At 40.9% G+C, this 576,716-nt stretch overlaps 6 protein-coding genes across 20 annotated transcripts; 3 read left to right on the forward strand and 3 right to left on the reverse strand.

The window, feature by feature from the left end:
- Positions 1 to 377: 377 nt before the first annotated feature.
- Positions 378 to 84,148, reverse strand: CDK8 (cyclin dependent kinase 8). 6 transcript variants are annotated; one of them, XM_055802036.1, is made up of 13 exons: positions 83,735 to 84,146; positions 54,976 to 55,051; positions 43,250 to 43,360; positions 39,904 to 40,044; positions 21,171 to 21,228; positions 18,277 to 18,408; positions 15,946 to 16,089; positions 13,846 to 13,915; positions 12,746 to 12,818; positions 7,780 to 7,877; positions 6,303 to 6,381; positions 6,025 to 6,180; positions 378 to 1,663 (listed from the first exon to the last, which is right to left on the reverse strand). In XM_055802036.1, exons 1-13 carry the CDS (start codon positions 83,860 to 83,862, stop codon positions 1,538 to 1,540), a joined length of 1,392 nt encoding a protein of 463 aa, XP_055658011.1. In that variant the 5' UTR covers positions 83,863 to 84,146; the 3' UTR covers positions 378 to 1,537. The 6 variants fall into 6 exon arrangements, with proteins under 6 accessions (XP_055658011.1, XP_055658010.1, XP_055658012.1 ...); XM_055802035.1 differs by having other exon boundaries at positions 6,025 to 6,183; positions 83,735 to 84,145; XM_055802037.1 differs by lacking the exon at positions 15,946 to 16,089 and having other exon boundaries at positions 6,025 to 6,183; positions 83,735 to 84,148.
- A 7,636-nt stretch (positions 84,149 to 91,784) lies between these two features.
- On the forward strand, positions 91,785 to 100,875 carry RNF6 (ring finger protein 6). Of its 4 annotated transcripts, XR_003552991.2 has the most exons (5): positions 95,225 to 95,434; positions 95,990 to 96,097; positions 97,308 to 97,426; positions 100,539 to 100,713; positions 100,831 to 100,875. XR_003552991.2 is itself a non-coding variant. In XM_013296375.3 (4 exons), exons 2-4 carry the CDS (start codon positions 95,242 to 95,244, stop codon positions 99,044 to 99,046), a joined length of 2,040 nt encoding a protein of 679 aa, XP_013151829.1. In that variant the 5' UTR covers positions 91,785 to 92,134; positions 95,225 to 95,241; the 3' UTR covers positions 99,047 to 100,166. The 4 variants fall into 4 exon arrangements, 3 of the variants coding, with proteins under 3 accessions (XP_013151829.1, XP_013151830.1, XP_027637358.2); XM_013296375.3 differs by lacking the exons at positions 100,539 to 100,713; positions 100,831 to 100,875 and adding an exon at positions 91,785 to 92,134 and having other exon boundaries at positions 97,308 to 100,166; XM_013296376.3 differs by lacking the exons at positions 100,539 to 100,713; positions 100,831 to 100,875 and adding an exon at positions 92,146 to 92,752 and having other exon boundaries at positions 97,308 to 100,166.
- Positions 100,876 to 117,608: 16,733 nt separating this feature from the next.
- ATP8A2 (ATPase phospholipid transporting 8A2) lies at positions 117,609 to 467,586 on the forward strand. 4 transcript variants are annotated; one of them, XM_055802562.1, is made up of 37 exons: positions 117,609 to 117,940; positions 159,193 to 159,337; positions 173,805 to 173,904; positions 174,486 to 174,584; positions 175,332 to 175,377; positions 180,653 to 180,693; positions 182,478 to 182,551; positions 185,443 to 185,512; positions 187,016 to 187,143; positions 188,158 to 188,269; positions 188,942 to 189,107; positions 191,500 to 191,627; positions 192,798 to 192,875; positions 194,918 to 195,006; positions 195,760 to 195,804; positions 197,132 to 197,204; positions 204,568 to 204,673; positions 206,015 to 206,097; positions 207,771 to 207,820; positions 209,968 to 210,037; positions 211,758 to 211,842; positions 213,150 to 213,289; positions 216,505 to 216,643; positions 224,060 to 224,124; positions 258,298 to 258,470; positions 310,891 to 311,074; positions 315,335 to 315,445; positions 350,390 to 350,464; positions 353,155 to 353,277; positions 354,632 to 354,710; positions 358,032 to 358,093; positions 358,434 to 358,490; positions 362,693 to 362,800; positions 429,541 to 429,629; positions 436,021 to 436,125; positions 451,770 to 451,861; positions 460,208 to 467,586. In XM_055802562.1, exons 1-37 carry the CDS (start codon positions 117,862 to 117,864, stop codon positions 460,303 to 460,305), a joined length of 3,567 nt encoding a protein of 1,188 aa, XP_055658537.1. In that variant the 5' UTR covers positions 117,609 to 117,861; the 3' UTR covers positions 460,306 to 467,586. The 4 variants fall into 4 exon arrangements, with proteins under 4 accessions (XP_055658537.1, XP_055658539.1, XP_055658540.1 ...); XM_055802564.1 differs by lacking the exon at positions 117,609 to 117,940 and adding an exon at positions 148,372 to 148,494; XM_055802565.1 differs by lacking the exon at positions 117,609 to 117,940 and adding an exon at positions 158,921 to 159,054.
- An 11,263-nt stretch (positions 467,587 to 478,849) lies between these two features.
- SHISA2 (shisa family member 2) lies at positions 478,850 to 484,362 on the reverse strand. Of its 2 annotated transcripts, XR_008747039.1 has the most exons (3): positions 483,671 to 484,362; positions 480,883 to 481,763; positions 478,850 to 479,808 (listed from the first exon to the last, which is right to left on the reverse strand). XR_008747039.1 is itself a non-coding variant. In XM_055803045.1 (2 exons), exons 1-2 carry the CDS (start codon positions 483,972 to 483,974, stop codon positions 481,210 to 481,212), a joined length of 858 nt encoding a protein of 285 aa, XP_055659020.1. In that variant the 5' UTR covers positions 483,975 to 484,362; the 3' UTR covers positions 478,850 to 481,209. The 2 variants fall into 2 exon arrangements, 1 of the variants encoding a protein (XP_055659020.1); XM_055803045.1 differs by having other exon boundaries at positions 478,850 to 481,763.
- A 9,682-nt stretch (positions 484,363 to 494,044) lies between these two features.
- NUP58 (nucleoporin 58) lies at positions 494,045 to 529,687 on the reverse strand. Of its 2 annotated transcripts, none has more exons than XM_055801840.1 (16): positions 529,378 to 529,687; positions 525,500 to 525,639; positions 524,130 to 524,165; positions 522,538 to 522,690; positions 521,352 to 521,486; positions 520,676 to 520,786; positions 517,488 to 517,512; positions 516,992 to 517,057; positions 516,047 to 516,221; positions 514,619 to 514,698; positions 513,823 to 513,941; positions 511,649 to 511,731; positions 508,530 to 508,731; positions 502,512 to 502,610; positions 499,881 to 499,973; positions 494,045 to 496,109 (listed from the first exon to the last, which is right to left on the reverse strand). In XM_055801840.1, the coding sequence occupies exons 1-16, from the start codon at positions 529,500 to 529,502 to the stop codon at positions 495,940 to 495,942; spliced, it is 1,812 nt and encodes a 603-aa protein (XP_055657815.1). In that variant the 5' UTR covers positions 529,503 to 529,687; the 3' UTR covers positions 494,045 to 495,939. The 2 variants fall into 2 exon arrangements, with proteins under 2 accessions (XP_055657815.1, XP_055657814.1); XM_055801839.1 differs by having other exon boundaries at positions 524,130 to 524,168; positions 529,378 to 529,686.
- Positions 529,688 to 532,952: 3,265 nt separating this feature from the next.
- MTMR6 (myotubularin related protein 6) lies at positions 532,953 to 561,468 on the forward strand. 2 transcript variants are annotated; one of them, XM_055802132.1, is made up of 14 exons: positions 532,953 to 533,068; positions 537,803 to 537,919; positions 539,815 to 539,977; positions 540,951 to 541,108; positions 541,833 to 541,961; positions 542,982 to 543,116; positions 544,482 to 544,614; positions 549,117 to 549,226; positions 550,333 to 550,458; positions 551,716 to 551,765; positions 552,557 to 552,757; positions 553,460 to 553,594; positions 553,674 to 553,800; positions 555,651 to 561,468. In XM_055802132.1, the coding sequence occupies exons 1-14, from the start codon at positions 533,045 to 533,047 to the stop codon at positions 555,906 to 555,908; spliced, it is 1,866 nt and encodes a 621-aa protein (XP_055658107.1). In that variant the 5' UTR covers positions 532,953 to 533,044; the 3' UTR covers positions 555,909 to 561,468. The 2 variants fall into 2 exon arrangements, with proteins under 2 accessions (XP_055658107.1, XP_055658108.1); XM_055802133.1 differs by lacking the exons at positions 532,953 to 533,068; positions 537,803 to 537,919 and adding an exon at positions 538,417 to 538,625.
- The last annotated feature ends 15,248 nt before the right edge of the window (positions 561,469 to 576,716 follow it).

A 576,716-nucleotide genomic window follows, 5' to 3' on the forward strand; every position in this document is an offset into this window, starting at 1 on the left:
ATGTCATAAAATCACAGCGTGGCATTAGATCCCAAGATAAGGAGGAGTTATGAAACCTCAGAACTCCTCAGACAGGAACGCCTCTAGGTTTTTATAGATGAAAAGGAGCTGTCTGATCTATGAAATGTAGTTAGTAATAAATCCACGTTCAGGGTACCTCCAGCTGATCAACTACATGTACACAACAGAGGTAATGACATTTTATGAAGGCACTGTATTTTTTTCTGTTATTTAACAAAAAAAAAATAAATTCCTTCTCAGCAGTTAATGGAAGCCTGGCCCCTTGCAAGAAAGATTCCTGTCAGATAAGATTTCTCAGGACACAACCTGATACAGATTGTTGTTGCTGATAAAAAGGAACACAGGCAAAGGTGATATGCAGATTTATGAAAAATAAATTTATTACATAACACCTTGTTTTAACAATGTTTGATTTTTTTTTTATTCAGAATACTTGTGTCATTCATGTAAAATAGTTTGATACAGTACATTGTATGTAAGTTTTTCCTCATAAATTCTAAGGCTCTCCTAACACCTTGATCCTCTGCTGTAGGAATGGCACCCCTAAACAATGTGCGAACATTTAAAAAAAAAATTAACTGAACAAAATTTAAAATCCACTACACCAAGCTGGTTCTCAAAAATCATGACAAAATATCTGAATGGATGCCGCACCTTTTTAGGAAATATCATTCATGCTTTTTTAATCCCAAAGCATGCTCACAAATCATTAACACCAACAGGAAAAAAAAAATAAAACACTGTCTATGACAATCATTTTAGTTTGTTTGCTGAACCAAACATGTTTATATCAATGACAACATACTTATTTTACTATCAAATAGCAGCTTTAATACCAGTCAAGTCATAGATTTAAAAACAAAAACCTATGGTGGAAATTAATCTTTGGGACATTTGTAATTGCTGGGAAAAAAATGCAAACGTTCTCATGGTTTTAAAAAAATCTCATCATAGCAATCATTCAGTCATAAAACATTGATCTAGGTGGAAAATGAGCCAACCCACAAAAGTCACTAAAAATAAACGTCTATCAAAGTTGTCTCAGAGTCACGGTTAGTTTGCTTTTTTTGCCATGGTAACATATACTGTATGCTTCAAGTACCAGTTCAAAGATGTTGTGTACTATTGGTCAGATAAAGTTGTTACATCAAGAGAATTCACCACATACGACAACAACAATGCTTGCCCCTAGCACATTTCACAGCTTCAACTGCTACAGACTGTCACTGAAAAAAAATGCATCGGTCAGTCTGAATCATGTCAAGTAAACTACTGAAGTAGCATATCCACAACACAAACTGTGCTAGCACTTTCTTTTCAAGTCTAACCCCAAAAACAGGTTCAATCTGGGAGCCACTACTCCGCTCTGTGGAAGGGGGTGGATCGTGGCGATCGGACAGGTTGGAGGTGTGGTTGTACAGTACATTCTCGTGGCCCGAGCTGGGTTCCAGGCAGGCAGCTGTGCGGCCGGTCCTGCAGCATTAGCAACAGTGCATTGACGTTATTGGGATGCAGCTCAGTACCGATGTGTCTGATGCGAGTACTGTGGTGGCTGCTGGGAGGTAGTTGAATATCCCATGCTGCTCTGTGGCTGTGATGTGCTTGGTCCGGGGTTGGGGTAGGCAGCATGGGGGTTGGAACGCTGCAGAGGGGTAAAAGCAGAGGAAACATAACCCTTTGTAACAGGTACATCACAAGGCAGTTTTGCCTACCCGTTTCTTTCTTCAAGCGGTACCCAGCACACCGAGTCTCAAAGCAGCTGCACTTCCAGGCTTCTTTTCACTTACTCTGATTACAGCAGATGCAGGTATGAACATCAAGTTAGAAAGTGACAGTTACCACCCTTCAGTTACCCATCTTTATTACCCTCTGTGAAGCTACACGCCAAGCCAAACCTCCAGCCAGCCCTCCAGATGGCTACGGCACACCTGCACGTTACACAAGGCTGCCACTGCTCACAGCAGTGCTCTTCTCTCCACTTGCTCCCTTCTCCTTCCGAGAAGGTGTGTTGGAGTGGAGGTCCAAATGGTGCATTTTACTGCTGCTGAGCCACTCTGCGTTATTCTGGACATTTCCTACACAAAGGATGCTTGCCACCCTTTTGTGTGACCTAGGAGTAAAAGCTGAGCACGCTGTGATTATTTAGGCTAAGGTATCACCTAGCAGCAGCCTTACCAATACCTGAAGGAAAGTTAAAGACGAAGCCACACACTTCTCAGCGGAACCAGATATTTCAGGGGGAAATGGCCATAGACTGTGGCTTGGGACATTGGAGGGGAGTGGAAATCACTAGGAGACCAGTATAGCACTAGAAGAACTTGCCCAGAGAGGCTGTGAAGTCTCCTTCTATGGAGGTTTTTCAGACTCAGTTAAACAAAGCCATGGCTGACCTGATTTAGCAGTCCTGCTTCCAGTGGGAGACTGGGCTAGATGGTCTCTTGAGGCCCCTTTCAACCAGTATTTCTACAATTATCTATGAGTGGAGCATTCATCATTGCAAGAAGCTCTGAACAAACCAGCAACTGCCTGCTTCAATTTTAACCTAAAAATTCATTATTTACACATCATGCATTAAAAAGGGAAGAAAGGACTCGTATGAGATTGTCAGTCTAAGCATATGACCACTTAATACATTTAACATTTCATTACATTAACATAATTTCAGCACATTACTGTGCTGTTTTACATTTATGTTAAGGTTTACAAATGCACAAATTCTGAAGTGTTTAGAAACTGCTGCATAACTTCTGAATTCACGATATTGCAAGATGTACTAGGATTTTTAGAGAAAGCTGCTTCTAGTAAAGGTCTGAAAACTTCTCTAAGGTGAATATTCCAGGACTAGGGTACTGCTACTGAGACCTGAATACACAAAACTATGGTGAACCAATGTACTGAAAAAGTAAAATATAAAATATGTAAAGCCATTTTAATAAGTTGAAATATAAAATAATAATACATAACAACCCCTTTTTTTCCTACTGTTCAGCATTCAGAACAGCAGCTACGATCAGGATGCTGAGATGATGGCAGAAATGAAAAGGCAAACTACTTGTTAATATATGCTCGCAGGACTAAGCTAATTCTCTAGGGGCGTACAGTGTAAAGGGGAAGAAATAGCTGGACTGGCACTTAACACCAGCAAGAACAAACCAGCGCTGCTGAACCACACCATTAACACAGTGAGCGAACTTTTGTGATATTTGCCTTCAGTCTTGAGAGACAGAGTAAAGTCACTCGACAACAGAAGCATCACAGCTCTGGGTCACCCTTCTCCATGTAGCAAATATAGGATGCGATTCAGAGACTGAAAATCTCTGAATATTCTTTTTGCCCAAGCATGGCTCCTGCATGTAGGAAAATATCACAACTTGAATCATTTAAAAAACTAACCATTCACATCAGCTGTAAACACTTTCTGCATTCTGACTTCTAAAACAGATCTTAAGATGGAAGCAATTAAAATCCTAATTCTTTCATGACACGCACTGCAACAAATGGCTTTTGTTTAAGAACAAATGTAAATATCCAATCCTTTCTAAATACCATTAAGCACCCAGAGGGTTATTACAAGGAAAAGCTCAGAGTAGTGGAATTGCTCCAGCCTGTTTAATCACATTGCATTTGGAAGCGTCATGTTGCAGATTTAAATGAAAAGGCGAGGAAGTCCGCATGTCACGTGTCTACTACTTTTATGCATGGCAGAAAGCGATACCAGGTCAGCCTGCTCTGCAGAGAGTAATTTGATTTCTGAGGGGATGGAGAAACTGTCTTAGTGTGCCTTGCCCAGGAGATGGCAATCCTTCTTCACAAGCTTTATATGGGGAATTTGAGCAAATTAAATGAAGAACAAAGGAACAGGTGTTTGATTAAAACAGAGGGTTGTACTGTAATATTTGTTTGCTGTCTCCTCAAGTTGCAGGATCAGAAGCAAAAAATGTGAGGATTTTTTTTTCAGGGAGACCTGAAACCACCAATAGGCAATTCGTAACTGCTTTTGTTCTAGTGCCAGCCAGTTCAGGTCTCCTCCTTTTGATTACCATGTTTTCCAGATATCTCCAACAGAACAAATCTACCCACTGCCTTCTTGCAAGACTCAGGGGAAGCTTTTTGGGTTTGGTTTTTTTGTTGTTGTTGAAAACCAGGTGTTTTGCTTCCCAGAGGGACAGCAAAAAGATTAGTCTGGAACAGTCAAGTTACCAGTAAGAGCTCCTAGGATAGCAAAGCAGCAGTTATCACTGCCTCAATGCAGAAGTATTCTGAAAGTGTTTGTTGACAAGGGCTGCCCCCAGCTATAAGCCTGGGATGGAAATCTGAGAACACAAAAGTTGTGATGAGCACGAGCAGAAAACAAACGAACATCAACTCCTGCTGAGGCAACGCAAGCCTTCTGACTTCTCAACTAGCAAACCTCAGCCCTTGCTCACAGAAGTGGAAGCTGAAGTTTGCTCAAAATGCCAAGGTGCAGCAGCAAAATGAGGGGAAGGCCATGTAAATAGGGCATGTAAATGGGGCTCCCTGACAAGTACATGCAGCCTCTGCATCAGTGTCCTTAGATATGCGACTCAAGATGAGGGGAAGATTTAAGAGAGTTACAGCTGCATTTGCCACCTTAAAAATACACACACAGAAGGAGTAGAGCGCGCCAGCTAAAAGGCCAAAACAGCAGTCTACTGCAGCTTGCCAAACTGAAAGGGATGGAAGTCCTGTGCTGGAAGTACACAGATTTATGTAAAAATGAAGGTAATGCCCCCAGGCAGTCTTTGAGGATACCTGGTACTCTCAGAAACAAACTCTGAAATGCAAGATTTCAAAGCCTATTGGTGTTTATGGAGAAACAATATCAAACCGTGAAAAGTAAGCTGACAGCAGTAGTTGCAATGACACTGTTCTTCAACTCTCCCTATGTTTTGCTACAGAATATAAGCATAACTAAGTGGGTTTCCAATATTAGGCTCTCAGATTTAGATATTAATCTTCAAACTAACTGAAAACACTGCCAGTAACATCTGACTTCTCCATCTTTTGATTTCACCCAAGACTGTCTTCCAATTGGCCTTCCGTACTACGCATTCTATATGAACAGTTCCTGCAGGGTAACATTTCCACCAGCATGCCTCCTCCTTATATCTTCTATTTCCTAGGCTTCCAAAATCTGCCACCTCTCTAACAGCTCTCATGCATATCATTTGAAATCTTCCCTCCTCCTCTTCTGTAATTTCTTAGCTTGCATTAACTACAGGTTCTGTCCTTAACTCTCCCCAGTCTCCAGCAGTAACCTCATCCAAACTCACAAATTCTGGTATCATTCCCTGGGACGACTCCGATATCTTTCTGCTCCAGACTCTTCTGATTTCCTAATATCTGACCACAAGCTCAAATGCAGGAACTCTAGAACACAGTTTTTAAGTTTTCCTTAAGAGTTTTTCTTACTCGTCTTCCTTCACTCAGTCACCACCACCTCACTTGTCTCTTCAGATCCACAATACTGGGCTTACTCAGCCTGGAATCTCCCTTGGTCTTCAAAATAGAGATTGACAGCCTCATGTCAAGTCTTCCTGTTAGTCATCAAAAATACTGCTTTTCCATTCATTTGCCCAACTACAGCTCTTGCTCAGACTCTTATTTCACAGCTTGTTTACCACAATATCCTTTGACTCCTCTACTATTACAGGCTTGTTCAAACAAGGAATAGTATTTTCCGGAGATACAGAGCACAGCATAACAGGGTCCTGGTCCACTATCAACATTTCCTAATATGAAGGTAATAAATTAGTAAATGCCATGATCTCTGATCCTGATGTCCTTATTGCTAATCTGAAGAGCATCAGCATATCAATTTACAGACAAAACAACAACTAAATCCACCTTAAAAAAATCTGAAAGATGCTAGAAAATACCAGTTAATACAGCGACATTTATAAAATCACATTTTTTAACTTAAAGAAACACTGCTATAAAAATGAGAACCAAAATACACAATATATGAAATAAAGCAAATACCTGATAGTCTGAGGTCATAATAAGTCCACCTGAGGTAGTGGTAGGAGGAACAACTCTCACTTTTTTCAGTGGGGGTCCCTGTGTGTGACTGTTGTCTTGGTTCCCTGGATGACCAGTTCCATTAGTATGGTTATTGCCCTGCTGCTGCTGCTGGTTCTTCTCAATTGTTTAAACACAAAGAAAAATTTCAACTCAAAAGCAGTACGTGAAATAACATGAAAACAGGAAATAGTGTGAAAGCCCGTGAAGCATGATGATACTGTTCTTCCAGTACTTACTTTGTCTCCTTTATCATCTGGTTCTTCTTCTGTTAAAAATTCTCGTTTTGGGTAAGGGATTTGACAACCTGCAAAAACACTGCCCCCCAAAAAAGTCTATTTATCACTGTATTAGAACAGAATGGTTAGACCTGTAAGTTTCATACTTCACCCATGCTAGTTTCAAGTTGCCTGAGCCATGGACTAATACCTGTAACTAGTGGAGAAGTTTTTCCTGTCTTAGTTCCATCATATTCCAAACTTAGTAAACATATTCACATTTATTTTTAATCTTCATTTGCCTCTTATACACTCATTTAAAATCCTAATAGTTTTCACAGTTTCTGGTAGCTGGTGACCAAACTGGTGGCTGGAAAGGTACACCACCTGTTAGTTATCTGCAAGGGCACAAAGAGCTATCTTAATCCAGCTATCGTGTAATTCACAAACTCGGGTCTAACTAAAAATACTCTTGGAAACTTCCACTATTAATAAAACTGTATGGAACAAAAGTCTAAAAATAACTAGATTTTAATCTGTCAGTTCATATCTCATGGTCCACGTGAATTTGCTACTGCTAGTGCAAGTTAATATTTACCTGCTCTGAATCAGTAGAATGTATTTATAATAAAGTCTCTGTACACCTGTTAGCATTACTCATTGCGTATTCACACTAAAATGCCAACCTGAAGTTGAGAAAAAAATTCAAAAACTGTCCTAAAAGCAGTTTCTACAAAACCAAATCATTCACGTGACAACATTAAATCACAGAGACAAGTCAAGAGCTGTTATAAATAATCCAGTAGGTTTTAGTGGAATAATTTCATTTTTAATTAATTGCTTATAAATATACATACCATATTTTATAAATGCCTCCCTAGATAATGGTAGAGAATCATACACAGGATGTAGTAACAGCTTTCCTTAAAAGGTGTACAATCATGCTCTCTGGCTAGTCTTTTGGGAGGGGGGCTTAATTTTTAATGAAATCATTCATTGTCCCTACATTTTCTTCCTTCTGTAAATCTCCCTACACAAACAAAAAAGAGAAGTGTCTACAGAAAATGGATTTAAGTTGTTAAGGATGACAGCACAGAGACAGAGTCGACTTCCCCCACCCACTGAATTTACAACAAAGGCTAAGACAGAAAAATGTAAACTAATTAGAGTGTCATCTGGCATTCTGGAGCAGAGAAGTGGACCTGCAGGCACTTAGCAGTTGTCTACAAAGATCTGTAGCATGCATAATCAACCTGTCAGTGAATAACAAGATTAGTGCTGCAACTAATAGGATCAAAGTTCCATAGAGCAAGAGATTAATAAGAATGCTACTTAATTTTAAAAACCACAAATGGCATTTTAGCAGTTACAGCTTTCCTTGGTTGTTAGACAGTAAGTATTTAGCTCAATATTCAGAAACGTATTTATAGCAGAGAGAAAGCTCACACTCCTAAAACATCTCTGGATGCACTGACAGGTTAATAAACTGATCACTTACTCGGATGTGGGAAGAGGATCTTCTAAGAAATAGGGATCCTGCATAGCCTGTTCTGAGGTAATTCTCTTAATTGGATCCATCGTGAGCAATTTCTGAAGCTGCAAAAATAAAAGATAAAAAGCTCTGCATTACTTCTCAAAGACTATCTCGTATAAATGTGCCTGAACTCAAAACCCTAACAATAAATGGCATAACCACATTCTTCTCTCTTGTTAAAACCATTGCCCATCGAAGAACACCTATTCTCACTTGCAAAGCCCAGAAGACTCAGTTCCAGTCACAAATGTTCTAACAACAACATTCAAAGAGTTTGCATGACATACCAGAAGCTTTAATCATAGAATCATAAAATAGTTTGGGTTGGAAGGGACATTTAAAGGTCACCCAGTGCAACCACCCTGCAATGAGTAGGGCCATCTTCCACTAGACCAGGCTGCTCAGAGCCCCGTCCAACCTGACCTTGAATGTTCCCAGGGATGGGGCATCTACCACCTCTCTGGGCAACCTGTTCCAAAGTTTCACCACCCTCACTGTAAACATTTTCCTTGTATCTAGTCCAAACATACCCTCTTTCAGTTTAAAACTGTTACCCCTTGTCCTGTCACTACAAGCCCTACTAAAAGGTTTGTCCCCATCTTTCCTGTAGGCTCCTTTAGGTGCTGGAAGGCTGCTCTAAGGTATCCCTGGAGCCTTCTCTTCTCCAGGCTGAACCACCCCAACTCTCTCAGCCTGTCTTCACAGGAGAGGTGCTCCAGCCCTCTGAGCATCTTTGTGGCCCTGCTCTGGAGCCACTCCAACAGGTCCATGTCCTTCTTGTGCGGGGGGCTCCAGAGTTCAATGCAATACTCCAGGTGGGGTCTCACCAGAACAGAGTAGAGGGGCAGAATCACCTCCCTCGACCTGCTGGCCCCGCTGCTTTTGAAGCAGCCCCAGGGTATGGTTAGCCACTTGGGCTGTGAGTGCACGTTGCTGGCTCATGTCCAGCTCTTCATCCACCAGGATCCCCAAGTCCTCCTCTCTCTAACCGTCTGTTCACTTCCCACAGGAAGATATAACATGCACATATTTAGCCCAGTTTCTTCAACTACACTTTAACAGTAACCAATGTAACAGCCATCTAAATTAAAATTCTTAGCAATTAAAACCCAAGTGATTCCATATCCATTAGTGCTTGTTATTTAGTATATAGCTATTACTATACTCGCTATTAAGTGAGCATACACAACCACAATGCAGACCTCCATGCTGCAGACAGCTACAGTTAGGAAAGTACATTTTCCCTCCTCAGCTTTTTAATAACATTGTTAAAAATATAATAAATATGTATACCACCATCAGTCCAGTTGTGTTTTTCACATCATCAACAAGGACTCACAATAAGTTATTTCAGCTCCCTGAGCCTGCATACAGTTTTTGTAGAGTATCAGTTTAAACAGAACAATTCTTGTTCTCTCAAACAGCTCAAAACGCAATCCCAGGAACCAGAAAAGGGGAAGACAAACTATGAGAAAGAATTGCCAGCATGCTGAAAAACACCACAACCAAAAAACCACCGCAAAACTCTGGCATCATTTCTGGCAGTTAGGTTATAAAGCTGTCCATCACATACTGACAAGACGTGTGCAAACCTGGTCTTAATCAGCAACAAAAACCACAAGCAAAGTTTAAGGTTTGTACAACCATTATCACACAGAGGATCAAAACTCCTCTTTTGCCCCCTTGTTCAGGTGCCAGCACAGAAGTGAATCTTCCACTTATTATTACAAATATTTTCTATTTTGAAAGCAGTTCAATTAAAGATCACCTGGCTGAATGATATAATAATGATGCAGTTAACTATCAGCAACGAATGGGGCAATCGCTGCAGTTCCCATGGACCAAAGTAACTAAACAGAAGATGAAGCACCACTCAACCAAAAGCAGCAGCTGCGTATCCATTTTCTAAAGCATAAACAAGTAGGGGAAAAAAATTTGGAAAGTGAAAGTGGGAAAAACCATAACCTGCAAAAGCAGGAAGGAGCCAAAGTTGTCTCATATTAGCGCATCAGTTTTGCGTGTGAAAAGGAATCATGTGCATGAACGCCAGTAAAGGAGGAAAAAAATCTAGTTGATTCAGGTTGGGAACAAAATCATTTCATTTTTGACAATGAAAACAATCTCTGGATTTACTAGTCCTGTAATTATTAGTTCTGACATATTTTACAATAGTAGGTGTAAACAGCTCTTATCTGTTCTGAGGCAGACAGTAAAAGGGCTGAGAGACAACTTGTGGAAGAGTAAGATCCAGTATGTCTGGAAGAACTGGTACCAAGAGATTCATTGAACTCGTTCAGCACTGGTGGAGGTGCCCGAGGCATTCATCTGCAGCTCAGCCTGGCCTCAAACATCACCAGCGGAAACCTAAGGCAGCCTCTGCTTTTGCCAGCACCTGAAACAGTGTTTTAAGATGTTACTTTCCAAAGACTAGGATTTTTAAGTGGGATCTGATTTTCAGTGAATTGTTCTGACAGACAGCACTTAGCAGAAAACTGAGAAGATTCTGTTAAAGCTAATTAACTATGAACTTCACAGTGCATCCCTCATAATCCATACTATGGGAGGTACAAAAGAATGTAGCTACATCTACACTACTAGCTTGCGCGACACCAACTGACACCATCCAAACTGCACAAAGCTCGCTCTCTTGCTATCAGTTTTGTCACGGGAAGGTGGGTAGAGATCCAAAGCAGAATGAGTGGATGAGGTAGCAGTTGAGCACCATGTTCAGGGGTCCGTGCATTCAGTCTCCCCTTCTGGTCCTCTTGTTCAGTACTAACAGATATGACCGAGGATGGAAGGGTGGTGCCGGCCTGGCAAAGGACACCATTCCTTGATCTTGCATTTTAATGTTACTACTGTTTTTTGGTATAAAAACAAACACGCTGAACAAAAACGCTAAATACATTCAAACAGCTATCACCCTGTTAGGATACCCCAGAGAGAAGGGAATACACTGTAGTGAGCGTTTCAAGCTATTCTCATGTGGTTATTTTGTGTCTACTTTTGTTGTTCTACTGAAAACTCTTTTTAAACTTGCAAGACTCAAGAGTTGGATGAGACATTTCAGGCTGGTTTGGTCACAATGACCAATGAGCACACTCAGCTCATAAAAAAGGCTAGTTCATTCAGAGGGAGACTTTTTATGAACATCCAAGATGTACAGCAAAGCCCAACCTACTCGCTCTTACCTGTGCCTGGTATCAAGCCAGCAGACTGGAGAATGGTGAGAAAAATAGGTGAGGAACCAATGGAGGGGGAAAAGCACTTTACTTGAATATGAAGTCACTGGCCATGCTATATAAGATCTTGCATGGAAAAGGTTTTTACCTCAGATTGCCTACGTATGATATGAAAATCCTATGCCACTGATTTTAACAGGCAGAACTGAGTGAGTTTTCTCAGCTACTCACCACTGGTGACAGTTAGTCACTTTCAGATTTTTGTACAGCAACATGAGCTTAATTTTGAGAGCTTTGGACTACAAATATGTCACAAGTCTAATCTGAAGGTAACAATCAGTATGTTTGTTCTCAAAGAAGATGAAGTTAGAAAGCTAAGTACTGACGCAGGCAGCTGCATAATTTTATGGAACACCTGCCTATAGCAGCTGATAAGAAAGACTTGCGAATTCACTCAGTTTACCTCACTTTAGAATATAACGATGAGTTTTTATATCCAAATCCCACCCTACATAAATCATCATATTCAACAGATACTTCATGTTGTGTTTTGCTTAATTACTTAATAATTTTCAGAAATATTATTTCTGCTTTGATAGGAATATGACATTATCTACTTGTCATGCCAAATATTTTTTTCAAAGTATGTATTGTCATACTAAAACATAAGAACATCTTAATAAAATACTAAAAATGCATTTCTGAAGTTCCTATAATAACTATGTACTAAAAACTGGATTAATTATGAGCACTTCTGTTCTTCACATATCAACATAAGCTTTTTATGCATTCCATACAAACACACAGGCTGCTCAGCCACTTTCAGTTGTGTTTGGATGCAAAAATCCATCAAAAATTCAAAATCTCTACCAAAGAGGACTAGTTTCTTATGTAAGTTTCCTTATATAAACATCTCTAGTATGTCACCAACTTTGAGAGAGTAGAGGCACTTCACAGTAAATGATGCATAATGGTATAACTGCCAGGTAACTTCCTGCAATAAGAACTTGATTCAGCTGGTTATACTTTTGGTTTTAACCTGAACCTTGAATATACTTTCTGTTTTAAACCAGTTGCAGTATAACTCATCGGCTTGGAACGCCCCATCCAAAAATGCTCATGCAGTATGCCACATGAATAATACTGCCTCAGAGCTCTGACTACAGGATACATTCCAAAATTTACATGGAGGAAAAAGTACTGAACAGAAAAAAAACCAGGCTGCTTAAAAACCCTTGGGTCTGATCATCAGAGAAGGTACAGCTTCCAATGATTTGGAACGAAAGCCACACAAAAATCTCAAGATACCCAGGCCTCTTAACTATCTTCCCTTTCCTCCAGTTTATTCCTATCATCTGCAATATCAACAACCTTCCCATTTTCTTCCCTCACTTTCTTTTTGAAAATAGAAATAGGCTATTAGAAGTATGCAAAGCAGCAAAATGGCTGAGTTAAAATAATACTGCAAATATAATTACAAACTACACATGACAGACTGAAAACTTCCGATATACACAATGCAGAACCTAATCCACTAAGTCACAGAATAATTTTATCAATGTGGAAAGATAGTGGTTTTGCAATTCTCAGATTGCCAAGTATCAGTTATTCCAAAGTTATTTATAAAATAATGTATAATATTTATAAAACCAAGTTAGTCACAGTGTACTTGACACCAGCTCAACTCACACTTTCAACAACTGTTGCTTATATGAAAGGTTTGATTTTTTATGCATGCAGGAACTTACCAAGTGGAATGCCTTACTATCTGGTTTAACTTTATGTTTTTCCATATATTTGATAAGGCTGCAGTTGGTATACCTATAAAAGGAAAAAAGGTGGTATTTCTAATATGCAAATCACTGATACGGCAAAGTTTTCTTATTAGCCACAAAACATAGTAACAAGGACAGTTTAGTCTCGGTTGCTAATCCACTATGCAGTGAAAAAACACAACGGCAACAAAGACATTGCTTAAAAATCATTCAGACACTAGAGAAATGCATCTCCCCCGACATGCTTGTAAAAACACATCACATCCACACAAAAAGCATGCTTTTAACCCACATGCAGACAGCAAACTATCACTGGGATTTAAACTACCTTTTAGCAATTTTACTACTATATAGTTTTATTCTGTATATTTCTAATGCCAGTAAACATGGAGATAAGTACTAAGCCCATCTTAACACTCTCTTGCAACATACAGGTTGCTACAGGAACATTCATGAATTCACTTTTCAAAAAGGGAGCTCAGAAACAAGGTTTCTAAATGGTTACAACATGGCAGATGCAAGAACTGTACAGATACAGCCCCAAGTCCCTCAGCATGGAAGCAAGGCAACAGGGTAGGGTCTTAAGTGCAGGTATTAGACTCTGGCAATGCGAGAGCAAACCAGAAAGGTATTCCTTCCTTTAACCTTCATAAGCTACCCTAGACACCAAACCTGACAATTATACCCACTATTTGCTGGAAACTGTACAGGGTTACCAGATCCCTTTTAAGCAGCTATAACAGAAAAATCATTTCCAGCGCCACAAATTTGGAAACAGCTGTGACAAACCCCACTTTGCACTCCTCAGAGCTGTGTGGGATCTTACTAGCCCCGCTCATTTCACACCTGCCACCTTACCATTCACACTCTGCCTCTGGCTACTCTTCTGATTCACACCACCTCAACAGGCCAAGTTCACCATTATGAAAGAGCTTCATTTTTGTTTTTTCACAATCTAAGTCATAACCATTCTCGTTTGGCATCTACACAGAAGACACCCTGAGCTACAAGAAATTTAGTGTAAGAGGGAGAAGTAAAATACACTAAGAACGCTCAGCTCCAAGCAGACTTACGTGTTTCTCCGGAAATCTTTCATTAGAGTTGAATGTTCAGGCATCTTTTTTATGTCTTCCCAATCTTTATCTGCAAAATCAATATTTATTAAATTTTTTCTCCTCCCCCCCACCCCCCGCAAGTAAAACAAAGATTTTCCAAGTATCTCCATAGCCCTGATTTTTTTTTTCCCCGTCTGCTTCTCCAACCTTGCAGTTACTTACTTCTTTGTATTCCTTGGCTCGTACTCCATCACCCCTTCACAATAAATCTTACTAACACCTAAGAGGTTCCATCTGTGTGCTGATTAACCCAAGAACTTTAAAGAACAGTTGCCAGCTACAATGAAGATCACTATACGCCCAAAAGACAACACAGAAAAATATGTCAGCCATTGTGCTTGCACCCTTCAGGGCTGTTATTTACTTAGGCACAATCATGACCTTGGGACAAGAGTACATAAGACTCCTGCAAACACTGTCTCCTTCCAAGGGATTTTCTGTTCTGACATCACCACCTTTAGTTACAGGAAAATACCTAGAAATACTGTGTAAGCTCCTGCCATCTCAACCTAAAAGAAATACTGTTAGCAAACAAAAGGCTAAGAAAAATTACCATTTACACACTCAAAGAATATTTATTCTCAGCCCCTCTGTGTAGGGCCAAGACTGAAAAGGATTTAAAAATAAACCAAAAAAATGACTAGGATCACCTCGCCTCAAATGCATTATGCTCTGTAACTCCTAAAAAGGCTCTGTGGGCAAGTAGTTTGATTCAAGTCAAATCTTTACAAAGTCTAATCACAACCTGCAGAACACTGGAAGCTTAAAAATATTAACTGAATAAGTAAGTAAATAAATAATCAAATAATAAATTTAAGGCAAGATTCTCCTCTTTCCCCCATCCCCTATCCCAAAGACATGTGAAACTTTAAAATATGGGAAGTATGAATTAAAAAGCAAAAAATTTGCTCAAAAATAGTATTTCTTGGTAGGAATCAAAGACCTTCAAAAATCAAGTGCTGACCAATAGAAAGGTTTATTTAAACCAATCAGAAAACAACAATGAGAGTATAACCTATTCAAGTAAGCTACACAAAGACAATGTAAAACCCAAATGAAGTAAGAAAAGCATAAGAAAAGGGTAAAACTCTAGGCTAAAAGCAGGAAAGGATAGTACCGCTTAAAAGGCCAAAATTAAGGGGGATTTTTAAGATAATGACAGTACTCAATATGCAAAGGCAACACTTCCAGGAATCTCATACAGCAGTATAGAAGCAATGAAGTACATCCAGGACAAAAAACAGTCGAAGGAAAAGTAAGAGCAACTTTAGTAATAAAATTCTGGAACCACATAAAGACCATAACATTCATATGACAGGAAAAATGAAGTCCACCAGAACAGTAAAGAAAAAGATTATTAATGGTGAATGGACAAAGGCAGGGAACACAAGCAGTGAGGAGAAAGATGACCAAAAAGTACAAGGCCCCTGTTACTGCTATCTGCGACCATGTGAACACTAGAAGACAGAGCATTAACTGAAAAGATGCAAGACAGCCTGTAGAAAAACAAGGTATGACCAACACTGAGGGGAAAATGCAACAAGTGATATCCACATTTGTTTCAGTTCATGCAACCAGTTCTTTGTTCCAGTTTGGAATAAAGAAGTTTTCTCCATACCACAAACTTTCTACCAAGGGAAAAAAAATATGAAAAACCCTCCCCTATTTCCAAATGTTATGTTTAGTTTAGCATGAGTTAAACATCTGCATAATGTTTGCTAAATGTATAGATTTTTGCTTGGTTTCACACCATCACAGTCACTTTCCAAACCTATAATCAGTACTGAAGAAACTCAAAAATATTTCTTCAGTTTATTAATCATTAAACATGATGTTTTAGAAGTATAAAATATTGGTACATGTATACACGAAGATAATCCTATCATTAATAATAGAAAAAATATCTAATGTGACCATTAGATTCTAGATTTATAACTCATGAAATAAAGATTGTGTTTGAACAGCTTTGTTGCTTCGATCAACTGTGACCTTCATATGCAAAGAAAGCAATACAAATATCTTTCTTTGAACAGCAGTGATAAAAAACACAGTATGTACCTGCAGGAAATCCCATAACATTGAATATTCTGTCCAGCTGGTCATGGTGATAAGGATTACTAGTTTTGATATCTTCTTGTCGACAATGGAATATTGGCTCTGATGTTAGCAGCTCTGCAAATATACACCCTATGGCCCAAATATCTTTAAAAAAGGAGAACAGAAATAATAAAAATCAAATTAATCTTTCCAAAAGCATCTTGGAGAGGCAGAATGTTACTTTTTAGCTTATAAGAGATAAGGTCCCTGCACTGAAAATTTCAAGTTTCTGTTGCAGAAGTGCAACAATTCTTTAACGTTTCCTTTTAGCTACAGATAGAGAGATACACAACTCAGTAACTACACAGGAGCTGAGAGTATCATACAAGTTTTTGTGGGCTTTTTAAAGTGTAGTTACCATTTATTGCTGTAAAAAAAAAATGAATTTCATAAAGAAAAAAACCAAAGGAAACTATTTGGCTAACTGTCCATGTGTAAAATACAAATGAAGGAAAGCCAACAAACATCTTACTCCATTCACTGCCATACTGTCCTGGCCAAGAAATGTACCCTCTGATCAGCCACTGAGTTTAGTAAGTATTAAATGACTCAAAAAATACAAGGTGAAAAGCAGTGATACTGGAATAGGCCAAATGCTATCTGTAAAACCTTGTGGAAAGAGTAACAAGAAAATCACTCCATGCCCATGTACCTCACACACTCCTTTTTTCATAACATTCATTAAAAAAAAAATAAAAACACAAACAAAAAACCCCCAATACAATTCAAACACCTTTCCATTTTCACTGCTGTGTCCCAATCTGCAAAATCAGATAGCTTGAATTTTCTATTTTTCTTGGTTTTTCTAGTATATTCGAATGCAATTTTTAAAGTAAGGCTACACAGAGCCTTGAATGAACAAGAAAAGGTCATGAACAAGGACAAAAGCAAATGATGCAGAGAGCATAAACCCATTACTCAGTGTTTTGTATAGTCAGTTTTTATCTACACTGAAAAAAATTATGTACTAAAAGCTATGACCATCCATGCACTTTCACATGCTGCAAGCGAAGAAAATGCCAGTAAAGTGAAGGAACATGCAAATACAGCAAAAAAAGCAGTTTAAAGGCACATATAAAGAAATGTATTTGATCTATAAAAGAAATACAGTATTAACAGAAAAGTAAATGAAAATACATTTAAGTCATCAACAGAATTTCTGACAAAAACACTGACACAATCTTAAAAAAAAAAAAATAATGGCTACGGTCTGAGGAAAGAATTTCAGGTTACAGAAACAACGTCATCTATGCCGACGTACTACTTCCATGTTTGTGCCACGCAACTGGAGCGCTGCAGGGGAAGTTATTTCCCCAAAAATGGTTGCCAGGCTTTAACATACCTTTTAAATCAGCCAGAAAGAGAAAAACTTCCCAGTTCTCTTCCCTACAGTCTCTTTGCCTTCCATGGCAAACCGGGTCACATCCACCGAAGGTGAACATCCCTCCAGCCTGCTGCTGGGCTATCCCCCCACCCTACAGCCGCCTCACACAACGGCTTCTGCCCCCAGCAATCCCTTACCCCTGAAATGGCAAGAGCAGAGACCGGCAGAGCCAGGTCAACCGTGCCATGCCAAAGCTGTCAAAATTCAGGCTGGTAAATAGGAATTAAGTGGTGAGGAGGATGCAGCGTGAAGCTGAAGTAACTAATACCATCCTCACAGCACCTGCATTCTGCAAGGTTTGGTTTTTTTCTGGATATACCTGATGCAGTGCCACAGCCTAGCCTGTTGCATGACTGACCACATCTCACTACTTGAAGTGATTCCTGTTCACACTTGTGCTTTGAAGATTACACAGAGAGAGGCTAAAACTCAGCTTGTACTTCCAATTTAGTTTCAGTGCAGCCAATATATTCTTCATTCTCTACATTCCTTATTACAGGTATTTATTACACTAGGTGAAGACCTGTGCAATAGAATTAATGCACTGTGCCTCATCACCATCACGATACGGATTCTACTAAAGGTTCAAAGATGCATCTGTACATCTAACATGTACTAACATGTACTAACATGCTCTAACAGCATTTATGAAAGTCTTGTGTGAAAGCCATATACACTTATATTGGATTGCAGGGCATTTGGAGCCAAAATCCAGAAATATTTCATTCCTATGTATTGCCAGAGACCACAGTAAACCAGACAATTAGTCGAAGTATAATATTGTTTCAAGAAATCAGTAAGGTACCTTTGACACTGCTGCTGTCCTTTGTACTACTTATCAACGCTTCCATATTTGGGTACATTTTAAATAAAGAACAAAATAGTAAGTTTTTGTCCAATTTACTTACCAATAGCTTTGGTATAATGCCTTGCTCCAAGAAGCAACTCTGGAGCTCGATACCAGAACGTTACAACTACTGGATCCAAGTCTGCTAAAGGCTTCAGAGGTGAATTAAATAATCGGGCAAAGCCCATGTCAGCTGCAAAATTCAAAGAGAGACGCTTTAAAATTTGAGGAAAACTACCAATCTTTTTTTTTTTTTTTTTTTTAAAAACAAACTGATAGAGTTTACTTGTTAGCACTACCATCACTGCTAAATCAAATGCAAACACAGACTGTAGCAGATACGATTTCTGTGAGCACATTTTCTTAAAGCTTTTGTAGAAGTTACTGGATGTCATCACCTATGAAGTATATCATTATAAATCATTACTAACACGAGCCATTTACAACAAAGAATTAACCATTGTTCTGAAAAAGCGCATCAACTCACTTCTCAGGACACTGGTAAATCCTGACTCATTTTACCTGATATTGTCCAGTAAAATATTCTGTTATTACAGGATGGTCTTTCAAGAAGCAGCATTTTAAATGTGAGCAAAATGCAGGTTCTGCAAAGGTTAGAATGATTTATAATACATACATGCACATCACAAAAGCTCCCTCCTCATGAAGTTAGCTGTAGCAAGATTTCATCCACACAAAAACGGCAACTAAGCCTACAGCATCTACCTCCCTGCTAATTTTCTGTCAAGACCTATTTCCAGTAACAAGATACCAGTACTAAATACCATTTAGGCTATGTTTTTAAAATTCTGTTGGGGGGAATTATGTAATGAAAAACTGCTTTTTAGAATTGGTAGCATACAACTGCCTAGAAGGCTGTCTGAACTACCAATGTAAGTGATACAGGAAAACATGGGCAGAGACTAAAATATGCACCTTCTCCCACCAAATCACTTTCCCAACCCACCACTCCCCAAATCCCAAGACAGAGGGACTCTGTGGTACAGGGCTGTACACATGCTGAGAAAGACCCGAATGTAATGAGATGAGTAGCCTTTCTGAGGGGAAAGGACCTATACATTATAGCTCGCTGGTTGAGGGAAAACTGCAGTGTAAATATGGGTCTCTAAGTTGACTACACAAACCTTTTTTTTTTTTTCATATGCATTCCTATTTATGATTGTTTTAATGCATTTAAAAAGAAACATTTTACAGTTTTATACATTAAAATTTTGATTACTCAAGATATAATCAAGTCACTAGTAACTACGAAAAATAAGGAAATTGTTGGCAGAAAGTGAATTTATGACTCAAAATAACACAAAAAGCCTATAAAAATTATTTTAAGTTAAAGACCAGTTATGTATTTTTTAAAAAATTAGTTACACTGGAAAAGTGGAAGCCCTTGGTATGGGTATAACTTCTGCATTCTTTTCCTGCTGTGGTAATACCTTAAGAAAGTAAGGAAAAAAAAATATCTATATTTTGATACACACTTAGAAATCCAGGGTCCCCCTCCCTCTTCCCCCACTGGGAATGGATGGCTCAGAGGACTGGTGCTCCGATGCAGAATCTTTCACCTGTCCATTAACAGAGTGACTAAATTTGTGTTCTAAGTTATTCCCAAATGAATTCAAAGCTATAAATTAAGAAATAAATGGGTGGTCTATGTGCAATTACTAGCAAGTAGTTGTATACAGCAAATATCACCACCACAGCTGAACATGAACATGCCCAGAGGATGAACCTACATTCTCAATTTTGGAAGCAACCACTCCGTGAAGAATAAGGCAATAGGAAGATATTTTCCCTTCCACTGTCCGTGCTGTACCTGTTTTGTACGGAGAAGACCTCAGTCTCTACTGTCAACCTTAAACTTCAAAAGGGCATTAAAAACTTTCAGGGTAGGATCTGCAGAAGCGTTCAGCCTTGGGCCATCTGCTCCCTGGATTTCAAAGGGCGAGGGAAGGACTAGAGCAGCACTGAACTCTCCAAGAAAACCCTACCCTGAAGCATTATACTAGTGATTAACAATATAGCTCAGATAAACAAAACAGTAAGAGTACAGAGCAACAATGCAGAAGAATAATCTTATAAAAGAAAGTCAGAGGGATGTGAAAAAGATGACCTAGCTTTAAAAAAACCCCTTCCAAACAGGGCTGCGTTACCATAGCAAATGTAAGCAGGCTGTGCGTTAGCAGTCCGCTATCAAAGTGCTGCCACGCTAATGCACAGCCTGGTATAGCTTATTGCTGTTAGACTACAGTTAATTTTTATTTATTTAATTTAAAACAATTGAAGTTCTACAAGTTATTCTCTCACTGTGAACAGTAACTCCCACCATAAAATGTTACAATAGTGGGGAAAGTGTCGGGTTCTCCCTACCCTGGTACATACACCCCGGTTTGAGCATTTATATAGCAGTAGTTCCCATTTTGGCTGAACTGTTGTGTTTTGGACTTTTAAGATCCCTTGCATTTATCTCCAAGGGACGTGCCTACCCTTTCAAGAACATTTTGTAGGCTAAATGCCACCTTTGATTCCATTATAACATTTAAGGTTTGTAGCGATGAGTCCCTATTTAGATTTTTATAAGCAGCAGCAAGATAATGTCATGGCATTATGGGGGTAAATGGAGGAAATTTTGAAATCCTCTTTCTTTCTCCTCCTTTCCCCCTAGGTTGTCCCCTTATCAAAATCCCCCACCCCACCAAACACCCACTTAAAACAAAATAATGACATTTTCCACTTTTTATTGATGAGGCTACAGCATTTCATCATCAGAACTGGTGCATGGGGCTAATATGAAGAAGCCAGTCACTCAGAAAACATCATTTAGGCAATGTGCCCAGGCACATACTAGTATTACAGTGACTACTTTAGGTGGTACAACTGCACCTTCAGAACATTCTAACTTAAATGCTACACTGGGACTTATCAAAGATATAAACATACCAATTTTTACTCTTCCTCGCTCAGGACCTTCACCCATAACTAAAATATTAGCAGGTTTCTGTGGAAAAAAAAATAAATATACAATACATATACCACGATAAACCTAAACATTAGTCTCTGAAAAGTTAGTTAAGCTTTGTTTTGCCAGTTTTAAACCAACTTTGTTTTGATAAAAATGACAAGTTTCTCTGACACAGTAAAGCTGTGCAAGGACCCAGACACAGGCTCTCCCTGACTGCATCTTCCTCACATTTTGGCATTTCTGTGCTCCAGCACCATGCTCCCTGACACCCTGGTGTCTGTCCTCAACCCATGTGAGCTGGCAGTTGCCAAGCCGCTGAGATTTCTACCAAAGTTGCCCTAGATCCCTTTGGCAGGAGTCAGCCCCATTGCTGCCCACCACAGGGATGGGAAGCCAGCTCTACAATACGTTTTGCCCAGTGTCGTTAGGCACATTTGCAGACACATTTTACATAAAAACCACCTGCATAAGATAGAGATTAAACATTACCATATCACTTAATATCGGAGAGAAAAATCATCTAAATTATTCCTATTTACAAATATATACCAATTCAGACAGCTGCAAAACTAATAAGCAATTGCCTTCACATTATTTTTCTCTCCCTCTTTCCTTTCTCTTACTAGGGAGGAGAGTTAAAAAATGGAGCTAGAGTTCAGCTGGTTACAAACATAACCACTCACTTCTCAATCCTATATTTTGTGCCATCCTGTTTCTCATAATCCAGTCTTGGCATCTACAGTCAGAAGGTTCCTCCAGTACTAACACTGTTTATATAAATCAAACCTGCATTGCTTATTTTGAGGGGAAAAAAAGTCAGGAAACTCACAGCTAGAGCTGAAAATGTATACTAGACTTGTTTTGGAGTAATTTAGACAGCCATTCATACTGTAAAGCATGGACAAAACAGAGGCTCCTATTCAGCTGTGAACCGTAAGAATTACAGTAAGGCTGAGTTACAGTTCTTGCTTTGCTTTCCCAGTTTAAATTGGCCTGGAAAGTACCCCAGCAAGATAGTTTAGGCTACCTAAAAGTTAATATAATAAATCCTAGTATCTTAGTATACTAACATCTTAGTATTATTTACCAAACATATTCTTGGAAAATCTCATGTCTTCCTGAATCGATCAGGGTCTGGTGTAAACACATTCAAACAGACAAAAGACCACACACTTCGATACCAGTCTAGAAGTAATTCATATTGTGTAAAATAAGGTGCAAAAATTAACAACCCAGCAAAAAAAAATTCCTTGAGAAACTTGAGTACTACTGCTTATGAAATGCTCCAACATGGATTTCTCAAACTGTACAATCCACGTACAAAATGTGTAAAAGGAATCTGAGGTGTTGCATCTCTGACAGCAGGTTAAAGACAGAAGAAAATATTATAGTTTGACTGTGATCAAAAAGGTAAAATATATCCCATTCTCTTCCCAGCAGCAGTAACAACAGATCCAGCTTGTGCTGCATTAGATCCGCGATATGTAGAACTTGTGTCCTACACCGGCACCCCTGGTTTTTTTTGTTGTTGTTTTGGTTTTGGCTTTTTTTTAAAAAAAAAATATTGAAGGCATACATTCCAGTAAGTGCTGCTTCAACATAAAAAATGCAGTACGTGGGCACACACCTCACAAAGTATTCTATTTTGATTGTTTCTAGAAAAGTCCTAGAAATAAACAAGCAGCGTAAATCTTAAAATTCAGAGTTAATAAAGCAATTTAAATTGCTAGGTAAGAAAACACGTAATTTTACCACAAATCATTCTATTGCTACGCTGTGACTGAAAGAGCAAATATGCATATATTTTACAAAAGCTGCTTCATTATATTTGCAGTGTTTAATAAACTACATGCCTAATAGATATTTGAGTAGAGTTAACAACATATTACACAGGCACTAAAATTTCTCTGATAATTCATACATCCTCCTGAAGTATTATTTCCCACCCCCTGCATTTTCACAGGTTGCTAATACTATACAAGAATGCTTGTAACATCCTCATGATGTTTTTACCTTAAAATATTTTACTATTTGGATTGCGGTAGGGACAAGGAGTCATATTCACAGACTCCATTATGCCAGACGGTTAATCAGCACAGCTCTGGGTAACAATTCCTGCCTCAAAGATCTTCTATACCCTAAGTTCAAGATCAGTACAGATGAGAAGAGAAAGCACAAGAAACAAGACAGTACTGGTTAGCAAAATAAGTAGCAACAGCTTGATTCACACTCATTTTTTTTCTTCCTCTCAGGATTTACAGAAGACATTTAAAAATACATACAATTTAAAAATCCATGTAGGAGTCTTCTAAAGCCACAAAAAAAAATAAAAATCAGTCAATCTGGAATAACGATTCACAGTAGTTCAACTCCTTCTAGATTCAAAAGCCCTTCACTGAAACAGCTCTGTTTCAAACAGAAGATTCCGACTACAGACAAAATTTTTTATATAGTCACATCATTGTAAAGATACATCATCACAATTAAAGATTACAAAAATTAAAATCAGAGGTCTTATGCTGAAGGTTCCCTTTCCTAAAATCATTGCATTAATAGCCTGGAACAACATTATTAGTTGAAAGAATTTTACAAACAAGACCATTATCAGTATTCAAATTCAATAGGGGAATATCTACCAGGCAGCAGCATAGGGGCAGTATTGGTGTTACAAAAAAGTAAGCATTTTGAGGACTCCCTGAAAAACATTCAAATCCACTAATTTAAGTCAAAATGTGGGTCAAGGATTCTTGTTAGAAATCTTTGACTCAAGACACCCCAAACTGGAGGAAAAAGATAAATGACTCCCCAGATGCATCTCTTTGGGCAACTCATTACACATTAGAGATTTATTTGCAAAGAAAAATAAGCAGTCATTAGAAACAAAGGGAGGAATCTGGACAAGCTTCAGTTTAACTTGTTTAATTTCAGTTTAATTTTAATTATCCAGAGAAAACGTAAGTTTAAAGTGCTTATTCGAACCACTTGGGCTGAGTAAGAAAAATCTTCCAGCAATTTTTATATTGTGTTCTAAAAACACACTACTTTAAAGCTACTATCTTTTTTTAATATAAGTACAACAATCAATTTTTAAAACTCATTTTTGTTTTAATAGAGGCATATTGACTTTTGTTGTCAAGGAAAATAAATTTGCTCATGCCAGAAGAAAATACAAATGAGAAAGCTGTTATGATCCTAAACTGAACGTGAAGAGCCATGCAGTGATGTACAGCTGAGCACTTCAGACACCAATAAAACAACTTTCTGACAACCCCAGAGAACGAAATTCAAGAAAAATCACCCTCACCACCACCACACCTCAGCAGCAGCGAAATAATTCATTCACATGGAGGAACAGCCTTGTGACCATGGCACAGCACTAAATCTTATCTTGTCCTAGATTTGGCTTCGTAGGAGCCCTTGTGTGATTCCTAGGTAAGTCCTATTGTCATGCATGTAAATCACTGTTACTACTGAAGAGAGAGCAAAGATCCTCACTGAAATATTTTAGGATACTTCTAATTTAATCATTATTTGCAAACAGGAGTCCTAAGATGCAGGCTAATTTCAAATAAAGTGCTAAAAACCCAGAGGTTACACCAACAGGTTCATAAATCTATGGAACTTCAGGCAGCCACCTTCATCCATCTGCCTGACTTGTCATGATACCGCTCTGTTCACCCTGATGATCCTAAAGTCTCTGACGATGATGATTCTAAAGTCTCTGCATAATTCCCAAACAATCTACTCTTTGCCTTTCCTCTGTTGGAGTGTTTTCATTTCCCTCTAACACATCAGATGAGTTTACTCCCATTACCTCTTCTCTTGACATCAGCAGAAAGAGCAGAAAACTGCTCCTTAACGCTTCTGAACACACACACACCTCTTCAGTCCTACCACCTAGATGTGATGCCTCCTCTGCTCAGTGCTTCCTAGCTGGTTATTTCTCCTGGACGTATGATCATTCTTCTTGCTCCCCTCTAGCTGTTCTGCCTTGGACCACCTATTTGTTTGAACTCAAGTGCTCCAAATTACACACTGCTCCTGCCGAGGCTTCACTAATGCTAAATGCGGCAGAGGGGTTTTTACATGCCTTGCACAGCATCTTCCACTTTATACAATGCCAGTATGGCATCGTGTTTTGCCTCACTGTGTATTGCTATTGATTCATGTTAAGGTTACGAGTCATGCATTTTCTTCGTGTCTTTTCTGCAGGACTGTTACTTGATTTTTTAAAATCATTGTTCCATTTGAACAAACACTGCAGTCATACCGCTTTTTAACATACACTGAAAACATCTGTGTTCATTCAGAGTAGCAACTCAAGCTTCAGAACTTACTTGGTTTTGTCTTCAAAACAGAAAAGAACACGAAAATTATACCAATCTATGTCTTGACAAGATGTGAGCATATCAAAAAGAGACAGCATTCCTGCTGCTCACAGCAAGTTATTCATAGGAGCAGGAGATGATTACTTATTTTATGTCTGCATACTAGATGTCTGGAAATCACAGGACATTTTCTCATGCTCCAGGAATAGTAGTCTGCTGTTGTGTCCTCCTTTCACTAAATTTTACTCATCAAAGCAGTGAGGAAAAAAACCTGGCATTTTTGGAGAGCCCAGCCACTGGGATCTTTGATACTTACTACTTTTAGCATCAAACCAGGTCTGTGGGAACTATTATTCTACTTGATTTTTTGCTACTAGGCTGTTTCTGAACTTTTTAGTTTTCAAAGGTTGATTTTAAACATACCTATCAATAAGTAACCAAAATTCCTTTAAGTCAGCTATAGTATTATAACGTAGATGCTACCCCGCTCCACCCCCAACTTATTAACTGTTTGTAGTAGTCCCATGTATATTTATGAACACTCATCCTCTTTATACCTCCATTTTAACGCACCTTCTAGTAAGTTTTTAGTATCATTTAACCAACTTCCATTTGGATAATCCTGTACTTAATAGTGTGGCTACTAAAGCATTACTCAGTAGAGGGTTCACAGCAATGGGGGAAGTCCCACAAATTGTTAACCACTAATTTGTGTATCATCAACAGCTGTGCCACCAGTTTTCAGAACTGGCCATCCCACCCCTTTCTACCTGTGATGAGTCAAGATAATTAAAGAGCAGAACACTGGTTTTCATTTAAAAAAAAAAAGCAGTTTAACTTTAAAAGAACAGTAACAAGCAAAGCGCTTTTATCCCTAAAGTAGTTTGCTTTTGCAATCATGGCCTCAACAATGATTCTATTAAGATTTAAAATTACTTTTGAGTATGTTAGACTTCAAAGTATTATTAAACACAGGAACAGATTCAAATGCATAACCCCATGATGACAAAAAAATATTTCAACTTCGATTGTATGTAAGCAAGTGCCTGAGAAGCATGAAACACTAACAAGTTAAAAATGTCTTGCTGTGAAGTTTGCAATTCAATGGCAAGTAAAAAAAATAAATCAAAATTGAAAGATAACTACAAGGGCTTACCAAGTTGTAGCCTGCTTGGAACAGCATTTTTGTGACACAGCAGTAAAAATCTTAACATATTTATGTGGTTTATCACTTCCCAGTTAGGTCCCCTGACAAGAAAAAACTGCAGCAAAATCCTACTAGCCTTCAGATAGCCTTGCAAAATTCACACCCCATCTTAGGGTCTCCCCACAAACCACTTATGCTTCTTAAGGTACATTACCTTAATAACTTTGTTGATCTTCAAGTACTCATAACATACACCAAAACATTCCCTGATTATCGAGGTGGGGTGCTCCCCTAATGCATTCTTAGGGATTGAAATTGACTTTTTTGAACATTTTATGGTTAAAGGAAAAAAAAAAATCAATTTTCTTTCCGTTTTGAACAAAACTGACTACATTAATGCTAAACAGTACTCTAGCACAATTAAAGTGTCAATGCAACCATATTCAAATGATATTACCAACACTTTTCTGAAATCAAGGAAATAACTTCAAAGATGTACATCCACAATTAAGATAATTTCAGTTGCATTTATTAACTGATTTGGGGCTTTAAAATAAATCATCATCAAAAGACCTCTACAAATAATGGTGAAAACAATGGCTGCGCAGAACTCAATATTATTAAATCTAAACATTAAAGTCATCTTTTTAATTAAAAAAACACATCAATTATGAAAAGCACTGGAAAATACAGAAAATTTATTTTAATACTTCCTGTTAATTATCTTCTTATAAAGAACATCTCAGAGCTGTTAAAAAAAAATATAAATCAAGCACCTAAATAAAATCCTCATTAAAACCAGGAACCATTAAAATTAACAGTAACAGCCAAACCAAACCAAACCCCTACATTATCAAAGCACACATGCTCCAAGATTTCAAAAGTATGGAAAGGATTTGGATAGGATAGCAGATAGAGGGATGCCATGTCTATGCCAGGGAGGCCTTCTGCTAGTTACCATCACTGTACTTTATCTCTGTTCCAGCCTGATGAAAGCTGCTGGCCTCACTATTACATTTTTATGCTCTGAACACACTCCAAGAATTTTCTTCCTTTGCTGTCACTCAATTACTGCCAACTTGGGGCAATGTAACGTATTAAAGCTCACACATAGCCTAATATGCAGGCTTTTCTATCACTTTCATTGGAACTGAAGTGAAGTTGAAAGAATAAAAACCTAATTGCACTCTTCAGCCAACTCTCCCACTCCCTAAAAATGTCCATCAGGACAAGCTACAGGGTGTGATGTTCAGTATCGTCTCCAAGGAAGAAAAGGGATATCCACAGGCAAAAATATGATTGTTGCAGGAAAATCTAACATATCAAGTATTGTTAACACGTTATTCAAAAGTGTAATAACAAACTTAATACACATTTCCTATGAGTTTTGTGACGCAGGCGATTACTCTGTCCATAGATCAGGATGACCTAATGCTGTGGACACATCAGAGCAGGATCAAACACAAGAGAAGGGTGTGCACTGATAATGGGTTTTAGGTACTACATTATTGCAGATGTAATTCCATCTCCTTTTACGATTTAGATTCTGCCTCACAAGTGAAAATTTTGAATGGGTAATAAGAACACCAAGAACCATTCTTGCTCACACATTTTCTTGGAGCAGCTTCCACCAGTTAAAAAAGCATTCAGCAGTACTGTAGTCTTATACCTTCTAATACTTTCACATGAAGGAAGAGAACTGCTTCATTTACTCACTGGTTTGCATGCAGTTGTGGTAGCCCATGCCATTTTCCTTAACAGACCTGTTTTATTGTTGTTTTTCATTTAAACAGTACTCTCCTCACTCTCATATCACCCTACTTGTATTGACTGAAACTAAGTCCTCCTGTTCTAGATGAAGCAAAAATAAAAAAGTTGAAAATTCTGCACAATTTATTACGATGCATTTCCCAGTGGCTGCCTGGGCTTTGTTTGTCCTTACTTGTTAAAGAACCTTTGTGCACAAAACAAACACAACATTTCTAACAATGCCCCAAAGGTTATGTTTGTGTCACTCATGTTCAGAGCAAGGAGTTTATACAGAGCAAGCTTTTCTATGGATAAGTGTGCCCTATTTATAAGGCAAATTTTTCACAGGCTACTTGGAGACTGCTTTGAGTCAATCAAGGGACTGTCTTCTTACCATCTTTTCAAACTTTCCTCTGTGGTAAGATGTATGTAGATCATTCATATAGATCAATGCAATTTTTTTTTCTACAGCAGGATGCAGACAAAACAATCACTGTGGTCATTTCCTGTATTTTGAACAATTTATATTCCTATCTGCCACAGTATTTTACAGTTACAACTTTGCCACCACCTCAACAAGGTACTTAGTACTAAAAGCGCAACAGAACTACACTGCAAGCTGCATCTAAGTTTCTAAAATCATACTCAAGGGTTTTTACTAAATCCTACTGCAGGGGTTTTATTGACTAAGCTTACTTCAAAGGAACACTCGTGATCGAAATGCTTCTAGTCCTCCCTGCCTCTGTCACATCAAAACCAAAAGTTACATTGATACTTTTTCCTGTCTGGCTAGTACAGCTCATTAGCTTTATGATAGGAATTAGATCAGAAACTTCTAGAATGCCTTTCCTCTGTAGAAGTCTTACCTCTTACATATCTAGACAGGAAAGTTCTCTCAGCCAGTTTACCTATCACTACAATGCACTGAGCTGGCCTTCAAGCAGTGAAGGATTGCTTACATCATCCTCTTTCCAGCATAATCACGTATCTGGCCATCTTGGAAAGCCAGCACATTGAAAATCAGACTAGTATCAGAAGAACACGTTTAAAGCTACAGAAAACAAAGAAATCTAGTACAGTCTGCTGCCCATCAGTTAATGTATTTGCAAGCCAAAAATGTCATCTAATTAGGGCAGGACTTTTGTTACTAAAAAGGCAAAACCAGATTCAAACTACCTAAAAATCCTCTTATTACATATACACACAGAGATACAAAAATTATCTGTATCAGGTATCCATATATGAATGATATTCCTCAATATGGTACTTACATTACACACATATAATTCTCATTCTATGATTCTACTTCAGTTATCAAACTACTTAAATGCCCTGGAGTTTAAAAACGCCAAAATATTTCTAAGCTTGAAAAAAGTAATAGCAAAAGTATTTTACCAAAACCAAATTTGACAAAACAGCATCTTAAGGAATGAGCCCTCTTTACATAAAGAATGCTGGTTCTGCATGTGGGCACCCTGCTTTCTGAAAAGTGCAGACATTCAAGACAGAATGACAGGGTAACTACACTTGCTAGGAAGGCATCTCCTTTGCAGTATTCAAAAATCCTTAGCTACGGAAACGAGAAGCAGAATATTTTCTAAAGTTTCAATATTGAAAAAATAATTGTGAAACACATAAAACTTTAAAATCTTCATTTTTGTTACCAAGAGATTTGTTTGTAACCACTGTTACAAAGTGGTCATCTGACCATCCTTTTGTACAACCACAGCTACATTCTGCTGCTGCTCCTCTCGCCCTCCTCTTGCATTTTTTGTACTACGTGACAGAATGAAGTTCACACAGGTTTTAGTGCACGTTCTTTTTGCAAGCAACTTTCTTTTCTGAAGTCTTTGTGAGGGCAGAATAAATGGACTGTGAGACTGCTGCAGCAGCAACTACTAAATGAATTTATGACGGACTAAAAATGTCAAGTTCAGCACATAGGAAGTGATGGGATACCTCAGCTGTCAGACAATGTTGGGTAGCTGACTTGAAGGTTTTCAGAACACCACATTTCTAAATATTGTCTTGTGAAAGTTGCTTAATAAAGAACCATTAGGAGAAACATCAAGCCTTTTAGACAGTTAAACAATGGAGTTAACTTTTACAAGGAGCTCCTACAACTTCACAAGTAATATACTTGAATAAACCTTTTAAAAATCTCCTAATAGTCCAATTTTCCTCACAGTCAGAAATAACAAAGCACCATAAACACTGACGTGAAACATAAGTGATATTGCTTTTGTAAGCAGTATGAGGATCAAAAATACTCCTCCAAAACTACTTTCCTGTATTTAAAAAAAACCCTATTCTTCATTCTACACATTCTTATTAAAACATTCATCACAGACATCCTTAACATTTTCTGGTTAAACATGATGCCACTTGGGCAACACCCATGCATTTTTCCAAACGGTTTTTATATGACCTATGTAATTTTCCTGCTAAAAAGTTTAATTATTTGACTTTCTGCTTTGCTACATATTCTGTCCCCAATTAAGTCAGTCTGCTATAGGATTCTTCCATCTTCATTCAGAGGTCCTGTAGAAGAGGTACGTCATATGCAATTTTAAATGGGCAATACCTTTTTGAGCATTCTTCATAGTTAACAGGAGTTGTTAGTAAGTTTCAGATCTAATCTTATAGGCATCAAGGTATTACAGCCTCATCAGACCTTGTTCTCTTGGGGAAGGGGTAAAGGACACTTACTAGGTTTCAAAAATTCCAATAGAAAACGACACAAATCTTTTATAAAAAGCTTTCACTGAAAAAAACCCCAACACCTTCTCTTTTTAAAAAAAAGATTTCACATGCTTCATGTATTAATTCACTCGTTCTCTTTTTCTTCATGAAATCTTTCAGTCTGGCGCATCTTAACAAAACAAGGTGTTCTTTGACAGCTGCAGCTTTTGAAGCCCATGTCCTCAGCTTCTAAGTCCTAGATCTTCTTCCTTCATTTCTCACTGTACATATTCCAGCTCCCTCCTATGCCTTTTTTCCCCACATTCAGAATCTTCAAGCTACTTTGCCACCTGCCATCTGTTTTGATGACCAAGCACAAAGGAGCAGCGGAGAGAGGCAGGCACTGTGAATGATCAGTGAACCACTACCTTCAGAGTGCAGCCAAGCCACATTGAAATAGCCCAGCTACAACTCCCAATGCATTTCTCCTGGAACATATCTCCTCCTCTATTCAGCATGTGCTTTTCATGAAATATGAAAGAGTTTGACTGTTTGGATGCCATATCTTTCTACCAGATGTATCTGAAATTTGCTAAGAGACACAAAGGTTACTTGGAAGAACTAGCAAAAAAGCAACATGCCCGGCTAAGTTTTGTCACCTTAAGCTGCCAGGCTACAACCACACAGTATCAGCAAACGAGCATAAAAGTTTTTTATTGTGCAACACGCAACACCATTTCCTTTTTTTCCAACTATTTCTGGTAGACACTGCAGTAGCAATGCTACTGTTTCTCCCGTCTAGAACTCTAAAGCACCACCTTGTTTCCAGTTCAGAAGTCAGTATGCAACACCTGTTTCTGGTGCTGTTACTAAATGTGGGTTCCACCAGACAGGGACAAACTTCTCAAAAGCTACCACAATAACAGTAATTCTTCATGAAAGACGCTGAAAAGGCCTGCCTTGATTTGATACCCTGTAAAGATGTAAATGGTTATAAAAATCAGTCATGAAACATTCTATCTAGCCCTGCAGGGTTCTAGGGAGAAGGAGGAGAGAAAAAACAAAAGCAGCACTCTTCACAACTGCATTTATAGCTATTTGAAAAAACCCTCCACATTACTTTCAGCCTCAAATTTGCAGTTCCCCTTTTGCAGCAGTTCTTGCCTAACTGCTAACTGATACGAGATCACAGGGTAAAAATGATTTGATTTACAATAACAGAAATGTCAGGAAAAAATAAGGAAAAAATACCCTGCTTCCATTACTTGTGTCTGACAGCTCTGCAACAGATAATGTAGTTATATATTTTTCAGTTATCAGTAATAGTGTAATGTAACTTCACATCTCCAAATACTCATCTATATTGTATTCATCTGTCCCTAAAACATCAGGTGGTTAAAAAAGCACCCTTGTTTTTTCTGTTTCTTTTTTGCACCTTGTACTACTTTGATGTTGAAGTTTTCAGTGACTACAGAAGTCCAAATTCAGAAACTTTACCTGCATTTCCTCTAGGTGCTCGCCAGTTGTTAATGACAAGATTGTGGAACTTTGCTTTTATCACTGCAGAGGATTAATTATTTTGAGAATTATTTATGGAAAATAAATGCTGAGCTAAGGAGCAAAACAGTTATTAATAAGTAAATTTAGGTTCCAACAAACAAAAGTCAGTAAATGAGACAAACCAATATAGTCAGGCATTTTGAAAACACCTGCAGAAGATAATGTAAAGCTAAAAAGTATTACTTGTCTTTATAATTACTCAGATAAAAGTTGGATTTGATTATCAAGTAAATGAGGCTTTGAATAAAAGTAGTAGTGTAAGAAAGGTAGATTTGGAAAATGTTTTTGAAATCCTGAGATTTCTGACCTTTCCTTGCACCCCTGTTTTCATTAGTATGAAGTTTATAAACAGCTTTTTACTTGCAAACAGAAAAATATCTACTAAAACGTTCCCCTATTCAGGGCTTCACAATAAATAGGAATAGCAGTATTGTGTAGTAAAAGATTATCAAGAACTTCTGGGATCAGTTTCCCATTTTTGCTAAACACTGGTTGCTTGGATAAAAATTATTTTCATGTGTAACTGTTGATCTCACATATCATAAATCTTGGGGGTTTACTCTATCCTTTCATATTCCTTACTTAAAACTTGTTAAATGACCTTGCACTTCCTTATAAGATCCCAGGTTAAAGAACACCATGTAAAAAAGCTACAAAATGTTATATTCATATTCAGGAACTGCTTGAATGGAGGTGGCCTACGAATGAGGAAAACAGATTCACTATCTTTAAGGATGGCCAACTTACAAAATCACCAGGAAGTCTTGAAATGAAGACCCAATTAAAACTGAAGTACTAGCCTAAATATTTTATATTTTCCATTTGATTTCAGAGCTTTAGCACAATAGGAAGAGTATTCTAGCTAAGAATAAAAGATACAGGGCTAATCCAAAAGAGATCTAAAAATACTAAGTTCCATAACACTTTAAAAACTCTGTCAATTCTGTAGGATTAATCTCTCAAGACTCAGGGTATCTCTTTCTAGGGATACTGTGGCTACAGAAGCATTTCATAACCAAAGCTGGTTAGTTTGATGATGCAGTAGAAATCTCTCTCATTTTATGACCATACAGCTTCTTAAAAAAAAAACAACAACAACTCTGGGGGATACACGATGTTTTTCCTTTGGAAAAGAAAATGGTGCCATGTACTCCCTCTCATCATGCTGCAGTCAAGACATTGCAACCCCCCTTTGGCCCAAAGGTTTTGTATTTCACTAGTCCATATAAACTATTTCATCTTCCATATTCTTCTTACTCAACACCTGCTCCCACTTCCTCCACCCCAGCTTCTCTTCTATGTATTTGTCATTAACGGGATTTTAGATTTTGAAAAAGCAGAAACTGAATTTTTCAAGACAGATCAAATGGTGAAGATACAACACATTCACAGAATGGCCGAGGTTGGAAGGCACCTCTGGAAATCATTTGCCAACGTGTTGAGGGTATGCTCTGTCCCATTGTCCAGGTTATTAATGATGATGTTAAACAGCACTGAAACCAGTACCAGCCCTTGGGACACTCCACCAGTGACTGGTGTCCGGCTCAACTTTGTGGCACAATCCTTTGAGCTCTCCAACTCAGCCCATTTTCAATCCACCTAACTTCACTGTGCACTTACCTAGTCTGTACTACATTAGTTAGTCTACAAGAATGTTATTGAGATGTAGTGTTGAAAGCCTCACTACAGCAAGCAACACCCACTGACCTTCTCCCACCCAGTGAGGTAGGAGTCATAGAAGGCTTCCAGGTTGGCTAAGCTCATTTCCCTTTTATCAATGTGTGCCGACTACTCCAAATCACCTTCATGTCCTTCAAATGCCTGGAAACTGCTTCCAGGAAGATTTGATCTATCACCTTTCCCATGATCAAGGCGTGACTGCCTGGCACATAAATTTTCCAGATCCTCCTTCTTGCCCTTCTTAGAGACTGGAGTGACATTTGCTTTTTCCCCCCTCAGGAACCTCTCCTGATTGCCACGACCTTTCAAAGACAGTGGCCTCTCAATGGTTTGCTTATATGAAGCACGTGATTTTATATTTCTCTGTAAGCTTCTCTATGGTGAATTTCAAGATCTCTAAGCAGTATGACTTCTGCTTCTCTGATCAGAATGCTGGCAGCAATTACTGCAGCAATATAGTCTGTAGTTCTAGCTTCAAATTTGCATTTGTACAAAGTTGACAGACATTACTCAACTGAAAGCTTGACCTAACAGGCTATTGCCAACAACAATGTCCAAGAAGAAAGCAAACCAAATGGGTTCTTACTTGCACAGCAGTTGTTTTGTTTGGTTGTTTTGTTTTTTGGGGTTTTTTAAGGTACATTTGTTAGGGGTTTGGGTGTTTTGGTTTTGTGGCACTTTTTTGGTTGTTTTTGTGTTTTGGGGTATTTTTAAGCTTCGAATACTTAAGTTTTGCAGTCTCTTCTGATCATTTCCACAGTTTGTTCAGTTACTGGTCTGAAAGTCTTAAGACCAAGAAAATGCTCAGACAGGCGGGCAAGCAGGCAAGGGAGTAGTCATGTTCCCTGTAAATAGGAGCATTAAGAAACATTAGATCATGTTGTTTTAACTATAGAATATTTAGAATTGTGGTAAATAACTCCCAGGAAATTCTGGTGTTATAGCCTATGCAAGAAAACAAGGCTCTGCCAGACACATTGTTATGAAAGGACACACATAATGAAAACCACCTTGGAAACAAAAACCTTGGGAAATGCAGTATCTGACAAAAAACCCAGTGATTGGGTTGGGTTTTTTTTTCTCCTTTGAAAGCAAATCACCAGCAAGTCATTACAAAACCTTTTGAGAAATAATGCCTATTATCTGTCTACATACTTAAACAGGGTAGAAGACCATCCTGCTTTTAAAAGCTGTTAAATTTTCTAGTAACTTGCACAGCTTTTCCTACTATTTGTTTTTAAGCATTTAGGTTCATTCCTTCAAATGACCAGTTTTGTAAGCACTAGAGAAGGAAGGACCAAAGGGCATTCCTACATTTCTGAAATAATCCTTGAATATTGATGAGGAAGATACCCTTAGATTCAAGAGTTCTGATGGGGAAAATGGTAAACTGGCAGGGAAAAAGTTCCATTATTTAACTTTGCCTGAAGCACATACTTAAGTGATTCACAGCCAGAGCCTGGAAAGTGACTAAGATGTTCTCTACAAAAAAAAACACCCTGGCAGTAGCTTCTCCTTATTTATTGTTAAAAGAACATCTTTAATGCTCCCGCTAATCCCAAACCTGGCAGCAGGTATCCTTGGGAAGAGTCCAGGTCCCCAGGAAGCTACGTTCCAACTGTATTAAAGCTTGTCTGGCTGAAAGCTTATTAAAAAACAATGCTCATCCCACAGCAGCAGTTTAGCTGAGCTGCACGCTAGGAAATCATTAAATAGGCTGCACTATCCTGTGCTAACACTAGTTAGCAAATGGTCATATCCACTGCGACAAGAGTCCCAGACTAACCAGGACATGGATGTAACTGACTGGCAAGAGATAGCAAGGGGGGAAATGGGAAGCAGGAGCCCAGCACTGCATTAACCACTTCCATACCTGGCTTGCCAAGTGGCAATTCATGTGCTCACACCATGCAAAGAAATAGCCCCGTGAATTGAGTCCGAAAATCTGGGAACAAAAAATTGTTTCATCATAGTGTCTCAGCTGCAGTATTACAAGTAAGAGCTGTAACATTTCCTCTGGGGTTTTTTGTTTGGGGTTGATTTTTGGGTTAAAGATGCACTTTTAAATGCTAACAAACGTATAGAAGCTATACCATACAAGGGACCTCTATTTTGAGCCCATTACTTGAAAAAATCTTCCAAGCAGGCTGCTGCAAAGTTCATCCTCTCTGTTCTCTTGCAGTTGAGGTTGCAAATTGTTAAAAACAGATCTATGGCCAGTCTCGTGCTTATGCTTATTTTTAGTGCAGAATAATAATTTTGAGTAAAGGAAGAAGTCCAATAGCTGGATATCACAAAGTGGAATAAATACTAGGAAAAGAAGTCAGCGAAATGCAGTATGTTTCAAGCATGCTTGATAAATAAATTCAAAACATTATTAAAACTATAATTGATGCACTTTCTGGTAATTACATGAAGTGTTCTTATTTCCTTCCTGCTACAGTCAGAGCATGAATAAACAATCTGCTTTCAATTGCTCTCTGTCATGAAATTAGAAAAAGCTGAAGAATATGCAAATCAAATAAGAAATTTTAAGAGGACTGACATTTGTTTGCTGAAAAATCTTACAGTTATGTTTCGAAGACTATGGAAAAGCTAACTACTCGAGCACAGCAGTATCCAAAGATAACAAATACAATCAACATCTCCCTTGCTCTGATTGAAATGTTGAATCTGCTTTCATGCAACCAGTGGGGGAGAAGGAACACCACCAGCAAAGAGTTAAATATTTAAATAGGTATGTTATTGCTAAAATTTGTATGCATTTCCTGCGTAAAGACAAACGTAAAAAAAAAAAAAGGTTAGAGAAAGCACAATAGGCTATTATTGTCTTCCTACAGTTTTTACTGTTTCATACAGAGTATGCTTCAAGTCTTATATGACTTAAAATTCCTCAATTCCACCACTATGAAGACAAATTTCAGTCCAAGTTTATGTGATTTTAATAGCCATTAAGTTTAACTGCTTGGTTTGTGGATGCAGGCAAGAGTAACTCATGCCATGTTTTATTTCTGATTACAGAAGTCAAGATCTCAAAAATTTCTAACATTACCTACCTAAAAGCTAACTTCATTAACACGTCTTAAAAAAAAAAACCAACCCCAAAACAAAATCCCAAAACCAAAAAATTGTACTTAGATGGAGACTATTCCAAGAGATAAGCTTTCTTACCCTTTAAAAAAAAAATATCCTTATTCTGTGAGAGAGATGTAGCAAAGAACAGGTTTTTCTGCCAAAGCACTATATTCTTTAGCTTCCTACCACCCCCAAGCACCGTCACTCGTAATAGCTAGTATATGAAATGAAAGTAAGCATGTTACTTAAGCATCTCTGCGGGTGTATCTGTACACTTCTAAATCTAGGGAAGCATAAAACATTCAGAAACTACAGCAGCACCTATCATTTTAAAAGGCACAGCAGGAGAAACATAATAAATCTGTACAGCCATCCAATCAGGAGTCAAAATGCATGATTTAACACAGATATTCCACAATGCTGATATTACAGGTATCCTGGAATAGAAACCAACATCTAAGAAGAGGCATTAACATCAGCTATTTCACTTTGGATCAGAAAATATATTCTATTGAAGTCCTAAACTTGCAAGCTTAACTTTGCAACAATATGTCCCTGTCTTGCCAAGACAAAACATTAGGCAGAATCCATTCTATTACTCAGGCTATTCTCAAGGCCCCTGATAAAAGGAAGAAAATAACCCGACAGATACAATTCTGTCTTTTCTCCTGCATGAAACATGCCTTCTAAATTAAGCTCAAATTGAGCTGTTTAAAAATGACAAATCCAAAGGCTTCCAACAGCACAGGCAGCCCCTGCACAACTTTTACAGGATTCTCACCAGCACGGCTTCACAAGGTTCCAGTGTGAAGACCTCTCAGTCTCTGCCTCGAGCTTTGGGTCTCTTCCTCAGATTATCAAAAGATAGCCAATTGTGATGGTGGTTTTTCTGCTGGAAGAAAACTTCATGCTGGACTGAGACCACCAACTCATTTCACACAGGTCAGAAAATGAGACGGTAATAGCTTTTTCGCAGTTGCCAGCTTAAACTGTATTTGAACTACAGACCTAGATGTGAAAGGCTCTGTAATAAATTACCAATCTCCTGAGCCATCCAGTTAACAACATGCATGGTTTTCTTTTTAAACTCAATTATGCTTAAGTTCATACATTTTCTGAAACTGTATAAAGTAAAACACCAGAAAAATTTAGATTCTTGGTAACAGGTCATCTGTTTTCTGTATACCCTCTACAATATATAGAAGGAGTGCTACTGCAGGCAGTACAGTGTTCCATTTTGGTTTAAAACAGAGTCTAAATAGTAACGTGCACTTCATATTTCTACATAATGTTTTGCTCCACTATTTCATGAGTCATGAGAAAGCCACCAGTCTCGACTTTTCCCCCTCAGTGCTGAGGCTTTCGTTCCATTTCTTCTAAAACCAGGAGCAAATTAGAAACAATGTCCATACAATTATTTTAATCAGTGTTATTTATCAAAGATAAATCTTTTCCCATCAATTTAAACAGAGACTGGCACTCTGTAGAAGCATTTGTTAAGCATGAAAACAGAAGATAAATAACTTGTCATTGACTACATTTCCAAGAACACTAATAAAGCTATTTCAAAGACAAAGCATCTCTGGAAGAGTAACAAGGAAGCCAGGCTTACTGCACCAAGCATAGCATAGCACTGGTAATACTGACTCATGGGAATGAAAGACCAAACGAATACTCTCATGCACTAATGAAATTTCAATAACTACAAGTATCATATACAGACAGTTTCATACTTTAATAGCATTTTAAAAGAAATTTATTTCTAAGAGTAAGAGCTACAAACAACTAGTCAGAAAAAACTACCTAGTTTTAAGATGACAGATAGAACCAGCCCAGTCAACTATGGGCATATTTCAAAGGCAAATAGTAATAATTGGTGAGATTCACCTATTTAAAACATTCAATAGAAGTTACTAGTTGAGAAACCCTAACTCAGGTTCAAAATATTTTGTTTATACTAAAGTTCGGATAAACATCAGTTTATTTGCAGAAGTCTTCAGAAGTTGGCATGGCTGTACTTCAGATAGATTATAAATATTATGAGAAGATACTGGCCTTCAAAAGTTACCTTCATAAGTAAAACTAATAATTTTAGGGAGTTTTTATTTTTTCAGCAGTTCTTACAGCCAACCATCCTCTCTCCCACCTATACAAATGCTGTATTTAGTTACTTGTCTTGCCTGCAGTGATACTACTAGAGGCATTTCCTGTACCTCTCAACATGCCTGTTATTTAAATGAACGCTTAAAAATTGTTCATTTCGAAAATCAAGGGAAAACAGCCATCTGATATACTTCGCTGTCGTAAGCATATCAGATCCTAGCCATTTGTAAAATTCACTCTAATCAAGGCTGTCTGACTACAGTACAAAAATATATATTAGTACATGCCCTTTGCAGAAAGGCTTGTTTCCCCCTGATTTTTTATAAAAAAACAACTCTTGCCCTCAATCATCATCCCAGTACTAAAACCCATTGCAGATCCACTTACCAAATCCCTGTGTAACACCCAGTTAGCATGCAGGTAGTGAATACCATCTAGGATCTGATATAACAGTGACTTCACCATTCCCCGAGGTAACTGAACTGGTTTCTTGTTTGCTTTAGAAGCCCTGTGAAACTTGATTATATGCTGTAAAGGGGAAAAAGAAATCAAAATAAAAAAAGCGCAATGTTTTCATCTACAGCACTACATGAACAGATTGCCAGCAATTCCTTACACAGCCTTTAGGCTTTTTTCAACCATTCATCATTCATTTTCAAAACTAGAAACGCATACCTTAAGTACTAGAAAATTAATATTATACAAGGTAAAGTGATGACTGCCCAAAGGAACACTCCCAAGAATTAAATCAGCTGTTGCTGTGGTTTAATCCTGGCAGGCACCTAAGCCCACACAGCCGCTCGCTCACTCTTCCACAGGGGGATGAGGAACACAAAACCAATACAACTGTCAAAGCAAATTCCCATGCAGATCACTGATCTTGGAGGTTTTAGGAGTATTTTTATTTGGGGTTTCTTTTTGTTAAGGTAGACTGATAACTTGTTTAACACAGCAAAGAATTACAAGTGCATTATCTAACTCCTATGCTATTCTTTTATATTCTCTCTTACAGTAGTAATGACATTACAATATTCAACACCTAATGCTTGACAGAAATTCTTGCCAACTGTATTGGGAGTTTTAAACATTTAATATTTATTTTTTATTTACTAAACCCTTAAAGTACAGTACTCTCAAAACTGAAGCTGTTGACAGAGCAAAGCTATAAATTGGTCCATCTGAAAGTCAATCGCCAAGGCAGACACAGAAAAAACCTTTAACAACTGTAAATGTATACACAGGCAATGATGTCTAGCCACAACAAGGAGTCCAAAAGGATATGTTGCCTTAGCACTTGAGTCCCAGGGGCCACTAACTTCAACAGCATAAGGTGTGCCACAGTTGCAGTAACCATTTCCTTGTTTGTCTCCTTTTGAGAGAGGGGTAATTTCTAGAAAAATTTTTTCAAGCATGCACACATCTTTTAAGTGATGCTTCACACTTCTGTGACCATTAAAAGAGCCCTGGTCTTGTCCATCCAAAACCTAACACCCAACTTCTATCGTGTGTTCTTCCTATGTTCCTGAGCTTTCATATTCCAGATGCCTATTAGGTACCCAAATACTCAAACCCCTTTGGGAAATGGCCTTTCCTCTCTTGCTGCAGCCCAGCTCCATACAGCCCACCCTCCTTTGCTTCAGGCATTGAGCTTGGCTTTCCTAGGAGGAAGGAAAAGGCACATCCTTGCCCTGCCAAAGATAAAAATGGAGCTGCACCGAGAAGAGTAACATTGATGAAAAGGTGACAGTCCGTGCCCTGTCAGTCAAGTACCACATGCACAAGCCACAAGTTTTGCCTCCTCTCACCTCCCACTCCCACTAACTCCAAAGAAAATGTTGTTCATGCAGTGGCCAGAGAGTAGCAAATCTTCAGAGACAGGCAGATGGCTCTCCTGAACTTTTTTGTTCCTGCTCTAATATATGCCGTGCCCTTTTCCCAGACTTGTTTGAGACCTGCTGCACTAGATATGCTCAGCGCTGGAGGACTTGGTCCATAGCCAGCTCTCTGGGGCATGGAGCCAGCCCAGTCACTGCATTTAAGCCTCTTGCATCCAGATACAGCGAACAACTAGGAGCTGGTACGGCTGGGGAGTTTTGGAGTGCATACAGGTATGTGCATGTCAACGTAAGGTCAAAATTAAGGGTCATTCCTAAGTTACTTATATACAAGCCAGTGTTGCATTAACAGAAGTGCTTCTGCGGTGAGTCTGGTTAAGTATGAAGTGCTGCAGAAACGTATAAATACAAACCAGGACAGGTCACTGCTAGTCACAATCATCCAAACAAACAGAAAACCTTGCAGCACACAAACAAAAAACCCCAAGCTCAAACATTCCTAAACTTCTGTAGCTTAGCATATCATAAATATGGGGGAGCACTGAAAAAGTGTGCTTGTTTTTTCTCCACAATAAAAAAAAAAAACAACCCGCACCTTTACTCCATTTTCTCAGGATTTTTTTGGTTTATTTGGGTTTGTTTTGGTTTTGTACATCAGCCTTCAGAATTCCTCAACATTTCAGCTGTCAGGTAACTTCTTTTTTTTCCCCATCTAACTTAATTTTGGTAACACAATCTCAATGTCAAGTATCAGAACTTCCAAGACATTTAACTGGGATAAAGTATCTTCAATTCAGCTTTAGCTGAAGGAAAATTGACACGCTAGTTCTTCGGCAAATACTACTGACTTACTCCCAACTACAAGGAACACCATTTTCCAGAGATTGGTTTTGTGCTGTCTAAACTATCTGCAGAGGAAAAAACTCAATCTTTACTGTGCACTTCTTACATGAACACATACACAAAGATTTCCGTCTCATTCCAAGTTGTCTCTGTTGTACCCTTAGATCCACATCTTCTAAATATCTTTTAAGGTTAGAAATACTTGTTCCATTGAGAGCAATGCTCAAAATGTATGTCATATTTAATTCAAGGCACACAGATAGCTTTTTTTAGGGAAGTCAAAGTTGCATGGTATTTTGGGTTCTCTACAATGATAACTTAATATTTGTAAGCTTAACTACCAATTGGAACACTTAAAGAAAATTTGAAATTTAAGTAACAGAGGAAAAGGGTATATATCTTAAAACAAATTTACTTCACCTCCCACACAATTATATTTTAAAGCTGTATCTTGTAATTAGGAATAAACAGCCTTCCTCCCAAATAAACAAAATTTCAGCAGATTACTTGAGTGAAAAGCTCTTCCCACCGAAACATATGAATTACATTTCAATTATATACAGTGGCCTTACTCTCATTTCATATATTCATAGATGACATGCAATATAACTAAAACTCTGTCCTACTGTAACTATGCCCTATTGTAACTCTGTCCTCATGTAACTAAAAACGGTCCTATTCAGCCAGTAAGTCTGTCTTTTTTCAAAGAAGAATCCACCTGCATAATCAATTATATTTTCCTGCACCCTACTTCAGCTGTAATGGAGGGTTATATCTGCATTTATTTAACTAGATTTCTAGCTACTGAGAGCTGAACACAGCTCCCTGAATGCAGATACTGAAAGCTAAATGTGACCTTACAAAGGGGTCACAGATTAACCGTGTTAGTGTGCTTACCCAACATTTTCCACTGCTTTTCCTTTAGTACTGAAAATGTTTCCAACAAACACAGGGTAAGAGGCTATACCGGTTTTAAACAGATGAGTCTTCCCTGACCTTGTCCATTTACTGCAACTAAAACTCTAAGCCTGGTACCTACAAACAATTCACCTTACCCAGAGGTCATGCTCAGCGTAGTCAAAGAGAAGCCACACTTTCCTGTCAGCATGAGAAAGAAACACCTTTTGCAGAGAAATGACATTTGGATGCTTGAGCTCCCGCAGCAACTGCAAAATAAAGAAAGTCCACAACAGTTATATCCACACATCCAGAGCTGTGAAAGGGCTGGAAAGGTGAATATTTTAGTCTTTGCTACATACTCTACAATACTAACAATGAAAGTTGAAATTTGCAAGTCATGGAAAACAGCACATATTTTTTCCAATGAAAGAACCAGTCATTAGTTTGAAACCAAAGCTGAAAGCAGGTCATAACCCCCTTAGGACATTCACTTCTTATTAATTTCCTAAAAGTTTAAGTCTGTGTAAACCTCACTATTATCCAGGATCAAGAAGACTCTGCAAACAGCCAGCTGTGGCATCTGCCCTTTCCCAGAGGTTGTAAACTTTGATAGAGCCATTTGGGGTATCCAATTTTCTCCTGACTCCCAATTATCTGAAAACCCTGCATTTCGGTTGCAGTCATTCAAGGCTGAATGGGATGACTCATTTAGAGCCTGTCAATGCAGTCAGCTAAATGAAGATGTGGTTTGTGAGATGGAGTCAGCTGATCTACAAGGTCACCACAACCTACAGAAGAAGGTCCAGCTCCCTCCCACAACGTATATTACACTAGTTACAGCACTCACAGAAGCCATCCATGAAATAGCTCCCAGTTCAAGAGAAAACCAACCCAGACGCACAAAGGCAATAATTTTCTGCTGAGTACTTGAGCTGAAATGACTCACAGCACTAACAGCAGACCTAACACTAGCAAAGAGACACAGCTAGGAGCAAAAACTTCTTTCATCAGCAGTGAGCCATTAAGCCAGCTCAGCTGCTTCAGAAACTACAGCTTTAACCACCACCAAAAAGAAAACATTGCTGAGATACAGCACAAAAGGTGAACACAGACAGCATCCGTCTGTTTGAGCCCCACTGGTCATGTTACAGTTACACTGTACTTGCACAACTGCTAAGAAAAAACTAAAAACTTAATCTAAGCAAACTACAGTCAAGCATAGTTACCCAAGACCAGACAAATTCTTGCCATCTCAGGCTGCCAGAAATTACAACATTTTTAATAAAAGGAATGGCTGGGGTTTTTTTATTAAAAGCCAAGGACAATTTGAACTATTATGTGAATATAGAAAATAACATTTTATTTCTGAGATTGAATCTATTTGCAATAAAATGTAATTTTCCCACTACATAATAGAGGAGACAAAAAAAATAATTCCTTTCTACTGATACCTTTGTCACATATGGTAACATTTTAGCTGCTATTGAGATAGTAAAATGGGAGTGGATATCTGCACACTGGCTTCCTCCTTTTAAATTTCATTTGAGACAGACTGCCATCCCTACTCACTGACAGAGTCTTTTCAGTGTGGCATTTCTTGAGCAAGATGACCTAAAGCCCACAGAGCTTTTATCTGAAGTACGAGATCAAACAGGAGACAGAGGGTTGAGGAAACAATGCAACGTTACAAATCAATGCAGAAAGCAGTTTCAGCACGTTAAACCTCTTCAGATTTGTAAAAGCATTACATAGAGAAATCTTAAGGCAAGATCTGCAAGAAGCGTGGAATTCTGTAAATGCCTGCAATCCCTGCAAAGCATAAGATCAGTGAGGGGAAAAGTAAAAAAATGCTTATTTGCATTTTTTTATCAATTACAGGTGAGGGTCATCTGTAGTAGGTTGACCCCAGCCAGCAGCAAAGCTCCACACAGACACTTCCTCACCCCACTGAGTCAGATGGGAGAGAAAGAGCAAAAAAAGTAAGAAACTTTGTGAGTGAGGGTAAGATAATTTAATAAGTGAAGGAAAGAGGAATTTAAAACAAAAAAAAAAACCAACACAACAACACACCCCCCAAACCAAACAAACATACACACCACCAAACCCCACAGAAACAATGCAGAGGTGATCTCTCACCAATTCCCACAAACAGACCTATGCCCAGCCAGTCTCCCAGGAAAAGCTGCCTCCCCAAAAGGAGGAGGGACAGAGTGGGAAAAAGAAAAAGCCTGGACACTGTCCCATCACCACTCAGCAACAGCCAAAACACTGGTGGGTTATCACACTGCTTCAGTCACAAATCCAAAACACTGCACCATACAGGCTGCTATGGAAAAGACTAACCGCATCCGAGCTAGACCCAGTACAGCATCCAAGACCATTGATGGGAGTCAGCAGCTTCACAGCAAATGAGGTTACAGGGTTTAAAAATACCATTGAGCCAGACCGTACAGCGAAGGACTTGTTGTAGAATCAGTATAAAATCACAGCTTAAAATCATACTCAATGTTTCGATGAATTAACTGTACCCAGATTGCATGACAGTTCAGCAACTATGTGTCCATACCAAAATTTTATCAGAACTCCTGTGGCCTAACAACACACCTGTACCACATAGAACAGACTATTCCTTCAAGGAAGGGGCAGATACTAGTCAGAGCTCTAGAAAATAATGTCATTTCTCCTTTACCGCTTCCTCTCCCATTTTAAGCCTGTCCTACTCCTTACTCCCCAGGTAGCAGCAATCATCCACTTAAAAAACCCAACCTCTTCACATTAAATATGATTTACCTCAGAGGACACACAAAGAACCCATAACCAAAGCTGGACCAGAACACGACACAAAGACAAGAAACTTGAGTAATGCAGCAGAAGGGTTCCCTGTCTGTAGAGTGAGGTAGCATAGATACAATTCTCCTTTGTCTGTGCTAGGGGTAGTCAATCCTGCAGACAGATTTACACTATTCCTCTTGGCCTGTGACAAGACAGGCTGCAGCTCTTCCCTTTTCCAAATCCAGCCAGTAGCAAGGGACAAGTAACTTGAGCACGCACTTCCTACTGGCACACACACAATACAGCCATGACCAACCACACAAGTATCACCACAGGCAGGAGAACAGCATCTTCTTTGCAGACACCCACACCAGCACCAACAGTGTCTATGGAAAACCTCAACACCACAGCTGGCCAGGATTCCGTTTCTCCACTTTGACTAATCAGGCTTAAAGTTCATACACACGAACACATATTCATAGATCCCTCTGACTCCAGTGCAGATCTTACATCTGTTCAAAATCTAAATGCAGAGAGCACGCCCTTTCATCCAGGTTCCAGCTCCGATGTCAGGTCTCTCCAGAATTTGGTCTCCTCCTGCTTGCTGGTTCTGCATGCTTGAAGCTCACTAGCAGGTCACACACTCATCCTGTTCTCACCACCTAGGCCTGCCTGAAGTTTTCTAGCAGGTCACAAATGCACACACAGGACAGACAGCACACACACACAGAGAATAGTTAGGAACAGACACAGCACTGACTGTATTGACCACATCCAGAGCTGGCCCAGACAAGCACGCTGCCCAGTAGCCTGGTTACATGAAACCTCCCCTTATGCCCTCTCCATTTTTCCATGCTTCTTCCTTCCCGACCCACCTTGATCACTTCCTTTTATGCCTTCTATCCTTCCTCTAAACATCCCACAGAAGTTTGTTACAGAGTCCCAGCACTCCTCTCAAATACCCACTAACACCTCTATCCTCCTGTAAGATCCACAGCAATCTGCTTTCCTTCTCATCAGTTACGCACCCCTGGTTGACTCTCTTCAAGCACCCACCTGAGAGGTTCCTTTTGAGGCCCACCACCGATGTTTTAAGGGTTCTGGCCTTTGTTGCTGTCACTGAGAGCAGCTGTTATTGTTTCTGTGTGCTCAGTTTATCATTCTTGCCGAGTTTTCCCTTTCCCTACGCTGAATAGCCTTTAACTACATACTCTTCCAGTCTGCTTAAAAAACCTAACAGGTTTGGCCAAAGCTAGACAGCTACAAGGACCCCAGTGAACCTGATGGCTAATATACACCAGCAAAAGCATCTGGATAAGGAAGCAGTTGCTGTAGTGGTGACAGACGATCCCTGAATCACCATCCTGGAAAGGCTGAAATGCTCAAGAATAATGATAATGCAGAGTGACAAATGCAAACAGTCTGAAGGACAGAAAGAGCTCACACAGATAGCACATCACATGGGCTGTAAAGAGCATTTCCAGCACCCGCAGTTTCCATGAACCCGGCCTCTCCAACCCATAGATGACTTGACTAGTGTTCAGTAGCTGAAGACAGAGTACAAGAAACACAGTTTGACTATCAATACGTGCCGGCTAATGATCAAGGCCGTTTTTTGGCCTTATGACTTTGGTATCTAATTGCTTCTATCCTAGCTCAGTTGTACAGAGCACAAAGAGAAAGTAAAGAAAAACTACGCATTTTGCTCTCGGTAAATTACTGAGAAAAAATAATTTTCATTTGCATATCACAGGATGATTCAAATCCATTTCTACAACCAGAAAGGTTTCCCTTAAATTAGTTGGTCTGGGTTTCCATTATAAAGAAGGAAGACCCAACTGACCTTCCAAGAAATAAAAATCAGCAAATGATGAAGATGCTGATACATCTGCTTTGACTTGAGTGTTATAACCCCATGTTGTCCCTGGCTAGCCTTGCCCTTGCTTTCATAAATACCATTCAAGACGGAGCAAGGGAAACCACATCCCTACATGCAAGTCTGGGCTCACATTAAGGATCCTCCAGCTCCCTCTTCAAATGCACAAATACTCATTCCAGAGCCATGGGACAGCCGAGAAACAGTAAATGAAAGTGTCCTAATGATGCATAAAATTGCTTAATTGCTTCACAAACAAGGACAGAGTGGGGTTAGACAGGACATTATTAAATAATCAACAGCAGCACTAAGGCAGCCTGGCAAACTGCCACCTGACTACAGCAAATCTTTCCTTGCACAGGGACACTAACAATAATTACCTTCACATCAAATATGGGCTGAACTCAGCACAAGTCTTTATGAACATGATCTCCTTCCTCCGGTGATATTCCCACATTTCCCATACAGCTCTCCACCACTACAGACACTTCTCATGAGCCAAGACACTGCACTCTCCATGTAGGTGAGCATTTCCAGCTTTACTGCAAATGTCATTCCTCTCCCACTCTTAATCCTTGCTGCTCTGTATGGTCCCCAGGGAATGTAACCTGCTTAGTGTTGCAGTACTACCATGCTTACTCCCACAACACAACACAGACTCATTTGCTGGAGCAACTGGCCAGGTGACCCAACCCAGAAGGAATTTCTCTGATGTCCTGTCTCAGGACATCAGCTGTTTTAGAAAAGGCAGCTCCTTGCTCTCACTGCCTTCCTATGAGTGCTATCCAACACATTTCTCCCAAAGCTTAGGACAGTCAGAAAGCCAGCTAGACACAAACCCGTTGGCAATATCAAGCAAAATATTCACTTAAGCAAAAATTACTGTTGTGTCATCCTCCTAGTTTGATGGCATACATTCAAAACCTAACCATCATCTCATGCTTCAAAAAGGCTCACATCGGTTCCATCAAGTGATCCAGCAACAAACAAGTCATATATTAATAGTCATGCCATGGCCTTAAGATAGAAAGCAGGCAAATAGGGACTTGGAACAGAAAGCAGATTGCAACTGATATAGAAGGAAAGGTGATTTTCAGACCTGAAGGTGACTGACAAAGATTCGGTCACCCTGTAACAGGTAAGATACCAGTGGAACTACTGCTACAGCAGATGAGTACAGGCAGTAGTGAGACATACCCACAATTGTGCACAGCATTTTAGGTAAATTTAGGGAAGATTAATTCCAACTGAAACAGGGCAGAGAAAACCCAAGCCTACACCCACGGGAAGCAAGAGCCTACCGCACAACGGGAAACCAGCAAGCCAAGCCAGAAGCCTTACAGCCCACCAAAACTAAGCCAGAGAAAGTCAATCTCTCTCTCTCTAAACTGAAAGGGGGAGAGAAGAGCTATTCTAACCTACTGACAGCATCGTCGTAAGTACAAATGGGTATGAAGTTGTCATGATTAACTTGGGCTTAAAGACTGAATGATGTTTATAGAGTCATTACTAGAATTGAGACTCAGGACCTGCCTTCAGAGATTTTTCTTTTCCTTTCAAGTTTAACTTGTTTGCCAAATTTTTGAAATTGCACTTTGCTTATCTGCAAGAGCAGGAGAATATGATGACTCCAGAAGTGTCATTCAAGTCTATATTCATTAAAAAAATCTAAAAAAATTTAAAATTACTATTCTTAGTTTCCTATCCAACATTGGAGCTCTACTCAAGTACTTTGAACTCATTATTTAAACCCCAAATTTTATTACACAAGTTCTTAAATCCCAAGGTGGCTTAGCTGCTATCCAGTAGATTCAAGATCTGTTTGTTTCAATGTAAACACAATTTTACATTCTCATGAGTCAGATATTCCACAGTACTAAAAAAGAACAAGATATACGCTCAAAGTACATGCTGTTTTCCATTCAAAAGTGTTCAAATGAAAGCTTAAAAAGGCAATCTAACAGAAACTTATAATACTGCTCACACTAATAATTTACTATGAAGCTGACAATACATTTTTGAAGCTCCAGTTCTTCAGGCTTACAACTGTGTGAAACTGATGGTTTTATTCTTTTGGGTTTATTTTTGAAGTCCTAAATGTCGCAAAAAAGAAGCCCGACAACACAAAATACCAAGGAGAAAAATGCGCATTTCTGTGGTTTCCAAACCAAATTACTTGACATATTTAAGTCAATATTTACTAGTGTCTCATGTCCAAACACATTCAAAGTATTAGAAGAGATGTTATTAAAGGTTCTCTGAAAGTATGGAGGTAGATGAAGAAAACAGATGAGAGACACTGGATGTCAAGCTTGGTCAAATTCTGCTGTTCACGGAAAGAATTATGATTTCTAAGGATTCCAATTTCTAACGTTTCATCAGTATCTCTGTCCCACTTTCACAGAACTAAAAATAGTATCACTCTCCCTTTATATAAAGTCTCTCAAGAATACCATTTGTAGCCCCGTAACATAGCTCAATCAAGTACTCAGTCACAATTCACACTTTACATGCCATACTACTATTACATTCAAGCTTTTGAGAGTCATTAGATTTGCCAAAGAGGGTCAAATCAAAGATTTATCTTCCACAATACCTTGTCACCTTTCACCACATGGAAAGATTACTAAGAAATCACTACTTGTCTTTTGACATGAGGATTGTACTTATCTAAATGATTCCTGTGTTTGGTCTTGAGGCAAACCGCTTTACGTGTTAGCGTGGAAAGCACACGACAACCCCCACAACCTGAGGAACCTACACCCAGATACTGTTCCTCACTGCACAGCTGGTACAGGACCTCTTCCAGCAAGCTCACTGGGACAGCAGTTTGCTCCTTATCAGAGAAAGATGTTGAAAAGGGTGAATCCTGTAGTCAGCCAGTTTTGGCTTCTGCCTCATGGGGTCCCTTCCAGCTGCTGCAAGATGCCTCAGAGTCCTTGGTCACCCTCAGACCAGCTCTGAAAGGGCCCTTACACCCTTTTTCCATCTCCCCCACTGGCAGAGGGGAAAGAGGCCTGATAATCATGTAATGACATGTTCTTACCACCCAGGACGCTGAAGCTCCAGTGTGTGAGGAGGACCAATCCACCTCTACAGCAGCCTCCGCTGCCAAGACCACAAGTCGATGGCAGCTCCACCTCCCCTGCCCAAGGGGCACAGCCTGCTGCTCTAGCACTGCCGCTACCTCCTGCCACCTCCCAGTCCAGAAGCTGAAAGCCAGGCTAACAAAGCAGCCGCAGGGGTGAGCAGCACTGCTGCAGAAGCTTCCTCTCTCAATTAAGAGCAGCTGCCATCAGCCAGCTCGCTCTCCGCTTATTCTCACACCAGCCTGGTACCATGTACCTGGCTCCCTGCAAACCAGGCAGAGTTCCTGACGGAGGGAGAGCTGTGGTGGGCCCCCAGTCTCTTGCCTGGGAGACAAAAAAAAATCAATACTCCCCTTCCTTTTGTTAATCCTTAGACATGTGAGTTATAATAGGAAGCCACAAAATCCTAGGAATGCCCAAATGCCTCCAAGGCAGACGAAGAGTGGAAACTATCGGGGCAGCCAGCTACTTACTGTCCTGTAGTTTCCTGTCCCAGCCCCAGCAGACTCAAGGCTGCTCTAACTTGTACAAGCTGGCTACAGTGTTTGAAGGACACCACACAGACAGGAGACAGCAAGAGCACAGCATCATCCACCCCAGCTCTGTTTTGTCCCACTCAGCATTTCCACCACGGAGTCTGCCACCATACGTAGCACTTCCTCATCAGAGCCAAGTCAAAAACTAATGCTATCATATGAAAGCACTATGGAATGTTTTTACATACAAGCGAGCTTTTCAGAGGTATTTCTGTCAACAGACCCAGGCACCAAAAAAACAAAGCTACATGGAAGTCCTGCAAAAAGTTTTAAAAAACCCCAAAGAAAACGCAAGCCACAAAACAACAAAAAACCCCCACCCAACAACCCAAGTGACTTCTCACTAACCAAAGAAAGCACAGGCAAGCAATGTACTTGCAAACCTGCTACAACTGAATAAAAAACGCTAATCATTAAGTGTCAAAAAGTCACTTGATTACTTTAAAGCCTAAGACTCCTGTACAGGAAATTGCCAAACCCAAAACCCCGAAGCTCAGTTTGAAACCTGGTTTACTATTCCAGCTTCCTACAGCCCTGAAGAGTTCTCCTGCTTTGTGAAATGTGAAATATCCTTCGCTGCACTATTTCACATGGATAGGCTTTAACGAACTTTCTTCCTTGTGATTAAATCGGAATATGAGGAATCAGGCATTTGGGCTTGTATGTTTTGTGTATTTTTATACAAATCTCCTCACCATTCTATCCCTCTGTTCTCCCACCTAATACAAACCCATCTCTTAGTATGATGAGCATGCAGTTTTAGTGCCCACTTAAATCCTCAGAATTAAAAGTACAGATCACAAAAAAGATACTCAGAATCCCAGGTAGTACACATGTCTGCAGAGAACAAGAGATGAGCAGCCAAACATTCAGTTCAGGTTTCAAAGAGGCAGGATTCATAAATGCTTACCATGGCGGATGAATGAGCAAAGAAAAATATAACATTACAACTATCCTGATATTAAAGACACTGATTCAATTAGCATGATTACCACAGTAACTGTTAATTCTGCCAGTTAAAGAAATGGTTTACATTCAATTATTGAAAAAACCCTCTTATTTCAATGGTGTGAGAGACTAGCTAGGTTCTTGAGCATCATGTCTGAGCTCTCATGCTGCAGGGAACACAAACATAGGAAGTCTTTCGCATACACATACAGGCTGAGCTCATTCCATAACAGAGTCAACTGTTTCAGCTCAGGTCTCTCACCTAGTTCAAGCCTTTCCCTATAACTGATGTATTTTGATATTTATTTTATTTTTATCAAGATACAACAATGTTCTTCAGCTCAGGTGTCTGCATCAGATAGACATCTTAGAAGAGTAAGACTATGGACATTTTAAAACATATAAGTTACTCAGTAGTCCAAAACTGAAGTTAGTCATCATAAACATGACAAAAGCCATTTAGAGTTGTAAAAATAAGGTGGAGTTTCACTAGGACTTAGATCAAATTGCACTCTTCCCATATAGTTAAATATACAAGCTACAGCTCTCCCGATAAGCTGAAATGGATAGATCTCATATGTAAACCAAGTCATCCTAGTTCCTCTTAATACCACCAGGCTTGTAAAATGCATTAATTGAGGTAGTCAAGAACACACTGTAACAAAATACAGCATTCAGCCTTCACCTGAAGTATGACAACAACTAATTTTATTAACTAGATGAACAGATGAAATTTTAAGGTACAACACTGCGATTAACTCAGCAGCATTTTCATATATAGACTGCACACATAAGCAATATAAACAGTATGGATATTATCCTCAATCTCATCCATCTCCATATGAGGTTCCTTTTTTCCTTTTCCAGTATTAACTGATGGGAGGTGGGGGTCGGGGGGCAACAGGGTGGATTCTATTTAATAGAATTAAAATGAACCACACATTTAGTGGAAAAAATATCCTGTTAACTCCAAACAGCAACAATAAAAGAATAGCAAGGCAGAGAGACTCAAACCCAGAAGTCCATGGTGACTTATTAACTCAACTGCAGGAAAATTCAACAACAGTGTCAGCAGTTGCAAGCCTGGAAGCATAACTGGAAGCAAAGCCAACAACAGCTCAAGAAATGCTGCTTCAGGTTACTCTTTCTACACCTATGCCTGGTTTTGGGCTCTGCTCCCTTCTTTGCTCTGGATGCCCGTTTTCTTGGCATCTTTGGTTATCTTCAGTATGTTCCCCTCCTTCCCCCACTAACCCTGCCCCATATGGGTCCTGCATTGTACTGCTGTTCTCTTCAAAGGGCACACTTCGCTCAGAGTAAGGAGAATGCCTTCCTGCTTCTTGCTCCTCTTCCATTACTACCAGGGACCCTTCTGACCAAGAGGAATGACTACACAACATGCCCCAAGCCATGCAATGAGGCAAATCCTTCCCAACTGCCAGCCAAATTACCGATCCTCTTTTAACAGACAGAAATTGAGCTAGGGTCATATCCAGAGCAGAGATACCAGCCAAGCTTCTCCTGCCAAACTGAATCAGAATAAACTCTTCAAAACTCGATCACTGCAAGAAGACAAACAAAAAAATTTCCCGAATGCCTCTGAAATGGTAACTGACACTTCCCAAAACCATTCAGCCTGAAGGAGTCACACAGTATTTGGAAAACTTCTGCCAAAATGGTAGACATAAGCAAAATTTAAGACCCTGTCTTCAGCTCCTTGAGTTCAGAGTGGATGTGTACGACAGCAGGGAGGCCCACCTTTCATCAACAGACAGGAAGAGCTTCTCCTGATGAATATTCTTTGCATTTTATTTTTTTCAACTCAGTTCAAGGCATAATATGTTTGAAATTACTAAGCCAACTGGAAGTTGACAAATTAGGGAAGCCTGGTACTCAATCAATAAAAATTAAGTTAGGCAGGTGTAGTTCTACATTCTTGAGGAATATGGACTGAAAATAAACTATTTGCTTCCCACACACCCCACACCCCCCAAGTTACATGCATTTCCTTTTAGTAAGTAATTTCAGTTGAAACATTTCAAGAATAATAAACCCAAGCAACAGTATAAGAACATATAACTGTTAAACTTCGGAAAACCAGTTTTACCAGTATTTCTTTGCAGGCTTGTCACAAACTGTAACTAGACCACATTATTCACCAGTTTCTAACAACACGGAATTTACAAACATAAACCTCAATAACTTAAGAAAATGTTTGAATAATATTAATGGGTGTATTACAGCCTCTGAGGCAACAACAATGCCAGTTTAGTTTGAAGTCTTCACTTTAATAGAAGTGAACATGTTTTAATCATTATGAGCCAGCCAGAACTAATCTCTTTCAGAAAGTAACTGAAGTACTAATGCAAAAGTCAGATCAAATACGTAATTTAAGCCACTGACTCTAATCATGTTTTTAAACTGCTGCATTTAATCTGCCCAGAAGCAGGCACCAAATTGTAACTTAAAGACACTGTCATTTTTAGCAGCAAACCTAACAGGTGAGCAAAATCTTCCATGATACTTGTACTTACATTACAACTCCATGATAAAAATATAGCACCCACAGTAGAATAACAATTCAGCAAACAAAACCCAGCATGCACTCAAAACAATACTTTTAAGTCTGTTCATTAGTACAAAGAACTAATGTTACTTACTGCTATTTCTCTGCATGCAGACATAGAAATTCCAGTACCTTCTATTTGCTTTAAAGCGTAATCTTTATCATCTTTCCTGTGAAAGAAGAACAGAAATTTTTTTCAAATGTTGCACCATGAATTCAAAGTGAGCTCTTCACCACCACTCAGAAGACAGTTTCTAATACATACAAATTCTGCAACTTATTTTGATTCCTTATTAGCTTAAGGCCTGGATACCCAGCTCAACCGTAAGCTAACCACAGCACCTTGACAGAGCCAAAATGTCTCCTTGCTACATAAACAGGGATTTTAAAAAAAATAAAAAAATTAAAAGCAATGATTGACATTTCTTCCATTCCTTCCTTCTCTTATTAAGAAGCAAACAAAGCAAACATTTAGTACGTACTAGACATACGTGTAGCTAGGACTATATCTCCCGTAAACTATTAATCTGGGACACAGTAAGTCTTGCCCATATTTTAATGGATTCTTGAGTAGCCCCAGAAGCAACATCACAGCAACATCTTTTCTTTCCTCTAGGTCAGAAATAGTGCCCTAAAGTTTTGTTCCTACTAAACTAAAAAAATCTACTAAGATTAATGAAAAAACCTCAAGTGATCCACACAATCTGAAGAATCCAGAGGAATGTTTGTTGAGCTTTAAATATGTATAATACTTAAAAACAACAACACCCCCTTGCACCTCAACCAGTATGTACCTTACAGTAATTTATTTAAAATGCAAGCCTATTGGTAACTCCAGCTACCAAAGCAAAATGGAGAAGAGACACACTGCAGCAAAAGACGACATTGAACTCTTGCCCATCCTCAGCCTCAAAAAGTTCAAACTTTTAAGAGATGGAGTGCTTGTCCTTCCCCCTTGCAGGCTTGGCATCCACTCCTGGGGAACATGGCACTTAACAGTATTGCCTTCAGTATCTGAAGCACTTGTGTAGCCCCAAATCTCCAAGTTACTTAAGAATCCTTATTAACTTTTAATGAATCCATCTTTCACAGCTGTGAAGAGCCACCCTGAAAAAAAAGCAACCCAAACATCCTAAAGGCAAATAAAACAAAACTGTAGTTGATCATTTAAAACATATGCACTTGTTTCTTCCAGCTCTCACTAAATTTTTGCAAGGCTTTGAATTGCTGTATTCCTACCTGAAGCACACACTTTCCCATATTCATCACTACCTACTTAATCCCTCCAATTATCAGGTCCTGTCCAAGAGATTTTTCATGGGGTTCAAAGACTACCCACTGTTAACAATAACCTTTCAAAATGGAGATGAGAGGAAAAGGGGGAAATTAATGGACCAAATCTGAACACGGTTAATGAGGAAGAACTAAATGGCAAGTGGGCAAGAGCAGATTTCAGTAAGAGGGCAATTACATGGATTCAGCAAGATAAAAGGGGAAAAGATACGGGATCTGACACAACCAGAAAAAGAAAGAAAAAAAAAAAAGAAAGAAAAAGAAGAATTAGGAAGGACAACAATAGAAGGCATTAAAAAGCTTCCATATAATAAAACCCTAAAACCTCCCAGCCTGGAAGAGAAAAAGCCAATGCTAAGCACAAACTCCTACATGGCCAAAACAAGGTGCGAGGAGGGAACAATTCCCTATTTCTCACCTTTGAGGAAAACAAGTTGCATGAAGCCTGAAAACAAACCATTATGGTATTAAGAACATAATTAAACTGCACAGTTCATGACAGACTATTATAGGGATCAAAAGTATAAACAGATTTTAAACCAAATTACACAAATTTATAGTGGATGGGAGAGTTACAGAACACTCCATGAGCAGCTACTGAACATAACCCCAATTTGCTTTCCGGTACAGAGGTCTCCTATGCTGCTGATGGAAAAAGATACAGAGAAATTTTCTCAGCTAAAAATCACTTTACCCTCTATCTGCCTTAGCTGGCAATGGCTCGCAGCTGTTACTGAATACAAATATAAAGCAAAATGGATTGGACTAGAGGTTATTCCCATTGCACTGTGTGCTCATCCACTTCATTTTTGAGGTGGTGGGAGAAATCCCTATTTCATGACAAGTGCTACCGTTACACACATTACCACTGACAGAATATGGAGCAAACCAGGTCACACTAAAGGTTATTCTTGTTGCCCTGCTGCTTATCTGCTTAAACTTCAAAGTATTTGAAGGAGAACTCAGTATAACAAGTGCTACCATACAATTGTTCCTGTTATGTAGCACCGTGTACAAGGAAGCCTGCCTTATATTTAAGATTGTACAACTATTTATAATTGGTCAAATGTTTGCCAAATTCAGCCTGGACTAAAATTTTCCATACCAGATGGCACACTTTCTCTGGAAATTAAAAAAATAAATATATACTTCAGCTGCTTCCTAGAACAAAACTGGAAGAACACACTTTCAGTTGTTTATGTTAACTCTTTTACAATCCTTGTTTTAATGCTGAAATTTAACAGGGTGGTTCAAAAACATACTGCTTGGTATCCTCAAACCAGTGGATGAAATCAGAAGTCTCTGAACATTAATTTTCTCACATTAAAAGGCAGTTAAAGAGTTGAGATCCAGAGATCCTGTGCCAAATATTGCTCTGCTCTGACAGAGCTGTGGGGAATTAACCCTCATTTGTTTGCTCTGACCAGGTGCTGCAGGCAGGAACAAGCAAGTGGCCTCTGTGCCCTGTCCTCAACCTACCCAAGCAGTTTAGAAGAAATATAAGCATGGTAAAAAGACAGAAAAGAAATTACAACTTAGTGATAAAGCTCAGTTTTAGCATCACACTACACTCTCCTCTAGAACCTTGAGAACCCTGGAGACTTTCAAGACTTAAATTCTCTGAATTGTACATGCACAGTTGAGATACAACATAATAAACCAACTCCTAACCCTCTCTAACAATCTGTTCTACCCTGAGGCTGGTAACACGCCATGGTTACCCGTTAAACCATAAGTGCCAGCTTTTCCATTAACAGAAGCAGGAAAATCCTACTGCCACCTTTCAGCCAAGCAAAATTTTCTTTGTAAGACTTAGTGTAACTCCTTGAGAGCCAAGGGAAATGGGACAATAGTTTTTTAAGGGATCAATGAGAGTTTACAGAAGTGTGACAAAGCCAAAAGAAAGGCCAGAGTGACCAAGCTTATCTTACACAACTTCCAAAAATAATTTCGCCAATAGTCTGTTTGGAATCAACAGCCCAAACAGGTCCCCCACGGTTTTTGATACGGGCAATTTTCTTCTCTGAAAATAAAGAGATGTTCAATGACAAGACAGGAAAAAGCAAACAATAAGAAAAAAAAAAGGGGGGGGAACGAACCTTGTTCATAAGTATCTTCCACAGTTAGCTGTAAGTAACAAGATGGGCCACTTAACACCTTGCATTTTAAGGACACAGTAAGACTCAAAGCATAATTCAACTAAATTTCTTCCTTCTAACAGAGGTCCTTTCAGGAAAACCTGTCCACTTTCTCTGCTGCATGGGAATGTTAAGTAACTTGAGCAGCTCCTCCATCTACCAGCAGGTATAGAAAAACTGGTCAATCTGCAAACTTCTTTTCACTTCAATACATCCATACTTCCTTGCCCTTCAGTAGGCTGGCATCTGCAACACAGGAATGCTCCCCACTAGTAACAGGCAGCTGTGAAAGCAAGAAGAGTAAGAAAACTCTATTTGGACATAGCTACTGGAAATTGCAATGTTTACTGTAGTCACACACAAACTACATAACCTTGTGTAAAAAAAAGTCATTTCTTCAGAGGGACAACACTAACAACACAAAAAAAAAAGCAGCTGCAACATCACTTCCAGTGGACTTTAACGACAAGAACAAATAAATATACCTGCAAAAATCACCATAGAAGACCGTAACTACCTAGTTTTGTACCTCCAGCTGTAATAAACTAAAAGCAAAAATGCCATCTTTAAAAGAGTAAATCAAAAGCAGTAGGAACAGATGCCTGTTGAATGTGTGCACATTGGAAAGCTTTAGGATTAATATGCCTGGTATTTCTACCCTTTATTTAGAAGCATACTTTAAGCATAAATATGTTCAGCAAGCGGGAGAAAATATCATACACATGGAGGAAAAAGAAATTAATTATATAAAAGGCAGTTTAAAAAATAATTTATACTGTTATTTCGTCTCACATACAATACTTTTAGTTTTGTGTCAATAGATTTCTACAAAACTACATTCATTATTCAGATCACTAGATAAATTTAAAATTTGAGTAATAAAAAATAGCAGAATAAAGTACCAAAGCCTTAAAATCAGTGATAATAATTCTAAATTTACATTACAACTCAAAAGAAATCTCAAATTCAAAATTAACTAGTCACAATTTAGGAACAGTTTTGTCTTTATAAACAAGGAAACATAAAACTTGACTGCAGTTAAACATCTGAGGGGAAGAAGCTTTACAATCTTACAAATACCACAGGGTTCCTGTAAATGCAGTATCTCTTCTACAGAAAACTAAGGAATCTGTTAATTGTTTATGGTTCTTATTCCCTAAAGAACACAAAAATCCTGACAATTAAAAGATAAGCCTACTAATAAAACACATAGGTGTGGTGTTTTGTTGTTGTTTCTTTTTTTTTTTAATTCTACCCCTGAGAATTCCATTAGCATCAGTAGCAAAGTAATACATCCTGAGTAAGCCCAACTGCCACTATTGCTAGAGTGATTGAGCCTTAGCAGAACTAACTCAAAGTTCTCCGAATGCATTAAATACAGCATTTTGATTTTACTAGCTGAAAACTCATTTGTGCTGTAGAGCACCTTAGCTTTGAACAACTCACCTAGATCAACACTAACTCCAAACCTTAAACCATACACACAGTAGCCCATCTTCACTATTAACAGCAAAATATGTACAGGATGCTAGGGAACCAGCTAAGACAAAAAATACTAAATCCTTATTACCTACCCAAACATCAAGCAAGGAAATAGATGAATCAGAGGTTTCATTGTAGTTTACTTACAGTAACAGAATAGTGTTCAACAGCAAAGATTTAAACTACAAATTAAGATAAAGACAGCATGGAGTTAAACTGTGGCATTCCAGTTTTCTTTGTCCCTCCTCCCATATGTGTTTTCCTGAAATTTAACACAACAAATACATGGACATACTCCACATGTAGATGAGATGGAAGGAAGAACTTCACCAGACACACAACTATAGGTTAGAATATGAAAATAAAACACTTTTGACAGCTAATTATAACGTTTAAGAGACTTGACATTTTCACTTTGCGGCATCACCCCCTGCCTCCTCCCCCAAGTCACTGCAGTGTTAATTCTTTGGGTTTTTTTTTAAATAAATGAAAATCATCCTAGTCACATATGACATCCAGAGAAATCTATTGGAAGAAGTAGAAATTCACTTCTTGGGAAGCATACGAATACACAAATGCCATTTTTGAAGCTGAAAGAATTAATACATCTACAGTAAATGCCAACGCTGTATGCACAGTGAACACTTAAACACACAACAAAACAATACATCGTTTTCTAGAAAGTGCAGCAAAATGAGGGCAGAGCGCTACCCATTCAAGAAGAACAGAATTACCTCTGTCTCCTCTTCCAACACCACATTCATGGCACCAAACAGTCTTGACAGAATAAGGTATTTATACCAGGATTTATTTTTGCATTTTTTACCTATTAACTACCAACCCAGAAAATGGGTGTGGAGAACCAACTGACAACAGACACAAAAGGAACTGAGGCTCTCGATGCCTTCATAGCACTAGTTTTCACATCACCGTCCACCCACATAGCTACCATGTTCCCAAGGCTAGCGACACAGTCCTGCTGAAAGGAACTAGAGGAAAACCAAATTAGGCACACCTTCAACAAACTGGAGGGACACACAAGTCCATGGAGCCAGGTGGGCTGCATTCAAGTGCTTAACAGAGCTGGCAGATGTCATTGCAAAGCCACTCTATCATCTGCAAAAGGTCATGGTGAACATGGCAGATTCCTGACAGTCAGAAAAGGGCAAATAATCAGGACCCTCTTTGAGAAGGGCAAAAATGCTCAATGATATAACAGTCCGATCAGCCTAACCTCAGTCCTTGGAAAGGTTACGGACCAAACCCTCCTGGGAAGATACTTTCAAGCCCATGAAGAAAAAGAAATGACTGGGAACAGCTGCCAAAGATCTTCCAAGGATGACTTGTGCCTTATCAACCTGACTGTCCTATACAATGAGAAGACAATGCAAAGTCACTGGATGTTACTTCAGCAAAGCTTGTGACATGATCTCATAATATACCCAAATTAGAAAGCCTGGACAGCTGAACTACGCAACAGATGAAAAATCAATTGGACTGCCAGGCTTAATTGGTTGTAATCAGTGGTACAAATCCAACAGGATGCCAGTTACTGGTGCAGCCCTCAGGAGCAGATACTGGGGCTAACAGAACATTTCCATTAGCAAAGGGACAACAGGATGGAAGGCATCCTCAGCAAATCCACAGTGGATGCTAAACTGGGGACAATGATTGATGCACCAAGGAACTGAGCCACCAACTGGACAGGCTTCAACTGACAGGAAAAACGGGCAGACAAGAACCTCATAAAGTTCAAAGACAAGTGCAAAGACCGGTCTCTAATTTGGAATAACTCTATGCAACTGGACACACTGCCAAGTGCATCAAAAGCAGCTTCACAGAGAAAGACCTGGGGGTCCTGGTGGACAAGCTGAACATGACAGCAATGTGCCCCTGTGGCAAAGGCAGCCAGCCAAATCCTGGCTGTATTAGCAAGAGTGTACCCAACAGATGGGAAGAAGTCATTATTCCCCTACTCAGCACTATGAAACTACACCTAGGAGTTCCACAGTCAGTTTTAGGCTTTCCCGTACAAGAGAGACACTGACATAGTGAGCAAGTCCAGCAGCGCAGCAGGGATCTGCAGTACGTGACCCACAAGGACAGGCTGAGAGACAGGTTTGTTCAGCCTTCAGAGAAGGCTAACGATGGATCCTATCACTGCCTCCAGTTAGCTAAGGGGAGGTTACAGGGAAGGAATCAGACTCTTCTTAGAGGTGCCCAGCAAACTGATGAGAGGCAGCAGTCACAAGTGGCAAGAAGAGAAGTTCCAGTCAGACAGCACAAAAGAAAAAAAAACCAAACCCACACAGGGATACTCAAAAAGTAGAAAAGATTTGACTTGACTTCTCCATGCTCAGAGACACTTAAAACTCAGCTGGGTAGGAACCTGAGCACCGTGAGGCAATTTCAAAGTCCATCCTGCTTTGAGTAGAAGGTTGAACCAGGTGCCTTCTAGAAAATCATTCCAACCTTCAGTACTCTACATGGGATTGTAAAATAAAGTACATCGTTTATGACTTATCTGAGACTGTAAGGAATTTCACAGATGTCTAGTACATTCGTTACATATTTCCAACACACACAACTAATTCATAATACTGTTTTCCAAGTCTGACAAAATTTCCAAAACTTCACTAGAAAAGAAACAGGGCAAGTCTGGATGCATACATAAATTTGAGGACCATTTACTATAGAAATTTAAAACTTTTCATTTTCAATGCAATTTAGATTAGTTCAAGGATACAACGTTGAATTTCAGCTCTTATTGGAATAGTAGTATTTATTATGCAATATTTAGAGTGTGTTCTAGTATTTGCAACGTGTGCAATGGTAACTTTCTAAGGAAACCATTCTATGGCTCGCTGTAAAACTAAAGCAATGCACTGATACATTCGAAATTCAAATGTTACATTTTTGTGAAAAAGAAAAAGCCTTTAGAATTGTATTTTTCCATAATAGTATAAACACTGGTAGCTGAAGCTACAGATCTTAGTATAGCCTGCAAATAATTTGTATGGATGCCACATAAATGTAAATTTATTCTACCTACTGGAATCTACGTGAAAGCCATTGAAATCCAATGTGCTTTATACTTACACACAGAAAACCACAGAAACCTTCCAAAACCCTTCCATCCCTAAAGGAAATTGACTTATGTCCCCAAAGACCATTGCACCCTGACAACATCAGTGTATTTTAGAGGAGGACATTAAAGCACTGTATAGGTGTTGGCTGGGACAGTTCATTTTCTTCACAGTAGCTCCTATGGGGCTAAGTTTCAGGTTTGTGACCAAAACCACGCTAATAACACACCCATGTTCTAGTTACAGCTCAGCAGTGCTTACACAGTGCCCAAGTCTTCTCTGCTCCTCAGACTGCCCCACCAGTGAGCAGGCTGAGGGGCACAAGAAGTTGGGAGGAGACACAGCTGGGAGAGTTGACCCCAACTGACCCAGGGACATCCCCTACCATAGTATGTCCTCAGCAACAACAGCTGCAAGGAGAAGGAAGAAGGGTGGGCATTTGGTGTGACGGCGTTTGTCTTCTCAAGTAACCATTACATGTGATGGAGCCCTGCTTTCCTGGAGATGGCTGAACATCTGCTTGCCAATGAGTAGTGAATGAATTCTTTATTCTGCTTAGCTTGTGTGTGCAGCTTTTGCTTTACCTATTAAACTCTCTATCTCAGCCCATGTGTTTTTGCACTATTAGCCTTCCGATTCTCTCTCCCATCCCACTGCAGGGAGCCAGCAGCAGCACGGGGCTGAGCTGCCTAACACGGTTAAACATCAACAAGCAGATCCGAAATATACAGCACTTATAATTGAAGAATGCACCAAAGTATTAAGCTTACTCAGGTTTATAGTCACAATTCAACTAGCTGAGACTGAAAAAAGGTTCAAATTTTAAAACATTCAAATATATGCAACTCAGTGGTTATCACTGCATACATTTAAATGTACAAATCTGGACAGGTATAGCTGTGCAGAATACGATCTAACAGTTCTGTGATGGAGAGGGTAACAGCCAAATAGTAAAGATGATGTGCATTAGCAGAAAATAAGTTGTATAAGGGAAAAAAATGGCACTAACAACTTGGTACAATGGCTGAGAAATTGCATTATAAACACCTGACTTCCCAGAAGGCACATTTTAGGTCAAAGCTTTTGTCCAACCAATTGGTACACGCAGTAAGTCTGATCACTGACCCTGTACCTTCAGGTAAACATAAAAAGAAAGAGCAAAATATTATAAATCATTCTCCTAAAAAAAAAAAAATCTCAGCTAACAGTGATGCACTGATAACCACTTCATCTTTTTGTAATTCCATTTATAAAAAGTCTGCCTGGTTTCATACATTTAAACATTTTACAACTATGTTGATAGAAAGGACTAAAAACTAGCAGTGAACTTTTGCACAATAGCTTACTTTGAGTCAATGGTTTGCTGTTGAAAGAACCACATCTTCACCCTGCCACACACTACCTGGCGCTAGAGCCCAGGCACTCATTTTCAGATGGAGATGAGCTTATTCAGGGAGTGGAGAAGTATTTCCAACTTTTTGTTTGGTATGCTTTCTGCCAAAATGAGTTGAAGTGGCCTGCTGAATGGTCAGATGAGCACTGGAGTTATCTAAAGGCAAGACAGTAGACACAGCAGAAGCACAGCAGCTTCTGTTCACATTCAGGATGAAGTTAGTCTGTCTTCTAACTAGTACTTTTTTTCCACATCAGCTTGATGCAGTACGCTCACCTTTGCCAGAAAGCTACAAGTAGTTGCTACACTGACTGCAGAAATAATTCTGTTCACTGGAAAAATTCACCATAGCTAAAATAGAGTTTTCCAAAATATGGAAAGACTATAAACTAGAATTATGTCCTTCATTTGTAGCTGTTTGAGGGTCACTTAAAAGTTACTCCACTTTTACTGATACTCTATACATTACATATATAATTTCCAAAATGAGATTATTTTAAAAATACTAAATTTTCCAAGAGGCACTTGTGTTTTGCTCACAAAACAAATCCCACATTTCAGTTACAGTAGCTAAAACAAGTTGGATGAAGCAAGACCAGAAAATAAAACATTAGCTTGAAATACTGCTTCATTTGACTGAACGTACAAACATTTTGAAAAACGAGGTAGTCCTATAACATGCATTAAACCTACAGAAAATAGGTTAATGTTATCTTCTCTATTGTAAACTGCCTGCTATACATGACTAAAGCACAACTGTTTTTAAAAGTTCAGATTTATTCGAGTCCAGAGTATTTAAATGCATTTACAATCAGCTTAAAGTTCATCCCATCACAGCTTCAAGCTTGTTCCTTTCACAGAAGAAATGGCCAAAAATCGGATAAACACACAGATTCTGTCATGAAAGCTTCATATGTATGAATAAAAGAGAAAGGATCATGAATAATGCAACCCAGTCAGAAAAGTTGGGAGTCTGAGCTATTTTGTCAAAGATTTCAGCTGAAGAGAGTATTTCACAGCCATTCTTCTCTCCTCTACAAAGCTACCTGTAAAGCCTTTCCAGGAAAAGGCCAAGAGAATAAGGCACAGTTCACACCGGCTAATGTGCAGAGAAGAATAAATGCAATTCACAAAGCAGTGCTACTTCCAGCATATGTGTGCGCCACCAGAAGCAGCATCTCACACCTATTCTAATGCAGTTGCCAGCATCAGTGTGAGCTTTACAGCTTCATGCACTAAGTGCTCACTCCCAAAGGGGAAATTTCAGACTGCTTCCACATTTCTACAGTAATAAGCTTTAACTACTTCTTCTCTAACTTCAAACCTGAAATACACAAGAAAAATGTGAATCAAAAATGCATGGAAGAACATATGTATGGAAGAACTATCATGGAAGATTAAGAACAAATGTAGTTGAACAAGTGTCCACAATCAGCAAGAGCTGGATTGGGAGCCTGCAAACAGTACAGCACCCCTGCCATACCAGCTCTCTACACACCACCAGAGCCTGCACTCCAACTAATCAAATCAGAAACTAAGGTTTCTGTGACCACAGGCGGTGGATTTTTGTAGGTGTTGCTGTGTGCAGGGGCTCTCAAATTAAATTGAGATGTAATTATTATCAGGAAGACCAGCTACATCTTGCCTGGTTTCAAGGAAAGAATGTAAGAGACTAAAATTGAATACAACTAGTGTAAGGAAAAAAAAAAAAAAAAAAGAATCACACTTAATCCCCTTAGGTTGCCTTTCCTTTGTGTTTAAACAGTGCAAGAACAACTACAAGTGAACAATAACGTAGAAATCCAGAACCTCAGATGTTGATTTTACCTTAAGATAGTAAGTCGTTCTGGATACTAGATGTAGCAGAAACGTGTCAGAAGGAAAGCACTGCTACATGCCTACCTTAGTCTTGCTTCCCTTCCTGAAGATCTGCTAGAGTTAACGGCCACAGACAGCTGGATAGACCTTTCAGATAATCTAATCCAGTGCAAGCACTCCCATTAATCAATACATCCATTAATTTTATAAAAGAAGTGCCACAGATGACAATCAATGCACTGTACAACCACATCAAGTTTTGGTGAGCCTCAGTAAGTGTTTGCATAGTCATAATGCTAAAATTAAACTAATTTTAAAAACTCAGAGAAGCTGACAGAAGCTTCATATTTAATTGTAATAACCCTGCTGTTCTCTCCTTTCACTCTTTTTCTTCCAGAAAGGTCTAAAAAACATATTACTATCCTTATGCTAGGCAGCAATTACCTTCAGGTTTGTCAGCTTCCGCTGAATTAAAATTTAAGTTAAGGAAGGACTAACAGAAAGATCATATTTAAATGTAAATATTAAACAACTGTGGTGAAAAATTAACCTGATTACTGTTTACAGAAAAGCCTTTGTCTTTAATTAGGATTCATTTAACTTGGACAGTGAGCTTGGGGAACTCAAGGACAACTTTAATGAGAGGTGGTGTTTGCCCTAAGCCCCCTGAACAAGCCTGATGCGAGCAGGACCATCCCGACAATAAATACTGTGCACAGCTGTGTCAGGACGGTAACACTGCCACGCTTGGGCATCTGGCCAGCATCCCTGGCCTGTGAGAGCCTTGAGAATCATGAGATAGCACACGCCTGTACTTCGTTTAAACTTAAAAGTTCACATACACTAGGTGTGTACATTATTTTTTGTTTTCACTGTATATAAAGGCAGGCAAGCTCCAGGACCGTGCCAGAAGCACCACCGCATGAGTATTTTCCTCATTACTGAGAGACTCTTGGCAACGGTTGCAACGGGCCTTCACAGCCAAAGTGTGGGCTTGGATGATGTTAAGGCAGTAGTGGGTGATGTATCCTCTTCTCAGCCTCTGTAATGCTTTGCAGTAATGATTTGAGGCTTTGCTCTTGTTGCTCTTTGATCATATTGTGAATAACTAGTATGGTTTCCTTTTATCATATTGCATGCTATTTTCCTTTATTATATTGTAATACAAAAAACTGCATTTATTTTTGTATTTGACTTGGAATTCATTTTTGCCCAATATCCAGTCAATCAGCAAAACAACAACCTAGCAGAAGAAAACAGTTAAAGGCTTATCTCTAAAATAATATTTCGACAAATTTGCATGGTTAGGGGTTCTTTTTCCCCTTTTGAAGGTAAGTACATGATGCACAAAAATGCAAACAGGTAGAACACAGCATATTCACAAGCTTGAAAAAAAAAAAAGCCAGTTTGCTCCTCTTGCTGTTACCCTCCTCTTCAAAATCCTACATTTTAACCTGAGAGTAACGTTTCAGTGTGACTAGGTCTTATCAACACTTAGTATGCAATTGTTAGATATGGTGTGCTCTAAGAAAAAGCTCAAAAAAAAAACTTTACAAAAGGACAGATGAGTACAAGGAACACAGTTTGTGTCTGAAGCACATTTCAAGGACTCTGATCTAAGTTTACAACATGTCATGTGAAAATAAAAAGCCGTATTACTCATCAAAATGCTTACACAAAAAAAAATTATTGCAGGGGAAGATACAGTAACAAAACTGAATTATTAAGGATCTAACTTAGACATTCATACTTTTGCCATCCCCAAAACACTTACAGGACACAGCAAGATTGCTGTGCCAGAACAGCATCATTATTCTTATCAGATAGCAAGGCTTATGCTGAGTATTTTCTACTTCAAAACAAATCCTTCAATAATGAGACCTTTTCATGGGTAAAGAAAAGGTCATTTCCACAGCTGGAGAAAAACCATCAACAGCAAGCCAATAAACACCAGGGCTTCGGAGACAGCTGATACTACCTGGTGAATGGCAATCACCAATTCACTTTATTCCTTTTGTTCTTTGATTTTTTTTTCAATTAACACCTCTCACCACAACATGTCATTTGGCAAGAAGTTCAAAGTAACCAAGTAAATTCAATGCTACACTATACATGTGGTTCTTCTGATCTAGGAATTTGCTGCTGTCAAAAGAAAAGCCTTTTCTTGACATCTTTGCCTTGCTGCTCCTAGACAGAAAATCTCTCTTACACCAGCTCTGATCTGTGCCACACTCCTTCATGACATGATTCACCTCCTGCATTCAGCAAAAAGTTACCAACTTTTTTTTTTCCCGTGTTAACAAATTCTCTTTAGTCTACAGTGGGGTATGAAGAATATCAAAACCACCGCTGAAGTATGTGTAAGAGCAAAAGACAATGAAGGAACAGGGAGGAAAGGTAGAGATGGAGGAGAAAAAGCAAGATGCCACTCATATCACTCCTTGCTTTCTGGTGGTGGTGAAACCACAGGGAGTATAGCTGGCCAAAATTAAATGAGGAATTAAATTTAAAACAAACTAATCCCCACACATAGCCCTGAAATCAGCACTAGCACAAAAGTTCCACAGAAGCAAGAATCCCTGAGATTTGATTAAGCATCTTCTCCTCCCTTCTCCCACAGCCAGCCTAAAATCTAAGTTTTAAACCCACACAGTTATGAAGATCATTCCTATGAGAAGAGTAGTTGATGGGCAGTACTACCGTACTCCAGACTCAAAGCTCCATGCTGCTTTTTGAAAGGACATGGCAGTCTTACCAGTACTTTTATATAAAGCAATACAAGAGGTACCTATGCAAATGCTCTTATAAAGGGAAAGACTGCCATATTTCATTTGCACTTTTCTTCCCCAAGACTGCTCTTAAGTCACCTCAATATTTGTACCATTTCAGAAACAAGAAGCTGCATAAAGGCAGCAGAGCATTTCAAAGCATCCGTTCTGAAAACTAAACAACAAACAGTGTTAAAGCACTGGTCTAAACATCATTTCATTGCGTAACTTCTACTTTTGGTAGATTTTTCTTCAGTAGTCAAATCTGTGAAATTATTTGGTTTACATGGAGGAAACAACCTATTTGCTGCTTTCAAAAACTATTATGGTTAAGCTTTTAAAGCCACAAATTCACCTAACAGTCACAAACATACTACTATAGGAGCTACAGATACACAGGTGATATTTTCTTATTTAATAGCCCTTAATGGATTTATCTTTCATAAATCTATCCCGTCACTGAAAAACTGTTTCCTATCTTCTTGGGGATACTCAAGATTTTAGAGATCTCCCCGTCCCCCACTCTCAGAGACAGGAAAGTCCTTGCCTATGGAAATGACTCAAGTTTTCATACAGGCACTGCACCACATTCCCGAGTGTCCTTCTTGGCGCTCCTTAGGTCTATTATACCCTGACTGGGATGAAGGGATTAGAAGCGCCTACAATACTGAAAACAGGATTTACAGCAACAATGACACAGTGTTTCGTGCTCCGCTCCATTGCTAGCAAGTCCTATGATTCTCTCTGCTTTTTAGCAATTACTTGCACTGAGCTAGTACTTGCATAAAACCATCGTTACAAACACCAAAATCTTTTCCTTAAATAATAGTAAATTCAGAGGCTACCATTGCATGTAAAGAAAGAAATGTCTTCCTATACACATCCCTTCACATCAATACGATGTATTATCGGAGAGGATTTTGTGATATTGAGGGCTAAGTCTTCATGATCAATCCTTGCTATCACTACCCCAACTAACACTCACTCATCAGCAAAGCTGTATCCCAACTAATTATGACAAGTGATTGCCGAACAAAACTTTCGAACAGCACAGATTTCTGAGAGTCAAAGGATTTTAATAGGCTTAGGGGGATGTTGAATGTGTTTTGTAAGGCTCTTGCCTCTTCACCTCAGCACTCTTCCTATGTCCGCTATCTCGGATCTTGGTTCAGCTTACTAGTTAATACTTTACACTCTTCCGAGAAGTCCTTTTAAAAACTGTTATCAACACTGCCCATTTCCAGTCTTCCATGACTGGGACAATTTAAAGCACTGGGTTATACTGTGTAGTTACTAACTTGCTTGTTTCATTCTTGAACTCCTTCAGATGTGCCAATCTTGCCAACTGCTCTTCAGTTTGTCCAAATAGCCCCTTCCCCAAACACTGCAATTTAAGACAAAACCCCAATGCGATCCTTCACCTCCAATTCTTTCTTTCACAATGCATAGACAAAACCACAGTTTTTCTCTTGCTGTCATTTCATCTTCTCAACACTCCTTTTATAGGTCAGCGGTGCTCTGGTTCTACAGATAGCATTGTGCTACTGATGCATCAGAAAAAGAGGGAGAAAAAGGACAATTAATTTCCTGCTCTTTTCAAATAGTTTCTCAAGGTGGGGGGAACTCATGTGTGTGTTTCTGAGGGCTTACATGGGGAGGAGGTTGCCAGGGAGGCTCTCACACTAGTTTTACAGGTAGCCTACTGTCACTTACCTTCTATTTCTATATTCATCATTCATAGAAGACAATTTTTCAAAGAATATATCTTCACTCCCAAGGGTTTCCTTTACTATTTCATCATGACACAATTTTTTTAATTGACAGTTTTACATTATGTCTTCATGAGTGATACATACTCACCGAGAACCCCGTGAAGCTTCAAAAATGGTTCCCAAGCAGCTTGCAACGTTTCACCTTCTTGGCTCTCTTTTAGCTTTAAACAGCTATCACCTCCCTTTTTTTCTTTTTTAACTGCAGTTAAGTGGTACTTCAAGCAGATTTCTTAACTTTGTGTAGATTCAGCATCCCTCCAGGAGAAAGGTACAAACCATGTTTGTCACAAACATCCCTCAGCAGTAACAGTTTAAATCTGCTCTTTCATCCTACCACAGGCCAAGTCTCAAGTCAATCCTCCCATTGCTAGTGCCCTGACTAGCTGTTTCGGTAAATAGCTATGCACCGTCCCAAAGTTCCATCTTGGCATCTCTCCCTGACATCTACTTAATAACCCATTCATTGCTGTATTTTCTGCTTTGTAGCCTCCTGATCTCACACACATCGGCAAACTAGTTACGCAGACAGAAACGCAGTCCTAATGCTATTTTTCTTCCTTACACGTGCCTGCAATTCTACCCATAGAGCTTTCAGTGTTGCAATAGCTTCTCTTTTTTTGACTCTTTCAGTATCTGACACTCATGTGCCAGTCATATAAGCTTCCAGCTGAGCTTTTCTAAAACTGAAATAACATGTAACAGTGACTGGTGCTGTTAGCACATTTACTTGTGAAGGGGTTTTTTTGTTCAATGCTGCTTAAACAGGATTGACATTCACCCAAAAAGAAAAGAGACATTTTGAATGCCAAGCAGTTCAAGTACAAGAAGTTAGGTAAGATTCAAATTACACTTGTGGACAAAGTTGCCGCCCTGCTATCTTGAAGTCCACCCAAGTACAGCTTGCTCCAGTTGCTTTCGTTATGCTCCAGGCCTTGCACAGTAGTTCTGTGAGAACAACAGAGTTGATGAAACCTTTTCCAAGGCTTCATTGTGAGATTTTTCCAACGTCTGAATGCAAACCGTAATCGAAAGTACACTGCAGTTAGGGCTCCCCCTCACAGAGTAAGGCTATGCCCCTCCCAGAAAGCGCATCTTGGCCAGAAACACAAGGTAGAATCAGAGGTTTGCTGCAATTCAGACCATTTCGTATTCCAAGTTCTCAGCCGCAGGTACTATTCACACAGACAGCAATGAATTGAGTCTTCTTTTTTAGTGCAACTCTCAAGTGTCCTTTATTCAAATGTCAACATCTTGTATGCAAAGTGTTACAAGCACACAGAACAGAGCTTTCCCAGAAAAACAGGCAGATTGTTTCCATGACCTTTAGTTGTGTTCTTCCCCATTTGCAAAAAGTGCATTTTTTCAAGACTAATTTTAATTTTGGATGTTTAGGCCATCATCTCTAGTTGAGAAAATCACTATGGTCTCTTGAACATTTTGTCCTTTAAAGAAAGTATCTGCAGCTTTAATCCTGGTTTGTAGTTCTTTCCCTGTAAAATCTAAACTGACTGCACAATATGGTTTGATGTACTATCACTTAACACTCAAGGTAGTTAAGACACAGTTGAATAGAAGCTATTGCCTAAACAGCAGTATCTTTTTGCTCAATTATTGCATCTAATTTTACAAAGACTGTTTGGCATCTTGATCTTCACATGCTTATGTCAGTCTTTCACTAGCATATGCAAAACACATGTAATAGGGCAAAAACAGTAGAATTCTGCCTTTTTTTTTTTTTACAGAGAACATTCAAATTGTCTATCCAGTACCTTTCCTATATAAGCTAAGGACTTCATATGCTTCTGTACAAAATTCAATATATTCATTTAAATAGCTGTTCCTCAAATGGGAAGCCAATAATACACAAAAGTTAGCAACTAGTTCACAAGTGGCCTTGTACCTAACAAAAAATGGTAGCTATGAATAAAGCTATGCTGTAATCCCAAATGTGCTATTATGGGGGCTTGACAAGGTCTCAGAAACCATTTGTTGAGCCTCAGAGGAGACAAGAGAGAACAGCAGGCTAGCCAGCCAGAACACAAAACCCTCCTGAATGGTTATCAGCCTGCATGTAGCAGTAACATACAGCATTACTTGCCAAGCTCGCAAAGAAAAGATGGGGGGCAGCGGGGGGGAGAGGAGCATGAGAGTTAAGAGCATTGGCAGAATGAAGCCTGGAACTGAAACTTTATTCCTACCGATTCACACAAGATGGGCTTCTCTAAACTGAAGACTGCCTTACAGTGGAAGGACACCAGAAAGAAAGCAAGCCTTTTATTAGCAGAAGAGTTAAATATCTTGATGCTCCCGCCCCAGCTTCATTACCTTGCCTGAAACAATTTAGATAAATTTCATCTGTATTGAACCTTAAAAAGCACTTCCAAGACTTAACAGAGAAGGGTGAACTGATTAACATCATCTACATGAACTCAGAATCCTCAATTCTGAGTATTTTAGAACATTACAAAACCAAGTGCTGGCTTACTTTGTTAATATTTTAAACAAGAATAAGAGAGACCACCAATTATATACTGATTAAACAATCTTCACAGGCTTGCTTCGTTTCAAAATGAGAATTCTGAATGAGATTTAACATCCCTTTAGCATGGGCCATTTTGTCATAGTTCAAATGCTTTAGATGTGGCAGTTCCTCTTCCCCCAACATATACCCAGAAAGCACATTTTCACCTCCAGTCATTTGAGCTCATCAAATCTAAGGTTCTTCATGGCAGCAGACTAGCAGAAGACATGCAGATTATTACTTTTGCAGAACACATTTACCTCACTGTAGAAGACAGCCCTAGCTGCAAGTATACTTCCAATCTGAATTTGCATTTAGACAGTGGATAATTCCACAATAAAGCCAAAAGCCTTGGGTAGGAGAAAAAAAAAAAACACCAAAACACAACAACATAACAGGTTTCATAGATGCCATTACGCCACTGTGGCTCAAGCTACAAAAAGTTGCAACCAAAACTAGTGCAGCATGTGTGACTAAGACAGCAAGGCTGCAAGTCCATCTTCAATTTTCCAGTATCTCAAAAGCAGCTAGTACCTCAGATCTCTTTATACAAGGTCTGTGTACAGCCACAGCATTCTTCAGGCTTTAACAGTTTCAGAAATAAAGAGGTTATCAGTATGTGTAGCTGTAAGATTAATATTCTCTTTTTTTTCCTTAAGGTTAAGACATCTCTGATGCTTTTGCAGAAATATCCGAAAGCTGTATTTTCCACAAAGCAGTTATCACATGCAAAGAACACCAACAATATTGTTTAAAATCAGCAAAACAGTTAAGGAAGGCATCTGGATACTCATCCACTACAGGTTATTCTTTAAGAACCCACAAAAGCCAGCAAAGTTCCTGCAGAAAGATGTTAGTCTCATCACACTCACCCTTAAAAGCAAGGCAGACAACACCACCACCTTTCCTTTGTAAAACAAAGGACCAAACCTTACCCAATATAGGAAATGCCTTCTCAAAACCTGCTTTCAACCTGTTGATTAAACTGCTACTGCACTGCAAATTACCTACACTGTATTTACCACTTCCTTGCTTACCTACCTGAACTTTTGTTCTCTAAGTACACTTCCTCAAATGCACCAAGTTAGATTTTTCCTTTAATGCTACTATTTTCCTCCCGCTCCCAGATTTAAGTGGCTCCTTCCAGGCCAGGTTCAGGGTTTTCCCATAATTTCTGTCAGGATTCTCAAAACTCAGTGCTGGAAACAAGAGCTGCAAGATCTGTCCTCCTGTTCCAGGAGACCTTCAGGATTGTATCCTGACTCACCTCTCCATTCCTACTCATTCCCTGTGACAGAAACCCAGTGCTGCTCTACACTGATCACTGATTTCAGACACGGGAAAGTTTCCAGCTCCATTTTTCTCCCTGTCTCCAGGCTGTTTGTTAACACAAAGAAGAATACACTGCCATAGTCGCCACCTAGTCTAGCTGTACAAACAGGTGCTTTCCCATACAGGTACTATGCCCAAGCTCTGAGCTCCTGAACCCTGCAGAGCCTCCCAGCCACCTCCACTTTTTCTTTTCTCACCTTCCCCTAAAGGACAACTTAGCTCCAAGTTCACCTCCTCTTCCTTAACAGTGCACAGCCCACAGCATCCACCACTTTCCAGTGGACCCAAAACCTGCACATACTCTGCACTACCATCCCAGAAGCAGACAGCGTAGTACATCATTCCTAGCATGCCACTGGACACCTTTTGATATCTAAGGACAACTCATGTTTGTCTCTCACCTCCAGCACTTGCTTCAGCGCAGAATGTCACCCCCACATCCACTCTTTTGGGCACCATTGATGACTACGCAGCCTTTATGTGGGTAGGCAAGGAAATGGAGCAGTCTGTTCTGCCCTGAGGTTCCCTCTGAATTTTTCAGAGGTTTGTAGACACAGACAGGATACAAAACCCGACAGGAATCATACTCTAAGTGACTGAAAAATGTAACACAACAGTTCGCAGCATACTGCAGCAGTCTATCAAAAATGTTTTTCCTTACAGAGAAGTACCTGCATAAGAGCCCATTTTTAGCACATACAAGAGGACAATTAAATAAAAAACACACAAGCACCAACTCTCCTACAATTTGCTTTCAGTCGTGACATTCTACAGTCATTGATGTTTATCAGCCGTTTCCATTTTGTTCTTTTTGTATTAGCTTAATGTGGCATTAGGTTTGACACTGCAAACAGAGTTTTATAATACATGTAGGAGTCTAGAGGGAAAAGAACTATTTGGGAAGCTTCAATTGTCTGTCTGTAACCAACAGCACCTTCATTTTAAAAACCTGAACCACTTCTTATAATCTCCCAACAGAAGACACTACCAGACCGCTCAGTTATTTATGACTTTCCCTCCACCCACCCCCAATCAGCATACTCTTATGTGAGCATCACTGCAACAAATAACTCGCATTTCTGCTGCTTCCAACGCAGCCATAAAAGGAAGCTAGAGAAGTCCACTTACCACTCCTATTACAGACTCCTGTAGGAAAATTCAGATTAACATCCCACTTTCAAATGAAAGGATGATCCTATGGAATTAAGAGCCAGAGCCAAGCTTGAAAGACAAGCTGCACAGCAAAAATACAGACATGGCAAACATCTTGTTCCAAGACACAAAAAAAACAGCACACCAGGCAAATGGCAAAGACTGAAAATAGCACAACAAAGAAGATCTTGTGAACTGCATGAGGTGTCTCCTTTCGGGGCTTGAGCCTAGCATTTCTGCTAAGGAAAAAGATACTGGTTGCCAATTGTTAGGGCCAATACTCATGACCCTGTTTAGCTGTTCTCACTAAACTAATTTTATGTTTAAAATCAAATAAAAGAAGATAACAGGAGACCACACCCTTAAGGAATAGAGCTGCACCTAATGTATTAACCACAGCAGAGGAGGGAAGGCACAGTCCACACCAGCAACCTGTGCACTGCCTCGCATGCTCCGTTCATCTGACTAGAGCAGCCCCAGTCTTCATTCCACGTAATCACAACTCCAGTGATAAGGGTCCATAGTAGAAAGAAAGAATCTTGTTCAAGAAAGCCATTGTGGGGGGTGAAGAAGTATTTTGCTTTGAAGATGTTGCTACCCAGACATTTTCAATTGATGTCATGTTCCTCATTGCCCTGCTACTTGTCTATGGAAAATGATTTTTGGTGGAATATGGAAGCATCTCTGTATTAACTGGCTATTCAGAATGATCTGCTTTTGCTATTTCAGGCACACCAATGAATGGCTTGTAAGTCAGCAAATTCAACACAGAGCCAGATTTTTGTAACTATTTTGATACTCAGTGGCAGAACAACCACCTTTTTATGCCAAAATAGACACACCTGGGTTGTGATCTGGAAGCACACATCACCATGGTGGCCACTGCATGCTGTTGCATGCGTATGTATTTGCCACAGACAAATCCAAGCTATTGAACCACATTATGTTTCCCTGTAGTTCCCAAATTTCAGTGTAACAAGTATTCTTAAGAAACAAGAGATTTTTTGGTTTCTGCTACAGCAGTCTGCATGTTACAGCTCTTCAGATTCCAACAGTAATAAAGGACATCTCTGTTTTGTGGTTATTGGGTTTGGGGTTTTTTTGAACTCCAAAAAGACTTTAAACCAGCAGAATCAAAGAATACCCAAGAGCTAGACTGAACATACTGCATCACAGCCATTTGGCCAAGAGCAGCATCCTCTGGTGAAATGCACCTTCTCTATAATCAGCACCCTCAAAAACTATCCCCTATTTCCCCACAAGAAATCAAGCACAGCAGTACATGCCCCAATTATTTACATATGTTATTCTAATTTATAAATCCAAGATAATAGCAGATAGAGAACTTCAGTGTTTTGCAACACTATTCTCACACCCTCCTCTCTGCACTTGCCAAAGGCTTCCGGCAGCAAAGAAACACTAACTTGTGTTTGCTGCAGGCTATTGAAAATAAATCAACACATCTGTGACAAGATAATAAAACATCACACCAAATAAAGTCCAAGGACCACAGCAGGACTCATTCAACTGCATGACCTTAAAAACTTATATAACTTGGAGCCACCTAACCAGGCAAGAAGGAAAGGAAGCAGATGGGAAGACAGTTACATGGGTGGTTTACCAGAAAAATTAAAGAGCACAACACCTCATGCAATACAGCACGCATACCTCATTATGTAGATATAGCTTAATTAGGAACTTTGTAACTACTGTGGTAATGGCTCCAAAAGAGACTCAGGGCATGTATTTTAAAAAGATAGTACCACATATTACATACATAAATAAACTCCGTGGCATTTAGAAATTCCATGCTATTGTTGACAGGATTCAGAAGCCAAAGGCTTGCATGCCAGCTCCACAGCTCTCGCTGCCTGCCAGCAATCTGCACCACCCCTTCCGTTCTAAACAGTTAAAATTAACACACACAAACATTGAGCAAAAAAAGAGAAAAGGAAAAAACCCTCATGTCTAGTAAACTGAGGGAAGACAATTGAAGTGAAAACTAACAGCATGTACTTCATGATATAAATTCTACAAAGGCTCAGCACAGAACTCATCACAATGCAGTAAGTCCAGACGTGGTGTTCCACTGCTTGCCAAGTAAGATTTGTCACTGGACTCACTACCTCTATTTGTGGTACTCCCAAACTATTGTACCTCTCACTAAAAATCAGTTTGACATCAACATTGACAAAATAAGTGTTCTATGATCTGACATAACTCAATATATAACCATAACACAAACAGGAACTAATCTGGTATCAATCTTATGAAGGGCTAAACATCTAAAAAAAAAAAATACCCTAAATTACTACAGTAAACAAAGCTAGGCTCTTCTGCATGCACCAAACAGCTTAGTCTGATCTCTAACACAGCAGCCTAACTTCCACAGCTGAAGACCATTCAACTTGTTGTAACCCTTAGTCAGAAGGGACTTTTGGATAACATTACAGAACAAACACTAAGCTCTTATCTTTCTCCTTTGACAACAGATTATACGGTTTATGTACACTGCATTAAAATATTTCCTTATTTTTCAACAAAAATATTCCACATGCCTCTCTTCAAATATTGTGAAATAAAGCCAGCACCAGGATCTTACACATTACCCAAACTAATCATTATTTTAACTTAAACATGTTCTGCCTTATCTTTTTTCCTAAGGGAATCTCAATCTCTTCAGTTTCTCTTTATACAAAAATTTGAGAGAGAATCTTCATCATTCTTGCAATATTTTTTTAACCAATAAGTAGAAACTACTACATACTGTATTAGAGATTAAGGAAACCAGTAATTTACTGGACATCCACTCGCTGTCCACCATTTTGTTTCTTATATAATTCATACAGACCCTCAAGAAAACAAGGTGAATATGGATTTTATGGTTTGAAGCATACAAGAAGTCCAGCACATAAATGCATTTCAATCACAATGTATCTGTATGTCCAAATGAAGAAAACTGTCCCCCTGCCTACAGCAATACTTCCAACACAGAACTATAATAACAAAATTTTTAAAAAAATTATCTCCAACTACACTTGTGTTTGGGATGTACATCACCCCTCACAGCTCCTGCAAGTGGCTAGGAGACAGAGCACTAGCTTTCTTACTGTTGGTTCCCCATCAACTGCGTCTCACAACTTAAGACTCTCTGAGAGATTAAGAAAAGCTTCCAAAGCACCAGGAGATGTTACTATAGTTCGAGACCTTCAATTTTATCTTTTTTTTTGTTGTAATTAAAAAATTAGATATTGCCTAACAGTGACATTCAATAGTTTCTTATTCTCATCCAAACCACATCAGATTAAACAGGAAAAATGAATATTTGGAAACAGTCCAAATTGCCACTGAAACAGCTTTGTCCCACAAAATTGGCTTCTCTCTCAGATTTCAGACTATAGCTGTATCATAAAAACAGAAGGGAGAGGAAAGTGAACAAAAGGAAGCAGTGCAAGACCAAAGCCGTTAAAACTGGGTACTGCTTCGGCAATAGCACATGACCAGCACATGTTGCCAGCTCCAGGAGAGCATGTACCTGGTGTGTTGCACCAGCTGGGCTGCCGGGCTTGCACAAGCAGCACCTAGTGTCCTGCCACCTTGGTCTGCCTGTACCTGGCACTCAGTTCCTAGTGAGCTTTGAAGGTGCTTGATCCAGTCAAAAAAAAAAATTTAACAAAATCTGTATGATAGTCTAACAAACTAAAAATCTGCTGGCATATTTTCCAAGCCCAGCACAAGTCAGATAGGTATGTTTAGTAACTGGATTGAGCAATGTTTCTGCAGGAGGACCCAAGTGGCATGCAAAGCAGCTTTTGTGAAGGAAACAACTGACATTTTCTAGACCAAAAAAAAAAAAAAAAATTAAACTATCCTACCACCACTAGAGACAAGCAACTGTTTATCTGAAGACTGATGTTCCACGTGCCATACCTACATTCCCTTCCCACTGTCCGCCGTTAAGAGTCAACTGCCTTCTTGTACACCTTCCCACTATAAAAATAAATGCCATCAATTCACATACAGTTTGTTCCAAACAGGTTTTAGAGCCCACTGCAGGTACCACACTGATTAAAAAAAAAAAAACAAAAAACCAGCACCATTCAATAAGAAGCCCGGAAGATTCACCCACAGATTTAAAAATAAGAGGGATTAAAATCAACACTTGAGAACAGAATGTAGTTTTGCTTTAGGCAATACACCAGGTAGAGCTCAGCTGCAATGCTTGACATGGTTACTCAGCTGATTTGATGTTTAGCTGGGTCAAGTTTGGCAACTAATATGTAAGAAACCTCCATGGAAATGCACCTGATAACCCTTTAAGACCGACCAGTCAAGACCCCAAGCCTCACCCTATGGCAAAGAGCACCACAGGGCTGGACTGGCTTTTTTGTTGGAGCAGGGCATGAAATCCTGGTCACATCCTCATCAGCTCACTAAAGCACACACCGCAGAACATCTTTCACTCACTAGAAGGATTCTCACTCCATCCATATTCCCTGGAAGACTGTCCTCCAAAACACTTCCATGTAGTTTCAATGGCATACAATGAACTTCCTACAATTAGGACACGCAGCTGCTATCTAGTTTTGAATCGCCATACTGCACCTCAGAGGCAGCTGTAAAAACAATCAAAAAAAAGGTGAACACTGCAGTCATACTAAAGACACTAGCTCCTACTACTCTTAAACTGGACTTTTATCACAGAGAGCTTTTGCATATACGTTGGCACAAACTAAATTTTTTAAGTTTAGTTCTTTTCTGTGTTTCTTCTATTCATTAGACATCCACATGAAGATGTCATTCAAGAAAAAGCTGCCACGATATTCTTAACGAAATATCTGCAGCTCTGCAACCCATTCTGCAAAGTACCCTTTTAACATACATCACAATTTTTAGACTTAAAAGATTCATGCCATTTGAAGTAAGAATTAGAATCACCTAAAGTCTGCTTTAAACTTATAACTTCAAGGGAAAAATTATGAAAATGAACTGAAAGACAGCAAACAACTTCAAATGAAAAGAAAGTTTGAGCTATATAAGCAACTAAAAAAGCAGGTTATTCATCCATTAGTACATACAATTCAGGGAATACTGAAATAATGTATGAGTATTTTTTTCAATATTTGCATATAACAGTATACAAACATTAAACTCTGTCTCACATACTCCCCGCTGCAAGATATAACATCCATCCATACATTACCATAGCTTCAGGAAAACAAAATATTATCACAATTTGCTTTTGCAATTTAATGGACTTCTTTGGGTAAAGGGATGTAAATGGAATGTTTAAGTTCAATCCCAATTCCATCCATATAATTTAGTATCACATACATACAAGTATACTATAAGCTACAAAAAGTTATAGATCTTTCCATTTTACATATTTTAGTGATTGCCCAAGGGCAACTACAGAGCATATTTAAAAGAGAAATTTTTCAGATATTTGGGAGGGAAACGGGAAATACTAGGGAAAGGAGGCACTAAATGAACAGTAAGGCAAAAATAAGGAGACAGCATACATTGCTCACCTGGTTTGTTTTTTTCTGCAAACTTTAATCAAATACCATACCTTGATTCCCCCCTCACCAAGAAAAGAGATTTAAAATCACGCATACTTAAAAAACTGAGCAAATTCCACTGTAAAGCTACCTTTGAGTAACGTGATTCCAGTTTTTCTAAAATTTCTCAAAATGGCACTGCCACCAGCAACTCTAAACACACTCTCGCAAACAAGCAGGCTGACAATTTCACCAAAAATGTGTTTGACGATGTGCTTCAGCAGTATCACATCCTGAATTCCCTACACACTGCTGCGGTCCAACCTGCTGAACAGCTGCAAAAAGCCTGACACGAACATTAGAAATGTAGTCATATCTTCCAGTACCTCAATCTATTCTTCGTATTACAGGTCTCCTTATCAATGCTGAAACCAGAGCTAGCTGTGCTAGCAAAGTCAGTATCTGCATGTAAGGTGGCTTGAAGCAATAGCTTACCACACAACAGTTTATTCCCCTTCCCCTCTATCATGGTTTAAGCCCAGCTGGCAACTAACACTGCACAGCCGCTTGCTCACTTCCCCTCCATGGGATGGGGGAGAGAATCGGTGGAATGAAAGTTAAGGAAACTCATGGGCTGAGATAAAGACAGTTCAATAGGTAAAGCAGAAGCCGCACACGCAAGCAAAGCAAAACAAGGAATCCATTCCCCACTGCCCATGGGCAGGCAGGTGTTCAGCCATCCCCAGGAAAGCCGGGCTCCAGCATGCCTAATGGCTACTTGGGAAGGCAGAACAACCTAACCACGAAGTTCCCCCCTTTGCTGCTTCTTCCCTCAGCTTTACATGCTGAGCATGATGTCACAGGGTACGGAATATCCCTTTGGTCAGCTGGGTTCCGCCATCCCAGCTGTGTCCCCCTCCCAGCTTCTTGTGCACCCCCAGCCCACTCATTAGGGGGGTGGGGCAAGAGGCAGAAAAGGCCTCGGCACTGCATAAGCACTGCTCAGCAGTAGCTAACATATCTCTGTATTATCAACACCATCTTCAGCACAAACCTAAAACACAGCCCCAGACTAACTGGTATGAAGAAAATTAACTCTGTCCTGGCCAAAACTAGCACACGCTCCATCCTTTATTCCATACCGTTTACATCACGCTCAAGTACCACACTATACAATACAACCTCGTTCACCACCACCACCCTTCCCATCTTTTCAAATGATACACAAGTATCACTCCCTTAGTCCACAGACCACCCCAGTAAAATGTCCATAAAACGCATGTAGAATGCCCACAAATGAGCACAAAACATCCACTGAGTTCATTTAGCCCATGATTTCAGACTCCATCTGTTACAGTAAGATAAGATTCCTCCTATGAACAGTCTGAAAGCTCAAAATGTAAAATTTGAGCAGAAAAGTAGTTAGCTGACTCATATCAGCAAAAAAAAATTCACACTGAAGTAACTGTACTGCAATTAATAGCAGCACCTTTAAGACAAGCCAAGGTGCAACCACTCCCATTACAACCATTCTGCAGGTAATGGCTAAAGCATTTCTAGAATTAAAGCTTATGTAAACAGAACCGGGTCGCATTCCAGCCATGACTGACCACAGCCTGCTTTAAAAGTTTTTTTTATTTTATTTATCAAATGTAAAAATAATGCTCAGACTTTTAACATACACCTTCTTTAAATGACAGCACGCAGAGCACCACCCTGATGAGACCATAACAGAAGGAAGGGATGTACTGTAAAATTTAGGACCTGTTACAAGAACAAGCCGTGCCTCTCCTGCGTCTTCTGCTCCCTACTTCCCATTGTTCTGCTGTTCAGCGAGTGATGCCATGTCACGGATGAGGGAAACCTAAATGACAGTTTGCTAGATCTTTCTTTAAAATATTTATGCAAAGAAATCCACGTACTCGGGTCTGCACCGAGAACCGGCTGCGCATAAAAGATCTTACGAAGCGTTCTAAAGCCCCAGAAGGACCAGCAGGCTTGGGCTCCTGAAGCAGCCACCAAAACCACCCAAAATGGTGACTACAAGTAATAAGTCAGACAAAAAAGCATTAGAAAAGACAAAAAAAAAGCTAAGAATGAAACCTCGCTCTCGGAGCCCAGAGTCAGGCTGGAAGTGACTACTCGTTTACTCACAATGAAACTCCGCAAAGCGTCGTCCCCAACTACCATTTTTCCCCCAAAACCCACACGAAGCGGGCCCCAGCGTTACGCTGAGGGGACGGGAGCGCTCGGAGCGACCGCCGGGGAGCCGGGCACAGCCCGGGAGGCACACGACGGGGCTTGGCCTGGGGGGCGGGGGGGGGGGCGCACCGGCAGCAAGCACGGCCGGGCCGAAGGGGATGGGGGGGGGGGGCACCGGCAGCAAGCACGGCCGGGCCGAAGGGGATGGGGGGGGGGGGCACCGGCAGCAAGCACGGCCGGGCCGAGGGGAGCACCGGCGCGGGGGGGCCGGGGGACACGCAGGCCCGTGGGGCTGCTGGCGGAGGGCTGGGGGGGGGCGGCGCGGGGAAACGGGGGATGTGGGGCAGCGCGGAAAGACCGCGGCGGGGGCCGGGGCAGCCCCACGCCTCACTCACCCGTCCTTCCGTTTGGCTTTGTAGACATGCCCGTAGGTGCCCCTGCCCACCTTGCAGCCCTCGTACTCGAAAAGGTCCTCCACCCGCTCGCGCTCCCCGGTCAGCTTCACCTTGAAGTCATAGTCCATCTTCAGCACCCGCCGCGCCGCCCCGAGCCGCGCCGCGCCGAGCCGCCCCCGACCGCCGCGCACCCCGCCGCGCCCCGCCCCGCCGCGACCGGGCGGCAGCAGCAGCAGCAGCAGGAGGAGACCCCCGAGCCGCCCCGCGGACCATCCAGGGGCGGGCGGGAGGCGGCGGGGCTGCTCCCTTCCCTCCCAAGCCCCGTCCTCCGGCTGCCCGCTTCCCGCCCCGTCAGCTAGCGGCACAACAGCCGGTCTCCCGGGCGGAATACGGCGGCCGCGCTGCCGCAAAGAAACGTCGCAAACCGCGGGCACCTCCCCGACCCCGGGTGCGGCGGGCAGCGCACCACGTGGAAGGCGGCGGGCTACGACCGGCGCCGGAGCCCCGCCCCTGCCCGTCCCGGCATACCCTGCGGCTCCCGCTGTACGCTGGGAGATGTAGTGCGGATGGGGCGGGAGCGCGCCTGCGCTGCATGCCGGGAGCTGCAGTCTGGGCGGCGCGCTGCATGCCGGGAGCTGCAGCCACTGGGGGCGTGCGGCGGAGGCCGCGGCGGCGCTGGGTACCGTGGTAGGGACTAGGGCCTCGGATAGTGGGACTAACAAAGGTCATGTGTGTGTGTGGGGGGGGGGGGGGGTTATTCTCTGGAGCAGTCTGCCAGCACCAGCTGCAGCACGTGGTCCCCACCCGTGGGCTGCCTCGGGCCAGCACCCCAGGCCGGGCGGCTAGAGCTGGGGCGCAGGGCCCAGTGTCGGGAGTCACCACTAGCTGCGGCTGTCGTCGTTACAGGGGTCGCTTACTGTGAATATTAAGGTCTTCAGCTTACACCAGGTTGGCACAGGCAGACGCAATTGGTCCCCGCCTGCTCAACATGCCAGACGGCCTGTTACCATGGTTGTAATTAAGACGATTCCACAACTTTGGGCTAGAAACAGGCAGATGCTAATGAACTTTCTCTGCGTGGCTGCAGGACCAAATCGGGATCATGGCACCTAGTATTTCATGCAAAAGCTGTTAGGTTTAGCAAGGCCCTGGCATGTGACCAGTAACTACCTGAGCACATTCCAGTTCCTCTCTTTGGCTGACAGAGCCATAGTTAGCAACCCAACATAAAGCCAGGTAGTCATTTTATAGAACAGAGAGCTTGTAACTAAACTAAATCTATAGCAATCTTTCTAATTACAGCCCAGCTTTTGGCATTTTTAGTAATCATGCACATATGCTTCACGTTTCATTTCAAGAATGCAGTAAGTAAGTGGGCACTCAAATCCCTAACTTGGAGACAAAATAATGTAGAAAATGTGGGGGACCTGGTCCTGAAAGAAGAAACCACATTCTCTGAAACCGTCTGAAATAATTTCCATTTTAATTTACAAATCTCCATTTTCATTTACACATTAAGGTTGACTCCTGAAAATTGGGGTTAGAGGTGTGCCAGCCTCATGAGATGACATCACTCAATCGGACTGATGTCAGATGGCCACTGTTGGACCTCCAATGTGTTGCTATGTAGTTGTTAGGGATATTATGTGTCTCAGATAAAGCAATTAGGCAGGGGTTAAAAAAAATACATGCAACTGAGAGAAGCAGCAAAACTAAATTTTGTTTGCCCAGCAACTCAACTAAATTACACAAGAATATTGCCCAGCACCTCACTACACCGATCAACCCAAAACAGCTCTGGGCAGCCCAGCAGCCCATAAAGATCAAGCCATCTGGAAGATGCCATTCACCTCATAAAATTAAGACACCTTAGCCCAGAGCAGAGCAATGCAGCTCTGCCTTCAGGGAGATCTGGTTTTGGAGGCTTCCAGGGATGGCAGGAATCAAGCTTGCATGGCCAAAGCCACCACATTCACCATCTCCTGCGAGCCAACAACCCTCAGTCCTGTCAGCAAGGAGGGGTGAAGTAGAAATAACCGCTGCTCTCTAACTTGGTACTCTTCTTTGCATCACTGATCACTTCTATGGAGGCAACAAATATCCAAACTCCTTCAGACAGATCCAGTTCTTGCATGGTAATTAATGGGTGAGTTTAGTCTGTCCTGACCTAAAACACTGTACAGTGTGCAGGAAGAACAATGTCTGCTTAGAAAGAAAAGAGAGCACAAAGGAAAACAAGAATACAGAACCCAGATTTGCTTTCTGAGGACCTGTACTATGCTTACATGTTTACATAACCTGTTTGGAAAGAATTCCATACTTTGACAAACTCCTGAGAAGTCCAAACCACAATAGAAATAATTTCTCTTTCAGATTTTGGTCCTTTTGCAAGAATCTATACAAGTCTGCTTTTCTGCAAATGCTTCTTTCATTAGTTTTTCGTAACATTTAGATTATATGCCTTCCAGATAAGTGTAGCTGTAAATTTGTTGCTGCTTCACTATGTTTTCACTTCAGGCACTTGTACTGTGGGCAACATTCAGTTTTATGAATTCAGATGGATGGTCCCCAAGTCATAAGATCTTTGAAACAGAAAGCACACCTGAATCTTTTAATGATGAGAAATTAATATTGACATTTCAAGGTCAAATTGTGATTCTGTCTCATGGAAGCTTACTAATTTTTGTGCTTTATTTTAGAAATCTGATACAGTGTAATATAATTTCAAGGAAAGGTTTAATATCTGGGTTCATACTTAAAAAGAAAGACATGACCATGCCATGATCTATTGTTGTTGACTCTCAGATTCCCACAGTGGCCTTTTTAATTGGTAGGATTTCTTATCTCTTACTGCTTGTTTTGTATTCCCTCCTTTCATGCTGTCTCAGAAATCAATTAAAAATATATGCTTAACATGTCCTACTGAATTTGGCTCTTTGGAGCTTTCCTCTTTCTCTTTTTTCCTCTAACATTTGTGGCTTGCTCTATCATGTCCTTCTGTTCCAAGTTTATGTGATTTCTAATGTTTCCTGTGCACACACACGTTTGACATTTCTTGTTTGAAATCGCCACACCTGTGAAGAAAATCCAAGTTCTTCATAGAAGAGCAACTGTTACCATGTTAGCACCGATAATGTGCAGAGGGTTGGAGACAGTTATCAAAGCAAGCCGTGTCCCGAGAGGAAAGTAATCAGGGAAGGTTCACATCATTAAACATCTCTGAATGCACGGAATTGTATTTCAGGTGAAAGCCCTGGGTTGTCTGGGAACCAGCTGGATTGTGCTAATAAGCAGACAGTGCCTGTTGGGATATGGCACCAGATAAAGCAAGTTCTGTAGCTGAGCTGGAGCAGCAGTACCGAAAGCAAAGCTGCCATGTTTGTGTTTGCATGCTAATGGTCATGGTGTCGGTGCTAGAATCAGAGTTTGTGAAGCAAAGCTTACAGCTGGGGAATGTACAACAAGCTACTGTGTTTTGCAGTCTTCATACACAGAGAAAAAAACACAGAAAAGTGTATCTTTTCAGTTTTTTTCAATTATCATCTTGGTATTTTATAGCTGGATAACCTGCAACGCTGAATGCCTTTAGAATGTCCACTTGCTCCACTTGCTAATTTGCCAAATTGGAACATACTTTTGCTTTTCAGAGAACTTTTCATGCAAGAGTGGCTACCTGCTAAAAGTTTTCCATCTCCCTAAAGGGCCACACTTTATAAGTGTAACTAAGGTGTTCCCAGCTTGGTATTGAGTGCAAAAAAGGCCAGTCCTGCTATACATATTCCACTTTTGCTTAGACCAGGAAAAGCTGAAGCCAAGAGAATACAGTGGTTTTTTTTTTTTCTTTTCTGTATGTAAAGAAAATCAAACTATTGTACTTGCACAGTTGGAGTCTTTTCCAGACACCTTGCCATTGTTAATGTGCAGATGAGTGAGTCAGCTGGCAGCATTTAAAAATGCAGTTTACTTAAAGCAGGTACATAAAGTGCTGGTTCTACAAATAGTTTTGTATGTAAAGCAATGTGGTGGGTTTTGGGGTTTTGGTTTTTGTTTTTATTATTTTGCCCTTAATTGTACTTTACTATAAAGTTGATTAACTGCTACAAAGTTGATCAGACTCGTGATGCACTTATGTAACACGGCATCCTAGATTCTGGCAGGAGTGGAAATTATTAACAAACCAAAATCAGTTCTTTGGATCCAGGTGCTGTACAGGAGAGCCGTGCTTGCATTCAGTGAAACATCTGTTTGCCAGACTCAGGGCCACCTACAGTAACTATCAGCCTTATTGTTTTATGCTCCTGAAGAAGCCGGAGAATCATTTCTCAAGAGTCTTGACAGGCCTTGAGAATTCAGCCTATGAACTCCTGGTTATTTTTTTGTTATTGAAAAAAGCCAGACCTGAGGAGAAATAAACCCTGATAGTGAATATTATTTTATTATTTTATATTATTTCAGTAAACAGAATCATAGAAATACTCAGGTTGGAAGGGGCCTCTGGATGTCAGCTAGCTTAATATCCTGCTCAAAGCAGGGCTACTGTTATCTTCAGGTTGCTTGTGGCTTTTTCCACACAGGTCTTGAAAACCTCTATGGAGGGAGATTTCACAGCGTCCCTTGACCTGACTGTCCCCAGGGTGAAACTTTTTGTCCTTCTAATTGCTAAAAATCTTGTCTCTGTCTTTTCAGTAACCTCCATGTCAGTATGGGCAGGCTGCCCCTTTTCCCTGCTGAAGCAGCCCTGATGCCCACAGCTCCTCTCACACAGCAAGTACTTCAGCCCATGACCATCTTGATGATGAACTCCCTGAACTCACTCCAGTTTATCAGTTTTCCATATCAGGATTGTTCTACTGGAGACCCCCAAATTAGGCATCATATTCCACATGCAGGCAAACAAGAGCCACTCAACGGGAAAGAATCACTTCCCAATCACTTCCCGGTAATCCATTGTCTGTGCTGCCACTTAGCATTTGTCCTTGTTGAATTTGTGAGATTCCTGATGGCCCATTCCTCCAGCCTATCCAGGTTCCTCTGAAACACATCAGCTTAATGATACCACTTTGCTGTCATCTGCATGTGCTAAGACCCAGTTAAAAAAAAATTATTATGAAGTTCTGCCTTGCTTTTATCAAGTAATAAATTATAATAGAACGAAGTTACTTTCTAAGGAATTTAAAGGGTTGACGAGACAAAACCAGATTTCCAGATTTTCTAGTGCAAAACTCAGTAATTGCCTGAAGTTTGCTGCCCTCCATAGGCTGTTTTTATTTTAACTCCAAAGATAGTCGTCTACTATGGAAAGCTTTGCTACAGTGTAGTAGTAGTATTCCAGGAAAGATCTGCTTTTGTTATTTTGTATTAACAAAACAGTGTAACATCAACAAATTCTATACTTAGTTATAATGTACTGCTGGGAAACATCAGTATGAACAGGGCATGAACACAAAATTCTGCATTGGAGGACCGGTCAGTGGAAACTAATTCAGTATAAGGTTTCAGTACAAAAATAGGGGGGTTGTTATCTAAAACATACCCTTTTCCGGGTGAGCAGCTTGTATGTGGGCTTGATACTAAAGAAGATACTGTGTTTGATTGTGGAATAGTGATTACTAGAAACAGACTATGAGAGGAAGAGATTCAAAAACAGGACAAAAAATTATGGGAAGAAACTATTCGAGGGATCCAGGCACTACTTTATATACTCTGACTTTTATTATGAAAGTAAAATTGATCTTAAGAAAGGACCTATTTTAGTTGCTCCAGGCAAAGAAAATCCTAATACAATACTAATTATTCATACTGTGGTAAGGAACATGAATAGCAACATGGGTTCCATTTTTTGAGTACTGCGAGCAGGAAGTTGTCATCCCTGGTCTGGCCTCAGTGCTAAGAATATGCTCCAATCATCTAATTTGTCTCATGGAAACAACATACTGGCACAAAAGGAACATAAACTAACACAAAACCTCAACAAAACAGGTGTAAACCCTTTTTCTCAGCTAGAATGAAGAAATCCTGGGGTGTGTATTTGAAGTGGGGAGTAGAGGTATCTTCTGGCTACTGGCCCTGAGCCTTTCTGAACGCCTCATCCATTAGTGAGGTTCGCCTTCGCATTGAGACCAGTGGCACAAAAAATACCCAAACTTCATTTATATCTGCAAGGAAGCTTGAACAGAAGTATAAGCAATTTGGATATTCTAGGGGTGAAGTGCTTCTACATAATTAAAGCATCCTTCTCATGAAATCCTCTAATTTTACTGATTCAAATAGTTTATGCGAGATGTGAAATGTGCTCCCTGTCACAGTCTGCCAACTCCAGACATGTGTTGAAACAATCCGCAGAAGCAACACAGAAGAAAAAAGTTTGTGGATTCTGTCAGTGTACCAGCATTTAACACGTGGAATTTCTAAAAGGTTTTACATCTTGTGTGAATTCTAAGGCTCTGAAAATCCAAATGTCTAAAATCACAGCTTGAAACACAAGTTTCTGTGACAGCACTGAGCAATTAATGGCTTACTGTAGGAAACTGAGAGGGTGAAGGGAGATGCCTGCAGAAGGAAAGGTAAATAGAAAGGAAGGAAGGAGAAGCAGCAACTCATGGAAAAGTGTCCCATTTAAAAATGTGGGCCTAAGGAGAAAGAACAAGGGGGGGGAAAGTTATTATAATCTTAGTCCTTACATAATTTATTATAAAGTGCCAAATACTCGAGTAACTGAAGCTGCAGTCTTAGGCTGATTCAGTAAGATATAACCATGGTCATTGATATTATGAGGGTACCGATGTTAGGGTTGTGCTGACAGTTGACGTGCGGAATCAAACTCGAGGAGAGTTACAAAGCAGGTATGTTTATTGCGGCACTGGGTGCAAAGGGGATCGCTCCTCCTAACTTGCACACCGTTTCAATAAGCAGTCCCATATTTATTATACGTCATGCATATATGTAAGGTTTCTGAACATTCAGAATCTCCTCCCTCTGGTGCATCTTCAAGAAGTACTTTTCATCTCCTTGGGCAATTACCTGCAGTTCTTGTTTATCTTTGCATACATTAGCAGTCTTTGTTATTTAGTTTCTGTTCTCTTAAAACATCTGCTATCTAATGATTAGTTCTTCCTTATCGTCCACTCTAAACATGCCCACTGTGCTGGTTTTAATCTGGATCAGCATGATTCCCAGGCAGGGGGATCCACCTTCTTTGGGGTGGGGGCCATTTGAGTAGGAAGTCGCTAATCTATTACTACCACAGTTATTTTACCCTAGCTTGTTTTCTTTTAGCATTTAGCATGTCCTTGTCAGAAGGCTCTTTATTTACATTCCTGTTGAGCTACCTGTCCCTTCTCCAAGTGCTAAGCGCTAAGCTCCCGCCCTTCCTTCTTTCTCAGGTGTTAACGTTTCTGTTATCTATGCAGTGTCTGTCTGCAGCGGAGTTTAAGGTTTTTTTAACTATATCCCACTTGAAAAGCGATGTACTGTGAAATCCTGTGTTACCGACCTTTAAGGCTGACACCCACCAGGGCGAGGTTTGAGGGTTCGCTAACGCCTTTCAAGGGATGCAGCAGCGCCGCGGAGAATGGCAAGTTACGCAAACCAGACACACACAAAATCCCAACAATTTAGTGAGAACTCGCGGCGAGAGAGCACCCGCGGCACCCACCAGCCGGGGGGGCCGGCTCCGGCGCGCAGGACCCGCCCGGGTGAGGGGAGACGGGGCCGGGGAGCGCGGGTGCCTCCCGCTCCCCTCACGGCGGTCGCGTTCGGCCGCCCGCAGCCGCCCCGGACACCTGGGCCGCAGGCGGCGGGTCTCGGCGCAGGGCCGCGAGCGACGCCGGCCTTCCTTGTTGGGGCAGCGTGCGGCCGGAGGGCTGCGCATGCTGGGAAAGGGCTGAGGCCCGCGGACCGGGTCCGGCAACGGCCACAGGGCCGGGAACAGGGCCAGGGACCGGGCCGGGGACCTGGAGAGGCGGCGCCCAGCCCGCACCCCCATCCAGCCCCGTCCGCCCGCGCCGCAGCGGCACGCATGCGCGGGAGGGGGCGGGGCTTGCGGCGGGGGCCGCCCTCGCGCGCTGGGAACGTGCGGGCGGACCGCAACGGGGGCTGGAGTGCGCCGCTCGCACACCCAGGGCTCGGTTTCCTTCTGGCGTAGGCGGCCGTCGCTCCTGCCGCCGGGAGGGAAGGGGAGCGCGGAGCGGGGCCGATCCGGCCCGCCCTGGTCGGCGCCGCGGACGGCAGGCAGGGACGGGCTCTGGGGTCTCGCCGGCCGCGCTCTCGCCAGACCGGCCCTGGGCCAGACGGCTGCATGGACGCCTCGCCGGTTTGTCGCAGCGGGTGATGCCGCTCCCCGGCGGGCGGGGGAGACGGGGGTGTGGGCAGCGCTGGAGGGAGTCGATCCGACCTGTGGCGGTTAGTGGCGGGGCCCTACCGGGGAGTCTGGGGAGGAGAGAAATGGGAGGGCGTGTGCTGCCCTGCTGTGTCGCGATTGGTTGGTAGCCGCCAGCTGGCCAGGTAATTGGGCGGGAGCCGTGTCAGTCACTCCCCTCAGCCTCCCTTCCCCCAGGCGTCTGGCAACAGGCGCTGTCTGGGGTGTCCGGGCCGGCGGGTTGCCGCTCCCGCCGGGGTCCCCCGCCGCTGCCGGTCCCGGGTTGTGGGCCCCGGCCCGTGGCCGCCCTTGGGGTGGCCGGAGGGCGGGAGCCGGCGTGGCGCTGGGATCTGCAGGCCCTGCCGCCGGCCTGGGGGAGGCGGGCGGCCCCAGGCCCTGGCCTTGCACCTCCTGGGTGTCCTGCGGCCTGTTTTTTAATTACCTCTGATTTTTCCTTTTGTCCGGCTTTCCTGCCCCCTCCTCTCCTTACTTAGGCTCTGGGGGAATTTCTGGGTTTGGGGGTTTTTGATAATTTTTTTTTTTTTTTAACTTAAGTGAGATCATCTTGCCTGGAGGCTGCAATGTGACAGAAATGCTAAATAGCCCTGTCGTTCAGCGAGGCTTCCTCATCTAAACTCCGTAGTCGTCTTGCTTGTGATCAGGTGGTAGTCTTTCAGAAGATGTGTACCTAATTGAATTGGGGGTAGTAATTCATGGAAAGAGGCCAAAACCTAAAAGCGTAAGGTGTATGTTGCTTAGATAAAAATGAATTTAAATCTTCAAGAACGGGCCAGAGTAACTACAAATTAAGAACTGAAGGAGTTAGTCTTAGGTTGGGAGCTCTAGAAAACGTAGACAAACGGTTGGCATTTGGCCCCTGTTTCAAAGAAAAGTGGGAGTAATCCTGACTCATAACTGGATTTCAACTTGTTACATCGTAGCAGTTAGTGCCCTTAAACTTTTCAATACTTTGAAATATTTTATGTGCTCGAGTACTTAATTTTGATGCAGTTAATACCCTCCAACTTTCTCACTACTCTGAAGCATTTTAAGTGCCAAAGTACATAGTTTGGGTGGCGTTTGATAAATGTGGTTAGTAGTTGTCATCTGTGCAGTTATGTTAAACAGATGGGACAACCGAACGCTTCACACTTCTCACTGTTTCTGAGTGAATCATTTAAGGAGTGTGACTAATCGTCCTACCATACAGTTGTCAACAAAACAGTAATTTTTTTCTACCACCCACAAAATCTGAAGAAAAGATTACCAGATTTTCTATGGATGAGAAATGAAAAGTAAAGAACCTTTCTTGATCAACAGTTTAAATTTAGATTGAGGGGGGCTGCATGTAATGGACTTTTCATCTTAAGAATTTGTGTGTGGGGGGGGTATTTTTAATTTATTTTTTTTTCTTCCTGTGAAGCAATGTAGTGATTGGAAAATGGAAAATCTGTTAACTTACTATGGTCATTGTCAGGCAAACAGTAACACACTAGCTGTTTTAAGACTTTCATCTAAATAGCAACCTTAGGTGAAACTAAATTATCTGACCTCTTTCCCCTCCCTGCTTTACCTGTGTCAAGTTGTAAGTCATATAGGACAGAGGGTCTTTAATGTTCAGTACAGTATGCATTTTCATGATAATAGTCAAGTGATGGGCGTCATCAGGGTAATAATAGTGCCAACTGTGTTGTTGGGGGCGTGGAGGGTTGGAATAGCATTTGCTTTGAGGAAACCAGGGTAGCAAGACAAAAAGAGCTGGCTGAGAAACTTGTGTTTAGAAATGTGACATGAGAAATGGCCTGATTTGAACATAACCCTTTTGGGAAATGGAAGTCAGCAGTTGCCTACAGCTTGTGAGGCTGAGCCAGAAGGGCAACAGTAAATGTAAACCCCCCGCAAATATTATGGGAATAGAAAATGTCTTGAAGGGGAGAGACTCATCTTTGAGTTCTTTTAAGTGAGTTAAAGAGTTTGGAAGGAACTGTTAAATACATCAAAATGCAGTATTTGACACAGGAGACAGATGAGTAGAAAGATTGATTAGGAATAGAAGTTCAGTTACCTATGGGGAGGAGAAGTAGCATGTGGGGTGAAAAATGAGGACACCAAGGATGCATCAGAGTGGATCCCACAGAGAACGTAAGAAAGGTAGATTAAATGTATGCCAGCTTCTGCTGTTGGAAAATACATTTTCTGATTCTTTATATCTGTTGGCAGCATTGATAAAGATCTGCTCTTTATTTAATGTATATCTGACAGTTACTTAGTTTTGTCTGTTGGTTGTCTCATCACCTTTCCTGTGAAGATGAATTACCGATCAGGAGTGTGCTGAGAATGCTGATGATGGAAGGTTAGCCATGCCTTCTGATAGTCTAATCCTACAGGTTGAATATTTTGAAAGTGATGGAGAACTGTGGGTAAAGTATAGCCCTTTCTCTTTTATACCAGTTTACTCTAGATGGGTATCCCCCCTGATAGCTAATCCTTGGATTAGAGAGTGCAAGGAAAATATACAAGTGATGTAAGAATGTCGAAAAAACTTAGTTCCACCAAAAAAGAATCTGTAGGCTTTGTGCTGTGTGAGGGGTAGTACCGACAGAGATACTTTTATAGTCTTACCTGCTTATCAGTAATTGTTTTAAGTGGAAGATAGTCTTCTCTAAAGCAGTAGTTGTGGTTGTCAGAAGTCTATACTGGCTAATTACAGTCCAGTAACTACAGCACAATGTTTTCAATGGCATTTTAGCTTTTAAAATACTCCACGCTGCTGTTGTGTTTTACTTGAGAGAACAGAAATAGGTTTAATACTTCAACTTTCTAGAATGCGTTATTTTGCTAAAAAAAAAAAATAAATAATAAATTAGCATTGCTTTTTTATTTTAAAGTTTCTGTACCGACTGATATGTCCTTTCAGTAAGCACAGGGAACTTACAGCTATTTTTCAACAAGCTAGAAGCAAAACACTTGCATAATAAACTACACGACTTGGCAAATAACATGGAGCTTGGTTTACCTTAATAATCTTTAGCTGTTGATAAACTATTTCGTGGAAATGCTGGGAACTTTTTACTGCAGATAAGGTAAGTTCTTACTGGAATGTCTGTGAGGTCTAACCTACTGATTTTGTTCAGGACAGCCTGGCATTATCATGGATCACTCCAGGCACCGTGCAGGAAATGGCAATGAGCAGACTTCTTCACAAGAGCGTAGTCATGGTGAAGATGAGAGACAACGACAGCTGGAGCGCCTCAGTAGGGAGGAGGCCTATTACCAGTTCATTAACGAGCTCAATGAAGAAGATTACAGGTTAATGAGAGACCGAAACCTGCTTGGCACTCCTGGTAAGATGTGGATACCTTCAGTAGAAAAGATGTAATGTGAGGTAACACTGCTGCTTTCAGACACCACATGTGGTTGTATGGCTCAAGTAGCCTGACTTCTATGGCTTTGTAGAAAGCAAAAACCTCTCCATTTCCATTAAAAATTAATGATCTTCAGTAAAAATTAACTTAAATAGATACTAAAGCTGAAATAAAAATGTTACTCTTTCAAATGCAACATCATCATGTATGGGAAATATCCAAACAATATCTGACATTAAAGTATATCTGTTGGTATGGCAATTTTGGAGGCCTCTGAATTGTTATTGGAAGTTGGTGTGCTCTTGACGCACATTCTGCATCTTTTCTTCCACCCTAGTACCTACTTCTTCTGTTATCTGTGTACCTGTTAAAATCTCACAGTAGTGCCATTTTCTTTTTTGGTTTCATTAATTTTACCTTATTTCGGAAGATTTTAATTCAAGATAGAAAATATTGTTATTTCTGCATGGCTGTATTGAGCCAATAATAATAATGTCTTATCTAACAGCATTATCAAAATGTAAATTATTTCAGGGGAAATAACAGCAGAAGAGTTGCAGCAGCGCTTGGAAGGGGCTAAGGAGTGCCTGGCATCACAGAGTGATCTGAATAACAGAGAACGTGAAGGTAGAACTGTTGGAGGTAAACGTTCTTCATTTGTGTATATAGTATGTGATGCATAAATACTGTCCTGTACAGATATTTAAGATAAATGCTGATGGATTTCGGTACCAGCCATTTCAAGTCTTGTTTTTTCATTGTGCTTCTGTGGATTGTTTTAAAAGTAAGAGATTTCCTAATGATATGAAAACAAACTTGAAATACTTCATGAAAACTGATGAATGTCAACCACAGATTACTTTCTTCTCTTTTCCTGGTTTCCTTTTGCTAGTTAACTTAATGGCACAAAAATAATTTTCATTCTTGTAATTCTTAAAAGGTTTTATTGTATATTAGAGAAGCTGGAACAGAGAAGGAGTTAGTAGGAAACAGTTACTGTCTCCACTGTTCTGTTAGTTTTGTTGTTTTATTTCTGTTTGTTTTAATGGAGTGAGGCTTGTATTATGTGCACTGACTGTCTTCAGTTCTCCAGCAATATTAGCTTAATAGTTTGGCCAGTTCTAGTCAGATTTAGGAGAGGAATAGGCAACTCAGAAATGAAGACACCAAAGTTCTTGCATGTTTCATGATAGAGGGAGATGATGGAGTAGGGAAAGCTTAATCTGATCCCTTTAAGGGAAGCCTTCACTGTGATCATGACCTTTGGCTTGCTTTATACACAGCACTAACCACAACTGTATCTGTTCTTGAGCTCGTAGTGGGAGGACATTTGGGTACAGAGCTGTGGATATTGTAGTAGGAAGAGTACTAGTTGCACAAAAGGAGCAAATCTGTCAAAACCATGCTTCATTTATCCCACTGCTAATAGAAAACAATTTTTTAAAATGTTTTCAGAAGTAAAATGAATCTATTGTACTTTTCTTTGTTTTATCAAAACTAGTTCACTAGGATACCTTCAAATTGATAGCTTAAGTGAGGGACACATGTTGGACAAATACAACTTAACTTTGGACTGCCCAAATCTGAACACTTTCTCAGAAGAGGCCATCTGAACATACCAGTTTCTTTGTGTATCTGCTGGTGAGACAAGAATTCTAGGCTCAACTGATGAGTTATGCTGACTTTTTTACATACAGCATATTTTCAGCAAAATTATGTTACCGTAGCGATGTAGCTATCCTGCTACTCTGTCATTTCTGAAGTCAGGGCCCAGCAAGCCTAGAGGATTTGGAGTGCATCGTATGCTGAGCATGCAGTTGTTTGAATGTTTGCAATTCTTTGTTTCTCTCAGATTCTGATGTCCTTGGAGAAAACTCAAATGGTGACTCCTTGCTTGAATGGCTGAACACGTTCCGTCGCACAGGAAATGCCACTCGCAGTGGACAGAGTGGGAACCAAACCTGGAGAGCTGTGAGTCGAACAAATCCAAACAGCGGGGAGTTTCGATTTAGTCTTGAAATCAATATAAATCATGAGCATAACAGTTTTGAAACTACTGGTGACGAGTATGTGGGTATAGATAGTAGTAGCAGAATGTATTTAGAAAGAAGACGTTCAAGAGCTGTCAGTCCAGCAACCCCACGAACGAGGAGCAGGACTGCAAGAGCTGCCAACAGTGAGGCCTCAAGCACTGCAAGGACCAGGTCTCTGAGAAGTTCTGTGGCACAACTCCCTGAAGCAGCCTCTCATCCAGTCTCATGGAGGCTTAGGAGTAGAACGAGGGAGTTGAGAGGCCTTTCGCAAACAAATGCTACACATAATAATTCTGCAGCTAGCAGTGAACAAAGAGGAATGCCAGAAAGAGGTACTTCTACGGGAGTCACGAGAGGTAGAGCTAGAACTAATGTTCGGATGAGTGCAAACCAAAGACTAGAAATTCTGCGGCTGAGGTCTACTTTAAGTAGTCGAAGCCGCTCTCCACTGCAAAGGCAAAGTGATACTGTTCGTTCTGAGGAACATGGGCAGAGGCAGGACAGAAACACACAGCAAAGCAGTAGAAATAGAAGACAAACAGCTCAACCTTCTCCACAGTCTGCTGAAGAACAAGCAAGAGGTAACACTCAGACTCCTCTACTTTCCAGTGTAGCCCCATCCTTGGGTATAACTTTGGAAGAGGAGGAATCTAGTAGGCCAGTAGCTGCTGTTAGAAGGCATCCAACAATTACATTAGATCTTCAGGTGAGAAGAATTCGTCCTGGAGAAAACAGAGATCGGGACAGTATTGCCAGTAGAACTCGTTCTAGAGTAGGAATGGCAGAAAACATAGTTACCTTTGAAAGTGACAGTGGAGGATTTCGGCGTACAATATCGCGGTCAGAGCGTGCGGGTATTCGAACCTATGTTAGCACTATACGGATACCTCTTCGTCGGATTTCAGAAACTGGGCTTGGTGAACCTTCATCAGCAGCTCTTCGATCAATCCTTAGACAAATTATGACAGGCTTTGGAGAACTGAGTTCTTTAATGGAAACTGAATCTAACTCAGAAGTGCCAAGAGGTGGTCATCACTTACCGGATGTACAGTCAGAGCAGAATAACTCAAGTTCAGCAAACCGTAGCAGTGATCCAAGTGCGGTTTCATCTAGAAACAGGCATGCAGTGGAAGGCAACAGGGAAACAAATGGACAGAGCAATGATATTCAACGCTACGGGCGCAATAATGAAAACCAAGATAACAGGCAGTCTCAAGATGCGAACAACCTAGTGGAAAATGGAACACTGCCCATACTTCGACTTGCCCACTTCTTCTTGCTGAATGAAGATGATGATGATGATCATTTAAGAGGTTTAACCAAAGAGCAGATTGACAATCTTTCTACCCGAAACTATGGGGATATTCACACTGAAAATGAAATAAGTAAAACATGCAGTGTTTGCATTAATGAGTATGTAACAGGGAATAAGCTAAGGCAGTTACCTTGTATGCATGAGTTTCATATTCATTGTATTGATCGCTGGCTTTCTGAAAACTCCACTTGCCCAATTTGTCGGCAGCCTGTATTGGGCTCTAATGCCACAGACAATGGCTAGAATTAATTATATTGCTCAGTACTCAAGGATTTGCTTCTGCTCTATTTATGATGAGCCAGATGAAATGAATTGACTTACATAGGGGTCCATTTGTGTGGGGAGTTTTGTTAAATTTCTTTAAAAATAACAGGAAACTTGTCTAAATAACAATGTAAATACTATTTTTCTTCAAGTGCAGATCTAGGAGTACACATAGAACCAAATGATATCGGTAAATTTTATATTTTTTTAGGTAATTTTGTTATGCCAAGCACTTTTGTAAATATAGAAATGCAATAGTTAATCAGGCCTGCTTAGTGTATGGGTTTTTTTACAGCGTAATGGACTCACTTTATTTAGATTACGAATTGTTTCACACAGACCCACCACTGTGTTGAAAAATTAGTGTCTAAATAGCCATTCATTAGCTTTTTGTTCTAAGAACAATTTCTTTTACAGAGAGTTTCTTGCTGGACATGTTTGCTAAATATATTTAAGTTACTTGAAGTGCTCATTTGAATAGACTATATTTTTTTTAACATTGAAATATCCTTTCCAAAACTTGCCAATTTGGTTCTATTTAAAAAATTTTATGGCTATTTTTGCATGTGGTTTTACACAATGCTTAATGCTGATGAGTTCGTATTCAAAAGTGGATGGGTTAGTGACATTATAAAATGTACATAATTAAATGCTGTCTTTGACAATCTGTCTTTTTCAATGCAGACAGCAATCAAATCAATGATAATTCCAAGAGGGTGTGTCTTACTGAACATGATATTTGCTCAAAGAGTAGAGTACTGAGGAAGCCTTTTCACTCTTCCAAATTACTCAGTTGATGCTCATGGGTTTTTAACTGCCTTAGTTTAAAGAGGGAAATACTTCCTTGACCATTGTATTGTCTACAATATGCATGATTTGTGCATCCTACTCAGAAAAACAAAACAAAGGCTTGAAATGTTTTTTGTACAGAAATTTAAGGTACACATAAAATATTAGTCCTCTTAAGTCTGAGGACCAAATGGCAAAAGACACTAAAAAGACAAAACAAGCTTCCCTTAAAGTCCCCAGTTTACTGTATAATTAGATATTAAACTTTATACCAATAACTTACAAAGAAATAAAGTTGTGAAGTAAATAATTGAGGCTTTGTGTGAATTACTGTTGAGCCATGTTCTGTAGGTATGTAAGATTTATCATTCTTGATGTTTGGTCTCTCAGTTTTCACTTTGTTTTCCCCAGCTGCGTATTTGTGTTTCCGCAATGGGTGTTAGCTGTTACGGTAGATAAAAAAGCACGGCAAAGGACTCTTGGGGTTTCTGTAAGCAAGCTGAATGTTACCAAGCTTATCTTCTGAGCACTGTGCCTCTCAGTCCTTAGAGAAGGGCAGAATTGTGCAATGCAGAAATGTTTCTGTATTCTGAGTAGTAGGAAGAATACTTTAAGTCAAGTAAGGAGTCCAACTGACTTTATCTGCCTACAGATGACCCTTGCAAATGCACTTCTCTTTCAGGTCCTTCAGTTAAAGTATCTGCTCGTGACAACCTTGAAGAGAAACTATTAAAATCCTGTGTTAAGCTATTTGATGTCTACTTCAGTTTTGCAAGTGAAAAACTTGTCAAAAGATTCACAAAGTGCTTCTTTTTATTCTGAAAATTAGTTCTAGGGGATTCTCTTATGAGATTTACGTGAGTTTAAGGATATGATTAAGAACTCTGCTGATGTGATTAAAGAGTGAGGAGCTTCAAATGTGATTATTTGAGCTAGCTAATTTTTTACACTATTTTTTCTATTACTTCTGTTAGCTCCTGATGTTGACATTATCTACTGAATACATGGGTGCCTTCTGCCACTTCCTTGTCTCCTTATGGTTTTCCTTTATATTTGAAAGCTGCCTGACCCAAGTGCCACATCTGTAGAAACCTGCCTGTGGCTCGCCGTTGCCTTGCTGGTAGGTTCTTTCAAGGTCAATTTTAACTTAAATCCTTATTATAGGGAATTATTTATTATTATTATTATTTGTACTGCGTTTTTTAATGAACTGGTTGGAATCTTGTGCAACTGGTACACTAATGGACTAGAGGTAAAGGGAGATTCCCTGTGCCTTCTTTCATTGAGGTGGGGTTTTGCTGTGTAACCGTGAGAGCACAATTTCATACGTGGTTCAAGACAAGATCCTGCATGACCAGGGTACTTGTAACTGAACTGCTGTGGGGAATATCCAAAAGTACAGTGAGATTTCTTTGTGTAGAAATCATAAGCTATTGAATAGCAAACATGAAGTCTCCCATACTATATTCCTGTCCTGCTGCATGTGAATTGTCAAGTATTTCCCCTCCACTGGAGGGGGCACGTTGTTTGTTCCTCAGCTTTCCCAGCAAATCGTGTTGATAGGACCAATGAAGTCTCAGTGGTTCGGTTTGGTGTTGGCTTCTTTTACCTGCATTCCAGTGACATTCCTTCAGTTCTACAGACACACACACACACAAATGCTACTTTACCTTGTCCATGACTTGGGGGTTTCATGTTCCAGCGGTCACGTCTGTATTTTAAGAGCTTTTTTTTTCTCAATCCATTTCCTATCACTTCTCAAACCCATCTGTGTTCTTGATCTCTGCAGCTGCCCATTGCAGCTACACAGTTTGTGTTTTTTGAAAGTGCTTGTTCTGTCCTTGCTTTTTAGTATCTTGCGATCCCTAATTCTTGTACTACAAGAAGCAGTGACACCATAAATAACATCTTTCCATTCACTTTGATATTGACTTAGCTAATTTTCTTTTTTTTTTTTTTTTTCTTCAAATAACTGAGGAGTCCTCTTCAATGTCTTTTGTATAGAAGCACATCTTATGTAACTGTTCTTGTTGCACTTTTGAAATGGGAGGACTGGTGCTCATGCAGTATCCAAGGTGTGGATGCACTAGGCATTATATGGTAATAGAACTTTTCTCCTCCCACTGAGATCTTCCAAATAATTCCTAATATTCTGGATTTACTTTTGATTGCTGCTCAACTCTGAGCCGATATCTTAGCAAGTTATAAAAAAATATTTCACAATCACAGTCCTGAATGTTAATTGCTAATTCAAAATGGATTATTGCCTGCTTTTTTTTTGGTGTACTATTGTACCCTTTTTTTCTTTTGGATTATTTTGTACATTGTGCGAGTCAAATTTTCTTTGCCCTTTCCTGGGCACCATGTTTCCTGTGATTTGTCTTAGCTTTTAAATCCCTGATAATTCTGTACCATTTGCAGATTTTATCACTTGTTACTTATTTTTCTCTGTTTATGAGTATGTTACATAGCACAGATATTTCAGTCGTAATGTCTTCAAAATCAAAAGTTTAACCATTTATTTCTAGCTATTTCATCAGTAAATTTGTGAGGGTTGTTTTATTGTTTTGGTTAGTTTTTAGTCAAAGGGAACTAAAGGTAAATATATGAAGAATTCCAGAAAATAAATATGGTAATTGTCCTTAAGCTGATATCTGTAAAAACCTGAAATCTAAGTAAAGCACTGAGAGGATGAAGCTTGTGTTAATTACTAAATTCCTTTAGTTATCCCTGAATTCCATTTGATTAGGTGAGCTAATAACTTATTTTAGCCTTTGTTTTGCTTGTAAAAGGACTGAGGAGAGGAGTAATACTTGCTTATTTATTTTTCATGTATTTTGTGTAAAGGTGCAATAGCCTTTGCCTGTATCCTCCTTCACAGGACAGCTTTATAATGTTTACTACATATTAAAAGAAAATCTCTGATACGTAAATTAGCACAATGATAAGACACTTTGTCTACTCGGCTTTATTTATAAAATTAGAAGGGCATCAAAGTGTATTTGTGCATCATGCTTGTTGTCAAGACAAAGATGTTGGTCTCTTCTCCCAAGTGACAAACAATAAAATGAGAGGAAATGGCCTCAAGTTGCACCAGGGGAGGTTTAGATTGGATTTTAGGAAAAATTCCTTCACAGAAAGGGTGGTGAAGTGCTGGAAAGGCTGCCCAGGGAGACTGTGGAATTGCCATCTCTGGAGATCTTTAAAAGATGTGTAGTTGTGCTGCTTGGGGACATGGTTTAGTGGTGGACCTGGCAGTGCTGGCTTAATGGTTGGACTTGATGGTCTTAAATGTCTTTTCCAACCTAGATGATTCTCTGATTCCAAGATGCAGCTTTTGTTGCAGTGTGCTATTGCTGGAATAACCTGAGGTCAGACATTAAAGTGTGTATGAGTAACATTGACATCACTCAGCTATTAGCTTCATTTTTGCGGTATCAGCCAAGTTTTGAGTAAGTAAAGTGGCACAGGATAGGTTTGTTTTTAAAGAGCTTTTGTAAACAAATGTATTAAAGTTACAGATGTCCAGAAAATTGATTGAATACAGAAGTGTTTGAATCCCACTTGTTTATTAGAATGAAGATCAACATTTCCTGTACTATCCAAAATGTGATTTTAAAAGTTTCGGGTTTAAACGTGTTATTGGAGTTTGGAGCTTTCAGTATGTGTAGCTGAGTTTTATTTAGTCCTTTTCCACAAAAAGAAATACCAAAGCCTAGCATTGAAATTCTGGAATGTGACAGGTTTGTTCTGTTCTTTCTTCTTCCCCACCTTGTAAATCTTCACATTTCTTTCTGACTAAGATGCAAATGATCCAATAATCCACTGTGTTCTTTCCTCCTCTTGAAATTTCAGCATAATCTGCATTTTCTTGTGGACATTTTAATCTAATTTAGTTGACTTTCAGCTCCCAGTTAGAAGTTTTCTCCCAGTGAAATTCTCAGCTTATTCTAGCAGCTCCCATTAAGCACATTTTCCTCCCTTTTCAGAGTAATGCTTAAACTACTGTAGAACTGTGTAATGGCCAGATGGAGCAATTGGAGTATTATTTTTCACTGTCTCCTTTGATCTGGAGGAGCCAGAACCTGAAGCCACAAGAAGCTTTTGGGATTCATAGTCTGTTCAGCTCAAGTCTCTGCTGCTCCATGTTTGCACAGGGGCATAAACATGATATAGGTGGATATTTTTATGGTGGCTTTCCTCCGGCAAGTGCAGGTTATGCAGCAGCAAGATCACGGCAGCAGCATGGAGGTGTAGCCAGGCCCCAGCAGGTCCTTATAGTTCCCACTGCTGAAGCGGTGACATCTGTGCCACTCACCCATGGTGCAAGGTCCTCGCTGTACCAGTGTCAGTGTGATTAGAGCAGGGGAAGGGAGGTACACCTCTGTGTGTGAGAGTAGCTGTTCAATTTGCTAAGCAGACAGCTTGAGTGCTACCAGTTCAAAATGAAGCAGCGCTTGCCAGCAGGAGCAGTGGGAGCTGTGGCAGTGTGGGGGTGCCAGCCCCCAGCGGTGTAGAAGGTGGAAGATTCTTGTTGGCAGCACGGAGAGCTGTCTGTCTAGCCAAAGTGACAACAATCCCCTTTCAGCATGGACTGAGAATGTTTATGCGTCAGGTTGCAGTCTTACACGGAGCAAGTGTGGAGCTTTTGTGTCTATCATCACAGTCAAAGGGAAGCTGCATCCAATTCTATGAAACTCTGGGTGGCCAGAGTTGTTTTGCAGTCTGTTGATTCATCTTACTGTGAAAATACAGGGAAGATCTTAAAAAAGACTCTTTTTACAGAGTTAATGACATTTACTGGATATAAAAACTTGAAGTCTTACCGTTAATTACAGTCAAGGTAATAGGGTGCACTTAGGTCAGGGTGATGAACCTCTTAAAACAGAGCCACACCAGCACTCATGGCAGTGGTGCATTGCGTATGGGAGAAGGCAGCTGAGCACTCGCACACCTGTGTGGAAGCAAAATGTTACTGCAGTTGTGAAGTTGAGTGTGATGAGGCTGGGTAATGTGAGAATGAGGGTTGCCTATGGCACCTGAGGTTGGCTTTTGAGTGCTGATACGGCTTCTCCCTGAAAATACAGCCTCTCTCAGAGCACCAGGTGGGTCAGGTTCAATTACGGAGCTGCTAGAGAATCTTACCTTGTCTTCTATTATGTGCCTTGGAGTCCTTTTTACTGTATGCTTCTAAATTCTTGTCTTTAAATCATGAGTTACTTTGTGATGCTTATTGTTCGTGGTCATTTTCTCTATACTTTTATGAGAGAAGGATCTGCTTTGTACTTACAAATTTTACTTCTCAACTATCTTACTGTCATAGTTAAACCTCAGACAGCAACTAGGCATTATGCAGCTGCTCACTCACTCCCTCCTGCCAGTGGGGTGGAGAGGAGAATTTGGAGGAAAAAAGGTAAAACTTGTGGACTGAGATAAGAACAAATTAATAATTTAAATAAATTAATTAAAAAATAACAAAAAGTACAATGAAAAGGAGATGGAGGGAGAGAGGAATAAAATACAAAAGAAAAAACCCACAAGTGATGCACAATATAGTTCCTCACCACCTGCTAACCAATGCCCAGCCAGTTTCTGAGGAGCAATCGGCCAGCTCTGGCCAACTCCCCCCAGTATATATACTCAGCACGATATCCCGTGGTATGGAATATCCCTCTGGCTAGTTTGGGTCAGCTGCGCTGGCTGTGCTCCCTCCCAATTTCTTGTGCCACTTCAGCTTTCTCGCTGGCAGAACCTCAACAACTGAGAAGTCCTTGAGTCATTGTAAACATTACTTAGCAACAATTAAAAACATCAGAGTGTTATCAACATTATTCTGGTAATAAATCCAAAACACAGCATTGTACCAGCTATTGAAAAGAAAATTAACTTCTATCCCAGCCAAAACCAGGATGCTTTTTTTTTAAATAAGCATCTATTTCTCCATCTGACTGTCTTCTGTTAGGTATTTAATAGGATAGGATGTAGCTTACATAAGCGTAATTGTATGGCATGAAAGGAAGTTAAAGTAAAGAAATATTAAAGACGAGCAGCATTATATCCTCAGACTAGAGAAAATGGCCTCTAAGCCATCTTTGGTTGATCTCCAATAGACATTTCTAATGGTCATCTCCTGCTCCAGGGTGCACAGCTGTTAGCACTGGCATCAAGCTAGCCTGGTCTCCAGAAGAAGTGCATGCCATGTTCAATGACTTCTATTGGTGACATTCAGAAAATTAATTTATTTCTATGGAAATTAGTAGAAAAATGTGAGCATAAGTTTTAAAAATAACAGTATATTTCAATTGAAATATGAAATTCAGGTCAACTGGCAGCACTAACCCAGAGCCTCTGTAGAAAGCCTTAATGTGGAAAACAACTCAAGAGAGCTGGACTGGACAGAGGCCTTGAAAAGATATAACTACCAGGCTGAGTTAATAGGATTTTCCATTTCTTGCACGTGTGATGCTATCAGCGACTTTCTAGCTGATTATATGGCCCTGTATGCCTCTCTAATAGTCTTTTTAATAATATATGATGTGGAAATGGATTCCTGTTTTACCAAATAACTGCAAAGTAGGCAGAAGTGTTTTAATTTCACCTGGTTTCTCAGACTCTTTGCAATTACCTTTTCCTTCCTTTCCATATTCATTAAATCTTTTCATATACCTAGAACAATTTCCAAGCATTTTTGCATCCTTTTGTCTTAGGAACACACTATTTCCTCCAAGTACTTTTCTGTGGTACTATTGGAAAGCTCAGGTGAATCATGTACATGTCTAGAAAGGGGGAGAGATTTTTGGATAATAGGGGCATCACTTCCCTTCATTTTCAGTCTCACTTTCAGGGTTTATTGAACACAGTGTGTCCCAGAACAGCTCCAAAACTACTACAAGGGCATCATACTGGTTTTGTGTTTCAGAAGTTCTGTGGCATTTGTACCATAACAGTGATGTTTGCTTTATATTGCTCCACAAACCAGAGAAGCAATAGCAGGGAACTCTGAAAAGCAGCATGTACCATGTATATTTGCAGTGCTGTGACCTGAGAGATTTGTCAGACCCTCTATTCTTAATTATACAGAATAATGCAAGAAGTTATGACTTGTGCAGCAGCATCGCCATGATAGGTTGCACAACCTCACTTGGCTTAACTTGGTGTCAAGTGATCATTGTGTTTGTGTTTTTAGATCTTTAGAAATACAAGGAGGCAATTACTTACTTAAGTGGTTTGTTGTCTGATATACAACTGAATTATAAATGCAGCCTTTTCATCTAAAAACAACAGTTAAATGGAAAATGGAACATGAAATATGATAGTTTATCAGGCTGGTTTTGGCATCAGGCATCTTGCGAAGCCATAGGCGTCATTAGATTATGTTAATGTAAATATGACAATAAGGTTTGGCTTGGGTCTGGCATAAACGTGGCAGAATTTTTACAGCCAAGCAGAGCTGCACAGCCTAGTTCTGTTAATATAAGGCAGACTGTTAATTAGTATGAAAAATAAACATGTAAGTACAGAAAGAAAGGAACCGGAGGCATGTGTGAGAACAGTTTTATGGAGTTATTGGCATGACAATTAGCGAGGTATGCAAATGTGGAAGTATGAAAGGACATGGTAAATTATAGCAGGTTATGTCCTGCCACTTCATGCTTTTGCCTTGATGGGAAATAACTGCTCTGTTTTTAAAAGCAGATATTGTTTCACCATGCCCAAGCTCCTGTTGAAGTAAGCCTGTGCAGTCATGTAGTGGCTACCAAGTGACTGATCAGAGCCTGATCAACCTGGTGAGGAAACCAACCTGACCACCAGGCCAGCTGGTGGGAGCGACATGACAACCCACAACCAAGTGAGGAAGTGATGGACAAACTTTATAAGCAGAGTGTGCAGGGTGATGTGGACAGGAGAAACCTCTTAATCAATAGAAGAGAGCTGAAGTGTGGTCATTCCAGGTGTGTGCACGCAAATATGGAAGGGCCTACAGGTGGGAACAGATGTCTTACCTTCTCTGGGAGATCAGCATCTCAAGTGCCTGTGGACCAGTGCACACAGCATGGGGAACAAGCAGGAGGAATTAGAAGTCAGTGTGCAGTTACAAGGCTGTGATCTCATCAGGATCTCGGAGACATGGTGGGATAACTGGCACAACTGGAGTGCTGCAATGGATGGATACAGGCTCATTAGGAAGGACGGCCCAGGACAGTGATTGGGAGAAGCTGCCCTTTGTTTGTGAGAGCAGCGGGAATGCGTGAGCTCTGTCTTGGGGTGAGCCTGTGGGTCATGACTAGTGGGCAGACCAATGTGGTTGATGTTGTAGTAGGTGTCTGCTATACACCGCCTGATCAGGAAAAAGAAGTAAATAGGACCTTCTTCAGACAACTGGAAGAAGATTCATGTTCACAGGCCCTGCTCCTCACGGGGCACTGTAACCACACTGATACCTGCTGGAAGAGCCACACAGCGGGGCACAAAGTCCAGGAGATTTCTGGATTATCATTTCACAAATGGCAGTATTCTTGCCAGTTTCCTCATCCCCTCAAAATTTAAGGACTATTTCAATATACACCCCTGAAAAGAGACACTGATGTTGTTATTTGAGTAGTTGTAGGATTTACCAGTTCCTGAAGAGGCTTTGAGACCTGACTCTTCTTTTGAATGCACTGACCATGGATCGGTACAGTCTGCAGGATTTTAAGGGAGATGGGGGGCAAATGGCAGGAAGCCCTGCATTACATTATGCAGTCATACACTGTGGTTGTAACTATGGAGCTGTGAGTACCCAGCTTTGGTCAGAGCAGCACACTCAACAAAAGAAATGGGCACAGTACCAGTGCAGCGCTCAGAGGTGAGTCTTTAAAGTGAAATGTATCATTTGCCCTCCTGAGATGCCGCGCAACTAATCTTACTTCAGCCTGTACGCAGAAACCATCAACAACCAACGAGTACTGCCCAGCATCCTGCAGCCTTCCCTCAGCCTGCTTTCATTTACAGTGGGAATGGGGTCAGCCCTCATTTTGGAGGCACGAAGTACCCCAAAGCAAAATTTCTTCCATTACTTTTCTTTCCCTGTGCTTACAGTGGACTTTTACTAGTCTGAACGAGACCTGGAACAGGTTCACCAAATAACAGCTCAGCACAACTTGCTCTTTGGCATTCATACCGATTCCAGAAGGAAAATGTTTATCCCATCACTAAATTTATCTTTAGTGTAATGTAAATTGCCTGAAGTGCAAAAATGAAACATATACACAGCAAAACAAACACAGCTTTGATTTTCTTGTACAGGTTGAGCAGCTATAATGGGGTATGTGGGATCACTTAGTCCCATTATTTTAAGCAGTCCTTTATAAAGGTCTAACTTCAGGCATTTATAACCCACAGTTGGGGTTCTTGTCCTCAGAAAATTAGAACAGATACGGGATATTGCTTCTGCTTCCAAAGAAAGCACTTCAGTTCTTACCTTGAACCTTTCTGTTTCACCTTTAGTATTAAGCCTCCATCTAGGTCAGTTCCACTATGATGTATTTCCTTACTCAAAGTTGGTTCTGCTGTGCTGAATGTTTGACATGCCTTACCCAGCCCGTGAGCTATTTTTGCCGTTCACACAGGTTCGAGCTACGTTAGTAATGGCTCATCCCTTTACCTCCAAGCACGCATGCTCAGGAGAGCATACCCAGTTGCTATTTTAATACAAAGGTCTTGCCCTTATCGGAATGAGTGATGCATGAATAGAGCGCTTTGGTTTGCTGGTGCTATTCCTTCTACTGATTCTTTAGCACACTTCGCATGCAGTTTATTCCAGTCACTCAATGTTAACAGTCTACATATAAACACTGAAAGAATAGAAAATGCCAGTCTGCGTATGAGCATAGAGTTAGTGTGTAGTTAATGTGTGTATGTGTAGCAGCTAACTTGATTATGCATACAGGGAGAGTAAAGAATCATATTAGTTCTTGCCTAGCACTGTAGGTTATGTCTCTGTATCTACACACACACATAGATGTGTATATACACATTTGTAAATTGAGTTCTGTAGGAAAAAGCATGTATTCCTAAGGAAAAAAAGCATCATAGCATAATGATCAAGTCAGAATTATTGCATGTCTGGATTCAGGTCCTTCTGTTGGGCTTAAGCACCATCTAGGCACCACAGTTGGGGGCTGTCCCCAGCATCATGACAACTGAGACCTTTTTGTTATTTAGACCATTTAAATTGACTTCGTTTGTTTTTCTTGAAATTTTCTGTTCAATGTGGGATTGAAGTAAAAACCCAAGACTGGGGTTATTTCAGCAAAAGGTTTCTAAAATTTAGCCGCTTTTTTTTTTAAAGGCATCTCCAAGTCCAGACTCTATTTTATTGTTATTTTTTCCCTTGTACATGAATCTCAGATGATGATCCTGGCCTCCCAGCTGATCTTAGTCGCTCAGTTCACATCATTCCCCTCCACCCATGCTGTGCTCTGGTCCTTCGCAGGAACCATTGTAGCTCCTTTCCCGCCTCACTGCGCTAACCAGGATGGGAGCTGGGGGATGTCTCCGAGGGGGATGCGCTGTGAGCCACCCAAAGCCCCGGGAGATACCGCCAGGTCATCCATCCATTCCCCGCTCGGACGGTGGTAGAAGTGGCGGAGGCAGGACAGCCGGAATGGGAGGGACCGCTGGGGACAGGAGCGCGCTGGCAGCGACAGCTCGCCCGGGTGTGCGCGGCCCGGAGCTGCGGAGCCGAGCCGAGCCGTGGGCGGCAGGAGGGGGCGCCAGGCGGCCGGGAGCCGGGATGGGGTGGGGTGGGGTGGGGTGGGGTGGGCGGTGCTTCCCGGGCACGGGCCCGCCTCGCAGGGGGAAGGATGACCGGCGGCACGGCACTGGGGGGGGCTGTGGGGGTGCGTTGCTCCGTGAGCCGCGGGTAGCAAGAGGTAGACACGCTGCTCCTCCCTCCCAGCCCGGCTTCTCCTGACAGGGAGGGCAGAAAATAAGGATTTGAGAGGAAAGGTTTCCCTTCCCGCTCCGCTGGCTCCCCGTGGGAGGGAGCGGCAGGCAGAGGCTGCTCTGGCAGTACGCAGCGCCCTTTGTTTGGCTGGGCGTGAGAACGCTAGTGAGATGAGCAGCACCTTACATGAATGCTAACTGCGAAATAAAATTAATGAACTACCCTTTAAAGAAAACTAAGCAAAGCCCAACCGCAGAATTAATTGCCTGGGATCTCGCTAGCAGGGCTTGCAGCACGTTACGCGGCTCCCCGGGCCCCCGGCTCGCAGCGCCCCGAACCCCCGCCCCGCCCGACACAGCGGCCGCCCCCCGCCCAGCGCCCGCCGCCGCGCCCGGGCACAGCCCCCGCCGTCCGCACGGCAGCGCTCCCCGCCCCGCCCCCCCGCCCCTGCAGGCCACCGGCGCCGGTACCGCCCCGGCCGCCGCCGGTGGGAGCTCTCCGAGGTGCTGCAGCGGCGCCGCCCGCGGGGCCCGTCGCTGCGGGCCAGCGGTGGCGACGGGGCGCTCGCTCGGGGCAGCTGCGGTCCCTGCTGGGGGTTTGTTTTCGCGGCGGCCCCACGCCGCCTCTCTCTGTTCTGCCCTGGGGAATGGGGATGGTGGTTTCGCCTCTCGGTAGGCTGCTGGGAGAGCGGTGCCCGAGCAGCGGGCTTCCAGCCGGTGGGAATGGCTCCCGGCGGTGGCAGGCCCCTCGCAGGGGCGGGCGTGCTGCCTCGCTAGCAGGACAGAAGGCAACATGCCTTTTATCCCAGGCAGCCAAAACACTGCAAGCAAGGGGTGCCGCAAGTTCTGCTTCCTAGAACATGTAGAAGGCCTCGCTGTTATATTAAACCATATTTCAGTGGTTGAAAAATTGTATATTTTCAGACATGTATATTTGTATAGAATAATTGCTTATTCTATGTTGTACATTTTAATTTTTCTGGGATCTATATACTTTAGATAATGTGTAAGTCACGGATATTCTATATACTGAACTCTATTTCCAATGAAATTATGGCCTGGCCATAAAAGCTGGTTCAAAACATATTTTGGAACATTTACACACTTGCTGCAGAGCATGGTTTCATCCTAATAACTATGTCAGTTCTCTCAAGCTTCTTTTCAGTCTTTCTGAACACATCCGATTGGGACCAGCTTCTGCCTTTCCACATTTTTTTACAACAGTACCAAATGAGTGCCATCAAATCAGTATGGCAATATTACGTGCATGCCTTGGATTCTCTTTGCACCAATCTCATTGATTACAAAACTGGAGAATACTGGACTCACGTCAGCTAGCAACCTAGTTATGGGACAAGCAAGTGAGTGAAAATAATGAAAATACACCTCATGCATTTTGAGAACTATTTACATTCTGGAAATGAATCTGATCTTAAACATCCCTTCACTAACATAACATCTCATTTCGTCAGTAGTATTCTTCTTTCCTTAAGAATACATTTTTTTCTTCATTACTAGTTAATTACTAACTTCTCTCAGTATAAGCTGAGGGAGTGTATGGTCCACTGTACTGTATGTCCTTTCTGTGCAAAGCATTTGTAAGGGTTGTTCTACACACAGTTTTCCATCAATTGCCAGCCTGATGAAGTCCTTCTGTGGACACCATTATCACAGAATAAAAATTACTCCTTCTGGATTAGCTTACTCTATTTCGAATGTGTTTGAAGCACGCAAACTTGGAGTTATTCTGGTAAAGTATGATGTTTATTTCCCGAATTAACTTGCAGGTATGAAGAAGTCCCAACAATGATTATAATAAGCACTTAGTCTTGAGTATATTAGAAAAAATTACATTGTTTTTTGTTATTTAGTTTCACTGGGTTTGTTAGTGCTAATATAGAATGGGCTCACTATTTTTCAGTTTTTCAGTATTTTTCAGGCAAATCACAGATCACCTCCCACTACAAAATGAGCAAAAAATACAACATTTCAATGTGATTATTCTACTCACTATATTTTTAATTACATGTGTCATTATTCAAAAGGCATCTGGAGAACTTTAATGTGCCTGGTGCTGATTATTTTCCATTGAATGGAAAATTTCCACTGGAAATAAGAAGAAAGAACGGTATAGCCTTTAACGAGCTTTAAGTGGGACTTGAGAAATGAAGATACTTTTCCAAATCTTTGACCTTTTTTTCCACCATTGCACTGACAGGTAATGGTTTACCCTTCCTCCACCCTGCCACCCCTCTCCCATGTGCCCATCGCATGTGCAATTCATCTTTTTTTTTTTTTTTTCCATCTCCAGGTTAAACCTGTGGGCTATGGTTAACTGTAAGAGGAGCATATTGTTGAGTGAAGCCCCTTCTGCATTAGAAAGTACGGGAGGCTGTTGGATCCTTTAAGAGGTTACAGGTGGGCCATGCATGCCTTAATACGTGTTTATGTATCGACGCTCACGTCCCACATCAGTCTCTAAAGGTACAGAATCTCTGCGAAGAAGATCCATAAATGATTTCATACATTTGCTTAAGTTGAGTGGTGCTAAGCACACTTTCTGGATCTGGAAGTAGCCTCCTCTATCAATCTAGAAACAGCAAGCATTGCCTTTTTGGCCTTTTTAAAAATGTCATGATGAGCGACAGACACCTGCCATGTATCTCAGCATATGATTTGCATCATGCTGGTTTCGATCATGGGCACATAACAAAGGGCAAAGCACCATGGCACAAAGATTTGATTTAAGACCAAGTCAGTCTGTTGTGGGTTTTTTAAGACAAGCAGAATTAGACAAGCAGAACTTGCATGTGACTACTCTGGTCCTGTGGCCCAATTAACCCACTGCTGGTAGGAGGCCACAGGCTTTGTATTGACTTTGCAAGGCTTCAGGACTGAGGCTTGGTTTGTCTGAGCTTTTCCTGATGTGTCAGTGGCTTTCTTTTTACTTTCTTCAGCTGAAACAGCAGTATCTCTAATGAGCAGGTGGCTATGTCTGTTTTACTTTTGCTTAACTTTGTATGGTACAACTGCATTGTCCTGACTTAAGGCTCTTACACCATCCTCTCTGTCCTGGTAACACCATGGACTTGTTGCCTTGCCCACACACCTCCCCATCCCACCTAGAACTTACACCACTTTCTAAAACCGATACTCTCCTCTCTTCCCCCAGTTATTTCCTCCCCTCCCTGTTAGAAAGCTGGTTTGGATTTTTTATGGAGAGTGATGAGAAGTTGTACTGCATAAAATGAGATATGACTAACAATGATGTAACGTAGAGGAATACAGACCTGGTATAACAGCAGAGTCCCCCGAGAGTGCAACATAGGGCACTGTAGAGGAGGCATAGGATGATACAAAAAGGGGCACAGCCTTAGCACTGGAGAACTCACAGCTATGAAGAGCTCTCCAGTAGTCAGCTAAAGCAGTGCAGACCTGGGAGCTGGGCAAAGCTTGTTTAGAGATAACACAAAGAACAAGTATATAACATACATAAATGTCATCACAGATAGTAAAATTGGGTGTAACATGGAGTTGTAGACAAATGAAGAAAGAGCAAAGTGTAAAGGTGTGTTAAAAACCATGTAAAAATAGTCCCATAATAGTTCTTTGCTTTTCTCAGCAAAGAACTTGTTAGGAAGACACCGATGACCAGCTTCAGCCCTGACAGCCGTTGCTTGAGGAAGGCCGGCAGTGTCAGCCCTAGGTCCCAGAGGGGCAATGGAAGGGTAAACACAACACCAAAAACAGGACAGACAGGAAGAGCGTGTCTACAAAAAAATGAACTGTGTTATTATTTCTGATACTTTTTTTGTAGTAGCATTCTTTAATTTCTTTTTTTTTTCTTTTGTTTTCTATAGTAATTAGCTCTCACCTAGTACCTATTTGATTACACTGTTATTTCCATTATACTAATTCTGAGTAAGGTGTGTTTTTTGTTTTTTTCCAGAACTAAACTCTGTGCATAACATTAGTAATTGGAGCAAAGGATGCATCTTTTGGAAATTTGGGCATAACAGTCTCTCCAAGGTCCCAGACGGCATCTGGCAGTCAGAAATAGAATAAAGATATCCTGTCTCCCAGCCTGGCACATTAACCACAGGACCATTCTTCCTGCCTTTGCTTTATTTATTACATTGAAATAATTATTATGCATACTGAGCTCTTTGAAAGTACATTGCTATAAATACTAGAAAAGTGAGCGCATTGTGATTTGAAAAATACCAGCTCCTGTTTTTCAGTACATCATTCAAACCATGGAGCCATTATGACAGACCCCAGGGAATCATACTGCCATGACTCACGGTCCGTTAATATACAATTTAGTGGACATCAGTGCTATGACAAAGACAGGCGCTGCATAACAAAATGACAAAGGTGAGTCCTGCACAGCTGAGCAATCTTTTTCTTTTCTCAAAACTTGGGGCTAACCTGCTACTTACTGGTCAGCTGGTTACTAATGAACGTGAGCTTTCAGAAACATAACCAACTTGCATTCACCTCTGGACTGCCCACTTAGCTTTCCTGTGGAAAAACTCTTTCCTGTGGAACTACTCTTGAGCCTGCTGAGCCAGACTCAGGTTCTTTCTCAGTTACTGAGACTATCCTGCACACTTGGTTTCCTTAGACACTCCTGCAGTCCACTTTCTCCCCTTGACTTCCCCTTAGGCTGCAGTGTACGATTATACCAACTTGTGACTGGAGACAGATATTGCAGGCAGGTCTTCTGATGCTCGCAGTTTATGCAAGGGCAAGGATGTTTCTTTCTTTCTCCCATGACATGAAACATCCCTGAAATGCCTGGTCACTAATGCTCGGGGATCTGCCTTCCACAGGAATAAATCTCAGGCTTGTTGAGGTAAGTGTGAGTCGGGCGTTTAAATATCTTTGAGGAGCTCGAGTAGTCAAGTTTACATGAGTGAGTAGCCATGTGTAGATGCAAGCCAGATGGCGTGTTAGCTGGAGCACTCTTTGAGAACACTGAGGACACAGAGGTGGAAACAAATGCAACACATGAGAAGGAACAAGTGCATTTAGCCGCTACTTGGGCTTGTAGGCTGACAGGGCTGACGGCTTACAGTTGACAATACTTTAGCATACTGTAAACACAGTTCACCTGAGGGTTAATTTCTGCAGAAAAAGTAAACATGAAACCAGGAGCTGCCATTTTTTTTTTGGTCCTTTTTTGGAGCACTTTCCTTGACTGATTTGACAGCTTGAACCCAAAGTGAACTTCACTAGCTAACAACATATGTGAATTGATTTTTGGATCTCCAGGCAATTCCTACTGGTGCAAAAACACTGACCACAACAGAAAATAATTTGTAGAGAGGCAAAAGAGTAAGCTGATGGAGAAAATCATGTTCATTAAAGTAACCAGCTCCATGTCATGGGCTTAAAATGGGAAAGGCATGGAGGAACAGGAGCATTCAGCATCACCTTTACTAGATGGTTTCATTCACAAAAACTCGTGGGTCAACCTTCTCCCAGAGCTGGGTCAGCCTTCTCCCAGAGTGATTAAGCCCACAAGAGTAAAAGCTTCTCACAGCTCAAGAAATACGCGTCTTCAGCAGTCCTGTCCCAAAGTGAACGTCTCTAGGTAGACTATGATGCACTTGGTGAAGCCAGTGTAACATGCTACAGTTCTGTACTACTTTGCATTTACAAAGGGCAAAGTGATCTGTCAACAACATTTCTATTTGCAACTTTTTGTGAAGTTGTAGCTGGAAGGTATCAGTTTCAGTATTATATGTGAGGACACCAACGTACAGCAAGATTCAGCAGTTTAGCATTATTTATGATCTTTGAAATAACACAGACCTTGAGAGTACTGGAGATGATTTCTTATGTGGTAAGTCTTCCCAAAACTCAATATATCCTCATCCCATGGGAGCTTCTGCCTCTTTTAAACCATCCTACCTCAAAGCTCACCTAGCAGAGAAGGCAATTCCTTAAGATGCAGCAACTACTGCTAGCTATGCCTGATTGAGACCAGCATCTGTAAAGGTTGAGTGGCTTCTTTTTAGTTAATTTTTTACCCTTTTATCTCAGTCTTTCTTTGCCTGTCCTTCGTAGGCGATTTCTCACGGCTGCGAATGTTTTGCATAGGAAGGTGATGTGCTCTAAGATTTAAGTGGTGTATTGATCAATCTTCCCTCTATTTTTTTTTTATCCTTGATTTACCAGATATTTTAAGTTAAGAAGGAACGATATCTTTTGCAAAGAGGCTGGCAGCACGCCACAGCGATGAAAGATATCCTTCTAACTGGAACAAAGAGGGATGGTTAGGGATCCTGATCCCAGCAGGGGCTATATTGGGATGCTTTATGTGCCTAAAATACTGGTTCCAGACAGACACCTAAAAAGCCAACCCAACCCCACCCAACCCAACCCAACCAACCCCCCAGGCCCAGACTCTATGGTACCTTGTGTAGCGACGGGTGCCGGGTGGATGGGGGTGTGAGGGGCTGTGCCATGGGAGCAGCAGCGCTTTGCTGAGCACAGATGGGGTGAGGCAGCAGGGAACCACACCGCGTCTGCAGGTCTGTACCCCACAGAACGGGCCCGCAACGCGGGGCCGGGCTCCCCGAAGCCGTGGCACCCGCAAGCGGCGCTGAGGGGACGCTCAGGGCCCGGCTCCGCACCCGCCTGGGCCCCGCGGGCCTCAGCGGCGGAGCCCGGGAGGCGCCCGGGGCGGCTGGGCCGCAGCGGCCCCTCAGGCCCGTGTCCCCGGGGGGCGGCGGGGACTGCGGCGGGGCCGGGCCTCCCCCCTCCCGTGCCGGGCGGGGCAGGAGCAGCAGCCCCCGCTCGCGGCGGGGTTGCCCTTGGCCCCGGCCCTGAGGGAGGTGGCGGCGGCGGAGGACGCAGCACCCGCCGCGGCGCCTCGCCGCCTCCTCAGGAGGGCACCCCTCGGGGAGCCGAGCCCGGCGAGCGCTTAGCGCCTCGCCCGCCCCCGCAGCCAGGCCGCGGCGGTGCCAGCGACCGCCGCCGCAGCGCGGCGTCTGCGTGAGGGGGGGCCCATGGCCAGCCCGCCGCCGCCCTAGCCGGCCGCGGGCTTCGCCTGGCGCCCCGGCTGCAGCATGCCGAACAGGGCCGGCCTGGACACGGCGCTGAGGATGTCCCTGCAGCGCAAATCCTCCAAGATCCACTCCTCGGCTGGTGAGGAAAGGACCAGGCGGGAGGGAGCGGCGGCGGGGAGGAGGCGCCGCGGCGGAGGAAGGAGCGCGCCGGGCAGGGACAGGCGCCTCCATGGCCGGGCCGCCCGCGCCCCCTCCTCCTCCTCCTCTTCCTCCTCCTCCTCCGCCTTGCCGGGGGCGTTCGGCGGCCGCGGCGGCAGGCTCGCGGTGCCGCCCCCGCCCGGGGCTCTCTGCGCGGGGTAGGCGGCCGCGGCCCCGGGAGCGGTGGGGCGGGCAGCCTGGCCCCCCCTGCACGGCCCGGCCCCAGCGCTGCGCCCCGCCGCCCCGGTCACTGCACCCCCAGGGCCCTTGCACCCCCGGGGTGCACCCCGCGCAGGGCCCGCAGCCCCCCCTGCAGCCCCAGCCCACCGGGCACCCAGCCCCCAGGGCCCCGGGGCCGCCCGGGCCCCGCTGCACAGGCAGTGCCAGCCTTTGCCCTGCGCCGCCGGGCTCGGGGCAGGTCGGGGACAGTCCGACAGAGCCCGGGTGCTGCCTTGTCGTGATGGCACCGTGCAGGGGGCAAAGTGCTGTGCCCCTTCTTTCTCTGGTTCTGATGGTTTCTGGCAGGAGAATCCCTGGGTGTGCATCTGGTTAGAGGACAGCACCGCCGGCGGTGGGCAGGCGGGGGTGGGTTTCTCAAGAGGTTCGTGTTGGAAAATGTTTACCAACTAGTTCATAAGGAAACAGACAAAAAATGGGATACTTTGAAGGTGTAATTCTGCTCCCAAAGGTCTTCCGCTGACTTCTGTAGGACCAAGGTGCATTCAGAATTCACTTGTGGTATCTGTTTTACTTGGGGATAGATGAAGCATCAGTGACATTGTCTGTGACTTACAAGACAGGCCCAGTAAAAAGCTGAGACACCCATTCCTGTGCAAAATACTTAGGTGCCTAGTACAGTCTCTGCGATGAGTAAGGGTGCAGTATAATGCTCCTTCCACACCTTGAGTAAGGAATGGGATTTTGAAACACATTTCCTTATCGGCTCTACTTTGGGTTAATTCTCAGAGCATCTTGGAAAGCATTTGCTGGATTGCTTTTGGGTGATGCTGAACTGGAAGATGTCCTCCAGCCACTCGTCGCTGTTCAGCCCATGGAACAAGGGTAAAGCAAGCTTGAAGGAGAAATTACCTTCCCTTTGGCTCCTCTGCGCAACCTGGTCACTCTAGTAGCATTCCCCTGTTTGGCCTCACTGGTTGCTAATAAGGACAGAACCTCAGGGACTTCTGCACAGCTGCTGAAGTAAGCAGGATGCTAAGCGAAGAGAGGCGTAATGCCAGCTCATAGGACATGGTAAGGTTTCAGAGTAGGATTTAGCACATTACCAGCTTTACTTGCCTTCAGCGTTAAGCCATTCAGATGAAACAGTCGCAGTTAAGCAGATTCCGTTCTCCTGTGCTTGGGGTTGTGTCCAGACCTACAGTCCTATCTGAAATCCTGTCCTGTGACAGGGAGGCTCCTTTCCCAGAGCTGCACTTTGGCAGATCTGTTTGTGACCTAACATTTGGAATCCAGGCCTAGGTGCCCTTATCCATAACCAGCCCTTCAGATGCTGAATGACTGGCACTTGGAGAATGTTTAGCTTGAACATGGCTTACATAAAGAATTTAAGCTTCAGCATTTGTAAATCATAGTTGTGGATCTAGGTGGTTAAGTGGCACCTCAGTCGTGCCCTGGGTGCCTGAGGCACCCATATCTTCCACCATCTGGGATTTATCTGTAACAGCTTTAGATTGTTACATGTTCCTTTCATTTCACCTAAGTGAAATCCAGATTAGATGATACTTTGAAGAAAGATGTGGGGTGCTGGTTGCTGATTAGCATTAAGATCACTGCTTTTCAGTTGTTGAACAATATAGTTTCTGTTTAGAATATTTTCCTGAAGGATAACAAGAGTAATATCTAGATGGATATATATATGTCATGCCTCTAAAAATACATAACAGAGGTTTGTGTAACTTGTTACATAGAGTTATTAAAGGCTGTGTTTGTAGTTGGCTTGGGACAACCAGAGCCAATCTCTCTGCCACCCAGTAAGAAGGTCCTTCCTACATACTCCCGCCGCCTTGCTTGCATCAACATTAGCCATCAGATGGTTACATGGTTGCCTGGATCAGTGCCGATGTGCCTCTCTGCCAGCCTGTATGATCTTGAATGGCAGCAGGGAAGAGACACAGAAAGACAGGAGCGCTCTGTTTTTCTCAGCATGCTCTCTGTGGGAGCCAAACAGGTTCTTATGAGGGACTCTGGGCTGTGTGAACTGGACTGTAAAGGTGCACATTTGGAGACTGAGCTGCAGTTTAGATGTGGTTGTGTGGTGGCACTGCAAAATCTGAAGACCTTTCTGAGCTGAATGGTGTGGAGGGGGGACTGGTCACCCTTTTGTTAGGGTCAGGTAACCCCATCTTCATCTGCTGTGGGTTTCTTGGCAGCTATGTATCAGAATATTCTACCTTATTTTGTTTTTAGAAGAGGTGTTTTCTGCTTTAAATTCTTGCAGTTTGTTTTTTAGTCCTGTTTACTCTTGAGGGTGTTTTGGTTATCTTAAAGTATTAGCTTTTAGTTTGGGTCACATATTTATTTTCATATTGTGTAAAGTATTCCAGTAGCTTATAGATACTCTTCTTTAGTCAAGACCAACACTACATCTATGATGGTCTAATGATGTCTTTTCACGTCAGATCCAATCGTGATTTTTTACCTTTCTGCATTTTGTAGTGTGGCTTCCACATGTGCTAATACAGTATAAAATGTAATTGGTGTATTTGGTAGGGTTTAAAACCCGCTTAGCACCAGTACAAAGGACTTCACAGAAAAGCAAATGATGTGAAAAGGAGAACCTGGAGATGGCAAGTCACTTCCTGCCACTCAGATGATCAGTCCTCTTCTTTTTTATGCATTTTCTCATTAATCGATTTTTTTTTTTGCTTTGTACAACTATATCTTTTTATTGCTGTAATGTTGTACCAGCTGAGCTAAATTGATTAGATTTAAATTATTCTCAAAGAGGTCTCCAGCTCTTTACTGTCGGAACCACAGACATCAAAGACTAACTTGTTCTTCTCCTTCCTGCCTCCTTAAAATCACTAAAAATACGCAACTGTCAATAAGACATTGGATGATTATACAATATTATTTTTATTTTTAGGGAAAAAAAACCAAATTCCAACTTTAGAATGGATTAAAGGTACAAATGATCTTGATGTAATTTACTGCAGTCTTTTTAAAAAACTGCTCAGTGGTGCATATCATCAAGAAAAAAATATTTTGAGTGCAAAGATAGTGACAGATTCTTTTCCCAAGACATAAGGAGCTGAAATGTAAATGCGATTTCATGGTATGAAACTGTAGTCTTTCTCTACCTTTCCCATATGCATTTCCCCTGAGATATTTGCTTGTGTTTATGCTCTGTATTTGGTTTTAAGAACAGCGACTGTCTCTTAAGAGTCTTACTCCGTTCTGATTGTAAAGGATCTGTCTCTTTCTTTTGTCAGAGGAATGTCTGTGTAAGAACCTCTTTGGGTTAGATCCTATCTTTGTGCTGTGATGCTACATTACTGTGATTGCAGCTGTTGGGAAGTGTCATATGGAGCAATTATAATTGCACACAGGCGTTTCTGTTTTGTTCAAAGCTTTAATCTGTAGCCATTTACAGGTTAGACATAATTCCTATAGATATATATAAAATGCACAGTAGCTATAGGTGAAAGAGCAAAGTAGTCAGCTTTGCACTATTTACATATCGCCAGTGCTGCTTCAAAGAATACCAAGTATTTTGGTATGGCAGAGGTCAGGTTCAGACTGTAAGAAGCACAGTGAAGGCTGAAGCTTTCACTGTGAAGCTCACTGAAGCCACCTGTTCTGACGGGATATCTACATTTTGCAGATCAGCAGTGGTCTTGCGTGCATATTTAAGCAAACAGACCCTATGAAAGGGGTCAGCACAGTGCTGAGCTAACAGATTGCTAAAATGTTAACATTTAAATGTTTAACTAAGAGCAAAAGCTCTCTTCTGCTGTGAGAAATGTACCTGGCAGGTGTAGTGACAGTGGGCACTAAACAGAGGGGTGTACTTCCACAGCAATTGCATTTAATGCCTGTTAACGTTACCAAGGATTACAGAAACAGCTAGCAAGACGATTGCAACCATAGCGTTGGCGCACAGCAGTTCTACTATCCAACAATAAGAAATTTTTCCAGGTGAAGACTAAAGTACGTGTGTGTTTATGCACACATTCAAACTGTGTGGTAGCAATTCCGTGTGTTACAGAGCACCTGTTTCTTTTCAACCACGTTTAACTGGCACTTAATGTAGTATAATGTGCAGCTTGTTCAATCACATCAAAGGCCCAATCCTATTTCTGTAAACACCAGTGACAATTACGCCTTTTCAGCAAGACCTCATCACAGTAAACCCCATGTTTTATGTTACTACGTTTCTATAGTGGCACAAAGCGGAGGCTTTTCAAGCAGTGTGAGATCTTGCTCAACTGTAAAGTGAAGTGGTGACAGTGATAGGGCCAACTGGAAGAGGCCAGCCTGAACTACTGTCTTGGATCGCTTGCCTGAAGCTTGTCTGGCTGTGAGAATTTGCATTAGGATGGGAGGGAATTTAAAATACATCTGTTTACAACACAAAGTTAGAAGAAGATGTATGCACAGTTACTGTGGAAAAACTTAATAAATAAACAAGGTCCTAAGTAGTGTGGCAGAAGAAACACTTTTTTGGCTTACTGTGATGGGGAGGTGAGGTCAAGAATAAATCTGTTAAAGATCAAACCACTCAGATGATGGGGAACACAGTTATTTAGAAATTAGTTGAAGAGGTAAGAGATTTAACTAACCTTCAGTTTTTAAGAATAAATTAAAGGAAATGTATTTAATAAAAATAAAATTCTCCACTGCACTGTATAGCCAATACATGAACTCTCTAATATTATGCTATTTGACTATGTTCATAACTCCACTGAAAACAGACGCATGTACTGTCTATTTATATGAACTGTTTTATTTCTTCTCTGCTCCACTCTCTTTCCACAGGACTTTTGTTTCAGGTTTTAGTTCCCTAGCAGTATCTGCTTTTAGTGGACTTCCCTGTGCTGGATGAGTCAGCATCCTTGTTTTCTGGGTAGATCTAAAGGTACTACCCTGCTAGTGTGATTTGGTGGTAATGCTGTTGTAATTCCATGCAGGACTAGAACGCCTGACAGTAAAGTGATTGCAAGGAAGCCTGCTTGTCTGTTCAGGGTCCTAGAATATCTCTAAGACAATGAAACTGTACTTACTGGGTGCAGAAAGAATAGTCTTTTAGTATTGCATTTTCATCGCCACAGGGTTTGAGTACAGTCTTGATCTCGCCAACTCTGTAGAGACTTTTTCTGTGGGAGTCTACGGTATCAGAAATTATGCTGATTTAAAGCATTCCTTTTTTTGTAAAATATTTAACTCTCTTTCCCTCCCCAAGAAGTTCCAAGCTGACAGCTCCCATTGACGCTACATGATGTTTTGAATGATCATCTGAAAATTAATGGCAGCATCTCAAACTGGTCGCTCTCCAGTTAGTTACCAACTCACAAAGCATTTTTATTGTAGTGAAGATTTGCTGAGGGCCCTATTAACAATCGTGTCATCCCTTTCCGCTCTTCTGAAAGGCTGTCAAGTGATACTCTGCAGACTTGCTACATGGTGGTACTCTTTGCCGTTTCATTTCCCTTTGGCCATTCTTCTTTGAGCTGTCAAGTATACCCTCTAAATAATCTTTGAAACTGAGAGGACTGATTTGCTACTTGTGAAGTAATATTCTGAGCGCCTATGTTAGATTTATTACTATAATACTGTTTCATATGTTTTCCTGTACCATGTTGCGTTGTGGCACATTTTAATTAGTTTGTAGTAGTACAAATATCAGAATATCTGTTACAGACGGTATCTGTAGAGCCCAGTTGCCGACAGGTTCTTTTAAGAGACAGTTAATCACAAAATCTTTCTTGTATGTATAGTTGATAGGGCAGAGCAATATATTAGACTTCAAAAAGGCAGCTGAACATCTCTGCAGCAACCGCTTTCTGCTTCTGGGACAGCCATTAAGTGTGGCTTACCTCTTTATCGACAGAAATGTTTTCCTTTCTGCCCTGGTTTCTGCTGGGATACAGTTAATTTTCTTCTTAGTAGCTGGTGCAGTGCTATGTTTTGGATTTGTCGTGAGAGTAATGTTGCTAACACACTGATGTTTTAGTTGTGGCTGAGTAGTGCTTACTCTAAATCAAGGACACTTCAAGTTTCCCATGCTCTGCCAGTGAGCAGGTGCACAAGAAACCAGGCACGAGCACAGCCAGCGCAGCTGACCCGAACTAGCCAGAGGGATTTTCCATACCATAGGAATGTGCTGAGTATATAAACTGGGGGGAGCTGGCTGGGGCCGGCGGGTTGCTCTGGGCATTGGTCAGTGGGTGGTGAGCAACTGTATTGTGCATCACTTTGGGTTTTTTTGTTTTTCTCTCCCCCTTGGATTTTATTCCTCTCTCCCCCTCTCCTCTTCATTACAGTTATTATTGTTGTTATTATTATTTTATTTCAATTTTTAAACTGTTCTTACTTCAACCCACCGGTTTTACCTTTTTCCGTTTCTCCTCCCCATCCCAATGGTGGGGGAAAGTGAGTGAGCAAGCAGCTGCATGGTACTTAGTTGCTGGCTGAGGTTAAACCATGACATTTTCAGTCTCTTATCTTTTCTAACTAAGCCTTTTGGAGCAGTTGCAGGTCTATAAGACATGACATCTGAGAGCTTTAGGTAAATGATTCTCAGCTGGCACACTCAAAAGGATAACTTGTGAAATATTGTTGACATGTGGAAGATTGAGGAAAAATGTAAAATTGTATAAAGTTTGGTTTGTTTGGTTTTTTAATGAAAAAAAAAAAAGTACCAGTTTTGAAAACTTCTTATTTGAACGGTATTTGTTTGGAAAACTTCCAGATTTTCAATTAGCATTATTGCCACCTTTTCATAATGAATTCTGTCTACTAGAAAAGTTCCTGGGCAGTTTCTTTCCAGCCTAAGGAGATGGTAAGCTTCCTGCCTGTTTAGAAGCTGCTGGCTCTCAGACCACTGGTTGAGACACATGTCTTACCATGGCAGTAATTCTTGATTCTGGACATTTTAAATGTGAATACTGGAAGCCAGAACAGAGTGAACACACCTGAAAACAGAAGATGCTAAGTTTTGTATTTTAAGCCAAGGCACGATAAGGCAAAACTGACATTATACAGATTTTAATGAGTGAGCCAATCAAACTATTTGCACTCCAAAGAAGCAACAGAATCCATATAGTTAAGGATGAATGTCACATACATGTATATGAACATGTATATGACATTCAAAGGAGGTTTTCCAGACAGCTAGAGGTGTTTCTTAACAATGTAGTTATCCTTGTAGTGAGCACTAAAGCAGTTTAAATTAGAAAGAACATGAAGTGTCAGTAAATTAGTCCCAATACTTCTATGTTGTCATGAAGAATCACAAGACATGCTGTGGATTTTTTAATATATTTCCACTGCTTCCCACCCTCACATAGGATATTTTTGTTACTTTTAGTTCTAATTATCAATGTGGAAATTGTTGCACTGGGGTATCAGTGCGAATAAATGGGAACCTGTCTTCCACTTGACTAAAATGGAAGAGCCATGATTGCGTCAGACTTGTAATTCATAACAGATCCAACAAAGTACGTCAGTTTGTTTTAGCCAAAGGCTTGGTCTGATGAAGCTTCCTTCTTTTAGAGGGTTGTAAATCAGGATTAACACAACTGAAATTACTGTATAGATTCTGTAAGGGAGAGAAGGCAGCCTTACGTTTTGTTTAGAAGTGCCTGGAAGGTGTTGAGTTTTAATTCCTAAGCTCTCAAATGCAGATGACCAAACCCATTTATTTGATTTCATTAAATAAGTAGGTAGTCATAAAAAGTGAAAACAAAAGTGTTTTATCTCCTTACAATAACACCACCCTGATTCATTTGCTACTTTGAATAGAGGGAGGGCTCACGTGTTATCTCCTGCTGACCCAGCACTGTTGTACCTATTCATGCGAAGCACAGTGAAGGTAATCTAACATCCCGTGCCTGTGAGATCTAGGAACATTCAACCTAATGCTTATAAAAATATATAAAGATACATGAAAAAACACCCCAGGCTTTTGTGTGCCTTTAAATACTTGAAGCAAATGTCACCTTAATGTAAACGATACAGTTTATTTGTAAATGGGAGACAAAAGGTGCTGAAAGTATATGCAAGGTCAACAGCAGCCGTCATAACTGAAACAGATGCAGAGGCTACATCTGCATTTGTCGTATCAGTTACACAGGTGGGAATCAGGACTTAAACTGGAAGCTTTGAACTGAAATCTCGTTGTCATTTACTCAACATTTCTGTATCACTAGGAAGGCTCAGTGCAGTTCCTGCTTCAGTGGTCCTGTGGCAACTAAACTGAAATGGATTGACCTCAATCCTGGTGCTTTGTTTTGAAAAGAGACAGGAAGACAGAGGAATTAAGGTATGTTAGTGCTCCCCAGACTGGGGAGAGGGCCAGTCCTGCTTTACAGATTAACAGTTAAATCTTGGTCCCAGAGTTTCACTAATACATGTCTGCACCTGGAAGCCATCCTTGTACCATCTGTCTGCCTGGTCATAGGGGGAAAAGAGAGCTTTCACAAGAGTTTACCAGACTGACAGGAGAGGAGAAAGTTATTCTTCCTCCCTGTCCCCAGTCAAAGTCATCCTAATCCTGTGCAGCCTGAAAAGTGGGAACTATTCACTCTTCACACCTTAACTGAAGTCCTGACCCTTGCTGAATTTTCCCCACAATCTTCAGTAAGTGAAAAGGTTCTTACCCTCTCTTTTTGGTGAAAGCAATTCTATTTACAAATCTGAAATTTGCTTATTTGATCTTTCAAAAGATTTTAAACCCTACAAACCTTTATTAGGGTAACAAAAGGGAATGATCAGTCTTCAGAAAGAGAAAGGAGTGGCTAGAAAGATCTGAATGATTTGAGGAGAAAAAGTTGATTTCCTACAGGAAAAACATGAAGTTTTGGGGGGTTGGGGTCCCCAATTAAAGACACTTCAGGGAAGTGCAGTTATTGGTAAAACTATTAACATGCAAATGCGCAGAGGAACTCATTATTTTAAATGTGTTTCATATTGAGAAACTGGAGTTGGACATCATTTCACATCTTTATATATAGTGTCGAGCCCCTATAATAGGAAGAATTAAAAATACATTTTCTGGGAAGGGTGAGGGAATATAATCTTGTAGCATACCATATAGATCCACATTACTGAAGGGGCCACTATAGTTGGTGTTTTGATTGTGATGAAGCACTTTAGGACAGGATGTGTCATTTCAGTTTGGCCAACACTTCTACATTTGTTGTGAGCTTTACAATATTTTGGTGTTTTACTTACCAGCTACAAAATGCAATCTTCTGTCAGCCTAGCTATCGTCTAAGCAGTTATATTTCTTTACATATAGTCAAGAGAGAGAAAAATTATTTCAAGTAGAAGATAGTGCTGGTACAAGAACAAACTTTCACAGACATTTAGTCTGAAAGTAATAAGCATATTTCTAAATATCAGACAACTGTTCAGAATAGCTTTACAGAAGGAGCAGTGGGAAAGAAATCTAGCTTGATCTCATAACTGAGTTTGATTGGTATATGTAAAGGACTATAACATAATAATCTGGAACAGGAGGATCTGAACTTTTAAACAGGCTTTTCCTTGTAGATCTGTGTTTTTAAATACCAGGGAGAACCAGGCAATTAATGGGAGAAAATAGACTGTATACAAAGATCTTTACAGGAGCAGGTTGAAAAATACCACCCACACTTAATATGTGATTTTGACTGAACAATAGCAACCATCAAATGCAGTATATTCCAGTACTTTCTTTTGACCATGCTAGATTGGGATGATCTGTGATGTCTGCTGTCATTTGAGTTTCAGATTAATTTCTTACTCAGAAATGGGTAATAATTGTCTTGGGAAATAGCAAAAAGTGCATAAAGGCAGTAATATGAGAACTGTAAATTAACAGAAGGGCATAGTGGCAGAGGGAGGAGGGGGGAGTCAGTATCCCTAAATGTCCTGCCAGTAGGAACAAAGTAAATCAGTTTCTCTGGAAGCCAAAAGAGGACAAAATTAAGTCACTACAAGCAGCACAACCATGACTGACTGAGGGAGCAGCCTGAACTGATAAAAGAAAATGCGTATGTTCCTACAAACTGTACGTAAGTAGAGAACATCTGCCAATTTTTTATTTTATTTTTTTTTTTTTTAGTATGACTGCGTGCAGGAAGAGAGATAAACTCTGGGAGTGTTCTGCTGCCTGGACTATGTTTTCTGATATTCTGAATTCCAGTCAGTGTGGTTTTTTTCACTCTGGAATATAGACAGCCTTTGGATACAGCTGGCGATCAAACCACAAGGGTGTTTTATACATTAGTGACTCAGGAGGTAGAACGGCACATGTCTCCTTCTTAACACCAATTTATCAAGAGCTTCCTCTTGTGAGTTGTAATGTGTGCTGTCAACCTAAAATTGCCCAGTAACACAGATGATGCTTTCCCTAAATGCATGCCAGGGAGCCCTTCTGTCATGGATGTCTTAGTTGGGACTGTGTGCGCAGCATCTTCCATACACAGCATCTCCTTGTTACCACTCTTCCTCTTCTGATAGAGTAGCTCATAGGAGATTACAAAATCCCAAATCCTACAGTAGATCCAGGTACGTCTCTTTGGTTGCAGGATCTCCATTGAAATCAGCTGATGAGTATATTTTGTCTCGCAGTAGGTGTATCTACCATTTAAATCCCTACCCATTTCCAGCACTGACTCCATGCCATCTCCCTCAGCGTGCTTCCCTGCATTGCTTCTGGTAGGAGTTCCTTAGGTGCAAAGGGCTACACCTGGCATGGCCTGGGGGAGAGCAGTTAGTGTTCCAAGCCTGAACTGCAGGAGAGACCTCAGCCATCCTAAACTTTCACCATCAAGAAAGACTGTGCATCCAGGGCTGCAATGAAGAAGAGTCTGCAGTCGTCAACACTGGATGGTTTTGTTGAAGTTGTGGCCTGCCAACTGATTATCTAGACCATTTTCTTTGAGAGCTTTTTGCCAAAACCCCAAAGAGAGAAAAATGGGAATAAAACAGCTGCAGTAATAGGTCTGATATGAATTTGTTGAGGCAGTGCAATTTTGTTTTACTGCTAAATAGCATAGGATTTAAATAATTTAGTACTCCTTTTGGTACTTTTTGGTTCATTAGATAGCCAGGTTCCCAGGCTCTGTGCACCGGCCATTTCTGCTATCGTTGCTGTTGTTCAAAGAGACATTAAACTCTTATTAGGCTATCAGTGCCATCTCCTATGTGGAGAGATCCCTGACAGCCAGAGGCAAGAGTTAATTTCAAACCTTCTTCTTACCAGAACTTGTTTGTTTTTTTTTTAATTAAAGTCCCTTGTAAGATACTCAGCACCTTACGCACAAATATCTTGTTGAATTTCTCCCTCATTCTGTTACAGGCTACAAATCAAATCAGAACATCACTTTTCCCCACTGATTAGATGATAGGATTTATATTTCTATGGCCTAGTTCATGTCTAGACAGGGCAGATGGTACTATTGGAATGTACACCATCATTAATTTGGGACTGAGCAACTGTAAACAACCATATTTTTTACTTTCATCAGAATTAGTGCATGGACTAGCATTCAGTAATAAAATATTAGTACCCGAAGCAGAAGCCACAAAATTTACCAAGGTGGATGGAGAAGGACAGCTGTGATGGGGTGGCTTCTGTCTTCATGGGCAGCTAAAGCTCTTTTACTTCAGTTCTCAGTATTTTGTCATCAGTGTCTCCAGAGCAAGGGAATAACTTTAGTTGTCTACTCGTAGGGTCAATATGAAGATTACAGGCAGCTACATATTATTCGTATGGTGCTGGAAAATAGAAGATGGTATATGAAAAGGTTTCTTTAGTCAGGTAAGTTTGCAACCATTAGGTTTAAATGTTTTTCATAGTTGCCATCTGGCTTTGGTGGTGTCAGACCTCATGAAACCAAGCCCATGTGGATATTCTGGAAAAGACAAACAGAGCATGACCTTTTATTTAATCCTCTATTTCTTGTAAAGGTTTAGTTTTAACAAGGACATTTTATAAGCTATACTTTGGTAGGTTTTGGGCATTATTTCTTAATATTTAAATAGCTTGTTAACAATGACTCTACTCCTACATAAACAATTCTAATAATAAAAAAATATTGATACATCAGTTTTTATAAACTAAAATTTGAGAAGCGTGATTAACAACGTGAAGAAGGGGGAAGGGAAGTCCTACATTAAGAAGATTGGCAGTGCTTCAACTAGAAGACTATGCCGTGACTGAGGATATAACCAAAATAGAATTGGATTAACAGAAAAAAAGCAAGCAGCTAAATCTAAGGTCAAAGCAGAAATAGATGCTTTGAAATTGTCTCATATGCCAAAAGACAGAAAAAGATATTCAAGCAGTTCTCATATTATATACACCTGTAAAAATGAAAAATCAGTTCATATTAAAAGGAACTGTGAAAGAAGACTCAAATAGTAACAAGTCAATTAAGAGATTCTGAACTAAACTTCAAAATATGCAAAAAAAATACAGTAACCTTTCCTGATTGTTTATACATACTTTAACATGTATAATGTTACAAATTAAAAAATAAACTAGAAAATATAGCTGTAACAATATAAACACTTACAAAATCAAAGGAACAGTAAAGTGGTCTGAAAACTCTTTCAGGTGGGGCAACATAGTGATCATTCAAGCTGGATAAGTTGTGTTGTAACTAGTCACCAGAAAGTAAGTTTAATTACATGTAAGTTCTGCCTGATACCTATTATTACAGCTCTGTTTACACTAATGAGCCCCAGCCCCCTAATTTGTGGGTGGGAGAAGCTAATGCACAGAGATAACGCTTTATAAGAGGAGAAAGGAAGTAGAAGGATGTGTCTGTAGAGGTTTTGGGAGGATAAGCTGTAGTATTTAGGAGGTTTGCCCTTTTAGCTTTGGATTTTAGTCAGGTAAGTTTATTTAAGGGGAGGGAAGGTTGTACTTATTAAAGAAAATAAATTTTTTTGACGTGTTCATCTGTAGTGCTTTGAGGTAGATACTGATTTTAGAAAAGATACCTGTATATTTTTTTTTCACTTTCCTATGTGGAGAAGCTGAAAGCCTGTTTTCCTGGTAGTAAGATTTACTCAGAAATATAGAAAGAATCTTGTAGTAAGCAAAGCATATGCCTGCTTTTACTGTAGTGGTTTTGTTCTTTTATTCATAATTAGATACTGCTAGATAAAAGTATAATTAAAACTTAAACCTGGAGTACAAGCAACTATAAATCAATATCAGATTAATTCCTTCCTGTAATTCTGTGTTCTTGTCATATGTGCTTAAACTCTGATGCAAGTACTGCAGTGGTTGTTCTCAATAGCTGCATAGTAGGAGCTATGTTGAAGATGGTTTACTTACATGTGAGTAAACCCTTCTAACTTATTAGGGTGAAGGGCTAATTAGTAGCGAGTAACTGTTGTTTAGCAATGAATTCAGTATTAAGATAGTGACTGCGTGGAAGGGATTTCTTTCCATTGAGTAGCTCTGCTATTTGCTGCAAAGTAGAACAGCTATGTAGAAATAATGTGGTAGTAATATTTCTGAAGAGCTCTAAGCACAATTCAGTAAACAAATGCTTACTAGCTGGGGTCTTCTGCTTATATATGAGCAAGTATCTTTTGTAATAGTATGTAGAGGGAAGAAGAAGGCGGCTTTTAGGCTTTCAGAAAAAACTGTTATGTGAAACTTCTCACTAGTATTTGAGAGAACTAGCTGTTTGCTTTCATTTTCTATTTTATTAAAAAAAAAAGTGACGCTTATGCTCGGGGTGGGGAATGGCTGTTTACCTTTCAAAAGGTGTCTTCTTCACAAAGGAATGAGAAACTTGAGCAACATGGTATCTAATCTGGGAATGGACACAGCTCAGCACTGTCTGAAGCTCTGTCCTGAAAAGTTTAGAACCACTTTTGGACTCTGCATCTTAAACAATTCCTTGTGTTGAACAGGAGGAAAGAGAGGAGTGACTGGAGTCTAGCTGATAAGACTTTCTTAGGAATGAAACAGTAGTGCTTACTGAACCTGGATGGATGCACTGTCATTGGTAATTGAGTCAGCTAGGTGGTGATGTTCAGCTTTCAGCAGTGGTTGGCTGGTTGGTTTGGGCTTTTTTTCTTCCTTTCCCTAGGGCTACTTTTTTATGAAAAACTCCTCCAGTACTAACATATGAGTCATAAGCATAATTTCCTCTAAAGCCACATAAGCCTATGTAATACTAGATAATAAAATATTGAAAAGGTCTGTGATTCTTGTCTTCACTCATTCTGGTAGCAGTTCCAATAAAACTGCCTTTTGCAGATAGGTACCGGAATGTCTCAAAAGTGACAGACAGATGCAATACAAATGTACTTAATCCTCAGCAAGGATGGAATAGGTCAAGCTGAAACCTGATCTGATGGTAAACAAGCATTTAATGTTTTTGCCAATGACAGGCTTTTTGTGAACCCTAGCTGGCAGGAGATTTGTATGGTCATAGCCCGAGCTGGTCCAGTCAGCATAACTCTGCCTAAGTCAAATTCACTGCTGCCAGTCTGCAGCAGTTCAGGTCTAATCTACAGACTTTGCAGAAAATTCTCTAGAAGCACTGTAATGGATCTTTTAGAGATCAAGCCACTGAGACTATTATTCATCTCTTTAGGAGTGGGGGCGAGAGGAGAAAAAAGAAATAGTGGGGGAAGAGACTAAAGAATAGTTCTAAAACTTAAACAGTACAGGTGCTGCAGACAAGACAGCTATTCCAGGAAGAAAAACTAGCATGAAAGGGCTTCTTGGGTTGAGATTTTTCTAATAAAAATATTTTGTTGGGGAAAATTTCTCCAGTCATATTTATAGTATAGGACTTCACAGCAGCAGGTGGATAAATAATGCTACTGCAGCATTAAAATAACTGGTAATTTTTCATATAATGTGCTTCAGAGAGAAAAGGAAGGATCCACATGAGGTTCTAGCTCTATGAGCTTTCTTATCATCCCTGATCTGATCTTCTGACTGAGGCTGTAGAGCAGAGATGAGACTGGCTGATACTGCAAAACCTGTAAGTCTCTCTTATCTGTCAGTAGCGTTCTTTTCCTGCAGGGGACAGGCAGAGGCGTGTGATGGCAGCTTTTCTCTTGTCCTTGGTTAAACATAGAACTGCTGTTGAATTTTGTGTTTTACCAGTCTGTTTATACATTCACTAAACTAAAAATAAACTTGTCCTATGCTGAAGGTTTTTATTAAGTTCGCAAGTCTGTCTTGAGCTTTGTACGGATGTATGTCTTCATTAAGCTGCTTTAAACATAATTAGCTGTGTTCTGGTTTTGGTAGTCCTCAGTGATACACATCATTTATAAGCAACATGAGAGGTTCTGCACTGGATTCTTCATTGAGTGCTCAAAGCTGAGAGAACAGGAATTGTTCTTCTAGGTCCAAATATAAGAAACCTGAAATACCCACTCCTCCACCACCTTGCTGTAACTCTTCTCTTGGGAAGGTTGTGGTTTCAGTATAGCCTCCAAGTCCTCTGAGAAACAGCCAGGTGGTGGGGAGGGCTGTTAATTATCACATCAGCACAGATACTCCTGTTTTAAGATAATTTAAAAGGCAGAAAATGCTAGTGCTGGAAAATGAATCTGAGGAATGTGTTACCTCTCTGCAAACCCTATCTGTGTTGTGATGGTGATGCAGGATAGCAGAGCCACTCTGGAACGTGTTTGTTACTTCTAGAGCTCTGAAATAGTTAGCCTGAGATTGATTTTTTTTTTTTTTTTTTTTTTTTTTTCCCTCTGCTGTTAATAGTTAACTCCATGTTGTCCATTGTGGACTGAGGATGGCATTTCTTGTTTCTCTTGCTGGAGCTGAGTGATGAGTCTGCATGGGTTTCGTTTGCAGTTCTGGGATTCAGTGCAGTCCTCTACATGCATGTGGAGTGTCCTCTCTACCATGTTGGGATTGCTGAACAGTCCTTGGTCTGAAGGTGGAGAGCTAAAATAGCCTGTCTGATTAACAAGACTGTATTAATTTTGCTCCTGCATTATGTCAAACTTAAACATAGAGTAGATACTACACTAGAAAAATTGATATGAGTTAAATAAGAACATGATAGAATCTTATTGGTTATTATAGTCGGCAGTTATGAAGATGCTGTTTTTCTGCAAGGCATTTGGCTGCTGCCTGAGATAGCTGAAAGCATATTGCAATTAGTGAGAATGAATTGTTTGCCAATTTCCTCTCCTAAACGGTTCCATTAACAATCCCACGAACAGTTGTAGTGAACCTTTAATGAATATGATAAGCCACATAACCCATGTGAGCCTGTGTGGCTTGGTCCATGGTATGTTCTGTAATGGTACTATGCAGTCAGGTTTGCTATTTGCTTTATTAAGTACTTAATCAATGATGTGTATGATTTGTATTTAAAATACATTGCTTCACTGAGAAGAGTAGACTATAACTTCATTCTTCCCTCCCCTGTTATTTCCTTCATATCTACTTAACTACATATCTGTGTTAAAAGCACACTTGAAAAAAGGTGGAAGTAGCAGAGTGGTAAGGATATAGTGGATTAATAATGTGCTGTTCTTGGCTTAACACTCAACGCTTTCAACTTTGATTTGTATGATGCTGGGGTACCCTTTGGGTGGGATCAATGCCTTAGAGGCATTTTGGTGGCTTGTACAAGCAGTGAAATCCCTCAGCATTGCAGACAGGGTCTGCTGTGTGCTCATTTAAAGGAGCTGAATTGGGCTTACACATACAACTTGGATGTCTAAGTCCATACTGAATAGTCCTCAGTCTAACAGAGGATGAGGTAAAATTGGGCCTTGCTTCTGAAATAGCTGAGCCAAAATGAACTCCAGAAGGTCCTAGTCTCTTCTTCCTGCAAATGATCCTTCCCTGTTGTCCTCTGCATTACATGTGCAGTTGTGAAGCAGAGAGAAGTGGTTTGAAGAAATGCTGGGAGGGAAGTTTGCGGCCGACTGCTTAGTCGGTCCATACCAGTCAGTCCTTGATGATCAAACAGTTCTTCCTGATTACTTCTGGATCAGTCTTGGTGGTCTTTCTTTCCCCTCCTTGCAAAAGAAGGGATTTGAAATGCTGGTGTTCAAGGGAGATTCTTTAAACCTTAGTTCCCTACTTCATAGTCAGATGTCTCCTTGGAAAGGCAGTCTCACCTGCTGTCCACGTATCTCATGGCTGCTGCATAGTGCTGCCTGGTGAGCAAATGGCTGGTCTGAGCTGGGTTTGACAAATACAATGAATTTATCTGTAGCCCAGTTCATTAACCAAGTCTGAGCCGTGAACGTTGTGCTGTTAGTATTGCTAGTGGTATATCTTGTCTATTGTCTGTCTTCTTCCCCTCCTGCTGCCTCTTGGGCAGTTCTTAAGTAATGGGTGCACCTGCTGGTGCCCTGCATGTCTAGAGCAGGTGTGCTTTGTGACTAATAAATAGGGCTTACATGTTTCAAACAGGTCTAGTTAGAGTGGGTGAGGGAAACAGAAGCTGAATGATGACAGAAGATATACAGTACTGGATTTTAATCTAATGCAAATTTGGACTTACAGAGCTATTCCAAAACTCCCCTGTGGTAGCTAAAGCCAGCTTTCCCTGACTTGTCAGACTGGTTATCTGTGGTTGCCAGAACAGAGCTTTCTCTACCTTCCAGCCTATCTGCCTGCTGTGGATTCCTTCGATTTATTTGTTTTTTTAGAAACAATTGTTCTTGATATGTAGTGAGGATTGCTCATAAGGGAGTTCCTGTGGATCCACTAACCATTAGAACTTTTTCATGAGAAGAGTCTCAGGGCTGCATTAAACCAGTCTTGAGAACCTGTAGGGAAAAGACTTGGTCTTAGTGCTTAGCTACAGCACGTCGTCTTCAAATTCTTAACTTCTCAGCTAGCCTTTGGTCAAAGGCTGGAAGTAACACCACAGGGCTTTTTTAGGCAAGAATTGGTAAGTGATGAAGTTCCCTTTTGGATTAGTGCATGTGAGGCCTCTGGTTTTAAAAGGCGTTTTTCTACAGTGTTTCTCTTCTGGCCTGTTAGAAGGCAGCAGTCTCAGGCATAGGCCAAGTGCTGTTGCCACAGGGTATGAAGAATGCATTTCTTTGCTTTATCCTGTAACTTTTAAGGTTGTTTTTTAAATGGTGGGGTTTTTTTTTCCCTTATAGAAGTCTAGTGTTCTTGCTTCTAGAAATAAAAACTGAGCTAAATCAGCTCTATAGCATTGTTAATTCTAGGTTAATGTAACTGCAAATAAAAGCAAGAAGCTGTAGTGGCCTCAGGCTACTTAAAATAAACCAGATATACCTTAATATGGTGAATACTTTTTCTTATCTTGGTGTTTACTCAAGAGGATATTAAAAGGATGGAAGAAAAATGTCTGTTCTTTTTGTTGATAGTATTATGTTGTTTGCAAGTACTTAATCTTCTTTATTGACATCAATATTTTAGCCTTCTGAAGTAGAAGGCCTATTTAATATGGAAGCAACTGCATTGATAACATAGAGACAAAACCATTGATAGGTGGATTGCAAGGATTATCTGTTAATAGTTAGAGCTGCTTTAGCTCATTGTTTTGTGCCCCAAGTCAGGTGTAGAGCATAAGCTAGTGTCGGGGTATTAGTTCCCCAAAATTGAAAATAGTTTACTGTATTTGCTGTTAAATTCAGATAATATATCTATCTATATATAGGCATTGCACCTGTTGATATAAAGGCTGGGTTTCTGTGCTTTGGTTTTTATGCTAACTGGAGGTGGGGTGGAAGGGGAGGGGGATGAAGGTGAGTGAGAAGTTGGTTGTCCTGCTAGTGAAATCTAATTTGTTCCTGCTGAAACCTTTTTTTTTTTTTTTTTTCTTCCCTGCAGGAGTGTTTCTAAATCAGTATTTGAATAACTGTTTTCTGGTAGTCCTGGATGTCTTTATGGAAGTCATAGGCATAGATGACTTCAACCGACAAACCTGTATTTCTAGTATACATAGAATCACGGAATGGTCTGGGTTGGAAGGGACCTTCCAGATCACCTAGTCCCACCCCCCTGTCATGGGCAGGGACACCTCCCACCAGACCAGGCTGCTCACAGCCCCATCCAGCCTGGCCTTGAGCACTGCCAGGGATGGGGCAGCCACAGCTGCTCTGGGCAACCTGTGCCAGGGCCTCACCGCCCTCACAGGGAAGAATTTCTTCCTAATGTCTAACCTAAATCTGCCCTCTTTCAGTTTAAAGCCATTCCCCCTTGTCCTGTCGCTACATGCCCTTGCAAAAAGTCCCTCTCCAGCTTTCCTGTATGCTCCTTTAGGTGCTGGAAGGCTGCTCTAAGGTGTCCCCAGAGCCTTCTCTTCTCCAGGCTGAACCACCCCAACTCTCTCAGCCTGCCTTCACAGGAGAGGTGCTCCAGCCCTCTGAGCGTCTTCGTGGCCCTGCTCTGGAGCCACTCCAACAGGTCCATGTCTGTCTTCTGTTGGGGGCCCCAGAGCTGAACACAGCGCTCCAGGTGGGTCTCATGAGAGCGGAGCAGTGGGGGAGAATCCCCTCGCTCGACCTGCTGGCCACGCTGCTTTTGATGCAGCCCAGGGTGCGGTTGGCTTTCTGGGCTGTGAGTGCACGTTGCTGGCTCATGTTGACCTTCTTGTCCACCAACACTCCCAAGCCTTTCTCCTCAGGGCTGCCGTCAGTCCATTCCCCACTCAGCCTGTACTGGTGATTGGGATCGCCCTGACCCATGTGCAGGACCTCGCACCTGGCCTTGTTGAACTTCATGAGGTTCACACTGGGCCACCCCTCAGGCCTGTCAAGGTCGCTCTGGATGGCATCCCTTCCTTCCAGCGTGTTGGCTGCGCCACACAGCTCGGTGTCGCCGGCAAAGTTGCTGAGGGTGCGCTCAGTCGCACTGTCTGTGTTGCCAGCAAAGATGTTAAACAGCGCTGGTCCCAATGCCGACCCCTGAGGAGCGCCACTCATCATCACTGGTCTCCACTCGGACATCGAGCTGTCAGCTGCAACTCTTTGAGCACAACCGTCCAGCCAATTCCTTATCCATGGGGTGGTCCATCCAGAAAATCCACATCTCTTCAATTTAGAGAGAAGGATGTCAGGCAGGACAGTGTCAAATGTTTTGCATAAGTCCAAGTAGATGACACCAGTTGCTCCTCCTTAATCCACTGATGCTGTAACCCCATTGTAGAAGGTCACCAGATTTGTCAGGCATGATTTGTCCTTGGTGAAGCCATGTTGGCTGTCACCAATCACCTCCTTGGTTTCCATGTGCCTTAGCACAGTTTCCAGGAGGACCTGCTTCATGATCTTTCTGGGCACCAATGTGAGACTGACTGGCTTGTAGTTCCCTGGGTCTTTTTTCCCTTTTTAAAAATGGGGATTTTGTTTCTCCAGTCCATGGGAGCTTCAGCGGACTGACATGGCTTCTCAGATAAGAGGGATAGTGTGTTAGCCACTTCATCTGTCACTTCTCTCAGGACTTGTGGATGCATCTCATCAGGTCCCATGGAGCTGTGCACCTTCAAGGTTCTTCCTTAGATGGTCTCGAACCTGATCTTCTCCTACAATGAAGTTCTTCTTTCTCCCAGTCCCTGCCTTTGCCTTCTGTGACTTGGGCAGTGTGACTGAGGCAAAAATGTCATGGAGTACCACAGCCTTTTCTATGTCTTGGGTATCCAGGTCTCCTGTTTCCTCCTGGAGAGGGTCCGCATTTTCCCTGGTCTTCCTTTTATTGCTGATCTACCTATAGAAGCGTTTCTTGTCCTTGATGTCACTGGCCAGATTTCATTCTGTCAGGGCTTTAGCTTATCCAACCCAGTCCCTGGCAGCTTTTACAGTTTCTCTGTATTCTGCCCAGGCTATCTGTCCTTGCTTCCATCGTCTGTAGGCTTTCTTTTTGTGTTTGAGTTTGTCCAGGAGCTCCTTGTTCGTCCATACAGGCCTCCTGTAATTTTTGCTGGACTTATTTGCTCGGATGCCTCACTCCTGAGCTTGGAGGAGGTGATTTCTTGGGCTTTCTTGGGCCTCTGCTCCCTCCATGGTTTTATCCCATGCTACTCTACGAAGCAGATACCAAAAGAGCCCAAAGCCTGCTGTCCTGAAGTCCAGGGCAGTGAGTTTGCTGTGTGCCCTCCTTACAGCCTTAATCTTGAACTCCACATACATAGCAGGGGTGTTCTTGCTGTACTGATACTGTAAAGTCAGTCACAGAGGAAAAAAACCTCGAAGACTTGATTTGAAGTTTTAGAAGGCAGGCATTCTTTATTGCAGTGTTGGGAGCACGGGGGAATGTTTCCTGAGTGTGCTAACCAAGTTCCTCATATATATATAAGTAGAGTACCTGCACATTCAGAGTGTGCTACAGATTCATTTTCATTCATGTATAGCATTGCTTACAGGTTTCTCGCTTCTAATGCAGATTACTGCACATCCTCACATAGCACTACTGAAGTTTTTATTAACTGCACATGCTCCCTGCGTGGGGGGTTTGCCCTCTTTTAGGGAGGCTATTTGAGTTAGAGATTGTAATCTCCCACTGCCATGATTACCTTTGTCCTACTTCCAACCAGCTTTCTGTGGATTGCAACACTATCAACTTGTCTCCTCTTGCAGCCAGAACTTTCCTTACTTGGAGGCTTCTTTCTGCATAATTTAAGATAACTGTATTCTTTTTACCATCCATACTTTGTTTCCCGTCCTTCCCAAGGCTGACTCCCTTGATTAGAAGTCCCTGCATTCGTCACTTTTAACAGCTTTAGAGAGTCAGCTTGGCCTAAACATCGTGCACAATTTCATTTAACATATAGGTAAACACTAAATCAGTTTAGTAATTCAGGAGTTAGAGACGTATTGTCCCTTTGCTGATTCAGCAACCTTCCCTTAACAGAATACTTTGACATAAATGTATATACAGTGGTATCTATACAGTGGCATCAGTACAAGTACAAAAGCAGCTTTGGAGGTGTAACTAGATCCTGTGTTTTGTCATGTCCCTATCCACAGTGTTGTCAGCATGTATGACATCTTTACAGGGAGAACAGAGGTGATCCTGCATCACCTACACTTTGATACTGGAAGACTGCTCTGGAGTACCTGGAGAACAGAGGTTTATTCTGTGATAACTGTTGATGGCTGTAAAAGCTCAGAAGCAGACACTATTATAGGAATATGAGTGGCTGTTACCCTATTGCATATTTTCCATAAAGATAAAATTGATGGTTTGTGCTTTCGTCTTGACTGTAGTTGCTGGATGAGTATTTCTTCCTGGAAAGGAAAGCACTTTGTAAACACCAAGAGCACGTGCTGTAGGTAGTACTAAGATAATCTAGGAAGAAACGAGGCTTTATGGAAAGCTTGCTCTCTCTTCCTTTGCATGCTAGGTGTCTTACAAAATGCATTTTTAAAGATACCTGCACTTGAGCATATGTAGATGGCACAGTGTTTAGAGGTGACCCATAAGAAGCCTCTAAGGGTGTGTACTTAGTGAGTGGTAAGCAAGCAGCACAAATTGGGGGTAGGTGGACAAGACCATTCTTGTTGTCTTCAGAGTTTCATTTTATGGTGCATTTCTGTTTAATTGGGAATAGTTGTGAAAAATCATACTTCAACAAGGTACTAGTTTTCTAGGCAAGTTGTAGGGGCTTCAGGCCACAGTACTGACTCTGTTGTGGGACTTGGCTCATAGCAAAGGAGCACAACTTGAGATAAAGGCCTGAAGTCAAATTCTTGAGGTGAATTAATGCTTCTGTACCTTGCTGAGTTTCTGACCAGAGATGTCAACAACTTTGAGAACTAAGTTCTTGAAAATTTCTTGAAGCTACAGTCGATCTCTTTTAAAAATTTGAAGTTTATTGGCCAAAGTGTGCTTTTAGAGGAGCAAAAGCCATTCTTTCATGATGCTGCATTTTTATGCTTTTGGGCCACCTCTGGCTTGTGGGAAGCCTCAGTATTGCTCTTCAGACCTGCTGTGCTGGGGGAGTGTAATGGGAAAGCCAGGACTCCACAGTCCAAACACATTCTCGCTTTGGGTTGATATGGGACCAGTAGTGGTATGGGGAGTGGGAGTGTGAAAAGTGGTTTTGCACTGTTGCTCTTAGTCACATGTTACACTGTGGCTGAAGTTTGTAGAAGGCCCACGGGGTTTTTGCTTGCTTAGGGGTACAAGTCACAGTACCATCAGGTTTCTTCTCCTGGTCTGTGTGTACTGGGTGTCTGGGTAAGTGAACTGAGCGTTGGACTCCAGAACAAAAGGAAGTTGAGGAAAAGAAGTCTTGGTCGGAGAAGTCAAAGCTATTACAGAAAGAAGATAGGGTTTCTATAGTTTTATCACATCTACAGCTTTGGGTTATCAGATTGGACTGCTTTGTTTAGATAGCAAGAGTCTGAGTTAGCAGCTGAAGGGAAAACTTCATGAAGAAAGGTAAGTGGATTTGAAATAAAGGAAGAGGATGGTGTTAGACTATAGCAAGAGGTATGAACTGTGAGAAAAGAGACGATCCAGGTCTCCTTTCAGCTGGAACTTGGCTGTTTTGGATACAGTCAGAATTTTCACTCTGTGAGGCAAAAGTGGTATGCAAAGAGGGAGGTTTAATTGTGACTCTAAATTATAGCTGGTTTCCCCCATTAAAGAGTAAATTCTGATACAGGAAGTGGCTTCCATTGTACTTGTCTGTTTTAAACCTCTTTATTTTCAAAAGTTTTAGTACCAAGTTCTGTGACAACCTAGCTTGCAAACGAGTTTTGCATTCTTGTCTTCCCTGTAGGATACAGCTGCAAATGTTGCAGGGGAGCAGAAAAAGTATTTGTAGTCAGATCTGCTGTAGGGCTGATACGTAACAAAAGATTGCTAGTACATGGGACCAAATACCTTAATGCTGGTTGAGGGATGCCTCGCAAAACAGGGGGTAGCTCAACCTGGCTGTCTTTCAAGGCTCCCGTGTTGCACTGGAAACCCACGCAATTTAATTTCTTCCCCTCACCTTTTGAAAAAACATTTGAAGTAATGTTTGCAGAGGAGGGGAATATGGGAAGGCCTGCTTCAGAGGGTTAGTAGATTGTGATGAATCTTATTTTTATTGTTTTTAATATATATGTAAATGAAAAGGTAAAAAACTGAGTCCTCTGTAGATCTTATGGCAATATGGGCTTTGCTGCGCAATTACGAAATTAAAGTTGTTATACGTGCTTGTTCCCATCAAAATTCCATAAGCATTGAATAACTCATCATTGGACCCCTTAATCTTACTGAAATAACATAAAACAGAACAAGAGGCTGGAAACCTGGTTTTTTTTGTATTTGTACTGCATGTGTTTGCAGGCCTGTGCTTACTATATTCTGACTGAGGCATGCTACCAGCAGCTTGGAGATGATCTGGTAAGAATTAATGGGAAACTGAAAATTCTCTTAGTAAATTATTAGAGGTTACACTATTGTCTCCCTAGATGCTGAGCTGCTCTGAGAATTAATTCCCTATGAGTCTATGGGTAAGGAACATGAATGTTTGATTATACAAGCTAGGGAAATGTATTTAAAACAGAATTGACAGCTACTGTTTAATTATTAACACATGCCTGTAGGAAGAATTGCCTTCCTGACCCTGCAGGCAGTTCTACACACATCTGTCAGTGTTTGCTACCATGAAAATATAAAAGTGGTGCTTGATGCAAGTGTTCTCAGGACTTTTTTGAACAGGTGCTTTGTCTAAAATCTTGAAGGGATAAATCCTGGAGGAAGGCAATGACCAGGTTTCTGAAATGGAACAACATCCAGCTAAGAACAAAGGAACAGCAATCTGCTGTGCCTGAACATTTGACTGGAAGATACTCTGAAATGCATGTAGCTATACCAGTTACTGCCCTGCTAGTGATCTGCATTTGAAAGCTGATTTCATGACTGGGAAAACTGAGCTTGGACTAGTGGGGTTTGATACACCTATAAAATCAGTTTAAATCACTTGAATACAGTGTGTATTAAGCTGATGGTACAAGAGCTGTGTTTTCAATGTTCAGCCACTCTGTTTTCTGAACAGCCTCAGGGAGAAGGATTAAACTTTTAAGTAGATGCTCACCCCTACCGATCTGATGGGTTTTGAGTCAACACGCTAAAGCTTTTTAACCCTTTAGAATGAAATAGCAGGTAAGCTAATAATGGGTGGGATGGTGAGGTATAATGGGTGAAGAACTTGCCAGTTCATCCCAGCAAAATTCCCATGAGCTTCAATGATACCAAATCTTTCTTGAAATTACTTGCACATATGTGATATTTCTGCTGTAAAGTACTAAGAATCTAAATTGTTGTGTAACAAATACAATTTATGTGTAAATGTAGCTACATCCAAGACTTTAGCAGTCATTAGCTGTTACAAGATTTGAGTAATTGCTAATTGGTGTGGTTTGTGGCCAGTACTCATGAAGTCAAGACGGTAGGAACAAATGCATTTAAGCCAATTGTGGTATTTGGTTTCTGGCTTGTAGTCCTTGCTGTTGGCTTGCCAGAGACCTGGCCTATGTATTTACTCACTTTCCACTTTGAAGTACAAAGAGTGAAGAGATTTGTTTTATTACGAATTATTCACTGGGTGGAACTGAAGTTTTAACCACTTGTAGAGCTCTGAGCTATGCTTGTGGCTGTGGGCAATGTGCTGGCTTCCAGTGCTATGCTGTGTTTCCCTATGCTGCTGACAGCATGAAGGGAAGGTGCTGTGCTGGTCACCAGCTGGTAGGTAGACATTTTAGCAGTCCTTCTGTGGGGAATGAAGGTGCTACATGTGCTCAGCACACAGTGAAGTGATCTTATATGTGAGGGCACAGATGTGGCTTAAAATCTGAACTTGAACAGTGTTAAGTGGGTTAAACTTTGGTACAGAGCTCTCTTCCTTGAGGAGCACAAATCTCTTGCTGACTACAGAAGGAAAAGCTTTTTTTTTACTAAGAATTCCAACAGTGACTGTGATGTTGAACTGCGTCAAAAATAGATTTCTGGCCTCCAGAAGTATTTGCATGTTACAAATAAAGCATGAAGATGGAGAACACTTGAAAAAAAAGTGCTATCTTAATGCGCAGCCTGTGTCTTCAGATCTGTATCTGCAGCCATTATCCCTAGGATATGCTCACCACTGCTAGTCCTGCACTTTGTTAGCTTGATAAGGTGCTAAGAAGTAAGGGCCCACAAGGGCCAAAAAGGAGCTGATACTTCTGAGAAGTGTAGGCCACATTAATTACCTTAATGAGCAAAATCTGGGAGATGGAAAATAGGGAAGGGGAGAGGTTTGTATTCTGCCTGATTAAGAATCACCCTTTAAAAGTTCATCTGTTCTGGTCCATAATCTAATGGTAAAAGATACATTGAAAAAAACCAAAAACCTCAATGCCCTTTTGGGATACGCAAATTACTAACTGATATGGTTGAGTTTATAGGGAACAAAGGCCAGGGGAAGATTAAGACTTGCATGAGTTCTTGGGGCTGGGTTCCTAGGAACCCAGAGAGTTCAGGAATTAAGTGCTCTTGGTGAAATCTGTTAACTAAAGGCCCATTCAGTATTAAAACACTCAATGTGGTACCTGTGACTAAAAGAATAGCTCCATTTCATGAATGATGTGTCTTGGTCCACATCTCTGACATAATGATCTCAGAGGCAGGAATGCTGGAATCGAGGGAGAAGGGCCTGGTGTGTCTGTTAAATGAAATTCTGTGCTGTCGAAGTGCTACACGGCTCTGACTCTTACCTTGGCCAGCAGTGCCTAATGCCTTGGCTGTAAAAAAGGGAACCTCTGATGGTGTCAGGTATGCTGAGATGGAATGAACCCTTGTGAATTAGGTGATCAGAGATTTCTTTGTGAAGTGCTTTGTTGGTCACTGTCTAAAATACTTGCTGTTAGCTGTACTTCCTTCGTAAATCATTGAGCTGTGTATTCCTGGCTTATGCTAGTTTGTAGTTCTGATTATCAGGGTAAACAAGATGATCAAAATCATAAGGTGACTTTAGGAGCAGACATAAGTGTATGTAATACTAAAACTGATCTGATACTTAGTTGCTCTATATAGTTTGTTCAAGTGTGAGTGGTTTCCCTAAGGAAGAAACAGAGTAAGGAATTACCTGTCTTTCTGTTCTGTTTGTAAGTTTGTGTTTTTAATGAAGTTCTACTAGCCCTTTCATGTGCACACTATGTGGGGTACTTGGTGAATATTAAACTGGCAAAAAAACTGTTTGGGGGGCATACACAAGAAAACTGAAACTTATGTTTGTGTCTTCTATTGTACTAGAATAAATGTTACATTCTAAATGACGTGTACTTTGATCTCACTAAACCTGATGTGGAAACATCTATTAAATCGCAGCTGAACTTTTCCAGCATTAAAGCAAATTCAGAGTATTTCCAGGTCGCATGCTACTTCTGATCAGCCTTATTTTGAGCCTCCAGCTCACTTGCAAGGTAGCATGTGAGGAGATGAGCCTGCATTGCAGAACAATCAAGCTGTGCTTGCAGGTAATCCTGAATGTGACATGTTTACTATAAAGGGTCAGGGGTGAGAAGATTTTTTTTTTTTAAAAAAGAACAAAACCAAACTTCAAACCTGAAGACTTTAAAAATTGTGATGCTTAAAAAAAGGTTTTGTATGTTTTGATATCTGACTCATTTTTGTCAGTGTCTGGAGCTGCCAGTACTGAGTTACTGAACTCAACATTATGCGTGGAAGGATTTTCCAATAATGAAGAGCAGTACTGATACAAGGCAGCACACAGCTGATGGTAAATATGCCAATGGTAGTGGCCTAAAATGGTTGGTGCTGGTTCTGAGTATGCTGTCAACGTGGCTTATGTACATTCTGCTTGCTCTGGGAGGAGATGAGGGGTCTGCACAAGGTGTTGAGGGATGTAAGCAGCTCTAGGGACAGACAAGCATGGAGAGAGTTTGAGTTGGATCACGTTGCTTGATGAGGAGTGCTATTCAGTGGTGAAGGAACATAGTTTTATATTGTGCTTTTATTCTGTGTGTCTATTCCAACAATTTTGGAATAGTCACAAAAATCTTGGAGGTTAATGCTAAGTATATGTTGAGGAACACTTTTACTGATGTTTTTCTAAATGTGTAACAAGTTCATACTTACATTTGGGACAAAACCCAGAACTAGTCCTTATAGAAAACATAACATGGTTAAGTCAGCTTCTCTACTGTCTCCACTGAGTATACTTAACAAGGGAAAAATGAGCTGTTTGGAAAAACTTGAAGTCACAGTATCAGTGCAGTAGAAGTGTTTACCTGAGGCTTTTTGTCTTTCAAAAGAAATAGCAGTACAAAGCTGAGTGATTGTACCCTTGATCAAGGACTCTTTCTGTCCCAAAGACACGTATCAGGCTTGCTGACCGAAGGATGGACTTCGGTCAGGTGTGTGTGACTATCGGGTACTACGTCTGGAAAGACCTAAGGATGGCTTTGTTAGGGAACATGTAGCACAAGTCTTTCCGTTAGTACTGTGGGTAATGTGTTGCACCTTCATCTAGAATGATGTTAGGCAGATGTTACCAAGGCCACACATTTTTATGGCTGTGGTGAGGTTGTAGACTGTAAGTGGGAGCCCAGGACAGGAAGCAGGTGACATCCTGCCCGGCCAGTCTGGTGCTGTTGCCATGCTTGTCTCTAGATGTGATAACGGTGCCTCTGCTGTCATATTTCACTAATTTCACTAGCCTGGAGAAGGAGAGAAGCAGTTTTGGTTCAAGATAAGTTTTTCATATGCCACATAATATGGAACTGCTCACTTTGGCTAGTCTAGTCAGCTGGTGAGCCTCTACCGTTTTTAGTAAGAAACTCAAAGTATAGCTATATGCAGAGGACAAACGGATACAATAGTGTCTGCCCATGGATTCATCTGTGTAGGGAACAGATAATGTTCTCAGACATTGTTCTCAGATGTTTTCCTCATGCATTATGCAACATGCTTCTCTAATGAAAGCTGGATAAGAGCAACTAAAATTTTGAGTTACCTTCCTCTCCTGAGGGGGGAAAAAAAAGCACTTATTGTAGCTAGGAGTGTCTTCCATGGTTTCCTGTCATTGTCTTGCTCATAAATATTTGATACCTTTTATGTGATTATCTCACCAGCCTTAGTTGTGCTAATTGCCAGGTGATGTTCTGACTTTTTGTTCTACCCAGCTTCCTGTTACTGGTAAGAGATGGGCTTGATACGCATCTTGCATTTGGAGCCTGGCTTTGCACAGAACGTAATGCTGGTAGCTTCAGAAAGACTGAACTGACTGAACTGACCAAGCTGCTGTTGGTGATTAACAGCCAGTGGTGGTTCTTGTCGTCTTTCCCTGCTAATGCGGTCTGGCTTCCTTGGAGCATGCAGCTATCCTAGCCTAACTGTACTCCCTCGCTGAAAATGGCTGATGTATCGCTGAAGTGGGCCTGATGGTCCCAGAGAAATGTTCTGCATGTCCAATACTTGATTGGGTTGGCAACTTCAGATACAGTCCAAAAAGCCAAATCCTTGTCTTCTCCTTTAGCTGTTTCCCGAGGCTTTAAGCACACTGTTGCCTTTCCTATTTCCCAGCCAAGGAGCAAGTGAATAGTCTGGAGGGGGGCAATGACTGGAAGGGGGGGAGACAGACTGCCAGGGAGGAAGGACCCTGGAAAGCTGCTGAAAGGGCCATGTAAATAGGTATGACTCTAATGAGATGCTTTTACTAATGAGGTTACTACAGGTGAGAAGAAAAACTACTCTTCCCTTTTCTTTAAGAAGGAGAAGGGTTTTTATTAGCTGAAGTGATAGGTGAATTATTTTTTAACCATTTAATTTGAGAGGTGAAATACTTTCATTAAACCTGTTCAGAGGCAAGGACAAGCAAGTTTAAAAAAGAATCTTCAATATGTGCAAAAATTAATGGATCTCATGACCTATAACTTCCATCTCCAGCAAGAACAGTACTTGAGTTCTACTGTATCGTTAGATTAGGATTTCGCTTGAGAAATTGTGCTTTGAAACCTGGTATGAAAGGTTCAAGTCCAAGAACTGGGTGGTTGGTGGTTTTAAGTGCTGAAATACAGGATGATGCTGAATTCCTCTTTTTTGCTGAATTGTACTAGAAAGTTCCAGCAAAAGCCACAGCTGTCTCATTGTGCAGGGGTATACACAAGCACTTACTGTACGCTTACCTTCTGTGAATCCAATGCGGAGCAGTTTGAAAGTGCAAACATATATTTCACAGATTACCATGGGGATCACTTTAATCAGCTTTGAGACCTGCTAATGCTGTAGAGATCTTTGAAGGACTACTGCTGTTTTCATCTTCATGCAGCCAGTGCAAGAAGGAATGAACATCATGTCTCTGTGTCGTCGCTGGAAGAGATGCTTCTCTCTAGGTAACTGTACAATGGGCAGCTGCTTTTGTTGTGCATTACAGTGAACTGTGGGTGGACAGAATTAAGAACAAGAGCTTTAGGAATGCTTTGGAGCAGAAGGCCAGTATGTATTCAGTAAATCTAGAAAGATTAGAAAATCTAGTGTTGGCTAGAAGCCAGTGTTATAGGCCCCTGGGCTTTTAGTAGAAGAATACAGATAGCCTCACATCATGAGCATATAAAAGGGAAAACATTACTTTTTCTTGTTTGAATTGTTCTTTTAGAAATTAAGATCAGCTGTGTTTGCAGCTGATAAGCTCAAAGCTGTTAGTAAATTGTTATAGGAACAGATGCATTACAGAAATGAAAAAAAGCACTTGTGTGCCATAATACTAATAGAATTATAATGTGCCAAAGATATTTTTAGCTTCAACCAATATTAATACAGGGAAACAAGCCTCCAAGGTGGGTGGAGATAAGGCTGCAACTGCTGTCTTCTAAGGATTAACTGTGACTGTCACTTGTGCTAAGGAGATTTCTGATGACTGTTTTTGAAATATTCCACTCATCACCTAACTTTGGATCCACTGTGCTTGACAGTGATGTACATGGCCCATAGATAGGATTACTAGTCATGGTTATCAAAGGTGTATCTAACAGAAGTGTTAGAATTCCAGGATCTTCTTTGAGCAGTGGGATGACTTGGGGGAAGAGATCCTTATGCTTGTCTGAAGTTTAAGAATGCAGTTTAGCTGTCAATTCTGCCATGTCATGTTCATTCTTTCAAACTGCTTTACCAATCAAACTTATGATAAATTCCAGAAACTAAAAATAATGATACTAGAAGAAGGGAGTAGAATTGTCATTGTGCATTGTCAAATGCAATGGCTTCAGTGTTTGCTCTTTTTTCTTCCTTTGTATAGGAAGATTTCTTGAGCTGAAAACTCAGAAGGAACTTCTCAGTAAAGCTGTCCTCATCTTGGAGGCTGGAACTGCATGCAGAATGGATACAATATGTGTTTTCATGTGTTTGCATAGCGGAATCTGCACTTGCACTGTTGCCTTGTATATAAAATGCTTCTAAGTTATGTTAAATAAGGAGCTATAAATCCAGTGTCCTCCATACTGTCTCAAATGCTGTGTTCAGTGCTTTCTAACATGTGCAAAAGTTTTTTTTGAACTTGACTGACAGTTGGTAGGCCATGCTAATCCAGGAGTTAAAAGAAACAAAACAACCAAACAAAACTATGAAGCGAGCACTGAAATGTTGATGTGTGACATCATCAGTAGGTGAGCAGAAACACAGTTCCCCACAGCCTCAAAACTATCTAACCCAAAACAGGGAACAATAGTGCTTGGAGTATGAAGTTCTCGCAGAACTAATGCCTCCATTGCCTCCTTCAAAGCTGCCTTACTGCTGTTTCCTACAGGACTTGTTAAAGTTGTGTGCTGTTAATCAGAAAAAAATTGATGACCTATTTCTTGTACGATATACCTTGGTACCCTTATAGTATTTGTCAAGATGTTGGAAGCCTGGAGCATACGGAATGCATAGGTAGTTTTCAGAGCTGAATCAGAGTGTGAAAAGTGTCACTTGTTTGAACCAGCTCTTAGAAAACCTACTGCGTGTGAAGCATTTCCATTTGGCCTTTGGGGATTTCAGGGACAGCTGAGGAGGCTTCTCTGGATTACTAGAGCTGCAGTACTTTGTGCCTACTATTTAAAATTCTGGTGTTGAACTGTAGCTGCTGAAGCTGAGTATTCAACTTTATCAGGCTATTAGATCTAATTTATTTGCTGTCTGATATATTTTTTTTTCAGACCCCTACATGTATTACTGATTCTCATAAATCAGACACAACACTGTATACCAGGATAAAAACCTGCTTGAAATCCAGGTTACAGTGATAAGCTGCTAGTAAATACACAAACACACAAGTGAGTTTGGAGAACAACTAAGGAAAGGCTGGAATAGGAGCGAAGTTTCTAGAAATGCTGTTTATTCAATGCACTATGGTATATGAAAAACAACAAAACAACTTGGTTTGACTGGTGTCAATCACTTGCGCCCCTAGTGTATTTTTAAATTTAGTCTGGAAGCCAGGGCAGGAAAAGGGATTAACACCTTTGTACTTACAAGTGATACAGGTTCAGCCTTGGAATTTAGCTGACAGTAATGGCTATGAAGCATGAGGCAGAGTAAGAACAGATATGTTAGTCTCATGCAGTTTTATTAGCTTGGTATTATCTGCAGGAGCTGCATGTTTTGACACTAAGCAGGTACAAAATGACTTGGCAGGTGGAGAAGAGCCCTTTTAGGCAGAGAGGTATTCCTCTTGTGGTCTCGCCAAGGCTGCATATGAGAGTTCTTAAAGGGAATAGAAACATAAGGCCATTATTTTGCCATTCAAAGAATTAAAAAAAAAAAAATGTACTGAGGAGACCTTAACTCAGACCCCGGGCAATCTTAGGCACCTTTGCTCTGCCATACTTGAATATTCTGCCAACTCATTTTTGCTTTGAATATTGTGGTTGTCTGTTATTCATACAGAGGGAAGTGGATTTTACAGGGTGGACCTGCCTCTTACCTGTTGCCTCAATATGAGTTCTGTTCTGTCCCTTGAAATACACATACTTGTGTGGGATCATGCACTTGAATGTTCTGGCTGTATAGTTTCTGCTAAACTGTATGCTCTGCTCCTGCAGTAGCGTAATGCTGGTTGCTGCTTTTTAGTTCTCTGGTGTCCCTAGTGTTACTGACAAAACAGATTCCTAGCAGAACAGCATAGCAGCTTCGCCCAAATTAATTTGGGTATATGTATTAAAATCCAGGCTCCAGCTGTCTCTGCTCACAGCATGCAATTCCATTCACAGTCTGATAAAGGCTGCTCTTCAAAACAAGGTTTGTTTTTTTGCCTTGAACTTCATGGAGTTAAGAACTCTGTAGTTTGTAACTTAACATTATTCAGAAAGACCTTTTTCAATGTTATCAAATGTATCAAATTGGGGAAAAGCACAAGAAAAAAATTACTCTACTTCAAAAGGCATACACTGTTCTTGCTCAGGCTTACATTAATGAGGCTGATCACATGGAGTGCTTGTTTTCCTCATTTCTGTAATCTCAACAGTTGCTTTTGTATTGGTCAAGGCTACAAGAAGTCTTTAATATAAAGTGTGTGGTTCTAGTCCCCTACTGTAAGTGAAAGCTACTGATGCTGTGTGCACATAAACAAGGTTGCTCAATAATTTCTTAATTACTGATTTACCTATACTATGAATATCTTTGCATTTAATACAATGCTATAGTTCTGTAGCTACATCTCGCTGCCATATGTCTTCCTTGGATCAACCAGTATATCCAAGCTTTTCTTTTGGCTTAGCTGAGCTCCCAATTTGTAGCAGCACTTTGGGCACTGATGCCTGAGTTGCACTGTTAGGTGTCTACACTGTAGAATTTTTAACTTCTATATGTTTCTGAAGACTAATGCATCTCTTCAAGATGAACGCTTGTAAGCTGCATGTAGCTCTCCAGTCTTTGAAGTAAGCAAGCCCTAACTAGTGGCCGCTCACCTGTCTTGTGGGGTTTTTTTTACTGATTAAATGAAATTATCACCAAAATTGGTGTCAGTAGGTTGATAAGAGCATTTTTTTTTCCAGCGTGACAGCTGCTCTCACAGAGAGAAGCTTGATAGAACTCTTCCTCCCCAGCAGCTTTTCTTAGAGAACAACTCACTACCTACCCTTACAGGCAACTACTTCGGAGTTTTAAGCAATTTCTGGAATCACTGAGCGTTATTACAGTGGTTAACTTAACTGCTCGATATCCTTATTAGTCTTGTTAATTTTGATAGTCTACCCATCTAGCATAGCTATGAAGAGAAAAGAAGTTACAGACCTGTGTCTACTCAATTTCCTTGGCAATGTCAGGGTTAGCTTGATTGATGACAACTTCTTTCTTGCATCTTGGAATTCAGAAAATAAGCTACCTTTGCTCAATCCTCTCTTGTCATGCTTCTGAAGCTTTATTTACTTTTAATATGCCTTGTAGGGGCTACTGTCTTCATTTGAGTCTCAATTTCTTTACTACTCTGTATCTGGCACAGAAAAAATCCTGCCTTGAAATCTGATTTTCTGTTGTACATAAGAGCTGTTCTTCCTTGTTGTGCATCTCTAAAACATATGCTCCAAAGGTGTAATGTCTTTTTGTTTTCTGACCTGAACAGAGGATTTATCTGAGAGCTTTAAGCCCCACTGTCCCAAGTCTGACTTGTAGTAGGACTGTTCCATAGCTATCTCAAGTTGCTTGACCTGAACACAAGGTTTTTCCAGTGTAGCTTTGTCTGTCAGCATCAAAATCCAGGTTAACTTTTATGAATAACATCTTGTGGAAGAGCTCTAATCTGATGTTGTTTTGCTCACTTGCATCCCAGTAGTTCTGTTGGAACATGTGACTACTTTAAAAAAAAAACACAAAAAACCAAAACAAAAAACAACAAAAAACTGAGGAAACTCCAAAAAAATCACAGGCATTTGGACAATGTACCTTCTAGTTACCGTGTCAGAACTGTGTTCCGTTCCAACTTTTCTGTTAAATATATTGCCTTTAGCCTGTAACAAAAACCAGTACCTTCCCTGGGGCTGCATATATTGCTGCTTCTGAGTCTTACTGCACAAACTGGTAACCGGAGGGTCTTGATGGGACTGACTTGTCATGCAGTTACTGAAATGCTAATGCAGATATTGAACTACACTAATTTGTTGTCAACTTTGGTAGTGTTGCACAGTGGCAAGTATTTAATCCTGTCAGTGTAAAAGGCCTGTTATGGGGTTCCTAATGCCTGGGATGGTGGTGCTGGAGGAACAGCTCTTGCTTCCAGCACCACAAGCACTTCCTGATGATACTCTGAAGACTGTGTACATGTTTTCTCTCGTGTATTGTGTATGTTGTAGCTGGCAACAGTCTTCTGTTACGAGAATTTGCCATGGCCTCCTTGTTACCCTAGACCGAAGCACTGAATGTTAGTATGCCAGTCTAAAAAGACTTCATCTGTTCATGCCTAGCCATCATGTTAGCAGAACTGATGCCATTCACTTTTCAGGTAACTGCCTTCTCTAGCAGCATCTAATCAGGTTAGAAGAGGCTCAGTGCTAGTGAAGTCCTAGGCTAAAATACACAGTACTTCATTCCCTATTCCTTTTTTTTTTTTTACTCACCATTTGTATTTCTGTGGAAATCTTATACTTCTACTACCACCTGTAAAAGATTGCTTTTAGTAAATGCCCTCTTCAGAAGTTCTGGTTGGCCTCAAACCCCAAGGAACTCTCTTGGGAGAGTTGAGGAAAGGAATCATCTTCCTCTCTGCTTTATAACTGCCTATTAACACCGATAATATTGCTCATGTTTCCATGATTAAAGTTAATTGAATACCAGACTTCTTAACTGTACCTGCTAAAAGCTCTTAAGTGCCTGAAAGATGCATGTTTGTAATGTCCATGGTGCTGTTGACAAAACTTGAGAATGCCTTGAAGTCAAACAGATCTAAGAAGCCCACCTACTCAATAGATTTACTTCGCAATATATTTTTTAAAAATATTAGCTTCTTTTCTTGATGCAACTTGATCTAATCTTAAGATATAGGGCTAATGTCTTCTAGGCAGGAATGCTGTGCCATGTTTGTTTCTCCTTTTGTGAATCAAAGAGCCATTGTATTTGCAGCAACCTCAAGCAGAGCAGCTCTTGCACAGTTCTTGAGAGAAGGGAGATGTATTTTGCAACTGCAGTCTTAACTTCAAGGTTGTTGCTGTTCTGAAGCCTGGTACTTGTATGCAGATAATCTAAGGACATCTTACTTGGTCCGACATATACTACAAAGAAAGAAGCATGTTTAAAACTGCTCTTGGTAATAGAAGAGCTAGAAAATAGAAGCTTCACTGTGAATTACTCCAGAACTTCCTTTCTTCAGACTTCAGTATGTTAGAACATTCACTACAATCTTAGACTGTTGAACACTATAGGAGTTTTGTAAATTCTAAAGAATAAAACCTTAATGCTGTTCATCAGGGCTTTTTCACATGAACTAGTTGTAAGTCAGGGTCAAGGTATTCCAGTCCTGGTGGGAACAAAGCTTTCCTGAAGGACAGGGTAGCTGAGGTCATGCCCTGCATCTCTTGTGAGAGCATGCAGTGCTCTGCTTGTTTGAACTTTTTAACTCTATGTACTTCTAGAATCAGTTTCAAGTCCATTTCTGTTGAACAGTGAAGGCAGCTCATGAAATAGTGGAAGAAAGAATGTATTTTGGGTGGAAACAACTTTGCCAAGCTTCAACGTCACTGTTCATGTATCAACTTGTTGACAGTTGTCAACTGCAGAAGTTCTCATTTGCTGTCATCTTTGGTACTTGGTTTGTGACAGTAATCCTGTGAAGAGGACATTATCCCAAGAAAGCGATGGTGAGTCATTGAATCTGGAGTGACTTGTTAAGAGCAAACTTTGTATTTCAGTGCAGACAGAAGTTGAACCTTGTCTACTGCTTCTCAAAATATGAGCCTTTTTCTTAGTGTTCAGTTTCTTAACCCTTTCTTCTAAGGCTAAGCCTATAACAGTAATGCCACGTGACCAAGTTCTGAGGCTTTTGGTGAAGTGCTGTCTTTCACACTGAGGAAAGCTGTCTTTCAAATGTCTCTTGTTGAAAACTGCCACTTCGTGCGGTTGGAGAGACACAAGAAACTCTGTATGGCTACTTGAACTTGTGACTGTCTAAGCATAGAACTGCTGAGTAGCTGAGAACAGAAACAGCTTCTGCAGACTATAGTCCAACACTGCTCAAGTGGAGTCAGTTTCTTTAGCTCAGTGTCCGTTGTTCTGCCAGACCCTAGTCTTGCAAACATTGTACAAAATCAGTAGGATGATTGTTGGCTCTGACCCTTAGTGTTGTTTTAGGTTCTACACTTGACATAATGAAGGCTGTCTGGTGAACTTCTCCATTACAAACCTGCTGTTTCTTGTAGCCTGTGTTTCTCCTGTTTTGGTGAGGTTGCTCTATTAGTTGTAATTGATATAAATTGAACTGTTTCAATGTTAATTGCTCTATTATCACATGTTCTTAAAAACAGAACATATGTTAGAGCAATCAAGCACCTTGCCAAGACAGACAGACAGTAGTAACTAGGTGGCTAATGTGCTTAAGAGAAAAGTGATACAATCTCAGTAAGAGTTACCTTAGGATGCTTGCCAATGGTCAGAAGTCACAAGTGACTCATCTTCAAAACCACTACAGAATTCACAACACTTTATTTACTCAATCATATAGAAGCTATGTTCATTACTGAGCAGATACTAAGGAGGCAGATACACATGGAAGATGCCATCTTTGCAGGCCCAGTGAAGTAAGAGTATGAAATTATAATTCATTGGTAAGCAATGCCATGTGAATTACTCATGGCATCAAGTGTGGTTTCTCTAAACGATGAGAGAAACCTATAAAATCTCTTCATTTTTGTCAAGCTTTAATCCCATAGTTTTGTCTTTTTGAAAATAAACTTGTCAAATAGTGTGAAGTAAAACCCGTTAGGAAATGAATGGGCTTTAAAAGGGAGTTTATAATTCAAGTTTAATTCATGGAACTTGTAAAGCACAGTGGGAAACAGTATTAGACTTCTGCTGCAGGTGTCTCATGTCTCAGACTTGAAGCCAGATGTGAAGCACTTGGCGGTGCTAGGTTAATGGTTGAACTTGATGATTTTAAAGGTCTTTTCTAACCTAAACAATTCTACAGTTGTGTGATATATAGACTTAAGATCAATGTAGTTGGAAGATCCAAAGTAGCTGAGCATACTAAATGAACAGTCTGAGGTACAATGGTCTACTATTAATATGTTTCTTGAAGCATAGTTTTTTCCAAAATACATTGTGTAGCTGTATTGCAGGTCCTTGGGCAAGTAACAGAGAAGATGCAGGTCTTGTGGGAGAGAAATGCTCCCAGAGTGACAAGTTGGCATGCCCTGAAGTGAAGTCAAGGAATTGGATTCCTCTGGGTACAGAGAAGTAAACACTACTGAGTAAGAGCTGCTCAGACTTCAGTTGTAAGTTCCACCACTCCTGGAGGTGGTCAGATCTGTGCTGTATTTATCCATAGCCTTTCTGAAACAAACAGCAGAGGTGAAGTTGCTGTCACGTAGTGAAGTGATGGTCTGCATGTGGTTGGGTCTCCTTGAGGTGGGTGCCTTCTGAGGGTGGTGTAACCTCTGGGACTGCTGCCCATCAGGAGCAGCTCAGAAGCTCAGGGCTCCTTAACCTTTTGAAAAGCAGGGAAGGAGAGCACCTACAGCCAGTAGCATAGGTCACTGTGTCTGCAGGCTTCTGGGTATGATCTGCTTAGTAACAGGGGAGGGAGGTGGAAAGCATTCCTGATAGGCAGGATTACTGGATTATCTTCCAAAATGAGGTATATCCCACTAAGAGTTCAAGCATCAGACTAGAGCCATTTTAAAAACGAAAACCTTTTCAGTACAGTTGCTTCTACACATTGACAATCTGCTTTGGATGCACTGAAATACTTTCCAAGAATAAGGCAAATGTTATTGTCCTTGGGGCACCTATCCTGGAGAGAGCAGTCAAGAGCGTAGCGCACTAAGTAAACCTAAGTATCTCTGAACTTTAAGGATTAACTGAGTCAGTACAGCTGCTGAAGTTGTGGCACAGCTTCATGATACTTGGCAGTGAAGAGAACTAGTTAGCAGGAGGATTGTGAGCATCAGAGCAATGAAAAAGTGAAACAAATAAGGTCTTTGATAACACAACAGTTTTTACAGTATGTTTGTTCTAGAATAATTGCACTTGTGTTCTGGAGCTTGACTAGGAAAACAGATGAAAGCTGCTTCCTTGCACTTAATGCTCTTAAGCGTACTGTTGTTTGATCTTCTTCGCAGTTACACAACATGAAATCAATGGGAAAGAACAGTGAATGTCCCGTAGCACTCCTAGCTCTCCCTTTCTAAAGGGGAAAATACCCACTCAGCAAGGTTGAATGGTCCTCTGTGTTGTGGCAAGCTGCAGGCTGAGTAGCCTAATATAGTATTATAATGGCATAGTCTTGCATAATGTATAGTCTCAGTTATCTGACTTGCTAAATTTATGTCCTTTTTAACAAATATAGCCAGTTGGCGTATTCTTACTGTCTGAATTAGTGTCAACTGAAATGACAGAAAATCAATTCATTACCTCACACTTAGAGGTTCAGCTTAACGTCTCCAAAGTACGGTTTCACGATGTGCAACACTAGCCTTGGGCAAGAGACAGTGCTGCCGAAAGCACTTTACACTGGCTTTATTGGCCGGCCGCTAGCACTGCCGAGGTCTGTGTGCTGTAAGGGATGTAACACGTGGGATATGCTGCCCTCCAGTGGCTAACCTCTGGAGCGTGCAGAGCCCGTTTGCCCTGGCAATAAAGAATCGGTCATCGGGAAAGTCTGGGATGGGAGTAGGATGCTAGCTTAGAGCAATATTCTACTCAAAAAAACACAAGGAGTGGTAACGCGTGAAAACTTACAACCTTAACGCAGTGAATACTTGTTAGGACTGCAGTTTTCCCCTCAAGCTGTAGTGAGAAAGGATGTCATTTCAGGGGCTGCCCTGTGTGTGTTGAACGAGTCCATTTTAGCTGCTGTCTGGTTGGATCGCAGTGGGTTGTAGCGTCCTCTTGGCTTTGTACAGCAGTCAGAAATGGCTGCTGGATGTGGCTGTACAGCAGTTGCTTCTCGGTGTTATCTTTGGATGGACTTTGCAGATAACAGTCTAGTAAAGGTGTTATTTTAGGGTTAGGGAATGAGTTCTCTTGTTCTAAGCCACCTGTGCCAGGTTGTGAATCTATGGCTCGTTTTACAAATGTGTTTACAGCTGAAGAAACGTACAGCGTTTCCATGGCTCAGAATGGAAGGGGAAAGCAATACATCTCTGGGACAGCTTCGGTAGTGTTTTGGAGGCTTGGCAGGATGAAATGGCCAGCGCCTTTCCCTTGTATTTGGTAATGCAAAGCTAAACGGTGCTTCATAGGACTCGACTCGCTCCAGACCAGCTGGAGCTGAAACTCACAGTCGCAGGCTTCAGCTTAGCAGCTGTAGGTGTAGAGCAAAAAGTCGCTTGTGCTTTTCAGTCCGAAACGGCCTTCCCAGTCTGACGCGGAGTCCTGGGGAGCAGCCGCCCTGCGGCCAGCCCCGCCGCGGCCGCGCCGTGCGGAATGCCCGCGGGTCACGGCCACAGGCAGGCGCGGCTGGCGCTGGCCGTGCTGCGGGGGCCCGGGCGGGGACGCGTGGGGCTGCGGGCAGGGCCGGGCCGGGCGGTCAGCACCGGGGAGCTGCGGGGGCGCCGCTGCCCGCCCGCCTCCACCCCGCCTTCACCCCGCGGGGCGGCGCGGGGCTGGCCGGGCACGGGCGGGCGCGCCGGGGGCGGGGCCTGCGCCCCTCCTCGCGGCCCGGGGGCGGGGCTGGGGGCGCGGGCCCCGACGCTGTCCCCGCCGCCAGCTGGCTCCGGGCGGGCCCCGCCGCCCCCTCCCCGGCCATCCGTTATTTACGGGCCTCCGCTGAGGTAAGCGCTGGGGCTGCCTTCGCAGCCGCCGCTCGCCGCCCGCCCCCGGCCCTTCCCCGCGGCGCGGCGGGAGCTGCCGGCCCGGCCGCGGCCGCGCGGCCCCTCGCTGACCGGCTGCCCTCTGCGCTCTCCCCGCAGGGCCTGTCTGTTCCCCCTCGGGCTACAAGAAGGCGGATGATGAGATGTCCGGAGCCACGTCCTCGGCGGATCTGGACGAGGCACCAGCCCGCACCATTTACTTGAACCAGCCCCAGCAGAGCAAGTTCCGCGACAACTGGGTCAGGTAGGGAGCAGCCCCCGCTGTCCCCTCGCCGGTGCCGGCCGCAGCCGCGGGCAGGCAGGGCTTCGGTCCCGCTCCTGCCGCTCGCCCCCGGCCGGGGCCGGCTGGCGGCTGCGGTGGGCCCGGGGTCTGGCTGGCGGTGCGGGGCGGGAGGAGAGGTGGGGAGGGGGCACCCAGCGGCAGCAACAGCAGGGGCTAAGCTGCTTCCATCAACAGCACGGAGGGCAGGGAGCTTGTTGAGTCGCACAGGTGAGGTGCACCAAAAGGGCATCGCCTCAGCAGGGCCACTGAACCTGGGAGTAACAGGACCTAATCTAGTACTCTTGGGCTAACCTGTGAAAGTGTAATGGTAGATTCTATCCACATCACATGCGTAGACTCCATGGAGCGCTCTCTTAAAAAGCAGCATCCAGTTGTAAGAAGAACAGACATGAAGAAAGAATGGAATGGGAAGGGAGAAAAGAAGAAGTCATTCCAACAGGGCAAGAAGAACTATAGAGTTTACAAAACGGCATCCCCGTGCATACAAGGCTATGGGCCACTTGCATTTTTTTAGTAGAAGACCAGAAGGAATTTTCTTTGGCATTTGGAGCCTGTCGTTGTAGGGGTGTGTGTTTAAGACTTTTATCGGTGTGATTAATGCCGTGTTATTGCAGTTTGAAACATGGAGTATGAGGATGCTTAACATAAGCAAGTTGCGGTGGTGCTTGCCACACTCGCCTGGGGTTAGCTAGGTGAACAGATGGCTCCTGTCATGACTAAGGAAGAGTGCTATTTAGCAGGCTTCTGTTTGGTAATGCAGATGTTTGGGTTATTGTTCAAAGAGCAGCTCACACAATGAGTGCCTTTATGAAAAAGGGAATTTTATATCCTGCTGAAATCATTTCCATTAGCTGGTTTATTGTATGGATTATCAAGGGCAATTCTAAGAACATCCTCTGGAAGGATGTTGGTGTTCTGGATAGTGCAGCAACTTATTTATACAGGATTTTGTCTTCAGCTTTGGCTTATTACATACTAGTCTGGGGAGGTCTATGGTTTAGGAGCTGTTCATGTGTCAGATATCCTTAGTGTCTTGTTTTTTCTATGTGGGCAGCAACACTGGATGTTTTCTCACTTCATTTTTCCTTGACTAATTATGAATTGTTTGTTTTCTGTGGATGGACTACTGTGCTTTTCCTGCTTCACAGAAAGAGAAAGCATGGAATGGAGGGTTAGCAGAATCTGTACCTTCGATTCTTCTGAAGGGATTCTGTTCTGATCTGGCTTAACGTTATGAAAAAGCAGTGCATGACTCTGCTACCAAGAACTTGTTCTCAATAGTGCTATTACCAACATCTGAGAGCTGTTGTGTCCAACTTGCTGTCTGGAAGCCATCCCCTGGTAGCTGTAAAAGTTTTTTTCTGTAGCTTTTTGTAGCTTTGCCTCCTGACAAGGGCAACTTGACCCGTAAGGAATATTGGTGTATGAGGGACTGGAAAAAATGCAGGCACTGTAGTGGAGAGTAGAATGTTTGCATTACGTGAATAAGGATCTTAGCTCCTTCGTGTTACCTTGAAATTAAGTTCACTTTATAATAACTTGCTGCTGCTTACTAAGAAGGCTTTCATCTCTGACTTCTTGAAAGGGTGACAGACTTCGGCTCTAATCTGTCCCTCTTTTGGATTAGCCGCCTTCCCTCAGCCTAGTGGGAAATGAAGGCAAAGATGACTTGAGCTTGTAATATTGCAAGGGTACCTTGTGTGGAGTTATGACTGGTGGTTTTATTTACTCACTTGCTGACATATACTGGAATTTCTCACAAGGAAATGCAGTTCTGTATTGCTCTTGGACTTCCTTACTGTGTTCAGCTTCTGGATTTGAGTGCCATTGGATTTGAAGATATATTGTGTACATAGGAAGCATCAGTGTACCACAGTGAAAGGCACTGTGTAAGTGGGTTAACACCTGTATATAAGGGCATATGGAAAATGAAACTGAAGGAGATAACAAAGCAGATGGTAAATCATGTGATCTCTCTGTCACCTTCTTGACAGTCCTCAAGGATTCTCCAAACAACAGTGGGAATATGAATGTTCATAGTATTCTTTATAAATTAAAGGGTAGCATGGAATACCTTGCTCAAAATGAAGCAAATTATAGCAAGAAATGGGGATACAGAGAATGGGGGAAGGTAGGTCAGTGGTATGGGTTTTTAAGATGTTCTGAGCATCCTGAGCTTTAACTTTCTGGGGGGAGAGCACTATTAAAAGTGAATTCTCATGTTTGTGGGAGCAAAAGGAAAAACTGATAAATACTGATGTTACTGATATTAGACAGGTGAAGCCAAATGGATGATCGTTCCCTCATACTGCTTCTAGAGCTTGTGTAGTGCTATTGCAAAAGCTAAGTGGATGGCACTAATGCTTTAAAAAGGCTTAAAGTGTGAGACTGTAGAAGGAAGAACTGTTTCTTCTTTCCCCATGCTTTCTGGTGTAAATAAGTGCGATTATGCGAACTTGTAGAGTAAAATTTTTTTTGTGTAGTGCTATAAAGCTTAGTGTTGTAGGCTGGATTAAGTTTGGTCCTCTACATATGTGTATATATGACTGTCACTATTCATTATTATGCTGCAGCAGCAGTGATTCTGTAGGAACATGTCTCTTCTATCTGCATTAGAAGCTATTTTGATCCCTACTATGTTCAGTTTGAAAACCTTGTAATTCTGGACCTTTTATTAAAAGCTAAATCATGTTTCATTTTCAGCTGAAGCATTTTAGAAACTTCAAAACATGGGGGGGAACAAAAGGGGAAAAAAAAATATCTTTAGTTTGTCCAACGCAGCCAGCTGCTGTTATGGTATAAGCATGTTTTTTTGAAACTAATTAGTACCTGTTTTGACTTGTTTAAGGTATGTAACTTAAATATGTGTCTGTTTAGTATGAGTGTTTCTGTACTGTAAGTTCAGTAAGAAACGGATCATCTAGGTCCTGAAAACTTCCAGCCACTCTGTACACAGCTCTATGCCACCTAAAGGCAGTAGTTATGAACTACTGATGCATTCTGCATCTGGGGATTGAAGTCTACTAACAGCCATTGTAAATTTAAGATGTCTACAGCTACAGATGGTGTGAGGCAGTAGTCAGCCTTCTACAGAGACCCCAGCCAGCATTTTCCCCCCCTTTTTTCTTCCAATTTACTGTGATAAAAGGATTTCTTTGCACTTCCTTAAAATACTGGCTTTTACTTCTAGTTCAGGTGTGAAACACAAAATGGTAGAGGATCATTAATGTTTCTAACCTCTAACTCTTCTGCTGTTGGCTTGATTCAGTGTGAGTGAGTATGGTAGTTTGTACATTCATCATGTAGCAGACAGCACAGTGTGAAAGTAACTGTTTGGCAGAAATGTCAGCTTGTCTGGTGGCTTTGACTTAAAAGTGTTTTTTTGCTATCGGAGTTTGCCTGATTGCTTAAGCCATAGCTCTCTTTTTCCAAGTTAGATTTATGTGATTACCTGAATGGTGAGGAAGGTGACTTGGAAGCTTTTATTTTACTGTTTGTTTTTTTTTTTTTTTTTATTGGGTCTGGCTGAGATGAAGTTAACTTTTCCCCCACAGCAGCCCTCATAGTGCTGTGCTTTGTGTTGGTAGCTAGGAAGGCACTGGTAACACACCAGTGTTTTGGCAGCTGCTGAGCAGTGCTGCACAGCATCGAGGCTGTCTCTCTGACATTCCCTCCCTCACCAGTATGCTGGGGGTGGGCGAGATCTTGACAGGGGGCAGAGCCAGGACAGCTGACCCAAACTGACCAAAGGAATATTCTGTACAATATGAGGTCTGCTCACCAATAAAAGCTTGAGAGAAAGGAGGAGGGGGTGGAGTGTGGAGTGGGCATTTGTTATTCTTAATGTTTTCCAGAGCAATCACTATAGGTACTGAATCCCTACTTCCCAGGAAGTTACTGGATGTTGCCTGCTGTTGGGAAGTATTTTCCTTTGCTTCTACACGCAGCCTTTGCTTTTGCTTTGTTAACCTGCATTTATCTTGACCCGTGAGGGTTTTTAAAATCTTACTTACCCTGAGTAGTACAGTGGCTTGGTGGGCACCTGGTATCCAGCCAAGGTCAACCCCCAATAAGTTAACAAACCAAACTTGCCTATTCCCTTGTAAAAACACAGGGAAATAGGTGGGGTGTGATGATAGGGGTTTGAATGCTGTGTTGATACTTCTGAGATAGCTAAACTAATGGCATGAACACTTTTCCAAATACATGCTCAGGTAAAGCTGGCTTACTTTGCTTAAAGTGAGAATGTTCTACAGATACTGGTTTTGTGTGAATTAAATTCCTTGATGTTTCTTATTAATACAGGAACCTACTCTGACACTAGTGGCTTATACTGAATGTATAGCAACACTATGCTGAAACTTTCTTCCAGTGCATGCAGTAAAAATCACTAGTTAAGTGGTATGAGCCCCTTAGTTGTTTCATGTGTTGATGCAAAAGTAGTTGAAACTTCTGGTTTCTTGATCCAGGATACACCAAAGCACCTAAATAATTTGAATGACATTTGTAACTGTCTCCAAATTTTCCAAGTATGTTGCAGTTGCTGTTGTAACTGTTGCTCTACATAATACTCTTTATATTCAATGACTGTTACTGCATCTTTGTGCAAGTCTGAATCAAGACTCCAACTTCAGTTCTGGTGTGTGGATTAAGTGGGAGGTTGGGCCAGAGCAGTGTTAGGAAGGGCAAAATTCTACTGGTATGCTTTTAATTGATATTGAATTCAGAAGTCTTGCTGAAAAGCTGCTAATTGGAACAGAATTTGGTGGCTTGATCTACCAAAAGATCCCAACTTTTTTGGGAGGTCCCAAAAGTTGTGTTTTGATATCCTTAGTTCAGAAACTTGTGTTCTGTACAGGCAGAAAGATAATAAGCAAAAAAACCTTCAGCGTTCCAATTGAAAACTGTACAGGATCTTAAAACTGAAGTAGACTGGTGAGAACTGATTTACTGTTTTGTAAGGCAGAAGCCCCACCACTAGGAATTAACACTGAAGACTGTAATGAGGCTTCTAGTAGTACCTCAAGTCCTTTGTTAAACAGGCTGTTATTTATCTGTAGTCCCAGACTGTCCCATCAGTGTCTGCAGGATGCTTGCTGGTGACAAAATTGTAGTCACAGTCTGAATTCTACTTTAATTTCAGAAGTATGTTGCATTACATGAAGCAAAGGGCATTGCTTTCTTGGCTTGTAAACAGGTACTGTAGAAGCCACTTGTGTTTTGGAGGTGTTAATGCTTTTTGAATGTGTGGGGAGGTTCTCACTGGTGCTTAATGAGTCCCTGCTGCTGAAACAGGAGTTGCTGGTGTCACTACCCGGTTATTGACTGTTGTACATGAATATCCCAAATAGTGTTCACTAGGATCTGCAGTTGCAAGTGTGAATGGTAGTCTGCTATATGCAGGTGCATTTATCTGCAGTAAACAAACTTAGACTAACATTCCTCTTGTACTTAAATGTACCTTTGCTCTTTAGGTAAGACTGCCCCTACGTGTGTTCAATTTATTTTTGGTAGGGTTCAGACACTGTGGCCACTTGTACTAGTGTTTGTATTGCATTTGGAAGTATTTTTATTATGTGAACAGATTACTTGCCTGACTGAAGAAAAGCACTTGGAATTCTTCAAAGAAGGGATGTAGTATTATATTCTGGATGGTGCAAGTCTAATCATGTATTACACTAATCCTTTTAACTCTCTTCAGTTCTAGGCAGATACTCTTATTAACTGAAAAGAAATACTCAGATGTTACATACTTCTTGTAAATAAGCAAAACCTGATTTTTTCCCACAGAGTGCCGCTGTTGCTGATACTGTAACCTATTAAAATGAAAAAGGCTTGGCTACAGCTATAGAAGAATTATTTTAGGTGTTAAAAATCACTGAAAGTAAGTGGTATTGTATGTTTGGTGTTGATATGTTTCCAGATTGTGCCAATGTATCTGAAGTTGTTGCATCTTTGGTCTTATGCCTAGAGCCAGAGCCCCTGGACAATTAAATTGTTGTTTTGCCTAGGTGAAAATGTTTGGATAAAGAAAAAGCAGCAATGTGAGAGTTCTAGTGCCCTTCTACTTGTTGCATGCTGAGCTCTCTGGCATGCTGCAGGTGTGTGTGTGGGTGGGTTTTTTTGTTTTTTTTTTGAATAGTGATGGATTTCATATACCACCAGTAGCAACAGAGCAGGGGAATTAAACTGGATCTTTTTCCTCTTGTGGTGTGTGGGTTGTGTGTGTTTAGATCAAGTCACTATCGGACACTGGAGCCAACGTTTAAATGCAGTTTGACTTCATGCAAACAAAGCTACTTTCCCCCATATTTGTGGAATAAATATTGACCTATATTCAGTAGTGTGTATTCCTTTCTGACTCTGCATTTCTACTTATTTGTCCACTGTTGGTGATCCCTGTCCAGAGAAATAAGTGAACAGGAAGAGACTAAATATTTTTGGTGATTTTTTTGTGTAGTTTGGAATCAAAGCAGGTGTCTTTACAGAACTTAGCAGTGGCATGTACAATAAATCACACTTTCTGAAGTCTCTTGCTGTTGAGTTGTGTGTGTGGCCTTCTGCTCAGTGCTACAGACCTCACCTGTCCAACTACTGGTGGCCTGTAGGAAAGGTTAGTGTAAGAAATTGTCTTAAGTTGACCTCAGTAAGCTCAGGATCTGTAATAACTGCTTTCAATTTGTTTTCTGTGGACAGTGAACATATTTGGTCAGTTGAGAGAGAAATGTAAATATAAGTTTCTTCTACTATCCCCCTGCTTGTCACTAGAACAATAGCTGCTGAAGTTGAGTGACACTTGGAATTAAATAATGGCTTTGAAGCTGAACTTAGCTAGCTGTCTAAGAGCCTGAGTGCTAACTTAGGTGACATTTTTTTGGTATTTTTTCAGCCATCTTCATATCAATGCTATGTATTTATTTTGAAGCCTATTTTGGGTTTGCACAGTAACTAAATATTGTACTAAACTTCCTTTATTAGACAGTAGTATTTCTAGGTTAACTGTTCCAGTCAGATCTATTGTGAGTTGTACTTGCCAGCAGGGCTACTGAAAATCAAGGGCATGTTTCTATAACAATGACCTGACAATAGCAGAGAATGCTGAAACAATATCATGCCTACAGAGCTTTGTGCTGTTTATAAACAGTCTTTGTCAAATGTATTTGTTACTGAAAAGTAGCCAGGAGTCTGTTCCCCTTTCTGTAGAGATTGCATGAATAGAGAACAAATGGAAAGGCCTCCAGGGTGCAGGATTTGGAAGCAGAAATGCTATCGCTTCTATTAAATGTGACCATGAGGTCTTGTTTTTAGGTTAATCTGAGCGTAAGCAGTTGTGTTAACGTCTGCTCTGTGTTAAGACTGCCATGAGCACTACTGTAGGAGGTCTTTGTAATGGAAGTAATACTTGCTCCGGCAATATCAATTACACTATGTTTGTGGTCTTTCACTTCCTATGTATGGCAGAAGTGGGGCAATTTGGCATAAGAAAATGTAGGTTAGAAATTGTGAAAAATCCTTACACAGTCAGGAGTCAATCTTACTGACTAGAGGGTAGTGAGACTGTTACGTTTCTGTGGACAATACTTCATAATGCTTTCTCATGTACTTTTGTCGTAACAATGGTCTATAGAAAGATAACAACCAAACTGAAGCACTTGAAGATAAAACTTGTTGCTGATGCAGCTTCTGAGGTAACTCGCTTAGCCAAGCTGGGTTTGTCAGCCTGAACATCTTATTCCTGAAATGCAACTTGTACATGATGGCAGGTAACACAGCTTGCCAGCAGAAGCAATGGTAATCAGAGAATACTGCACTTTAACACCTTGTCTTTTCATTAGGTTTTGGTGTAGGACTGTCCTGGTTTCAGCTGGGATAGTTAGTTCTCTTCTTAGTAGCTGGTACAGTGCTGTGTTTTGGCTCTGATGTGAGAACAGTGTTCATAGGTCACTGATGTTCTTAGTTGTTGCTGGGTGATGTTGATACTAAATCAAGGATTTTTCAGTTCCTTGGGCCCTGCCCAAGAGGTCTGGAGGGGACACAGCCAGGACAGGTGACCTGAACTGGCCAAAGAAGTATTCCATACCATGGGATGTCATGCTGAGTGTATAAACTGGTGGAAGGAGGAGGACATGTTGTGCAATTGTCTTCCCAAGTAACCATGTGATGGAGCCCTGCTGTCTTGGAGATGGTCGAACACCTGCCTGCCCATGGGCAGTGGGGAATGGATTCCTTGTTTTGCTTTGCTTGCGTGCGCGGCTTCTGCTTTACCTATTAAATTGTTCTTATTTCAACCCTTGAGTTTTACATTCCTTTCAGATTCTCTTCCACATTCCTCTTGGTGAGGGGGAGTGAGTGAGTAGCTCCAGCAGTCCTTTTTGCGTGGTGCTTGGCTGCTGGCTGGGGTTAAACCACGATAAGGATAGAACACTGATAATGTGCATTGTTATAAAATAATGATATAAGAACAGATTTGAGAAGTCTGTACTAATTTAGATTTCACCTTGTGTAAAACACTTCTAAACCTCAGTGACTGGTTGTCTAGCTGACAGCTACATACTTCTTTCTTTTTTTCATTTGGTGACATATGAGGTCTTGAATATAACTTGAAGTAAACTTTTCTTCAGAAGAGCTTCAGTGTGTCATTACAGCAGACAAACCATTCTGGCCCACAGAAAAATTCTAATGGAACTTGACCTGCAGGGTAGTTAGTAGGCTGTCTTGATGTGTCCTAAGTCTTTTAAATCTATATGAAACAGTCTTTTTCTCCCCAAATCATATGACTTGAGAAAAGAGGGCTCTGAGATTCTAAAGCATGATCAGTTTTTCCTGTTAGAAAGAAGGGGAAGGAGTAATCTTCCAAACATGCAGTGTGGTGCCCTGAGTTGCTTTTGGTGGGAGCCCATCCTATAAATGAAGGAATCCTTGCACTAAGAAATATGAGGAAGTGGTGAAGTCCTCGATGAAAACTGTCCCACTGATAAGAGTTTTTACAAGTTACTGGGCACTGCAGTTTGAACCTGCTAGAAGCGTTTTCTGCCAAAGTTCAAATGCATTAATTGTAATATATTTGAATGCTCACAGCAAGTTTCATTGTCTGTGTGGATAATTTAGGACAACAGATTTATCCTTCTGCTACATTATTGCTGGAGCTCTGGGAAATCTTTGAGTTGGATATTTTGGTGACAAGGCAGAAGAATGTCCTTTAAATGAACTTATAACCTGCCTTGACAATAGATAACATCGTATGTGTAAGATAACATTGTGATTATGGAGAAACTGTAGGGAAGTGCAGGGAAAGGGAAACAAAACAGGCACTTGGACTATGGACAGTGGTTGCTCCAGAGCTGAGAGACCGAAACGGTAATGGGATGGCTCTTGGTTCTTTGCCTTGCTCTGGAAAGCTTAAAGCAACAATATCTTGTAGCATTCAAGTCTTGCACTTGATTCTGTGCAAGACAAGTTGTGTTCCTCCTAAATTTCTATTCTGACCTGAGCTCAGAGTCTGACTCAAACTGTCTAGAGTATTTAAGCATCACATATCCTTTTCTTAGCCACTGGAAACATACAGGCCACATACAGAGCAGTGAAATCCTTACTGGCTGGAGTTTTCCTCTGCAGCAGCTGTAGTCTCAAGGAGTCATCTGACAGGCTGAGGCTCTTAAATTGGGGGCTGCATTGGTTCAGGCAGAAATTGCTGCCTGCTATAACAAACCAACACTGCTTAGGACGTAGTTTCCAGCCTATCAATAGTCATTGCACAGGCATATAAGTACTTGTTCCTTTATAAGCCCTTCATAATGTTTACAAATTCCCTGAAGAACACAGTTGATTTTTATGTCGTCTTAGTGAGCTTCATGATTAAAATAGTCTTCCACATGTGCAAGGAGGTAATGGTCTTTAGTTTTCATAAGCATGCAACTGCTGAAAACCTTGTGACACTGGGATTTTTTTAACAATGTAACCAGTATTGTGCTTGGCACCTTTGTTGGTGGGATGTTCCTATGAATAAACTATCTCTGTACCCAGTGTAATAATTAATTGCGTGTTGGTTTTTGTGTTAACATAGTTAACACTTGATATATGTAAAGCTTACTGCTGTCCTACAGTGATGGTGACTGTCTGGAGATAGTTTGTGTTCATGCAGCTGCTGTGTTTTGAGAGCCGCAGCAGAACCTCTCAAGATGATACCAATCTTGCCATTAAAGGAAGGGTCACGTGCCTGCAGGACCTTAACGTGCACACGCTCTTACATGGAAGACAGTATTAGAGTCCTTAATTCATCTTGGTTTTCTTACTTTTTTTTCCCTTCTCTGTTACAGGGCATCTGATCTTTTTGTATATGGTAATGGAGAGAATGTAAATGTACATGTTAATGGCCTGTTTGAGAGAAGAGTTCAAGTCCTTAACATTCACTTTAATTACCCAACCCCTCTGCTGTGGTTCATATGTCCATGCCTGGCTTTCTTATTAACACTTAATGTGAACTGAACATCAAACAATACTCATTCTTCAGCTCCTAGATTTGAGAGTCTTTCAAATGGATGAACTGTGAAATGCATAGCTGTGTGTGAACACTGCCTAAGAAAGGACACTTTGTATTTATCACCCCTGGAAATGACACCCCTTGTGTCTCAAGGAGGTCCTGTTTTGTTTATTATGATTAGCCTGAAGATGAAGTTCATCTCAGTTGCCAGTCTAAATTCTCAATGAAGGGGTGGAAGTACTTTAGATGGCTGACACGGAAAATGTAGAGCTGTGTCCAGTTGCACATTGCCAGCACACAGAAATCTCAGTTAAGTAACCTTTCTGTCTCTTGCTGGCAGCCTTTGCCTCTTCAAGGATGATTCAATAAAGTAAAACTTGACTTTATGAAAAGTTTTAGGGAAGCAGGGAAAATGATAGCTATGGGGGTTGTCATGCAAAAATTCCACATTAATAAATGGAGGAACTATACTGGAAAACTACTACTGAGTTTCTCAGTGCACTGTTTGCTACTTTTAAGTTGTCTGTTAGCAAAATAACTAATCCATGCTACTTTAGTAACACGGTAGTGAGTTAAGATACATGAATAACACTAACTTTTTCAAATTATGCAGTGGTTGCTTTTGGAAAAATCTCTGTATTGCCCTAGAAACAGTAGGGCCAGACTCTTTCAGCTGAACTGATGTGTATCCAAATTAATGTGTTAAACAGGGTTTGATGGTGTAACTTGAAATATGACTTACATTAAGTTGCAGGTATAGAGGTGGCATCTTTGCTAATGTTTGCTCACTTGTTTAAACATCAAATTTGTGTAGTTAAGTAAGGCTTGCATAGGTAACAGCTATTGCTTAAGGAAAAGTTTTTTTTTTTGTATGTGCTCCCATTTTCCCCTTGCCACAGCTGGTTCTGAGCTGCAGACCCTGTTCTTGGAGTTGGGTACCAGGCACTTTGAAGATAAGATGGCTCTGACAGGGGCTAGTCAGAAGGCTAACCTGATCAGATACTAATTTTTAGGAATAAAACTTGAGCTATGAGTGAGCTGCCTGAGTTTTCTACTTGTTCAGCTGTGGCTTTTAACTTCTTTCCGAGCTTTGATTATTCTTAAGTCATTTACCATGCATCTGTCAGTTGGGAGGGAGCACAAAGCCTTTTTTTTTTATTTGTAGGGGTTGTATTTGTCCTTTAGAGAGCTGTTCATCAGAGCCAAATTTATAGAGTACATCTGCCCAGCTTGGAGTATGAGTTAGCTTTTATAAGAAGCTTTCTTTTTTTTTAATTATAACATGCACCTGCTTTTATACGTACACGTGATTACTGTCCCTGCTTTTCATGGTAACAGCTGAATGTGTCCCTGTAATTTGACTGTACCTGTTTTCTGTAGGCATTTGTCATGTTACTTAACCAACAAAATAGTGTGACTTAGTATGTATAAAGCTCATACAAAAGAGCCTTGTTGTGTTGGCATTGACATAATCATTAGAGTATTGTTTGGACTAGTTAGCTGTAGAGTTGGTAAATGGTAGAATGTTTTTTGAATCCAGTCAGACAAATTCTTGCTTGAATATGGTCATAGCAATTCTGTATCCACAGAAACACTGCGTTGATGTAAAAGTCTCAGTGCTTGGTTTCTAATTAATATTGCTTGGGGAGTTAACTTAGACCTACAAGTTAATTTGATTAACCCATATTTTTTTATGTCACAAGGTACTTCGGAGACACGTGTGTTTAATTATGTTCTGTATTAAAAGAAGGTTGTTAGACATGAGACCAAGCAAATATGGCTTAAAACAGTAAAGTACCTAGAGCTGGAAGAAATTAATAGCATCTTCATTTATACAAAAAATGTACTATGTTACATAGTTTAAACCTGGATGCATGTTTTCACTCAGTTGGCTTAGTTGGTGTAATGAATCTGTCAAAGTCAGACCACCTGAGATTTCTGTGAAATAACCACATTGTGTATTTGACTATGTGATTCTACTGAGCAGCAGTAGCAACAGAATGTCTATAGGCTGTAGTGCTGTCATGTTGCCTTCTTTAGAGATCTAGTTGAAGTGATTTGCAACAAATCTTTTAGGCCTTTTAGTTGCTTGAAGAGGAAACTAGGTGATAGGATGGGGTCTTAATTGTTTATTAATTGATTGTTTAATTTGCCCCAGTGATTCTGTTCTAGTGTCTAAACTAGAGTTTTGTATTACAAATAGTGCCACGCTGTAGCTTGTTACTGTTCCATTGCAGAATATACAGCAATATCTCGTTAGACGGCTTAGAGCTGGGGATGGGGAAGATGAGAGGGAGAACAAAATGGTTAAAGCAAATAGTGATCTGGGAGAATGCAGTTATCTAACCTTGTACATATAAAGATAAATAAAAAAGAGCTCCACTGAAGTGACCTGTGGATCAAGGGTGTAGTAGGACTTCTATGCGTAGCAGTCAATTGTGAGAAGCAGATCATGTAGATAAAACATTTGATTATACTAGTCCTTCACGATTTGGGAATAGTTATGCCGTGCGCTTCAGTTGATCTGGAAGACTTATTGGTGGAATGAATCGGAAAAATGTTTCACATGGAGAACCAGGCTTAATGGAAAGGTGCTCTGGACATGTGATACTTGAGTAAAACAGCATTTTGCCTGTGTTTGTGGAGTGAAGTTGTTAGTGCTTCAGCAAATAATTTTTCTTCTTCCTTGAAAGGATTATCTAGGGTTTGCAGTTCCTTGGAAATACAAGACTATTTTAAAACAAACAAAACAGCAGCAACAAAAAAAAACCCAAATCCCAACTGTCCCCCAAAAACCTCAAAAACAAAATGATGCCCCTGAAACACAAGCAGAACTCCTGTCACAGGTTGTCTGGCTCTCGCAAAGCCTACATTCAGTGTCTGGGGGAAAGACACCTGACCTACAGCTTTGAACACTTAGTTCTTAAAACTGCAAGTCTTGCTGATGCCTGGTAGTTTACAGTGGGGGAAGGTGCTTTGCTAATTCAAGGGGCAAAGTAGGGCAGAGTTGCTCTTGGTACTCTAAAAATATTTTTTCCCCCATATAATGCAGCACTGTGTGGTGCTGGGTAGACTTGGTCACTGATACAGCTCAGGCAGGTTCTGCAGCATGGTGAGTTTACTTGCATTGTCTCAAAGAGGCATGTAGGATAACTGAGTAGTTACTAATGTGTTCAGAGAGCAAGAACTTTGCAAGATGAAGAGTTTTAATCTCTTATAGGTTAGTTTCAGTAAATTTTGATAGCACGTGACTTAATTTTAAAAATGAATACCTAAATCATGTTGTCATCTTGGACAGTTTTTACATGAAGTTGTATTCATGCCCATCGTGGGTTAAATATGAAAAGGACAAGAGATTACTTAATGTGCAGTATACTTTTGATTTAAGGCAGAAGAAATAGTAATGTAACTACTTAAGAAAAATAGCCAGAAAAGATGAATCGGAAAAAGTGCATCTTTTTCTGGAGGTATATTTATAACTGAGAACTTGGTGGTTCTGAAATGGGAAATGGGGCATTTTAAAGATGGCACTACAGATTTTCTCATTTCTCCCATATTTAACTCTGTCTTTCCCAATGCTTAAATTCCGTGGTTTGATGAGGGGTAAGCACTTGATCAGGTGCTTGGAACTGAGGTGAAAGGTTGACTGTTCACAGTGCTGAAGTTTGGGTGGATAGTAAATTATCTGATAGCTCATCTAGTAATAAAGGTACCAGGATTCAAGTGGGACTGCCAGCCTTCTGGTTCTGTCTTTTACCTCTTTCGTTTAGTAAAGCTCTTCCTCATAACATGGGTAGCTTAATTTCTCTGTATTCTATGTATGCCTTTATTGTGTGGTTTTTTTGAACTGTTTTCTAATGCTGGCTTGTAGAAGCCTACTTGAAACTTGTTGGTCATAATCCCTGTACGGTATTTGATGCAGTACTAAAATTTTTTTCTAACTTGCAGCACAGCCAAGTACAGTGTGGTTACATTTCTACCTCGATTCCTGTATGAGCAGATAAGAAAAGCTGCAAATGCATTCTTCCTCTTCATTGCCTTACTGCAGGTATTGTTTTACTGGTTTGCCTTGATTATAAAGTTAAATTGTAATGCAGTAGAAGTTGTTGCAGTTGTTATGCTGAACTGCAAAGAAATTCTTAGACATGTTTTGATAGTCTCTTTTTTTATTTAATGAGATATGTACCTTTTTGTAATTGAAATTAGAAGGCAACTTAAAGCCTTTTTCAATGTACTCTGTAAAATCAAGCTGTTATTATTAAGAAAACCCAGAAGCAGTATGAGCTATCGACCATACTGAGAAAAATGTGTGGTTTCTTGTGAAACTGCCAACTGTTTAGATAGTCCAGATTATCACTGCTTCCAGGTGAGTTGATAATTTTAATGCTTCTCTTCTGAAGAGAGAAAAAATAGAATAAAAGGTATGTATAACAATTTCATCTCCTGACTTCATTGTAGTACTTCATTGAAACCTACTGAGAGCTTAGGGTAGTTTGCCCACTGAAATAGGATGTTGTTCAGGCGTAAATAAGAAAGCTTTGTGTTCTGAGAGCTTTGCATAAAGTTCTAAACTAGCTAGAAACTAGTTATAAATACAAATATAAAATATGTATCTTCTTCTGTTCACAGCAAATTCCAGATGTCTCTCCAACAGGAAGATACACCACCTTGGTGCCATTGCTATTTATTTTAACAGTTGCTGGCATCAAAGAAATCATAGAAGATTATGTGAGTATGATTATGAGTTGCTGTGCTAAAGACCAAGTGCCACAAAATGCCACAAAGCTATACATCTCTGAAGTCTATTGAGTCATTGCTGAGCAGCAACAAAATAACCTCTTGAATTTGAAAGCTCTGAACTTGACTAGAATTTCTGAGGCACACCGAAGTAAAGCAAGGATTTTCATCATAGATGGTGAACAAGGAAACAGTGTGTTTATTCATGGTTTTATTGGAAAGGCCAGGCTTGGAAAGACGCTGTGGACTCTTGACAGATACATGGCCTTTTCAGTTGGTTTTCCAGGTGGCAGGGTGGGGGAAGCAACTTCAGCATAGAACAAACGGATCTGGAGAAAATCTGCACTAATTCGCTTGGATTCTGCTTATAGTAGTGGTCTTCCTGCTTAACAAAGTTCTAATGAATAAAATAATTTAAAGTCAGTCTAAACAAACAGCACATATGTATAGTGCATCTGTTGTCTAAATACACTGTTCCTCATTGTTCTTTTTGTTTTGTTTTGTTTTTTTTCCAAAAAAACTTTTGGAGACTTAGTTGATCCAGGTTTGGGCCTCACTTCGAGGTTACATTATATTCTTGAAAAAACATCTGAATTTAGATGATCTGTGTGGCTTCTTAAAAAGAAAATAAAAACTAAGGCAAAAATGAGTCTATCATCTTGCAGTTTGTCCTGTTCCTAGCTCTAATGGTTTTGGAAGCTATAATGAAGTGTAATGAAATGTTTTGTTTCCTTGCAGAAAAGGCATAAGGCAGACAGTGCAGTGAATAAAAAGAAAACTATAGGTAAGACTGAACAGTCTTTAACCTAAATATTTAAAGTGCAAATAGTGAATACCATACTGGAACACTTAATTTGGAGCAATTCTATTACATAACAGTCGTGATGGTGGGGAATGCGTGTCTTTTCAGACTAGGTAGTTAGTGTTATGATTTTATTTTATGAGATGTTTCAGACTGATGGGCATAGTGGAATATTTGAGGGTGAGGCATGGGGGGTGTTATTAGACTTCCTGCAATTTCAAGGTTGTCCAAAGTTACACAATTCTCAGCTCCTCCAAGAAAAGCAAGCAATTTTCTTCCCTACCAAACTGTATCCTAACTATTCTAAAAAAAAAAAAAAAAAACCACAACCAAAACGAAGCTCCAAAACCCTTGAAACACTAAAAATTGGTGTCAAAGGAATTTTTAGTCATTTCTGTAAATGCTGCTGCCCTTAAAATACAGGAGCACTGTGGGTTTTGTGGGTTTGCTTTCCTGAAGTGTGACTGAAAGAGAATTTAATGCTGACTTCCTCTGAATGCCTACATGCATCCTTAATTTATTGACACCACTTGGCACTGAATACCTGAAGACATAATTTTCACTTGATCTCCCTTAACTGAAAACTTCTGCAGAAGGCACTGAGGAGTTTGCTGATGGCTGTGCTGTAATCAGTCTGGCCTCCAGTCACAGGGTCTCCATGTTCCTGTGCTGGACACTGCTCTGCTGCTCCTGCATGGAGGTCTGCAGGTGAAATGGAAAACACAGGGACTTGACCTCTGAAGTAGAGTGCCTTCCTCACAAACATGTTTAGCTTGAGTGTTAAAAAGCTAGAGAAACACTTACAGGAACACGGGGAACCAAACAACTTGCTAGCTCCATGCTTCAGTTAGTCCAGCAAATATAATGCCTGTTATTTTCAGTGAGGTTTTTCCTTTGTGCCTGAGAAGTTGTTGATCATTGAGATTGCATATGAATGAACCACAAAAAGTGTTGCTTTACTAGTCCTTAAAAATTATTTCTTTACAAGAGGTCTGGGAAGGTATTTCAAGTGCAAGAGCACTATTTATTAGTCAAGAGAAATCAGCAGTTACCTGTAGCACAGCAGGCCTAGTTGTAGGTAGTATGAAAGACTGCTCTTTCAAAGGTCACGGATTCCTTTGTAGTTACAGAACATGTGCTAACAAACACTTCGAAGGAAGTTTATCACAGTAATTGTGGAGAGACAACTTACAAGAAAGCAAGGTCTTTTTATGGAGCTGGGTGGATCTTAGCACTTAAAATTTAGTTCAGCTTTTTGAAAATTATAGAGTATTCAAATGTAAAAAATAAAAGATACTTGAGGAATATGAGGAAGGCTAAAGAGGCTTACTCTTTGGACTTGTATTATGAGAATGAAAGGCTAATTTAAGTTCACGGTGGGATTGAGATGAATTAGATTTAGATTCTCTGTGTGCCTTGAAGTTGCTCTTAAAGGTAAGTGAGGTCTAGTCAATGCAGTCAGTACAGATGGCAGTCCAGCTTGCTCAGTAGACAGCTACGGGCTGCTTGGTGGTGTTTTGAACTCTGCCTGCGATGAGCAGATGCTTGCTTCAGTAGCATCTGTGTAGGCTTTGCATTTATCTTCATAGTTTTTGGAGCAGTAGTGTATCTTCAAAGCATGTTTCTTATATTAAGTTTACCACCGAAAACACTGGTTTGCTTTGCAGAGTGGCTTTGGTACATAGGAATTAAATTACTTTTGGAGGAAACATAAATAAGTTCTGCTCGAGGTGAGCCCTGTACATCTGCATTAGGAGCTGGAGCATGTTAGGCTTTGAGATAGTGTTTCATGTCTTCGATGGCTTCACATGGTATATGTGGAGGTGACATTGAAGCTGGGAAGCAGACTAAGTTTAATCTCAAGTGAAGCCTCTGAGCAGCATATCGCATAGTTATAGAGAGCTCAGTAATAACTGTTCTGATGCATTGATCCTCTCAATGTCAAAATATAGAGTAAGCTATGAGCATTTAATACTGTATGGGATGCCCTTGAATAGAAAACAAGCACAGGGCTAGCAAATTGTTGCACAAGACTGATGGGAAATGCTTGCCCTTCAGGAGCAGCACATTAAATGGCCCTGTGTGCCTGGATGTGAGTGACAGCGTTAAGTCCTAGATCTAGAGTATCAATGTACTGGTTTTAGTCTTAGGAATTCTTAGATAAAAGGTTTATATAGAAACAGTGTTTTGGGTAGGAGCAGTCTTTTTAGGTACTTGTTCTTTGTTACTTTAACCAAATACCTTTTGACAATGAATAATTCACCAATTTTACCTTCCTATAATATTCTAGAGAAGAGAGTTTCCTCTGTCCTTTGGAGTACTCCTATAAAACTGGGTTAAGCAGAGCAGAAGGTGCAATATTGCAACCCCAAAATTTATGAACTGTTTTGTGTCTGAATGGAAGCTCTTCCTTCAGATGTTGGGCTTACGAGTTACAAGTTGCTTCAGTAATTTGTCTAATTTTAATTGTAAAGTTAACTTCAGCAAGTACAATATAAATTGCTCAATGCTCACATGCAAAGAAGATATTCTGTAGCTTCAAGTGCCATGAACTTGGTGTTGTAGACAGTTGACTTAAAGCAATGTGAACTGTTTGCTGAAATGTCTCCAGATTTTTCTGGTGGAACAGGAAGTGTTTAAAGCAAGGCATAGGAGATGCTAAGTGTTGTAATACCTCTCTGAGGTTTGGGTGTTGAGCCAAGGCTGCAGGTATGTGGCTCTTTCACTTGAGATCTTGTGTTCAGGCCTTCTCTGGAGTTCTGAACTAAGAAAAGCTCAGTTCAAGCACAGTTTACAGGGAAGGAAGGGGTGCAGCTAAACTGTTTTTCCCCTAAAATGTGTATACTTATTTGGATGGAAGCTCAGCAGTTCAGACACATCATTAGCAGCACTTCTGTTACTACCCACCTATTTTTTCTTAAATAGTTTACTTGATTGTGATTCATCCACTGTAATATTAAATCTCATGATTCAGTGCTCCAAAGCTTGGGGCCTGGGGACAGGAATCAAAAGATGAGTTTCTTGTTTGATCTGGTCTGAGAAATTTTGCATTCCTGTCTGTGGAGTGGCCTAATCTGAGTAGGGTGGCTGAGGCTGTATTCAGTAGAATTCTATCTTTTGGGAATTTGGCATGGCTTTCAATAAATGAACCATATCTGAGTTGCATGGAACTGAGGAGAAAATCATATTCTAAGTAGAGAGTTGGCCTCTTCCACTTTCAGCTGTTGCACACTACACTTTCTGAAGACATTTGAAAACTGGCCACAGCTGCTTTCATTCAAGGGTTTGATCTTGTTTAGGTGTACTTGATGTGCCTAGACCTGGACTGGCTATTCCGCAATGATTTGGCATAAACTTTGAACCTTACATTTTAGGCTAGGGTAGTATTAAGTATGTGTACAAGCATCTAGAGGACCTACTTGGGTAGAAAAGCATGTTCCAGAGTAGGTGACCAATGAGTATGTTAAGACAGCACTATAGGGACTTGGACACCACAGAAGCCAAGGCCTGCTTCAGTACACAGAATAGGCAGGGCTTGAAGTGACCTCTGGAGATTATCTGGTCCAACCCCCTGCTAAAGCAGGTTCTCCTAGAGCAGGTTGCACAGAGTCATGTCCAAGCAGGTTTTGAATGTCTTCAGAGAAGGAGACTCCGCAGCCTCTCTCGGCAGCCTCTTCCAGTGCTCTGTCACCCTCAAGGTAAAGAGGTTCTTCCTCATATTTACATGGTGCAATTTGTGCCCGTTGCCCCTTGTCCTGTCACTGGGCACTAATGGAAAGAGCCTGGCCCCATCCTCTTGGCACCTGCCCTTAAGATATTGGTAGACATTAATAAGGTCCTCTCTCAGTCTTCTCCAGGCTGAACAGGCCCAGCTCTCTCAGCCTTTCCTCATCAGAGAGATGTTCCAGTCCCCTCATCACCTTTGTAGCCCCCTGCTGGGCCCTCTCCAGTAGTTCCCCACCTCTCTTGAACTGGGGAGCCCAGAACCGGACACAGCACTCCAGATGTGGCCTCACCAGGGCAGAGCAGAGGGGCAGGAGAACCTCCCTCCACCTGCTGGTCATGCTTCTCTTGATACACTCTAGGGTCTCACTGGCCTTCTTGGCCACGAGGGCATGCTGCTGGCTAATGGGCAAGTTGCTGCCTACCAGTAAGTTGTACCTTGTTTTCTTTTTAATTTCAATGTGAAATTCAGCTTTTAGGATTGTCGTTCTGCCAGAACTGACGTTTGCTTTTTCAGTAGGACTTTGAGTCTGCTTGACAATTAATTCTCAGCCCTAAGTGCAATTGATATGGCAGTGAAGTTTGATGTGTCAGATTCGAAACATAATAAAATGCAAGAAAAAAGGTGAGATAAAAATTCTGTGGTTAAATCATACATACTGAAGATGGTTCGTGATACTGATTGGCAGTGGCCAGTAATGCCCTTATTTTAAGGAAGGTGATTTCCCAAGCAAATAACAGCACTGCCCATCTGCAGGTTAGTGTGCAATGATGCCAGGAAGAAATCGGGTCACCAGCTGTTGCCAAGGAGTTGATAAAAATGATAAATATTAGGGGCAGAATCTTTCACTTTGCCGGATATACATGCCTAGAGCTGTGGTCCCAGCTTCTGAAAACTGCTTTTCTGAGCTGTGTGTGAATAGTGAATGCTGTACCACTTACCTAAAGGATGACGCACCTATGTTTAGTTAGTCAGGAGATGTCCAAGGACCCTTATTACAACATGACGGATGCACAGACTGCTAAGTCCTTGGGTTGGTTATCTTTAAAAGGACCTTTTGTCTTAGATTCCTGTTGTACATGCAACATGGTGAAGATGCAGGCTTTAAACATGACCGCTAAGGAATAGAGTCTGCGCAGAGACAACTCCTCAAGGAGATTGTCCAGGCACAAGATATGTTAATGTTGTTAACTTGAAGATGTGCTGGGTCCTTGAAAGCCAATGTGCTAATTGTCCAGGTGTGAGATATGTTAATGAGTTCCCAGAAGGTTAATGAATAGACATGAGTGACTTGTATAAAGAGGGGGCTGAAAGGTTCCCTCGGGGTGCATGACTTTGGTGGAATGATTCCCCATGCACCCAGCGCTGCCAAATAAAGATAACCTCTGCTCACTCGAATATTGCTAACTGATTCTTCAAATCAGCGTTAGTTGCCATTCTGGTCAATGCTTGCTACTGCTGCTCTAGTTGTTTTGAGATTTGTCTGAATTTTGTTTGTTTATTCTAATCAGAATTTATACATTTTTTTTCCAGTTCTAAGAAATGGGATGTGGCAGAACATTATGTGGAAAGAGGTAAATAAAATTGGGGGTGGGAGGGTGTAGAAGGTCTTCAAGAATCGTTCTTTCAAAATAAGTTCAGAGGCCTAGCAATGTGAGAATTCCCTGTGACTTGAGGTGGGAGGGATCCTTTCTGTTGCAAATAGTGAAAGCTGCCCTGAGCAAGGCACCTGAGTACCCATCTTGAAATCCTAGTACCATGTTTCAGTCAAATCCTAATGAACTGGTGTGTTTTTGCTTGGGCAGTTAATATGCTCTAGGATGTTAACAGTATTTTTTTTTTTTATTTAGTTCACATAGAAAAGAGTAACTTTCACTGCAATGCTGTAGCTCCCCTGAAAGTCTAACCGACTTATTTTGCTACCTGTGCTAAGAAGCTCTTAGATTTTGAGGTTAATGAGTAAGCTGTTTGCTCAAATAAGGAACGCAAGTCCTGCTGCTACTTCAGGCACTTGAGACCCCTGTTCTCTGAAGCCCCGTGCCAGGACCTGCTTAGCTTTATTTCTAGAACTTGCTGAAATCCCTCAGGATGTGTTGATGTAATTCTGGCTTTTAATGCCTTTTAAAGGATAAAATTAGCTTTGTTATTTAATAAAGGAGGAAAAAGTACACAGTTTTAAAATCTCCAGGAAATGAGACCTAATCTGGCTGAAGTATTAAGCTATAGTAGAAACCAGAGAATGCCAGAAAGTCTGATGGGTAATGCTGATGCATGTTTATGCTGTTCCATGCCCTTTTTGTAGTGAGAACACTGAATTGTGAGATATTCAAAGCTGAACCTGGAATCTGGTTTTCTTAGACCCTTAATCATTTATTGTATTGGCCTGCATCAGCGTATTGCCTAGGCTTGCATTTATTGTTGGGGAATAACAGTTCTACATATCTACCTTGTTTAAGGCAGACTTCCAGTCTCTTCTTGTGCTGAATTTAGTAGGGAAATTGTTTTCAGTGGGATCAGAGTAAGTCTAATGCATCTGCCTATTCAAACATGCCACCTGTTTTAAATTTTTATGAATGAATGTGGTAGGGATATTTTAAAGCTCATTTCAGACTCTCACCACTGCATTGGTGCTGAGCAGCCTCATACTCATCAGGCAAGCCTGGCTTACTGTTTTGAGAGTGGTACTTGGTCTTTTTTAGAATAACTCCCATGCATGTGTGACTCGCATTAAAGGTGCTGGCAACTCTTAGGTCTTCAGTACTTCAGAAGTCAGGATTTTGCACATCTTAAGTGACTACAGGTCAGGGAATAACTGGCTGTTAATGTCTATCTGTAGAGATGATACTCCTTGCTAGTGACTAGTACAAGCAGTGCATCTGAAGAGAGGGCTAAGGGAGAGGAATAGTGATGACTGGGTAGGTAAGTAGTGTAGAGAAGGAATAGGAGAAACTCTTGAAACTTGAGGAAGGTAAAGTTTAAAGGTAACTTTTAATAGGAAAAAATTTTCTGTACATTAAATAAGATTTAAAAAAAAAAAACCCTCAAATTTGGGTAATGGCAGGATTATAGAAGTAATTTTAACTAAACCTAAGTGGCAGTAGTTCACGCTTCCTGATAAAGTGTATCTAGTTTTTTCTACAGAGATATGTTTACTTTGCATTCAGGAAAGGGAAGGCTTTGATACTTCCAAACTTGCAGTGAAAAGTACTCTGACTTTCAGAAGCACTGTCTGTAGCTGTTCTGTGCATGATGCTGTTCTTTTGACTGGGTGAAAGAAAATAACGAACTAACATTCCAGACAAGCGAATTCTTTGTTTTTCTTTTCCATGCTACTGTACTCCTGCCCCTGACTCAACAGGTAGCAGTAGGAGATATTGTGAAGGTCACCAATGGGCAACATCTTCCAGCAGACATGATCATTATATCTTCCAGGTATCCTGAATGGGTGTGGAAATGATGTGTCTGATGAACTGAGGTGCAGAGGACTCAAAACTCTGTATTTAATGGTAATAAAAGCAGACATCAGATGGCATTAATTCTTCTCCACATCTGAAATAAAACTTCAGCAATGTCAAAACAGTGCTTTACGAGGCAATGATTCACGTATCAATGTAGCTAGGTTCTTAAAGAAGGCTTCTTAAAGGCTTCTTAGTATTATATACCTGTAATTCATTAAGTGTATCACTGAGTTTGGAAGGCTTAAGTCTGTTACAAAAGCTTCCTGTGGTCAGCTGCTCTATGGTCTTCTGAGAATTTCTCCATTTAATTAAGGAAGCTTAAATTTTCTTCCAACTAATTCCACTGACTGTCCATTATATTTTCCTGTTCCTCAGGAAATATTTCCCTTTCAAACTAAAAGGCTAGCCCAGCTGGCATCTAATAAAAAGCCCAAAAGCTCTTTTGCAGGCTAGATTTGTTTACTCCTTGTATTTGATACAGTGCACGTATGGCCCATACCTAGCTTGGGTAGCAACAGTACATGAGTCCTGCTCATTTTAGTTTGTGAAATACGGGACAACTTCTCTTTATCAACATACTGGCAAGCCAAGCTTGGTTGTTAGTTCCTAAAAACATTTGAGCGGTACTTGGCTGCCAATGTAGGTTCTATAATGTGCTCAACAACCTAAGGCCAAATCAAGACCATTTAGATGAGGTTTAAACAAGAGATAATAGCACAAATTGCTGTTCTTGGACATGCTTTTTTTGAATAGCCAAATGTTATGACACCTTGCTGTTTTCCATGATTTCCTTCCCTTTCCGTGCTCCTCAACAGTGACTGGAGGTTGTGCTGGTCTTCAGGTTATAGCTCTTAAATGTCCCAACTTCTAGTGAACTTGTTTTCTAAGGTTTTTTTGCTCCATCCTTCTTGCCTGTGCCTTTCCTGGGGAATTTAATTTTTTTGAAAGCTGTATGGGGAAGCTCAGTCCTTGTGAACTGTCACATGATCGAGGATAGAGGTATCTTGATTCCATGGTATACAATATTGTGTTTTTTCTTAATAACAAGCCCCAAACTTTAAATAAGTAGTTGTCAAATTTAATATGCAGTTAGTTAGGCTATAGTTTGATATAAATAACTTGCTGTTTCAGCACAGAGTAATATTTGTTCTACATAGAATTTCAGCTCAAATTTATCATACTAAAACCCATTCTGATTTATTTCTTAACTTGCATGGATAAACTTTTTGTTCTACATGACTACTAACTTGCTGTCATTGATAATCACGCAATAACTGGAGAACTTAACTTGAAGTATGTTGATTTGGGAGAAGCTTTGCTTGAAGAAAATAGCAATTTCTGTGGCAGTTTTGCTTTAGAATTGGTATTATTTCCATTGTTCTTTTAAATGACAATACTAAGTGTCCTCAGTTCACCAGAAGACTTTGCATGTTCTGAAGGGGTGGGGTCTTTTGCTTGTATGTGTTAATTTTCTGTCTGAGCTGACTGTTAGATGTGAAATTAACAGTTGTAATCTTCCCCCCCCCCCCAATTAAAAGTGATATCAAATGAGTTTTAGATAATAAATTTACATGAAGGAAAAAATATTTGAATGCAAATACAACTTTGTATGGAAACATATCTGCATGTCTGTGGAAATAAGAGGAATTGTATTAAGAGGTCTCCCTTCAGAGTTAAACACCTTATCTACTATAGCTGAAGTGACTGTGGCAGAACTAAAATTGGAATCAAGCTGGACTTAATCTGTATCTTTCTTCGGTTTGGAGTCAGGTTGTCTGTACAGGAGGAGACAAATAACAGACTCTGAACTTCTTTTTAAGAAAAATTTTCTGGAGAGAAAAATCCAGCTTATTACTGTAAAAAAAAAATACAAACCCACAAACATTACTATAAATGTACCTGTTTGTTAACAATTTTTGTCCTAAGGACCCTTTATTTCTGACTATCCTGCTGATTAAGTACATTTGCTGTTAAAGCAATGGGTTACTTAGCAAAAGAAATTGCAACATCTCAAGAATACGAGAAGTCATATGTTGAAGAGGCAGTTGAGTGCAGAGGAGAAACTGATAATCCTTAGCAGCCTGATAAGACACTCGAGGAAAAAAGTTTTGGTTGTGCCATAAAGAGGTTTTAAATCTTACGGGGCATGTCAGGAAAGGATCCATGATAGAAGTATCCTTCCTTATCACAGGTGCTATCTATGCAGAGGTTCTCTGTGTTAGATGTAGATATGAGCTAAAGGAAAATGCGGTTCTGTGAGGAAGGCTGTGTGTTGGGGTTTTTTGCCCCTATTGGAAAGGGCAGAAGCATTTCTGGAAGATGTAGATCACAGCCTTCAGTTTTAATCTTACTGTGCCTTTTTCTGATTATTAAAAAAAAAAAAAAAGGCTGACTAGCAGTGGCCTCAGACCTACCTCCACAGGTCCCTTAATTTTAAGGTGGTCTTGTGTCCAGGACCTTTAGTGTGCACAGACCTCGGACAGTACTTGATAGCAGAGCATGCTACCTTCTTCATCATGCACATATTATTTTTTTTTTCTTATACACTATTAAATACTTACTATTTTACCTATAACTCTTGCAGTCTGAAACAATGTTATGGATTGCAATGTAAAATAGTGCACTTCAGGCATCTTAGTTTGATTCGTTAAATTCTTGTTAACCTTCTGATTTAGACTTTCTCTATAGTTTGTTCCTATTCAAATACATGTTTGAAGTATGTATGTTCAGATGGTTCTTCCATGATCATATACCACCAATATGGATTTTTGTTTCCTGCAATCTATTGAAGTATTTTGCGGGTCATTTTAGTGCAAATGGAGTATACAAGAAGTACTAATATTGAAAATCTTATGCTTCTTACAGTGAACCACAAGCCATGTGCTATATTGAAACAGCTAATCTCGACGGGGAGACAAATCTTAAAATACGACAGGTAAACCAAACAATTTCACTTTTTCCCCAGTTCGGTATCTAATACTAGCTACAAAGCAGACTCTAGCTTGCATAACAGCAGTGGAAGTACTCTTTTTTTATTATTATTTATTTATTTAATTTTGAAAAGCATATTTCTTTTCAGGTGGCTGTAAGCTGCCTTTTCAACAGATACAAACCCAAGCAATAATGTTTCACATGCAAGTGTAAGGAACTACTCTGGAGGAAGTATTATAAGCCCACAAAGGCAAATCAAGCAGATCTCGGCTGTGTTTTGCTGGAGGCCCAGTAAGTGGGAACTGTGCTGTATTAAAAAAAACACCCCACCAAACAAAAAACAAAAACCAAACAAACCACAGAAAAACACCCCCCCCCCCCCCAAAAAAAAAAAAAAAAAACCCACCAAACAACAAAAACCCCACCCCACAAGCAACCGAACCAAAACACAAAATCAGCTGTGCTTGTGATGAGAGCTGCAGTTTCTGCTGTCAAGTGCCAGTCTGCTTCTGCCATTGTGGAGTGCTCAAAAAGACCTTTTGTATGTTTAAGTTACTTCGTTCTCTTTTTGTGGTAAGTAGTGGAATTTGTTTGGGTATTTGTAGTTTAAGAAATACTGTGATTATGATGTTTAGAAATGGTTCAGTACTAAGCAATGAACTTGGATTAGGCATTTGAAACAGATGACTTGCTTTTAAAAAGCTGTACACTTGCTGATTTACTACCTTAGTAGACATGTGACTTAGTGTTGTGTTTCAGCTCAGTAGATCAGATCTTGAGGTCCTGTCAGATTTTGTTTCAGGACCCACGCTTAAAATACAAAATTAAGGCCATGGGGCCTTTTCAGATGTTGTTCTGGCTTGCCATCCTGTGGTCAAGGTCTGGCAAAAGAAACAGTAAATGGTTTGCTCTTAACCAAGTGGAGATGTTCCTAGACAGATGAAAAGCAATAGAGTATCTGCGATGGAGTAGTAATATGTTAGGTTACAGTTCATGATGGGTTGATAGTTAACCTTGAGTAGGATCAGAGGGTACTGGCTGCAGTGACATGAGAGACTAAGCTTAGGTGTGACTATATTTAGCAATGGTAACACATCAGTGAAGCTATACCTTGAGAGAAAAGCCGTGCCTGTTTATACTGTCTCCTACTTCCTCTGGCACATGTGCAACTTTGTGCTTTGTGGATGGGACTTTGCTGCTCTTGATTACAGGCAGATTGTGTAGGTAGTATAAGGCTCTTCTGTAGTGGAATTTAAGCCACTTCTATATAAGCAGGATCCTAAGTTTTCACAATGAGTCTTCCTTGCAGGAAAGAATTGTTGAATACCCATTAACAAAAGTAAAAAAACACCAAACCCTAAAATAACCCCACCAACAAACCTGGTAGGAAACCTGTACATATTTTATTACATTTGGTATCTTAGATGTTGGAAAAAAGCACCATTTTCCTAGGTTGCCTTCTAACAACACCTTTTGACAAGAATCTCCTTTGGATTGGTCTCTGCAGGGATTGTCTCAAACGGCTAGTCTCCAGTCAAGAGAAGAATTGATGAAAGTATCTGGAAGGATAGAATGTGAAGGACCCAACCGTCATCTTTATGACTTCACTGGAAACTTGCGTTTAGATGGTCAAAGGTATTTAACAAAAAAAGCCATAAATACATTTGGTTAGGAAAAATGTTTCCTGTGTTCTTTCAGTCTGCAATGCTGAGCACATGCATGTTTTTGCTGGAGGAGACAAGGGCAGTAATTAAGTTGTGAATCAGAGAATCTGCCAGTATAAGGTAACAAAGTTGTGTCACTCTGAGTCTCCTGCTTGTTATGGGAGAGTTTGTTTCTTTAGAATCATAGTGGTTTTCTTAATCAAAAGTACTATCTAAAGAGAAGGAGGAATTGGGGAGGTGGTTGGGGTTTTTAGGGCCTCATTGCAGGAGATACGCAGAGGAAATGGGAAACCTTTCCCTTCCAACCGTGGCCAAAGTCTGCACCAAATTCTGATCTATAGAGGAAAATGATCCCAGAATCTGGAGTCTTTATCAGTGTGTCTTTGATATGTTGCAACTCTTTGAAGAAAAGAACTTTGGTTTTAGTACTTGAATTCATAGAACCTGAAAGGTCAGTAGGAATACAGAGGTTTTGTCTGGCTGTACCTGTTTTCCTGCACAAAAACTGTTCCTTGGGCAACTGATCTGAGCTGTGACAGATGCAAGAGTAGTAGGTCGTTTGCATCCCACTTGAAAATCACACGGGTAATACAGTTATCCAAAATACTTTTTTTAATGGGATATATGAAGTTATAGTGTGCTTGCAATGGATGGGCTCTTTGCAACTGTGATGATTCGCTCTCCTTGATGTGGGAGGGAACATATTACAGAGGTAAAGGGCAGAGGAGTCTTGTGACTGCCACAAGTTTTGAGTTTTGGGTTACTAGCTTCCTTGTATCACCTTTGCCCTACTGTGCTTCAGCAGGAATTAGGCTTGCACAGGTTTAAATGCTCTCAAGTTGTGTGGGCAGTTTAAGTTCATTATGTTACTTTATTCCTTTTGTGGTTTGCAGGGTTTTTTGAGGGGGGAGTAAGGCTGAAAGGAGAATTACTTTCCTGAAGTGTTACCAAGAATTGAAGGATACATGTACTTCTTGCTTTGCAGCCCAGTTCCTGTTGGTCCAGACCAGATCTTGCTAAGAGGTGCACAACTGAGAAACACTCAGTGGGTCTTGGGTATTGTTGTATATACAGGACATGATACAAAACTCATGCAGGTAAAGTGTTTAACGAGATCTAGAGCATGTTCTCGTGGAAGCTGGTCATGTTTCCTGTATTCTGCTTGTCTTTTGGACTTGATTTTATGAAATGGTTTGACCCATCGTAGCTATTCAAAACCTGGAGGCCTTGGAGAATATAAGGATACTGTTGTACTTGAGGTTGCGTGTGCACGTATGTAAAGACTGATTGAAGTATTCCTGTCAAAACCCTTCGATACGTAAGCAAAACTAACTGTAATTTGTTTTAACTTATCTGACAGCTGGACAACATTTAAAAGTAAGGTTTAACAGCTGAGACGACAGTAATGGCCACCTCTAGTTTTAGCACTTGGATATAATAAGGTCTGCAGTCTCTGTATTGACTTAATGGCAGGGAGTGTCTGGAAAGAACCAGAAAAATGTATGTGGTGCTCACCTGTGCTGACTACCAGTGGGTTGAACAGCCAGGAGATGAATATTTACAACTGAATCATTCTGTTCCTCTGATCTTCAGTCAGTTTGAGTCATTAGGAGTATTGGCTCCTATTTCTTACCATATTGAGCTAAACAGTTGAAGTAGCAAGTTCTGTAATGGACTCTAAAAATAAAGTCTGAGTTTGCCTCTGCAATTTCTTCTTGTATAAACCATTGCCAGACTTATTTTTTTTTTTTTTTTTAACTGCTGTTCAGAATTCAACCAAAGCACCTCTGAAGAGATCAAATGTGGAGAAAGTGACCAACATGCAGATCCTGGTTTTGTTCTGTATTCTTCTGGTAATGGCCCTTGTGAGTTCTGTAGGTGCCTTATTATGGAACAGGACACACGGCGAAGTCGTCTGGTACCTTGGCTCCAACAGTGAGTATGCAGGCAGTGTGCTAGGGATGTGTCAGACTGTAGGGGCTGGCTGGCCTCTTAGCTTTGCTGAATGAATGCATAAAATAAAAACTAAGAAAGAAATACAAGAGAAGTCCATTGCTACCTTTTTGATGGCCCAGTGTGGTTGTGTGTTTTGTTGTCTTTCGGTTTTGTTTGGGGGTTTTTTTTTTTTTTTTTTGAATGGGCTGGTATAAGTGAATTTTCTAGTGAGGCTTCTGCTAATAAAACCTTCTAAAGGTTAGGTAAATATCACTGGGCTATCACCCAGGGAGCAGGACAGAAGAGGGGCAAGAGTTATTTTTGGATATTTGGTGTTCAAGTTCTTTAAGCTCTGTGGAGATGCCACACATGAGTTGGCTTTCAGAGCAGGTAATGTACTGTGGCCTTATGTATCATGTTTGCCTGTACCTGGTTGCAGGATAGTGGGTATCAGTCTAATACAGTCTTGAACTTCACGCTTACATATAGAAGCAAAGGATTTCATTAGCTATTTTCTCAGTCAGAAATGCTGATTTGCTTTTGTTGTGGAGAAAACTTAAATGCTGAATGTTGTGATGTTATGTTTATTGAATAACGTTTTAGTTACTTTGGCTTCTCAGTTCTGTTACTTTGTAATAAGGAAACTGATCTCTTACTATCTTTAAAGGGTTTTATTTCATTTCATTCATACTCCTTGAAATGACTGTTCACATAAGAAAGATGGGCCTTATGCAAACACTTAAGGATGAAATAAATTGCTCTCCAGTAGACTTCTGACTTGAGGTGGCTACATTAGCTACAAAATATGTTATCACAAACAGCTTGAGATGCCGATCTGAAAACAATTCTCAAAACTGCAAATGGTTTTTCTAATGGTTATTGCAGAACAGATGGCAAAGGGTGTCTCCTGCAGTTCAAGAACTGCAATTCTCATAGTAATAAAAAAATCATGTAGAAAGAGCATGGAACTGCCTTGTAATTATCTGACTCTGGGTTTTGGTAGTTCTGATATCGCTACTAGAAGATATCAGCAACTCAATTTCTTCCATCCTCTCTCCTGCTTTTTAATGAGGAAGTTTAAATTGGTGCCTTCCAATGATGGAAGTAATACTGGAAAAGATGAATGGGACAAACTCTTGAACTTGTGCTAATGCAGAACAGGTGCAACCTGTAATAAAATAGGGCGACATAGTTGTCTTTACAGATGCTTTTTTGTAAACTGAATGCACCATTTCTGTCACTTCTATTACTAACACACATGGGAAAGGTGCTTTTTCAGGCTAGGCAGGTAGATAGTAAAAATCTGTTAGATTGCTGTAAAGATTGTATTGAAGAAACCCTTCCCAATATCAAGTGTACTTCCAATCTTTCTGTGAACTGATCGAAGATAATGGATTTCATGTGTACTCGCACTTGGAGGTGCCTGAGTCCAAATTTCAAGTCTTGCTCTGATCTTCATTGGGCTTCAGCAACTTTTTCTGGCTTCTGTGTTCTTCTAGTTTGCTCCCCTGCTGCCTTAACTGATTTTTAATGCTGAAAACCCCTAATTGTGGGCAGTGACTGTTGTGCTGGCAGCTCTGCATGCTGATTGAAGTGCCTCCCTGAGCTTCTAGTAAAGTGAAGAACAGAGAAATGCAGAGGCTTTGGATGCGAGGAAAGGCTGTGGGTTGCACAGTGAACGGGCACATTGATTCAGTGTCTCAGCCTTGTCCATTCCTGCCTGCTTTCCCTTCCCTTTAGCACCAGTTGTGCTTGCAGATTTATTTGGGCAACTTGCCCAACGTTGTCACTATTGATCATAGCTCTCCTGCCTGAGCAGGATGCCATATTTCATTTACTAGATGTCTGTTTAATGGTCAGCTTGTTCTCTTAAATTTCTTTAGTGTGAGTAACTTCTTGGTTGTGCCAATTCTGGCAGATTTTAGAATGAAATTTAGTTCCCTCCCCAACTCCACTGAGACAAGTAGGCACTTTATGAAAGGTGAAGTTATGTTACTAACGATATTGGTGGCTTTTCATTGGGGCAGTTGACAAATCAGATAAATCCATAACCCAGATTTAGAGCATGGAATAACATACTTCTCACCATCTGTTAAGCAAAAACTGTTCAGAAAGTGTTCTGTTCTCTAATATATAGCCTCTCACCGATCTTGCCATTCACCTGGCATAATATGCTGCGTATCCAGGCATGTGTTCTGTGGGTGTTTTATATATGTACTACTGAAATAAGTATTGACTCTTGTAGTAGGTATGAACACACTTGCGAATTGGTTTAACACTACTACATCTGATTATGGCAACTGCAGAGAGATGATTGTCCCTGTACTGTACCACTTAGGCTTAGAGGCTTCTGCCTTCTGTCTGCTGATGTCTTTTGTCTTTTGGTCCACAGAAATGTTGTCTGTCAACTTCGGATACAATCTGCTGACATTTATAATCTTGTACAACAACCTTATTCCAATCAGTCTTCTGGTGACATTGGAAGTTGTCAAGTTTACTCAGGCTCTTTTTATAAATTGGGTAAGTAACAATAATAAAGGTACTAATGTCAGTTTTAGAAAGTGACATTAAAAAAACCCACCCATAAGTTTTCACTGGATTTTCTGATGCAACTTCTGGGAAAGGCAGGGAGAAGTTCAGAGGTTTTACTTCCGTGTTCCACAGGAAATTAAAAAATTTAGTTGTAGGAAGGTCCCCTGTGCAAATGATTGCTCTTGTAAACTTTAGGCTCTCAGGATGAGAATGAAGGCACAGCTCTTCTGGTTGAAGGTCTCTCAGCTGACTCATGTTCAGTCATTATCTTCTGAAAACTCCTCAGTACCTTATAGCTTCTCTCAGCCACAGCAGAGGGAAAGAATAGACTTGGGGGTATGGGAGTTTTTTTTCTGTAGTGTGTGGGGTTTTTGTTTTAAATCTGGAGGCTGGCCTTGAGGTCACCTCTGGTATGAATCATAGTACTTTTGTAAGGAGAGGAGTTGGTGGTGCCTTGTGAAAAAAGTGGTGATCCCTCTGTTCAGGCAAGCTTTAACTTTTAAGTGTATTTCTCCGGTTGTGAACAAAAATACTGTAGTAATGTCTGTCTTGAGCTCAACAAAACAGAGAAATACTTTGTCTTGGTATGCTTAGTATCCTTGGACTTTCAGTAAAGTGAATGTTTCCTCTAAAATACAAGCAAATAAGGTTTAACTTGTGTCTGTTCTCCAAGCTGCGTAGTTAAGTATCTCCACTGCATTACAGCTTCTATGAGAAATTGCTTTGTTCATGTAACAGCTGTTCTGTTGACCCTCACAATTAAATGTAGCAATAGGAGATGATTTCAGTTGCTCAAATTGTCTCTGCAGTCATGGATGTGACTACAATATGTTGCTTTGCTGTAATGGAAGACCTATGATTAGCATGGCTGAAGCCTGCTATAACTTCTTCCTACTGAACTCTTAAATAAAGATATAGTAAAGAAAATCATAATTACCTTTAACTGAATCTGGCTATTCTCATGTAGATGTAGTATGGAAGTGTAGTTTGGAGAAGAGGTGCCCCTCTTCAGCCTGGGATGCTGTTTGTGTCTCAAGCCTTCAGAACCTCCACTAATGGAATTAAGTCTATCTAGCCAGGTTGGAGCTGGCTAAAAGAAGACTGGAGATGTCAGTGTTTAATTTCCATAGCATAGGTCTAATTTTGCTCTCATTTCAGGACATAGATATGTATTATCCTGAAACAGATACACCTGCAATGGCCAGAACCTCAAACCTTAATGAGGAACTTGGGCAGGTAAGAAAACACTTTAGGTGTTAGGTTTGTGATATGATCGGGGAAGATGGGAGGTATGAGAGCACACTGTACAAATCTGCTGTATTCTGCTGCTCCGTGGTTCAGGTTCATAGGATGCCTTTACTTTTGTTATTCCAAGTCTTATAAGTGAAATGAGATCCCAGGATTAAATTCAAGGTCATATAAGCACTTTTAAGTCAGGAAACTAAATCTTTCGTATGTTCACTCTGAATTGCCTTGTTCCTTCAAGTATGTTGGAGAGATGCTCTGTGGCTGTGACTGTCTATACTGCAACAGAATGTACGGGACTAAGTTTGACTGAAGAACAGGCCAACAGCCTCAGTCTATGTTCTTAGTTCTTTGTGTTTCTGACCACCTCACAGGAAATGAAAGTCAAAAAAAATGCAATTCTATTCCTAATTTAGATAGTGCTTCTTCAAGAACTTCTATTGTCCTTTCAGATAAAGATAACTGTATATTAACTTGTAATTGTTGTAAGAGACTTCTTAAAATTTCTGTAAGAGAGATATTTTTTTCAAAATGGAAGGGCTTTCCAGAAAAAGGTTACTGGGAAACACAACTTTGCCATTGGAGTTTTGTAGTACCACTAAGAAATTCTAGCTTTTCTACTTGACCACCAAAGTCTTAGCTATGTAACTGAACCAATCAAATGTCATAATTTGTGTGAATTTAGTGTTGGAGACAATGTTTATGTGTGTAAAATACCTAAACATTGTGTGCTGCTCAATACAGTGGTAGTCAGTATTCTTCCTGCTTAATTAGACTGTCTTTTCCTTAGGATTGTAAGTTTTATTTGTGTTTTAATAACTTCACATCAAAGTAATCTATATCTAGATTATGGTGATGTCTCTGTCTGAAGTAGGCTATATTATGTGGCATAATCTATAATGTTGGTCTATATGTTTTCAGAAATTACTTTCTAGTGAGTCTAACAAGACTGAATTTTTGGTTATTAATTGAATTACGTGTTCACAGCTGCATTTTAAAAATTTTATATGCTAGAATATACTTGAAGTTCCTCAGATGTTTGGGTACCCACTTAGAGCCTATGCAAGTTAGAAGTCAATCTCCAATGCTGTGTTCAGAAGCAGGGTACTGCACAGCTAAAGGATCACTTCAATAGTAGTATAGTGCATTGTCTTGCACTGAATTGCAACTATTGAGGAAAAGCTTTTTGCAACTCTAGGCAAAATGGCCTTGAAATTGGCTAACTCCTATGTTAGCACCATCCTTTTCTACCTGTTGCTAGTTTCAAATCTTACTGGGTGCAGAGGTGAAACAGGATGGAATTTAGCTTGCAACTTTGGTCTGTTGTGTTCTACTGAGGGTGGGAATCTTGAGTCTGCTAATGCTCCAAGAAGTTGTGCTGCTCTGTTGGGGTCACCTCCAGTTCTAGCAGGAATTCACTGGTTTCTGTAAATGGATTATTAGCTTGGACAGTGCTGACTGGCTGTTGCATCTTGCACTTCAGGACTGCTCATGATGATACTAGAAAAAGCAGCTTATGCTTGCTTGCAGAATACCACTTGGACTTAAACTAGGGTATTCCTTGGCCAGTACTGTTTGAGGGGGGAGAAAAAACCTAAAAAAATACCTGATGATCTTTGGAACACAGAATTTCTGTAGCGTGTTAAGTTCTAATGATTCTTCAACAGTCTTAAGAGTCTTTGCTTTAATTTCGAGTCTTGCTCTTTGATATTAGTACAGTTGAAAGATTTGATGAATGTTTAAGTAGCACAAGCATGTGTATCTGTACTGACAACACTGTAGCCTTGGCAATTAATACCTACTATTTGAGCTTTTCTGCATTTAGAGATGAAGAAGAAATAATGACATTAAATAACTTTACTGGTTATTTTGCTGTAGCTTTGGTAAGACAAACCAAGCTGTAACAAGCCTGCATTGCCAGTATTGTGACATCTGAGCTATGTCTCACACAATTTTCCTCATACTTCACCTATTTTCGAGGGGTTTGTTACTTTGCAAGTAGAAAATTAGAATGTGTTTGTTTTTTCTTTCAGGTGAAATACCTATTTTCTGATAAAACAGGTACTCTAACATGCAATATCATGAACTTCAAGAAGTGCAGTATTGCTGGAGTGACATATGGGTAGGCATGACTTTTTTTTTTTTTTCAAACTCGGTAGTTTAATGTATGGGTATTAATAGTACATACTTCTAAATCAACAGGATTAGAACATTGTTCTTCAGTTTTTCTAATGTATTTTGTGGTCTCAGTTAATAGCTTTCCTTTTCATGTCCTGCAACGCAAATTATGAAATGCAAACCTGGGGAGTCTGACATGAAGTAAAAAAACCCTCCCTTGCTCCCTAACTTATCTGATCATGATTTAGACTAAACCAGAAGTGCTAAATAACTTCTAGCCTTTCCAGAGGGAAGAAGATGCAGCTCAAGAGTAGCAGATGTCAGTCATGTTTCTGACTACTTCAGATGAACCAGGATTTCATTACAAGTGTGTAATTGTAATTGTAGCTGTAGTGTAATATTCCTTGTATGGGAGGGATAATTTCTTACTGTTTTTGTTCTGTTATTCACTCAAAAGCATCCCTTTGAGTCATGCCAGTATTTCATAGCACTTGACCTTTTGAGTCTTGAATACTGAATCTTTGTCTTTGCTTAGTCTTAAATGAGTAGTTTAAAATGTGCAAGTTAAGATTTGAATTTCATGGTACTAAATTAGATACCTCAAAAGGCAGAAAACTTGATTCAAATGTATGCACAGCTGAACCCGTGATTCCAACATATGTTTGTATGTGTGATGACTCATTGATCTTTGCCTTACAGCTACTTTTTGGTTTGCAAGGTGGAATAAATGTTCTTTTTTCTCTCTTCTATCCCTCAGTCACTTTCCTGAGCTGGAAAGGGAACGCTCATCAGAAGACTTCAGGTAAATATATTTTAAGTGTTTGTGTTCTGTACACAACAGGGTGGGGACAGTCTATATAAAGACTGATTTCCAATTTGGGACTGGAAGAAGCCCAAGGGAGCATTATGTTAGAGTAAAATGCTTTTCCAGCAGGAGCTTAATGCTAAGCTGGTGGGTGGTGATGGATTTTCTCTTCTGCATAGAGAGATGATGGGTGAAGGGAGTTGAGTGATAGGCAGTGGCTGGGGTGGCTTGGATGCGTGTTAATGCAGTGGTTATAATTGCAGACAATAAAGTTAGAAGCTAAGAGTAACCTTTACAGTAACGTTACTACTTAGCTAGAAACTGAATGTTATTCTGCAATAAAGTTCAAACCTGACAAGGACAAGGAAAGGAACTTCAGTATTAAAATGTTGTTTTAATATTTAAACTGGGAAAGAGCTTGATACAGAGGTGTCTCATGTCAAGAGAACCCTGTTTTTCTTTATCCAGAGATTTAATGAATAGAGGTGATGGGTCTGTCCCATTCTACAGAAAGGTCTGAAAACCTAGAAGTGTTATGCAGGTGTCATTTATCCTGTTCAGATGAACAGGAAGGGAGGAAGGCCTACGGAGGGCTGGTGTGGCTTTGCATGGCAAGTATAGCTAAGAAGTGAGTTTGCACCCAAGAAACAGGTAGACACTGAATGTTGTTGGAAAGCCACTTTCTGATGAATTAAGTTAGGCTTCTCAATTGGTCCAGCTCACTTCTATGATCACCTTCTAGGAAGGTGATATGATGGTATTGCTGGCTAGTTGCTACTTCTGCTGAGATGTAGTTTCTGTGAATGCCTCCTTTTTTTTTTTCTGTGGTTTTTTTTTTTTCTTCCAGTATTTTGCTGTTCATTACAATCTTTTCTCGCCTTGTATGGCACTTTCCTAGTTAGTTCCAGGTATAAATTTGGAATACTTGGGCTTAAAGTACTCCAGGGATCAACCTTAAGCAGAACTCACTGAGTAGAGAGGGGGCTTAAGGATATTGATTTTTGATGTACTGGAAAAGCAAGTCACCTTGAAATGGATGTTTTTCAAGTAAAAGTTGCTTGTGCTATGTCTGTCCTAGGCGGTGTGTTGACACCTGAATCTTCTCAAATACACTTTCAAGCATAACAATTTTGCATTTCTTGCTCGTGTTTTGAGGAAGTTGTTGCTCATTTTCAGCAGTTTGTGCATTAGTCATTATCTTATTATAATATTTTCAAGGGCAGTGGAATCCTAGGTTTTTTCTTCATTTCCCAATAAAATAGATGAAGTAGTAAGGTTGTAAGTGTTGCTACTTATGTTTGAATATGCTTGCCTTGCTCTGCAGCCAGCTACCTCCTACTAGTGAATCATGTGAATTTGATGACCCAAGACTGCTGCAAAACATCGAAAATGACCACGTAAGTCTGTTCTTTGATTATCATGTCCTTTTAACACCCTCTTCTAAGTCTCTCTGGAATTGAATGCTAAAAAAATCTATTTGTGTGATCAAGTCTGCTTTGCTGGTATATCATGCAAAACATACGGGGGGTAAAAAGGAAACAAAACAGCTCCCCCAGTGCCTTTCTACCCACTTGTTTTACTAGTAAATTAAGGTAACAGTGGCATTGCAGACAACAGCCAGCTATAAAAGAGCTTAAAATATGCTAGTGTATATGGAAGATAATGTCTTGTAGCAAACGATAGCAGAAATTGTAACTCTTTCAGAAGAAAAACTACTTAGTGTTCAAACATCCGTACTGTTGAAATAATATTTTAAACAGTTATCTAGAGCATTACAAGATAATTCTAGTCTGTGACTTGCTTTGAATACTGCAAATGCTGGGAGTTCAGATTGTGTAAAGGATGTAAGAGATGGGACTTAATTGCAATCTTTGGTTTAGCCTGAGACTTAGTGATTAGTAATTTTAGCTGAACTGCTGTGTCTTTAAGGAACCTAGTCAGGGAGAGTGTCAGTTCACTGCTTATTCAGAAACCATGCACCTATGAGGTGTCTGACCGGAGACCAGGCAACTCAAGTCACTAGCAAAAAACCATGACCCTTCTCGTCTGCAGAAGCTGTCTCACAGTGGGGGATCTGGGCATTGGCAAATACAAACTCAGTTAGCTGATTGCTTTCCTTAGCATAACTTCTGTAATTGGGCTGGTTAAGTTTAGTATGAGCATCTAAAATACAGTTACAAGATACTGCTGGTGTGCAGCAAAGCTTTGCTTTCTGCTTTGCTTTACAGTGCTTAACTTGAAATGCAGCATGATGTAAATGCCTGAAGGAGTATTTGATTATTTTGTGTGGCACTACATATTCCTTGGGGTGATAGAGCTTGAAGATGGCTCCTGTATCCTAACCATCAGGAAGGTGCCCCTCCCCAGGGCAATGTACAATGATTTCCTGTGTGACTTTTGTGATTGTCTGCACTGGAAGGTTATCCCACTGGGCATCACTTGCAGCCAAGATTTGGTTACCTCCTCTTGTTCCTTTGGGTTCTGTTTGTTCACGTGTGGCTACAGTTAACGTTTGTGGCAGTTACTGACTCCAGGTACTCCTGAGTGGAAGGCTGCTGGTTTAGGTGCAGGCTGCAGATAAAGTGTATTTGAGCTCTTACTTGCTGGCTGTTGCTTTAGGCACTTATACAGAAAAGTGCTTTGGTACACTTTAAACAGACTCAGCAGAAGGGATGTGTATCAAATGGGCTGTGGGATAGATTTTTTTCATCTAGCTTTGAGATGGCTCCTTAACTTCGGGTTGTCTCTAATTTTCTGGGTAAAGCTTCTACTTTGGGAGATAGGAGGAATATTTGCTGTGGTTGCAGGCAAATAGAGGATTTTGGTAGTTGCCTTAGGTGTCACTTCAGATAGCTCAGAAGTCTTTGTTTTTCACAGGCTGAACTCTTATCTATCAAGCTTTCTTTTGGCTGACAACTTGAACAGATGAATAGTGTTGTAGTTGCACAGCTGACTGTTTGAACTCAGCCCTCAGACAATCGGGGGTGGGTGGGGAACTTCTTGCTGGTAAGACTGAAGGTCTACCTTGTGTAGACCAAAGAAATCTCACAGCCTCACTGCACCGAAAGGATAGATGCTACCCACTGACACGTGGTGATTTAGCACAAGACATAACATTGCAAGGACTGCATGTGATAGTTGGCTTAGGAAGTTCAGGTCTGTTTATCAGACTGCATCAGTGAGATGAGGGCTGGATTCCAGGATGGTGGGAGAGGAGGAAGGGTCACATGTTTCTAGCTTTTTGCATTATGTCAGCTGTTAAGGTGCATAACCTGCTTCCTTCTACCTGAAACTCCTTAGTGCATTAGTTTTCATAGCTAGTAGATGGCTGCAGATGCCACTTGAAGGTAGATGTCTGACAATCTCAACTCATTTAGTTAACTGCAGTGATAAAACTGAAGTGTTCTAGCACAAGGTGCCTTGTGGGGTTAGATGGTGCTATACTCAGCTGGGCAATGAACTACCTTTGAACTTACGACCTTTTGCAGCTGAAGCTGTCAATGCAATCTCTCACAAACACTCAGTAAGTGTTCATTGCTCTGGTCTTGAAAATTTTATTCTTTCAGTCCACTTGCAAGTGTTTAGAGCTGTCTCAGTGCCAAGTAATTTTCTTTCCAGGTTGGAAATAAGAAATTATGTACTTGTCCTCATGAGACTCTCTTCCATCTGCTAGGAAGATTTGTAGCAACCTGTATTGCCTCTAAATTTCATAGGTCTTTTGGACCACTGGTGTGTGAGGAATAAGTGATGGCCAAGTCCACTCTTGAGTAACAGTTAAAGAATTATTGCCCTGTAGGAAATGTTCCAAGGAAAAATAACTGGTCTTGAAAACATGTGGAGGTTTCACTTGGCTCCTTGGGGACTTTATTTGGAAGAAAGTACCTAGGTTTGTCTGCCTGTGCTTTTTCTTTGTAGCAGCTCCTGTTGGATGAACTGTGGAGCTGTGCCAAGAGTATGATGCTGGCTTGTTTCTATAGGGGAAAATGATGTAACCTCTTATTAGAATAAGAATTAATCAGTTATTTCCAAACACTTAAATGTTTGGTGAATATGCTACATGATCTTTATCTTGGTGCTTCTGATTTGCACATGTGCTGTGAATGAACTTGGTGTGGGGTTATTTACCCTGATGGTATGAGTGCAGGGAATGAGATCAAGAAGTGACAGAACTAAAACTTGGATCTCATCCTAGACGACTCTATCTCTCTATATTTTACTCTGAGCTTCTTCTACTTAATTTCCAATTCACATATGAGGTTTTTCTGTGGCACTCAAACGACTGCTTGTGCAAGCAGCAGCAAGCACGTGGTATAGCTGCAGATGCATGAATTGATTCGGTGAGTATGTGTGATGAGTAGTTTAGCAGCTGGCCGGGCAGAACAGATACTTGTGATCATGTTGAGTCTTTACCTGAGTGAAAGTGTTCATTTGGATCTCTCCACTGTATCTGCTAATTTTTGTGAAGTGTGTGAGAACTGAGGCTTTTATCCTATCTGGCTTTGAAATGACAACTGTTGACAACTGATTCTTAATTCCTTCGGAAAGCAGAACCACAAAAGCATCCATAACTACTTACTGGAATGAAAAATGTAATTTATAGTACAGTAGGGGGGAAATACACTCAGGTAGTGAGAACCTCTGGGAGGATTTAGTTCAGAACGTAACTATTGCCTGAAAACGATCCAAACACATTGTTTTACAGCTCACAATTAAATTGTTATAGCTCAGTGAGAAATACTTTTCACTCTCCTGCTTTTGCCCTTACTGTGCGTGGGACTGGAGTACTTTTTTGCTCAAGCACAAGGCAGTATCTTTAATTACAAGCACAGGTCACATTTCAGTGGTTTTTTGAACCTTGCATTTAACTCTGTTGATATTCAAATGCTGATTAATGTTTTCTTTGAGTCTGTTCCTGAAATGTCTTGGTCCCCTTTAGCCTTACCAGCTTCACTGTTCTGGGGGTGTCCAGCATGGCTGGATCTTCACACTGCTCTCCAGATATTCTAATGAGCAAAACAGTAAGAAGCTCACATCTTTTTAAGATGGTGAGTCATAATTCTCCGTGGTAATGAAGTAGGTAAGTATTTTACTAGCTGTCCTAGGCAGAATGTGCTAAATCTATCAAGTTCAAGTTGTTAGACTGTACTTTAACATCCCATTGGCTATTTCTAGGCCATTTGTTCAAAAACCTGTCAGTCCTGCTCATCTGGAAATACTGTGGATGTAGGCACTGATGTGATCCAGGTACAAGTAGGAGGAGAGATGAGTATCTTAAACTTCACATGCAACTTCCTTGTAACTTTATTGGGCTCTGAACAGTTGGCTAGAATAAAGCAAAACAAAACACGGAGTCAAAACTCAGCCTTTTAAAGGAGCAAGGTGCACTCTGCAGAGCTACATAACTGTACATTTGTCATGCGTGTCCTTATCTTGCCCTTCTCACTCTGAAGGTAGAAATTGCAGTGAATAAGGAAGAGCAGAAGGGGATGAAAACTTGTGATAGAGCTTCCTGACCCGTGGTCTGTGCCCTGCTTGTTAATGGATAGTGGTGTACCTTCTAGATAGGGAAACTTTGCTTTCAGTGCAGATAATGCTTTGCAGATAATATAGAAACTGGTTCCAGAAATGTGTAACTGTGTCTCAAAATGTCTGTAGTTCTCAGTTTGTAGGGGCATTGTGCAAAGTAAGCTTAGCCAGTGGGGTGTATTGCTGGCATAGGTGGTTGTACACCAGGTGTTTAATTGATTGCTGGAGTAAGAGAAAGCAGTAACTTTCACCCAGAGCTTTGGGCACACAGGAAGAAAAATGGGCGGGAGAAGGCACTTAAAATGAGAGCTACCTGTGGACAGATAAACAAGAGACTAAAATATGCAAACTTAGTTTCTGCTACAGATAAATAGAAGCAAAAAATGGGGTGGGAAGAAATAGAGCCGAGTTTAACAAATGAGCAGTCGAGGAGTGTCTCACAGAAACCATCAGTAAGAATGTGAGTACTAAAATGGCAGAGACTTGCTTTAGTAAAGGGAACAAAGTAATAAAGCAGAATCTGTTAACCTGTGGGACTTCTTGTGCTGGGGTCAAACTCTGCACATTGCAAGGGATGTATTGCCACAGAAGCCATTAAAGAATTTTCTGTTCAGAGCTCCGAAGTAGGAGTTTGAATGCTCTATCCTGATTCATGCCAGTGCAACAAATACTGTTGTCAGTGCTGGAACAATACAGAAAGGAAACAAATGACAGCTGTGGAGGAGCTGATGTGATAAGCTGGGCCTCTGTTGATCTGTTGCTATGGAATTGGAAGATTGCCATGTAATACATTGTGAGCTGTGAAAATGCCAGACAGCAACAAATTACATTGTTGGCTTGAAAGCAGAAATATATATGTAGGAAGGATTAAAGTCTGGAGACAGGTTGTTTCCAACTGATAGAACACATGCTATGAAAATGGGTGGGGGCTAGGTGATATAAGTGTAAGACGGACATCAAAGGTCTGCAGGAATGGATGCTGAAATGAGAACCTTGTAGGCTGTATGTTTTGAGATGGAGATAAAACTTTCACTGCTTTCACTGGAAATAATGGAGTAGCGGTAACCTCCTGACCAGTAATTTGTTGTGGTCTTAACATTTCACACACCACTCCCTGATTATATTCCATCTGTTCATTTTCTTGAACGCAGCCTCTGCACTCCAGCATGTCAAAAGCTACAACTGTTAACTTGAGTGGCAAGTGAGCATACAATTCAGAAGTTCAACTATGCAAAGATAAAGGTCCTGTGTGAAACAGTTCATTTGAAAATAATGACAGAGTATGTGAAGTAAAACAAGAATATAACTATTGGATGTTTAGCCTTTTTGTTACACTTTTTTACTTGCTTGCTTTTTGTTTATAGCAGTAAACAGTTAACACAATATTTGCCAGCTGGTGTTGTTTTGTGGCATTCATAGTAACATACTTCCTGCTAATTCAATCTTGCTATTGCCAATGCATGTTTCTGTTACACAAGTATGTAGCCTGTGCACTGTATTGAAAAAACAAACAAAAAGGCAACAGCTTTTCCCTATTCTCGGTCTTGTCACTGAGTTACAACAAAGCTGTTTGGTTTTATTTTTGACCCAGCTTGGCTTGGGGAGAAAAGCATTAACATGTCAGAGCCAATTGTGAATGTTGCTGGTCTAATTGTGAGGAGTTGCATTTTAAGTACCTCTCTAAGTGGGAGTCTTCAATGTCTTGGTAGTTTTATGTAACTTAAGAGTTTTATAAAATACGTGTGCTGCATTTCAGGTAGTAATACCGCATATACTCTTAGAAAAATGCATGTAATATAAGTCTCTCACATCAGGATTTTTGACCGCATGTAGTTTTCACCTGAAAACTTCATGTAAACACTAGCCTTTTTTCTGGTGTGAAACATTCCGGTACTAGTAGCAGCAGAATAAATTGTGTAGAAGTGTCTTTTAACATATTTAAAACCCCTTGGATTCTGTTGTACTAAAATCTTGTAGGATTCATCTCAATCTGATCTTGGTTGTAATATTAAAATAGTAGGGTCTTGGCCTGACCTTGTTCTAACAGGCCTTGTCATGCTCTTGGTTCTTGTAGCGGCTCTCTTCAGACAGACCGTGTGTGTGTGTGTGTGTATATATATATATATTTATATATAAAATATACTATGCTGAAGAAAACTCTGAAAACTAGATGATGTTTTCATATGCAGAAATTCTGTAAGCTTGCGAAGTCACCTAAGGCCTTCTGCAAAGGGAAAACTGCGAAGTTATGTCTGGCTGTCACTGAGCAAATGGTAGCATCAACATCTTATGTCACAGCAGCCAACTGTGGATGTTATGGGTATAGCAGAGTTGAAGGGGAACATGTATTCACTTAAGCTGATTCAGCCAAGTGTCTTAAAGACCTGTGTCAACTGTGGATTAAGTTAATATGGCAGGTTGTGAGCTGGGCAGCTGAGTACCGTTCCTGACTGCTATGAGACTGGGAATGTTGTGCCAGAGGCAGCAGTGGAAAGGAAGGAAGAATGGGATGGGGGACTTCATTTCAAGTCACTATATCTACAGTTGCCAGAACTTGCTGCTCAAAGGCCTGTGGTTTATGTGCCATAGCATCTTCATGGAGTTGGAGACTTGGTGTCTCTAAGCACTTCAGAATGGCTGGTGACTGTGCAGTGTGTGGATGTTTTACATTATGTGCTCGTGCTGCTGAATGTGTAGGGACTGTTGATCAAATTTTTGCTTGGCTGGATGGTAGGTTCCTGTGGAATAGCATGTGATGTTGTCTTCTACTGCCTAATCGGCTGCTGTCAGCTCTGGATGTTCATCACTAAGGCTGATGCAGGTGCAGTCATGGTGAGTTTAATTCTGGTGTGGTTACTGTCAATCTATTGAAAACTGTTGTGGAAGCTACGAAAGTAGTATTTCTTGCTGCTTGATTATCATCAACACTTTGTGGCAGACTTTTTTGTTTATATGAAGCTTGGGGAGCTACAAAACTGATGCTTTTATGTGTGTGTGTGTGAATATTCTGTCTTCCCAGCTGTCTGCAACTTAAGTGAAGTCTGTATCATTAGCAGTCTAGTTCATTAATGCTGGCCCTTAACTCCACTGTTTTGATGTTCTGGGACTAAGACAAGTACTACAAATAGAGAACAGGAAATTTTTTTTTGGCTGTGATACTTAAGAGGTCTTCTCAGGTCAGCCTTCTCAGTCTGTGTGTAACACTAAACCTGCCTCTTCTGATGTCCTCTCTAGCCCACAGCTGTGCATATACAGGAGTTCCTCACTCTGCTGGCTGTGTGTCACACTGTCGTTCCTGAGAGACAAGGAAACAAAATAATTTACCAGGCCTCCTCTCCAGGTTGGTTGTTGACTTACTTTCTGGGAGTGAAGAATTAGGGGAATATAAACAGATGGAAGGAAGGTCCAGAAATTTCTGTGAAGGTCACTGACTTTGAAAGCAAGGTGTTCCCCATGATGCTAGTGTAGATCTGGTATCTTCTGTCATCAATGCGTACTGCTTTTGAATGCCTCCTACAAAACCACCAAGGCCATGATGTTTCTCTAGAGCTAGGCTGGGCTTATGATCCCTTTTCGTCTCTTGAAACTACCTACTCTGGCTTTTCTGCAGCAGAGAAAAGCAAAAGTAGGACTTTCAGTGTCTAGAGCTGATACATGGAAGTACTGATTTGATTCTGTGTTAAGTTACTTGCTTTATTTGGCAGGACTGCAAACTGTTTTTCTTGATCTAGTAGCTTCCTATCTATCTGTGTGCGGATACACAGTGCTGATACATGGCATAATAGATCCAAGAGCAGAGCCTTGGTCATATTAGGGCTTCCCTCTCGCCCGTTTCTTTTTCCTTTCAGATAGCAGAGGGGTATTGAAGGAGGTAGGCAGGGTCAAAATGCAGAACAGCAGTGCCCTGCTCTCCATCAAATTTATCTCTGTTACTGAGGATGTTTCTAGAATTTCTATGGTGGTGTATTGAGTGATGAAGCAGCATTATTTCTTTTTATGTCTTAATAGAGTGCCTGAAGATTAGGGTGAAAAGCCCATGTAACCAATTCTGGTCACAGTGTTGGTGAACTATGAGGAGAGCGAGGGAGCTGTAGAGGCATTAGGTTGCTGGAGCCGGACACTAAGTCCACCTATACGGTGGTTGTGCTTCATGACACTTGTTCCTGAATGAGGTATAACTACCTACTCGAAGTAGAGCTGTTGGCGCTAGTGTCAGCTTGGTTATTTGAGCTCTTTAATGACACTGGTCAGTTCAGTCTCCAGAAGACCATGTTGCATTTCTATAGCACCTGAACTTGGTGCCTTTACAACAGGAAATGGATTAAGTGAATGTTATAGGAATTTAGAGTAACAGATCGTGCTTTCAGAACAGGTATTTCTGCTTTTTCATGTAGAGAAATCTGGCTTCTCCACAACAATAGTGTTTAATGCTTCAGTAATTAAAGGTTATTTTATACAGAAGGAGTCTGAAGTTAGTGTAGTTGATACTGCATGGCCTTTGTAGGACTAAAATGGGAATGCACTTGTGGAAGAGTGTGCAGAGCTACTCTAGCAGCCCTACAGATAGGGAGTACACAGGAACGGGGGCTTCTGTGTTTCTGCACTGTGGCGAATTCAAGTATTGGCTTTGCAGGCCTTTTCTACCTATCTGATTAAACTTAAGCTGTTCTTGTATTGGCAGATGAAGGGGCGTTAGTGAAAGGAGCAAAAAAACTTGGTTATGTCTTCACAGGACGGACTCCACATTCTGTTATCATTGATGCGGTAAGTAGGTGCGCATGGCACAGACTGCCGAGCTCCTGCAGAGCATAAAATGTCTCTTGTGTGGTTCTTCACTTCCTCTTTACAGTGCTTGTAGGATGCTACGTACAAAAAGCTTTTGCAGACTGGGCAAAGTTGTTTTACTCTGGTTTTTGATGCCAGGTCCTCTGCCTGTGCCACACAGCAGGGTAAAAGGAAGCTGCAAGCTTCTATGGGAAACCACAGCACTTGAGTCTGAAGAGTATTTCTCTTGTCTGGGAAGCACAGATGAGAACGCTTTCGTATTAGAAGGAAATATGTTGTTTGAGAGACTTTCTGACTACTTAGGTTTAATGGTTACTGTACTTGTAAATGTTTAATTCCTAGTTTTAAATTGGGATTTTTCTTCTGAGGAAGATCTTCCATAGAAGATGTAGCTGTTTAACAAGTTCTGCATACAGGGGTGTGTAGTTAATGGGTTAAATAGGATACAGACAGACTCAAACTCAGGCAGCTTTGTTCTGACTTAAGCTGCAGTCTAAGCTAAAGCGGTCCCAGATTTACACACGTGCAACTAGTAGGGTGCTTATTAAGAACAATGGATGTGTTGTTGTCTTTTCCCTCAGGTGTGTTCACTTTCAAGTTTCTTGGTGTATTGCTGAGCTAAGCATTTAAAACCTGTATTTTTCAAAGACTTGTCACAAACTTTTTACAGCTCCTCAGAAAACTGCTGCTTAGTTTAAGGGGAAGAGGTTAGGATGAGCAGTGTCATCTATAGCTATGTAGGCTCTTCTCTGCAGGAGGACCTAGGCCCACCTGACCTTGTTCTGTACTCCCCATACATACCAACCTGAGAGCATGGTCAGTCTATACCCAGCAATAAAAGCTGTCAGTCCAAGAGGTTCCTGTCTCTGCTCATTGCCTGTGTCAGTGGCTGTACATGTAACATGGGTTGGAGATCACTTTTGGTCTTGGGGATACTGCTGAATTGATATGTGCCTTGTAGGACATAACTCTGTACTGCAGTTAGATTTTGCTACAGCCCTTTCCTTAACCATGGAAAATACCACTGGAATTGTGAGACTCCAGTAACTCCCACTGCTCATTCCCTCTATTTTATGACAGAAATGGCAAAGACAGGGTGTTTCAAAATCCTTTTCCTTGTTTAGGTTGTTCGAGTTCAACCCCAGCAAACGGTTGTTGCTGGAATTAATTCCTGTAACAGGAACTACTCCTCAGAGAACCTTTCTTTTCCACAAAAAAAGTCCAATGTTGGCAATTCAAGTAAAAGAAATACTAAGGTAGTTCAGAGTAAAGTTGTTGTAATACCAAATGTGGATGACATGTCTATTAACTTGGAATAGTGTTACAGTCTGTAACATGTTTCTTAGTTGATAGTCTCTTAGTTGATAGCTTTAAGTAGTAAATAAGCAGATTAACTGTCAGAGCACGCTTATCCTTCTGGAGTAGTATACTGGATCCTTGAAATGGTGTAAAAATAGTAAACGGAGGATGCCACAGTCCTAGATGTTCAAGAATGCCTTTATTAAACGGGGCTCTACATCACTTGTACCAGCAGAGGGAGCTATTACCACAGCTTATTTACAGGGCGATGTGTAGAGGTGTTACACCAACTTGCTTGTTTACACAGGTAAGAGTATACTGCAAATTTTAATAGTACGTGCTTTCTTTTGTAGCTGGGAAAAGAAAAAACCTTTGAAATTCTTAATGTGCTGGAGTTTTCCAGGTAAGTTCTCCTCCAATATACTAAATGCAGGGTAACAAGAAAACTGCTTCTGTAAATAATATATTGAGAATAAAAAGATTCATCTGATGCACTAGAAAAGCTGAACTACCCTAATTTTATCCTGCCCCTCCATCTCCTCGTTTCCAATACAGGATTAATACAGAACTTCTTACAAACTGGTGGCAGTCAGCCTGTGAGCATGAAACTCTCCTCTGCTACTCTAGTTCTGTTTGCTTATTTTGAAGAGTTGCTTCCCTGGAAGCGGTGTTCTGTGACTCAGTGCTTTCCTGATGTCTCTTCTCTACTTCAAGAACATGCTTTGGGATTGTACTTTTATAGTGCTTCTATAAATTACTTTGTTTTGAGTACATGGAACTGACAGCTGGAGGGCTTTTTGGTGCCCCTTTTTAAGAACCACTCCAGCGATGAAAACTTAAACCTTGCAAGCCCTCTTAGCTTGTCAGGCTAGTTAGGATGGGCACTGCTTGGTTAGCAAGAAGCTTACTGCGATGATTTGCACCCCTAAATCACTGGAGATGATGAAAGGTGCTTTCTCATTATCAGTTGATGGAGTTCTGTCAGTTTCGATGGTGCTAGTCAGCAGGCATTTATGCTTTCTTTTACTTTTACTGTGGCTTAAGCCTTGAAGTCTTGTTCTCTGCTGTCTTTGAGTTGGCTCGTTCAAAGTAGTATGTAAAAACTGGTCAGAGAAGATTTGGGTAGGTAGCTTTTCTTGGGTCCTGGCTTGCTTAGAAGATTATCCTTGACAACTTCCCCTTTTCATTCAGAATGGAGTTACTTAAGCGACTTGTGGGAATATCTAAAAAGGCACTAGTAGAGTCTTCCAGGATTTCTGAAAAGTTGAACAGTACCCTGGTGTCTATAGACAGGAGCAGCTGTAGCCTGCATGCAGTGGAAAAAAGGTGACTTAACGTCTCCCTGTGTGTAGCAACTTCCCACTTGACCCGTGAGGGAGTTACTATAATCAGATTTCTAAAAGTGTATGGAAGTTTCCTAGTGTCATTAGCTTGCTCCAGAAATTCTCGGCGCAGCCAATTGCTGTCCTTCTAGACTTTCTTTAGGAAGCCTCAGATGGGATTGTTTTGTCTGATCACATCTGCCAAGAGCTTACTTTCTTATACATGGCTCTTGAGCCCTGAAAAGAGGCTAGATCTCCGAGAGCAGCTTCAGAGGAGGAAGAAGGTTGCTTGACACAGCGATGTGTTTGTACATAATAGCAAGGAAGGAATGAGGAAGGATGATGCTTCTGAGCGTTCCTTTTGCCAGGGAGAAGAATTACATGAAACCACGTGTTCTGAGGGTTCTCCTGGTGCGAGTAGATTTGCTTGTCTCTGCTTTTTATAAGTTGCATATTTCTTCCAGTGGTCCTTTCAAAGGAGAGATTGATAAGTGAAATGCCAAAACAGTTTAAAAAAAGACTTTGCCTACCTTCTTTTGTTAAACATCTCTGTACAGTATGCTATTGTTTATTTAAAAAATATATCCCAGACTTGACTGTCTTGATATGCAGCCCTGCTTAGAGTGTCTGACTTTGTTCTACATAATCCCAGCTATGTAGATCTGATTAGACTAATATAAAAAAAACCTATAGGGAGGCCAAGAGCTCAACTATACCATAATTCCTTTCAATGATATTTCTGTGTTTTTTGAGTTAGGAAGTTCAGTAACTGTCCTTGCCAGTGAATGGTTATTTCAGTGTCTGTTGTGCCTATAATAGTTATGTATTCAGCCTTAATGATTCCATTTCTAGCTTGAGTTCCCAAAACAGTTTTGCTTGAAGAATAAGGAAAAGCTAAGGATAAACGTGATTACCCTTCTTTCAAGAGGATTTTTATGCCATCTTGCTCTTCAAGTTCTTGTTCACCTTTGGTGTGAATCTGGGTTCTGGTTGAGTGCTTGCCCGTGGGAGCCATAGGGCTGAAGCTGGAGATGGGAAACTTAATATTTCTTTTGGGGCATTGTGGGGTCTTAAATTATTACTGTTATCTCACTTGATCTCAGATGCACTAAACACATATGAGAATTCATTGGCTAGAACAGGACTTAATAGTCATCACTGTGACTTATGAAAGCAAGTTGTGTGTGGTTTTTTTTGTTGTTGTTTTTTTGTTTTTTTTTTGTAATAGCAACAGGAAGAGAATGTCAGTGATTGTTCGAACTCCAGCAGGACAGCTACGTCTCTACTGCAAAGGGGCTGTAAGTAATTATGCTACCTAATGGAGAGCTAACACTACCAGTTATTTCAACAGCTGTGGCTGATGCTGGCATTTCATGACCTGTTTGCTTTCTGTTTAGGACTAAGTGATTTAAGACATCTGTCACTCCTCTGACTTCTTGCAGGCAGGAAGATTGCTAGCCTTTTTACTACCCAATTGAAATCCTGAAACAAATGGGAGCAGTACCCTTCAATTGAGTAAAGTCAGGATTTCACCCAGCTGTGCACCAGCAGTTCAGGAATTAAACTAAATGCTGTTGTCTGAATCTGCAATACTAAAATCTGTTCAAGTGGTTGGCTCTTGATCTGGCTCCCTTGTGTCTCTACACCTGCTATTTGTCGTCATCACTTGCACTGTGTTGTGCTTATGTCTTCACTGACAAGAGCAATAACTTAACAAAGTACAAAGGCTGCAAAACTAGGATTGGCCACAACCAGAGTAGTTATAATTTCAATGGAAAACTAGAGGTGGCTTTTTCCAATGGGGAAAATAACTTCTCACTCCTTTAAGGGTCTGGTTTACTGGAAATTGTCCTGACACATAGGTATAGTTGCACTGCTCTATTGCTACAGTTTAACTACCCTAATTTAGTAAAGATGTGCTGGCTTCATGCTGGTGTGGTAGGAGTGATTTAAGTTCACTGTCATTGTGTGGTATTTCCAAGTTGTATGTCTAATAGGACTGCATGGATTTGCAATTGTTTTGTGGCTCATGCTATGCCAGAGTTCATGTTGTTTTGGAGTGTCGTACGGGAAGGGATGCAGAACAGGAGAGTTTGTAGTAAGATTTCATGCTGTCTTCCATATGAGCAGGCTCAGATGTCTAACAGAGCAAAACGGTTGTAGTAATTAGTGTAATCTGGTGTTCTGTCTTGTATGTTCTGCTGCATCCACTGCTCAAACTAAGTTTATTGCCTATTCTGCATGAACTCTTCCACATTCTGATCGTAGTCATCTGTCACATCGGTAATAAATTGTATTATATGCCTGCTGATCAGTGACAGTTGTAGGCCTGCTTACTTGGTTTAAGAGTACAAATTTGAGCAAAAGTAGGGTTTCTGTAATTTATATGTGTGTAGCAACTTGTTTTGATAGTTGCAAAAGAAAATCCAGACACTAGAGAGATGTAGGTGATGGTGCTGTGTTTTGATTGTGGCTATTTTCAGGGCCTTTTCAGTTGCCCTTCTAGTGATGAAGAAAGTTGCTGCAGGAGGAAGGCTATTTCTGGGAGAATTTTGTGGTAGAACCTGATCAGTGTTCTTGCTTCCTGTTTAAGATCAATGGGAATACTTTCTAGTAGGGGTTGCAACAAGCTTTTCTGCATGGGACTACAATGTGTACTGAATAAGACCAGACGGTTATATCCTCTGATATATGTATCTATGATCAACGTATTTCCTTATTAATTCAGAAAGGAGTGTTCTGTGCTGTCCCATAACGGTGACCCCTGCATGGAAAGAGGGGAGGGCAGAGTGTACTTATGTCCCCATTATTTAAAATGGATGCAGTATCTCTCCCACTGAGCTCTGTCCAGATTACTTAAACCAGAGTCCCTAAAACCGGAATGTATTACTTGTGTATATAGTCTTTGGGTTCTGATATTACCAAGTCCACTCAGGTTACTTCACTTGAGCTTGTAAATACACAAATGGAAACTTTTTATGTAGACTTACTCTGTTGTAATGAATTTGGTTTTAATAGGATAATGTCATTTTTGAGAGGCTTTCAAAAGATTCCCAGTATATGGAACAAACACTGTGCCATCTTGAATACTTCGCAACAGAAGGTAAGAGAAACATCAGGTCATGAGAATTCAGTTTATCAAATTACTTGCAGTGTTCTGCACTGTCTGCATTACCAAATAAGACTGTATGAAGGTAAATTAAGATGTGGTGCATAATCAGTCAATTAACAACTCTAGGGCAGCTTCAAGCCTAAGGAAGTTTGTGCCCCGCTTCTGTATGATTTTAGTAGGGAAGTGGAATTTAGACAGAAAAGATAGGGTTCTGTGTGCCCATGGTGAAGGGAAAGGGTGTGAGTTGTGGTGCCCAGAGTACTGCAATTACATTGGTGTTAGAGGTGGGTTTATCAGTGCAAAAGTCAGATGACAAGAGTCCCTGGTTTTATGAGGCAGAGTGATAACCTGAACGTGCTGAGAATCCTGGAAGACCAAGACATCAAAGATGATCTGAAACTGTCTGTAAGGCTTTTGACTGATCTAACACCTCTGTTCACAGGGAAGTACTTGCCTTTGTTCCCTCTTCTGCAGTAGCATAAGATATTTGTATTATAGTAAAGCCGTGAACCAGTGGCTTTCTTCCTAAATCTGAAAATATATTCAGCTTCTGGGAAAAAAAACCACAAACCAAAACAACAACAAAAACCCCACTCCAACAAAACTACTCTTTTTGCAGGCTCCCACATTCGTGGTAATGAAACTCTTGTGTTCTGTGGCACACGCTCCTTTCTGCTTAACTTGTGCCGGGAGGGGTGTGGGGAAATCCATACTTGTGTATGTTAACGTTTTTTCAGTGGTCTAACAATATAGTTTTCCAACTTCATGGGCCCTGTTCTCTTCTGTGCATGTGACTCCCGTTATTAATGCGAGTTACGTGCATACACCGAAGAAAGAAACGGTCTAAAAGGCAACGTGGGCTGTGCAGTATGTTTGACAAAGTAATACCTTTAATCACAATAGGTAGGCAGTTCTTTCATTTGATCTTTTTGATACAATACTTGAAACCCAAACTTGCTTTCATATTTAAACTAAAAAAAGATTACACTTTTATTGCTCCGGTATGACTAGATTGCAATACTGAAAATGAAGAAGTTTGTGACCATTAGGGTATCTTGATTTTCAGCAGCATTGTAACCTAAATGAGCCAGACCTTTGTTCTACATTTGTGAAAACAGAAATGCTTTAAAATTGTACAGGGAGATTTTCTGGAATCCAGAGCTTTAACAGTGTGCATTCAAAGCTTCTGTTGATCCAGTGACATATTTAGAATTTAGCATTCATTAGCTAATTCATAACATCAATGATTTGCTGATACTCAGTGTAGTTTTACTGTGTCTAATGGCTGTTTTTTGTAGGTCTGAGGACTTTGTGCATTGCTTATGCGGATCTGTCAGAAAACTCTTACAGGGAGTGGCTGAATGTCTACAATGAAAGCAGTACGGTTCTGAAAGATAGAACTCAGAAGCTGGAGGAATGCTATGAGATCATTGAAAAGGTAAGACACACTTTTTTGATGACCAGATACAGAATCCCTTACCTGTGTCTCTTCCCATGGAGTTTGGGCTTTGTACAGTAAAACAAAGTGTTCATTTCATTCACGAGAAACTGAAAAAGTAGTTGTAGATGACAACCTGCTCAGTCCATAGACCTCTCAAGTTTTAATGCAGAAATCTGAGACAAACTTGCATATAAAAGGTCGTTGCTACTTACAAACACTTATTGCATTCTTTGTCGTGCTCCCTTGTGTAAGGTTGATGTAACTTAAAAAAATGTATAAAACAGTGTATCTCAACAAGTACCCATAGTACTAACATATTAAGAGAAATTTATTCCTTCTTATACGGCACTCACAGTTCAAGTTTTCTGAAGGCTGTTCTAGACATGGTAGAAAAAACAAACTGCTCACTGAGGCCTCTAGTCACATGGACTGAAAAAAGGTGAAAAACTGCCCTCCACGTGAACTGCAGAACTCATAATTCTGGAAGGGGAAAGTAGATGTCCAAGAACCAGTGTGAAACTGTAGTTCCACACTAAATGAAATATTAAAATGTCAACAGTAGGGGCCGGTATTTCTTAGATACTTGTTGGTCTTGCTGCTTTGGGTGATGCTGGTAATCACTCTTCTCACCTACACTTGCTCATGCTCTTTTCCCTTGCTCCAGTTATTTCACTCTGATTTTATTTAGTGCTTTCTTTAAAACAGTCTTTCAATTTCAGTTTCTTTATTAATAAATACTAACAATGCAACTGAAGTTCTGGAGCACTGTTGGTTATTTAAGTTAGTTGGGGCAGAAGACAAAAGGAGGTAAAAACTAGGATGGGAGCAACTTTAACAGGATACAGAAAAACTCCAAGAACTCTTTGATAACTAAAGATGGGTGTTGCTTTTCAAGCTAATGCTTGAAGTTGTCTTTTGTGTTGGTTGGTCAGTAACAGTGCAGTTACTTAATCATTGATTCTGTAGGTTTGCATAGTTCTTTTCAGCGTTCTGCTTCCTCTGCTGTTCTGTTTTTACTGAGGTGAGGAAGTAGCATGACTTGATTCTCTTACTTCCCAAAATGTTTTCTCAAACCTTAGATAATTTTTGGCCATCTGCCTTCTGTCTCTTTTTACATTTTACTATCTTGAAAAAAGGGGACTTGAGTGGGTTGTAGAATTGTGGTTTCAGATTTAGTGGCATGTTGGTCGGAAATATCCACTGTATTCTGTTCTCCTTAATGTTTGCTTGCTGGTCATACCAAGGAGCAGGAACTGCACTCGAAACTTTTTTCTTAGATGTGGTATTTCCCAGGTTAAACTCTGGTCTATAGGCACTTCTTTGCAGATAATAAACTTGCTTGTGGCTGTAACAGAAAATATAATATATTTTAACAGGCCAATTTTGTTTCACTTGAGCCTTCCATGAAAAAAACAGTAAGAAGAGTGGGAGAGCTGCTTTGTCAGTCTGAAGGTTGAGGTCACTGGATCATAGTACTGGTGTACATGTGGAAAAAAACTTGAGGTGGCTTCCTTCCCTGCCTGTGCACCAGCTGAGAGGGCTTCAGCAGGCGCAATAGTAACTCAGTAGCATGGCCATGCTGAATCCAGTGCTGTTGTGTTTAACTGCTTAACAAGTGATTTTGGGAATGAAAGATCATCTGTGATAGTACACTTGGATTGCATTTGTAACATTCAAACGTTAGCATCAGTAGGACTAATGTTTCATCAGGAGGCCATAGGGCGCTAAAGCAAATGACTTGGTTGAATTGATCTACTGCCTTTACCAGCTGAATATCTTGTAACAAAACTTAAACTTTGTCCAGACCTGTAACTAATGCCAGCTTACACCTGTATGAATCACAACTTCCCTTTGTTAATTATGCATGCATAGACAGATACAAGCAGGAGCTGTTCTAATGCCCTCTTCACAGAATGGTCTGGGTTGGAAGGGACCTTCAAGATCACCTAGTCCCACCCCCCTGCCATGGGCAGGGACACCTCCCACCAGACCAGGCTGCTCACAGCCCCATCCAGCCTGGCCTTGAGCACTGCCAGGGATGGGGCAGCCACAGCTGCTCTGGGCAGCCTGGGCCAGGGCCTCAAGGCCCTTGTTGTAATAAAAATTCTTCCTTTATAACCAATATAAACCTATTCTCTTTGAGCTAACAACCATTTCCCCTTCTCGTGCCACTGCAGGCCTTAGTAAATGGTCTTTCTCTAGCTTTCTTGTAAGCCCCCTTTTATATGTAGAAGGGCCACAATAAGGTTCCCTGGAGCCTTGTCTTATCCAGGCTGGACAATACCAGCGGTCCTAACTACTTCTGTTCAATTCATCTGTTCTCACTTGTTTTGAATCATTATAATTCCAACAAAGAATAGAAGCTGTTACTTTTTCAGTGCAAGTTCTGAAATGATACAGTATGACTAAACTTAATTTATATAAAGATATTAAAGTTAAAATTTATGTATAGTCTAAAAAAATCATTAAAATGTTTTTGAATTTAACATCTTCTGAGTAGATGGTGCCTTTTGACAGGGTGTATTTCTTAGGTATTTTTGTCTGCCTGACCTTTTTTTGTTTCTGTAATGCGGCCAAATCTTTTCAAGCAGTTGTTTTAGAATTGCCTAAGAATATGACTGATTCTGTAGTATTAAATTTGTTGCATGAGACGTGTTTTTCTGGCAGACATGTCTATGTAGACTAGAGATACTTGGACTGATTAATGTTCATACCACTTGTATTACATAAATGTAGTGATTATATCCATAAATAGTTGAAATAATTTTTGCTTTGAGTGATTGTATCCAGTCTGTATGTACACTTCATGGGAGAGAGATTAGTTTAAATGATGTGATGCCAGGTGACTTGCATTTTGTGAGCTTAAGAAACATATAAACTGTAACTGCTCATGTTGCTATGGTTTACTGAATGCTCTAGTACATTCATTCATCCATAGGCTAGCTTTGGAGTTGTGTAACGTGAATTAATGGATCTTGAAACACTGTCATCTTTCTGATCAGAAACACTCTCTTCCATTTGGTACCTCTTGAAATGTGAATTGTATGCAGAAGAAGTAGAATAGGCACACCAAAAACTTACTGTAGTGTATATTGCTTGTCAAAATGCTGTATTGGCAATGAAATGCAACATGCTGTCTTTAATTCCTTTTTGACTGTGTTCCAAACAGAGGTTTATCTTAAGAAAACAATCCTTCAAATTCTTTTTTCCAGGACTTACTGCTTCTTGGAGCTACAGCCATTGAAGATCGCCTGCAAGCAGGTGTTCCAGAAACAATAGCCACACTAATGAAGGCAGAAATTAAGATATGGATTCTGACTGGTGACAAACAGGAAACAGCTCTCAATATAGGTATCAGTCTCTGGTTACTCTTAATGTGTTCAGTATGTAGCAGGTTACATGCTAGATCTGCTGTGTGGGGTTTTAAAGTAAATCAGGCCTGCTTCTCACAGAACCGTTCTTTCATAGCAGGCAGGCATGTGGTAGCCTTCACTTTGGAGGACATGGGGTTTTGGAGTAAAGTCTTTACTCTGTCAGGCTAAGTTCAGGTGTTCTTTTAAGGCAAAAGGGAATGCTGCTGCGCTTGGTTAAGTGCAATTCTTTTTCGTGCTGAGAGAAGTACTTCTGTGTTCTTAGAAAACCAGAGAGTTCAATCAGACTCATCTTTCAGTCATACTGTGCATTATATCAAACTATTTTACAGCTTTTTTTCTGTTCTTACTGACTTCCTTTAGTTCTAGACTTTCACGCAGTTTGGGATATGATGTGAAATATGGTAATACAAAGCATATAGTTTACAACTTCTTGCAGAACTTCTCTGTGAAAGTACAGGTGAATAACTGCTCCTGCTGTCACCTTATGGCACGTTTGTTGGTCAAGTAAGTTGTGCTTGTTAGTAGAAATGTGTTGCTGCTATTGAGTGTATGGATAGTTTAATATGGGTTCTTTTATCGAGGCAGAACATGGATATCTTTGTCTCAAGCTTTTTGATGCATCTTAACTTGTAAACTAAGCTCTTTGTAATGCAAAATAAAATATCTTGCAGTGATGTGAAAAACACACAGAAACAGGTGTGCTTGGGTACTGATATAATAGAACGGTAACCTACTTAAGACATAGGTATTTTATCTGGTTACCTGTTTTTGCAGTATAAAACAGGAGAGTTTTTAGTGCTGTAAGTTTAGGTTTGCTATTGGGAGCAGCCCTTAAACATCACATTGACTTTTAGGGCGTAAATGTATCTGATAAAGCAGTCTGTATACCCAACTCCATTTGTTACTTGTCAAATACAATTTTACAGTAAGGCAGAGCTGAACTGAAGGTGCACACTGTAATTTCAGTCCTGTAGCAACTAGATGTTGTGCTCTGTAACACGCTATCATTAGGCTTGCATTGAATACGCCACATGAGTAGGTCTATTCAAAACTCAAATCCTTAAGGCTTTTTTTCACTGTGGATGCTTGTAAGGTGGGCAGCCTGGGTGGTAATGCCTTGTGCTGTCACAGAATGCTGCTGCGCTTGAAATGCGGATTTGTGAGCTATGCCTACGCTGCCATTATGCCATAGCCCTTCACACACCATTAGTAGCCTCCTAGGAGAGTGGCTATCCAGGTCTTAATTGAGTACTAGAGACTTAATAAAGGAACAGGTCCTGATATAAGCACACCCCTGCTACGACATCATCTGTCTCCCAAATAGAGTATCCTTGGAAACAGTGCCAAGATGCTCTTGTGATAGTTTTTGATGGTTTTTCTCAGTGTAACTCATAAATATGCCTGGAGATGGAAAGAGGCAGAGTGGCACTCTAGTGACCTGACATCTCTTAGAGTGACACATTTTGTTTCTTCTGTCTAGAAAGCTCTGCTTATCTGCCCTGTCTCTAGTGTGTCTATGTAAAGTGCCATCCACAATTGCATTCAGGTTTGCAGATTAGTCTGTTCAGATGTATTAGGTGTAGCTTAAGGGGATCCTTAACAGCATAGGTTGCTTTCTGTTGAAGGAGCTATTTCTTCAGTCATCTCAAGATCATGTTGACCTAAAGATTCTCTAACTATAGGGAGAATGTGACCCGTGAAGCTTTTCATACGTAGAACTGCATGCAGATGCATCTGGGTGTATTTCAGGCTCCTCTTGGCAGAACTGTGATGGTCTGTAACTGAGCTTACATTACCTTTAGCAAAACTTGGGGCATTTGCTATTTTTATCTGGTTTTTAAGTTTTTCTGTTTTGATTGGTGTAGTGGAATTCCAGAATGTAGTCTTAACTGGCTAGAATTTCTGCTTACTTGCCAAAACTGAATCAAGTTCCATGTATTTCTATGTTGAATCTGGTACCAAGAGATGAAATAACTTGAATTGATAAGACATCCCCTTATTCCTAATAAAATTTTATGTAGACAGTGGATTTAAATGCTAGTGATCTGGTTTGAATCACTATCTGCACATTTTGCTTTCTTTAAAAGTAGTAGTCAGCTTGAGGAGGGAAGTATCATCCTCTGACAAATTAAAAAAAAAAAGGCGCTACAGATATGTGCATAAATACCTGACATAAGTGATATACTGACAGCAGCTAGCCTGAACACAAGTAAATTTGCTTTACACCAATTGCTTATTCTGAAGGCTGTGAAGGAGACTAACTTCCAGCTTGTCTCTAAAATTTTTTGTATTTATGGTAGCAACTCGTAAGGGAGACACTTATTCTTTTCAACTTCTAAATTATCACTTTTAGCGTACAATTTTGTAGTAAAACTCAAACTTAATTAGCTTCATGTTCAAGTGGGCTTGAAAGTAAAATATGTGGCAGTCTTCCAGTTGTATGTAACCTATTAAAAATGTAATAAACATAAAATTTAAAACACAGTCCACATGTACACTTTATGCTTCCAGTGCAAATGTGCTATCTGGGGACTAAAAACTATTTTCATGCTCTCATTGTGTGGGAAGGTTATGCTTATGTATTCTTGCTTGCTGTATGGATATGCATATGTGTCGAGGTATATTTGAGCTCTTAGCAGCTGCCCCAAGGAGTTGGAGTGCTTTGTTCTTCTAACTTCATATTGATTTAGTGGCCTTCAGAATTTGTATGTCTGTCTCTTGCTTTCTCAACTTCTCTGAAGAATAATGATTGACTTTGCTGTGGGGTGATTGTATGCCTTCCACTGAGCCATGTGCCAGCTGATAGTTCAGCAGGTGAGGAGGGTGTTCCTGATGATGAGCTTTAAATACTGATCAACCATTTGAACTTTCTACCTATAGAAAATATGAGTACCAGGTTTAGAAATGTCTCTGAGTGTGACATATGGTCTTCGGTTTTTATCAGCTGAAACTATACTTACTGTCTGCAAACAGTTCTAGAAGGTTTAACAGTGTTCTTGTAGTCTTATCCTTCTCTTAAAACAATCTCCAGACTCTGGACTTGTCTTGCCTTTCAATGGGGCAAAAAACCCCCATGACGGATCTCTCTTTACTACCATCCTGGTGCTCAGCAGCCTCCCAGAAAATCAGTATTGATGTATTTCCAGACAGTTAATGATTGTTTTCTGGGAATGGGAACTTGGTGTTTACTGAACTGCATCTCTCCCTTCAACAAGGAACCAATCTCTACAGTTGAGCTGAAGTGCTCTCACTGTATGTATTCATAGCTGTGAGCACTGCCTTCAAGTCATAGAACCATAGAAGGGTTTGGGTAGGAAGGGACCTTTGAGCATCTGGCCCAATCCTCCTGCCATGGGCAGGGACATCTTTACTAGACCAGGTTGCTCAAAGCCCCATGCAACCTGGCCTTGAATGCTTCTAGGGATGGGGCATCCACCAGTCTCACCACCACATCATAATTTTTTTTCCTTATTTCCAGTCTAAACATATCCTCTTTCAGTTAAAACCCATTGCCCCTTGACTTGCCACTACAGGTCTTGGTGAAGTCTTTCTCAGGCTTCCTTATAAGCCCCCTTTATATACTGAAGGCTCTCCCCAGAGTCTCCTTTTTCCAGGCTGGACAACTTGAACTCTTTGCCTTTTTGCTTAGGAAACGTGTTCCAGCCCTCTGATTGCTTTTGTGGCCCTCCTCTGGACCTGCTCTAACAGGTCCGTGTCTGTCTTGTGCTGGGGGCCCCAGAGCTGGATGCAGCACCCCCGGTGGGGTCTAAGGTCCAACCAATCATAGAATCATTTAGGTTGGAAAAGACCTTTAGGATTATCAGATCCAACTGGTAACCCAGGACTACAAAGTCCACCACTAAACCATGCCTCTAAGCACCACTTCTGCATGGTTTTTTTTAAATGCTTCCAGGGATGGTGATTAAACCACCTCCCTGGGCAGCCAAGTTCCAATGCTTGACCACCCTTTTGGTGAATAGTTTTTTCTGAATATCCAATCTAAACTTCCCATGGCACAACTTGAGGCTGCTTTGTCTTGTCTCTTTCATCTACCAGCATCCCCAGGCACTTAAGTAGAGCTGCTCTGAATCTGTTCATCACCCAGTTGGTACTGATATTTGGGATTGCTGCAGCATAGATGTAGAACCTTGCACTTGGTCTTGCTGAACTTCATGAGATTGTCATGGGCCTGCTCTTTGAGCCTGTCAAGGTCCCTCTGGATGGCATCCCTTCCCTCTAGCATATCAACTACACCATTCAGCTTGGTGTGGTTTGCAGACTTGCTGAGAGTGCGCTCAGTCCTACTGTCACTGGAGAAGATATTAAATGGTATTGGTCCCAGGACTGACCCCTAAGGGAGACTTAATGGTTTCCACTTGGACATGGAGCTGTTGACTGTAACTCCTTGGATGCAGCCATCCAGCTAATACCTTACACATCTGAGAGTTCATCTGTCAAACCCATATCTTTCCAATTTAGAGGTGAGAATACTTCATTTAAATGGAAAAATAATAATAAATCATAGCTCAACATTAAGAGAGCTGAAGCATACTTATATCCCTGTGTGAAGTTTGAGCAGGGCCATATGTGCCCTTTCTAAACAAAAAAAATAATCATTCTTGCTGCAGATGCTGGATTCTGGTATGCCTGCAGAATGAATGTGCCTGTGTACTATAGTCTTGAACTCAGATTCAAGCAATCTTTTTTTTTCCAGGACATTTGAAGGGAAATCAGCCCTAATAATATCTGATATATCTGCCTCGTGGACTTTTAGTTAGACTTTTAAAGAGCTAGACAGCAAATTACAGGTGTGGATTGACATTTTATACCTGGCTTTGAACCAGCAGTTGATCTTGCTTTAGTGGAAAGCATTGACAAAAATATGCCATGATCCTAGAGATTGTATTTTTTGTTTGCCATTTTAGTACTGCCAATAATAACTATTCTTAATACTAGTATAAAACTTTAAGATAAGACTTCAGATGTCACTTGTTACAGTTACCAGTTTGTTTTATGGTAGCACTAGATTTTAACATCTTCATAGTCCTGAAATTTTATGTAGTATATAGATCTCCTATAAATCTGTTTTAGGCTTGATTATATCATCCTACTCCAATCTTTCCTTTGTGCTTAATGTGTTGACAAGACGCAAAATTGCAGGATCAGTTCTTCTGATTCCATGACTTCCAAGATGCACAGCAGAGCAACTCTCTTTTCCACAGTTGTTTTTTTTTCAGCTTTACTTGTCAAGTGGCATTGTGCTGGTCTTGAAAGAGGTGAAGTGAAACTGTGTAGTGGTTTAGAAATTACAGCTTGCTATTGCAACTGCCGTTCCAATCAAATACTACTAGAAAATTCTTTTGAATTAGTTATACTGAATTTTTAACAACCTACTGTGCAAGGCTTATTGCCATTCCCTGGGGAAAGAATAACCCTGACATGGAAGGAAGTGCTTAAGTTATTAATATACTCTTTTTCTCCTCAGTAAAAATAAGAAAGTGGTTCTTCAACCTGGGACTAAATTTCAAAAAAGGCAAACTGACTTTTTTCGAAGTTAGTGTTTTGTTTACACCTGCTGAAGCTTCATTACTCAGCTCTGTACTACCACCTAAGTACTTCTTCACAGGCAGTGGAGATGATCTGCAAAGCTTTACCGATGTAGGCTGTGTGTTGTTAGAATGTATTTCATCCTTTTCCCAACAGGTATACGTGCAAGTTCAATGTTGTTCTGTATTGTTCTCTAAAGCAGAAAGTAAATCTTACCTTTTAACATAAATAAGATGAAAATACATCTGCAAGGTTGCACCTGATATTGCACACAGCTGTGAAAATGCAAGAGAAACAAAGCTTTTGCAGGTAATCAAACCTGCTGCCTGAAAGCACCTGGCTATGTGATGCCTTCCACAAAGGAAGACGGGGGATTTGTTTTCTTGACAGCAGTTGTTCATGTTCCAGGCAGGTTAACACTGGATTACACCTACAAAACTGGCCCAATTAGAAAAATTCTGTAGCCTGAGGAAAAGATTTGCATTGCAATTGATGAGCCAGTATGGCCTTCCTAAGAAACAAAGAATTCCACAGAAAATAAATTCATGCCTGAGTTGTTCTTTTGCACTTATGAGGTATGGGGACACTAAATCTCTTTATATTGACTATGCTGTGCTGCTTTTGAACCTGTTGGCAGTGGTTCATCACTGGGATACTACTCTTAGACAGCAGTAGTCTCCATTTAAGAGAAGTAAGACTTCCTGAGACCTCTTTTTATTTGACAGCAGTTTTTAAACTTGATGTGATTGGTTTCTATACAAAAGCACATTAGAAATATAAAATAATTCTATTGTATTTCCTTTTCCTGTGTAACTTAGATGAGCATTAAAAGGCATACGCCTCAAAATAGATGAGTTCTCTACTGTTTCACAAAGCTACTTGATTGTGCCAATCCCAAGGGAACCTGTATGAACTTTTAGGATAGTGCAATGGGATCAATCTGATGTGAGTTTGTGTTTCTTTCCTGCCGTTAATATGAGCTAGAATTAAACTGTTAATTCTGTAAACGCAAAGTATATATATCCTGGATACGACTTTGTCTCGTGTTGGTGACAATCATGTAGCGGAGTAGCTGTCACTTCAGTGTCATTGAGTGGTACTGCAGTCACTGGCTTATACTATTGCAAATATAAGAGGTGTTTTTTTCTGTCCTGATAATTTCTGCTTTGAGTTTTGCTGTCGAGGCGAATGGACAGAACTGCCTTCAGAGTGCTGCACTGGACTATGGCAACTTGCTCTTGTTCTTTCATGCCTTAGTCCTGCACTAAGAATAATCTAGTGCAGTTACCTGATGGCTATAAAAGTCCGCTGGGGATTTGTGTGCCATTGATTAGTAGTTCTGCTGAAGCTTAGGACCTTCCCCACTAAACTCTGAGGAGTAAAAAATGCTCATGTAACCCAGGTGTGGGCTAAGGGGATTAAATAGCATGGACTAATTTAGTGTGTGCTTCCAGTCATGTGGCATAACTGCAGCTGTGCATTCAGATCTGTTCCTGTTGTGTTGAAGGTGACACTGCCTTCATGTAGATAAAGTTTAGGTACAAAAATACTTAACTTTACTGTAGGGCTATAGACTGTATTTATTGCATCCAGTTCATATGGTGTTTTCTTTGGTTAAAACATCTCAAGTGGAGTATTGGAAATGCAGATAAAATGCAGCCTGTGTTGCTAGTAAAGTTGTCAAGTTGGAATGTGTCCTTATACACCAATGTTTCCAGTAGCCTGCCTGGTAGGAGTAACTGCTCAAAAACTAATCTGGCTTATAGGTGCTCATCTTAATGTTTAACTAAACCTTAAATAATCTTCTGAGAAGTAAATCCTTGTGTGTTTTGTTGTTTTCTTGCAGGATACTCTTGCAGACTCATTTCACAGAGTATGTCTCTCATCCTGGTCAATGAGGATTCGCTAGACGTAAGTAAGCTAATACTGGGACAATTTTTTGCAGAAGGAGGTGTGAACAACAGGAAAGCTGTTAAATAAAATGACAAAGTTCATCTCTTTCCTTTAAGGTAGCAAGGTAAAAAAATCATGCTAAAACAGGAGTGGGTTGTGCAAAATGTACTCTTGAGGTATCCAGTCACAAGTTGTACAGATCAAACTATAGTCTCAGAACAAGGAAGTAATTAGCTCCAATGGTTTAATTCTGCTGCAAACTGTTGAAACCTGCAGTATGCCATCAGGAATATAATTGGGTTTTAAGGTATAGATGTAGGAGTATGAAGAAAGAAAACCAAGTTAAAAGACTCATTTCAACTTAATAAGCTATCTTCAGCATTGCATAGAACAGCTGTAACCAACCTTAACATCTGAGAGCAAGCTGCATTGTGAAGTTACCTATGTACTGCTTTTGGGACCTAAAAATGGGATCAGAATTTGCCTGTGATTGGTTGCCATGCTCCTTGAGTATGTGCAAAAATTCACTAGAAAAATCTTGAGTTTGTATGTGAAACTTCCCAAAGGTAGCTTTTCCAGTTTGCCTGTCTCAACATCTGTATTGACATTTGATATCACTTGAATATCTGATTGCTATTAAAGGTATTTGTAGGATAGATGAAAAGATATGTAATGAGCAGTATCTGGTATGTGCATTTAAAGTTGGCAATTCATCTGGCTTCACCAGATGGGAGATGCAAAGCCTGTATCTGAGTATGGAAGGAGTTGCTGGATATTTGGAGATCTGGTGGAAGAGGGGAATACTATTGTGGCAAAGTAACTGTGTGAGACATAGCTGGGAAATAGCACTTATGTAATGTACTTTATGGTAGCCTTGACAGTGTTTTCAGCTTAGACTTAACTTGTTTGTATGCAGTTGTGGCATCTCAAGGCTTAGAGTTTTAGATCACCAGAACTTGGGAGATCCCAGTGAATCCAGGGGAGATGAACTGCCTCCAGAGGCTGGATTGCTAGGTTCCATGCAGTGTAACGTACCCTGATGCAAGCTGTCTTGCCGCTGAGTTCAAGCAACAAAGACCATGTTAGTTTTCTTGCAGAAGTTCTTTTCTGTGTTACTGTATTGAGTCTTGTTCAGATAACTCTAGTGGTATAAGGTGGATTCCTTTTTTTCGTTTTTCAAACTGTTAGCTGCATTAAGTGTGTATAGATTGGAGTATACAAGGTGTTTCAAGCAAATATCTAAATGCCTTCCTGGAGACTTCAATCAGTTCAGACTGTTTTCTCCTCCCACTTTTCCACTTCCGAATGGCCCCTCTTCAAGAGAACTGTTTCCTTTTTGTGATATCAAAATACTGTGCTGCTTACGAGCTTCTTAACACACTTGGCTGACTAGACCTTTTAATGTGACGAAAGATGCAAAACTTCAGCAGAAAATGAGCAACTCGTGGTCTTTGTTGCTTGAGGCAGAAAGGTTATTTGATTAGAATTATACTAATAAGAAAACTTTGGGTGTGAGGGTTTTTTTTCCTGATTGTATTGTGAACTAAACCTAGAGGGAAGAAGCTGGTTGTGCTTTGTGTAGTTTTCAATTTTTTTACACATTCTGAAGCTCTGAAGTTGTTTGACCCTGTAAGTAAAGCTCTTAGTTCAACCTGACTCAAAAGTAATTCCTCTAAATTTGCAGAGGCATTGTGCCTTTTGTGTATGCCTGTTTAGAAATAATAAAGCTTAGACAATGATTACCTGTGGCTAAAGCAAGGGAGGCAAACTGAGAAGTTCTTGCTAGATCAGAGGAAGAAAATGGAGCTAATGCTGCTTGGTATTTAGAAATATCCAGAAGTTGGACAAAGTAGACCTTAAGCCATGTTAGCCTGACTGACTCATTACTTCCGGTTTTGAATACCATGATATAGTGAGATGCAGATTTTTTGAGTGAGTAAAAAGTGAATAATATTCACTTTTTCTATAGTGAATATTATTACAGAAGGTGCTGAGTACTATCTCAACAGCTTCAGCACCTGCTTTTAAATTGTGACTTCTGTTAGTCAAGTGAAAGGACCGTGAGAGGGTGGGCCGAATAATGGAATGATTTACTACGTATGCCTTTAGTGGTGAGCGTTTTGACTGTGGGGTTTTGCTTTAAATGTCAAACCGTGTAGGTAGGATGGTTCAAGGACTTTCAATATGAGGCAAAAATGAACTTGCATTTTCTGGGATGAAAGGCTGGACTTAAGCAATAATAAGTGAGTGAATGTGCCTAGATCTCTGTTGTTCTCCTTTCCTATCTTCAACAGCAGTAACAGCTTGGCCTTGGCCTATGTATAGAACCAACTCTGGTTGATTGGTGTGATTGCAGTCTTGCTGTTATAAAACAGACACAGACTCACTGAAACACATATAGCTGTACAAAGGAATACACTTAATATATATATTACTGTAGGATTTTTAGACTCCCAGAAAGGCTTCTGTGTTTTATGTTGAAAACTTGATATGTTTTCCATTGCTTTAGGAAAGTAGGGGTTTTAACAAACTTCATCTATGCAGTTGACATTCCTGAAGTCCTAGTAAATCCTTCTGCTGCTTAGATAAGTCTCTGATTCTTCTCTTGAAACATGAGAAAATGGTGGCCTAAGACAGTTGGTTTTAATTGAGTAGATCCTATGTAATATTTGAAATGTGCTGCTTCAGCAAGAACTTGTGAGACTGTATCTGTTCAGGTCTATCTGCTTGCACTTTGTGGGCTGGGTAGTGGATTTTGGGGAAGGCATGCTAATAGTCTCCTTACCCAATCTTTTTGAGTCCCTTTGAGTGTCACCTGCCTACCTGACAGCTTCAGTTGACAACCCCTGCCTCAGTGTATACTCTAAATGCCAAATTAATTGTAACAAAGTGAAACCTATTCTTACTTTTATCTCAGCATAGACTTGCAAAAGCGATAATGGCTACCAGAGAGAAAACACAACTGGAGAAAGAAATAAAGAGCTTAAGAATAGGGTGCAGGAAATGCTGGAAGATAGGAGCTAGTGTACTCCAAGGAAATATAGAGGGAATCTCCCATTTTCAAGCTCCTGAAGGCTTATTTTGATTCCTTTCTGTATTTAGCATATGCCCTTTGAGGTTTTTATACATTTGTTTTTTTTCCCCAACTTTAGCTAAGGGGTAATGTAATGTGGGAACTGAACTGGGAGAAAATGGCATCTCTTCTCACTTCCCCCATGCCAGCACTGCAAATATTGTGGTCTGCCAAAATGTCACTTGAAGTGAAAGAGAGGATCCCTGTGGAAAGAACTTCATTAAGTAAGTTACAAAAGGCTAAATACTTCATTCCCCATGAAAGAGAGGGTATGAAAGGGAAAAGGTGACGGATCTACCCACTGAACCGCTGAATCTTGAGTCCACTGCCCAGTTTCAGATTGAAGTCTTCTGAGGCAGTGGGGGTAAGACAGGAATAAACAGTCATCTTTGCTGTTGAAGAGATGGATGCTAGAATCAAATGAGGAATAGTAGAGGAAGCAATTATTTTAACAATTTTTAAGCTTCTGTGTAAATAAATGTGGTGCTTCTCTCGTGAGGTATTGTGTTAACTACCTGAGAAGTGGAAACTGTTGAGTTCAGAAAACTGAACGCAGAAGAATTTTTTTCAGTGATACCCAAAAAGAAGTTAGTCTCTTGGTCTGAACTCCAGAGAGTTAACTTTAAACTTCTAGAGAAACAAGACTACTTTAACAGCTGTGTAGTACAAATGAGAAAATGGGTACAAAAAAACACCCCAGGGTAATAAACTGGGAAGCTGAATGGCTATTGAACTGTCTTAAGAAGATCTGAGGTTGTATTAGTCTTCATGATCCAAATTAAGATAAGGACAAACTGTAAAACTACTGTTACAAATGTTATTGAAAATCTGTTCTCTTATGATGTTGAAGTGTTGGCAGATTCATCTAATTAGCAGTCTCCACTACGAACAACAATCAAAGGTATATTGACAGATAGACCCCATGATGGTAGAGGGGGTCACAGATCATATGTAAGAAACACAAAAATATTACTGGACTCGCCTCCTGTCTCAATACCAGAAAGCACTTTGGTAGGGGGTGTGGAACCTATTTTAAGACCCTTGAGGACACTCTATTTGTCTTGAAAGAGTGTATGGGGATGGGAGGCTTTCTGACTCTGCAGAGTACTGTCCATTATGATGGATCTGTTCCTCCAGTAAGAGCAGTTAGCCTTGATCTCTCACGCTGTATGACTGACACAATCATTAATATGTGCCATTTTGTATGCATCTTGCTGTGTTGCTTCATGTGAGGACACACTAGAATGAGAAATTCTTATCAAACATGAGTTAATATAGAATGATCCGCTCTTTCCTCCCCTTTGTTTTGCCTGACCTCTGCCAACATACGAGGGAAATATGCGATCAATGTTCTGTCAGGCATACTTTAAACACCCTAGATAAAAAATTACAAGCAGCTCCTCTGCTCATTCTATTCCACTGAACTCCTCATTCAGCTATGGAACTGGAGGTAGCACTTGGGAAAATACGATAATAGTTTCCTTTTTTAAGTTGAAATTGTAGTGTTGCTGATGGCTCAAGTTGAATTGAATGCCTTAAACCTTGACTCTGGCTTCAACTGTGTTGATCAGCAGTAGCTCAGTAGAATCACTTGAGGATTCGCTCTTGAGATAGCTGAAGATACTTTGCAGAACTCAATGCTAAACACTTGCCTCATTAAAGCCATGTTGCTTGGAGCACATGAGTGGTGGGAGAGTGGGAAGTGCGAAGTTAATAAGAGGGTTTCCACCTGGGCATAGTACTATATCTACCATGCCTAATTTTCGCTGATACTTTCTGGTTTCCCTTTCATGAGTGAATATGTGAGCTAATACTACAACAGTTGTAAAAAATGTGAAAGACCAGTGTCTTTATTTTTCATGCTTTTCATTTGTGTAGCTTTACTACTTTGAAATAACACCACCTAAATTTTGCAAAAAAATCTGAGAATATCTCTTTTCTGGTCCTGTAACTCTTCAGAGCTGGAGATGACAAAATCTCAGCTGCATGTCTTAGGCAAGGGTTCTGAGGAAGGAGATGTGGCTGCTGTTGGACTGATTTGAATTTGAAAAGTGGTTCTTGTTAAACATCTCCCATGCAAAGTTGAGAACTTAAGATGTGCCATGCATCAGTAGTCTGGGAGCATTTCAGTGTGAAGCGCAGATTTTGTACTTGAAATTTTCTGTGAAATGTAACCGTGGTTGATAAGTGTTGAGAAATGCAGAGTCTTTAACAAGCCACTAAAATGTGGATACATTTTAGCAAAAGCAACAGGTAAAGGAGCATCTATTCTTAACTAATTCAAGTTCTAGTGAGACTTTGTATGTTAAAAAAAAGCTTTGTAGAAAATGAGTATTCCATGTTCTCATTTTTCTCTGCTGCCCCCTCATCTAGCAGATGCTCCATTAAGTTCAGGCGTGGAAGACATTGGTTACAGAGTCTAGCTGTAAAGGAAGACAGTAGTATTAGAAGTTTTTCAGTAAACATAAGAAACCTAATGGAAGCTTTCAGAACATGAGAAAAAAGACAGAAAATTGGAGAGCCATGGCATGTCAGCTGAGTAGAAAAAAACATCATTGACATATAGTTGCTAGTCTTTTAAGTGAAGAAAATGGGTAATTACATGGTACATCATGATGACATATCTAATGTTGAAGGTGACTGTAATGCTTCAGCTCAGATAACGTGTTTTTCCAGAACAGGAGCACAAACTTGTGGAGCTTCTGAACTGGTACATCAAAAATGCTTTGTATTACATCGCTCGTGTTTTCAAACCACAGTACTTCTGGTGGTTTTTTTTCCAAGTACTCTTATCACCATTTTTAATATAGAACTGAATTTTGCATAAGTCTAAGCATAGAACTTGTACATGTTTTGTTAATTGCCGCAGGTTCTTTTAATTCTAAGGTGAGTGTCTTTAGTTACTTGCCAATCTTTCCAGTGTTGAATCTCCATAGCAGTATTTGTATGTTGCACTTGTAACAGAAATTATGACTTCTGCTCAGCTTAGCCCAAGATCCATCAGTAGAAGATTCTCACACTGAAATTCTGTAGCATTATGTTTAATATATTCCACCTCTGAAATCCATTAATGCTAAAAACGAATCTTTTACAAGATCCGAGTTGAGCTTAGAGCCTTTAAATATTAATACACTTTCCCCTTTGTGCAGTCCCTGTGTGACTTTTTTTCCCCCCACTTCTGCTCTTTGGTGTGCAGCAGCAGGTGAGATGTGATCGAACAACTGCCTTGGCTTCGTTTTGAGAGCTAAATTTTTCAATAAATCATGCACTTGAAGGGAAAAATCAATAATTTTGTTCTCTTCGGGTATCTACTGGGAATGGAAGAGACTAATCTCTAGCTTGATTCAGCTGAGTTTTAGAAACTTAGCATAATAATCTGCAAATGTTTATCCCTTATAGGCTTAACTATATGCATACATATGCTCACTTGATTTTTCTTTCCTTTTCTTAATAAAGCTTTTTCAAATGAAAATATTTTGAGCATGAGATTTACTTTGGGTGTAATTCTTGCATTCAGTTTCTGCTTTAATTACATTTGAAACACCATAAAGTCTTATTGTGTAGCTCTTAACCTGGGTAAATTTCTTTCATTGGCATCTCATGGAAGCTGAGTTGAGAGCAGTGACAGGGAAAGCTGAAGAAGAGAAATTGGATCACCCAGAGAGGCCCTGGAAAGCATGAGATGAGAGTAGCAGGTATTATAACCAAGCAACGTTGGGTGTGTTCCCCCTCTTCAGTCCTGTGGAAAGGAGAGATAGGGGAGTGTATCGACTGGTTTTCACATTGGGCTGTATTGAACAGTAGCAGAAAGGCAAAATCGGAGGAAGCCCGTTCTGAGCCTGTGTATTTTCCTGTAAAGTAACTCTGATACAAATGAGCTACACAGCAAATGTGCCGTGCAGAACTCATGTGCCTAGACTGACTCAGTCCTGTATTATACATAGATGTAAATAACAAACTGATACTCGAGCGTAAGAACCCTTGATGTCAGTGTCTATTGATGATCATGTTAGTTAAAAGTATTAGCATAGAAGCAAAAGCTGCTCTCTTGTCACTCTTCTGCTTACTCCGCTGTATCTTTTGCATGCTTCAGTGTTTGGATGTGCTATTGAATATGAGCATGGATAAACCTGTTTGTGCTACCATGTTAAAAAAAAAACCCAACAAAAATTCATGGTGTAACTTATTGTCTGTAGTCACTGTCTTGACTTCCTAAACTGGGTCTTAGGATTTGCAGGGAAGCTTTACGTGCAGTTGTTTTGTAATTTAGCAGTGAAGAGTGAGGATACAGAAAACATGGTTATTATGTAGTTTTCTTAGTTTTGCTCTTCTGTAGGGTAACATTACTATGAAGGTTTTATCACCTATAGGGAAAACCTCTTAAGAATTAATATATTACTGGATTTATCCCATTACTTTCATGACCTTGATTCTTATGGGCACTTTTTCTTTCCACGCTTCTGAACAGTTTAAGAAAAATGTGTTAAGGAGATCTTTAACAGGCACCATTATTCATTGTATTTAAATACTGATAGATGTATAAATCTGGGATTATCTAGGAATCCTGCATATAAATTGCTCTGGATTTCTAAAGAATTAGAGCTCTGATCTGATACTGGGTTTATGCACATGCTAAAATAAATCTTGTTGGGCTGCTACCTAAAACTTATTGTAATAACCATTGGGAAAACTCAGACTGGTTGTGGAAAGGAAGAAAACCTGAAGGGAGCAGGCAATTAAAAAAGTAAATTGTCTATCAGTGTGTTTGTCCTCAAGCAAAGAGTATGGTTCCAATAGTGTCTTCTGTACTACACTTACCAGGACAGAAAGATTTGTGTAGCACGTGTGTTCTGTAGAAGGGTAGTAGCTTCACTACAGGAATTTCTTTAGCATACGCAGTATGTAAGTAGTTTTTATATAAACCTACATTTCAGATTCTTCAGCACAACTACAGGAGACAGTGCCTGTGAAGCTATGAGAAACTTTGAAGGTGTTGCTTTTTGTGTCCTGATGCTTTTGCTTTGGGAAGAAAGGATGTTCCTTCTTGGTGATGTTATGCTAATTACTCCCAAAGAATGCGGTGAAGTTATTGCCAGCTTTTCAGACTAGAACTAAAGTTACCTACTACTGGGAGCTCCAAAGCCTTGGTATTGTGTGCTTCAGTCCTGCTGGAAGATAGTAAGGTGTATGGATAACTGCTGGAAGAAAAGAACAGGTCTTGTACTGCTAATGCCTTGTAACACTTTGAAGATTGCATCCTTGCGTGTTGTGCAGAGTAGTGCGATACTTTTTTCTCCCTGCTATTATCTGCTGAAATGCTTTTGAAGTCAGTATTCTGGAAAACTGCCTGATGTGGACAATCCCATTTTAGCCAACCATCAGCTCTTTCAGAAAGGCTTTTGGGAAGCTCCTCTGGTATCTTTCAGCTAATAAGTTACTTCAGTTATTAGTCAGCCTGGAATTCTAATGGGCTCTTCTGTGTAGTACTAGGAATTTGCAAAGGAAGCTAATGAGGAAAACTAGGGAAATAACACATTACTTTATTGTACCATATACTTCTAATTGCTCAAATGTCTGTTGTTCTTAATCTACAAACAGACATCAAGCTAATATGTACTTACACAGGGAACAGTGTCTAGTAATCAGATGTATCTTCAAAAATACTAGGTAGAAAAGATTTAGTGTTTTTTCTTACGTGTTTTTGAGGAACAAATAGAATCTTTCATAGCTCCAGTTATTTGATAATCTACATAGAAAGTTAGTTGTATGGATGTGGAAAATACACAACTCGTCGTGTGAAAAGCTGCTTTGATTTGAGCGTTCTGTGTAGAATTACAAATGAAAGAATATAGGTGTTACCTGGACCTATAGGTTTAAGTACACACTGGACTGTGTAACTTAAGTATTAGGTTACCATTTTCTCAGGAAGTAATACTAATAGGTTTGAGCTGCGAGTGGCGAATGAGTTAGGCTATTTTTGTTTCATCCTGCTTTCCCTTTTCAGCATTCATTAATGACTGTTTTACCTTATCTGTGGTGATGTTTTTTCTGTTAATGTTTTCTGGCACTGTGATAGTTGATTTGCTTGAAGTGGGGGCACTTGGACCTGAAGGAATGCAAGGACCTTTAGGAGTCTGAAGACCAGGTTTCTAAATAACCATTCTTTCTATAGCTGGAAATTTGTGGGGGGCTGCGGAGGGCTATTAAAAAACAAAGCCTCTGTTTTTTCCAAGGTACTTTTCCATTTGTCAAGACCCAGAAAAGACCTTGCAGTTTTAGACTGCAGGTATTTTAGCAACTGGGGGCTCATCCTGCTAATGCCTTGTCCATGCTTTAAGACGGAATAGATCATAGTATATAACACACACTCTTCCTTTCAATTTTTATCTGAATTGAATCTAGTTTTTGCTGTTTTGTTTCTAAAAGCTCTCGTGTTAGAGGAAAATGACTGGGAACAAACAGTATTTCTTTTAAAACTGCTTATGATCTTCGTATATGTTAAGGCTTATTTCTAAACAGATGATCCCTGAGTTACCCAGATCTGTTTTCTGTTGTCTAAGTTAACAATGTAATAATGGCTTCAGTTGGATGGCAAAGGAAGTATGTTTGCTTTGAATATGAGAGTCTCTGCAGCGTACGGATAGGCTTAATGTCTAATAAGCATGAGAGACCATGGAAACATAAAGATGTGTGATGAAGTGAAAGCAGGTTTTTGTTAAATGAGAACCTACCTGTGAAGTGCTGTGTTTTCGTATGGTAGAGCCTCGTGGTGTGATTTTCTAGAGGAATAAGGTGAATGGGTGTCTGATTTGTAGGTAAATGAGTTACAGATACTGGTATTCTTGATCGATGTTACCAATATTACACTTTAATAGAAACAATTCAGAGTTCTCTTTCATACTGAAGGGTGAGAACTAAATACTCCTTTTTTTTTTTGCGAGATGCTTACTTTCATATCTGATCTTTGCCTTTCATTGAAGGGGAGGGGGAGTCCTTGTTCATGCCAATTTCTGTGGGTTTTTAAAGCATAAGCAGTCTTTCTTGGTGTGGAGCCAGCCAAAATCAATAGAATTTATTCACCTGCACTGTTAACTTAGTGAAGATAGTGGAGAGTTACTGCCTTAGAGTAAGAATTAGGGTACGTCTTGATGATATTTTCAGACAGTAATGATAAGACCACAGATAGCTGTATCTGTCTTTGTGGGTCCTATAATACTGACTACTCTTTAAACCTTTTTCTGGAGATAATTTCCTTTCTCTTCAGAATTAGAGAATCATCCTTGTAGCTGAAGTGTGATTACTCCAAGCCTGCTCATCAGTTGCATGAAGGAAAAAATTTCCTTCATATGAGAATTAAGGAAAAAGATGTTTTAGGTTTGGTTGAAGCTAGAAAAAGTCCTCTTGAATTTTTCTGGGTTGATTGGTCTGTCAGAAACTGGAGTTAAGCCATTCTCCAGCTCTGTGAAGTTAATGCCTGTTTACATGTGTGTTCTGTCTGCTTTTGTCTACTCTGTGGAGTAGAACTCATCAGAGAAATCTTGTAGAAACTTCTAGAATGTTTATGTGCCTTTGCCACAATGGTGTTTGCTTATTTTTTACTGATAAATATGTCAAGGTACACTTTGACATCTGTAACGATTCAAGTAATTGAGGTGGTAATGCTAGAGGGTTAGTTTTGCTCTTTCATATTTTGAAAGTGATTAGTTACGTAAGATAAGCTGATTGAAGCTAGGTAGTGAGTACGATCTCTCTGTCATTTCAAAACAAAACTGATCTGGATATTTTGTATTTTCCACTATTCCCCAAATCATAAAATTATCATAACCAGTGTTCTAAGCAGGCCTAAAATCACAGTTCTGGGATGTCAGGACTTAATGCTTTTTTGGAGAGCTGTGGGAATGAGTGTTTATCAGAGCTGAAGTAATTCAGATATCCTCTTGAAGCTTCCGTTGTGCTGGGTTGTGATGGTGTCTCTGCTCGTCGTATATGCTTTGCTTTTTCAAGCTAGCCAGGCAAGGGTAAGAGCGCGCTTGTGAAGTTCTTGGCAGCCCTAATGGACACCAGGGCTGTGGTACTGGTGGTGGTAAGATTTTTTTAAAAAAAATGTTTCATAAGCTTAGAACTGGTGTAATCTTTTCATTTCTTGCAGACTTGAGTCTTGCGTGCCTCTTCTGTCGTCCTTTTTCCTTTTACTCGGAAATAGGCTAATTGAGGAAAAGAATCAAAACCCATGGAACACTTAACTGTTCACTTATGTTACTGTGTTCTCCTTCCTACCCCACGATGATAAAAAGAGTTTCTGAGCTGGGCAATGGTAACAACTTCTATGAACATGTTTCTTGATAAGCTGACTGTATTTCATGGTGTGCCTCACTTAAGTAAAATGTGTGTCACAAAATAAATTCAGCTTAGTCCCTGAAGCTGTGGCAAAGCTTCCTGTTCAGTTATGTGTCCCCTCTGCTGCAAGCTGTGCTTATCCGGGGAGTGCTTCAATTTTTTTGTTTTCATATCATGAACTTTTTTGCTATTATAATGCAGCATTATAAACATTTTGTGACAGATTTTGTGTGGCAAAACTAGCTGTGGAGAACATAATGAATTTGTGTTCTGAATTGGTAGTAATCCAACCTATTAACTTCCCTTCCCACCCCCTCCATAAATCTTAAATTTGTGCATATACAGGAGCTGTCACAGAGTTTAGACTTTGCAGTTTGCTTTTGATTTGGTAGAAGAAAAGTATGTTACTGCAATAGCAGAGGGTTTCCTTATATCGAGGCAACTCTCATGTGTTCTTGTTATTTGCTTAAATAAGCATTGTAAGGTACTCTGTTTGACCCTCTGAATCTTATGGGAGCTGGGTTGAATCGTAACGTTTTGAACCCAGTCAAACTTTAAAGCGAAAGGACTATGATATAGTCATGTGTGATGATCTCTTTCTATGGCAGAGTAGACCACCTGCATTATTCTTTGGCGAGGGATTTATTGCAAGTTTGTCATGAACAAGCTGTGTTATTGGGAGAAATAAATTCTAAGTTTTGAACTTAAACTCTAAAGAGTCCTACAATTTTGTTTGTTTATAAATACAACATTGCATAAAAAACTTTTTTCTTTCCGTTTGCTGCTGATTAATTAAAAAAGAAATGTAGTAGCTTGCAGGGTTACTTAGAGAACTCTGTGGGTGTTTTGCTGTTGACCTAAGTACAACTGCAGTAGGGCCCATAAACTACATGACAGACGAGTTCTTTGCGAGTAGGACTGCTCTGACCGGTGGCTGCCTTAGTACTTTACAGAATAGTTGGGTATGTGCTGTGATGTTGAGCCACAGAGAAGTCTGAAGGAAAAAAAAAAAGTCATGTATAATGATTAGTCTTCATGGTGCCTAATATCCTGGAAGTATAGTGACTCACAGGCAACCTGTGCTGCACAGTCTCTTGTGACAGTTTGTTACCGCAGCTTAATGGTTGAGAACAATGTTGACTGTAAGCTCAGTTCTAAAAGTCCTTACTTGTTATGGGTGGCAGCTCTTCACTTCAGGACTTGAGAGAAACTGGACTGCGTTCTCCTGCTACTTACTCCAAGATAATGCTGTTGAAATTATGGGGAATTCTTCAGACACAGTCCTGCATTATGTAAATATTTTTTTTAAATTGCTCTAACCTTACCCTCACTGCCTGGAATAGTGATAATACTGGTACAAATTTTGTTCATATGATAATGCATGTGCCACAAACATGTGACAACCTCTTAAAGGGCTAACTGTTTTGGTCACTGAAGTTGTTAACCTTTCATAGCTTCTGCTGGCTAAGATGAAGAATGCCAAGGTGCATCTAGCACGTGCATTTACTTCACACTATGCATTCCCGTTGCACTGGGGATTAGCTAGATGCAGGTCTCTCGCCTTGCTTGAAAACCTGTGTTGGGAAGCAGTTAAAGTGGCTGTAAAGCCTGGTTTTGCCTGCCCTGTAAGTGTGATTTATTCTTCGCTTCTCAGTTTCCAATACTCTTCCAGTTTATCGCAATGCCTCTGAGAGACAAACTTTGTTTTGTAATTAGGGGTGTGCAGTTCCATATCTAATAAACTGGTTTTAAATAAATACCTGCTAGTGAGTAGTCTAGTATTTGGGATCACTGTGTGTACTTAAAGGCTGAGTTTCATATTCAAGTAATGATATTACAGCTGTGAAGGGGGCAAGCGCATGGTATAAGTGACCTGAGTGTCTGCCTTGGTTTCCACAGAGACTCTGAAATAACTAAACCAGAATTATTTTCTAGGTTCTGTGGACTACAAGTCTTTAACAGGCAACGTCATCTTAGACAAGTGACCTGGATGCCAGGTCAGTCTACCTGCACGTCCCTCTTGTTTCAAGTATGGCCATAGGGCATTAATGTTCCTTAGATAAATCCTTGGGAGCAAACCTTGTCTCTGATGCAAGAACTGTTCAGATGTGGAATATTCTAATTTGGGGCATCTGCTGGTTCATGTAACAGTGACTGTAGGGTGAAAATTAATGCACATACAGACTGACTAGATTGCAGCATTTGCATCCTCTTTCGGCTGGTATGTACAGATTGTATTTAGTATTGGAGCACAATCTGCTGTGGCGCCCCAGAAAAGAGCAACTGACCCCTGAGGCAACTAAAGGTTGAAATGTTTTTCAACCTGGGATCATATAGGTAATGGATTGACAATATCCACACGGCACTAGAAGCCTGGGAAATGATGGTGGGCACTTGGTGGAAAGCTGGATGTAAGATCTTTGTCAGTTTTGTGTTCAGCAAGGCTGACACATTACAAGGAAGCTTTACTCTGATTTGGTGTCTGTTATTAATTCAGGTTTCTGTAGCTGAAGTATGGAATTCACTGAAATAATATGATGTACTTGGTCTTTCTACAAATAAGTGTAAATTCTACAGTACAACTGGGGACCATTTGTGTGGCTAATAGTGACTAAAGTTGTCTGCCTTGAAGATTTTGTGTTCTTGGTGGGGAAGAAGGTCAGCAGAGCGTGTGCTTTTGGATGTGGTGTTTAGTAGTCCGTAGAAGTCTGGGAAAATAGGGGTGGATAAACCCAATTAATGGTTAAGGGGCTTTGTAAGGTCTGTGTTGGTATGGTAACATTTATGTCTCCGTTACAGAATTAATACTTCCCAACTTATCTGTAAATAACACAAGGAAAGGGGACATGGGTTCAAAAATTAACTAGCTGACTTCTTTGAAAACCTCTACTTACTTTTCAAGTTATTAAAACTTAATGGCTCTATCTATATTAGTTTTAAAAGTTCTCAAGGGATTTATAGTTCTGTCCAGAGCTTGACAGACAAACTCTACGGTTCAGTAGAGAGAGTTAATAGGTTTAGTAAATATTACTAAAATAAATCTATTGTACAACTAAATCTTTAGGGAAATGACTCTGGTGGCTTTATTTTAAAAAAGTAATGTGATCTTGATGGTTTTGTGAGGTTTTCTTATTAAAATTATTTTTAGTAATTGAAGTGAGTATCATATTTATTAGATAAACTTTAATAAAAACTTCAGATGTACACATGGGGTAAAACGATAGGGAACTAAGTAGTGTGTTTTAAAACACTGAAAAAAAAGTCTTTGAAAGTCAGTGTTCACTTGAGGGAATGATGTTTATTTGACTAAAAAGAAAAATTTGCCTGGGGCTTTCTTACATAGCATCATTATATTCTTGGTTTAAAAAAAAAAAAAGTAAAAATACAGGAAACAGTCACGGTGAAAGCAAGTCAGGTGGTGTGTGCAGCTTCTCAGTTGAGTGGGTTCCAGTGTCTCTGGGCAACAGTTACGCAGTATCATTAAGGTTTATTTTTTCCCAGCTCTTTCTAGAGTTAGACAAAAGCAGTCAGACCACAAGCAATGCAGTAGCAATGCTACTTTTGTTTCCTGAGCTACCTGTGCATATTGGGGAGATAATAAATTTGCATAAACTCTATATGGGAATAGAACATTTAAGTTGCTAAGAGTAGGATCAGCAATGTTTTAAAATTTGCTAGTTTAGGCCGCAGAGATGCTTCTGATCTGTATCTGAAATGCCTTTGCAAATCACTAGTTTATAATGTGTTGTAGAGCAGTTCAAGTCAAAAAACAACATCTATGTAAAGGCTGCCCTGTGACCTCTATATGCATTATGCAATGTAGTAATTCCTAGCAGTAGCAATTGCCAACAGATACATGTCAATTGTAATGTGTTTTGTTGCTTTTGAAACACCAAGTAGTAAACAAGTCTGTGGTAGAGGAAGGGAATAAAATGGGTTATTGTGGGAGTCTGGTGGGGTATAGAGTATCTGGAAGAAGACTCTTCTGCGGTTCGTTACCTGCAGTTATCAGTTTTAGTGGAATTTGTGTTGTAGGTGGATAGCGTATTTTGGAGAAGTCATAGAAGGACTGTGGAAAAATCCAGTGTACTGGTTTTGGAGGAAGAACAGGCAGCAGATAGTTGTTTAGTTCATTTGGTGTTTTTTCTTGTATGATAGAAGTGTGTGAAACTAAGAAATGGAAATGATTTGGTTACTTGAGGTTGCAAGTAACACAGACCTTGTGACAGACTATTTCACTCATGGTTTGTCCAGCACCTAGGAGCCACGTGAACCTTCAACAAGGAAGTCTGCAAATCAAAAGGATTATTCTGGCAAAAAAAATCAGAAAATTTTTGCCAAGAATGAGTCATTCCTATTTGTCAATATACTAGGAGAGTGCTGTGTGGAAGGAAATAGATTGTTACTGTAGCTGTGTGTAGAAGTGTAGTAGAATTACTAATCTACCAAGAGCAATGCAGATAGATCTTCCATATAGCTTTTTGTGATGGTCACCTGCAAGAAATTCTCAAACAAAATATTATTCAAAATGCATTTTGAAGTGAATGGTAGTCATGTAGGACCAAGTATGCTTCTAGCACAGCTCTTAACTTTATAAGAGATGAAGCACTCGTACTGCCTTAATATCTGCACTGTGAACTTAGCTGCCCTGCCTGTCCAGTGATCCAACTGCTGCATATTCCCTACTCGGTGAACATGAAGACCTGGAAGAGCCTCTGCTTTTCAGTCATAGCAGTGTCTATTAAAAAATGGCCTGGCTCCTTATAGAGATTTTTTGCTAGTAATATACATGCTGTAGTTGCTGTCATTAGTATTCTAATGTTACTGCTTCTAAATGGAGGGAAGCATGTGTGCTTAACAGAAGCCTGGTGTTAATATGGACTAAGAGCAGACTGCATATTTTAAGGACTAAATAGGCTAAATAACATGAACTAAAATAGGGGGGGAATTTTTTTTTTGTATTCTAGTAAGATATCAAGTAGTAATACATTCTGCTGGAAATATTGCCAATGTGGTTTTAAGACCCTGTCTACTGCCTCATAAATGAAGTTTCAATAGCCCTGAGTTTGGGTTCACATGTACTAAGGGCTGGTTACAACATTATTCTTCATTAGGTGTTTTTGGAACACATGATGCTTTATGAGCAAAGGTGAACTCTAGGGCCTGAAGGAGGCTTGGAGCAGGAAAGTACAGGATGTGTTTGTAACAATGAGGACCACTGGCAAAGTTCAGGATTATTACTGCTACATATTGTTTAAAGCTAGACTTTCTATTGTTCAACTCTGCCAGTGTCTTCAAAAGACTGTGTTCTGCCCTAACTGATTTCCATGTCCAAAGTCATTGTGACTAAATCCCTAATTCCCACATGATAGGATTTCAGTTCATGTAGTCAGAAAGTTAGCCTGTATGATATAAGAATGAATATTTTGCTCTTAGAATTACAAATATTGTTACTTTAATTTTTTGTTACTATACATTGGAGTTTGCTATGAAAATGCATATGGTGCTGCCTTTTCAAATTGCTCATTTGAATAGAAGATTTCAATAGGTGAACATAATAATCTTGTCAGATAATGGAATAAGCTCTGGGAGGAACGCAGTACCCAGAGCCTTAGGAGGCTGGGATAAAAGACTTCTCAGTATCCCTGTGAGTTTCAGAGGGTTTGCATACAGTTGGAAAAATTGCTGTGGTAGACTTAGTTATTTTGGGTGTTTCTGATTCTTGTCAGAATTCATTGCCCCAGGTAAAGCATTTACTGACTTCAGCTGGGAGAAGACTTTTTATGGATTTTGTTTTTTATCTGAAGTATTAAATTGCTGGAACTGGTTGTTACATGGTGTTAAGATTATATAATTTTAAGACTGTTTCAGTGAGTCATCGTCTGCTTGGGATATCTCAGTAGATTCTCATCAGTACTGGATCTTCAAGATTATTGAAATAGTTGTGTGAAGTGATCTGAAACTTAACATATTAGGGTCCAGCATCAGGACAGCTGTTGCAAAATAGCCCTTAGATAAACTGTTCGGTTACTGAAAAATGCAAAAGTCTCTCACCTTTTTCCCCTTCGAACACACTGCCTGGAATTGTTGTCTTTTCTGCAGCTTTGAAAATAGGCAGACACTTAATTGTCAGTTGAACAGATGTAATATTTCAAGTATGCAGTCTGTCTGAAATATTAGTGCTGACTTGATACTATGGCTGGTAAAGGAACTGCCTTTAAAATTGAGGGAAGTGATAAGGGCAAACATTATTTTAACGTCTTACTACTGTCTTTTACATAGTATTAAATAGGGTTGTGTTTAGTGAAGGCAATTTTGCTTTTCCCGTGCAGCCTGGAGGTGCTTGGAATGCTGAAGACTTTACTATTAACTTGTTAAAACAACCTTAGTCAAGAAAATAACTAGGAATGTCGTCGAGGGAGCGGTTGAGTGGAAGTGCTCGCTTCCTTTGATCTGCAAGGAGGCCAGTGGCCAAGCTGCTCTTGCTCCTGCTTGTGTCCTTTTCCACAGCTACAAATGGATGTTGCAAGGCCAGACACTCTCTAGGCAGTGACTCTCTGAAGCTGCTGTCAGGAGACCTGTGCTTGTTGATGCCTATTCCCCTTGTTCATGCCTTCTTGCCCACGGAATATAGCCTGTGCCAGGAAGGTAATGCTGTTCAAGGCAGTCAAGTAACGTAAAATAATCTAATTGATATTCTGGAAAATCTTGGTGCCCTGTATCCTCATCTTCTATAAATGCTAAACTTTTTGCTTTTTTGGTTTTAAAACACTCCAGACAAAGGCTCCTTTAGGAGCCTGTAGCAATGCGCTTTTTATCATTAAACCTAATCTCTTTTGAGTAGTTGTGGTGTAATAGCAAACCTTTTTTAAAAAATTATGCATGAAAAATAATTGAATTTGACTTACAACTGAAGTAAAAAATCAGCAGGAACAGTGACATTTTTATTGCAACTTCTGGACTGTTGGTGGTGAGCTACTCTGCCCCACTTCTCCTGAGACGGTGACCTTCAGAAGGTGGGCAGTGGCTGTACCTTTCTGCTGGTTCTTCGTGTGTGTTGTGGCAAGGGATAGGCTGGAGTAACTGGCTGCCTTGTGCCCAGTTTCAAGAGTAGAAAAGGGTGGTGGGAGAGTAGGTTCTGATCTGTGCTGCATCCTTTGCTGCCAGTTGAAGTTAAATGTTCCAGGAAACCTTCTTGTATTTGCTTTTCCAGAGCTTTCTATTTTTGTTTCTGTCTTGTCTTGCATACAGCAGATTAGCAAGCAAGGTTTGCATTTGTTTTGGTACTTGGAAGATAAACAGCAGCATCAAGGATGAGTTGATCTTAGTAGAACTTGGTTATGTAAAACTGCTCTTCAGATATCCTCTGCCAAAAGGTGTTAAAGCTGGATTATTTTAAGATATTTACCTGATGTTATTGTTGTGTAGTACTGATTTTGTAATCAGGCCGTGGCAGAAGAGTTGGCATTGTGAGCAAATCTTATTTGAGCAAAACGATGAAGTTGATTCAACAGGCTGGCTTGCACAAAACCATTTGGATACTTTGGCTATGCTCTTTTCCATTTAATTATCTAATGCTTTGCAGTCAATTCAGTTATGGGTCCTGTATAAGCTGAACAAGTATATACCTATCTGGATTTCTGGTATTTGAGTGTAATGCTAATGGTCTTCAGTTTTTGTAAATTTTTTTTGCACGCTTTACCAGTGTCAGGTCTCCTGTCACTTTCCTTAAATTATTGAATGAGAGTTACTTGATCCTACAGATTTACCAGGTGTTCAGATAGTAGAGATCTCTGCTGATGTAGCAGGAGTATTTCCTAGCATCTTGCTTGTTTAACCCAATCGTGTGTCTCATTCCTTAGTGTATGCCTCTACTTCAGCACTGTATTTGATGGGCTTAAACTGTAATCAAACGTTTTCAGTCCTGCTACTGTCCTCTGCTTAAATGCTGGGGTATAGAACTTATTTTTAGTTATGCAGCATAAGGGAAAATCCAGTTATACACATCTTTGCTGTTCCAGCTTTCCTGTCTTCATTTCTTCCTCAGACAGTCTGTTTCCCAGGTGCAGGATGTCCAGACTTTTGTCCTTCGGGGTGTGCTTAGTGTGCTTTTTGATGATATTCCTCAGGCTTTTTCATCTGCCCTTGTGGGGCAATTTGGACACTGTTTTGTCTTAAATGTGAGCATTGTTAGACGTGAAGGTCATCTTTCCAGTTGCTTGCTGAAGGGGCTAGCTAGCTCAGGCAAGAGAGCGCTGCCTTGCTGCCTGCTTGCTGGGCTGTGTTTCCTTGGTAGTCCTGAGAGGGCACAGAGGCCACTAACCATGTGGCTGGGGTAGCCTGTTGCATCCTGCTTTCTCTTGGGCACCTGTCAAAGGGCAGGAACCTGGAACTAATTCTTTAATGAGTCACAGTGATGTTCTGGGACTGTAAATGAGCTCAGGAGTCCTTCAAGCAATCCCAGTTGGATGTGAACAGTCCAGAAATGCATGTTCGCCCATATCCAAGAAGCTGTTGGGGAAAGAGGTCAGGTCATGGGACTGCAGCTTGTTTTCAGAAGGATCTGATACACCTTTTAGTGTTGCTTTATTGCCTAGTCAGCCATGGGTAAAAAAGAAAAATATATAGTCCAAGGACATGAGTAACTTCTGATGCTTGTCATGCATTAAAGGTAGAAGTAAAATCTCAAAGGGTATTTCAAGTACTATAAGTTTTCTCATATTTCTGTTCAATACCTGTATTGTGTTTAAATCAAAAACAGGGCTTTAAGAAAACAACTTGAGTTAAAAGCAATCTGTCTCTTAAAAGCCAGTTTTATTACAGAGCTTGCCTGTGCTAATCAGCCGTTCTGGAACTTTCTTAGCTTCACTTGGAGAAACAGATTTGATAGTACACAAGCACTTGAAAGGAAGACTAATATGACAGGTTGGCTTGTTGCATGTGTGGGGACTGTCTTGAGTAGCTTTGAGTTTATGGTTTGCTGTTTGGCTTAATGCTCAAAGCAGTTTCCTTTTACTTGAGTACTGGAATAACTTTGGCTATGAACTCTGACAGCGGTATGGCCTCTGTTACTTACACTAGCATGCAACGGAGCTATTAACTACACAGATGCTAATAGTGATATTTTTTTTTCAAGGGGGATTTTGGAGAGGAAACTGAGAGTGGAAGACTTAAAAAATAATTGAAGCTGTGGCTTTCCCTAGCCCCCCCCTTTTTTTTTTCATGTTATTGGTTTGTAGAGAGGAAAATTCTGTCCTTCAACTTGATTTTGATGTCTTACAGATTGGTTTTACCTTATATAAAAAGGTAAACCAAAAAGTTTTTATTTTCCAGACTACAGATGTAATGTGACTTGAAAAAACAAGATTATTTTTTCACAGTGAACACTGTTTTTTGGAACATGCTTGTGTCTCTACTGGCAAGATACTGCAGCTTGAGAAAATCATGTTGAAGCAATCCTGTCTTCTAGAAATCTGTCTACTCAATACTATGTGTTCCCTGTGTATAGCATCCTTTTGGAGAAAAGATGGGTTCTGTAATCTAGTCTGTATGTCATTGTGGCTAGTGTTCAGTCTTCTATGCATAAACGCACAGGGATTCCTTACTTGCTGCCAACAATAAAACTCCGTCAGTATAGTCTTCTCTACATGGTTGGCTGTTCTTTCTGCCTCCCTTTCATTAAAAGTTGTTTTAATATTATTGAATCAGGATGGTTATATTTTATATATAAATCAATTGGGGTTTTCTAACAGTGGTAATACACATACACATTACTTTGTATGTTTTTTTTTTTATACACACACATATGAACAAGTCAGGATCTCTAGCTCAGATCTGGGTCTTTAAAGCACCCTACATGCTTATAATGAGAGAAACACCATTTTTTTGGGGGGGAATAAATAATAGGCGGACTTGTATGTCTGCACACTAGTGTCACTTGTCTGAATTCTCCATAGCAGTTTGTGGGCATCTGAGTGTACCAACAACTTCAACCACAGAAGCATGTGGTTAAGACACTGTAACACAGAATCCTGTATCTTCACGATACAAAGCAGAAGGCTGTGGTATCTTATTGATCGGAAGATTTACCCAGTTGTGCTGAAAGGCTGGCTTTTATCTTTGGGATATTACTTAGCAGAAACATAATTTCCTTGATGGTCTAAACAAAAGAGCTTACTCCTGTCTTGGAAAAGCTGGACTCTGACTTGAAAGAGAAAAAGCAACTGGGACTTGTTTGACAAAATGTAGAAGGAAGTAAAACAAAAAGCCTATTCTGTTGAATGAATTTAATAAAGCTAAAATACCAAAATGTAAAGACACTGAGGCATTCTAGCTTGTTAGCGAAACTAACAAACTGCTTCCTTTTGGCAGAATATGGTTGCTTTTAATAATTACACAGATGTGTTAGTGTCCAGAACAAGCATTACTTTCTTGCCTTTTCTGTAGTATGTAATAAACTATCTTACGTGTACCATAAACTGTTCTGTCATCAAACATCTAATATGTATTTGAAGAAATAGAGAGGTTGTCTTAAGTAGAGCATTTCTGGGGTAAATGAAAAATGTGAAAATAAACCTAATCCAGCTCTTAGTGTGAAGAGAATAGGATTTTAGCTATACTATTTGATACTATACTATACTTAGTTTTCCCTGGGTACATGTGTTTCTCACTTAAGTTGGAATTATTAATATGACATTGGTTCAGTTTGACATTATTTTTTGTTTTTCATAGCACTTGAAGAGCAGTTGATGATCAACTGCCCATTTGACTACAATTGTTCCTACAATTGTTTGTTATGCTGCAAGCTTTGTCCTCTGAGAACTCGAAGAGTTGCAAAAGGCTCATGGCTTTTCATGGCGGCTGTGTTGCGCTGGCTGACTGCTTAGGATGTCAGTTATTTGGGCTGAGAATGTTGAGACATCACTGTTCTTGATATGTAAGAAAATTAGTATTTTTAGTAGGATTTTATGCTGAAGATTGGCATTTTGAAGACGCCACTCCCGTAATCAGCGTCTCTTTAATCTGAGGAAAAAGTACTGTTGTAGGAAACTATGGGTTTTATTTCAAAAAGTTAAAATGCTAGTACCACCAATTCTAGCAGCACATGCTGCCATGATTATTAATCTGCAAGGTAGGAGATGACTGGTTAGTGAATCACAGAATGGTCTGGGTTGGAAGGGACCTTCCAGATCACCTAGTCCCACCCCCCCTGCCATGGGCAGGGACACCTCCCACCAGACCAGGCTGCTCACAGCCCCATCCAGCCTGGCCTTGAGCACTGCCAGGGATGGGGCAGCCACAGCTGCTCTGGGCAACCTGTTACCAGTGCTTCACCGTCTTCACAGTAAAGAATTTCTTCCTAATATCCTAAATCTGCCCTCTTTCAGTTTAAAGCCATTCCCTGTTGTCCTATCACTACATGCCCTACTGAAATGTTTGTCCCTATCTTTTTTAAAAGTTTCCTTTAGGTGCTGGAAGGCTGCTCTAAGGTGTCCTCAGGGCGTTCTCTTCTCCAGGCTGAACCACCCCAGCTCTCTCAGCCTGTTTTGAACAAATCGGTTTTACCTATTAATTTGGAAAAAGTCTTTTTTCCCTCCTACTTCTTTCCCTCTTCCCCCTGAACCCCCAGCTCAGGGTTGCAGGGGGACTTCATACTTACTTCATACTTATTCCTTAATAAAGACAGCACTTTTTTTTTAACAGACATCCTTAAGTTTAGCATGCAGCCATCTGGCATTCTGTATTGTTTGAATTAAGTACTTACCCTTGTACTTTTAAAGTGGGCAGCTGTTTGGTGCTGCTGTTCACTGTGCTCTTGAACTATCTGTAATGCCTTATACAGGATGTGCATTTAGAGATGGTGTATCTGCCTGACATATGTAGAGATAATTTTTCTGTGATCAGACAAAGCTTGTAAAAGTTCAGTTTCATTTTTCTTCTTAAACTACATGGAACATACTTGGAGATAAATGTACTGCTGACAGTACAGAGTTTCCTTCAGGGTATATTTTCTTCCCTGTTTACAGAGTTCCCTGGCTCCTGCATAATCGGTTTGCTACAGAATGGAAAACATCCTTGATTAATTGTCTACATTGCTATAGCTCTTGCTAGAGTTACAATTGCTATAGCTCTTGATGGTCCAATTCATCTGGACTTTCAGCTGCCACTGGAGACATGGAAGTACTGATATGATCTGTTTATCTAATTTTTGAAGGCATGATTTAGTCTGTGTGTATGATAACCTGAGACTTGCTGTGCAAATTAAGGACTCTTTGTATATAGACGTTTTAGATTACTTGGCTTACTGTGAAGGAATTTCAGGCTGAAGTTACATTGAAAGCTATGAAAATTATCTGAGTGAGGCCATCTGATATTTCTGGTCCTCCATATGATGTTTTTCTTGGTTTGGTAGGAGGTCATATTTATCAAGCAGAATCATGGTGCCATTAAATAAGCAATTACTGCTCTGTAGAATCAGTTATTTGATTGACGTGTTTTAGGAGTGGGTTCTTACAGTGTCTTACGTTTTTAGTGATACTTGCACATGCTGTACAACAGTATTTACCTAATGCTTTAAACGTTGTGGTTCTTTAAACATCATGGTGAACTTACTCTCATAAATGGGTTTGGATGAACAGATGGCATATTGCTGGGGTTGTTTGTGCATAATTGTGGTATCTGAGCTTATTAAGTAGTTTTGTAAGAGAGATGCAGGTATTGCTTGATCAACTTCTGCAGACTCTTGTGGGAAGGTGGATGATGGTAACAGTAATACGTTCTGGGAAAACCATCCACTCATATCACTTAAGTTAAACTGAAGTTTCCAGGGGCTCTGTGAGGAACCTTGTTGGGAATAGATTTTGAAACTACAGGTTTTTTATTTGCTTCCTGCTGAAATGGTTTAAAACAGACTATCTGCCAGCTACTTTACATGCATACTTCTCTTCTCACCAGGTCCTGAGAATATTAAGCTATTTTGGCATTCCTGTCAGAGGAATCTGGGATCAAATGTGTTACAGTTAGTTGAGGCTGAATTTTTTTTTAAATCATGCTTGTTTTATATTAGAGTGAATATGGGACACAGTTGTACCTTTCAGTCTTTGGAGAATCACTTCAAAGTGGTTAAGTCAAATAACTGATTGGGACTTAGATGATCAAGTTGGTGTTTATGAGTGTTAAGTGTCATTGGAGTGCTCCCACAGTATGTGCTCTTACCTATCTCTTCAAATCAGCATGTGACACAGGCTGAGCACTGCAATAGTACTGAGCAATAGCTATTGATGAGCCTGATTATTTTTTTTATTTCGTTGTTTTTTGTTAAATGTTGATCTTACTGAAAAGAGTAAATTGAAGTTCATCAGCTGGGATCTGATCTTTTCCCATGATCCATTTGCTGAGTAGTTTTGTGTGTACAGGTTGAACTTGAAGTGACTCGTGTGTCTTTAAGTATTCAAGGTTTCCTGAACTGGGAGATGCTTTTAGTATTTTTTTAGAAATGCAAAGTAGTGAAGTATTCATATGTTAAAGTCGTTAGCTTTCAAGGGTTCTCTTGGCTTTGGAATTGGAGAGTGTCCTTATATTCTGTTTGTCCTGTAAAGCTAAGGAATGGATAGACTCTTAAAATTAGGTTTTGGAAATATGTAACTTTTGGAGGCATCTCTGCATAATATTGTTTTCAGTGAGTTAGTAAACAAAACCACCTCACTGTTAATATTTCTACTTTTGGCTTTATAAGAACCTTACAGTTGACGGATTTTCATACAGAGCTGCATAATTTATCTTTTTGCATATTGAGATATTTTGGTACCTGATTTTTCTTTTTCTAGGAACAATCTTAGCCTTATTTGTACTCTTGGCTTTTCTGCCATAATCCTGTAACTCGTAGGTCCCAACATCACTACTGTTCCTTCAAGTATATTCATATTGTTAGACACTTCCAAGTCCCTCATGACTCTCAGAACTTCTGTGAGCACCTGATCACATATTCGTGCTTTTCTGTTGTTTATCCTGGCCTGTTCTAAAAGAAGCTGCAGGAAAAAACCAGTAAGACGCAAGGTCATATTATTGCACAGGAGTGCTTAACCATCTGAACACAAGATGGAGAGCAGAAAAGGAGTAGGTGGGTCACTTGTGAATGTGAGTTAAGTGTTATGCTGTGTTGAAAAAGTCAAAAGGCAAGAAACTATGGCACAGTAATATAGCCTGCTCTGTTCAACGTATACTGTCTTGTCTGTTGCACTGTATGGCTAGGTGGTCAGACTAATGTCCATACCGCTATCAGGTTTGTTTAGTGGGGGTTTTTTTTGGCTTTGTGGTAGTCTTAAAGGTAGAAGAAAGCTTGGGTAGTTCTGTGTAAGCTCTTAAGAACATCCTCGTCATTGAGAAGGTATGCAGACGCTCTTTCAAAAATCATTGAGTTGAACATGGAGGGCCATGTTGTTATAGAGTTGATTTTTATGAGGCCGTACATATCCTTATACTAATAACTAAGTACTACCAGTTCTACTGATGTTTTGAGTTTCCATTTAATTGTACGTAAACCATGGCTTTTGGATCAGTTTTATGTAAACAGGTGACACAGTGCACCTAGCAAACACTATGTTTGAATTTGTATTTGTATCCACAATCTAAGTCTAGAAGTACACAGAGGCAGTTAAAGAATCAGCTGCTGGAAAATGTATCAGATGCAGGAAGTCACAAATGCAAGGGAGCAGAGGAATCTGACCAGCAAATCCTGTAGCTGGCCTCTTTCTGTGCATAAATTGTCTTTATTAGGCCTTGTGGCAATGTACTTAGCATCCTTGCTTATAACTAGACCTTTGGAAGTTGTCTGACTGCTTTCCGAAATTGAAGTTATTTGCTGTCCTAGTCAAGTTTGGTGCAAAACCTGGATAATTGGTTAAGTGAGTATCTGTTCTGGAAATAGGGGTATTTATTCCTTAGTTTCAAGAGAGCTTTCAAGGTTAGCTCTTGGACATGTATTATTTATTGTGGAAAGCTCTTCCAGTGACTCTTCTGCCCAGCAAGTGTTGCTCTAAAAACTTGTCAGGTTTCACCAGCTTTGTTTTAAACATTAGTTTGCCTTGCCTTTATGTTCATTATCCCTGATCTCCTGTAAATTTGTTTCTGCCAGATGTCCTTGCAGATCCCTCAGGTACAGCAACTGGACAGTTTGAAGTGAAAGACTTCACTAAATGTGTGGTGAAGCTTCTAAGTTGCAATTAAGATAGAGTAGGAAATTTTCCATGAAGTAGGGCTGGCAGGAGTTACCTTTAACGGGGTTACACAGTGACATCCTTGCTTTTCTGAAGCTCTCCTTGGAAGAGTTTTCATTTAACACTGGGGGATATGGCTGGTATTTTGACTTGAAACCACTTTTTCTGGCACAGAAAAAAATAGTTACATGTGATTATTCACATTGTCCACTCGTAGGAAGGAAACAGCAGAAATCATAAAAAGTAAATTCTTGGACTGGTAAAATAGGTTGAGCTGGCGTTTCAGTGTACTCCAGAACGAGTTAGCAGATTGTGTAATTTATATAATCTCACAGATTTAGCGGTTTGGAAGGGAATTACAGGATGACAGAGGAAGTTAACTTTGAAAGAATCTTTAAACTGCTATAGCTAGCAGTAATTCCTAGACTTAGGATAAATATAGCAACAAGTAGGATATACAGTTGACTTAGCTGACAGTTAAACTGTTAGTTTAACATCTCTTACTGCAGGAGCTTGTTCTGTGATGGTCTCTTTACCTCTTCTGAGATGGAAGAAAAGCTGTCTAAGAAGGGTACATGAAATGTGGCTGCCCAAGAAGGCCATAACCTAATGCTCATTTTAGGTTTGAGTGTCTCTCTTCGGTCACAAATCTAGGGATCAGTAGTTCTCTTCAGTTAAAGAGGCCTTTTTGTCTGTATGATGCTGTTTGGAATTTAGTTTTCTTCCCAAGACCTTTTGCTTCATGGGCCACATATCACTGTATGCTTAGAATAAAACATGAACGTTGTTGGCTGTGCAGACAAGGCCTTATATCTTTGTACTATAATCTCAGGGACTTTGTGAGCCTTTCCAGGGAAAAGCAGGCAGGAAGGGGAAGAGGAGATTTGGAGCTGATGATCCAACAGTAGTTGTCCAGTTCTTCATTGGGTATTAGCTAGTTTGTAAGATAATCTTAGGGAATGGCTGTTATCCTGCTGAAGTCTTTTGCACCCAAAGCTTTTGCAGCTCCTGCTGACTTTTTCTTGGCACATATCTGATACTGATGTTTTGTTTTGGATGCCAAATTGCCTTCTGTACTTACATTGTTTGCTGTAGCATGCAAACTTCCCAAGCTTTTGTGGGAGGTAATGGGCTATATGGTGTGCTGCTGTTAAAAAAACAAAACAACAAACAAAACAACAAACACCCCCCCCCCCCAAATAGCCAAAACAAAAAACCCCTCCAAAACCCCAACAAAACTGAAAACAAAGAAGCAAAAAAAATACAAAGAAAACAAATCCCAAACAAACAAAAAAATCACACTTTCTTACTGTTTTGTTGATGTAGTAATGTTTCTAATTTTTTTATTATGATATGAGGGGTCAGCTCTGGTTTTCAGTGAGGTCATCAGAGCTCTGATTAATTAACTCTGATTGCACTGATTTCCAAATTCACTCTAAGCATCGTGTGAGAATTATTAGTATTTGCTCTGTTAAATTACAAAATAATAGCTTGGGAAATCCCAGAATAAATTTGTCAGTTTTGTTGTTTAAATACAAAGTTGGGCATAGCAGGGTGTTTTTTCTGAGGCTTTAGAGAGTGAGAATATACAAACATGCTATTAAAAAGTTTGTTAAAGATCATGAGTGCAGTCCAGAGAGAAAAGACCACACACTCTGCTTCAGGATGTTTTTGTTGTCTGCCTGTCAACAAATTACACTTTGCGATGGAGATTTGTAATAGTGAACTAATCATGTCACTCTGTGTTCTGGATGGAAATTATGGATGCAGAACAGCAAAATGTGAAAGTTAAGACAGTAATGTAGGTAAATGCTCTGCTCAAGGTTTGTGTTTGGTTCTGACTCAATATGGAAATGGGAAAACAAACAGCAAAAGCATGTCGAGTAGGTTTATTATGGAATACACCACCATGTCTTAAATTTAAAGTATAAAGACCATAACATTAATCCTTAAATGCATTTGTGTGAGTCAAAATTGTTCATGTTTTTAGTCAACTCCCCCAGCCAGGTCAAATGTGCAAAAGTAGAATAAAAATAAATCAAAACCAAATATCCTTTGGTTCCTCACTTCGAGCTCTGTGGCTGACTCTTTGCAATCTAACTGATATTTTTCTAATTTTTGTGCTCTGAAGCTTTGATTTCCTTGGTGGTCCTGTATGAATGGATTCTTAAGCCCTTGTGAAGCTCTAATTAAATTGGTAATGTTGCTCTGATTAAACAGAGAGCTGAAGCTTGTACATGTTCTCTGCTGGCTAATGAAGTGTCTGTGTTTATTTGAATAGCCCACTGAATCAAGGCTACTAAACCTGTGGACTGCTCAGCTGATGTACCTTCTGACCTTTAAGTAAAACTGTATTTGTATTTTAAATATTTGGTGGAAATTTGTTTGATATGCCAGTACTATCAACTCAGTTTGGCAGGCACTCTCCAGGTTTCCCTAGAGTAGCTGGATGCTTTGTGTTTCCAAAGGAAATCCTGAGGCAGGGAAAACCAAATTTATTATGGTTAAGTGAAGTGCTTGTAATATTTTCCTCTGACAAAAATACAGGATTACAGTATTGCTGACGAACTTGCAATTTATTTTGATGGGTACTCAGTAAAAATGGCACGGGTATTTCACAGATCTGAGTTTATCCAGATATTTTCTTAGGACTAGCATTGATTTCTGCTCCATGATGCTTGTTTTAGTAAAGGATTGATTTATTCCTGTTTGATGTGACTCAAAGAAGAAACTTATCCCTTGATGTCAAGCACAAAGTAAAAGCTAGGTATCAAAGTAGAGTTTTCTACTGTTATTATCAGTAATGAGTTGCCCCTGGAAAGATATAGTTCCCCATGGTTTCCAAATGTTTGTTCCTCTGCTTACTTAGGAAGTCTTTATTATGTACCCAGTGAGATTTAGGGCTGGGTTCTTTTTCTTAATTGCACTGGCCTACAGGAGCAGTAGTTTGTGTTCTTTTTTAAAACATGACATTTGTAAGTAGTTGGAAGAAACAAAAATAACTAGTGCTTTTTTTACTGTATAAGCTATTGAGTTGTAAGCCATGTGTATGCAATAGTGTATTGAGAGCTTTACTAAATGCTGTTTAAATGAGGTGCTTGATTGTAATCCTTGATTTATAGCTTTTTGGGGTATTATTAACTCATATTACTAATTGCATGACATCTTCTATGTAAGACAAGTAAGTTCAGTGACCAGGGCATGGATTGGATGAGGTTTAGGCATAGCCATGATGATAAGCCATGGAGAGACTAGTAATCTCATCTGATGAGAAACAACACCTTCTGTTAAGTGTTTCTGATGTGATGTGACTTCCTTTTGGGCAGCAGATGATGGATACTGGATAATCCTCCTGAACTTGCCCTCAGGTTCTTCTCTGCCTCTGCACTAGAGGGTGGTTGGACTCTGGCCCTTTACCTTCTGTTGGGTCAGGTGAAGAAGCAACAGGAAAATGAGGATGTTTCTTCTGAACTGCTAGTAGGGCTAGACAGGGAATAAGGGCAGGGACTGACTCCCTTGGTTTCAAATAGAGAAGTTTTTACTTTTACGGGTGGATTTGGGAGACGGACGGGGGTAATTGGGCATCTGAGAGCAAGCAAAAGTTTTGAGCAAGACTGAAGAAGTAAAGAAAGAGAGATGACACTTACCTCAAGATCCCAGGGGCAAGGTTCTTGAGTTGAAGTTCTGTTATGATGACATGACTTAAACTGTATGCCTTTATACCATCCTTAGGATTTCTGTGAATGTTGTCACTGCATACTAGTGTTGAATTAGATAAAACAGCTTTCTTCCCCCAAGACATACCCTTGTTTTCCTGACACCAGTCTGTAATGGTTTAAGCTCTGTCATCTACTTTGTGTTAAATTTTTCAGGTACAGTGTAAATAAAGCATGCCATGAAGTCATAAATCTAATCCTCACAGTTTAACAGGGAAGCAGGGAATGACAGTCATTCTTGTCATGAATGTGTGTTGGAAATAGTTGAATTGTGTGCTGTCATACTCATTTACGCAGTCCATAAATTTGCCTCCAGTTTGGGGCCAGTTTCTTAGTGAATCGGTGCATTTATTTTGACTACAACACCAGTCTGCGTGTTGAGAGAAAATAAATTGCAAAGCAACTTCCCCTCTTCTTTTTCTTCATTGTTGTGTTAAGGTGGCGTGCCACTTCTGTGTCCTGTTTGGCCCAAGAAAGTTCAGTCATTCTGACTACCTAATCCTTCTCCTCTACTCATTAATGCTGTCTTGACTGCTGTCATATCCTTAAATTCTTCACCACCCCCAATTCACCTAATCTCCAATGTTTCTTGGGGTTTCCTCGCCAACATGCTGTTCTGCATCCTGCTTCCCTCTGGAAGGGAGGTGACCTCTCTCCTCTTGCTAGCTTTTTGATCTGTTTCCCACAGTTCTTAATGCTAACTGGGGATCAGGTGTTCTCCCATAACAGATTCTGCACCTGGCCCAGGAGGTCCCTGAGCTGCCAGCCAGGGGGGCCCAGAAGCTCCTCTGGGAGTGGTGGTATATGCTTGCTTGTTCTTGCAGTCATTCCCGGATGGTTGCTTCGGGCTATGGATGTGATGTAGTTTGACTGTATGGCTATTTTGGTCTTTTATTTTGCTGGCTTTATTTGTGTAAAACTGATTTAGGCAGACTTCAGAACTTTATGCAGCAGATGGCTGGAAGTACTGCCATGTTTAGCAATTTTGTGATAAATTTTGAACTTTTAACGTATTTATTGACTTTTATATGAGAAACATGATTTAAGACAAGCAAAAATCTGTAGCCTCTAACCACCAGTGCACTCAGTCTTGCTGCCCAGTGTACTCTGGCTGTCTTGACAAAAGTCAGATCAAGTTCACTCAGTATTACACATGCAAAACATTCTTAAAAATGAATTAGTTGTTTAATTTGGGAACCTAGTGTATCTTTCTGAAACAAGGGGATTCTTTTTTGAGCTAGAAGTAAAAAGATAAAGGACAAAATCCTTTGCCATGATATTATGAACATGGGCATTTAAAAATCATTGATGTAATTCTGCAATAGAAACCTTTGCAGAAAAACTGAACAGAAAGGGAATGCTTCTCTTGATTATTTCAGTAAAACATTATTGCAGTGTTCAATCCGAAGTATTTTGGGTGATCCTGCTGTTACTGTGATGGCAGTGAGATTTGGCCTGGTTGTGGTTGCTGATGGCTATGGTCAGGTTACCTGTAGCCAGGGTGAATACTACTATTACCGCCTTGCTAAAACTTTGTCACCAAAATGGGAGTGGGGGGGGTGGGGGAAGTGAGAGGAACAGATGAGGGCTTGTGGTGCACCGAATGGGGCCCTCCCAAGGGCTGCTGTTTGAGGTGCCGGAGCTGTGGTGGTGGCCTGCGGGGCCATGCCTGTTGGGAGGCTGGGGAGCACTGACAGGCTGTGTAACATCTGAGCAGCCATATTGTTGTTGGTGCTTGGTCTTTAGCAAGTGAGAGAGAGACCACACTAACCCAACTTCGCTGAAGTGTAGCAACAAGGGGAAAAAAAAAGGGGGGGAGGGGAGGGGAGGTCTTTTACTATACGTGCTGCCTGTGGTTCTTTGTCCTGGAGGGTGCTGACTAGCTCTGTTAACAGTAGTTGAACAAACTGAATTAATTTACCTCAGCTTCTCTAGCCACTGTAATAGCGCTCCTCTTGGTCAGGCGGTGTGGCTGTCTGGCAAGGTGCTGGGGGCTGCAGGGGCCTTGGCAAGGAGGGTGCCCCATGGCAGGCACGGCCGGTTCTGCAGGGCACAGTTGAGCCCCTCGGCCAGCATGGCAGCACCTCTGGGAAGATCTGTGTAAGGAAGGACAACACGCTGCACCCATGGTGAGGGGAAAGAAATAAGAAACAGTCCTGCAAGCACCCAGGTCAGAAGAAATTCCTGTCACTTTAGGGAGGGGGGGGCGGGAAATAATCTCAGTATGACTCTTTTTTCTTCAGAGCGCATAGAAACAGTTTGTGAAAGCTTACATCAAGAAATTAATAACCTTATGGTACCAGAAGTTTCTTTTTGTGATTTCCCTCATCTCTTCCTTTCATGGATAGATGCTGGAGAGAGTACCGAACTAAGTTATTTTAAGGATGTAAACTTGATTCTCACTATTTCAGTAGTACGATGTGGAAATAGAGCTTTTTGGCTCAGATGTGCTTGATGTTGAAGAGATGCAACTTAAGTATTACTTCTGCTGTTGTCTTAAGGGGGTTCATGTATGCAGGTTTCTATACTACTTCAGTTTATTCAACCATGTGCAAAACCCCCAACTCATGTTCTTTAGTTGAATATAGAAAGAGAAATCCAGACCACATCACTGGTGGCCTTCATGGAGGTAACCTGTTTCTCTAGACCGGCAGGTGTGTGGTCCAGAATAATTACTTTAGCTACTTCAGTTTTGTTGTTTTTTTTTTTTTACATCTGTCTGTTAAACTGGAGATGCAAGTAGGAAATGCAGCACTTAGCAATGGTTTGTGGTTTTGCAATCCTCTAAAGAAATCTGGATCTGTAAACTGATGAATGGATTGCAATGAGGCATAAATGTCATGTTTTCATTTCTGACAGTTATAACTCTGTTCTAGTGGATTTTTTTTCGTGTTATATAAAAAAAAAAAGTATTTTGCTTAGACCAGCACAGACACGTCACAAAATGAGTACCTTTAACAATAAGCGGAAGCATGTGTACTTCTTGGTTTAGCAGTTACTCAAAGCTGCACAGTTAAGATGAGCAGGAGTACATTTTCTATTTTTTTAGTGTAAGAAATGGATGAGGCTTTGCTGAAACAAAAACCAGTTGTATATGTCACTGAGACAAATGTTAAAAGAAAGTAAAAAAACTGAAAAGGTATATAATCCTAAAAGTAGCATTTGACTGGTTCTGAAGAGTTTGCTTTTTGTGTTCTGTTATTCTGTGTTCTGTGTGTCAAGACCTTCTCTATCAAAAACTGCATGTGCACCTCAGATAATGAGAAACTTCTTGAACCATTTAGTAGTGGTTAACTCAGCTAGAACTGATGATTAAACTAACCTGCATGGGAATAGAACAGGTTTCTGTAAGTGTTAAATTCACTGCAGTAGGAAGATGGCAAAATTTGGGGTGACAGTGAAACATGAACACTTGATTTATATTTTTTCTTTTCTCCTCATCAGCAGATGTCAGTGAAAACTTTTTTAGAGTAGGAAATACTGTTTGAATAAATAGTAATACTTTGAATAGTGTCAAAAGCAATGAAAGGCATTAGGTTATACCTGCCCTACAGCTGAAAAGAATGTATCAGCTACTGTGGTCATGTGTCATGTGGCAGTGTGTAGTGGAGATGCCAGAGTCTCCACTGAAACAAGGCCTGTATTCCTAGGCGAACAGGTGCAGCTTTTGCTAATTTGTGACAGATTAATACGTCTGACTGAGGTCTTATGGAAACACTAACTCATGTCAGTGCTAGTTTGCGTGTGTGTATACTGTGCTCCATTGCGTAGTCCAGAGATGCCTTGCTGTAGTTTAGATGCACTTTACTTATACTAGAAGGAAACACTATTTTCTTTGTTTATTCTTCAGGCTACAAGAGCCTCTCTGACTCAACACTGTACCAGTTTGGGGGAGTCGCTGGGCAAGGAAAACGATATTGCTCTGATTATTGATGGCCACACATTGAAGTATGCCCTTTCATTTGAAGTCAGGCAGAGCTTTCTGGACTTGGCACTTTCCTGTAAAGCGGTGATTTGTTGCAGGTAAGAAGTTCTGGGACTTATTCTGGTAATGAAATGGACATGAAACCTGTGAAATCTTACTTGTCATGTTAACTTTCTTTTTATGCTTATAGTGCTCACAGGGGATATAGATGTAGGGGCAATAGTGCGATATTCAAGAGGAGGCATGCCACGCTGAGCTAGTCGATATACTTGATTTCTCTGCTGTGGAACTGTAACAAAGTGAGGCTGTGCTGGGAGGAGTAAAGGAGGACTGTAGAGAGGTATTGCTCTTACAGTGCAGACAGGTCTGTGAAAGTGTTCATGAGGCTGACAGGCCAACAAATTTAAGATTTCAGTTCTTTCTCTCTTACTGGATCCTCTACAGCGCAGCGGGAGAGCTTGTACACCTTCAAGGTGAGCATTCAGTCAGCTTCAGGTTACATCCTGATTGTAGAACTCTGCTACGTCTTGGAAGCAGTCTTGGAAGGAGTCATGCTGCTCACGTGTAAGAAAGAAGTAACAGTATACTTTATTGATATAACTAACTTAAATGGTGACAGTGACAGTTGTTTAACAAGATTTGATGGCAAGGTATACTTATTTACTGTGTACAGGACAGGATCAGACAAAACTGTCAAGGAGACTTTCCTATTGACTCATGAGGTTCAGAAAGGACCCATTTCCTTTCTAAACTCCTCAGGAGTCTAGGTGCAGCTGGATCCGCTCCTAGATGTGGTCAATGGTTTATGTTTTAAGAATTATATATGTGCAATCAATCCATTATGCTACTTAGCTAAGATTTCAAAATTCAGCACGCTGTTAATCACTTACCCAGTATCTGTTGCAGCATGGAATTACTCAATCTCAAGGAGTAACCTCGAGAGGCATTCCTACTCAAGGGGAGGTCCTGGTGCGCAGCCCAGTGCTGTGCAGGAGAGCTTGTTGGGCCCTGATCTATCCAGTATTAGTTAAATAATATGATTCACTTTAGTCACGTTTACATATCAGCGCTGGGTTCACTGTTCCAGATAGCCCTTGGCTATCACTTTGCCATCTGTCTGCCGAAGTTCCGAGTAAGCTGGATGCAGCCATCACAACCCCCTCTGGTGGTTATGGCTTGGGTGGGGGTGCACACTGCTATGCCAAGTACATTGGAAAGCAACTTTGTTAGTAGTGTCTTCACTGCTGCTATGGAGGAGGAACTAAGTTCTTCACTGAAATTAAGTGCTGTCGAATAATGCAATTTTCTCTGCTGCTGTCAGTCCTAACTGAGTCTGATCTTTTGTAAAATTATGAAAGATCAGGAGAAAATATTAAATCAGATTGCCTGACGATAGTAGACACTGAAGAGGAGGAGTAATGGAAGTGGTCCTTTGTAAGCAATAGGAATTGGGTAGCAAGAAGTTTGTGTGACTGTTTAATTCAGCTCTGGAGAAAGTCTCTGGATGAATTCAAGTTGTCTTATCAATTATGTATGCTATGCAAGAGTGTGTATAACAGTGCAATGTGCCCTATTAAATGTTAAGACTACCACTTGCTTGACTAAGTCACAGCAGAATTTGTTGCTGTGTGTGGATTTAACCATACATAGATGTGGTCCCATGTCATGACTACTTCAGAAGGAGGAAATAAGAGCACCAAGAAAATGACAGACAAAAGCTGGCCTGCTTTACTGGATACAGCTTTCTGCTGCATCATTTTTAATTTGGAAAGATTATGCAGCCTTAAGGACTCTGCGTCTGTATGTGAGGGATTGTGCTTGTTGTTGTTATATGGGGAGAACTGTGAAGGGATTATTGATTTAGGTAGACACTAGGTTTTATCTGTGTTCTAGAAGCAAGACCTGCTTTGTAGGGAATGAGTATATAGAGACCTTGTAGTACTGTTTTGCAGTCTTTCTTGCTTTTATGATGTGCCCATTAGCATGCAAATATTGCATGGCAAAGCAATTGTAGACCATGAACCTGAGGTAGATAAACCTGTTAGCTTTTCCCATCTCTGACTAGTTTCTTTCCAAGTGTTGGGACTATTGGACTCATGTACTGTAGGATACAATACTGGGGCTGTTCAATGTAGTCTTTAATGCCCTGACAGTCAGAAGGAGTGTGCCCTCAGCAAGTGTACAGGTAATGCAAAACTGGGAGGAGCAACTGATAGGCTATGTGGCTGTGCTGCTGTCCTGAGGGATCCTGACAGGCTAAAGAATTGAGCAGAGAGTTCATGAAGCTCGGGAAGGGCAAGTGCCAAGTCTTGTGCCTGGGAAGCTGCAGTCCCTTGCACCAGGAAATGCTGGGGGCTGCCAGGTTAGAAATCAGCTTTGTCCAGTTGTTTTTTTAAGGAGGATCCCGGTAGACAACCTGACTATGGGGCAGCAGTGTACTCTAGTGGTAAAAAAAAAAACCAAACACGAAAACAAAAAAACACCACCCAGCCCCCCCAAAACCCCCCCAAAACAAGGCCAGTAGTATCCTGGGTTGCAGCACAGAGGAGTGTTGCCAGCAGTTGAGGTCACATCTGGAGTGCTGTCTAGTTCTGGGATCCCCAGTGTAAGATATGAAGAGGTTTAATGGTGAGAGTTCAGTGCAAGTGCAGGGCCACTAAGGCAGTTAAGGGACTGGAGAGTCCCTGATTAGAGAGGCTGAGAGAGCTGGGAGCAGTCACCTTAGAGTGCTTAGCAGTTTGTATAAATACAAAACAGGAGTGAGTGAAGGTGAGGGAGTCAGGTTCTTCTCTGCAGTGCTCAGTGACAGGACAAGATTCAACAGACAAAACCCATGAATGTCTTTCTGAAAGCAAAACACATCCCCACGATTTCACTGTGTGGGTGCTGCAATGCTTGGGAATGGGCTTCCCAGAGAGGTTGTGGAATCTCTGTTCTTATGAGACATGGAAAACTCAACTAGATGACACAGTGCTGGTCATGCTGCTCTAGCTGACGTGCTTTGTCCAAGGGCATTGGAGCAGCTGATTTCCAGAAGTCTCTGCCAACCTGGGTGATTCTAGGATTCGGACTGGGGACAGATATCTTGGTTTTTCCAGCCAGTGCTCTTTGTCTTCTCTCAAGTCCTGTTCGAAATAGCTGTCAATTGCAATGACTTGCCCCAATATTTTTTTAATAGGATTTTTTTTTCCTCCTGCTGATTTGCTGTTTGTTTGTTTTTTTTGAGGAGGGGTGCAGGGGGAGGGTAGAGTAAAAGGGGATGAGGTGTTAGAGGAGGGTTCTCACTTTTTCAGTTTTGTGTTTTATAAGAAGGAGCTCACATAATTACAGCAATCTTCTCTTGAATGCAACAGGTGCAGATGCAGGGACAGTAGGAAGGTCAGCATTCTCTTGTGCAGAGTGACCTTGGGCTTAGGGAGCACTAAGCTCAGGAAGGGAATTGACCTTGTGTTGCAGACACACTGTTTAATTTGTTGGAAAGTTAACAAATGTTGAGCAAATACAAGTTTCTTAGTTTCATACTCCTATCATAATGCTTTGGTAAAGATCCTTCCCAAGCAGTTTGTTAGTTTATTTCTCAAAGATTTGATAAGCTAGGTCAAAGACCTGTGTAGCTGAAACAAATCAAAAATTGCAACTTATTAAAATTATACTATGTTAATATATGTAATTAAATGAAGATAATGAATGGTCCTGTCTTGCAAAGAGACATGTAATATTGAACATTTCCCCTCACGATATTTTGTGACTGAGCCAGCAGCAGTTTTAATTTAGTGAATTGGCAAATTGAGCAACAATGCAGAAAAAATACTTTTAAGTATAAATCAAAGGGGAGAACATGATGTAATTTCATAGGCTTAAAAAGAGGAACAAAATAACTGAGTTTTAAATCCACAGGGAAAAAACAGGAATGCCTTTAGTAGCCCTTAAGTTTTTGCAGGAACTATCAATTTACTTGGTAGGTGGTAGATACTGAAGAAAGAAAACCACTTTTTTTCTGATCTGGGTTGTTTTTAATACTATTTTGTGTGTTGAAAAGACAGTGCACTTAAAAACTTTGTCCTGTGAAGTTTAAGTGTAATTGGCATAGCAAGAGGAAACGTCAAATTGAGTTAGTCTTCAAACGAATGTTAATTGGGAGGGGGATCTGGGTCTTTTACTTAGCGGTAATGTTTATCTACTTTAGGAGGAGTTGTGTTGCTAGTCTAAATATAGCATGAATTCGTGGGACTTAATATTTCATAAATTTACTAAAACTTTTTTATGTCTTTGAGAGTTTCAGCTGCGTTTGCCATTCAGAGATATTTTTTTTTTAAATATACTTAAGGTATACTGTATATTCATTTGCTGGGCTTCAGGCATAAACTGTAGTTGAACTTGATTCTCCTCACGGTAATCTGAAAAAGAAACTGAAACCTGGCCCCATTTTGCATTAGGAGGGAAAGATGGTATCTTCTGATGGGGTTGTCTTCCACTGTTACAGTGTGTCTAATGGCCACTGGCACAGTGGAAGGAAATAGACGACTCTGGAGACTTGGTGAAGCTTGCAAAATCAAACCAAACAATTCTCTAAGAAAAAACCTTGTTAAAAGTTTTGGGGTTTGTTTTTGTGGTGTGGGTTTCTGTGGTTTTGTTCCCCCCCCCCCCCCCCCCCCCCCCGAAAATGACAGATCTTATTATCTCCCCTCACAGTGACTGAGATTTCAGAGTGTCAAGAGCAAGCAAAACTTACTTTTCAGTGCAAGTAAATGTAGTTTGGAAAGCAATTGAACTCATGACTTCATTTACGAAATCTGAGTTGTTGATTGCCTGACTCAGGTTTTCAAATGTTCCTTAAAAGGACCTGGTTTTATTGATGTTTTGTAAAGAGCAGCAAAATGTTAGGGCTTAGGTAGAAGATTATTTTTTTTAATAGCAAAATGGAGTTTTACCATTTATCTAGTGTTGATACCTCTCAAAGCTAGCTGGTACAGGAGATGACTGTGTTTTGCTTTGAATGTAGAAGCAGCCAAGAAGTATTTAACTTGCATGTTACAGTAGCATATTTAATTCTCTACTCAAGAGCCTGTCTTCTGTTGATATATTTGTATTTGAAATATGTAGTGTTTGAGAAATAGTTTTTTATGACTTAGGATGATTTGTTGTTGTTGCTCTTGAATACCGCTCCTGCAGGTGACAGGGACTCTGCCTTTATATGGGTTTAGTGACATAGTAACAAGATTTGTATCAGGGAGAAGAAACTAATCATACTGTATACATAAAAATCACTGTGAGCAGTTTAAAAGTACTTCTACTTATAATAAATTGTAGGACAGTGGAAGTAGCCCTTCCTCTAATATTTCAGTTGTACGCACAATGAAGCAAGCATCTTCAGACTGTGTGGCATAAGGCTGGGACCACATCCTTTATTAGGCTGTTTTAGGGTGTTGGTTTTTTTTTTTTTTTTCTTGTATTACTGGCCATTTCTGCAATACTTCGTGAGGTGATGGTGCTAGGATGTTGTTTGGGTGGAGCATTACTTTTCCGCACATGTATCTGGAGAACAAGAATGTTAAACTGAACTTTTGTACTTAAATCATTTGTACTTAAAGCCTTGCTCAGCTGAGGGAATGATGAGTTGATGCCTTTATTGGAGAGTGTTTGGGCCTTTGTAGCAAAAGCAGCACCACCCCCCCACCCCCCGACTTCTTAGAGCTGCAGTTTAGAACTTGTATATTCCTAAATGGAGGAGATTAGTTGCCATACAACGTTTGGATGATTATCACTCACTTCAAACATCCACTGTGTATAATTTGATGTAGAGGCCAGTCAGGTTTATTTGGTTATTTCATAGCCAGTTGTGAAAAAATGGCTTGTACAAGGAAGTGCTTTTGCTCTATCCTGTCCCTCTAAAGAGACACAGATGCTTCACTGGATCTGAATTCTGCTTAAAGGTAATGAAGTTGCTTTAACCAGCCTCTTTTCCTGCATTTTTTGCATGAGACTGTCTCTATTGGAACACCACTCGCTCTTCATGATGTGTGGCTTTTTCAATGCAGCGTTCATCTGCTTCTACTGTTCACGTGCTGGTAGAAATCAGTAGACATCAACCATGGGAAATTCAGTGAAGGTACAGTGACTTCATCAGCCTGCAGCCTGCTCTTAGTAAAAGAGATTGCAGTGTCTGTCTGGAGCAATTGAGTGTTCCTGAGGTTTTATCTTGTTGTTGGATTCTGGCTCATGATAATCTTTAAGCAAGAGGAACACCAAAAGAAGTCTAGATTGCTGTACGATGTCAGCTTTTAAGCCCTACTTTTATCAGATGTCCTGTTCTGCAGAGATCTGTAAACTGATGCGGCATGAACAGAAATTGAGGAAATTCAGCAACAGTGATTTCTATGGACTGTCTGCTGTTTCCACAGAGATACTTGCCATTTCATGGCTACTACATTGGCATGATATTGATAGCTTTTAGGTATGAAAGGTGAGCAGCTGTTGCTCAGTATCTAAGAATTGACTGCAGGACTTATGCCTAACCTCACCAAATAGCTTTGTTAGGTGATAGTGACACAAACTATTGCTCTCAGTACCCTGAGCAGTTGTGGAGCTGTAGTGATAATGGCTAGGAACTGAGGGAAGAAGTAAAAAAGGTCAGAAAATGCATGTTCTTTAAACACTCCCCCACCCACCCCCAACAATAAAATCCCCTGGTTTTCCACTTGTGCTGTTATTTCAAATATTATGCAGAGTGGGTGGAGTGAGGACATGCACCCACAAACATCACTCAGAGAACAGAAATGAGGGTGCCCTTTCCCTAGGGTGTCTGCTCAGGTGTTAAAAGGGAAGGGATTTAATAAATGAAAGCAGAAGGTGGGAGAAAGAAAGGAAAAAAGCCTGTGAAAAGTACCTGTTGCTAATTGTTAATGTCACTTCATCAACTAGGTAACGAGGAGATGAGGGTATAAGAGGGAAGTTGTCTCAGCACTCTGGGTTGTAAGGCCATAGCTTGGATGCTTCTGGTCTTAGATTGTCATGTGGAGGAGGTGCTAATAATATAGCTCACAAAATGAACATCTGGAATACCTTGTAAATATTTATGCCTGTAAGTCTTACACTGTTGCCTCATATTTGACAAAGTGATTGTTCTGTGCTGTAGTTCAGAATGTGTGTGTTTATTAAATCAAAAAAGTGTCTTGTTGACTTTCATTAGAAAAGATCCCAATTCTTGTGACAAAAAATTGCAACACAATTCTGATTAAGAGTATGCAAACAGATTCTAACACTAATTGGTCCCAAAGAAAATTATGGATGCCTTATGTCTTCCTGTATGTACATCTTATGTTTTCCCTCATCTGTCACCTACTAAATTATCAATGCTCATTCTTTTGTTCTACTTCTGACAACTCATGACAGCAATATTCATCTCATGACTTTGAAAAGCACAGAAGAACCATTCCAGCAGCTTTAATGTATGTAGATAATTGAAGCGGGAGGAGGGTTTGGGGTTGCAGCATGACGTGGTGCGCTCTGCACTCTTGGATAGCGTTTACTCACAGATGATGGGAAATGATTGCCTGAACTGTCTGGTGTGTATGTAGGTGTGTGTAAAGCAGTCTTGGGACTTAGAACTATCTTTCTTAAAAGCCTATAGTCTGCTTTGCAAGAGCTAAGTAAACTTGCAAAATGCCACTGATTCTGTGTTGGAAATGGGCAAAATTTAGGAGAAGGCTGGTCTAAAAAATTTTGGTAATTATCTTGTTTTCTGAGCAACTGAGCTTCTGCTGAATGTTCTGGCTTCTGTTTGTTCGTGTTAGTCAGTGTCTTGAGCTACGACAGCTCCTGAGCCTCACTTATAGCTTAAATGGTTCAAGCACATAGCTGGTGTTTGAAGGGGAGAAAAAATTACTGGCAATTGTAGTTGCTTGTCTGGTCAACTGAGAACCCAAACAGCAAAGACTTGACTCTAAGTGTACTAATGTTTCTCAAAAATGCTGCTGTATCAATTAAATGAATAAACCAAGTTAACATCCCAGACTCAGAGTATTTCTCTTATAAGGAAATACATGCTTATCAAGTCAGAAACATCTGTAACCACTTACTCACTGTCCTAGAATCATTTTTGTTGACACTAGAAGAGTAGTTAAAGATAATGTTTTGACTGTTATTTGTTTCTTAAATGACACAGTTGAAGTATGTTTCACTCTTTCTCTTTGGTACCTATTCATTTGTCTCACAGCGTGAACTTAAATGATTTTTAAAAAACATTTCTTTTGCTTAATTTCATCCCATTATTAGGACCATAACTGTAACTAGAATCATATTCTTTGTGTGTCTGGGATGAGGAAATGATTCAGTCCAAGTAATCTCAAAGTTGAACCGCTATTCCAGTTTCCACTGTTATTCACAATTTGGCAAAATGTTCACTTTTTTGTAGTTATTAATGAAAAATAATTGAATACACTTGGAGTGTGTTTTTAGAACTTGTATGCTTCAGGCCAGTTCGGGTACCTGTTTTAGTGCTGGATTTGTTTTTATACTGGATGACCGAGTGACTTCTCATACCCGTAAGTGCAATTATGAATGAAGAACTAGTTCCTGAAATATTCTACTACAGTCACCTTGAACTTCCTATTTCTCTAACCATTTCTACATGCTGGTAAGTGAATTTTCCATTATTTGGAAAAAGTTGGAGGAAAGGCACGAATACAGCTAAATGTAACTGACTTTCATTTTTCGTTAGAAACAATTTTGTAGGAAAAGTACACTGTATGTCCTGATAAAACAAGTTTCTTGTTCAACTACTGTTTACCCTAGGTGTTATTTCTAAAGTCCATCTGTTGCCTTTTTACGTTGTGAGCCTAGTATTTGGGTGACCAAAATCTTAGTATTTCACTTAATGAATTTCATACAATGCAAGTGAAATTTGAGCAGTGGTGCGATAACTCGCAAACAGTTCCAAATGGTATTGGGATCAGCTTCTTTGCCACGCTACAGTACCTTGTCCAAATTGCTACCAGTCTTTTCAGTTTCTGAGCAGGAGCAGCCAGCAGTGCTATGTTTAGTGCTACACTTCCCAAATTGGAAAATAAACATTCCGTAGATACTACACATGAGAAAACACTATGCTGCTGCAACGTATGCTATTTTAGAAGAAAGATAAATCTGTGATTTAGAATACCTTGTTCCATGAGAAATTCATAGCACTCGTGTATTTTTCTTTCCATAAGCATTAGTGTGTTAACCCCTGTATTTTGGGGATGTTCCAACTTGAACAATTACTTCTCACTGAAATTCCCCTGCCTTCTCTACTGAATATAATATTATTCACTTCCTACTCAAAGCTGTTGTGAAGCTGTCAGTGTGAGCGCTAAGGGTAGCCAGGTTTTAACCCAGAGGTGCTACAGCAAGGTTGTTTTTGTGAAACCCAGGTCTAACTGTTGGCGAGCCTTGGTTTTAGCCTTCTGGCTTGTAAAAATAATTTTAGAAGCATAAATGTTATCAGTGCTGTGTTGAAACAAAAGTGTGTATGGATATTAGATTGAGTGTTTTTTGTGGAGTCTGGGGCGAGTTTGGTGGTGGCTTTTGTCTTTTTTCTTCAGTTGGGAGGTGGCTTACCCAAGTATCTGTAGTTTGCCAGTGGGGTTATAAATTAACTTTGTAACTTAGTAATCAGCAAAATGTTTGAGCTCTTTTAGGATGGCTTATGTCATATATGTAGCATATGGTCTCTGATATGGTGTAGAAGAACATTCATTGGCATATATACTTCTGTATCTGGTAAGAACAGTTTCTTAATATGATGAGACATGTAGGCTAACTGTCCTGTCTCAACTGAAGCTTCTCCCCAAACCCAAAGTGTGTGTCAGACACTCTGAATCTCCGTAAGACCTTAGTAATACAGATTTTTTCCTGTTTAGGCATTCTGGCATGATTAGACTTTTGACAGTCCTCCTATTTCTTACTGCTTCTTGCTTGTTGCACCAAATACCCCTTTCCTGAGCTCCTGGAACAGTATGTTGCCTGCCAGGGAGTGACTGAATGTTTCCTCTTATGGAATTACCTGCTGGTCCATCAGGCTGGATGGAGGCCAAGGGTCTTGTGCCTTTGTGCAACCTTGCAGCTGCTTTGTAAAGGCTTCTGTCTCCATAGAAAAGATCTTTCATTCGTTGTTCACAAAGTTGCAACTACAATGAAATATTTTTCCTTTTCTGTGTGCTCCTAATGATGGAGGATATTATGAGGCAATAAACAACTCTCCTCATCTTGATCGTTGCTTACTATTCTGAATGTTTGTCTGAATATTGACAAGTTATAAAAGATGTCAAAACTTTACCTATGAGGGGAGGATTTGAGGATACTCCTTGCTTTTATTGAAATACTTATTTTTCTTCCAAGTTTAGTATTTGAGTTTCGCTAATACCCAGATGCATGCATGTACAGAAGACAAGCGCCTCTAAAGAATATGTGGTGCTGCATTGCTTTCAGAAACAAGACACTGAAAACAACTGTGATACTGCTGCTTTCATAAGATACAGCAAAGTCCTGTGCTCTATCCCACAGGACCAGCTTAAATATTTTATTTCCATTGTTAAAAGTACCGGATATAAAATTACAGAGGCAGGAACAGTCTGTCCTGCAAGCTTCTTAGTACTGCAGGGAATTAACTTGATGAGAACTCTGAGCTTTAGTGCACCATAGTAATAGGCACTTAAAAGTTTTAAAATACCAATTTTACCACTAAAGTGGTAAAATGGTTCTGGTTGAAGTTTCCAAAAGTGCTTAGTGTTGGTGGAAGCTGACTAGAGTAGGACAAGTTCAGTAGGAGCATAGCTGAATCCATACTAGATAATTAGAAATCTTGCTCTGAATAGAATGGTTAGGCTTCGAGTTATTTCTCTGCTCTTTGTATCTCTGAAGTCACGGCAATTAAAAACATGTAGTAACCCTGACTTGATTCAACAGGCTAGAATAGGAATCAAATACTTTGGGTTTGTTAATGTGATTAGAAAGTTGAAGAGGCACTGGCTCCAGTGGGTTATGCAGTATTTGGCATGTTGATGTGACAAGACCTATAGATTTGCTTTTTCTTTAACTGTGTAAGTAAATCCCACCATATTCTGCAAGGAAATCAAGGCTGCCCAATTGAAAGTGATTTAGCAGAAGTGTTTTCCCTAGCTGATGGTGTGAGAATTTTGGGGGGATTTAGACCTTCCTTTGCACAGTTGTCCACAGGCAGCAGAAGTATTTCTCTGCAGGATTTCCTATGTACTGCACTCTGCAATTTGCTAACAGTCCTCTGTAAGTGATGCTCATCTGCTTATGCAGGGTAATGCTAAACTCGGATTCTTCTGTTTTGAAGGATTTGTCAGTAATTCTCCTGAGCATTTAGAATGAAAGGTAAGTGAACAAATATGTGAGGGATACCTGGACTTGCAAAGATATACTCCAGAATTTGAGAAAAAAAAAATATTGCTGCAGTTGAACTACCATTCAGTTCAAAGGAGTCAGTATTCTGGATACCACCAGCAGCATTAAAATGGTAAAAATTTGATTTCTACTTTCACCTTTAGGCTTTTCTTGTGTGATGTATGAAAAATCAGGTTTAGATGGCTCCACCCTGTTTTATGAAGGCTGCATGGAGATATCCTTGTCGTGTCTGTGTGCTTTAAGTTTTCTTCTACTTGTTCCTCCCCTAGTGTCCAGAATAGATGGTACAGTGATAGGCATTGAAAAAGATCATCTTAATTTAGTCTTGCTTCTTCGTATCCAACTCCTACTGTTTTCCATGTCACAGCATATGCTAACACTTTAAATTGCTCCATGTCACAGATCTTCTGTCAAATGTCGGTCTTCGTTAAATATACTGTCTTTGTGTATTTCTAGTGTTGTTTTATTTATGCCTGACACATACTTTTTGTGTACAACACACAGAATGTGATGTTCCTACAGGGAGCTCTTTGATCAGAGCTTCTAAACCTGTGTAGGATGTTACCTGTATTTACTTGCTTACATGTGATCTTGAAAGAGCTGTTACTTGTGGGCCCTGGTAAGGAAAAAAGTCAGGCTTAAAACAAAAAAAAAAAGCCTGTGATGTGTGTCAGGGTCTCAAAATGAAGGTAAGCTACTAAATGGATGCATGTGTGATGAATACACTGTTTGAGAAATAGAAATGCCTGTCATCTTTCTGCAAAGTAGGTTCTTGTTCTTCAGAAGCATGTGCTGAGCTTTCAGGGGTTGCTGGCTGAAGAACTGATCATCCTGAATAGAGAGGCAGGGTTTGGCAGCCTCTGCAAGGTCAGAACTTTTTTGTAGTTGAAGGCAGGCTGTTGCAGTATGTGTGTAGAAGCATTTGCTGTAGTTGGCTTCTCTGTGGTCTCTCACTGAACTTTAGTCTTTCATCTGGTGAAGTGTTAAGTTCAGAACTGTCTGTACTTGAAGGTGGAGCGTCATTTTGTGTATGGCATGTTCAGTGTCAAAGTCACTGCCTGCCAAGTTTGTCCAAAACTTTCTACCTCTACATTCCTCACCCTGCAGGGAAGCATCCACTTCTATATACCTCGGTACGATGTTGTACCAACAGATTGTCCAAATCCAGTCTGAATTGTATGGGTGTCTCGGAACTGTGGGTCACTGATTTTATTTTTTTTTTTTGTCCAGGGGATGGACTGACTCTGTTCACTGCTCTAGTGATATGAATGTATCCCAGGTTGAACAGTGATGGCATTGAGATCACTACGCAAGGGTCAGATGTTTGCATCTTGGCTCTGTTGAGGGATATTTGTGGGACGTTTATGTGTTGTTCTTTTTTCTCCTACACTCCAATGAGTATCCTTAAAACTGACAGAAGTAGCAACCACCTCATAAAATCAGAGTTGATGTAGATGCATTTTGAGACAAGGTTTGGGTCCTTAATTTTTATAAGTGGAAAGCAGCTGCACTATTGGATTTTCTACAATTCAGATTGGGTCTTTATAGACTGTTAAATACTGTTAGGGTATAGCAGGAGCCAGAACATGACTGAGTTAAACTTTGGGTTGGGGATAACCTCCAGAGAAACAAGTATCTGCTTGATTATTTGGATATTCTGCAAGATCTTGTTTGTAACTGCATTACTGTTGGTTAAGAAGTTCCAATTGCATTGCAGGAGGAAAAAATCAAACACCACTTGTAAGCAGTTCCCTTAAAGGTATCTGAGCTCATTACTGTTAACCCCTGGTGCTTGTGACTGTCCCTGCACTGGGACAGACTGCTAACTGTTTTTTCAGCACAACTAGTTTTAGGAGTCTTAAGGAAGTAATGTGTGCAAGCTTTCTCCCTCATTGTTTCTTATGTCTAATTCTTTTGATAACCAACATGTGCGGGCTGGAAATCTAAGCTGTTCAGGGATACTTTGTTAGGGCAGGCTTTTAAAGGCAACATAGAACTAATTTTTGTCCTGTCCAAGTGTAAGAGTCTAATGAATGTTTTCACTTCAATTGCTGAGCTCAGGAGTTGTTAGCATGTTGATGGGATTTTGTTGGTTGTGTCTGGCTAGTTGAATGGGTGAAGTAAGTAGTGATGATTTAAGAGAAACTGTTAATGTAGTCCACTTCAAGCTTGTTTACAGCAGTAGAGCTGTTCTAGGAGACGGTCCTGCCTGCTGTACCTGGCCAGCTAGAACCTTGTTCACCTGTTTTGGCCATGTCTACTTATAAGGATGGACTTGGGGTGATACCTGGTGACTTGCTGTCCTTTAGTTGTCTGCTAGTGCCACTAACCTTCTTGCAATTTGTTAAGTTATAGACATGGTGAAGTAACTTCAAACTACCGAACAGCTGTTCTGAAGACTAGACGCTGCTTTTCTGAAATGTTCAGTATCTCATTTTATGGCAATACTTAAAACCAAGAGAGTTTTCCTTCTCCCCATGACAAGGTGACTGTTGTTCACACTTTGAAGTTTGGTTTTTAGAGTTGTAAAATACCAAGTACCTTCACATTTAGAGAGTAAATATTGCTTTGCTGTTCATAAAGCAGATGACTATGCTTGATTTTCTGGTCTGTAAGAACCTGGCATGTATATACAAGTACGTGCAAGGTTCATGCAGATCATATGGACAAGAAGCTGCAGATTTTTTTTTCTTCTTGTGACCATTTAATATTTTTAAATGCTGTGGATAACCTGGAGATCAATATGGAGAGGGCACAGGCATCCCGTTTGGGCTGGCCCACCTTGGAAAGCAGGGCATGTCCCAGTGGAGGCTGCTGGACCCAGCAGCTGCTCTCCAGTGCACTGCTGTGGCAGTGTTGTGCTTCTGGAGGTCCTGGGCTGTGAGAAAGTATGCATTAAGATGGATCCTATTTCCGCTTTTTACTGCACAGTTTCTGATGTTTAACCAGTTGTTTTGAGGAAGCATGTTAATGTTCCGTGTTGTAGATTCTGATCAGTCATCCGGATATTTCCTGCAGAGAAGAGACTGCTTAATTCATGTCCTTGGCTGGGGGAGGAACTGGCCTTGAAGGGCTGTGTGTATTCATTGGGTGTCAGTGCCTACTGTCACTTACTGGGCCTTTACCTGGGCTTTTAAAGCACTTAACATGATGTCCTGATGGGATTGGAGTGTGTAAACTACCTCTGTCAGAGCTGATGTAGGGGGAGGTGGAGGAGATACTTGTTAACAGTAGCTAGTGGTTGGGGGCCCCTTAAGCAAGGCACAGTAGTTGTAGCCCTCCCCAAAGGAAGCACTGCACCTGATTTGAATTAAAAATAGAAAAAGCGAATAGGTACTTAATTATTCTGTTTTTATAAATCTGTTCTGTATAATTACTGGTGGTATCTTGGACTTACTTTTTTTTGCTCATCCAAAAGACTAATGTTTTATATGATGTGGACGGAATGGGTTCAGTACCTAAGCTGTAGTGTGGTTATTGGGGTCCCTCCCCATTTCAACTGTCCTAAGTAAAGACCCTGAGGATCACAGGAGACCTGGCTCTTGGCTATTGTCTCTTCCTCAACCGCCACCTCTGAACTGTCAGTTTAAAACAAACACATCTACTTCAAATCACAGGTAGTAAATGAATTTACGATAAATTGGAAAGCAAAAGAAATTGAGTCCAAAAGTAAGGGCATGTAGAGTTAAACTTCAAACTCTGCTGACAAGACAACTTTTGACTGTACTGCGTGTTGCAAAGTTTTGGAGATCCTTTTAAATATTCAGAAGTGTTGCGACTAAAGGATGCAGTCCTAGTTTTAATTTTTCTGTTTCTAGTTTCCTCTTTTCTCTCCTCTTTTTATAGTTTCCTAGAAAAAAGCAGTTGGAGGGGGTAGGGAGGGGATCATATGGAAACATCAGAGTCCAGAAAACAAATGGCAACAGCTTCTTCAGAGCTTTTGTGGCTTATTATATGAATAAGCATTTAGGGACCTTTTAAAAGCATGTGTCCTGGACCCAATACCATATCCTTAGTCCTGAGAGCTCAATATTAATGTTTTGATACAGTTGGGATCTATTACAGTATATAAAAAGCTCCATTGATTTGGAATTCTGTTTTTAATGTATATTTGTGCCTATTATCAAAGGTTGGCTCCTGATGTGTGGCTCCTGGCTGTGCTGAAAGGGGAAGAAGCATTCTAGGAGCTCTGGCACGTTTGCAGACGTCTCTTGGGGTGGAGCCAGTGCATGGTCTCTGCAGTCTGTTGCTTAAAGGATGGGTCATGTGAAGCACCCCAGGGTACCAGGGGTCAGGAATGTTGCTCTTTCAGTGGTTGGCAGCTTGGAAGAGGCATATTTTTAAGTATGCTAAGCACCAGCAGTGTTTTCTGTACCTTGGCACAGTGGGGTCAGGTCAATCTAGTATGTGAGGGCAGTGAAGAGGTGGTGCATTTCTTCTTGGAGCCAGGTGTCCTATGGTGTGATGGAGACAGGTCTGTCATTGCAGTGTGTTCCACAGCAGTGCGTGTTTTCCTGGGCTGTGTTAGTGTAGAGGGTATTGCAGAGAGCCTGCTGGAAAGTGGAAGTTGCTGGGGTGACAGCAGGGAGCTTTGAGTGTGGAGGTCGCAAGGGAGAAAGGGATTTCTTCAGCCTACCCAGGAGATTTGTATTGCTCAGTTTTTACAGTTTCAAATTGATTTGGTTAACGTATGACAACTTATTCCCCTCTGCTAGTTATCAGACTTTGCTTGTGGTTTTGTGTTTAAGGAACAAGAGCATTTTTATTGTGGCATTCCAGCATGGGTTCTGTAAATTTATGTTGATGCTTTAAGATGTGTGGCCATTTTATACTAACACTTGACTACTTTCTCACCCTCTTTGTTGTGGATTACTAATTACGTTAGTTTTATTTGCAAATATTGTAGTATTTCAGTGCCTATGCCACAGCTTGTCAGGGCAGATGAGTGTGATGGAATCGTACAGACTGTCACTAGAAATCCTGTAGAAATGCTGATAAAGGATACCGCTCTCTTATTACACTGTTGTAATAAGAATTTTAGACATGTAATACACTACACCTTTCACAGTCATAGTCTCCTTTTCTTGTGTGACTCTTCTCTGCTACAGCTACAGTTTGCTTTCTCTTTTTCCCTAAACACCTTCCCACCTTCTTCACGTGGTTTCCTCCGTTCGTTTATTGGATGCTAGTCTTGCATACCAGGCTGACAGGCTGATCTGTTGTTGCCAATTTGCTGTGTCTAGGGGAAAACTGATTTTTTCCTTTACCAGGTATGTACTGCAGAAATCAATATTTTATGAGATGGTAGAGAGCAGGAACAGTGGCGGCAGCAGCAATTTAGCTGAAGGTGCAGCAAACAAGCCCACTGTGCATACTCAGTATTCACAGTCCAAGTCCAGAAAGGGAGGATTGGAAAGAATTTTGTTTTTGGCCTGAGAACAAGAAAAGGATTAAAACACCAGTAAACTTATTTTAAGTTTTCTTTTTGCCAAAAAGAAGGAACTGAGTCCAGAATGTACTGTGCACACACAGGAGTACAGTGTGGTGTGACTGAAGATCATAAAAAGACTTTCTTCTATTGTCAGTCCTAATTGGCGGCTGGCACTGATTAGCAAGAGGAAAGAAGTCTAGGAAAGGAAAGACAAATGCGGAATTTTATTGAGTGGAAAGCTGCTGAACAAAAGAGGACTTCTGTTCCTGTACGTTCTGGTGGTTTTAAAGAAACAAGCTTTCTGATGTTCAGTCTTTTAGAATTGTAGCTTGGATAGCATTGTATAGCAATTAAGGGTTTTTTTCAGTAGTTTACCTTGTTTAGTTAGGCTCTTACATGCTTTGATCCATTTTGATGTCCAAGTGTGACGGGGTTTGCCTACGAACTTGATAATTCTTTTTGTCATCTGCTTCAAAAATGAGGGGGATGGGTGGGAAGAGGTGGAGGGCAAAGTAACTCTTTCAAAAGATGGTCTGTGGTGTGGTTTGTCAGGAATTCCTATACTGTGAGCTTTTGTCTTGCTATTCATGCAGTGGTGCCAGTGACCTGAAATAATATTTTTGCCTTGGACTCTTGAGCAATGAAATCGGAGATGTGGGACCTTATCTCCTGGCATTATGAGGAGATCCTGTTGGAGTGCTGAACATTTAAGTGCTAGCAGCATGAAGGCTGTATTTCTGAGTGTGATGCATTATATAGGCACGTGAATCATGTATTAAATTCTTAAGTCAGTGCAAGCCGGCCATGTCTTTTACAATTTGATGCAGACCTTGTGAAGGTTGAATCTGCATATGGTGTAGTCACACCGTTACAAAAAAATTCATTTCAACGATGATGTGAAAGTCCAAATTGTAATGCTGAAGTTGGCAGGCTACAACAGCACAGATACTGAGGCAGAAATGCCTTCTCTGGAAGTAGACAGGCTGAGAATCTATTTCACATTCTGGGGACTTTACAAGGAGCAGCAGAATTAACTGGGTGGCTTTGTATCTGTGGTGCTTGTTTTGGATGTCTGAATACCTGACTTGTGCTCTTAATTTGCTGTCTAGACTTGAAACACCTGATGTTCGTGTAGTTCAGCACTCTGTCATGGTTATGTATGTGACGATGCCTGTTCCTGCAGGCTTGGCACTGCGAGAGGCTGTATTAATATCTTGTTTGTTCCAGGATGGCTTCAGACAATGGTGTGGTTCTGCAGATATGTTGGTGGGAATTTGTTTTGCAATAACAGTAAGAAGACATCTGTAAATGAAGAGTAGCTTTGTTTTTAAAGGTAAAGGGATTAGGGATTAGCCATTGAATTTACAAAATCAGCAAGTGGGTCTTGAAAGGCTGGTGATAGTTACAGATAGGAGAAAAAAACGCAGCACAAATAACTTAAGTACAAGAACAAACTGCTGTTTGACTGTGGAATTAATTAAATATCTAAGTGGCTTAGGTGCTTAAAGTAGTTTAGCTGCAGCTGCCACCAGCTTCTTCAACAGGATAAACTGCATAGTGTGAAGTCCAGGCTTCTGTAGCTGGGCTCTGTGTATCTGCTTGCTGGAGTGTCTGCTGCGGAGAAATTTGCTCTGTGTATGTATGTTAACAGTAAGAGTCCTCAACATGAATTCCATATCCATTGTTACTTAAAATACTCACACCAACACTGGTAGGTATATCTCTAATAGACTTGAGAATAATAGAGCAGTGACCGATAAACTGCTGGTATATGTAGATCAAAAAGCATACTCTTTTCTAAAAAAACAAGTTACAGAATTTTGCTGATAGAGGAATACTTCATGCAGTGAATACTTCAGCAAGCCATTTGGAAGAAATTCCTTCTAAAACTTGGAAGAAAACTTTATTGGCCTCAATATTGCATGGACTGGAAAGTTACAGAAGGACCTTAAGCAAAAATAGTAGATGTGGCAGTAATTTGAGCTGCAGGGCAGTGAACAGTGCTTGTAGAATAAGTATCAGGCTCAGTTAAACTGAATGTCTTTATTAATGATTTAAAGGAAGAGGCTAAACAACTCCTCAGTTAAAATCACAACTTGATACTAAATGGGGATTTTCTTGCAAGCTCAGGTGCAAAGAAAGATGGAGTACAAAGAATGGAGTGGTTAGATCTTAGGAGACAGTATAGAAACAAGACAAGAAAGATGTGTGTGTATTGGTGAAGAGAGAGAACTGGCATATTTTTATGTGGGAGAAGTCTGTTCAGCATGTTCTGCCTGGCTGTATGTGTGCCTATGTTGTACTAGTTCGGAGATGTGCTTTGGCAGCTGTAATGAGTGTTGAATTCTTATTGATGCTAAAGACTATGGGTAAGAATTAAACTTGGATCATACTGTTACAAATGAGAGCCTATTGTTCATAAAACCATGCTTCTCTAAACAGCAGCCTGATTTTGCAAAAACACTGAGGGGCTGTATCCCTTAGGACTTGAAACAAATGAGGACGTTTAATACTTTAGAAATCAAACTTGTTAAAAGTTTGTCAGAAAGAGGTAGTTACCGGAGTTCATGTCCTGAGCTAAGCTATAGTTTAGCCTATTGTTATTTGGTGTTTGTGCAAGCTACTCTAAATTATGTAATAGTAAGTGGCTCAGTGAAACAAGTTTTCTCCTGTCTGTAGGGCACTCGCGGGAGGATGGAGGGGCCAGTTGTTCCATGTGTTGTCATGTGTCCCTGTCCTGTCCGTCCGCGGCCCCCCCCCCCCCCCCCCCCCCCCCCCGGATGTATGGTGCCTCTGGGATATTTCAGACAAGCAAGTTAATGATCTTGGTGTTTTTTTTACATTAGCTATGTAGGTGAGATAAACATCCTTTTCTGTGTTGTGCTCTGTAGAGTCAGGAATACTGATAGGCTTTCAATAGATCCCCTATTCAGAACTTCATTAGTTTTCAGGGAACAGAGCAATTCTGGATCTAATAGTGCTATATTTGTCAGTCTTGCCAAAAACATTTTACTAGATGCTGTTGTAACTGATGCTTGATATTATTACAACTTGGGGAATGCATTGTTTTATAAATGACATTAATAAAATGTGTAATACTGAGGAAATCCAATGTAAGCAGTTTTCAAATTGGTCATGCTTATTATAGAAAGAAGTTTTAAACTCTCTCATAGAAAACACTGGACAATGTTCTCCAAAATGTCCACTGATATGTTCTGCTTGATTGAATGTAGGTAATACAGACAGACAAGCATGAAGCAAAATACTTAACATTTGTCATTACTCTTGAAAAATTACTTTTTATAAACTTATCTAAAGCCTTCCACTCTTCCTATCAAATAATTTAAATCTTTTGAGGGCTTATTAAACCTTTCAAATTCTTGGTTTAAGTCCTGATATTCCCAGTTACCATTGGTTCAGAACATCTTCAGAATATTTCTTAATGTCTTGTATTTGTATAACTGTCTGATTTTCATAACGTGTTTTGATGCTCTTCAGTTTTGCCAGTACTGAATAAAGAAAAAATCCTTCAGCTAACGAAGGATGGAACCTGGGTGGGCTGCAGCAGGAAACTTTGCATCAGGCAGTTCATAAACTTCTGTCAAGAAGCCAGTCCTTGAGAAGAGATAGCCAGAGTATATGATGGGGTTTGTGCTGCTGGCAGTTGTTAGAGGATGACTCTGAATGTCATGGTGAACCCTAGTTATTGGATACTTAATCACTAAAATTTTTTGTGCATATTGCCACAGAGCGGTTGCCGAGCTGAAAGAAAAATCTGGAGGATGAAGTTGTTTACAGAGGTGCTTAGAGATGTGGAGAGAGCAAAAATGTAATAATAAGCTCAGGAAGTGATTTTGGGGGCACTCGAGAGATTAGTGATGAACAGCTGAAGTAAAGGGTAGGCCACTTAGTTTGTGGGTAAGATGTAGTAGGCATCTTTTTTTGAGACTTAATTGAGATCGGTTTGGTCATGAGTAAGTAATCTCTTTGAAGCAGCATTTTATATTGTATAGGAAGGCAGAGTTTGTAGAAGTAAAAAGGATTGTGGTAGCTGGTGGAAGATGAGGAGGGTTGGATTAAGGGTTCTGTTTTCAGACCTTCAGGTGTTAGGTATGGCTGCTACCTGAGAATCCAGAGTAGATTTGAACTGAAGAATCTCATGCTACTGCTTAACCTCTTCGCAATGAACAGACAAACATTTATTGAATCATCTTCCTCAGTCCTGTATGTAGCTTGTACATTCTTACAGTGGGCAAAGATAAAAAAAACCATATATTTTTTTGAAGGATCTCATACAGCAGCGTGGAGTATTATGGTGTCTGGGATCCATAGGGGAGGTAGAGTTTCTGTAGTCTGGGGCCTGTTACAGATGTACTTGACCAGTGGTCACAGGCAGCAACAGGCGAACCGTGAAGGGTGAGTTGTACAGTAGACCCAGCTTTTCTCTGACAAGACAGGGAGAACAGGCAACAGCATTTTTTGACTTCCAGAATGGTATTTTTTTTTGGCCTAGTAAGTGTTCCTGTTGAGTTGGAAGGAAGAACATTGGTGGTTTAGACGTTGATTTATTGTCAAAATACTGTCCGTTTTTTGTATGCAACAATATCCAGGTGACAAGTAATTACTGACTCAGATAGGAGTTGGAGAGCCTGTTGGAGAAAACTTAGTTGGAAACAGTGGATCTACCACAACCTTAAACAAATCTTTCTAGTGGCTTTTGCTTACTGTTCCTAGAAAGAAGAAATCTTGTCCAGCTTCACCAACGGGACAGTGACTTTTCTGTGACCTTTGCAAGCCTAGATAAAAACAAGCCTGGATAAAAAAGCAGTCACCTTCTACAATAAGGAGAACTTGTCCCACTGTGTAAAGACTGTAACTGAGTAAACCTTGATGCATTAAAATTGCTGAGCTCTTGAAGTGTCTCACTGGAAGGGGAGTTCTCCACAGGGTGTTGCCTCTGCTGTGACTTTTGCATTTTCTCCTGTACTGTTAATTTCTCGTAGCTCAACAATCAATATCTTTGAAAGCTTGATGTAAATACTTTGTCCACAGAAATGGATATCAGCTTGGTGATTTTATTCCAATCTGTTGGCTGGGCTTTGCTGAATATTAAATCACAAGTTGTAAATTGGAGTCTGTGTTTGTTTTGGTGATGGTTAATGGTGTCAGTAGATAATTGTGAATATCAATAGATTCAGAACCTGTCACAGGAGATACTGGGGAAAAAAGGTAATTTTTTTTAATACCAACTTATCTCTTAGACTGGCAATCTGAACAAAGTTCTGAACTTATTTAACCCAGGCCTATCTTTAGTAAAACTGATTAGCTTTTGATGGGTGTTTGGCAGCAATCCAGTGGTGCATGTCTCTATTGTTTCTTTGTTTTTTAGCTTTATTTCACTAGAGATTTCTCTCTAACAAATGGTATGATTGTCTGGAATTTAGTAATTTGAGTGTTCCTGAACAGTTGGTCTACTGCAATGTGTGTGAGCACTTTTTTCCCTTCATGTACACAGCATATTTAAGACGTTTTGCTTGCTTCTTGCGTTCTTCACAAACTTCTATGCTACACAAATAGCATGAAGAAAAGTAGCATAACAGAATATTTAAATCAAGTTCATGGGGTATCTGGTTTCCCTCTCCTGCACCAAAAGGAGCAATAGTTGAAAGTGGCATAGAGACCATCTTGGTGTCCTGTAATGGAAAAACTATAAGAGTTCATTTCAACAAACTTAGTGCAAGTAATCTTTAGTATGAAGGATATACTAGATGGGAAGTAGTCAGTTTAGAAAAGAAACTAATGGCTTGTGTGTACTATGGTAAAAGTAGGAACCAGACATGAAATCGTCTGCTACTAGAAGGTCAGGAATTCTGTTCACAGCTGGCACCCACAGTGCCTTTGGGGAAAGGAACTCTGTGTGCAAGAAGCTGGATGAATGGTTGAAAGTCAAGAGAAGTGGTGGTTTTTCCCAGAAGGCTGATCCCAAATCATGGCAACGTATCAGAAGTGGTTGGAATGGTGTTACTTCTTGTGTGCTGTCTCCCAACTTAAATCTATCATTTAAACCCTTATTATGCTAGGAGTATTTGAGGCAGTTGAAAGAGAAATAATTAAGTTTACCTTTAAAACTGAAGAAGCTTCCATTTGTTCTTCTTTGTTTTACTGCTGGTTGAGTTGTGTGCGTGGTTGTAAGACAACACATTGAAGAAACCTTTTGTTCTGAAATGTGCTGGAGAGCTTACGGTACAGCACTATGGCTAGAAGAAGGCTTGAATGATCCTGCAATCTAGTTTTAGTCTAACATTTCAAAACGACTGTTGATTACAGAAAATAACATTGAAGGCAATTTAAGGCATCCTAATACTTGGCAGCTTAGCCAGTTCTGGAGAAGTTAATTTACATGAGTTATTCTGTGGAAGTCCAGGCATAAATTGTGTCTGCAAATTAGCTGCAATAGCTTCCCGATCCCCTGAGGATGGCAGCCTCATCATATGTACTGAACTGCCAGACATAGTGTTTATCTGTAAGTGGTTTTACAGGTGAGAATTACTCTCCCCTCCCACTGACCGTGTCCTGGGTTTTATGTCTTTGTTTTCTTAGGATCTCTGAGCTAAACCAATCAGTTTTTACCGAGTACTGTATCTTTCAGAGTATTTATGTACTAAGTATCTTCCTTGTAGAAGAAAAAAATGCAAATCTATCTTGAAATCAACCCTAATGAATAATCACTTAAAATTGCTTATCCTTGTTCTTGTTGTTTAACCATAACAATCTGGCCGTATTTGAACTTCAGTTTTGGAAGTTTCATGAAGCTCAGTTTTGGAAGTTTCATGAAGCTATTTCCCATCAAGCAAGGTGATTCTCTAAAGATAACTGACATATACACAAATAGAAGTAGGTGAGCATTTTGTTTTTTCCTCTTCTGCTCCTTCTGCTACAAAGCAGAGTGAAATGTTTGTACAGTGAAGGGTGGCTCTCCTCTGGGAATGTTTCAAATTTTCTTGATCTTTGGAATAACAAAGCTATTAGAAACACCTGAGGTTCTGCCCCTTGCTTGCTTCCACTCGACATGGTGGTGCTGTTATGTTTGGGTGGTAATGTGTTGGGGAAAAGGCTACATGAGTGCTAGTCTAGCAAGGGACCTGGACTATTACAGTGCAGTAAAACACCTTCCTCTTTTAAACCAAGTTAACAAAAGAAGGAAGGAAAAACCAGAAATTGCCTGGTGGCAATGTGTGGTGCCTTTGCCCTTCCTTGTTCTCCCCAGTAGTTTTCAGTATGTTCCACTTAAATCTCCTTTTCCTGCCAGGTGCCAAACTGTCTTCTGGGGTCTAAGTTTGGCTGTAGATGTGATTTAAAGACTCTGTAATAAAATTCTCTTTACAACTTGATGCTGTGGAGGTACTGAATGCCTCCTATTAGAAGCTGAGTGCTTGAAACAACATGGGATTAGGATTTTAAATGATTTGTGCAGTGATGGTCCTATGATGGTTTCACTAATAAGAAATGGTAAAAGGCTCCATAGAATGTTTGAAATGTCAAGAAGATGGTATGTGAGGAACAGAGTACTGAAATTTGGGTGTCATTTCAAAGGCGTTTACAATGGTGAAAATGAGATTTGACTCTGACTTAAATCTGTGACCATATTGTAAAAAAATTATTCATAATCTAAAATGTTAAGTGGTTTAAAAACAAAAGTCAGAATAAGGGTAAGTATTAAACTGGCTGAGAGATTTGTGTAACTTATCATACTGTGTGGGGTTTTTTGTACAATAATTGAACACTATGACCAGCATGTTTGTTCTTGACTTTTTCCCCAAAGGCAGAAGCATATGCATTAGAAGGCTTGGTTCTGAATTTTGGGATGGTTTGCAAACATGTTGTGCACTGAAGTTTAAGGTCATGAGGTGCACTGGACTGAAGTGCCAAAGCAATGAAATAACGAATCTCTAAACGTTGAAGAGCAACAAAAAAATGTTTTACTGAAGAAAATTCCAGGCATGAATTGAAACATAACCGTACAGAGCAGCAATACCTTCAGATGGTGGTAAAATTTTATCTGAGGCCACATTCAGCATGGTACTTAATGCCTTTGGAGTAAAAATGAATTTTCCATGAAAAGCAAGGGAGCTCAGTTCTGGGATGCTTGTTATTTGCAGGCTTGAACCTGTTTGTCTTAGAGACTGGGCATAGCTGCAGTCCTTGTGATGGGCAACTCGCTATACTTTAACCACCTTGAGTAGTCTTAAAGACTTAAATATTCATCCATTGAAAGCTCATAGTTCATGTAATATCTTTAATGTAACATGGGCCCTATAATGTACAGGACCAGGTTAATGCAAAAAAGCTGGCTGCTCAACAGCAGCTGCCTTCAGGTGCTGCTTAACAGTTTTTCCTTGTGTTTAAATGACTTTGACATAAATCCTTTATTTTGTACATCGGTATTTTGTACTTCAGATTTGGACATAACATTAATAGAAAAAAAATTCAGTCATCTGTTAATGAAGCAATTATCAGGAAATTCCGATAGGCACAGTTTCTTATTGTAATTTCCTTCTATATATCATGTCATCAGATGTTTTAAATTATTATGGAAAACTTCAGTGAGACATTTCATTACTGAAGTGTAATATAAAGTTGGGTTTTAATGTATCTGTTTTCCAAAGTGAGAACGTTGCTGTTAGATAAGTATTGAATATTTGCTTTGCTTCTATGGTGAGGTGTCTTCATCATCCTGTTGTAGGCAGTATTGTATAAACTCCAAGTAGTTGTCTTGTTTGAAAGTGTTTGCTGTTTAGATAATATTTATTTGCAAAATTACTTGCATTGTATGTTTTTCAGATTTAACAGTATTATTTTTCTGTTATATCTGGGAATTAAAATAAACCTTCAGGACTTCCTCTTTTTCTGTTCCCATGAATGATGATGAATTAAACGTGTTCTGTTGTAGGATTGTCAGAGTTCCTGAAATTGTTTGCTTAAAAGTGGTTTGAGAGCTGTCAAAGACAATTTTGCTTTGTGGGTTCCGATAATGGAATCATTTTGTTGCTGCAGCTGTATTCATAGCAAATAAATAACATTGTTATGAAAACCTGTGTAAACTAATAAGGTAGAATGTGATGTGAAATTCCTGCCTTCATACTGTTAGTTACTTGTTTCTGGAATTGACTGTCATATTGTATTTTGTTACAGAATGTAATAGAAGATTTTGCTAGAAGCTATTCATAGTTCAGTGTAAGCAATGGTGCTTTTGCCTCTTCCTTCAGGATGGTGAAAATATCTTTGCTTACAGTGTAATGAAAAAGGTTATGGTTGCTCTTGTACCCACGAGGACTAAGACTGTTACAAAGCCTGCCTGGATTTTTTGGGAAGACAGACACTGAATCCTTTTTATATGCAATAGGGGCAGCTGTATGCTACAGAATGAAATGCAGTGCACTTGCTTGAATTTTATTGCAGGAGTGAGAAGGAATGGTAGGGGTTTGTTTTCTTTCACCTGAAAGTAGCAGTTAAGACGCAGTATAAAGCAGTGAATTTGAAGCACAAGCTACAGTCTCCTTTCCTTTATTATACTGCTGTCAGCTCCCCCACACCCGCCCCCCCCCCCCCCCCCCCAAAAAAAAAAATATCTAACTCCTAAAAAACCCAGAGACCCCCCCCAGTCATTGTAGTCTGACTTAGAGAGTAACAACAAAGCAGAGCCTGGGCTTGAGAGATGCCCAAGATAGAATTAAATTGTTACTACAGTGTAGACATTCTTCTGTTACCTTCAAAGAAATAACCCACAGCAGCAATGTTTTGTTTCCTAATTTGACTAATTTACACAAAGCAATTTGATGTGTCTTTTGCCCTTCCTGTGACACTTGCTTTCTCAGGCACGGAAGGTTCCACCAGTGAGGGGACAGGAGGCAGCTAGGCAAGGGGAGGGATGCTCGGTGCCAGCTTCAGATATTGAGAAATGTGAGAACTGACATCTGTCTGAGGCAATTCTTCTGAAGCCCTGTGACACACAGAGCAGTGCTCTGTGGGGTTTAGCGGGGGGACTGTGTTATGCTGAGTAACAGCTGGCTACAAATACAGATAGCAGGCCTGAAAACAAAAAAGAAAGCCCATGCCTAGGTCAAAACAGGGAAGGGAAAGAACATATTCAATATACACTTGTTAAGCTAGCAATGATTCTCTTCCTAATATTTTTTAATAAACTGCATGGGTAAAAGAAAGTTCTTTGGTTACTCCATTGATTCTTTGGGTATTTACAGTGTCAAACTGCTCTACTTAAGCAGTTTTTGCTCTTCGTTCATGGCAGGTATGTGTCTCACCCCCCACTGTTTCTTTACTTGCCAGCCCAAGTATTCACCAGCTTTTGGAATAACTTTGTAGTTGTTTCTCTAGATTTGAAAAAAGAAAAAAATTTCTGTTTTGCTTTATGCTATGATAATTAGATGGAGTTAATGAAGATCAAGACAGGGATCTAACCAGTTAAAAGATAATATGCTTCTGAGCTGGGAAGGCATTGGAGATTACTCTAAATATGTTATTGTCATGTAACATTTTAACTTATTCTTGCTTTGTGCTGAAACAGTCTAAAAATTCTCTACCTGTTGAAAAAAAATATAAAAACATTATAAAATTACAAAAATATTATAACCAGTTGTCTTTCATGAGCATGAATAACAGCTTAGAATAGTGTGGAGTATTAAAAAGACACTTGGTACTTTCCCATTTAAAAAAGCAATACATTTTGCTGTATAGTAACAGTTGCTAATTCTGTTTTCACGCAAACAGGGACATGCTTGTGGAACTAGTGCATGCAGATGGTATGGACCAACGGAAGAAAGAGTAGTAAGCACAATTTTCATTCTAGAAATACGAATGAAGAACTAATTGTGAGATTGTTCAGTCTGGACAGGAGTTTAGGGATGTAAAAAAGCTGTTGCAAGGAAGAATGAAGTGACTTAAATTGTACTGATGCGATTACAAAGGACGCTGGAAGAAAATAAACCAGGAAGCAGTCTGGAGGAGAAATCTGGTGCTTTTCCTAGCGCACTGAGAAGCATTGGTCCTGTGACTTTGTATGTCATGTTATTTATGGCCAAAGAGCCAAGCCTGGTCTCTGCCATCCAGGAGGGATTGTTAATGATAAACTCTTCGGAGAAGGAAGGGAGCAAGCATTGCAGAGGCCTCATGAACCAAGCCCTGGTGGAAGTTTTACAGCATGGAACTAGAAACTGCTCTTTAAAAATACATCTACCACTATTTCTAGCTTACGAGTTTCTTCATATCACATTGTAGAGGTGGGGTTTTGGGGGAGGGGGGGTGTGCAAACACCAAAGTGGGCCCCTACCAAATATTCACTATTTCTTGATCCTGTCCAGCTTAGGTAAGTCTTCAGATGTGGCTTCACCAGATGATTCTGCTGTGCTTTTTTGGTGATTTGGGACAATGTAAGGGTGGACTGGGTGGCCATGTAACATGCTGCTTTAGAGACTGTTTCCTGAAAGGCCCTGGAGTTGCAGGTGGATGCAATCAGATGGCTCTTCCAAGGTGTACTGAAGGGTTAAATGCTGCTGATAACAATTAATGCAACTGGGCAGAAATACTGTAAATGAGAAGATAAATTTCATACCACTGGGGCAGTGTCTCTTGTAAGTGGTGCTTCAAAGCTTTTCACAAAGACTGAGATGAAAAGTTGTGAAAGCAGCCTAGTCAATAAGAAGAAATTAAAAGGGAAAAATCTCTGCAACATAGGGGGAAAAAAATGTACTTGGTATGCGACAGTGTAAGGGCATCAGGCCTTGGGTGATGAGCTGAATGAAACATCAGGCTTTGAACCAGGCAGTGTTTTGGTGGAGGAGTTATTTTGGATCACCTATTATATTTGTGTAAAAATGAAAGTTGGACATCAAGCTGGAAGATGACTTGCTTCAAGACATTTCCATGTCTTGAAATCTGTGTGTGACTAAAGATTTCTAACAGGGGTTTCAATTTTTTTTTTGCTAACAAGACTCCTTTCAAAAAGAACAGAAAACCTGGTTGCAATGTTAAGAGATCTGAATACGTTAGATGAGTGTGAAAATTATTTGCTTGAGAGCTGAAGAACAAAGAGCATTTGTTTTAAGGATTTTAATTAATTTTTGTAGGAAGGATATTTCAGCAGGGGAAGCGGGGATCATAAATGCTTGTGGGGCTTTTGTTTGAAATTTTTTTTTTATTATTAAGAAGCAGGTATTGAATCTTGTGAGGAGCAAACACTGCTTTACTAGAACTTTTGTTGTTTTCTGGGATGGAAAGTGAAGGTGTGAAGGCTTCTGAAACCGAAGTACTTAAGGAATTGGAAACTTGCCTTTTTAGGTCTCCAGTATTTGTAATATTTCTGTTCTTTTAGAACTTATATTAGCCAGGAGAGATTTAAGTTGGACAGAATTCCTGCCCTTCCCCCAAATCTGCAAAAATCACTAAAGAACAGATTTCTCTCCACACAGTTTTAAGACGTGTGAAACCGTGGTGTCCATAAGTTATGAGTGTTTGCCTGTGGCTTGAGTTGGGTCTGAAAAACTTGCCGAGGTTAAGCTTTTATGACAAGTAGTCTCAGAGCCTTATGAGAGGCAGGGCAGGCCACAGGACTGGAAAAGTGGTGTACAGGTCAGGCATCTACATTTCCTAGATGTGGGGTTTATGGTGTAGGGGTAAGTGTGCAGCACAACACAGGAATGTGCTTCTACAACTCAACTAGGTGTTCCCACCACATGTCACTTGATGCTGCAAAGCAAAGATAACATGCGTGCATAGGGGCAGTAGATCAGAAGGCAATGTGAGTGGGTTGGATGCATGGCAGGATGGCAGGGATTAAAAAAAAGAGCTGCGGATTCGAATGTGTGTGAGGAGGGTTCTTGTCAAGGTGTTCATGAATGTCATTTTGCTTATCAAGGTGAGGTAGTGTCAAAGGAAAGCAGAACTCCTTTAGGTAGTTGGTTCTGTTTTGAGATGGGGAGTTCATACAGGCTGAGTTAAAGCCCCCTTAGCTGGAGTATAGTCTGCTAGCCTGTGTTGGCTGGTAGCAGGTAACAGCTTAATAAGGTGTGGGGTGTTAGAGCACTGAAATATGAAAGGACTGAGACAGTCACAGATGTATTGATGGAAGTGGTGTGTGTCTGACCATGAGCTGCAGGGAACAGAAGACATTTCAGTCAGCTGCAAGTAGGCCTGTGAACACTTCTAGGTAAATTGCCCCCAGGCCAGTGTTTTACACTGTACAAATAACAGAGGAAGGCCTTCTCTGAGGCGAGTTAACTGCTGTTAGATATTAGACTGGAGACAAAGCTAGAATATTAAAACATAGGGTTTTTTATTTTCTTGTAGTGCTAGCAGTTGCTCAAACTTGCCATTAGTTTGGGACACTTCAATTGTATATTGTTTTAACTTTGTATTAGCAGGTCGCATAGCAAGACACTGACTTCCTTTTGGAGTTAGAATATATCAAAATTTGAGAGTTAATGCGGTCACCTTAAGTTTAAGAGGGGTAGTCATAGTCTGTAGACAAAAAACATCTCTTAGCATATGTAGGTGGAGATGATGTGGCAAATGCATGGGGCTGAAAGGATGCTGTTGTCTAATGAGTGGTGATGACTTGTAGCAATTGAGGAAAGTCTTTCAAAGTACTGCAATGCATTTCTCAGAGGAAATAACTTTATCCTGTATTAAACGGGCACTAGCATTGTTTTATGGAGAGGATTGGCAGAGATTAAAGGTGGACAATAGGTAGCACATTCTTTTAAAAACTCTTACAGGGTGGGATGCAAAGCAAACAACTGTATGAACTCAGTTGAAAATAAGTGTTCAAAAACTTACAGTACAAAGCCATTTATTTCTGTTTGATTTTCATTATGTACAAATGGATCTAAATTAAAAGAGGAAGCAAGAGTGAACATGAGAATTAGTGCTGCTTGCCTGGGAAAGGTGTGTGCTTTGAGTTTTTTCGCTTCACTGGAAATTCTTTCAGCTCACTGATCCAAAAGTCTGTGTCAGTTTTGCCTTTGCCACCAAGATCCTTCCATTCCCCTCAGGGGTGGAAAAAAACCCTCGTGCTGTTTTCTACTTCTGTATTAGGCAAAATGTGTTTATGCAAAGCTATTGGGGGTGGGGTGACACTCCCCAAACCCCACCCTTTTCTAAAAGCTAAAACATTCTTGGCATTTCAACTCTTGAAAAGTTTGATTTACGTTATCCTAAATCAGTCTCCTTGATATTAATCAATACTTTCTCTCTGTTTTATAACAGGAAATAGCTTCAGTCTGTGTTTAAACCCTGCGACGTCTCATGTCGTGACCTTTGAGTAGTTTGGTCCTTTTCTCCCCCATCTCTTGTTTTTCCTTCTTGTCCTTCTCACAAAGGCCCCTCAGCCTGTCTTTGGGTTTTTCTTGAACAATTGGAGCTGTAGAGATTTCAGTCCCTGCTTTGGGTGTATGTGTCATAGAGGCTTCCAGCACGAACTTTTTGACCATCTTTGGCCTTTCCCTTTGCTTTTCTTTCCAGTTCACATCATGTGTATCTTACCCCACTCTTCAGCTTCTTGCACCCACTTCAGCCCTGGAGCGTGGGCTTTTAGCAGGCTGAAAACCTTCTGCTCCATCTGTGGAGATACTGAACTTCTTGACCACCAGCTGTATGAATCACTGTTGTAGATGGTAGTGTCAAGTAGGTAGGAGCGTGTGGGAGTCTAATCCTGCTGCCCAAACAGGCAGTATAGGCATCCAGTGATACTGTGTGTTAGGAAATGGAAAGCCTGTATTTTTTTTTGTGGCATTCTGTTCGGAAATTCAATGGTGTTAAATCCGTTCCTGAAGGGGTATGGGGACACTTAGTATCTCTCCATTGGTTTTCATTTGTTTCATTTGGAGACCTGACAAACCAAAAGTATTGGAGGGCTATTAGTCTTAGCTGAGTAGACATGTATTGAGAGAACCCTGCACATAATTTTAACAGACCTTGGCATAATTAACAGGATCTTCTAGGAGGGGCCCCAGGACTAAACTGGCCAGGATATCATGCTTAACTTTTGCAGACATTGAGAGTAGAGGCTCCTGGCAGGGCAGCTGTCTGACAGGATGCCGGTGCAGTGAGGAATGCTGGTGTTAACTTACCCACTTATGTACCAGAAGAAACAGATGGCACTGCTAGACTTCTGCATATTTTCTTTCCTTTTGGTGCAGATTTTTAGTGTCTTTATGAACAAAAAAATTTTTTTTTTAAAAAGTGTGGAAGAAATGTATGCTAGCTTACTGGCTGCTTTATTCCTTTTTCCTTGCCTGTTTTCTGGTTTGGGTTTTTTTTTTTTAAGAGCTGAGTCTCATGAGTGCTGTCCTCAAGTTCAGTTTCCTGGTTGAAAATCTGCATACGGTAATGCAATATTCTTCTTCAGGAAAGAATTTTATGGCATATGTAAATGAAATAAGACCAGCCCCTGGTGGTATTGACAGGATGCTGAGAAGGAAGCTGACTGTGTATTAACGTGCTTGCAGCTTAGGTCATTCTCACCGAACCCTGCAGCTCTGAGAGGTTCAGCTGCTTGGTGGAGATGACTTTGCATTCTTTCACTGACCCCTTGTAAAATACTGTTCCATTAATGAGAAGAATTTTTTTACAGACGTCTCTTCCCTAAGTGTAGATGATACTGAATCAGATGTGTAATAGTTCTATTTATACAGGCATAATTAAAGAAATGTGAGTGGGAATTTGGCCAAAATCTGGTGTAAACATATTACAGTGGGAATAATAACTTTCTTTTGTGATCATTCAATTCTCTGCATCAAACTAAGTCTGTCCAAATTTTAATGCCTCTGGGGCTAGTGTGGTTTTTTTATTTAAACTTCCAGAGAAACTTTGATTTCTATCAATTTCTTTGTTTTCAAAAGCCAGGAGTTTTAGTGGGAGTGGAATGAGATTTCAGCAGATACAGCAAACATCACTGGTTCATGGGTGTGCTGGAGCAGTTTGTAGGCTCAGTGTGGCATTAGTTGTACTGCCTTGTAAAAAAGCCTTCATTTGTGTCAACAAGTAGAAGAAACTTCATAGTTCTATTTCAGAAACAGAAGAAAAATGATCAGGACAAAACTGATCCTTAACATCTTGCTGTGTACTTTGTAAAATATTGTGTTAGTTGGTGCATTTCTTGCAGAAGTCATCAAGTTGTCTTATTTCACAGCTGGAAGCTTCCCTGGGTTTCTGGAGCACTGAGAGGAGTATTTATTTCCTGTGTTCAGGAAGCAGTAAGTTTTTTGTCTGCTTTCCGTAGTGCTGTGTTGAAAGCAAAGCTTCACGCAGGTTCTTTTGCCTTTTAGCAAATCTGTGCAGCAGGAGGAAAAATATCCTTTAATGGAGCAATTGCTGGTTTCATTAAGCATTCTCTGTTCAGAAGCTACATTGGTAGTAAAGCTGAGAAGCTTCTGTCAAGTAAAACACTAGCAAAGGAGACAAATAGCAGGAAAATTTAGTTTGCCTGATGCAAATTTTGTTGTACCATGTGTGGACTGAAGAGCCCTTTGATATCTTCAATCACTCATTAGAATGGATACAATTATCCAAACAGAAGTAGCTAGACTGGTGGCCAGAAGTCTTAGTTACGTAGTGGTGCCCAGCATGTTGTCATAGAACACATACTGCAATTTATATTAAGGCACTTGCAGACCATGTATCAGTATCCTCTGCCATGTAACAGACCCACTGCCCTCCCGTTCTCCTGCCCTGTAAGTGGTGCCTACTCCCCCATCTGATCAGGTGAGCATCTGTATTCAAGTCACACTGCAATTTATTTTCACGTCCCCTTTAAGTAAAAATAAGAGCATTACCAGAGGTAGGTGTACTCTGGCAAAATACTATTTTGATGTTTTGGCTGATTATGAGATTGCTTTTTATGATAAAGGGTGACTTGAGAGTGGTTAAGGAGAAGTGTTCAGTGTGTTTTCGCATGTGCACTATGTCAGACTGTCCTTGGGGCACAAAAAATCTTGGTGTTGTAAGATCTTCCGCTTAGTTATCCTTTCCTGGTAAGAGCTCCTTGGGATTTTGCACTCTACCTTTGTCATTCCAGTTTGCTTTGCCTTCTGCAAATGCATTAGCTCAATTAGGCATGTAAGACAACTACCACCAAAGAAACAAAGGAACAAAAATATCAGTAAATGCTGAACTATGTGGGTGAAGAATTTAATTCTTCTTGTTAGCTGTCTGACATTTTAGGAATGGTGGTAGCTGTGCTTTTTTTTTCCTGTGCTTCCCATTTCATGAGGATTTCCTTAGTACTAATGGTTAAAGTGTGTCAAAGGCTGAATATTCTTCTTAAAACATTCCATTGCTGTTGTAAGTTCTTTTTATTTTTGTCTCTTACTGCTAAAATAAAGGTGAAGGAGCTGTGGTACGCATACAATGAAATTAGATCCTTGAATTTCCTTTGCAGTTGACTTTTCTATTAGAAATTGTTATCTTGGGATATTTTTCTGAGTATCTAGATTGTGTCATAAGGTTTGATTCTTAAAGGTTATTGCAACCTTCAGGTAAGTGATTTACAAAAGTTAAAGAGTTACTTAAGCCTAGAACAGAACAAAAGCAAAAGGGATGCTGCAACACAGGAGTGTAGTAACTGACCTATGCTTGCCAGATGCAGAAAAAGCCAGATCTGAGGTAAGGAGATGACAGCAGACCAAGCAGATTAATCCATAATGTTCATGAAAAGGCTCACTTCTCTTTTGTGAATGCAGCCCTACTCCAGACAGAAATAGGCAATGAGAGTACAAAAAGAAACTTGATGCTTAGTGTTCATAAATACTATTACTTTTCAAAATCTCTTGTACAGTTTGCTCTACAAATTATTCAGTTTGTTAGTGGTAACTGATTTCTTTTTGCCTGGAAGAAAAACTTGTAGATAAGCAGGTTTACCACTGTCAGGATTTTCATTCAAAGCAAGATGAGATCAGTTACCTGGTATGACACTGCATTGTGTTTCATTGTACAGATTGTTGTCTGCCTCGTTGCAGTCCTAGAATTAAAGGTGAGCTTGCGTTCTACCTTTTCTTTTCCAAGAGGCTTTTGGTAGGATATCTCCAAACTTAGTGAATAATGCTGCAGTATAGCTGTTCGCTGACTTGTGGTAAATCCGTTTAGTAACTTTTATTTGCTGTAGTTGTCTGCTAGTGATTTTAAGCCCAGTTTCATATATGAATGTCTGTGTCGGACCAGGCCCCATCTAATCCAGTTTTCAGTTTCAAACAATGACCAGTAGTAGCTGCCTTGGAAGCCTGTGTATACAATTAGTGAATGCGAGATCTCTGTTGCCAGCAGCAGTATCTGTATCTTGTTTTCATACTCCTTGATTGATTTAATTTGTCTTTCATAAATTTTAAATATTTCTCTCTGAGTCGGTTAAACTTTGTCTCAAATTGAGATTAGCCTATCATCTCACCCTGGGCAGAGGGTGCTATATACTGTGCAGGGAAAGTATTTCCTTTTGTTTTTTAATCTACCTGGTAATTTCATTGGATGCCATCAAGTTCTTGTGTTTAGAGAAATGATGAATAATTGTAACCTCACTGCTGCTTTTCCGGCCACCTCATCAAAAATGCCTTCAGTATAATGACTTTTTCAGATACACTTCCTTTCAGATAACTTCCACATACTTGATTTTACCTGCCTGCCTCGTTTTTTTAGACCTGTTCTGGTTCTTTTTATCTGTTTGAGAGAGAAGAGCTGCCTACTAAGAGTGGTGATACAGTATGGATTTATACACTTATACAGTGTGGAGTTTTGTCATTTATATTTTGTGGATTTATAAAGTTTTTCTTTTTAGACATAGCAGAGAAGTTTCCTTACACGGAGCTGAGATTCCTAGGTCCAGAGATGTCATTTACTCCGAAGCCTTGCCTAACAACTGATCTGCTGAAGGTCTGTAAAGATACAGCTTTTAGCTAGTCACATCCCAGACAAAGCCAGGAGGACTGAGGCTGACAAGTAGCTACCGTGTGTGAATTTGCCCGAGATGCGTGAAATAGACCTCCGTATGTGTAAATGCTTTTAAGAGCTGGCTTTGGTGTGCATATTGAAGATACTCCATGAAGCAGGCTTAAGCTCAGTGTCCCCTTTAGACTGTAGGGGTTTAAAACCACAGCTACCTTTCTTTGCAGGGTGGAGATCACGTTTAGGGAAGGTGTGCTACCCATCTTCTTTTGGGCTACTCCTGGGCTGAAGAGGAAAGGACAGTGGATCCTGACTTAAAAATCCTATTCCTGTTGTTGCTTCCACCAGTTATCCCAAGGGCAGATGCCTTCATCTTCTCCAGCTTTATCCTCATTTCTTGAATTGGGCTTTAGTCATCCATCTGTACCTAAAGGAACAACTCTGTGTGTTTTGTGCATCAGGGACGTGGACTGTTAAATCTAGCCGGAGGTTTGTTTTCCTAGCAGTTAAATAACTTCCAATTGTAAAGTACACATCAGAAATAATAGACATTGTGCTGAACCCTGGGAGGGTAAAACATAACACTCTGCAGCCAGAGTTTGTACTACTTCTGACACACTTGAACACTATAGGCCATTTGTCCACATTTTATTTTTTTGGTCTGTGTCTTAGTGTTTTTCTGTAAACACTAGAGCATCTTAGTGGAAAAACAAGGTATTGGCACTAGCTGAAAATTGGAAACGTCTTCACTAAAGTAATGCTGAAAAAGTTTGTCACTGGAAGCCCTTTAGTGAAAGGATGTTGAAAGAAAGGTGAATCAGTGAAATGGAAGACAGAAGAAAGAATTTTAAGCAGCATAAAAAGAAAAGAGGGGGGTCATGTTGGTTTTTCCTAATTATGGTTTCAGGAGAGTAACTGGCTGCAAAATTACTTAACTATCTTTTGCTTATTGTAAGCTCCTGTGCTTTTTCTGAAGACACCAGAAGTGCTTTTGTTTCATAAATCATGTTAAATCAAAGCACTTTCATTATATTATAGAGCTCTATAAATTGATGTCACAACTTAAGAAAAACACTTTTATCTGCAAGCACTTAAGAAAGCTGCCACTTTCAGAACCATGTAAGACATTATAGCTGGCTTGTTCAGCTCCTTTCAGCTTTCATGCTGACATGTACCATATTGAAGACATTGCTTGTTTGTATAATACTCGGTTTGATCTTTTTTCCTGGTACTTTCAGTACTGTTGAATCAATCAAAGGAAGTTATTGCTCTGTTGGGCATTAGCATACATTTAGATGTTTCTGCATTAAGAACGGTTCACAGAGGAAAAGGCTTTTATGTCAAAAAAGAGAGTAAACAGTATGACCACAGCTGCTTTGAGCTGTGCTGTTATTTCTGACCCACGTATATTTGAAAATGAGCCTGTTTGTACTAGCAATTATTCCAGTTTGGGTTACATGTTGTGAAAGGTTCCCTCCTCCCCATCCTTTTTTTTTATTATTTTGTTTATTTTAATTCCTTTAGTCTCTCTAGCAGCTAGGCAAGTGCTACAGATGGTGAGAGTACTCTGTGGCTCGTGTGATGTTTTGCTTCATTCATTGATTAGCATACCCAATGCAAAGGCAGTTGCTAATACTAAGTATTCAGAATTTCAGCGTGACATGTGGCTGTAACTTTCTTTGGAGACCTTTTAAGGTGAACTCGTTGGGAGAACCCAGGTCTACAGAGGACTGACATCATCTGGACCTTATTCAAGCACCATTAAAATCCATGGAAGGATTAGTTTTACTCTGGGCTCATAGTGATTGCTGTCAGCTATTAAACTGAGTAAAAAGCCACTTACAAAAGCCACAGATGCTTTTTAATAGTCTTATTTATGCTGTTTTACAGATGTCACAGATATGTAGTCAGCTTCCCTTCACAGAAGAGGACAAAGAGGAATAAAAGTGTAGCTCATACAAAAAAGGCTGAGAAATCTTAATGTATAAGTTAACATTGACAACGATTATTATGACACAATGCAACTGTAAAGGGTTTTGGTTCTTTTTAGAAGCTCTGTTTCTTTGGTCAAACAGTTTCACAGTAAAACACAAATATATGTGACATAGTATTCAGAAAGATTCCAACTCTTGATACGTATACTGACGTTTGATAGCAACTGTTAGACAGAAAGAGGGTTATGGTCAGTTTTCAGTTGTACTACTTATTACTCATCAGTCTTCTTAAATAATGAGAATTAGATCTGGTTCTCAATTTCCTATTTTGTAGCAAAGATGAAGGAAAGAAACCAGAATTATCTGTTCCTACAATGTCTGACTTGCTCTGAAAACTGGGTTATAATCACACATTATGCACTAGTGAGAGAAAGATGTTAATTTTTGCTAGATTTGGAAACAGTAATGTGGAAGAGTGCTTCTAAAAGATTTAAGTCTGTGAGAGCTGACCCTTTTGGAAGGAATCTTTCCCATGTGGAACTTTTTTGCTGGATCAGAGTGGTTTCTGTTGAGTCTACGCTGGCTGTCTAGCTTTCTCAAGAGATCCGTTTATTTCTCTTGATGGATTGGCTTTTATGCCAGCTGTATTTTTTTTTTTCCCTGAAGAGTCTGTGGCATAAAAATAACCAAGAAATTTTATAGTGTCTACCAAAAGCGTTGTTAACTTAAAGTTGCCAAGTCTAATGTATCCACTGTTAAAATACAAAATTCTCAAGTTAAGGAAATGATGCACAAAGTTATATAAATAACTTGAGCACCAGCAGGTTATTCAGGCAAAAGAAAGGGGATGATGTGATGGTGAGAAGAGTCTGAAGTGCTGATGGATGAGGAAAAGTCAAGGCTGGAAGATGACTGTTTACCTGGAGAAGGTGCTCCAATAACATGGAGTGATGACTACATGTGGGGGAAGGAGATGAGGTCACTTCTGTGCTGCAGTGCCCAGTTATACTGTGTCTCACTGGAGACCTTTAGCACACAAGGCAGCATATGTACTAAGCATACTTGTCTGAAATCCAGGCCTCTGTGTGCCAGAACCACACGGGAGCCCTGTGGAGGGACCAGATCAGTTCTTTAGTAGGAAAGTGCCTCCATTGTCAATAAACTGAGACTTCAGGTTCAGAACACCCTAGACGCAAAGGATTTCTGGAGGGCTAGTCCAGCCTCTGACTCAAGGCAGGATTGGCATCTACAGTAGATCATGTCAGTCACGACTGACTTTAGTTGACCCATGGAAAACAATTATGGGCAGAGATTCCACCACCTCTCTGGAAGATCTCTTCCATTGCTCAACACCTTCATGAAAACAGTGTGCTATCCAGCCTGAACCTCCCAGTTTGCACCTGTGGCCATTGGCACTTCTTGCACTGTTTCATGTGACAGGAGACTTTAAGTAACTCTGTGTTAAGTGGTAGTACACTGTTGTTGCTAAACACCCCTTACTGTACCTGCAGAAGCCCAGCTGGCACAGCCTGCCCTTAGAGGTTATGTATTTTAGGCCCCTGATTATCTAAGCTTTCTCTGATGGATTCTTTCACGTTTATCTCCTTTTTTTCAACTTGGCCTCTAAACCTGGTGGTGTTATAGATGTTGCCTCACTTGTACTGAGGAGAGGACTAGTAATAACTACTTTGTCCTGATCACTACCCAGTACACAATATGGCTTGATCGCACTAACAGCACGCTTTGCCTCTCACTGAATCTGATGCCCACCATAACAACAAGGTCCACTTCAGCAGGGCTGCTACTCTGTCATTTCCCAGCCTGCACTAGTATGTGGCTTATTCTGTCCCAGGTGTGGAGCTTTGCCTTTTTCTATCTGAATTCCATGAGACTTATTGGCTCAGTTCCTGAATTTCTTGAGGTTCCTTTGAATAAAAGCCTTGTGATTCCTTGTAACCCGGTCCCCCTAGTTCAGTGTCATCTGTAGACCTGCCAAGAGTATACTTTTTGTCAGCATCTGGGTTACTGATGATGTTGAGCAGGATAGACCTTCATGGTACTCTGACCACTGCCAGTTAGACACTGAATATTTGACTTTATTTCTGTGAACTGTATTTTTATACAAAGAATGATGTATTAGTTATGTCTCAAATACGTTAAAGCAGTTGGGTCCTTACTTGGCCTAATCAGTCTGTCCTGCTTTAACATGTTGGCTTGCCTTTGGGGTGTTATTTGTATTGGATATGAACAATGTGAATGAGAATAAAATCTGTATTCCTAAAAATTAAACAGCAGGGCATCTATGGTACTATTACTGCCAAGTGCATTTAGAGAATAAGCGCATTTTCTGTTCCATGTAAATTGTTTGGGGTTTTTTTTACATCCAGAAGACTTAATAACTTACTTTTTTTGGCATTCAGTCTGTTTCTGCAGAGTTTTTTTAATGCAAAGTGTTAGCTTTGATTTTTTTTTTTTAAGTCATGATAAAGTGTGAGTGTAAGGCTATTAGTAGTCTGTAATCTTGATGTTTTTCCAGTATACTCATGGGAGAGCTGCTCATATAATATCTCTCCATCTTCATGAACTGAGTGTTTTGACCACTTTCATGTTATATTAGAGTTACTTAGTCCTCCTGGAATTTTGTGGTAGTAACCTTTGACTGTCTTGCATATTACTGCCAGCAAATTTTTAGCAAGGCTACTCTGACTCTATTTGGAGAAATAGAGTATAGGAAATTGTATAGATGTATACAAAATGAAATGGATTTTCAAAACTTATATTAGGAGAACCTAGTGTCCTAAAGATGCATGCTGGCAGCCCAGCCAGCCAGCTGCTTTAGAGTACAAGCTGGGTGATGTGAACTGTGACAGTGAATTCCTGTACACAGTTATCACCATCAAAACAACTGCACATCTGATTTTAGGAGGCTTCTGATCAGCCTCTTGGTATTGTCCACATCTTCCCCACTTTGGCCTTCTCTAGGCTCTTTTGGGCACAGTTTAAAGATAGTATGTACATTAGTATGCCTTGTATCCTGTTGTGTGGACTAGCTTGTAGAGCTAGTGGGAGCTTGTAGAAGGTGTTTTATGTCTGCTAAGTTGATCAAACATTACAGCTTATCACATTATGTTCAGCTACTACAACATGCTTTAGGAGCTTTCCAGTTGCCAGGTCATGTTTGAAAGCGGGGCTCACTTTTTACCTCGGTGGCCTGTTCAGCAATGGAATTTTTCAGTGCGTTGTGTTTCAAAAACTAATTGCTCTTGTTTTGAATTTTGCCAGAGCGTTAAATATAGGAAATTAAAAATTTCTGATATGTAGTAAACAGGTTTATGTAAACTTAAGCTTCTGAGTCTTGTCTTGTAACTACAAAATAAAATTACTGCATAAATTGAGAGTAGACTACATGTTGCTACAAAAGCCATTTTATTGAGGTGAGCATGCTTAGGCTCTAAGCCTTTCTTTAAAGGGACAGCACTGTAAGCTGACTTGCTTTTCATGACTGAATTTAAAAAAGAAAGTGTCAGTTTAGCCACGCTGGTATACTCCGGTACATAACGGAGAGTGTCACAGAAGTTGCTTCCCTGCTTTCTGTAGAGCTTATGAATTTTTCAGCACTGGGCCAAATCATCACTTTTCCTGCCAGGTTTTTTACTTCTGATCTTGCTTGAGTCATGAAGAGTGTCAGCAAATACAGTTCAACTTCTAGCAATCCCTTTGTCTTGATTTCCATGGTGTCTTTTTCAGAAAATGTTTCATATGGCCTGGCTCACTTAGGTCTTCCAGTTGTAGCCTAGGCTATGTGTGATTTAAGTTACCTTAGCAATAAGAAGGTAGGTCTGTCTGGTACTTAAGGTTCCATTGATGTTAATGACTTGGACGTTGGACGTGCTCAAATTCAATGTTACTGTGGCACTAATGGCCTGAAGCAGCCTGGTCCTTAAAATCACTGTGGCAGTGAGGGGATGCCTCTCTTCTTCGAAGGCTAATCTGGTATAAAAGTGTGCGTGGAAGAAATCTGCCTTCCTCTGCACCCAGTAATGGACTGGTACTTCATGCTGCCTCTCAGTTGCCCGCCAGTTAACCTTAGAAGACTGTAAGTTAATACAAAAGGGCTCATTATATTTCCCATTGGAATGTTTCAAAACTGCTTTGAAATAAGGTCCTTCAGGCAATATCCTTCTGCTCAGTTTCAGGAAAAGGTTAACTTTAAATGCACCTATCTTCTCTCTGCAGTTCTAAAGCTCTTTATGTATAATCGTTCAAGTGTCTCCTTTTATTCTCCCTAAGTAAAAGGGGTGGTGGAAGGAACATTCTGTCATGGCAGCTGTTAAATAGCACTAAGCATATCCTGTGTAAGATGGGCAAGTATGTTACCAAACTTGAACTGCAGCATTTTGTGTCCTTTCTATAAAGGTGCAAAGGTTTGACATTGTGAAGACCTGGCTCCTAGTTCTGTATTTTTAATCTAAATCAGGAAGAAAAAATGTTGGCCATGTTTGAGCTATTAAGCAAAATAGCTGTGCTTTTTTTTTTTTTGACTGACTGTACTCCATGGAGCCATGTCCTTTGTAAAGCTCTTTGTACTGGTATGACTGATCCTATGGTCAGAAATGTGGATGAGACTAAAACTAAAAATCATATGTGTAAAAGAAAATAATCTGACAGTTGAGCCACACGAAGGAAATGAAAAATACAATTTCTTTTATGCATTGTTTTCAAAACCCTTGAAGATTCCTTTCAATAATAGCTACGTGGCCAGCCTGGAGCTTTCAAAAGAGGCATATTTCTGAAGTCAGTGCAAGTTAGGGAAAAAAAAGGTGAGTTCTGTGAGGCTTTACCTTGTGTGTTAAGTACTTCTTAAGTAGGTGCAGGCTCTGTTAATAAGAGCACTGAGGAGCAAGTATGTACACTTGACTGTGACTGTCCATCCTGTACTGTTAAGGTATTCCCTGACTCTGCCTGGACTGCTCCAAAATGCTTGGACAAGCTTCTGGGGACAGTCAAGCAATTGCTCCCCAAGTCTGGCAGGCGTGAGACTGCCCTGGGTTGATTTCTTCTCACCCAACAGTTGCCAATGCTAATTCAGCAGGTGGTGGGCTCGTGCCCTGTGTGACAGCCTGTGGCGGTTCTCTGCATCAGGGTCCTCATGCTGGAAAGGTGATTGAAAATCAGGGGTGTAGGGGACCAATATATGTTGTGTTTGCTGTGTCTGTTTTTCTATTTCACTTATTGAAGCAGCTGCTATTAATCAACGTTGTTTTCACAAACCACAGGGCACTTGTGTCTTAAACCTGAATATGGAAACATTCACCGAGATACAGATGTGTTGGAACCCTGTGTTTGAGGGTTCCAGGTGTCCTAGCCTACAGGTGTTAGTGGCTGGCTTTGAGCAGAGGTGCTATTACTAAACCTTCTTGATCTAAATCTGGTCATGTTAACTTAGAGTATAGGTGGTGACTGGACATGACAAAAATATCCCTTTACCCTAGATGCTGTATCTTAATGCTTCAATTTAATCATTAACCTCGTGTGTAACTTACTTTGTTGTAGAATATTACTCATTTCTTTTTCCTTCTTCTCGTCCCCATTCTTTTCTTAGCAGTGTTGCTTGTATTGAGTCTGAGGTTAGGGATTGATGGAAAGATCCTTTCTTGCTGCTTGTGTTTGGGAGTAGGCATGCTGTGAGCATTTTTCTGTAAGTTAATGCTTAACCTGGCTTTGAACAGAACACACATTTAATAGTTGACTAAGGCTTAGGTGGTCCTGGTCAGACTTCTAGTTGTCAATGTCTTTTCTGTTTAAAAGTGGTTTGTAGTTTTTTTTGTTGGTTTGTTTGTTTTAATCTTGGTGGGAACACCCTGGTGCTCAACTTCCCCAGTTCTAAAGGGATTGTGAAAACTAGAAGTTTAGTTCGGTGTTTTGGGTTTTTTTTTCCTAAATGTCTAAAGATTTAAAGATTTCATTGCAAGCACTTTGTTGTTGTTAAATAGAGACTGGAATTTAAGGGAGGGTGGGAAATAACTTGCATTTCTGTGTTGTCACAAAAAAGAGGTTTTGGGAGCTCAGCTTTCCCCTTGACTTTTTGAGGTACACTGATAATTCTGAAATTGAAAATCTCAGGTTTTACAAATGGGCAGTACTTTGATTTTTGGGTAGTGAGTCCTCAACATGATATGCAGGTGCATTGTAGCCCTCTGACAATAACTACTGGGTAAGATAACATGCTTTGGATTGTGTTTGCTCCAGAAGCATGTAATTCAGAGCTCCTAGGCTTTTGAACAATAAATAACATGTAGTTGCAACTTGATCCTTTTTATGCTTTCTCATTTCAAATTCCAGGAGACTTTTTTTTCAGAGAGGGAGAAAAAGCCTGCTGAGTTATTAGAACTCAGAACGAAGAAATAAAACTGTTGGTTCTTGTAGCACTGCTGTGGTGGCAAACTATTTCAAATCTATTAGCTATGTCTCCCTTCATCTTCCTCCCATGTCAATGTTTGTGGTTTGGTTCTTAAGTGTATGATCCTGAGAGAAGCAGTAGCTTACAGCAGTAATGCTGTCTGAAGCTGCTGTATGTTGTGTTTCTGAGCTGTCGTTGGTGTGGAGGAGCAGAGCCACCTGTCACGCAGTGATGCTGCCCAGGTGGAGTGGTTGGTCCTACCACAGTGCTGCTGTTGTGCTGCTAGAGGCAGGTGCTCACACTGGCCCTCCCAACTGATCTGTTGGCTTCCCCCCAGGGCAGAGCCTCGTTAATTGGGCTGACATGCTTATTCATGGACATAATTTCAATTGTCACTTAATTTCACCATGTGTTGCAAAAGTCTATAAACAACTCTGCTGTGTGAAACGTGGGTGCTCACCCTTTGTGCGTGTCCTCAAGGTTATGAAGGCACCAAACAGTCTGTTTCACAGACTGAATTTTTTGTTCTGTCATTAGAAAAAGGCAGATTTCTGTGCTGAACAAGAGCTGTTCAGGTTGATTAGCATGGAAATGGATGCACCTTAATCAGCTTGGTGCAAGGGAAGCTCAAAATTAATTTGATACTTCAGTTTCACTTTTTAAACATATTAGAGCTGTTGCCACTAGTGACCATTGTAGTTAAAACTGCAAAATAATCTCCCATTCAATACTGTGTTTATGCCAGCTCATCACTTTGCAAATCATTCATTTTCCAAACTACATTTCCCCTATTTAATCTTTGCCCTATAAAGCACATTGGGGGAAGGGCAATCAAGACAAACATGCAGGGAGGGATATCAAAGAGAAGGAAGATGCTGACTTGAAACTTAACCCTGTGTTCACTGGGGTGCTGTGTATTATTTCAAGCTGCTTAATACATAGAATCCAACTTAGATATTATTTCAGAGTCCTTTGAAGAACACTTCAGTGGCAAATGAGTTGAAATATGGAATGCAAATGACAAATTTAGTGATGCATAATTTTTTTAAAAATTATGTATAATAAGAAATGTTTGTGATAAAAAGGTACTAAATGAATTTGAATTTTTTTCCTGTTCAGAAGACTGTGTATGTCTTGGTGGCTTTATAACTACAAAGAGAGCTTTATATTAAGGAAGGATTTCTGTTATACCTGAAGCGATGCAGAAGGAACTGTTTCGGTAACCATTAAATTAAAAAATTGACACACGTTCTGTGAGTTTGTATGTAGGGCTGTGTGCATGTGTTTTGACTTAAAGCCATGGTAGGCATCAAAAATACCCTGTTCTGGATAACGTGAGATTTATAGGTAATGTATTGCTCAGAAAGTTGAAGTGTGACTGGCATGTCAGTGAGCCTGAAAAACTGAAGGAAGATACATTTATTTTTGTTAGTTGTAAGATGAAATGAGATGCCTGGTAAGTGAAGTAGGATGTAAAAGTCTTTAAAATGAAAAATAGACTTGAAACAGGTCTGATAAACGTGGATGAGATGGAGAAGTGAGGTTGCAGCTGAAATGACAGAAGGTTATGAAGCTGTGTTTGTTCTTAAAGAAGTCAGTAGGGGGATTGGTAAGAGTTTTAGCGTTTTATGTTCAGAAGAGATGGGACTGGGAAATTACTGTAGGAAAGAAGAGTTAAGAAGCAAGAATTTTAAAGAGGAGGGGGGCATGACATCAATAGCATCGCGTGCTTATGTTGGAAGCAAGCAGACATTCCACTTTGCCGGAAAGCAAGAGAGGAAAGGCTTGTGCACCTGATAAATTCAAAGGTGTTCAGTACTGTGGTAGTGTAAGGTGAGTTTTGTTCTGTGTAATTTTACGTGTCATTAGTAGCCCTTTTAATATGAACTAGTTATCTTCAGCCCACTTTACTGTGGTGGAGAGAAAAGGGCACTTGTAAAAGGAGGCAAACTATACTCTTGAAGTACTTCTAAAATAAGCCAGATGACTTGCACTCCAGAAGTGTCTGTTTCTCTCCATTGACTATAAAAGGAGCATGGCATGGTTAGTGCAGATGGAGATGTCTCCACTGAGGTCACTTACATTTAGTTAGATCAGTTCCTTTGTATGAACGTTAAACTATCCATCAGTTCACTCAGTGTTGTCTCCAAAGTTGTAAGTGCTGCACCAGAGCCAGCCCCTGTGAGATTGTGCTTGTCAGCAGGTGAAGGAGATTCAGAGCACTTGGTAAATGAAAAGCATTCAGTGCACATTTTAAGTTGATATATGTGTACGCTTTTGTTCACTGTTCACTTGTTTTGTTTTGTTCTGTGTGGGTTACTGTATTGTTTTAAGTCCATCCAAGATATCTCAGAGCATCATAACTGTAATTCAAGACTAGCCCTTGCTTGGATGACACATGGTTGAAATCTGCAGCCTGGTGTGTGTCAGGAGAAATAAATCTGTAATTAAAAACTGCTAAGTGTGATGTAATAGGAACATTCCTTGCTTTGTGAGTGTTACTTTTAGTGGTGTGTTAATTTATCTTGTTTCTTTTTCTGGGGACCAGTGCATACAGTTGAATGTCAGTATTACTGGTAGCCCTTGGCTCTTTCTGGGGTGTCTCCCATCTCTGCCTTCTATGAACATGAGGCCGCTGAGCATTTTGATTCTCTACTGTATTTTACAACAGAACAGGGTAAAATTATGTTCCTTGTAATACTGGTAGGCTCTTAAGGGCCTCTTGTATTGCATTAACAAGGCATTTTAAGGAAGTAGAATATCAAATTAATGTTTCATGTTAAAGACATTAATGTCTTGGTGTTTAATCCCCTTTACAGCATGGAAGCAGGAAGGGGTAATGCTTGAAACAGCTTCCTTCCTTACCTTCCGCTTTACACAAATGAACATTGAAAATCAAAAAGTGTGGGTAAGAATGTCTCTTAAGAGTATTTAGTATCACATCGCATGTGGGGGAAATACAGAGTCTTCAACAGAAATGCTGTAGTCCCCTTGTTTTTGGGGAGGGGACCCACAAATTAAAAAAATCCCCACAATAACCAACACACATCGACAGAACAGCATGCTAAGACTTTGTATCAAGCTGTGCCTTGCTTAGGTGTGGAAGAGCTTGTGGGTCTGTCTTCTCTTCATAGTCTTGTAAGATGGTCTGGCTATGAACTGATCTCTTATAAATTACCTAGGCCTTTTTTGCTTATGTCTTACAAAAAGGATCCAATGAAGTTTACTTATCTTGTTCTTTATTAATTATATGTCTTTATTTACAATTGGTAGTCTTGGTTCTCCAGAAGAACTTTCTCTTCATTGGATCCTTTGGATTCCAATGCAATAAATAAACCTAGTAATTTTCTGATATACTGCATTTTTATTTCGTATCTGTGGTTTATGTCTATATGCTTTGAAGCATCTGCAATGATGCAGCTGTAGTTTAAGGGCCTGTGAGAAAAGTGTTATTTACAGTTGCCATCAGTTGCTCTCATACATCTGTAACTGTGCAATAAATACAGATATGGATAGGGACAGAATTAACTGTTTCTCAGTTCCTGCTGATGATATCTTGTGGAGTATAGCTGCCCTATGTCACGGGACTGGTTGTGCTGATTGCGTCCCTCTAGTCTCATTTGTGACTGTATCCATCTTGATATATTATTGATTATATATATATGATTATATAGATGGAGTCTGGGAATAAGAGGAATAGTTGCATTGCAAGATTGCAAAAAGTGTGTGGTAAAGGACTTGACTGATTTAAATCAGTTGAATTACCTAAAAATTTGATGGTAAAACTCTTGCATTGCTTGCTTAAAATGGATATTTTAATGCTTTGCTTCTACTTAGTTTTGAGGTTTTAAAAAATTTTGCTATTAAAATGGGTTTCTAAGTAAAATGTTAGGTATTAATTTTTGAAAGTATCACCAGTGCACTGTTTTGGGTGTTTTTGCATAATCTTTCACTGAAAGATGTCAGATCTGAGACAAATTTGTTAATTGCTGTGGTTGTCCCATAAGTATTCCTGATGAAAAAAATATAACTGGAAGATCCTCCATTTGTGCTTGAATTCTCTTAAAGTAATAAACTAAGCCAGAGTAAACTTCCCAGCAAAATGCTAAGAAGACTATCTCTAGTTGGAAGGGACCCATAAGGATCATAGAGTCTAGCTCCCTGCTCCTCACAGACTACGTAAGACTAAATCGTATGAGTAGAACTTTTCTAAACAGGCAAAACGTTTCTGGTAAGAAGTGTGCCCAGGCTGAAAAAATAAATACAAACTGAAGGTTTAAAGCTATTGGGAGTTTATTTGCAAAAGTCAGTGGGAAGCCACTTACATCGTCCTCTGTGGAAACCAGCTGTGTTACTGCTCTGTCCTGTGTCCTGTGATATTTTTTCACGAGTTTCCTCTAAGTACAAGAGGGACCTTAAAGTATTTATTGATAGTGACAATATAGTACTGCGTTATTTGAGAACTGCTTACCCTTATGTTCTACCAGTTACCTTATGGATTTAAGTGATCTGAAAGATAATTAGGTCCACATCTGTCTAAGGGTCCCTGGCTCTGTACTGCATTTCTCTCCCAGCTTCTTTCCAAGGTCATAGTGCTTTGTGCCCTCTTGCTTTGACCCATTCCATTACAGAGGAAGCAATGTGATATTAAGGCATCAGTCATCTCATGCAGGATGGAAACGGCTTTCTCTATTAATCTGTTAAAGGTGCTGATAAACACTAGACAAGTTTGAGACTGAGAACCTTCCATTTTTATGTGTCAGCCTTTACCCTCCCAAGAGCAAGGCCACTGGGAGGAAGTCCCAGAGGTGGTCTGCTGAATGGCTGACACCTAACTTGACGCATATCTTCCATCAGCCATGAACACTTGTTATTGCACAGCCAAATGCTGAATGCTAAACGCTTCATAAAGGCACAGTCTTGACCCCAGGCTCTCTGCAGACAGAGTAGGTTAAATTCAGATTCTCAAGGAAGCAGTTTGAGCAAAAATCTGAAGACTTGATCTGCTAGCTATAATTGTGGTATTTGAAGCTTGACTTTTTTTGTTCCCCCAGGAGTATGTATAAAAAAAGAATCAGTCTAGACTAAATTGATTGTGTTTGTTGTTAAAGATGCTTTTGAGCAGAGGTGATAACATTAACATGTAAATAAACATTTCCAGTGAACTTTTTGAAGTTGTACTCTAGGAACTTTTTAAAGAAGCATTGCTGTCTGACCAGTGAATGAATATGTGAGTAAGCAGGAGATTTTTATGCAACTGATGTTTTGCTCACATCTTAGTTGTTATTTGGGTGTGTATCAAGGCAAGGCTTACATCTTGATGTAACTGCAGTGGTCTCTGCTGTGAAAGCCGGAGTTGTTCCACCAATTGGTAAGTCTCAATAGTTGCCTGTCACTGCAGAATTTTTCTCTGAAGGAGTTAGTTCTTTCTTTGTGCTTCTTAGTTTGAATTTATTGGTTTTTTAAGGAATCTTTTTGAACTTTGCTGTTCTTCCCCCTCTTGCATGATACCACCGGGGGGAAGCTGCAGGTTAATAGTGTCCTGTGCTATAATCTTCCAGTTACTCATGTAGACAGCCTGTCGAATGTGTAGAAATGGACTGCAGCTCTGATCATCTGGCTAAGGGAATTAACATCATCTAATGCAGTGTGTTGATACTGAACAGGTTACAAGGAGCAGAAGAGGTTTGGAGGCTGGGAGAGGAGGGGAGTAAAACCTCACAACTCAGTAGCCATCCAGTTTGCAACTTCTGTAATTACTGTGTGCAGCAGAACATGTTCTCTGGAGCTTGGGGCTGTATTTGATGGGGAGGTGTTGAAGAGGATGCTTGTTATAAAGCTTCTGTTTAAATAAACAACGGTAATCAGGTAACACTTTGTGCTGAAATCTGGTCTTAAATTTCATCATCTTAAACCAGGTGCTGAAATATTTTTGGTGATAAAAGTATATACCTAGTGTTTCCTGTAGCTTGTTTAGTGGTACTAGGCATACAGAATTGTTCGTCTTTAATTGGGTGTTATATAACTGTGGACATAATTAACTTTATTTGGTTAAGTCAGTAAAAGCATAGTCTGTGTACATTATGTGGTAGTTGATAGATGTGTTTATATTGAGGTGTTCCATTGATTGGAAAAATAATGGGTCATTAATGGCAAAGTCGATTTAAAATCTGAAGCCACACCTACACTGCAGGCACAGAAGTGACTACAAGCTATATTAGCTTGCCTGACTTGGTCGAGCTTGTTAGAGTGCAGTTTAGCTGCAACATCTCTGCCACATCTGGCGATGTTTGAAATGTCTGTAGACAAGCTGCTAGTTTAAACCACAGAATCAGAATGCTGTTCACAGTCTGTCTTGTTTCATTCCTTTGTTACTTTAAGCATATTTGGAATCAGGAAGCTTCTTAGCTATTTCTATTGCCATGTAACTGAAAACTAAATGAACAAAAAATGGACTTCTGAGAGAGGTGTGTGTCTGAGGTGGATGTTAGCAGATATGCACAGTGCTCAGCTGCAGTGAAATAATTGCACGAGGGGACTGCCAAAAGTATATGGTCCTGTGCTCTGGAGGTGCCCCTGGGGCTGGTAATGGAGGTCTGTGCATTTGTCAATCCTGTCCCTCCAGAACTGCCTCCGAGTCCCTCAGGAGTCCCCATTTTATGGCTTGAACTCCTTGTTGACTCCTTGCTCCATGTTTTAGTATTTTATTATGTGAGAGGGGGTGGGGTATGTATGAGAGAAGTTAAGATTTGATGCAGACTGTATTGAGCTGCATTATAATAATGAACTGACGCTTTTTGTGCACCACAGGTTGGTTAGTGTGCTGAGGTTTTGTGTTGGTAGTTTAACTGGGCCCCTACAGTGCCAAGTGGTGTTTTCATTGCCAGGTAGTTGAGTGCTTAATAAATCTATCCAATGGCATAAAGTAAATTTTATGGCCCAGTCAACTTTTTCCTGTTTTCAGCTTTCAGGAACAGGACAGCTGCTAGACTTTTCAGGTGGTTTAGTTCACATGTGAATTTTGAGCCCAGCAAATTTTTCTTAAGAACTCTTTCTCCCCCAATTACTTATCAGGTTATTTTAAGAGGTGATCAGCGCTAAACAAAATCAAGGCCATAAAGCAAAATGCTGAACAAGATAACTCTGCTTTTTTTGATCAGCAGTAATCCAGCCAGGTGTATTAAAAGCCTATGTAAGTTGCTCCCACAGGATGTAGACTCTGGAAAAAATGCCATGTAAAAACCCCTCTGTCTCCCCCATTCCCCAGGCTCCCCATTCTTCCCCTGTTTTAACAGTAAAGCTTTTAGATATCAGTTACATTCTTTGTTGAGTGTTATGTGGCTGACTTGAGATGTGGAAAAGTTTTGTCTAAAGCTTTATTTAAGGGAATATAAAATCATTTGAAACTTTAACTAAAACTGATGAGGAAAGGAATTAGGGTTGTTTGTACAGATGGGGTTAGAATGGAAATATTTAATCTACATGTAGGTATTTCCAGAATACCTCATATGATTTTGTAACCTGATCCACCTTTTCCATGAAAAAAGGGCATTTTGGGTGTCTTATCCAATTTAGTAAGCTAGTCGAGTATTTTTCCACTTCTGTCTGGATTAAACTAGTTTTAACTCCATTGAATTCCATGAATTTTTGTTTAACTGGAACAAATGTAGAAAGAGAGAAGGATCAGGTTAAAGTAGCTACCTGTAAAATTGATAAGAATATTCAGATGTCATGGAGTCAGCCTTTTGTGTTTTGAATTGGAATTGAGTAACATCATCCGGGAAGTCAGAGTTGCACCAGCACACAAGGCTTACATGAGATCAGGGAGAAGCTTCATTCTTTTTGATGCTGTGTAGTCTGATGATTGGGTAGGTGGCCTGGCAAGTAAGCTGGAGGATGGAATAAGGTAAGCCTGCACTACCTCTTGCCAAACCACTGAAAATACCTTGTGATTTACTCTCTGAACGTATTAGTGGTCTTTTTTCTCCTGGATGGAGATGCACTGTTGACAGCGGACAGGGAAACCTGCACCGTTAATCTGTAAACTGTTGTATTTGCATAAGGAAATTCTCTTCTCCAGTGTTCCTAACATAACATCATGTGTGTATACCAAAGTGCATCGGATGGGGCCAGGGTTGGAAAACTAAGCTTTAAAACATTTCATATCTGTTTGGTGTCTTTGGCCTAAAACATGGGCAAGTAGATAAATGTGAAACTATCTTTTTAAAGCTATTTTCTCCTTCTGAAATAGTTTGGCACAGGTTCTGAAGCTTAGTTGTTGAATAAAGAAACGTCCCAGCAACTGCCCTTTGATTACTTCTAAATGTAGATTACAGCTGTCCTTTTGGGAAAGTTTCGCATAGCTCAGCATGTGAGAAACTGACACCTTTTTCTCTCCTTTTCAGAGTATCTCCTCTACAGAAGTCTGAAATAGTAGACATGGTCAAGAAACACGTCAATGCCATAACACTTGCCATTGGGGATGGCGCCAATGATGTGGGAATGATCCAGACAGCTCACGTTGGAGTGGGGATCAGTGGCAATGAGGGCATGCAGGCAACCAATTGCTCGGATTATGCTATTGCACAGGTCAGAGGCAAAAAAGAGCAACTGCCATATCCTGTTGTAGGAAATGTACTGTGTGGTCATCAAGTGCTTGATGGTTTCTCCTAGTCTTCAAGCTAGGAGCATCTCTACTTGCTTCCTTTTCAAGACAGCTGTCTAAAATGGGTATCTTTGGAGTTTTGGGATTTGTTATTATGGCTTTCTGTTCTTTAGGGCAAAGCTGTGCCTCCCCTCAAAGTTTGTTTCCTCCCAACAGCTCTGCAACATTCTGGTTCTTCAGCAAGCAGGGAGAAGCACTGTCTGCAATGCTAATGTTAATATGCTTTTTTAAGTGTAACTTGTTTTGTGCAAGGTGTTTTCTCTTGCTATGAGTAGGCATTGTAACCAGGTGTATAAGAGTCTGGTAATTCTTATTTTGAGGTTTCTCTTCCTCTTTTCTTTACATTTCTTATTCCACAACCACGGTGGTATATCCAAGAATTGGTCACAGTTCTAGAGAACTGGCCAGTGTTTTCATTTTAGGTACGTTATTTTGAATGTTAGCTCGGGAGCACTCACCCAAAAATCTCATCAAATTCAGTACTGATGACTTCATCTAAAGAGGAGAGTAAAAAGCCTTTTTTTTTTTTTTTTTTCTCTAATGAAGAAACCAAGGTGTAGAGTAAAGACTTAAATGTAAGAAAGGAAGGAGATAATTCAGCTGCTGGCCATCCTCTGAATACTTTTTTACAGCTAAGGTTCTCTGTGTGTTTGAGATTGATCACAGGGCAAGAACAGGTGGAGCTGACAGGAAGCAGACATGATCCAGTCTGAGTGATCTCTGAGCATCAGCTGATGTTCTCTTTTGGTGGGGTATAGCCAAATTTTATCTAACAAGTGATATAAAGTACCGTAATCTTTTGATAGTTTCAGTAGCAGGTGAGATTTTGAAAAGGCATGGATCATGATGTTATTTGCACAGATAACTGTTTATTCTGTTGACCCTGCTGTGAAGCAAAGTGGCAGTCTTGTATTGCTGCTCTGTTCTGCAGCCTAATGAAGGGACTTCAGTTTCAGGCTTGAGTAGCTGAGACCTTTCACCAAATTTATCTTGAAACTTTTAGGCTATTTTATCAAGGGCTTATTCTGTCATAAACAGTAGCAAATTCCAAATACATATGATTATAAAAACTGCCATGATCTTAAAGTCTGTGCTATCTTACAATGACTTTCTGGCTTTTAACTTCTGTAGACTGTGTAACTTAATTGAACACTCTTTATCCGAACTTCCTTGGATTGTTTATTACTTCCTTTTTAATAAGCAAGCATAAGCAGTTTGGTCCGTAGAGGGCCTTACACACTTAATTCCTATTGTGTTAATTGCACTAATGTTAAAACTGCAGAAGTAATTCCATGTTCATGTGTTGCTTCTGCATTAACAAAACCCCCTGTCTTTGGATTTAGTGTTAGAATGTGGAGAGGAACTTGCTCCTGGTTTAAATGCCAGTCAGTTACTGACAATAGCAATGAATCTTCCCAGTACAATATGGAATAAAAGCTGGTCACAACAGCACAGAATTTCAACTTGAAAAATGCTGTGGAACTGGTTTTTTTGTGATTGTGTAGAAGAGCTTTTTGCTGATTAGAAAACATAGTCAATAAATTCCTCTTGTGAAGGAGACCCATAGTGTATGGTCATGTGTGTTTCAAAAAAAAGTGTTCAAAAGAAAAACTTGATCTCTGTGGGGTGTATTTCTTTCAGCAAAGACATATAACTCCCATTGAAGTGTTACTGTATGTGCATGCCTTGAAGGCAGAGTTATTATATATATATATATACAGACACATACACAGTTATTGAGTAATTTAAGATGGCCACTGTAACGTAGCATCTCATGTTTAAATAGTATTTCAAATACAGCAGTGCCAGAAGTAGTCACTTCTGGAAGAGAAAGTCTCGATATAGGCTTTTTCAGGATTCCAGGGGGAATCAAAGCGTAAACCAAATAAATATAAAAATGCAACTTGTATCTGACTCAGCTCCAAATAGCTTCCACAGGTGCAAGAAGCATCTGTTTAAATCATCCTTTTCCCTTGAAATGATATTGCACTAGTGATCCATATTTAGAGAATTCCCAAATCCAATGACCTGTTTAGAGAGACAGTAGTATAATTTAATAACTTTTTTCCTCAGTAAAAGGTTTTATCATCTTAATCCAGAGAGCATCTGGTGTCTAGGGACTGTTTCCTTTTCTTAACTAGGGAAACTTCTTTCTTAAACAAATGCTTATGTTTCAGTTTTCTTCTTTGGAAAATTTAGCTTGCGTTTTGGATGCATTTTCACTGTCTTTAAGTCCTGTCCATCTCATCCTCTCATGGCATCACCTCATTGTTTAGTCAAGATGGAGGGTATCTTTCTAAAAGATAATCTCTGTATAAAAAAAGTTATGCTAGGGTTGGTACCTAGATGACTGAAAACTTATGGAAACTGTTTTGTAGGTAGGCCAGCCAGCCAGATGGTCATGCTGTTCCCTTCTGATTTAAAACCCCATAAATACAGTACTGTCCAAACAAAGGCAGTGTCTTAATAGAGCCCTATACCTGTAGTTGCTCAAGTACGCCAGTCACTGTGCGTTTGCGTCATTTCAGTGACCAGCATCAAACCAAATTTAATTCCTTGCCACATCTTAAATGGGACTCTTCACCAGTGTGAACAGACTCAGAACTGTTATCTAGGTTACTGGTATCTTCTTTGCTCTGCTACACCATGCACTCATTTTCTTGAGAGTACAGTCAAGAGAGCAATTAATAGTAGGATTTTTTTCCATGTGTTGAGCTCCAGAGAAGACTACCTCTGAGATGGTCACTTGTTAGGCTCAGCAGAGAGAAAATTTTTTAGGATGTATCTAACTATTCTCTACAAGAGTTGTTTGGGGTGACTTGTCAGGGTGCAAGTTACCCATAGCTGCTGCTGTCTTCTGTTAATTAATTTTGATGAGGACAGTTGCAGCTGTGGTGCATATTAACAGAGGCATTAGGTGTCAAGTAGGTCAACTACTCCCTTGTGAGTGTCCCACTTTCAGCCCTGACTCAAGTTGGGCAGAGACTGAACCATGACGCTTGGTTAACTTTTTTTCTCTCCTTTCTTGCTGGTATATCCTAACAAATTGGAGTTGCTGATGCATGGGGGAGAGGCTCTTCTTAAGGAATTATTGCTCAGTGATTTTTGTGCTGGAAATCATGGGAACAGAGCTATCTCGTGACAGTCTGAATTCATTATTGTAGCTTTCAGTTTCAGGTAAGTTTTGGTTGAAATAAATGATCTAGAATCTAAATTTAGGAGGTCAAGCTTTTCACATAGTCATTTCCTGGAAAAGGAAACAAAGCAAATGATGGTCCCACTTCAATGTCTAAGAAGCCTTCAGGTACATATGCTGCATGGTAAATGTAGTCACCAGTTTGAGCTGTCTATAACTGGACAAAAGGGGAGTGCTACAGGTCACAAAAATTTCACTGACAAATTCAAGACTGGAAAATTACGCATTTCCTAGGCTGCATTGTGAGACTGCTTCTGTAAAAGTCCATATTCAAAACCGTTGAATTGAGAAGCTGAGTTTGAGCCGTATCTGTGGTTCAAACTATCATTAAAAGGTATCTGTTTTTACAAGATTTGTCTGCTTGCCCTTTTTGGCAAATGCTGCTTCTTTCTTTACATGGTATTTTAGGTGATTTTTCTAACACAAGATTGCAAACATTATGTGGGCTGAAAATTTAATGTAAGTATTCATACTCTATGAAACACTCAATGCTTATCTATTTTTCCATTTATGTTCCTTCCTTCTTCTGCGTTTTATTTCAGCTCAAGACAATTCAATTAACCAGTCTGTTTGTTTAACACAGAGAAAGGAGATTACAAACATTGTAGGCCCTCTAACACAGGAATCTTCTTTGACCATGAAATTAATATGAGTTCACATCTATGTCCAATCCTTAAGGCTGTATCATGTTAACCTTGCCTGATTTTGCCATCAGGCTAATAATACTAATTGAAGACTTCTTGCTGTTTAAAGCCAATGAAGACCACTTAAACATTGAGTTTTGCTACAAAAAAAGGTGTTTCCTTTAAATATTTTAAGTGGTGTTTTTAGCATGTATGCTCTGCTAAGCTACGTAAATACTACACTTGAAGAATAGTTTTCATACCTGATTTGAGGGAGTTTTTTGGAGGTCAGGGGTTTATTTTAACCAGTTGTGGGTTTTTTAACAGTTGTTCATATATGTAAAAGCTTGTTTTCTCTCTTTCAGTTTTCCTACTTGGAGAAGCTGTTGTTGGTCCATGGAGCTTGGAGTTATAATAGAGTTACCAAGTGCATACTATATTGCTTCTACAAGAATGTGGTTTTGTATATTATTGAGGTAAGAGTAACTAAATTGATGTGTCTTCCTGGTACTTGCTCTTCAAACCATCTTGTACAAAAAGTAAAACTCATCCAAATGGATTGAACTAAAAGGACTGATGTTTTTTTCAGTGTTTAAGAACTTGTTTTCCTTTCTCAGATTAAGTTAGTTCACCTGAATCTGTTCACGTTTGCAAAAGGAAAACTGAAAGTTTCAGTACAGTGAAGCCTTGGATATGAGATGTCAGGGACAAAGTTCATTTAATCTGTGTAAATGTTCTTACTGAAAGTTTCTTTGTATTCATGGAAACGTTTCAGTTAGAGCTTATATTTATAGAACTTGAGAGTGGGGCTAAATTTAAATGAAAAGTTCATTTAATAGAATTGGGAGGAACTCTATAGGCAAATAATAAACTAGGCAAAAATTATACCTGTTGCTTCCAAATGATAAAGATCATAGCTGGAACTGAAATCAGTTTGCCTTGCTTTTTGGGAAAAAGGGCATAATTTTGCCCTACAATGCCAGTGAAATTCTAAAATTAATCAGGTTATTTGATTTAATAATAATTAACGTGTTACTGTTCTAAAAAATTACTTATCTGAAGATGGCAAGTACTAAAACTGGATTTTTAAGAGGACTGAATACTGTTAGGAACATTAATACGTGGCATTTCAGCCTGCATAGATAGGGGTGTAGTTCTTGTGCTTCAGGATATGGTTTTGAATTTAAGAAGGATCATGAAAGAATGTTTATCATGTGCGTAGTTAGAAACACGAGGAACTTGAACTCAATGGATTGGTCACTTGAGTAGTGCATGGTCACTTGGTACAGCAATTCCATGTTAGTCGGTTTTATTTATGCATGCCTATCTGTATATATTAGGTTTTCTATTTCTTTCTACAATTAAGCAGACATGAATGAGGTTAATAGGTAAGAAAATTAGAACATTTATAATTAGGCAGCTAGTTATATCAATTAAAGGAGGGTAGTGGGTAAGTAATATTTTACTATTCAGTGAATCGTGTCATGGTCAGTGTGGGTATACCTGACTCCCTCAGGGTATGATCATCTTTTATGCATGATGTTAGGCTGCGAGAGAACAAATATTTTCCACTAATTTGCTCCATTTTTCCTCTGCTATTTTTGAATTAGTGGTTGGCTGTTATAATTTTCAACATAGATTGGTCTGTTTACTGTAAGTTACACATTACTGTCAAAATAATGGCAGTGTTTCTGTGGTGTGTGAGAGCAGTATGGTTGACTGACATACAGTATGCTAGATTTATGAAATATTACAAGGAGCTGATTTATTTTCTAAATTTTAAGTATCCACATCTTGATTGTGTTCCAATTCTTTAACTAGATTATCTGCCAAACCTAAATCCATGTTCTTGTGATTTCACAGGTGTTTTTTGGCCTAGTGTAGAAGCCATCTTCACAGCTCTGAGATTAATTTAGTACACTAGGAATCATGGAATCTTTTCAGCTGGAGGGGACCTTAAAGATCATCTAGTTGTGACCCCCTTGCCGTGGGGCTTAGATAATTAAGATTTGGTTCATATTTTACTTTCTGAAATAGTCCTTAATTTGACTTGGGCTGATCATAACTCATGTTTTTAGTAAGGGTTGTTAAGTGTTCTTGGAGATGACAATATATTCATTACTGTGCAAAAGAAATAGAAAAAAATTTTAAAAGAATTTTTCTAGTGGGTTTCTTAATAAGCATGGGAATTGCTGGGGTTTTCCCTGAACTGTTTAGAAAATGCGTAACAGTTTCATGATTGCCTCCTAGGATTCTTTTCTCCACCTGAAAATTAGTTTTTCAAGTCCTGCTTCTCATCCATTGTAGCAGTGTGTGTCTTTGCTTCATTTACTGTAGTCTGACAGGTAAAATTAAGTCATGCATCAAATGTTGTATAGCTAAATTATGCCTTCCCATGCGAGCTGCTGTGGAAGGGGTTGAAGACAGGTGAAGGCCTCTGGGACCTCCAGCCTGAGGTAGCTTTAATCATCTTACTGTAAGGAGGAGTTTTATTAACCAGAGATATCACTATACGATACATAAAATGCAAGTTTGCTCTGAGAATGTGAGGTCAGTTGTTCCCTTCAGTGTATTGGGTTTTGTTCAGTTCTTCCTGCATACCATACTGAGGCAAATGAGCTTTTGTGTCTTCTGATGTCCATGACTAAGGGTGGGCACAGTGAGTTCCACCTAACACGTGAGCGCTGAAAAAAATGTGTAACGAGCTTCAGCCCTATGCCTTGGTTACCCCTCTGTGCTTACGCAGCCTAGGAGTTGGGAGCAAGCTTAAGGGAGGTAAAGTGACACAATGTGTCTTGTAGACCTGCAGCAATGGTAGGAGCTCAATTTGATTTTTAGTTCCCCTGGTGAGTTAGCCTTACTAGTGACCTTGAGGAATTTCCCCTCCAAAACTGCATAAAATTAGCCAAATTGATGAGAAACTGAAAAGACACCAATTTTGGTATCCTAGAGATGCACAAGGAGAGAGAGATGTCTCAAATTCCCTTAACTTTGCACAAAGAAAGCTGAGTTGTTTTGTGTTCCTGCTGTGAGGCTCGAGAGCGCCAGTCAGTTTGTGGTATGGAGTGATGTTTGTGAAAGAGAAGCTCCAAGAGGGAATAAACCCTTCAACTTGAGGGAATGGTAGCTGAGTGCCCAGCACTCCAGCACTGTTGTTTGTGCATATGGTATGTTCCTGATTGTTTCCCAATGCTCTGCACAAGTTTAATATTTACCTGTATTTCTTGCTTGGATGTGTGGTATATGGGGAACATCCTTTTAGCATCGTAATGAAATAGGGATTTGAACTTGAACTACTTTCTAAGTTAATCTTCTAAAGGATTGTACTGAGTAAATATTTATAGAGTTGAATCAAAAAGCACATCAGTGAATGTGACTGTTGGTTATACCTTTTTGTTGCTATATCTGCTTTATGTCAATGAAGCTTTAACACCTGAGGAATAACTCTAGTTAGCTTTATGTAAATAAATTTTGCAGCAGTGAAGCACTGGGGCTTATCATGACTTTCATTCCTTGATACTTTCCAAACATCAGAACGAAATAAGAGACGGTCATGCTTAGCACACAAAATGTCTGGACACAACTTTCAGAGACTTACATTAAGATTAAACTTCAGTTAATTAATCAATGATAAATGCTTGAGGAGAACATATTTCTGTCTCCTTTCCTAGGATCCCAACATTGGTATGTTAAACACCCAAATATACACAGAAGTTCTTCCTGATAACAAACACTGTTATACTGGGAGGATCCAAACTGTGGCATCTCTGAAACTTAGATTTCATCAGCTTTGATTCAGTTTCTGGGTGAAGTAGTAGTTAAAATCTAGAATTTGGGATTTGATGGGAAGTATCCTCAGGTGACTGGCATCATGGGCTTTACTCCTAAGAGATGCTGCTAGCTTAAGGCTGGTGCTTACTTTCCTGCAACGGCTGATTCTTTGTGGAGGGACAGGGGCCTGAGAGACTGTTTTCAGCTGCTTTGACCATGACTAAAATGTGCGCCAATATTGGGACAATTTAATGCAGCTAGAGAGCTGATATAACAGAAAGCAGGCCTTGTAGTCTAGTGATTGCAGGGGAAATGGAGACGAGTGTGTTACCCTTCTGCCTTGATTAGAACTTCCTAGTGTTTTTAAGAGGTGAATTTTAAGTCATCGAAGTGATAAAGGTTATTGAAGTCTGAGAAGATTTTGATTTGGCTTAACAGCTGGAAACTTGATGTTGCTGTCCTTTCTCTGACCTGATCTCTTTTTCCTTTTTCATTTCTTCATTGCTGTCCTCCTGCCATTCTCTTAATTTCCCCCCTTGATTTTTGAAAATACAGGATTCGGTGAAATAGAAATCAAAAGCAGAAAAAGAAGCAGGTTCTGGAAATTCAAGTCCTTCCGCTGTGGTTCTTAGACATGATTCTTGAGCCCTTGCATATGACTGCTGCCAAGGTTTTTCAGGGTATAAAGTTGGGGTTCCCTCGCTTATGGCCTCACTTGCTGGCAGAGGGGGCAGAATCAAACCGTTCCATCCACAGAGCTGGCTGGTAGATAAATTGCTGCTGCTTCCCCATTCCAGACTGTGCTGGGTCTGTCCTAACAGTGGCAAGGGATTCCACATAAAAAGCTACTAAGATGGCTTCAGGGATGACATAGAAATATCAAGCTCCTCTTTGGTGTCCATTCCTGTATTTCCTGTGTCTGGCTGCAGTCTCAGTGTGCATTAAAGCAGTTACTGAGGAAAGCCAATCATTCAGCATCATCTTGGAGCAGAAGGTCAGTGACAGGTATTTGGCTTTTAAAGATTTGACAGACAAATTCCTGGGCATCATTACAGAGCACCATGTCCTTCAATTATTTATGTAGCTGGCTTTAAACTGAGTAGTGAAACAAAAGATCTGTTTCACATCTGTTGAGCAGATATATTTCACTGGAGATGGTATGAAGTTGTCCTAATGACATCAGAACTTTGAAATATAGCTGATTTCAAATGTAAAAGAATATAGGAATGTTGCTTTGATGGCATGCTTGGAGAAGTAGAAACACAGCAAGATCCAAGGTGATATCAGAAATATCAGGTAAGAGTTCAAGGCATTTGGGAATGGTCCTGTGGAAACAGTAGCACGGAAGATAGCTTTCAGGCCAACACAGTATGCAGGAAGAATGTGCTCAATACTTTTGCTGGAGCATGTTTTTCTGAAATGTGCTTGCTATGAAGTGCTTTTGTGTTATGTATTGCGGAACGGGGGTGGGGGTAAGAAACAGATAGTCCCTGTCCGGTCAAGGTCTGGCAGTGTAGGGCCATGACAGAGAAACAAATGACAAGTGAGAAGGGGAGAGTATAGTGTGCATATCCTGATGCTGCATTATTTTCTTTTCTGCCTTAAGAATCATGATAAGCTGTAAGCCCAAACTGGAAAGCTGTTTCTTTGTGGAGGCTGAGAGGGAGGTCTTATATGAGAGTAGTGTTAAACAAACAGCATAAATGTACTAGACAACAAAACACCAGGATCATAGTTTCTCTTTTAGAGCTGAATTTTCGAGTCTTAAAAGCTCTGAGTAAACACAATGCCTAGATAAACATGCTTTTAAGTAAGTGGTGATTTTGTGAGTCCAGCAAGGTCTGGCAATGAGAGCTGTGAAGTGCTCCACACACTTTCAGTGGTCACCACTTCAGACTAGCCGACAGCACAAGCTGTGAAAGCACACGTGAAACGTTACTGCATGAGACCTTTCATTTGTTTTTCTCATTTTCATGCTTTCCTGTCAAATACAACAGCTATTTTTTAAAATATGGAAAGCAGGCATGGGAATTTTAGCCCCCTTACCCCCAAATGTCATGCAGAATTGAGTGTATGTGATATGATACTAAAAAATATACAGCTCTAACGCTTCTGTGTGCTGATCTCTGATTTATGTGATCTGACTTTTACCTACATCCTTGTGCTTTCTGTTTCCAATTGACTTTTCATCTCTGAGGGCACAGCCAGGCAATAGAAAACCTTAAGCATGGGGATTTTTACAGTGAGTTGAGGACTGAAGTGCAATAACTGTTGTCATAAAAAGTAACTTCGTTGATAGATATGAGCAATATTTTCCCCCAGTGTTAAAAAAATAAGAACATGTGGTTGTAAAATTCTCTTAGTGAGGATAATGGCAATACAGGCAGCTAGCTGTCATGCTTATGTATTCAAATTATTCAGTTGCTTGTTCAATTATTTCAAATGCATTTAATAGTAGGCATTTAATAGGTGTTACTTCTGTGTGTGTATACTTAGTGTGGTAAGCTTATAACAATACTTTATCAGGATGAAACAAAGTAGGAATTTGTGTGTGACTTCCGTTTTATGTAATTTGGAAATCTGGTTTTGAACTTTCACAAATTCATGGATATCCTGAATAAGTAACTTTATCTCTGTGGACAGGTGCTTTCAGGTAGGCAAAGGTAGAGTTTGGTGTTCTTAAGGTTGGTATCACATGTAAATTTAAGTGCCTGAGAGAAACTTATGTGGTATCCATGCAGATGGCCTTTATAGATGCTTGGGGTCATGGAGGGGGGTATGGGAGTAGCAGAGGTGCTACAGGATGTGCCCAAGACCTTCACCTCTCTGGAGCAGGAGTGGCGTTACTAAGAGATCTGTGTTGAGGTAACTAAATCCTATTGAGAAAGTGAAGGATTTTTTTTTTCTTGTTCGTCTGATTTTGAAATGTGTGAGTAAAACCTTAGATAGGGTAATGTTAATCAATCCAAAAAAGTGCAGAATATTTATGGAAATGATACTACAGAACTTGCAGACCTGGAAAGCACAGTAATGGACACAGTGGGAAGAGCAAAGCATGTGAGACTCGGCTCTGTCTCTTGGTAATTTTTGGAAAAACAGGTCTTACATGTGTGCATATTTTTCTCTTGCACTGTTTCTTATCAGCTGCTTACACAGGCTTAACATGCACAAGTAGAAGACCTAGGGCAGCACAGACGTTACCCTGTTCCGCCCACCAAAAAAGGTAATCGTAGGCTCCAATTCAAGAAAATGTTTTTTAGTAGCAAAAATTATAGAAAACAGATCCTGCAAATAGCCTGCCAAACTTCTTGGAATATCCTAAATATAGTTGGCCAACCTAATTCAAAATTGTCCATATTGTGCTTTGCTTTTTGTTCTTAGAATTAAGGTATATTTTTTCTTGACTGATTTACAGTGCCTAGTTTATATTGCTACTACTGACAATTTATTCCATATTTCAACCCCCCTGTTGTCTGAAGAAATTCAGAATTGCATATAGGCTGGTCTCACCCACTTTAATCCATGATTGACTTCTTGTTTTTTTGGATTTGTAATTGCATATGTTAATCCCAAGAGTTTCTGAGGAATGAGTCATGAAGATAAATCCATGCTAATTTTCTTTTCAGTTTGTACTGCTATGCACTGCACAGGGAATCATTAGAGAGCAGTCCATCTTCCCTGAAAACTGAATTGATTAAACTATAAAACAGCCGGTTTTGAATTTATTTCCAACCGTTCTAAGAAGTGATGGGATGAGTACCAGCATTGTTCTGACTTTTTAAGAACACTGCCCTCATTACACCCTACAACCAACACAGCTTGCAATTTTTCAACATCCCAAATATTACAGGTGATAAATTCTTTGGCATGGTCTAAGAATCTCTAGGTGAAACACCTAGTTGACTACTTCAAGAAGAGATCTACTGTGATGTTTTATTGGGCAGGTATGTTCAGCGTGCCTGGATCTGTTTTTTGTGTATATTTACATATGTAAGGGGTGTATGACAGGTACAGTGATATTTTTCTCTGTAACGTATGTGCTTAGTTTGGCGTGAAAAATCTTTTTTTCGTACATGGAGGGCTTGCAACAAAGGAGTAATAATGTTGCTCTGTAAATTTGAGGCTGTTAAATGTGGAACGTTAGCCATCTCTTGAGCTGTGTGTTTATCAAAGCCAGAATTCCATCATCAGTAAATGTTTCTTCAGTTTAATTGTCTTCAATGAAAATGCAAGTTGATGTTTAGAAGGGAGATAACCTAATGTGAGGAAGCTTTTAAGAGGGAACTTAAACCTCTCTTATGAAAGTTAGGAAAAATCAAACCTAGGGGGGTTTTCATCAAAGAAAACCAGCTTTGAAATTCAGGAGTTCATCGTTCTTAATTTCAACCCCATTTTCTTTCCAAACAATAAAAGTTTTCATATCAAATATAATTCTTCCTATGGCTTTGACTATTAACTTGAAAAACATTGAGTATTCTGGCTCAAAAATATTGGATAATCTCTTGTTTGAATAAAAATGAAGGGGAACAGATCCTACTGTTACCTAGGCCATGTTCAGTGCACATGATGTCGCTTGTGGGTACAGAGAAGGCCAAATCACATTTTTATCAGTGTTGGAGTGCAAACAAACCTTATCAGGGAATAGCTTGTACTTAGCACATGCTGAATGTAGCAGTATGTGCTACACTGCACTGAAGGTGGTGATCTTTAGAGCACTTTTTCAAAATCCAACACCATATATATGTAGACACGTGTATGGCAATACAGCTCTTGACAAATACACCCTTTGGGCGGCCTGTGCTGGTTTTCTTTCTATCTGGCTTATACCCCTATAAATAGACTCTCTTTAGTGGAGATATTCCTGATATATACGACTTCAGTTATTCCCATATAAGTATTGTATGTATGAAGAAGGATTTTTTTATCTGTCTTGTTTCTTACTAGACAGAAGCCATGGGGTGGCATGTTGAAGATGTGAGGGCTGCTGCTTTTTCACCTGTACCTCATTGCTCTAGTGCAGATGGCTGTTTTCAAAATGCATTTCTACAGCAATTTACTAACTTTGGGGAATGGTAATACAGATACTTACAAATGAGGCTACATTTTACTTTAGAGGATTTGGAGATAGACCCTGCTGGCAAATAGGAATAATGAGTTTAACTCTCTGGTTTAGAAGCTTTGAGGCACTTGTGTTAAAATGGCTCTGTAAGTTTGCATGTTCTGTAACTTAATGCAACTTGGAAGATCTTAGTCTTCCAGGGGAGAGAAAAGCAGAATTACCTTTACTCAATTAGCTTTACCTGCTGCAGTTAAACTCAGGTGTTAACCTAATGTTTAAAAACACTGCTTAGCCCAGGAGTGAGGAGAGGTTTGTGCTTCTTTTTGCAGAGCTCTCAGTAAAGCATTTTTAGGTATTGCCAGGGAGTTTGGAAGTGTTGCAGACAAGGTGTAGTATTGATTCACAAGTCATGCTGTTGTGCAATTTCACAAAATCCTTTTTCTTATTTAAGTCCAAAGTACTGTGAAATTTAACTTTGAGCCCACTTCTGAAAATGTGGTGGCTTGCCTGTGAGCTGGTCCACTGAAGTCACAGAATAGTAATTGCATTTTCTACTTTCCTATTAGTTCTTTAGAATAAAATGGGTTTATTTGTTCCGAGCCATGTGCTAGGATATAGTTTGGTGTGTGCTTGTGGACAAAAAGTGTGCTAGTTTGGGTGGGCTGCGTTTCACTTGTCTAAACTGCATAAAGTCTGCCTGGCTGTCAGCTGCTTGCCCAGCAGTAAGGTCAGGCTGTATGGCTTGATTTTTTCGAACATAACTAATTTGATCTTAACACTGAAACATTTTGTTTCAGTGTTCAGATTCATCATCTTGAAGCATTTTATGATTTTATGACTTCTGTCTCTTCATGCTGAGGAAGCGGAGCCAAAAAGTATCCTTATTTCAGTCCTTACTTGAGCTCCTGCCCAACAGCAGTCTCGTCATCAACTTGCCTTTCATGTTCTTAAGGGTGTTTCTTTGGCATGTTTGGAGGCACTGCTGAAGTATGTTTGTAATAGCCATGTTTTGTGGTGTGTCCTTTAGTACAGATGCATCCAGTTGATGAGTCCGTAATTATCTTACTCCTGCTTCACAGACAACTACAAAAATCTTCTGAACGGTAGCTCAGAAATGCAGTGTCACCAGATCTTTTGAATATAAAATTCATTTCTTTCCACTGTCTGCTTTGTCAGATGAGCTGGTCCTGATTGTTTTGACACATCTTGTATGTCTTGTATGTTTGGGTTTTTAGGATCATGACCCAGAGAAGCTAGGGCAGAGCCTAAATTTAACTGAATACAGACTCCATTGTAAATGCTGCTAGAAAATAATTTTGCTATCTGACGTGGATGAGCACTAATGATAAAAATGTCTATCCAGTTTCGCTAATTAACCACTAGAGATTGTTTTATTTTGGGATTCATAAAAGGCATCTGTAACCTAGTTTAAGTGTACGTACAGGATTTAAAATAAAATGTATATTACATTTGTGAAAAAAAAAAAAAAAAATCTAGAATATAGGTTTGGAGCTTTTGCCAGAGTTCAAGATGTTGAATCAAATACTTTAGTACAGCAGGGTCAGAGGTAAAAAATGCACCATATTCTCCATGATCTGTCCATTCCTAAAATCTGGGGCAGCATATGTGTTGCTTTCAAATGTGCTTTTACAGCCACCTCTGCTGTAAAACCACTTCAGTGGTTTGACTGTATTTGATCCAAGGAATATGTGCCCTGTGGCTGAGGACAGGAGAAAAGGAGTTCTGACTCGGTGCCCCTGGGAGGCTCCCTTCCTGTGTGGGAGCTCTCAATCCCTTCATTTGACCCAGCATTAGGATGTGTTGGACTGTGTGATAGCATACAGCAAGTGTAATAGCTTTAAGTAACCTGTCCAAAACAGGTTATTTTTTTTTCCTCTATATTGAGATGCTGAGCATGGTGCAGATAGCTATGACTGTTATAAGCTTTCGGTTATTTATATGCTCTAAAGTATGTCATTACATTTTATATTTCCTTGCTATTTTCAACAAAATAATTTAGAATGCACTGAAATGCACTAGAAATAGCAAATCACGCTATCTAGTGGTAGTACTGTCTGAGTTATACAGTCTGTTTTTCTGAAAAGATGTAAAAGAGTCAGTTGCATCTTTTTCCCCCCAGATATTCTATTGCCATACCATAATGTTTCCCATTAGTTCTCCTCTTCTTTGCTACTTAGAACCTGATATTCTTTTCTTGAATCATTGCAATTTGAATATAAACCGCTCCGAAGTAAAGGCATCCTAGACCAGTATTTTTGAGTATTTCTGAGCCATGTTTGACAGTTCTCTGTAACTGGGCCTGCATCAGACAGGGGAGAGGAGGTTCAGGGACAATGCTTAAAAGCTGAAACCATCGTAATCTTAACACGTGTTGAATAAAGTCAGTATTCATGGGCTTAAGCTAAAACCCTGGAGCTATACCCCAAAAGGCAACAGGGGCCTATTCTATGGAAACACAAGAACTGAGTGGTCCTAATGCATGTTTGTGTGTGTTACAATATGGTTCTGCCCCATCAAGACAAAGACATGGATAACCACTGATGACTTCATGCTGTCAGAAAGAGTGGAGGAGGTCAAAACTTGGTCTGCCAGCTTTTAAATGTGACAAAGTTATTTTGCTTTCTTTCTTCTCGGTGGATTTCTTTGCATTCATGCAAAAGCAATTAAGGATTTGGAAAACGAGAAGATGGAATATATTAGCCTGAGCTGTATCTAAGGTCTGCAGGGATTCAGTGAAAGTATATATATTTTTGTGTAAACTGTATAAATGCTATGTGTGTAAGAGAAGAAATTTAATACTGTGTATTCTCATCCAAAACCAAATAATGATATCTTTATTAGTCAATGACAGTGGAGATAGATGTTTATTAATGTTAGCTGACTAAAAATATGTAGATGGCTTGGTAGCTGCAGAAGTGTAAACTGCCAGTAACTAGTAACACCTGAACCTTTCACATTATTTGTGATGATGGTTCCTGTCAAGTTCAATTTTGATAGTAAAGTGAGTCTCCCTTTTGGGTTTACTAACAGTATCTGACCTTTTGTGCCTTTTGTTGCCAAGGAGTGACAGGTGTCTGGAGCAGCTAAGCAGTATGACAGTCAGCCTGTGCTTTTTGTCAGCTGGCATTCATTAGTGTTAAAAATGACATGTGGTTTTGTACTACTCAGACAGGGTAGCGATAGACTTTTGAGTTGCTTTACTTACCCCTATTTTTTTTTATTATTATTTACTGTTGGGATTGAATGTAAGTAAATGAAATCCAGCAAGCTTCAAGATGTGACTTCCACAGTGGCGGTATTAATCCTTGTTAGTCATTTTTAGTGGCACCACACCATGTGTTGGTGGTGGGTCCAGCAGCTTTTTGCGCTGGGAGCTTTGTACGGTGCTTGCTTTCAAGGTGCTGCTTGCCCTAGAAAGTCCAAGTCCCTCCAATGGTGTCATGCTTGTTGCTTTACCCATCCCTGGGCTGTGCTTTCACCATCGCCTGAATCAGCAATTGGGCTGTGCTTTACTCCAATGTAAATGCATACTGCCATTAAAAAGGGCCACGTGATCTTCATTTCTCCCTAGGAGTGTGTTCTTTTTCCTTCTTCCTTGCCAAGGCATTAGTGTTTGCACAGCTGCAGGAGGAGCTCCTTAAGGTTAGAGTTCAGCCAGATCACATTCCTGATGTACACAGGAGTGATTGGATGAGAGGTAGGACCAGCTCTTCTGATAGCAGTGTAGACATTTATCAGGTTTAAGTGTACATGTTATTTTAGTAAGCTCAGGTGGACAGTCGTCTTGTGCATCTGCAGAAAAGACAAAATTTTGGTGGTAGAGCCAGGTGAAGGGCCTGAATTGGTGTTCATGATATCCCTAGTAATCTCATGTCATTAACTGCTTTGGGACTTATCAACCAATTTTTTCTTTTTTTGGGCTGTCTGGGTATCTGTTACTCAAAGACATCCCAAACATAGGGCTGGGGAAGAGGGAAGGAAGTTGAGAAGTAGTAGTTGATCCCAAAGGCACATCTGAACAAAGCCCCCTTTCCCTGCGTCCGTCATGTGTTGTTCATATGCACAAAGAAACTATGATTTCTCAAAAACTGAGAATACATTGGAGACCAAATTTTAACAGAATATATGCACAATTACTGGATTTTTATGGTGTGTGATTTGTGGTATATTGGGGGGAGGGGGTGGATTGTGAAGAATGTGTGTTAGGCCATCTGGGCAGCAAGGAGGAGTTGGCTTGTGCTAAAATACAAAGTATTCCTGCAATGGAGGAGTGATAAAATGATAGCAGAGAAAGTCCTGGCCAGACTGCTTTTCTGGAAGCAGTTACTACTATTTTTCAAGCAGTTTTTAATTTATGTTGAGTTCAAGTAAGAAGGTGGGAGCAGTAAATCTAGGAGAAGAAGCAGGAATATGTTACCCAAAACCAGGATAGTGCTTCAGGGGATGCCAGATCTGAGAATTACCATTCTCTTCCAGTTGCCTGATATTAGTGAGAGAGCATTCTAGGGAAGGCATGAGAGAAAATCCAGAACAGTTTAAAATATGGATTAGGATTGGAAATCGATGTGTTCGGTTTTTGACTACATAAAAATTATAAGTAAGCCTGGCGTGCTCTCCGTTCTTGGCCTTGGTGGTCTGTGAAGGATCTCTGTCAAGGCCAGGGCTTGTAAAGCCCGCATTAGTTGGAGGGGGAGGTGGCATTTGGATAGGTGTAAAGCCTCCCCTTTTACCTTGCATCTCTCCCTGAGGAGGTCTGTTGTCTCTTTAACAATTAAATCATTACCTTGTTTGCATTTTTAAAAGGGTAACACATAAAATAATGCAACTTTTAGCATGCTGATTTTGATGCTTAAATATATTGCTGGTACCTACGTGGTTTCTAATGAATGATGGTTCTGTGGTGTGCTTTTCCTTACTGTCAGGATAGCTGCGCTCAGCGAGAACTAACTATTTATGAGCATGAAGGTGTACCTGTCTAGAAGGTTGATTCATCTTTTTTTTTTTATACTTTTTTTTTCCCCACCCCAGTCTGACTTCCCTATAGAGGAGGTTGTTGGATCAGTAAATGATGGTCTCCTGAGAGCTTTGCTCTTGAGAAACTCACCACAATTCCTCTGGTCATTGCCTGTCACTCTTCATGGAGCTGACTGCACTGTAATCTGCATGTTGGTGACTGACCAGGGTTTCTTGGGTGGGTTTTTTTTTGATTGTGCTGATAGTCTGTCTCCCTACTTATTTCACTGGTGCATCAGTGGGGAAATCATGCTCATGAGAAGCTTCCAATGCTCCATTTAACCATGCTGGTACTCACTTGAGATGAATCACTGAAATCATTATTCCTTTCTTATGAAGAAGCAAATCTACAGGCTTTTATTGCAGCCCCAAAGCAACAGTAAATTATAGAAATGCTGGGTATGATAAACTCCTCTTGGGGTTGTGCTCAGGCACTTAGTTGAATTTCTCATTTGCAAGGCAAGTTGCTGCTGAATATACTTTTATAATATAAAATCTAGCAATACTCTCACATTAAAAATAATGAAGATAGATGAAACATTAATTATAATGTTTCTCCATTTGGAGTATGGCTGGAAGCGACTCTGGTGGGCAGGAAATGTTTGTTCTTTTCTGTCTCAAGTAATTGCTATGTAATTCTAGCAAATGGGGAGAAACAGACCTTTACCTGCCAGGCTTTAGTTATAACCCCCCACCCCGGCATCAGTCACAGTAAATTCTTGCAGTGAGTATGCATCCTGTTCCAAAAAAGCAATTTTGGTAGGTTACTGCCTGCTTAATGGTATGTGAAGAATAATACCCTAAAAAAGCCCACCCTAAACCAAAAGGCTTTTGTATTGCATTTAAATAGTTCCTGCTTCTATTACAAATATGAAGTTCTCCTGGCCTTGTCTTGTGGAGTTAGATACTGAGAAGAATCTTTTGAGGTGTCATTGTAAAAATAAAAATTAAAAAGTACTATCAACTCTTGTCAGCACTTCTGGAGCTGGTGTAAATTTTGAGGGTTGGCTACTTCCTCCACTGGGTGCCTGAGTCTTGTGGCAGGGTCATCTTTTGGAAGACATGGGCGCATTCAAGCCAGCACTGTTACGTGTTTGGCTCCTGTACTGGGAGCTGCAATACCCCACTGAGAATAGTCCTCCTTGAGTCTTTTTCCTTCAAATCCCTGCTTAGACAGCAAAATACAGAATCCCTTTTTATTCCATGGCTCTGCCTCACCACTGAATCTTTCAGCTTCGAAAAATAGTAGCAGAAGAAAAAGTAATTTTTTATATGCTGTTGAAACTATGTTGACATCACATGGGTGTGTTGGAAAACCTGTTGTGGTTGCATTTGAGCTTTGATATCAGTAAGGGGAGTTGTAATGCATTTACTTACAGGTTTTCGTGTTGAATTAATTGGGTTTGTTTGTAGCAATAGACAAAAAATAATCTAACTGATCATTTTTATCAGCAGAAAACCATTCAGTTTAGAAAGTGAAATCATCTGTTTACATTGCAACTTTCTGTTTGAATATGTTCCCCAAAATCTTTCATTATCTGGTTTTGCCAAACTGCTGTAGGAAGTTGCATCTCTGAAAGATAATTTGGGTTAATACCAGCATTGTTCAAGTGCTCTCTGCTGCATCACCTGAGACTAACTGCAACTAAATCAGAGAAGAATTAGAGGCTTTAAGGGGTTTTCCTAGAAATGCACGTTCTACAGTATTTTGAGGGGTTTATTTCCTTCCAGTCATGAAAGGCTTCCATCTAAATTGAATGTGCATGTTTGCTTATGCACCACCTGAAGGGGTCTTACTTGACCATTCATAATGTTTACTGTCTGCTGTAAAGCAAAAAGGGTACCTTCGTAAGAGGAGTTAGTCACAGCTGTTCCACTATGTTGGGGAAGAGGAGTAGGGGAAAAAAAAAAGGGATAAAAATTGTAGTACCAAAATGGAAACACACTTCCAGCTGTTTGAAATACTATAAAGAAAACTGAAGTCCACCGCAGTTCCATCTGAGAATTAATAGCTTAACATATTCTACTAATGATAGTGAGTTTCAGCTATTTCCCGAGAAGCATTTTGAACTGACTTACTTGGATGCGCATGTCCTTTTGTATCCTTGATGTATTTCTCAAAAAGAAGCTATTCCTGTGGTTGCATTACTCTTGCCTAAACTTGTTTCCCAAACTGTTTTGAAATCCCCATTGTATGTACAGCAGGAGGCTATATAGTTGCAGTGTGTCAAACTTGGTAATTCCCATATCCTTCATTTTTAAAAGATATTAGTTTCTAATGAAAAGGTAAAAGGAGTAGAGTAGAACAAGGGGCATTGCAATTAACATTTTCAGAATCTGAATTTGTGGTGGCTGTTTCCCAAATTCTGAAACAATGATTTAATTATTTACTGGACTTCGTTATGAATAAAATCTTCTGAAATAGTATCTATAGCCTTATGAAAATAATCTGATGGAGCAAATCAATTGCCTTTGTGGTATGACTGTAAATGTTCTCACCTGGTGCTGCTGAAAAGAAAGGGTAAAAAAATTAAACTATCTCACAGTTTAATTTTTCCCTAGAGTGACAGCTTCTCTTGCAGCAACAAGTCATTTGTGGTCACTTCTCCAATGTATTTATATCCGCTTTATGTAGTAATATAAAATTTAAGGTAAACTACTATTACTTTTAAAAGGGCAACAACAACATGAAGATATAGTGCATTTTAATGTTTTCTAGGAAATATGCATGCAAGTGAGATGACATTGCATTAATGTTGGAAGGAAAAAAATCTATTGAAAGGCCATCTTGTTGGTATACGCAAGAACCACATGCCCTCAGAACTGGTTGTTTTTTGTAATCACTCTTAAACTTTACTTGAGAGCTGCCCCTAAGAAAATCTACAGTCTGTAGAACTGATGCTTGGAAGGCAGAATTTACAGGGAGGTTGTTTATGTAATTCTTTTCTACCCCAATTTCCACCTTTGTTATTCAGGTTTCCTTTCCTTGGCTCATTCATCTTTGAGCATGACTGAGAAGACAGAGCTCTCCTATGGGGTCAGTAAGGGTGGAAGTAGCATTGTATTTGCTGCTATGAAATAGTAAATCTGAACTGGATTCAAATCATCTCGTTCCCATGGCCGACTTAAGTATGAAGTGTGGAATCTCCCTGTCCTTTTAAAAAAGATTGGCCTTGCATTGATTCATATTTAAATAAAATAGTTTAAGCCCCTTCTTCAGTGTTAGCGTGGGTGCCTTCTTGCTGCCCAGGGTAAGTGAAGTGGACTGAGGCTCTCTACCAATTGTCAAGTGTTCAGGAGTGTCACTGGCAAACATTAACAGCCCAGCGTCTACGCTGGCTCTTGTCTAAACAAAATAGGTTGGACTAAGGTAACTTAACTAAATACCATCTATTTTCACTGTATGTTCTGTAAGCAGCAAACAGTAAACTAACTTCTGTGTTTCTTCCTAGGTATGTTTATCCTGCGTGACTGTCATACACTAATGGCATGGAACAGCTTACAGTTCTACTATTAATGTTTCCTTGAAATAATTCAAGTTTTGTTGGAGTAAGAGTCAAGTTACTTATCCACTGGCTAGTGCCCTGAAAGCAAAAGGGCTAGGAAGTAATAAATTAAAAATTAAAAAAAAGTCCTGAAATGTTACCTGCATGGGCTGTATAGCTGACGTTATTTCTGTTAGGTGCCATTAAGCACGCTTTGGCCTGTCCTGGTTATTGTACTGAAGACATAGCTGTGATTTACTCCTAGTTTATTATATCTGTGTTGTTAAATGTTTTTGTCATGAAAAGCAATGCCTGGCTCCCAAGCAAGGGATGAAGCATTGTTTGTCACGTAATTCATATATGCTCATTAGGAGATACTAGCTATATCCACAATGTGTAATTCTGTGCTTACATCTCTTACATTACATAATGTGTGGAAACTTCTTTTCCAGCTCTGACCTGCCCCCAAAGCTGTAAACTTAAATTCCACATTTAGAATAATGCTCCTTCATATGACAAACTCATCTGCGTTCTAGATAAAATAAAAAATTATGGGGTCTACAACAAAAAGCTGCAAGATGCTACTTGCAGCATTACTCATATTCTGTCCAGAAGTGCAGTGGCCACGTTGGGAAGGAAAGCAAGCTGAATCTGGGAGAAAAATAGCATGTTTATTGTTTGTGGGAGGATTGGAGCTGTTCCCTACTGCTTCTCAGAGCTGCCTATTTGTCTTTCTGCCCCATTTTTAAATGTTTACCAGAAACCAGTCTCTATCAATCTAAAAACCTAATGTACCTGAATATAAGATCCTGTTCCATAATGTTTCAGTGCAGTAAAGGACTGAACCAATACTACTCAAAACTGACAGTTGGGCAATGCCTGGAGGATGACAGATTGGGCGACACAAGATGCACCATGTATGTCTTTATAGTTAGAATGAGTCTCTGTAGAGCCCAGGGGTCTTAAGAAATGCAGGAACTTGAGAAGAAACTGTCGTTCTGGCTAAACCCTATGGGACTGCAAGCTCGTGGTCTTGTTTGTGGTAGTCCCTACCACGTTACTCCTGACCAGGAGGATCTCTGAACTTCAGGAGAGTCTTTTCCAGAGCGTCATGGCTTGCATAATGATTATGAATGCGATTCAGAAATGTAGCTTATGCATCAGTAATATTGGTGTACACATGTCCATCTTCTCTATATGAGGGTAAGATCCTTGCACTGCAGTTGATTTTTCTCTAAAGTTATTCTTACTGGTGTACCACAGGCGATCCTTTTTTCTTCACATTATTCATGTGGTTTCTGATCTAGATAGGCTTCCCTGCAGTGATCCTGTTTGCATTGCTTGCTCCTTCTCTCAGAACTTGTTATGAAGTTGTTAAGGATTTACATGGTCTCTCGTGTTATTTATTTCTATAAAACGAGTGCTGAAAATTGAAAAGTAGCAATCTTTATATTCTCCTTCAGTTTTCTGCTGCAATGTCACTGCAGACTTGAGAGATTAGAGTGAAGTCCTGGTTCTTTCCCAGGCTTGGTGTCTGTATGGACCTGATGGCAGACTTGCCAACTGCCGTATGACTGGAGGCTCTTGTTTAAACAGGCAATTCATAAGCTCAGAAAGAGTAAGATTAGCACTCCTGCTTAAAGAAAATGAAAGAATATAAGGAACTCTGGCTTTTAAGCTATTTGAAAAGATGCAAGTACATTGAAATCATTCTTGTAGCTTACCAAGAGAAATACAGCAAAATGGGTTTTTTTTAAATAGGTTGTAAATGATTTTTCTTTAACTTTTTTTTTTCCCTAAATGTTTTTTTTAACTTACAATTTATGGCATGGCTTTCCAGTAGAAATCTGCGTGGTGTTAATGCAATGTATATACTGAAGTTTTGATTTGAACCTGAATAACCTATATTGTTTGATCATGTGTGGGTATTAAAATGGTTTACAGTAAGTAGTAATCAATCATAATAAATGACATCTGTTGATACCAAGTTGTAACTCTGCTCAGTGCCCACAGCAGTATTCTGATTTGAAGTAACTTATTGCAGTTAAATTGAAGACATATACACAATTGGCTGAATATAATTGCCTGGCTGTTTACTGTTTGGTTTCATAGTACCACACAAGCTTTGAGTGCTGGGATCTTTGAAAAATGACGTGTCCAAAGTTTTCAGCTATTTATCTGTCAGACATGGTGAGGTGAAGTGTAGAAGACCTTTAGAGAAAAGACTGAGAGGAAAAAAACAGCTTTAAATCACTCCAGGGAGAGCTTCAGAAAAACAGAACCCAAAACAGTGCTTCTCTATTTTCAAAGCAGCATATGCAGGCATACCTGCGTGACTCTCATTAAGTTCATCTGAGTCGTGCAGCTCAAGCCCCATGCAATGTTTTGAAAATGTAGGAAATAAAAATGGTCTTTAACCAGACACCTGGGCTTCTATCCAGTTTTCTGGTGATAATGTCTGATGCATGCCGTTAATAAAGCATCATCCATGGGCTAAATTATTAAACTATAGACCTCTTTGCTGAAGGCTTTAAAGTCAGTTTTATTTTAAAAACAGAGGGGGAAAAAAACCCTGAAAACTGTCATGCACTCTTCAGCAATCGTTCCTAACCACTAGGCCCTTTTCCTTTTGAAGCATGGTCACCTCCCCCTGCCCCCCTCCCTCGACTTTTCATTTGTCGTCTTCACTTTTTCCTGAAAGTTCTCACAAGATAGCCATCTGAACTCCATGTTCTGCTTCTGATTTTTCCAAGTAATAAGTGCCTTCTCCTTGCTGGTTCTTTAATCTCAGATGAAGTTCTATACAATACAGGTGCCAGGATGGGAAAAACACACCTTTTCAGAGGTGAAGATGCTTTGCTCACGCCCTGTCTCTTGTATTTTGATGCTGACAAGAACATGGTGATGTTAGTAACTCTTCAGAGGCTTAACATTAAAAACATTCTCAATAGCAAGGAACAGGATCTGTTTAACTACTTCTGTTGATGAAGGTCTTGATGAGTGAGGTTTGGTTTTGCCTTCGAATACCAACAACTAAGCTGCGTGTAGCTAACAGGTTATTTTAAGAATTCCAGAAATGTAACTAACCTAGTCATTACTATACTGCAGTCTGAAATATGTTACCATTTCCTAAGTTTTACCAGTTTGACAAAGGTTTTGTTTTGCTTTAATCTGGTGTAAGTGTGGGAGGGATTGCTAAAAAGCCTAACAGTGAAGAGGGGGGCTCCTTGCTCTGCTTTTGCACAGCTGTCTTCTGTGGCTTTTTGGAACACCAGGATGTAACAACTTGCTTGCAATATCTGTAATTTTGGCAAGCTGATGGCAATGCATGCACAGCAAGCCAAGAGGAATACCTCTGTAATGGCTATGGGCAAGTAGGAACACTCACCCATGAGAAATGGCTTGCAATATGCTTTTGTGACATAGTTATGTGGTGTGTGTTTGGTCTTTTTTTAAGCTAGGTATAAAGGTATAAATTATTTTGCAGCACTGGATTTGCTTCAAGATATGTGGTTCATTGTTTGAAGATATTGGAGCTGTTGGTTAGGACTGTAGTCTGGTGCTGTGTTAAAGAAAAAGTATTGTGCTGTATTAGAAATAACCTTAAAAGCTTTTAAAATTTCGGTACAAAGCAAACCGACTTTTTCATAGGCTCCATGTTACACCTTATCTGAGAGACCTTGAGGCTGAGTGCAATTAAAACCTGTAACTATCAATATTCTTCTTCCTCTTCTGTTAATTTTTGGAGAAAATTAGTGCAGCAGTCTTGAGTACAGTATCTTGGTTTAAATACAATTTACCCTGCAGGTTTGTCCATGAGAATGACTGTGAGTTGATTTTACAGTTGAGTAGTATGCAAGCATGTGTCATACTGTGAACTTGCTTATTAAATGAATGCCCTTTATTTGCTGTGCAGGTGCCTTGCTCTTCTGTTTTTTTAATAATAAGGAACTTGGAGCTCCTGATGCTCAAAAGTATTAATTTAAGCTGATTTCTTTAGAGAAGCACCCTGTTATATGTAAAACTACCCCAACAGTAGCCCTGGCAACTTCTCACTTCCTTAAAGCTCTGGTTGCATCTCTAGCACTGGGCAGAAGGTCAAAACTTTTATAGAATATAATCTGTTTTCTCAGGCGTGGTCTGTGTTTGGGATCTTGAGCTTGAAATCTGGGGACATGTGAAAAGTTGCACTGCAGTTCTGGGGGCAGGGTGATGATTTCAGCTGAAGGTTGAAATAACTTGTGCTCTGTTTCAGCAGCATAAAAAATATTTTGACCCTGAAGAGGGCATGTTGATTGTGGGGTAATAGAGATGATTAAAATCCAGCAGCTATAGCTTTTACTTTAGGGAATATTTCCTAACTTGTCAAATCCTCTTCCCTTCAAGAAGAAAATATTCGGTTGTCTTCCATTAGGGCATTGTAGTATCCATGCAAAAGGAACATGTGTTCGTGCTAGAACCTGATACTAACAAGGTAGAGAATAGCTCCCTAGGAATGACTGAAGGCAACAGAGGTCCACACATTTGCATGTCAGCCCCCTACAAGGGACTTCCAACCTACTGGAGCCCAGGAATGAGCCAAGTCATACACAGGGCAGTTGTGAGGCTGGTCATCTTCCTATGTGTGTCATTGTCAGCAGTGAGTGGGGGGAAACCCTTTGAATGGCAGCTTTTTAATGGTAACATGACTGATGCTAGTAACCACTTGCCATCTTAAAATTATCTGAAGAGCTAACATTATGGTAGTGAAAATGGATTAGGCAGTGTTTCTGGGGATTAAGCAAGATTAAAGGAAAAATTTACGGTTAAAAGCATTAATTATATTTAATAATTTACTTGGAAAATGCGTAGGTTACTAAGGGTAGACGATCTGCCATGTAAATTTTGGACATACTTCCCCAGAAGTGGTTGGACATGGCAGTATGTGGTGGTACATTCTGTTAGAATTGAGTGACTTGAGACAGACCCCAGTGTAAAGTGGTTTAAGGTTTCTTCTAATATTTGAGTAGTGCACGCAAAATAATAAGCTTTTTCCCCTACCTTTCAACCTTCGGTGCTGAAATCCCCAAGCAGTGAAGCAAAGGCTATTTCTGACATCCTCTTTCTCCTCATATAGTCATTCAAACTATAAACAAACGTTCCCTTGCCTGCCATACAGGCTTGCCTACACAAGGAAGTTACAGTGGTTTAACTGCGATGTGATTGTAAATCCACTTAAATTGGTTCCAAATGGTCTGTGAGCACTCTAAGCCCGATTTAAACTGAAATGATAGCCTGGGTAGTTTGTTCTGCAGAGCTAAAACCTGCTTTTTAAATTGAGTTGATTGCGCTGTAGTATGGAAGACGCAGTCTTAAATGAAACATGAAGTCATTGTCTGTTGTGATATCCTTTTTGGAGCTGGAATGACTTTTTTCTGAGAGTGCTCCTGAGAGTCTGGAAGCTGGGTTGTTTGCTTTGTTTAATTCTACAGGGGTCTCGGGTGTCTTTGGAGGGAGCAATAGCTATGCTGTGTCTTTCAGCTCTTCTAGAGAGCTGATTACTGGGCTTATAGATGTGGACTGGCTTGTGTCCGTATTGCTCAGCGTTAGCACCTGGAGGAGGAGTAGGCTGACTGGCTGGTGGCCCTTGGTACTTGGTGTACTTGGACTGAGTAGACCGACTGGGGGTTGCATTTTTTTGTTTGGTTGTTTGTGGGCGTTTTTTGGTGGTTTTAAAAACCTTTGAAGTGCTGGAAAGAATGAGGTCTGTGTTTATAGCATTAGTGAAGTCTAGTGATGTGGATATAGGGCAAGATAAGAGGATATTTGAGGATACTAAGTCTGCCAAGGCAACTTAAAGGATTGCATGGGTTGAGGATGCCAGATTTCAGACTAGATGTCTTTTACTGCATATGGCCCACATTTCGTAACTTTAATGCTTTTGCCACTGGGGAAATCTTTCTGATGCCTAGATAAAAGAATACTATCTTACCTCTTAGTAGCATTGTTTAGAACAAGTATTTTTTTTCCATCTTGGCCTGAAAACATCTGTAGGGGATATGGGGTACCAGCCTGTTTCACGTATACTGCTCACCAGCCCTATTCTCTAGGTAGAACTGGTAAAAATCTGTTGTTACTATAGTGTTCATTGTTTCATGTTAACCAGGTGGTTGAGTTGTTGAAATCTGAGGAGAGACATTCCCTCAGCCTTCCTTGACTCACTGGTGTCCCATTCATAATGTTTTTTCCCCTTGCTAGTCAGGTAGGTCCTGAAAAATAAACCTGTCAGCTGCTGCGCTATCTTGCTGAAGCTTGCACTTGAGCTCAGTGTTTTGAACCCTACCTAAAACTCCTTGTTAAGGGATATTGTGTTGCCGGATGTGTACAGGGGCTTAAGAGGAAACAGGAAACCACCAAAAAATAGAGAAAAAAATAGAGTTGTTGCAGGTACAGCTGTTACATAGGCAAGATACAGGAGACTTGGAAAATGCACAGAGCTGGATATTTGCAGATGCCGAGTGAGTACCTGGAAATTGTGTGGTTCGTGTTCTTTTCTAGGACTTGGCATGCATGTACTGTTGAAGATAAGCAACTAGGTGGGATGAGCCATTGGCCTGAATGCGTATGACCATCCTGGTACTCTTATGCAAAGTTAGCACCTGCAGTTCTTTCTGGATTTCTCTCCTTTAGAGATGTGAGCACATTTTCCAGTAACCAAGAGCCTACAAGGGCTGCTACATGCTTTCAAGGAAAGAAAAAAAACCAAACCAGTAATGCGTATGACTTCACAGAATCCCCGTACAGCTGATGATTTTTCTTATTTCCTGGTTGCCTTCACTTTACATGGTATGCTTTTTTATTAAAAAAAAAAAAAAAAGTCTTAGTGTGTCTCAACTCAATGTTGAATTGATGCATTCATTCTGCACCAAGGAGCAAGGGGAACTACTTTTCTAAAGATGTATGCTGTTCTGATCTAGAATGAGGGGAGAATACAATAGGGGGAAAACTGTAACTATGATTTAGTTGGACAAATTTTCACATAATATATGATTTCCATAGAGAATAATGTCTTTTGGAGCTCTGCGGTGTTCTGAAGAGCTTGCTGTCCCAAGAATTTATTAAGAGGGAGCAAATATGGACCTTAACTGCATTTAGTTCATTTGGCTTGCAAATGGAAAACATTTATTCCCTCTTGCACTCTGTAGGTGTTTTTCTGCACCTGAGTCTAGTTCTGAAGCACAACTACTGTTGGAGGACTAGAAGGGACTTGCTTGCACAGCAGCTAGTGTCATGCTGTTCTGTGTAGATCAAGTGAATCATGGTATGGATGCTGTGCATATTTCCCTGCCTCCCACTGTCTGCTGTATTAAAAGTTAGCAATACTCATGCTCGTTACTGTAGTTAAAGGAAATTCTAATCAGTTTATTTCAGAGATAAAGTGGATTTATAACTTTAGAGTCTTGTACAAATAGAGTTTTCGTGTTAATATGTATTTGCCTAATTTTCAAGTAAGAAGTAAGCTTGTGGTTAGTTGTTCTTCATAATTTTTTGTTCCATGTTGCACGTAAAAGATGAAAAATACATCTTAATTCTCAGAGTTGCTACTTACAGCATTGCCTAAGCTCAAATTTTGTTTGTAGACCTTGTTCCTGTGAGCACTGCCTCAGGTGCAGTCTCAGCTTTTTGTTGTGTGTAACCACTCAGTCTTCCTGTGTTTTTGTGGAGCTTGGTAAAAAGCTACAGAAACCAGAGGTATGTTGCTGGCCCCCATTCGGAGGCAATTTGGTTATTTGTCATGAAGGGTTTTCCTAGCAGGAAGGTGATGGTGTGAGTTAGCTTGCTGGAGTTAAATCATTTGCGAAACGTTGTGAAACCAAGAACAGGTTTGTAGCAAGCATCATTAGCCTGCCATAGTCTCTCCTTTACTACTCAGCCTTTTCAGGAGAGTCATTCATAAAAAGAAGCACTCTCTGAGGCTTGCTTGGTGTATTGAGTGAGTGTCCAATACTCTCCCAAAGGCACAAAATGAAGTCTTGAACTGAATTCAGCAATCACATGAATGCATTGCTCCTATGTATGAACTTCTATTTTTTTTGTCATCTAAGGTATTTTTTCTTAGCTACTTTGATTTTTTTTTTCTTCGTACACAGCTCTATCAGAAGATACGGTGAATGCTTTCAAGGCACACCAAGAATTTCTTTGTAGGTATTGCAGTGAAAACTAATTGCTTTCCAAAAGAAGTTCAAACGTTATTTTTTAGTGAGACGTAAATCAAGAAGTAATTTACCAGTGAAATGATTGCACGTTCTTACCATGTGCTGCGTATTTTGGCAAGAGGTATTTAGGGTCCAAGTCTTTCAGCTTTTGTCTGCATGTAAAGAAATACATTTAGACTAAATTACCAGTATTGTGTGTATTTTCCACATGAGAGGAATGGCAGTGAGAGCTGGGGAGAGACCTTTTTTGAACTAGTCTTGGAGCCTTTAGGGAAGCAGTAGCATGTTTAAAAGCAGGTGTGTAAAAAAAAAGAAAATGGAAAGTCCTGTCTATTTTTAGGCTGTCTCACTGACCAAGGAAATGGTTGTAATACTACATAAAACTGGAATAAATGTAAAATAAGTACTAGGGAGCTGTTTAGATTGCATCGTGAGTCCTGGTAGTTTTGGGCTAGCATGTTGTCTCTGTGCTGCAATGCTAATAGAGTTGTGGGTAATGAGAAACATGGGCTGCTCCCTAGATTACAACTGTAAAGGTTTGCTCTTGTCAGTATGACAGTAGATGAGCTGCTGTTTCCATAGCGGTCTGGCTTTTCTGTTGCTGAGTTTGGTTTTTTTTCCTTGGGTTCCAAACTGTAAGAGAACTATGTATAAACTTCCTGGATAAAAGTAGTTTAATGCAAGGGCTTACAGAGACTGAATTTTATTTCATAGGGAGGAAGGGGGGGGAACAGACTTGCAAGGGGCACCTGGCAGTTCATGTAGCCATAATAGGGAATCCTAAGGGGACTGTGGTTCCAGACCTAAAATGACCTTGCTACAGAACTGCCTCTATTGCACTTAATTCAGCAGCTTTGCAGAAGGATTCCTTTATGTGGTGACAAGGAAAGCAAAATCTGTGAAACTGTGTTTGAGTGCAACATAAGGGACTACTGCAAATAAAGGTTTGAAGGGAAAGGATTGAAGTGTAAAATAGGAACTGAATAGTGACGGTCAGAGTCTTGGTCCTCACCATCAGCTTTTCTGTCAGTATAGGGAATGCATTTGGTCCTTGGAAACATTAAAATAGTATTGATTACTGCAAGATGTTGCCTAGGTTTATATCCAAGAAATAAGACCACACAACTGTATTTTAGCTACATAAAATGAATATTGATCTCCCTACTACTTTTTATCCTGGTGCCCTGTACCATATGCAGGTATAAGTGAATGCATTTGTATGTGGATTGGGAACTTTTTGCTTCATTAAGCTACACATAGGCTACAGGGAAATTGCCAGCTACACAATGCTATGGGAAGAAGACAACTAAGAGTAAAAGTAATATTTTCTTAATGAATTACAGCATTCTATACATTCTTTTTTTTTTTTTTTTTAATTCAATCTTATCTTCTTCCATTCTGATGATCTCTTATTCCTTTAGGGGCAGTGCTTCAAAGAAATCTTTACATGTTCCCGTGTTCTTGCGATGCTGTTCTGGGGTACTAGATAAATGAGGTCCGGGTTTGGGATTTTATCTTTCAGCTAACTGGATGTGAAAACGGAATGCTATGATTTTAGAGAAATGGATTGCTTGCTAGTCACCTCAAGGTACTTGCATACATGTCTGTGACAGAATGCATGTTGCAGTAAGGCTAGCTCCAGCTTGGGTGGGACCAGGTGTATTCCACCAGTGTCCCACAGAGTTACAGCTCCACAAGGATACAGGGTTGCAATGTGGGTGTTTAGATAACGGAGGTTTGACATTTCCACTCTCCGCTTTGTAAATGCGCGCAATGTTGGGGTTTTCTGTGCGTGCCAGATCTTCTAGGGCCGGATTTGTGTTAAAGCTTCTGGTCTCTGTTCTTGTTTTGGTACGAGAGGTGTTGATGAATTTTGTGGTTACAGGTCTGTGGTGATGTGCTTTATTCAGGCTGCAGTGAGCCCTAGTGCACATCCCAGGTGTGAACAGCCTTGGTGCGTTCAGCCATATTTTTGACTCATGGTGCTATCAGGCTTCATTCAGGGAGCATCGTGTGTTTTGTTGGCTTTCCTTCTGCTTGTACATCAAATACTAGACTTGCTGGCCTGTTGATCTTTTCTATAGCCCTTTCTGTGCTTGCTTTCCCTTTCATTGCCCTTACTTGGCTAATAGTAGTAGCATCCTTTTTTCCACAGTTCCCTGATCTTTTTATTTCAAATACTACTTTTCTTGCTTTCTGACATGATTTTTATTATTGGATTCTAAGTGCTTAGCAAAATTTCAGGTGGGTAAGTTACCTGAAACTGTTCTGTTTCCTCACCTAATAATATAAATAGCTAAACTTGGGTCTTTTTTTTATCCATTTATTTCAGCATTAAAGAACAAATTAAGAATAACAAACCCAAAGCACTTCTATTACTTCATTGTTGGCTAAAGATACCATTTAGCTTCAGAAAAGCCAGCAGGTCATTTAAAACCATGTAATAGCATGTCCTTATCTTTTTATGCGAGATGTGGGTCAATTACACAGTTGTGAAAGTTGTATCAAGACCAGTCTGGAGTGATTACATGCTGATGAGATACCATAAATTCTCATTAATACATGCCAAGCTATTAATAGTCATATTGTACTTTCTAGTTCCACAGTGATGTGCTAGTACTCAAGGGCAGTTAAAGGAGCTGGCAGGGAAATCTGGGAGGCAAAAAAGGAGAAACAAGCCCCAAGAACGTTTACATTACTGAATGGCTGCAACACTGCAGTCACTGCTGCTTTGAGCGTAAGCACGTCTTCCATGACAATGGAAACCTTTCTTTACAGCTGCACTCTTTTTGCTGAAGGAGTGTTATGAGTAATGTTTGTTTTGTAAAAAGGGCTGATGGTACAGGGAGTTCATAGCATGAGTTTACACTGTAGTAGCAGGAGACAGTGGCCTGGTGTGATGCTTCCAGCTTGCCAACCAAGCAGCTGAGCCCACCTCACTCCCCAAGCAGGGGTGAAAAAAGGATATAGCCAACGAGCTTCTGTCTTGTTTCTTCTCAGCTGGCATCTTCCATCTGTCTCAGCCTGACTTCCAGCCAGAGCAGGATGCTCTGCTGGCTTTGTAGGGTAATGATGGGTGACTTCCCAGCATCAGCAGTCTTGATAGTCTTGCTTTGGCTGTGCTTTGGACCCCTTTGACTATGCAGGTGTGCTGAAACTCTGCGTCCTGGACAGAACTGTCCTGAGCCATGTTGCTTTTTAATATGTTTTTTAAAAAGTCACTATGTGAGTACTGTCACTTCTCAGGTGTCACACATATGCATGATGAAACAATCCTAGTGTAGCCGTGTCAGCTTAAGAAAACTTAAGGATGGATGAAAAATAGTAATATCTACCAGAGTAGAGTTGGTTCTGTTTGTAGAAGGGAAGTGTTCTGAGGAACTGCTAAGTTTAACCACATCTTTAGGCAAGTATGTCTGTCCCTTGGTAGTTCAGGCTATTTCTAATCACGTTATTGTAGGCTTGTTTCTGCAGCAATTAGTATGCTGGAGAAATACTAAGACCCTGGAACACTTCACACCAGAAGAGCTGGAGAAATATCTTACCCTTTCTACTTGGTGTCATAAGAATTAAAAAAATAAGTCAGATAATAGTTTTCTGTTAAATTTGCTCTAATGGGCTGCATGTTCATTTTACCAGTGAGGTAAATATTAAATACATAATTTGACATACTGATTAGATGTTTGTGTAATTGAAGGAACACAAAAAAAGAAACCCACCACCCTACTGTGAAGAAAAAGAATTTCCATGGCCTGCTATGTTTTGTGGTTTGGTTTTTTTTAAAAAACATGTTAATTGGTGTGTTGTGGCCAAATGTTGCTGGGAGAGGCAATCTTCTCATGTCTTAAATGGCTAGTTGCTTCTGATGTATACTGCATAGTCATCTGCAGATGTGGTATCTTTCCACAGTGCTCACAACTCCTAGGGCAAGAAACATGATGGTTCTCTAATGGTAACCACTAGGGAAAAAAAAAAAACAACCCAACAAACAAAACCCACAGGTTCACTAATTCTTACTTAATTTTGAAGTCTTCAGAATTTTTCTGAGGATTTAAACTACGAATTGCTAGTTTGTATGACTGTGAATGATGTTGCTCTTGGCCCTCATGCCCCCTTTTCCTCTGCTCTCTCTGTGCTTGCCCCTCCTGTTGTATGTTACTTGTGCTTTGGAGGATGGGTGTCAGTAGCTGATTGCTTGGAGAAGAGCAGCATGGAAACAACACATATAAGGAAGAAATCAAATTTTCTACAAGTCTCCTCTATAAGTAGAGAAAGATGAAGCTGATAAAACTGTGCTCTTTAGTATGCTGAAATATAAACTGTCTCTCTGTAGTCAACAATAGAAGAAATAGCAGCTGTTCAGGGTTATTTAATAAACTAGTGTTTAAAGCCAGGAAATCTCTATTGTATTGGTTGCTTTGATATTTATCTGACCAAGCTCTGCAATCAATGCATAGGGGTTTTTTAATGAGATAGAAGCAGCGCAAAACTTTTAAAATATGTGTGAACACTGGTGGAGAATATTGGAGATGATTTTTAAGCTTAAATGGGCACTTGTTTGGAGTGCATAGGCCTGGAGCAAATGCTTTTCGATTGAAAAATATTGATCTGTTTTCAGCAAAGAGTTAATAAACAGTGTGGGGGAATAAAAGGAGCAAGGGAAATATTCCTTGGCAAATCAAGTCAGTCTTAGGCAGCCATGCTTACCCTGTCCAATCTTATTATTGAGGCTCTTTACCTATGTTATGAAGTGGGTGCTGTACCTTCTCTAACAAAGCGATTGTGTTAAGGCTGTGTGCATTTGGGCAGGCATAGGAGTCGGGCATGGAGACAGACATCTGTAATGAGAGGTTTTTAATCACGACACATCATTAATGAACTGCATAGGAGATGCACAAACCTGCATTATTGAGCAAACTGTAAATGAGCCTGTTTGGTAAGAACATGTGAAATGTGTGTGTGCTGAGAGCCCAGATTTTTAGAATTAAATTCATTTCTGAATAGGAAAGGCATCCTGTCTGGCTATAATTGGTGCCTGTGGCAATTGTTGATACCCTGACTACATTAGCTTTCTGTGCCCTTTAGCAGAATTGGGAAAACATTTCTAATACTTGTTAAGCTGTCTATTATCAAGACTTCGTAAATATACATGTTTAGAATAGATGATTTGCTATCCCAGTGCCTTAGAGCACTTAAATAAATTAGTTCCTACTATTTCAGGCATTAATGTTGCGGTAATTATGCATGAAGCAATAATGCAATTAAAATTGCCTTCCAACTTGCTCAAGTGGGAATATTTTTTGAAAATAATACTTGATCTTTTCTCAAAATGTACTCTAGAGCAGGTGGATGGGCTTGTGGCTCAAAATGGCAGCGCCAGACTCTTTTACCTTGAGATCCTCAGTTTGCCTGCAGCTCAAGTCAATATTAACCAAGTTTTGCCATCTGTTGGCTTTTGTCGACCTCTGGAAGGAGGCAGCAGTCTCATTTCCACATCCTACACACCCCCCTCCTTTTTTTTTCTTTCCCCTTCTCTAGTGGCACAGTGCCCACATCACAGCTGGCATTGAGTGCTTCAGCAGTGGGGTTTCTTACTTAAAGAATGTGGCCACACTTCAAGGCAGGAAACATGGGGTAGTTTTTAGTTTGCAACATGTTCCACTTTGTGTGCACAATACCTACTGGTTTCAGATCTTTGCAATGTCTGCTATAATAAAGCGCGGCAATATATCAACCCAAATTTCAGCCGCAGGTATGAATTTCTTTACAGTCAAATTGGACCTCTTGTCCTTGGGAGAAAAATATATATTTTGTAGCAGAGTTACAAATAAGCTTTTCCAGCTTTTTGGCAGCCAGGTAATAGTTAAAGTGAAAGGGTTTCTTTTTTTCCAGCCAGAAAAGCGGTTTAATAACTCTGGGTCCATTTGTTTATAGCAGTACTGGAGTTGAGCCCTGCAAATCCCTGGAGCTTGGCAAGCCAGGCAGACTTGGCAAGTTTTTCTACCAGCTTACCAACTCTGAGTCAAGTATGGGTTGTTGCAACTTCATTCTGTTAACAGGAAGATTGAGGTGGAGGGTTTTTTGTTGTTTTTTTTCTCTTTGCTGACCTTAAAGAATACCATATTCTCTCTTACAAACAGCTGGTCCTAAACCATGCATGACAATTTATGGTTTATGTTCAATTCAAATAGGTGTATATTTTACACAGAGTATCTGATTTACTCTTGACATTAAGATATTGAGGAATTATATGACATTCTGTTGATTGGCATTTGATAATGTGAATCTCTGGAGAAGACAGGGATAGCTGTTATTTTTCAGTGTGTCGTAGCTGTAACAGCTTTTGCCCTCTGTCTGGAGCATGTGGTGCATGCAGACTTGCATAAGCGTTGGGAATGTTCTCACTTTGAATTTTCACCTGTGTGGATCCTGCCAAAAGAAAAATAGTTCAAATTTGGCTTTTGAAATAGCAGAACATTGAACTTTCTGAATGTTACTTCCTGGCCTTCTGAATTACAGCAGCTTGAAATAAGGAAAAAAATTCTCTTTAAGGGGTTCTTTCTATGTTGAAAAACACTGCAGAAGGCTAAAGATAGTGACACTTAAATACCCGTTCACCACAGTCAGACACATCCATCTCAGTACTATTCTCTAGTAAATGACTAATCTGAAGGTGATTTTAGCAGGGTCCTTCAATGAGTTCTGGTAGGGTAGGAACTTAGAGTAGAAAGAATTGGGTTGTTGAGGGGGTATTTTTCACTTGTACTTTGACAGTCTGCTGCATTGTGGGGCATCATACCAGCTTTTCTTTGTCCAAGTTTTAAATGATTGTATTATCACTTCATTATTGCTAGTATTTTTGTTGGGAAATGTGTATCTAAGATGTTAGCTTTGCCTGGTTTGGGGCTTTTCTCCTAGCCTTGGGCTTGCTACCTAAAGTCTGGCTGCTTTGTTTTACCCTTTTGATGGAAAATCAGCAACATCTTGCTAGAGGACTAGTTATGGGAGGCTATGGTTTCAGAAAGCAATGATTTTCTAAGTAGCATGAGCCAATGTCATAAAAGGCCTCAACATTTGCTACAAATCTTTGAAATTTGCTTTCTCAGTGGGGTCTAGAAAACAGTAGTGCACAGGTTGTGGTTGCCAGCTAGCCAGACAGGCTTCTGATTTGTGAGCTATTTATGTTTTGTAGGATTGCTGCCTTCATTCATAGCTGCAATTAATTGTAAGAAGCCTGGAGATGCTAAATGCCTGGACTGTCATTGCTAAATATCTGAGACTATCCTTATTTAAATCTCTGTTTCTTCCTAAGAGAAGAAACTGTTTAGTTCCTTACCTAATAGCTCAAAATTAATTGTGGTTTCTTTTTGGGGCATCAGGCTTTGTACCCAAGATCTTTTATGTATTTCATTTGAAGTGTTGAGTTAAGTAGCTGATTTAAAATGCTGGTTGAAAGACTCCAAGTGTGAGAGTGTGACTGGTCTATGTGTGCTGCTTTGAGCCACTAATTGAGTCTTTAGAGCAAGATTTAAAGAGCAGTGATCATTCAAGTTTATACAGTAGAAATGATAAAAAAAGCTGTGATGTGAAATGTGTCTTCCCTTTGTCCTTTTACTGGGCAGAGCTGGGGAGGTGAATACTTAAATGCTGATTTAATATATTGTGTGATTGACAATGTGAAAGAAAGGAATTTTTTTAAGAAACTGGAGAAATATTTTGTGGTTTATACTAGGCTGATGCCCTTCAGCTAAATGGACTTGGTAAGAAACTGTTGGCTCTTAAGAAAGCTTACAAGGGCACTTCTGAAGTACAAGCTGCAAGAAGGTGGCAGCAGGTATAGCAGAGTAAAAACTTCAGAGTAACGTGGGGTGAAATTGATAGAAAGTCTCTAGTGGAAAGAGCAGTTGCAGGTTTAAAAAACTGTAGGAAATAAATTCAAATAGCTGCCTACTGTGCAAGGCATATCTATTAGCAAATGAGTTGAGATCAGTGGCATTGCTTCTCACTTGAACAGTGAGTGCATTAGAATGATTAATTTTAAACAAGAATGGTGATATACTAGATGTAAGAACAGCTGTAGAGGGTCAGGATAAGAGTTCAACTAACCCGATCTCTTATCTGTGAACAGTGGTAGTTCTCTGGCAGACACATCTGGTCTCCAGCTTTCCTTCCATGATTTTTTTTTTTCTAATTGCTGTTGGCGTCCACAGCATAGTCTGGCAGGCAGTTCCCTTAGGTCAACCACGTATTGTGTGGAAACCCTTTGCTTTTTCTTTTTGTGTAGCTTGCTAATCTACTGTCTTGCAGCAGTTCTTATTTGAACAACTATTTGCTATTCTTGTCAATCTTATAAATATGTTAATCTTCCCTTAAGTTGCCTCTGTCCCATGCTGAAGAGTCCTAGTCTGTTTAGACATTGCATCTATGGCAACAGTTGTAGGTCTTGATGCAGTATTGGTAATCTTCTCTTGTTGTTTTTCTTAATTTTATCCGTTTTGGGTAGGAGCAGGGGAAGAGATCAGATGACATACAGTTAACTAATTGTCATTGGAGGTGTTTTGCTAGGACACTAATACCGCACAAGTGAGCCAGAGAAGAAATTATGCTGGCAGGAGAGTGCTGCTGTATGTGAGTGACAGAATGGTGTCAGAAGAGATGCCTGGAGTGGGTGCCGTGGGTACTCGGGCAGTGAGAAGGGAATAGGCGTGGGCATCCCTTGACTGGTCTGCAATGCCTATGCCTGCAGTGCAACATGAACTTGTAAAGCAAATGCAGGACAAAATGTGTTGAAAGGGGGTGGGGAGAAGGAGTGTTCCCACACATAATGTTTAGCTAATTTTGAATGAAGTGCCATGTTGCAGTGTGGAGTTTAAAATGGACTACAGCCACACATTCACAGAAATCCTTAGTTATCTAGTAAGTGCAATGGTTGACATGCAAACTGTTTCAGGATGCCCTTAAACTGTTGATTATTCTTCCAATTTCTTGGGGTAAGATAATTCTTTTCCTTCTTGCTTATATTGTTTTCTAAGCTTCTTTCAATGCCCGCTGACTACAAATTTTGTTCCAACCCAGAAAAGCACTTCTTGCTTCAAAAAGCTGCTTAAACAAGATAAGAAATAGGCTCAAGGAAGCTAGGTCCAAGGGAATGCTAAAAAGAGTTTACCGATGTCCTGCAGCTTACAGTGGTTTCCTGGGATTGTGGCATTACTGAATCTCCTCAGCTGGAAGGCACCTCGGAGGCCATCTAGTCCAACTTCTTGTTTGAAGTAGGGTGAACATAAAATTCAAACGAGGTGGCTCTGGGCTTGCTCAGCTAGGTTTTGTAAGAAGATGAAGACTCCACAGCCTTTTATTACTAATTTGGTAGTTGATTAAATACCATGCTTACACAATCTAGACAATAAGATTATAATATTAGTAAGACTATGTAACTGGTAAGTTGGTGTCACTGGAATTCTGGGACTGTAAAAGTAGGACACTAGTCAAGCAGAGCATCCATCCAAACACATTTACCTTGGAAATTCTGTGCAAACCATGATGGAAACTAAAGTGGCTTCTGGCTTCAAGCATTTGCCAGCAATAAAGACTTTGAAATAGTTTGAGGCAATTTTAATTTTTTAGCGCAATGGTGCAAATATAGCAAATTGTTCCATCACCTGAGTATTTTATTTTAAATAAACATTATTCTGGCAGTATTTAAAATGTAAGACTTCAGAAGATAACTGCCTGACAGTACTGAAAATTATTTTTAGAGCATGACAAGCAGCTGTCTCCACATGGTGGTTTGTGTTCTCCATGCTCCTCCTCTACTGTAAATGGAAACATGTACTGCAGTAGTAATCTAAAACTTCTTGTTACTTGTCTTTGTTTCAGCTTTGGTTTGCTTTCATTAATGGATTTTCTGGACAGATCTTATTTGAGCGGTGGTGCATTGGTCTGTATAATGTGGTAAGTGCTACAAGTTTTGACTTTATAGTGCTTGGGACTTGTATATTACTGTGTGTCCCATTTTTCACAGGTAACTGTCTCGGTTGTATGTCAGGAAAGGTGAGTTCATTTGTAAAAGCCATTTTGAATCCACTCTGAGGTAGATAAAAAATTTTGGTTTCGGTGGTGTTTTTATCACAAAAATAAATTGGGGAAAATGTGTTGAAATACACATTTTGCCTAATATAACCTCCAGAAAACTCTGTAGCTTTTAGAGGGAATTTAATTTGGTCTTCAAAAACATCTTCAGCCTTTTGTACTGAATATTTTGCTGACTGTTCATGTTCAAAATAGACACAGAGTCTTAATCTTTGAGTTTTGATGGGTTTTTTTCCCCTCAGACTCTTAACAGATGCTCAGAGAAGTGTCATGCAGATGCTTTGGGTTGACCCGTGCTACCTATGTCCAGAACGGGAAGTAGTGTTGCTGCGTCACCAGCATTTTTCACTTGAACCAAGAACAAGATATGTCAGTCCAAGACTGATTCCTGATTTTTGCTGTGCTCCATAGAGTGCCACAGTATCGCACGTGATTTTCACTTAAATCAATACTACTATTTAATCGATAACTTTCATTAAAGTCTGGACGATCTCTGGGACCAAGTTCCATGCCATTGACTGATTTTGAGTGTTACCTTTGCAATGTTACTGATGAGTGACTTGGTGTCTGGGTTTATAAACCATTAGGACATTTTGTCAGTGTTAGAAAATCCTTTGAATTTCTCTTTGGAGGGGGGAAATTAAATTATTTTTTTAAAGATTACTCATTCCAAATATATGGTAATACAGAAGAAGCCAGCAAATTATCCCTATCACTGAGTAGTATTAATGGAAACACTTAACTTCTGTCGCATTAATTTTAAAAGTGATGGCACAAACCCTCATATCCCATAAGATTTCATATTCTTCATGGACAGTATTTGTCCAGGGATTTTCCACTTCCTTGATTCTCTTCATCCTAATTTCCTGACCATTACTCGGTCTCTGTCATTCACATTTAGATATTTGCATCTATTACCTTTAAACCTGATTTGATGGATCCACCTATCCTACATAAAGCTCACGGATGAAACTAGTCTTCTAGAATCAATGAAGTAGAAAATAAGCCTTGTTTTGTACGGTCAGTATATTCTAAAATTAGAACTAGTCGCATGGACTCATGAAGAACCAAGCGCTAGTAGGATATTAGAGACTTCCATAATTTGAAGAGGTTAGATTTTTGAAGTGGTCTTAGGTCTGTCATACTCTTCTGTGCAGATTAACCTGTTATTTCACTACTAGTCTCATTAAAATCGTACATGTAAGAAATTACAGTAGCAGTGTAATTCCTGCTTTTGCACTGTTTTGCACTGGAGGCTTACCTTCATAAACAAAAACACTAGAAGATTTACTTCCAGTGAGAATGTTAATACCCCAATAAACTCGGGAACCTGGGAAATACCTTAAAGATGTATGAAAATGTGCCTTTTTTGCAATATATTGGACCAGCCGTCTTAGCTTCAGTTCCCACCCCTATTAGCCTACTGCCATTTTAACCATCTGGTTTACCAATTTATGAGCAAAAGCAGCACATTCCCAGTTGGATCTAGGAATGTAATTATTGATTCTCACTAGTCTCTAATCTCCTGTGTTGCTCTTTGCTCCCTGACTACCAGCTCACTGCTGGTGGGAGCCACAGCCTACCTTCTGCAAACGTGCATAAACACTAGAAACAATTCGTAACTTCAAGCTGATTCTTAACTTCAAGAACACTTCTCAAACTGTTAAAAATGTATCTGTGTGTCATATTGGAAAAATAATTTCTAATCTAAACTGCTAATGTAAAAGGAAGTGAATGAAGTTTAGTATTCAGACGTGCACCCTGGTATTATTTTCACTCTGTGCCTGCACTGTAGACTGTGAGAAACATGGATAGCCAAGCTGGCTTTAAATGATCTGCCTCGGCTCCTGGAAGCACTTGAAGAGCAACAGCATGGGACTCAGCAGAGGCTAATTTACTCTGCTTCTGGCAAAGTGTCCTGCTGCCTCTCCTGGAAAGCTGCTGAGGCTTGGTCATCTTAAAAGTCTATCCATAGCACAGACACATACTGCAGTTAATTTGTTCCTATCGGTTCATGCCTGCCTCGAGAATCCCCAAAGCACCATAATACAGAATGGCTTTTGTTTTTCAGGAGGTTTGTTTTTTTTTTTTAATGTGATTTCCACATTTGCTTTGTCTGTGAACTTAGCTTTGGTTAAGCGTATTACATTTAATTATGGCTACAACTGCAGTTATATTTGAACCCAGTCCCACAAGGCTTTTTTGAAGAAGTACTTGTCTTTCCTTTGCAGTCTGTGTTTTACCCTTGCTAGGTTAGCTGGTACATCAGAAGCTAATGATGCTTAACTACTTGGGTTTCAAGTAATTGGTTAATAGTATGAATTTTCTTTCATGTTTCTCCTGTTCATAAGTCAGTATTTGAGTTATGAATTGCTGAAATTCATGTTTGGACTTGTTTGGGCGTTTGAAAATTATGTCAAATAACATGCTAGTTGGAAGTAAGTCCTCACTGATGTTTGTGGGAATTTTGCTATTGTCTAGGTACTGAAGTATTATCTGAGATCCACTTAAAATTAATAGCTGCTTTTAATTAGTATTTGCTTTTCTTGCAGATTTTCACAGCACTGCCACCCTTTACTCTGGGAATTTTCGAACGATCGTGTACTCAAGATAGCATGCTTAGATTTCCACAGCTATATAAAATTACTCAAAATGCTGATGGGTTCAACACAAGGGTAAGGGGAAGTCTGTTTCTTTAAGAAAAACCGTGAGTGTTCATATTTTCCAGGTCTTTCTCATTACAAAACTTATTCCCCACAGTTACTTCTGCTTTATGCTAGCCACTGAGAATGATTGTTCTGCCTCCCAGTTCTTTTCAAGGGATTGTATTTTCTTTTATTAAAAAAAAAAAATCCTTATTTTTAAATAAGGATTTTCTGCTCTGGCTTTGATTGAATCTGGTCCTGAAATATCCATAAACTTTGATTCAAATTAAGATTTATATCAGAGTATGGTTTTTCAATTCACAACTAATGATAAGCGGTGAGTTTATGACTTTGATCGGAACTGGATAACATCACCTGGATTTTATTTAGTATAGAAGTTGTCATAATGCTTTCTTCTAGGTGGCTCTTTCACAGTTAGTATAGTTCTATTCCCATAGTTCTTTTGGAAGATAATATTTTAATTGGATTATTTGGACTTTTGCATTTTGAAGAATATGTTTTACTTCAATGCTAGCATTTGGAGTTCTGTCTTTATTCTATAACATGTACATCTAAATGTCCTTCTGAATCAAGGAAACTGTACATTTGATTTGTTTAGAGAAGAAATTGTACAGTATGTAAAGCTTTAATTTGTGTAAAACCTGTAAGTTAAAAGTTGTGAGGTGTTGGGGTCTGCAGCAGGTCTGCAGACGGGTTAGTTGACTTTAAAGACTTAATTGTGTACCTTTAAGACAGTCACAAATTGTCAAGCCTGTAAACAGGATGTGAAAACCCAGAACTTAGAACGGCAGCATATGGGCACATACAGCAACAGCAAATAGCAAGCAAGAAGAAGAAGACAGAAAGCCTATCAGCGTCTGACACATGTACTATCTAAGATACATAAGTAATATGTAAAAATAATAAATGCTATTTTTGGCCATTTTGTCCGAACCTAGCCACGTAGATATAGTGGCTTTATGTCCATCTCAACTTGCGTCACCACAGTGAGGCACAAAATATTTGCCCATTAAAAGAAAACAGAACATTTCATAGTACTGAATCGATCTTTTAAAATTATTTTTTGAGGTAATTAAAGGAGGATTACTCCATCTCTTTGCTGTGTTTTGATAACTATCTTAAATTACATGGATGTTTACCTATTATATTTTAAGTTGTTAGAATAAAACCATTCAGCAGGACCAGTGTTTTCTTGTGAAAGAGCAGAAACTGTAGGAGGAAATAGATCCTGCAGAAGTTTAGGTATTTCACTTCAGGACAAACATTGTCTGACTCTAAAACTACACAATGAAGTGTTTGTTAGGAGTTAGAAAGAGGTCAAGAGTTTTGGACTTTACTGATGACTTGGTTTGTTTTCCCTCAGGTTTTCTGGGGTCACTGCATCAACGCCCTGATCCATTCCATCATTCTCTTCTGGTTTCCCCTGAAAGTGCTGGAGCACGGTAAAGGCTTCATTATTTCTTACGTCAGTAACTGATGTTCAGTCTTACAGAGCCTGTGTGTTTGCAGAATGGGAGGTCATGACAAGTCCTGAGAAAATAATGCTGACAGACAGTTCAATAGGCTGTAGCTGCTGAACTTGGCTAGTTATCTAGTGACTTTCAGAGCTAAGGCTAATTTAACATAATTATTGTTCATATAGTGACTTGAATATGTGAAAAATGAAACTGCTCCTTTGCCAAAAAGTCTCACTTTTGAACAATGAAGGATGTTCTCTAAAATGCTGTATTTTTGAGGTAGACGGTTGAGATCTCAACTTTATACTCTATAATGTTCTTAGAGAAGCTGCATTGCAACCACTTGCTTTATATGTTGTTGGACCTTTTCCTGTTCCATAACACAGTAATGTAAAACAGGATAAAAGAGAGAAATTTCACTACTGGTGAGGTCCATGGAAAAAATTGATTGGAATGGAGGTAGACCAAATCAAGAATCAGAGATACTGGGGAAATGAGACTTTTTGCTATACATATTAGGTTTTGCTTTTCATGAAAGGTACTGGAACTACTTGTTATTTCAGGGAACAGTAAATCCCATATGCTTCCTGCCTAGCTTTACAATATAGTTGTGTGGACAGAAAAGACATGGGAAATCTGTTCCTTTACTGTTGTAAGAAATAGGAGTAGATCAGATAAGGAATTTTGGGGCAGCAAGGGGGGAATAGTATTTATTTGAACTAATGAATTTATCAAAACTGAAATGCTTTCCTGGAAAACACTAATTTCAAGAAAACCTTCTCAGTTCCAGGATAAATTAATTGGGGAGGAGGTGAAAGGAAATGAAAACAGAGGGAGGATGAATGCTCACATCAGGGGCATGATTGTGAAGATACTTGTGGAAGGCAGGTTTATGTTTATCTGGCTGAGTAAAATGTCAGTATGGTAACCTCAGTGGCAGCTTCACACACTGTCTGATGGACCGTACAAGAAAGGGACTTTCCTTTCTTCCATACGTGGGTGGGAGCTCAGTTCAGTTTTGGGGAGGGGGTTTTTACGGTTGCTGGTTTTTTGCTTTCATTTGAAGGGTTTTATTGTTCTGTGTCGCTATTTTTGTAAGAAATGTTAGTCTGAAATAGCTCTTCTTTCAGTCCAACTTAAGAAATTTTAGACTGTTTGTCTGTAGTGGCTACAGTTAAATAAAAATACAGATTTTGTTTTAATCTTCCATATATGTTTTTAACTAATTCCTAAATAGATAATGTACATTTGTTTAATTTCAACAATTAAAGTAAGACTGCCATACTCACCTGCTCAGATGATAATTTTCTGAGTTCCTCTGAACAGGTTGCTTAATTTTCTTTGAGGAGGAATGAATATTGATTTTTCAAGTTTCTTTGTATTTCCAAGTCAAAAAGGGATTTCAGTGCCAGAGACAAAAATATGCTGTTCACACTGGGATGGTTTTTAACCTCTTGAGTTCCTTGGAATGTGAAGTGCATATAGTCCATGAATGGGCACTTGTATAGCTTTAGAAAAATGTATGTTCGCTGAGTGTCCTGCTGTTCTTATTAACAGAAGTATCATTCCTTTCAGGACTGCTTAGCCTCCCAAAGTGCAAGGTCATGGAAATCACTGGGAAAAAAGGCATTAACTTACTGCATTACAATGTAACTTTGAAAAACCCTGAGTTTTACACCAAAAATTACTCAATTATTTAAATGCGCACTGTGATGTTGCACTAGAGCAATATACTGGCAGAGTCATTAGGTCAGTTTGTTCTAGGTCTGTCAAAATGGGTATGTATTTAAACATGCCTTTTTTCTTAGCAAACTGAGATTTCAGGCATCAGCAGTGTTCATTGGACATGGAAGGCTCAGTTCTGTAGTGCTCCTCACCCTCTTTGTTGACACTAGAGGAAAGAGCAAAGTGACTGTTAAAACTTGACGTGTATTTGTGAATGATGTGGTAAATGCCTGAAGCCACAGAGTACCAGGGGAGGAGTTGGGCTGATAGAGATGCCAGTGGCTAGAAACCAAATCAATTCGCAATCAAACTGTCTCAGGCTTTAGCTCCTGCTGCCGTGTCAGTGACTAGTTTGCTGCTGTTCCTTAATAGTTGGGCGTCAGAAGACAAAAGAAAGCAGGAATAAGCACCAGCAACTAACGGAAAATACTCACAACCTGTCACTTCTTCAGAGACAGCCACATGTAGCTATTGTAGAAGAAAACCATGACAAGTAGGTTGGGGTAACTGCACTGACTAAATATGTAGTCTTTTTAACTGTAAGCCTGGCAGTCTTCACCACAGAGGTTAGGGTGTCTGGGACTCCTCTAAAGACTTAAAAACTTCCCGATCCTGGAGACCTATATTATAGGAACATAGTTAACTAAATAGATGACCCTAGTTTAAGACTGTCAGATTCAGTTTTGCAAATCTAGCAAAATGGTACCCTCATAGTAGAAGCACTATGCTAGGCAGTATGTGTTTAGGAACAGGTCCAAGGTTTTATCTTAAGCCTTTTTCATCCCTGCTGTTTGTGTATTTCTCTAGCAGTTGTCTTAAAACCTGTGAAAACAGCAATACTTACCATGCTTGAGTAATGCTTGAGAGCTCCTGTGAGTACATGTTCATTTGGCATTAGTGTGGCTGTCGAATGTGCTTTCATGGTGTTCCGGTTTTATTCAACAAGGGCTAAGAAAGACTAAACAGACATTTGACGTATTGCCAAGGTTGGCACTTGATAGATTAACATGCACTTACCCTTGCGCACACTTGACTAGAGAAAGGGTGCATGGAGACTGAATGCTGCTCAGTTACTGAATTAATCTCCAGTAAGGTATTTTAGGTTTTACACGTGTCTTTCGTAGATGAAATTTTTGCAGCTTTTCTTAATTGAGCTCTGTTTCACCACAAATCAGCTGGTGTTTCACAGGCTTTTTCTCCACAGACAGTGCAAATAATGGGGGTTTTTTTAGAGGTGTCAATAAGTCGCACAGAGCAGATAGTGGCAGAAGAAGTGGCACTGACATACCTCAGCTCTTCTAGGCAAGTAACACCTTAAGCCGTGGCAGACACTTCCCCTTTTGCTAGGATGACTTCTGGCAGCTAGAATTATGGATATACACGCTATCCAAGCATGGTGTCGGAGGCCTGCCTTAGCACAGCTTCTGCATTGCCATTACCGCACAGCTTCTAAAGTGCTTTTAGATATCCTGAAAGGCAAGGCTGGGACCAGTTGTTTTGTCCTGAAAATCTCCCTGTTATTTCATCCGTTCTGTTGATATACTGGTAAAAAATACGGTATTTTTTTCTTTTTCCTTTCAGATGCAGTATTCACAAATGGCCAGGGAATTGACTATCTATTTGTTGGAAACATAGTTTACACTGTGAGTTTGTGTACCCTAGCAATTTTTGCACGGTATAATTTCTTTAATTTTTTTATACGCCTTCAGAAAATGGTGTAAATCGGGAGACAGTCTATGAGTAAAATAAAATCAAATTTGTGCTGTGTGCATGATTTTCCTCCTTCTTTCTTCATTTCTTCCCCCCCCGACCCTGACATGCAGCAACAATATCTTCTGCTCTGTCCTTCCCTTATCCCACACTGCCAAGGTCCTGGGTTGTTACCTAAATGATAGGAACTTTTTAGGTGTAAAGGAGAGATTGGGTTGTGAACAGCACTGAATTTGAGAATGTTAGTACTGAAGCTGTCTTTTTTCCTTGCAGTATGTTGTAGTCACTGTTTGTCTGAAAGCTGGCTTGGAAACAACTGCGTGGACTAGAGTAAGTACTTTTCAGTATCTTTTTTTTTATTAGCACACCTTCCTCCCTAATGAGTATTAATACAGAAAAGAAGTACTGAAAATAATTTGAGACTTCAGTGTTTTAATTTGATCTTTCACGCAAGGATAAGCTGCTGAGCTCCCTAAGTAAAGAATGTGAGAGAATGAACTCGTAGATCACATGATACATGTGATAAAAAAGGGCAGCCTGTCAGAAGTGGGAAAAGAGCACTGAAAGTATATGGCCAGCTTATCTAAATATTTAAATTTTTGCATAAATTCAACTTACTACTGTAATTGCTGAAGGAAACAGATCAAGAACATAATCTTCGTACTCTGTGGCTCCTTTAAAAATTAATGCAATAGGGAATGAAAGGTGTCTACCCACAGATAAACAACCAGGCTTTGAAAATGTCTTTGAAGCTAACAAAGAGCACTAGTGACTTCACATTGGATGAGATTTTTTGTTTGGAGACCTAGTGTAATAACAATGTTAAGTCAAACAGTTATTTTGATCCCTAGATTTGAGTCATTTACTTGCAGTGAGTGAGTGCTCTGTTACTGGTAGGTGTCAGAATCTGGCAGGGCAGTGACCTCTAAATAATAAGGGTGGTAGGAGTGTTTCTGTGTTGATGAACCTCCCAATACCTTCCTCCCCTGCTTTCCCCTAGCCCCTCTGAAATCTTTTGATTTTGATGGAGTCCCTGTTTCTTAACACCTGTGAGATACCTTGTGGGAATCTAGCTTTCATGGCATACTAATACACTCTGCTCTCAAGATCAAGCTGTTTCGAGAACTGTCATATTCTTAGTTTCTTGGAGGAGCTTGGCTTAAATCTCGTAACCTCATTGCTTCTGTTAGTTGTAAAATGTTTTCTTTCATTCCTCACAGAAGAATTGTTAAGATTAATGAGCTGATGTCTGTTCTGAATTTTAAAGATGAAATGCTATCTGTATGGGTTATTTAATTATTAGGGAGATGCTAATATTATCTGCCTCGTTCTCTCATCTGAAAATAAAATCTGTTCTTTTTTTGTTGTTGTTTATGAATAGGTTCTGTATTGTGTATCAACATTTTAAAATGCAAAAATATTTAAATTAATCCCTCATGTACTAAAGAGGATATATCCAAGTCTGCATTGGAGGCATGTAAACCTGTTTAGATCCTGTTATTTGTGAATTATTTGATAGGTCCTCATCTCTCCCCTTCCCTGGGTAGCTGGTGTCTTTTCAGGCATTTGGGGATAATCATGATCCAACTCTTTTCCGAACTTTGTTTTAAAAGATACCATAATGTTCAGTAGATCTCAGTGTTCGTTAACACTGGCATTTTATACAGAAATTATTATTATGCGCAGAAACGTGTTTATAATTAAGGTTTTTTCTATGTACACTTCTAATTCCTGTCTTATTGTTTAGGCCAGTCATCTTGGAATCTGATGTTGATTACAATAATTGTTTCAGCTGTGAGTTAACCAACATGCAGAGAATCTTTAGGTTACTTAAAGTATTAAATATACAACATTGAGTTAAGCCTCTTCCCCATTCTCAAGTGGATTGTTTACAAGCAATTTGTTCTTGAGAGTAGAGAAGGACACTGCCACTTGGCAAAACATAATGGGTTCAGCCAAAAGGTTTAGGTGAATTAATGGAGATTCAAAGTGGTACATCCAGTAGGTAGTATGGAAAGAAAGGCTTTGGTAGAAGCGTTAACATGACACCTAACAAAACCTGCATGTTGGAGCTGTGTGGAGCAGCTTATGTTATGTGTTAACTGTCTGGAACACTGCAGTAGGCTTTTTTCCCAAACGGTTACAGCTTTCTTCACTGCTCTACCACACTAAATGAACTATTTCAAATAAATAGGATGCAGAAGATAGCCATACAGTTTGTCTACTTTTTATGGAGAGCCTTGACTTCTTTTTTTTTTTTTTTTGACTGTTGTTCATTTAATACATCTGATGGACTTGCTTTTGCTTTGTACGTGAATTCTCTGGGGGTGAATGACAGATCAGTGGAGAATCACCAGTGCAAAGGTTGGTGGGGTGAGAGTATAACACTTTCAAGGAGTGCTCTTAGTGAAAGCAGCAGCTCTTTTAAAGGTATAGAAGCAATTCAGGTGGGTACAAGCCTGAGATAAAGATAACATAAAATCAGCAAACTTTGCTGAGCTGGAAAGGGCAAGGTGAAGAGCTGCAAAACTCAAAAACTGTTCTACCAGCAGACTGGAAAAAGAAACAGGACTGAGACACACACACACAAAAAAAGTCACTTCACTAGCATAAATAAATCTCCTACAGAATAAGACTATATCTTAGATTGGTTTCCAGCTTGCTTTTATCTTTCCGGTTTATAACCGTAAAGTCTGTAGGAGTTTTGCAGCTTGGAAGCATCAGTCCAGGCTATACTGAGCCTTCTGTCCGCTTGGATGGACAGAAGGCTGTGTAGCTCAAGAGGTGTAATGACCTTTTGGGAAAGCAGTGCTGGTGCTGTTCTGCCATTGCATGGGGCTGGCTTTCATTAAAGATTAATTCTTGCAGCAGCCTCGCAGTACTTGTTCTTTGGGAAACTGAATGCTACAGTTGCTCACTGGCAGGGTTTTATTTTAGTCCAAATATTGACATGAACTGCCACTAGTTTTCAGAAAAGCAAGTAGACTGAAAGAATAAAATCCCCCCCTTTTGTCTAGGAGTTTAAAAAAAAAAATAAAAATCCTTCCAGTCCGTTAGTTTTACTCACATTAAAACTGAATCAGAAAATGTGGGTTTTCTTAAATAAAACAGTTGCTGGTTAGATCTCCTGGGTGAAACAGAATAAATAGTAAAATCTGAAGACAAATCTTCTTGCCCACTGTGTCTGTCCAGGAAGGGGCCTGTCCAATGTTCTGCTCATTAGCCCAGCAACTTCAGGGTTGAACAAAATTCCAGCTTTCCAGCAGTGTCTAGAAGAGTGTTCTTTCCATCACCTCTGATATTTTGCTGTGTGAATACTTCTACTGTAAGGCAGTCTCCAATTGCTCCCAGCTATCTGCCAGTCTGCACTGGTGCTGCAGAGTCCTTGCTTGTTTGGTTTTTCTTAGTGCCTGAGCTGGAGAAAGCTCTCCTTTCTGAGGATGCTCAGTGCTTCCAGAGGAGGAGCAATATTAATTCCAGAGGTTTGTCTGTCTCTTAGTGGGCAGAACACAACGCTCAGACACTTCTTTGGTTCTCAGACATACTGTTCAAAAATTCAACAAATACAATCATCAAATAGAAAATATAAAGCTGAGAACTAAACAGACGCAGTGCCCACCACAGCAACCAGTATGTGAATTTATTCCCATGGTCCTAAACCCATATGCAATTAGTAATTAAGATTTATGCAGGTACTTCTCTGAATTGAAGCCAAAGTCATCAGCCACAGGAGCTGTTGGCATCCAGAAAAGCTGGAGCCAATAATGAGCTCAGTTGCTTGTTACAACTGAAATTACTGATTCCATCCACTGCAGTGTAAAAGTAAAACATCTTAAATCATCCTGAACAGCAAAGTAGTTGGGATATGTAGGAAAAATTACTTTAATGCAACTGAAACGAAGTTTGTGCTGGACATGTTCTTGGTCACTTCAATAATAGTCTTATTTACTCTTAGTGAGTCTACAGACTAAAGAAGCGGTAAGTATACAAACTGGATTGCATATCCATAAATCCCTTAGTATACCTTTAAAACAAAAAAAGCAAAGCTGATCAGTAGATGTTGGTTGTGGTGGTATATTGAATTCAATTGGCATTGAATCTTCCTTTGTGAAAGGTAGGAGCGGTGCACGTGGGCTTGTATGTATATATTCTACCATAAGGGATTTGTCTGTGTGAACTTTAACCTGAGCCTTTGAAAATTTCTGCCTTGATGTGTGTGTTGAACCTGGCATGTGCATGACGGGAAGCAGGAACAAGATGAGAGGAATCAGGGTTCCAAGGAAAATCTGATGTGTTCTTGGAGCTCCAAGAAAGACATGTTGGCCAAGAAGACTGTCTGCCTGCCCTGTTGTGAGGCAAAGATTAAAGAGAACTGGTTTATGCTGTTTAAACAACCTGTGCTACTGGCCTGAAACCAAGTGCAGTAGACAGGCCTTAGTGAGACCAGCAGACACCTGAACAGAGAAAGAGCTATAGGTTAGGTGGACGCTGTGCCCTGTGTTGACTCTCCTCCTTTCCCTCCTCCTCGACAGTTCAGTCACCTGGCCGTCTGGGGAAGCATGCTGCTCTGGCTGGTGTTCTTCGGAGTCTACTCAGCCATCTGGCCCACGTTTCCCATTGCACCAGACATGCTGGGGCAGGTCAGTACGAATGCTTGGCTGTGTGGTGAGCTGCTCAGCACAGCACCCTGCTGTTGCCAGCGCTGCCTGCTGCTTCCTCAACACTTACACAATGGTTGGAAAGGAATTGTGCTCTAGTAAGAGTGCTTGTACTTCATTTTAACCTTTTTTTTTTAATCTCTGCCTTCATTTATCTTAATTTTCTCATTAGAAGAGCTCTTTTTCTCCCCAAAAATGACATCATACATGATGATATGCACTGCGGATACTGTATGACAATTCTCAATTCAGTTGGATAGTAGTGAGACTGGTTCTTTCACTAGTGCTTTCCTGGTAAGACTTTGCGTTTGATAAAATGCCAGGTAGAAATCTAGTTTTATTAGTTTGGGGGTTTGTTGTTTGGTTTTTTTCCTGCATTCTTTCTCTTCCATATGTTTTGCTTTCACATTGTTCCTTTTTACCTGCATTCATTTAAAATAAACCACAATTTACTTGAGCATAGGATGAGATGGTCAGAAGCAGAAGGGAAGCTGATGTGTTACTGGCCCTTTTAGCATACTAGAGGAATTTTGAATTTGTTTCTTCAGTGTCAGCTGAGTTCCAGGTGGTGCAATTTTCCCTTTGGTGACATTATCTCAACCTGTGGTGAGAAGACTGAGTCATGAGCCTGTCAAAACCACTCGGGAGCCTTGTGCCTATTTAAAATAGGTGTTTCCCATGAATGATCAAGTACTTGATAAATGTATGATAAAAAGCTTTTCTGTAGAAGTGAAGCTGCTGTCAAAATCACCACGAAAAGCTATTTTGTAACAAGTTTAGAGTTTTCTTAAAACTCTAAAACAGCAAAGATGCTGTTTATGGTACAGAATTTAACGAAGAATCTAAGCATAATGCATGTCACCCTTGTGTGTACTAGAAAACAAGAATAAAAAAGCCAGAGTGTTTGCAAGACAATTAGAGATTTTTGAGGTTACTTTCATTTTTGTACTCAACAAGATCAGTCAGGCATGATATTGTTAGTGTTCTAGCCTAATACATATTTTATTATCTTGTGCTAAAACACTGGGGATAATGGAGGCTATGGTACGTTTTCATGGACAGCTTTTTAGAGGCAAGGGTGACAGCTGACAGGCTCAGATCAGCAAGTGAGTGACTGACAGACAAAGCCTCAGTTGTCTGATAGGACTTCATGGTGGTCTTTGTGTTTCACAGCACATACAACATCAGTAGCTCCAATTTGGATTTTCATATATCAAGCAGAAGTTTGACTTGAGTATCATGCAGAGCCACAAACATGTACTCCACAGCAGACTTGTAGTGCTGCTGTTAACATGTTAGCCTTCTGAAACAAAAACAGTAAGGTTAGCAGTTTCTTCATACAAGAAGGGTCAGGCTATCCGCTTTAGTTTGGTGTTGCATTTTTTCAAAACTAGCTCCTGTTTTTTTTAATTGCAGCTGCAGCAAAATTCATGTTGTGTCGGTCATCAGTATTTGCTCCGACATAAGCCACAGGTCTCAGAACAAAAGCTTCATGTTAATAAAGTTTTGGTTTTGCTTGAATACTTTTTTAGAAAGTATTTCTATTTAAGCTTTGGTTTTATGCTCTGGTTTTCTGGCATTATGACTTGAGAAGTGGTATTCATATCTTGCTGAGAAGAAAATAATAAAATAGGTTTTGGTGTGGTTTTTTTCAGTGGAGAACATGTACTTTGCCTGCCTGGTCCAGCACTTGTGGAGCAGTGTCCTTGAGTCAGTAATCGTTAGTCAAAGATATTAAGGATTGTTCATCATTCTAGAAAGACACTTTTTGAATAGAAGCAATCAGAAATAATCTGTTGTATGATTTTGGGGGCATGGGAGTGGGGATCAATACCGTTCTATTACGGTTTTCTTGTATTAGGAGCAGCAATGGAAGAGAGTGGATTATTTTTTGTTGTTGTTGTTTATCCTTTTATAAAATCAAGGACAGCTCCCAAGGTAAAGGGAACTTGCATATCACTTGCATTAACTTAAACAAAGTATCTTGAGTAATCAATTACTGTCATAAAACCAGCTCATGATGAAATGGCTGGGATCGTGCTGGGCTTTAGTCAGTAAAGTTAGTTGCCTTGCTGCTTCCCAGACTTAAACTGTTCCTTTAGTCCTGCTATCTTCTTTTTTGCATTTACTAGTAATCAAGGTATCCTAAAAGCTTTTTTGGGTTTCAAATCTTGCTAGTGTGTTTATCTTCAAATAAACTGAAGTCTAGAATATTTTAGATCCTCATATTACACATATCCAGTTAGCACTTGATGGGAGCTTTTTTTAGCTGTAAGACTTATTTAACATCTATGCCAGTCAGGACTTTCTGCCATCAGTAGAAGGCATAGGAGGTGCAACACATTTCATTCTGTCCATTCATCAAATGTCAGCATGGAGTCTTGCAGACTTGTAAGTATGTGAAAAGATACTTTCTTTCTGCTGGGATTTATTAAACCTTTTTCAATGTTCTTTCTCTTGCCCGTTATATCTTGAGCATTCTCACAGGAAAAATAATACCAGTTGTTTTTTCCTTCTTGATGGCAGCAGGGAATCAACTTAGTTATTCTGTTCTGTCAAAGAGTCAACATACTACTCCTGTTTCCGCTACAATATTTATAATAGAATGCGTGTAAAGTAATAAGGCAATGTTGTGATAAAAATCTCAGTAGTCCTTAATAGAAGTCATCCAATAGTATAGTATCTGGTACTTTGGAAGTAAACTCAATTGCTGCTTTGGGGAAACCTTTTCAGACACGCAGCATTTTCCTCTAATAGTATTAGAAGCAGTGATGTAAGACCAAGGAAGCCCTCTGGTAGCTCTCTTGGCTTTCCTGAATATTTGTAATTTTTAAAGAGAAGTTCTTTTTTCTATTTGCAGAGAAGGGTGACGCAGAAAAAGTCAGTGCCAATTTTTTTTGTCTTGCTTGTGGAGCCAGGATACTTAAATGGGAGCTGACTGTTTTTGAATGAGCATTCCAGGTGACAGTATCTAGTATGATATGTAAATCTTTTCCCACCTTTTAGTAGTTACAACTTGCTGCCACAGATATTTGGAAATGAGGAGATGCCTGCGTTTTCAGCAAGTGGTACCCACTTTGATATTTAATAATTAAGAGATGGTACAGAAATGTGCTGCTGTAAGGAGGTGAGTACCTTTTCTTGAATTTTGGGGGCTTGTGGCTCATAACCCATTTTCTTGAGCAGCCCATTAGCCATAGTCCTTCCCTCAGAAAATCTTGGATATTGTGTTTACCTGGGAGATGGGGATTTGGTGCCCTGAAAGGAACAGTGAGCAATAATGTTTGAGCTCATTTCTTGCATACAGGTGGTGTCAGTGAAATGCTGCTCGTACTTTTTGCCTCTGTGGATTCCTTCATAGGACTTGTATCATACTTTAGGTTTATGGGAATAATATTACACTGTATGGGAAATAGGTCTGTGTGCAGGTATTCCCACCTATGCACATACCTAGATACCTGTACTTGAAAGCATGTGTATGTATGTAAGTGTCTGAAAGTGATCATGCATTGAGTCTTGATCCAGACATACTTCAAGATGAAGAACAGATATCTTACTTCCCCACCACAAGCTAAAATACTTTATTTTCAGTGTTTTAAGGGAGAGTGGGGGTGTCAGGGGAGGAATGTTCCTCTGAAGCATCTGTTATTGGTTGTGGATGAAGAAAGGACTATACTACTGAGCTGTGATCCCTCCACATTGCCCTTAATGTAAGTGTTTGTTTTGTCTCTGTCTCGTTAGTTGTTACCATTAAGGAAATGTCTTTAGGAAATTTAGTATCAGCCATCTTCTTTCAGCCTGGAGGAGAGCTGCTAAAAGAGTGGAGCCTTTAATCTCTTCTTGAGAGTGTCATGTGTTGTGGTTAATCTGAAGTGCAGGTTCTAACTTCTAGGTTTTTACTCTTCTGTGCTGTGTGTGGTCATATCTCAAACAGAGGTTTAAGAACCATTTAGTGTTTGGAACCCGTTATTTTGATCTCAGGATAGCTTTAGGATGCCCTTTCTCATCTGAGGCTTCCAGCCTTGTCACAGCTGGAGGTTTTGAAGTTGGAGCTGCTGCAGTTTCTAGTTACTTTAGTATAACTGCAGTTATAGAAGATTCATCCAGAATCACAATCAAAATAGTTTTTGTACCACCAGCTCTGCTTCTGCGTAGTGGAAACAGCTACATGGAAGAGTTGCTTTCATAGCTGTAATGTTAGGTGTGCTTTTTGTTTGAGTGCTGCTCACATCCTTGACGGAACATGCTTTTTTTTTTTCCAGCTAAACTGTCAAATTCTTGCTAGGTTATTTGTTCACTTAGATAAAGATTTCAAGGAAGCTGTGCATTGGCTTTACCTGGATTAAGAGTGCTTTTTAAGAGATCCCAGTAATTGAGATCTCTTGTTGATCCCATGTAATGTGACCGTAGCAAGACTTACTCGTATTAATGGTTTGTGAAGAAAATATCTGTCTCGCTTTTTAGCAAAGCTTCTCATTCCTCTCTACATGTATGCCATTAGCAAGACAGGTTCACCTTAGCTATTGCATGATGTTGTTGGCTTTTGAGGGCGGAGGTTATCTAGAGAGTCTGATAAACTCTGGTTGCATGGCCAGTTTTGTTAGCTGGCTTTCAGTCTGAAGCTCTCTTAAATCTTGCTGATTTATCTCTTGCCAAAGCATGTGAGAACTTCATGGTTTGGAAGACTTGGAAACAACACAAAACAAAGACAAAATGTCCTGGAGGCAAGATAATAATCATTATTGCAACACAATAAACAGGGTTTACATTACTGTTCTTTTAAATCCAATGCTTGAAATACTGACAGCTTAATGTCCATTTTCATGTTGTCCAGAAAATTTTTGCCGTTCTCGCTACATCTGAACCTTTTTCCAGAGGTCTCAGTTGTTACTCTTTCTGGCTTCTCATATTTCTGCAGTTTGGTGCTAGTTAGAAAATTGGCAGTTCTTATTGTGGTTTGTTTGTCTGCAATCAATTGCACATTACACTGTGGTGTCAGTGTTTTCGTTGATGAAAATGCTTTATCCAGCTGTTAGGCCTAGCTCAGACTTTGCAGATTGAGGTCCTTAATGCCTGCTGATCATGTTTGTTTTTATTATTATACACAGCAGTCTCCATGGCACTTGATGTGGTTTTGGAACTTTTTCTGCAGTTTTGGACTACGCTCTGAGCAGACAAATTAGGCTAATGAAGCATTCATATATTTTTAAGCATCTGTTGAAGGAGTGGGTTTGGTATTTTTTTGAGCCACATCTGACTTTCAGAAATTACTTTCACTTATAGATCCCTGGCATTGTGGTGTTCTAAGTCATACACCAGAAAGATGAAAAAATTGAGATAAACAAAACTCCTGAATGTGAAACTAATAGATTAAACAGGCTGATTTTCTGGAGGTTAATTCCTCCCAAACGTGCCACTTTACCTATTTGGCAACTCTGCAGTGAACCTATCCTAACTATTTCTAAAAGATGTCCCAGACTTACTTCTCTTTTGAAAGTATTACGTGAAGGCTTTAAAGCAGGACTGTGTATGCAGCTGTACTCAGCACTTGCTGGCATTTCCTATACAGAGCCCTGTGAAAATAGGGTAAAGCCACGAGCATAAAGACTCATTCTGGTTTGGGAACTGGCAGTGCAGAGCGAGGCAGTCAGCTGGCCTGCTAACTTCTCTGAGGTCTTCATGGTGCCCACCTTCCCTTTGGTCTTTATTCCTGCCCTGCAGAAGAACTGTGGCTGGCAAGCTAGTGTGTTAGGTGGGGGAGCAATAGGAAAGTGAGTGGAGATACCTGGTTACCTGCAGGTTGTACAGATGGTGCATAGGGCTTTGTCAGCTGGTTTTCCTTCAGTGTTGCAGTGTAACCTGGATGCTAGCCATGCTGTCTGGCCAGCGCCTGTTTGGAGATCAGGTAACGTTAACAAGTTTAAATGCTACTCGGTAGCCTATATAGAAATGCAGTGCACACACAGAACACTTACACTTCTGCGTAATTGGCACATTATCCAGATTTATTGGTTTTGGAGTGCTGTACTGGTGTCCAGGAACAAGCTCCTTCACTCAAGATGGAATTATCATTTCACAGTAACAGACTACTTAAAAAATTACATCTTTTTCAATTTGGAGTCCAGGGCTGCACAATGTCCTTCAAAATTTCCCCAGATCACTTTTTCATATATTTAAAAGTAGCAAAGCCTTGTTGTATGCTTGCAGAAAGATGTTTGGAAGATATCCTCTTCAGTGTTTTTTTAATTAGAAGCAGCTGGCTTTTATAGAAAAGCAGCTACTGTATTGTACCAGAGGCAGTGTGTACTAATACTCATGTCTATGAAAAATCTTTGTCTTTTGAGCCCTGTTGACGAGCAAGGACATAATAAGAATGTTTGGCTTGCCATACTGGATCAGAGCATTTCTGGTGTAGGCTGTGTTCTGCATTAGAAACTTAATGGGGAAAACTGAACAGCTCTGCAGGATGGGTTTGTCATGTATGACAAGAGTTTGTGTGCATCTCAGTAAAAGAAAAAAAACTTTTTTTTGTTGGATAGTGTAACTGGAGAGTAGCTAAACTGCTTTTATGCCTCTTGCAAAGCGCTCTGCCTCTGTGGTAGCTTTTGCAGGTGAACTTTGTAGGCTAGCAGTGTGCTACGTGGAGGTTGGGTAGGGTGGGCTTGAGGGCAATGCAAAAGGCTTCATAGCCAAGAGGCTTGGGTCTGCCTCTGCACGCTTTTGCTGTTCAGCACTCCTGTCTGTGGTTGTCATACATGAGAACCAGGCAGTGTGAAGGCATCAAGCACTATCCTGTTTCTACATGGAGTTTATTGCCTAAATGGTCTGGTGTGATGAGGATTGGCAGGAGAAGAGAGGACATGAAAGTACAGAGATCCATGCCTTGTTGTTCCTATACTCTCTAGGACACAAAGGAAGGTGGTAGGGTACTTGAGTATGTAGGATGGTTGTTAAAAGATCATTTAAGCTCATAGCAATGAAGCCGTGGCTCCTTTAGAAAGTAAGAGCAGCAGATGGGATCTATTCCAGAGGGCAGGAGGTGGCTGAGTTGGAATTGGAGATTTTATAGCTTGCTTTGGTTATACTTAAGTGACTTTGTTTTCTGATGGATGCAGGAAAGCCCAGATAGCAGATATCTGGAGTTTGGTTGGGATGTTTTGTTTCCCTTTGTTCCTTGGGGACAGGAGGGTCATGTTATGTTTTTATTTGAATTTACCTACTATAAAGGGGTTTTGTTTGGGGGGGGGGGGGGGGGGTGTTTAGCTGAATTTGTGCTCCATGCCACTGTTTCTTCCCTGCGCTGGTTGGCTTGCATTTTTCTAAGAAACAAGCATAACCATTTCATATGCGAAAATATTTCCAGATCAATTTGAAACATACCTTTATTCCCTTTCCTCCCTACAGTATACGTTTCATGAGATCATTTTTTCCCAGTTGTATTATGTCAAAACTTGATCCAAAAAGCCCTGAGGAGTGGAAATGATCTCTCTTACATTGTTCTAAGGCAGACGTGGGTACACAGGCTTCAGGAATAGTGAGGCTGGAAGGAGAGCAGCATTCCTAGGTACCCTGCCTGCTGCTGTGGGGCAGCCGGTGCAGCCTGGCCCCTACGGCTTTAACGTTACCACAACAGCTGGCAGCAGCGATGATATCTGTGCTACTTGTTTGCTGGTGGATGTGGCTGACACAAAGCCCTTCTGGTGTGAACGCTGTATTTTTGGGGAGTGCTTTTGGGTGTCTCTGTGGGAAGTCAAACTGCACCTATTAGTCTTGTAGAGTGTGACTTCTCATTTTGGGGTATGTGTATCACTTGAGCTGGTATATCTGTACCAGTAACCTTGCCAGAAGGCTTAGGAAGGGGGCTGTGGAAAAGACTAACAGTGGTGCTAAGCAGATAGACACGTAAACTTCCAGAGAGCTGTATTTTCTTTAGTACCTGAATCAGTAGGACTGAGAGGAAGCAAGAACAGAATAACACAGGGTGGTGACCGTAACATAATGCCTGGAGTGTGAAGGAGCCACTTGTGATTAGATGTGCCACCACTGGTCTCTGTAGCATAAAACGCAACAACGGCACATCTCAGTAGCTTGATGTTGGGGAGTGAGTTTCTTTCACCAGTTACAGCTGCAGCCTCTTGCCAAACATCTTGCAGGGCTCTGTTGCAGCTCTGGGCACATCTCCCTTTCCCGGTGTATGACGGAAGGCAGTTTGGTGCTTATGGTGGTGTCAGCAGACTCGTGCAGGGAAAGCTGGGACAGTAGTGTTGTCACACACACTATCAAGTATAAACATTCTTTCTCTGTAGCACAGAGTGCTGGGGTAGGAGGAGGAAGGATTCATACAGTGGCTGAAGTGTACAATAAATGTTACAATTGACCCAAAATGGCTTCTTTTTTTTTTTTAGTAGATTGGCCCAAATTTGTGGTGTCAAACAGCATTTCTCATTTCTTAGAAGGTTCTTCTTGCCACTTCTTACTCCATTCAGCAACTGGAAGATGCCAATTCATTCCAAAGAAATGAACCAGAAAAATATTATATGCAAATCGAATTGCTTCATCTCATTTTCTAAAGTGATGGACTCATTTAGTTTGAAATTGTGTGTTTGGAGCATTTCTCTTTTTTGGAAGGTTTCTGGGAGCAAAGAGCATGAACATCTACCAGTTCCACCTTTAATAGTCTGTAAGCTGCACCAGGGACTGAAGAAAGGAGAGGGAGTTGGACTCTTAGTTGGAGAGAGGGCAAGGAATATACAGGGCAGAATGAAGAAACATTGGCTTTCAAAGTTTCCATGCCATGCTCAACTCATTGCTTGCCATTGTATGAGGTGTGCAAAATGTGTGAGTGACTGGAAGAGAAGATAATGTGGCTAGCAGAGTATAATTTTAGGCTCAACAAAAAATGACTATCACCTTTGCAAGGACTACTTTTGTGCAGTGTTTTGGAGTAAGCATCTGTTTCAGTAAACATCTAAAGGGTTTTATGTCTTTTATTAGTCGTATGGTTCCTGTATGTAAGCTGTTGCTTGTAGAGTTTTATCCAACAGTATATGTACATAAACTAGAATAGCTGGTTTGGCATTTCATATTCATGCGTGGAAGAAATATTCTTGGTTTTGGGTTCTGAGACAATTTGTAAGAGAGTTATACCAAAAAGGGATATTTTTAGGCCATTTCTATTTCAGAGAAGCATGAAAAGTAACCACTTAAAGCTTAACTTCTACAGAAGCTGCATTCAGGGAAGGACTTCCCAAATTCAAGTGAAGTTTGTACACTGGAATGATAACAGAAGTCAGAGGAAATGATGGTGAATTTCTTTGATAGCATTATGCAGTTGACTTTCATTGTGTTTTTATAAAACTGAATGCCAATATAAAAATAAATTTTTTAAAAAGGAGGAGTGAGAGGTGAGCATATAGAGTAACAAAATAGGTATCTGGTGGGAAGCGGAACAAGAAAAAACAAGGCTCTGTCAAACAGTTTTCCTTAGTTGCTTCTGAAAAGTACGTACTGTTGTTATTTGGGGTTAGGCAAAATATCACTGAGCTGATGAATCTTACCACTAATGTTCATTCAAAATATATGTGACAGTTAAACTGAATTGCTGGCGTCTTTGCACAGACCAAAAGGTAAAATGTAGCCTCAAAATCCAAGATGTTTTCCAAGCTGATTTCAACTGTATGTAAGTGAGAAAATACTACCAAGGGGTGTGGAAATAAACTGAAAAGTTGGAAATAGCTAGAGAGGGACTGAGAGGGAGCTTTCCAGTGAAATTACTGGCTGGATTTAGAACTGAGACTCTGAAGAGTAGGTATGTTCTAGTCTTTTGATGTTGGAAGTCAGAAAAATGTTCTTCCTGTGCAAGCAGGCTGACCTGTTTTGAAGCCATATATAGTTTGCTTCAGCTTCTAATGAAAGTGGCCTGCAAGGACTCAAATTTAGCCAGATGCTGGCTGTCACAGGCAAGACAAAGTAAATGACAGCCTGTGGTACATCTGGATATTGGGGTTTATTTTAGAACCAGAGAGATTAGCATTCTTACCCAACTTGATTATTCTCATTTGTTTTCTTCTACCATATCATTATGTTCCCTAGACCTCAGCTTCCCTGTAGGGAGGTCACTGTTGGCCTGGGAAAGCTGGACAGCCCAGCTCCTGTTGGGTTGGTTCTCGCTGTGCCACTGCTGTCAGTGTTGATCACCTAAAAGCATTACTCGTCAAGGTCCATGGCCATTCCCCAGCATTGCTGTCTATGTGTGTCCCTGTTCTCTGGGATCTTCTGACACTTCCAGGATCTTCCCTGCAGGCAGCATCTTCACCTTCTTTCCAGATACTCTTCCCCCATTTTTTTCCAAGACAATGACTTCTTTTTGTAGAGCCTTCTTTTTGGCATGGAACACAAGCCCCTGGTTTTCCTCATCTAAATAATCTGCTTGCAGAATCACAACACATGATCAGCCTTGTAATTGGCAGTAATGTCCTGTATCTCTTTATTAGTCAGAGGATTCAGGACATGCCACTTCTTTTCAGCCCAAATGTTGCTGAGATTTACAACCAGCTTTTACTGGTTGTGGCTAGAGCAAGCTTCTGCTTGGGAGTTCAGAATTTCGGTTGTGGATGTTCAAAGATGAACACACACCTTCCTCCAGTTGTTGGCTGCCTTCACACTTCAAGCTGCTTTCTGCAATGTGGTGTCAAAGAGTTTTTTATCAGCTTCTGATGTTGTGTATGTAGAAGAGAACTGGCACGTGCTTCAAAATCAGTCTTGCATTCTCCAGCAGGAGTGAGTTTTTCAGGAGAGGCTCACCCTACAATGATCCTTTGAACTCTTCCCATCCCAGAGTGCCTGCCTGCTCTGTGATTGTGGTGAGTAGCTGTATGTGTCTCCGTCAGGGCTACTTATTTTACTGGAACTACTCAAATAGTTTCTATTTGTAGGGGTTGCAAACTCAGGTCCATGGAATCTGTTGTGGTTTCAGCCACAAGTCCTGGAAAACATTGATTTCTCATTGAAATATTCTTAAGGATCTTGCTAGTCTTGTGTAGGGGAAGGAAAATATTCTTCATCAATCAGCTGAACTGGAAAGATATGGTCTTATGAGAATACTCTTTCCAGAAAGCCAAACTGCTGTGTGCTAAGCAGTCTGATTTTTCTATGGATCTAGGGGTTTAAAGTGTTTCTGAAATCAGAATTCTTTAGGTTGGAAAGGACCTTTTAGAACATCGAGTCCAACTGTAAACCTAACACTGCCAAGTCCACCACTAAACCATGTCCCAAAGTGCCACATATGCATGTATTTTAAACGCCTCCAGGGATGGTGACTCAACCACCTCCCTGGGCAGCCTGTTCCAATGCTTGACAACCCTTTCCATTGAGATATTTTTCCTGATATCCGATCAAAACTGCCTGTGGCACAACTTGAGGCTGTTTCCTCTTGTCCTGTCCCTTTTTACCTGGGAGAAGAGACCGAGCCCACCTGCCTACCCCCTCCCTTCAGGCAGCTGCGGAGAGTGATAAGGTCTCCCCTCAGCCTCCTCCTCTCCAGGCTGAACACCCCCAGCTCCCTCAGCTGCTCCTCACAGGACTTGTGCCCCAGCCCCTTCCCCAGCCCCGCTGCCCTTCCCTGGACACGCTCCAGCCCCTCGACGTCCCTCCTGCAGCGAGGGGCCCGACACTGAACCCAGGGTTCGAGGTGCGGCCTCACCAGTGCCCAGTCCAGGGGGCGGTCACTGCCCTGGCCCTGCTGGCCACACTGTTTCTGACACCAGCCAGGACGCTGCTGGCCCCTTGGCCACCTGGGCACACTGGGGGCTCATGCCCAGCCGGCTGTCAGCCAGCACCCCCAGGCCCTTTCCCACCGGGCAGTTCCCAGCCCCCTGCCCCAGCCTGTAGCGCTGCCTGGGGCTGGTGTGACCCACGGGCAGGGCCCGGCACTGAGCCTGGTTGAACCTCACACCACTGGCCTCGGCCCATCGGCCCAGCCTGCCCAGACCCCTCTGCAGAGCCTCCTGCCCTCCAGCAGATCCTGTCCCCCAACTTGGTGTTGTCTGCCAGCTTTCTGAGGGCGCACTCGATCCTCTCATCTAGATCATTGATAAAGAGATTGAATGGAACTGGCCCCAGCACTGAGCCCTGGGGAGCACCACTTGTGACTGGCCACCAGCTGGATGTAATTCCGTTCACCACCACTCTTTGGGCTTGGCCAGCCAGCTTCTAACCCAGCACAGAGGACACCCATGCAAGGTATGCACAGCCCACCTCTCCAGGAGAATGCTGTGGGAGACAGTGTTCCGTCATGTACAGGGCTACCTCACTGCTTCTCCTTTATTGCCTGTGTCTTCTGCAGAGATTATATCCATCCATCGCTGCATTCCAGTTGTGCAAGTCATCCCACCGTGTTTCCTTGACGGCAAATATTTAATTGTTTTCCTGCTGCACAACAGCTTCCAGCTCGTCCTGTTTGTTGCCCATGCTGTGCACATTGGTGTAGGTGCACTTCAGTTGGGCTGTTGATCCCACCGCCTTTTTGAGAGGAGAAGCCATAATTCCTGTGTGACCATTTTCGGGTGCTTCTGTGGTTTCTAACACGTTGGTAAACCTTGTGTCTTTGCCTCATGGATCTATGTCTCTTACTTCTACTGAGACGGCAGACTGAAGGACCCTTGCTAGCACATGTCCCTCAAACAGTGGCACGCTGCCCCCAGGCTTATCTCTAGCAAGTCTGCTTTTATCCCTTTTCCCCTTCAAATCGAATTTAAAGCTTTTTCAATGAGCCCTGCTAACTCCTGTGCAAAGATCCTTTTTCCCCTTTGAGACAGGTGTACCCTGTCTGTTGCCAGCAGTGCTCTTTTCCATGATGTGGTTGAAGTGCTGATGTAGCAAATGTATTTACCATTAAAGGTTGTAGTTCCTTTTCTCCCACTCTCTTCTAGTGTCAGTATAAGGCTTTTGCTTTAAGTCTTTCAGGCTTCATGTAGCATACACAGTGTGTGACACACACACACAGTACGGGGTGATAATAGAGGGGGGAAGGGGCTTTTTTAGTCACATGGGTGTGAATATTTGAAGGAATATTTTTGTGCACGCTCTCTGACATAACGTGGGAAATGCTACACTGGTCTGGTTAGTGACATAACAGGAGCTTCCTGTACATGACCTGTCTGTACAGTGCCCACAGGGCTTGTTGATGTTGGGACCCCTTGTGCTGTGGATACAGCATTTCACATTTTTGTGAAGGGCAGAAATTGCCTGGAGACCTGTGTAGAAACGATTTACTAAATCTAGTTCACAAATGTTAACAACTGTAGATTTGTTGTAGCATCAGCTGCTCTCATCTGTTGCATCAGAGCTCTTTCCAAGGTTGGGCCTTTTGTAGGTGATGAAATTGTGCAAGGTTGTTGCTGAACTGATGGATTGCACACAGCAAATAAGTTCAAGTTGACCTTCTGGATACTCATTAAGGGGATTCTGGGCTTTCCATAAAGTAGACTGTAAGCAGATATGTACGAGTTTATCAGCTCAAATGCATCTGCAATTACTTTTTACACCAGAATTGCTTTAAGGTACTGCTTTAAGAAAGACTACAAGAGGGGTTGTGTGAGAGAAAGAAATGTCAAGAGGGGCAAAGGGAAACAAGAGCTGTGGAGGACATTGCCTGAGTTAAATTATGCTCATTAATTCAATTTGAGGCAGGAATGTGTGTAAATAAACCCTGGCAGCTGCAGCAGCTCTCGTTTCTGCAGGGCTTTGGCAGGAATGCAGGGGCCAATGGACATGAAATCCTGGCGCTCTTTTGAGAAATTGCAGGCAGACAGCTCTGCAGCCAGGAGAAAGAACAATCTGAGATTTACTGAAAAGACGTAATCATTTCAAGCAGACTTGGAAGTGTGTGCAGTTTCAGACATGCAGATTTGGAGGTAAAATTAGTGCAGACAAAACCTAAGTCATTGAAAAAAACACGGGGCTTACCTAATTCTTCTGGGTTAATGGCATTGTTCATGTTCCAAATGTCCAGCCTCAAAATGGAGCCTGAGAATTGTAACTGGTACCGTTCAGTGTCTTCAGAGCAGCCTGAGTCTGGGTTTTCACAAGCAATTGTCTATAGGCAGTGTAACTGTGTGTGCTATGTACAGAGTCAGATATACTGTCCGCATGAAGTAAACTGGCTTGTGTCTTGAGGAGTTTAGTGTTCGGTCCTCTTCCCGATACTGCATCCCCACAAGTGCCTGTCACAGCATTCCCATCGCTTCACATGGCCCTAGAATATGCTTCCCCCGCTGCCTTCTCAAATATTCAGGCAGATGGGTCTGTCTGAATGCAGTGGGTGCTGCAGAGCTGGGGCTGGGAGAGGGGTGGTCCTGCAACAGTTCACTAATGATGGATGGATTCTAAATTAGTGGATTTTTCAGTTGTGTTGTTTTCTTTCATAGTGGCAGTTGCTATTTGTCTGAAAGTAATTTGAATGTGAGCTTCAATGTTATATAAAATCAATGTTATCTATAATATTATATATATTATATACATATATTTAACATATGTATTATCAACATTACTTAAAAAGTAAAGCAAAACCAAGTGAACAGTCCTGACCAAAGAAGAATCCTTGGTTTTGCTGACTTCAATCTAGAATTTTAACTGATGGTGTCACCTAGAGCTAAAGCAGTTTGAATTTTAAAGGCAGCCAGACTAATGCTTTAATAACAGTATTTGAGGTATTAATTGATTATATTTTACCAAACACTTGAAAGCTGATAGCTACTGATAAATGAAAACGTGAGACTTTTTTCCTCAAATGAAAACAAACTTCAGCATAGGTCTTGTTTTCATCTCAATTCCATTGTGTTCAAACGTGTGTATATCTGAAATTTTCTTAGTGCGCTGGCAAGGGAACCTATGTGAAAACAAGGTCTAGTAAGGTCAAAACTGTAGAGCAAAAGCTGCAAATGGAAGAACTTGATGTTAGCAGTAATAATGCTCAGTATTTGGATGTTCGTTGGGTTTTGGTTTGCAGAGCTTCTGTGCAAAGCTTCTTGGTTTTGCAAATTAGATAAATTAGTGCATACAAAGGTGCTTATGTATTTAATTCTAACTTTTTAAATGTAACAAAGTTTTTTCAATAGCACTTAAAAATTTCAAAGTAGGTGTCTTAAATACCATTTTGAAATATGTATGTACTCTGACTTTACCACTGTGGCATTTTTTTCCTGTTGGATGTAGTACAGGCACCTGTGTGTGGCTGATGATAGAGCAGGAGGCACCCAGGAAGTGTCACAAACAAGCAGATTAATTGTTCAAAATCTGAACTGGCTGCTATTTTGTTAAATAGCTGTGTCTCAGTGGCAGAAGCAGAGCCGCATAAAATACTTTGCCCAACACATCGTAAGTTTTTCTTATTGCTCTGCAAGAGAAACCATGAACAGACTAGAGATTTTGTGCCACTGAATTTGGAGTCTTGATGGATGTTTGGAAATGTAAAAACAGCAATCTGGGAAAAGGCAGCCCAGTGGTCAAGCAAGGATAGAGCCAGTCACACATAACGCTGGCAATAATTTTGTTGAAAAAGTAAAAACAACGGCATGCAGAGGTTTACTGATCTTTCAGACAGTTTAATTATAAGCTTGTCATAAATCTCTTTGTTTAAGTAAGGGAAGTATCTGCCTGAGCAGTGGTGGTCAAAACTCAGGGCAAACCGCTGAGACTTCTAGTATGTTATTTTATGCTCCCCTTTTTTTAAGCTATTGTTTACATCCAGTGTTATTTTTGCCCCTTTCAGCCCAGCTCACCCTTGACACCACTAACTTCAAACATCATCTTATGTGAGGTTTAGCAATAGAAGAGCAGCAAGATCTGCTCACACCTGCTGTCTTTCAATAGCTGCCTCTGGGTCAGTAGCCTCTGGCTGGCTTTGCCATTCTTGAGAAACTTGAATTTTAATCGTCTGCTCTTGTCTAGAGCAGCATAAGGAATGCTTTTTCCTCAGCCTCAGTACAGTGAATCTGAACACGTGTGTAAGTCCCCCTGGAAGTCTCTGCCGCTAGCTTTGGCTGGAATAAAATCAGTTGTGATTTTGTATTTTGTCTCTTGCAGGCTTCCCCGTTGATGTACAGAGAGGCATCCAGTGTTTAAAATGTGGGTGCCGCACACTCTCACTGACATGGCTGCTTGCCTCCAGCTTCTCTACCCATAGCTGCCCAGATAGGTGCCGCCAGCACCCTGGCGTATATTACCCCAGAGGTGTGCTTGGGTGCAGCCACGTTCGTTCCAGTTCACCACGTTGCTGCCTGCACCAAGTGCTGTTTGTGTATGCTTGGAGAATACGGTGCTTCAAAACTTAATTTCTACTAATGTATGTGCATCTTTTTGTAGATAGGACTTTCTGGTTTTTTTCTTGTATGCCTTGGATTTACACTGTTCCTTCTCTGGCTGCCAGAGACAGCTGAGGAGCAGCTTTTGCAGCTTCAGGTTTGACTCCGTTTCTCTTCAGCTGGCTCCTTGCAGGGCCCCTGTGCTGTTCAGGGCCGGCAGCCACGGTCCTGCTTCCCACTCATTGCCTGGGCCCCCTGCACCTGTTCAATTAACCAGCTCAAGGAAGGTCCCATCCAGGAAAGCTGCTCCCTTGCCCCAGACTGTGCAGCGCATATTCCAGTAGCGCTTCAAAAGAGCAGAAGGGACTTGGGGGAGAAATCTTGTGAGCAGTCCAGCAGTCACAGCAGGGGATTGAAGCGCATTTTCTGAAGTGCCCTCAATTAATTACTGCTGCTGTGGCTAAAGACTTACTGGAGCTCAGGTACAGTTTTGAGTGCCAAAACTGCAGGGAAGGCCCTGAAGAGTCATTTCAGTGAGTTATTTGCTTTATATTTGATTCCTCTCGTTTTCCTTTTTCTTCCAAAGCGACTCAACTAGGACAGGAGTCACAGCCTCATTGGAAGAGAATTTATCACAGTAGAATACCTTATTGAGTTAGAACCCTTTCTCCCTGCTCAGCTGCTGCTGGCTGTTTGTGTAGTCTGTTGAACAGTTTGGAAAGTTGTAAACATCTGTGCTAGAACTCTGCTATGAAACATTAAAAGCAGCTAGTGCAGCCTTAAGCTGAAAAATCAATTTGATAGCCTAAAACGTGGCTGCATTGCCATGCTGTGGTCATCACAGTGACTTGTAGAGCCCTCCTTTACCACACCTGCACTCTGCAGTTAGGGTTTAGCATTCCAAAGCCCGGTCAGCTTCCTGTGGTCTGCCTGTTCTGGGAATTTTTTTTTATTAAATCAGACATTCAAAGAGGTTTCCTTGGCACCTTTCACACACACACACACCCTAAATGTGGAACTTCCTTTTTCCAGTCTATACTGGCCAGCATCTCAAAATTATGGTGGGTTTTTTTTTTTTTTCAGCTTTGAGCCAGCGGAGAGTTTGATCTATCTTAGTGTCATAAAGCAAGAAGCTGAATTTTACAGCAGTAGAGAAGGGAGAGATTCCCAGATTCTTATGCATGGGCCAATATATGCTTTCTACCACATATTGTTATCAGATATGCTGTTAAAAAAACTTGATAGGGATGTTTTTAATTGCATTCATTCCATTAGGAATAGTTTTTATATCTACAAGGGAAGGTGGATGCTTTTGTTGTTGAAGCCTCAAGCTGGAAGGCTGAGAGGATGGGAATGTTAGTGTGTTGAAGTAATTATTGCTGTGATTTTATAGACTAGTAGGTTGTGACCTTTCTCTGCTTCTCATTGGGAAGCTGCGGATTTTCCCCTCTGTGGTAATCTAAATCTCCTATTGTTGAGTTCTTATGGTGAAAAGATCCCAAATGGCCATCAGCTTCCCATAGAATCTTGCTGTAGGCTTGAGCAGTGTCCCTGTAAGGCTTGGGTGGGTTTTAATGTAACTTTGTATTAAATCATAGTATCATAATTAAAGACACACATCATCTGTGTGCTTTAAAATATGCCTGCTACTATAATTGCACGTTTTCCTTCAAACAATAGCTTGCAATGCTGTGTAATTTCTTTCATGACTTGGGTACATGTGTCATGTTTGATAGTGCTACTTACTGTGCTATGTGCAAGATGATATATTCCTTGAAATCTCACAGGGGGGGAAAAATTACAGTAACTATTCATACACACCAACTAGAACATAGGATAATCATGGAAATGTGATAATTCTAAGCCCATCTAAATTAGCTTTCTAGCCCACTGCATCATCCCCTGAAGTTAAAGAAGTGGTGCAGTACAGAGCTGCCATCTAAATTATTAAAATGCATTCCTTGGAGAAGAGATATGTTCGTATATGTCTAACTCAATAAAGATTTATTGGATTTTCTGATAGTGGGAACTGAGTAAATAGACAAGAACAGGGAAGAGGGGAAATTACAAGGGACTTCATACAGTGATCAGGTGGTTAAACAAGAAACCCTTGTGATGAATAACATTTCTATTTAAGAAATATGTATAAAAGACTTTAATGACAGTATTGAAATATTGTACTTCAGGGGTATAATTTTCTGTAAAGTAACTTCACCAGTGCTAGTTCAAGGTCATTTTTTTTTCCCTCGCTATGCCATTTCCCAGCTTTGACCTACATGAACTACCGCTTCAATTCCCAGTTATCTTCCCATCCTCTGTTGTTTACTCATTTGTCAGTGGTAATTTCCATGTATTCCCTTCCACTTCATGTAGGATCTTTAAGGGAAGATATCAAGATCTGGTGTAGCTGCTCTATCTTCTTTTATGCCATCAGCAGAACTGTTCTTTTCTCCTTCCAACAGTTCTACCCCCACAAAAAAACCACTGCTGCGTCTCAAATTCTTTTGCATCCGTTCACCTTCTTTTACTCAATGAGCTGTTGGTTTCTTCTGACATCTAATAAATCACACTGTTTTTTCTACCTGCCTCACAAAGTACTCCCCCGCATCCTTTTTTCCTGTTGTTTCTGTGGTCACCATAATGTCCGTAACTTTGTGCAATTTCCACTTTTGTTCTTCAACCAGGACTGTCTTCAGTCTGGTTCTGTTATCTCCTTATCACAGACTGGGGCACCTTCTTGACTAATTCTCAAGCCATTGGCACCTTTTTGTCTTGTTGTTTTGACAATGCTGGTATCATTTTCTTTGTAGAAGCCACCTCTTGTCCCAGGCTGTCATGTTAGTGTCTTGTCATCTCAGTTTATATGGGGAAGAAACCTGATCATACACAGCAAGTTGTAGTTAGCTTTTAATTATACAAGACACTGCTGAGAAAAAGCAAAGTAGGTCCTAACCAGACTGTCCCAGCAGAACAGGGACAGAGTAATGGATAGAGCAGAATTCTCTCAACAACTATTGGCTCTGAGCTTTTTTTAAGCAGTAGCGATGGCGGGTTTTTGTGTGGAAAGCACATGGCAGGTACTCCCATGATACAGGGAACTAGTTGTATTAGTCCGTGGTCACAGGTACCAAGCAACATCGCACTAATGTTTTCCAGTTACAGTCTGATTCAGGAGAAGCAGTGCAATGGATTTTAAAATATTATTTCTCTGTACTTAATTTCATTAAATTCATGCTAAGACGGTTCTTCATGCGAATTCATGGTTGACAAGCACTTAAAAGTGGTATTCAAAATAGAGGTGCAGCCGTAACATCTTACTAATAGTGTTCACCCATATTTTGGTATAAAGATATGTGTGTACAACTTTGAGGGGAGAAGTACATCAAAAGGGTTAAGAATCCATAGAAGAGATTAAGGATCAAATGGCTCCACAGAGGAAGAGGGAACTCAAGACTGAATAATGCTGTGAGCTTTCTTGGAACAGAGGCTGCCAGCTGCTGTTATAATCCCATCACTCTCAACAGGCACACAGCGAGGCTGGGACAATTGTGTCTCCGAGTTCAGTATTAAATGAGCTACTTTTGAACCTGGCATGCAGGGTTATGTCATCCTTTTGATGAAATGGCCCGTAGTGTGCATCCTTTACGCATCTGTAACCACTTAGGAATGCCCCTAAAGTTTTCTAAACTGTTACAAACCACAGGATGAACAAGAGCAGAGAAAGGATAGGGGAGGGAGAACACTGTGGGTTTTATAATGAATAAGCTTCCAGTCCAGTAAAGAACTTTGGAGGAGAGACTTCTGCTCTGACTAAGCACTTGGACCCCTTTTTTTTAATTTTTTTTTTTGAAGCTTATTTCTTTAATACTGTGTCACTGGATGTCTTTTTACTGAACAGACATCTGGACATAGGCCTCTTACAGACAGCATGCAAACTCTAGCACGATAGTGGTAGGCGCCGAATATGATGTTCATACGATTGTTGGTATTTTCACAGTTACACTGGGCTAAGCTGAGAAGTGTAGGTAGTGACAAGAAGTAGGTGAGTGTGAACACCTGAAGAGTTTACAGTTTCTTTTTGAAAATCCCTTCTCGTCCGCTTCTCCACCTTCCCTTCTCCACCCCTCATCTTCCCTCTGTCCATCCCAGTGGCTAGCTACATTTTTCAGTGATGCGTTCCTTTGCTCAGAAGAGATCAGGAAACTGTTTGCCATTTTCTATCATATTTGAATTGCAGTAGGTGGTCTAAGAAGCATAAGACAGGGACTAGCCCATTATTCAAGCTTGCAGGCCCCACTTGAACTTACATGGGGATCATGGTCCACCTCTTAGTGCAGCCAAGTGTAAAGTGGAAAGCACCAGTGCAGAGTGAAGTGTTCAAGAACAGGTTTGTACTTTTAGGCATGCCCTGACAGTTTAACTGAAACTGCTGCAGTACATTGAAGAGGGTTCCCGTGGAGAGTCGGCTGAGTAACGGCAATCACACCAATATGGCTACATGTCGTCCTCCTTTAGTACATGTTATAGATCTGACTGTAGCAATGACTAGATTGATACCACTTTTCCAAGAAGAGTCAATAACAGATTTTCTTGATGCTGAATCCCTTAATTCTAGTGTGGCTCTAAGGGTCTGCGCCAGGAACTGCTAGCAAGCTGAGGGGCCTTCAACAGAGCTCTGCAAGGTGATCTGGCACTAATGTCATCCTCCTGTCCTGTAAAACCATAATCCCTGTCTCTGTCTAATGTTTCAGTCTGCTTCTGAAGTCTGTCTTGCCCTGACAAAGAGTCCTCTTTCCTTTCCAGTACAGGTAAAAAAGTAACTTGTTGGTCTGACTGGGGCCATCCTGGGTCTCCACATGTGTGGGCTGAAACCTGCCAGCATGCCGTGTGCCAGCATTTCTCTCATTCCAGCTCCCAAAATCAGACAAAAGCAAGAACCCCATCTAGCACCCAGCTGCCCCATCCGGCTCTAAATAACTTCCTGTACCTATTCTTTTTAAAATAGTAGAACGGAAAGGGTTAATTTTAAAAGGGGATTCAGGGCATTAGTCCCTGAGGAAAAGTAGGGTTTTAACTCAGACTTGCAAATGCATCTTAGAGTTAACAAGCATTTTTTGTATGCCCTTGTGCCTGTTGCTAAAAGCTGTGTTCTTTCTATGCTAATTATCTTCTTCCTTGATTACTCCAGACTCTTCTGTTTTGATATTCCTAACTCCCAAGTCATATTTCCAATCTTTCCGAGCTTCAGCAGCTAAAATTCTCTTTCTAGCCGATTAATCAGACCCTGCATTATTTCAAATTCCTTCTCAAGCTCCTCATGCACTGTTTCTATTGTTGCCAACTCTTGCTAATTTAGTACAAGCAACATGAGCCTGGCCTTTGCTCAGGAGGCCGTAGGAACAGGAGACATTTTGCAGTATACCCCTTCTGCTTTCACATGCTTTAGAAACTGAGTAAATCTCCACCTGATGTACTACAACATGAAGGAAATTGCTCTGTTCATTGGGCAAGGATCCCATATCTTCACAGTTGTTAGTGATAGACATTGAATATATGTACCTCTCTCAACCTTTTCTAGTAGTTGGTGTTACTTTGGGCAGGTAACGCATTTAACATATAAGACAAGCTTTTAAGGGTGGCTTCAAGCCACACTAGGAATAAAACCTGTTTGTATAAATAGAGATAGATAAAAAATGTTTTTCTTTGCCATACTACCTAATGAAGAAACAGTCTGTGCTGTAGGTTTATTGAATGCACACTGGTGTCATAATGCTTTGCATTCACCCAGCACATAAGACGGCTTAAAGATAGTCCTAGTATCTCTCTGCTAGTCTAGAAGCCCACTTTCACCTTTCAAATAACCCACGTCAAGTGCTATTGTGTTTAGTTTCACTCCTTAGTAATGTTAGTACACAATACCCTGCTGGTGCACCCGGAGTTAACTGGTGCCAGTACATCTGAGATGTCAGATTAAGCACGTGAAACAAACGGTGGAGGGAGGTACTTCAAGTTCACTGCATCTTGATTTAGCAATGTAGGTGGAACTTTACCACCTGCTCCCACCTTGCTAGGTTTCCAGTTTCTTAAGCTTCCTTTTGTGTTACAGGAGGCTAACAGTTCTTCAAGGTGTAGAATGTTTGCTGTTGACCTTCTGACCCCTTCTGGCTTTGGTTAGGTTGTCTTCTAGGCAGTTCTGCAGCAGGGCACAGCATCTTAATGTATGTGATAAATTATGTCGTCATTTGTGCTTCTCTAGGAGAGCATCTGAAATAAGAAATTTACTTAAAATTTATTTGTCTTTGAACTGACTCATGATTTTGTAACTGTTCTTTCAGTATTGCTACTCGCTACCAAGGTCATAAGTGTTTTATAGCTTGTGAAGCTGAGTAGTCAATCCATCCCAGTCCTCCCTAACCTTTCTGGGGCTTAGTTTTCTATTAAGAATAATTTTGTAAGAAGGAAAAGAATGTATTCGTGCAAGGCGTATGTTATAGACAGAATCTACTACTCCTTTCAAGGTGGTTGTAATGAACAGCTGAACATTTGGTGGCCCCTGCCTGACAGCAGAAATTGTGGTGGTTGTGCATGCCCATCCGTGTAAGACGACTTCCCATGTTGTTCTGTGGGAGCTTGCCTTTGCCAAATGCTGCACTAAAATTTGGTCAGAAGGGGAAGCACCAGACTTGTGATGCTCTGTTCCTGCTGTGTTCAGGGGAAACGAGACTTTGTGCATAGTCCAGAAATGTCTGATTACACTACTGATTTCTTTCTTTAACATTGCCCTAGATTTTTCCAGGTTGAAATGCATTTTAATCAAATAGAGCCATGAATGTGGATTTCTGCTTTTGTCTGTTCTCCTACAGTGTATTGCAATTGCATTGTATGCAGGCATCGGGTAAGCTCTTCTTTTGCTGAGTCATTACAGTTCTGCCTTGACCCCAAATAATATTCGTGTTCTTTGATCTTTGACCTCTTATGAATGGGGTTGTTTTTCCTTAGTCTTTTTTTATGATCAGAGTTAACTTGCATTAGGCAGTTGCAAGTAACTAACTGAAATTATGTTGAATTGGGCAATACTTTAATTCAGAAAGAAGCAACTTTGGGTGTCAATAGTCAGGAGTCAGCTCCTGTGAAGTCAAACCAATGTGAAATCTCACCTTTTATTTGAAGACAGAAAAGGCTGGTGCATGTCCTCATTATGTTGCTAACTCTTAAATGTTTTAAGAGAAATAATCTGCACTACAAATATGTTATTTTCAAACAGATGTTTTGGGAGTCAGAGGAAACTCTGGTAGCTACGGTTTGTGCTATAGTCCACAACATGCATCAGATGTTTTGAAGTAGTTGTGTCCTGAAGCAATTTATTCATGAAATGGGACTCCTCTTAGTGTTTTTTAAATGAGATTTTTCTTGAATTTGCCATGGAAACATTATACCTCATCTTCAGTGAGCAGGTAATGGAGCCGAGAGAATGCAAGTAGCCTTTTTTCTGAGCTCAAATCATAGTTTTGCCATGGCCAGCAGAAGGTCCCAGTAGCACTGGTCTTCTAAAGACACGAAGTCAGAGCAGGCAGAGAAAACTTTCAGGCCAGCTGTTGGCCAAAGGTAGAAAGGCAGTAATCTTGTTCCCATACCAAGGCTGCTGGGAGGTATTACTTCAGTTGAACAGGTGCTTTAGCAGAGACCAAATGAGAGCCAGCCTTCTGCTGCAACATGATTTCCACTGTGGTCAAACCTTTGGTTTGTACCTAGGTCACTCTTCTGTGGGCTATTTGGTCAACACATGAATCTGCCCTGCAGCTTTTCCCTTGTCAGACCACTTCAAAGAACACTTGGAACATCTTTTCTCTAGCTATCTTCTTATTTCAGTGAAATCTGGGCAAACTTCAACTACTACTGAGATGGGATCTTCTGCCAAATTTACTTGAATGTAATCAATATATTCCAAAGTTTAAGAAGAGTCAGACAGAACAAGGCATGTTAACCTAATTGTTATTCTTAACATAGAGGCTAAAAATATGTCTGTTACTTGTTTAGCACAAACTTCTGCTGTTACAATTTGAAGCTATGATGATAGAGTAACTGAAGGGTCACTTTGTTATACCAAGACGGCATGATGCATGGTGAGGAGTCTGCCAGAATGATACTACATCCTTGAAAATTAATCATCTTTTATCCCTTGCTGGGATATGTTGCTGACCTCAGCATGCCTTGTTGTTACTGTTTTCATCATCTTTTTATACCAGAGTTTGCTAAGGAGATAAATACCTGACTTTTGCTCGTCCCACATCCTTTTATTGATACTTTTGACAGGTTCAGAAGCATAGTTGCGTTGAGCGCATGTGCCTTGAGGAGTTCTTGGCTTTTTGCATCCTGGTTCTCCTGCTAGTCTTCATATTGTTAATAGATAAGTATTTTGGTGAGAAGTTAGTGACTGTCTCTCTTTGGAGGGCTATGTGAGCATTTGCGCTCACTGTTGCATGGGCTGTGCGTCGGGCTGAATGTATTGCAGCCCAGACTACTGGGAGGTGCATAAAATCTGTGAGTTCCAGCATAATCCAGAGGAGAAGCTTTAAGACAGATCGGTAGACTGTGGTGCAGAAGGAGAGCAAAGCAGGTCATCGAATTTAAGAAACCTGCATGAATTGCTGAGCCTGTTCTTCCTGTACAGCTTAGACACAGCCATTATTTGTAAATAGGAGGTGCTCTTGAAGGTCATTGGGTGTTTGGAAAAGTGATGCTGTATATTCAGTTTGACAAAGTAATTCTACCTGTTCCCTTCCATATATTTCACTTAGTTCAGTTTCGCCTCAGGTAGAGGTGTTCATTCCTCTATGTTGCAGAGTAAGGGTGTAGCAGAATTAAGTTACTGAATCTGCTAGTAGTGCCCCAAGTTGGGGAAGCACTTAACAGTTGTAACAGCAGTACAGTACAAAGAGGAGTATATAATACTTGCAACCAGATCTCTGGAGCACTTCTACAATCACAGTAAGTGCGATCTTACTCTACTAGCAACAGGATCATTTTGCTTGCGGAAAATGCCTTCTCCACCACTCTGTATAGAGCAGTATGTTGTCTTGTTCATGACTGATATTTATCTCAGTCTTGAATCCTGTCTTGCTATTTGCTTTTTTTCTTTTAAAGTTTTCATTGACAAATGTTAGATATAATGGGTAATGGCACTGTTTCTTCAAGAGGCTTTACTGTAGCTGCAGCTGTCTTTTGAGCTATATTTAACTATAAGATAGTCTACATTAATTTTTAATATCATTTTTGGGAAAAAGCATCTTATGTTAAGTTTTATCTTTCTTTTGAAACCTGGGAATACTTTCAAATGTACTTAAAAAGTGATGATGTTTCTGCTTCAAAAAATAAAATTTTTAGGGTTTTATTTCTGCCTGATGCTTCTGCAGGCAAGTCATCTAAAGTCATCTAAAGATTCTTGTTTAAAAAAAAGACTCCCCTGTATAAATGCAAAGAACTGAGAATGAAGGGATTTAACTGGCTTACTGTGAAAGGACACAGACCTATTGAGAGCGAAGTTGGTAACCCTTTCAGTTCTGTACTCTGTGCTTCAGGTAATTCCCTGGAGACTCTTATCTAGCTCACATCGTACCCTGGAAGAAGAGGAGAGTAGAGCCATATCAGAGGTGGGGAGAGGAAAGCAGGCAATAGCCAAGTGTCTCTGCCACCACAAGCAGGCTTCTGTGCAGAAAGTTTCCTGAATCCTCTCTCAGGGGAGGGATTGAATTCAAGGTGGGTGGGTTGGGGTGTGTGTGTGTGTTGTTTCCTGGGAAATTAACTATCAAGTCTAACACAGTTGGTTTACAGTGGACTTTGATACAGGGGCTCCTCTTCCAAATAGTTGGCATGTCGTGTAGTGAAAAGTCTTCAATTATTCATAAGGCCCTTCAATTGATGTCATCTCTAATAGCATGTCCCCTATCAGCATAAGGCCCTGGGTATGAGCCGTATAGCTTTTCTCTTCCTGGGCTACTGCGTTGAGAGTTGGAGCTGAAAAAGGCAGCACTGTCCCAGTGCCTGGTTGACTTGATCCTGCAGGCTGCCTGGGATTGAGGAGTTTCAGCCCTTTGTGCAGGGCTGAGCAGTTCCTCCGTGGTGCAGTGGTGGATGAGTGCACCCATCGTCTGGGGGTGGTTCTCTGCTACTTCATCCCTGGGATTTGCGTGGTTAGGTGTGATGCTGCCTCGCCTCAGCTTGACATTGTCACTGTTAACATTGATTCTCTGCTCCAGAGAGACATGGGGACTGTGGTGACATCCAGCTAGCTGACATATTGACGTTGCTTACAGTTGTGTAGGCAGGGCTAACCGTACCTGTGAATGCACTTACACTAAGTGGGAGAAATACCTTTATTGTGAGGGAACCCATCCAGTTTTTGACAGGTTTATTTAAATACTGTAGGCTTTCAGTATGCAAATCTACATCATGCTTTTCATAGTAGAGAGAAAAATATTCTCTTCCCTGGTTTACTGTATACTTGTTCTTGGAGTATCTGTCATTGTTTTTGGCTAGAGTTAACAGGTAAAGTCTCAGAAAAAATAGGAAAGAGTTAACAGGGAAAACCTCAGGAAACTACTATTTCAACATTTCCAGAAGTAAAAGAAAGAATTATTTGGATGCCAAAGAAAATAACTTCTTGTTCCTGTGAAAAATGAGGGTTTCTAATAGAAATAGAGTCCCACGGCAAATCTGAATTATTCAATCAGGTTTACTTAATTTGATCTTTAAAACTGTTTCCCTTCCTACTTGCCAAATGTCAGATACCGAAATGCTGGTGATTTTGAAGGAAAAATGAATAAGACTGTAACTCAGGACAAATGGAGCGAAAATTTGGAGACCTAAGTTTAACACTGTAATGTTGGTGTGTTTGAAATTCCCTTGCATAGCTTATTTGTACTTTTGCTGTTGTTTGTCAGAAGAAAAAGATGTTGTAAACAGAAAATAGGGAATCTTGAGATACAAGTACATGCTCTGTGCTCTGAATTCTGGCTTTCCAGATGCATCATGATAATGTCCTATTTTTCCATGTTATGAAGAAAAGAATACTGTGAAAATTGAAACTGTGTGAATTAATGACACTTTAACAAATGGTAGGATTTCATAAAGGAACTTACTGGTTAAATCCCAGGGTCGTGGTCTTAGGAGCAAAATAGCCTGTTGGCTTGAAAAATGTCTCACAACAGGTTATATACAGTGTCTGCAAATGGTAATTTCTCTAGCTGGAAATAGGTTACTAGTGGCATACTCCAGGGGACTGATCTTTTTAATAATACATATATAAAAAATCTGAATGAGAATATCAGATGTAAGATCATAGTAAATGTTAGCTGATGCTACCAAAGTTAGAGGAAGGGAATAGCAAACACTTCAGAGTTTATGCAACCCTATTGAGAGGGATTTGGGATCTTTTAAGTGTCTGAGTCATTCAGTGGAAAACTCACTTTAATGCAAACAGATGTAAAACAATGAGTCTAGTGGCAACCTCAAAAAACAGAGCATATATTAAACAGAACGGTCATGAAGTTCAGTGACCAGACATGAGATTGCTGTTTATCTTACAACTATGTAGCTGGAAACACAAGCCCAGTATAGCTGTGCAGGAGAAAGTAAGAGGTGGGGGATTAATACTAAGAAGGAGAGAGAAAGAAGAAAATGCAGTACCAATCCAAAGAGGAGTATCATGATTGTACAGCGCATTGCTGGATCACAGAAGAGGATGGGATTGACTGTGGGATTCCAAGGGACAGATTTTGGTCTGATGACACTAACAAAACTAAAACCCCTCCAGTTACTGAGTAGTAAGCTCTCAGGATTTGTGTCCAGGGCTTTGTTTCACAAGGGATTTCAGTGTGGTAAGGCTGAAGGAACAGCTGGAGGCCAAGTCATCAGTTTTTGTTAATGAAGGAGTAGAGCTCTAGGCAGTTGGGTTTGGAGGGTTTTTTTGTCGTGTGTGTTGGTTTGTTTTTTCTTTCCCCTGTTTTGAGCCTTTGGCTTAATCATTCTGAGCTATGAAAATAACTCCAGAAGACCTCTAAAATGAGAGGCTGAAGTGTCTGGATACCAATGGGTGTTGCCTCAAGGTAACTGAAATACAGTGCACCTAGAAGAATGTGTAGCACAGCAATGGAAGCAGCAGAAATACCCATATAACCGAAGGTCAACAGCAGGGAGTAGAAGAGGTGATTCATACGCAAGTATGTTGTGGAATGAGCAGGAAGGTTCAAAGAGCTGCTTTTCACTGTTATTGTTTTTAGCATGATTTCCAGCTACAACACTTTGCTCTGAAGAACTGGAAGTTCAGTTAGTATCACAAGCATCAACGAACAAGAGCTGAAAATGTGAAGTAAATGTACAATTGGACAAATCTGTAAGAAGGAACCTGCTCCAAGACAGTTTTAATATGGTGAATCTAAGATGGAAGACTCATTTTGGGGCATCTTAAATCTGTTTATTATACTGAATGAGGTTTTAATATACTATCTCAGTGGTCTGTGATGGGGACGGAAGATACTGTTGGCTCAACCACCTTAGAAAAAGAGCCATCTGTTTCCAGATGTGCCCAAAGCAAGCAGAACCTGTTTGGGTGGTAGGTGGCACACTGGAGGGAAGGGATGCCATCCAAAGGGACCTTGACAGGCCTGGGAGGTGGGCCTGTGCAAACCTCATGCAGTTCAACAGGGCCAAGGGTCAGGTCCTGCACATGGGTCAGGTCAGTCCCCAGAATCAGTACAGGCTTGGTGGAGAATGGATTGAGAGCAGCCCTGAGGAGGAGGGCTTGAAAGTGCTGGTGGATGAAAAGCTCAGCATCACCCAGTGATGTGTGCTTGCAACCCAGAAAGCCAACTGTATCCTGGGCTGCATCAAAAGAAGTGTGACCAGCAGGTCAAGGGAGGTAATTGTCCTTCTCTATTCCACTCTCATGAGACCCACCTGGACTACTGCATTCAGCTCTGGGGCCCCCAACATAAAAAGGGCATAGACCTGTTGAAGCAAGCCCAGAGGAGGGCTATGGAGATGATCAGAGGGCTGGAGCACCTCTCCTGCGAAGACAGGCTGAGAGAGTTGGGGTGGTTCAGCCTGGAGAAGAGAAGGCTCCAGGGACACCTTAGAGCAGCCTTCCAGCACCTAAAGGAGCCTACAGGAAAGCTGGAGAGGGACTTTTTGCAAGTGCATGTAGTGACAGGACAAGGGGGAATGGCTTTGAGCAATCTGGTCTAGTGAAAGATGTCCCCGCCCATGGTGGGGGAGCTTGAACTAGATTATCTTAAAGGCCCCTTCCAACTCAAACCGTTCTGTGACCAATATGTACTACAGTAGTTGATAAAAAAGGTGTTTTGGCTCATTTTCCCCTTTGCTCTGAGATGACCTGCCTGCCTTAGGACAAAGGCAAGTGTAATAGCTCCTGAGAGGACTTTCCAAGAGGGAGAGGGATTTTCATGTTGGGATTGTCTCTTTTGCTACCGGTAAATCATCTTGAGGTGGAGACTAAAGCCAAGCTCTGGAGCAGAATTCAATGCTGTTTGTGGCTTGTACATATCTGTGTCTTGATGCATCCAAATTAAGATCACTTTATGCTCCACCCTGTTGCAGCAAGTGCTGCTGTTATGTCTGCCTGGCCATGTTTTTCTCCATATTAGTCAATTAGTGTCATCTTGCTCAGCTTCTTTCTTCCTCGCTTCCTTAGATATTCTTATTGTTCTGGGACTCCAATTTCTTAATCCACCTGAAGGAGTAGGTTGTTCATAATCTTGGGAAAGTAGAGCTGCTAACCCCCAGTGTCCCACTAGAGAGCATGTCTCAGGATATAAACTTTGGGCCAGAACATCAGTAGAGGGTGGGATTGTACCCTGCTGAGAATCATAGCTCATAGGAAGAGCAGTGGAAGGAAACTTGGCCAAGCAAAATCCCAAAGGTAGGTGTGAGAGGTAGGGAGTGGGATTTCATCCACATACTCAAATAAGTTGTATTTTGGTTAAAAGAAGCATCTACAAGCCAGTATTGAGCTTTGGCTGAAGTGGGGCTGATGATCTGTTGCAATTATAACAATGTTTATGTAGGCATAAAAGAGTTTAGGGGCAAACATTTCCTGTCTGGTTACAGACTTAGATTTGTTTATCTCTGCAATATAGACTTTAGAGAGAGGATTTGATGTACCAAGGAAACTTTAGCAAGAAATTGTACCTGCTTTTGGTGGAAGGAAGAGGTTGGTTGCAGAGCCTGGCAGGTTGGGTCACCTGAGCGAGCATAGGAGTGAGGTGATGGGGGGGATGCCCATGGAAAAGTGCACCTTCTGATGACACTAGGCTTTGCCAAGTGCTGTGCATCTGTAGAAATGAAGCTCTCTTCCTTTTTTTTTTTTTTTTTTTTTTAATAGAAGTAGTTCTTATGATTTTCCCACCAGAACTGGAACTTATCACAGTTTGTATGATGGGTAGATGCTACTCTGATTTATGAACACAATTCAGTCGCAGGTACAAACTTTGCAGATGCAGAATGCATTTGTGAATGAGTCTTTTCTCTGGTCGTTTCCTTTTTGTATTCCACATTTGGTCTTGATTGCGTATCCAGTGAAATCAGCGGGAAATCTGCCATTGACTCTGATGGGAGCTCAGACCCTTGGGTCTTTATGCTTCTGGTTATTTCCACTCTTTTATTTAGCTAATAAGAATTACACAAATGCTTCTCTTAAAGAAATATTCTGTCTGGCAGTAATAAGATATATTTCCCCTGAGAGCTATTTTTGCTATATTGCTATTGCTTTCTGATCCTTAATGGCAGAATCCTGTTTGAGCCCCTCATGAAACTAGTCTACAGGCTTATAGGCTATATAGTCTGGCAGGGAGTAAGGGAAGCCCAGCACGGCCCAAGGACTGTCTTATTGCTTTTACTAAACTATGAGGCAGTGGGGTGGGGGCATGTGTAAATGTAGATTTCTAAACATGTTTTTAGAGCGGTCTTACGGATGTGTTACACTAAATAAGTAAATTTTATAGGTGATGTAATCCTATGTACAATTAATGGCATGAAAAGGAACAGGAGCCATACAGATTTCTACTTTACTGAGCGGAGTATTCTGGACCCTTACAGCGTGTAACTTTACACCTAGATATGGGAGCAGGGTAGCAGCAAAAGCTGTTCATATCAGGTTGTAGATAAGGGTATCACTGGAGCCTTTTGCCTCTTGAGGTGTCTTGTAACAGCCTTCCATGGCAGCTGTTCCATTTTAAGGATGAGTGCACACAACAAATTCCAGACATCCCATGGCTGGTGCAGTTGCTGAATGGTGAGTTTAGGCTTCATTTGGTACAGGCCTCGAGAGGGCTGAGATGGAGCTGTCAGGGCTTATTGTTCAGCCTACAAGATCTAAATAAAGAAAACATTTCAAATTCCAGTTGACACTGCTGTTTTACCAGAGAGAAATAAATATACAGAACATAGGTTTTTAAACTGGTCATATCCCTGTTGCATTTGTTTTATGTCTTAACTACGTGCCTAATAATATGAAGATCTTGGTTTAATATTACAATCTTGGTTTAATAGCTTTATAACCCAGATTTACCCCGTGACCAAAAATAAATGAATATTTATTGTTGAGGATAAATTGACCTGTATGCTTTTCTTCCTAAATAGTCTTCAATCTCTCAGTTCCATTTGAGAGCTCTAAGTGTAACTAATGCTGCTTTTCTGAAGTACGCTTTTAATAAGTCAGCTTTTGTTCTTGTTAGTAGTTTATATGTTTATTGCTACAAATAACTGCTAGTGTAGTGTTGGCTTTTTTTATTATTAAAAAAAGAAACAACAAACAACGCTACAGTTTAGATAAAATAATAAAACTCCAAAGAATCAAAGGACAGACTCAGCCTTTAAGACTTCTTAGAAAATTGGACTGGCACCCATTAGTGCTTTTTCCTATAACTTCTAACTCTTTGTTAAGCAGCTGTATTTATTCTTTTAGAAGCTGTTATGTAGATGATTCCTTTACAGTTGTAGGAGCTTTCATAAAGTAGGTTGTGGGGTTTTTTTCTTCATACAACTAACACAAAAGCCTTCTTAATGTTCCCTGAGAAAACAAAAAGCTGTAGAAGGAATGTCTGGAATGACTGTCACACATGCTGGTGGAGGAAAAGTAGTAAACTGTACCCATGGTATTACACACTGCAGCAAAGCAACGCATTCATTTGTGACCTGAAGATTAATTTTAGGAAAAAAATGTAGTATTTGGGCAAATTTCCCCATCTCCTTGTGGCAGAAGTGGTTAGAAAACAGCATCTGTGACTTTGTCCGTGATGGTTCATCTATGTATGGATTTCAGTGTTTTCCAGTTAGTTGTACCCGTCTCAATCCCTCTCCAACTATAAATCTTCACGATGCATGCAGCTACTTTAGAAGTGAGTCCAAAATGTGTTGCTGTCTGACCAAATGGTAGTGTAGCTCTCCCAAGAGAAAGAACACATTGTTTTTGCAGTTTTAAATAGACCTGAAAGTGTAGTTGTAGTTAGCTCAGCTATTGAATTACTTTCTCAAGTGTGTTAGGAAATACACTTGAATACAGAGGGAGTGAGTAGTCGTCAGAGCTAGACAGACCTATTTCCAAATGTCAGTACCAAAATGTACTCAAATAGAAAGAGTTGTAATCATTTTATATAGGAATTACTCTCTATACAGTACTAAGGGAAGCTGGACGCTGTTTATCAGTACAAGATGATCCTTCCGTGCATGCATAAGACTGCAAAGGTACAAAGAAATAGTATATGTTGAGGTTAACTGCACATACATATAATGGTGTCAACTATTATATCTGAAGCTCTCCCAAGAGATAATAAGCAAACATGCTGTAGACGAATAGTCTAATTTTTTTTTCCCCTCTTCTCCCCTGTGAGGCAGTCTAGGGTTATAAATGTTTCGATGATTTATTTCCTTTTCTCTCTTTCTTCTCCTGCTGTTCCTTATGTTCTTTTGCTCTTCTCTCATCATTGTAGTCTTCCTCACTCCCTTCTTCCCCATATTAAGAAAAAAAGAACTTGAGTCTAAAGTAATGTTTATTTTGTTCTGAAAACCAATAGTTTGTTTATTTCCAAGCACCCCATCCCACACCCATTTGTTTCATGGTGGGAAAGACCTTTCTCCCCCTACCCGTTTAAGCTTTGTTTTGTGGTGGTAAAGAGCTTTGTTCCAGGGGTAGGTGGTTTGTTTTAGGAACAACCTAAAGCAAGTAAGTAGCATGCTCTGACCATCAGGTCTCAATAGATCTAGGTGGAATGTGCATAAAAATCATCACCTGTGTCATTGCTGTTCCTTGACCTAAATGACTTGGGCATACTCTTGTAAAATATAGAATAGGTTTTTCCTTAAGTGATTCCCTGGGAGGTAGTGGTCTTGTGGTGTTACTCAGTTAAGATACTAGAGTTTCCTTTCCAAGGTTATGGTCTTTCCCACTGTACTGCAGCAAATCCTGCAAACTGTAGGTGGTGGCTTGTCTGTCTTTCAGAATTTCTAACGTGTCCTGTTTCATACTGTATTCAGCCTCTTGGAGGGAGGAAAATAAGTTCCCTTGTGGCATTAGTATATCTGTACAGAGTAATGTTCCCAGGCTAGGGCATGGCTTCCTCTGTCAGCTGTCTTAGGCAGGACTGGAGTAGCTTTGGGGCCATAGCTCTTTTGGTCTGTGATGAAGAGGTTCTCTGACACTTAATGATGCTAAGGAGGATAATTCTGTATGTACTACTCCTTCTTTTTCTTTCCTGCTTTGTAATGTTTTAGGGCTGAGGAATGGGGAAGGAAAAAGATAATGCACTGAAATGTCAGGTCAGTAATAGTGGCTAGATGTGTGACTGCAGCACACTGGTGATCTTGAGAGTTGGGAGCAATTCATATTTGCAGTTGTGCAGTCCGACTGAGTCAGCTCTCTCAGAATGAACAGTGGTGGCTGAGTCCTTGCTTTGTTTGTCACTCTGTAATCACCATCGAAGAATTCATAAATTAGTGTCTTGACTCTACAACAAGGATCTTGTTTGTGATGTGCTAAGCAGGAGCTAAAAGGAATTAGATACTTGTCTCATCGTTTACCAGTCTGCAGACCACAAAATGAGGAACACACTCATCTAGCAAATGACCTGCACATAGGGCCTCAAGCTGACTTTGGCCTTTCATTTCCAAATAAAGTGGACATGCCAAGTAGATCATACTTTTTTTTTCCTAGCTTGCATGGAACTGAGGTTGTCACTCCAGCTCAGCGCTCTGCCTTGTGAAAGATGTGTGTGCTCAGTTGTATCTAGAGATATAAAGCATGCTGGCACCATCTCTAGAGTCTTTAATTAACAGCTTTCAGTAGAACCTCAGCTTGTCAATGATGAGTTCACATGTAATATTGAGCCTCATGAGTCTGTAAAAAAGTTTAGTAGCTGGGCTGAGCGTATATCAACGCCTAATGTTATTAGTTTATTTCTGGGGCCAAGTTGGCCTCCCCGATGTTTTATTCTCTCATTAGTAGGAAGTTGAAGAGGACTGATGTTTGGGAGGCTGCGTTTGAATGCAGTATAGTGAAATATCCAGGGAACAATATAATTGCTTAACCTCTGTGATTACTTACCAGCTGCATACTCTCCCAGACCTTGTACAGAGATCAGGTTTTTTCAATGCTGATTTAAAACTGCAAAAAATCAGCTGGTATTACCCTCTGTCTTTTCCTCTATTGTTTTTTTCCTTTACTGCTGCTACAGGGTTACCCCAACCCAAAGCAGGATAGCTTTCCAAAAATTAAAATCTTGTGTTCTACATGGAGGTGAATAGCTTGCCCTGATATGCATCGGTTCGTTGTCAAACCAAAGTACATGTTTTTCTTACCCTTTACTCTGTGCCCTACAACCTCTGTAACTTTAGTTTTGGTTTCCAGACTGAAAGAGGAGGAATTTTTTTTTTTTTTTTTTTTTTCAAAGCAGTTACTAAAGCAGTAACTTGCTTCTCTGTCAGTAGTGATGGTTCTAACTCTTAACAGCCTTGGGGAACACAGGAGGTGGTTATGATAAGGTACATAATGTTTGTTGTGTGTTAGAGGTTGAGCTTCCATTTTACTGGGATGCATCCTGGGAAACCATGGGCCAGCAGTACTCCTACAGAATTTGGTGTGGGTTGAGTGTGGGGTTATTTACACAAAGTCTGTAGGTCTGGGGTTCCTGCTTTTGTTAAAGCTGATGTCAGTACCCTCTGTTACCTTTGAGAAGCAGATTCTCCTGTGAAGGTGGCAGTAAAAGGATAGTCTTAAACGCAGATATCCCCAAATATTATGCATTAGCATTAAATGAGTTTATAATAATAATAATGGGAAAACCTTTAGGAATCGTGACCTTTAGAATCATTTGAACTGTGTGCTTTCTGTCAAATTTTGTCTTTTTAGAAAGCGCTAATTCTCGTTAAGTCCGCATGAGAGACTTGTTTAATGAGCAGATTAAATGGGTGATTATATGCCTTTTTAAAATGGGGTTTGTGGATGGGCTTCGTGATGCCACTTTCCCATTTGGCACAGCAACATAGAACAGTCTTTTTAATTACCCCTGCAGGGTCATTGAGACCCAGGCTGTTTGCTTTATTAAACCCTGATGGTGCCTTTGGAGCAGCTCCTTCTAAACTCGGCTGTCACAATTGTATCTAAATTAGCATCTGAGTGACCCTCTTTTCAGGCTTCCCAAACCCCAGCTGACAGGGATTGCCAGAAGATGCTAATTGCTTGGGCTGGGCTAGGAACAAGGGCTTACCAAAATAACAAAAGGACTAATGTTTCTTTCAATATGCGTCCAGATTCACATAAGTACCTCTTTTAATTAGCAAGAATTATCGTAATGCCCAGTCAATGGAATAACTGACCCTCAGCAGCGAGAGCTTATTATGTGATAAATAATGGCGTCAGCCTTGTCAGAGTAACAGGTACTGAGGTGATTTGCTGGACTGAAAAGAGCTTTTCTCAGCAAGGGCTCTGGGACAGACCAAGGCGTCCCAGTAGGAGTCCAGCAGAGGGGACTAATTTGAGTTTAACTGAGGAAATGCGCCGAAAGCTTTTAGACTTCTTGTGATGACAAAGGAAGACTTAAAAAGGATTGGGTTGGTAGTTTGGCAGCTGACATGGAGGGAATCTTTCCTTGATGAGGCAGGCAGTCAAGTGTTGTGCAGCTACTTCTGGTCTGGGGGGGGTTAAGAGCCTATTTTCATCAGGGATACTGGGGGATAATGAGAGAGGGGTTTTACTGTCTCATCCGAATTCTTATCTGTCTCAGCATTTTATATATACCCTATGCTTGCACAAGAATAAAATGACATTATTAGAAACAAGCAGTTGATAAGTGTAAAATATTTAATGGGGCGGGGGGCTTATGTGAAGATAAAAATCCAAGAAATCTGTTCTTATACTCTCCTTTCAACTCCTAAATCTCAGGAGACTCTATGGAGGGGAGGGGTTAGATCTATTCTCACTGACACTGAAGTAAAACCAGGGTTCATTTATTTTGTTGGTGTGCCCAGAATAACTCAGAAATCAAGATCCAGCCTTCTATTCTGAAATCTCAGTGTTCGTAAAAAAATACAGTCTACAGTAGAGCAGTTATCCTAGTGTTCAAAGTAGGCTCTGGGGATAATCTAGCAACTGTTGGCAAATATATGTGGAAAACACATACAGACATGGAAAATCCCTTCCCCTCCCCCTTGCAAACATGGAAGGAGGCTGTGCACACAGCATGCTCCTGGGGGAAATGTTTGTAGTCTCGTTTATGACAGTGCTCTTGTCCTTTTAGGTCAGACCATTGCAAGTTTGGCTTGAGATATGTTGGCAGAGCTACTTGGGGAAATCTATGTAGTGCCTGCCAAAACAAGTTTTGGACCAAACCATGCTTTTTCGTGCCTTGCTTTTATGATTAAGGTCACTCCTGCAAAGTATGCATAAAGCAAGAAAATAAATATTGACTTGGCTAGGTGATAGATGAATGGTGCTTTTTGTTGTGTTTATAAGGTCACCAGAAAGATCTGATGGAATTGCCTCCTTGTGCTGAATTTCATTTCAGTTTATCCACTGTGTTGTCATTTGGGAATATTTTTTGTGAAGTATGGGTACATCAGTATTCTGTAGAAAATATATTCCAATTCAGCGATGTTTCCAATGTGATGCTTCTTTTAAGTAGGCACTTCTTGCTTTGCATGCTCCTTAACTAACAGCAGAGGTATTAGCATAGCAAGAAAAATATCTCAGTTGAAGGCTGGTGAGCTGAGTATGAATCAAAAATGAATGTTGTAGATTAATTACACATAAGTCTTAGAAAGCTCTTTCCATTTAAATGCACTCTTCACTGCTCCTTCTAATCTGTTCTTACATGTCACTCAGACTCAGCGTTTTCAGGTTGCCAGGAGAGAGCAGCAGGCCTGAGGATAAATTTTGTCCAGTAAACCCAACCGTATCCTTGCAAAGAGCTCAGACTCCTCTGGAGGAAGCATTCAGACCAAGACAGGATGGCAGCGCAGCAGCAGCAGTGGTATTGGGAGCTCGTTGTACTTCATCAGTGATCACCAGCTACACGTATTTTCTGAACTGTGAACCAAATTTTTAAGATGTACTTTTAGGATGTATTAAACTCCGACTGAGGCTGCATGTTCTCTCGGTAGAGTTTGAGCTGATACAGTACACCTGAGACATCTTGAGAGCATCCTGGCCCTTTCACCCTTCCCTTTTCACTCCAAACTGTGCACTTACTCATACTGATGAAACTCCAGAGAGCCTTCATGGTCCTGCTGTTAGGCTTGCTAAGGAAAAGTCTCTATCCCTGCAGTGTGCTGTGTATATGCAGCACCAGAGAAAGGGGAGGTTCAAAGACAACGTTTAATATTGCACAGTATGAGTGCCATCTGTACCTTACTGTGGTGAGTACACAGATGTGGCAGGAAAGGGGAGTTCTGAGGTGGGATAGCGAAGGGAGAGAGTGAAATAACTTTTAATACTGTTTTCCAAGGAGCAGCCACAAAGAAATTGAGGACGTTTGGCTCGAAGTGGTAAGTCTGCAATGGGCAACAGCTTCAGATACTGTTGAAAATTTTGTCTGAAGACAAACCTTGATTTTTCACCCTTTTCTACCATGATTTCTTGGCTGCTTCGATCTTTGATTTGTGTCCTCCCCTCTGCCTCTCTTAAGCTCCTTTTTTTTTTTTTTTCTTCTTTCAGTGGGGCTTGAAGCAGTGAGAGAGTTTGGGATGTGGCCACTGATGTTTGAGTGAGGTGGCAGTCATGACGAGTTAACAAGATCAGTATTATAAAGGTTTATCTTCCTGCCTATGTGCTCTGTAGCAGAAATATCAGTTGATCATTGTCCTCATTTTATGTGTGACTGTAGGGCTAGTTGCTGCAAAGCACCAAGACTTGAGTGATAGCTAAACTAGATGATGAGGTGGCAGCGAAGTTATGAATTATTTTACATCTATTTTCATTGTAGAAGATGAAGGGGAAATTAATATTCCAAGGGCATTTTTTAATGGAAATCAGTGTGTGACCTTAGCAAATCTTAATGTTTTAGGAGAAAGTTAGGAGACCTATTGGAAATTCAAGTGTAGTAAATCACTCACGATAGCAGTGACAAGACAGAACAATAAATCTGTACCCCATAAATTCCTTGATAAAATAGTTATTGTATGAATAGAACGTAGTAAACACTTTCAAAATCCCTTCCTGTTCTTTTTTAACAAGTGCTCCTGAAAACCTTAACGGTATGCAAATGAAGTCTGTCCTCAAGGGAGAGCCTAAGAATTAGATATAACTTAATTTTACTTCAGCTTTTGGAAATGAAATTGAGGAATGAATTTTCCCATTAGAACAGCAATAGCCATGGATAACTCCATCAATTATCTTTTAAATTTTTCCTGATACGGTTTTATGTAAGTGAATATGGAGTTCAGCCCACAGGGATTTTGTACGTGAAGAGCATAAGGGGAAAATTAGGTTAATGTAACTTAAGTCTAAGTGACGTGGCTTTGGTGAGGAAACTGTAGTTCTTTAAATTATCAGCATTATTGAAGAAGTTGATGGAAGATAAAGGCAACCTGGGTGAGACAAATTACTCAGGTTTCCTAAAAGCTTCCCAAAATACCCCTCCTAAGATTCTATTGAGGAAAATAAATAGTCATGTAATCCAGGGCAAAGTACTAGTGTGGATTAAAAACTATTCAGGCAGGTGTGTAGGTAGGAAGCAGGACTAAGACAAGGTCAGTGAAGTGATATAAACACAGCAGTGCTTTAAGGCAAAGATGGTGGAGGATGTAGGAAAAGAGGGGAGGAAGCTCCTGTCGAGTTTGTACAGAGGGGAGACTGATGAAGGAGATTACAAGGGAAATCACCTGCTTTTGAAACGGGCACAGAGGCTGAAAATATCAGTGAGGGGTTGACTTTGGTGTGTGGGGGAGACTTCACAGGCCTTGTGAGCCTCTATGACAGACAAACTGAGGGATGGGAGAGAAGGGTGAGCAGCTGTTTGTCAAGGGCTGCTCAGTAGGAACTGTCAGACTAGCAGACAGTGATGTGCGGTTAGAAGAAGCAAGTTCCAGATAGATTTAGCTTGTATATTGAAACATAAAATAATCCCTGATTCAAGGAATTGGAAATTGCTCAGAGGATTCAGTTTATTTGACCTAAAAGAAAGCTTTTAAGAGCGTTTGGCAGATAAAGACCACACTTCAGTAGCATGAGCAAAACTGACCAGTCTTCTGCCTGGTTTACCCTACAAAAATATGGGGATGGTTGGTGAGATTGAAATGCTAGTGAAAGATCCCTTTCCTATGGAGTGATTAAACTACTCCAAATCATGTGCTGCACTGAGGGGTGTTAAAAATGCAATAAAGCAGCCTTCGAAAATACTGCATCTAAGCAGTTCTGCCACATAAACTGTGAAAATATATGTAGTTCATGCCTGCTTAGAATAACATTTCGTTTCCCTTTGGATTTCTACAAGAATTATCAGTGTCTCTCCTCTTGCAACTCCTGTGTAGTGCCAACGGCTGTTCCACTGGTTACTGGATTTCTGCCACAGCAAGTCCTAATAGTGGCCATCACCGAGAACAGTCTACTGGGATGAGTGGCCTAAGTATAGCATTGCTTCATCAATGTTGAAAACAATACCATCAAAACATACAGTTCTTTCTGCTCTTTAGAATTCTAATCAGCATGGATGCTAGAAAATAGCTCTACAGTTGTCACCACTTAGCACCTGAGGAAACCTAATTTTTGTTTTTTTGGAGACTGGATCATTAGAATTTAATCCTACTGCAATGAAATTTCTAGTAAATTGGTATTAACTTAGTAAAATGGCATCTTTACTAACGGTGGCTGAGAAAGCATGGTCAGTCTGCAAATATTTGTAAAAAAATATTTTCAATAAAGTATTTCATAATCTAGCAAAGGAGCTCACAGTTTATTCTGTTGTTTCCTTTGTAAACAGAGCTAGCTAAGCTGTAGATGTAACGCAGCAATTATGGTAGCACATATTACGGTCAAGTTTCCAGAAATTCTGGACTACTGCTGGCCTTCAATTACACTAGCCTAAGCAAGCAGAGGAATTCTCCAGCGAACAGTCCTTTCGCAGTCTTTGACCAGTCTCCAAGCAGCAGTTACCTCAGTCTTTGCTTTTCCTTCCATACAAGCTGCACAAATACTCTAGTACATCGGTATCCTGAACAGACTTCAAACTTGATTGTTTTTTGCGGTAGCTGTCTTCAGAAAAGTAGGATTAGAATTTTTTTAAAACACAGGACAAGTAGTTGTCATTTAGTTACAGCTTTGCAAAGTGTGGGAGATATTGCTTTGGCTTTCAGAAGTACTTTATTTTCCAGCAAATAGATTTTTTGCTTTAAATTTAATATTGTATGTAGCTGAAAATACCAGAAAATGACTGGGAATTAATTGTTCTTTATTACAGTTGTCTTAATGTAGACATCATTTGGTTGACATTCTTTGTTTTGTGGTGTGTTTGTTTTTTTTCCCCATACTGTGTCTTTACAATGTACCATTCAAATTTTCTGACATGTAAAAAGTTTTTTTACATAAACGTTTTCTTTTTTTTTTTTTTATTCAAATGCTAATTTTATTACTTGGCTACCTTGGTAGGCATGTTGGCTTGTGAAATCTTGGCAATGCAGGAGAGCTCTGAAGGTGGGAATGGATAGGGATTTTTTAATCATACTGGTCCTAACTTTTTTAATCAACATTTATTAACACCTCTTACGCTGCCTGACTAAACCTTTTAGAGAAAGGGGTATCTTTCATACACTGAATCTTTAATGTTCTGGAGATATCAAATTAATTTCTCAAACTGGGGCGACATGCATGTGGTACACCTCATATTTCTCTGGTTAAAAACTGGTAAAATTCAGAAAAAAAAAATTGATGGGTTTGATTAAAGTTTAACTAAGCCCTTTAGAGAAATTATATGTTTGTTAAAAAAAAAAATTACTAAACAAAATATCTTTGAGATAATCATTTATCAAAAGTAAAGGAGGCTGCATATTGCCATGACTGGATTCCTAGGATGACAGAAAGGCATTATTTAGTGGCATAAATCAAGATCTTTAAAATACAACAGAATGAAATAAAGAGGCCAATTGTTTTGCTAGTCACCTTTTATTGCTAATATTCTATCTCACTAATTCTGTGCATCAAACGTTTGGCCAATATTGAGAAAGCAGATAAGCGTAAGCAAGTTTCTCTTCTTGTCACAGGTATTCCTTTAGAAGGGGAGTGTGCTGCTTGTTAAACTGTTAAGCTGTTGATACTAGTCTTTTTCTTTTTTTTTTTTTTAATGGAACAAATTCTATGTACAAGAGAAGTGCAAACTGAACACAGAGTAAACTGTGCAGAATTTTTTTAAACTTGTTTACTTGCCTGCTGAGCTGTACCATGAAAAGCTTAGTTGCAAAAGCTGGCTTCTGGATTAAGTGATGCATCACTGAGCATTAGAAATACGTGCTATATTTACAGTGTGGAAAATATTTATTTCATAGCTTATTTGGGCAGATGTGAGCAAGTGCGGGAAGTATGTTAATATATGGAAACGCATAACTCTTTAAGTCAGATGTTTCCACAGTTGGTAATATCCCCCGCACAGATTAAATTTCCACCTAAAGCACAGGCATGTTCTCCCCTGCCCTTCTCAACCTTGCGAGGTGAAGGCATGTCTCTTCAGCAAGCAGGGGTTTAGTTTACTCAGAAGTAGTTTGCTCTGGTCACTTCCATAACAGGCCAAGCAGGCGGAGGGTCACTGACTGTCCGGCTTTAAGCAAGAGGATAGTATTGAAACAGGATTTATGGCAAGCCAAGCCATACAAATTGCTGCTGTATCAGGTCACTAATCCAGTTAGTTCTCTGTCTTCACTCAGGTTATGTGTAGTAGTAGTGTTTTTCAAAAAAACAAGAATTGAACCATCAGGGATTGACTGAAATGTGAAAAGCTGCTGATAAACCATAGTAATGTGGTTGGCAGTAGGAAGCACCTTATGCCCTGATCCATGAGGATTTATACCCTAAAAACTGTAATCCCTGACTTGTCCCTCTTCGTCATGTCTTAGAGGGCTCGTGGCTGGTTGGTAGAGCATATGTTACTGATCCACACACAGGTCACACAGTGTTGGCTCTCTTTGAATCCAGCTGCTAAGCCACAATAAAAGAAAGCTAAAAATACATCAGATATTTTCCTCATACTATCCTGCCATGAAAGCAACTGGGTAGTTGTAGAAAGTCATCACTGAGTTGCAAATGGGAGGAACTGCCCCCTTTGAGCAGTCCTCTTAATTGCATGGTGCATTCCCATAGGAAATCTGAGGGCTCGCTCTTGCTGCACGGTCTCATAGCGGAAGAGCCGGCGGGGGGAGGAGGGTTGCTCTGTGGTTCCATAGGTTGTTTGCTTCAAAGAGATCTTGTTGCAGTGCATTCTTCAGGCTCTGCAGCAGGGATTTCCACTTTGAAACCTGCTCTCCCCTTGACTTGGAACATCCCCTTGCCCTTTCTTTTCTCCTGCCAAGAGTGATTAGCAATGGGAAACACAAGGCAAGCTAGTGATCTTGCTGGCTGGTGATGAGCTTGTTCTGATTTCAGACACTCGGGAAGTGTTTGCAAAGTACAAGGATCCTGCTCACATTTTCAGACCCTCTAGTGATGATGAATTTACATCCAGGCCCATTAACTGAGCCTCATGTCCATTTACTTTGTGATAGTTGACAGCTAGATGGCTGTCAAGATGGAAAATTCCAGGATTTTCATCAATCAAGAATATTACAGCTAGTAGCCAGAAGGGCTCTAGCAGGTATATTTATGCACTGAGGAGTGTGATGGCTTTTCATACTGCCTTTTGTTTAACACCTTTGGTTGGAGTTATTTTGTTTCTCAGTTAAGCTAAAAGTGCAGCTAGTGGCTCTGTCCACATTACATCCACAGAGGAGAAGGTCTCGGTTTTCTGCCACCCTGCCATGTTGACGTTTATTGAGCCCCTAAATGTTTCTTTTCTGCTCCTCCTAAGGTGAGGCCTTGACCCCATGCTAATATCCCTGAAGTGTCCATCTTCTGAACATCACCACTTGCTTTCTCCTTAACCTTTCTGTGGAAGTGGTGCTCTTGGTGGTTTTCCATCAAGATGACAGGGGAAATGCAGGGAGCAAAGCTGCTTTTGGAACTGTAGATTTTCCACCAAAGGACATGATTGCTTTTGCTACAGTTTTATTCCTTTATGATGAAACAAACTGTCCAATAAGCCATTTGCCTTTGAATGAAAATGTAAAAAAAAAAAATATTTCCAGAATCAAGTATCAACTTTTTCAGTTTATAATACTGTTCATGGTTCTGAGCAGTCTCACTAAAGAAAAGGTAATTCAAAAGCTGCTAAGGGTTGCTACTCAAATGCTCAGGGAAGGCAGAAGAGACTAAGAAATTGCCTTATACATTCCAAGAGAGCAAACATGAGGGGGAAATACTACTTAAAATATACCTTGACTATTATTAGTTCTACTTAAAATACATAGATTTGGAGGCAGGGCACCAAATAAGGAGATGTAGTTATTATTGCTAAAGGGTGATGTTGATGCAAAGGGAGCTAAACAAGCCCTGTATAAACTTCAGCTGAAGAGTACTTGTGCAAAGCTGCTTTCCAGGGTGAGGAAATTCCGGGACAGCTTTCTTGTAATAGTAGCAGTAGTAGAGCAAGAGAGAAAACACAAATCACTTTGGAAGGAGGAGATGAATAGTTTAATGTGGTGCAAAAGTGACTGCAACTTCATACTGGGGGGAAAAAAAAAAAGAAAAGAAAAAGAAAATATCAGAGCAGAGCACTTAGCAGCTTTTAGAGAAAGCATTATAAATGTGTACTTTAAATGACGGTTTGCTGCTAGTGTGAGTTTAGCGACTGGCAAGTTAGCTTACAGTTGGAAATTCCCATTAGTTATCATAGATTTTCTGTTCTAGATAAGCTTGTTTGGCATTTTAATATGATGTCCCTGGTATTCATTTTTAATGTTTTATCACTTCAGAAGAGTTGGCTTAGGGTTCTGTACTTTCTTTTGTGCATTAGATGCCAGACTAGTGGAACAACAAGAGTAAGGCCTCCTGAATTTGGTAGACCCAAAACGTTTCTCTTCTTTATAACAAATCCCACACGTGAAGGATGTGTATTTCCCTGGTAATTCCCTTTTTGCATCAATTCTGATTGTTGGGGATGGAACGAACAGCGAAATACATAGGTATGTTACATCCTATTGTTCAACCTCAGCTTCAGAACTCATGGTCAGTAAGATTTCTAGGAGGTCATAAAGTTGTGCCAGCCAGTCCCGTTTTGGTAGGTATTGTTATCTTGTTTTGCCAAAGGAGGCTATCAGGAGCCATAATTGTTCTTAGGAGTTCGTTTGCTGTTAGAGCTGAATCCGATTATTCCATTTTGAGTGATGTCTAGAATGCTTTTTAGGAACTTTTGATATATACCAAATCAGAATAGCAATTTTTAGCAATCCTTTTTTTTTTTTAAACACTAGTGGAGTGCATAGCCAAGAAAAATGTAGGCTTTTTCTAATCCTACAATTCTTTTCAAGAGGAAAACTAATTTCATATAGCTGACTGAGGTTAGGAGCGGTGCATACTTGATTAGGTCAGACCACACAAACTACAGTCTGTCTTGGAGCTGTTTAATTACAGATTCTTTCAGCCTTGTACTTAAAATTATAGTAACACTGGAAACCTTACAACTTAATGGGTTATGAAAATGCATCCACATTTTTCATAACACAAGTCAGAGAAGGTGCTTAACATGAGTGTCAGATTATGTGAATAGAGCATAAGCTTATGTTTTACTTTGTTGTTGTACATCCTGTTACGTTGGAATTGGGTGGGGTTTTTTGAGGGGTGGGTTGTTCTTTTTGGGGGGCAGGGGGTGGACAGGAACTCATTTAGGGTGAATAACAAAAAAGGAAATCAGGAACACCTGTGTCTTCGTCTTTGTAGTTGAGCTATTGTGGAGTTCACTCTGCTAATTTTGGGGGATGGAGGTGGTGGGTGTCTAGTATGCTTACACAAATCTTCGTTGGTTCTAAACCTCATCTTCAAGATCAGAATTTTCAGAAAAGGTCACTCCGTAAGCATCAAGAAGCCTTTGACAGATAGCAATCACATGTTGTCATCGCGGTGGTTTGTGCAGTGTCCTCTATTACTGTATGTATGTACAGTTGGGTAGAGCAGCAGTGGGTTCAACAGCTAAATGTAGGGTTAGAAGCCAGCAGCAGTCTGGAAGTTAACTAGATGTGTTAGTGTATTTAGTTCCATACTACGTGTGCATTGCTACCACTTCACGTCTGTGCTTACATAGCTCTTGGCTGCCCATTTCTGAGCCTCAGTGATTTGTTCCAGAGGAAACCTCTTAGACTATATAGATTGAGGAAGGATGGTTATTGTTCTTCTGGGGAGGTGGAGAGAACACTTCTTCTCCTCCATCCCCTGGAGACAAGATTGGCCTTCGTAATACTTGTAACAGTCTTGTTTATTTTTGTGCTGCTAGACTGGCCTCACTTTTGGTTTTGGGAACCTCTATGCGTTCTAGATATGTCAGATAGAGTGGGCAGAGACTGTGTACCTTGTCTGCTGGGTCTTCTGCTATAAAGCTCTACTGAAAACCTGTGTGGTCTTGGGGCTTTTTGTGTTTGTATTTGTTTAATTGCCTCTCTGACCCCTCTTCCTCTGTTCGTCTTTCAAGCTCTGTGGGCTCTTAACCTCACTGATATCGCTCCACAGGATCTTTGTACAAGGAAGCATCCAGGCTTGCCCGGAACTCCCCCAGCCCTGCTGGCCAGTTATAACCAGCAGTTTTTCTGGCTTTTATACTGAACTTCTGGTTTTGCGTTTTTTTTTTTATACCTGTAATTCACTTCCTTCTGTTCGGTTAAGCTGTAGATGAGGAGTTTATTAGTTTTAGCTCTCTTCATAATACATCTGTTTCAGCATCTGACTGCTTTTTCATTTCTTTCAGAAGCATGGTATTTAGTTGTCCTCTGAGAAAGAGGAGTAATTTATAAATATCCTTCTAGACCAGTTCTTTTATGCAGCACTTCCAGTTATTTGATTGCCTGTGTTAATTTCTTTTATTGTTTCCTTTTATTTTTTCCCCTCTGGGTTACTAAGATTAATTACTTTTCCATACTGTAATTCTTCTATGTATCCTGGGCAGTGTTTTTAAATTTCAATCTATTGTTACAATCAAAATGGAACGTAGTTTCTGCCTTAACAACATCCGAATTAACTTTAATACTACATTAGAAAATTTTTCAGTCTTACTGTACTAGCTTTACTGTTACATAAAATCCAAGGTGGTGAGCCATGAATCAGAACAGCAAGAGGTACCGCAGTCCGAACAGAATGCAGGCATGTGACTTTCTGCTATTATTTGATTTCACTGACTATGTCTAAACAGACACTTGGGAGTGCTCTGCAGGGTGCCCTGACTGGTCCACGTCAGGAACATGTTGAAATAAGCTGTGGGCTCCGTTCCAGCCCACGCACCAGCATTCAGTTTCCATGAAAACTGGAATGTAGGAAATGTCACCTGCACATTTGTGTCTTGTCCCTGTATGGACTTGGAACGTGGCCCAGACACCCTCAAACTGAAAGGTACCCCTGCATCAGCGTTTGGATGCGTGCGCCGATTCTCACTTGGCTTTTTATTTGTAAAAGTCTGCCTCTTTCTATTCAGTCTGAATTTCCAGACCTAATTTTCCAGTATGTATACTTCCTTGGGACCTGACATGTTTGAAGGATAATGCTTTAAAAGCCTGCATTGATAACTACATTGCCTCTTTCTAAGAACAGAGGTTAGTACTTACTGTTCTGTGAGCTCTGGTGGCTTGAGGCTGCCAGGGTCAGTAAGATTTCGAAAGATGTGAAAATCAACAGTGGTTCACATCTTATTTCTTTTAAATGTTCTGATGTTGACAGTAATATCGCTGACTGTCTTATCTCTTGGTCTGAATTCTTTATGGGGTTTGGTGTCTTAAGTCAGAAGGGGATAATGCTCTTAGCTGAAAATAGGACTATTCTGTTTGGTATTTGGTTTTCGGTTTATAACTAACAAATAAAAAAAAAAGTGGAAATATGCTTATCTTTTCATTCCTATACATATGTGAAGTTGTTCTCTGAAAGCTCTAAGGTGGTCCTGGGGGAGTAATGCCATATACATCATCAGTGAAGAGAGGTGCTCTGGAGAAAAGCCTGTTGGAGGGGGAACTCGCTTCCAGGTTGCTGAGCTGTGACTATGGCAGGAAAGAGCCCAGGCACTCTGGCTTCCCCAGGCAACAGTTTCTTGGGGTTTCTCCTGCTTTTCAGGTACATGAAACTTGCTGGTCACATGAACACTTAGTTGATCAGCTTCTACTGCTGGAACGTGCTAATCTGGATCCTGTTAGAGCCTTTCTATGCAATAATTGTGTTGTAGGCAAGCCTAACCACAAAGCCTATTGGGGTCAAGCTGACATCTAAGCAGGTGCAGGAGTCTACCCCAAGTAAGGGAGGAGTAAATAAACCTGGATTCTGTCAGTGGAAATGAACTCAAGACTGATAATGTTTTCAACAGTAGAAGCTTTGCCAGGGATTGAGAGCAGTGATGTCTCTTGAGGAGGTTAAAGCAGCTGTCTTCTGGACATTTCCTATTTGGTTTAGCCTTGGAGAGCTCCAGGTTCGCTTCCCTTTCGTTGGCCAGTTCCTTTCGGTATGTGAGGTCCCCTGTGTTATGTTTCCCTGTTTGTTCTAAAAGGAACATTGCTATTGTAATAGTAAAGACATGATGAAGCTATCTTACCTTCTTCTGACTTGACAGTGAGTCCTCTTGTTTGCACTAGACTAATGCTGTCAGTCAAGTGAAGGGCACCAAATCATGTTACTAGATTACTTTCCTGAGGTTGATTGATGTCTGCTAATTATTGTAATGTTTCATTTCTTTTTTGCTTTTTTTCAGTACTTTGGTGATGATCAGTTATGCTTCATAACTGATTCAGGAAGGCGTGTGTACACCTTTATCTTCTGCTGTTTTGAATGCACTTTGCAGAGAATCACTTCTTTTGTAAGCCGCTGTTTTGTTTTGGTTCTCCAGACTTACAAGTATTGAATGTCTAGAACTTGCAGTTTCAGACAGTGTTAGTCCTGGAATATTGTACTTAAGCTCCTGGGTTAGTAAATAAGGTGTAGCATTTTACTGCTTGGTGAAACAGCTTGGATATGGCCTTTTCCGGCTTAGAGGAAACACCTTATTCCTATGAGCATCCCTGGAACTTGATTGCCAAGTGGCACACAGGGTGAGGTTATTTTGTGTAGTTTGAGTTTGCACTTGGCCTTGATTTCCTGTCTTTAAAAAGGTGTCAGGTAAAACACAGGACGTCTGGACTGGAAAATTAACAGCAGGCACCTCACTCCTGAAAATACATAATATATGGTGCTACCATCATTTTCAGAAACTTCATTGGCATGCTAATAGCTGTCTTATATTATAACCATGCTGGTCAGGGCAATTGGGTGTGGAAACACCCTGAATCTGTCAAGACAGACATGGCAGCTGATAGCGTGTAGAAATCAATCTCTTGATCTTTTCACTCGAGTGGTATGTGAATTGTGCATTTTAATAAAAATAGATGTGAACTCCTGAACTAAAGGTATGTGACCATATCAAAATTAAAAATAAAATGGACCACCCTTTCCTAATTACTTTAACAAATGCTTTTGGTAATTAAATGACAGTGGCAGTTTAAATCCCCCAAATTTAAGAATTTCTGTCCTTCTGCCAGAGGAGAAAACATAGTAGTAGCAAAACTACGTAGTGTGCTTTATCATTGGATCTGTAATCATTTAGAGGCAAGCAAATATCTTCATGATCATTATATCACAATTTCAATTTCTGTGAATAAGGAAAGGAAATTACAGGTGGGGGGATGGGCAGGGTGAAGTATAGGTAGTACCATGACTTTTCAGTGAAGGCTGCGCTTTCAGTGAAGCTGATGTACTGCAAGTGACTCTGTGTATTGTGACCTCTCGCAAATTAGCATAAAAGCCTAAAATTTACACTGAATTTTTTCCCTGGCTACATTTTGAAAGGTATGGAAAAGGGCCACAAAAATGCATACTGATCAAAATGGGAATGGATTTCTGCCTGTAATGGGAATTACAAACAGAAACAGAAGTCATTTGCTTTTGTTTTTCTGCTGGGACTGTTGTTCTGCTGAGACTCAGGAACCAGACACTGAAGCTGACCAAAGTGTAAGAGAAGGGGGGTAGCGAGCTTGCTGTGCCAAAATTGAGCATGAAGTAGAAAGGCTAAATACAGGTTAGGAAAATCAAAACAGTGTAAATACACACACATACTGCTGTCAGTAACACAGAAGAGGTTAAAAAAACAAAAAAGCAAAGAGTGTTGTGTGAGGAAGTGCCACTGTCATGTTAAACTGGGGAAGAATTTGGCTCTTCATATTTAATGTCACATCGCTCATTTAGAGCCCTAAAAATAGTGTTTATAATAAAATCTCTGACACAGCCATGACTAGCGTGATTCAGATGGCCCCTTTCCTTTTTTTAATTTGTGAACAAAGCTTCTCCTTTGAAGAGAAGTATTTGTTTACAATTGTTTATCAGAGCAGGAAATGGATCAATTAGATGTAACTTCTTAAGTTAATTGACTGCTACTACTAAAACCACCTGACATCCTGCCGATGCCAGCAATGCCAGATGAGAAATCTCATCATTGTTGCTGTGGGAAAGGCAAGGACACGATGGGAAGCATTATTCTTGGCACTCAAAAGATTAAAAGTATTAAATATTTATAGTCTTATCTAAAATACTGATTGGTTATTAGTGCCTTGAATTAAGGCAGAGATGTGTGAATCCCTAGACCTTTATGACCATATCCCATCTGATTTTATCTGAACCATTAACAGGGAACTGGCGCTCTAAATCTTCCTCTAGCTACATCCTCTTTTCCACACTGCACTGCGTTTATTTTTTTTTTTTTTGTCTTGGATTGTTTCGTTAATGATCTAGGGTGTAGTAGCAGCACATACAAAAAGTTTTAGCTTCTTCCTTCTTGAAATAATTATCTTCAGAGCTGTATTTATATCTGGTAGTTTTCTTTTTTTTTTGTTGCTGCACAGGTTTGTAATCCTTTCTGCCTGTGCAAAAGCAGAATGGCTTCATTAGTGTGGTGCTACCTTGTTGCTGTACTGAGCTTAGCAATATCTTTGGCTTCAGCAATACTTCCCTGCTGACTATAGGGATTTTTGGAAGGGGTAGCAGCGGGGGAGGTTTAACATAAATATTCTGGATTATTTTTTCCTGGCCTGTTTGGAGATTCAAGAAACTATTGGATGCATCTGTTGGTGTTGCAAGCCCACATTTTTCCTGTCAGTTGCAGAATAGCTCCAGCTTCTGATGACTGTTACGAAGTCTTTGATAATGCTTCTGCTGCCTGTAGCAAATGGGCTTACTGTGGGAGCCGGGAGGCCTTTCAGAAAGCCCCAGTTTCAGAGCTGAGAGAGAAACAGGAGAGCACAACCTATATGTAAAATCTGCTGTCTCACCTAATCTTTAGCCTTGCAGGAGGACTCCTGGAGTCTACAAGTGAGGTAGAAACTATTTGGTATGGCTAATGTTTATCAGCTAGCGGGGGGGGAGGAAGGTCTTTTCCTCTGATATGATTATATGATTGCCATGTTGCTGTCAAGCTGGTGGTAAAACACTGAAAGTGGGTGAAGGAACTTGAGTTGTACTTTAAGGGGCAGAGCAGGTAGGAAAACTCTCCAGGTCAGTTATTTTAAAAATAAGTTTCAAATTCAATAGGCTTGTGAGCCTAAGGCAAGCTTAATTAAAGGAAAGCAAAAATAAGCGTTTAAAATGCTGTTTTGGTTCTCATAAACCCGAGTAAGCCAAAATCTGGATTACTCAATTATGTATGGTTGTGGGATTTGTTTTGTGAGCATTTTCCTTGCAGCCCAGATTCTCAGCATCCTTCTCCCTCTGTGTGTGGGGCTGTCTCCAAAGGAGGAGAGGAAGGGACTTCAGGTTTTGATTTGGGGGCTCAGAACATGCTCAGAGTCACCCCTTTTCATATCAGACTGACCCCAGACATGCTGGAAAGGGTGTTTGTATGGAGGAAGTGATACAAAGATACTCTTCTGGGTGTTTATCCCAGACCGTATCTCTGTAGCTGTGTTCATGTCTGTGTCTTAGAAAAGGGAATAGTCACTGGGAGGGATTGCAAAGCCTCACTTTGCAGCGCAAGTTTAATAGGAAGGTGCAAGTTGGCCACACTGTGTGGTTTTGTGAGCTGAAAGCTTGTCGATTTTGAAGGAGCTGAACCTTACTTGGAGACTCACACTCCAGTGTTGGTTTTCCTCTGCTAAAATATTCTTTATGGAGCTCTACATAATGCGTATCTACATTTGAGTTACTGTTCTCCTACTTCTTCTTTGGAATACACATTGCTTTATCAGTTTAGCTTACTTACCTGTTAAGCAAAACTAAAAGCTTTGAAGCAGCCCTGCAATGGGTTTAAGTATCGCTGAGACTGGTGGCTGTCTTGTCTTGCTGTGAGAGGAATTAGTCAAATCCCAGCTCTTAAGTGCATAGGACCTTAGTTTCTCCCCTCTGAGAGTGAGGGAGAAAGGAGTGGTATAAATTATGCCATATAGTCACCATCTTGAGACAATGTTACTCACTACAATGTTAGGTAGCCATGCAGAAGACCTTATTGCATGCTTAGTGGCTTAAAAGAAATGGATCAAATGCCTTTTTATCAGCATCTGTCTTTGGAAACAAGCATCCCTGATAATGGCTGATGACTGTCCCAGAGAACTATCAACTCTGCTCATCTTTTCAAGTCGGGCTTTCCAGCACGCTGGGTCTCACTGAGCATCACCACCTTAAAGATGAACACAGAATTATGAGACTGTGAAATTTAATATGAGAGCAATGGAGGAGTGTGCTCTAGAAGGTAGAGGAAGCAGGTGGGCTCTGGGATATGTAAGAGTACGATGGTGGGTAGGGGTCTGCAGTGCCAAGGGGATTGGCCCCCTCACTGTTATGAATCCTCTCAGTTGTGCCCAGTTGATTTCATTTCATGATAGAGGAAAAAGATGTTTTATCCTTGGTGCTTTCAGTATCTCCTTTATCTGCAGCCTCCAGCCAATGTGATCTAAATGATGCGTATTTGGTCCCAATACCATCTTAGCTGTGACAATGCACAGTGGCAGGTAATTAGGAAGAATAAAAGAATATGAAAGGATATAATGGTACTTATGTGGTATAGTCTCCCATCTCTAAGCAGCTCCAGTTATTTCAACACCCAGAAACAATGCCTTTGTATTTATTCATCTTCAGTGTGTGTGTTTTTTCCAGGAAGGAGGTTAAGGTTTTCGAGTAATGGGATCACTCCCTGGTCCACAACCTGCATGAGTCTTACACTATATGTATGAAAGCGTATTACCTCTAAGTGGTTTTGAACCTGCCACTGGCTGTCTGATCTGGTTTCCCCAGTCCTTGTACTGGAGGAAGAAAGGAGCAATTATTCTGTTTACCTGCTTTCTGTCATTCTTGTCTTTACAGGCCTCTTTATAGTCTCTTCTCCATGTTCCCAAAAAGGAAAGTCATTACATTAGCCACTACTCACAGTAAAGCCATACCATACTGTGATTTCTTTTGTTGCCTTTCCTCTCGACCTTTTCTAATTCTCTGATGTCCTTTTGTGGAATGGAGGCAGCATGTAGAGGAAGCACAGGATTTTTACAGCAGCAAAATGTTCACATTTCTCATATCCCATTCCTAACAAGTGCTAATATTCAGTTTGGTTTTTTGGACTGCTAGGTAATAGGATTGCATCCTTAGGCCTTCAGCTGATTATTACTACTATCACTTTTCCCCATGTCTATCACTTTTTACTTGAAGACATTGAATTTTATTTTATTGCACAAGAAGTCCTGTTAACCTTTTTTTTGCTGGTTAGTTTTTATTATTTTACATGGTTTCCAAGGGTGATGGTGTCCTCTCAAACTGTTGCCTTGCTGTTCACCCTTTTCTTAGACCATCTGTGAATATCTTGGTTGGTGCAAATCGCAGCACAGTCATCTGCAGAACGCCCGTGATGATCTCTCTCCATTGACTGCATTTGTAGGCATGCCAATGACTTCGTGTTATCTAACTGGTTACTCTCCTGTGCAAGGACCTTTCTCAGTTATCCTGTGGTAACTTATTTTCTGAAGCTCTGATAAAGGACTCGATCAAGCTGGGCCAAGCAGAATTAGGTTATCTGGTGAGGAAGTCGGTTTGACTACGCCAGAGGGGTTGTTTGTGCAGCCTGCTGTGCTATGCCCAGAGTGTTTCTCGTTCTCTGCTGGTGCAGGCACAGCAGCAGGGTGGTGGATGACACCTTGCAGGCACTTTGCGCCCCTGGCATTCTGCATCCCAAGGAAATTGCTGTTGGAGTTGGCTTCAACTGCCCTTGGCCCCAAAACTGCTGTGTGATGTAGGGAAGGCTGCTTTAATTGCTATGAATGTTGGATTTCCATACCTACAGTAGGAGAAGTAAAATTTCCTGCCTCACAGGCATGGTGTAGTGCTCAAATTAGTAAGCAGCATGGTTATTGCTGGAGAGCCCTAGATGGAAAGAAACTGGGCAATGCAAAATATTGCAAATAACTGGTATAGTTTTACCTGAACGTTGGTGTTGACCCATGCTCCAAGATTGCTTAAGTGTTCTTGAAAAATACCACAGTCATTAGTAACTGGCCTGCAGTGTGGTCGCTGGTCAGATGTGTGCATGGGGAGGAGGCAGAGGTCCCCACCATCAGCCTAGGTAAACCTCCAGAGTCCCGAAAGGGGGGGAAAACAATGGTTTAAATTAGAAGATTGTTGGCAAGCTTTTTTTTAAAAAATGACGGTTGTCTCTGATACTCAAAAACTTGAAAGACTTCGGGGTCTGCTTCTGGTGTCACTGGTAATGTTTTGGAAAATTTGAATACTTCTACGGTTTTAATAGTAATTCTAAAATTACTGATTTTCATTTACTGTACCTTGCAGGCTTTAAGCAGAATATCACCATCCACCTTTTTTCACTAGCCAGGCAGAAACTATTTTAAAACTGCTCACGATGATATGCTGCTGACATTTTAAAGAGGAACCATATGGGAGTGTTTCTTTTAAAACTACACACAACAAGGCGTTGTAGGATTTTTGCACACAGAAGAAAATAAACCGGGTCAAAATAGGTCAGACTTCAGTCTTCCAGTGTGAAGAGTATCTATTCTAAGTGGAAGATGAGAAATGAAATAGTAACTGTTACCCTGAAATGAAAAATGGTGTTGTTTATGTATTTAATTGGTCAGGGTTTGTAATGGGGCTTTAATTCTGCTGCTGTTGGATCTTGTACGGCTGTTGTCAATCATGGGTTTTCTCTTTCTTAAAAGGCTTATGGTAAATTTATTTTGGATAGTTTCTTAACAGGTGTTTCCTCGAAGTTACGAAGGCTTTAAATGAGAACCGTGCTCCATGTCCGGAGCTCTCAGCTGAAATCACATGGCAGCCTGACACGGGCGCTGGTGTGTTTACTCATCTGCGGCCATGCTGACAGCAGGCACTGGCAGGTCCCCACCGCAGCCCAGCCTGGATGCAGAACAGATGTCGGGGATTAGGGGGAAGGATTCGGGAAGGGTTTTGGCCCGTGCGTTCATGGAAGTAATTCATTGTGGTGATGTAGACAGGGCCTGCTGAACCTGTGCTGAGGAGTTGTCTGAAAGGAGTCTCAGTGGGTTTGAGCATCGGAATCAAAAACGAATGTTTTCCTGGTACCTTTTAATTAAAGGGAGAGCATAAATCAATATAATAAAGTTAGTGCACAAAATGGTATTGTACTTCTGCAGTGTTCTTCCCAACAAAGAAGCTGGCAATATGCATCTCTTAAAAGTGGTGCCACCTCCGTCGCACATCACAGGTAGAAAGGTTGCCTGGTCTGCCTTGCTGGGAAGGGATGCAGGGACAGGAGGTGGCTGTGCTGCCTGCCCTCCTCACCTTGGGCCAGCACTTGTGGTGGTTGTGGCATTTTGTCGATGTTTTATGATTGAGAACGTTTCCTGTGGGACTGTCTGTCTTCAGCGGTTAGGTGTGTCTCTGGCTGTTGTGTTTTGCATGTCATATGCCCAGACATCAGCCGTGTATGGAGAAATAGGGATGGCACAAGGTGACCAAGACTGAGCAGCGCCGAAGATCTGTCATGGCACTAGCTATCCCCTACAGACATCAAACAGTGCACCACATACCAGTGGGCTTGTTGGGCATCTCTGCAGGCTGGGAAGCTAACTTTTGTCTGCCATTCATATATCTATAGGTTCAGAGCAGGCATTTGTAGCTGTGATTTGCTATGTGGTGTGGAAAAGAGAATTTATGTAAATCACTACTATTTGTGCTGCTGTTATGAAGATTTCAGTAAAGGGTGAAAGGAAGAAGGGAGAGACGGTGCATCTCCCGGGTTTGGCCAGAGGGTGTGGTGGGAATCACTGCACGTGTACTGCTTATATGATAATGCAAGGAACAAAGGCAAGGTGGCTGTATGAAGCGGCCGTGTGTGCTCAGGCAGTGAAATAAATAGCTCTAGGAATGAAAACGAAGGAAAGAACCATGGTTTTATGGGAAAAAGTACCCATCTATGGTAAGGCCCCATTGATCTGAGTCGAACTAAAATAACCCGAAGTCTTGAGAGCCTTCAAGAGAGGCAGTATTACAGTGAAGAAAACTTTGAGCTAACTGTGTTCAGAGTATGCTTTAAGAAATAACCATTGCCTGAAGATAAAATCCCAGCTGAATGTGTAGTGACTGAGCTAGTAAACTAGTCTTCCTGGAGAAATACAGTGTAGGGAAGTAATGACTGTTATGTGATGCAAGTCACCATCGCTACAACAGATTAAGAACAGATGAAGGTCTATAAAATTGAGTTTACAGGATGTAGTTTTGCAGAATACAAAGCCCTCTCTACGGAAGTGATGTACTTTCAGCTGCTGTTAACTTCACTAAGAATTCAACCTGCTCATTGATGTATAAGACTATACCCCAGTTTGAAAAACTGGATAATACCTACTTCTCTGAGCCTTGCAGTTACTAGGTCTAATTCATGCTGTGTCATTATCAGCCGTTTTCTGAATCTCTTGAACTATTAAGGAATCTACAAGATAAAAGACATAGGGAATAATGTTATCCTGGTAAACTTAATCTCAAATCATATCAGGAAATAAGTTAAAAACAAAAAATAGCAAAACTCCCATTCTTCCCATTTGTGGATTGTGATGCTGTAGCCCACTGCAAGCAGCAAACCATGTGTAGAGTCACTGTACTTTCCAGCTGCCTGGAAGCGTAGATGTCTGCACGCCCCATTTAAATTGCTGGATCAGGGCTCTGGAGAGCAGCAGTATTGCTAAAGTCAACTTATTTGCCAGATGTGGGGACAAAGTGCAGAATCTAATTTAATATTGATGACAATTTTGCCACTGGCCATTCCAGATCTTTATACATGCTGTAGAACTTGAGTTCTGGTCAGCAGCTTCAATCAGAAGATTAAATCATTCAGATGGCTCTGGCAAGTGGATGATACCTAATTTATACTTACCTGAAATATGTATACTTACCTGAAATATACCTGAAATGGTATAGCTTAATGTGGTGTATGTTTTCTTTTTTAATCTGCTCTCTTACTCAGTGGCAAAACAAATAGAAAAGGAGTAAGTGCAGATTTCAGAGATTATTTTTAAAAAATAAAACAATCATGTGAGATGGGGAAAGTGTTATTTGATACTAATACAACAAACCTATTTTTCAATATACTACTTAAACAGTTGTTTAAAAAGTTATTTTTGAAACACTCCAGTGAGGTTGACTGTTTTTTCTGTATTTTCTCTGAGGTTAGGACAGATGCCCAAATTCATACTGTGAAACCATGGCAGAGCTGGAGTAAGACCAGGGTTCTTGAAAGTGGTCTTTCTTCTTTTGGTAGAGCACCTTTTTACTCAGGCGTGCTACTTTGCTAATATTGAGGAGGAAAGAGTATCTTGCAACAAATGTGGTTTATGCGAGGAAGCTAGTGTTGTTGCAGTAGCACAGTTGGAAAATTTAGACACACAAAGCCAGGAAACTCAAAGGTTTTGATTCTCTTTGTAGGTGTAACTCAGCAGGTTGTACAAATATCTTATATCTTCACTGGCAAGGAATGGCTTCTGCTAAACATAATTACTCCCTTAGAGTTTTAAATTCAAAGGTGGGGTCTGTAAAATTTAATTCTTTTTTTCCCCCTGCAGCTTTTGTGATAAAGGCACAGTTATTAAATAAGGACAACCACTATACAAGAGTGGTTACTATTAAAACCTGCACAGAAAAAGTTAGAGGCACCAAACAAGTGACCATGACTTCAAAAGGAGAAGCATAATGTATATATTTCTTTTTATATGCAGAGTAGTTTATACTAAAGTGCATGAATCTGTGAACAAAACAAACTGTTTCATTGTCAGGTCTATCAAAGTTACTGTTTCAGATTTACTTTGTTCTTCCTATTTATGCCTGTGTTGGTTTATTTTGAGGTGGAAGGAAAGGTAAACTGCAAAGATTCTAAAAAAATGTCTATAGGGGTGACTTTGCTTTTATACTGGGAAGCACATTTTCCTACAGATTTGACTTGGGTTGAGTGAAGTTTACAGCACTGTGGCAGGTCACCACCCATCAGCAAGTAGCTACCCGTGGGCCTGTTCTTCCACGTCCTAGAGGGTGAGTTCATCTTAAACTGAAATATAAAGGAAGATTATATAGTGTTGCACAACTGTATAATTGGAGACATCTCGGAAAACTCAGACTATCTTATGATTCAGAGTAGTATCAAGCCTGACTCGGGTGAAGAAAAATAAACCTTGGATGCCATCAGCAGTGTCTTCTGCCTCAGTAGCTTGTTGGGTTTTTTTTCAGAGAGTCCATGGTCCACAAGAACGCATGTAAAGGAAGGAATTACTCTTATTCAGTGATTTTAGTTTGTACTGGGGGAGCTCAGAGTAAAACAGAATTATATTTTTAGATAGTTTATTTTTAACTAGGAAGAATAATTAGCTCCTGCTGCCATTTATGTAAAGATTTACTGATGTATTTCATCCACTTCAAGGAGAAGGTTCTTTGGTTAATGGTATCTGTGTTTTCTAATAAAATTTCAGGAATCCACTTATTTCCATTTACATGGAGCATGGTTTTGCTACTAATTTTTAACCAACAGTCTTCTGTAAGTGGCTTTGAAGAAACACTAATTTACATTTTTTTTATTGAGCTTAATGTAACCAATAATGAAAAACAAGTGATAGGCTGGATGAAATTACATCAGTTTACACTGCAAGTGAATCATAAAATCAAATTAAAACACAATCTGATTTATTTTCTTAATTCTGTGCTATCACAGTTATAATAGAGAGTAACATGGGCAGGCTCCATGTTTAATTGGTAGTGTTGTATACTAATTAAGTAATGAGATAGTATTTTTTTTCTTAGGTGAGGCTGTGTATGTAGAATATATTTTAGTTAACACATAACAGAGCTTATTAACACCCTTTGGGACACGTTTGCCCAATGATATATTAATTTATGTATCAAATAATAATTTTGTAAATTACATTAAGAAATAGAATACAAATAGGTTGCTAACTCACTGTGTTCTTCCATTATGGAAAAATCGTTCCTAACAAGAAAATAAAAGGAAGTAAAAGATCTGAGGGTTTCACTGCGCTCCTATCTAAATAGTTTTTCCAAAATCATGGCAGTGTATGTGAAGTTGGGTTTGATGTGGGTTTTTTTCTTTCCTCTTGAAGATACTAATTTTGGGGTTTGTAGTTTTGTATTGCCTGTACCTGGAATTTTCTGATCATGAAAGAACTTTGAGCAACTGGTTTGTCTTTTTTTGAGTTGACATTATATTTTTCTGGGTTTACTGGAGTTTAGTTTGTATTTTCATGCTTTCTTTTAACCATTGCAACTAGCAAGTTCTTCAATGAAAAGCTTCTTGCCTGAGACCTATCTCAAAATACCTTGAGCTTGACTAGGAATGCTGAATTATGTGCCTTTTGTGATACTGTGTTGGCATTTTTCTTTTTGCTCCAAGTACTGCTCTTGTCATCCCTCCCTACATTTATATCCAGGTATTACATTAAAATTAACAATAAGCTTGGTAACTGTCATAGAAGCTAGTTAGTGGATAGATGTCTTACTCTAGACTTTTATATGGTTGTAAGTATGACTGATAAAATTAAGGAAAAGGAGTAAAATATCTGAGTGAGGTATCTGATACTTTTTTTTTCTTTCCTCCTTTTACTGCTCTCAAGGGGACGTGGCTGTGTGAGTGGAGACTGCGAGAGGGAGGAAATAGGTTTGAGACTGGACCAATGTGTCATTGTGTTAAATCCAGCCAGCCGGTGAGGTCATTGTTTTCATCTGAGTCATTTTAGAATGAAAACTCTTACATTATGGAAAACATTGCACATCTTTATTTCAGACATGGAAATATGCAGCCAACCTTTCAGTGGCAGAACTCTGCTGATTTCATTTGAGGTACTCCTGACTCCCAGTGGTCTAAGCGGGAGGGGGAATCAAATTCTTCTGTCTCATTTTTTAACACTTTGCCACTAACCCAAAGGGGTTATTCTTTAGGCACCTTTCCAGCCAAGATGCTTGTTGAAGAGGGAGCTGATAAATCTGTTGATCACACCTGTCAGCCCTGAATCTAGTAAATCTATCCATCCTGGAGTTGGCTACAGCTGTATTGGGGGGGAAAAAGTTCTTAAGCACCAAGTCATGTTGAGGCTAGATTATGTTCCAGCGTGCACAGGGAAAATCCTTGAGACTGCATTCTTCAATATTGATTATATTTCATACTCAGGCTCCAGTACACTCAATCTCTCTGTAGTGTGATTTAATTGAGGGTCTTGGGCAATCTGCCCAGCACTGTAATTGATTTGTGTGACCATGAGCAAGCCCTGTCATCTCTTGGCACTTGGGTTTAAATGTATATGATCTTTACGGTGGGTCTGGTATTCGTAGCATTTTAAGGATCTTGCATAATCCAGTAATTGTAACAGAATTTGTGTGTTTTGTACAGTGTAGCAGCATGGGGTGGAGATACTGATCATTCCACATAAGCTGATAGAAATAGTAGGTGCTTTTGACTGAATCTAACAGATGCTGGTTTATCACCTAAAGTGGGAGAAAGCCATTGCTAGTTGATGGTTTCAGAACAGTTTATGAAAAAATGGATTGCTTTGACACAGTATCTTCCAGTTGTTGCACGGCATGTGTGGCAAGTCCTGTGTCTCCTTAAAAAAAGCCACTTGGTTGATAAGGATGAACATTTTTGCCCTTTCAAGGTTAAACTTCCAGGTCTTGTGAAAGAAGAAAACTACCCGGTGCTGGCACTGAAACACTCACTGCTAAGAGGACCCAAAACATGCAGAGGATGCACGGTGTAGCTCTCTAAAGGAAAACAGAGCTGGGTAGTGGTCTGCAAACTGTATAAATACATCAGATGTTTGCAAGGGAGTTTGCTCAGTGATATTCTTCACAGTCGGATAGTTTTTTCATGTATGGAATCTGTTCCTGGTCATACTGCAGTGAGGTTTCAAATTTAGTCATGAAAAGCATTAAAAAAAAAACCAAACCAAAAACCTGCAGCAAAGATACGTAAGATGTAACATCACTGAAAGTACAACAATTTCAAGGTTATTTACTTTCTACTGAAAATATTTCCTAGACCTTAAAAGCAGTTTCTTAATCAGCCTTACTGAATCTGCAGAGCGAATAAAATGCAGTCTTCCCCAGGAATATGGGAGTTTCCAGGGTAAAGTAGGAGCATTGCTGCAATGTCCCAGTGTTGAGGCCTGAGCTTCTCATGGAGAATAATATATTTCTCCATACACCATGCCATCAGGTGAGGTGCTGGGACTTTGGGATCAATGGAGTGTGGCTGTTTGCCCAAGCTAGTAGCACCCTGTCATTGGTGGGAAAATGTCTGAGACTGAGACCCTAGGAGGAGCACCTCAGAGCGATGGGCTGAGGCAGGCTTTGAAGATGATTGTCCTCATCGACTGAGTAACAGACATGCTTCCCAGTGACTTCTCTAACATAGGCTGGGAGCAGAGTGACCAACTGGGATTTCCCTGTCCCAGCTTTAGCCCTTCTCAAGTGGTGTGTTCAGACCAAGCCATTAGTCTAGAATTGATGGAGGAGAGGTGCTGGCAGGTGTGGACTACCTCGTCCATCTCAGCTGACTACCTTAAGATGGGGTTAACTGCCTGCTGGTGATGCACTGCTTTCTGGTTTTTTTGTTTTATTGAGGCAATGCAATTGGAGCAGCAGGGCCAAGGCTCCTAGAGCTGCACTTGCAGCTCCAGGCAGGTCTCTCATCAGCTGGATCCTTCAGTGGCCCAGGTGTCTAGATCAGTAGCATCTGATGGCAGTGAACACTTCTTGTGGTGTTATCATAGGAGAACCTTTCACAATAATAATGTTGCTATCTTCATCCTCTCTCCTCCTTTCCCAAGTGCTGCCAAAGGCAGTGCCATGCTATCATCCGCTTTTGACTAGTGGGGACCAAAGCGATCTGACTGTGGTCACCTGACTGCAGGTTGGACTTGGATCCCTGGTGTATAAAGCTGGAATTAAATGGATATGAAATCATAATTGAGCAGCTTATTGGGTCATTATCCATGCCTCGTGGAGAGAATTATAATCAGGATCCAGGCATACTTCCAATAATATTTTTTGTTGCACTGCAAATATAAACCCAGTGGTTTCTATCGTGGTCTTACACTTTTGCTGTCCATTTTTTATCAGAGTTAGGTTGCATGGATATATGAGGAAATGAAGTAATGAAAAGCTTTTATTATTCAAAATATGAATTTAAATTTCATCCCAATTTTCTTGAATGTTGTAAGATGATTGAGACCCTTGTTTGGTCTGAAGCATTTACTGGTCCCCAGTAGTTGTCTAACCATGCTGTGATAAGAAAACCAAAACTTTCTGGCTATTTGATTTCCCACTCCTGGGCGCTTCAGGCTCTGTTCTCCTGGGAAGTTGTTGTTGAAAATAGTGGCACCACCTATTGGTGGAACAGTAAAACTATGAATTATGCATATTTGCGTACTAAGAGTAGTAAAATGGAGAAAAGAGTTTGAAATTTATTCCATAAGATACTTTTTTTTTTAAACAATCCATTCCCTATTTGGTACACTTGTGCAGAGCATGTCCTTCACTTAAAACAAACCAAAAAACCCAAACTCAACCCCACCCCCAACAAAAAAAAAACAACCACCCTCTTAACTTAGGCTTTCTGAAATAATAGTGCAGAGCCACATATTCCTAGTCATTCTGACTGGCCAGTAGTATTGATTTTTTTTTAACTGTGTTTCAAAGAAAAAAAGGAAGTACCCACCCTTACAAAAACACTTTACAAGAGGTTAAAGGTATTGGGACCTAAATTGTTTGCTTCTCAATTGTGAAATAATTGGAGCTAATGTGTTTTGTCCTTTCTTTTCTTATTCCCATTCTTTCATCTTAACAAATGGTATCACTCCTGTAAAATGAATGATTTTACTGTGGCGGTCTTATCAGTGCTTGGAAGGCAGTCTACTGATGGCAGCAGTTTAGGCTGCAGTGTCTTCAGCAGGAGGACTTGCATTAGTCTGGAGTGGTTTTGGGATGCCTTGTGATTAATGGCTTCTGGTAGCTAGCTTTGGATGTGCTAGTCACTAATGTTTACATCAGTAGACAGGATAAAAATTACTTAGTTGCATATCATGGGGCCTGTGTGATGACAGAACTGGTCAATTTTTGAATTTGTTTAAAAACCAAATTATTTCTACTCGTCCTTCTTGTGACCTTCTTAAAAAGAATTTAAAATGGTGGTGATTCCTGTTTAGTAGCTCTGCTTTTCTTATCGGGGGGTGATAACTGATAGCTGAAGTGTGTTACTTATTGGTACTGAGTATGGAAATGCTGTGGTTCATCGAAGATGTATTGTGGTACTGTCTTTGCTGCTGTCAGGAACAGCTGAACAACTGGGATGGAGAACAGCAACAGCTATGAAGCCTGAGGAAGGCTTTGTTGTGATATATAGGTGTTTTAACTATAGTTTCTATTCATAACCCAGTCCTCTACCCCACAAGTTGGAGAATATCGTAAAAAGGCTGTCTGTGGATGTCCCCAGAATATGTTAGGTGGTTTCCAGTGACTCTTCTGCTGAGGAGCTCCTCGTCTTGTGAGCAGATGGTGGTGCTTTCAGAGAGGAGGCAGAGTTCAGAGGCAGAGCTGTGTCTGCAAGATAAACCAGTTCCCCATCCCGCAGCACAGCGGTCATACAACTCCAAGAGGAAACTAGAGACGAGCAGGGAAGCCAAATTCCAGATGGGCTCGGGCATTGGAGTAAAATCTTGGAAAGGGTTGTGCAGAAAAATGCTTGCCAGTAGTAAAGTGCGTGTGTCTGACAGGATTCAGGTGAGATGAATAGTTTTACTGTTATGCTGCAGTTTTGGAACAGAATAATACTTGAGTAAAAAGCTTAATTGCGGGCAAAAGTATTTGGCTTGAGGGTTTTTTTGGTGTCAGTGTGAGTTGTCCAAATTCATAGCCATTGACTTGAGATATCAACATTTGTAGTAACAGTAACAGCACTTAAACTTCTATTGAACATGTACTAAGATTGTTCTGCACTTTGAAAGTGTGTAGAGCTGCTTTCAGCTAGAAAAGCAAAAAGTGGAATTTAAAATATTTGAAGCAAAAATAGCAGAAAATGCATATAGAATACTGTGGCTCTTTTTTAGCCCTTTTTAGCACCGGCAGTGGAAGGATGGTCAGTGGAAATGCTGATGTGATCAGACTGCTAGCACTTGCAGGGTCACAGCCAAAGAAAAGTAAAATGTCAGGATAAATCTCATTATGTTTTGCCACTGTGTAACTACAGTTTGGCTCTTTGGCTAACAATAAAGTTATGATTTCCTTCTTGTTCCTGCACATCATCTTTCTTAGGCCTAGAACAAAACTGCCCGTATGCTTCTGGCATTCCCATGTGAAAGTAGGCTTGAGGGCTCACAAATAACTGAGAGCTGATTCTGGGGCTGGAGTGTGTTTGCTTACTGGCTGTGTGGGTGGCAAAGTCTCCATAAATGTTTTAGCACAGTCTAGCACGCTCTTGGTTTCAGTACAAGATTTACCGCTGATCTGTCAGTCCAGCAACAGCATGGAGGATTTAACATTCAGAAGTGAAAAACACTTTTGGAAGCACTCACTACTTGGCAGTTGAAGGGCAAGTTGCTGTTATATTTGACTCAGTTGTGAGTTGGATAACTTTAAACAGCCATCAATGCGAGGAGAGGATGCTGGGTGCTACGGGTGGGCGTCCTGGCAAGGCAGTGATAGCTTTTCTCGGCTTTAAAGCTTTGCTGAGTGGTGCAAGTTCCTTCTGTTGCCATCAACCACATTGTCTTAGGAAGGGTATAATTACAGATTTTGTCTTCTCACAACGTGTTTCAAAGGCTAGTAGATGTCCTATTTGGTTCAGTGTTCTGTAGCTCAGCTTTGTCTGTAAAATGCCCTGACGCTTCAGCATTGCAGGCTGCCGCTCTGCGGGGTGCTCAGCTGTGAGCCACAGCCAAGCCTGTATTACACTGCGGGGGGACAGCTGCTTTAGTGCTGTGTCCATGGCTATGGGTCCCCCCGCCTTCGGTGACATTGCACGTGAATGTCAGTAGGTGTGTGTGTGTATTGTATGTGGCATACAAAACGTTGAGAAGTAAATAAAGGTTTTGGGGAAGTGATATGGTAATATTCCTAACTGGCAAGTGAGTAAAATGTGGCTAACCACTGGGAATGCTGCTGCCACCTTTCAGCCCCTGTTTTAGTAGTGTACTGCACACGAATCACTACAGAAGAAAAATCTTTTCTGTTTCTAATGCACTAGAGAACTTAAATGATTCTTACGGGAATTGTGCATGTGTGTGCATGAAAGAGGTGGTGAGGTCATCTCAAGTCTTCCATGTAGCAAACCTGGGCCTTACCATTAATTTATCCGTACAAGATTCTGATCACCTAAAATAGCATTTCTGTAAACAGTGCTATATTTCAACTTTGTTCCATAACCATGTGTGTATGCTGGGACTGGAAGGGTTTCCAGTTATCTTCCTTCTTAAATCCTACCAAGCTTTTTGTTCAAGTGTTACAACAAGAAAAATGCAAATATAAACTTTGAGCTCTTTGTTTGTAAAAAAACCCATTTGTAGGATAGGAGTGAATCTTTTCCACCCTGGGTTTCAGGCAGCTGTAGTTGGAAGAGGAAGTTCTGTATTTAAGTGGAATATGACTGAAGCATTTTAGTGAGAAATGTGAAAATTTTTTTCATGTCAGTTGGATGCTGCTCAGAGATACAGAACAGTGGGTAGAAAGAGATTAAGCAAAGGGTACAAAAGACAGTCAAAAGTGCAATCTAAATATACTCGCGGTGCTATTCTCCATGAATGAAGATGTGTTTGCCTGGATCCACAAATCAATATCAGTGATTTGGTCAAAACGCTTGATTATTTATTTTTTTTTGAAAATGTATAAGGAATTTAAGATCATAAGCAATGACCGAAATGTGAAAATGCCATTGCTGTTTGTTAATTGTAGGCCTGACTTATGTTAAGAGTTGATGAGACTTACCCCACCAACGGATTTCAACATCACCCACATCATGGATCTGTTTGATGCCATCGCTCTACCTTTTTGCTTGTAAACAAACCCTTTAACATGTAATGGCTTGAAAATATTCATGATTTATGTATTTGTTTTCTTTGCAGGCTGGAATGGTGTTAAGATGTGGATACTTCTGGTTTGGCTTGTTTCTCGTGCCCACTGCGTGCCTTGTTAAAGACGTGGCATGGACAGCGTAAGTCCTGAACCGTTCCTCTCTGTGTTACAGGAATTATTCTGTAGCACATGTTGTCCAGTCCAGTATTTTCTATAAAGAACTACAAAGCCTTTTAGTGAATGCAAAATGGTGATACTCCTTTGGAAGATGTCTAAGCCAAGTGAAGTGGGACTTATTTCTGTCTCACTTGCCAATACAACCTGCAGTGTGAGAGAATTAGTTAGTCCTGAATCTGAAGGAGGCAGCCATGTGTGTGTAATGAATATGTGTCATCTTATGATTATTTGTGTTGTCTAGCCTTTAGTTAAATGCAAATTTAAATCAGACATCAGAAATTCTCTGCTCTTAAAAAGGAGCACATAATTTGTTCCATTTGGCTAAGGTTAGGTAGAAAGCAATAATGTGGTGCACTAATCCATACCCAGTAAGCTCCAAGTTCTTTGTCAGCTGCTCTTTAGGCTCTCCTTCAACAGTGGGTCTTCCAAGACATAACTGAGGGAAGAGCAATGCTCTGCACTCTTATGGTTGAAGTCATAATAATTCCTTCCCTGCCCAGAGAGGACGAACAATCCTTGTGAAATACAAGCCTCTTTAAAAACTGTGGTTTCAAAGCATTGCGGAAGGTAAGCAATTTCAAGAACTTCGATTTTAAGGAGCAGCAACTTACCTTCTTTACCATTGCAATTTGAAATGCAGAAGTATCCTTTTCACTTAGAATTTCTAGTGTTTTGTTCAGCTTGCTTTCAATTGTTTTAAGCACCAAAGCTTTCACCCTTTCTCTTGGAAAGATGTGTTATGACCAAGAAGGTTTTATTACATGGATATGTAATAACCTTGTGTGAGGAGGACCCAGGACAGATCCTAGCTGGGGAGATGAGGGAATATAAGTTAGCTTGTCAATTGTCACAAAGGCTGCAAGTGAAAGCATCGTAACATGTACGTAACACTATGCCCCAGGAACGAGCTGTTGGTCAGCCAATGAAGACTCTCAGGATCACAGAATCATTTAGGTTGGAAAAGATTTTTAAGATCATCCAGTCCAACCATTATCTGAACACTGCCAATTCCACCTATTTTCTTTACAGAGAATTGCAGAAAATACTGAAAAAAACAGAAAGTTTCCCAAACACAGGCACATTTCAAAATTAGCGTAAAAGAATAAGTCAGGTTATATGCATATATCTGACAGTCTTTTTTTTTCCTATAGCATTGATAGCACAGCTAAATTAAACTGGTAGTAGGCAAATCTACCAATCAGTAAGCACTTCTTAAATGTTTTCCTGTTTTCTTCTTCAGCTTAATTTTCATGAGCTACACTACTAAAACTAAAACTAGGTATCATAATGTAAATTTTCTGTTCAGGCCAAAAAATGATTTAATAGCCTAGCCCACTAGAGGGATTTTTGTTACACTCACTAAACTTCTCCAAGTGAAAATTATTTTAAAATTCTAAAGTTGGGGCCAAAATGTTTAAATTTAGATACTTAGCTTTGTCTTTGACCTGCTTTTTAAAGCTCTGAAAACCAAAAACTTCGAATTCACTTAGCATAACAGGCCCTGCCCCTGTGTCAGGCATTAGTTAAAATTACCTGCTTAGAAGTCATTGGAACTACTTTTGTGATTAAAGCTAAATAGGAGCTGAACTGTTTGTAGCATCGGGGATCAAATACATATTTAGGTGTCCAAGATTACTCTTTAGCTGTTGAAATGTTTTCATGATAGTTGAACGTCCCGAAGTTGTTCTCTGTTCTTATTGGTTCTTGGCGAAAATGTCTCAAGAACTGTAATACAAGACCAGACCAAAGTAGGCTCATCCTCAGCTATCGCTCGTTTAAAATTCTGTTACTGACTCAGCCTGTTCTTCAGTATTTCTTAGAGAAACCTCAGCAACGCAATCCTTTCAGTGGTTCAGACCAAGAATGTACAGAGATTGTGAAGCTCTCAAGACAAACACGTATATATATAGACATACTAGGTATTTTCCCAACAGATTTTAAACAGGAGGCTCCTATCAACATTAAGCAAAAAATCTGTTTTCTGGGCAGGGCTACTTTTTTTTCCTTTAACCCGTCACTGAAAAATTAACACCATTAACATTTTAACTAGGATAAATGAAATGACACAGCTATCAGCACTGCCATATGGAAGGAGTAAAGGTCTGTTTCCTTTCCAAGAGCCTTGCCATTCAAAACTTGAGCCTAAGGCCTCTGGAAATCAGCCGGCACATTTCCACAGCAGTGGTTACACCACATTGCTGTCTGTAATTCAACAGAATCTGGTTTTGGCCGTAAAATTCCAGCAGCTCGGACTTCTCAGAGTCATGGAATTTATCCCTTTCAGTTTCTTTTGGACATGAAGTTATGCACAGAAAGAGCATCCATGTGACCCAAAAGGTACATGATTAATTTCAGTACAAAATAAATATAGTACAGAGGTTTTTGTCTGGAAGAAGGTTAAAAGGGTTAGGAAAGTGTATTTGAAACCCATACAAATCTTTGTTTCTAAACTGCTGTTCTGCATCCCCTACCAAAACTTGTAACGCTGGAAGCAAGAGCTAGTTTTACATGTTGCCTTCATTACACAGGCAACAGTTACCAACACACCTTTTATCTTCCGTGTTTTCTGCAGCTCCAGGGGGTTTTATTTACTTTTTTTTCCTCCCCTTTTAAGTGAATCAAGGAAATGTGGAAAACGTTTTTTTAAGGGAAAGAAGCTTATTATTAATACTTGGCTGCAATACCACATTGTTAACTTCAGTCCACTACCCTGAATGCAGTGGCTTGGTTTGGATTTGGTTTTTTCCTGATAGAAGTCCCAGTTGTGCTACCATTGCAATGAACAGAGCTTTGTAAGGTGAGTGCTTCCTCACAGTTGGCATGTGTCACTTGAATACATGTCACTGGTGCTAGGAAGTCTCAAAATAGCTGAGCCACAAATCAGTGTGGGAGCCGTAAAAACACAAGAGTGTATTACAGCAAAATTAGACAAGAGGGCAAAGGTTTATTAATAATTGATGTCTCGGTGTTACAGTGAAAAATTGTCTGAGCCTTCCAATCGTTACCAAAATCTTCATGTTTTTTGTTTTTTTTTACTGTGATGAAAGAAACATGTTGTACACGCCAACTCCACAGTGTAAAGAAGAGAGAAGTATGAGGAGCTCTTCCTGTCCTTGCACATGCTTGTGGTCCCTGGAGCATAAGACTCCTAAAATGGCGTTGAGGATAATGAGCCAGAGTAAAGGTGTCGTCGTGTTTCAGAAAAGTTTGAGTGTGACCATGCTTCTCCCTGGCAGATTCTGGCCTCCCAAACCCCCTAAATATTCTCCTGAGGCAGTGGAGTGAAGCTGTGTGCTTCCCTGGCTTGGAAGGGGAAGGGCCACCCAAAATACAAAGATAATGTTTTGCCTCTTCTTATGGTCCGTGATCTTTATATCCCAGTGTGTGAGGGGAAAGGCGAGTTTGTCTTCATGGAGTGCATCAGTTTTCAGCTGAACATAACACTGAACACAAGATCTCATCATTTATTGAGGACTGATTGTGCATCTAGGGCAACTTGTGAAGTACCAGGTAAAAGCCAAGTCTTCTACCTGTATTTTTGCATATCAGAAGTTATTAATGCACTGTTGTGAAAAAGTCATGAAGTATCCAGTCCTGCTGCCAGCAGTCCATGGAATATTTGCAGTTGACTTTGATAGGAGCAATCCCAAGCTCTGAGGCAATTGTAATACCATATTTTAGTATTTGCTTTTGGAGAAACGTGTGGATAGGTTAGCTCAGGTCCTTTTTATAAATACTTAATTACTGACTCTTTCATGGATGCTCTTGCTTTCAAGTTGAAGGGATGACTCAGTGCATGACAACTACCTGTGGGTTTATTGTTGCTTTTTGGATACCCACCACACCAGAGGCAGAGCCCATCTATTTCATCATTTCACACTACTTAAAAAATACTTCAGTACCCTCAACTTTAGGACAACAGTATTTTTTCCATATTGTGAAATAGCTGTGCAATGGCTCTTTGTGCTGTGCTACACCAACTGGACTTTGCTTAGGCTCCATTCTGTAAAATTTTGAATTCAGTATTCGCTCTAAGGGAAAAGACAAAAATCTCTTATATCTTACAGTATGCGGCAAAATAAACATGGAACCTTATGAGAGGCTGAATAACTTGTAGATTTCTGTGTTCTTGTCTGTGGGGAAAACTGGTTGGAAATTATTTTAAAAGTTCCAAATATGCTCAGTCTTCAAGTTTGCAATAGTAGGTATAGCCTCTTTTTAAAGGTAAGAGATGAGTTCAAGGTCAAAATTTCAGTGTAACTCAAATGAAATGTTTACTGAAATGAAGGTGTGTGATAGTGAAGCCAACTGTAAAGATTATAAGAATTAATAGCTCAAAGCTTTCTCATTTTAATCACTATAGTTTCCCTTCCTCAAAGAGGAGACCAGTCTAATCATTAGCCTAAGTAGTTATCGGAACTTGAATCTAATTAATTTCTGTGCAGCTATTTGTAACTTCAGTTTTTGAAACATGCACTGTAAAAACATCCTTGCTGCTGATCTCTTCCATCACAGTACATTGGTGTTCCCTTGCAAAACACACACCTCTGGTGGTTTGTTTTAATAGGGTGCTCTTCTGAGTACATCCTGATATTCTTTACCTCCAGATGTTGCCGTGATTCATCTTTTGTTGTTCTGTGTTTTTCCTCTTACATGCAGATGTGTTTTGAAAAGTAGTTTTAATTTAGTTTCTCATTTTGAGACATTGGGGGCCTAATCAGCAATACAAAGACCACAGGACTTGGATAACCTAGTATTAATATGAAGACACTGTCATCTAAAATAGTACCAGCAAAGATTTTGTGGTCTTTGTTATTCCCCATGGAAGAAGTAGTAAGAATCATGCTTTTTAAAAATAAATGCATCTTCATTATATTTTAATTAACTATACAGCAGCTATTATTTTTCTGCTAGAGGGAATTTTACATTGTTTTACATCTTTGGTTAAAGATTGTTATCTGCATATAAGACTCTTACAAAATTTCTAAAGAAATTTTTGCCACCTCTAGAGTTGAAGACTATTACTTTAATCATAGAATGGTCTGGGTTGGAAGGGACCTTCAAGATTACCTAGTCCCAACCCCCCTGACATGGGCAGGGACACCTCCCACCATCCAGCCTGGCCTTGAGCACTGCCAGGGATGGGGCAGCCACAGCTGCTCTGGGCAACCTGTGTCAGTGTCTCACCACCCTCACAGGAAAGAATTTCTTCCTAATGTCTAACCTAAATCTGCCCTCTTTCAGTTTAAAGCCATTCCCCCTTGTCCTGTCACTACATGCCCTTGCAAAAAGTCCCTCTCCAGCTTTCCTGTAGGCTCCTTTAGGTGCTGGAAGGCTGCTCTAAGGTCTCCCCGGAGCCTTCTCTTCTCCAGGCTGAACCACCCCAACTCTCAGCCTGTCTTCACAGGAGAGGTGCTCCAGCCCTCTCATCATGCCATGAAGGAAGTGATGTCTCAACCAATTCGGCTCCATCTTGTTTTCAGGCTTATTGTGTAGTCAGGTGCAAATCAACATTACCTCACAGGACTTCTTTAAGTTACACAGGAAGAAGCAGCTAATCAAAACCTGCCTGTTGGAGGAAGTTCCCTGTGTTTTGTATTATTGCTTGTACACGTCAAGCAGAGGGGACTAGATCATGTCCTTATATCAATGTAACTTACGCTGAAGAGCATGGGAGCAGTAGGTGAAACCGGGAAAAAAAAGGCCCAGGTCTCTTCATGGGGGACATTGCTCTCCAAATTTTCATTGCACAAGTGGTACATGGATTGCTCTTTGAATCCCCCAGCCGAGAAAAGAGGACATAGCCACTCTTGTTACCGCCACTTTGAAAGCTCAGTGGGGCGAGAGGTGCCTTTCCAAGTCATGTGAGACTGATAAATGAAAATAAAGGGGCTTGAATGGCAATTATTATCTGAGACTCTCCCCAGGTTCTCAGAGCAGTACTACGTGTAGCTCAAAAGACAGAGTAGAATCATGTTTTCCTGCCATGAATATTCAGTGAATCCCAGCTCTTTTGTGTGAACACCCGGGTCCCGCACGGTCCCACGGCAGCAGGTCAGGTCTCCGTGGTCCTGGGGCTTTGCTGCTCGGTTCCATTTGGAGTGTTGTGTTGAAGCGGCCAAGCTCTGCGCAATTTGAAGTCCTTCTGATTTCTCATGTCTTAATGTAATATTTCCCAGGTATTGTGAACCTGAACTGACTGGATACATACACTGTGCCTTATTTCCCAAATCTTTCAATGGAAGGCCCTGCATTTCTCATCTGAGAGGTGAAATTGGGATTTTGTAGCAAAACAAATGTTCACAGGGCGCTTTTTGTTTTGTTTTCCTTTTTGTCTTTCCCTTGTGGTACAGGGCCAAGCATACCTACCATAAAACTTTGCTGGAGCAAGTTCAGGAGTTGGAGACGAAGACGAGAGAGCTGGGAAAAGCCATGCTTCGTGACAGTAATGGAAAGAGGTGAGGCAAGCCTATGCTAATGTTTAAAACAGGCTCTTCTTGTCCTCTCCTATCCTATGTCTCATCCACTGTTCAAATCTGATTCTAGACAGGGTAACAAGACTTCTTGTCTGTATTGTTAATTTATTGTTGTTCCTCTTCATATGCGTCCGTTGCCCCTACCAAAATCAGCCCTTCCAGTTTCATTTCTCCTGCGTAACTGCTGCGAGGCTCTGTTGGAAACTGCTGCTCTGTCTTCTGCCTGGTAACATGTAGTGCTGTTACCTGGCCACTGAGCCGGACTGGTTTTGAAAGGACTTTGTATGAAAAAAAAAAAAAAATAAAAAAAAAATCTGATATTCCCTCACATACACACACACCCCTCAGGGGAAGGAACTGTCTGTGACTCAAGATGTGAAGACTGTAGCTAAGAGGAGAACTGGCTGATCCAATGTACCCTACAACCCTACAACAGTCTCACTTGAAGGAGTATTTTATTTTTTTGCTTTTTTTTCCACTGTAGCTTACAGGCCCCTGCTTCCAGGGTTCTCAGTTTCTTGTTGTGCCTTTCCATTATATCCACACCATATGGACTTGAACATATTGCTATTATTGAATCTTTCATTGTAAGGGGAGAGTATGCATTGTGTGGGAACTTTTGTCTCTTCTGAAAGAAGCTAAAGAAAATCATAGTGAGGCTTTTGCATCCAACAGTTTCATTTACCAACTCAGAATGTGGTTCTGCATCAGCTGGTTGGAAAAGCTCCCCAAGTTCAAAAAGGTTTTAGAACCAACTCTTCTGTTCCTTACACAATATGGTACCACATGACTTGCTAAGAAACTACATGATCATTAAACTGGATTTTAGCAAACCTTATAAACTAGCAAACTGAGTGGAATGGGGCTTTTAAAAGATTTTGTTCTTCTGGGGCAGGGTCATCCTTTGAACCTTTGATGTCTATTCTAAGGTAAACTAATTGCCATATTGTAGCTGCTGCTAAGACGAGCGGATAGTAGATTTTTTTCAACAGAACTTGTGAGTTAATAAGCACTATTTTTAGGGAAAATGATCAGGGAGTGAGTTTACCAAGACTGTAGTAAACTGAAAAGCTTTCAAAAATGCTTGTGTGAACTTCAATGAGTTTATAAGATGTCCTTAGTGACCAGAGTTCATTTCTCAGAGGCCAAGGCAAAGTAAACAGTGTTATTGATTAAGATCACTTCAAAACACTTCATATGTTCAGTTTTCATTTCGAGTAATTTTTCTGCTGTGACTTTTGGATCCTACAAAACATGATTTATAAATTGTGCTCACTTGCGAAAGTTGCAAACTACACATCAAATAATTTAAAAAGAAAAAGCAACGTTTGCAGCATTGGTCAACAAAGGCAACTTTCTGTGCCACAATTAAAACCAACAAAGATGCCTAAAATCAGGTGTTTAATTCAAAACGAACCTTTAAGAGGGCTAACTTTGAAGTCAATTGGAGCCAAAGTGCTTGGTACCAAAATCAGATGAGCCTCCCAGGCAAGAAAGGTGTAACTTGGTGTTGTGAGGGGGTGACTGGCAGACTGATCAGATGCCATGCAAGTGGAATCCAAGCCGGCAGAAAACTGGCTGTTCCCAGGCACGTGGCACTGGTAGTATGAGCCCCTTGGGTGTTGCTGTGGTTCCTATCATTGCATAGGATGTGAAGTTACATTGGTGCTGGTGTGTAACATTTGTGTTTTCCTGCCAGTATTTAGTGCCGGTTATCAATAGCCAGAGAGGAGAGCGAGTCAGCTTTTTGCCTGATGAGTCACTGGGTTGCAAGGTGGCTTGACATACTGTTAATAGTGTGAGAGACAGTTAGTATTTGATCTGTTTATATGTGCCTGTACGTATTTCCAAGAACTGGATGCATTTCTTCTGTGTTTATACACTGTCCTGACTTTCTGTAAATTTAATGGCCGTGTTGTAATTAATTCATATACTACATGTTTTCGTAGCCTTTCATTTTATTACATACTCACTGCAAACGCTTTCATCTGCATTCCTCCTCCATACAGCTTCACTTCATTCTCGAAACGCTTGCATGGAGATGATGTAAGGAATCCCTTCTGGCCCTCCTTCCCATTCTCCCTCCCCCCTTCTTTTCCATGCATTTGTTTGTTCTCCTTCCTAATTGCTCCCAGATTTTCTGGGTGGTCCATCTGTGAACTAGATAATGGTAGAGTGCCTCTGCCTGCTAGGAGCTGATGTGCTGTGCTTGTGATGTGGCCTCCTGAGTGCTCTTCAGAGTTGTTCTGTCTTTTATCTCCTTTGTTTGTCTCCTGGCTCTTTCACACCTGCTAGAAATCCTGTGCTCGTCCGAAGGGAAGGGTGAGGGTGGGAAAGAAGCTGAGTGGGAACTTTCTGCAGTCACAGCCTCTCTGGTTCATGTTCTTTATTTTTTAAAGATTTCCTTGAAGCCAGTGGAAACAAGTGCTGAGATGCACGCGCCGCTCTCCCCTCCTGCCCGCAACCCCATTGCTCTCGGGATATTTCTGGCAGTGTGACACTATGCAGGAAGGGAAAGTAACCAGTCTCCTCATTTCTAGCGGGAAGTGGAGAGATGCATTAAAACTGCACAGGTCCATCCGTCACCTCCAAGTAACAGTGTTAGCTCTTGGTTGGAAGTGTTCTTGAAAACATACCCATTAGGTGTTGGTTTGTGCAGGCAGCTGTGGAAGATAAGCTGGCTGTCATCAGGGTCTATTTTCCTGGCCCACATAGTGGATGCTATTTTTGTTCAGTGTTTTTCACAAACAAACAACACAAAATCACACCCAATTACAGATAAGAGAAGGATTTAGGGAGCTATTTTCTTTTATCATTGCCTAGACCTTAGGCAAAAAAATGAGGTGCAAGATCTGAATGTTTAGGATTTATTTGCTAAACAAAAAGCAATTCACAAAGCCCAGAAAGCAGTGAGTGCGTATGTGCTTGCACAACAGGATGCCAACAATTTACTGTGGCTCAGCTGAATTTCTGTAAAATGTGACCAGGGTAGCACCTGGGTCCTCACTGCACTTGGGGAAGGAGCGCTGGGAGATCTGCGTGTGCCGCGTGATACCTAAATACGCACACCCTGTCTCAGAGGGTCTTCACCCTACCAACTGTTCTTGTTAGACACATTTTTCCAAGTTAATAAAAACACTAGTGCTTATTCTGTTCTTCAGAATCTTAGCCCCTTTGAATGGTCTCTAAAATTGTATTTTCTTGTATCTATCTCAAAAAGCAGGTGCAAATTTTTGCGCAGGGAGCAAACAGCAAGGCAAATGGTAGATCAGGGAGTGTCTAACCTGCACAGGGAAGAGTGTCAGCACCCTGAGCACTACACCTGGGTCCCCAAAACCTTGCAGATAACATTAGTGTAATGTGTGGATGTTATATCAAGTGTATTGTTTTGAGCTGTAAAGGGCCATGTTCTCATTTCTCTATCTCTCATCTGGACAGCTAAAAACTTACTTTCCTTGGAAGCTGGGATGATCACAGGATCAGATGATTCCAGGAGCAGATTTCATCAGGGGAAACGAGTATCTGGAAAACTGGCAACTCCAGAAATAGTTTGGGAAGCAGAGGAGAGAGTGTGCAGTAAGGGACTGGTGATGAATCCCATGCCGTGCCTGCCTGCTTGTGGAAGATGAGTGCTGACACTTGCCCTCCCCAGCCTGGCACCCAGCAGTGCTGGGCTGGACTCCAGCCCAGCCGTAATGTGAGGAAGCTTTGGTGCAGGACGGGAGAGAGGCTCCCTGGCACTCTCATGTAACAAAAGGCAGGATTTAACACTAAATTTACATGAATTTGGAGAGGTGAGAGGGGCAGCTCGTGTGCCAAAGCAAACATGGACATGTGGAGACACCTGCCCAGCAGACCTAACCATGTTAACATTTGAGATTTACACAGAGAAAACAAACAGGTATTCTTCAGGTTTGTGTTCAAAAGCGGCATTGAGTTCAGCTGTAGAGATTTTTGTGTCTTTAAGTTTACAACGAAATCTTGGCTCATAGAGGGTCAGATCTTGAAGTCCTCGTTTGCTTTTCACTCCATCTAACCTCTCACTGAAGTCAGCAGGAGTTCAGGTGGAGTGAAGCCTGATTAGGGACCAAAGCAAACTTTACTTTGGAAACCCATGTCACTTCATTGCTCCACTGGCCAACTAACAGAGAGCAAGCAAAGCTGTGCAGCACCCTCCTTGCGACAGTACATTTCCTGTTTCAGAGGGTTTCTCTGTCTTGGAATTGCTAGAGAGGTCCCTTTTTGAAAGTAGCTTTTTGGTTGTTTTTCTGTTCTGTTTTTAATCAGTTGTGGCCGGGATTAGACAACTGTTTGATATTGAGGAACAATGTAGCTTTCGTGATTTAAGTACTTTACAAGGAGCTGAAGGGTCCGTCTGGGGTGTTGCAGAAAAGTACCTGCCAATCACTGAGTACTAGGAAGAATTTCTTTGAATTTTTCAGAAATCTGGAGTGTCTTGTCTTCAACAAAGGTGAAGGGAAGTGAGTACAGAACTAGCAAGGTATAGTTGCGAGCAAGAAGAAAGCACTGCGGTATGCTTTTGCACAGCATTTTTCAGTATGCCTTTTTACTTGTGCTGCTTTCAGGCACCCACTGACGATAGCTAGCCACCTCTTTCTTTGACCTCCACTTCACAAAACAAACACTGTTTTTCAGTGTATCTAAAACAGCAGTTCTCTACAGTCTCTCCGCTGTCTGCCTTCCACAAGGAGACGGGCTGGTGGAGATTCTCTTTCATTTAAGTGCTTCTCACCAAATCTAACTCTGTTGCTTTAGTGAAATGGGCATGACCAGCTCTCACCCTGAGAGCAAGCTGTCTTATTTATCTTAGCCTCGGTTTTATTTGGTGGGTGAGGGCAGATGCCTATCTCATTTCAATAGCTGCATGACCCGATGGGCGATCAGTGAGCTGACACAGGTGCCCGTGGAGACTTGCCCACTCCACAGGTCCCTGGGGAAGAGCAAGAAGAGAATGTGGGAATCCTGACTCAGGCTTGTGGCTGTGCTCGGCGCCAAGAGCAGCAGAGCCCTTAGCCTCGTGCCGGCAGCAGCAGAAATGATAAAAAGACTTAACTTTTAACAAACCCATGAATGAGCTGAGGACCTGATCTCATGGTTCCTGAAGGAAGAGGCAAGCTTTTTCATTAAGATCAAGAGGAATGAGGCTTGGGCTCATTATATTTCAAAGCACTTTGTCTCTTTATTGATGCATTTCAAATTACATCTGCTTGAATAGGGAGACCGTGCCGGTACGGCCCCTTCACATCAGCAGGTACAATGAATCTTACTTGAAACAAACTCAGACTTGTGTTTTCAACTGGTTAAATGACATTGGGTGTTTGGAGCCAAATTCTTGTTCCATGAATGTGTTGACTTCAGTGTATTTACTCAGGATACGCATGACTGTGATGTGAACGTGGCCCATCCAGTGCAGCTGAGCGTAAAATGCGGTTGAAAAAGGGGAGAGGTGTATTTTGGGTTTTGAGGTTTCAGAGTCTTTTTATCAATTTTTCCAGATGTTCTTGACACCATTTCTGGGAAGCAAAGGCGAGATTTCTCCACCAGTGTACACAACAAAGTGACTGGCATATTTACGATTTTTTCCTTGCAGCTCTTCTAGTAAAAAGATATTAGACTCCTTTTACTAGCAAAAAGCACATAAAATTATATCAATGGGTTTTTTTTTAATTCTTTGATTCCATATGGTAAACATTCATGTACAGTAGGTGGAAAATGCGTAATTTTGTTTTATTTTACTCTTGTCTCTTTCTCCCTCCCTCCTGTCCTATATCAGTAAGGAATCATGACTTTATTTCCTCATTTTAATATGTACTGTTAATTTCCGGCATTTCTAACCCCTGTGTGTGCGGCAGTTGAAGTCATTAGGTTTGATTCTGCTCCAGGTTGAGCAGTGGGCAGGCTGTAGGGCAGAATTGGGAAGGAGCAGAGGGCAGAGAGGGTTTCAGAAGCCAGCCAGAGGGATGAAGAGGGATTTAAACCATTGCACAGCTTACTTTAAATCAAAAAACTCTCCAGGTTGGTTTTGGACCCAAGTGCCCAGCTGCTAGGGCAAACCAGTGGGAGCTGACATGCCCTTTCTGTAGTGCAATTGTTTATTTCGCATCCTGAATGTGCCTATCACATAATCTTGAGGGGTATCCAGTGCACAAATAGGGTTAAAACCTGGTGACCTGGAGAAGGATTTAGAGCTGTGATCAAATCTACTAGTGAAGTCAAAGTTGACAGAGGTACAGTATCAGCATAAAGGCCAAAATGAAGCTGTAAATTGAAAGGAAAGATTAGAAAAAAAGAGAACATAACAAGACAAGAGTTAAAACTGATTAAGGGGCCAATCTCTCTGATGCCTAATCCTGAGTTACTGGGTTGGGCACTGGGGAACTCCAGGGGGGAGAGAAGAAGAAATCTTCCCTCCAGGCTGCACAGCAGGAGAACTGCTCCATAACAACTATTCCAGCCTAATGGCTTCAGCAGTTGGCCTCAGCTCTTCCACCGGCTAACCCCTCTGGCAGGGAGGCAGGACAGCCTGTGTTCACGCCTCTGATTCGTGGCAAAGAGTTAAGTTACGGGTAGCAAGGACAAGAAAACAGACCTTGTACTACATGTGAAGTATTTAGTGGACAATTACAAACTACTTAAAAGCTTAAAGAAAAGCAATTTGGTTTTCTGCAGATTAACCAAATGTCCTGGGCTTTGCGCTTCAGTTGTATCCAGAGGCTTTCAAAGTTCATCAGTTTTCCTCGTTGCCTTGAGCTGTTCTTCAGCTTTTTATTCTCTAAAGAAAGGAAAAAACTGATAGGAAAAGTTTAGAGTTTTTGAACACAGCAGTCGTTTTAACTTTGGTTAAAGTATCTAAGTAGGCTTTTTTAAAACCAAAAAGTTCGGATTAAAAAAAAAAAAGCCACCAAAACCAAACACAGACAAATAAACAAAACCCCCACCTTTACATAGAGACCAAGCATGGAAAACTTCAGTTTCCAAGGTGACTACTTCTGAAAAAAATGAGTGAGTAGGCAAAGAATGTTTATAATTGCAACTGTATTGTCACCTTATCTATAGAGGATATGACCAAGCACCCACTAGAGTAAGTGCAAAGTGAGGCACTTAGGGACAAGAAGTAAACAGCACTGATACCAAAAGGAGGATAGCTGAAAAGCAGCAAGCCACACTTAGCCTTTTCTGCTCCTCAGACATTTAAATTGAGTCAATTCCTGCATTTTGGAAAGGCTGAAGGCAAAACTGGGCAGCTTCAAAATTTGTGTTTAGTTGGCTTGGGGACAGCTGACAGTGACACCCCCACATACCCCCTGCCCTCGTAATGAAATGCATAAACATGTGCTACATGCTTAATGTTTGCAGTGCTTAGAAATTGAGGACACTCTAAGCAGAGAGAGATCTTGTTATTGTCTTGGGGTTGTTGCTTTTCAGAGAGGTACGTGATGTTTAGTGTCTGCTTTATTTAGGTAACTTTTAAAAGGTGCTTGGCAGTACTGTTGCCTTGTGGTGGGCTGACCCTGGCTGGATGCCAGGTGCCCACCAAAATGGCTCTGTCACTCCCTTTCTGTCTCAGAGCCAGCTGGCATTGGCTCTGTTGGATGTAGGGGAAGCTTCTAGCAACTTCTCACAGAAGCCACCCCTGTAGCACCCCCCCCCCCCCCCAAAAATCTTGCCATGCAAACCCAATATATTTCTGTTCAAAGAAGTAGTCTTGGAAATAAGTTTAGGAATAACAGCCTCAAAAATGAAGGCTAGAACGGCTTGTCCAAGTGATTTTAAGAGTCAAAGGAGGGATCTGTTTGGCCTTTCTACCTTAGGACATCGTTAATGACAAAAGGAAATGTAAATTGTCCAAATGTAAATCGTCCTTGCTTGTCACCAGAAGGAAAAGCTTGGTCCTGCTTTTAGCTGTACAACTTCAAGGATCAACATGAAGAAGAGGATTTTGTGGGCTTCAAGTGGAGAATTTGGTCCTAGAACTCGACGTGCAGTGCGGGTGCTGCATGTGGGGGGCTGGCTGAAGCCTGTGGTGTGCCTTGACCCCTGCCCGCTGTTGCAGGGTGGTTCTGTCACTGGTACAAGGTGATGTGCCAACACGGGTAGACGTGCCTGCACCTGACATGCTGGGGTCCTGCGTTCAAACCTCTGAGATGTAATGGGGAAGGAAAGCTGCTGCTTTGGTGAAGTAGCATGCCACCAGGCCAAATCACAAGCTGTAACAATAGTGTTGCTCCAGGGCATTGGCAAGGGTCCTGTGTCTGTGGGGTTTTGTTGGTGTGGTTGCAGGGCTGGCTTCAGAGTTTCCCTGACTGTTCCTTACCAGCCGTGGTCGCATGAGCCCATCTCCATCTCCATACCCTGTCTCCTCGGTTGGATCAGCTCAGCTGTTTGTGGGTCGATGTGATAAATGAGCTGAAGGAAGTGGGGTGGTGTGGGGAGCACTGTCAGGTTCTCCAACCGACTGACTGGCAAAGGTGGGAGCTCCTTTAGCCGTCAGTCACCACAAAGGACATTCGAGGAGTCGCTGCTGAAGTTGTGTGGCACTTAACCTTTTCACGTCCAGGCAGGATAAACAGCCTGCAGCTGTCAATGTGCTGCGCTGGGTGCTGTGTGTTGCTGGCCTGGAGAGCTTGCCACCACATAGCTGCTTTAAGCACGCTCCAGGCCAGTCTTGCAGGGCCACGCATCCAGATATATTTGATGCTTAATGGGCAAGCATTTGGCTGGATAATGTCAAATATAACTCACAAAGAAGGGAAGTTCCTTAAATAATTGCCTCCTATCTAGGGAAAGGGAGTTTCCCTTCTGTTGCTGTGACATGTGGTTGGGAAGCAGCTGAAGGGGAGCTGCTGCATTAACAAGGTCTGGAGATGTTACACCATGGCAGGGCATAAGGCCTCGAGCTTCCCTGGAAAGCTGGCTATTGCTGAACCCTCAGCAAGGACTCGGTGCTCCCTAAAGCCTGGCTGTCTTGGTGCAGGTGTTACCTCTGATGGGTAGCTTCTTGTGCCTCTCAGCCTGTGAGTGGCACAGGCCATGCTTCTGTCTTCATTTCCCTGTGGTTTGTGCCTGGTGACCCTTTGGTCTTCTAGCCATGGTCTGGATTTTTGTTGACAGCTTGCCGAGTATTTACAGAAGAATGTGAAAGGAGCATGGATTTGGATGCCTCTTTATTTCAGTTGGATCCTGAGTAATTAAAGAGCAGTGTGTGTTGATGCTGACTCTGCAAAGAAAATGCTGATTTTTGTTTTACTGTTTATATGCCTCAGACACTTCTTTGTGAAATGCCCCAGAGATTTCCTTTGATTATACTGTAGCTTCATTATCAGTAGTGCCTGTTTGCCTTTTAAATTAAAAAGACCTCCTACTCTGACCTCATAGTAAAACATTCCTGCAATCCAATGCTAGATAACCAAAAATAACATTTCCCCTTTGTGGATCGGAAGAGAAAAACCAGCAGAAGCCTGTAGCTGCTACTTCTGCTGTTCTGTAGGAGGGTGATTCCTCACTGTTACGTCTCCAAAGTTCAAAGGGAGGATGGGGGTGCATTTGGTCACTCAGCCAGTCAAGCGTTTCTTCCACAGCCCTAGGTTGGTTGGGGTATTTGAGTATTCAGAGTTTTGCTGAACCCCCAACATTAGTGTGAATTGCGTTTGAGATTATTTGCATGCTCTAATTTTTAATTCCTGGTCTGTAAGAACGACGGGTTTACATTTTCCTTACACAGAGTCCATGTTAGTTGTCATCTCTCTGCCCACTGCATAACTCTTTAACAACTCCCTTATGTGAATTCAGGTAATGCACTTGAGTCCAAACTAAAAAACAAGTTGAACTGAAGCCTGTGGCTGTGCTGGGGGAGTGGACTCTGCCAACAGGGAGCATCTGAGGAAGAAAAATAGGTCTCCTCCGGCCAGTTACAAAGCTGTGGTCACAGACGCTGCCTGGGTTACAGTACTTGCTCTTTGTCCAGCAGGGCCATGACTGATGCTGTAAGTCTTTAAGCAGCATTCTGCTGCATGGAAGGTGACAGGTGGAACTTGTGAATAAACCTCAGGAATACTTGGCGTGTTCTAGCAGCTGCAGAGGGATCCACGAGTCCCCGCTGCCAGGTCATGCTTGGGGAGAAGTTGCAGTGCTTGAACCTCTGGTTCTTCTTTCGAAGAAATGTAATGAAGTTTGAGAATCAAGAGACTGAAAGGAAAAACAACAATCTGCTTGTAAACAGTTTGGTGATCAGGATTGTTCAAAGCTGGAGAAGTCTGTTTCAGACCATTTTTTTTGCTCTTCATATTTTATGTTGATGTAACTTTTGGTGACAGAAACATGTCAACAAAGAAACAGCAAAATTCAGTGTAAGTTACTGTTTGAATGTATGGAAGAAATCCATTATTAGGTGTTTATTCTAAATTTTAAAAAGGGAGGGAAGAGTATCTTCTCCACTCAAAACCTAATCCACAGCTAAAGATGACAGGGACAGAAACTTCCTGGTCTTTTACCTTGTGTTTTAGCCACACTATATATTTTGCAAACAACATTTTCTTCTCCCCTCCCTCCCTCCCTCTATGCTGTCGCAGCGTGAGAACAACACGTTGCAAGTTGTTTCTTCCAACAGGAGAGGAATGCAGGCCAGCCAGGGCTTCTCAGGCAGCAACATGTTTAACAGAGTGTGTGACAGTAGAAGGAAAGAGGCTGAACAAGGGTTTGTCTGCTGCTCCATTTGAAAATGCATCTGGGCAATGAGGGAAGTTTAGGAGTTAAGGGCAGAATTTCAGCCTGTACTTTGGAGAGTTTTTTTTTAAACTAAGCTGTGCAATAATTTACCTGCTGCTAAATGCTGTGGCAGCCCTGGACAATAGGATGACGGTGACAGTGCACCTGTGGGCAGTAGGGCGTGGGGGTTCATAGCTGTTCAGATGACAGGAAAAACAGCTGCATGCTTGCTTACCTATGGACGTACATACTGTGCTTGCCCTCTGGGCTTACCCATGGACACTGGGTATCTTGCAGTGAAGAGCCATGCTTCTGCCACAGGTTCTTTGGATTTTTTAAGGCAGAGGGATAGCAGCTGGGATATGTGCTGTTGTGTTTTATTTGTGTCATCTTTAGCAAGCCTGGTAAGGCTTCACTGGTTACCTCAGTTCTTCCTTCTAGAAACTAGAAAAACAGAAAACCAAATCATTGTATATGTGTGTATCTGACTGAATTCTGAATAATCCAGAAGGGCAGGGAGTTAAACCCAATGGTAACTAAGTGTCTTTGCCCATTTGGAGCGCCAGTGCGCTCTGTCTCCTCTAGTAACTCGTAACAACACACAAACGCATTTCTTAAGAGTTCAGCTCTTGTGAGAGAAGGGGGAGGGGGCTGAATTTTTTTTTTAACTGGGATATGTGTGTGTTTTCTCAGGGAAGATCCAATTTTAAGAGACACCTGCATCCACTTTAACCTTTCCTTTTTTGTGAGCCCTGCTTTTGCCACCAGCCAATTAGTGGACTCCGGAGGACGTTCTGGGTCAAGCTATACCAAGTTCGGCAAATCCTCATTAACGCTAATTAGTGCTCAGTAGATTAATTGGTGGCGAAGCTCATCTTTTTTTAATTACTTGAGCAAATGAGACAGCGGGACCTTGTGGTCAGCTTTGAATTATTCTGTTTGTTTTGATGCACCTCATTTGAATGTGTAAAGCCAGATGCTTGTTGCCTAGATTTAAGGGCTGTTTGTTTTTGTAAAGGATGAGAAGAGAACACAGAAAAATAAAATTAAGGTCTCTGTTGACACCTTAGAGCAATTCCAATATGAAAATGGAAGAGTCATTTTATTTGTGGAATGGAAAATATTCTTATTAAATAACATGTTGCCTTTAGTTTACCTTTTGATTTGTCATTCACTTAATTCATGAAATGTTGTTAGCACAGACTTCCAGGCAGACAGAAATCATCTTGACCCTCAGAGGAAGCCATTGCAAAGGTATTTCTGGCCCAAGGTATTTTTCATTATCGATAGTAATGAATCTGGTTTTAGATGACTTGAGTAATAATGACTTGGTAAATTATTTTTGTAGTAACCCTCAGAATTGGGACGTTTTAAAATAGTTTTTGTTCTAATCTCTGATTTGTTTTGTTTAGTTCAAAGAGTTTCGCCTGTCCTTTGTCCTTCATATAATTACAGATAGATGGTGTCTCTCCCTCACCCCTTCTGAGGTCACGAACTAACCAACTTAAGCATATTTCACTGTCACTTTCCACGTCACTGATTCCCATAAAGATGTCTGAGTTTGTGATTTCTTCCATTTTAACACCATTTTTGAGGTCCCGAGTATGAACATAACTATATCCAATACTCAAGAGTACAATCTCATGTTCTCTTATTCTTTTGCTTCAGTGCATCTTAAGATGCACATCCTTATGTCCCGTGGGAGGACTTAAGCACTGGCTCTGAGTGACTGGAAAGCAGAATTAACACTTAAAATCACGGCTAATACTTAGGGTTGATTTACAAGCAATGTTTCTGTGAGGAAGGCTTAACCTGGTGCCTCGGGGTCTGATGTCATCCTTTGTTTTGCATCAAAGTGTGAGGGAGACTGAGAAGTCTTCTCTTTGTTATCTGTTGGTAGCAGACCAAAACTTTGTTGGAGAGCAGGGACTCATTATCAGTGCAAATACTTCAGTTAAGAAACCCACTTAACTTCACTTTCCTTTCAGGGCTTGTATTGGGTGGTCTAATATCTGTTAATAAATCGCTCATCCATTTCAGAAGAGCTGTGTTACATTTACCTCTATGGATTAAGAGCTCATTTTATAGTACTTGACCGGTGGTGACTTGCAGCCGATTTAGTCATCCCTTTCACTTAAACCACAAATGATCTAATTCTTCTGTGAGTTTTTCTTTTTCTGCACAGGTACGATCTAATACAATTACCCAAATAAGAAAGTCAGGTGTGACTTCAGTTTTGAAATAGCTGATTATAATTAGTGATATCAAAGATAGTCTAGCTTTGGTTTCCTTGGAGCTGCAATGCATCACTTCTGTTTCGAAGTCCCTTGACAGCACTTTCCTCCACATGTTACATGTAGAAGCCCGAGGAGCTCACCATTATTGGCCTGTAGCAGATGCCATCCTGCACTTCTGTTGCGGTGTGGTAGATAGGCAGATGAAGAATTTGGTCCTCATGCCTTTTGCTGCTGTGGTGCTTGGTTGGCGGCCAGAGTTAAACCATGACACGCGGTTAATTCCTTTATTAGTGTAAGAATTTTACAGCAGATGTTGCTTAGAACAAATATTTTTTGATCAGATTAAGATTCCTTTTTAAGCTGTCTATCCAAAACCACCCTCCAGTTCTCCTGCTGAGATGGGAAAGACTCTACATTTATGTTCTTCACCTGCAGAAGATGAACAAGTCTTCCACTTCTGTCATTCACAGGACAGCGGTAGATTCAGTGTTTCACTGCACTTACTGGTCAGTGGACTTACAAGTTACCTAGCAGTCCTCCGTGGTCCGGGGGAGGTTGCGCAGTGCAGCATTGATAGTTTGCACATGCACTGGCAATGCTTGATTCTGCAGGCTGACAACTTTGTAAGCCTGTTAAAGGTTAGAGAAATGTCATCTCTTGCTTTGTTCCTGCCATACCCTTACCTGGTGATTCTTCGTAGTACATGCTTTCCGTTATGCTGCCTGTTTTGAGCAGTTAGAGATTTCTTTGTGTATGTACTTGATTTTCTTACAGTCAGCTGGTCTTCGGTTTTTTAACTAGTTGGATCTTTGAAGGTTTTTAGAAGCCTCCATGCTGTAACCCTGGTTTTAGTGGAAACCTGTGATCCTTTCTTCTTTTAATGCATGCAGATCTCATGAATCGAGAGCTCTTAAAGGTTGTTTGACGCTCTCACTCCCAATTGGTACCTATAGTTTTGCTTCCAAATCTGTTATCAACTTCTGTTTCATATGGAGGGAATACTCATTCAATGACTGCAGGCAAGGAAAGCAACCTGGTGTATCTGTTGCAGGTGTGATTCTGTGGTGCCAAGGGAAGAAGGGAAAGAGACCAAGTGTCTGAAAATGCTGACGGTTTGTCAAGTTTTTGAGGAGGGATCCATAGGCCGTACAGGGTTTTAGTTCTGAGCTTAGAGACCATAGGAAAAAGAGGAAGATTCCTCCCTTTCTTTTGTGGACAGCTCATTATGCACTACACAGAGGACTGAGTCTGGATATTACCCTAATGGACTATTAAGTGTAATACAAGCCTGCATGGCTGGATTACACATTATAGGTATCTCAGAGAGTCTTTGGTTACTTTCTTGTTTGAAGTTGGCAAACTGCTTCAGTGAAAGGGAGTTGTTTGTTTGAAGCTGTTGTAAGCTTGTTGACAGCAGCAGCTGTGCTTGCTGGGATTTCCATTCCATATACCAAATGTATGTGAATTTGTAATCTAATCCAAAAAAGATATCAATGTTGGCATTCAGATGTGTATCCATGTTTGCAGCGTAACCAGTGGAATTACTGCTGGTGAATAAAGATGGGAAGGAACAAACAGACTGTGAAAATGGAAACACAGTGTAGATGTAGTACAAATCGGGTAAAGACACTGCAAGGAGCTGCACTAGCAAACAGATCTGTCCTGTGCCCTGGCTTCATCTCAGTGTTAGGAATGAGGGTGAAATGGTAAAAATCAACCCTATCACAGAGGAACTTTGAACTAAAATAGACTTCACTGTATTTTTCAAAATAATCTGATGTATAAGTTATTTGAGGCTCCAGTGCAGTGAGATTTGGACACCTACATTATTTTTAAACCCCATTGAACTTAGTGGGACTTGTATATGTAATTATGTGCTTTGAAAGGCCAGGATCTTAGCCATCATTTGTTAATTCTGACCATAAAGTTCTTGATGAAATGAGTTGTGTTTTTAATAAAAATCAGCAGAGAATGTTTGTAATGATTTGTGTACGTATGTTTAATCTATTGTAAGCATACTGTATTTTTCCCCTTAAGGTTGTATTTTCACTTCCTGTAAGTTCAGTGATAATTTTTTGAGGCCTTTGACAGGAACTGTGTAAACCAAAGGAGTTTTTAATCAAAACCTGGATAGAAGGTTTTCTTTCCAGTACGGGAGGTGAAAATAAGGGTGTTCTCTAAAAGACAGAATTAACTATGGGTCCCACCTTCAGTTGCTCCCGGCCGTTTTGCAGGTGTGATAAAGCCTTTTACCATGTGCTAAGCCACAACGCTTTGCTCCTTCTCTCTAAGGCAGTTTGTGGGTGCCATGATTCATGTACATAGTACTACAGAGAAATCTCCTTTTTAATGTTCTGTATCACTTGAAATCAGGCTTCTGATATGGTTTGTAGTAATTTCTAGGCATTGGCCATTCAGAAGTCATGAGGTTAATATTAGAGATGGATTAACAAAAAGTAGACTTACACAAAGTGGCCTTAGAAAGGAGGAGTTTCCATTATTAGAGAGTTCTCTTGATAAAGAAAGAGAAAACTTATTCATGCTACAACCATCTTAAATACTGACGAAGTCACAGCTGCCAAGTATTTTAAATACAATTGACTTTTACCTTGAAGTTATCTGGTTACTCACTGTTGGGTGTTGTTTTTTTTTTCTCTCCCTCAGCGTGAACGAACGTGATCATTTGTTAAAAAGGCTTGGCAGGAAAACTCCTCCGAGCCTTTTCCGTGCTCATTCTGTCCAGCAAAGTGTATCACGTAAGTAGTGGATCACGTACGCATGTGGGTTTCACAGCAGTCAGTCCCAGATGAGTGAAGCAAAGGGTGATTATTTTTTAATTAAATTGTAGGTAGAGATAATCTAGTGTAGAGGCTGAGCTGCCAAGCAAGACACATAAATTTGGAAGTGGAATTAGTGTATTTGGCCCTAGGCAAGTGGAGCTCAAATGTGGATAATTCCCTAGGATCCAATCAACAGGTCTAAATGACAAAATCCCTATATGCAGTTTCTCTAAATGTAAAATCCTGATAGTCTCAAGAATACTGTAAAATCAAAAACATTGCAGGATAAAATAAATGTTGTGATAGAGCCTGGCTTAAATAGAAACAGTTTCTTTATGAAAAGTTATATTACCTGCAGTTAGCTGATAACAGTGATGTTTCAGGGATGCCACTTAGGGGTTCTGTGTGTTTCTGATGAGGAAAGCCATGGCATGCAGAGCTGCTTCTCTCCTCTCCCTCTTTGTCCTCTGCTGGGAGAAGAAGAGCAACATCACACCTCACTACTGCTGCTATTTGGAATAAATTGCATTTCTTGTTGATGCAGAGGTTTTCCATTTATTCATCTTCCTAGAGGAACATGTGATAAGCCTTTATCTGCTGGACCTGATGTCTTTTGTCAATGTTAGATTATTTTTTATGTTGTGGAAGCTCTGTAGGCCAGATACACTGAAGGACCTTGCTGTCTCAAGGGACTAGGGACTCCAGTCAACCCTTTCTAGTGGTAAAATGCAGTCTCTCTTGTGTTTAAACTGGTAGTCAAAATATGCTCATTTTGCTAAAGAAAATAGCCCCCCAGCATGCAGTATTGCTGCACACACGGCAAGGGACAGGCACTCAGGATTTGGGGTTTGTGTTGCTGTTGCAGAGAGAAGTGATACCTGAGTGTTTAGGAATCCCAGGGAAGTCAAATCTCATTGCTGGCTGTGTCATCTTCTGTAGCAGAGCTGTTGTGGTTTGGGCCACGGAAGCAGGACTGGGATTTGAGAACCCAAATGCCTGAGGCATTCCTATTTTCCATGGGGAATTTAACTAGGAGTGGGACAGTGACGGATCTGCTAGTCTTCATCCTTCACAGAGCTGTTGCAAGGCCATCACTGTCAAGTGATAGATGTGGGGCCTTTAGCGCTCAATCCCATTGCTCCTGGGAAAAGAGGCCAGTGCCCAGAGCAGCTCCGTGGACCATGTGCTCCTGCCAGGACATAATCCTTTGTATCAAGGAGCCAGGGATGCTGGTGGCAGCACGGCTTTGGGCATGCGAACATGCTCTTTGAGGAGATTCCAAAGGCAATGATTGGCAGAAGAAATCCATAAAATGCGTTAAAAAATGTCACAGTAGTCTGCTGTGGAGACTTACCACAGTGCAGAAAGGAGATACACCAGTGGTAACTAGTCAGACTTCATATATGCTTTTAGTCTGATAAAACACATCATCACGTTGTTAATAGGTGAATAGTGATTGAGAAAGAAAAATGAGATCAAAATAAGCCCTAATGTGCATAGCCAGCTTCCCTATAAATGCAAATGATTAAGTGCTAAATGAGTCAAGACATGAACATAAATTTTGATTGTGAAGCTGTTAGGATTGAAAAACGCTTTTTATGGCATATCCATGACTCTTAAAACTTGTCATCTCTTGTCAAGTGTTATTTTCCAATATTGCATAGCTGCTATATGCACAAAGCCATGTGAAATCTAGGGAACATATGCGTGGTTTTCACAACCCTAAAGTCTACAACTGTTTACTAAATGCTAGAAGTCTTCAAAGCAAAGAGTTGATGAATAGGGCAGTAGCCTTGATGTGCTGGGCCAAGACCTTAAATCACGCTGCAAGCGCTGTGTTTGAAATCTTGAACTGTTTGTATGTTTCCATCAGGGCTCCAAGTTCCCAGCCTGTGAAGGCCACTTCTTCCAAAAACTGCTGGTGTGACTTCAATTCAGAATCTGACACTTGCATATAAAGCAGGAAAACAGTTTTTTTAGTTAGAGCTGACAAAAGCTTAACCAAATGAGTCCCAACAAGAAAGAAAAATTTCCTAGCACAGATTATAAAGATGCAGTACACTTTTGAGAGTCAGTTTATTTTTGACAACAACTGTAGTACACTTTTGAGAGTCAGTTTATTTTTGACAACAACTGTTTCCATTTTTTTGGAGGATAAACAGTGCCTAAATAGCTTTGTTTCCAATCACATGGAAAGGAGGAAAATTTCATAGTGGGGTGTCGGGCTACTACTAGTGGTCTGTGGTGGGAGGAAAAAGACAACCAAGGTAGGTCTGAATAGCCCCATATGAAAGGCAGAAGCTTAAGAAATTGTGTTTCCTTAGTTCTCTGATGGAGCCAGCCTGCCTCCAAAAGCATTGGCACAGCACAAGTCCGTCAGGCAGGATGCATGGCTGGGGTGCTCCCGTGAAGCACCAGGCTCTGGTGGATCCAGTCCCCAGGGTTGGTGGCAGAGCCACACAGCCAGTGCCATACTGGAGGGCCAGCCAGGGTTCATTTCTTAAATGAAACTGGCTCGGTGTTAAAAGTGTGTAAGACCTTCATGGCTGGTTTTTCTTGCTCTGGCTTTGTTTTTGTGTTCCTGAATCATACAGAGCTGTCAAAAACATGAAAGGAATCTATCTACTCGCTGTACTGTCAGAGATCATGTCGTTCCTTCCTACCAGTACAACTTCTGGGAAGCTTTCTGAAAACTTCGTGGTGGGTGGTGGGAAAAAAAAGGTTGGGTGGTAATGTCTTGAGACTTAAGTGGAAGAGTTGTAGATGGTTGTCAAGCCCATGTGCTAACATAAAACTATTTCAGTGTAATCTTGTAGGCAGCAGTGATGATGATGGCCTCTGGGTTTGATGTAGCTCCTGGTGAAGGTGCCCAGTGAGATCTGAATTTGCCTGTTGCCATCTGCTTTTTGAAGCCTCTTAAGAGTAAGCGGGAAATGCCACCAGGCTGCTCTCAGAGGTGTCTTTGGACCCTTCCCTTTAGTGTGCTGTGGGGCTCGCACTCGAGGGAGGAGCAATAATGACTCCCAAAAGCTCTCCCTCTCAGAGGGTTTGCTGGCAATGAGGTTTTCTCCAGGTGAGCTTTCTCCAGGTTTCCATCCAAGTTCATGTGTGTCTTTTTTTTTTTTCCTGCCACAGTAGCATCTCCTTTAGACAAGCTCTGTAGATAGAAAAGATGGTTGTTGACCTTTCTTTTCCTCCTGCATGACTGACCTGTCACCTGTGCGCCAGAGCCTCAGCAGTAAGATGAGAAGGATGATGCTCCCCACTTGCTCAGGCACCCTCAGGCCTGTCTGTAAGGAAAGTCCCATAACGTCCCTCTAGTGCAGTTTCCCTCCTGTAATTCAGAATACCTCCTGACAGTGTTTAGTTGTCATTTGTCTCAGCATGCTCTTAAAAATAGAGCTGAATCCCACTCTCATTAAGCACTGCTCTGGCAAAACTCCCTCTGAAATGTGGAGAGGCATGCCTGAATGAGGATTACTGCACTTGGCCCAGATTTCCTATGCTAGCAAAGAAAATCCCTCTTCCATTGACAGAACATGGTGATTGCACAGAGTAAATCTGAACACAGAGTGTATGGTGTGCACCTTATTAATCAATTGAGAAAAAGCACCTGTCATCTGAGGTTTGTTTCACAGTATGGGGGCTGGGAAATGATAAATAATAATAACGTGTTCATGCTGAGGGCTCTAATCCCACCATTTATTCTCCACTAGCAGACACCTTCTTCCTTTCACTTTTCTGCTGATGCATTTTGATTTGAAAAACAACAGGGTAGTTACAGGAGATGCTTTTTAAACTCTTTCCTCTTATCTTGCCTGTGTTTGAAATACAGTATACATTCTGTATTTTTTGTGTTGCAATCTTTTAAAATCAACTTAAGGAAAAGGAATAATTAGTTTAGAATTGACGCTGTGGCATCTGGCTCCGTTTTCTACATGCAAATATGAGTAGGTTAGTATCTGGGACAAAAGAGATGGGACCATTTGTCAGGAATTCCTCGTGGGTCCTTTAGAAAACACAGGCATAGTTTATCACCAGAGAAATGAATTATTTCTGTAAGGATTAATCAAAATGTTAAAGATTTAAAGCAGCTCTCACTTTCCCAGGATAAGTGGAAGAGGGTTGCTGGAGAAGTCAAAGCTGAGTTAATATTTACTGTTTAATTGGTAAATATGAACTGCGACATCATATCAAATCTTCTGCAAAGCTGTGCAGAACCAGATGTTTGGCCTGAGAGAGAATCTGGTTGGCCAAGTGATGCCCTAACTTTGATTTTTAAGTCAGAGAGATTTTTGGTATCTAAGAAGCAACATTTCTAAAAAGAGATATTTTTTTTTCCCCAAAAAAAACCCAAACCACCCCACAACTCTCCCATCCCCCCCAAACCCTAAAGCTTAATTTTAGTGGATTTGAATCTGGGCATCTTTCTGCAAAGGTGAACAACATGATGGTAAAATGCATTTTATACTTTGGACTACACTAAGCCGTAATAACACTGCATGTATGAAATAGTGAAGTACTGCAGGAGGCAAGGTTTCTGACAGGCTTCCGGTAAGAGCTGCCACCTTGCTAGTTGGGTTAAACAAAACCTGGGACAGACAGTTCAGCTGTAACAGAGGTATGCAAGGAGTAGGAGGTCTCTAAAATAAATCCCTCAAGTGACTAAAACTGTATGCAGTCCTTCCATGAGCAGATTTTCTGGAGTAAAAGGAGCATTCGGGACCCTTTCTGGTCTTGGAAGCTGTTGCATGTGAGTGGGCTGCTGAGCTTGCACAGTGTTACTGTCTGTGTTCAAGAGACAGGCATGGAGACATCTTCTCTAATTCAGCATTGGACAGACCAGAATAGTCATTGCAGTGAACAGAAAAAGTGTGTTAATTTAGAAACCTAACAGAAGACTAGATTCTGATCTACTAATAGAATAGCAAAGCTTTAAAAAAAAAAAACCAACAGGATGCTTTTAAAATTCAGTAGGTTGCCTGATAATATCTGGTACGAGTGAAACCTTAGATTTGATGAAAATAAGAATCCCCTGTTAACCAGGGAGCCCACTGACAGATATTGAGAAGTGTGCCTTTCCTCCATTAATGGGAAGTCTCCAAGGACAAAGGTCCTTCCTTCTGTGGCAGCCATGAGTGGGGTTGTGCCCAGAAAGCCCCAAAGAAACGTGCTTCTTCTGTGGGCTGCCGCAGGAGAGCCGAACAATGAGGGCCTTGTTCCCACAGCAGGCTCATAGGTGTGGTTTGAAAGCTGGAGTTGGGGGAAAAAGTTCAAACTTCCGAAAAGTTCCCTAGTAACTGGCAGATGGAAACTTTCATTGTTTTTGGATGGGGTCTGAAAATAGTGAAAATGTAGAGCTGCTTGGGGAGTGTGGATGGGACTCGAAGCATTTGCAGTGGTCTGATTCCGCAAGGCACGGTCAGCTGCCTGAACAGCTTGAATTTAATGTGAATAAAAAAAATGTAATATGAACTCATCTTCCTGTATAGAGATCAACAGGGAAAGTTTTACATAAACTACCAAATGTTGAGCTTCAATTAAGTAGGGCAGTGTGCAAGTGTGGGGTCGCAGCCTTTCCCATGATGTACATGGCCAAACCCTCATTGCTGATATTTCAGGATGGATCGAGAACATAAGGATGTATAGATACCCTTATGTGTATGGTATTCTTAACCATTTATGATCTTAGCCTGACAGCTGTTGCCATGTTAACGTGTTTTCTACTGGTGTGAGAGTGGTGAACGTATTTCTTTGGTTGCATTTTGCATCGGCTTCTCAAAGTGCTTGGGCTGCCTGGCTGTTCATTGGCCTGTGCTGGCACTGGGAACAAGCAGGTCACTGGGGCTGACGGGCTCCACACGCCCGTGTGGGGTCAGTGCTGCGTTTGCAGTAGTTAGGACAGTTGAAGAATCCACTGCGCTGGATGATCTTACCGATCTTACCGGGTAAGTAAACACAGCAAAGCAGTCTTGATGCAGACCAGGTCACGGGGCATCGGCTTCAGTCGTTTAGGGCTTAAGCTTGCGGTCTTTGGCCAAGTTGACTCTCCATTGAGAATTTAGCCAAAAAAGCTAACGGTGTGCTGGCCCTTAGCAAGGAACAAACCCACTGGAGGTATTTAAGTGTGAATCTACCCTTTTCTTAAATGAGAGCCTGTTTTGTAAAGCATATTTAATTTGCAATTATCTAGCACGCACATACTTTTTTCCAAAAGACTGTGTGTTTGCATTTTGTGAATGTATTCTGTGAACCTTCAGCTGGAGGCAGGAAAAAATAACCTGCACCTCTGTAGCTGTATGTATATTGGCATGGAATTGCTAAAGGAAAATAAAATGGGATGGTGGGATGGTTGGTCACATAAATGAAATCTCATACTGTCCTGCAATCCCTCCAAGAGGAAGATGTGACTGGAGTTAGTTCCGGATGACGTATTTCTGTTTGAAGCTACTCCGTTTGCTGGTGAAAAGACTTCCTACCATGCTTGTGATTCAGGTCAGCTAACCTGCTGATAGTGTGCTCTCCTGCTAAGGCAGCGTGTGTTCTGCCTTAAGCTCACATCTGCAACAAAGCCCCTGTGGTTTCAGAAGTGACGTGTACCTGCATTCTGTGAGAGAGGAGACTCTCCACATTAACTGAACAGTGGTCATCCCTGGTGTTGCAGAAGTCTCTTCCAGGCAGCTTACAGCTATGTAGGAATTGGTGATCTCCCTCCCTGTGCAGGCATCAGCTTGAGGAAAAGATGTAGGAGTGCTTGGGCATCTGTGCTTGGCTCACACGGACCCAGCTTGGTTGTCAAGGTGAAGGTTTAACGGTCCTTACTCGGGGGATACAATTCATCTCTGGGCTTCTCCTGGCTACCAGCATCAGTGACCTTCTTCAGAGTTGCATTCAGGCCCATGGGGAGCAAGTTCAGCCTACGCCAAGCTGCTGAGGGGCCTCACATCCCTTCTGCCTTAAGAGTGTGTTCAACCCCGTGTGCCTTTCTGTCACAGGGTCCCTTGTGTTGTGCTCCAGCCTTACCTGGCCTCGGTACCTGATCAGGGGCTGGAGGGGGGAGAGTATGCCTTGAGCCTGTTAAGGGATGACCCCTGAAAGACACTTGCTAGGTCTCTGGGTAGTAATTGGGACATCTGTCCTTGTCTGATGCTGTGTCTGTTGGCCAAGAGCGAATCTGGGGCAGGAGTTCAGAATTCACAAGCTCCTGCTTCCAGAGCTGCTCGAGGGAGATGGAGAGTTGCCCATGGAGAGTTAGCCATGGTATAATTTTGGGGTTTTCCCAGGCAGCGTTCACATCCGTGAACTCTTGCCTGCTTTCCTACTACACAGCACTGTGTGGTTCCGTATAGCCTGTGCCTTTCCCATTTTTCCGGTTTTGTAACTATGCTAATCTTAGCCCTTCTCCTTTCTGGTTACCCTTTTACACCTGAAAATCACCTTTCCTTGGTGTCACAAAGTCTGTTGTCCCTTGCTATAGTTTTCTGTTCAGAATTTTCTGTAGGGTTATGTCTGCTTTAGATATTGTTTGGTGTTTCACTGTGGTGACCTATTAGCTTTTGCGACTTTTATAGTAATGCAGTGTTTTGCAGATTGTCAGAAATGTCACCTTCCTTGTCCACAAGACTTTAAAAGAAATCAGACACCTGGCTAATTTCATGAGAGTAATTTTTAGGGAGACGTAAGGATCGTGCTAGCTAGCAGAATTAACTTGAGCAAAATCAAGATCTCCAGAACATGTTAAATTCTGCTTTATTCAAAATACGGGTGACCGGCCAAGAGAATCTAGAGTTTCTCTGTGTGATTTGTCAGATGCCACCTGGAAACTTGTAGAAAAAAAATTCCTGAATGGAGTTAAGAGGAAGGTGTGACTCAGATCCAGTTGTGGTCTAGACATTTCCATGTTCCTCCAGGGAAACTGCTGATATCAAGCAGACTATAGAGGAGTCGAGCCAAAAAGCAAATCTCTACCTGTATGCTAAGTCTTTCAAGAAGCTGTGCCGCTATGGGGTACGCGTGGTGTCCAAATCTGTAGTTTATTAATCAGATGAACTTGGAGGGATATATTGACTCTGAACCCGACACTGGCCTGGGGAGGGGAGCAGCAGACAGAGCGGGCAGCGGGCATCCTTTCTGTGCCACCTGGGCAATGTAGTGCACAGCTGTAAATGTCAGAAGCGTAGCACAGACATGAAGATCGTTGCGGTCTGTCATGTAACTTTTTAGTGATGTCTAAAACTAAATGTCTGAAAAATGGGCTATGCCCTTGAGCTGGACTCCAGTGATTGATTTTTTTTTTTTTTTCTTCTTCCTTTGCTTTTTCAGATGGGTATGCATTTTCTCAAGAAGAACACGGTGTTGTTTCCCAGTCGCAAGTTGTTCGATCCTACGATACAACCAAAAGGAGAGCAGAAATAGAATAAATGGTTCTTTACTCGATGGGTGGTGGGAATAATGGGATTTGGATCAATGCATCCACTGTTAACACATTCTTGACTAGGGTTGGCAGCAGCAGCCAAAACACCAGAGAACTCATTTCTGTGGCCTTAGCCAACAAGTTTCTGTATTCTCCCTGCAAACCTTGAGTACGTATTGTGGGGGGAACATCATTGTTTGAATTCAGTTGCAAAGCTTTGCCTAAAGTTTTGTTTATGTTGTTATGAAGCCTTTGACTGTGCTATGTGAGGTGTGAAATTAGAAACAATGTTTTACCACTATTTAAAACATCAGCATAAGGTTGTTCTGGGAGAGAAGTAAAAAATTTATGTTCCATGAGAAATCGGCCTTTGCTTAATTGGAACGGGATGCTGAGATTTCCTGTTTTGTTACACGCAGACCAAGTGCACACGGCTGCATGCAGACCTTACTCCCCCTAATATTCACTGTTGACTAATTTGGCGGAAATTTTTAACAGACAATTCGGCATAACATTTTTGATTGCAACACTGTAGCTAAAAATGCTTATTTGCCTTTCTATGACAGAGTAACAGAAGATAGCGATGAATTACTTGGAATGTTTCTTGCCCTCTTATAGGACTTATTAATGCTCTATCTTAGCTTTCTAAAACCCAATAAAATAGCTTACAAAGCCAGGATGTGGAAGGCAGAGAGCTCAGCAGGGCAGCTGTCTTGAGTACATGGCATTGTGCACAAAGATGAACTCAAATAGGTGCCTCCTGGTAACTCTTCGTGATGCATTTGGATGTGCACTTCAAACACAGCCTGATCCCATGATCCCATTCCCACTTTAAGAACAGAACAAAACAGTGAGAACTTAAAGGGTGCAAGCTTTTGCCAGATGTTGAGAAAGAAGATGTGCATCCACACAGGAGGCTGATACTGTAACCCTAAAGAAGCATTCCCCTGGCCAGTAGGACAGGTTTGCAAAGGGAAGTCAGGAAGGGTTTACACACATGCGTGCACCCACATGTACACAGACAGAGCTGGTCATTGTGAAGAGAAGACCTGCCGTTTGTTTGTTCAGTCAAACCAGTCCCTCTTCTAGATCTGATCCATCACCAGGCTTCCCAACACACTCGTACCTGTGAGCCCTGGAAGGAATGCTGGCTCCACGGTCTCACTGTGCCAGTGGGACAGACGTGCTTTTGCATAGATTGGAATTTTGAAAAAAAAAACCCAAAAACTGGGGCATAAGTTAAAGCTGAAAGAGCTCTTAGAAAGCTTACGCTGTCCTCCAGACAAGTTCTATTAATTTTAGTCACCAAGCCATGTTTCTGAATCATATACAGTAAATACTGCTGTGTTTTAGCCAGGTTTCATAGTTAATGTATATACTACATCTGTGCATTTAGAAAGTTGGCATTGTTTTTTGCCCTATTGACCATCATCCAGAACTTTTTATAGATTTAAAGATATCTGAAAGCAATTTCAATACGAATATTTATGTTCATCAAGGAAAAGAAAAATGCCAGCCTGGCCCACCGGCTTAATCTTCCTTAAGGGTTGCAAGTAAATGCCAGCACTCAAGTGTTACAGTTCAATTCCCAACGCCACCTCAGAGGCTCAGTCCCCTTCCGTGTTAAAAACCAAATTTTGCTCCTGCAGCACCAGGCAGGATTGCTCTTGGATTAGGCTGATGGCACAGAGGGAGAAGTCATCACCTTCTTTCTGCAGTGCTAATGAGACAATTATGCAATAAGCGAAACATGCAAATAATTTTGCCATAGGCATGAATGTCAAGGGGCCAAGTGTGGGTGTATGTGTTTTCTGGGAGACAAATTTTGTTTAAAGGCACAAATACTAGTGCAGAGAATAAATGAGGGGAGGGTAAACCTGATCCCAGGAGCTTTTAAATCTTAATGCTGATCGAACCTGTTAAACACTTTCTTTTATTTAGAAACAAAATCTGTTTAGGAAATGTGTGGTGTAAGCCTGTCCTCAAAACTGCTAACCGTTCCTTCCTTTTGTAACAACACAAGGAAAATTAACTTCCCACTGAGACAAAGTGAGATCAGCTTAGTCTTTGTACTCTAAGCCACACACTAAACGTTGGTATGTAAACAATTTGGAGGCTTTTCATGAGGATACAGAACAAAACTTTTTAAAACCTCTGGATAATGAAGAAGGGCAAGTAAATGTGTTGAGCGGAGAATAGAAACAATCCCGGAGTCTTTCCTGTTCTTAACTTAGCGCAACAAAATTTTACAAAACATAATGAGAGATGCTGGGGAGGAGCAGCTGTCATCTAATGTAATTTATTTTATTAGTGCAGACTATGGGCTGTATCATTTTGACCTCTCTGTAAATTGAGGTCAGTGTGTGTCACAAACACAAACCCTCCCTAGAGTGAATGGTGGCTTAGATCGAGGTATGTGTGTTGGTTGTCAGCTCAATGGGAATTACACATGGGGTTTGTCACAGGGCTATACAGTATGTGACACTGGGGGCTAGTGGGTCAGACTTTATCATCACTGTAAGGCCTTAATCTCTAGCAGAGTTAATCCTGTAGAGCCCACCCAGGTCAAGACCTGGCATTCTTCTTGTTCTTTGGAGTCATTACAGGAATTAATGTATTGTAATATGCTGTAGCCTGACTGTTGGAGTTGCTTGTCTTGGTGAACAATGATGAGGTGTATTCCAGCGGTGTGTTAGCAAAAGGAGAATGGCAGCTGCTCTGCATCAACAGAATTCTTTGTTCATTAACGCAAATGCATGTAGCAGTAACAGCAGCCTTTGAAAGCGCTATGTGAAAGTGTTATCAACTAGACAGGGTATTGGAGCAGAAAGAATGGGAGATTTCTGCTTGATTATCCAGACTTAACTGCCTAGCGCTGGGCAGAAAAGTGGTTCTTGGGCAGCTCTCTGCACTGACCAAAGTGAGGGTGGGTGGGGGGTTGGATATTCAGGAGGAAGTGGTGATTTTCCTGAATTAAACCTGGATCTGGTTGCTTCTTTTTGTAATGCCATAATTGCTGCTTTGCATAGAAGCTGTTCCTTTAACAATTGCCTAGTAGCAAATTAAAGCTGGTGAGCTGGAGCCCGAGGTGAGCACTGCTGAGAAGTCTGCTGACATTTTCTTTTCTTTAACAGGGCTTCAGGTCTTGCTGTAGGGAGCTAGCAATGGAAGTCAGTAATAACTTGTCAAGGAGAAATGGTGAATAACCAATACAAGTATCTGAGTCAGACTAAGCAGCTAACGTATCTAAGAGCGTGTGTGGAGTTAACGTGAACTATATGGGCTGTAAATTAAGATAACAGTCAAGCCTCACTGATGTGCACTTCACTAGACCACGTGGCTCTTAGTGCACACCAGAAATGTGCAGTGTCTTCCCCTGCCTCAGCCAGCAAATAGATGCTGCGGAGAAGTCTCGTGTTACCAAGATCACATTGTTTTTACAGCATATACTGGATTGTGTTTGCCGGGAGACAGTCAGTGTCCATAAATAAAGAGGAAAAGCTCAGGTGAACCAGAATAAGTGAAATGCAGGGACCTGGTGTGCCACTTGGTCCTCTGTGGACAGCCCCACGAGCTGGAGAGGCCTATGGTCCTCACGCTGTCCCTGTCCTGCAGGCTTATTTTGTCCTTTGGGGCTAACTCACCAAATCTGCTGTTTTGCATTGCCTCTAGTCATCAGTGCAGGCTAGTGATACCCTATTTACATTCTTCCTTGGTTTTATAAATGATGACTTAATTGCATTTTTTAAATACTCTGAGGACTCTACTTTTGCTGTTCTGCCTCACAGCTGAAGCTTGAAGCAGAGCAGCCCTTGAGTGGGTGTTCGCTGCTGAGAAGCAATTCGGATTTGTCAGATTTCTCCCTAGTTTTAAGGCACTGAGGGTATTTTACCTTAATTTTTGGATCATCGCACAGTATGAATGCCTTAAACTTCGGCCAGTTTGCAGGGAGAGCTCTTTGTGTCTTTTTGAGTCTAACATTAAACGGTGAGATGGGTTGGAGGAGAATTTGGCTGTGTCTGTGCTGTACCCCAATGCATCTGGGTAGCAGTTTCCTTCTGAAATGTAGCACTGACCATGTATGTTCCTCAGTCTCCAGACAGCTGGGCTCGTTCTGTCCTATGTGGAAGGACCCTTGTACTCATCTCTTCCTGAGTTTGTCTGTATTGCAGCTCCACAGCTCCTCAAGGATGCTGAGCACTAAGCAGATCAAGACCCTCTTCCGTACCTTGTACCTGCAAGGTCCCCTGGGCACAGCCCTGAGGCTGCCCCACAGGCAGCTGTTAGAGGCACAGCCAAAGTGCCTTTCAAATGGGGAGAGTTTTGAATTCAAATCCAGGTATTGTTACTAGCCGTAACTCCTGATAGTCACTGCAGGCGGTATAAAGAGGTATAGAAGAGATGTAGAGTCAGCAGGTTATGAACCTGATGACTGCACTTGTACACGGCCCATTCCCATCCTGCTGGTGATCCCTGTGTGAGCAGCTGTGTCACTTGGCGAGTGAGTGAACAGGCAGCGATGCTTCTCCTTAGCGTGTTGCTTGTTTGCAGCCATGTCACTCTGCCTCAGAAGCCCTCTGTGCAGGAGCTCTGTTCCAGATCCTGCTCCGAAGGGCAGATCTCTAGCCATGCTGAGAGAGGCAGCCCCAGGGAGCTCCCGTTCCATGGCATGGTGGCATGGTCGTCTTCCTATCATGGACAATGCCTGGTGGGACTCTGCCAGCAGCAGCACGGGTAAAACAAGCTCCTTCAGAAGCACAGCCCCTGCTTCCTTGGAAATGACCTGCTAGTGCTGCTGAGGCCGGGCCTTGGACGTGAGCTGCGCATTCAGACAGGTGCTGTCTTCCCGGAGCTAGTTCTTCCTGGTGCTGAGCTTTCTGGGTTGACTGCAAGCAACTCCTGTTAGAACAGCGAAACACTCTTTTACCCACTTTCTGTACCATACATGAAAGACTTGGTGCTTTATTTGGTGAAGCCATACATTTTGATTTAAATGTGTTTTGTTTTGGTTTTTTAGAGCTTTTTTCTATATGGGGCTGGGGCAAGTCTCCTCAGTTTGATTACACAGTTAAACCAGCCCTGTTCCCATTTCATGTTCCCTAGTCTTATAATCTTGCTTACACTGACTTCTTAGACCTGAATAGCTCCAGGAGGGGGTGAGAGTTCAGATCCACTTACCTGAAAGCTTCGTTATCCTCCAGACACCAAAGAAAGCCTCTACTACCTTTCAGTGTTTGTGACCAGAGCTGTGTGTCTGGAGTAAGGCCACAGGACGGGTCGGTACGCTAAATGACAATACAATATATCCATATGGGTACGGAGAATAACTTTTTCCATACCTTTTCCATGCATAGCAGCAAAATTAATGGAGGCTTTGAGCCTTGCTGGCAAACAGAAACCAGAAGGTGCCCTGTGCCGCTTGGCCACACAAGCGAATCCCAAAGGTGGTGGCTTCCCGGTGACCTGCGGGAAGCTCAGACAGCTTGGCTGGGTTTATCTGGCCAGGAACGTGCTCCTGGATGGGCTGTCTGGAGGGGTGAAAGAACTGCGGAACGAAATAGCTTGGCCAAGACCGCTGCTGCTGTCAGAGGGGAGGGAGGGGAGGGATTCCTCGGGCTTCCCTGAGGAGCTGTGATGGAGCTTACTTCTCTGCTTCCTTCCTGCGGCTCTGGGAAGGGAGACAGAGAGCTGTGTGTGTGCCTGCGGAGCTCCGTTACCTCCTGAAGCTGAGCTTTCTCTGGCGTCAAGCTGAGTCATGGGCTCGGAGAAAGGGAACGCGTCTCTGCCAGAAGCCCCCCTGCTTAGCGTCCTTTGGCACTAGCAGGTTGTTTCCTGGCTTATGGCAGATTGCTAAATTGTTTATGGGCTGCTGTTTGCCTCACGGACACTTAGGAATTGAGCACCGAAATTTATTTCAGTCCTGATGGGGAATATCATTCAGGGAGAGTTAATGGGACTTCTTAGGTGTTGCTCCTGGGCAGGTTCCTGTTCCATAGGCCATTGTTTATCTGGGGACCTGGGTCTTTTTGTGATAGAGTGTGAAGCCTAGGGGTTGTTTCATTTGGATTTCTGGCCTGCTTATTTGTGGTGTGGTCGGAAGGTAAAATAGCTGAGTGCTGGTGTTTCTCTAAAGCCTTCCTTTATGCATGGAAAAGGTGAGGCAAGTTCTCCTGGAGTCTGCCACGAGGGGATTGTTCTCCCTCAGTGTCTCTGTAGCTACTACAGAGAAATAGAAGTGAGTAAATGACAAATTCTATGTGGGCAAGTCCAGCTCTGGGCAGTCATGCAGGAGTTTAATGATGAAGAAAAGTAATACATTGCCAAACTGTCACTGCGTAGCCGGGAGGTCAGCACCCTTGTAATTACGGAGTGATGAAGCCAAGGGGAAAAGCCAACATTAACAGAAAGACGTGATTGTTTTAAATTCTGACTACCTTACTGGGTGGCTTCCCTGCGAAGATGTTCCAGATGTTGTCTTGGCATAAATTAATCAATTTCAAAACATCCGCACGGTTTCTTAGAAAACACAGAATTTAGCAGGCAGTGCATATGCTCCCCTCTGCCCTGCTGGTTGATATTTTCATTCACGAAAGGGAAGCAAGCACTTGCTCTTCTTGTTGTCAAGAGCTCATGGACTAGAAAGTTGCTGAAAGTTGCTTCTCAACACCCCCCCCCTTTTTTTTTTTTTTAAAAAAAAAAAGGGGGCTCCAGATATAAAGCAGTGAGGCAGCCAAGCCCTCTGGGACTGTGTGTGCATGTGTGTGTTGGAAGAGTCGTCTGACTTGAAAACCTCCCCCTGTCCCTCCTCCTGCCCCTGAAGTGCAGCCCATTGCGCTGGGAGGTCAAGTATTCAGCAGCTTCAGTGACAGGATCTTTAACAGCATCTTTTCCATCAGCGAGCCAAGTCATGTGCCCGCTTGTCTGTCATATCTGTACTCAAATCGCTTAAATATTGTTTCAGATGGGGAGGTTTTAATCTGGGTATGCAGAGAGGAGTAATGCTGTGGGGGGATGTTTAATTGGCTCCCAGCAGAGCAGCAGGGGTGCGTGGGTTTTTTCCTGTAGAAGTGTTACCATTTTCAGGTCCTATTAATGTCCTCTGGTAGTTTAAATACAGCATCGCATTACAGTGGAGTTTGTTTCCCTCCCAGACTGAATACAAATGAAGGTCATTTACTTGTATTTTTAGAAGGTTCAGAAAACTTAGAAAATTTGTAGCTTTGAACAGCATTGTTGACTGATGTATGTCTGCAGAAAAGTATTTCCAATAAACCTTTTATTAAAGCAATCCAGTGGACCAAGGCTTGTTTGTTTTATCCCCCCCACTAGTTTTGTAGCAAGCGTTCAATGTTAAATGCATTTGAGGTTTAGCCTGCAAAGCTGGTGGGTGGATTGTTTTTATTTTTTCATGACCTTTTGGGTGTGTTTTAAGGGCCTGTTAATGCCAAGAACAAGGCTCAGATTCCTTTAGTAGCTCTCAAATAAGGCCCCAAATGCAAGGCTAGTACGGCAAAATAAGAACAGTGCTGGTGAGCTTACAGTAGGGACCTGATATTTGAATAGCATCTCGGGGATGGGGAGAAACTATTTTTTTTTATATAAACTAGATGGACAGATATTCTTCTACAAATGGTATATCTGATCTCAGCAAGGCTTCACCAAAATAAACCTTGGAAGGAAATCTTTTGTCCTGGTTAAGTCACGTAGACACAGCAGGGGAAGATTAAGCCCTAAAATCTTTGCTCCCTTCTTGCAGCTAAATTTGAAAGAGGCTTTTTTTAACCCTGGGCCTGCGGGCGCTTGTGTTCGCGGGGGGTGAGCGGTCTGACGGTGCATCGAGATGTGAGGTGTTGCAAAGACCATGAGAGATGTCTTTCTGCAAACAATCCTGAGTGCAGGGCCAGGATCTCTCCTGCTTTTGCCTGATCAGGAATATCACGTCCACTTTCCGCTGATGGTGCTGAGCGGACGCTGCTGAGCTCACTTGCGTTGCCTCACCTGGAGAAGCATCTCTCAAGCTCACTTGCCTCAAGCAAGACTGACAGCGTGAAGCACCGCTCAAAGGCTCTCGTGTCGCCAGTAGCTGTGCATCCATATGCTCTGGGGGACATGTGCTGTGATCCTCTCTGCTACAATATGTTCGCTTCATTTAACGAGTATTTTTTCATAGCGAGCTGTGAACCACCTTGTCCTTCATGCTGGACCTGCCGGGAAGCTGGAGGGTGGCACACTGGAGAGCCTCAGCAGCTCGGTCTTACAGCTGGGCTCAGGGCACAGCCAACTCGAGGCAACAGCATCATCCTTCCTAAGAAAAACCATCACATGTGCACCGAGTCAGGAGTGATACTGAGCCACAGCTGAAGTTAAATTTTCAGAGATTGGCCTTACTCAATTTTTGGTAACCATGGGGAACACACTTTATAACAGCCCTACAGAAAGTAAAAGTGTATGAGCTCTAACAAAGAGATCTTTTTGTTGCAAATATTATTAGATGCTGGAATTAAACATTTTATCAGGAACTAAATGCATATTTATATATAGTCTGGCTAAAACTTTTCCTCCTTAGGGTGCTATAACTTGATGAAAGTTTTTTTTTCTTTATAGATTGCCAACAGAACCGCTTTTAAGAGCATAGAGAGACTTTTCTAAAACAACAAATTACTTCTGGATTTTTTAAATTGGGAAACAAAAAAGGAGGTGTAGGCCAACTTTCCCCTTTTCCCTTTACGAGTCATCGCTTAAGCACACTTCAAAACACTTTTATCCCAGAAGCCAGGCCTAGTACCTGCTTTTCCTTTGCAGAGAAATAAAAAGTGAGCGATGACCTTGTTTATCCCTGTTGTGCTGCGGTAAACGCCTGCTCCTTCCCTGGGCCTCCATAGCAGCAGTCTAGCCCGCAAGCGTGTAGCAGCAGGAACTTCACTGTATGTAAAACTGCTTGCACATCTGGGCAATCAATTATGCCAAAGGAAAATTGATGATAAACTTGAATGAGCTTCGTTCAGTTGGTGGTGGGAGAACTTGATGCGTAGCTGACTGCTGCCTGCACTGTTGTTTCTTGCACAATGGGAAATGATTCTCAGAATTGTTAAATATAATGGATTGCTGCTTAAACCCCTTATTAGACACATTAGTTGACTAATCACCTCAGAGACTTTCCCTCTAACAGTTTGACAGGCAAGACTGTGAGAGCGTCTCATGCTCATGTCCCAGAGCCAAATATTTGCTGGAGCAGCTGTTAAGTCCGTTGCCGGCAGACTTCGGTGCCTCATACCAGACCAAAGGAGAATCAAAGTCCCTAAACCCGTAGATTAATGCTCAAGTCTGAAATGGGAGCATTAAAAAATAAAAGTGTAACTGAGAAAGGTCTGGTTGAGGAATGTTAAGCAGGAAGATTTCAGAAACGTAATCCCTTTCTGCGAGCGCGGGCTGCGGCAGTACCCAGCCACCTAGCACAGCCCTTCCTCCAGCACAGCCCTGTGTCTCTTCCAGCTCCCCCAGCATGTGGGGTGCAGCAGGTAGGTCCCCTGAAACTTGGAAGGAGTAGTGGGTATCCTCTTGTTTCCTCCTTGGCAGGAATGTGGGGATGCAGAGAAACGAGGCTTGAAACATCACTGAAAGCCACTGCTGGTTCTTGGGTGTCCATGCTGAGGAGGGAGCTCTAAGGGCAGGTGGTGAGCGGGCTGCCCAGGTGGGAATGGAGAGCCACGCTGGCCAGACCTGGCTGCCGTGGCCACACTCAGATGGGACACGTGCCATGAGGAAGCTTGGTAGGAGGGAGCTCATGTTGCATTTTGTGCCATGATTGATCTGATGGACCGTGGGGTGATGGTGGAAGAAGCGGTCCTGGTTCCCCTCTGCATTTCTCATGGTATCAGGTGCTGCCCCTGAGGGTGTCGTGTTGGAGCAGGAGGGGACACTGAGCTTGCTGAGTCACTTGAAGTGGGGCCTTGAGTGACGAAGCTACGAGTTTTCAAGTCGTATTGTATTGGCACTTAAATCCTACAGTTGAAGTGCTTGGGAGCCTCGGCTCTCACATCACCTTGTGTCTGATGGCTTGGCTGGCACTGACCTACAGCCTGATCACAAACATCCAGCACAGCTGTCACAGTAAAACAAGCAAGACTGGTTTGTTGGTCCTGATGGATGCTGTGGAGCTGGTGGTGCTTGCTGGTAACCAGTACAGGCAGCAGATAAACCTCCTGGTCCCTCAGGAGAAAGAAAATGACTGGAAGAAAGGGGCTGTGGGATGGGTTGGGTTCGTACAGTGCACTGGTTTTGTAACCATGCTGGTCCATCTCCCCGCTCCCTTTCTCCGTGTTGTGGAAGGAACTGCCTGCAAGCATGCTAGTACCGGCCTTTGTCTGGAAAAAAATTTAATGTGGCCCTAGCGTCAGCTCTTTTGGATGTACCTGGTATCAGAGCTGGAACGGCATACCTGTATCGTACATGTTAATTAAATCTTGTATAATGACTTTACTTATTTACCTGTACATAGTAAAGGTAGCATTTTACCTTTTAAACCGAGAGCCTGATTCTGACTGGACAGTAGGTCTGCAGCAGTTGCTTTTGGTTTGCACCGATGTAAACCTGAGAATCACTTTTTCCCCTGTAGCAAGACATTTACAGTCATGTGCAGACTGTCTGGTAAGTGAAGTCAATAGGATTCTTTCCCTAAAAAGCAAATATTGAGAGAATTAGCAGCTGCATAAGGTAATATTTACCATTCAGGTAATAAATCATGGCAGAGACTGCACAACACGCTCTCATCCTCGCCTTGGAGGAGCCGTGTCCTGTAATGGGTCAGGCTTGCTCTGGTCCGAGTGGCCGCAGCCCCATCGAGCTCCGGGAAGTTTGTGGCCCAGCTAAGCTCGCCTCCGTGCCCAGCAGCATCAGGCACTCTGCCAGACTGTCCTTGCCAGCCTTCAAAGTACATTCCAAGCCTGACTGAAGGAAGTTACTCAATATCCTGGGAGGGAGATAGGTAAGTAATTTTATTTTATTACTGCGTTAACATTGCCATCTGACGTGATGTTCACTCGCCCCAGCTTAATAGCATTGATAGGATCCAAAGTGGTGCCTTCCTACTTTTTTGTTTTCAAGTTAACCTACAAAGACGTGTCAGCCTGGGCTGTGCCCTGAGCTGCTTTAGCATTAAACACAGTGAAGGCTTCATGCAAGGCAACTCATCTTTTGACTTAATGTTTTTCAGTTTGATGTATCATTGTTTGCCTTGATTTTGTTTGAGGTTTTCTGAAGGACTGATAACAGCAAACAAGGGATTGCTTACCTGAAAGTGAGGGGCTATCACGTTGAGAAGAAAGGATGTTATTTCTATTCTTTCATGAATATTTGAGGTTTTTCTTTTTGCTATTATGAGCCCAAATGGGTGAAAAGAGCCTATGACAGCAGACAAGATTCTGTTTTCAAGGTTTAAGGTGAGTTATCTTTCATATTTCCTGCCATACTGTTGACAGTGCAGACAAGATATGGAGACAGTGTCCGTGGAGAGCTGTGCATACCCACCAGGCCTTGCCCATGCAGAAGGTGACTGGGTTGTTACCTGTGTGGTTTCATCTCATCAGAAATAACCACCAAAATCAATAAATATTAAGAAAAAGTAAATTCACTTTCTTTTGTCAAAGCCAGTGAGCAGTACAGTGCTGGAGGCACATGCAATCTGAGAGCTGTGATTCCCATTACACTCCAGAGAGGCTTTTCTTCCCTCTTCTAATGAAAATCAGGGAGTAAGCGGATACTCAGCCTCTGAAACAACTAGCAACTTTTTGGCCATGCCTAGTGAAATGTTTGCCTGCTTGCTCTCAGTATTTAGAAAACCAGGAAGGCATCACCTTTGATGTTGAATGGGCACATATCTTCCTAATTAAGCTGTGCCTTGTTAACCAGCTGCCCCCATCCAGCGCAGCTGCCCCCGTGAGAAGTCCAGCTTGGCAGCCGTGATGCCCGGCTCCCTGCAGGGCATAGGGCTGGCATTGGGGCAGGCAGGAGATGGAAGAGACACAAAACCCAAGGAAAACATCATGGACAAGCCAGCGTGGAGGAGCTGGAGAAGGTGAGAAGTGCAGGGTCATGAGCCAAGTGAAAAAAGCCTGGGGTCAGTGTGCTGAGGTTCTCCGGATACAAAGAACAAATGAAGCCAAGCAAATACAACAGCATTTCTGTGGGCGAATTACAAGATGATAAGTGTTGTGACCAAAAGGGGTATTTCTGCAGCGGGGAGGGAGAAACCAGCCCCGCACCAGGGCTGTAGCAGCTCCCCAAGGGGCAGCTGTGCCCAGGGCCAGGTCCAGCCCAGGAGGTGGGCACTGGCACGCCCCAGGGCACTGAGCCGAGAGATCACCCATGCCAGCCTCACCTCTAGGGCTTGCCGCAGGTGGGAAAATGCTGACGGTGTTTGGCTGGTGCAAAGCAACCACGCCATGCTGTTGGCTCACATGATGCCACATGAACCACCACGTGGTCCAGTGTGGTGGGCATCTCCCCGCTGCTAAGGCGTGGGAGGCTGTTACAGCACCATTCAGGTTGCACAGAAATACTGGCACAGGGATTAAATGCTCTGCTACAGGACAGGGAACACTGTCAGCCCCCAGGGAGGGTCTTGTTGAACTGGCTCCATTCAGTGCGGATGGGGAAGGGGAGAAAGGATGGTACAGGCCTAAGTTCGGTCCATTTGCAAGTGATCCTGGGCAGGAAAATGTTGCAAACCCCACTGAGGACAGAGAAATAATACAAAGGGACCTACAGAGAAGCAAGAAATATGAGCAGGAAACAATAAAATGAGATTCAGCTTGGAAAAATACAAGGGAATACATGCAGGGAATAATATTTAGTAACAACTTCAGTGGGAGGAAAAGAACGGGAAAGCAGAAAATCTGGAGGGGAAAGAAGAGCTCTGGCAAGACCAAAAGCGAGCGGCAAATTAGCTATTTGAAAGGGAGGTGCTGAGGTTAACGTGCTGCGCTGGGACCCACACCCCAGCTCGCTCTCCTGTGGGCATGTGGGCCAGATGTAAGCAACATCCTCCACTTTCCCCTAATAAACGCGGCAATGGCTGCTAACAGCTGTACAGGGGCACGCAAACCCCATGCTCATGGGGGGCGGGGATGGGCTTTGTCCTCTGATCATGCCCAGCTGATGGGTAAGACACTTGACAGCACTTCTCCACGTGCGTGTTATGAGGGGGTCGTGTCGCCGGTGAGGGCACTGGCTGCCGAGGGCCCACAGCACCAGTGGTTGAGTTACCTGCTAGGGGAGGCTGCATTCTTTGTGAAAGGAGCTGGACCTCCTTTAAGTTGCTCTTAGTTCATTTTGTGTAGGTTGGGTCGAGTGTCCTCGAAGGAGAACTAAGGGTGAACTTAGATACATCTCACAGGCAACCAGCTATCACCCAGCTCGGTTGGCTTTTCACCTCTAGCAAGTCACCCCACTCTTTTGCAACAGAGACAAGCTTGCTCGGGGGTAGCTGCTTATGAGTAGCTCGCTTGGGGTTGGAGGCAAGCTTCAGTTCGCTGTGCTTGCTGGTTGTTGTTAAACCATGATGCAAGAGGTACAAGGCTATATCTTTGGTATTTGTTGCTTGGAGTTTTTCACTGTTATTTCGTCTTTCTCTTGCAGTTCAGGACTCTGTTGCACCAGCGGGTCTTTTCTATTGCCTATACTAAGTTAAGGGAATGTTTTAGTTAAGTAGAGGAGTGATTTTTTTGATTAGCTTTTGGCATTGTAGGTTGGGCTAGAGTGTGGCTTTCAAGACGATCTGGCGTGTGGCAGATATCTTTCAGGTGTAAGCTGAATGCTTTGTTTTTATAGCTACATCTTGGTGTGCTAAGTACACCTTCTGGTACACTTACCTTCTTACGGCTTACCTCATCTTCAGCTGGTAGGGGTGTTAGTTATTAGGGTTAGTAACTTGTGAGGAGGGTGACAGGTGGTATGTACGTGCCTCAGGGCCAGCTTAAAGCAAGCTTTATTGTCTCACTTTACTGCTAAATCCACCTTCCAGGGGTGATTTCACTCACACCATGAGTATTCTGGTCTAGAAGATGTAGCCCATATCCTCCGCCCCATGGGCTATACCTTGACCTGTTGGTTGTACTAGCGGGAGTAGGCTGTTGTGCTCACAGCGAGGCCCTCCGTCGGGTGAGCCGGTGGCAGGGTATGCAGGGTGTGTGGGCTGCCTTGGCAAGGAGGGCTCGGGTCTATGGTGGGTCGTCGTTTACAGAACAGGCTCCCTAAGGTGGATTTGGGGCACCGCCAAGTTCTTCTGGTTTTAAGCGTTTGTGCTCATAGTTCCCAGGCGGATGCTTTGGTGGGGCAAGCATCAGGATTTAGGGCTAGGCATGGTGGGGTGTCTAATCCCAGTTTGTGCCCTAACTTTCGTGAGGTTTGATTAGTCAGGGGTGCTAGGATCGTTTTGAGGTTGGCTTTGGGGGCATCTTCAGCTTACGGCAGCTCAGTTACATTTTGATCCCAGTTGTTGTGATAACCCTTGGCTCACTCTTTATGCTGTGTGACTGTTGGTTTTGGTTCCTTCTGTAACCACGGTGGTGGCTGGCACAAGATTTACCAACCCTGGAGTGTTGCTATAACTTAGTCAAGCTTACTCTTATTGCTCAATGTTAAGTACCGCTGAGTACCCGTGGGTGTGTGGCTGAGCAAGGTGGTTGGGGCTACAACTGTGTTGAGTGTGATGCCTGCTCCTTTCATCTTAGTAAGAGGTTCAGGGCATTTACAGTGGGCCGCAGATACTTGCATGTATATGTCGAGCCAAAACCAACGGTAAGGTTAGGACTAAGTCTTTTTTTCTCCCTTGGTGTATAGGTTAGGCTGTCTTGGCACCTTCAGTGCCGTGCTTTATTGCAAGCTGCAGGGACTTGTTCGTTGTTCACTCAGTGTTATGTGTTGGGCCTTGGGAGAGGGGGGTGGCCTTGTCTGAAGTTTTAGTGGAGAAAGGATGAGAGTTTTGGGGTGTCACTTATTCATGTAATTTCAGCGCTGAAAACATGTGGAACACGATGAAATTCATGGTGAATAAATAAACGTGGCTTTGAGTGGGATAGAATAGTGAAGAGGTTACTGGTGTTGCTTGGGAAAGTAGAGGGAGTGAGAGAGTAATAAGCTACGTCTGACAAGCATTCATAAACAGCAATACGTGTCAGTGTTAGCGGGGGTAACGGAGTGGAAAACAAAGTGCATCAGTGTCAAGGTGATTCCCCAAACACACAAACCATCTCATTCAGTAGCTCCTGAGTAACAGACCGCCAACTGCATGATGCCCAGGTCTTAGATTGTATTTACCCAGTGCACTGGAAGGGCAGCCTGAAGACACCCAAAAAAAAAAAAAAGAGAACAAGAGAACAACAAGTGCTAAAGAGGGAAAATGCCATAATCAGGGACTAAACAGCTGATAAATAGCCTACCAGATGACTCATGGAAAAGCGAGGTTTGGGGAATGGGCAAGATGTAGCCCTGACAGAGGAACCAGAAGCGCGAAAGAGCAAGTTGTGCTAGGAGTGTAGGGGGAAAGAATGATCCCGAAGCTAATCATGCAGGGCCTTATGTGCAACGGCAGATGTTGATTTCATTCGAGAAGAATGATTAGTAGATAACCTGATACCTGAAACCGGTCTGGCAAGAAAGGATTTAAGTATTATGACCTGCTACCATTCATGGTATGGGCTGGAGCACTGTCATATCCTGGAGAAATTATTAATGTATAGAGTCGAGGGAGATGGATTTAGTCCGAGGGGACAGAGTGTATATTCCGTGTGTCATTACTTAGATAATCCTTGACAGTATAGGTGGCTGCAGGTAGGGGGTATGCGTGGTTATGCAGCAATGGGTTCAGTACATACATTAGATGTATTTACTACGTTGAGTTGTAACTTAATGGGGTAAATATATTAATGCACTATTATACATGGGGGGACAGGGGGGCACAGTGAGTTGTGGGTGGATCTGGGGGAGCTGTAGGATAACTTGGTGCAAAAATGCCAGCTCAGGGCTGGCGGGAACTCTTAAGAGGATGTGCAGTCTTCATTCCTTGGTTTACAAGACCCATGTTTTTATAAACTATTAGAATGTTTTTAGTATTTAAGGATTTTGTTTTCTAAGGCCCCGGTGAGGGGAAGAAGAATTAGAAGGATTGTGAAATAGGTGAGGGAGGCTTGTTGACTGATGGTGGTGAATGGGTGTTCTACAGGTTGGCTGCCTGCTCATGTTAGGACAAAGGGGTTGGTGACGAGGAGTCAGAGTAGTAGTTGGGAGAGGGGGAGGAAGGTTATTGTGCATTGTTTGGATTTATGGAGGAGAGGTCTTAAGAATTGTACTAGTACAGAGGCGGCTAGTACTAACACTCCATCTAGTTTGTTGGGGATTGAGCATAGAATGGCGTATGCAAATGGAAAATATCACTCAGGCTTGATGTGAGGGGGTGTGACTACTGGGTTTGCTGGTGTAAAGTTTTCTGGGTCTCCTGAAAAGCTGGTTTTTGTGCTGTTCCCCTGCATGGCTCAGTGGTTTGGGCACCACGGGTCGGCCAGGCCCCTGTCTTGGTCTAAGCTATCGGACCAGCGTGGGCTGAGCCCAGCGGGATTGCCTACAGCTGCCCTGGGGCACTGCCGTGCCCACAGTTCCCCTTGTGAGGACACCAGCGGTGTATGTGCTACGGGCAAACCAGTGCCAGCCCAGCTAGGATGGATTTTGCTGGCTTCTCCCCACCATCGTTACTGCTTACCGTGCACGCGGCCACTGAGCATGGCACACTGGACGCTTCAGTGCCTTAAATAGGTAGCAATGTTCAGAAACAGGCACTGAAAAAGTACACCACATACTTCAAACTGCCTGCAAGCAGGAAAAAGGAGAAATTGTTTAGGGAAGTCTGGGAAGATGGAACTGAGTAATGAGATGAAATTGCACAAGCAAAAAGGCGTATGGCCTCTCAGGGGCGGGTTTCCGTCATCCCACACGGAGCTGTGTGACCTGCCCTGGAGAGCCCCACGGGAAGCGCTCAGCCAGGGCGGCAGGGTGGGTGAAGTGACTGCGGGAGTGTTTCCATCACTCTGTAGCCATATAAGGCTAAAAAAGTATTTATGGGCCACGCAGCAGGCTTAGAAGTGTGGCTGCAATTTTTTCTAATCCTCGTATTTTTGGCTCTTACACTGTAAGGGAGAAGATCAGCTCTCCTGTGGAACAGATGCATGTTCATTGGTAGGACCTGGAAGCTGCCGTGCCCATCCTGGTCCCAGGTCCGAGCCCATCCCTGGGCTGCCACAGCACTGCTGTGCAGCGGCGCTGCGCCGGGCGGGTCCAGTGATCGTATTGTACGTGGTGGGACTATTCCTTCTGAGTTGCAACCAAACAGATCCTGGTCTCAGCTAGCACTGTAGCCTATACAAGGTGAGTAAAGGCACCTCTCCTAACCACCACTTGTGCTTGCACAGAGTTGGTTTCCACCCTCTTTCCCCATGCCATCCATAGTCACCATCTGCAGCAGGAAAAATCCTACCCCTCTCAACCAAGGAAAAAAAACTAACAAGCAAATATAAAAATAAAAAGCAAACCATGTGAAAAGATGAGAGAAAACTTTGACACAAACCCTTGGCCTTTCCTGCTGCAAAGTGCTCGCCACCTCAGCAAATCTGCTGTAAGCCATGGCTGACCCCTCTCCTTCCCTGCCAGCTTTCTGCTTCCAGCCCGGCTACTTCACCTCCCCCAAATGCCAGGAAGCCATACATAGCATTTTGGGATGCACTACAATACAGACTGACCAAGGCTATGTTCTTCCCAGACTGTTCTTTCCTGTTCATTTGAGTCATAAAGGTGCAGATCTGAGAAAGCCCAACTTCCCACCCATGCCCTTCCTGCTCCCCCAGCCGCCCTCCTGCTTGCCCTCGTGGTGCAGCACTGGCAGTGCCGGTGCTGGAATCACCAGTGGCAGGAGGGAGCAATCACTGTGAAAGCGGAGTGGCCTTGTCCCAGTCTGCGTTATGCACCCTTGCACAAGGGGGCTTGGTTTTTGTCTCACGAGGATGACGTTTGCTCAGGTGAGAAGGGTCCCTGTGCAGAGGGAGGTGGGGAACAGCACGGCCACTTACTGAGCTATGCACTTGAAATGCTTTGCTGGTAACTGTGAATCCAATTGAAAGCAAAAATTCTCTGAAAATGTGTATTTTGTATGCATGGATTTGTATGTATGCAGAGTATTTGGCATTAATTGGAAAGGGAGAGGACCATGGGCTCTACCCATCTTGCTCCCACCACTGGTCCCCAACCATCCCTGCGGCCACTGGGACGTGAGGCGTCCCAGCGCACCTGATGCTGAGGTGCCCTCTCCCTGCTCCCCTTCCCTCCAAACCCTCAGACGTGCCCCACCATTCACTCAGCCATGTAAATTGTTGGTTTTGCTGTCATTCTTTAAAAACACAGCCAAAAAGCCAAACTTCGCTTTCTGCCAGGACTGGAAAACTGGGTTGGTCAGATGGGCTCTTGTAGACAGAGGAAACTGAGGGGAAAAAAAACTGTAACAAAGCAAACAAAGTCACACCATAAAGCATTTATTAAGAAACAAAGGGGCCTTTTTTCTTCGTTTGTAAGAAACACTTTAAAGCAAGTGCCCTTTCAGAGATTTAAAAGCTCTATCAAATGGTAACATTAGTTTTACATTATTGTACATGACATTTAAAAAGAACCCCACGACATCTCGCGAACTTCCTTTTATTACAACTCAGATTTCTCTGCCTTCAGTTGTAAATTAATTTCTACAGACTTAAATTTAACTTATTCTTTTATTTTTAAACAAGTAAACAATATACAAAGAGATTCACCTGAATTTCATAGGTCAGAGGAGGTGTCCTTGCCAGGGCAGGTGCAAGGCAGGCAGTGCATGCTGGTGCGGGGGCAATAGCTGGCTTGGTTCACAGTTAGAAAAGATCACACAGGTGTGGACAAGCTTGCCGTCTGGCCACCAGTTACAGACTGGGTCTCACCTGGGGTCGAGCACCTCCAGCTCCTGCCGGAGCCAGCAGCAGCTGAAGGCAGGCATGCCAGCCCCTGCGCCTGCCACCAGCTCAGCTTTCCAAGGTCAGCGTGGGACCAAGCTGTAACGTGGGCAGGTAAAACCCTACATCCCCACGAGACCCGAGTGCACGCTGGGTCCTTCAAAAGCCTGGCAGCACCCAGCTCTGGTGCACGTACTGCCTTTAAAGTTCCCCCAGGTGGTGTGGGCAGAGCAGGCACCCAGCACCTCCAGCAGCCGGGCGCTGCCTTGCCAAAGCCGCCCAGCCTGGCTGGAGGGGAAGCCAGGGCTCGTAAGCCAACCTTTCTGTCCAGGTCCTACATGCTGGATGGGCGATCACGGCCAGGAACAGCAGATCTGGGATAGACCGCCTATTCATTTTCCTACGTCAGTCGTCAAACCGTTTCAGCCCGCTGCAGACTGCCTGTGTGTGGCATGTTTATGAGTAAACCGTTGGATCTGGCAGTGCTTCTGCACCTATGTGTAATTTAATAACAGACATACAAAAAATAGTAGTATCACAGTTATTGCTACATATTGATACAGTATCAGACAATAAGAAACCTTTTATATCAGCTCTGGTCTGGTTACACTAATCGCCCAGTTTTGGTATATGCCCCCCCAGTCCTCTGTTGCAGTGTTTTGGCTGAAGAGCAAAGGGATGGAAATGCAGAGACCTACGACTTTTTAAGAGACAAAACCAGCCTTAAATAGTTTGTTGCATCCAGGGTGATATATTACAATTAGCACAGTCCAGTTATTCCCAGCACACTGCTCATCTTCAGCCGGGAGAGGTATTTCTCCCCAGCTGAAACAAAGCAAGTCAGAGCCACCAGCTCCAGTGCAAAGAGTCGGAGCAGGGCTGGGGACAGGCTGGTGGGGGAGGAAAGAGCCCGTTCTCCTACGGTCTGACTCCACCACAAGCAGGGTTGAGGGCTGACAGCTTTGTGTGCAGTCACACGGGTTTACTGTTTCATGGGAAGTGAGGTTAAAGCAGGCGTGCCTGGAGTCACAGCGCGACCTTTCTCCACAAAGACAGTCTCTGCTCAGATGCCGCTAGCTGTACCAAAAGCTTTGCTGAGCATCAGGAAGAGCAAGCACCTGGTACCCTGTTTTTGCTAAAAAGTTCACAAAGATAAAGTCTGTGCAAACCACTACTGGGTCTTGATCTCGAGATAAAACCAAATCAAGAAGGGTTTCAAGTGCACTGGAAGGAAGAGCTGAATAATTCACGCTCTTCCAATTCCTACATAAATACCAGGGACAAGGAAAATCGGTCTTTGCAAGACTAAGCCTTTCATGGCATTTCACCCCAAAATGGGGAGGGGGTGGGGGTGGGGTGTGTAAGGACCCACAGGGGCTGGTACCAGCACCCAGCACACAGGGATTGCACTGTTCAGCTCTCGGTTGTGATTGTCTGTAAAGCAATGGGAAACGTCATTAAGGAGCTGGGAGAGGAGAAAAGAGGTTTCTTAAGTACTGCTGTCTTCTACAGTGTAACAAAACTCTTTCTACGAATTAATTAGGCAAATACTTCTGACCATGTCATACCTGAAGGGCACTTAATGGCTCCAGCATTTATCTCGCAAGTACAGTGATCTGAAATACATATGCATTTTCAGCGTAATCCTTTACCGCCGTAAATCACGCACTGGAATGAGAGCGTATCTGGCAACGTTAATTCAGAGATACCATCCTACAGTTTCTGGCAATGGACCCCGATGAAAATAAATTTATAAACACTGTCTGACATGCATGAGCCTCTCAGAATTATTTACAAGTGATGTTCTGGGAGCTTCGTTCCGAGGAAGCACTTCTCCTTCGTTCAGTTTAGATATTAAAATCTGCCGGGTGTGGAGGGGGAGGAAGGCGTCAGCGCTACACAGTCACAGCTGGGTACATCTTCTGTTCGCTGTTGGTGTGCGGGTAGGGAGACTGGATCTGCCTGTAGCCGCTCTGCAAACCGTCCAGGAAGGGGGGCACAGGGGTCAGCGGCATCGAGTCATGCTGCACAGCGTAGCCCACGTACTGGGGGTGCAGGTACTGCCCCTGGTGTGGCACGATCTGGGTAGCCTGCTGGCAGTTCAGCACTGAGAAGTTCGTCGGCATGTTGACGTAGACGTTATTCATGGTCCCTTCTGGCAAACAGCAGTTGGTCTGGGACCTGGTCGGGGGGGCTCTGGCCCCCGAGTTGGCACTGGAGCTGGAGCTGGCAGCAGTGCTCGACTGGCGGGAGGAGGAACCGCGGGAGGTGCTGGCACTTGGGATCATGGGGATCGTCTCCATCAGGTGGGTGCCCCCAGGGGCTCGGCTCTGCTGGGGCTCCTGCTTGGGCCGCAGGCATCTGCAGCAGCAAGCTGCCACCAGCGACCCCAAGATGATGAAGGCAACAAATACAGATCCAACGATGAGGAACGGCACGTAGATGGGCACTGCAACAGCAAGGAAAACATTGTCACTGGGGGGGCAAGGACCAACTGCAGCAGCTCTGGCAGAAGACTCCCCCCCTCACCCAAGCCAAGCCCCCCCACCCCCAGCACAGGTCAATGCAGGGTGAGCACTAAAAGCTGTGTGGGCAGCTGAGCGTTTTACACAGGCAAGATGAAAAGGGCTGCCAAAGCCAATGGCTAGCGTTTCCAAAAGCATCTTTAAAGTTACTAGCAGGGAGGCAAGGCCACTGCTCCTGCCTGGAGGGAGGACAGCTAGTTGCTGTTGATGGTGGTCTAGACCACATCAACCACTACTCCACACCTTACCAGATGGGGTCTCTGATACACCCTACTAGAAAAATCAGGCAAGAGAACGCTGGGTTTTGGTCGAGGAGCACAGGGTAGTCAAACACCAGTGCTGCATCACATCCCACTTCAGCACCAGCCCTCTCTGGTGCTGTCACCCCTTGGGGCAGGGAGGCAGCCAGGCAGTGACCAGGCACCAGCCACAGGGGCTCTGCCACCCTGCAGCCCTGGTGCAGAGCAGCCAGATGCTCGTCCCATCAGCTCTGGGTGCAGGGAGAAACCATGGGGGAGGTGGTAGGGCAACAGCTCCATGCTCCAAAGCTTCACTGCCAGCAGATGAGCAGCATCACTCCTTGCGAGGCTTAAAGAAGGGACATCAGGGCACAAAGAGTGAAGGGTGGGAGCATAAAGCGTGGGTGATGCTTCAGTGGTGGGGTCAGAGGCCTGACAAGGCAGATGGTGAACACCATCCCTGGAAAGACCTGGGCTCCAGTTGTTCTGCATTCCCAGGGAAAAAGCTGTTTTCTCTGCCTCTGTAAGAAATCTGCATGGATATATCCAGGAATAATGAGGGGAAGGTGCCTCCCTTTAGCACTTGCGGATGCTCAGGACGACAAGCCTGGGCTTCATCATTCCCGCTGAAACCCGGCAGTGCCGAGGCACAGGTAGGGCTGTGGACCTCTACTCGACCAGCGCTAAGGCAGCCCTGGCACAGCAGCTGCCCCTCCTGCAAGTTACCCAGTGCCAGCACATGGCTGTGGCTCCCAAACCTGCCGACCAGTAAATATTAACCAAGAAAATGAATTGTCAAGAAAAATGCCTTGTTCTCAGAACTGCAAAAGGGGGGTTGTCTGGCTGCTTGTCAGACCAACTCCTTGCACAGCTAATTGGGTGGAGGAAGTTATAAGCAAAAGGGCCCATTTCTCCCACAATTTTAGCGCTTTTCTAACAAAAGGCTTGCAAAAAATCGGCTCTACTTCCGTGCCTGGTGCTGGAGTAGCTCTTGAGCAGGTGCACACACTTGCTACAGACTGCAGCAGGCAAGTTTTCTGAGAGTAAATCTGTCCTAATTATAACATCACTTCAGGCTACTTCTAGTGCATTCAGCGGGTGCAGACGGCAGCGAGGGCGCTGGGCGAGCGCGAGGCATCCCTCAAACAGCAGCAGAAAGGTAGAGTTTATCCTTGAAAGTTAATCTCGTCAGAAGTGGGGGCTCCCGAGTGGGAAGAACACCCGCAATTAGAGTGGGGGCCCAGCCAGAAGTCATTCCGACACGTCACCTTGCTTGCTTTGTTTGGCTCGTATGGGCCATTCGTCTCTTCCTTCCCACGAGGGGGGCAGAAGAGCCCGTTCGGAGCGGGGCAGAGCCCGTGCCCGCCGGGACGCGGCGTCGCCCCCTTTTAACGGGGACAGGGCTGGGCTTTCAGCGAGGGAGAGGGAGAAAGGGGCCGCCACGCCTGGGGCCCCGGCCCCCGCTCAGCAGCTGCGGACGGGCCGGCGGCGGGGGGAAGGGGCGGCGGGAAGCCCGCCGAGACCCGCGGGGGCCGGGCCGGGGCCGCCTCACCTGCCGCAACCCCGCGGGGGCCGGGCCGGGGCCGCCTCACCTGCCGCGCCGTCGGGGCCGTCCTTGCCGGGGCGGCCGGGCTCGCCGCCGCCCTGCCGCCGGTCGTTGTCGCAGGCGCCCTGGTCGAGGCGCGCCTCGGCGCTGGAGCAGCAGTACCGGAGGGCGCAGCTGCCGCAGCAAATGGTGGCGTCGCCGCCGTCGAAGCGCTCGGGGCACTGGAAGCCGTCCCGCCAGCCGCCCTGCCCGTCCAGCCAGCCGTGGCAGTACTCGCCGCTGGCCGCGGCCCCCGCCGGCAGCAGCCAGCCCAGCGCCGCCAGCAGCAGCCAGCACCGCCCGCCCCGCATGGCGCCGCCGAGGGGGCGGCGGGCGGGCGGCCGCCCGGTCAGAGCCCCCCCGCGCCGGGGCCGCGCCGCCCGGCCTCCCGGGGCGTGCAGCCGCCGCGCTGCGGGGAGTCTCGCCGCGGGTCCTGCCGCCGCCGCATGCCCGGCGCTGCCCGCGGGGTGCGGAGCCGCCGCCACCGCCGGGAGGGACCGGCCGAGCAGCGCGGGGGGGGGCGGCCGGCGCCGCTACTCGCGACTCCCTCCCCGCCGCCGCGCCGCCGCGGCCCGGCCCTGCGCCGCGCCCATGGGCGAAGCAGGCGGCAGCGGGACCGACCTCCGCCCGCCCGCCCGGGGGGCGACCAGCAGCGCGCCCCGTCCGGCGCCGCGCCCGCCACGGCCGCTGGGGGGGGCGGTCGCCGCGCCCCGCCCTTATAGGCGGTGGCGGCCCCGTGCGCATGCGCCCGCCCGACGGGGCGGCACCGCTGGCCCGGCCGGCCCGGCCCGCCGCGGGAGGGGGCTCCGCCGGGGGGCGGCCCGCTACCCCCCTCCGAGAGCGGCGCGGCCCGGCGGGCTCCCCGCTGAGGGGTACAGCCGGGCCCAGCCCCAGCCCCCCGGGCGGCGGCCCCCCGGCCCGCCCCCCGGCCGTGGCTTTGCCTCCCCGCTCCTCCCAGCGCAGCGGCAGCGCCAAGGCGCAGGGATGCGCTTTCCAGCCCGCCCGAGCCGCTCCAGCGGCCGGGAAATTTGTTGTTTCTCTCTCCTGGAAGCCGGCTCACGTGTTGCCAACCAAAACTTTCGCCACCGAGGGAGAAACCGCCTCTTTTTATTGAAAAAGGCAGAAACCGGGCAGCTCCGGTCCCTGGTGCTGTTCTTAAATCCTGCTGCCGTCCTGCTGCGAGGAAGGTGACCGCACCGTTATGTTTATTTATTTCCCTCATTCTTTCAAGCTTTCCTTCTACAATTAAATCGTTGCTTCTCACGAACAACACACCGGTCCTTCCCCCTCCACCTTCATCTCCCTCTTTTGTTCCCTCCACCGCTGCGCAGACAGCTGCAGGCTTCCGCAGGGGTATTAGCCTGGACCAGCGGATTCTGGTCAAATTACGGCCCAGGTAATTAATTCCCTCGTGCTCCCCCGGCCCCCCCCGGTGCTCGCAGCGGTTGTTTCCCAGCCCCGTCCCCTCCGCGGCCGGGCTGGGTGCCGAGGCGGTTCCCACGCGTCTCCCGCCGCACCTCAGAGGGATCAGGAACCCGGAGCTCTGGGAAAGCGCGTCGTTACCGAGATGAAAAGCGGGATTGCGGCGCGACAGGTTCTGCATCGCCCGTATCGACCCAGCTGGACAAACGGGCAGAAACGCGCAGGAATTTTCCCGGCGGAGCCGGCGATGCTCCAGTCCCAAACCCGAGCAGCGGCTGCCGGGGGGGGGGGGTGGGGGGGCGCCCCACGACAGATGCCATACCCTGGGCCCGCAGTGCCACAGCACCCACTGCCCCCCCTCCCCCGTGTGTGGGTCAGCGGCGAGGGACGGGGGGCGCCTGGGGAAGGAGCTAAAGCCACGGCCAAACGCGTGCGTCCACAGAGGTCTTCCGACAAGACCATTGTCATCACCCATGGCTCGGGCTGGCGTTTTTATAATAGGAAAAGCAGCTTCTTGATTCTTTTGTACGTGGCAGGTAAAATCCTTTCCCAGCCCCCTCCCTCACGTCCATGGTTGCACTGACCCCCAGGGAGGTATATCTCGTTCAACAGCAGTAACACGCTTCTGGAAGATAAGGCTTCTTCTACCTGTCTAGCCCACCTGTATTCCCAGTCAGGAGCCCTTGATCGCAACAAAATACCGGCACCAGATCCCTTGCCGAGATTACCTGTAACAGGTACTTTATATATTCAAGCTCAGAATTTGTCTCAGCTTGTCTGGGTAAAACCAGAGATAATAGCACACCTCATGATGCTTTTGTAAAACTTAAGAACATCTGGCACTTTGCAAAATGCTTTAGAACATATTCAGCAAGACTAATCAGCATAAAGAATTTTTTTCTAGCTGTCTTTACAAGCTGATCAGGTAATATCTGTATAATTTAAAGTGCACAAAAAAAAAAAACCCAAACCAAAAAAAACCCACCAAACCCCAACATGCAAAAATGCATCAGTATAGCAACTATCTTTTCTACTCTGCAACTTTCTCACACACTTTGTGTCTAGCAACCTCATAACACTAGCTCAATCTATTTCAACATGAACTAAACCCATCACTAAGGCCCCAGAGCACAGGACACCAAGCTCACGGGGTCCCATCCAAACGATCACATTCAGCTTTTAGAAACAATTGAAACATCATATATATGTTAGAGTGGGTAAATATTTAAAGCCTAGAGATATTCAGTAATGCTCACATCATTTATAAATCTCTACTCTTTGCTTTATTTTTCTCTAGAAGTTTGAATTTTTACTCTTTCTACCAGGTGTAGTTTTCTGAGGCCTTTGGCACAGTAGAAATGTTCTTTGCCCTTCTTAAGCCAAATGCATGATCCCAGGAAAGCAAGTACCACATTTTATTTCAGTCATTTGAAGAACTCTCACACTGTTCTGTGATTCCTGAAAAATCTTCTCAAAGCAAGGAAAATAGTTAAAATTACTTCTGTTAGTCGTCTGAAACTGATAAAAGTGCATTTTCCGTAACATTTTTGATGCTTTGAACTGCAAACTGCCTGTGCAGCAGTACAGGGAGGAAGTACATTTACAGCACCGTACAGCTTTTCCAGGACACAGTGTCCAGCCACTGCACTGGCCATGGCAGTGATAACCACACACCCGCACGCCCGGGCACGGAGCTGTGACACAGCTCCCTCTTCCAGTGCCAGACCAGGATGCTGATCCTTGCAGGCCAAGCTGCTGTGGGTTAATCGCCACCGCATGCTTAAATGACTGTGTAACACCGGTGTCTTCTTACCTTGTAGATTCATTTGGTCACTGCCTTGACAGGTATTGTCCTTATTGTAACAAAGGCTTTTTTTCTGTTTTACTACTACAATCCCTCTACAGATGGGAATTTTTCACAAGTATGTGCCTTCAGAGCACGGTGCTTTGCTTTCCTTAGGTTTGCAGGCCCCGTTTGCTAAAAGCTCCTTGCAAATGCAACTGCTTCTACATCAAAAAAAGACATCAGAAATAGGAAAGGCATGAAAAGAGGGATAATACAAAAGCACGTTTTTCATCTTGAACAGCTCCCACTTCAGAAGGGGGGAAAGCAAGGACACCCCACCTTGAGTCTGAGCTGCTGAACTGGTCACAGTGAGGTACCACAAACATTTGTCGGGGCTGGCTGTGGGCAGGAAGGGGAGAAGAGACAGGACAAATTGGAAGAAACTGTAACAACAGTGCCTCTCCCACTTGGGTGTCCATCTTAACAAATTCTCCAAGACAAAGCAGGAACACAGACCTGTCACCTTGTTCTGTATCTCTATTTTTGTTGGAATCTCTTTAGAGCAGGGAAAAGGAAAACCCTGCGACACGACTCTCCAAGCTGCCGTGAGCTTCTGTGGGCGGGTAAGCAGCTCTTGCTGTTAGGGATGTTTTGCTTTCCCTGTTGCATTTCCAACCCATGCTCTGAGATTTACCACACTCCTTCAACGGTAACAGACACACAGAACCGGCAGCAACTCCTATCCCCTTTTTCTTTTGACTCACTGTAGACAAACTTTAGATGTTGGGTGGATGCCGCCTCCTCTTCTCCTTTGGGATATTCATTCTTGGTAGCCCAGTCACTCGGGTACAAGTGAGTTTACCTGCTTTTCATTGCCCAACCCTGGATGCCAGACAGGCTTCTATGTACCTTTCTCATTACATTTAGCTAGCCTATCTACCATTACATCATTACTGTCAAACAATATTGTAACCTCATCCGAAACTTGGCAATTACTTTGGCTCTGCAGTTGTGTCCACAACACTGCAAATCAGAAGTACAGATGAAAACTTGTAACCTGAATTCTTCTCCCTCCTTTCTCCCAGAGACAAGCTAGAATTCATCATCATGGTACTATTGTTTAGATTACTTGGCATGTAAAAGCCATGCCATGCTTACTGCCAGAGCTGGATTTTATAGCAGTTTGTACTCCATCACTAGATTCCTCTTCCTGGTAATATAAAGTAATGGAATCAATTCCCACCCGAAAGCCAAGCTGAGTATGTAGGGGTTTAGTTATTTAAAAAAAACACACAAACTGTTTGTCTTGTCGTTTGGGGTGGTTTTTTTGAACTTCCAAACAAATTACCTTGAAGTCAGAAATCCCTGCATATCGTACATTTATCCTGGCAAAACTGCTTCTCAGGTAAACCCGTATTTCCTGCCGATAAAGCAATGCCTTGCTGCCCCCATGTGAAGCTGGTGGGAAGGGTAGCGTTATTAAAGCACCATCACGAAGGGGTTTGTACGGAGAACTGTTGCAATTAAGAGCACAGTCCTTACTGACAGGTTATATTAATGTCATTTCCCAAATGAGGATATTTACCAGAATATATGAGCTTAACTTACTAGGGTTTCCTTCTCCTCCTGCCCTGGTTATTAGCTACCTTTTACACTAGTATAGCTGTACCTGTGGTAAGTATTATTTAAACACTATCAGTATATTTAAATGCCCAAACTGCTACTCTGATTGTGGTATTACTTGCATAAGCCAAACTGGTTTTTATTTCTGCTTAGGGAACATATTTAATATCTACATTTTTAAATACACATGTATTCATAGCAGAAAGGCTTTCTTTTATTGGCTCTCATTTCCTGGAAAATAATTAGAACAAGATGACCCAAGGAAAAAAAAAAAAAAAAAAAAAAGAAAAAACACCAAAACCCTCACAGAAAGAGTCAAAGGAGTGCAAAAATAACTGAATGAAATTATATGAAGCTAGCACACCTCAAGGGCTGGGCCTGTGAATCTGCACAGCAAGCACATCAATGTGCAGAGCTCAGCTTCTGCTATCAGTGCTCGCTGCCTCAGTGCATGCAGCACTGACAGCAGACATCAGTGCTGGCACCACGTTATCATAGCCGCTGCAGACACCTCCAGTATCGCACGTCTGGCTCCAAAATGCACCCGTGTCTCAATAATGGGGTTAAAGGATGGAGGCTGAAGGGAGGTGACCAGGTAACGGTATCTGTAACTGCTGGGGGACATCACCTTCCAAATTCACCAGGGCAAGATTGCAACAAATTAAGGAGGAGACTGTTTCTAAGAAAACTTCCCCCACTTTTAACACTGAGCCCTGCTGGACCAGGGCTTTAGGGAGTTTGCTAGCATCGTCCTCCAACTATTCGGCACTGATCAATACAACTGTCATGCTTTTCTCCTGGGGCATCTTAGTATATTGATTTTTGGAGCTCCCACTTACTGCAGACACAATGGATTGCTGTTAGAATATATAAAAGCCTGGACAAAAAGCTGATGTGCACATCTTCAATTTGAAAGGGGTTTCCTAACTGAATTATAATTTCTTCTCTAACCGATCACTCCAGCCACTAGCAAGAAGAAAAGAATGTTAGCTCCCCCCCCCCCCCCCCCCCCCCCCCCCCCGGCAAAAAGAGAGAAAGAATTACTTCTTGTGGACTAAATCCATCTTCCCACAGCCTGCCCTCCCAGTGAGACAGGCCGATTTGACAAGGTATCATTATTATAAAGTTATTTCCATTAAAAGAAGAAAATGCCTGAAGTACAATGATTTTCCATATTCACATTCCCATTTATGCCATGCAGACCATAAAGCATAAACATTTTATCAAATGCAGGAAGAGAGGACTAAGGATAATTTCAAAACAAATTTACTGTTGCTCACCTCCTAATACCATAGCACAAGACAAGGATTCAGGCACCACATAGTGAATGTAGCATCACTATACAGCTGTAGTCCACATTGCTGCCTGAACAGTAAGATTAATGAGCTGCAGGTCAGGACAAAAAAAAAAAAAAAAGTGCTGCTACTCTTGGTACAGTTCAACAGGACTTACTACAGCTTAATTTGCAGTTTTAGATTTTATATACTGATTATTAGTGCAGATGAGCAAGAATCAGCAACCTGGTGCAAAACATTAACAATATTTACAGGAACATTTTCTAGATCAAGGTTTTTTTTATACTGCTTACAAAAGAAGTAAAAAGACTATCTGCTTGCATCATTGCTATTTGACTTGACATCAACAGCACAGCTCAAATACAACTTACCTTAAAGATGATATAACCTAGCAATGAGGCTTCGGAATCCCCACCCCCCACCCCCCCCAAATTCTCAGAGGTAATTTTAAATGATACATCTGCCACTCTGCAACGGTGTTTGTTTTTTAACGTTACTATTTCTGTCACTGCTGGAATGCTATCACCATCCATCTGTCTGAGCCCACGATCTTATTCAAGCATGCCTTTTGCCCCAGTATTGCTCAGCAGCTCCGAAGCCTGGCAGACCCCGTCACCACCACAGCGCGGGTATCACCATGACAGAGCAACAAATAACAGCTGTACCGGCTGCTGCGGCACTAGAAATAAAGCGTGGGGAGAGGTGATGAGGAAGGTGATACTTCTCAAGTGTAAAGTGACAAATTACACAGAAAAGTATTTCTAGCTAAATACTGTTACTAACAAAGTATAAATTCAAGCTAACAGGCATTTGCGTTAGACCTACATCTCCAGTACAACAATTCTTGCCCTGCATGGGGCAATCTGGACGGGCTCCCGCAGCCTCCCTGTGGTTCCAGCCACTTCTGCACATCTCCGATACAGGCAGGAGGTTGCTATTGGCACTGACAGAGCATTACCATGCCCGAAGCCAACATAAACAACATTAAAAGCCTTCCCTCTTTACTTGCAGAGCAGAGCTCAGCATCAACTTCACTTTACTACCAGGGGATTGAGTAGGAGCTTTGCCCTTGTGGTCTGTACCGCATAAGCTTAGCTAACGGCCAAAGCAGGTCTCACCCTCCCTGGGGATCAGGCTGACTTCTGGTTTGGCTGCCAGAGGTAAGTGAACATCTGCCTGCTCGTTGAAAGTTACTCTAGTTGTTTAAGCATTACACCACTACCATGGGGGTAAGCAATGGTGACGTTAGCTGCAGCGTGTTCCTTCAGCCAGCCACCAGTTCCTCTAGTCAGCGGTCAAAATAAAAGGCAAAAGGAAGAAAAGACCATTCCTATTTGAAACTGAGATAATGCTAAGACTCATTTCCACGGCATTCAGGCTAGCACATTTCCTGTTGCTGTCACTTCTGTAGGTTCACTTGGTCCAACCCAATGCTAAATCAGAACGACCGTAGCTACCTTTGGTGTTGCTGTTAAGGATAAAGGAGGCAACACTCTGGAGAGCACAAATCAACAAAGGTGACATACTGGTAAGATACAGGTACGCTCACCACCACTCCTCCATCCATCTCCAGCAGAGATGATGTCCCCCACGCTACTAAGGACTAGGACAGTGCTGGCCTAACAACCATTTAGCCTTTGGGCCCAGCCCTTCCAAGTCTTTTTTTGAAAGGTGGACATTTTTTCCACCTTTCAAAAGGTGGAAAAGGACTCGTTTATCACATGTACCTTGCCTTATGCCTGGATAGAACAACAGCAAAAGTGTTTATGCTCAAAGGTTCGATTCCTTTATGTGTATGTTGATGAAGAAACAAAGGTAGTCCAAACCTCCAGGAAATGCTAACACTTAACAGAATTAGAGGTTTTCTGTATTTTTTCAGTCTAGAGTAGCTTCTACCTAGGTACTTAACCATGGAGTTAACAGACTGGCTTTAGCTACTCAGCTGTACATAGTTTGTGCATATTCTTTTCCCCAAATTTTCACCCAACTGGGAATCTAGTCAACTGCCCGGCGGGTTTTTTTCCCCGCGTGAGAACTTAGGCTCTTCTCTTACGAAGAGTACATGGTATTTTTCAGAATTTCAAGTTTCATATAATAAACAGTTCGATTTTGAATACTTGTCAAGTCTGTGTTTTTCCCCTTTTTACTATGCTATAGCATCTGATCAAAACCTCTTCATCCTAGCTTGCCTTTCTGACTGGGATCATCACCTCTGAAGCATATCCTCTTACCACAACGAGCCACATTAAATACACAGAGCCAGTGAGGGATTTCTTGCCCAGCCTCTAATCAGAACTGAATTTTGGAAGCAATTACACAACGTTCTAGAAAGCTGCTGTCCTGCTGCTGCCCAAGCACATGCTGTAGAGCGACACCTGCATTGAAGAGAAAAGAAAGAGGGAAATCCATCAGTCTGTGAAACACGAGTTGAACAAACAAGAAAAATAGCTCTTGCCCGTTCAGCTGTTGACCTGTTTAGGACAGGAGTATGCATGTATTCCGAGTTTTCCATGCACGTGTTCAACAGAATTGACCTGATATTCTGGTGGGGGCAGATCTATACTCAAATAAAAGTTAAATCAATCCAGAACCTTTTCTAGTTTGTAGAAGCTTCCAAACTTAATCATAACCTGTTCATAATAAGGTAGAATTACCTTACTTCTAAAAGGTGAGAAAATGGAAAGCAAACCATTTTTTGGAAAAAGTTATCAAAGTAACACGCACCCTACTCACCTCCTCACTGTGGCACTTCAACTGCAGTGATGGGTTATAAAGATTAAATCCCTGAGGCTGAGTAAAAAAGGCATTAAGTAATAAACCTCATAACAACAGGAGTCAAATGGGTCAGAAGGATTGTTCAAATATTGAAGTTTAACAAAACCCTATTACCTTAAAAAAAAAAGTGTAAGAAAATGTGAATGCCCTGGAAACAAAAGGTGACATAGAATCATAGAATAGTTTAGGTTAGAAAAGACCTTTAAGATCATTGAATCCATCTGTTAACCCAGCACTGCCAAGTCACCACTAAGCCATGTCACTAAGCATCACATCTGCACTGTCCTTTAAACGCCTCCAGGGATGGTGATTCCACCTCCCTGGGCAGCCTGTTCCAGTGCTTGAGAAGCCTTTCTGTGAAGAAATTTTTCCTAATATCCAATCTAAACTCTAAACTTCCCCTGGTGCAACTTGAGCCCGTTTCCTCTCATCCTGTCCCTTTTTACCTGGGAGAAGAGACCGAGCCCACGTGCCTACCCCCTCCCTTCAGGCAGCTGCAGAGAGCGATAAGGTCTCCCCTCAGCCTCCTCTCCAGGCTGAACACCCCCAGCTCCCTCAGCTGCTCCTCACAGGACTTGTGCCCCAGCCCCTTCCCCAGCCCCGCTGCCCTTCCCTGGACACGCTCCAGCCCCTCGACGTCCCTCCTGCAGCGAGGGGCCCGACACTGAACCCAGGGTTCGAGGTGCGGCCTCACCAGTGCCCGGTACAGGGGGCGGTCACTGCCCTGGCCCTGCTGGCCACACTGTTTCTGACACCAGCCAGGACGCTGCTGGCCCCTTGGCCACCTGGGCACACTGGGGGCTCATGCCCAGCCGGCTGTCAGCCAGCACCCCCCAGGCCCTTTCCCACCGGGCAGTTCCCAGCCCCCTGCCCCAGCCTGTAGCGCTGCCTGGGGCTGGTGTGACCCACGGGCAGGGCCCGGCACTGAGCCTGGTTGAACCTCACACCACTGGCCTCGGCCCATCGGCCCAGCCTGCCATGGCTAAATTCAAGTCAATATTCTGGGAATATAATTATTTCAAATCCCATTTTAACATTAGTTTCTAGTACAGCACATGATTATTCTGTCAGATAATCACTTCTTTACTTAGGCTAATTTAAGGACTGTTAATAACTTATTAATAACTGTAATTAATAACTGTAATTAATAACTGTTGCCTTAATGTGAAACAAAACAGAACACAGGGACCCAGGAGCCTCAGACTGCTTTTGAATTTACAAAGCCATACCCAGTGCTGTGTTCCAGCACGAGCCAGATGTATACAGCGCACTGTGAGAAGATTATAGACAAACCCACAATACAATACCTCTCCCACTTACAATCCAGAGATCAAGGCCCTAACTTCATCAAGAACAATTTTGCACTATAATTCTAGGAAAAACAATTCTACATATTAGCTGATGACATTTTTGTTTCACCCATAACACAGGAAAACAGCAGGAAATGATCTTTCAAATAGGCAAATGTGTATTACAAGGATCACAGCATTATTGTTTTATTGTTTGCACAATGGTAAGTTGCACATATGGACAAACAGTACACAATTTTAGTTTCACAAATTAATACATTACAAGAGAGTCCAGTGGTTTAACACATTAACTATTAAAAAAAGCAATAACAAAGGAATAAACATTACGGTTTTGACTGCAGCCCAATAAAATTTTAAAAAATGTTGAAATCAAAATAAACTGTAAGCTTTATTATTCTGAGACATTAAAAAACCCACATTATATCCCTTCCTAAGGGACTTCTCACAAAGATGCAATAACATACAAGTACAAAAGTGAAGAATTCTGCTCAGTTTCCCTTAATTTTATCAGATCAAGTGACAAACTGAACATTTGTCAAAAAGCAAACACTGCTGAATGCAGACATTGTTTCTATAACATACAAAATGGTAGTAACGCTTTTAACAACAGAAAGCAAATGACCTGGTACTAGAAAATCTTACGCACTGTAACTGTGTTTTAGAAAAAAAGGTGCTTTTGTGAAAATGATTGTGGATATTCATTTGATGCATGTTATATACAAAACATCTTCTACATAAAAAGCAACTTGGCTCCAAAGTTCCATGTTCACACTTCAAGCTCTACTTTTATTTGCAAAGATTCAACTGGTCTATTACCTCCTCCTCAAGATGTTTTCCCAGGTATTTCCCGTGCACACCAAATTGGAGATGCAGCATAACAAGCTATGATGTAATATGCAAGATACATAAACTACTGTTGCAATAGCTTTAACCCTCCAATTACATCATTTTCCTCCTCCATTCTTTAGCAGCAACTTATCATGCTATACCTCATATTGAAAGCAGATACGCAACCTCTTGAAAGTCAATGCTAGTAGCGCTTATGAGAAACTAGTGAATCAACTCTGGTTTTAACAGCTAATTTGGGTTTCCATTAGAATAGCATCTCCTATCTCCCCTAGTTGCAGTGAAAAGCTCAACTAGCTCAACAACTCTCTGCTTGCACACAGACCTTGTGGCACCCTGAGCTTTCAGCTGAAATCTTGCAACTCTACTGTTCAGCTCAGGAGAAAAAACCAAAACCAGTTTGCAAACATTACCTATAAAATGTGTGTGTCAATCTTAGATCCTTTTTTAGGGTTGGCTGCTAAGTGGGTCAAGAAAAAGGTTTAAAAATAAAATCCAGCTACTAACCACTACTTACCAAACTTTATGAGATAGTAAACATTGTATTTTAGCTGGTCTTAAACAATAAAACACAAGCAGCAATGACGACCAAGCCCAGGACCCACTATTTGAAACTCTTAGGAACATCAAGAAATGGGACCACAGGGCAACACGGAGAAACGGAACATATAAAGAAAAGGAGACCTGTCTATGGGGCAAGGTTTGCACATCTGTATTTTATACATATATATACACATACATACACACATATGTGTGTGCTGTACTGTATATATTTACATCCATATACACAAAAAGACCCTGAAGTAGATTTAAAGGCCATATCCAGGAACAGAAGATATGAACTCTAGCATTTGTACTAGAATATATTTTATCTGTACAAAAAAACAAATATGCATATATTCATATGGTATAAAGCTTATTAACAAAAAATATTCTGCTACTAACATTAGGTTAAATAAATGGTTTTACAAGATTCTTTAATAATAATGCAGTATAGAACATTTCTAAAACTAGGGCCAAAAATAAAAATACATAAACGGGTTTCTATTCACAAGAAAATAGCTGTTCAATATGATTTCCTTTTGTATTTCAGACTAGGGAAAAGTAGCAAAATCTTTATAAATCTCCTGGGATGCAATTCAATTAATGCATCAATCTAGAAAAATAGACTTTTCAGGTGAACAAAGTTGATTCACTTCCCCTTGCCTAAAAGGGGCACCTATCTTTTCCCTCGCTTGTTTCCAGCTGGAGGTTTCTTCAGCTGAAGAAGTTGCCCTCCTGTCCCAAAGCCTGCAGACGCAGGATTAGACACTCCGAACGTCAGGCCAGCTGATGCAGTGATGCCAGGATTGCTGAAGTTAAACCCAGATGTAGTTGAGCTGCCAAAGCCTTATGAGGGAGGGAAAAATATTTTAAAACATAAGTTATATCAGGATTGCAAGTTTGTTCTCCTTGTAGTTACGAACGCCAACCACTTTATTACCGATATTTGTAATACTCTATACTAACACGGAACTACAATAGTATGCCACATTGCTAACACACTTGGACTTACTGTGACAACTTGGATGCCTACCTCAGTGACTGTAAACAATTATATCCCAAATCACACATCTATTATACCGTTATCCAAAACAGTAGCACCCAAAGTCCCACTGAAATAGTACAATAGAAGAACCATAACCCCTCAGCATCTCAGCCTAAATACGTAATGCATACGCAGGTTGGGAGGGAAGGCAAAAGTACAAGCAGCCCACAGCCCACTCCACTCACAGCAGGCAAATGGCAAAGCTGGAGTTGGAGCTCCCAGCCTTGTGCCCTACTGACTAGGCTACCTTTGCCTGCCTTTATAAGGTATGTGGCACAGAACATACCTTAAATGAGAAGGTAGAAAAGGCTCGAAATCCTCGTCAAGTTCTTACTCTTGGTATTTAAAAACGCCCTTTATGACTTAAACCAAAAACCAGCATTGAAAACAAAGTTTTGGAAAAACTGCATGATTAGCTGAGCAAATTGTGCTATTTTAACTCCTCTACCCTCTTCTATCAAGGTAAACAAATCGAAGATCTGGTTTAGCTATAAAACAAGGTCAGTTAAAGTCTGCCTACAGTTTTCAGCCAGAGTAACACCAACTCATTCTACTTTCTTTTGTGAATTTATATCAGTTACACACAACCCACTTGGGTAACAATTGAAACTGTTAAAGAAACCTAGAAATTTCTCAAATATTAGTTAACAAGAAGGCAAACTTCACAACTACACTTTCTGTTCTTTCAAGAAACCAAGTTCACCAATCATACAAAATATCACAGTATGACATAAACAAGTTAAGAATTTAACAAATAGTTTCATACATGTTGCGTATGGAAACCTGTAAACAATTAAAATAATAAGAAAAAACGGGACTGGTTCACAAGTAAAAAAGATATATTCTCAATATGCATTACTTAACATAGTTTTGTTAGTTCTTTAGCAGACCGTTACAGCAATCCTTTGGTCACATCAGCATCTTCAACTCAATGTCTGAATACTTTTAAAACACAGAAATAAAACCCCAATAGATGCTCTAGGTCACAAAAGATTTCCAGCACAGCTTTGTGACCGGTTTACTATAGTCTTCATATCTACAAGCTGCTCACAGTTACACATGCATTATATTCAGGTCCACTTTTCAGCAGTATAAGTATGTCCAGCCACGATCCCACTTGATTATCTTTTCCCCCGTGTACTGAGGCTGCTATTCTTCAATAAAAGTAAGTCTCCAACACAAATTCTCAAGTCAGCTCTTCAAAGTACATTTACCATCTCAGTTTCCACAAAAATAGTGCGTGTGTACATCTCCCCTCCCCTTAACATTATACCTATAAATTCAGTGGTCATTTTTTTTCCCCCTTTTCCCATCACTCTGGGAGTCTTAATGCTCTTTACAACATCCCACTCACATCAGCTTTTTCAGCTGCCACCAGATGTATACGAGCAGGAATTAATTGGGACTTGATTTGGAGTCAGCTTTCCACAGTGTCTGTGTGTGTTTCAGAGGGAAGTCTGGACATAGTAGATACAACAACTGCTCTGGACAAAGCCAAATTTACTATTAGAAGATGCTCAAGTACTTTCAGAGGACTAATTTTTCTCTTCAAACATAGAAATTGAGAAGAGCAGTAATACTACTGGAAACACTTTCAAATCCTTTAAAGCAATTAAATCCAACTCATAACTTACAAACACTTGACAGAAGCAATTTGGGGATCAGTAACTTTCATTCTAAAATAAGAACAAACTGATGGAAAACATGTGGAGGAGACTCGGGGCATTATCTAAGTGGCCTAGAAGGACAGGGTGAAGGAACACTTACTAGACATTATTTTGGGAAAATATTTAAGTGCTCGCATCGAAACACAAGCAGTAACAACAGTATAACCTATAACCCATATTCACCCCATTTTCCTGTTTTTTTCAAAAGCAAAATATTCAGAATCAAGATAACAATAATATACACCAGAATACTGTTTCAAGATCCTGTAAATGTTATCTAAGAAACAGGACAAAAAATTAAAAAAATATATATAACCTGGCTAGCCTCAGACATCATTCAAACCCATTTATACACCCTCAATAAAATTAAAGATCCAGAAGCCATAAGCATAAGGATATAAAAGGTAGAAGTTGACGTGCTTCTGGGCTACCAAATTTTTATGGAGGTTTCTATTCCCTAATCCCACTCTAAGTCAGGATTTTATGACCACTTTATAAGTACAAAATAATGGGAATTATATTGACTTACTATTTACTTTGGTTTGATACCTCATTAGTGGTGGACAACTGATCCATACAACTGCTTTTCTAATTATGTTTTTAAAATACTTAAAACAAAATTATGTACTTTGTAATTTAGCAGCTTGAAATACTGCAAGACTATTTATTTATATAAATATTAGTAATAGGTAATTCAAAATAGGCTGAATAAAATAAGCTACAAGATAGAAATGTAAGCAGTGTAAGTTTTCCACTTGCTTCTGATAGGAAAAAATAGCTAAGCAAAAGGAAGTTGATGCTTAGACACTGCACACTGCAAAATAAGAGATGTTCTATCAAGAAGTTACTAGGGTGTTAACACATTCATGAATGTTACACAGCCAGCTTAGTGAGTTATTTCCACCTCATAATACAAAGCTTAAGATACTTCACAGGCCTAATTGGACAGGGTAACTCATCACTAACCAAGCAAAAAACAAAACAAACTGAAAAGCATAGCAACTAACAAGAGTCCAAGCTAACCAACCTACCGGGAACTTACTAATAAACACCTGCCACTTGCTATGTTTGTATGAATAACAGTTACAAAACCCCATTTTGCTTTTAAAAAAAGAAACAGGCTACCAAAAGCAAATCCCAGGAGACACCATACTCCTTCAATCTGTCATGGGAGAAAGACTGTAACACAGACTATAGTAAGTTATTTGGCTCAAAACCAAACTCCTATTTAAAAAGTAAATAGAGATGCAAGCTGTAGAAGTGACTAAGATTTCAGACACCTGAGTTAAGGAGCAATTGCATCCATATTTTCATTTTCTCACCATCAACAAAGGTAAACCAAAAAAGTGAAATGAGCATAGAGTAGTTCAATTGCCACAGAAATGTTTTTGTAGTTAATGCAATGAATTACTGATACATGCAGAGGTACAATACCTGTAACTTACTATTCAAATAGAAAGAATAAACAGATAAACAGTTTTAAAGAATCCTTCTGGACTTCTAAAAAACAATTTTAACTTTACTTGTAAATACAGGAAGTCAAATTACTGGTATATCTGTCACAAATTTGTACACTAATTCCAATAGCTCAGGAACTGTATAGCCTATGCATTCAAGTAGTAACTGCATTTCAGCACCTCAGACTGCATCTGATCTGCTTCCACTCCTAATTAGACACCAACAAACAGAAGACATCATTGCTCACTCAATACTGTCTAGCTAGGAGACCTTTACCAGAACCTAAAAACTTCTCCAAAAATGTGTATTTAGCAAGCAAATAGTTAATTTAATGGTTATATACACATGCGATTTTAAGTTTCAGTAGCTTTCTTAGACTGAGTGCGGTAGTTTGATTATAACATTTTTGCTTTAAAATAAACTTGAATTCAAGAGAAACAAACCAACCTGCACTTAGACTTCCTGATGGTTTACTTGTAGTTCCAAACGCAAACAATGATGCTGTGGCACTACTTCCAAAGGCAGAGCTACTTCCAAATCCTAGTAGAATAATAGTAAGACATACAACAAAAAAATTACAGACACAGCAATTAAAGACACGTAGGTTTTGGGCAAGTATTCCAACAACAAACATAATTTTAAGTATTATTTGATAAACAAATACTCCTAAGATTATTGCCTCAAGACTGTTTTATTCTCAACAGCACTGCATTAACGAAACACTGCAAACGGGAAAGTATTGGAGAAAACTACTTCCCTCAAACCTGAGCAAAGGAAAAGCTCCAAGAACAGGTGAAGTAAACTATCAGTTTATAAAATTGCTATTGAATTGCTGTTAAACTGGCAAGAAAATGGTAACCAAAGAGGCCAACTCTAAGAAAATTCAGACACAAGTCATATGACTTCTATTGCAAAAAGTCACAAGCTTCATCCACAACCGAAAAAGGAAAATTCTCTATACTGGCAACAGAGTAAACATTTTTAGTTTTTATTTGGCTTATTTTAGAATCACCCACACCCTGTCCCCAGGTTTCTGGAAGATTAGCTCTATCTAGGAAATGACAATAAAGGAGAAAACCATCATATAACGGGCAGCCATAAACATACAGCTGTAATAAAACTCATTATTTTTGTAATTAACATTTATAATTTCATAATATAAATATCTCAAGATTTCAAATTGTGTTATTAATGAGATCACTTCAAAGGAAAAGTATGTTGATATTTGCAGTTTGAGACAGAGGCCAGACAAAAGTAACAGTAAGGGAAATAGATCCTCTCATTGTGGCCGTCTCAAGAGGATTTCAAAAAGAGAACAGTACTTGTTATTTGAGGAAATTATGCCCCCATCTTAAGTTTCTTATGTCAGGGAAAATACTTGTATTTTACTGCAAATTGAGCCTTTACCATTCCTTCAGAGAAATAATTTTTAGATTTTAAAACCAGTAAGCATTGAACACACTATCTGAAGCAGTGTTCCCTAGTCTTCTGCAATTTTTAAATCAAAGTAAGTTTTAACGGTATATGACAAATATCATTTGAAAGTAAGATAAGTTTATTTAAATGATACACTCTTTTGTCCTATCTAGTTTGAAATTAATTGCCAATGGTCAGGCAAGCTGTCTGCAAATATTTAGTGAAGCACAGGATCGATGTGCTACATATCATATATGCTTTAAATGCGAAAGCCTCTATGTTTTATCACTGACAAAATTCACAGAATATTTATCATGGAAAGAGAGCATACTTCCCCAATTAAAATGATGTTTCAAAAGTATACACTAAAAATTGTTCTGTTAAAAAAAACAACCCTTAAGATAAGAAAAAAATCTTAAGTATTCATTCTGCCGATTTGTTTCCAAGGGCACACCTGCAGGATATTTTGCATGTATTCCCTTATTCTTCTACATTTGCTTCTATCAGATAGTCTTCTTGATTTGTCAAAAGATGACAATTACTTTTCTTTTTGCTCACTGTTCTCAGTTATTGTCACTGTTTAGGTTTTCTTTTATCTGAAAAAACCTAAATTCTGATCAGAAAAGTATTGGTAGATTTAAAGATAATTTCAAGGTGTAAAGTCCAAGTTACAACATCTTTGTAATACTGAGTGATATTTAATTATTTTAATTACATTACAACACTGATTCATGTGTTCGGCTCACAAAGAGGCAAAATGTAGAAATGTGTACTGCAGAGAGAAGAGGATGCAACAAGAAAAAACACAACAAAGTATGTTTGTGCTCAGCAGATGTAACAATTTTCTTTGCAGATCTCATACAAAAGCTTCAGAGGACACTAGTGTCTTTTGACTTGCACTGTAAGAACCCCTGACCTATACAGATAGGAAATTTACAGTCTACTAATCATTTAAGTTTCTAGTTGTAGTTCTAGTACTGAGAATTTGTTATACTTAAATGAAAATGTCTACATTAATTTTGTCATTTTTTTATTACCACCTACTCTTCCACACCCATGTGTCCTCTTGGAATATATTCCCCACCAGTATACTAACATTTTGATTAGTATTTTTCCCTCAGTTTCAAATGTTGCTTTTCAGCTTGAGGATGGATTTTTTTCCACCTCAGCACTAGGGGACAGAGTGACAGCTAAAGCAAGTATGTTTCAGCAGGCAGGATCCCAGAACTGTAGTAATTTTTTTTTGCATTTATTCTTATCTTAATCCAAGCAGAAATGGGTCCCTGTAGTTAACAGTTGTACATACAGGGGAAAAACTACTATGGATTAACTACAGCGTGACCCAGTGTCTCAGGTGCCTAACTTTCATATATATAAAATTACATCAAGTTGTAGTTATAATAGATGTACTTTATGTACTTCCCTAGCTTTCAGAACAGAACTTCTATGTGATTACTTCACCGTGGGTTTTCACTATAATGGCTTATTAGCCTTAGTATTAGCCTTAGCAACCCCTTTCACAAGAAGTCTGGAAAGTGCAGACTGTCCAGTTTTAAGGTCTTCCCTGAAACAGATCATTCTCTTAGTGGAGTTAAAGGTTTGCAAGAGATTCAGATGTGTGGTATAATAATTCAATGAAAGATTAGAAAAGTTAAAGTGTACCTCCAAGGCTTGAAGAACCTAAGCCACTTGATTGCAAGCCAGTGCCAATACCTGAGCCGAATGGCGTTCCAAAACTAACTCCCAGAGATGGCTGTGGCCCTGGTATAAAAAAAATGAGAACAAACTTGCCTTACTCTTTCATAGTAAAGAGGTCCTTTATTTATTTATTCAAGTATTTGATAATGTGAACATCATTGCTTTCAACAAATCCCATTAAAATCCCAAACTTTACCTCATCATAATTTCTCACTTAACTATCTGCTTCTATGTCCACCTGGTAAAAATCTAAGAAAACACTGACTGTAATGAGGTGAAACTAGTAAAAGCTAATAACATCATTTAGTATTTTTAAAAGTTAACCAGTCTCACCTTAAACTTCAAAACATTAATCAAAACCTCAAGAGAACTCATAGGTAACAACATTTTGCCACCTGTATTAATGGAATCTGAATAAGGGAAAACCTTCAAATTAAAAACATAAAAACTGACACTAATGTAACCAAAACTATATTACCAAAAGTTAATTTAATAAATAGGAATCTTCAAAGCTACTCAAGTATTCCATCCAAATTTAAACAGAACACTAAGATAAAAAACAAGACAATGACTTTATTTTATTAAATTTATTGGTCATTTTTAAGCAAGTCAATTACACAGTAACATGACAATTCAATTCTTTTCCACACAAGTGATAACTGAGTTCTGTTAAGCTCTGCTACATAACACCATTCAATAAGGTAAACTAGTCAAACCATCTTTTTAAATAAACATTTACAAAAGGCACAGTTCTGTGTACCTTAATGAATTAGATACATTCAAAGTTTCAGAGTCAGAGTTTGTCCCATAATTAAAAAAACCTGACAGTACTTTTCCCTACATATTCACACTGAGATGCAGGACTGTCAAAAAACATCTTCAGTCTGCCAAGTTGAAATTTACAGCCTCAGTTTTTTTTTTTTTAATCTCTTAACCTTGGGGAATAAAGAATCAACTTGCTAGCCCATTACTAACACATTTTAAAATAATTAATTCTGATAAATAATTAATATATTTTGACAGTTTTCACAGTACAATCTTATATTCCTGTCTTTTTCAAACAGTTTTCAGTGCACTAGTTAAGAAGTTTAACCATTGAAGATAAAATACAGTGCCAGACTCTTAATCCACAGACATTCACACCTTTCCTTAAGATAGCTTTCTCCCATTTTTGAACATACTTAATGTACTATATCTATGAAAGTGATGATTTATTCAAATATTACTATAAAGCTCTGATGATTTCAGTCTTTCTCCTAAACCATTATCACATTTAGGCTTATTTTCATTCAAAATTTCTTACTTCATACTACAAAGTTTCCTCTTACTAATTTTTACCTACAGTTTTAAAATGTAGATATTTCAAGCTTTTAAAATCAGTTCAGTATTTGAAGATTTAAATGGACAATCATTTGAATCAAGTGAAAGGCACTGTATATTGAAAAGTAACATTTTTGCTAGGAACACAATTCTTATGTGATCCAAGCCGAATGACATCTGTATACTCAAAGTAGTGTTAAACTAAATTTTAAGGGCAACTAAAGTTGTTAGCTTTTAGTCTCTGCTTAGCAGGGAATAGCTAGGAAACCCAAGCTGGTTTTCAACTAAAAAAAAAAAGTATATCAGATGTTGTAATTACAAGTTTTCACATTAACTAAACTTGTTTACATCCAGTTTAAATACTGATACATGTACCTAGCAGCTCTTTAAAAAAAAATTATCAGTAAAAACAAAAAACCCTACACAAGTCAATTAGTCATCTAATAAACTAAAAGAACCCCAAAACACATATCCAGTTCCTTCTTAAGTGCACAGGTTTCTATCTCAGTGGGAGGCACTGTTAGTGGAAGACCTTAAAACAAAACACTACAGTCCTCCAGGCCAAGCTTTTTACTAAATGCAACATGCTTTTTAGAGCCAGTAAAAAACATTATTCTAAAACACCTCAGATCATATAAAACAGGCTCTTATGCCTTAGGCTAGCAAGCTTTTCATTGAGCAACAGCATATGGTATTTGTTGATTTGGTACCATAATGTTCTGAAGGCATCATCACTACTTATCATTCTTGTAAGTAAACATAATTTTCAATAGCAAAAGCCTAGTAATAAAGATTCTTTGATGCCAAAAGTACTAGCAAAAGAATTGGCACTTCTGGCTATTATAGTTACGAAACAAATTCTTTATAACAACTATTTTAATGTTTTGAAACTTGATATACATTTGCCCTGTAGAGCATTTCAGTCTAATGAGTAGGACCCACAACAGAGTCCAGACAGGTCAGCCAGATTTCCTAAAATGACTTTCTGCAATTTTTAAAAATCGCAGCTGGTCCTAACAGTGAACAAATTTAGTGTCACAACTTATATCTGATTTTGACAGACTAGTACACTGACTAATTTTAACCAAGGTTTGTATCAAATCACACTATACAAATTTTAAATGCCATTTTCAGTATCCTTTCCCATTAGCACTTCAATTTCATGCCAAGTCAAGTCAAAACATAAGAAAGTGTGCTAACAGCTTGATAATGCTTTGACTAACTCTGCACATCACCAGTTAAGGAGAGAGTAACTAAGTTGTTGGGGGACTACTTTACTTATAGAAGAGGACATGTGAGTCTGAAGAAAAGCATTTAAGACAACTTAGTCTTACCAGAAAATCATCAGTTTCAGCCTAATGCATTCACAGGTCTTAGTTCACTAGGCTTTAAGTTCCTTTAAAATCTTTTACTTTAGTCCCAACGATAGAAATAGGTAGACTAGCCACCATCATTTTAACTTCCATGCTGTTCAAGATTGTTTGGGGAAGGTGCAGGCGAGGCAGTGGTTAAAACCCTAGCTGCTACCACACAAAAGCACGACAGCCTCACCGCTACCAATAAAGCTGTGCTCAGAGCAAAAGTGCTAAACTAGGGAGGAAAGGTTGTGTGCAGACATGACTTAAGCATACTTTTAATATCTCTAGCCTCAAAAAACTGCACAAAAATCGTGCTTCAGTATGCACGCCACAGTCCTGGTATCCTGATTATCCACCCCAGGAGAACAGTGGAGTACATCTTTGCTCCCTTTCTTCCATATGGCCAGGATCCACTGGCTGTATTTCTTTCAAGAGAAGCCAGACGTATCTTGGCATACAGAGAGAACATAAATAGGGTGCATATCTACACCCAGGAACTGGGGAAACATTTTCCCTGATCCCACAGCTTAGACGTAGCTACTAAACTTTTGACTTCTGAACGCAAATTTAAAATAAATTATTATTTCTCTTTTTCAGAGAGAGAACGGTAACTAACACTAAAATCATCTTATGAAATACTTAACTATGTAAACATCAAATATTTTTTTTAAAGAGAGACTAACCATCCTGACCCCTCAATAACAACAGTACCATATATTAGATTTTAGTCAAAACTTTGAAGCCCAGGTTAATTTTCTTGTTTTATTTTTATCTTCAAGAACAGCAACAACAGGTCAGGTAGTACAAAGACACTCCCTGCCCTTTACAGAAACCTCATTTCATAGTCTTCTCTCATAACCTTCTACCATTCCTCATCTACCTCACTCTTCAGGACTTAGATCTTGCAAAGAAATAAGCATGATTTTAACATCTAGCAGATATTATGAATTTGATAAATTAACAAAGGCAAAACATCAGAACATTTGCTGTTTTACTGCAGCAAATGGCCATCAGAAAATTCAAACAAGGAAAAGGAAACAAAGAGGCAATCTTTAAATGTTTAAAGATTCTTATAAAACTGAAAGGATACATTCTTCTCCTTTTCTACTAAGAGTAATACAGAAAGTGGCAACCTTATCTGAAGCTCAGAAGGTTCTGGGTAAAATGTTGGGAAAAAGTCAAACACTGAAGTCAGTAATTTAGGAAAGGTGTGATATTTTCCTTTTTAGTATGCTTTTAAGACTTTAAAACATCTCTGAAATAGTTCAGGTCTGACAAATCCTGCTTTTGAGCTACAGGGACAGAAAAGATGACTTCAAGTTCCATCTAACCCTATTTTTTAAGTACTCTTGAAGTGCCACTCACCACATTAATCTACCTCTATTTTTCCAGGTCCTCCCATGAGTTGCATGGAGGGGAGTAGTATTCAAACCGAGTAAGTAGTAAATAAATTGTTGTCTACTTCTGTTAGCATGTTTGATGTAAAGTTAATGGCTTTGTTCTATCTGCACCATGTTTGTAGTTGGCACGTTTTTGGCTTTTGAAATACTCCACCAACACAACCAACCAACCCACCCAAAACCAACCTACACACACTCCCATTTGCTCCTTTCACTACAGAATGTCACAAAACACCTCAAGGTATAAAGTCACCCTATGTAAGGCGTGCTGGTACAGGTCAGTTCTGTCCTCCACCCTGCCCCTCCTCTTCACTCTTACTCCTAAGAGAATACTCACAAAATCATACCAAATGGCATCTAAGTTATTAGCAGTTCTCTTGAATTTGGACTAGGAAGTTCAAATCTGTCACCCCAATTCATGAAAATGCAGGTATAACGTTAAATGTGACATCCCAAGTACATGACTTTCATACACAACTAATCCTGTAATGATTGTGGAGATTACTTTAACAAAAAACTTCAGACAAGGAGAAAGATGAAGGGAAAGGGAACTACTCTGGCAACATTAGGCTGCAGAAGCCACACTTCTATCTGTACTAAAAACCTTGAAGTGTGACATTACATTATGTCATGTTTTCTGTTTAAAACCAGACTCTTCCACAGATGTCACTTCTACAGAACTTCCATGGATTAACACTGCAGCAACAGGAAGACTGTGGTCTACTATGGAAATTCAGAAGAGAAATGCTTCATGAAGACTTCATTTTTTCTTGTGTTCAAAATTATTTTGATATATTTGCCTTTGAAACCCATCCCCTTGTTGTTTAGAAGGGCCAGGGCTGGAAGCACATTGTATTTTCCTTTTATGGAGAAGGCAAAGGCAATCTAATCATTTGTCAAACAGGGTGGTTGGTGCATAGATCTCTAATCAAAACCATTCAAAATATGACTGCTGTTAAAAGAGAAGGAAAAGGTGCTAATATGACTTTCAGTAAACCTGTGGTAACATTTTAGAAAATAAATGGTAGAATAAAGTTACCTATCTCCTTTTCATAATTTGCTGACAGACATATCTATATTCAAGTAAAATTAAATGGAATTTTTCTTATTTCTGTTAAATGATTAAATATCAATTCAATTCTCTACATTCACAAATCCTTCTCTGAGAAGTGTTGGTTAGTGTAACAATGTCAACTAAGGTGCCTTAAAGTTATTTCCTTTGCCATACGCATATCCATTCTTCATTAGCAGTGGGTCAAGCATTTCCTCTGTTTTGGTCTTCCTCTTACACACATATGCACACAGAACCACTGATATGCTCTACTTGCTCTAATATTTATTTGCAACAGCAGAATAGCCAGCAAAAAATGCTCCATCATCACCCTGACAAAGGAGTTGGCTAGAAAATAGTAAGCCAGGCATCAGTCTTCATAGTCTACAGAATTCTGCTCCACTATCCTTCCTGTTCTACAGCATTTTCCATTTTACAGGTCCAAAGTGCTATATAAAAATGCATTAGTTTTACATAAGAAAAAGGTAATATGTATTTAGATAATCTCTCCTCACTGATGTGAAATAATTTACTATAACCATACAATTCTGGAAAGAGGCTATACTACATGTATTCAGAGATGTTACTTAAGAGCGAAGACTCACATTCCAAGGGGTTAAGTTAGAACAATACAGTAAATATCACTAATACAAGTAAATTCACAAGATTAAGTATCTGTTGTATAATTATTGCTAAGTCTACCCTGCATTTTTCTATTGGCTATGTATCAGTAACTTTGCTCGTCACAACGTTTAGATTTTTAGTCTAACACAAAGGAAGACCTCATAGAAAGCTTTACACAAATTTATTATTGTCGTAACACTAATAATCTATAACTTGAATGCACTCAGACCTGTAGCAGGCTGTTGCTGCTGAGTAAGTGTTGCAGCCATCGCAACGGCTGCTGCATTTGGTATGTTGCTGAAAGGGGTCGGTCCAGTGGTAACACGTGGCGCGCTCTGCCACTTCTTAGCTTCTGCTCGTCTTGCCTCAAACACATCCATGGCATCTCCCAGAAAGGTTTTCCTGTAGCCAAGGTATTGGTCTTTGAGCATCTGAAGGGGGTGGGGGGGAAGCCATTTTAGTTCAGTGTATTTGACATAAAACCTTAACTTAATAAGGAAAAACACTGAATTATAAATAACATTTCCTTTTTTTAGAAAAAAAAAAAAGCCCCCACAATCTGGAAGGATCTAGTCAAGCTGCAAGCTGGAGAGAAATGTTTTGCATCACTTACAGCCAGAAGAGGTTCTTCATTTAAATCCTGCAAAGCAGTCAAGCCTGACTGACATAATGAATGGTATAAAAATCTTTCACAGTTGGTGCAAATCAGCACAATTCAATTTGTATCACTGCACTAGGTGACCTAAGAGGCAAAATACAGTCACGTTGCTAGCTTATACCATAAAATAACACTCTTCTTCAGTGCTACCGTTTCTGCATGGAGCCTGCTTTTGCTCCCTTACCCCCTTCACCTATTTTTCCTTCCTTTCACTCTTGTGTTTCCTTCTTAGTACAAAGCTAAAGCAGCTACCAGAATTTTAGAATTCACTCGTTTCTGATTCATTTCATCAACAGCATAACACTGTGCAAATGCAATAGATCACTATGCTTTAGTCTAACAAGTAGCCTGAATATGTTGTCATGTTCCCCCTCCCCCTTGCCTATGCCCCTTCCACCCCCACCCCACCCCCCTTCCGTGGCAACATTTAGCTTGGCCTGTTCATTGTGAGCCATTTCTACCAGTCACAGATGAGGGAACTATGGGTATCTTAGGTAACAAAAAGAATAAATGGCTTCAATTAAAGAACCAATAGAATGATTTCCATCTTCTAACAGAGAATCTTTAAAAGTAATAGATTTATTAAAGCCGAAGAACAGTAGGTTCAGTTGAATTTTATGGAAGCCATACTACATCCTGTGTTCCTGGCTAAGGATATGCTTGTTTCCAAGAAGAGGAGCTTATGGTCCAAAAATTCAGACTCAGAATTTGAACAACTGTGATTTTTGTCTATCAGCAACACCAGGAAACACAAAGATTGACTTCATTATCACATCAGGTGTGCTGTCTTTGGAAAGAAAGAGACATGTGCCAAACTCTGATATGATTTAGTACAATGTCATACTGATTGCCATAGGAGCTGAGAAATGCCATTAGACAATGTAAAGCAGTTTTTAAGGCTAATCTATGCAGAATGATTTAATGACATTCTCTACCCAAGTTGTGCCCATGCACATTTTACTCTTCACTGATCTTGGATACAGAATGTATCTGTATGTTCATAAATTATATAAATATATTTAACAACTAGCCCCATACAAAGATGTTTCAGGCCATATTTTTCTACAACTCCAGACCCTCGAATGAAAGTATACGTGCAAATCAGAAAGCCTATTTCAGACAAAGGAATCAATTGTGGTTACAGCTCTGCCTTCACAAACCATATCACAACCATCAAATAAGGCAGCAACAGGAGTTTCAAAACTGCTCTGCTCTCCTAGGATCTCCTAGCTGATAAACTAAAATAGATGCTCAGAATGATAGATCCACTTATGCAGTATATTAATTTTTCTGATTTCTGAAGCTTTAGTTATAAATGTGTCTTCTAAAATATCAGCCTTCATGTCCACCCACTAGAATAAATCCCAAAAAACCTTCCCCAAAAGAAAGAAAAAATCCTCAAACCCCTTAGTTTCAAGCAATAGAATACTTCTTAAGCTGAAGTCACTCCTATTCAGTCATGCTGACAAGGTACTGAAGATACCATTACTTATACTTGCATATTAATCCAGCTCTTCATATTGAAGAGCAACAAAAATGTACCATCAAAGACCACCGCATGAGTTCAGGGTACACTCAGATCTCAGAAGTGAAGAGCCCAGCACACACCTGGGATCCTTTTTGTGTAATTCTGCCAAGATTATGGAAATGCTGATATATTTTGTATCTGGTACCAAAACTGAGTTCAGTAAGAGCAGAACAAATATCTGATGGCAGGTAGCTATAAAAACCAGTGAATATCCATGCTGACAGAAGCAATGTATGAACTAGATTCCATGCATTGCAAGATCCTCAGTATTCCTGAACTTCTTTGAGGAAAAATAAAAAGCTTCAGATGTTTAGAGAACTATCAACATTGTGCAGAAAAACTCTGAGAAGGAAACAAGCCAAAAATTTACCAGAACTATTCCTATTAAGGAAGTCACTTCACAGAAACAAGCCCAAACACTTCTCCAAGTTCAGGGGATTTTTTGTGACCAAGAAGGGTTCTCACGATCTTAAGAAAAATTATGGATTGTAGAACATTGACATTTGTCAATATGTCCCAAACTGTAAACAGGAAATTCAAGCAGAGTCCATGATGGAAAAAACAAGCCTAACTAGGACCTTTGATACATTAGTATTTTTTTCACAGTAGTCTTTCCCCCCGCCCCCCATACATATGACTTTCCATGAAAACCAGGCTGAAAAAAGTTAAACAAACCAAACCACAATTTTCACCAAAATTCTTTGATATGTTGAAAAATCTTACATATGAACACCTACTTTTTCTGTTACTTATCTGAGTAAGAGTGGATTTAGATCATCATTGTTTGAGGTCAAGAGATCATTGGGCAAAAGCAAAACATAGAAGTATGAGCTCAAAGACAAACATTTCAAAAATTGATCAACGATTACAAAGAAAATATAGGTAACATTTTGTTACCTAAATGATTGTGGTCAGTTGCTATCATCACTGTAAGTGAATAATTCAAATTTTAGACTTCAGCTAAACAAAAGTTACTTTTTTTTTTTAACCAAAGCACTTATCCAGAACAGTTTGAAAATTTTTAAAAGCAGTTAATTTAACAGAAGTTAAAAAAAGAAAAAAAAAAAACACCAAAGAGATTAACTGAAAATATATTATGTTTTCAAAAAGTGACTTTGTAGTTCTTCCACCAAATACACAGGAACACATCAAACCAACATACCTTTACGTTTTCATGTATTGATTGAAGTTGTGCAGCTAAAGCTACAAATGTTTGATAGATTTTCTGCATAGCCATAGACAAATCTGTAAAAGGCATATAAAGCATTGGTAAGTGACAATCTCACTACCAGGAGAAAAGATTTAATGTTTATACCACAGCAAGAAGCCCCCCCAAAATACATACAGCACAAAGCACAAAGGCAATCGCATGTGAACAAGTTGACGTCTGCAAAAGATACACAGTTTGAGAGCAACTGGGTGCCACAAGTTACCCAAGTACTACTTTTTGAAAGGGCTTCAAACTGTATTTTGAAAAGTACTCTTTTATCAGATTAATTTTACATATATGGAATTTGTTTCCTATAATTCTATCATTTAACAAAGCTAAAATATATTAGCCTAACTATTTAATTACACAGGAACATTTTACCTCATTGGTTTTTACATAAACATAGTTAAATCAGATTTTCTTGTGTTTGTATATATTTTCCACTCTGAATTAAAGTACAGTTAAACGTTCAGTTGATTTTGCCAAAGACAGAGCAGTAGAATGGAAACTTATATTTTAAAGAGGCAATTAACAAGTATCACAGGAACAATTATTCTAGCTCTACCCACAGGCATATCAGAGAAACGCAATGGGGAGCTTCTTGCCTACATAAAGTCTTAGATTTAGGATATCCTATTTCCCACACACATATGAAAGTGTTTTCAGTGCACTGACCCAACTAACGCAAAACTTTAATCCTAAAGTGGAAATCTCAAAAGTTTCGCCAAAATCAGGCATTTGCTGACAAAAAATGCTTTTCTGGAAGAAGCACTGAGACAACGTAAGAAAATGGAGGACAGAAAAGGGTTGAAGTGGTCTTTCACTGCGGAAAGATCAGCTTCTGCATTTCCTCTGAAGGATGCATACAACCTACTGAAATGCAAATAGTAGCTATCAAGTTCTTGAAGATGCGCAGATCTAGCAACGATTCTCGAACTGAAAAGGTCTGCCTCTCCATAAGGGCATTTCTCCATTATAATTTGCATTTCTTTCTGAAAAAGAAAAGCTGGGGAATAAATCTTATGCCAACCTGCAGGGTTGTGGAGGCAGTGGTATCTAGGAAGGCTGGCCACAAGTTTCCAGAGAGTCTGGGGATAACTTATTGAAACCAAGTACTAGACATCTCAAAATTTAAGACATACTGGGTCATGATTTCCTGTATGGTAAAGGCTACATATGCAGCACAGTGTTGACTAGATCACTAGATCATTTGCTGACAGCTTGACCACGCTGGCACAACAGATTAAGCCTTGCCCACACAAGATTTAGATTACGTTTAGATTATAGCAGAAACTGCTGAAAAACCTGAGGAAAATCTGTGAAGGCATCCCTCTCGTACTCTGGAAGAACAAGAAGATCACATGGAAAGACAGAGGACCCTCATGATTCAGCAAATATCCCACTCTGGAAGCTACATCTAGACAGTTCTCTTGGATTAGACATATAAGGTCCAGAGTCTATGTACCATCCTGAGATGGTACAATGTTCAAGTATCATTTGGCACAAGAAGACATGCACTTGAAACCACTGTTTATTGGAGAACTTGTACCTAAAGTGAGACCCAAAAGATAAAAATGTCTACAATCATAGGAATGGTAACCAACTAGAAGACTACTGTCCAGAGGTCAGTATTCTCTGACCACAGAGATTCTCCCAAGATTGAATGATGTCACAGCAAACTAGACTAAATTTTTGCGGTTGGTCAGAGCTGAAGGCAACACCAACTGGCTCCAAACTAAGTAAAAATTCCCAGTTTGATCTGGAACTGGCAGAGCAGATGCCCATATTCATCTGGTCAGACAGCTCAGTGCAAGACAGGGGGTGCCAGACATCAGCCTTATTAACAGATGCTGAAGGGAGAGAGATGGATATAGTGGATATCAAAACAAACTAGGCTTACAAACTACACCTCAGGAACTGGATCCATCTTAAAAAGCTCAAGAATCTTTATGAATTTAATCTTTAATCTTTACATTGAACAAACTGCAGAATCTGAGTGCTTATTTCTGTACATTGAATAAGAAAAGCCAACAATAATGAAAGAGATTAATTACTAAGTTTTTCCTTATAGGTGTAAGATTTCTTAATTTTTTAAATGTACTAAATACTACAATTGAAACATTTACCTTGTGGAGTTATGTGTGAATTATTTGCTTGAGTAGCAAGATGATTTTCCAGTTCTTCTATTTGTTGCCTGTATTGCTGCAGCTGTACTTCAAACTGCTCAACCAAGATTCTGAAGTAGCTAGATGAGTAAAATGAAATCATGATTAAACTTCACTAGTTTGCCACTTCTTTTTAAATCCGATCTGTAATAGCTGCCAACTTTCATTTAATGAATTGCAGCAGTTATGTTCTATGACATTCTTGACATCCCTCTACTAATAGGAAGAGAGTAAAGACTGTTTTTCCTCCTGTCTATGGATAAACAAGTACAGAAATAAAACCATGATTCCATTCAGTACAAACGTTAAAAAGAAGCAAAAAAAAATTCCTATTATAAGTTCATAGAATCATAGAACTGTTTTGGCTCGAAGTAACATTTCAAGGTCATCCAGTCCACCTGCCCTACCATGAGCAGGGACATCTTCAACTAGATCAGGCTCCTCAGAGCCCTATCCCAACCTGATCTTTAGCACTTCCAGGGATGGGACACTTATCACCCCTCTGGGCAAACTGTTCCAGTGTTTCACCACCCTCACTGTAAAAAATTTCTTCCTTCTTCTAGTCTGAATCTACCTTCTTTCAGTTTAAAACCTTCACTCCTTGTCCTATCACTACAAGCCCTACCAAAAAGTCTCTCCCCATTTTTCTTATAAGCCCCTTCTAAATATTGAAAGGCTGCAATAACGTCTCCCCAGAGTCTTCTATTCTCCAAGGTATATTATTAATTATTATTATTTACAAATAACAGTAACTCACTCTGCTGGGGCTGTATTTTCATGCTGGAGACCAGGAGGAGTTTTCTGTGTTCGTAACGCTATTTCTGCATTCTTCAGCTCCTAAATAAATAGGAAAAAATAATAAAAGATAAGATTCTGTATTAAGTATTCAAAAAGACCAGCTATAACTCTACTGTTCATTTATATAAAATATTTTCTTTGTATATTTAAGTTAACAATGTGACAGAATCAGACCAGAAACTCTTCAAAGAATAGACTGCCAGAAAGTTGGAGAACTGTAAATACCAACAGAAGTTTGGGAAAACAACAAACAACCGCACACACTGAAAGCACACTGAGCTCTCAGAAGTTGAAAAAAATATTCTTCTTAACTGTCAAGAGATAAAATCTAACTTCTACTGTACTTCAGAAATCCTGTCACTATTACTGAGGACTAGAGGGGGGGAAAAAAGCAACAGTCAAGTGCAAGGAAGTAACACCTTAAAGAGAAGAACAGAAAAAAAGGATTATTTTGCATTTATTTTTTTTTTAATATTAACTAGTTAAAAAAACTGCCTCTTTCTATGGAAATGATCTTTTTATGCATGACAATTACAGCATAAGCTTCTGTTCAATACTTTCTAACAACTCTATCACTAAGAATTTCTCAGTGCCTGGTGTTGTGATTATTCTCTACTGCATCATTTACAGAAATAATGAAAGTATCAGTAACAAGTTTTTGTTTCCATAGAAAACTCAGAAAGGCACAACTACAGAGTATTTCCTTTTGTTATCACAAGATATAGAAAACACATCAACATTTTTACTTTAGAACAAAATATACTTATATAGCAAGCAGCTTTGACATGCCAGATGAATTAAGTGGTACAGATCTTGAAAAGCACTTCCATCAAAACTTGAGCTCAAACTGGTTGCACAGTTAAGATGCAGACAGGCAGACAGAATTCTGACTCAAGTTCACTAAATGAATACTAGTGCTAGTTAAGATATTTTGGTCCCTGAAATGTTATGGGGCAGCGTTTGAGTTTTGGTTGGGGTTTTTTGGTTTTTTTTTTCTTTTTTTTCAGTCTTCAGAGGAAAATGTACTCGCATTTCTGCTGCTCCAGAATCCAAGATGTTGTAACAAATACATCTTCACTAGCAGCTGAATATATAACTGAAACTGAAGCAGACACACATTCCCTTCTAATGCCTTTGCTATGTAGGAGTGCTTTCCTGAATAAAAGTAATTTTATTGCTGTTGTACTTATCTAAAAATACTGACTTCGCATATTTCAGTCTCCCCTGGTAACTTCAAATAGATTAGAAGGGATTCAAATTTTCGTTTTATTTACAACTCTTTTAGTTTGGGCACATTTTAACTTGACTGATGATAAAGAAGGCTAGTTATCTTATATGAAATAACCGACACAGAAAATCTCCCTAATAAATTTGTATTCAATTATACCTGTGCAGTTTCCACCTTCAGCTTGTCAATATTAAGAGTGTTTCTCTGTAATCCACTGGCAACTACAGACAGAAGTTGTTTCAATGCTTTAATGTCTTCTTGTACTTTAAGCATTGCTTTAGAGGACATTCTACTAATTTCTTCCTGAACTTGTTTTTGTTCTTTCACAAATTTCCTGAGAAAGGGAAAAAGAAGGGGGGAGCGAGAAAAGAAACATAATATATCGAACCTGAAGTACCCAATTGTTTATATTCTGGTCACATCATTAAAATAGCTATTAAATTGATTTTTCCAAAATCAAGTGCTGAACAGTAAAACTACTGTAAAGCACCATATTAACTCCTAGTGTGCTAATATTGTAAAAAAACTCAACAACCCTCCCAGACTCCAATAGCAAGTGCTTAAACACGTTGTGCTCAACACTGACAAAGATATGTATCGAGTATTTTTTATATATATATGATAATATATAGCATGTAGTAAAAGTGATTACTACTTTGAACCCACAAATACAGTGACATACAGCCTCCTTTACTAGTCTACAGCCTGCCTCGTTCCTGCCTGAGGGATGGCTCTTTTACAGTTCTCTCAATTCCATATGAGATCCACAATGCACATGCAATATGGACATAAGGTTCAATACTTACTATGCATGTGCAACAGGCTCAATACTCCCAGGGAGAGATGGATCAGATTTTAAGAGCATATTTGTTGGCACGCTCACTTGTGTAAACACATGAAAAAGTGAGGTCAAATAAAATAAACAGCCTAGGCTTCAGCTATTAGAACTATCTATCCACTCTGTTCCAAAGGTTAACCTCCTGAAAGGCCTTGACTAGTAAGTTATCCTGCATGCAGCCTGCAGTAGGGTGCTTTTGTCACAGAGCATCAACAGCATACAATACTTTAGCAAATTTACTATCATAAATAAAAAATACTACTTACTGTAGATTTTCTACATCTTGACAGATTACTGGAGGTAGATTTTCATCCTTTAGTGCTTTGCTATCTCTACAAGAGACAATGCATGTTCAGTCGGTGCTTTAATCCTACCAGACATTTTTGCATGACTACTAAATATCACAAAAACATTCAAGTGATGGATTATACTGTTCTGCACCCATTGCATGTATGCCGCAACTAGGAATGATTTAGATTAATGACACAGATACTACGCCTGTGGTGTAAGCATCATACACATTCACAGAAACCATTTTTCAGACCACATAATCAGTCTGTAGCAGATGCCAGATAAGCAGAGGTATTGCATTTGATGGGAAAATTCAGTGTTTAAAATGATGAACCACCATTGGTCACATTGCAAAACTTGGTTATTGACATTTATGCCTTTTTCAAGATCAAAGCTGTAGAAAAGCCAACATATTAGAAAACTATATATAAACCAAGTAAGACATAAATGCGAAGAAAATCTGATACTTACTCTGGTCTTGTTCCTGTTTTGTCACCTAGGAAATAAGAACTGTAGGTCAGAAATAAAGCTTTGAAGAACAAAACAATCTTAATGAGATTTTAGGGAAGAACTGACGACTACAATCTGCTTGGTTTCTCTTGATAAAAGGAAGAGACTAGGCTAACCATAAAAGAAAGACGGTTTTCATTTACTCCCCCTTCACAGAGAAGCATCTTTTCAAGAACAGTGGTTCAACAGTTGAGGTGCTAATTTCTTGCCACATAATAGTAGTGCAAAACACCTTGTGTCACTGTACAAGTCACTGCAAATACAATACACAACTGCAGTTGTGCAAGAACTCTGTTCCTGCTTATGCAACCACAACTCACCAAGAATGTTTTGTGGGTGCAGGTGAAGTGTTTAAATTCAGCAATAGCAGTCTGTTCTCAAGTATGAAGGCAATGAAGGTCTGACCACTGGACCTCCCTAACAATTCTGTTATTGCATCAAGTCCAGTAATTCACAAGGTTTTACGGAACTGAAGATGTTACTGCTCACCTACCACCTACGTACTCCAAACTACATCTGTGTATCAAGGTGCCAAATGACTGAGTAATAGAATGGAGCTTAAAGCAACATAACACAGGGTCTGCAATCACATCCATCCTATAACCATAGTAATCTGTCAGGAAGAACACTCACTCAGCCTAAGAAGTGGGCTTCATCTTCTTCAGCTGGATGCAATACACATCCTCAACTTCCCTCTCAGTGCCACTGTGGCAGAAAGTAGCTATGCAGCTAATGCTAATGCCACAAATATTTCAAGCTGCACAAGCCAATGCTCCTGCCAGGAGAAGCTACTACTTTTAGAAGCAACATCTACTTAAACTGTCTGCTGGCTCTTGTCACCCAGTACATTAGAGAGCCTGGAGTCCCACAATCATTCCCTGTGCCTTTTGCTAAGGGAAAAAAAATCTACATAAAACTGGTGGAGGGGTCAACCCCAGAATTTAGGACTGCTTTCTCTGCTGATAAAAATTAGGCAGAAAACTAAGTATACTTTGCTTTCTCTCTTCAGCCACTTTTGCTGTACATCAGAACACCACTTACAAAGTCAAAGATACAGATTTGAAATCAGATTATGCTGATTTCTAGGCAAGTGAGTGCTCCAGATTTTACCTTTCTTTACATTCTTTTTCATAATAGATGAGGAAAATATGTCTAAGAACAGCTTCTTTTCCTGCAGCTGTATTTTAAAGAAATACTAAACAGTCTTCAGTCTCCAGAAGGAAAAGCTTTTATAAGCTATTCCAGAAGAGAGAACACAGGCCCCAGTCCCTATCTGTGCTGAGATTTCTAGGGCAGTTTTCTTTGGTAGCAATGTCTTCTTCCTTTTCTTCCAAGGAAAAGAAATAAAACCCTCAAAACCGTAAAAGCACCACCCTCAAACCTTGACACAGTTCCTCATACATCAGTACAAACAATTGTACCAACAGGACAGAGTAACAGCACACAAGTAGAGACATTTGCCTTAAGCAGCCTTACCCATTATGGGAAACACTCCTAAACTTAAAAAAAAAAAAAACAACCCAAACTCAAAAAAACAGTCTCCTTCAACATTTCCCACTGCTTAGCCGAGAGGTATATGCTTACCATCCTGACAGCAACAGTTCAACTAGCCCAGTTTCACTATGCAACATATGGGAATTCAGGTACTCATTCAAGTTTCTACCTTAAGAGCTAGGCAACACAATGCTGAGAGTTATCAAACTCAAGTCGATTTTGAGTCTGTGGTTCTCTGGTCCTCATTTTAAGATACCTGTATATTATGGAAGTGTTGTGATATCCTAATATTAATGGAAATCCCACAGAACCTGGGAACTGGACCTTTTTCATCACTCCTAATTTCAGTAATTAATGCCAGAAACAATAAGCACCATGCAGAGCACTCCAGCGTGGACAGTCAATATGTCTTCTCTTCTACAAGTATGAAGAACTATGACTCCACAACTTGTGTTACTCTGTAAAGATGGTTTCACAGAGTTTCTGTATTTCCTTTTCTTTTGGCTATTGGTATACTTAATTTAAAATCTGGATCCTGAATAGAATGAAGAGATTAAATTAACAGTATTGATTCCCCAGAGAAAATGTGTATTTTAGAATCAGCTTTAGTTAAATTTACTCTGAAAGCATAAAAGCAAGACAAGTTAATAAGTGCCTATGTGTCAATGCTCAATACTCCCTTACTTAAATACTTTAAAGCTACCACATAGGTAGTTTTTCTAACGATTTTAACAACCTGATAGAACGTATCAGATGGAACTATGCACTACCAGAAACACAGCTTTGAAGATTAACAGCCCAGGCTTTTGAAAAAAAGAAACCAAGTATAAGATCTGTTACAGCTGAAGAAAGCTGGTTTTCAAACGAGTACTTTCTGTATTTGTAACGCATTACTTAAACATAGCTCTGTTTCCCCCTCTAGTGGTTATTTGACATAGAGCTGTTCAGAAATCATCGTAGTGTTTTGGGTTGGAAGGGACCTTCCAGATCACCTAGTCCCACACCCCTGCCATGGGCAGGGACACCTCCCACCAGACCAGGCTGCTCACAGCCCCATCCAGCCTGGCCTTGAGCACTGCCAGGGATGGGGCAGCCACAGCTGCTCTGGGCAACCTGTGCCAGTGCCTCACTGCCCTCACAGTAAAAAATTTCTTCCTAATGTCTAACCTAAATCTGCCCTCTTTCAGTTTAAAGCCATTCTCCCTTGTACTGTCACTACATGCCCTTTTAAAAAGTCCCTCTCCAGCTTTCATGTAGGCTCCTTTAGGTATTGGAAGGCTGCTCTAAGGCATCCCTGGAGCCTTCTCTCCTTCAGGCTGATCAACCCCAACTCTCTCAGCTTATCATCATCTGCCACAGCACTTCAGCAAATGGTCCTACAAGCCTTCACTCCCAAAAGGCTAAAGCGTTTAGATCCTCATTCTCAAGTGTAATATTGACTTATACTTATTTTAAATAAATTTACATTACATTGCAATTGCAACCAAAATCTTGTTCTTCTATAAGAACACGATATCCAAGAACAAAATTAATAACATGCCAGGGGGTGTCAGCTTTAATTTCATACTCCTAACACAATGCCACAGGGTATTTGCTGTAATGCTCTGATAATTTTCTCAATAAAAAAAAATATGACTGTTTTAAAACAAACTTACTCTTTTTGTCTGACGAACTACTAAAATCAATGCCACCAAGACCTTCATTGGCAGTAGTGGAAGGAGCCGCAGTTGTCCCCAGAGTCAAACTCAAAGCATTCTGCCCAAGTCCTACAATAAAACCACACAGAATTTCTGCATTTACAAAGCTGATACTTAAAACTTACTTAAAATAAAAGCACGTATCTTGCTTGCAGTTTCAGACTACAACACAGCACAACAGTTTTCCTCTAGAGCTGAAAAAGACAGGAAGACATGAAGTGACATGTCTTTAAACACGTTAAAAAAGCAGTTAAAACAGTTTATTCAGACCAAAAGCCACCAAAATAACGAGTTTTAACTTCTCTGCAGTTAAAAGGAGATACTTGTATATCATTGCCCTCTCCCATTGATGATCACCTTCCTTGAGTCAATTATGGCAATGACAAAATCTTGCATTTTATTTAAAAAAATTAAGTAAAAATGAATTTAAGAATGAAAAAGCTGCCAGTGATTTCAGATTTCATTTTTATTGTCCATGGATAGCAACACTGTTCTTAACTAAAACACTGTTAAAAATTATACTTTCAGAGTGTTAAGATTTTATATCAACTGAAACTTACATTATGAATTTACACAATCACAGATTAAATATCAATGTTTTGAGACAGGAGGGAAGAACAAAAATAACTTTCACCTGTTGCTGCTGTGCTTGTATTCTGGAAGAGTGAGCCTCCTAAACCTGCTAAGGCTCCTCCTAAGGAAAGGCCTGTGGAGGCAGTTGTAGTTGGAGCAGTTGAGCCACCCAAATTTAATGTAAAGCCAGTAGTTCCTGCAGAAAAAGCAAGCCAGCTTCATGCAGACACTGCATTCAAATACATCCACAGCCAGTCTGAAATAACTGAAATGTCTGAAAGCATATTTATCACAAATAATATGGATAATAAACTCAGTTTTTTTTATTTCCTGCAGATTTTCCAAAGTCATAGAGACTTTCAAATTAGATGTTATTTTGTTCTACAATATCGTAATCCTGATAAGTCTGTATTTACCTCCAACTATGTAAAAAAAGTCCCCCAGAACACTAGAGAATCTAGAAACTGACACAGAATTTATTTTATGGCACAATGGATCTAACAAGTGCTATTGACTTTTTATATTAAAACGCCAAAATGTTAATATTTTATGTTAAACATTGAAATATTTTACAAAAGACATGATACAAGAACATTTCCTTGGTAGTCTGAGCCTTCTGGCTTAGGCATCCCAGCTTTTGGTAGGATAGGGAAGAACTGAGTAGAAAAAGACCATAGGTATAAAGGGACAGAGCACAGAGGGCACAGATAGCTGAGCTCAAATGCAGACTCCTAAGGTTAAGAAAAATGAACTCCAGTCTTAATTATCATTATGCATGGTGCAGTTTAACTGAGTTAAATATGATGGCAGGTGTGTGCCAGTATGACAACTACACTGGGAAAACTTTGTTTCCACTACTGGTTTACCGTTTCAGGCCATCTACAAATGGTAGACATCTTCCAAACTTTTCAGCTGTGCAAATAGGAAGCTTTCAGCCTCCAGTGGGCTTAACAGTTACAAAAATAATCATTTCACACAATGAATCATCTCTCGCTACAGTTCTAAAGACAGATTATATGCTGCCTATTTCACATGGCCATAAATCTATCTGTATTATGGTACCCAAATTTAGAACTACTGAAGTCCAACGAACTTCATAAAAGTACCACAAGATTATATGTGGGGTTTTTTCCTAGTGGTACACACTAGAACACTTCAGAGTTTAGAACTGTTTTACCACAAAGTTTTATTGTTAAAAAACCCAACCCAACAAAAAATACCCCAGACCCCCCTAAATATTTTCCTACCTGCTGCAGGAGTTGATGTAAGAGCAGATGATAACGACAGGCCACCCGCTGAGGTAGAAGTAACAGGTAAAGCAAATGGCGTGGCTGAACCTGCAGGTTTGTTGAAACCTAAACTAAAGCCTGTAGTAGCTGCTGATGTGGTGGCAGGTGTGCCTAAAAAAAACCCAAAAACAATTACCACTCTAAGAACACTCTGTTTAAGAACAAAGGCTCAATTCATCTTCTCTTCTGACCTATTCCCATTTAACCATCACAATCATCACAGCATGCAAGATCACGTGCATCAAGTAAAATAACCCCATAGCACTTTCAGATATATTTCAAAGGTTTACATTAATTGCATGGGCATTTTTGCTCCAGAATCATGGACTGGCAATTATATCTAATGATAATCTAAAAAAACTAAAAAAAAAAAACACATATGAGCATCCACCAAGAGCATCTAATAGACAAACCAAATATTGGTAAATAGAGCTGCAAACAATATTGCCCAAAATACAAACTAACAATTCTCAATTGGATGTGCATGCCAAGATGAACGCACACATAATTTCAATTTGTAAGCAAGATAAATATGTTGAGATGTTATTCTCCCAAACTCTGCTTTTGAACACTTCTAAATTGAAGCAAATAAAGCTTCTGCTTCCTGCATTTTTCACGGTAATACATTTTACATTCTAGAATCCATATTCCAAAGTAAAGGAGGAGCATGCACATACATAAACAAGCCACAATAGCACGTGCAAGAAACACATACTCTATGTTCTCAGTAATTGCTGTGTGTCTGTTTTAGATTACATCATTTCATTCAGCTACGGAAAAGAATTAATGTTCATATGCATAGCTGCCACATATGATTATGCAACATACAGTCTGTTCTGGGTTAGATGCTGCTCCTCTCTTCTTCTACCCATTTAATTTGCTTCTTTATCCAACACAATTTTTTCCAATTCATTCACAGCACAGCTTCCTAAATCTTGGGACTGCAGTCTGTCTTGTAGCACCACCCCTAACATCTGTGATACGCAAGCTCAGCTTCTCCTCAGACCTCAGCTGCTCGTGTTTAAAAAGAAACCAAACCCCACACCTACCCACTTATTCCAGTATTTCTAATGCCAACTGAAAAATAGTCACTAAAGATGCATCACAGAAAAGTAAAATATTCCCAAGGTCTGTTCCCAGTTCAACCTTCTATTCTTCTAGAAGAGGTAATTAGCAAACAGGCCTGTTCACACGAAGTTCATTAGAGCAAGAAATTATTTAAGAAGAATTCTTTGATAATGTATTCCAACTCCCCTCTGCTGAAGGATGAAACTCATTAGGGGGGCATAAATACAAAGTCTAACTTTTCACTGCAACCACCGTCACTGCTGTACAGGAATGGAATGGAAGAACCCTTTAAGAAGGAACAGTGCCCAGAACTGCAGGGCTCCACTCTGGTTTGCAGCCTTAACATTTGGGCTGCAAAGCAGACTGCAGTTAGTAATGGGGAAAGATCTCACATATGATTACCAACTTTCTACATCACAAGAAAGATCTATCTGTATTTTTCTTTTGCCTGTATAACGTTAACACCCAAATTCGGTCCTTACCTAGTGTCAGTCCTGTAGCAATAGTTGTTGCTGTTCCTGCTTTAAGAATGAAAACAAAGAAAGAATAGTAATTGAAGGCCACAGAGCAGTTATAGTAAAACATGAAAAAAACTATTAAAATAATGCAACATTATGAGACAATATGTAGACTATTATACAAGTTTTTTCTGTAGTATGTTCAAAGCAAAACATAGAAGACAGTATTTGTAAGCACCAGCAGCACAAATCAAAACATAACTGACTTCAAAATGTCATTTTTCTTCATAAGAATCTGCTAACAGCGAAGCTGATGTTAACACAGCAGTATAGAAAATTGTTTGAAATTTTAAGCAAATTAAAGTGAATGAAAATACAGAAACTAGTCATTCTATCGAGCATTTTTTTCAGCCATATGGCAGTACCTAACATTAGCATGTAAAACAGCAGATTTACAGTATAATGAAGAGGATTATAGAGTCCTAAGTCTTTGTAAAATCCTGTGTCTTGGTTTAGGGTTTCTGTCCCACTGGTAATTTAAAGAGATTATTTTGAACAGTGTTATGCCATTTCATATGTTAAAACCACCATCTGATTAGAAGATCAAAAGAATTATTGAGAGCTAAAAGAAAATTACCCCAACGTAGCCAAACATAGTAGTACTGGCTTTCAGTCCACTGTTGAATTTATTTCTAGTAGATTGGTTCTTAGAACTTCCCCTATCTACCCATACAAGTAAAAAAAAAAAAAAGAATAGGGCCATTTTGTTAGCAATATTGGAGCCAAAGTAATATTCATTCTGTCTGAATGATGCCTGGTGAAAATATTTCCAGTCTGAAAAGTTGGGGGTTTTTTTTGCACTCTGGTACTCCTGTAAGAATCTGTACATTCATAGGCTGAATTAGAGACCTAAGAAAGCATTAATTAATTTCTTCATGCTATTGCAGACATTAAAAAACCTCCAAATAACAAAACCAGAAATGTTTACTACTGCAGAATTACAAGTACCACATTACAAATACTAATAATCTTACAACGTTTTAAAATACTTCTCAGATCAATCTTAAATTATATTTTTTGAGTACCCTGGATAAAGAATTAAGATTTCTAGAAAACACTGGGATTTGAATTAGGGAACAATTTACACACAGGCGCAAGCAGTTTTCTGGTAACTACATTTGGGTTTCTGCAGCATCAGTACTGCATAATTCTCGATTAATAACCTTTTCAACTGTTCAGTGATGCCCCTTTAAAAAAACTACGTTAAGTAGTATTCTGAGCTACAGAACTACTGTAAAAGCAGCAAGCGTGCTATGACAACCCAGTTTTTCTGTACATATGATGTACTACTTCACTGTTAATTCAAGTTTCTGCTGTACAAGAGGGTTTTCTACCTGTACTGGTGCCTCCTGGTGTAAATCCAGTGGGTTTTTTTGATCCAAAAAGTCCACTCCCAAAGCCCACTGAAGAAGCTGATGTAGTTGCTGTAGCAGTGGAAGAGCCCAGAGTTCCAAAATTAAGTCCTCCTGTTGAGCTATTACAAAATAAGACAATTTGCAATAATTATTTTTCAAAATAAAAAAAAAAAAAAATCAAACAGTTTGAATTTCAGTTTCTTTCCCATGCCATCATTCATTTTCCCAAACCACACACAATGCAGCTGGACAAGACTAGAGTCCAAGCTCCCTAACACCAAACAGAAAGAGGAAGCCGATCTCCCCCTTTCCTTCTACAGCTCCCACTGCTTCCCCGACACTGAATTCCAGCATTTGTTCAACTCCTTGCTGAGCTGATACATCTTGCTAGACCAGTGGGAAATTTGAACTTTTCTCTATTAAATCATCTCATCAATTCTGCGTTATTATCTCCCTGAACTACTGAGATGGGAGAACAAATGCTAGAGGCAGCGCAAAGATGACAACAAACGTGGACAAAAGCAAGCTACCAGTCTGTTTAGATACCTCTGACTAGAAACCTCAACCAATGTTTACTTAACTCTTAAGTGGTAAGCAAAGACATGCAACCATTCACATCCACCACACAACTTTGTCATATCTTACCACCAAAACACACTGATGCATGAATTCATTTTTTTACCAAAATGCTATCCCTTCCCCTGCAGGTGTCAACCATGGAGGATCCATGCCTACCATACTTTCTTTTCTGAATGTATACTTGTCAAAGTTACAGAAATAAAATTCCACAGCTATTTTCGCAGATGAAGGGGAAGAAAGAAGGAGAAACTCAAGAGATCAGTCACCACTAGGAAAATTAAGCCTTTTTTATTTTTGGCAACTACACATTTTAGAAGTTTCATGGCAAATAGAGAACAAGCTTTATACTTAGCAAAGAACACACTAAGTTACTGTACAAGACACAGGGGAATATAATAATCATGACTACCTCTAACCAGTGAAATTACAGGTACTAGCAGCCAGATGAATATATGATTTTCAAAATGCAAAATGTTGCTTTAAGTTGACAAAAGATCAGTTGAATAACTTACTTATAGTAACTTCCTGCCCCCATCTGTGAGCCTTTTTAGGAACTAATAAGTTTTTTCTAACCTAAACAATTTTTGCTTAAGTACAAAAGTAGCAATGAAACAGAATGCAATTCAGACTTCATGCTAACAGCTGTCAAAGTATTTTGTTTCAGGTGGTCAGTATTCTCTCATCATTCCCTTATCTCCTCTCTTTTTGTATGGACGCAGCTCCTAGACATAAGTTAAACACAAAAGTAAATCCTTAAAAAAAAAAGTTATAATTAGCTTTTAGATTGAAACTTTTCAAAATACCTACAAAACCAATTGTAGCAAGCCCAGCAAAAGTTGTTTAGAATGCAGACTCACTAATCATCCAACTCCACAGGAGCCAAAGCATTTCATCTTTAGTCCCAGAATTTCAACATACCAAACTACAGCACCATGACCTAATGGCTTGTAAACTTAAACATACAACATGGTGCTTCTCTCACTGGTCAGGAGTTCATGTTTCTCATCTTTTTCCAGCACAGACAAGGGTGACTGAGTATTTTTCTTGTTTCAGCATTATAGTAGAAGCAAGCTAAGGTACACAATATAAAATTCAGCATTATGGGACAAAAAAAAAAACCAAACAAAAAACAAACTAAAAAGCCCAAATAAAATTAAGTGGCATTTTGTTTGTTTGTTTTCCAAACAGAAAGAAACCAGAATATAGAAATAGAGCAATGACAGCATTCTCACCAGTAGGAGAAAGCATGTGCCAGAAGGACTATCTACTCCCCACAGATGGAAGGAAGAGGAGCTCAGGTCACTGAAGTCAGGTCTTACCTCTAATTTTAGAACTAGAACAAAGCATTGCACCTGCCTGAAGCATACTATAGAGAACATGAATTAAATAAGAACAGCAAGCATAAGTACTCTATGAACAGCTATTGGTGCAACGCAGGAATTGGGTAGGCTGGTGTATCATACAGGCTTTGAGCCACCAGAATATTATGTCTGAGTGGTCACACTGATGAATAACACTTATGTCTGGACAACACAAAAAAGGCTCTTTTCTCCCAACACCTGGCAATACTGTCTTAGACCCAGCTCATAAGAACAACAGCTTCTTATAGTCTCAAAGAAGTCATCCCGTAGGGATGCTCAAGATTCACCAATCATCCAGCAGTAAAATGGACTCTTCCTCTGTGGTACTCCTTGACCAACAGCCCTGCAGACTCATCCTGTTTGTAAGAATAAATACATGAATAAAAATGCAGAGTACCATACTGTTATTAATTAGCACCTGTTAAACTTTCACTTACTATTTTGAAGTAATCAAAAAGCAGCCAGAACAGTAAAAAAACCCACAAACAAGTATTTTTAAGTTTAGTAGGCAGTTGTTAACAAGTGCAGATCAACATTCCCCTTGTTGAAGGCAGTATATTTAGAAGAATGTTTTTGAATAAACAAATATTATTTTATTTTGCTCATTTTAATCACAGGAAACCTGCATTAAACAGGCATGCACCAAAAAACCCTTAAGTTCTTTACCAATTCCATATAGCACACCTTAACTGCGGGGGTAAAAACCAACCAACACAAACAGAAAATGCCAAACCAAGCACAGGTAACATAAGAATGTCATCAATCTGTCATGACCACAAAATTGAGAGTATTAGAAGAGACTCTGAAAACTTGTTCCTTCTCATAGAGGCTTCCAAAAACCAATACTGCCATTTAATCCAGAGATACTCTTTCACATGCAGATGTTCAATTTCCTTCCACTCCTGCTACTAATTCCTGCCAATTCTGACAAATAAGTATTTTCCAATATATCTGCTTTAGGTGAAGTTCTCTTGAGTGATTGATTTCACCTGATCAGATTTGGGAAAAACTCTGATGCAAAGCTCCACTACAACAGTTCTAATCTTCAATGAAGGCATAAGAACAAGCAGGTCAGAAAAAACAACCTGTGCTAGCTCAGTTCTGTGCAAAGAAAGAAAAAAGCGGAGAAAAAAACCCCAGCAACAACAAAGACTTCCCTATTCTGAGAAACCTAAATACTAATAATGCCTTTAATATATAGTGTGCTTTATGTCACAGACACATCAAAGTGCAGGCAAGTTCTCCTTTTACTCCAAGACACTACACACCAAGTGAAAGGTTATTTGTATCAGAAAAAATAAAGCTGCATCCAGCTTCGGGAAAAAAAAAGGCAATTTCACATCTGAACGTTAAACATTTGGGCTTTGACATCAGCGAGCTCCATGCCGCACACGCAAGCTCAGGGTGACTGCTGAAACCTAGATACGCCTACAATTCACATTCTGCGTTCAGAACGTTAGAGAGAACTGTGGAGACACGCTGCTCCGACAAAGCCAAAATACAGCAAAATTAGAAGAGCACCTCCCTTTGTTCCTAGCTGCTGAACAGATTGATCCCTATGCCTGTATTTACGAAGCCGGCCATGAAGCAGATGAAGCAGGAAGGGCACCCCCGCCCCCTGGGGCGGACATGGTGAAACCGGTTCACCCGCGCACCGACGGCCCCTTCGGCCATGCACCGGAGCTCCGGGCCCCCGAGCGCAGCTGGAAAGGCGCCAGGACACACAGCGCAGGGCGTGCGCTCCCCCCGCCCCCCCCACACCCACGTGTGCCGCCCGGGCCTGCCCCGCCGCGTCCGCCCCGGCCCAGGCCGGGCACGCCGGGCTCGACAGTGGGCCGTGCCGCGGGGCTCGGCGGCCCCGGGAGCCAGGGGCCCGCGGGCAGGGCCAGGCCGAGCCGAGCGGAGGTGCCGCGTTACCTCGGCGTGGCGGCTCCGAAGGAAAAGCCCTCGCCCCCTCCTCCTCCTCCTCCTCCTCCCGCCCCGGCGGCGGCGGCCGCCGCGGAGCCCAGGGTCCCCGCGCCGAAGGAGAAGCCCGCAGACATGGCGGCAGCGGCGGGAACTGCCGGAGAGCGGGGCTGGGAGATGGCAGCGAGCCCCAGCGGCGGGAGCGGGGGAGGGCGGCGGCGACGGCCTCCTCAGGGTCAGCGGCTACGGCCTCCTCAGCACCGCATCGCGCCCGGCGCCAACTTCGAACCGCACGGCGGTCGCGAGCGCGCAGCCCCCAGCCACGCTCCCTCCGCGCGCGCGCCGCAATGCACCACGGGACGGCGCCGCAGCCGCCCCGCCCGCCGGCCCTTAAAGCGGCAGTAACGTGCGGGACGGCAGCGGCCCATTCAGGCGAGGCCTGCCCGCTCTGCAGCACCCCGGGCACCGCAGACACTCGGTTTGGAAGATGGAAGCATCCGCGGCCGAAAACCGGGGGGGGCCGCGGCTCCGCGACAGCCGACGGCTCCTGGGCTACCGCCCCCGCCGGGCGCCACACCTGCCGGCAGCCGGGCTGGGCCTGGGCACGACCCGCACAAGAGGCGGACATAACGGAGAGCCTCCTGCCGAAGCCCGTCATCGAGCCGGGTGCTGACCCGGCCGCCTTCCTGAGGGTTTTGCGGTGCCCGCCCAGCTGGTCCCGCCACCCGCGTCGCCGCCGTGCTGCGGCGGCCCTGCCAGGGCCGCTGGCAGGCGGCTGGGACGGGCCGTGATGCCTCCACGGCTGCCTCCAGGTAACCGGCCAGGAAGCAGGAAACCTGCTCAAAATCCAACTCCAGTTTCATGAAAACCCCGAAAGCCACTTAATTTCCAGTTGAACCCAGGGTCGTGGCCAGCACAACAGCACACAGTCCTCATCTGCCTCCCCAAGGACCCACCTTGTTTTTCAACACCTGTACAAACTACAGCACCTGAACAGCACGAACTCAATTACTAATTGCAGCCCTCGTTTACTGCACACGTTACTGCTCACGTTTCCCCTGCCCAGCTCTGCTTCACTCACAAATGCAATGGGGCACTGCGTGAAGCTGCGTAAATGGTTCCATCCCTGCCCTGTCCAGTTGCTGGATCATGACGCATCTCGCACAAAACCGGGGAACTGTAGGAAGCCACTGCTGAAATGCAGGGGAGTTCCTCAGTATCCTACACACCACGTTTGCTCAGGAAAAGCCATTACTAGGCTTTTCTTTTAAATTTACTTGATAGTCTAGATGAGTCATAGTGCTATAAAAGGGTTTATATTATGACCTCTGGCGCTTCTCAAAGCATCCCAGGCAATGCAAAAACCTCTATGTTCAGTGCTGTGACTGCTGATGACTGTGGGTGGCCGACAGCTAGTATTTACTGGAAAAATCTTTGAGATTATTTATGTGTGACTGAATTGCTGCCCTCTACACACAGCAGAGCTTCAGGCACATAGTTGAATGTAATTTGTGATGTTTAGTCCATGTTTACTTATATATTGCATGCATGTGCCTATCTTTGAACATCTGAAAAAAATGAAAGCCCCAAAACTGTGAAATATTAAGTGGCATGTATGGAATGATTTCTACAGAGTCATTTGTCAACAAATTCTTCTGATCAGACAGGCCATAAAGTGACAAGATATATTGGCATAACAGGAGAAGGGGACTTGTCAGGGAGAGTGATGCCTTTGTAATATGATTTTAATAACTTGTGACAGTCTATGAATGTCACCACTCAAAAACTTTTAAGTTCAAGATCACAAAGTCTGTTAGTAAAAGAGCTTAATTTTGTATAAAAATCATCCTACTGAACCATTTCTAATGTAGATAATAACTATCAAACCAGCAAGACTTATATAGCCCATTCTGCAACCTTTAAGCTAAGTTTTATCATGTCTCTTAACTACTGTGCAGCATGCGCAAGATTTTTGTGCACCAACACCCACACAGCTACAGCATGGATGAGTCACTGCACTGTGCAGATTGTTATTTGTTCTTGTACATCCTAAAATTCTAACACCCCATCCCAACACGCTTTTACCAGTTCTTACTTCAGTAACGACTTTCACACTGTCTTCCACAAGATCCCCACAGAGAAGCTGTTGATGTATGAGCTGGATGAGCAGCGAGGTGGATTGAAACCTGTCTGAACAATTGGGTCCACAGGGAAGTATCAGTGGCACAAAGTCTAGTTGGAGGCCACTACAATCCAGGGGTTAATACAGGGTCCAGTCCTCTTCAACATCTTCATTAATGATCTGGATGACAGGTCAGAGCATACCCTCAGCACGTTTACTGATGACACCAAACTGGGAGGAGTGGCTGATATCCGAGGGGGTCCTGCTGCCATCCAGAGGGACCTTCACAGGCTGAAGTAATGGGCTGACAGGAACCTCATGAAGTTCAACAAGGAGAAGTACAATGTCCTGCACCTGGGGAGGAACAACCCCAGGCACTAATATCTGTTGGAGGCCACACAGCAAGGAAGCATCTTTGCAGAAAACTACTTGGGTGTCCCGGTGGATCCCAAGTTGAACATGAGCCAGCAGTGGGCCCCTGCTGCAAAGAATGGCATGCTGGGCTGCATTAGGCAAAGGATCGCCAGCAGGCTGAGGGAGGTGATCCCCTCTACGCAGCACTGGTGAGGCTACACCATTGAGTACTTGACTGGAGCACCTCTCCTATGAGGAAGGGCTGAGAGCTGGGGCTGTTCAGCCTGAAGAAGAGGCAGCTCTGGGGGATCTTATCCACATATATAAATAATTGAGAGTGCAAAGAGGATGCGATCAATCTTCCCAGTGGTGCCCAGTGACAGGACCAGAGGCAATGGGCACAAACTGAAACACAGGAGGCTCCATCTGAACATCAGGAAACACTTTTCTACTGTGAGAGTGACAGAGCACTGGCACAGGCTGCTCAGAGAGGTGTTGGCCTCTATCCCTGATGATATTTAAAAGCCACCTGGCTCTCAGTGGCCCAGCTTAAGCGGGCCAGTTGGACTTGATACCTCCGGAGGTTCCTTCCCACCTCAGCCCCTCTGTGATACCACAACAAAAAGGACCATCTTCCAGGAATTTCCCCATTCCTAAGACTCTGAAAGACTGAAACTCCTCCGTGTCATGAACATAGGCCTGGGCAACCAGGGAATGGCCCTTGTTTTCCACACACTTACTGCCACCCCGCCGCGGGGCCCAGGACCGCTCTCTCCTCAGGGCTGGCCACCAGGAGGGGCTTCACGGCCAGCGCTGAGCTCCGTGGCCCCCAGCACAGTACCCACTGCCCCTTCCTCCCCCTGGGTCTCACAGAGAATCCCCAGGCACTGCGGCACACAGCGCGGCCCAGCTTCCCCCCCAGCCCGCCGGTCCCCGCCGCCGCAGCCCAGCCCAGCCCAGCCCGGCCCGTCACCGCCCGCGCCCGCCGGTCCCCGCCGCCGCCTCACTGCGCCCGTCCCTGCGTGCGCATGCGCGCCGCTCGTAGCGCGGCGGAGACGCAGTGCCCACCGCGGGGGGGCGCCGCAAGGAGCTGGCTCCGGCTTCGTCCCGCCCCAGCAGCGGTCCCGCCCCGCCGCGCCCCGCCCCGGAAGCGTTTCTAGGTGACGGCCGCCCCGGCCCGGCTGCGGCTGAGCGGGCACTGCTATGGAGCACATCCGCACCACCAAGGTACCCCCGCCTCGGCCTCACCGCACCGGCTGGGGCGGTGCTTCGGGAGGGGCGGTGGGCGACAGGCGACAGGGGAGCGGTGGCGTTGCTAGTGCCGCGCCGGTAACGGCGGGGCGGGGAGGGCCTGTTGGGCCCGGCTGCTCCCCGCCCCGCCGCTGTCAGCTGTGGGCCGGGGCGTTGTTGTTCTCCTGCCATTTTGTGGCTGGTGCCTTCCCGCGGGGGCTGCGGGCCTGCCCGTGCCTCTCGGGGTGTCCCTGGGCCCGAGGGGGCCGCCGGCGGCGGGGGTGCCAGTCTCAGGACCCCGGGCCCGGCCGCTCCCGGAGGCCTCTGGGTCGGGCCCTCTCCGAGCCCGGGGTAAAAACGGCCGTGGGGAGCTGGGTGCCGGCTACCCCCGTGGCGCCCTGCTGGGGTGAACCGCCTCCTTAATAAGGGGTAGGCGCTAAAAAGTCTTCTGGTGTGACAATGGTCGTAATGCGGGGTGGGGAATAGAAGCAGCCAGCTGGGAGGGGATTGCAGTTGGGTTTTGTGCTCTGGATGCAGTTCCCTGCAGTTCTTTCCAGCTTTACAGGCAAATCAGCTGTGAAAACAATGCTGCTTCCCCACCCCCCTCCCCCCCAAAGGCTGGTGTGTGTTGTTAGGAATGCAGGCTGTCAGTATGCGTGCCATGTGTTAGCCTATTCAAAAAAATAAGCTAAGCTGCAGTTGACACTTTAGAATGTTCTGATTTGCTTCTATTTTTAGTTTGTCCTTCCTCTATAATGAAAATGTAAAAAAAAGTCTTCTTTTTTGTAAATAAGCTTGAAGTAAGTTTTTAAGTTGCAGCTCTTCTAGAATTACATTTCTAGTAGTATTTTTCTCATCTTGCTCATCAGCCCTGGCTGCAACAGCTGCTGAAAAGACAACCCCTCTCTGTTGGGTCCTGGAACTTGTCAAGTGATTAGTTCCTTAATCTGATAGTCTTGGCTTTAAACTAGACTTAGATACGTGTGGGTAAAAGGAGTGGTTTTATTTCAGCTCCAAATAGTACGTTTATAACCAATAATTATGTGAAGGGACAGGCTTTTAATTTTTTGGAGTAATAGCTCATATACATTTTATATAAAATGTGTATAGCTAATTTTATTTTTCAGATATATTTGCATGTGTATGTATGAAATAAGAGGAAGGGCTCTGATGAAGCTACTATAAATGGCACTTCAGTTTACTGGATGGAATAATCTTGCACCAGGCTGACAGATTGGAGATAAGGTTTCTTTATCAGCCTATTTACTTTTAAACCTGAAACTCCTTGTTTGGGAACTGAATATTGTATTGCTACAGTCCGTAGCTAATTTCAGAACAAAAAGTAGACAAAAACCAAAGTGTCTTGATGACCCGAGTAGCTGTTTAAGTTTCAAACCTGAAATTGAGGCTAGAAAGGATACAGGGGACTGACTTTGCATCTGCAAGTGATTGTGTTTCTCCATGTTGTTGGGCCCCTGCTGGGGAAAATACTTCATGTAGCTATATAAATGAAGAGACAAACAAGCTCTGAACACAACTTATAAGATACAAGACTTACTACATGAAGCAATTTTTTTATAATTAATATAAACCAACTTATTGTAGAATTTCATGGCTAGAAATAGATGAAGTTTTTGGTTATAATTATGAGGCTTGCTTAGCTTTTTGTAAGCTGTTGGTTTATTGAATATCCAGGTGGATTGAAATACATACGTGCTAGTTGGTAATAATTATTACACTTACAGGAAGCAAGAAAACTAAAGCATAGCCTGCACTGTGGGCCTTAAGTTCTGTGCAGGTTCAAGTTGGAACTCATTCCAGCTGTGCTGAGACATACCTACTTTTTCCAATCTGACAGCACCTCGTGGCTTTTTTCAACTTGTTTTATTAAAGTAATAGTTAAATAAGCTTGAAGTAAGTGTGGTCTTGCACAAATTAGCTGCTGTGCAAGGAAGTTGTCATCCGTAGGAGAAGATGGTGAAATAGGTTTTAGTCCTCAAATTTCAGTTTGCTGGAAATGTTGAAGTTAAAATTGTCTTAGAACTGTCAGCAGAGCTACCTGAAATTAAGTTTAGCTTTTCGTGGCATTAAACTGTCCAAGAGGCTTATGTTGAATAAAGAAGCGAGGTCAACTTAAAAATCACTGCTGTCTGAAAATTTCGTACTGAAATAGTAACAAACGATAAAAACAAGTTCACAATATGTGGTGGTAAAATTTCCCAATGAAGCTGTAAAACTATAGTGTCCTTAAAAATGTTTTAAAGGAAAACATAGTAAAAAGACTGGAATTTCTTTAGTCAAATCTTTCTTTCAGTGAAAATACAGATGGGTTTTCTACTGGAGATGGAAAGTTTTGCTTAGCTTGACTGCTAAATCCTAATTTATGTTCGCAAGCCTGAGACTTACATAGGGAAGGGAAAATGCCATTTAATTTCAGGAAATGTCATACAAAATCGTAATAAAGGCATCTTGGAATCATACACTGTAACTGTTTTTGTTTTAGATTAATTGTTCTGATTTAATGACTCATCTTTTTTAACGCAAGACTTCAGAAGTATAGTTTCAGCCTTCCTTTCTGTTCTAACTTGTCTCCTATATTGAAACGTTTCTTTGGGGTTTATTGCCTATAATCTGTAACTCCTAATCCCAATAAACTGTTTGGTGATACTTTGTACTCTATATTACTGAGGTAGCTGTTCAGATTTCTGCGGGTTTAAAAACTCACTGATTTGTTAGTGGTAGCTACTGTCAGAATTATCACTTCTGACTACCTAAATGGTCTTTGTTTACAGACGTGATAAAAACTTAATAGCAGTCTTAAATCTCTTAATCTTGTGAACCCATTCTCTTAAAAATGATTGACTTTTTTCCATAACTAAGGATTTGCTAAACTTCATGATTAAAAAGGAGAAAAAGAAAAAAAAAGTCTTATCTACCTGAATACCTGTTAAAGCTGGTTTGGGTCAAGTTTAAATGAACATTGTCATCTGTGGAAGGCCAATCTAAATTACATTTCAGTTGTCTTTAAGGAAGGTATCTAGAACTTAGCTTTCAGAATTCTGGAAGACTTCACCACCGAAGAGGAAGTTGGAGCACTAACGCCTGTCCTCATCTAACATAGAAATACAGCTTTGAGAATAGCTGCTTTGTTATGTGGAGGAGAAAGGAACTTTGCATGTCAGGATTTTGTGGGTTGTTTTACTGTAACACAACTGGAGCAGTTTCTGTGCACTTCACAATTTGCTGGAGAGATGCAGTGCCAGGTACCTGAGGAGTTACCGCTACAGAAGTGCCCAAAATGAATTCTGGGTTTTGGCTGTGCTATATTGATTTATGTGACTCTGTATCTGAGCACTGATACTTTGCTGGTTACAGCATAACGTATTTTGAGGTACTGATGTGTGTAGCTTCTTTTTTTTTTTTTTCTTTCTAAACTAAAATCTAGATTATTATAGTAGCATGGGCTTTTAGTAGGTATTTGGATTTCTTCTGTTTTTCTTTGTATGCATTAATTTGCTTTTCTAACTTTCAAAAACAAAATTAGGCCTTGCTAGATTATAAGAAATTTATAAGAAATAGCTGAATTGAAAAGACAAATTGTCAGTGTTTTATATGTGCTTTTAGTAGATTAAAAAAAAAAGTTTGTAAATATGGATTAAAATGCTTAACATCAGCACAGTAGATATGTGCTCTCCGAGTCGCCTCATCTGAGCGCTGGTCTTGCTGGTGTGCAAGTTTTTGGAGTTCTGCAATACGTTAAACAGCAGTAGCAGCAAACCTCAAGAATAAGACCTTTAACTTGGCATTGATTAGGTAGTGCTGCTGAGAAAGAGGAATGCATGGAGGTAAGCCATTCTCCATGCTCCTTTTCTGTATGACACGCAAAAAATCATGTAACATTTGCTTCAAGTGAAGCAAACTGGAGCCTGTGAAGTTATAATCAGCAGATAAGACGCAGGCTATCTAGAAATTGCTTTCTTTTGAAATGTTTTCCATAGGATTGAGATAACAATGTTGATGGAATACCAGGAGGAGAGGTTTACCCTTGCAAGACTCGGGCTTGAAATACCTGCTTCAAACGCCTGCACAGTCCTTGAATTTCTAGGAAATTGTTATAATTATTAGTGTAATACTTGCATGTCATTAGTATTTATTTTGACTGTGAGGCAAGGTAATGATGATCTAGATTTTTAAAGCTGAGGATGATATGAAAGTCAGTAGATACCTAAAATTGAAGTCAGGAGGACTTAATCTTTGTGGCTTTGAGTCTGCAGACAGCCAAAAAAGCATGTTACTGAGATCAGCTGTTAATTTGGTGCTGGCATCTCAATACCAGGAAATTGTTAGTGTTTGCTCTATTTTGGGGAAGCAGTCTAAAAGCTTAATAATTGTTTTTAATTATTTCTTTAAAAACTTGATGTCCTGGTCTCTTTTACTAGTAAGTAACCATAGTGATTATATATGTGGAGTAAGTACTCTGTTGAGCTTAGCACTGTGCCTTCATTATGCACTTCTGTAATGAAACAGGGTATTTTAACTAGCTAGTTTTCTCAAAGATTATGTGACCGTTATTGTGTTCATAATAGTTTGGCCTGAATAGCCTTATGTGTGCTGTGTTATGCTTTCTACCATTTTCGGAATTACTGCACAGACTGACAGTGCTTTTGCAAAATTAGGGTTTTGTTTCCTGCAAAAATTAGATTTTGTTCCCACTCCCCTTTTCTCTTACAGGTAGAGCAAGTGAAATTACTGGATAGGTTCAGCACGAGCAATAAGTCACTGACGGGAACTCTATACCTTACAGCAACTCATCTGTTATTCATAGATTCAAGCCAGAGAGAGACGTGGGTAAGGATAATGAATGCTTATGGCTCAGAAACACAGGTTCTCATGCATTTTTTTCTTCCTGATCTAAGATGAACACTTTTGTAAATGAATTCAACCTAAGTTATAAGTTATTCCCCACACTCTCCTTGTTCATGGCGTCATAATAACTTAATGATTTGCAGATTGTATTTTTGCATGACACTGCTGCATTTTTGACATCAGGTAATGTTGAAAATGTTCAAGCTGCTGTAATTTTTTCTGTAGCTTTCATTTGTGCTCGGGAGTGAATGCGTGGTGGTTTTCTTTAAATAACTGACTTGCACCACAATTCAGAGGCTTAAAACTATCCAGCAGTCTCCCACTCCTGCATCAGGTTTAAAATTTCAGCATTAACTTACCTTGTATTTAGATCCTGCTTAGGTTAAATGAGACAGCAAAATCTGACGATCTAGGCTTTGGTGAAATACTGATGATCCCATGCCCTATTTTTTTTTTTTTTGAGTGGTAAGCAGCTGTTTCTTCCCAAGTGTTCATCTCCACAATAAAAGGAACTGCAGTTTCTTGGAGACCAGTTGTACAATCAAAGTTGGCTAGTACAGTAATTACCATTAGTTTTTCTGTTCTTTGCCACATGGTGGCACACATGTGGACATCAAGTTCTGGCTTCCACTGCAGCCTGGCTACCTGACAAAGTTAGTGTCTCCAGGATGAAATCTCATTTCCCTAGGTATGGTTAATTTTTTTTCTATAGGTGTGTTTTTCTAGATGACCCTTAATTCTGGTTATCTGACTAGTTGCCTCACAGTACTTCCAAGAAAAGTTAATTTTCCATGGTTTGTTCGTGGAAACAATATACAATTTTGTACAAACCAAGCTGTTATCCTTTTGAACAAAATGGATTATTGGGGAGAACATGATTCAGAAGCACTACTTGTCTCCCTGTGCACTACCTTAAAAGGCTTAATTTGGGCGAAGTTGAACCTATATTCTAAGTATTGCATTTCTGTGATGATAATGCAAGTACCAAATATAATTATGATGATGTCCCCAAGATATATTCTCTTTGTAAATGCATTTTTGGCAGTGTAGTTTTCAAATGCATGTCCAATTCTGATCAATATTGAAGAGGAGATGATTGCTTCAGTAAGGTAATTGAAATTCTATCGAGAACATCTTGTTCGGTTGAAGTAATGTTTCTGTGGCTTTCTTCCCATGGCTGAACAGCTGTTACTTTCCCATGTATCTTCCTGAATCTTGTGCAGATTTGCTGCACAGATAAATATATGGAGGACTTTTATATATACATTGTTTTGACAGTCTTCTGTTAAAGTGGCTGAAAGGCATGTAGCAGAGACTGTCATGTCTATATAACCCTATGGGTAATACAGGAAGTGGTTTTCCTAGTATTTTGTTTGTTCTGTAGATGTTAAATACTGGAATTGTAAAGTCTTCAGCATCTTCTGTATCTCTTCTTATTCTTTAAGTTGCTTTGCCTGACATGCTTTATTTTGTCTGAAAATTTTGAAGTGTGTTCCTGTAGATTCTTAAAAAGATATCCTGTTTGGACCTTCATTAGATGTAAGCTTGTCAGTTAGCAAAGTTATAGAAGAGTACTGAACAACCACAGTGGAGTTCTACTTCTCACTTTTTCATCTAGAAGGCTATTTACTGTTCCTCACAAATACCTCAAAATATGAGGGAAGAGAATAATTAAATATTGACTAATCAAAGTATCCTGACCAAAATGCCAGTCTTGGATCTCTTGTAAATTTATTTCTTTTTATAACTAAATTATTTACAAAATTACTAAAAATCCCTGTTCAACGTTGATTAATGTCTTACCTGTTCTTATAAATAGTATGGTGTTCTTGTTTCTCAGCAGTGTGCTTACACTGTGAGGTTTTTCTGTGCCATAGATTCTACATCATCACATCGCTGCAGTAGAAAAACTTCCCTTGACTACTTCAGGCTGCCCGCTTGTCATCCAGTGCAAGAACTTCAGGATAGTTCATTTTGTCGTTCCCAGAGAAAGGGATTGTCATGACATCTACAACTCTTTGCTTCAGCTGTCAAGAACAGGTAATATAAAAGACATTGCAGTATATGCCTGGATAACGAGTTGATGGGAGTGGAAAACAAAAAATCCATGGCTTTTTTACATAACACACATATGAAAATTCTCTTAAATGGATTTGGTGTGTAAAAAATTTTAATGATTAAGTATTAATTTGCCTACAAATTCAGATGATGTGCTGTCTGGCTCTTGTAGGTCACCAACAGAATATGAGACTTTTAGGGTTTTTTCTTTTTTGCATTTCTAGTGTTATCTCTGAAATTGTGAGTATAATTGTGTATAGTCTTTCAATTGGTATGTTCCCTAGATAAAATGCTACTAAGCAAATATTAATTTGTTACTGGTTTTGTGCAGTTTCAAAAATAAAGCAGAAGTTTTGACGCTGAAATAGCACTACCAGTTCAACTTCAGAAGACTTCTGTCACCTAGTATTTCTTTTGCATTTTCTGCTTTGTGTTTAGAACAACATAAAATGTTGTCATCTGTGATAAGTGAAGAGTGTATTAGGAAAAACAAAATAGTTTGACATCTTTTTTGCTTTAAAAGATGTTTTAAAATTTAGTGCTTTTAAAAAGTCGGTAGATGTAAACTTCTTGACTCCAGAAATGGTGAGTTTTTAGCTCTTGTGAAGTTGCCTAATAATTCTGGCTCTTGCCCTGTTTAGTTTTATCAGTCTTTTTGTGACCTCTGTATTCCCTCATGACTTTAGAAGTGTCCCTGCTGAAATAGGTCAAGCACACTCAAGAAAGCTGTCATAACCTACCTTCAAATAACTGACACAATTACAGACACTTAACTGTATGATAGTTGCAGGATAAATATTTCAATTGTCAGGTACCTATTTAGGCTTTCTTCTGGCAATCTTAAAGCCTGAAACTTTCTCTGTAATTTGAGCAATTTCAGGACTTGTCGACTACCTTTCTCCATTCAGACCTTTCTTGGGACAACTTATTACATAGTCATATTCTTTACTTTTAGCAAAATATGAAGAACTGTACGCTTTCTCCTATAATCCAAAACAAAATGAAGCTGAGCAAGTCAAAGGTTGGCAGCTTATTGATCTAGCAGAAGAATACAAGAGAATGGGAGTGCCAAATGCTAACTGGCAATTGTCCGATGCAAATCGTGATTATAAGGTAAGTGTTGTAATGAAAACATGTTTTGCTCTGCATCTGTTTCTGCTTTATCCTCTGACTCTAGTCCTACAGAAAACAGCCTAATACTATGAAATCACTTGGCTTGCAGCATAAGCAAGAACTTGCAGGTGGAGAGTTAACTCCTTAACCAGTATGCAATCTCATGGCTTTCTAACTGAGGCTTTTTCCAATGCCTCATTGAAAAAGTATGTGTGCATGGATGCATGTGTTCTTTGAGATTGTTTCTAGAGTATTCTTACTTGTTTGAAACCCAACACCAGCAATTCTGGTGCTCTGCAGCTTTCTTAGCTCTCTTAACTGAGAAGGTTTCTACTTTAGCATTTGCAGTGTCGGCTGTGGGAGACGGTGGTGGTGCAACTGATTCCCAGATAAGATTTCACCTTGCTTTTGTAGCCTGCAAATACAAAAAATGAGGGAAATGTGTTTTAAACAAAATATTGAAATTTTTCTTGGCGTTTTTGCGCAAGAGTTGCAACCTTGAGGTGAATGCTGGTATGGCAGTGCTTGCTCCTATAACTTGGTTATTAATTTGTACTACGTTATCCATGGCCTGTCTCCTGAGATACTTATGTGAATATAGAGAAACATGTTGGTGTTTGTCTTCTCTCTTCTTTCACCTAACATATCTCAAATTGGATGCGATAAAACTCGTATAGGCTTTGTGCCTTGTACACAAAAATAATGTTATGCATCTGTCTTTCAGATTTGTGAAACCTATCCTAGAGAACTTTATGTTCCCAGAACTGCAAGCAAGCCCATAATTGTTGGTAGCTCCAAGTTCAGAAGCAAAGGAAGATTTCCAGTGTTGTCATATTATCATAAAAATAAAGAGGTATAGTGTGTCTTTTCAGCACACTTGCGTTAAGATAATTTCTCTGCAATTGGCTGTAGTTCAGGGTAGGTAAGGAGATAGTGACTTGTACGATAATGGTATAACTCATGATAACCTTAAATACAGCTGACAGTAGTGGTGTCTAACAGGATGCTGAATTAAGGATTTGTTTTAAACTGGCTTAGCTTAAGTAATCAGTTGAATCTCTTAAAGTTTTCAGTAGCTGACCTTCAGTTATCTTAAGATAACTTTCCATCGAGTCATCTGTCTTCCTTGATAGATCAAGAATAAAATGTTAGGTCAAAATGGGGGTTAAAAACCAAAAAAAAAAGTCACCAAAAGAATAGAACTGGCTCCTTAAGGAGGAATTTGCAAGGTAAAAAGAACTAGAAGATGAGAAATAAGCTTTGCAAGGTTTGGTAGGGTGGTGTGAAGCAGCATCTGCCTGCCTTGGCTAGTGGGTATCTTTGAAGGGAGAGAAGGATTGTCACTTTGCTGAATTAAAGAATTTATGAAGGATGAGTGTTAAGCTACTAGATCCATTTGGAGATAATTACTGTTTGGAAGATGCACCTGATTACCTTCTGAAACATGATATGTTACTGAAAATGACATGATGAAAATTATATTAGATGATAGCATATTGTACTTGCAGTAGCAAAACCAATTGTGATTTATGTCATACCAAGAGAGCAACTTGCTTTCCTGAGGCATATTTTTTTCCAGCCTGTGGGTTTTTTTGGAATTTCTATACTTGGGGAAAGTTTATTATATAAACTGGTACCTTGCCCATATAGATGAACCTGATCAGATTTTGATAAACCTTTAGATTTAAGTTGTAGGTACTGTGTTTGAAGGTCTGCAAGTGATGTACTTAAAAAGTTGGAACACCTAAACGTTTTTAAGTGCTGTCATCTGCCAAAGGAAACAATTTGTTTCAGTGTCTTTTTAGAATTCTGCAAAGCATTTCAGATACCGGGATTAAACAGATGCTAATTTGTTCTTTGTTTTCTGTGGTAGGCTGCAATTTGCAGGTGCAGTCAACCTCTCTCAGGTTTCAGTGCCAGGTGCCTGGAAGATGAACACATGTTGCAAGCCATCAGTAAAGCAAATCCTTTAAATCGCTACATGTATGTCATGGACACCAGGCCAAAGGTATGTATTTCAGGTTCTACAGACTAGCTTCTCTGCCTGAATGTTAGAATACAGGCCTACGGTGTAATCTTGAAGGGGAAAAAAAATGTTAAATATTGTTCTGTCATGGGCAAAAGTGTTCTTCAGAGGTAAGGGTAGGCCTTTGTATTCAGATATTTGATTACTTGCTTTCTTAAAGAAGCTGAAACCCTCTCAGGACTGAGCTAGAATTCACTGAATATGCTAGTGAACTTTTGGAGAGATGTGTTTAAAAAAATACTTAAAACAGAGTTAAGTGAATATTTGAGTGGGATCCAAGTCATTGTAACTGTTTGAAATTAAACTTGTGAAATGGTGAGCTGTGTTGGGCTTTCTTTCAGAATAGGAAGGAGTATTGTATTCTGTGAAAACTGCTATCGCTGTCTGTCTTAGCCAGGAATTAGTAGGAGAAATTCTGTTGTAGCATTCAGAGGTCATCATAGAATCCTAGAACGGTTTAGGTTGGAAAGGACCTTCAAGATTACCTAGTCCCACCCGCCCTGCCATGGGCAGGGACACCTCCCACCAGACCAGGCTGCTCAAAGCCCAACCAGCCTGGCCTTGAGCACTGCCAGGGATGGGGCAGCCACAGCTTCTTTGGGCAGCCTGTGCCAGGACCTCACCACCATGCTTGGTCACTGTCTAATTAAATTGAATTATGTTGGAGTTTTGACCCATGGTGGAATGTGTGGGTTAACTTTCACTCTTTAAACTCATCTGAATTTAAATTGGTTTTAATTTCACTCAAATCTCTGAACACAGGAGCTGGAAAATGAGAATGTAAAGTGAAAATCCTACACTGCAGGCTCTGTACTGATTTTGAGAGGATTCAACAGTAGGTTAGTTTGACAGACCAAAGCTGAGCCAACTGGGGGGGTGGGGGTGTAGTTGTAATTGTTATAGCTGCAGCAATTTATTAGGTTCTTACCCTCAAAACTGACATTTTTAGGATGTCTGGAAAGTGCGTGCATGGTTAAGTCTGGGTCTTACACTACAAAGTTAACCTAAAAAGGAAAGAGTATTTGCTTAGAAATATTTGGAAATAAATAAAGGTTTATTGGTGGGAATACAAAGGAGAGAATAGGAAATCATTAAATGGATTATTCAGATAAGTCAGTTCTAAATGCAGGCTGCCTGTTGTCTTTTACGTACCATGCCTTTCTTACACTTGCATGCTTTCAAGTTGATTTGCCAAAGAATTAAATTATTAGAATCTGTTTACAGTATGTGCTCTTGTGTAGTTTTTTTCCCCAGTGTAGTTCATTGAAATTGCATGACTTCTGTTGCTTAATTTGAGATTTTTACTTCAAATGTCGGTTTACAGTATTTTTATTTTGCTCTTTTAAGCTTAATGCAATGGCAAACAGAGCTGCTGGGAAGGGCTATGAGAATGAGGACAACTACTCTAACATTAGGTTCCAGTTTGTTGGCATTGAAAATATTCATGTAATGAGATCCAGCTTACAAAAACTTCTGGAAGGTATGTTCTAAAGGTACTATAATAGTGTATATGAAAACAGGATAAATATTTTTCTGAAGTCTTTAATAACAGCTTATACAAACTGTATTGATGTTTCTGTATTTTATCCCAGCTCTGTTTAGTACCAGTTTGCTGTGCTCTATTGTAATGAATTACCTTAAACCTTTACCTTTAAACTGTAAACCCAATGAATGAAGTTATTCTGAAGAAAATTAAATGTGGCACACGTCTTGGGTGTACTTGATCAGTATGTCAGTGGCTTGTGGGAAAGATTTCTGTGTTTTCCAAGTATATGTGCATGTATACACATGTTCTGTACCTACATTTTCATATATAGAATACAGATTCTTCAAGGAGCACTAAATTCCACAGAATTCACAATAAGCATATGATTTGTACAAAAGTTGAGCTTTTTGGCTTGGCGAGCCACTTCTGTGCTTGTAGGTACTTTTCAAATTGTTTGTAGAGAAGGGGGCAGGCGGAAACTGAATCACTTCACTGTACCACGAGCTGGTGGTGAAAATGGGGAGGCAGAAGTCTTTTAAATAGTTTTGTTAATATTTTGTTTAGGTCAACAGCTGAAAACAAATTAGAGACTCTTTGTGGAGTATTAACACTGAGATTACAGTGGCAGAAGTCAGGCTTCCACACCTGACTGACAAGGCATATATAAATGCCTTTTAGAAGTATGTAAATATTTCCAGGTATGGAAAAGGTTTACCCTTGTATGGAAGCCTATTCAGATGAAGGCATTCTGGCTGCATTGGTCAAGAAATCCTACAGACTGACGATGTAGTCTTGCTTGCATTAAGCATGTATCTGCTGCTAACCTATTCTTCAGGCACTCTGCATGGAATACTACTGAGCTCTGATAATACATATTTTTTTGGCTATTCCTGCACAAACTTTATTGAAGGGAAAGATGAGCAGCATGAGTGTGAACTTCAGTTTTTAAACTTGACATAATCCTCTTTGTCGTGTGAATATGTTCAGTTCCAAGAAACTAGCCAATACATCTCGATGTCCTTTTGTTGTTGTTTTTTGAAGAGGCCTGCTCCTGTGTAATAACATCTGACGTGGAAGTGTGTGCATCATGCAGTTAAAGTTCAGACTTCATATTCCTTCCATTTGACTTACCATCCTACCGACAGTCCTTACCAAATATACTCCATCCTTAATGAAAGCTACAGAAAGATTATTTGTATTTCCTTGTGTGGAGGATTGGTTTAAATGAACTTGATTACTCATGATTTTGTGTCTATGTCTATAGTTGTTTTCCAGATCAGCTTTTGGGGTAAACTAACGCAGTTCTACCTTTGTTCAGTCTGTATAATTCACTAGAGTGTTGCTGAATGCCATTCTAGAAGTACAACTGTCTTTAGGGGTAGGAAGGACCCTTAAAAATTAGGGAGGTATACCATAATTTACTCTTCAGACCCCTGTAGAAATATGCTGTCTGGAAGGAAATGCTATGCAAGTGGCTCATACCTTAAAATGAGGAAAAGTCACTTAACTTCTGTGTACTAGATTCCCCTGGACACGCTGAACTGAATGTTCTCAAATCAAGAATGTGATACCAATTACCCCATTTGTTCAAGAGCCATTTTAACTGGGACTGTCCTCAACTTTATCATGAATGACTGTTACTCATTCTTCAGCATGTGTCCTGCTCCTAGGTTGCTTATCTGCCCTGTTTCCTTCCAAATCTGATGATTCTATTTGCAAGCAGAATGTAAGATCCTTCCCACCATCCTTTTGTAATGAAACTATACCATGGCGCATGCTAGGGTCATTTACAGTCTATTCTTATCTCAGATTCGGCTGTTATTTAAATATCTTGCATGAAACAAAACTTCTAAACAGTTTTCCTCAGTGTGGACATGATACTGCTCCCCTGATGAGCAGAATGTCCATCTATACAACATCAATGGAAGAATCTTCACATAGACTAGTGGCTGTGGTGTTAAATATAAATTCCAGTTCTTAAATATTCAAAACTATAGTACTACATGTTGGAAAAGTTTGATAAACGAAAAGGCTTTGTAGATGTTAAGAAACAATGTATTTGAGGAAAAGTCTCAATAATAGCTGCTGTGGTCTGCTGTGTGTATTTTGATAATGTACGTGTGTCAACTAAGGATTTTTTTGTGGAGTGCCTATATAGGGGATGCAGTTGTTTGGGTTTTGGTTTATTTATTAAAAAACATCCTCTCTCACAACCCACTGTGCTTCAGTCTGCATGTTCTAGTCACCTGTTGAATTGCTAGTAGTGTGTATAAGGACAATCAAGCAGTGGAACATACAGGTTTTGGAGTTCACATGCATGCAGGGCATGCATTTTTATGATGGGATCCATGCAGCCAAAACTATCTTTTATGATAGTTATTGTGAAGTAGCTAAACATTTTTGACCCTTCTAGGGGCTATAAGGGACTAAAATGATTTATATTTTTTTTAGCATGTAAGTGTCAAAACTGTGTCAATACAATTTCTTTTTCATCATTAAGTAGTATAAAAAATGTGTCAATTCACAGAAATGGAGAGTAATTCTTTGGGCTCAATATATGTGTTGGTATCTCTGCCTTGGATTATAAAAATGTAGAAATCTAGCTAGAAGAGGGAAATAGTAATGGTAAATATTTTTACCAAGCTGAAAATTCTGAACAAAAGCAGATTTTGACAGCAGTATCTGGGTGAAAACAGAGGGCTGGAAGGCTGTTTATTTTCTAGCTGGAAGCTTGTGCTTTAAGCCATGAGCTATAGAATGTAGAGGTGCGCAGCCATGAGTAGCCTCTAGAAATCCCTTCCCTGCATGTTTTGAATTTCTAGATAATTCAATGCTTTCCGTTCTTTCCTTTACCATAACCATAGAGTGGTGGACCTCTTTGCATGCTGTTGTGGTGGAACAGGTGTATGGAACCACTGGCGCAGAGAGAGCGTGAGCTAGGTGAAAGGATCAAGTAGTTCTCAGCTGATTTCCTCAATGTGCTGGACCTTTCAGAAGCAGAACTCTTGCCTAACAGTGCTAGCTCTTTCCAAGCCCAGGGAAAACTAGCATGGCTTTTTCTGTTTTTACTGGTATTTCCAGACTAATCTTTAAAACTAGGTCATGCATCCAGGGGTTTCTTGATGTTTTGTTGCCTCACTGTGCTGTGGTCTGCTAGATAGATTTGTAGATGACAAAGATCTATGGGCTTTAGAAAAGGTGCTGTGACACTTCTTGGAAGCCTGTCTTTATTATAACATTCAGCAGCAACTGGCACTGTGACATTTTCTGGGCAGTGAGGAATATATCAAAACTTGTATGGCTGAAAGCTGAGAAACCTGTAGTGCAGATGCAGGAAAGTTCCATAAGGCAGTGGTTTAGGAGTTTGTAGCCTTCATTACAGTAGGGGACTTGAGTGACCATCAAGCTGCACCAGAAAATGACTTGGTGAATTTTTTTCTCTACTTTCCTTATTGACTCACTCCCATAGTCAGAGATGATTATTTTGCAGCTGTGGTATGAATATCCCCACTGACAGCTTTTTGGATACAGAACCTCTTTATTTTCATTTGGGGCCCGTTAGCTTAGAATCATAGAACTGTTTAGGTTGGAAAAGACCTTTAAGATCATCAAGTCCAACAGTTAAGCGTGGTAGACAGTAGGTTTCCACTGTGATAGGGGCACATACTTCCATAAATGGCAACTTGGGTATGTCTTACAACATAGATGAAGCTGTGTTAGCCACTGAATATTTCTTGTTGTCAGAAGTTTGTCATGTTTGCACAGTCATGTAACTGAGTTGCTACTCAAAGTTGTACAACAACCAGGTTCTCTGTCCCATTTCTGTATTGGTAAGTGTCTGTGTGAGAAACTTTCACTCTACACCTCTTGCTGCTGTGGTGCAAGGCATCTTTCTTGCTGCCTTATCAATTGTCACTGTTGTTATGTGATCAAAGTATACTGGGGAAGAATGGTAGAGAATAGTCAGGATTGTAGTATACCAGGTCTGGAGGTAGGCAAAATCTTAACAGATTTCAGTTTATCATAATGTCCTTTTACTGCACTCACTTTATTCTTCGAAGCAGAGTGGGGAAGGTGATGAAACTCTGGCAGTCTGACTACTCTGAACTGTATGTTTTGTCTGGATGCAGCTATTCCTACTAGTAGTGGTAATTTTTAAGTACTTCTGGTAAGCTTTTGGTATTTGTGTTGCCTTCCTTGGTAAAGCTCCCTGTTGGGGATAACAAGTGTGTTTACTTTAAATGCTACTTTGTCAGAAAAACCACCAAGGTCTTACTCGTGTCATTCATGGTTATTGTAGTTCTACAGAGTTGAATTTTGGATGGAGAATATTTTGTAGTACCCCTCTCTCAACTATTTGAGTAGTGGTTTCCTGGAAGATTTTTAGTCAATGCACAACATGGAGCATTAGAAAAAATACACAATTATTCTTTCTCCGTTGCAGGGTATAGGCAGCTGCAGCTGCTTAAGGCTTTCTAATTCTTGGTTTCTTTCAGTCTGTGGCACAAAAGGTTTGTCTGTCAATGACTTTTTGTCTGGTCTGGAGAATTCTGGATGGTTGCGTCACATCAAAGCTGTGTTGGATGCTGCTGTCTTCTTAGTCAAGGTAACTTATGTGCTGCTGCTTTGTTTGATGAGAATTTGACTTGCTACCAGGCAAAATTATACTTAATATTATGTAATGTGTAAAATCCTGCGATTTTTCTTTTTGCAGGTAGATGCTTAATATATACTGATCCATCTGATACACTGTTTTAAATATCTTTATGACTGGAGATGTTGAATATGCTAGCTAATGTTTTGGAGTGTGTGGTTTTGGTTTTTTGGGGGTTTTTTGAATGCTGCTTGGTCCCCTTATTGGGGGATGAAGGGATCCTTATATTCCCTGGTTCTTTTACATATTTATGAAAGGTCTAACTGGTTTAGAGGTGGATGGATCAAACTAATTGGTGTACCCTGAAAAACAACTCACGGGGCACTAATTGCAGAGAAGCCAAACCGCCTACACTGACTTAATGTGGCAAGGAAATGGGACTCTGTGAAGAATTCAGAGGAACAATTACCTCTGCCAGACACCTATGAAGCCACGGGCTTGACCTGAGGGGGACTGGGTGAAAAAAAAAACCTGGATCTTTGTTTTTAGTAGGTGAAATAACAAGGAGTTACTTTACTGAAAAGTGGGTAATTCTAAAGATGACTCGCAAATACCTGGGCTACCAGGATTTGAATTCTTAGCTGAAGCTAGTAAGCATTTCCTAGTCCTTAACTTTGGTGTAGTATAATGAGGACCAAGTGGGTCTCTTTAATGGTGTGTTTGCATTATTTTTGGTTTTGAACATGTTTGGTCTGTAATGTGTAGTCTGCTTTCTTAGCATGTGTTGCAAGGGGGTTTTATAAATTTAGTTTTATAAGGGGTAGAAAGAGAACTGGGAATCGCTGTAGGTGTTCTTGTTACTTTGCGTAAAGGTGGTAGTGGGATTTCTTTTTTTATAAGGAGTTTTCCATACTTCCATGGAGAGAATTTCCTAGCTTTTTGGTAGGATCTTTTCCTTATAATAAATATTTTTCTGGCTTAATATAGAAATATTATATAATTATAAAAATATAAAAAATATTTGTTGCTGTGAGTTTGGGATAAATGTAGCTTCTGGATTTATTTACTAAATTTTGACTTCTGTCTAGAACGCTCACTAAGAAACAACTGTTTTGCAGGCAATAGCGGTTGAGAGTGCCAGTGTATTAGTGCACTGCTCTGATGGCTGGGATAGGACTTCCCAAGTTTGTTCTCTTGGAGCTCTCTTACTAGATTCCTATTATAGAACAATCAAAGGATTTATGGTAAGCAAGTTGTTGCATTATTGAGTTGTTCCTTGGTAAATACAGGACGTAAATTTTTTTAGTAAGGGAGCAGTGTAAATGTACTGGTATCTTTTTTTTTTTTGTAGGTACAAATAAAAAATAAGATTTATAGTATACTGATAAGTATTTCTTTTAAAAATACTTTGCTGCTGGGAAGAACTATTTATTTTAAATCTAAACTGAAATCAAATAGTGGATTGCTTTAGGCACCCTGCAGAAGTGTTGTAATGACTGCCTCTTGTATCCAAAAAAGCACTTTGTAATTCTTCTATAACATAAAGTGCTTATGTGAGATAGTAGATATAACAAATTATAGCGGCTCTTTGCTTCTATTGCTTGTCCCAAAATCAACATTATTAAAATCTAAAAATGACAACTCTGCTAATAACAGACCTGAAGATACTTAAGCAGTCTAAATTTTTCATCTTTCTATAGACAGGAAGAATTGCAGTTTATTATTCCATGTTTTAGAGTAGGAAAATCAATGCTGTTTTGCAGTGGCAGCACAAGGTATTATAGGAACTCCTGAAAGATTGTACATAAAACTAGTTCCATGTATTGGTTAGAACTAACTACCACAAATATTACAAGCAACAAAAGTAAAGTTGAGGAGGAATTAGAGGATTCCTTTTTAGTGAATAGTGAGAATGTGTGTAATCATTAGGGAAGCGCGCGCGCTTTTTTTTTTTTTTTTTTTTTTGTCCTCACTATCAATTAGATTTCTGTGAAAACTTCTGCAATAGGCAGGCAGTACTCAGTCCCTTTTTGGTGCTTCATACTGTGACTGAAGTAATAACACAAGCTAGTGTTGATGTTAACAAACTTATTATATGATATAAAAATCTTACAAAGATTACATTCTGTGGTTTTATGTAAACCATGATAGCAGGAATGCAATACTAAAACTTTTCCTATGCCTTGCAGTTTTTAACAGGTTGGTTGATAATCTACTTGTGAGGTCATACAACATTAGTATGCTTAAAGGGAACCTGGCTTAACAGCAGTTGTCTGATTGTCAACTTGCTGAACGCTTTTACTGATTTTAGAAGCATACTTTGAGAATCTCTTGTGAAAGACTTCCAAGAAAGTAAAGAATTATAAAGTGACAAATAGTTGCTCCTACTGTAGTTTGACTCACATTTAAAATACAATATATCAATAATCTGTGAGGTTAATACTATAGGTATAAGATTGAGTAATGCTTTTACATGAGACTTTGGTTTTTTTACCCTCTAGGTCTTGATAGAGAAAGACTGGATCTCTTTTGGGCACAAGTTCTCTGACAGGTAGTTCACTCTTCCAATACAGTAAAAAGTATACAGTGAACTAAACTAAATATTCTTAAAAGCAAAAGACAACTTATGGGTTTTGAACTACTGCAGTGTTGCTAGAAATTTTGCAATGAGTAAGCTATCTTCAACAGGCAGTGCATTTTGTATACTGCTATTTATTCAAATACCTATTGGATAATTGATTTATGTTTTAGACATGAACTTCTAGTGCTACTGGTGCCTTGCTCTCAGATGTTGATGACTGTGGCTTAGGTCCGCACATATGCATAGGCAGTGCAAAAGGAACCTCAAGCTACATCCCCGCTATTTAGGCATATAAAACACTTAGTTTTGATATCTGTAAAAATGAGTGTACGTTTATGTTTACTTCTAATGAAGTCACATCTACCTTTAGAAGTCCTGTATGTTAAGAGTTCTGTTTTTCCCCTTGATCTGCCTATTGTCAGCTATGACAATAGCCTTGCTGTTATTTACTGCTTATTAATTTGCTTTTAGCTGTTATACTGCAAATGTTGACTATGGAAGTAATACACAAAAGAACCTAACTGTCTTGTGTTGCTCTTCTGTACTGAATATAGATGTGTTGATTATTTACAAGTCAGAAAAACAGGTTAAATATAGATCTATTTCTATTCAAAAATTGCTTGTGTTCTCAAAGTTAGGTGGTTACTCTCCAAACCAAAGCTAGTGTCAAATTAACGTGCTGTCTTTTAAAAGCAAGTGCAACTAAGACTTTTGATTTCTAACTTAAACCAGTTTCAACCTGTTTATGGAATCTTTTTCAGGTGTGGTCAGTTGGATGGTGATCCAAAAGAGATCTCACCAGTGTTCACCCAGTTTTTAGAAAGTGTGTGGAATCTGACTGAGCAGTTTCCACAAGCCTTTGAGTACAATGAAGCTTTCCTCCTTCAGATCCATGAACACGTCCATTCATGCCAGTTTGGTAACTTCCTTGGAAACTGTCAAAAAGAGCGAGAAGAACTTAAGTAAGCAGGCATCATGATGTCTTTTGTTTATTCTGGAAGACTAAGAACTCCTGTGAATCTTCTGCAGTTTAGGCTCTGAACAGCAATAGACACAGGATTCATAGTACTGAAAGTGATGTTGAACCCTATCAGGGAACAGCAGTGCTTCTTGTACTTTTGCACAAGATGACAGTCTTTCTAATTCTGGGAGAAGAATCCCATGCTCATTTTCCATAGGGAAAGTTAAGGTTTCTTTCTCCTCTGATTGTAGTTTTTTTTCTTTCCCCCTGAAAATAGGTAAGCCTAAGTTTGGAAGTCTTACTTCATTCCCTCCCCCAATCTATTTTTGGGTAACCTTAAAATTCTTGCCTGCTCAAGTCTGATTACTGTCAGAAGATTTAATAGGATGTCTCCAAATGCTTTCAGTTGAAAACTTCTGCAAAGTTTTCATCAGTTCATTTTTGTCTCAAACTGTGTATTAAAAGTATTTATTGCAACTAGGCAAAACTTGCACAGCATAAGCAGTACTACTTCTAAATCTGACAGTTACATCTGACATTAGCATATGCCAGGAAGAAGTTGATTTTGCTAAGAGCTCTTAATTCAAGATTTATAAGTATTTCCGGTAACTTTTTGAAGAAAGTTAGGAGTAATTGGGTTGAGCAGCTTCTGTTCTTTTTGCTTGCAGTCAATGTCTTGACCTTGATCTTTTCTTGTTTTAAGGTTAAAAGAGAAGACATATTCCTTGTGGCCGTTCCTTCTGAATGAACAAAAGAAATACCGGAATCCTCTGTATAATCCAGACTTTTCTCCAGAACTGACTCTTTTGGAGCCTAATACAGTATCATTCAATTTTAAGTAAGCTTAAATTGTATACAATATATCTTCTTCAGTTTTGTCTTTACCCTGCATAGTTAAAACTGTATGCTTCCTGCAGGTTTTGGAGAAATATGTACCATCAGTTTGATCGAAGTATGCATCCCAGGCAATCTGTGCTCAATCTTATAATGAACATGAATGAACAAAATAAACAACTAGAAGAAGACATTAAAGAACTGGAAGCTGTAAGTATTATAAAAGAAGCGTGTGTACTTTGACTTGTTCTTCAGATTCATATTTATAGTCTGTAATAATGCTGCTTGCTTTCACATGAATGTCACTACTGTATGGCCTGCTGCTTACTCTGTGTAATGTTGACTTTGACTTTCACTGCTTCTGTGCTGAATGCCAGACTGTGCAGCCAGTGTTTTGCTCTTAAACACAATTTATTTTGCCTTACTGATGAACTGTATTATGTGAAAGTGCCTCTACTGTCAAAGCATTACTGAAGATGGCTTAATGTAGGCTAAATTTATGTGAAACTTACCTTGGATAACAAGGTACCCATCGTAGCTACAGCTGTGGTGCTAAACCAAAGAGACTGAAAATTTTATTTCCATTATAGCTACTGAAACGGAAGCATTAATTACTGTCCTTCTTTTAACTTCATATGCAGGTGCATGCTGTTGTAAGTCACCATAATTATGGGGCATATAAACTGTAATGCTATTTGAAGACAGGGCTAAATCCAGAGACCAGATTTATAGAAATGACTTCTAGGTGCTACAGTAAACAGTCAGGAAAGACTGAATGGTGTAGCTCGCTTTATTCTAGTATGACTTAATCAGTTGCTTTTAATTGATACTTCGTTATAGTCGAAGTGCTGAAACTTCAGAATGATACCTCTTAAGAAATGCACAAGTTCTCTAATTACCAGTTTTACTACTCTGTGTGGCTAGGAATGGTAACACAACTCCTGCATGTGATGTTGGGGGTGGAAGAGAGGAAATACAGCTTCTCTAGGAGGAAAGACACTTATTAAAAAGATCCTACTGTAATGTAATGAGTGCACATCACTTAAGATTAAACTGTTTTGATTCTTAATTGTATATTTGAAAGTGTCTATACAGTTGAAGCAGCAAGATGAAAACTCAAAATGAAGAAAGCAGAAGAATAAGCAAGCTGTAAACTGATGTCTCAGTTCTGAATTTTCTAAAAACTTGTTCCAAGGTGTAACTTGGTAACCTGAGCTCATACCACTTACCACTTGAGTGATGAAGAGATGTAGTTGTTTGAAATACTGATGTTGACTTTCCTACTGCTGTTTCCATCATCAAAAAGTTGATGTTGAGACAGAAGTTTTTGGACTCGGTCTCGGCTCTAAGAGCACAAACACATCAACAAAAAATCAGTTCAGTTAATTAGTTCAAGTTCCCAGTTACTGGGTGAGATTTTTTGAATTAAAAAAAACCTGACAAAACCTTAATCCAAATCTTTCCTCTTCTCTTGCTCAAGGCTTGCAGGATAGGTCCTTTCCTCCAGTCCTGCTTTCTAGTGGACGACATCTAGTGTATTTCTGCATTTGAACAAACAGTATTGGCATTTTTCAGATCTAAAGGAAAAGTATTTTAGAAGGTTTTTAGGAAGGGCATAAGGGCTTTAAGTATGAAATGCTCTTTGTCTTTAAGAGACTTGTGGTCTACTGTAAGCTTCCTGCTTGTTAATAGTTCCAAGGCCACCTTCCTCTGCCTGCACTCCTGGAAGTATTCTCATCTTGATAGCAATTAAACAAGGGGCAAGCCGGGAAGAACCTCTCCTTCTCTATGGACGTTGACAGGCAACCTTTTTGCCTTCTGCTTGGCTGCAAATTTCAAGCATACAGGACTTGTAGAATCTGCTGGAAACTGGAGAAAAATGTCTTGTCCAACAGTCTTAACGCTTAATAATAGTTACACATCTAACCTAGGGTATGTAATACAGGGTTCTGCAGACGCTGAGTTGGCCTGGAAACTAAATGGATTTGCGTTCTTTTAAAGGCAGAATATTATCAGTAAAGCAGTCATGCTCACTGTAGTAACTATTATCTATGTTTCAGAAAATAAAGCAGAGAAGTGGGCAGTCAGATGCAGTCCTTGGGAAGGAACATCAGCAGTCTGCTCATCCTGCACCCATGGCACTGAAGACCCCTCCATCCTTCAAAGAGCAGCCGCTGATCCCAGTGAATGATGCTGTGAGAACTATAGAGGGCAGCAACACAGCAGACAATCGCTACAGTGAATTTGTGGCAGAGTTCTCAAAAGCTGAGCCTGCTGTTGTCAGCTTGGAGTATGGAGTGGCCAGGATGACCTGCTAATTAAAATCCTGCACTGTGTTCCTCTTCTAGACTGATTGAATTAAGAGATGGATCATGTTGAGGATGGGTCTGTGCTGCATGACCAAAACATGATTTGTATATTGGCAAGTTTTTTCAATGTAGACTAGAACAGCATGCTAGTTGTCAAGTGGTTGCTGTTCTCTTAAGGAAAAAAAAGTTCAGTTGTCTTAAAAGAAATGAGGGCATTTGGTGAGTAGTGACTAAAAATCAAGGAATGGTATGTCTTTGGACTTTGTCTCTGGACAAGTCGGTTTGCACTAAATTGATTAAAATAGTAATATTACTTTATTCAGTATGGGAAAACAGGTGGTCTTTCACAAATTGATTTTATTTGGGCAAGAAAACTTGAACTTTCTATTTTAGGAACTGAAACTACATGTATATACTAGCATATGATATGAGTATGTATACCCTTGTTTAATGTCACCCAGTACTAACTTTCAGTGTATTAAGTGCCATGGAAAAGTATGATATATTTCAGATCATAAAAAGTTGGCCTTAAACCTGTCAGATCAATGATATTGCCCTTTACTACTGCAGTCTACCTGGCTCTGTTTACATTGCATTTGCTCAAATTGTTACTTCCTGAAAACAGGACTGAATATAAGGAATGAAGTACGCCTAAGCTGGCACAGCCTTTCAGCAAATAGCTGTATGAATGTTAATGTATCACTGAGGACTTTTTTCTTAGTTTCCTCTGTTGTTTAAAATATAATGATTGGCCTGATTATTTTTTTTTTTTCCCCTTTCTGGCAGCTCAGTAGATTGAGTATTGTTGAAGTTACAGGTTGTCTGATCTTAAATTTTTTGATTTGTGGCAAGGTATTTTAAATGTAGAGTAAAAAGAGTGAAACACATCATGTAAGATAAATAAGCCAATAGCCGACTAGTCAGGTTCATTCAGTTTGTTTACTATGTACTGTGCAGTTGTTCAAGTTGCAAGAATGGAAACAGAAGTTTTGGAAGTGTAGTCTATTGACACTTTTGCCAAGTTAGTCATTTATGTGTCCAAAGCTCATGAGAAACTGAGTGCCTCCTAAATCTTTCACTAGAAAAAAAATTTTAGTTGTTATTGAAACACCCTTCTCGTCTTGTAAAAACTTGTCCATCTATGCATATTTGAAGTAATTTCAGTACATTGTGGAGGTTTTTTATGTAATTGGAGAGAGGACAAAAACTTCTAGAAGCATGAAGTAGAGATCATGGGACACAAACTTAAAGTTTGTGAGTTCCCCCTTTTTTTCTTAACTATATATCTGTAACCTTCTAGTAAGGGAAAAGGTTGTTGCTGAAGTTTGTCTCATGATGAAGTTTATGAGCAGATTACAGAACAGGGAAGAAAAATGCTGGTGGCCATTTCTAAAACAGAGGTATAAATTACAACTTTGGGTATTAAGGTGCCTAGGTATGATGATAGATTAATGCTACTGACCTTTTAGCTCTAGATTTAAATCTTTTTTTGGTTACAAGTGAAAATTAGTTTATTCTCATTCTAATCCCTGAAGTCTGCTTTGTTAAAATTACTAGTTTGCCACACAATTTAACATAATTGGCAGTGTTTCCCTCTGCACCATATTGGATCCAGGACTCGTATTTACAAGGCCAGTATGGGTCATGATCAAGTTGCTCTTGTGAAGCTGTCTGGGAGAAATTAACTGTGACTCCTGTATCTGATTAGTAATTCACCCATTTCACTGATTTGTTTTTTTAAAAGCCTATAAGTGTAAATAAATGTTCCTAAGTATTTTTATTCCCAAAGATACGACCATAGTGTCATCTTTAAAATACACTATCCAGTCATTTAAACATGCTTAGAATTTCTCCACTACAAGTTTTGATAGTTTCACATTTGCACAGTGGTGCCTTACAGGGTCGCAGCAAGAGAGGTTTTTGTGCCTTGTTATTTATTGTCTCCCCTTCTCCCACACTTCTGTATCAACTTAGTTCTGTGGTTTTCCTTGGGAAAAACATCTTATGTATATTAAGCTTGTATTGTATCACAGTAGTGAAACCAACTTATCGCTGGCAATATAGGTAAGTGTTAATAATTTGTATGTACTTGTTTTAATATTTAGCTGCTCTGGTGTGCCATGTAAACTTTTCATATTTATTGTTTAGAGTTTATAGACTCAAAAGATTATATTAAGCCTTTTTGCAAATACTGTTGTATGTTGTTTTTACTTTAACAGCCATCTGAGTGCCCCTGTATACAAGGCTTTTGAAGAGATGTGTTCCCTCTCAGTACTGTTAAAGTGAGTTTACTTTGGTCCTCAGGCCCTTTTTATGGGCAGAGTTTGCTTCTGAGCGAAAGGAATCGGGATGCGTTTTTATTTAAATCAAGGTAGGCATGTTAGGTCAGCTTTGAAATGCCATAATACTATCTGCTCAGGCATAGAACCTGTTTCTTCGTCAAGAAATACCATACTTCTTGATCTGAAGTAAGTATTTTACTCCAGTTAATATGCGCATAGAGCTTTATAAGGCTGTTTTGTAGAGCAGCCTTCTTAAAAAGTCCAGATAGCTCTGCCAACTCGGCCCCCAGGGTCACCAGCGAGAAAAGTTCCTGCAGAGAGGCAGCTGTCTCTTCTCATTTGTTGTTTAGGCTTAAGCCAAAAACTACCTAAAGCACATGGGACCTGTGGTGAAGTAAATAGATAGTAGCAAAGTGAGCTTCAGCAGAAAGCTTGGCAGGATGGCCAGGACTCAGCAGGGTGGGGCTGTTCTGTGTCCTTCAAGAAGGGTTTAAAAAACATCAAGCAAGCTGACTGAAAAAAAAACTGGCAGAAGCCTTCTAGGAGCAGAAAGAATTTTAATTATTTCAGTGGATGAGCTTTTCTTCATAATGAACGTGCTGCTCCAAGAGCAGTTAGAGCACTGAAAGGTGCCTGGTACGATCAAAATAATGCACAGAACTCTCACGCTGCAGCATTACTGTGTTGTTGGTACACTCACCAAGTTGCTTGGGAATATAATGTCCCAGATAAAAGTTGCTAGAGTTGATTCTGCTCTGTTGCTTGCAAGGCTTTGACACCTGTCAGTTCTGTGCTTCACCTTGAGAAGGTCTTGGTAAAGTCCTTGGGTTTCTGTGTTTTGTGCTGTAGTTGATCTTTTTTTCCAGTCAGAGTGCTATAAAAGAGAAATATTTCCTTTTAATTAACCAAGCCGATAGTCTCACCTGAGCAACTACAACTGGTTTCACTTTGTACTCCAGACAATTTAAAATATTTATTTCACTAGTACAGAAAGAGGTGGGTTTATTTTTAAGAGGCTTGCTATTACTGTAATATATTCTTCAATACAAGTTTAAATATCCAACTGTTCTCTTTTGTAGGACAACTGCCAAATCAACAGACTAAGAAATTAATTAAGCAACACTGAACTGAGTGTGTGCATTTTCCACACATGTCCAATTACTAGTGACCTAAATCTAGGGCAAAAGCCTGAAGTCTGGAGAGTCCATTTAGAGAATTGGAACAGCAACCCTTCCACAGGGATGTGCGGTTTTATGTAGAGCAAATGCTCTAATGTAATGTTGTTTTAGAGGGAAAGCTATTACAAATAAAACTGTGACAATTTGTGTCCCGTCCTCAGGATAAGCAAGTGTGCTGGAGAAGGCCTTGCTTGGAAAGGTGTGGTGGTCTTCCTCTGTAGCTGCTGTTTTCCTAAGGCCTTTTGGTGAAGTAACACGTCAGCAAATCTCTGAGAATTTGCTACTCCCATTCTGGTAAACTAAGCGCATACCTAGATGCACGGTTGGGCTGAAGTGGGCTGGGGTACCTTGGCTTCACCACCATCCACTTAAGGAAGTGACACAAACAATACAAAGAAATTCAGTGTTAAAATAGCACAGGGCACACGCTATCAGCAGCTGTTCTTTAGAGTCCTGCCCTGCTCTTGAGCAAATACAGCTAGCACGAGGGCCTCGCATAAGTGTGATGGCTGCTTTCTAGTTAGTGTAAAGATAATCTGATTTCAAACTAGATCATCCCTCCGCAGTGGTAACTATAGATCTCTAGGTCAGAGCCTAAAGGTTGCTCTTAAAACTCTTTAGTTGCTAATAGTTCTAAACCTGTAGCTGATCATAGTCTAAGTATACTGGTTGTGAAACCTATATTAACCTTTAGGATTAGAGCTGTAGATTAGACTGAAGTTTGCTTTGACTTGCTTTTGCCACTTAGGCCACACTTCCCTCCAACTGCTGCTTACTGTGGTGCCTGGTATCTGTGAGATGTGACAGGTGGCTTAATGCTCTGGATGTTTCAAAAAGCTGGAAGTACTGCAACTTCCTTCCACTATTCTGAAAGCTTGGATCTGCCTTACTGAACAGTGTGGGTGAGCTCATGTTTGATCTAGCTAGCTTGACCTGCCTGCATGTTAAATAGCATTGAAAACCAGCATGGTGCAACTTCTGTATGTGCCATAGGCTTAAGGAAAAGGATGTGGTTGGAGACCCTTGTCACAGCATGTAGCAAGGAACAGGACCCTGCTGGAGTACGACTCAATAAAGGAGAAGCTGTAGAGCTGTTTTGATGTCCAGCAGCAGCTCAGGGTCCTGAGGTGGAAGGTCAGAGGCATGCTGCTCCTGAGGTCACTTTCCAGGTCCCAGAGAATTCGGTGACCTGGTCTATTAAACAGTTGTAGCTGAACAACTCTGCAGTGGCATCAGGCAAGAGGAAATGTACATCTGAGTCTGTGTTTCTTAACCTACTGGCTTCAAGTAATAAATGTCCTGGTGGTAACTTTGAACTTGCGGTGCAGTATTTTCTTTATCCTTGTTTATAGGTTTAACTCTTGAGGTCAGTTGTATACTGTTTATAATTAAGTAGGATTATAGTTTTTGACACACACTATAAAAGCGTTTTCCGTTTTAATGACAAGGTTAATGTGTACATACATGCAGAGATACAAAGCACCAGATATTTCTGCTGAGTGCTTTTCTTGCAAGTAGGCAGCCTTGGCGAAGGCCCATGCTGCCCCACAAGGACATTTCTTATGACCTAGCATTACAGATTGGTTTCCTTGCTCTGTCTTACTGTTGCTCTTCAGTCTTACAGTTCATCCTTGTGGCTGGCTGTCAGCAATGTCCCTTGACAAACATCTTTCCAGCAACGAAAATGGGTTGATTTGTTTTTCTGTGTCATTTTTACCCCTGGACTAGTGAACTTGGAAAAATACCACTTATTTTCCCTTTCAGGGCTTTTGAGTGCCTGGTGATTTCCACAGGCGGTTTACTTAAACAATTTAACTTCAGATCTGGCTATTTTAAAAAAAAAATAAAAATAAAAAAATTCAATTGTTGGATGTGGTGAAGGGAAAGAAAACTGTCTTCATTGTCATGTATCTGGAAAGTGGCTGTTTCACTAGCATTTATTGCTCTATGTAACATTCCCTGTAAAAACCATTTATCTTTGTGCTGGGATCATGCTTGATATATATTCCTGAAGAAACTTTAGCAAATGGAATTTTGTAATAAGTATTTGTCTGTGTTTTGAAAATCCATAAAGCTTAAAATAAAATGAACTTAATATTGCCAATCTAACTGGGCATTAAATAGTCCATTTATAATAGTGTATGAATGTTAAACATGTTGAATAATGAGCATTTTATGGATGAATCGTACCTGATAGAGGCTATAGAGTACAGAAATTACTTCACCTATTTTTATTTTTTTTTGTTTCTTGAATGATTCTGTAACTTGTGGATGTGGGAGACTGGCTCAGCTTCATGTTATTGACTCTAGACTCTGGTCTATTAATTACAAACACTATTCTGTACCCAAATTAATGGTTCGGTGTGAGGACAAGAGAGCTCTGTGTTTACTTAGCATTACCATCACTCCATATGTGGTAATCCAGATCAACATTTTAAACAGCTCCAACAAATCTGGTAAAGGAATTGGAATAACTTGTTAGAAGCACCAGCTTCTCAGTGACTTTTCTATTAATTACGAAGAGTTTTCTTCTTATTTCTGAGTCTTCTTGGGACTCTACAGCTGTAATCTTTATTTAGTAAAGATAATTGGTTCTTGTCATGGTAATAAAGCTCTCCAACCAGTACTTGTTACACAATCTCAAGCTTCTAGCAGCATTTTACTCATGTTTCCTTCACCCACATCCAGCTCCATCTGGATCTACACTGAGAATAAGGTTTCTGATAATAGTACGGATGGAAATTAATGCACTAGAGCATTGGAATATGCAATGTATAGTCAATGTTGTAATCTTTATTACAGGATGGAAGCCTCTTGCTGTAGATAGATGCAAGTTAAAAGGGCTGTCTTCAATCTGTTGGAGGTCTTCATTTGAGTTGGCTTCCTTTTTAGGTAAGCAGGCTGTATGCTGGAATACACTGTGGGAGAATCTGGTTAGTACCATTAGGAGGAAATGTCAAAACTCCTGCTAAGTCATAGCAGTGTGTTTAACCATGAGCCACAACTATCATAATGTCGGTCAGCTGGGTTCTGTATCCAGCGGCAGTGGCTGCTACATGAAGCGCATGAACATGTTCATCCGTGTGTGCTTCTAATGGGTGGATGCTACTGGGAGTAGTGAAAGCACAGGGTTTCATATGTGCATGTGGAGGGAAAAGCTAAGTTTAACTTCAGTTCTTAGTACAGCCTAGAGGCTGGTTAATTTATTTTACTGACTTAGTCTATGGAGCATTCATTGCCTTGCTTGTCTAGAACTGCTGCCTGCATGAGTTCAGGGATTACTTGGAGTGTGCATGTTTAAACTGAGAGTAAACGGCATGTGTGAGAATTAACCGGCTACTGTGCAGAGTGGTTGAGGAGAAGCAAGTGGGTTATAAAAACTATATAAAGGCAAAAATGGAGATGGATATGTTATTATTGACCCTTGTGCTGGCCGCACTGGGCTGTGGGAGGAAGGGCTGATACTGCAGTGGCTTTAGGGCTCTGATGCTCGCTGAGCTAGTTCCAGATGCAAGATTGAGTGATCCTAAAAATGTTGCTGTCCACTTTGCGTTTATTTTTCCATCCCCTGAAGCTGCCCTGGATAAAGCACTGAAGATGCCTGCATTCTCGCAAGAATATGGCTTGGCAGAGGACAGGGCTGTGCTCTGAATATTCAGGAGTGTGGATGTTGTTCAGACACGTTCCTCAGCCGTGCTATGAGCTGCTCTGGCCCAGTCCCTTTGTGAAAGCATGAGGCTGTTGCAGCTTTGTGCACTGTTTTAAGATTCATGTGAGAATGCTTTAATAGGGTAAACATTCTCAGTGATTGGATCCTTCTATAATTTCTAATCCCACTTTAAGCTGTTAGCAAACTTGTTTTCAGTAGCATGCTGGTGGAAGAAATAATTCTTAATAAACAGATTGCTTGGCTGTTGGACTTGGCACGTATGCTGTCTTTCTAGGTTATCTGGTGACATGCAAGTGTCACATAAATTCACAATATGAGAGTGTGTGACTACCATGATAGAATAAAACTTTGATTTACTTTTTTTTTCTTGAATGTGATAAGGACGCATGAGCAGGAAAGGTATGCCAAATGCTGTTGTATTGTTTATTTGAATGGCTTTTAACTGCTTATTGTGGGTGCAGGAAATGTCTAAAGAGACTACTGAGAGCTGTTATGGAGCATACTGAAAAGGAATGATTAGTGGAAGAAAAAGTATGAAAGCTTATGCATATGTTGAATCTACGTTTTAAGGAGGGATTTGTTTTGTAACTCTACTTCATAAGTGATTTAAATCCCAGTGTGAATGCAGCTAGAGGTGTGTGGTTAGTGTCTCATAAGAGAAACCTAAGCACTCAGTGCCTGGTGCTCTATCAAGACACAAAGCATTGTAAATCTAGTGGTCGTTCTTAACAATTTATGGTGAGTTGACTCTGGATGGTGAGTTGTGTTTTGGGGCAGGAAAATCTAACGGGAGAACATGGAGCACAACTGGATGTAACCATTGCTACGAATTCTGTGAAATATGGTGCAGAGAGCAGTGAGGTTTTGGAAGCCGTAAAACAGAACAAAACCCAAAAAGATAACTGAGGCTGAACTGCGCTCTAATTCCTTTGCTGCTGCATATATCCCATAGCACGCAGGTCCATCCACAGTGCCAAAGGACAGCCTGGGAGAAGAGAGATAACTGGTATTTGGCTATTTGCTGATACGAACCAAGAAAAGGAGAGCTGCTTCCCAAGCAGAGATCATGTGAAGGAGATTGCATACTGAGAGTAGGTCACAAGGCTGTAAGAGAATGAATTTCTACTTAGACGGTTGCAGGGGACAGGCTGGTCAGCTGGAGTTCAACAGTGGGGAAAGGATCAGGGTTAGCAGTAAGAACTACTGTAACTTACTGGTGTTTGAGGTATTGTAATGTATGGAGGAACTCAGCTATTTGTATAACCTTATAACAGAGTTATATATAGCCCTAAAAATTCAAATTCCTGGGTCTCGATCTGGCTTGTTCTATTTCAAGATGAGAATCCATATGTAAAATTCTGCTTTGCTACCCTAAAGTCTTGCCAAAAGTTTATTTAAAGAGCACAACTTGGCAGAGACTGCTCTCTTATCTGCAGATTTGCGTCGAGTCCTGTATGCTCTTCTGTGGTTGGTGTTCTTGTGGCTCTTTGGTTTCTGGTCATTTCTGCTATTTTCTTGCTGCTTCTCTCTTATCTGTCTATATTCAGTCAGATTCCAAGGCAACTGAGGCTGAGAAGAGCTGCTGATACATAGCTGCAGAGGTCAGCCAAGGGACAGTGGTTTACTACTGAGCTGCTCCTCTTGGTAACAGCTATCCAAGTCAGCAAGGTAGAAAACTACCATTTGGGATTTCTAGCAACAGTACACTGTGCTTGGTCTGAGTTGCAGAACAGTGCAGTAATTTGGGAACTGGTATTATGGCAGGTCTGCAGAAGAGCTGATGACCTGACCCCATTCTGAAAAGGACCATTAGGCAAGTGCTGCATGAGCAGCACTTCTGAGTGGCACTTGAGGCGGCTGAGAGTGTGGTGCTCTGTTATTTTGAGGATTAGGGAGAGTTGCTCTGACCTACTGCAATTAAAATGTGTCCTGAAGTTGTGCTGCTTATGCCCAGTCTGCCACTTTGTAGGCAGGTTTATTAGTGTAACAGATAATGGGGGTGCCTTTAGTGTTGGTTAGGCAGCATGTGTGTTGAGGACATGCTCTCTCCCTGGGGAGGTTTTTAGAAATTGGTAATCACAGCCTAGAAATAGCTAAGGCATCTCAGGTCTTACGAGGTCAAGGGAACTTGGTTTTCTAGCAGCATTTGGGCCATTAAACAAAACTACAGCTACACTGCCGGGTGAGTGCCAGTTCTAGAGAGACTTTTAGGCTAGTTATGAACTCATGTTTACCTTTTCCATAACTTCAGTGTCCAAATTCAGGGACAGCTCTCCCCCCAGCTCTCTGGTAGAGGCTGGGCTAAACTGAGTTTTCCACTTTGGATAAAAAAATATTCCTTGCTCAGCTCCAAGTTACAGTATGCTTTACAGGATGTCGCTGTGTCTGTCGAATAGTTTTTGAATTAAAGATAACTATTTAAAACTGATAACACCTTGTGTAAAACGATTTTCATCTTAATTCATATGGCTTTCAGAAAAAAAACACAAGACATCTTTTGGCTTAATTCTGAAAATAGTCCTGGGTATTTGGTGTAATTTTTAAATACTTTTCTTCACAGTGAATTCACACCCCCTGAAGTGGGTAAGTAATGCTTCTCTGAGGACAATATTACAAACACTGCGACCTCAACATTTGCCACTTTGTTAGGAATGGGATGGTTTTCTGCATGCAAGGATTGTTTCAAAATGATCCATTATCTTGAAGATGTTCCCACCCAGATGCTCTGCAGAGGCAGTGACTCGTTTTGGGTGAAGGAAGTGATGTATTCACAATCTCTTGCTTTTTGCAATTATTTTTTTAGTTTGTGAGATGTTTTTATTAAGATCTACAAAATAATGTAATCTGCGATAGTGACATGTACTCCACAATGTTTTGATTGCCTGTTCTGGAGTGCAAGTCTTCAAATACACAGAAGTTTAGGAGAGGGAGTTGTTGAGCCTTTATACTCTGGTTCCCATTAACAAACTAATCAAAGCCTCATTTCACTTTTAAACCTTCATTGAGGATGAAGGGCTCAGCACAGAAATGCATTAATGACATGCTCATTGAGCTACTTACTCTTCTTCAGGGCCCCTGGCTCACTAGACATAAAGTGAAGCAGAGTGGGGGTGGGCAGGGAAGACAGCTTTGGGAGTTTTTCCTGTAGGAGCTAAGTACACCTTGTTGCTAGAACATAAAATACTTGGAACTGGTCTTTATGGTGACTTGAAAACTGAAATATTAGCTACTGTTAACCTGAGCATGAGAGGCACCTCTCAACACGGTGTTTAGTTCCTTGTTTCTTCTGCCATTCAAGTGACAGTGTCACCGGAGGCACACACCCACTGTTGTCCTCCGATGAGCTTTTATGTGCCACCTAGGCTGAGTTAGAGCTGTGGAAAGAGCCTGAGGCTGCTTATGCAATGCAGTTATGCTGCTGTGATGCTCTAATTTTCAGTTGTAATGCTTAAAGTACCAATAAATCAAATTACTTTTTTCCTGTAGCGCAAAGATAATAGCAACTACCCTCATACCTTCTTTATGCCATCTTTGTAGACTTTAATATGTGGTTGGTTATATCTTACCAGACTTTATTTAGTTGGATAAGTTGATTTCTGAAAAACAGATTTTATTTAAAACTGAAAGCCACAAATATGGCAGGGAAAGCCATCAGTATAACCTGGGGAAGATGCTCACTGACTTTTTTTTTTTTTTTTTTTTTTTTGTTAATCAAGTCCTGTAGGACTGAAAACCTGCAGCATAATGATGAGGCTACTGAACAGTGCATCAATCCTGAAATTCTAAGTAATTTCCAGAATAATAGATTTGTACTGGTGAGAAGAGATGTGTGGAATACAAGTGAATTTCATATGAAAACTTGAGCAAGAAAAGTTAGGTTAGTTGTGCAAAGTATTTTAAGGTTGCCTTGAGATCCTAGCACTAGTTTAATAAAACAGAGGCAATGCAGGAATGCATGTCAAAGCTTAAAATCATAGAAAAGCAATGGAAAGAGAGATGAAGTGACTCTGCCCACTTGAGTCAGCATCCATGTATATTACAAAAACCCTTGAGCTCTCTTTCCAGCAATCCTGAAGGAGGAATCACAAGCTGCTGGCAGGTACCCATGTTCCTGTGGTACCTGGTGGGATTCATCTGCAGCTCTTGTCCACTTCCGCGCAGACGTTCACCTCTGAGCTGGTCACCCTTGGCTCTTCGCACGGATGAGCAGCTGCTTCTGGTGCACAGCTGAAATGGGTCATATGAACCACATGGTGAAAATGCTGGTTTCTGTCATTTGACTATGCAGGGAGCCTCGGGTGACCCACTCAGTCATGTGTGAAGTCAGGCACCACAAGTCATGTCTGCTGCTTTTACGGGTTAGAAGTCTAGAATTTAGAGCAGCTCAAAAACATGCATGGGAAAGTAAGGGCTGGTGGAGCAAGGTGCCTAGATGTTCCACATTGCAGTGGTTATTTGACGGAGCACTTCTTGGCAATAACCTCCAGAGCAGCACTGGGGAGCATCGCAAGGCACCTGGACACCCTGTGCTGTTCATAGCTGGGGGACTCACAGGACACTATTAATAGATACTAGAGACTGAAGTCTCATCCTACTGGTAGGAGAGCTGGGCTGCAGCCCAGAGATGGGTTTGCCCAGCTGGCAAGAGAAACTGAAGGACAGGATCCAAAAAACTGGTGTGTTGAGCAGGGAGCTGGTTAGAGACTCCCAGTAAGATATGCTGGTGCTGGGTGAAAGATGCAAGGAGATTAGGTGTCAAATCCTGCCTCTTCTCTGATGCATTTTATCTATTAACTTACTGGTTAAGAGTTGCATGTGAAAGGGGAGGCCCTAGTTCATTTTCCTAGTGGATCTGGGTGGGTTCTGGCAGGGCTGTCCGGGTGCTCAGGCTGCTTGCTGGGCTGTGCAGGGTTGCAGTGTGGCAGAAAGCATGAGGGCAGCCCCCTTCGGTCTCTCCTTGGGCCTCCCTGTGATGGCTAAATCTTACCACGGAGCACCGTGGTACCTTCTGTCCCCCAGCTCTGAGGGTACTTGAGCTAAGATCGCTGTAAAACCCCGGTCGTCATCATTCCTGGTCAAGTGCTCTGAGACTCCTTGGGGCCCAGGGAATGCAGCGAGACCAGCTTGGATAAAGGGAAAGCTTTGAACCCCAGTCCCTACAGCTGGTAGGGAGATTTGAGCCTAATGGTCCAGAGGAGGTTATTCTAAATGAAGGAGTCGGCTCTGAAAAGGGGGATGTTTGTGAAGTGGTCTGTGCTGTATCTATGTTGCTGGGAAAGCCAGGCTAGAACTGAAAAGCAGGTTTCCACAGAGCTTTGCGATGCTAGCAAGAGGTTTACTTTATCTGCTTAGCCTGTGATGCCCCCAAGGAATATTGCTCCTCCGTACAGCTATGTTTCCCAAAGGGCTCAGTGATACCAGTGTTAGATCTTCATTATTTCCAAGGCATGTTCCAGATGTGCCATGATACCACAGGTATACCGAGGTCTGAGGGCAAGAATTGATGCCAATAATTGAATCCATTGAACTGGGGAGGGGAAGAGCGGGGACTGCCATGCTGGCTATGCCGAGGTGCTGCTCGCTGCTGACAAAGCCCCGTATGTTCTGTAGATCGTTGTGAGGCTTTTACTCCCTTGGGCACATAGGAAATCCTCCCCTCTTTTCTCTCTCAAAATGCAGAGTTTGAAATACTGATATAAAGTCGCCATCTGTGCCATGGCCAGAAATTGTGCTGTACACCAAAGAAATTAATTTGTTACCTATTAGTTTTGGCCTCTGTGAAGCAGATTCACTTCTAGATAAGTGTGGAATAACAGCAATTGGTACAGAAAGCAATGCTGCCTCTTTATGTGGCAAGTCTAACAAAACAGATGATGTGAATTACCTGATTTGCTTTCACTAAAGCATCTTAAGTAGTTCATAAATATTCCTATATGCCAGGTTCTTTAGGCAGAGCAAGCAAAAAAAAATTATCTAGCTCTCTGGAAAAACTGTTAAAAAGATTAGCAGATACGTGATTCAGAGAAAGATACTTGATTTCTCTTAGGGATATTGTAATAATTTCCAGAATGTAATAAACTGTGGGTTAATTCTCTAGCTTTTTTAAACTTATATCTTATGATTGTATGAGAGTAGGAAAATGGCTTCACAATTCAATGTGGAACTTTGGGAGATGTCAATTGCATGGCATGGTCTGCTGCAGGCTCTCTGACCTCAGATAAGTCTTTTAATCTCCATGTTACTCCTGTTTGCCTGTGGAAAACTGAGATAATATCCTCTTTTCATCAGTTCTGCCTTTGGTTTGCTTAAATTGCAATCTATTCAGGTCAAAGATTTAGTCTTATTTTATATGGACCAATTTCACTGAGGGCCCTGAAGCTTGATCTACGGATAATTCTATTTTCTACTAGTATTATCTGGAAAAAATCTACAATTAATCCATGAAAAGGTACTAAAATCACAACGAATAACAATTCTTCTCGATCTGCTTAAAATTCCTGTCAAATTGCAGAATGGCAAAGTTATATCTAGATGATTAGAACAACAGCATACAGCTGGCAGATGAAGGTCCCCAGTGTTGGCACAGCCTGAATATTTTATGCTAAAGTGCTGTTTTACTCTGAGATGGCTTGTACTTGTTACGTCTCAACACTCTGTTTTCAGAAGCTTGTGAAGGAGAAAAAGTTTGTTCTGCAGAAGCTAGACAGTAGCATTCCCCCTTATTAACAGTTCTAGCAGATCTAGCAGGTAAGGAAAAATACTGCAGATATGTACTGGTGAAAATTAAGGTATTAAATCTTTCTCTTCCATCGGCTTGTGAGGCAAAACTGAGGAAGAATAAGAATGTCACCTAAAATTCTAAAGTGAATGGGAGGTCAATACGTAGTTTTAACGTGGCTTTCCTCTGTAAGCAGAAGAATCAAAATTGTTACCTTTAGAGACCTCGGAAGAACTGAGAAGTATAAAATTAAGCAGTAAATGAAGATGAGAATAATAAAATTTTACACAAAGCTATTCAGAATTGGGTAGATAATATTAAGGAGCCAGATTTCTGGGCCTTTGGTGAAGCAGGTACCAAACCTCTGAGTTCTGATCATCCTGCTAGTGGGAGCTGCCAGCTCCTCCGGGTGGGCTGGAAGTCCTCAGGTGCCTTCCTCCAGCTTGCCCAACCCTCCCGTTCCCAGGGCTTCAGTCATATCTCCTGTGGCACAGGGTAGCTGGGACAAGCCTGTGGAGTATACATCTAAGTGCTTATATCCAGATGTTAGGTGGCAGCATTTGAAAGTCCTCTGGATTCCCTTGTAGACAATGGAGGGAAAAAGATGTGTCTAGGTAGCCATCCACATAACCTACTTTAGACGTCTAGCTCGCTTTGGATTTCTCTTGACTGACTATGAAGGATGAATCAAGTCTGAAATAACTTTTCTTTCCTTCTGTAGCTTAAGTGTAAACCTACTGGTCTCCCCTGGGGCCAAACCAGCTCCAGGTTCTTCTGCTGTGACCTACCAGGGCAGCACAAAGCCCGTGCCCGGGATATGCCTTGGGCTGGTGCCTGCCTCCACCAGCTCCCTCGGGAAAGCCGTGTGTGTGTTGTTCTGCCTTTGCTTTTCCTGCAGCAGCCTGTGTGAATGTAGGGGCAGTTCCCAACCCTGCCCCTGCCACCCTGTCCTGGTGCTCCCTGTGGGTCTGTGGGAAGGGAGAAGGGGCTCTCGGCTTTGGGGAACTGGGCCTGGATCCAAACTGCTGTGTAGGTGAGCCCTGGACAATGTGAAAGCCCTGGCTGGGGTTTACATGGCAAATAAGCCGGTATCTGTAGCGAGAGGGTTTAGGCAGAAACATGCACAGGGTTGCAGGCTGGGACTGCAGCGCTAGCTGCTTCACAGGAGCCCTTCCTCAAACAGCCAAAGAAAGGGGATTTAGAAATGAAAAGAAACCTGAAATAATGACTTGCGGATAAATCTTCCCAGCCTGTCCTCGCTCCTTTTGGGGTGTTGTCTGTTTCCAAGGCATTACACATTTTAATAACATATAATCTTAAAATCCTTACTCTTTCACAAATGGAGATGAGCATGGTGGTCTTGCAGCCTTCTGCCCACTTCCAAAAGCTTCGGTTCCTCTTTGACACACTTGCTCAGGAGGGGTCCTATGATAGTGAAATGTTGGTGGGGTGTTTCTGAACACCTTCGCTGCTTCTAACAAGTGCTGCTACCTCCTTGCTTGTGAAGGACAAGTCTCTGTGGACATAGTTGCAAGTGAGGAGTCTAAGGGAGCAAAAGCTTCAAACTTTCAAATTATATACTGCACTGAAATGTATAATTCATACTTAGGAGGATTGTGTACAGATTTTTGTTGCATTGTATAATTTGTGCATATGATCCTGTAGGTCCTCTGTGAATGTCTTTATTCTTTTTTCTTATTAAAAAACAAAAAACATTTTCCTGTTTTCTCATTTTCCTAGGATTTGCCAATTGTTTGTAATTAGACTTGTCTTAGATGTAATGTTCCCTGTTTCTTGCTAGCTGGGACATGCTTGAATTGGGAGTGTGAACAAATATCATCTCAGTGCATGAAGATTTAATGGCAAAATATCAGAGTCCTTTGCATGCGACGGTGCTTGTTGTACCTAACTGCTATGGGTTTATAGTGGAGGTCCTACAGATAATGTCTTGCTGCTCCCTACACTAGTTTAGTCATCTTCAATGCTGTTGGTTACCCACAGCTCTCGCCAACTTGAAGAGGCTTTGTAGGTGTGCAGTGCTTCAGAAGCTGAGACGTCTTAAGGAAAATAAATATGGACTTGATTAGCTGTCACATAGGTTGAAGAGTGCTAATCTTTTTCTGCTTTCTCTCTTGTTTTTTCTAGAGCCAGAAACCTTACATCTTTGCTTTAATAGCCTCTACTTAATACACAACTGATATCTCTCCTTCATGTAGTATCTAAACATGATCTGTTTTTCCTGTCGGTAACTGAGTTTTTCATTCATGTCCCACATGAACCCATGCAGCTTGTATCTCCAGTGTTTTCAGCAGCAGCTTACACGATCCTGTGCCCTTTCCTAATATCCTTAATCTCTGTTTCTGGCAAATAGAATAGTGACCTACTTTGGGTTTTTTTCCTGAAGGCAGGAAAATAAAGTGCACGTGATAGAGCAGCAACTGCTGTTTCCTGACAGTGAGCAAAGGGCTGTAGTGCCCCTGGCTCAGGGCACTGCTACACCTGTTCCTGCTTTTACATTCCCCCTCACCCTCCTCCATGCGTGTGAGCACTTGCTGTGCTCCCATCTCTGGTGCTTGGGTGCCATCACCCAGGTCTGGGCAAAACAGAGGAGAAGGGATTGCTGGCAGGGAGGGATGATTAATTACAGGGAAAAAGGACTCAGGGGCCACAGTCCCCTCTGTCAGTGCTCCCTGATGCAGCAGCGACTCCTGCTCCCAAAGCCAGAAAGATGCCCATGGCTCTTGAACATGTGCTGTATATCATGGTCCTCTTATTTGACCTCTACTTGACCTACCACTTATTTGGAAAATGTGTGGGGAGTAGGGACCATTGCATAGCATTCGCTTTGCAGTATGGGGGGAAAGAGGGTGTCTTTCCCATGGTTCCCTCCCCCTCCCTTTCTTCAGTGGGTAATAGTGTCAGTGTTGACTCATCAACCTACTTGCTTCATGGGCATCTTCCAGGAGCTCCAGTGCTTCACAAGACTGTCATACAGTGATGAAAGCTAGGCACGAAAATAGAAAATCAATAGTGTGCAAGCAGTCTCCTCCCACATGTGCTTTTGAAAATCTCCCCCACAACCTTTTGCATCAACACTAACCAGATTTAACCTATAAATCTGCTGCACTTAATCCCCCTGAGTACCTCTCCAGCACTCGTCTCTCATCCCCAACTTAAGCAACCTTATTGACAGATGCACACACAAACAACTTTCCCCCCTGCCCTCAATCCTCCATTGTTCACAAACAACATATGACAACAGCTCTGGCAAGGCTGCATCCATCCTGCTTGCCCTCAATGTAGTGAACAGTTCAAAATGGGAGGATGGAGCTTTGCTCCTGCCTGGATTTCACAGAGCTACTTGTGAGAGGAAGCCAGGCAGCCCATGGTCTCGAATTTGGGGGCTTATGTGGCCATCTCCAGCTTCCCTGCAAAGCCATGGCATGTATCTGCACAATTGCACAGTAGCGGCTGGATGTTTTACCCTTGGCTGGCTTTAATGCTGTCTTCAAGTCATTGTTTCAAAGCTGCCTGATGCAACATCAAAGCAGCAGCGCAGACAAAGCACATTCAGGCTGGGAGCTGGGGTGGAAAGAGGGAAAATTTGCAGCAGAGTGATCAAGCAGGGTGTTTTTTCTTTGCTTCAATGGGAGTGAAGGTCATGCAGGAGACCTGCTGATGGAAGGAGTTTTATAGGTGTGAGCCTGGTTAGAGAGAAAAATCCACCTCAGAATGCTGTTAGCTGCTTTTTTATTTTTGATTGCCAAACTTTTTTAGTACATATTGATTGGAAGTGTTGGAAGGAATATTTGGACCAGGGCAACAGCATGAAGAGTTAACAGGGTATCTCAGATAAATGCATTGGCTCTTTTATGTAGTAAAAGAGATGACTAAGCTGAGAATCCTAAGAACTAATCTCCATTTCAGATCTTGTTTAAGAGATTAATTATGGAATATCGTAGACCTAATTAAACACATAATCAAGGGCAAATAGGCACAGCCTTACACCAACTAACAGAAATATGAAAATCGTTGTGCTGGAACAGACTTCATTTCTGTGCTTGAAAAGCAACAAACATCCACAGCCTCTTACAGCTCTTGCATAGACGAAATCAGGAACAGCAAGAAAAAAGGTCTCAGTACATTAACCTACAAATTCTATAGTAAAGAAAAACTAATTACATTCTATAGTCACAATGACAGTGAGTTTTGTAGGTACCAAGAGGTCTCCCACTGGTTTTATCACTTGCACAACATCATCAATTTAAGGAATCTAAATTACCATAAACATATTAATTCACCTTATTATTAACCTGCTGAATAGCTGGAGAAACAGAAACCTGAGTACTGAAATGATGTGTCTGTGTTCTTCCACAAAATTGGTGAAAGAAAAAGTAACATAAATTGAGAGTCTTAACATTCAACTGTTCTGTCAGGATTTAAGGACTTAAGGAAGTTCTTTCAAAAACATACAAAAAAAAAAACACCCCGGAGGAAGTGAAATCACAAATTTAACTAATTGAGACACATAATACCATGCTGGTCTTGTCACCTGGCAGCTTTTGGGTTTGACGTTTTGTTTTTCATGAGCTCTCGTGAATTCCTTGTTGACTCTCCAACTCTTGGCCGCTTAGAAAAACTAAGTTTAATGAAATTCTCTGTCACAGTCACATCAGTTTGGCTCTGAATTCTGCAGTTACTCAAATCACACATGGCCATTGAATCAATCATATCCTTAAGGAAGGGGCATACACACATATATATGTGTATGTGTTACACATAAGCTATTTAATTTCAAAGGTTTTCTGATGCCCTTTTCAGCTCCAGAGGGAAATGGTGTGGCTGCTTTTGCAGTGTAGGCATGGTGGTGATGACTTTTCCATCTGTGTGTGTGCTGGAGAAGCTGCTGGCTTTAGGTACAGATGTCCCTGCTCCTCTCCTCTGAGTCACCCCAGGTACTGGGGGACCATCTCCGGATGCAGCACTGCAGTGCAGCCGGTTTAGCCTTCCGCTTGGCTTTCCAGCCCATCTGTTTGATGTCTGCCCCTTTCATCAGCCCCAGACATTAGTCAGATCTCTGTTGCACACCAGCTTGTTCTCCCCTGCCCTTTGCTTGTTACTCCTGGTTTTCTTTTGCTCTTGTTCCTTTTTTGATAACTGGCCTATTTTGGGCATTGCATTTTATCCTCTGCTCCTGGAGGTGGTCCTTGAAAAACCTTGTCCTCTCCTGTTTTTTCTTTACTGCCTCAAAGAAAGAAAGAAAGAAAGGTGTGCGCTGCTTTTAAGGACAAGAATATGAAGCATCTGTGTTTGAAAATAATGCTGAACACAATGTCTCTCACCTGCATGTGTGGGAAGAAAAGAAGTGAATACATCGTCTGTATTATACTCAACTTTTGAAGGGTATCAAGGATAACTCCAAATTTACAGAGTATTTTTTCCTTTAAGGAATTTCTAAGGGCTCAGCTGAGAAATGGCTGTAAATAAGGAAGGGATCGAAAACAAAAATCAGATGAAAGGGTTTACCTGGGACTTCTTGTGAAGCTCAACCACTTCCCAGGATGCCACATTCCTCTCTTAATGGTGTTTCCTTTTAACAGCCAGAGGAAACTATGAGATAAAGATCTGGAAGGGCCAGAAGATCAGCAACTGGTGAGCTGAACCAGCTCAGGCCATTAACAATGCCTTTGGGGACCCAGAGCAGTAAGGAGGCCAGCTGGAATTTGGCTCATGGCAGACAAAGCCAGGAGTCCTTTGGGTGTTAAAGAGAACTCAAATAGTCTTAGTTCATGCAAAACTAGTAATTTTTTTCAAGGTTAATTTAGCTGTAAAACAAGTATCTTGGCCAGATTCATTTGCCTTTGCCTGGAAAGGACAAAAGAGAAAGGCATGAGTGGTTTTTTCCTTCCTCTAAGTTTCATGCAACACTACCTGCAAGTTCAGGGATATTTAATTCCCTTGATTTTCAGCCACGCATGGAAACTGGTGTGGAGCGAGAGCCTCAGTCACTTCTCATGAGACAAAGTAGCCTGAGGGATGCTCTCCTCCTGCTCCAGCCATGGCAGCAAGGTGCCTCCTCTATCTGGAAAGCAGCAGAGGATGGGCAGTATTCGCAGCCTAGGAGGTGCCTGCGTGAACATAGGAGCATAGAATGTTTGGGTCAGAAGGGCCCTTAAAGATGGCCCAACCCCCCTGCCATGGGCAGGGACACCTCCCACCAGACCAGGCTGCTCACAGCCCCATCCAGCCTGGCCTTGAGCACTGCCAGGGATGGGGCAGCCACAGCTGCTCTGGGCAGCCTGTGTCAGGGCCTCACCGTCCTCACAGGAAAGAATTTCTTCCTAATGTCTAACCTAAATCTGCCCTCTTTCAGTTTAAAGCCATTCCCCCTTGTCCTGTCACTACAGGCCCTACTAAAACATTTGTCCCCAGCTTTCCTGTAGGCTCCTTTAGGTGCTGGAAGGCTGCTCTAAGGTGTCCCTGGAGCCTTCTCCAGGCTGAACCTCCCCAACTCTCTCAGCCTGTCTTCACAGAAGAGGTGCTCCAGCCCTCTGAGCATCTTCATAGCCTTCCTCTGGACTCCAACAAGTCCATGTCCTTCTTATGCTAGGGGCTTCAGAGCTGAATGCAGTACTCCAGGTGAGGACTCATGAGAGCGGAGTAGAAGAGGAGAATCCCCTCCCTCGACCTGCTGGCCACGCTGCTTTTGATGCAGCCCAGGGTGCGGTTGGCTTTCTGGGCTGTGAGTGCACGTTGCCAGCTCATGTTGACCTTCTTGTCCACCAACAATCCCAAGTCTTTCTCCTCAGGGCTGCCGTCAGTCCATTCCCCACTCAGCCTGTACTGGTGATTGGGATCGCCCTGACCCATGTGCAGGACCTCGCACCTGGCCTTGTTGAACTTTGTGAGGTTTGCACTGGCCCACCCCTCAGGCCTGTCAAGGTCCCTCTGGATGGCATCCCTTCCTTC

The sequence above is a fragment of the Falco peregrinus genome, chromosome 4 (assembly GCF_023634155.1).
Source record: "Falco peregrinus isolate bFalPer1 chromosome 4, bFalPer1.pri, whole genome shotgun sequence".
In the NCBI taxonomy this organism is placed as follows: domain Eukaryota; kingdom Metazoa; phylum Chordata; class Aves; order Falconiformes; family Falconidae; genus Falco; species Falco peregrinus.

Excerpts from the sequence above, each read along its gene's own strand:
- ATP8A2 (XM_055802562.1), top strand. The coding sequence starts at position 117,862 with ATGCCGAACAGGGCCGGCCTGGACACGGCGCTGAGGATGTCCCTGCAG. Across the intron at positions 197,205-204,567 it reads AAAACATCGAAAATGACCAC|CCCACAGCTGTGCATATACA; the intron begins GTAAGTCTGTTC and ends TGTCCTCTCTAG. Across the intron at positions 224,125-258,297 it reads TCAATGAGGATTCGCTAGAC|GCTACAAGAGCCTCTCTGAC; the intron begins GTAAGTAAGCTA and ends TTTATTCTTCAG.
- RNF6 (XM_013296375.3), top strand. The coding sequence starts at position 95,242 with ATGGATCACTCCAGGCACCGTGCAGGAAATGGCAATGAGCAGACTTCT. Across the intron at positions 95,435-95,989 it reads AAACCTGCTTGGCACTCCTG|GGGAAATAACAGCAGAAGAG; the intron begins GTAAGATGTGGA and ends AAATTATTTCAG. Across the intron at positions 96,098-97,307 it reads TGAAGGTAGAACTGTTGGAG|ATTCTGATGTCCTTGGAGAA; the intron begins GTAAACGTTCTT and ends TGTTTCTCTCAG.
- CDK8 (XM_055802035.1), bottom strand. The coding sequence starts at position 83,862 with ATGGACTATGACTTCAAGGTGAAGCTGACCGGGGAGCGCGAGCGGGTG. Across the intron at positions 16,090-18,276 it reads GCATTATACCAAAGCTATTG|ATATTTGGGCCATAGGGTGT; the intron begins GTAAGTAAATTG and ends CCTTTTTTAAAG. Across the intron at positions 13,916-15,945 it reads TGTTATGGGATTTCCTGCAG|ATAAAGATTGGGAAGACATA; the intron begins GTACATACTGTG and ends TTGATTTTGCAG.
- NUP58 (XM_055801839.1), bottom strand. The coding sequence starts at position 529,502 with ATGTCTGCGGGCTTCTCCTTCGGCGCGGGGACCCTGGGCTCCGCGGCG. Across the intron at positions 516,222-516,991 it reads CAAGATGTAGAAAATCTACA|GAAATTTGTGAAAGAACAAA; the intron begins GTAAGTAGTATT and ends TCCCTTTCTCAG. Across the intron at positions 508,732-511,648 it reads CAATACATGAAAACGTAAAG|ATGCTCAAAGACCAATACCT; the intron begins GTATGTTGGTTT and ends CACCCCCTTCAG.
- MTMR6 (XM_055802132.1), top strand. The coding sequence starts at position 533,045 with ATGGAGCACATCCGCACCACCAAG. Across the intron at positions 541,109-541,832 it reads ATGCAAATCGTGATTATAAG|ATTTGTGAAACCTATCCTAG; the intron begins GTAAGTGTTGTA and ends TCTGTCTTTCAG. Across the intron at positions 551,766-552,556 it reads GGGCACAAGTTCTCTGACAG|GTGTGGTCAGTTGGATGGTG; the intron begins GTAGTTCACTCT and ends AATCTTTTTCAG.
- SHISA2 (XM_055803045.1), bottom strand. The coding sequence starts at position 483,974 with ATGCGGGGCGGGCGGTGCTGGCTGCTGCTGGCGGCGCTGGGCTGGCTG. Across the intron at positions 481,764-483,670 it reads CGGCCCCGACGGCGCGGCAG|TGCCCATCTACGTGCCGTTC; the intron begins GTGAGGCGGCCC and ends TTGCTGTTGCAG.